This window comes from Panthera tigris, chromosome E1, assembly GCF_018350195.1.
Source record: "Panthera tigris isolate Pti1 chromosome E1, P.tigris_Pti1_mat1.1, whole genome shotgun sequence".
Classification (NCBI taxonomy): Eukaryota; Metazoa; Chordata; class Mammalia; order Carnivora; family Felidae; genus Panthera; species Panthera tigris.
In genome coordinates, this window is record NC_056673.1 from 7602935 (window position 1) to 8179650 (window position 576716).

At 46.3% G+C, this 576716-nt stretch overlaps 2 protein-coding genes and 2 long non-coding RNA genes across 5 annotated transcripts; 3 read left to right on the plus strand and 1 right to left on the minus strand.

The window, feature by feature from the left end:
• Nucleotides 1-83158: 83158 nt before the first annotated feature.
• LOC102965862 lies at nt 83159-225338 on the minus strand. The gene is made up of 6 exons (XR_006211471.1): nt 224969-225338; nt 182876-182988; nt 181230-181403; nt 175320-175440; nt 166166-166326; nt 83159-83542 (listed from the first exon to the last, which is right to left on the minus strand). It is a non-coding gene; the product is annotated as an uncharacterized LOC102965862 (long non-coding RNA).
• On the plus strand, nt 209765-210461 carry LOC122233761. The gene is made up of 3 exons (XR_006211472.1): nt 209765-209868; nt 210005-210128; nt 210330-210461. It is a non-coding gene; the product is annotated as an uncharacterized LOC122233761 (long non-coding RNA).
• Nucleotides 225339-225441: 103 nt separating the features above from the next.
• Nucleotides 225442-363680, plus strand: LOC102968248 (protoheme IX farnesyltransferase, mitochondrial). 2 transcript variants are annotated; one of them, XM_042967727.1, is made up of 7 exons: nt 225442-225581; nt 230677-230810; nt 233268-233589; nt 259169-259293; nt 321873-321943; nt 348223-348455; nt 362999-363680. In XM_042967727.1, the coding sequence occupies exons 1-7, from the start codon at nt 225539-225541 to the stop codon at nt 363403-363405; spliced, it is 1335 nt and encodes a 444-aa protein (XP_042823661.1). In that variant the 5' UTR covers nt 225442-225538; the 3' UTR covers nt 363406-363680. The 2 variants fall into 2 exon arrangements, with proteins under 2 accessions (XP_042823661.1, XP_042823662.1); XM_042967728.1 differs by lacking the exon at nt 225442-225581 and adding an exon at nt 226043-226248.
• Nucleotides 363681-402399: 38719 nt separating this feature from the next.
• On the plus strand, nt 402400-442135 carry LOC107181097 (heparan sulfate glucosamine 3-O-sulfotransferase 3B1). Its single transcript, XM_042966693.1, has 2 exons — nt 402400-403434; nt 438043-442135. The coding sequence occupies exons 1-2, from the start codon at nt 402881-402883 to the stop codon at nt 438659-438661; spliced, it is 1173 nt and encodes a 390-aa protein (XP_042822627.1). The 5' UTR covers nt 402400-402880; the 3' UTR covers nt 438662-442135.
• Nucleotides 442136-576716: the final 134581 nt, after the last annotated feature.

Genomic DNA, 576716 nt, shown 5'->3' on the forward strand with positions numbered 1-576716 from the left:
AACAATACAGAAATGAATGGGCATGGTCGTGTTCCAATAAAGCTTTACAAAAACAGGTGGAGGGCCAGCTTTGCCGAAGGGCTGCAGTTTGTCAACTCTTGGATTCCAGCTGGTTTCCAAATCACAAAGAGCCAACACATTTGCACAAGAGGAGGAAATATATATTAACACTGAGTAGTATTATCCATAAACAACAGTAAGACAGGACTACTTAGGGAGATCCATCATTGTGAGAAGATGCTTATGTTGATATTGAGGTAGCAGCCCCAGTGGGGGGGGGGGGCATCACGGTAGGCTTACCTTAAAATGTTGGGTGGAGAAAGGAATGGAAAAGTAACCAGAGGGGGCTGTTAAGGCTGATGTTTTCCTCCTCCACAATGGAGAATACCTGTACCTTTTTCACAGTGAGGTTGGTAGAGGGAAATGATTAAGTCACTAGGGAAATGGAAGGACTTGGTATCACGAACAGGTAGAAAAGTTTGCCCAGACAGGAAGGAGCAATGCTTCCTACTTCAATGGAGGAATGAGAATTGAGTGGGTTCCTCAAGGACATTTGGTTTCTCCATTTTCCATTCTTTCATGAAATATTGATCTATGCCTTTCTCCTCCTGCATCACCTCCAGCCTTACATCATCGCTTAGTTGGATATTAGTAGGCCTTTCTTTCTTGAGGTGAAAGAACTTAGGCCAGCGATCTTCAGATTTACTCATGGGATGCGTCCAAAGAGAAGGCACCCAATATTATCTTCACTAGGACATCGGACTGGAGACAAGGAAGCATGTGTGTCCTAGACTATATCACAGGGTTATGAGGCTGCTCTGTTACCAAGCCTGGGTTTTAGATTGAATTAAAAACCATCTCAATTTAAGAGGTCTCCTGGCAAAATGCTGGCCTACCATGTGAGTGGATGAGCATGAAATATGGCAGGCCACGGCTATCCTTCCTGAACGTCTGCAATCAAAGGATAAATGAATATGACCGATTTTCCTGAATAAAGCTGGGTTTGCGTTTAAGATAAATGGCCAGGCAAGGTGAGGTTCGATGATGAATGAATTGGGATTAGCATTGCAGGCGTGATGGAGAAAGGCTTTCTATTCCTGATACTTAAAATCATTACTCTTGGTTAACATCTGCCACAATTAATCACTCCACCCCCCGTGTTTGCTCAGAGTACTTTGTTTGGATCTCAATTGAAGCCCTGATTTTAGTCTACCTTCTATCATCCATAGATGTATAAAAGCCTGTCTTGCCAGTGGGCTGTGATTCCCTTGAGAGCAGGCACTGTTTTAGCTAATTTTGTAGCAGAGTGCGAACTCCGGAATGTCTATCGAGCAATGGTTTGGGGGATGCAATCTTAGGCAAGACAATGTAAGAGTCTGTGGGCTGGGCTTGCAATGCATTTTTGCTTAGACTTTTAGGTAGCTTTAAGTGGTGGCTGACGGAAGAATATTAAATCTCTGGTAAGCCACCCTTGGGCACCAAAAGACTCCCCAAAATACTGTGTACGTATGTGGTTGAGTTGAACGTGTTGATATTTTACCTGAATTTCTTTAAAAGTTAAGGGCACAAAGGAAATGCTTTTCACGCAGCCCATCTTTCTCATAGAGACGGCTGCTTCACATCCCTGGAAGGCATATTTTGGTGACTTCTAATGACCATGTCCTTCTAAGACCAGCGGATTCTGTTTAGAAGTGCCTGCCTTTGGTGTTGCTGAGGCCGGGTATATAATCTAGCGCTGGGAGCTCAGACATAACTGAGTCACTCAGCACAATAGCGAGAAGAGGCCTGAGGGGGAAAGAGTGACAGCTTGAGGAAAGCCAACTGGAGCCAGGCAGGATGAGGAAATACGGAGAAAGGCAGAAGGGAAGACTTCCAACCTCCTTACCATACACACACACACACACACACACACACACACGCACGCACCCCTTCTCTGGTGGCACAGTTGAAAATGGATTTTGGAGAGCAGAAATATCTAAAGGGCATTTAAATCTGTACCCTGAGAAGTGCATGCTTCAGGAGTGGTGACCTGAACAACAAAGATTTGTGTCCCCCAGTGTGAAAGGGTAGAGTTGATCCTACCCAGCCAGAGGCTCCATTTCCCAGCCTCCTTGCATGGGGGGGGAGGGGGTCCATATGGTTAGTTCTTGCCAATAAAATGTGAGTGAACCGAGGTGTGACCTTTTGGATTCAGATTTTCACCATCTCAATACTGGGTGCTCTAGGTCAAGGGTTAGCAATTTTTTTTTTTTTTGTAAAGGGCAGATAATAAATATCAGTAGGGTTTTCAGGCTACCCAGCCTCCATTGCAAGTCCTCGGCTCTGCCAATTTAGCAAAAATCAGCCACAGAAAATATGTACACAAACAAGTGTGTCTGTGTCCCAGTGAAACTTGACTTATGGACGTTGCAACTGAATTTTGTGTAATTTTCACTCGTCCCAAACTGGTCGTCTTCTTTTGACAGTAGCTATCTAGGTTACACCATAGCCTGTGGTGGTTGCTTTCTCTGAGTCGGTATCGATTCCTTTCTTCCTCTTTCAAAGGGGGACACTTCCCCTTGGAAAAGTGGATCTCTCTGTCTCTCTGTCTCTGTCTTGTGCATACCTTTAATCTCTTGCCTCCTGCCTTCAAGGATGCTATCGTCTTTTCCTATCCTTTAACGTGAAAGCAGAAAGAAAATCCGTTTCATTAAGCCCTACTGACTTCTCAAGCTTCTGACTTCTCTGCCTTTCTCTTTGTAAATAGCCTTCATATTTCAGAGCAATTTTAGGTTCGCAGCAAAATTGGGCAGAAGGCACAGAGATTTCCTATATGTCCTCTTTCCCCACAGCCTCCCCCATTATCAGCATCCCCCACCCATGCGGTACATTTGTTATGATTGATGGACTTACACTGAGACATCATGATCACCCAGAGTCCATAGTTTACATTAGGGCTCACTCTTGGGGGTGTAAATTCTATGGGTTTAGACAAATATAGCCATCGTTATAATATTAGGCAGAGTATTTTCACTGCCCTAAAAATCCTCTGTGCTCTACATACTCACTCCTCCTTTCCCTCTAACCCTTGGGAACTACTGGTCTTTTTACTCTCTCCATAGGTTTGCCTTTTCCAGAATGTCAGATCTTCAGAATCACTCAGTATGCAGTCTTTTCAGATTGGCTTTCTGTACTTAGTGATACGCATTTAACTTTCGTCCCTGTCTTTTCATGGTTTGATAGCTCATTTCTTTTCGGTGTTGAGAGTGCACTAGGATGTCATGATGGACCGCAGTTTAATCCACGTACCCACTGGAGAACATCTTGTTGCTGTGACTTTTCTTTTCAACCGCTAAGATACTGAGCCGATGCTTGACCTACAGCCTTTTTTCCTCATTCATTACTGTCATCTTTTGCAGTCAAGTATCAGTCCTATTCACACTACACTAACAGCTCTTGGGGGCACCGATGATTTCTAGGTGGGCCAATCAGTGGTCTTGTCTAAGTCTTTATCCATCCTAACCACCGCTGTCTTTGGCACTTTAGAACCCTAGGTGTCGTAGGTGTGGAAACGCTCCCCCTTGTTATGTATCACCTCGGAGCCTGCATGAAATTATTCATTAGCCATTGGTTCTTGGTACTCACAGTAAAGGAAAGCTAGACCATACGTGAACTTGAGTGTTGGTTCAGGCAAGAGAGAGGCCTGTGCCTTTTGCTAGAGATGTCATCCAGGGTGCACATGTGTGTTGTCATGAATTAAAACGATCAGGACACTTAGTCCCCCCTGACAAAGCCAACTGCTTCAGCAAGTAGAAAAAAAATGGATGAAAACAGGAGAAATGCCTGAAATACAAGAAAAAGGAACAAAGTACTTTTTAATATAGTTTGGTTATAGTATTTACATAGCATCATATTGAATCAAATGTAAAGTCACCAATGGTCGCCATTTTTGACCTACAGCCACGTATCTTTACACAATGTATAGTCAGGATTCACTCTTTACGGACACTGATGAGTGAACACTGGAATGAGAATAAACCTACCAGAGTGACCTGGTTGTGTTTTTCTGTTTCACAGATGAGTAAAAAAGGACGGAGATCATACACCTGTGATATACATCTACTCCCAGAACCTGGGTCTTCTGCTTGGACCCTCCCCTTCTCGAATTGCCTAGACCATTGAGCTATAAATTCCACACTTCTTTTTTAGGTAAGGCTTTAAAAAAAACTGAGCTATTTTCATACTCTACTGAAAACTGTTTGACCCTGAGCGGTTTACGAGTGAGATTTTCAACACTGAAATATTCCATCCACAACTCCCCAAATCCAAGGATTCTCCCAGATACTTGGAGCTTTGCTCATGTTTTCAAGCCAAGCTCATGCAAGCACAGATCAATTCCAGCCTCCAGTTTGCAGAACGATCTCCTGCATCTTCTCTGCTACCCAGTTGAAAGTTTCTTGACTCAGTTCCAAGGAATCCTTTCCACCTCCGTTTTATTAAAATTCATTTTATTGTATTACCACCTTTCAAGAAGACATGTACTGCAACAGGAAAATAAATAGAGCCAATCTCTTTTGTATCATCAAAGTCCTTACATGATGAAGATATGAAATACCAGTTTCTTTTTTTTTCCTGTTCATCATCATGTGGGAGGATTATTGAGGCTAATTGAAGCCTGTTACATTTTTCTGCTGTTGATGTGGATTTTAGCTGAAGTGGAATGAAACATATCGTCTATGAAGGGAGATTCCTTTTACAAATTAAACCAATGTATCTTACTGAGTTCTATTTCCAGAAATGTGTGACCTTATTACACTTCATAATTTAAAATGAGAGCAATAAAGACATACTAGGCAACATGACTTCTAATAATGCCTGCTGGATTTGAATTAAGTTTGGTCTTGACCATTAAAACATCACAAGGTACCCTGTGGGGACTGTGATGAAAAGCTCCCCATTGGATCAGTTGTTCCTGGCCATCCCAGACAAGATAGCATCCTTCCTCTGTTCTTAGTAAATAAAACGCTCTTGAGTATTTTTGTTGTTGCTACAAGAAGAGGAAAATCCGATTCTCTGTAGAGCTGCCTGCAAGGTGAGAAAGAAAAGGAAGGAAGAGTGGGGGAAGGAAAGAAAGGCAGGCATATCGCTTCTGGGCCTTTTGGCTAAGATCAAGTGTGGAAAGAAAGGCAGGCAGGCTTACAATCCAGATTTATTTTGAAGAGGGGAAACTGGTGGGAAAACAGGGGAGAAAAGGAACCCAAAGGACAGGGTGTAGGGAGCCTGGTGTCGGGGAAGGACAGCTGGCAGAAGGGGCCACATTGGAACAGGAAGACTGTCCTGATGCGCTGGGCTGGGGGAGGGACGAGTTCTAGAAAAATACATTGGAAGTTTCTAGAGCATCGGGAGAGGGGCTGAGGCTAGGATGGAGGAGACACAGGTGGGGTAAATTAAAAGACTTGATTGCAAAAAAAAAAATAAATAACAGTAAGGTTGTTCAAATATGCCAGGTGAGCAAGAAAGTGCAAAACTCTGAAGCCCTTAGTTCTCCTGAAATGGCTTCCCCATCATCACATGATAGTATTCAAGAACAAGTCCCTTCAGGACATCCGATCTCAGATGGTTGTGATACGCACACAAAGCTACAGAGGGGTGTAGACAGGGGACTTTAAGAAGAAAGTACTGACTGCAAGTCAAGTCTGTCATTTAGAGCCTCATTTGTTATGTCTCTGGGACATTTTCTGTCCCTGTGTGGTCTCCTGTCGTAGGGGTAGTGAAAATGCCTTTAATCCTCTGTGTCTAGCTGGCCTTGACCCCAGCCAGAGTAAATTGTGGACACTCTACATCACCTTGTCCAGTCTCAAACTACCCCACTCACTAAGGCCTGTTTCCCTTAAGAGCAGACAAAATCTAGAGCTGGGACACAGCGGTGTGGCCAAGTCACAGATTGCCCACATTCTTCCCCTGCTTACCGGGCATATCAGTTCAAGCAAGTTTTTTAAACCATTCTCCATCCGTAAAATATGAATATCAATACTTCCTATTTTGCAGGGATGTTGTGAGAATTAGATAAAACCTATAGAGAATACGCCAAGCTCTAGGACTGACAAAGAGTCGATACTCATTGATTACTAGTAGGTATTACCACGGCTGCTAATACTTCTTACTGCTACTGCTACGATTTCTGTGCTTATTATTAAACCACTCACCCAGCATCTTTCCCCTGGGTATTGCCCCCTTCTCTACCATTTATCTGGTTGCGGTTGGAGTAACCATGTCTATACAATGGTACTTGTCTTCTCTATCCACTTCTACCCCTCTATCCACTTCTATCCACTGTAGTTCACGTTCCAGGAACTGTGGGTTGATAATCAAAACTCAATCAGTGGGTCCCTTCTAAATAAAATTTAATTTGAGAACAAATGACAGTCAACTCAGACTTTTCGACACGGCTGAACCCATAGCGTGTAAAAGATGGGTGATGTCATGGGCTATTTTCTGTCATGTGGAAAACTGAGGGATGTGGACCATAGTAGCACTCCTTTAATCTTTATTGAGAAGCAGAATTACTCTAAGGGCTTGTAAAAATACACATTGCTGAGCCCTAACCCTGTTTCTGATTCTGGGGCCAGGTCTGAGAATATGCGTTTGTAACAAGCTCCGAGGTAATGTTGATTCTGTTGGTCTGTGCACCACACTTTGGGAACTATTTGTATATAAGAAGAGAGAAGAATAACACCAAAATGTGGAACAAATCAAAGATAGATAGGGAGGTAGATAGATAGATAGGACATATATATTGTTCTGGCTTCTCCAGAGATTCAATATCTTCCTAAATTTCAGATGCCTCCATCATTTGATTTCATGAAATACTCCAAGACCATTTTAATAATGCCCCTTTCTTGCCTAACTGAACTGGTTTGGTGTTTTTGGCACGCCAAAAGATGATTCAAGAGTTTTGGGTGGGCAATACAGTCTTCTGTACTTAAAAAGCCAATTCTTCATATTTCATCTCAAACTTTCAGATAGCATCTATATTCGTACTCTGTACAGAAGAGAAGGAGTTTACTCTTCAGAATACAATGAGGACTTCAAAATGAGGCTGAAGGGCTCTCCCTCCAGGAAGACAGCATCGCTAAGGCCCATGATGTCCGCGTAATTCTGTATGTAGCCAGAGCAGAGAACCACTGGTTTCGCCCAGGGAGAAAAGGGACTCAGGCACTTCCAACCACTGCCTGTGTTTGCAGGACCTCACTGCAGCCTTGCGCATGAAACGAGCCTGAACTTGGGCAGTTAGACAGATTCAGATTTGAGCCCCAGTTTTGCCATTGCCAGCTGGGTGATCTTGGAGAAGTTCCTCAGCGTTTCTGATCTTCGGTTAACTCCTCTGTTGGATGGATGAAATAACAGAATCACTCTACAGGGTTAGAGTGCCACTGACTGATAAACTGTGGGAAGGACCCCCGTAGTTTTGGAGCATTTGTGGAAGGGGAGTAAGCAGCATTATCATCACTTTTGGGAGGTGGGGGAGGGAGGCCAAGAGGACCCACGTTTAGCATAAGAGAGAACGCAGAAAGCACAATTGTGTGGCCAGCGATGAGTCCAGAGGGTTGATCTGGGCTCTTTCCTTGTCCTTCCATCTCCCTAAACATATCAAACTCTCCTGCTGGGAGAAGCAGAGTCTTAACCTTTCCTTATAATTCTGATCATACCACCAAAGTCTTGTCTTCTGTCTGCTTCTTTCTTTCCATCCAGTGACTCTAATTCCCGATCGGAGGACAGAGTGACCAAAATATTTCCTGCCTGGGAAAGTCAAGTCCCCTCTAGAGAAAGCCCCGGAACGCCCTCACCTGCTTGTCAGGTCCCTGACACAGACACTTCTGGGACACGGCTGGTGAACAGACCGCAGCGGGACCCCAGTCAGGAGTAACCCCCTGACTGTGTCACCAATTTTCACACCATCATGGGAGGTCTCCTGAGCCTAATTGGCTGGGCCACACCAGCTGAGACCTACCAGGTGTAACGCTAATGCCATTAGGCTGATGTTGAAAGAATAAACATATCAGAACCTTGGCATCCTGATATGTGCTGCCTCCTTTTATGCAGGAACCCTGCGAGGCTGTGCCTAAGCAGTGATGTCTTGGTATCCACATCTCCGGAATCCCTCCGTGCCCTCAAAGCTGCAGCATGCCCTCTCTAATATTGTTATTGGGGGCAAATCTTCATTTGCTCAGAGTAGATCCGATTTTGGAAAATAGCTGAGAGCTATTCATTCCCAAGCCCGGCGACAAGGAGAGTGATCAAGCAGGGTAATAGCACTTTGGGTAATAAACAAGTGTGACTTTGAGATTGATTTTGTTGGGCATGGATCATAAACCGATTCTGAGAGAAGTCAGAAATGCAGTTGTATGAGCTTTCCCAAATAGGCTGCCTCCCTAAGTGAACGAGGAGTGAACTCATAAACGCTGAGTTCCTACTGGGTAACAGACGCTTTCCATACACAGTCTTTAAATATATAATCTCACAATTATGCCGTATGATCAACATTTGCAAAAGAGGGAACAGACTCCTAGCTCAATAACCTATCCAGAGTCACAGAGGTAACAAACGGCGGTGTCCAGATCAGACTTTAAACTACCTGACTGCGAAAACTCATGCTCAGGGACTTACCCAGGGAGCTTTGTGACCGACTCCCTTCTCAGCCTCCTCATTTTCTCCCCATTCTCTTCAGCTCTCTCTCCTCTGACCCTCAGCTTCCTGCCCGGCACCCTCCACCTTCTCAGGGTAATTTGCCTAAAAGATAAAGCCTTCCAATAAGCCCTACCCAGGTCTACAATGGCAAGACATGGCAATTACCCCCAGCTTTTCTCATAAATCACCCCAAGCAAAAAAACAAAACAAAACAAAACAAAAAACAACCAAAAAACAAGGACGGTCAAAAAAACTCTGCCCTGGATGTAACCGGGAGACATCAGTACCCTAAAATGACAATACAATTGTGTCTGGTTATTTGTGGTAGTTCTGTTCTGTAAAGTCACCAAGGACACCAAATTAGTGGGTACTGAACCAATGCTTCCAAGGGAAACACAGGGTTAGGGTCCTGTAAGCCCCCGGTCACTACATTTTCAACAATCAATCCATACTTAACCTTGTCTTTTGTGTGTTTCTGTTTAAAAATTCCTTACTTGGTATATATTGCTGATTCATTAACATTGAACTCATGGCCAGATCATGCCTGATCAAAGCTTCTCCAGCTCACGTAGTCTCTCCATAAGGCACAGCACAGCCTTCTTGTATTTAGGAACACGGGACGCCACTTTAGCACTGTGTCTGGGGCCATTTTAAACAGCAAAGTCATCAACAACCAGCTCCAAAATGCAAATAACGTGGCACTAAAAGGGATACTTGTTTATAGTCTGAAAGCTGAGCTAAGAAAACAGAGTGTCACCTTGTTCGACCTCAGCCAGGACTGTGTGTGTGTTGAGTGAATTCATGCTCGTCACTCTAAGCATGTCCCTGGATGACCACAAAAGTGCCACAGGTCTCAATGCGGGGGTTACACATGAATTTTAGTGAAAGGGAAAATTCACAAACACAGAATCTGTGAATGGTGAGTATCCACTGGATGTAAGAAAGTGAAATGAAGATCTGACTCTGGAGAAGAGGCAGAGAGGGTACTCAAGGCTACATATCTCATCTCCAGTGAAGCTGGCAGAGCACTTTTCCAATGGAAATGGGAGTGGTGGGGAAACCATTTGGAAAAATGGAGGTAAGTGAGCAGGTTGGTAGGGGAAGTTTCTCTCAACTTGATCTGGCACTCTGTAGAAATGAGGAAGGTGGGGCGGGGTGAGGAATCACATAGGCAAGCCATTCTGCAGGGAGTGGAGTGAAGGAGAAAGACATCTGTACTACCCACAGCACATTCACTGCCAACCCTGCATGGTCGGGGGGAAGTACTTACTAGAAGAGCCTGCTCACATTTAACACCTATTATCATGATGGGGTGCCTGGGTGGCTCAGTCGGTTCAATGTCCGACCTTGGCTCAGGTCATGATCTCATAGTTTGTGGTTTTGAGCCCTGCGTCGGGCTCTGTGCTGACAGCTCAGAGCCTGGAGCCTGCATCTGATTCTGTGTCTCCCTCTCTCTCTCTGCCCCTCCCCTGCTCACACTCTGTCTCTCTCTCTCTCTCTCTCTCTCAAAAATAAATAAACATTAAACAATTTTTTAAAAAATAAAACCTATTATCATGAAGAGAATTTCTGCAAGCCTGGAGCATTATCCTTCCTCCCCACCTCCTACAAATCGCAGGGCCAGGAAGGATTCCACCTGCTCAACGATGAGTAGAAAAAAAGAACAAACAAGAAAGACAAATGAAAGATGAGGAACATTCACCAACAAAATGTTGCCATGGGGCTGAGGAAAATTAATCAAGCATACCATTCAATAAGAACCCTAATGAAACAGTCACCTTTATTAGATAAAAACACAAAGCATATATACAAGGGCTCGAGAAGGATAAGTGATGTGATAGAAAGAAATAAAACATGAGTTGGAAATTATTAGGGGAAAAGAATGAAAGAAAACTAAATCCACAAAGGCCACACATTAAGAGTCGCACGTGGGGGAATAAACACCATCGCAAACATGGTAAGGGATGCGGACAACAGAAGCAAGGAAAGGAAGGACAATGACATGGAATAAGCAGAGTTTAAAAGAATGGAAGAGGTGAGAATAGACAAGAAAGGTACAAATGTTATACTTTAAAAATAATTGGTATTTCCAAAAGAAGATGGAGAAGAAGAAGGAGAAGAAGGAGAAGGAGAAGGAGAAGGAGAAGGAGAAGGAGAAGGAGAAGGAGAAGGAGAAGGAGAAGGAGAAGGAGAGAAAGAAGGTGAAGGAGAAGGAGAAGAAGAAAAACTATCAGAGGATAAACCTCAACTAACTAGAAATAAATGGGGGAAAAAGACTAATGAAATTGTAGGGCTAAGATTAAAATAACAGTGGATAATGGTTCAGAATAAAAAGTAATTCAAACTCTAAATGTGCTAAATGAAATCACCAACAAAAATTTGAAGGAAAAGGCAGACAGAAGCTCAAAAATACCACTGTAGCCATGGAGGGTGAGGCAAGACATCATTTAAAGATGGAATATCGGGGCTCCTGGGTGGCTCAGTCAGTTAAACAACTGACTCTTGATTTTGGCTCAGGTCATGATCTCCCAGTTCGGGAGTTCGAGCCCCACATCAGGCTCTGTGCTGACAATGAGATTCTCTCCCTCTCCCTCTCTCTCTGCCCCTCCTATGCTCTCTCTCTCTCTATCTATCTCTCTCTCAAAATAAGTAAAATAAGCTTAAAATTTTTTTTAAAAAGATGGAATATTGAGTCATGAAATTATAAGTATACTCAACAGCTATAAGATAAACACTGAAAAATAGTAGTCAACTAAAACTGGGTTGTTGAAGCTAAGGGGAAAACGTGGAGATATTGTAGCATACCAATTTTGGGGTTTTTTTGGTAGATATTTAAATGTCTACATAGATATTTAAATGCCATACATAAATGTATAATATGCATCTTTACGTTTACAAAACGAATTCTTGAAGTATAACATTTCCAAATTATCAAAGCACACTCCAGATGCCAAGAAAATTCAATGATAGACACAGATTTTAAAAAACACCCACACAAGAGATCAAGAAAAACACAGGACTTAACATAAAATGTATTATGGAACTACAAAAACATTATTTGTTGTGATATAAATGGCCACCGCTCACTCTTTAAAAGAAAAGAGGCTCCGGGCGCCTGGGTGGCTCGGTCAGTTAAGCGTCCGACTTGGACTCAGGTCACGATCTCACAGTCCATGAGTTCGAGCCCCGCGTCGGGCTCTGGGCTGATGGCTCAGAGCCTGGAGCCTACTTCCAAATCTATGTCTCCCTCTCTCTCTGCCCCTCCCTTGTTCATGCTCTGTCTCTCTCTGTCTCAAAAATAAATAAATGTTAAAAAAAAAAAAAAAAAGAAAAGAGGCTCAATCACAGAGGAAAACCCCAGGTTTTTTTTTAATTTTGTTTTTTAATGCTTATTTATTTTTGAGAGAGAGACAGAGTGTGAGCAGGGGAGGGGCAGAGAGAGAGGGAGAGAGAGAATCCCAAGCAGGCTTTGTCCTGTTAGTGCAGAGCCTGATGTGGGGCTCAATCCCATACACCATGAGATCATGACCTGAGCTGAGATCAGGAGTCCTAGGTTTAAACGGACTGAGCCACCCAGGAATCCCTAAAACCCCAGTTGTACTGTGTGAATAGATGAATCTAACTCAAAAGGACCAAGAAAGGTTGAATATACAAAGACAGGCAAATAAAAACCCAAACAAAAAATTGGTCAGGATCTTAAGAGATAAAATTACATTCCAGGTAAAAAGACATCAATGAATCAAAGAAGAGCATTTGAAAAGAATAAGTTTGAAGCCCTAAAAGTTATTGACTATTTGCCAAATAACAGCATTATTACTGTTATTATGTATTATTATCATATCATAAAGGAAATGAACAGGAAATACCTAGATACGTAGACACAATCATAGGGGCTTGACTTTACTCCTCTAGTCCACAAAAGAGCAAGTAAATTTGAAAAAAAGTATTTAAAAAGGTGACGGGGGCTCCTGGGTGGCTCAGCGGGTTAAGCATCTGATTTCCTCTCAGGTCACGATCTCGTGGTCTGGTCTGTGGGTTCAAGCCCCACGTTGGGGTCTGTGCTGACAGTTTGGAGCCTGGAGCCTGCTTTAGATTCTGTGTCTCCCTCTCTCTTTCTCTCTGTCCCTCTGCTGCTCACGCTCTGTCTCCCTCTCAAAAATAAATAAACATTAAAAAAAAAGTGCTCTCCAACTATGCTGACAGGGACCCCACTTCCATGATTTATCATTGAAAGTAAGAAGCAAAGTGTCAAAAAGAAAACTCTAGGTCTAGTGTGGTACTATTTATGCCCACCAAAATAATACACGTGCATATAGATATACATGTACAACCGTAAGCTTGTGTCGCACCCACCTTTCGAGAAGGACGTTAACAGCAGTTTGCATTTAGGCACGCGGACAGGAAAGCGGTGATAGGTGGGTCCGGTATGAAACGGGTAGGAGAGGGCCCTGACTCAGAAATCACACATTGCTGTTTACATTCCCGCTCTGCTGCTGGTCAACTCTGCGACTGTGAGCTCACAAAAACATTTACCTCTTTTGCAATGATTTGTACGAGGACCGGAGGTGATACAGTTTACAATGGCAGACATGGAGTAGGAGCTTCATAAATGGTAGGTGTTGTTATGGACACATTTTAATATATTTTTTTAATGTTTATTTATTTTTGAGAGAGAGAGAGACAGAGTGCAAGTGGGGGGGAGGGGCAGGGAGAGAGGGAGACACAGAATCCAAACAGGCTCCAGGCTCTGAGCTGTTAGCACAGAGCCCCACGCAGGGGTCGAACTCACGGACGAGATCATGACCTGAGCCGAAGTTGGACGCTTAACCGACGGAGCCACCCGGGTGCCCCTGGGCACATTTTAAAAGAACTCCATTCAGCCACGGATAAGGCCATCTTTAGGAGGCCTTAAAACAGTTCAAGACCCAGGAAAAGCCAATGTTTCCATTCGAGGCTGAAGGCAGGAAAGAGCTGATGTCTCAGTTTGAAGGTAGTCAAGCAGGGGGAATTCTCTTACTCGGGGGACAGTCAGACTTTTTGTTCTACTGAGGCCGTCAACTGATTTTTCCAGGCCCACCTGCATTGGGAAGAGCATTGTTTTACTGAGCCTACTGATTCAAATGTTAATCCCATGCAAAAACACTCTCAGGGAAATACCCAGAATAATGTTTGACCAAATATCAAGGTACTTGACCAATACCTTGTTTGACCAAACAAGGTAGCTGTGGGCCAGGTAACCTGACACATAAAATTAACCATCCCACAAGGATATGGGAATGAATAGGGAGTCACCTTGAAAAAACTAGCAAGTGTCCCTGAGAGTCTGGAATAGGAGCGAAGGCAGTTACTAGAGAACAGATTGACCCGGATCCTAACGGTACAGAACTGCAAAGTAGCCAAAGGAGAATTTACCTGGTGCTATTGATGGTGGGCGGAGGGTGGTGGTGGGGGGAGGTGAACATGAGGTCATATTCATATGGAAGCCTTGTAACCTTGGAGTAGCATGAGAGAGGCTTGCACAGCCAATAAGGATTTAGAATGAAGGCATTATCGTCTCCATTCATCTTTTGTCCAAGCCAAACTGGATGTCACTGTGGAGCCAGTGAAGGTTAAGGGATTTGTGAAATCTGTGCAGATGTTTCTGAACGAGAAGTTCTGCTCTTCTGAATGCTGAGTGTGAGATGTCAAAGAAGTCCAGTGTGGTTCTCTTGCTATGTTAGCGTCGATCGCCCCGCCCCCAGTCCCAGGACCAGAGCAGGGCCATCAAGGGACAGGGAGTTCCCTTCAGGCTCCACTGGCCCCGTTCTCCAGGGAGCTCCACCCAGGGGCTGAAGTTATAAATTTAGTAGTAATTTGGCCTTATGATAATAACATGTAAAACCGTGGAACTGAATGAGACCACATAGGGCAGTGGTTCTCAGCTCTGAGTGCACGTAAGGGTCACCTGGGAAGCTTTTACAACCTGCCAAAGCCAGGGGGCACCTGGGTGGCTCAGTCGGTTGGGCATCTGACTCTTGATTTTGGCTCAGGTCATGATCCGACCACAACACAAAGAATATAATTGCTACTTTCTGTCAACTTTTTATGCTAGGTTAAAGTGTCTGCTGCTGATGTGACTTTATTCCCACAGGCCTCCTTTAATATACTGTGGTTAAAGTATGTGGTCACATACTGGTTAGAATTAACACAAATTTCATGTTAATTATTGACTATGAAGAGCAGCTTCTTGTTTTTCTACTAACACCATTGTCAACCCGGAAACCTTGATTAGCCAACCTTGAAAAAACTGCTTCTAGAAGTTGGCAGGCAGCACAGCTTAAATTCCCAAGGGTGATTTCTCCTCTCCTTCACGTATGCCCCTGAGACGCACCCCTCTTGCCGTCTTCGTTTCTCGGTTCTCACTTCTCCACCTTGGTTCGTCTCCCCTGTGAAATTCCCGACTCCCAAAAAACTGACCCTGTATCCTCTGAAGAGAAGACTCCTACAAAACTTGACTTAAATGCTCCTGATTCCCTCCACCCAACTGTATTTCAGTTCTTGAAATAACACTGAACCTTTGAATTCCCCCCCTCACTCATTATTATACCTGGGAGTTAGTCTATAGAAAAATACCCTATTTCTGTCAAATCCCTTACCTGGTCCAGTATGGAAGCCCAAGATGATTGACTCTTGGTCCAAAATTCTTCATAGCCAAGGACACTACATGAACCAATATATGTTCTCATGTCAAAGATGAATAAGCTTTTCAAAATGCAAATCTGATCAGCTCCCTGTGTTGCTTAGAGCCCTGCGGTGATTATCCATCATTCTTGGAATAAAGACAGTCTTCTTCAAGAGGACCTACAAGAGGTCCTACAAGGACCCTCCTGTGCTCTGGTCACGAATCTCTCCATGCCACTCTGAAAACCATTTGTATTGCCCTTATTTTTAGTTTCTTGAGCAAGCCATTAATTCTTCCACCTTAAAGCTTTGTTCTCTTCCCAGGGGACTTTGTTGACATCTGCGTTTGCCTGGTTAGCTATGCATCGTACTTCAGATCTTCACGTAATTGCCCTTTCTTCAAGGAAGCTTCCTCTACTCCAGAGAAAATTGGATCTTCCTATTATATGTTCCCATGGTGCCATGTGATTCTCTGTTGCAGTCCGTACTCATGATGGAAGTTTCATACGTATTTTTGTGCTTATTTGATTAATGTCTATCTGCCTACTAGACAGTAGTAAAATTCATGAGAACCAGGATGGCATCTGGTGATAGATGTGTCTATCATCCAGTACAGGGTCCAAATGTTTGTTGAATGAATGAATGAACAAATGAATGGCTAAAATTGAGCATCACAGCCTACAAAAGCTAAAGATGGGTAGTTAAGGAACGAATCTCACGGTGGTGATATAAGGAAAGCAGGGAGCAGAGACAATCTCATCAAAACCTTCTCTTTTTTAAAATAATTTTTAAATTTTATTTATTTTGAGAGAAAGGGGGGTAGGGGAGGGAAAGAGAGAGAGAAGGAAAGGAAGAATCCCAAGCAGGCTTCACACTGTCAGCGCAGAGCCCAATGGGCGCCTTGTACTTACGAACCATGAGATCATGACCTGAGCTGAAATCAAGAGCTGGGCGCTCAACCGACTGAGCCACCCAGGTGCCCCTCATCAGAACCTCCTTAACGTGAGTGTGTAGAAAGGCTTCAGAGAATCCATTCATCTACCATAACTGTATGTAAAGTTATGTTCAGACATCTATTTCGATTGTATTCACTAAATAGTCACTTGGGTGCTGACTTTCCCAATAGATGAAAAACCATTACTCAAATCCAATTTCTAAACAAGGACTAGACAAATGGTCAAGAGGGAAGGCTGGTCTCTGGAATCTCTGGCTGGTGTCCTACCCATTGTCCTTCTACCAAACAATGGTAATAATAATCCATCGGAAACACCTATTTTGGGTGCCTTGTGATCCACTGGAAGATCCACTAACCAAAGTTAATTAACACCTTTAAACTGCAGGCCGTTGGGGCATCATAAAGTGAGAGCTAGCTAGTTGTCCTTCCTTGTTCCCCAGGCTCGCTGCCTCTCCTCGACTCCTTACTGGCCAATAGCTCTGAAGGCAGCACACAGCCTAGGGCTTTTCACCAGCCGTTGGCCTGTTGTCCCTAACTAATGAAGCCTCAAGCCCTTGTTGGGCCTTGTTTCTACAAGGCCGGACACCTTCTTTTAACAGGACGTACTTGAAAAACAAGATATTTTCCTTTGTACTAGAAACAAATGGTGATTAATGTCCTCATTGTAATTAATCTGTGGTGACAGATGAGTAGTATAGCAGCAGCTCTTTGGCTGCTGTGGGAGCGTTCCTTGATAGGACAGCTGGTGAGAGAGGACACCAAATTCAATTTGTTTCTCATTTGCATACATATGACAACCATCTGTGCTAACAGCAGTGTGATGTCTCCATTAGGCCCTGTGCTAGCACACAGCCTTCCTGGGCTCCCATCAGGCCTGGGCGAGGGGGAGCTCAGAGCATAAATATTTGCAGAGGAAGAGCGGTGGGCCTGATGGAACACACCGGATCATGTCCCCTTCTGACGGAGGCTCAGCACTGAACACGGGCTGAGATCCCCGTCACCGGTAGGAGGGCGATCTTCTTTTGAGGATTCTTGCTCCTTTCATCAAAAAGCCTCTACCCTCTCTGTCTCAAAGATCCAGTCGAACTACTCCTGGTCTATTCCCAACTGTCTGGTTGCTCAAACCAGCTTCACTTTGGTGCAGACCTTTTCATTTTTGTAACTGGCCCATTTATGGTAAACAAATATTCATGGAGTATCTGCAAAGTGGGGGCAACTATTCCAGGGATTCACAGGAGACAAGAGGATTTTGCTTTATGGGGTTTACATGCAGAGGTGGTCCCTGGCACTAAACAAATGAGTAAGACAAGGGTCATGTAGTGTTACATTGTAAGCAGAGAATCGGAACCGGGTGCCAGGTGGTGCGGAAGAGATAGTGGGTGTTGACTCCATTGGGTTTGGTTTTCTGACAAGTCCTCTCAGAGGAGGTGAGATTTAAGCTGCTATCTGGATGACAAGAAGGAATCAGCACGAGAACATCAAGGGAAAATACATTTTTTTTCCAAAGAAAGAGAATAGTGAGCTTGACGTGGTGAGGAAGAAGAATGGCCAGCGTGACTGAGAGGGAGTGACGTGATGAGAGCAGTGAGTCTGTCTTAGTTTCCTAGGGCTGGAGTAATAAAGTACCATGAGCAGGGAGGCTAAAAACAACAGAAATTTATTGTCTACAATTCTGGAGGCTAGAAATCAATAACCAAGGTCTAGGGAAGACTATTTCCTTCCTTCTTCTAGCTTCTGGTATTGCCAGCAATCTTTGCTTTGTAGACACATCACTCCAGTCTCTGCCTCAGTCATCACATGGCCATCTTCTACCTATGTGTCTGTGTCTCTCTTCTTCTTTTCTTATAATGGCACCAGTCATATTGGATTAACCAGCTGGAGCACATGGGGATTTGGAAGATAGATAAGGCATGTAGGTCATAGTGTAAAAGCCATGGACGACCTTTGAAGACCTATTATAATGAAATGACAAGATCCAATGTCCATGTGGGCATCATTTTGTCCTCAATAGTTGGCAAGATGGTGCAGCATTCACTGGAAGAGGGAATATTTGGTGGGGGGTGGGGGTGGGGATAGGGAACAAGTCTGGGAAAGAAAATCAAAGGCTGCATTTTGGATAAGTTGCATTAGAGACATCTACAAGACATCCACATGGAAGTATAAAATCAACCTCTTTGGGTGCATGAATCCAAACATCAGAGGAGAAAAGACTGGTCTTGAGATAGAAATTTGGGAGTCATCAGCCTCAAGAGATTTTTTAAAGTCCATGGTGCTAAATGAGATTTCTGTCCAGAAAGGGAGGAATATAGAAAAACAAAAATGAAAACGAAAACAAGGACTCCACCCCAAACCCAGAGAAACACTATGACTCTTCGTTTCCTCCCGTCTCTGTCCTTGGGGTCATCAGGTCTCACGGTTGAGTGCCCTTCCTTACTATGGATGACTTTACTCTATGAAACACTGTGTGTGGTAAGGGCCAAGGTTTGGCTGACCCCTCTCTGTTTCATGCCTCATCCCACCCATAATTCATCCTCATTTCCTTTTGTCCTGGTGCTGCTCCATGACGAGAGGGGTCCAGGTTCAATGTCTTCATAGTCATACACCAGAACTGTTGACATTTTGGGCTTGGTAATTCTTTGCTGAAAAGGATCGCCTTCGATACTGTAAATGTTTAGCAGTATCCCTGACCTCTGCCCAGTAGGTGCCAGCAGTGTCTCCCCACCCCCAGCTGTGACAATTAAAAATGTCTCCGGACATTGAGAAATGTTCTCCGGAAAATGAGCGTAGGCAAAATGACCCCCACTTAAGTACCACTGCCACAGACATAACACAGGACTCTAAATACAGGAGACACTCATTAAATATTTGCCATTGATGGTGACGGCAATTATATCCTGGCACATGGCTTCCCTTCACCTTACTCCATCCACTAGAGGAAATAGATTCTTTATTAAAAATCTTGTAAAATAGCATCAGAATTTCTCATTAGTCTCTGGCCAGGCCACCAGACTCCAGACTTCTCCAGAGTTAAAGACAAATGTGTGAGGAGTCAGAATGAGGTGTGAAAGGGAGTTATTCATTCAGCCAGTCAACAAATGGCAAAGTTAAACAACAATTGAATTTTAAAAAAAAGCCCTTCTGCGACCAAAGCCTGGTTTGATAAGATAGGGGAGGTTATTACCTAAGAAAAATTGCTACCACACATTCCGGTGACTTTGCGTCCTAAGTAAAAAGTCATCTTTAGCACAACAGATATCCTTTTAAAATTTTATCAACCAGAAAAATAGAGGGGGGAGAATGCAAACCAGACCATTAAAATGTAATCTAGAGCCTACAAATTAATAAAATGGTAGCACGATCAGATTGAAATGGCATGGAATCAAATGATATGTAGCTGTCTTTACAGTGCATTGTAGCTCCTGAAACCCTAAAGATTGAGTACATGTATGGAACATGCTGGCAGCATGGAGAACATAGCAGTCTTTCCTGGTGGCCCCCAGGACAGTCGTAGGGGCGCCTGGGGGGCTCCATCAGTTCAGCATCCGATTTCGGCTTAGATCATGAACTCACGGTTCAAGAGTTTGAGCCCTGCATCGGCTTCTGTGCTGACACAGATTCTCTTTCTCTCCCTCTCTCCCTGCCCCTTCCCCACTCACACTTTCTCTCTCTTTGAAAATAAATAAATTAACTTAAAAAAAAAAAAAGAATTGACAACAGTTTATTCTTTCACATCTGTCGGTTAGATGGATGGTTCTATTTCTTTTGGTTTTGACAGGAGTATTCCAAAGTCTCAAATGGCCAGGCCCACATAGCTGGCCACGGATGCTTACTGGGAGCTCAGCCGGGGCTGTTGGTGAAGGTTCTCGGTTCTCCTCTATGGGGTCCCTTCCACATAGCTGCTTGGTCTTCCTTACAACATGGCAGCATCTTTCCAAGAAGGAAGTTGCAAAAGGAAGTATTCAGAAGCTGTCAGTCTGTTAAAGCCTGAACTCGAAAGAACCAGAATGTTACTTTACCTGTATTCCTTTGTTCTTCACCGTAACAGTTACAGGGCCAGCCTAGATTCACCTGAGGACCTCACCCCCCTTCCAATATATCTGTCACACAAGTTCTTGGGTAATAATTGGCACCAATAGTGTAAATGACCTGTTTATTAATTGCACTGATAACCGGATGATTGCACAAGGGAAATGGATCATGTCGTGTCATTGTAATCAGCCTTCAAAGGTCATCTGTGGCTCTTACACTATGATCTGCATGCCTTACATGGCTCTCAAACTCCCATGTGCTGGGGCTGATTAACGTCCAATATGACTGCTGTCGGTTTAAGAAGAGAAGAGACACGCAGACACACGGGGAGAAGACGGCCATGTGATAACAGGGGATACACAGAGAGATCATCTCTGGACACTAGCAGCCACAACAGACTCATCATTCGACTCCGTACCCAACCACTCTGGTGTATTTCGAGGCTGTGCCTGATCCACATCTGAGCCCAGTGTTGTCACAGTGTAGGAGCCCTGGATGCAAAAGAAAGAGAGGGCTTGCCTTCCCGCAAGTGTATATGTGCATGTGCCGACTACATACACCTATATGAAGTTAAGGAGTGATCAGAGGGCCAGAAAGAATGACTCTCTTTCTAACAGCATTTGGCTTGGAGCACCAATTATTCCCCACGCTGCTGTGACAAGGACACACACATAGCAAATGTCCAAGAGCCATATTCATCTAATCAAGTTCTTTTTTTTTTTTTTAATTTTTTTTTTCAACGTTTTTTATTTATTTTTTTGGGACAGAGAGAGACAGAGCATGAACGGGGGAGGGGCAGAGAGAGAGGGAGACACAGAATCGGAAACAGGCTCCAGGCTCCGAGCCATCAGCCCAGAGCCCGACGCGGGGCTCGAACCCACGGACCGCGAGATCGTGACCTGGCTGAAGTCGGACGCTTAACCGACTGCGCCACCCAGGAGCCCCACTAATCAAGTTCTTAATAAAATTCCATTTCCCTTCCATTTTCCGACATTTACTCAAGGAAGGAGTAAATAGCGGATGCTCTTTCTTTTAGAAATTCCTGCTTCATACGGCTAGTACCAAAATTAAAAGAAAGAATATAAGATTGCTTTCCATAGAGCGAGTGTTCAAGAATGTTAGATGGTGATGAAAATAGCTGAACCCCGGTGTCTGATGTAGTAAGTGCTTAATAAAAGGCAGCCAGTATTGTTAAAGAAAAGCTCTTTTAGGGGAAGGATGGTAAAGGAATAAAAGAAGGTTGCAGTCCTTCTGAATGGGGAGGGGGGAACATAACGGCTAAGAAGCTTGGGGTCAGGAGAAGGGTGATGCTCTGTCTGCCTCAAGAGGCATTTGACAGAGCTCTCTTTAATACCAAATTATCAGAGACAGTTTTGGGATTTTCATTGGCACAGACACGCTTCCCCCCTGAGCCCCGGAATAAATACTTAGCAGGTCAAAGATCAGTTCATTAATCTCCTCACTTGTCTGTTTGTTTGGACATACGGATGCGCCATTGTGAAGGCAATTTGAGCGAAGGCTGAAAGAAATTAAGACCCGGGAAAATGTGCATTCTAACCCATTTTAGTATCATCGCAGTGAACAGAGGGATGTGTGAGAGGGGGACAAAGGCTTTAGATGCAAGTCTCTGCTTTTTCAAAAAAAATTATCTGTAATCAAAATTAGAAGCTCGTGACTGGGTTCTGTTCTTCCCCATGTTCGTTTACGCAACTCTCCTTCTAGCTGGCGTTTGATCAACTTTTCTTTCCCGAGTGAATTTTTATTTTGCTCCATTAGGCAAAGCCTGTCAAGTACATCTTTAACCGTCTTGGAGGGGCCCCGTAGAAGCCTTATTCTAAGAGACGTGGAAGTAAGAGCAGAGGAAAGACACGTTTTCCGCGGAAGGGCACTGAGGGTTATTTTGACTAGAGTTATCCTCATGAGACGCAGTGTCATTTTTACGAATTGCCAAGACACCTCTCCATTTGGATCCAAATGACCTGAAAACAGTCAGCTGCCCTGGAGTCTTTCTGGGGCAAAAGCCTTGAGGAAGAGGATTAGTGACTGGCTGCAGTTCACATCTATAGACTGGAGGACAGCAAAGAAGACAGAGCTCCTATGCTCACTCTCTACGTCTTTGGAGGTAGCATTGGGCAGACTTCAAGGCGACCCCCCATGATCCCTGCCTCCTGACGTTCGCACAGCTGTGTCATCTCTTCTCCTTGAGTTTGGGCAGGACCTGTGGCCTGCTTCTAATCAATAAAATATAGAAAAGGTGAGGGGATATCACCCCCATGATCGTGATACACTGAGTTTCTGCTAATTTTTATGGCAGCGATGGGAAACGGATAGATAGGACCTCTTCCACGGATCTGGTGTTTGGTGGGTGGTTGGGTTTGGTTGTTCTGGGGTCCTCAGCTCTACAGCACCCCCAACTCCAAGCAGTCCCGGCCTGGTATGTGCCTGGAGTCAAGGCTCCAAAGTCCAGAGCGAGGGCAGAGTTCCAATGCGTGCTTTTAGTTCTCTTCTCAAGCCAAGTTTATGACTGTTCCATCGCCCAGAGTAGGTCATAAGGCCAACCTAGATTCACAGGTGGAGATAAAAATCTCCAACTTAAAAATTTTTTTTTGAAGTTTATTTATTTTTGAGAGAGAGAGAGAGCGAGCGAGCAGGGGAGGGACAGAGAGAGAGAGAGAAAGAGAGAGAGAGAGAATCCCAAGCAGGCTCTGCAATGTCAGTGCAGAGCCGGATGTGGGATTCAAACCCATGAACTGTGAGATCATGACCTGAGCCAAAACCAGGAGTTGGACAGTTAAGTGACTGAGCCACCAGGTGCTCCTAAAATCTCCAACTTTTGATGAGAGAAGCTACAATGTAACACAGAAGGTTACGGAAAATAGAGACATACCTGTGGCCAACTTACAATCTACCAAATGCTCTAAGACGTAGCCTAGCATATGAGCCAAAATACATACTATGAAAGGGCACCATTCTCATCCCCGAGACTCGGATGGTATGGGGGACCAAGTCTCTGGGCCACAGCCTAGGACTTATACTTCACATGAAAGTTCCCTCCATCACACTGCCCCTCCATCTGTGACGGAAACAAGAAACAGAGCCTTTTCCCTACCTCCTCCCTCAGCCCCCACATGCAGGAAACAGAGCGTGCCAACATGCCCCAGGGCCTCGTCAGCCCAAGGAAATCCCTGACCACATAATAGAGAAGGAGTAGAAACTATTACAGACTTGCAATCCTCATCCGGACAGAGGGTCAAGGTTCCACCCTCTGGTGATGGACATAACATGGCCATGAGGGCCACACCCCAGATTCCGGGGACATCCCTGTATTCTAATTTCACAAATAAGAAAATTGAAATTCAGAGAAATGAAAACGCTTGCTCAAATTCACAAAGAGGCAGAACTGAGCTACATCCAGAACTAGGAACTTTGGGGAGGGTAGTAAAATATGAGGCAAGCAGAAAGACGCACACTCAAACTGGACAGTATTGATTCCCAACCGAAAGCCTTCCCGCACTGCCAGCCCCCCTGCAATCACAACACCTTGATTTTTTTTTGGCTTCCACCCTTCTCTCCCTATGGTTCAAGAAGGGCCGCTGGTACCCCAAATTTCGGCAATAAATCTAGGACCCTTTTCTCTTTGAAATTAGTTCCATCATAGGCCTGGACAAGGCCAGCTTTACGGGCATGTAACCTGCACAGTTGCACAGGGCATTGGTCTCAGAAGGACCCCACACTTGGTTTAATGCTTCGCTGCAATCTTGAAATTCTTAATAACTGTTGGACAAGAGATGCCACACTTTAATTTCGCGCTGGGCCCCACAAATTATTACAAATTATATAACTGGCCCCACATGTGTGCTACCATTCTGGCGAACGTGGTGCAGAGAAACCTTGTTGGGAGACTTCTAATAAATATGATTATACACAACTGTGCTCCCTCTCCTTCTGCATGTGATGTCTGGAGCTACTGCAGCCCTGTTGCACCCTTGAGGGAAGCTAAGCTTGCCACATCAGAAAGATGGAAGGAACCTGGGTCTTTCTGACTCCACTGATGCCATATGAGATAATAAGTCTTCTTTTTTGTTTTTTTGCAAGTTGAGAAAAGTAATCTCAACCTACGCAAAAGGTCATTGAAATATATCTTCTGTGACAAAAGCAAACAAACAAGCGAAAACATCAACAAAGTAATGTCGATATAGTCCCTGGGAATCCTCTGAAAGCCAGAGTTGGGAGGCTGTTTAACTCATGTCTGCATTCACACCTCACTAAACCAAGACATGTGTCCTATACCCGGACCAGCAACTATCAGAAGTAAATTAGGACCTAGGTCTTTCCATAGGAACGCGAAATCATGGCAACGAACTAATTATAATGACTTCTGCTTCCGGGGAGATGAGTAAATGTACTTCTCCCACTCAGTACAAGGACAGTAAAAGAGCCTGAAGGTGAAGAGAAGAAGGGGGGCTGCTGAGGACCCCAGAACTGGAGGCACAGCATAGTAGTGAGGCCCCGATTTTCTTTTTGTATCATATGTTCGAGCCTTGGGGCTGGAGAAGCCAGCAGGAGACGGCGACAGACTCACAAAGAGCCTACCCTCGCCAGTCAAAGGAGCAGAAAGGGGCAGTGTAACAAGACAGAAAACTTTTAGGCAATGACCTGTCTACTCCAGCCAGATGCCGTAGAAAAGAACTGTGGCCCCACCCCAACCCCAACTGCAAAGGGGGCTAGGTGCCCACCTCCACTGTAATAACGTGCCCAACTTCCCCAGTGCACCCCCCGGGCACTGCCACAATAAGGCAGTAAGGAGCAGGGACTTCTATCCCCACGGGCTGGTGAGAAGCCCGTCGGCCCCTCACAGTGTCTGTGGAGACCACGGGGGAACTAGAAATCCTATGACCCCCGGGGGGTGAGGAGGAATCCACCCGCTCCCCTAAGCATCAATGGACACCTGCATTTTCATCTCCATCTGGCAGAAACATGAACACAGCCCCTGTCCCCTGCCACAGCAGTGTCAGAAAAAAACCCAGTTAAACCAGAAAGTTTAAATAAGAGCCAGAGCTTCATATCGTAACACAAAAATATCTGGGTTTCAACTGAAAACCATTCACTGTACCAGGAACCAGTGAGATCTCAAAGGGAGTAGCAGAAGACAGCACCAACATAGAAGATGTTAAAATAATCAGGCAGGGGTATCCGGGTGGCTCAGTCGGTGAAGCGTCCGACTTGGGCTCAGGTCATGATCTCACGGTTTGTGAGTTTGAGCCCTGCATTGGGCTCTGTGCTGATGGCTCGGAGCCTGGAGCCTGCTTCGGATTCTGTGTCTCCCTCTCTCTCTGCTCCTCCCTGCTTGTGTTCTGCTTCTCTCTCTCTCTCAAAAATAAATAAACATTAAAAAAATTTTTTTAATCCGGCAGAAGCAGCCCTAATAAAAATGCTTCAATGAGCAATTACAAAAAGCCTAAAACAGATGCAGAAACAAAAAGCCTCCACCAGGAAATGGAACCGAATGGCAGATTTAAAATGGGAAAATACAGTTAATATAAAAAGTAAAGAAAGAAAATTCATTGATAAAATCTCCGTGGATGGGCTCAATACCAGAATCGGAGAGAGGAAAGAATCAGTGAATTGGAAGACAGAACAATAGAAATCCAATCTGAACAACAGAGAGATAACAGAGAGGAAAAAAAAAAAAAAAGCAGAATTTCAGGGAATGGTAGGACTATAATAAGTAGATCTCAGGGCACTTGGGTGGCTTAGTCGGTTAAGCCTCCGACTTCTGCTCAGGTCACGATCTCACGGTTTGCGAATCTGAGCCCCGCATCAGGCTCTGTGCTGACAGCTCAGAGCCTGGAGCCTGCTTGGGATTCTGTGTCTCCCTCTCTCTGCCCCTTCCCTGCTCATGGTCTGTCTGTCTCTCTCAGTCAAAACTAAATAAAACCTTAAAAAAAAATTAAAAAAAAAACGTTAAAGGAAAGAAGGAAGGAAAGAAAAGAAAAGAAGAAAAGACAAGAAGAAAAGAAAAGGAGAAAAGAAAAGACAAGAAGAAAAGAAAAGAAGAGAAGAGAAGAGAAAAGAAGAGAAAAGAAAAGAAAAGAAAAGAAGAAAAGAAAAGAAGAGAAGAGAAGAGAAAAGAAGAGAAGAGAAAAGAAAAGAAAAAAGAAAACAAAAGACAAGACAAGACAAGACAAGACAAAACAAAGAAGATCTCACGTTCACGCCATTGGTTATTCTGGAAGGAGAGAGAAGTACTTGAGAAAATAATGGCTGAAAGTTTCCCAAATCTGATGAAAGAAATAAACGTAGAGTTCAGGATGCTGGGTGAATCCCAGCAGACGGGCAGATGATCTTTTCAGACCGACTGCGTCTAGATCCTACTGATGGGATCTCACAGTTATATTTAATACCCATTTGTCACGGAGATCGGTCAGGAGGCAAGCCAAGGGCTTGTTGGAAGGACGTACCCCTGACCTTCATCAGTCACCCCAGAGGCTCTCCACACACAGACAATCTAAGGAACATTTGGGGCCTTCATGCCAATCCAGCTGTGAGTCAAGTCCTCTTAATGCCTCGGTCCTCAGAGTGAGGTCCTGGGAGGAACACAACAGATCACCTGGGAGTTTCTTAGAGCCACATCACAGACTGGATTGGAATCTGTGCCCGCAAGACCCCCAGATCCACATTCCAGTGCGAAAAGCCCATTTGACCTACTTACTCCTGTCCTGCAACCAAAGGGACACCCTCACGCTCCTCTTACGTAAAAATTCTAGGATTCCCTATAAACTGCAGGCGAGAAGCAGACCAGAGGAGAAATGAAATCCTAAACCATGGAAAGTACTGGACTAAGACGCTGGAGTTTTGGCCTCCATCCTGAACCTTTGTATCTACGGATCACCAAAGCTGCTGCCGGGCGGTATTTACAAGATGGCCGTTCCTCGTGTTTATTTGGTTTCCTCATGCATTTTGCACTGAAAACGAACTAGGAAATCAGAGACCGCTTCCTATTCTGAATATCCTCTGATTCCATTACATATGAATCGGATTACCCATTACTAGGTAGGCGAAGCCTGTGCACAGAGAAGTTAATTGTAAGATCCAAACCGTGCCTGGTGTATAATTATGGCAAGAATATTTTTTAATCTAACTGTAATTCCATTTAGGAATTTGGATGACTTGAGCTTTGCGCCTGTAGCTTATAATATCACCAGAAACCCTTCACGGCACTGGAACCCTGTAAGTCGGTTACCTGCCGATGCTCAAATACATACATATATAATTTTAATGGTGCCCATTATACACAGACTTCCATTATAGCACTATTTCCACTCAGTCATAATTTTATGAAAAATTCCCCTATTGGCTAAAATTTTCCAGGCTTAATCATACTCTGGAGGTGAACTTTTTTCAATTAATCTCCACTTAAGCCAATTTTGAGCTCTTTGGATGAAGGAAAAATATATATGCCAGACTCTTAAAAATAACTGTCAAGCGGGTTCCTTTTTTTTAAATGTTTATTTAACACACTAACATTCACACTTCACAAGACTGACGTGCCGGCATCTCAATTTCCAGATGACGGAGGCAGAGGTGTTTTATTATTATTATTTTTTTTGTTTGTTTGCTTAGAACCACCCCCCCCCCCACCCCCCGCAATAGCTTGCTCAGTTATCTCCTCTGCCATGGAGAATTATAGACAAGTCTGTAAAGCAGGTATTTTATTTTAAGCTTGTGGGGGCACTTAGCATCCACGAAACTGAATTCAGCTAATACACATCAACTCTCCTTCTTACGACCCTGGCAAAGTTTTCCAATTTGGGACTAATGAGAAGAAAGTCATTTGGATTATTGATCCAGTGTGAGTCATCTAGAATGGGGAAAGAATGGGTAATTACCACTGTTTTGAATCACCTCCATTTATTTTTTTTTTCTAAACTTTATTGTGGAACTTCCAGCCTCTGTTGATTATGTTATTTCTCCAGAGGAAAACAGCCTCTGAGTGATCCCTCTGAGCAACTGAGAGGCAAAGCCTTCTAGCTTTTGGTCACGTCTCTGATTCTTTGGTTTTCTTTCTCTAGCAAATGCTTTGTATTCAGTCTGTACAGCTTCATTTGGTTGATTGGGAGCGGGAAGTTTGCCACAACACACACAGCCATCCTCTGCAACATGGCCAGAAAGGGCAGGACAGGAATGAATTCTTTGCTGGATTCCTTATGTCCAGGTCTTGGGTCTTGGTGCCGATTGACAATGGATGGGGACTTTCTTCTCGATTCCAAAGAAGTCTCTTAGCACAGTTATGTAGAAAGGATTAAAAAAAAACAAACCCTAATGAATTTTAATTGTCCTTTCTCCAAGCTGAAGTTTTCATAGGTTGCTTAAGGAAGAACCATGTCTGAGGACCTCTAACTGGGTGAGGACAGTCTTCTGCAGGAGGGCTAAGATGCCTTGGCCTGTTGACTTCTGGTCTCCCTACATTTTCCTTGTCATCCTTGACTTCTCCATGTTTTCTGCACAACAAGCACACTGAGCTTTTGGTCCTAGAGCATGCGATGCTACCTCCTGCCACAGGACCTTTGCATAGGCCATTCCTTTTGGCTACAACATCCTTACCACTCGTCTTCCGGTGAACCTGTTGTTTCTTCAGGAAAGTCCCCACCGACTGTCCCCATTAGGTCAACCTCCACACCCCCAGTGTCTGTTCTCACACCACCATACCCTTCCCTTTGATGGTACTTGTCACTGTGATATTCTCACATTGACTTCTGTGATTTTTCTTCTATTAGTAACTTTGTTCCTACTGGCTCCATGAGGGTCCAGACCATGTATACTCCCAACGCCTGACATGAGACCTTACACATAGTAGGTGCTCAGTAATTATTTCTTGGATAGATGGATGGATGAATGAATTTGCTTTGGAAATTCCCTGGAGGGGAGTCATATACTGCCAAATACCTTGGCATCCGAAGAATTTGTCTGGTCTGGTTTATGATGTTCCAACGTTGGCATGTAAGACCCATGAAATGAGAGCATGGACAGAGAGGAAACAGGGCAAAGAGGACCTGAGAAAAACCCTCAGTCAAGGGCTAAGTAAAACACCTCCTGAGTGATATTGTAAACCTGAAAGTTGACCTTAGAGACTGTCCCTCAGATTTTACAGATGAAGAAAAGGAGGACCAACTTTCTACCAGTAGTTACTGATGGACCACACCCCTCCTAACTTCATCCGTCCCTGGTCCACTGCTCTCGTGAAGAGATGGTCCTTGGCAGAGGTGAAGAAACGGAATGGAGGGCAGAACTTAACAGTAGTGGGAGCCCTGAGCTGCAGAGACCACAGGAGAGGAAGAGAGTAATGAAATCATACGGAACCCAAAGGGTCCCTGAGGGCTATGGCTAGGGAAGAAATTGGACTTCCTTCCTCTGCTCATAGACCCAACGTAGAAAGCTTTACTAGGAAATCCCCGAAGGAAGAATTGCCATCTTTTCTATCATCCCCAGTGAACCCTTTAGTCTATAATCTATAAAGACAAAGGCAGTCAGATAGAAGAAGGCACCCAATTATCACGGATTCTCTCAGTAGAGCTGAGCGGCTTAAGGCATAGGTTCTAGGCCAGGCTCCTGAGGGTGAACCTCACCAACTGGGTGATTTTGGTCAAGCCCCTTAACCTCTCTCTGACTCAGTTTTCTCATCTATGACATGGGAATAATTGAACCTGTATTTTTTAGGGTCAGTACGAGGATGACATATAATATGATTATAAAGTACCTATGCATGACACCTAAGAAACGCTTGGTATGACCTAGCATTCAACACTCAACGGATTTATACTGAGTGCTTACCAGGTGCCTATAGGGGACGAGGTCAGGTCGTGGGGGCATGGGTCTTACATTATAACGGGGGAAGAAAGATGAATTTGAGAAACAGGAGATTTGCAGAGTAGGCTCAGAGCCCTGAAGAAAGTATTACGGAAGTGGAAAGGAAGGAGGAATTGGCCACTTTCAAATAGGTTGGATCAGGAGATCCTCTTTGAGGACACGGCATTGGACGTGAAGGATCCAGCCACGGAAAGAGGTGAGGAAAAGTGTTCTCGCCCAGCAAATGCCAGAAATGGAAAGTCCAAAGTCTTGAGATGGAAACGTCCTTATGCCCGGGGCCATGAGAAGCCGGAAGTTTCTCAGCTGGAGTGAGACAGGATCTGAGTTATGTTTTTTTAAAAAAAAATTTTTTTTAACGTTTTATTATTTATTTTTGAGACAGAGAGAGACAGAGCATGAACGGGGGACAGTCAGAGACAGGGAGACGCAGAATCTGAATCGGGCTCCAGGCTCCGAGCTGTCAGCATGGAGCCCGACGCGGGGCTCGAACCCACATACCACGAGATCGTGACCTGAGCCGAAGTCGGACGCTTAACCGACTGAGCCACCCAGGCGCCCCCTGAGTTATGTTTAAAAAAAAAAAATCCCTCTGCCCCAAACCCAGAGAATGTACACCACCACCAGTGAGCCCTATGGGTTTGGGGAGATAAGGATGTGTCCATGCAAGGTCATCAACTCTCACAACTGTTCCACTCTGGTGGGGGATGTTGAGAGCCCACGAGCCCATGTGAGCGGGGGTGGGTTATGTGCAGGGGCGTGTGGGAAAAGTCTCTGTACCCTCCACTCAATTTTGCTGTGAACCTAAAGCTGCCCTAAAAACAAACTCTCAGTTAAAAAAAAAAATTAAACTAGTTAATTGGGGGAAAAAAAGTAGAAAATTTTGGTGTAAATTCTGGTGTAGAAAACAGGTTTTAGTGGGGCAAGAGCCAAGGCAGAGAGACCAGTCAGGAAGCTAGCAGAGAAGGCGAGGTGAGGGAAGGAGGGGTGGTGGATGGCATGGGGTAGATGGACAGGGTGAGCAGGGAGAGGGAGCCCATGTGATCAAGATAAACTTTAGAGGTAGAAGCAAGAGGGCCAGCAGTGGGGAAGGGGGGGGGGTGGGGAGGTGGGAGGCAAAAGGGAGGAATCGGAGATGAGTCCTAAGTGTTGGTCTTGAACAACTGGAAATAGTGGTCCTGTTTATCGAGACGGAGACAATCGGGACGAGAGACCCTGGAGATTATAGTGTTTGCCTTTGTTCTTACAATGAGGGAGGTGGATCTGGGGTTCCAGAATTGTGTGGTGTTCAATAAAATACGCCCCATCTCTTAAGAGTTTTAAGGACAGAGAAAGTACTGGGGGGACCTGGGGGGGGCTCAGTCGGTTGAGCGTCTGACTTCAGCCCAGGTCGTGATCTCATGGTTTGTGAGTTCAAGCCCTGCATCAGGCTCTGTGCTGTCAGCATGGAGGCTGGAGTCTGCTTCGGATCTTCTGTTCCCCCCCTCTTCCTCCCTCTCCCCCATTTGCACACAATCTCTCTCTCCCAAAAACAAACAATAAAAACAATTAATTAAATAAATGTTAATAAATTATATTAGTAAAGTAATTTGCTAATATAAATAAATAAAAGTAGTTTACGAGGTTTTTAGAAATCTTATTTTATACCAGGTGATAAAATCTGAACAACTCAATGCCACTTTCACGGAAGCATTTTCTTCTAACGGAAACACAGTTACAAGAACGCTAGACCAGGAGTCTTAGGAAAGATGTCATTCCCACTCAGCCACTAAAAGTCACCTGCCCTTTCTGGGCTTTCACTGATTTACCTGGAAATGGAGGGCTGTGGGGCACCATGTCCTTTCCGGATGTCACATTCCATCAAATGTCGGCCGGAGCGAGATACACTTTTCCGACATTGACAATGAAGGTGATGCGCCCTGCACCCATCCATTTGCATTTTGTGGTTTTGGATTTCCCAGATGCTCTGCAGTGTGGACCATCGCTCTCATAGCCTGTCAGCTTAAGAGCCCTTATTCGCCATGCTGCACAAGCAACTCAGCATAAACGTTGTCGGGGGCCACATGTCCTGGAGAGAAGTCATTTTCAACCAAGAGGGCCTCAAGTCACAAGACTTTCCAGCTTTGATTCACTTTGGGCAGCTGCCCGGAGAGCCTGGAACCACAGAACCGCCCCGTGGGGGACGGTACTATGTGGGAGGCAGTGGGTTATCAGCCTTGTAAACTCACTTTGTAATAAGCGCACGGCTTTGACTTGACATGAAGGCAAAAATCAGGGCTACAAAATGGTGAGCCATGAGAAAGGAGCAAGGCAGGGTGGCTAAGCGTGAGAACAGCTGGCTAGGGGCAGAGTCTGGGCTTCGTTCCCACCGCCCCACTAACCAGGTGTGTGTGTCTTTGGGCAAGTCATTCCGGGAGGCTTGATCTCCTCAACTGGAAAATGCTGTGTGCTTGGACGGTTCTCTCTCTGGTCTCTTAGCTTGGAGATTCCACGAGCAATTGCGGGGCCTCATGGATGCTGTGGGCACAGCACAAGAGAACAGTATAACAGTATCGTTTGGCCCAATTACTGGACTTGACACTTCCTGTTCATGCCCTGGGAAAGAATTCTCAGGCAAGGAGGGTGAAGCTCATAGAGGTGCTAATGAAGGGTTTCACCTTTCCCTAAAGGGTCTTTGGGTGAGATCCAGGACAGGTGGCAGCTAGAGGGGAGTGGTGATTAGGAAGGCATCATCAGGTGGTACCTGCAGGGTGAGGTATTGACTTTGCCCTTCTCTGTAGTAGGAGAATGAACAGATGGAGTGCTAGACCCCCACATCTTATTAACTTAACCTTGAATGTGCAGACAGGCAGAAGCATAAACCTGTAACCAAAAATAGCATTTATTATCGATGTCTTCCTTAAAAAAAAAAAAAAGGCAAATCCCATATTATTTTCCTGGGTTGATCATCTCCATGGTCTCTTAAAACATATAGTTGGAACTGGAGGATAGGATTCAGAGAGAGAGAGTTGTTTTCCCTCTGGGCTTTTTCTTTTCTTTTCTTTCTTGAAGTAGGTTTCACGCCCAGCATGGAGCCCAACGTGGGGCTTGAACTCACGACCCTGCAATCAAGACCTGAGCTGAGATGGAGAGTCAGACGTTTAACCGACTGAGCCACCCAGGTGCCCCTCCTTTGGGTTTTTTAAAATGGAAATGAATGGGGGGCCTGAGTGGCTCAGTCAGGTGGGCGTCCGACTTTGGCTCAGGTCATGATCTCACGGTTCGTGGGTTTGAGCCCCAAACGGAGCTCTCTGCTGTCGGCACAGAGCTCACCTTAGATCCTTTGTCCCCCTCTGTCTCTGCCCCTCCCCTGCTCACATGCTCTCTCTCAAAAATAAATTAAAATGTAATGAAACTAAAATGGAAATTAAAAAAAAATAACATAAGTTTAAAAATAACGAAAATAAAATGGCAGTTAATGATCAGTGTTTTGTCAGTGCAACACTCCTTACCGTGAAGTCCGTGACTTTGTGAGCCATTCTGATTTCGAACATTCCTAAATGTCGGCAACCATCCGTGTCCTGGAAGCGTTTCATGTGGGAGATGATGGCTCTATTAGGGGTTTTATGTGCTAACCCAGGGCAGAGACTAGCTATTACTTCCTGAATCCTGCTATTTCTCCTGTTTATTTATTCAACAAATGTCAACGAGTATGTCTGATAGTCCATGCGCTCTGCCAAGGACTGGGGACAAAGTGATACGGTACCGACAAGTCCCAGCTCTCTCCTGCTTCTTATGTAAATTCGAATTCCTCTGCTATTTTTCAAGTTCCCCTGTAACATGGCTCCAGTCTATCAACTCAAGCTATTTTCTACTATTCGTCAACCTAAATGTTCTACCCCACTCTGCTGCTTGTCCCCACACATTATGTATACACCCCCCCCACCCCAGCATATAGACAAATAGAATGCTCATTTCCCCGTCTTTCATTTTCTCATGTCTGCCTACACCAGCGATGACTCTACCCTCGTCCATGTACTTCTCCAAAACCTACTCCTATTTCAAGGCTTAACACAAATCCACCTTCTCCGAGAAGTGCTTTGTGAACACACGAGTCCAATCCAATGGCTACTTCCTCCAAGGTTCTGTACCCCTTGACCACACATCTAGTTGACCATTGTCAGACACCCATCTTTTTCCTTCTCTTTTTGTGTGTGTTGACTTGATCGGCACATGTGAATTCTAAAACTTGACCCCAGAAAGGTCAACCATACATACACCTTCGTTAGCCGCACGAGATTTGAACAGCGTTAGTCTCAAAGGAAGTTCTCAGTTACTTCCTTGGCTCATCACATATTTTGTCTGCAATCAAGATATGTTTCTATAGAGACGGTAGAATCACAACCATATGGCAGATGTTTAGAACAACAGGCTTTAACTGACTGCATTTATTTGAACCTTAAACATCCCAGACCTTTCCCTTAACTATCACCATTAAAACTACGAAACATCAAAGGATATCATACTTGAAAATGACACGTATCTAAAATATCTAACTACAACTTACTACCTTTCTAACTTCAATCACTACATTAAACTAAAAATCAGAGTATTTAAAAAAATTTTTTTAATGTTTTGTTATTTTTAAGAGAAAGAGACAGAGCATGAGTGGGGAAGGGGCAGAGAGAGAAGGAGACACAGAATCCAAAGCAGGCTTCAGGCTCTGAGCTGTCAGTACAGAGCCCGATGTGGGACTTGAACTCATGAACTGTGAGATCATGACCTGAGCCGAAGTTGGACGCTTAACCAACTGAGCCACCTAGGTGCCCCTAAAATTAGAATACTTTTAAGGATTGTCTCTTCTCTACTGCTATGCGATGTCATCTTGCTCTTAAATTGAGTAGCCATATATGAGTATCTATTTCTCAACTTCCATTTTATTTTACTGGTCTATTTGTCTGGCCTTGTATCTATATTGCCTGGTTTTAATTACTGTACCTTGACTGTATAATACAATCTTCAGTAGAATACATCTTCCTACATTATTTTTCTTAAAGAATGTACTTTTGTTGGTCTTGTGCATCTCCAAATGAATTTAGAGATCAGGTTGTCAATTTCCACAAAGAAACCTGCTGGTCCTTTCATTGGAATTGCACTAAATGTATAGATCAACTTGGAGATAATTGGTATTTTCACAATATTGGGTCTAACCTTGCATGAGCATGATATATCCTGTTATTTAGAAATATGATAGCCATATGGAAGGAAAAAGTAAAACATGATTCCCTACTTAACACCATATGCACAAATCAGTTCCAGGTAGATTTAAATTCTAAGTGTGGAAGATAAAACAATATAGCTTCTAGAAAATAATATCAAAGAATTTTTTATGCTCATGGACTAGAGCAGGGCTGCTTCAGCGGGAAAAAAAAGCTAATCATAAGAGAAATAAGCAATAAATTGGACTTCACTGATGTTAAAAATAATAAAAAGACACAATGAAACAGTGGAAATATAAGTTACCAAATGGGAGAAATATTTACAAAATCCAACAAAAGGACTGTACCCAGAATATATGAAGACCTCTTACAACTCAATATGAAAGAACATAATATCTCCTCCCAAAAAACTAGGCAAGGAACTTGAAGACGAATTTGACAAAGAACATCAAAATGGCCAATAAATGGGATGCCTGGGTGGCTCAGTCAGTTAAGGGTCCAACTTTGGCTCAGGTCATGATCTCTGTGAGTCTGTGAGTCTGAGCCCCACTCAGGTTCTGTGCTGACAGCTCACAGCCTGGAAACTTCTTCAGATTCTGTGTCTCCCTCTCTTTGCCCTTCTCCTGCTCTCTCTCTCTCTCTCTCTCTCTCTCTCTCTCAAAAATAAAGAAACATGAAAAAAAAATTAATGGCCAATAAATATAAATAAAGGTGCTCAATGTCATATTCATCAGGGAAATAAAAATTAAAAATACAATGAGACACTAAAGCATACCCACCATAAACACTAATATTACCAAGTTTGGGCAATAATGTGAAATAACAAAAACTTCCATACACAGCAGGTGGAAATGTAAATTAGCAAATCACTTTAAAATCTTGTTTGGGGGCGCCTGAGTGGCTCAGTCAGTTAAGCGACTGACTGTTGATTTCGACTTCGGTCATGACTCAAGGTTTGTGAGTTTGAGCCTCACCTCAGGCTCTATGCTGACAACGTACAGTCTGCTTGGGATTCTCTCTCTCTCCCTCTCTCGGCCCCTCCCCTGCTCTCTCTCTATTCCTCTCTCAAAATAAATAAAGAAATTTAAAATTATATATATGTTCTTCGGTATTAACTACTTAAGTTGAATATATGTATGATCCATGACTTAAAAATTCTACTCACAGTTATATATCCAGTGTGCACCAAAAACCAAACACATACCAAGAAGAGCAACATTATTTTTAACAGTAAAAAGAAACAGGAAAGAACCCTAATCCATCAAATTCTATCAACAATAATCTAGATAAATAAATTACAGTTTTTCACTCCTTAGAAAACCATGCAACAGTGAAAATGAAGGGATCTAATTCTACATGCAACACCATGAATGAATCTCACAAAAAGTGCTGAGCAAAAGAAACCAGCAAAAAAAAAAAAAAAAACAAACAACGGGGCGCCTGGTGGCTCAGTTGGTTAAGTGTCCGACTTTGGCTCAAGTCTTGATCTCTGGTTTGTGAGTTCGAGCCCCGCGTCAGGCTCTGTGCTGACAGCTCGGAGCCTGGAGCCTGCTTCGGATTCTGTGACTCCCTCTCTCTCTGGCCGTCCCCCACTCTCACTCTGTATCTCTCTTTCTCAAAAATAAATAAACATTAAAAAATGTTTCAAAACAGACAAAACCCACAGAAGATCATACTGGGTAGTTTCATGTATATATGGTTCAAAAACAGGCCAAACTAATGTATGAGGGGGTTGGGGGGAGTAAACAGTACTTGGAAAGAAATATGAGGAATCTTCTAGGCAACACTCGGGGTGGTGATTACTTCGGTGTGCTTATTGTGTGGTATTTCATCAAGCCATAGGTGTGTAATTTGTGCACTTTTTTGTATGCATATTTCAATTAAAAGAGGATTTTAAAAAACCGATAAAATCTACCAATGCTACTTTTGAAATTGCGTATAAAATACAAATTCAACTAATGTCCTAAGTTTTAGAAAAATCTAAAGCAATATATAAAAGAAGAAGAACGCCTAGGGAGAGATTGGTGTCTTTTTTATCCAATGCCATGAGTTTTCCATTTTTACTTGGTTAACCCATCCTTTCTTTGTCACCCATTGCTGTGCTGGGTCCCTAATACCCTACCGATGGGCTGAGAACACCGCTTGGCTGTTTTAACCCAAGTCACTTTGACTTCCTGTGGTCTTGCCCTGGCCAGAGGGGTCTTACACCTCTGGCACACTAGTCTCACAATTGCCCATTTTCAGAGAAGGAAAATCCTTTTCACATTTGACTTTCTCTCTCAACCTGAAAAATGACTTTTAATCTTCCTGGTTAGAAACTTAAAAAGGCGAGGTGCCTGGGGGGCTCACTCGGTTAAGTGTCCGACTCTCGATTTCGGCTCAGGTCACGATCTCACGGTTGATGAAGTCGAGCCCCACATTGTGCTCTGTGCTGATAGCGTGGACCCTGCTTAGGATTCTCTCTCTCCTCTTTCTCTGCCCCTCCTCCTCACTGTCTCTCTCTCTCCCTCAAAAATAAATGAACATTAAGAAAAAAAAGAAACTGAAAAAGACTTTAGAAAAATACTGTGCTATTGTTACTTGCCCTTTCATTGCTATGATTTTTAACATCATATTGACATCCTCTGAAATCGTCAATTAAACCAGAGTTTGAGATTTCAAGACTATGTTGGCTTTTAGGTTTTTTTCATTAATGGCACTTTTCTCATGGGCTAAATTCTAACTAAATTGCTCTGTCTCGGCCCTTTCTGTTGCGTTGCGTTAGTTGGCCTGTCCATCCATAATACAGCACATGCTCTCTTAATTAATGCAACTTAAAACAGATCTTTATATTTGGCAAGGCAGAATACCCACCTTCTCAGTGTTCCATCCCTACCCCAGTAGGAAGTCACTGCTGCCGATGTCATCTGGTCCTCTCTTTGGGGGAGGAATAGGATTCATAACCAGCCATTGAAGGGGGGCCTTGTGACTTGTTCCGGTGCTGATTGTGAACACAGGGACATGTGTTACTTCCAGGCCATTATACTTAACTGTCAGTTTGAGACCCTCTACAGGTCTCTTTTATCAGTCAAACAAACAAAGCCAATCATCCACGGGCCATGTTGCATCAGAAATAGGTCGTTGCTGTTTTAAGCCACTAAGGACGGAGGGACTGCATGTTCCTGAATCATAATCTAGCTTATTCTGACCAATACACACAAAACCAATTGATGTTTTCAAGAATGTCTGGATATTCTTATTGGAATTTCAGGCAGAATTGCAGGAGATCTGAAGATTCATTTTGGAAGAGTTGACATCTTCACAATATTGAATCTCCCTGTCCAAGAATGTGCTATGACTCTTCACTTACTCCAAGTCTTTACTATTCAGAGTAAAGTTACATAGATTTCATGGAAAAGAATATAAAGTGAAAGTTAGGCTGGGCATGTGTTTCTCTTTACTGATTATTTATATTTGTTATCAAAATGTGAGGACATTTAATCACCTTTTAGTGGGTCATCTTGGCAAATTTTCTTGATTGCCCTAATAGCTTTGAATCGAGTCGCTTAAGTTTCCCATGTAGAGGGGTGCCTGGGTGGCTCAGTTGGTTGAGCGTCTAGCTCTTGATTTCAGCTCAGGTCATGAATCCCAGGGTTGTAGGATCGAGGCCCACATTGGGCTCCATGCTGTGCATGGAGCCTGCTTAGGGTTCTCTCTCTCTCTCTCTCTCTCTCTCTTTCTTCCCCTATGCCCTTCTCCCCTGTTCATGCACTCTCTCTCTCTCTCTCTAAAATAAAAAAAAATTAAAAAATTTTAAAAAGTTTCCCATGTAGAAAATTAATAGTGCCAGATAATGGTAATTTTCTCTACTTTTTCCTACTAATTAATATCTCTTTTTTTCTATTTCCTATCTTGCTATGTTGATGGGAATTCTAGAATAAGATTGACAATATCTATGTATGTGGATTTTTTTTTCCTTTTGTTCTTTGTTAGAGGTCAGCAAGCTTTTTGTTCTGTAAAGAGTCAAATAGTAAATATTGTTAGCTTTGGAGGTGATTCTATTTCTGTCACAACCACTCAACTCTACCATTGTAGCATGAAGGCAGCTAGCTATACACAATAACTAACAAATAAACATAACTGGTTTTGGCCTGTAGACCATAGTTTACTGAACCCTGATACATTTTAATGACAAAGCTTTCAGTGTTTCACTATGACTATGATTTTTTTGGCCATTTTAAGGAATAAAACTTCAATTATAGATTGATGAAGTTTTCTTTTGTTTTTTTGGAGGGGGGTTGGTAATCCTTTCCTTTTGGACATCAAGATCATTACATTAAATTTTTTTTTACATATTAATTGCATTAACTACATCTCGAGAATATTCTACTTATTACCTAATGTTGAACCATCCTTATATGCCTACCACACACTTAGTCATAATAAATTATTTTTATTTATTCCTGCATTTTATTAACTGCCCATTGACTGGATCTCCACAATGTACCAGGAGCTCTTCCAGAAACAGTAAATACAGCAGTCAATAAAAGTCATGCTTCCATGGAGCTTAGATTCTAGTGGGAGGACACAGATAATAATAAGGGACACACAAGTATGACAGGTGAAGGATAATGAAGCAGAGTGAGTGACAGGCTAGCATGCTACTTCAGAAATGGGGTTCAGGGAAAGCCTCTCTGATCAGGTGACATTTAAGGACGTGGGGGGTGCCATCTAGTCAACCAAGCAATGGACATACTATACTAAAAAAAAAATCTCAGGATAGGGACTGAAAGGGATGCTGGGAGTACACAGTAGAAGCCACTAACATAGTCTTGCCTGGGCCACAGGGTGCCCAGACATTTGGTCAAACATTATTCTGAGTATGTCTCAGAGGGTGTTCCTGGGTGACTCACGTGAGTCAGTAAACTGGATAAAGCAGATTGCCCTTCTTTTTTTTTTTTTAAATAAAAAGTTTATTTATCATAGAGAGAGAGTGCACGCACGCCATGGGGGAGAGGGGCAGAGGGAGAGAGAGAGAATCTCAAGCTCGGCGTGGAGTCCAACTCCATGTTGGATTTCATGACCAGGGCTCCATTTCATAACCCTGGGATCATGCCTTGAGCTGAAGTTGAGAGTCCAAAGCTCAACCAATGGAACCACCCAAGTGCCCCTGCAGACTACCCTTGCTAATGTGGCCAGGGTTCATCCAATCCGCTGGAGATCTGAATACAGCCACAAAAAGACTGAGTAAGAGGGAACTCCTTTTGTTCCTGTTGCCTGACTGCCTTGAGCTGGGTCATCTGTCTTCTCCTGCCTTTAGACTCAAGCTGAAACATATCGGCTCTTCTTGGGTATCTAGCCTGTTGGCCTTCTGACTGGACCCTCCACCGTAGACTCTCCTGGTTGTCAGCCCTTCAGATGGGGATGAGAACCACACACTGTCTCTCCTGGGTCTCCGACTTGGCAACTGCAGATCTTGGGACTTCTGAGCCTTCCAAGTCCCATGAGTCAATCCCTCATAATAAATCTCTCTCTTTCTTTCTCCCCCTACACCCACACACCACACGCATTCATTCTACTGGTTTTGTTCTTCTGAAAATCCCTGACTAGCACAATGAGCAGAAGAGAGAAATGTTCCATAACGGCATGACTTACAGTCTCAAAACTGGGAGTCAAGGGCAGTTTCAAGCAAACGAAAGTTCAGCAGGGCTGAAGCATGTGGGATACATGAATTAGAGCCAATGACATTGAGCAACGTGGAGACACTGAACTGGATTTCATCATATACCAGGCATTTTAAGAAGAGAAATTATTCAGGCTAAGGCTCTGGCTCAAAGCAAAAAGAAATTAAAGCATAATAGGGGCGCCTGGGTGGCTCGGTCAAATATCCCACTTCGGCTCAGGTCATGATCTCGCAGTCACTGAGTTCGAGCCCCGCGTCGGGCTCTGTGCTGACAGCTCGGAGCCTGGAGCCTGCTTCCGATTCTGTGTCTCCCTCTCTCTCTCCCCTTACCCCGCTCACACTCTGTCTCTGTCTCTCGAAAATGAATAAATGTTAAAAAAAAATTTTAAAGCATAATAAAAGGGTGGTCCCCTCCCCCCAAAATTGTAGCCAGATGGGGAAATTTTAAAATGTTCTTTTAAAATTAGTGTTGGGCCAGGGGTACCTGGGTGGTTCAGTAGATTGAGCGTTTCGACTGCTGCTCAGGTCATGATCTCCCGCTTCATGAGTTCGAGCCCCACAACGGGCTCTCCGCTGTCAGAACAGAGCCTGGGACGGATCCTCTGTTCTCCTCTTGCCGCCCCTCCCCCACTTGCACTCTCTCAAGAATAAATAAACGATTAAAAAAAAATTAGTGTTGGGCCAAAAGGCACATGAAAACTTCAATTATAAACTTTTTAGAAATTTAAAAAATATAAAGGATACGATCAAAGCCCCCCAAAAATAAAAGGGGGGGGAGCCTTAGGTTTATCAGAAAACAAGAAAGACTGACAATAAAATACTCAATTCTAGAAGTTTAAAAAAAGTTGAGGAAAAAACCCCAACAAGGATAAAGAGCCTCTCTTCCTGCCATTCTCTACATAGAGAGCTCTTCTCCAATATCTTCCTGCCTCCTGCAGGTGACTTCTGTTCAAACACCACTGACCAGAGCTTTCCCCGAAGCTCAACTCTAAAACGGCATGATATGCTGTCACTCTGTCATTCTGCTTTGTCATCCTTCATTTGCCATATTCCGTGCGTCTTTGTTACCACCTGTACTCTCCCCCTAGAACATAAGCTCCGTGGGACTAGGGACCTCGGTCTGTTTTGTCCCCTGCTGCACCCCCAACTTCTAGAAGCGTGCCTGGCACGTGAGTGCCCGTGGCAGGGTCTGCGACCAGCCTGTTGACATTTTGTCCCCTATCGAGTATAAGGCTTGACATTTGGCAGACACAAAATAGATATTTATTGAACGTGTGTTATCACGTTTCACTGGAGATTTAAAGAAATCAATATTTTGGGGAGTACAAAAACCTATATACATAGTTATTAAATCAAATGTAATAATTAAAATATCCCACTCATCTAGGGGCGCCAGGGTGGCTCAGTTGGTTGAGCGTCCAACTTCGGCTCAGGTCCTGACTTCACAGTTCATGGGTTCGAGCCCCACGTCGGGCTCTGTGCTGACAGCTTGGAGCCTGGAGCCTGCTTCAGATTCTGTGTTTCCCTCTCTCTCTGCCCCTCCCCTGCTCATGCTCTGTCTTTCTCCTTCTCTCAAAAATAAATAAACATTAAAAAAAATTTTTTTTTTAATATTCCATTCATCTAGATCATATTTTGTCAAATCCTAAAAGTCGCATTGTGTTAAAAATACAATACCAAGGGGGCACCCGGGTGGCTCAGTCGGTTAAGTGTCCGACTTCAGCTCAGGTCATGATCTCGCGGTCTGTGGGTTCGAGCCCCATGTCAGGCTCTGTGCTGACAGCTCAGAGCCTGGAGCCTGCTTCCCATTCTGCGTGTCCCTCTCTCTCTGCCCCTCCCCAGCTCATGCTCTGTCTCTCTCTCTCAAAAATAAATCACATTAAAAAATTAAAAAAAAATTGATACCAAGATTGTATCAACTGTTTCTCATCTATAATATATCTCAACATGATTTTTTTTTTTTTGGCACATAAAGTTTCATGACTCTTTTCTTGTTTTGAATTTTTCATTAATACCACATAACCCTTTTTTCCCCCACAAATCACAATGCTTTTAGTCTTAAATTCCATTTTGTGTGATAGTAAAATCATGCGCTGAGTTTGTTTTTTTCATTTTCCTGAAATACTGAATATTTTCACTCTTTGTGCCGTGTTACTTTGGGCCTCTCTACTACAAACAGCTAGGATTTGCCTTTCACTCGATCTGAAAATTCTTTTATCTTCTGCTCAGAAGTTTAGCCTGTTCTCATCTTTTTCAAAAAAATATTTATTTTATTTCTTTTTTTTTAATTTTTTTTAACGTTTATTTATTTTTTTGAGACAGAGAGAGACAGAATATGAACAGGGGAGGAGCAGAGAGAGAGGGAGACACAGAATCTGAAACAGGCTCCAGGCTCTGAGCTGTCAGCACAGAGCCCGACGTGGGGCTCGAACTCACGGACCGTGAGATCATGACCTGAGCCGAAGTCGGACGCTTAACCGACCAAGCCACCCAGGCGCCCCTATTTTATTTCTTTTGAGAGAGTGAGAGAGTAGGGGAGGGGCAGAGAGAGGGAGACAGAGAATCCCAAGCAGGCTCCACGCTGTCAGCACAGAGCCCGACGCGGGGCTCGAACTCACGAACTGTGCGAGATCATGACCTGAGCCGAAGTCGATGCTTAACCGACTGGGCCACCCAGGCGCCACCCCCCCCCCCCCATTCTCACTCTTAATGTGACAACAGTGACCCTGGTCATATCTTTGTTATCACGTTACACGTGTTCTATTTCATGAGCATCTTTGTACTAGGACATCTTTCTAAATCTAGCTCTTTCTTCTACGTGGCCTCTCTATGCTCCTCCTTTATGGAGGCCACAGTGTCTGCCCTGGCAAACAGAGGGCAGCTGAGAGTCTCTGATGGAGAGAAAACCCGGTCTGCCCTAGCTTTCCCCCTGGCTGAGTTGTTCCTTCATTTCCTAGCACAGATAAGCTACGGACCCAGCAGGAAAAAAAAGGGCTCCAAGGAGCTGATGCCCGTCTCTTGTTGGCCCCCTCGTCCCCGACACCCACATCCACTTGAGAGGCTTATTCCAAGCCTCTACCTACACTGATTTCCCAGCATACTCAGTGGCATGATGGAGCTGCTTGGGTGGCCTTGCAGGAGCCAAATCTGTGCATCTCTCCCCTGTCTGCTGTGGTAGGCTGAAATTGGCCACGGCAGGAACATTGACACGGCGCATCACAGCAGGGCTTTGTTTGTCCGGAGTGCTGGTAAACCCTTCTCCACTCACCACTCATCCCTGCCAACACCTGCCTTTTCTAAACAAGGGGAACGGAGACTTTGTTATCCTTGGCGCTTCCTCTGTAGCGTGCCCAGATACTTCAAACTTTGTAACGTGTTGCTGAAATTCCATCCTCATTTTCAGTGCTGATGAGGCATTTCCCTGGTTTTTTTGTGTGTCCCCTGGGCATTTTAACATGGTTTCTGCGTGTGGGGTAGGGATGGACCCCTGATCTCCAGTTATCGTCTGTTTCAGAAGTCCCCGTGACGTGTCTTCATCCCATCACCCATGCAAAACATGGGCAGATTTATGCAGGTCCCTGTTTGCTGCCTTAATTATCACCGCTCTGCCAAATAGCACTCACTCTGCCACTAATGATTCTAATCTAAGCTGGGAATTGATGTTGACAAAACACAAGCTGTTTAGTTTCTGCAGAGGCTGATCAAATCTCCTATGGAAAACAGAGGCTTTACTAGATATCCATAATCAAAGCCCCATTGATTGAGGAAAAATCCGGCAGATACGCAGGGAGGTAGGTAATCAGATTCTCTGAGAAGGTAGGAGGAAATATTCAAGATTACGAATATATCATGGCCGTTATATCACTGAGTTATCAGGTTGTCCCTTAACTAGATGTACATGCTCTGTGGAGGTCCCCCCCAAGGCTCATTGTTAAAATACCTCATTTAGGGCAAACTTGTCAAGGCAACTGGGTATGTTTTAGGGCTTAGAAAGGAATACGGTTAGCATGTGAGGCAAAACCAGAGAGATTATGGCCATTTTGTAAATCAAGAAGACTTTATAGGGGGAAATAGGGAGCCATTGAAGGTTTTTAAGCAGGAAAACAATGCAATAAAAGTTGTAATTAAGGAAGATTAGTCTGGCAGTGTTAGGGCAGGATCTATATTAAGACCCTTATATGGGAACAGAGATAGAATTAGGAATGAGTTAAAAATAAAAAACAAAAGGACAGAGAGAAAGAGAGAAAAAGCATCAAATCTCTTCTACTTTTAGTAGGCACTTAAGGTAACGCATAGACTGGGAAATACTCGAAGTCTTGCAAAGCTTTCTCAGTTCATTAAGTTAAATTGCCTCTTTGCTCTCACTTAGTATTCATGAATGCCAGAGCTAGTCCTGTGTTACAACACAGGGAGTCTCCAGGCAGCCCAGGGACCTCTCGAAGACTCCTTTTCACGCCGTTTCATTGTTGCAGGGAAATGAGCACCGTTAGCCAACAGCCCACATGCAGTGTGAACCTCCCACTGTCCTCTTTTCTGGAGCAGCTGAAATCTCATCCATTCTTAAGGGAATAAAGGAACCGGAGCCCAAGCCTGTTAACTCTCATTCAAGAGTCATTAGACGGCCATAAAAATTCAACAAGCGTACCAAGATGACTGGGGGTTCTTGCAGGCTTATGGCAGGAAAGAAATGGTATCTGCCATGGGTAATGGTCAGTGCTCATCCTTGAGACAGATAGGACTCCGGCCGAACCTTTGGTTGTCAAAAATCGCTGTTCCTGCCTGGAACACCTGTCCCGTGTGCCCACATTATCTGATTCCTACACAGGATCCAAGCAAAGCCTACTCTCCCTGGTGAATCCTTGCCAGCTCCTTGAGTTCACAGCCGTCCTTGACTTGAGCTGGAACAGGTTTTCCCTGCAGCACAAAATGGCATTTGGCTGATGTTTCCTGGATGGCTATTTATCCTTTCTTGCATGAATTTTCTCTCTAACTGGATTATCAACTCCTTAAAGAAGGAACCATGTCTGACACGTCCTCCAAGGTCGGTGGCATCAGAAGACAATGCAGGTGTGGAGGTTAAGCTCACTCAATATCCTTTATTCCAAATTAGGCTCACTGTGGTGAGTTCTCCCAAGCCCCAAGCCCAACCATTTATCCATCAGTCTCAATAGTCATCCGTGGCTACTCTCTTCCTAAAAAGATAGAGGCGATACAAATTAAGTTCCAATAACTTCCTTCCTCTGTGCTCTATGCGTTTTCTTTTCCTCCCCCCGCATTTTCAGGGGCAAAGCTGGTAACTTCCTTTTGGAATCTGCTTTTGAAGTCACCCCGTCTTCTACCCCCCACATTTTCAATCCGTCCCCTTCTGCTACAAGGGGCGCCTGGGTGACTCAGCTGGTTAAGCGTTGACATTGGCTCAGGTCATGATCTCGCAGTTTATGGGTTCAAGCCCCGTGTCGGGCTCTGTGCTGACAAGTCGGAGCCTGGAGCCTGCTTCAGATTCTATATCTCCTTCTCTCTCTGTCCCTCCCTTGCTTGTGCTCTGTCTCTCTGTCTCTCAAAAATGAAGAAATGTTAAAAAAGAAAAAGAAAAAAAAAGAAAAGAAAAGGAAGGCCCTCCCTTCTTCCTCTGCACACCGTGGTTCTTCCCTCTCCCTTTGCAGGGGCTACGCCATTAAAGCACCCTTCACGCCATTCTCTTTCTCAGCCCCTTTCAGAGAACCTGCCCAGGGGCATCTTTCTATCCCACGTTCCTTTTGCAATGTCCAAAGGAATAGAAGATAGGGGATAACATAATTTCAAGCCTGGAAAACAGGAAGGGTGGCCTGGAATGAGGAAAGAGCCAAGCATCCCTTCTGCTCCATAGATATGAAGGAAAAGATGTTCTGGGCAACAAGTGGACAGTATTCCTAGAAGACCAAATTATACCCAATAGGAACACTGCAGAGGAAATGAAAAGAATTCTCCCTAAGAGGAAATACATGTCCTATATACATGTGGAAAGACTGAGCATAATCAGGAATCAAAGCAAAGCCCACAAATGCACCACTGGACTACCATTATTTTACTTGATAAACTGACAAAGATACAGAAGGAATACTTCTGGTATTGTTGAGCCTATGAAGAAGTAACGAGAGGTATATTTTTCGAGTAAAAATTCTGTGCCTAGAAACTTAACCTAAGTAATCAAACACGTGTACACACACATATGAACAAAAATATTTAAAATGTCGAAAAGTTAAAAACTGCTAATAAGAAAGGGATTACGTCAATGATGATAGCCCTGTTGCAGTCATCGTAAATTACGATTTGCGTATGTTCGTTGACATGGAAAGCTATTCGTGGTGTACTGTTTTCTAAAATCAACAGATTCCATGTTACTCTATAAATAATGTTCCATTTCTGTTTACATAACAACCTAAATGTATATTTGGAAGACAATTTATAAATAATAAGTGTTTATCTTTGAGGGGTGGGTTGTGGATGACTGGGTTTTGTTTGTTTTGGTTATTACAATTTTTAGTTTTTTTTTTTCTACAATGAACAATACTCTGTATGATTTAAAAATAACACTTCTGTCGGGGCACCTGGATGACTCAGTCGGTCGAGCGTCCGGCTTTGGCTCAGGTCACGACCTCGCGGTTTGTGAGTCTAAGCCTCACGTCGGGCTCTGTGCTGACAGTTCAGAGCCTGGAACCTGCTTCGGATTCTGTGTCTCCTCTCTCTGCCCCTCCCCTGCTCATGCTCTGTCTCTCTCTGTCTCTCAATAACAAATAAACGTTAAAAAAAACCACGCTTCTGTCTATACTGTATTCACTGAAATCTCTGGATTTTGTTCTTCCTTAGAAAAGAGTGGCGGTGGCCTCTTCTTCTTCTGCTCCTTCTTCTCCTCCTTCTCCTCCTCTTCCTCCTTCTTCTTCTATTCTTCTTTCACCTTCCTGCAACATTTCATATAGGTGACTGTATAAACTCCTTTTCCATCTTCTTGGCTTTGCATTCTTTTGTTTTTCTCCATCTGTAACTCTCTCCCCTAGTTGACTTTCCTTTACATTGGCATGCCACCATATTGCACCATCTACCTTTTTTTTCTCTTCTCTTGACCTAGATGATTTACACTACTGCCTACGCACACATAACTCAAACATCCGAATCTTCACAATTCCAGCTTACCTCACAAAATCATAGCTCCAAATACCCGCTGGACTTCCTGAGTGCAGTGTTTATTCCGTACCTGCTATTTTCAGGGAACAGTACCTAGAGATGACACCACAGTAACAGAGGGAGCCCACCTTTGAGGAACACACAATCTCCACTTGGATTTTCTGATTTCAATATATTTAACAACAAATGTGTCTCCTCACCTTTTCCTAAATCAGTTCTTCTTCCCCATGTTCCATTTTCTGTTACCAGCACAACTAGCATTGTAGTTACCAGCCCCACTTGTTACTCCCTTAACAAGGGAGGGGCCTGCCACCATAGTAGAACTCAGCCTCAACATATATTGGAGTTACCTAGGAAGCTTTAAAATATACCAATGCTTGTTTCCCAACCCCCAGAGATTTTATTTAATTAGTCTAGAATGCCGCTCCAATTTAGGAGTTTAACATTTCCCCCGGTGGTTCTAATATATAGCCAGTGTTAAAAGTCACTGTACCAGAGAAAGGTCAGGACTTCATTACTGATTGCATGATGAAAGGAGAATGGTCAAACTTTTTTTAGTACTGTTATTTCCTAGTAATAATGCCCGAGTTCACTATCTTTCCCTTGGATGGTTGAAGCTGAATTGGCTTTCCCAGGAAAGTCAACTCTTTATCCAACTCAGCTCCAGCCTTTATAACATTTCCAGAATGTATGGAGAGAATATAATCATCCTGCCATTTAGAAACCTCCATGCTTTGACCTGGATGGATCTTTTCAGTGTTATTCCACATTCAAACGTCAGTTAAACTGGACTGCCCGTTGCTCCCCAGTGTCTCTGTCCTGACTTTGCTTTTGCCCCTACCATTCCTTCCACCTTGACTATCCTTCACTCCTACCTGTCAATCACAATTCCACCAATCCATTAGCTCTGAGGATCGATGTCTAACCAGCCTTGATAACACCCCCCCCCCAACCACTGGAGCAACTTCTCGCTATCCTAAACTCCAAAGCACCTCTTATTATACTTAATCAGTCCTGTCTTATGGAAAAGTTATGTAGATACATATCATATACTTCCAATAAGATGTGAAGGTCTCTGAGAGAAGAAATGAAATGCCCTTCATCTCTATTTGGAGAAATAAGGAAGTTAAACATGATGGCTCTAGTCATCCTGTCTGACTTTATGTCCAAACTGTGCCACTTACACACAATGTATGTGACACTTAGGGAAACAATGGACCTCTCTGAGCCTCAGTTTCCCCCTTTACTGAACGAAAACAATATGACCTCTCAAGACTGTGATGAAGGTAAGACAAGGGAATCTGTATGAAGCATTTAGCACACCAATGACTCCAAAAGGCAACAATAATGGTGACCAGAATTTGGGGGACTAAAGCACGTCAAGAAAAATATTTAGTTATGAGGCTGACAGACTCTTTGTATAGTAACTAGATGGAAAATAAAAGCTCTCAGATTTGAAAAATGTTTATTACATCTCCTAACATCACTCCCTAGGACAACTCATGGTATTACTAGGGTTTTCAATTATTCCAGACAGTCAGTCCTGCTTCGTGATCGTATGTAAATTTCCCAGCTTGGTGCCATCTCTAAGATTCTAAATTTCATTCTGCAATGACAGCTTTTATTCTGAAAACTCTGCCACTCAGAGACTCCTGTGTCCTAAATGCCATTTCTTTGTGGAATGCAACATTTTTAATCGAGTAAAACAGTGATGAAGAACATGTCAGAGATCCATGCAGGATAGAATCCATTTGAGAAACATGAAATCCTGCTGTTAAGACTCCAATCAACCAAGAGAGCAACAAGCTATTTCTATCTAGCTGGCTGATAGCATTACAGGCTCTGGATCTAAAATGAGATCTACATTAAATGTAATTCATCTTCTGAAAGGATAAATAACAAAAGCGTCCTCTGCATGCAACTGAGTCAAAGACCAAATGCTGGGCAGACAGTTGGGTAAGAGAGTGTGAGGACTCATAGAGTGTGGATTTCTCAGGGTTTCATGGCAAAATGGTCACACTGCTTCCTAAGCCCACGTGACGTGCCAACAACTCAACAGAGTAATTTTGTGGGGTGAGACTGCAAACCTATGGGTCATCTGAGCTTCGAATGCATCTGTAATTTCCTTATCATCAATCTCTCTCTTCGTGGTGGAACCTTTCCATTGGCATTTACGCATGTCCAAGTCCCTCTTATCCTTAAAAATAAAAACCCTCTCTTCGTCCCATTTTCAGTCATGATCTCAAGGTTCGTGAATGCGAGCCCCCACATCAGGCTTTGTGCTGTCAGCGGGAGCCTGCTTTGGATCCTGTGTCTTCCTCTCTCTCTGCCCCTCCCCTCCCTCTCTCAAAGCAACAACAACAACAACAACAACAACAACAACAACAACATAAACATTTACTTTACATCTTCTACCTGGATTCTCAAAAGCTCTTCAAAAGCAACATATTCCAAACTAGCTGTCGCCTCAACTACCTAAGTGATCACACCGGAAACCCTTGACCCTTCCCTTGCCCTCCTCCACCATAATATGTGCAGGGTCCATGTCAAGAGTTCAGCTAAGCTACTCCATGGTATTGCCTCTGCACCCTTTTTTGTGGCCACATGGCAGCAGGGACTTTAAACTGCCACTAGCCCCACAACTACAATTTGTGCCCTAGATAGCAGCCCACAGAGTCACAGGTAAATCTGAGTTCCAGATAGGACTCCCCTAACAACCCTGGTCTACCCCATCTCCGAGGGCCTTCCTCTTGTACACACCTTAGATAAGACTCCCATGGAGCTTACACAAACCCTTCTCTCTTTGATTTGAATTGACCAATCTGGACTTAGCTTGGGCATCCCAAAGCATTCCACCCACAGACCCTAATAAGGGGATGTACCCCAGGTCCTGCCTCTCTGTCTGCACCTGCCTTGACCTCCCCGTGTGGCCCCTCGAGGCATATGTGTATTTCCTATTCAATTTCTTCTCTATTTCAATTTCTCTTGTGGTCTTTTGTTGAACCTCAGCTCACCATCTAGCACCCTGTCCTCTACTTAACAAATGCTAATTTAACAAAGTCATAATAGCCAAAAATGAGAATATATGAATATGTGTAACTTTTATGTTTATGTAAAGAATCAGTATCATACTTCACTCATGTTTGGTCTAGACGAGGATGATAGGAATTGTTTAATATAGCAAAATATTCCTCAGTCACCATGTGCAACTATCAGAAAGACCACACTAATCGATGACTATTCCAAAACAATGCAAAACAAACAAGAGTGTGCTGAATACTACGGAGAAATTACGCTTTATGACAAATAATTCATGTCATTGACGCTATAGATTAGACAAAGATTTTGACAGATTAATTAGTCTTCTCTTTCGCCTTGGCATTCCTAATGCTCAAATTCTCCCCGCACTGGAAAGTGTTGTTGGCTGCAGTACAAGCCAAAGGCCTCCACGGCATTTAGACACATCCATTTACAGAACTCGAGATGAAGGGATGGAGAGAAGCATTTCTCTGGGGTCTGAACATCCTTGGTCCTGAAAGCAGATGCTTAGAGTTACAGTCAAGCAATTTGCCTGGGCTAAGAGGGACCCACTTGCTTATTAATAAATTCATTTTTTGTGTGTGAAAGTTTGTCATATGTGGGGTCTTCAGAAGCACAGACTGGCAATTTTTTTTTCTGCAATGGCCCAAATGGTAAATATTTTAGGTTTCATGAGCCAGATAGCCTCTTTCACAAACGACTCAACTCTGCCATCGTAGTACCATAGGAGCCACAGACAATATGTAAATTAATGAGTGTAGTCGTGTTTCAATAAAACTTTATTTAAAAAAGAGAAACAAGATAGGGGTCAGACCTGGCCCATGGGCTGCAATTTGCCAACTTCTAGTGTAAAATGTAAAGCCCAAGGTAGTGGCCCCTTTGCCCGAGGCAAAGTCTTGATACTGGACTTGAGGATGAGTAGACTCAGACATGCAGAGAGAAGAAAGGGGGTGCCCCCATGAGGGTTTACCCAATAGCAGAAATTGGGGATGCATGTAGCCAACTTAGCAGACAGAAGTGGACAAATGTGTCTCTAAAGAATGGGGGGAATAGACTTGGAAGGTTAAGTGGGGGCAAGATACGGATGCCTGGGAAGGTTGTACTTGACCCTGCAAGCAAGAGGGAAGCTGAAGGTCACCTGTAAGGTGTAGAGCGCCCACTTCTGAAGGTGTGCAAGGAGAAGGCAATTACTGTTCAGAGGATGATATAGAGCCGATTTCTACCATGGAATAAGGTTGAACTCCATCATCTCAAAGGGCCCCTCCATCTTGAAAATAAATATATTAAGTGAAATGAGCCAAAGGCGTACAGTGTTTAAAAACACAAAGGCTCAGGACTTGGGCTCAGCCCTCATCACCAACACGTACTAGCCATGTGTCCGTTCTGAGCCTCAGTTTCCTCTTCTATAAAATGCTGAGAATTATTGTAAAGGCACACATAGTTGGGCACCTGGGAGGGCTCAGTTGGTTACGTGCCCAACTCTTGATTTCGGCTCAGGTCATGATCTCAGGGTTCATGAGTTCAAGCCCTGCATCGGGCTCCATGTAGACAGTGTGGCGCCTGCTTGGGATTCTCTCTCTCTCTCTCTCTCTCTCTCTCTCTCTCTCTCTCTCTCTCTCCATCTCTCTATGCCCCTCCCCTGCACTCCCTCTCTCTCTCTCTCTCAAAATAAGTAAATTAATTAAATTAAAAAGACAGACACACATGGTAAGATAGGTGAAGAAGTCTCGGTGCTGTGCCTGGCCTACAGTGGGTATTCAGGAAATGGTCACTGGGAGGTTCAAAGCACAGCTTTGGTCAGGCTAGTTTGACAGGACCTCTGATTCCACTTCCACAATTTGTTTGCACAGTGATTTTATTTTTTCAAAGTGCTTCCAGATTCCTCATGGTCTAAACCATTTGGGAGGTCCTTCAAAGCTAGCAAGGCAGCCTATAAACCAAACAGGCAACGTACTCAACTTATCATCCTGGCACAGGTGAAAAAGTCCAGGTGGTTTTATTTCCCAGTTCTGGCCCTGCCTGTCACTGGGCAAGCTGCTTTCCACATCTGAAGACAGAAACGAGCCCTCAAAAGTCACTAGAATGAGTTCTTGAAATGAATGCTGTCTCATTCATCTTTGGGTCCAGTATGGGACCTAAGTGGGCAGTGGTTGGGAGACCCAAGAGCACAGGCTGTGGAATAAGGTAGACTCAAGTTCATGCCCAGGAGCAGGCCAGTGTTGGCAGGGAGCCCTTGAGCAAATGCCCTAACCTCTGGACGCCTTGCTTCCCTCTTCTGTGAACGGGGCCACCAAACTTGTAAGGCAGGTGAACATCAGTGTCCATGTATACAAATACCTGCCCCAAGACGCTTTAATAGATAGGAGCTCTTAATACTGATGCTGGTCCTCAAGCCCATGACTTAGGGCAGTTTTGCTCAAAGTGGCTCGTCTTTGCAGCCCCCTCAGATTCACCTGCTGGTATTTTAAGTTTAAAATTCAGATTCAGAACTCTGTGCAAACCTTCTGAATCAAATTATCTAGAAAGGAGCCTCTCTGTTCTGCCTTTCTAGCAAGCTTCCCAGGGAATCTGGATGGACATTAAAATTTGAGTGTAGAGTTTGATTTAGGGTTTATTTGAAGGAGAAATAAATGTACCCCGCCCCCATGAAACCATGTCACCCAGCTTTTGCTTATCATCATTGGGAAGTTGGGGTGAGAAGCCTTTGTTTAGTGGACATGACAACAGTAGCTTGAAACAATAAACACTGTTAGAAAGACAGGTACCTGTAGCTTCTCTGTGGTTGCAAAGCCTCTGAAGACCTGCGCAGTTCCCATGATGGATGGTTGTTCAGGCAGCAGGAAGCCCACAGGGTCTTTTGCCCTCCCCGCAGCACAGACAGTCAATGAGCTTCCCTTGAACAAGGCCACACGAGCTACACACACTGGTAATCTCATTTCCATAAAGCATCGCCAGCCAAGGTTAGTGTGCAAAACACAGAGACACCCCCTCTTCCCTTGACCTTCATGGAGCCGTGGTCTTTACAGAGAGGCAATGATGCAAAAAAGCAAAGCCCAGCAAGGGTTCCAAAGCATAACAGCACAACATTTTTAGCAGAAGTTTCCTGAAATGATAAAATTTCTTTGCAACTTTTTTTTTTTAATGATGGACATAATTACGGGAAACCTAACTTCATCGGGAGGCTGAGCTTTTAATGCTGCCCTTCTGAAAAATGTCTGTTTTCAAAGGTGAGAGCGCACGGCAGTGAGGTTAATACCATTGCTATTTCTCTTCCATCTTGGAAGCTCTGAAGCGTCCAAGAAGGCTGTTAGAGCAAGAGAATAAATGTTGTGTGAATTTTCCATGAACTACTCTGGAAGCAAGTAGGTCGGGACTTAAATCTTTCTAGACGTGTACATATCTAAGGATTAGTAACTATGGAGGGTCAATTGATTTACTCAGAGTTCAGAGTGAATGGGTCCTATTCTTACTGACTCCTAAATCTGGTGTCGCAAGACCCTGAAACTTTCCCATCCATCTGAAAGGGTTGAATACGGTGGCATTTGGTCGTTGTGACGGATGGGAGGTGTTTTCTGGTGGCAGTGAAAAGCAAAGTGAGAAGAGAGATGAGTCTTTTAAAGTGGCCCATTTTCAACAACTTTGAGGCTTCAGGTGGGCATGGCATCTGTAAGAGTATGGTGATAAAACATCAGGGGAAGTGGTGTGAAAGGGAGGTCAGCGATTTCAATGAGAGTTTGAGTCACAGCGGTCCGACACAGAGATGCACAGAGAGGAGAGCACAGCTGAGGCTTTGAGAAGGTGCTCACCCCCCATCTAAACGTCCCCCCCCCCCACACAAGCTGGGCATCCTCACCACCATCAGAAGCTAAGAGCGACGCATCTTTACAAGGGCTTGGTACTCCTGGTGTAAAAGCCCCTTTAACGACTGGCTGAGGGTGTGGGTAAGGGGCCATAATGGGAGAAGAGGTCAAAAATTTTCAAAATAATTAATCTCCCATCACTAAAAATTTAAACAGAAGATGACAAATATTGGAGATGGCAGCATCACAGAAGGACTCCTGTCCTAGGTAGAAATTCAGAGGTGTTTGCCACTATAAAGATTTGATAAGCTCCCTTCATATTTAGAATTCTACCTGGCTCTGTCTGTGCCCCGAAGCTCATCCCTCCTTATTATATGCTCAACTTTGTGTTCTGGTCTCCACCCTTCCCCACGTGACACCACATGACAGAGAGAGAATTTCTGAAACGACCGTATAGACAAGACTGGTGTTCCCATTCTGTTTGCCAGGGGAGTTAGCTTAAAAAGGGGGCATGTGATTCAGTTCTGACCAGTATGAGAGAAGAGGAAGTCTTTGGGGGGGAGGGTCTTTTGTGAATGATTTCCTCATCCAAAATAGAGGAATGCAGAGAAGGAGACTCTCTCCCCTCGACATTGATTTGTCTGGATAAGACATCCGTGGCATTGCTGAAGCTATCATGCCACGATGAGGTCACAACCAACACAACAAAAAAGAAGAGTAGGAGAGATGGAAAACCCATCCAGTAACTGAATTAACTGATCTTTTTGTCAGGTGACATAATAAATTTTCCCTGTTACTTAAAACAAATTCAATAGTCAGGGATGAGGTGGGGGTGAGGGGGGCATTGTTTTTTTCAGCTTAAAGAATACTAACTGATGCAAATAGTAAGTTTCTCAGATCAACGGTCATCCTTTTCATTCCGCATCTTCCTTTCTTGTGACGTGGTCAACCATTAAGAGGACAAACACACAACACCAAACGGGAGTAATGAAGAGAATAAAGTGGCAGTCCCTCTGTAAGACTCTTCTGGAAAGTGCAGCTTTGCCCTTACCCAGTCCTACAAAATTTAATAAACATCTAATAAAAATGACAGTAGCTAACAATAGCTAACATCTACTACTATGCGCATACCAGGCACAGTGGTAGGAATGTTACGTCAATTCTCTCTTTTTAGTCCTAACTTTCTAGCTACTTACTCAGGCAGAAGTTTTGCAGACAATAAATTTCCTGGGAAATACTGACAGTCATCCTTATTAATCACAGAGAATGAACAACAACCTTTCATTTGAGTGCTTGATGAGCAGTTTGTTCACACCCCTTCTGACACACCTTTGATTTTTCCAACGTTCCAGTGTGTTAAAATTAAAGCTGAGAAGAGGCACGGTGACAGAATCTTGACCCAGCCCACATCTTCTTACCCTCTTCTGTCCCCTACACGTTAACAGTGCGTAACTATTTTTTGAAAGGTGAGTAGAAATTATCCCGTTGTTGTAGTGTAAAGCTTTGCTCTTCAAAGTAGAGTCTGTAAACCAGAATCGCCTAACAGCTTGTGATAAATGCAAAATCTCAGGCCCCACGCTGGCCCTCCTGAATCGGAAACCACTTCTGGGTGATCAGAATGCACGTGGAAGTGTGAGAAACACTGGACTAGAGGACACACAGCCCTCTGAGGAAAGGAAGGAGAGAGGGACTGCTTAAAGTTAGCAGAGGGAGCCTGAGAAAAAATCACGGAAGCGGCAACAAGGGGCTGCTGGGGGTCTACGTGGGATTTCTGGGCAGTGTTTATATGCGTCTAGTGGTGCATCTCCTGGCACAAGTCAATCTAGGTGCTTTGGCTTCCGAATAACAGAAGACTCATGCTGGCTTAAACATCGGTATTTACACCAAAAAGCTGAGGGAGACACTTCTGAACGTAAACACAAAATAAATCAAGAGCAAATCAAATTCCCCACCCAAATCTAACCTCAGCCTGGAGCAGAGTCAGCCTATCCCAGTTTAGGGCAATCAACACTTGCTAATCTGCAGAGCAACTTGGGAGTTTGTGCAAGTGGCTGGGTGACGGCTGCTTTAAGCCACTGAGTTTGAGATGACAAGCTGACTGATGGAGCAACAGAAGATTGTTCTGGAAGAGGTAGCCAACACAATCAAAGCCAAAGGAAGAAGGAGGAGGAGGAGAAGGAGGAGGAAGAGAAGGAGAAGAGGAGGAAGAGAAGGAGAAGAAGAAGGAGGAAGAAAGAGGGGGAGGAGGAGGAGGAAGAAGAGGAGGAGGGGAAGGGAAAGGAGAAAAGCATAAAAAGAAAAAGAAGAAAGAATTGTACATTTTGAAAAGGAATACCCAGAATTTTAGAAACAATAGGATTTTTTTCTAATCATGGAACACTCAAGAAAAGGACATGAGTAATTATTAGAATATTAGAATATTAAGCTAATATTAGAATATTAAGCTAAAAAATTGATTAGTGTTTCTTGGGGCACCTAGGTGGCTCAGTAGGTTAAGCATTTGACTCTTGACTTTGGCTCAGGTCATGATCTCAGTTCGTGGGATCAAGCCTCATGTCAAGTTCCGTGCTCACAGCACAGAGCCTGCTTGGGATTCTCTCTCTCTCTCTCTCTCTCTCTCTCTCTCTCTCTCTCTCTCTCTCTCTTTCTGCCCCTCTCCTGCTAGCTCTCTATTTCTCAAAATAAATAAATAAACATTTAAAATATGTATATCAGTGTTTCTATATAAGGACAATAAAATAATTAGAATAGGGAGAGGGTTAACACGTAAATATCCACCACAGCAACAGATAAAAAATACTTAGGAATTTCAAGATTAGTTCACAAGATATATGGTTAGGAGAATAAATGGAGGAGTATGCTTGATTGGAATACTCAGCTTTGAAAATATGTTCATTCTCAAATTATCCTGTAAGCTAATGCAATTCCATTACAAATGGCAAACAATTTTTGACAAATCAATGATTCTAAAATTCATTCCAAAAATATAAAAACACTAATACAGACCCTCCAACAACAACAAAAAAAACCTAACAGAGGAAGGAGGAGATGACCATACTATATATTACTTTGTATCCTTATCATACATTTGTGTTTAGTATATAGTGTTATATATATATATATAATTATAGCGTGTCACTACATTATATTTTCTATTTTATTTTACATTATATTTTATATAAAATGTAATATATTAAGGGGTGCCTGGGTGGCTCAGTCAGTTAAACGTCTGACTTTGGCTCAGGTCATGATCTCACGGTTCCTGGGTTCGAGCCCCACATCAGGCTCTGTGCTGACAGCTTGGAGCTTGGAACCTGCTTCGGATTCTGTGTCTCCCTCTCTCTCTGCCCCTCCCCTGCTCATGCTCTGTCTCTCAAAAATAAATGAACTTTCAAAAGTTTTTTAATGTAATATATTAATATGTTTATGTACATAAAATTTAAATACTGTGACAAGAGAACAGAAATAGATCAGTGAGGACAAATAGTCGAATGAGCCTCAGTTTCCTCATTTACAAACATGCAATAGCATCTATTTGAATGACTTGTCATGAAGATTTAATGAAAAGAATATGTAATATGCTTATCACAGTGTTTCACAAACTGTAAATTTATATGTTAACAACTCTCACTGGAAATTTTAAAAAGGCCATTAAAGCCAGCCATCTTCCAGGGCGCCTGGGTGGTTCATTTGGCTGAGCATCTGACTCCTGGTTCCAGCTCAGGTCATGATCTCACGGTTTGTTGGATTAAGCTCCACATCGGGCTCTGTGCTGACAGCGTGGAGGCTGCTTGGGATTCTCTCTCTCTCTCCCTCTCTCTCTGCCCGTCCCCTACTTACTCTCAAAATACATAAATAAGCTCACAAAATTTTTTTTAAAAAGCGTGCCATCGTCCAAGTTGTGTCTGAGATGAAATGAAAAATCGAAACCCAGTGGGTGGAACATGCCCTGGGACAGATTTTGATGAGATTTCAAGAAACCGAGGAATGTGGAAGTCCCCTACAAGGGTTGAAGTTCTCCCCATCTGACTTCTTCATTTCTCCCTTACTCAACAAGCAGCCCATAGAAAAGGAAATGAAAACAAATACAGTCCTCAAAATGTAGTTCAAAGGGGAAGAAGGGGGAACATTAACCCCAAACAAACATGGACAAGATACAAGGAAATGACATGTTAATTCTGTATATAACTTCAAACAGGTGATAAAACAGATGGAATTTAAAAATGATCGACAACAACAAAAACAGCACAAAAAGCAGGCAAAGAGATCAGTCTGGAGAAAAGCATCACCCAAGGAACCCAAGTGTATTGACCTATAGAATACAAATTCAATAAAACTATAATTGAGACACAAGATGATAAAATAAAAGGTTCAGACGAAAAAGGCGATCAAAGAAACCAAATGAAGGATCATAACAATGCTATTTGGGGTCTAACAGCATTTTAGAAAAAGCAAGAAATATAGTAGATAAGGTTAAATACTATATTAATGACATGGGGAAGGACATCTGGTATGCTCAATGAATGGAAAAGACAAGGAAATTAAAGCAACTCGAGTGAGTGATTAACATAGGAGACAAAGAAGATCCAACATAAAGCTACTTGGTGTTCCTACAACTAAGGAACCAAAGAGTGGGAAGGAAAAAGTATTCAGAGATACAATGGAGAAAAGAAATGTCCCTAAGAAAATAACTGAATCTACCAATTGAATGCATATGGGATATACAGAGAACTAACAGTGTTCGCATCAATGGGGCACCCAGGTGGTTCAGTCAGTTAAGCATCGGACTCTTGATTTTGGCTCAGGTCATGATCTCACGGTCAGGGAATTGAGCCCCGCCCAAGTCAGGGAGCTCCCGGGGAGCCTGCTTGGGGTTCTCTCTCTCCCTCTCCCTCTCCCTCTGCCCCTCCCCCACTCACCATGCATGCTCGCTCTTTCTCAAAAAAGAAAAAAATAATAAATAGTTAAAAGGAAAGAAAGTGTTGGCATCATGACATAACCCCAATTAATTATTTAACTTTGAGGATAGGGAGAGAGAGCCTTCAGCCCTGATAACAAGAAATTGTAATTTAGCGCAAGAGAAAAAGTCGGGCTAGCCTCAGATTTCACCACAATAGAGTTCAATGCCAGAAGACCATGAAACGGTATCTAAAAAGTTCTGAGGGAAAGAAAGCATGACTATATCTTGCCAAGTTAATTTTCAATCATTAAAACAAGTAAAGAATTCAAGTAGCATGCCACTGTTGAGCCATTGTAGGGGGAAGAAACTATACTACTCTTTTTTTTTTTAAATATTTTATTTATTTTTGAGAGAGAGACAGAGCATGAGCAGGGGAGGGGCAGAGGGAGGGAGACAATTCGAAGCAGGCTCCAGGCTCCGAGCTGTCAGCACAGAGCCCGATGCGGGGCTCGAACCCAATGAACCGTGAGATTATGACCTGAGCTGAAGTCGGACGCTGAACCGACTGAGCCACCCCGGCGCCCCTCCACTCTTTGACGGTGGAAATCTTCTTGCCTGACCTTGGAGGAATTTATTAAGGTCTAGAATTTGTGTGGTGACGATTTCTGCAGATTCACTCCATCTTCTCTTTCTTCAGATAAATGAAAGTTAATATTTACTATGAGAAAATAAAAACAGTAAGAGAATTTTATGCCACCCAAGACTTTATAGGATTGTTCCTTGGACAGGACCTTGTAGTTAGTGAGTGCAAAGCAAATACATCACATTCTCTCTTTGCATCTGTCTCTGTCTCTTTCTGTCTGTCTCTCTCTCTCTCCCCACCCCTCCCTCATGCACACACACACACACACACACACACACACACACACACAACCTTGTCGTATAAGACCCGAGCACTGTGAACTCACCAGACCACATATGCTTAGTCTATAATTACATGTTCTGTTTGGTAAGATAAATACAGTAAACCTTTCAGCGGGTCTGTCTGTGTCTTTGCTACACTTTCCCTTTGGTCAGTGGTTTGCGACCAGAATTGCATACTAGAATCACCTATCGAGATTTTATGTTTTATAACGCAGATGTCTTAGCTTGCGTTCTTTCCAGCAGTGTTTTTTATTGCCAGTGTCCAGAACCACCGATTTAGAGAAAAGTTTCTTTCTTATGTAGGAATTGAGACTCCCTTGTATGTCCACAGTGTGGCTAATTCTTACAGAATCATACGTGTTCTTGTTTACTTAGCTGTTCAAGGCAAAATGAGCCCAGAGCCCCCTTTAAAAAAAAAAGGAGATTTGGGAAAGAAACAGAGGTGACTGTGGCATGTGCTGACTGTATATCCCAGACCTTGAAAAATATACCTACATCATCCCATGGTGCCTTCAAGAGAGTGCTGCCTTTGGGAGACAGCCTCTGCATGTCCCAGCTTCTTCCAAAAGAAGTGGGCAGGGGTGCCTCAGTCGGTTAAGTGTCCGACTTCGGCTCAGGCCATGATCTCACGGTTCGTGGGTTCGAGCTCCGCGACGGGCTCTGTGCTGACAGCTCGGAGCCCGGAGACTGCTTCGGACTCTGTGTCTCCCTCTCTCTCTCTCTCTGCCCCTCCCCAGCTCGTGTTCTCTGTCTCTTAAAAATAAACATTAAAAAAAGAAAGAAAGAAAGAAAAGAAACGGGCTAACCATTGTCTTTTGAAAGATCAGTCCTGGGGTAAGAAAAGAAGACATTGTCAGTGGACCTCAGGCTGGTTTCAGGGGAATGTCCTTGTCCCTTTGGGGGCATTTTAGCAGTGGGGCCTGAACTGAAAATGTGGAGTCGCATGGAGCTTCCTGGTGGGCAAGGAAAGAGTAGAGAGTGCACGATTAAGGGGCTCTGGAGTGTGGCAGCCTGGATTCGGATTCTAGTCTGCATTTGCTGGCTCTGTGGCCTTGAGCAGGTTACGGAATCTCTCTGTGCCTTAGTTTCCTCATCTATAAAACAGATCTCATCGGGCAGTTGTGACGATCAATGCGATAGTACCCACCAAAGGCTTAGAATAGTGCTCGGTGCCTTATAAGCACCCAATAAATGCCGACTGTTCCTCTTATGACACGGAGCAAGCTGGGACCCAGCAAGGATAGAGCTCCGTGAAGACCCCTCAGAACCGGCCCGGGTTGCATCGTGGAGTCACTGTAAGTCCTAATGAGCCTCGATCAGACATACAATCCTGTCCTTGTAGAATTAGGAGGGACAGCCCATGGCTCTCCCCGTACCCCCCCCCCCCCCCGCCAAGGCCAGGTGGTAGCAGATAGCTATGGCTCCACAACGGCCAACAGCAGCAGAGAAACTCTCAATATGGCAAATCGGGAAGCAGTAACCTGTCAGAAGCAGCCAGCACGTGCCTTCAGGAAGCCTAATCTGACTGTCATCGAGCCAGTGGGGGCTGTTTTCACCAAAATTGGGATTCGAAAAAGGGAGTGAGGCCTTGGCCACTGCATGATGAGGCTTCACCCTATGGATTATTCTAGGGCTGGGATCCCAACAACCGCAGGTGCTCCCGACAGCATAGCAGTGGCCAACAGCAGGTATGTGGCACCTGGGCCTCCTTGCTCTGTGGTCCTGTGGCTGCAGGGGTGGCCTGGAGTCAGCTCTGCCTGTCCTCCTCCCTCCTCCCTGCATCACAGCTGGGGAGGTGTGGGCTTCCAGATGCCAGAGCCCTTCAATGTTTGCATTGCTCTCCAAAGACAATCATACTTGCAAGGCAGACGACGGTATGTGCAGAAAGGGCGACCGCTCATTAGTGAAACTCTGGAATGTTCTCCAGCCAGCGCTCAAATGATAAGACACCGACAGAAAGAACCTCCTTTCTGCTGGACAAGCCCCCAGTCACCTTTGCCACTGGACTAAAAGCTTTCAAAGGGTGAACAGAAGTGCCATAAATCTCGGAGGCGACGTTAAATGTTTGTCACTGAAACACTTAAGACTTGTTTCAAACCCATTCCTTTCTGCAAGTTTATAACAAATAACTGGCTGACTTAACCTCTACAAGAGTATCTCCTTTTTCACTACAAATGGAAACAAATGGTCTATAAAGAGCGGGACCCTGCTGATGGGCGATGCTCAGCCACTGTGTGGTCTCCCAGCCCTGCCCAAATGGGGGAGCTGCCTCTTTTGTTTAGATTAAACTGGCTCTTGCTTCTATGGCTTTAGGGCGGCCAAGGTTTTAACTGGACTTTCTTTTAAACTGCCCATTAATCTTCCTTCCCCTCTCCCTGCTGAACGAATGAGTAAAGTAAATTATTTACATTCTGATGTTGCAAGAACTCTCCCTGCATTAAGCTCTCATTTGAGCCTCAAATGTGTCTGTAGATGGTGTTTACCTCACCCCCTCTTTATCATGACTGCACAGCTTCTCCACAGAGATCACCTGTTGGGCTAAAATATGACACAGATACAAACCCTGTTCCCAACCACCTGTGCGTGCCGTGCCCTGAGCCACACGTCCAAGCCACCCGATCCTGATTTTACCAAGTTCCAAATGCAAGCGTCTCGGTGCCTCGCATCTTAGACTTAGCTTGCTCTTCGATATTCCAAATGTTCATCACTCCTGGAGGAGAATCAAAGCCCATCAGATGCTTTTCAGAATCGATCCACTGTGTGTCTTCTCAGAGTGAGGGGCGAGGGCCTTTGCTGGAAAGAATGTCATTCTCTGTATCAGCCCTTCTGGCCCCGATGAGACAAGAAGCCGCCTAGGAGTGGATTGTCAACATGGGGCGAGTTGGAAGGACCAACACCCACATGAATTCAACCCTGAAATCCCATTTTTCTTTCGTGGGGCGGAGACAAATAAGAAAATGCATTTTTTTAAGGCATCAGGGGAGAAGAGTCCAGGAAACGCTACAGAAAGGGAACGAGTAAAGCAAGATCAAAGCAAGAGGAGAGTTAGAAGCACAGGACATCGCAGGTTATGCCTGCAGCCGAAAGAACAATTTCTTATTAAGTTACAGTTAATACAGTAACTTTTAATTAGAAGAAGATAAGCCAGGCAATATCTATTAGGGCAGACACGAGTTTACGAAGCATCTGTTCTGTCCTTCTCTTAATATGCTGCCTCATTAATTTCTTGGGGACTTGATTTCTTTTGGCCTTCGTTACAAGTTCTTAATTTCACCCAACAAGCCAATGGAATTTAAATTCAACACCTATATATGTCACATTTTGCTGACTCTTGCCCAAACTTTGCCAGTAACTGAAGCTGTTCATCTCTTAAAAATCCCCCCCCCCCAACTATCAATTATTTCTGGATGTTCCGGGAGAATAGTGTTGTCTTTTTTTTAAATTTTCTTTTCACATTTATTTATTTTTGAGAGACAAAGCACAAACAGGAGAGGGGCAGAGAGAGAAAGAGACACAGAATCCAAAGCAGGGTCCAGGCTCCGAGCTGTCGGCACAGAGCCCGACGCAGGGCTCGAACTCACGAACCGCGAGATCATGACCTGGGCCGAGGTCAGACGCCACCCAGGCGCCCCCAGGAGAATCATGTTAAGAATGGCCTAGCGCCTGGATGATGGCTTCCATTTTTTTTTTTTTTTTCCTCTGAAGCTTTGGCTCCAATGATGCCCTAGGCATCAGGGCCTCAAGGTCCCCCTGAGCCTTGCCCTGGGAACTACCATCTCCCACTGTGTACCACAACTGATGCACAGGACCAAAGACTGCTGTCCTCTGGACTTCTCCAAGCATGGAGTCTTCCCTATAAAATCCCACCTCCTTTTGTATCTTACTCTGTCTTACGAACAACAAAGAAATGCTGCTTGGGCTTCAATATCGTAGAGCTATTAGCCAAATGTTTCCGTGTTTTGCCCAGAGCCCCCTTTCCTGGCTGTTTCCCAGACTGGTAGCCGGGGTCAGGATGCACGACTGAGAGCCAAACACTATCTGGAACTCAGATCCACCCCTCCCTTCCACTGTGCATGGGTTTGGTATGTGACCAAGCTTGTCTTACATGGGCCTTTAGGGCAATCAACTTCTGGAGGCCCGTTCTACCAGTTAACCCGATGTGTGTTAAGTTCCAGCAATAGAACCAAGCTGAGGACTCTCGCACATGAATATCACTTCGCTTGTACTAAAAGCTATCATGTCTCAGCAAGTTCTTTTCTACTTCTTCAAATCCGGGGAAATTCCTAAATAACTGGCCATAGACCAGTAGCATCCAGAATATGTGTATCACTGGCTAAAAAAAAAAACAGATGCAGACCCTCACCCCGAGCTTCTAAGTCAATCTCTTTGTCGGGCGCTTGCGTGGCTCAGTCGGTTGAGTGTCCGACTTCGGCTCAGGTCATGATCTCACGGTTCGTGGGTTCGAGCCCCGCATTGGGCTCTGTGCTGACAGCTCGGAGCCCGGAGACTGCTTTGGATTCTGTGTCTCCCTCTCTCTCTGTCTGTCTCCCCTGCTCGTGTTGTCTCTGTCTCTCAAAACTAAATTAAAATGTTTTTTGAAAATTATGAAAAACACATCAATCTTTGTTAGGAACTAAGCTCTTGTTTTGTTCTTTATTTTAGTTCTCTCAAATGATTCTTTCAGTCAACTAGGTTTGCAAAGGCTGTGTCAGAGCCCCATCTGACCTCAGCCCTGTCTGAGCATACGTTCCCTCACTGAATTCACTTTTGGAATATCTTCTGACTCCCTCTTCCTCAGACTGTTATAATAGAGATACATCATGGCCCTTGCCCACAAATGCTGTTTCTAATGGACTTTCTCAAGCTGTGTCTGGACAAACACCTTAGTGGACAATTTAGACGACTGTGGAGCTAAGGGGAAGAAAGGGTGTGGGGGATTCTTATGTTAGGCTTACCCCAGGTTTAAACTCAAAATATCCAGGGGTTCTGGCCAGGAATCTTTTTGTTTGTTTCTTGGGAGAATTTCCCAGCTTTGGGAACTTTAGCAATATTTAGCTGGATGATTTTTTTTTTTTTTAAATGCACCAGGATATGATCTGCTCCATTCATGATCTCATCAAAGAACCAAAAGATTTCTTCATAATAAATACTCCACAGGCTTCAGAACACATCAGAAAATAAAGTGGATTGATAGATGAGTAGCAGGAAGGATAGATAGGTACGTGATAAAGGAAATGTAGTAAAATGTTCATTGTAGAATCTATATAGTAGGTTTATGGGTATTCACTGTACAATTCTTGCAACTTTATTTATTCATTGGAAAAATTTCATAATAAAATGATGGAAGAAAAGACAGTAGGATAGAATGTTCCCTCAAAACATATTTTTTCAAATATTTTTTTAATGTTTATTTATTTTTGAGACAGAAATAGCATGAGTGGTGGAGGGGCAGAGAGAGAGAGGGGGAGACACAGAATCCGAAGCAGGCTCCGGGCTCTGAGCTGTCAGCACACAGCCTGACATGGGGCTCGAACCCACAGACCATGAGATCATGACCTGAGTTGAAATTGGACACTTAACCAACTGGGCCACCCAGGCGCCCCCTTCAAAACATATTTTGACGCTATACCACAACCGAATAAAATGATCAGTTTAATCGCTGATAAGTATAACTCCAGTGCCCTTAAATAATATATGTGCTATTTCTGATGTCATGTACTATCTATGCCTATCAAGTCACATATCTTGCTTAAGTGGAATTTTTCAAAATAAATGAAGTGCTCATGTTTTATCTTGATAAAATGTAAACGCTTTTCCTCTTTCACTCTTCCCCCTCTTTATTTGCACGTGCATTCTCTAGCTTTCAAATTATTTGAATCGTATAAATAGAAAAAAACACATAGAAATATCACTGCACAAATGTCATGAGGGAAGTGAAAAAAAAAATCAAGATAAAACTATAATTTCCAGGAAGGTCAACCGAGAATGTTATTGTGTTCTGTGTTAGTAACTTTGAAAAGCCTGTATTCAAAGTTGAACATTTCCTGCTGAGGAAATTGAGCTTGGAGACATCAAGATCTTCAGGATCACGTCAGTAGTGGCCAAGTTAGAAAGAGAGCACAGATGCCCTGACCTTGTTACTGTACTTTATTCACTCTCAAAATTTACTCAGATATAAATGACTTTAAATGTCTGTGCGTAAAAATTACTGTAGTTAAAATCCTTGGTTTACATTAGTCAATAAATAGCTTTGGAACATTAATACAATTATACTACTCAGGTGTTTTTGACAAGTCACATCCCTCTAAAAAGGGAGATTTAAAAATGAAACATAAGACAAGACTATACTTGGGAGAAAATATTTGCAAGTAACATCTGATAAAGGATTTGTATCCATAATATATAAAGAACACTCAACAAGAAAACAGACAATCCAATTTTTTTTTAAATGGGTGAACGTTCTCAATAAACTTCTCACCAAAGAAGACACAGACAGCAAATAAGCATATAGAAAGATGTTCAACACCATTAGTCATTAGGGAAATGCAAATTAAAACCACAATGAGATACCACTCTCCATGTATTAGAATGACTAGCAATAAATCAATAAACAAACAACTTACAGCACCAAGTGCTGGCAAGAATGTACAGCAACTGGAACACTCATAGATTCTTGGTGGGAACGCCACATAGCACAGCCACTTTGGGAAAAAACTCAACGGTTTCTTATAAAATTGAGTATGCCCTTAATAAGCAACTGAGTAATATCACTCCTGGGTATTTACCCAACTTAATTGAAAATTTGTGTTCCTACAAATGTTTATAGAAGCTTTATTCAAGTTGCCCCAAACTGGAAACAACCTAGCCCTTCAATAAGTGAATGAATAAACAAACTGGTATACTTGTGCAATGGAATATCCTTGGCAATAAAAAGGGATAAACTGATTTCTCCTTCTGACCAAGGTGTAGTAATAGAGACTGTATTTACGCTCTTGACTGAAACAAACAAAAATCAATAAAATACATGAAACACCAGTTTTCAAGACAGTGGATACCAAGCAATGAGGACCAATGGTTCCTGAAAGACAGAACGCTAATGAAGTGAGCCCTATGGTTGTCTCAATGCCTTGAGAGGTTTCCAGGACAAAGTACTGGGAGAGGGAATCCTGGTGGAGCCCAGCAGTTGAAGAGCAGAGCTGAGAATTTAGGAAAATCAAGATGGCTAGCGTTCCCAAGATACAGTAGAGTAGAAAAGGGAACTTTAAAAAGAGAGAACTGCAGAGATCTGCAGAAGAGTCTCATCTAGCATTGAAGGGAGCACTAATCAGTGAAAGCTTGTGTAGAAACTACTTCATGCTTGGGGCGCCTGGGTGGCGCAGTCGGTTAAGCGTCCGACTTCAGCCAGGTCACGATCTCGCAGTCCGTGAGTTCGAGCCCCGCGTCAGGCTCTGGGCTGATGGCTCGGAGCCTGGAGCCTGTTTCCGATTCTGTGTCTCCCTCTCTCTCTGCCCCTCCCCCGTTCATGCTCTGTCTCTCTCTGTCCCAAAAATAAATAAAAAACGTTGAAAAAAAAATTAAAAAAAAAAAAAAGAAACTACTTCATGCTGGGGAAAGAAACATCTGGAAGGATTAGAAGCAACAGTGCCTGGTGCTTGTACAGGACTATTTACACCTTACGGATGACTGATATTGTCAGGTTTGAATCTGTCATCTTGCTGTTAGTTTTCTCTTTGCCCATATTTTCTTTTCTTCTTTTTCCGTTTTTATTTTCTGCATTGTTCTGAGAAGGTTGAATATCTTTATCAATATCAACATTGATATCAATAAATGCTGATATTTATCAGGGCGCCTGGGTGGCTCCGTGAGTTGAGCGTCCGACTTCGGCTCAGGTCATGATCTCGCTGTCCGTGAGTTCGAGCCCCGCGTCGGGCTCTGTGCTGACAGCTCAGAGCCTGCAGCCTGCTTTGGATTCTGTGTTCCTCTCTCTCTGGCCCTTCCCCTCTCAAGCTCTGTCTCTCTCACTCTCTCAAAAAGAAATAAACGTTAAAAAAAAACTCTAAAAAAATAATGATATTTATCCAGATAAATATTGATATCCCTATCAACATTTTAACAACTTTGCTGGCTTCCTGGTTATAACTCTTTGCTGTTTTATTTTAGTGGTTGCTCTAAGATTTATGTTAGACCTATTTTAACTCCCCACAAATTAGCTTCAAGTGGTATCACACCATTTCATGTATGGTACGAGACCCCACTAAGAGTATACTCCAATTTCTTCTCTCCAGCCTTTGTGCTGCTGTTTTCAGACATTTTGCTTTTATATACTGTACAAACATCATACTACATTACCCTTGTTTCAATAATTATTTTGTAGGGGCGCCTGGGTGGCTCAGTCGGTTGAGCGTCCGACTTCAGCTCAGGTCACGATCTCACTGTTCGTGAGTTCGAGCCCCGTGTCGGGCTCTGGGCTGATGGCTCAGAGCCTGGAGCCTGCTTCCGATTCTGTGTCTCCCTCTCTCTCTGCCCCTCCCCCATTCATGCTCTGTCTCTCTCTGTCTCAAAAATAAATAAACATTTAAAAAAAATTAAAAAAAATAATTATTTTGTAAACAGATTCAAATAGTAAGAAAATACCTTATACATTTACCAATGTACTTGTCAACTCTTGCCTTCTTCATTCCTTTGTGTAGATCTGTGTTGCCACCCAGTCATGTTTCTCTTCTGCCTGAGGATTTCCTTTCATTTTTTTTGTGCAATACAAAGCTGGTACCAAGGATCACAGCTTGTGTATGCCTGAAAACATTTTGATTTCACCATGATTTCTTGAAGACATTTTTGCAGGGTGTAGAACTTTACGTTGATGGGTCTTTTGCTTCATTGTCGCTTGCAATATTAATAAACTAAACAAATAATCTCAATAGAAAAATCCTATGACAAGATCCACTTCTGGTTAAAAAAAAAAAAAAAGAAAAGAAAACAACCTCCGGATGCTGGGGTGGCTCAACTGGTTAAACGTCCGACTTTGGCTCAGGTCATGATCTCATGGTTCTGAGTTCGAGCCCCACAATAGGCTCTCTGCTGTCAGAGTGGAGCCTACTTCAGATTCTCTGTCTCCATCTCTCTCTGCCCCTCCCCCACTTTCTCTCTCTCTCTCTCTCTCTCTCTCTCTCTCTCTCAAAAATCAACATTAAAAAAAAATCCTCAGCAAACTAGATATAGAAGGGAAGTTTCTCTACCTAATAAGAGATATTAAAATAAAATAAAAAAACCTAGAGTTAGCATATATATAATGGTTAAAAACTAAATGAGTATCCCTTTGAAATCAAGAACAATACAATGATACCCATTCTCACCATTTCTTTCCAGCATTGTCCTTACTGGACATTCTAACCAGTGCAGTAAGGGGAGGACAAGAAATTAAAGGCATTCAGTTTAGAAACAAAGACATAAACCTGTCACTTTTTCCAGATGACACAATCTTCTACATAGATAATTAAAGGGAACATAAAAAAATCTGCTGGAACTAGTAAGTGAGTTTAGCAAGATTTCAGGATATAAGATCAACAGGGAAAATCAACTGCATTTCTTTTCTTCTTCTTTTTTTTTTTTTTACATTTTTATTTATTTTTGAGAGACAGAGAGAGACAGAGCACAAGTGGGGGAGGGGCAGAGAGAGAATGAGACACAGAATCCGAAGCAGGCTCCAGGCTCTGAGCTGTCAGCACAGAGCCCGATGCGGGGCTCAAACCCACTAACTGTGAGATCATGACCTGGGCTGAAGTCGGATGCTCAACCGACTTTTGCAGGGCGTGGAAATCAACACCCAGGTGCCCCCAAATCAACTGCATTTCTATATACTAGCAACATACAATCAGAAATAGAAATTTAACCAAGAGTATAATTTACAATAGCATCAGCAATATGAAATACTTAAGGACAAATCTGACAAAGATGTGAAAGTTTTGTGAAATCTACAAAACTTTTCTCAGAGAACAAAAAAGAGACATAATGAGGAGAGAGATATGTATGCTTATTGATTGAGGAATCAGTATTGTTAAGATGCAAACTCTCCTCCAAATGATCTAAAGATTCAATGAAATCCTGATAAGAGTCCTGGATGCTTTTGTAGAAATTGACAAACTGATTTTAAAATTCATATGGAAATATAAAAGACCTAGAATAGGCAATGAGATTTGGGAGGAAAAAAAAAAAAAAAAGAACAAAGTTGAAGGAATAACACTACCTGATTTCAAGAGTGATTATAAAATTACAATAATGAAGACAATGTGGCATTTATGCGAAGATAAGTAAATAGGCCAATTTAATGAATAGAGAATCTAGAAGTGGACCCACACATATATGAACAATTGATTTAGGGCAAAGGTGCAAAGACAATTCAGTCAATAAATAGACTTTTCAGCAAATGGTCCTGGAACAATTGGATATCCACAAGCAAAAATAAATAAACTTCAGTCCACACCTTGCACCATTAAGAAACATTAACTTTAACTCAAAAATGAGTGCATAGATATAAATGTAAAACCTAAAACTATAAGCCATCCAGAAGGAAATATAGGAGAAAACTTTTGTGACTTTTCGTTAGGCAAAGATTTCTTCCATATGATACCAAAAGCATGAGTCACAAAAGAAGAACTTGATAAACTAGGCTTCAGCAGAACTTAAAAGCCTACTTTTCAGAAGATCTGTTAAGAAAACAAAAGACAGGGGGCATCTGGGTGGCTCAGTCAGTTGAGGTCCAACTTCAGCTCAGGTCATGATCTCTCGCTTTGTGGGTTTGAGCCCCGCATCAGGCTCTGTGCTGACAGCTCACAGCCTGGAGCCTGCTTCAGATTCTGTGTCTCCCTCCCTCTCTCTGCCTCTTCCCTGCTTGTGATCTCTCTTTCTAAAAAATAAATAAACATTAAGAAAAAAAAGTTGTTTTAAAGAGTATGAAAGACAAGCCACGGGCTGGGAGAAAATATTTAAAAATCATGTATCTGATAACAGACTTTTAATATACAACCGATGTCAAATATATTCAAAATACACCTAAAAATCTTAAAATTCAATACGAAGGAAACAATTTTAAAAAAACAAGCAAACATAAGATTCAAGCATTCATGTTGCTAGAAGAGACAGCAAATGAACTTGTAGAATAAACATCTACATCATTAGTCATCAGGGAAATGCAAATTACACACAATAAAATACCACTGCATACCAATTAGAATGGCTACAATTGAAAAAGACTGACCATACCATGTGTTGGCAACAATACAGAGAAACCAGAACTATTCTGCATTGCTAATATGAATGTAAAATGGCGGAACCACTTTGTGAGAGCTTGTCAATTTCTTAAAAAGGTCAGGGTACACCTCCCTTCTCATCCAGCCATTCCATTTTGTCCAAGAAAAATGAAAGCATATATCCACCCCCAAAAAGTAGTGCACGAATGGTCACAGTCACTACTTGTAATAGCCCCAAGCTGGCAACAATCCAAATATCTATCAGGACAGATTATGGATATTTATTTGCTATGAATCAACAAAGTGAGTTCTCTCCATTCAAAGGAGTACTACCCTGCAACAAAAAGGAACGGATTAATGAAATATCCGAAACCAAGGATGAATCCTAAATTAATTTTGCTGAGTGAAAGAAGCCAGATAAAAAAGGAATACATATTTTATGATTTTATTCCTATAAAATTCTAGCAAATGTAAATGTATCTTTAGTGATAGCAGATTGGTGGGTGGATGCTTAGGGATGGAAGAAGTCGAGAAGGACGTGAGAAGTGATGACAAAGGGGGACAAGGACATGATGGATCTGTCTTGTCTTGTCTCGTCTTGTATTATATTGTATTTTGGAGAGAGTGCACGCAAGTGGGGGAGAAGGGAGAGAGAGGCAGAGGGAGAGAGAAGTTTAAGCAGATTCCAGTCTCTGTGCCCCCAGCACAGGGCTTGATCCCACAACCCTGGGATCATGACCTGAGCTGAAATCAAGAGTCAGATGCTTAACCGAACTGAGCCACCCAGGTGACTCTGATATGTATTTTAAAAGCAAAAAGCACATGAGTGTATACATTTATAAAAATATGTTCAGATAAATAAATATAGTGTGCATACCTACTAATATTTATATATTTATTTATATTTATTTTTTATATTTAACCTTATATTTATATTTTATTTATATTATATATAATATATTTATATTTATATTATATACTTATGTAAATTAAATATATTTATATTATATATATTATATATATACTCTAGATTATAATATACTCCATATATATTAGAGAGAGAGAGAGCACTGAGGAGGGGTGAGGCAGAGAGAAACAGAGAGAGAGAGAGAGAGAGAATCTCAAGCAGGCTCTACACTCAGTGCAGAGCCCGACGCAGGACTCGATCCCATGACTCTGGGATCACGACCTGAGCTGAATTCAAGAGTTAATGCTTACCTGACTGAGCTACCCAGGTGCCCCAGGTGAAGACTATCTTAACCACTCTTCTGTAAGTCCAAAATTATTTCAAAATACACATTTTAAAAAATGACACCAGGGGGCTGCCTGGGTGGCTCAGTTGGTAAACATCCCCCTCTTGATCTCAGCTCAGGTCTTGATCTCAGGGTCGTGAGTTCAAGCCCCACGTTGGGCTCCGTACTGGGTGTGGGGCCTACTTACAAAAATTAAAAGTGACAGACACCAGAGATGCCTGGCCGACTCTATCGGTGGAGTGTGCAATACTTGATCTCAGAGTTGTGAGTTTGAATCTTACGTCGGGTGTAGAGATTACTTTTTAACAAATAAAATAAAGATGACACTAAACGTACCAAAAGAGATCATGGTAACTTAAAATAACCTCACAGTTGGAAATCCTAAGTGTGACCCCAAACTAAACAGAAATACAAGAAATTCTACTACATAAAAAAAAAATTTAATTTGTTATTGCAAAAATAAAGTACAAACTCAGAAAACTGGGGAAAAGGTTTGCATCTTATGCACAAAGGAATAATTTTCTTAATATATAGGCCAATCAGTAACAAAAAGATAAACAATCCTATGGGAAAACGGTCAAGATATAAGATCAGGGTTCATTTTGTAAAAAGAATTTCAAATGACTCAAAACGATGTAAAGATGCTCAGCCTCAATAAGAAGATGTATGAAAAGTAAAAACCCAAATACGTTTTTCTATTGAAAAGTTTTATACTTAAAATTGACAAAAGCCAAAACTTTATAATACGCTGTATGGTCAGGGAACATGTGGGGAAAAAAAAAAAAAAAAACAAAGCAGACTTTCCTTAGGAGTAAAAATTGGAACAGGTCCTATAAAGTATAATTTGGTAAAATCTCACAAATTGTTCCATATTCCTGCCTGGTGGCCTGGCGGTTCCATTTCTAGGAATTTGTCTTGTAAATAGGTCTTCACGAGAAATGAAGATATTCACTGCTTCACTGGGACAGTGTTTATCGTAGCCAAAAGTCTCTTATCAGCCAAAAGGCCTGACCAGATAAATGAATGGAATACCATGCAGCCTTCCCAAAAAGGAATAATGGGGAACTATATCCAGGGTGTAAAAAAGGTAGAGGGCAAGGTGTATGATGTGCTATCCTTTATGCTTTAAAAAAAAAAAGAAAAGAAAAAAGAATAAATAAATAAATAAATAAGTGTAAAAAACCAAAAAAAAACCATAGGCCTATGTTTGTAATTGTGTAGAACATCTTTGAAATGATTCACAAGAAAGATGGGGGGTGGGGGAGACGGGAAAGTGGGTGATGGGCATTGAGGAGGGCACCTGTTGGGATGAGCACTGGGTGTTGGATGGAAAACAACTTGACAATAAATTATACTAAAACAAACAAAAAAAGAGAGCGCCTGGGTGGCTCAGTCCGTTGAGCGTCCAACTTTGGCTCAGGTCGTGATCTCATGGTCCGTGAGTTCAAGCCCGGCGTCGGGCTCTGTGCTGACAGCTCGGAGCCTGGAGCCTGTTTCAGATTCTGTGTCTCCCTCTCTCTCTGCCCCTCCCCCACTCATGCTCGCTCTCTCTACCTCTCTGCAAAAATAAATAAACTTAAAAAAATTTAAAAAAATAAAATGGGTAATAGTGTTTGCACTGGGAGGAGAAAGCAGGTGACTGGAGAAAGGAAGGTAAGAGAAATTCATTTGTCACGACCACCTCCTCCTACATATCTTTTATAAAGTGTACGTAACTGCCTTTATTATTTAATCAAAAGTTGATTAAGTGCTTAAAAATTCCTTTCCTGTGTTAAAAACGCAGGGTAAGGGGCACCTGGGTGGCTCAGTCGGTTAAGCCTCCGACTCTTGGTTTTTGACTCAGTCATCACCTCCCGGTTGGTGAGTTCGAGCTCTGCATTGGGCTCTGTGCAGACAGGACGGAGCCTGCTTGGGATTCTCTGTCTCCTTCTCTCTCTGCCCCTTCCCCACTCATGCTCTCTCTGTCTCAAAAACAAATAAATAAACATTAAAATGTATATTAAAAAAAACCACAAAATGCAGGGGGAAAAGTATGTAGGAACCGTCTCAAACGATGGGAAGGGTGTATTTGGGTCACCCGGGCAGGAGCCATGGCTGAAATGATCGAGAGGCAAAGCGGAAGTCGAGGACTTGAGGCTCCTCTTTGAGGTCGGCAGCGGGGCCCCAGACGAAAGCAGGGAGACGCATCTGCTAACAGGATTCCTGTCTCAGGGGTGCCCGGCTGCCATCCAGCATCCAGCCGGCACTCGGAGTCTGCCTTTATTGATAGATGAGTAAGATTGAACATGGCACCTGTGTCCAGCGAATCCCCTGGCACCATTTAACCAACACTTAGAGCAGCTGCTTTTGAAAAATTACCTTCGGACTGGGCCCATCCTAGCAGAACGACATCATCACCTTGAGTACTTCTCCGGTTCCCAAGAAATGAGGATTTTTTTGCCCTGCCAGAGGAGACCTGAGCCGTATTTTCTTTGAAGTCACTTCTGTCGCTTTCTTTTTATTTCCTCCGCTGCCTACCTTAGATCACAAGGCCCGTGCTATCGCCATATCCTTCCAAGGGATCTCGGCGGCCCCCTTTGAAGGACTTCGGCGGCTTCTCCTTGCCCACAGCTCATTCATGCTCAGCAGTATTTACGAGGCTGCTCCCAGTCTGCTCTCACCCACTCCCGCCCATCTGTGCAAACCTACTGGACTTTTCTCCAACCACATCCCCATAACCTTCCACCTCTTCGAACCATGGCTCATGCTCGTCTGTTCATCACCTTCTTAGTGAACCACCACTAATTTACCAACGCTCGGATCCAATGTCACCTCCTAGGGAAGTACTCCCAGCCCTACCAGGCCACCTGAGGGATACCTTCTTCCTGCTTCCAGGCTGTAGGAAGCTCTATTGGAGAACTTGTCGCAATGCTTTATTATCTGTCTTACTCATTTCTTCTTTTTTAAAATGTTTCTTTATTTATTTTAAGAGAGAGAGTGCAAGTGGGGTAGGGTCAAGGAGAGAGGGAGACAGAAAATCCCAAGCAGGCTCCGTCCGCACGATCAGCACGGAGCCCGACGCAGGGCTTGATCTCAGGAACCGGGAGATGGTGACCTGAGCCGAAATCAAGAGTCAGACGTTAACTGACTGAGCCATCCAGGTGCCCCAACCTTACTCATCTCTTCTGAACATTGTTTACTTTTATATCCACAGTGTGCAGGTAACACAGCTTCTAACACATAGCGAAAGCTCGGTAATTTTCTTTCTTATGAATGTGTGGATTCTCTGTTTGCAGTTTCCGGACGCTTAATTCAACACTCACGTTGTACTTAATCCTCCGATTTTTAGCCTCTTGCTTCAAGCGTTGCTTCAAACATACCCGGAGGAGAGCACTGACGGCCTGTCCCACTGCAGCTCCTGCTGAAAGACATCTCTCATCCACGGAAACGTTTCCCCCAGGTTAGCTGCCCTAGTATGGCTAGAGGTTCCTCACCTCCACGCTCCCGTTCACTCTATTCGCCTTGCCGACATTCTCCACCTGTACCCACTAAAAAGTCAAGACGTGATACCACAACACAGCCACCAGAATCGTTAAAATGACAAGGGCTGTTGAGAGTACATGTTGACAAGCGTGTGGAGCGACCAGAACTCTCATTCATTGCTGATGCACGCGCAAGCTGGCGTGATCGCTTTGGAAGTCGTTTGGGCTAAATACAAATTCTCGTGATGCACAGAATCTGCTCCTAGGTATATACCCAACAGTCCCTATGGGACATGAATAAGAATGCTCATAACAGGGGTGCCTGGGTGGCTCAGTCGGTTAGGCGTCCGACTTTGCTTCAGGTCATGATCTCATGGTCCGTGGGTTCGAGCCCCGCATCGGGCTCTGTGCTGACAGCCTGGAGCCTGCTTCAGATTCTATGTTCTCCCTCTCTCTCTGCACCTCCCCCGCTCATGCTCTGTCTTACTCTGTCTCTCAAAGATAAATAAGTGTTAAAAAAATTTTTTTTTATGCTTGTAATATTGGGGACCCTGGGTGGCTCAGTCGGTTGAGGGTCTGACTTGATTTCGGCTCAGGTCATAATCCCAGCATCTGGGAATTGTGTCCCACCTCGGGCTCTGTGCTGAGCGTGGAACCTGCTTAAAGTTTCTCTCTCTCTTACTCTGCTCCTTCCCCCACTCTCTAAAATTTAAAATAATAAATTAATTTGGGACACTTGGGTGGCTCAGTCAGTTGAGCATCTGACTCTTGGTTTCAGCTCAGGTCATGATCTCAGGGTTCATGACAGTGCAGAGCCGGTAGGCTTTTCTCTCTCTCTGCCTCTCTCCCAGTCTCACACTCTCTCTCTCTCTCAAAATAAGTAAATAAACTTAAAAAATAAGTTAATTTATTAAAGATTAAAATAAATTTAAAAAAAGAATACTCATAACAGTGCCTCGAAATAGAACCCCCCCCCCAAATGTCCACCACCAGTAGGTTGGAAGAAATGTGGTTTATATTCACACAATGGAAAACTACACAGCAGTGAGAATGAACCATGACTGTGCAAAGCACCACACAGATGGACCTCACAGTGTGGAGTGGAAGACACCAGACACAAAAGACACAAGCATTTACACTCTACGACTTAATTCACATAAAGTTCAAAACCAGGCAAAACCAGTCTCTGGTGATAGAAGTCAGGATTGTTGGGGGCCCAGTAACTGGCAGGGTTGGGGATCGGGGAGCCTTCTGTGGCCCTGGTGAATGTTCTATTCCTTGATCTGGGTTGTGGTTACATGCCTTGCCTTTTCAAGACTCATTAAACTGTACACTTAGGTTTTGTGTTATGTTTGGGTAAAACTGAAAATAAAATCACCCCAGCACCTGGTCCACGCCTTCGCATAGGGGAAGTTCTCCGAATGGTCGGTGGTCAATTAACTAATGGAATTCTCCTTCCCGCTAAGTGCCTAAGTGCCTTTGGGGGGCAGGCTCAATCGTTTTGAATTATACTGAGACCACCAACATGTTTAATTTGACCTTAACGTCTCTACATTTGAAGAGCTGAAACGAAGACCTCTAGTAACCAGACCCTTTCACCCGGTTCTGTGCACAGCGGGGGCAGCGTGAGGATCTATTTCCCTCTGCTATCCTCATTCGGGATGGGAGCTGTTGGAGAACAGATCGCCTCTACTCAGAGTGTGTTTTCTGGGGTGCTAACAATGCCGTTCGCTCATCTTCCTTCAGAGTATAATCCACAAACCAGCCGCATGTAGGGTCACTTGGGGGCTGATCAGAAATGCAAACAAATGAGGGGTGCCTGGGTGGCTCAGTCAGTTGGGTGTCCCACTTCAGCTCAGGTCATGATCTCGCAGTTGGTGGGCTCAAGCCCCGTATCAGGCTCTGTGCTGACAGCTCAGAGCCTGGAGCCTGCTTCAGACTCTGTGTCTCCCTCTCTCTCGGCCCCTCCCCCGCTCACGCTCTGTCTCTCTCTGTCTCAAAAATAAATAAACGTTAAAAAAAAAAAAGAAATGCAAACAAATAAGCTTCATCTTCAGGCCAAGCAAGTCAGAATCTCAGTCGTGAGGCCCAGAATTCTGTGTTTTAATAAGATTCCCTGGTGTATTAATGGTGTCTTTTATTTTCTGTAGTTCCGATGCTCTGACATCTGGGGGCTTGCCGAGTCTGGAGGGCCCCTCCCAGGGCTAGCCAATCCCCAAAGTGAATGGGCAACTCGCCCCCAAGCTTGCTTTTCAGTTACAAACCAACCAGTCCAGAGCCCGCACCCCAACCACCTTCTTTATGGGGCTCTCATTCTCCAGGCCACTATTCTAATCACTGCACTAGGGGAGAAGGTACCAGACAACTAGGGATGGCCCCTTTGCCCCAGAGACCACTGAAATTACCTAACTAAGTGTAAGCCTTTTTACCCTGGTTCACCCCTTCCTTTCTGAGGAAACACCTAAAACTAGCCACAGCTCTCCCTTCTCTCTCTGACCAGTGACTGACCTTGGGTATGTCCCCCACAACATGGTGTACTACCTCCTTCTCAGGGGAACTGTGAGTAATAAACCATTCTTTTGATGGCAGTCATCTCCTGATTCGTTGGCCTTACAATACTACAAACTTTCTATTAATAAACTGTATTTTAAAACACCAGAAGATTTAGGGGTGCCTGCCTGGTTCAGTTGGTAGAGCATGTGACTCTCGATCTTGGGGTCGTGGGTTTAAGTCCCACAGTGGGTGGAGAGAGTACTTAAAAAGATAAAATCTCTAAAACACCGGAAGATTTGTATGCACGTTAACAAATGAGAATTAGGGGCGCCTGGGTGGCAGGCAGTCAATTAAGCATCTGACTTCAGCTCAGATCATGATCTCATGGTTTGTGAATTCAAGCCCCTCATCGGGGTCTCTGCTGTCAGCACGGAGCCTGCTTCAGATCCTCTGTCCCTTCTCTTTTTCCCTCCCCTACTTGTGAAACTCTCTCTCTCTCTCTCTCTCAAAAATAAACATTAAAAAAAAAAAGGCATTTGAGAAGTAGAAATTCTCTCCTACCTCTTGCAAAAGAGCTACCTAGACCACAGCTTATCCTGAATTCACATTCCCTCCAGAAATAGGAATAAATCCCACCAGGGAAGGAAGATTACCCTTTCCCTCCTGAGCATGGCATGAGGTCATTTGTCATTCCCAAGTGTCTCAGGTGGAAAGATGGGGGACACTGACATGCAGGTGATTTTCCCAAGCTCCTGTCCCAGTGTTGATAGAGCCTAGGTGACCAGACTCCTGGTCCCAACCCCAGCAGCACAAACATAATCACAGAAGCTACCGCTTGTTGAAGGCATTCTAAGTGCTGGCTAAGAAATTAAGCTCTTTTTTCAGAAATGGATTATCCAATTAGCACCATGATAACCCTGTTGGGTAGGTATCCCCATTTCCACAGGAGGCACCGGAAGCTCAAAAATATTAAGTGACTTTTGTTTATAAATCCTGTTAGAAGCACAGTTATTATTCAAACTACTTCTTTCTGATTCCAAAGACATAGCTGTTAATGACTACAAGATGGATATAAAAATTGAAGATGCTTTCAGCAGAATAGCTTGGAAATTAGATACGGAATTCTAATGTACCATTGCAGATTTTGAAATATGACAGTCATGAATTTTCCCATGATACTCAATGTGGAAAACTGTAATATTTCTTCATTTTTATAAATCGGATTAGAATCTGGTTTACGGCCCTCACACGCCAGACTCCACATGGAATTCAACATCAAGTAACAATGGAAGATTTCTTCCCTATTCTGTTGGGTCTAAAAAAAATGGGGGAGGAGTCTGGTCTTTAGAGTATTCTGGTATCTGATGCCCCTGAGAGTTAATGTGCTTTCACTGTCTATGGTCTTTGTGTTTCCTAGTCAGTTTCACCGGCCTTTATCTTCTCCATCCGGGCTTTCAAGGTGCCACCAAACCACATTCCTGCGAGGTCTTGCTACCTCTGGGTTGTTGCATCCAAGAGGACCCCCATTCCCGAGGCACGCAAGGCTCTTTTGCCACATTCTTCTCCAGGTCAATTAATTCTTCCTCTGCAACTGCACTAATCTGCAACCTCTCCCTTCCACGGGCTTAATGATGTCAATCCCCGTCAACATTTGCACACAGAGTCTTTAGAGTTGACCCTCTGGCTTTTCAGTCTTCCTCCACATTACAAAGGAAAACAAAACAAAATGCTTGTTATGGCCCTCACCCAAGGAAGCTCAAAGCTAAGAGAAATGAAAGAACTGCTTTCTTTCTTTTTTTTTTTTAACTTATTTATTTAAATTCAAGTTAGTTAACATACAATGTAGTATTGGTTTCAGGAGTAAAACCCGGTAATGGCTCTCATTCTTACCTAAGTGGTCATTAACTTGGGGCCAGAATATTAGAGCTAAAAGCAAAGCGACTCTTTTTTTAACTCTCTCTGAGATCCCCCTGAGATAGGTTCCCCAGAATGAAACCCTCTGGAGGCCAGCAAGTAAATCAGCAATGCATTATTCTTTTCTTTACCTTTCAAAGCCTAACCCAACGGTGTCTCTTCCATGAATGCTTCCTTGATTATCATTCTAAACAGAATCATTCTTTCCTCTCCCTGTTCTCACAGCAATTTGCTAAATGTCTGCCTTATACCGTGTTAACTGCATTCTGCTTTATCTAATACAAATTTTTAAAGAAATGCCGGCCACATTTCCTAACTGGATAATTTGGAGTATAATGGTACGGCAACAGCTTTATCTAGTTCCAGCAGAGACAGAGGGAAAAATTCTTTGGCTTAATAGTCTTAACCATGAGTTGAGAAAAGAGAATCATAAATTTGCCCAAGGTTCAACATATTTCTCAAAACTTTATTGAGCAGAGTAACTTTTGCTGGCTTCAGAGTGATGACAGTCACTCGGGGTAATTTAATGCCAAGTTCTCTTACTTAAAAACTTAACTTGGACATCAACCAAGTCTATAGAGTTGCATTCTTAGAGTGCCAAAGTACCTCAACCGCTCTGGGAGGGGAGTCTGTCCCTAGGAAATGGTGCAGAACAGCCCAAACAGGAGGGTGACTACCCTGCTGGGTGCCACAGGCTGTAAATCCAACCTTGGGGCTGCAAAGTGCATCGTGGGATGCCAGCTAGCTCAGAGATGCAATCTGGTGTAGTGCAGACAGCACTCAGCTGGGGATCCGAGGCATAGGATGCAAAAAGGAGGCATACCCGTGGACCCTTAGCCACCTGCTATATGCATATGCCTCATGGATGTGTTGACTTTCCACTCTGTAATGACCACCTTGGCGCCTTGATCCTTGTTCCTTGTATGTCTTTTTCCCACAGTCACAGCCTCTTGGCTCTCACCTGTGGGCTCAGCTCAGGTCTGTGACCATGAATTCTAAATCATGCAGGATTTAAGGGGTCACATTTAGTCTTCTTCTCGACATGGCATCGCTAGACTATCACTTTGCTCCTTGACACGAAGCTTCTGGAAATTCCAAGCCCACTTTTTAACCTCGTCTGGATCAATTTTGCCTCTTTGCCAAATTCTGCAGGAGCATTTCTGGTCCCTAGAGATGAATTCACTGCTTGTTTTCATGGTTCCATCCCTGAACCTCACACTTAAATTTGAGATTCCTTTACCAACTAGCCCCTGGCATTCTCATTCCCTCCTTGAACATTAGCATATGGCCCTCTGCCAGATTTCGAGGTTGCTGAGCTCTGCGGGGTGTCAGAAAACTCAGGCACTACCTCTGGTCACTCCTCGGTGCTGTTTGTCGTGTTGCTGCTGCTTGTCTGGGCCTCCATTTTCCTACCACCATGATATTCTAGACTCTTTCATGAACGCACGTTCCCATGGCCTCCTGCTGTTGCGTTGGTTTCCAATTGGCTGCCCCAATTGGGCAGATCTTTCCGTCCTCAAGATATCAGCCCCCACTGGTCTGACTCACCCCCCACCAGCAGCCAACACCTGGTTTGGGTCGATTTTGTTACATTGGTGTTTTTCCAAATAATCTCTGCAGATTGTTGGTAGACATAACATACACAAAGAGTTCTATAGTTAAAATATATTCTTTTTAAAAAAAATTTTTTTTTAACGTTTTTATTTATTTTTGAGACAGACAGAGCATGAGCAGGGGAGGCGCAGAGAGAGGGAGACACAGAATCCGAAGCAGGCTCCAGGCTCTGAGCTGTCAGCACAGAGCCCGACACGGGGCTCGAACCCACAAACCGCGAGAGCATGACTTGAGCCAAAGTGGGATGCCTAACCCACCGAGCCACCCAGGCGCCTCCACTTGTTCAACTTCTTAAAAACTACTTAATGTACGTGCCTCTCCAGTCCTACTTCTGCTTCACAAGGTGATTGATACGCAACTGTGTACATTATCATCCACAATGGCTAACGCTACGCTTCATTTACTGAACATTTGCTCTCCACTCGTCGCTACTCTCAACACTTCTCCCGTATCACCTCTTTTATGACGACAAACCCATGATGCAGGCGTAATCGTTGATTTGCCCCCCCCCCCGTTTTACAGAGGGGGCTACGGAGGCACAAAAACAGCTAAATATTAACTTACCAAAGTCCACCAGCTGATTCAACTGAGATTCAGGCCGAGGTAGTTGGACTGCGGCGACATCGTTCTCAATCCCAGCGCTGTAATTTACTCATATAGCGTAAATAAACAGACATTCTTGCCCTGGTGGCGCTTATATTCCTAGTGGGAGGAAACAGGCAACAAATAAATAAGCTTAGGTCCTGCAGGGATGAGTGCCATGGGCAAAATTAAAGCAGAGTATAGAATATGCGAATGTTACTCTTCTACAGGGTGGTTCGGGAAAGCCTCTCTAAGGTGACATCTGTGCAGGGGCGCCTGGTGCCTCCGTCGGTTAAGCATCCGACTTCAGCTCAGGTCATGATCTGGCGGCTCGTGGGTTCGAGCTTCCGATTCTGTGTCTCCCTCTCTCTCTGCCCCTCCCCGACTTGTATGCTGTCTCTCTCGGTCTCTCTCTCAAAAAAAAAAAAAAAAAAGTGAATACATGTTAAAAAAAAATTTTTTTAAGGTGACATTTGTGCAGGAGGAAGTGATAAGTGAAGGGAAAAGCATTCCAGGCAGAGGGAATAGCAAGGGCAAAGGCTCTGAGGCAAGAGCGCTTTGGACTGTCCACAAAGTAGCAAGGGGCCAGTGTGGATACAGCAGAGCGAGTAAGAAGGAGTAGAGTTAGCAAGATTCAGAAACACAGGTCATGTGGTGGGGATGGGGGTGGGGGTCGTCAACACGGCTAAGAAATACAGATTTATTCTGCAATGGAAAGTTGTCGGAGGGTTTGGGGCTGAGGGGAGACATTCTGACTCAGATGGCAAAGGCCTTCTAGCTTCTATCGGGGGTGTGGGGGGAGGCAAGGAGAAGGCACTCTTGCCTTCTGTATGTAAGTAAACCTGCCTGTCGCCTCTCCTCAGAAAATAAGGACACAATCCGATATAATCTCCCCCCCCACTTTTTTTTTTTTTTGACCCGCCACAGAACTTCGAATCCGATTCAGGACGCTGTTGAAGAGTTCTGGTGTTTCAGAGGGGGCAAAAGGACTCAAAGGCCCATGTTTTCGCTCTTGTACAAGGAGAATGTTCGAAAATAAATACGGTTGGGCCTGTGCTTTTGTTCCTGAAAAATATGGGTCCAAATATGGGTCCAGGCTGCTACTAATGGTGGCAGGAGAAGAGACAGAGAGAGCTATTGAAAAGCAAGGTTGTTTAGTAGCTAAAAATGGCTGGTTTAGAAATCCCGCAACAGCACAGGGGCCCTCTCTTAGGAAAGGAGAGGCAGCCACAAAGCCACTGTCAGGACTTCCGACATCAGGCTGGGCACTGTGGAGACCTGGATGTTTCCATGGCAACTCTCTCCGCACAGTTTGGCTGGACCAGCTCTCGCCTGTGACTCAGGGCATCCGTGTGACTCAAGCTGCTTTCCGCACTGCATGAGGCCACTCGTCAAGATTACCCCAGGGGACACTGTTCTCTGTGACGAAGCCAGTTACACAGGGAACAACAGAACTTAAGAAGGAGTGGCTGGCTACGCGTTTTCTTAAATACTTGTGTTGTATTTATCTTTCTAATGTTATTTACTTCGATCCTAGTGGGTTTTTCCCCCTAAGTCTCTTTGTAATTTATGTGCCTTTAGATACAACAGCAAATATACAACAGAAGGGAAAAATAGGAAAATTAGACTACATCGAAATTAGAAACTTTTGTGTTGCAAATGATACCATCAAGAAAGGGAAAAGCCTGCAGGATAGGAGGTAACATTTACAAATTGCCTATCTGATAAGGGTCTTATCAGACCTTTATATAAAGAACTCCTACAACTCAACAGTAAAAAGACAACCAAACCAAAAAATGGGTAAAAGATTTGAATAGACGGTGGTTAATTCTTCACTCCCTTCACGATTTATGCCAAGCCCCCATATCACCTGCACAGCTAGCTCTTTGATAGTTTCAAATAATTGCCTCATTTTTACACATACATAAAGACGGAGTTGATTTCTTTTTCTTTTTATTTTTTTACATTTATTTATTTTTGAGAGACAGAGAGAGACAGAGAATGAGCAGGGGAGGGGCAGAGAGAGAGGGAGACACAGAATCCCAAGCAGGCTCCGGGCTCCGAGCTGTCAGCACAGAGCCCGTCGCGGGGCTCGAACCCACAAACCGTGAGCTCATGACCTGAGCCGAAGTTGGACGCGTAAGTGACTGAGCCACCCAGGCACCCCAAGATGGAGTTTTTTTTAGGGAAAATAATGGATAAGGCAGGAAAAGTACACAAAAAGCAGGAAGGGCTATGGCCCCTGGGGGGAAAAATACATGCTCTCTTTAGAGGACGAAGCCTGGAATTGCCAAAATATGGAGAGAAAAGTGGGTCTGTTGTTTCTCATCTCAGGGAATTTAGAAAAACAGCTAAGGGATATGCTGAGGGGTAGCCAGCCTGGAAAGAAAAGAGGAGGGTACTGGGCCAGTGGGTGTGTAAACGTAAGAGATCTGAGAATAGTATGCAGATCAGTGAATTTACTTTGAAGATGAAGCAGTGAGGACTGAAGGGAGGGTGGACCCTGGGAGCAAGAAGTTCCTGTGCAATTGTAGAGGCTACAGGAGACACTGATCTAGAAGCTCAGTGTGTGTGGGTAGTTTGATAGCGAATACGCTGAAGATAAGGACATGGCAGCGTAGAAGGTTCCGAAGAGGGCTAACTTAGAAAGTCAGCAGGGGGAAGGCTTAAGGCAGAGATGGGCTGACAGATGGGAGAGAAGGTGGAAAGGAGCCCCCGTAGGTGGGTCATGATATCAGAAGGACCACAGGAGGAGCGGATGGGGGAGAAGAGTAGGCGGTGAGCATACCAGGCGCCATGTAAAGGATGAGAACGTTGCCCTTCCGAGCCTTGATAGCGAACACACAGGGTCAGTCAGTATCTGGTGGGTGACATTGAGAAAATGTATTAAAGTTATCCCGCATGTAGGATGCCTGGGGGGCTCAGTTGGTTCAGCATTGACTCTTGGTTTTGTCTCAAGCCATGATCTCATGATCTCCCTCTCTCTGAAAAATAAACACTAAATTTTTAAAAAATATGTAAGTAAATAGACATTTAAAAAAAAGAATGAAGACTTAATTCACCTTTCAGCTTCTGTTGTCTCACCTTTAAAATGAGGATAATATATAGTTTTCGGGGTTGTTAGGACTGGAAAAAAAATGGGCACAGAGGATCTGGACCACAACAGGGGCTCGATCTCTTGGAACTGGCAAAGTTCCGTATCTTACTCTGATACAACGTTTAAATGTTTAGGTAACTGAAGAATTCACGGACGACTGGACCCCAACAAACTTCCTCTAGGAAGAAGAGGTCAAAGGAATGGACTTGGATTCCTTGCTGGGTATAATTACCACACTAATGCATGTGAAGCCGTGCTCGCTGGATCATGGTGTGTGCACACATTTATTGCATGTGGGCTAATTTTATTATTTTACTAATTTATTTATTTTTGAGAGAGAGAGAGAGAGAGAGAGAGCGCACGAGGGGCAGAGAGTGAGGGGTAGAGAGACAGAATCCCAAGCAGGCTCCATGCTGTGGGCAAAGAGCCCAACATGGGGCTCGATCTCACCAACTGTGAGATCATGACCTGAGCTGAAATCGAGAGTGGGACACTTAACTGATGGAGCCACCCAGGTGTACCCCCCCCCCCAACCAAGGCTTCATTCTTAATAAGCGGCAGATTCTGAGGTTCAAATCTAGCCCCACCACTCTGCCTCTGCTTTTCCCATTGGCCAACGACTTCTGAAAAATCTTTCCCTGAAAAAATTTCATGCCTTGAAAAAACACAAAATAGTTTTTTTCAGTTGGCTTTCTAGTTTTCTAAAAATATCCATTCTCAGAAGGGCTTAGAAAGTATAAGGAACACTGTTAATTGCTAGCTGGTACCCATTCTCCTTTCTTTCTTCCCAAGAAAATGCCAGTTCTATGTACTGAAAGGGCGGGCCTACGCCGGCCGACTCCATCTTGTTCCGTGTCCTCCACCTTGAGTGACTATGTCCCCGACGCGACCCCTTTTCCGGGAAAATCACAGAAACCTCAGACCGCGCCTCCTCCCCTCGAGTAACCTCCCGCTCACCCGTTCAAACTTCCTGATCAAAACACGCCCAGCGACCTGCGTATCAGGACTCGACCCTTCCCCAGCCAATCGGCCGAGGCCACGACCCTTCCCCAGCCAATCGGCTGAGGCCACAGCCATTACCTCACCAACTGCCCCTCGACCCCTATAAAACCTTTGTGCTTTTGAAACTCGCTCTCTCTCCCTGGTATCTCACCGCTGCGTCGGTGCAGGTAGGGGATTGAGCTCGAGCTAGCTCGAATAAAGGCTCTTTTGCTTTTGCATCGGACTCGGCTCCCTAGTGGTCTTTGGGGATCACGAATTCTGGGCATAACAGTACGTCAACAATCATGGGTCTCAGGAGAATCCGGTGCTATCCTCAGTTCCAGGAAGTGGTCTGATTAGGCAAAAGGTAAATCCATCTACCATGCCAGTGACTGGTTCTGGAATGAGCATGTGCCCTAAGTCTGGGCAAGAAGACAGAAGGAGAGACCTGCCGGAAACTTCTGGAAGACTTTTCTTTGTTCTGAAAAGAGCCCCGGGGAAGTCACTTGCTCTCCCAACGGTCACGAGCAACCTACCCGTAGGCTTGATTGTTGCGCCAGCCATCCTAAAGCCACAGAGGGAACCAGTCTTAGGATGAGACCCAAACTGTGGCTTACAGAGCAGAGACACGGAAGTCAAGTATGTGGTTCCTTGAAAACATGGTTGGGCCACTGATCAAGCAACACCGAAGGCCACTCAACACTTGGACCTCACCTTTGTGGGCTAGTAACTCGTGTTTGCTGAACACAAATCTATTCAATAACTTCTTCAAGCAACTGGAGTTCACCTTTCTGTTTTTTACAGCCCCCACCCCACCAATGGGATGCTAACAATAATACAGCCAAAATAGCAGGTCCGTGGTGGAAAAAAGGAGACAGGCAGGCAAAACGTAAAGCTGGAAATATAGCATCATCCTCCAGATGAAGGATGCAATTTTCCCTGGGGTAAGTAATCGCACCATGTCTTTGGTGCTAACTGTCTTCATTAACTTAAATCAGTGATTCTCCAAGGTGTTGTTCTGGGCCACCAGGCTTAGCAACAGCTGGAAACTTGCTGGCAATGCAAATTCTGGGGCCTCACCCTCGCCCTGGTGAATCAGAAATTCTGGGGATGGTCGCCCGACCATCTGTGTTTTAATAAGCCCTCCAGGGGATTCTGATCCTCAGGTGTGAGATTCACTTCCCTGTGTACCTCAAGGTGAATTTGCCTGAGGAGTTCTCAGTATTCATGATTAGCACTTGATTGGAACTTGGAATTTAGAGGTTGCCATTTTTATCCCAGGCTCTGAATGTCCGGGCGGGCGACGTAAACACATGCTTTCGGGGTCTTGAGTCATTGAGCAGTGCTTCTGGCAAAGTGAATTCTGTCCTTGTTGACCTGAAGCCAATTTGGGGTTGATTAAAACTCCCTTTACTGCTGTTAAGAAACCAAACCTTAAAAAGAGCTGGTCCGCCCTGCAGAGTAAATATGAACAGTTTTATTTGGTACAGGAGGCACATAGAGAAATGTGGTATTTTCTAACTCTTTAAATTGCCACTTCTGGAACGTTTTAAATGTAGTTCTGGGCTGGCTCCGATTTTTAATTAATGTGTTTTTTTTTCTGGCTCAGTAATTTTACAGTTTGAAAAACAAAATTTGTTTAATATGCAATCGGGGGGGGGGTGGTTAATGCTCTATCCTGGATGAATATTTCTGTAAGCAACCTGGTCAGGGACAATAATTTTAGCAGTATTCTGGGAGCGATGAGTATCATTAACACAGTGTGATCGTGTTAAAGGAAAAGTGTCTTTCACTCAGGGAATCTAACATGTGGTTGGTGTCTTGATAATTAACCCATTGCCCTGGAGAAAAAAAAAAAAGGTAATTAGAAGCAGAGGCAATTAACTTCTTACATCTCCACCCCGGTCTTTGGTCTTCGAAAGGGGATTCCAGAAGGGGTTGAAGGAAATCAAGAGGACAGAAGCAGTTACATTGTATCAGGAGCGCTAATGTGGCTGTTGTGCCAGAGAGTTAGATGCAGAATGTGGGGAAGGGCTCTCTCACTCTCTCTCTCTCTCTCTCTCTCTCTCTCCACCCCCCTGTGCCCCTCTCCTCTGCTTGCCCATGTGAGCGCTCTCTCTAAAATAAAACAATAATAATAACTATTCTTGTGTCTAGAAGCTCTGTGTTTAGGAATTTTTTTCTCATACGGCATGCTTGCCAAAATCTTCAGCACCTGCCACGTTTCTTCTCCAGGAGACCAGATGATAAGATAATGAGGCAGAGCCGGGCTTTGAAGAATTTTCGGTGGGAACCTAGTAGATCTTTGGCCTTTGTTTTCCTGTCTCTAAAATAGGGAAGAGCATGAACACACTGGATGTCTGAAACAGTAATGTAAAGCAGAAAAGCATAGGCTCAATAGAATTAAGGCTTCTTCCTGCCTGGGGTCCCTGGGTGGCTCAGTCGGTTGAGCGTCCAACTTTGGCTCAGGTCATGATCTGGCGGTTCGTGAGTTCGGGCCCCGCGTCGGGCTCTGTGCTGACAGCTCAGAGCCTGGAGCCTGCTCCCGATTGTGTGTCTCCCTCTCCCTCTTTCTCCCCCCTGTTCCCCTGCTCATGTTCTGCCTCTCAATAATAAATAAACGTAAAAAAAAAAAAGAATTAAGGCTTATTCCTAAAAGGACTGAAACTTGAATGAAATCACGATGCGATGCATTCCCCAACTTGAACCAACAAAGATATCAGATACCTAACAACTTTATGTAGGTAAAGTATGGTTAAAATGGATATTGAGACTGTTCTAAATAATGCATTCTAAGTACAAAATGGGAGGAGAATGAGTTACTCCCTAAAAAAAAAAAATATATATATATATATATTATATATATATACATATATATATATATAATATATATATATATATATACTTTGTACGTGGAGAATAATCGCTGTTTTTCCTACAGCCCAAATGTAACAGTTTGCTATGAGAAGTTCAGCACAGCTGTTTGCCTTATTTCTTAAATTTTCCTATTGCTCAGGCTAGACTTTGCCCAGCCTATTGTATCCTTGCATCTGATAGTTTATTGCAGGTAAAACGAGTCCCAAACTATGCTGGACTTAGAGTATCCTACTGGTGGAGGGAAGGGGCTTGCTAGTGATGAAAATCTAGGGGTGTTTCCGGTTTCAGAGAAGCTGAGATAAATACCCTCCACCCTGACTTTCTCCCTGAGAGCATCTATAAAATCTGGATAAAGAGAGCAGGGAGTAGCTAGTCAGGGACTCGGGGAATTAAGTCGCAGGAAAATGGGAAAAGACTAGAATGTGGACTGGTGTATTTCCGTTTTGTTTTTTCTTCTGGGATCCTTCAACGTGGAATCAAGGAAACCTGAAGCCAGTGTGGATCAGTGAAGACAGGCGTCTTCAGGAGAAGCCCCCTAGGTCTGTATCAAGGAGCGGAAATCAAGTACCAAGGAGCAGAAATGAAGTATCTGAACACTCAAGAGATGGGAAATCTTCCATTTTTCTATTCTTTTTTTTTTTTTTTTGAGAGAGAGAAAGAGAGAAGGAGCAAGTGAGCGAGGGGCAGAGAGAGAGAGAATCCCAGGAGGGGCAGAGGGAGAGAGAGAGGGAGGAAGGGGTGAGAGAGAGAAGCAGGGCTCACCCACAAGCGGGACTTGAATTCACAAATTCACGAACCATGAGATCATGACCTGAGCCAGAGTCAGATGTTTCACGACTGAAACACCCAGGTGCCCCCTCCCCCCCCCCCCCGCCATTTTTCTATTCTCTTTAAATTCATTTCTGGGACCCCTGGGTGGCTCAGTCGGTTGAGCATCCGACTTTGGCTCAGGTCATGATCTCACTGTCTGTGAGTTCAAGCCCCGTGTCGGGCTCTGTGCGGACAGCTTGGAGCCCGGATCCTGTTTTGGATTCTGGTGTCTCCCTCTCTCTCTGCCCCTCCCCCACTCATGTTCTGCCTCTCTCTCTGTCAAAAATAAATAAACATTAAAAAAATTTTTTTTCATTTAAAAAATTAATAAACATTAAAAAGTTAAAAAAAACAACAACAAACAAACCCACAATCTACAGAAGCCTGGTCAGAACATCAGCCAGTAGGTCTGCCTTGCAAAACATGTTAGAAGTTCTTCAGACAGAAGGAAAATAACATAGACCAGAAATTTGGATCTATGTAAAAGAAGGAAGACCATCAGGGAATGAATGAATAAAGGTAAAATAAAACACGTATTTTTCTATTCTTCATCGATGTAACGGATAACGGGTTTTTTTAGTAATAATCACAACAATGTATGGATTATCTATGCATATATATTATACGTACACTTATGTACAAGAAAAATAAACGACAGCAAAAATACAAGGGGCCGGAGGGATGAATCAGGAATATTTTTGTTATAAGGTGTTTGCACTACCCACGCAATGACCTGGTGTTATTTGAAAGACATAAAGGAAGAACAACATAAATGGTAAGTATCTGCATAAACATAATGGTCTATCCTTTAAGTTTTTAAAAATATACTTGATGCCTGAAACTAAAAATTATACACACTCTCTGATGGTGGCTTTTCAATGACTGTAGATGTAACACACAACATTTGCAAGATGAAGGGAAGCGTATCATGGGACCTCAATGGTGATAAGATTGATACATTCCATTTGAAATGGTAAAATATGGGGGCGCCTGGGTGGTTCAGTTTGTTAAGCGTCAGACTTTGGCTCAGGTCATGATCTCACGGTTCATGGGTTCAAGCCCCACATCGGGCTCTCTGCTGTCAGCATGGAACCTGCTTTGGATCCTCTGTCTCCCTCTCTCTCTGTCCCTTCCCTACTCTCCCTCTCTCTTCAAAATAAATAAACATTAAAAAAGAGAAATGGTAAAATATATACTCTAAGTAGACTGTGGAAAAATATATATGGATATTTTAATCATGACAGTATCTACTCAAAAATTATACCAAGAGATGTAGTGAAAAACATAGTACATAAATTAAAATGGAATACAAAAACATTCCAGTAACACATAATAAATCAGGAAAGGGGAACAAAGGAATGGGAAAAAAAGGAACAAGCAGAAAAGATAATTAAAATGTAGAACAAAATCCTAATGTACTAATATTTTTCTTTACATATAAATGCATGAAACACATTGATTAAAAGACAAAAAAATATCAAAATAAACTAAACACGGGATTAGATCATGCAGTCTAAAGGACTCAATATAAATATAGTAATATAGGCAAGGAAAAAGCAAACATCTAGAAAAAGGTATACTATACAAACAGTAAACAAAAGAAATCTGTAGTGGCTATATTGGTCTATATAAACTTCAGCACAAAGAAAATTACCAAGGATAAGGAATGATATTACATAACAACGAAAGGACCAGTTCATCAAAAGACACAAGAGTTCTAAACATACATGCATGTAACAACAGAGATTCAAAATACATAAAGCAAAAATTGACAGAACGAAAAGGAAAAAACAGACAAATCTGCAATGTAGCTGAAGAGTTCAGCACTAAGTAATTGATAGAACTGGTAAATTAAAAAATTCAGCAAGAATATAAAAGAACTAAATAATTCCATCAACTGACTGGATCTAATTGACATTTGTAAAGCTTTCCACTCAACAACAGCCAAATACACATTCTTTTTTTTATTCTTTTTTTTAACGTTTATTCATTTTTTGAGAGACAGGGAGAGACAGAGCATGAGTGGGGGAGGGGTAGAGGGAGGGAGAGACACAGAATCCGATGCAAGCTCCAGGCTCTGAACCGACAGCACAGAACCGGACATGGGGCTCGAACTCACGGACCGTGAAATCATGACCTAAGCCAAAGTCAGATACTTAACCAACTGAGTAACCCAAGCGCCCCAGAATATATATTCTTTTTAAGTGCACACGTAACATTCTCCAAGATAGAACATATCTGACTTCATAAAACAAACCATAACAAATGAAACAGAACTGAAATCATACAAAGTATGTTTTCTGCTCATAACAGAACTGACATAGAAATCAATAACAGAAATAGAAAAGAAAAACCTCCAAACACTTGGAAATTAAACAACATACCTCTAAATAAGCAATGTGTCAAAGAGGAAGTTTTAAGGAAAATTAGAAAACATTTTAAAATAAACGATGTGAGGGGCACCTGAGTGGCTTAGTCATTTGAGCATCCAACTCTTGATTTCAGCTCAGGTCATGATCCTAGAGTCATGAGATTGAGCCCATGTCAGCCTCCATGTTGAGTGTGGAGCCTGCTTAAGATTCTCTCTCTCTCTCTCTCTCTCTCTCTCTCTCTCCTTCTGCCCTTCTCCCCCAAATTGCTCTCTATCTAAAAGAAAATAAAAAAATAAATAATGTGAAAATACAAAAGTCAGAAACTACAGGTTGTAGCTAAAGCAGTGTGTAGAGGAAAATTATAGAATTAAATGTACATGCTGAAAAAGAAAAGTTTCAAATCTATCATGAAAACTTCCTCCTTAAGAGACTAGAAAAACAGAGCAAAATAGATGTAATATAAGCTGAAGGAACTAATTGAAAACAGAAAGAATAACAATAGATAAGAATAGAATCAAATGCTGCTTATTTGAAAAGATCAATAAAATCAATGTATTTCTATGAAAACCAATAAAGAAAAAAGAGAGAACAGATACATTACCAATATCAGGAATGAAAGAAATGATCTTCCAATGGCCAGGGAGTCCACAAGTTTGGTAACTTGGGATAAAGCCCTTAAATGCTCATTTTTAGCAACAGGTTGAAATAATCAGAATTGACAACTTTCCAGAGTATATACTATATTAATTAAAATTAGTCCAGCTATGACTGCAAATCAATGTAGCACTGCTTTGAGGAAGGTGGAAATCTGGGACTAGAGTGCCCACGGCTGGATGATGTTCTATTATATTAGTCACTGGCTTCTTTTATTCTTGCTTCTCTACCATTTATGGCTTCTTCTCAAGATCATCTCATGGTTCAACATTAAAAGCAAATCGTTAAATATCTATTCCAACTCACAGGGAGAAGGAAGGAGAGGTAGGAAGCCTATGTTGAAGGACATCCCCCAGTAGCTGTATATTTTTTGCATTTCCCCCTAAAACGAGGCCTCCACACTTGAACTATCCACACTCACTGATCTTGACCTCTCCCCCTCCCAGAGACACATCAGCTCAGATGTAATTCTCATCTAAAAGCAAAGCACTATTGGAGTGTCTGGGTGGCTCAGTCAGTTAAGCATCTGACTCTGGACATCAGCTCAGATCATGATCTCGCTGTCGCGGGATCGAGCCCCGCAGAGTGGGCTCTGTGTGCTGAGCGTGGAGTCTGCTTTGGGTTCTCTCTCCCTGCCCCTCCCCTGCTCGTGCACATGCTCTCTCTCTCTCTCTTTCTCAGAATAAGTAAATAAACATTAAAAAAAATAAAAGCAAGACATTATGCACGTGGGTGCAATTCAAAATGGAGCACGTCAGGGGTTCTCCAAGCTTCTAAGAAACCGAGGAGTCCTGCTCTGCTCCACAACCCTTCCCTCACTTCTCCTGCCTCTTTTTACCCTCCCCCCGCCCAAATGCCTTCACCTTCTCCCATACCCTTCATCCAATCCACCAGCGGTTCCTTTTGAGCGAACCTTCAAAATAAATCTTGAATTCTACCACTTTTGGTCTCTACTCTTATACTTTAATCGAGGCTATACTGACTCTTGGGATCCGTCTTTAATTTTTCATCTCTAACACAGGACTCAAAACTCTCAGAGGTCTAGAACAGGGATTGGCAAACTTTTTCTCTGAAAGACCGGATAGTAAGGATTTTAGACTTTGCAAACTATACAGTCTGCTCCAAGTACTCTGCTCTGCCATTGTAGCACAAAACAAATTGTCGTGGCTGCGGTCCAATAAAACGTTATTTACGAAAACCAGCAATGGGCCACGTTTGTCCCACAAGCTGTAGTTTGCCAACCCCTGGTCTAGACTTTTGCTGTGGGAGCTCCCTACAGCGTGTTTCATAGTCCTGAAAACACGGTGTCCAATCTTCATCATGGCTCATTATAAACCAGCTACTTTTAAAGCTCGTTATTCTGTATCATTTAAAAATATGGCCACACATGTTCTTCCATTTGTTCATAGATCTGGAAACATACATCGCGATGACTTTTTCTGCACAGCACTGCAGTGTAATCATCCTTAATACCTGAAATCAATATCTCTTCATGTCTGACCTTTCTAGGTAACGATCTATGTGACAGAATTGCTCCACAGATACTCATTTCATCCCTACAGGAAAACTAAACACTCTAATTAATGAAGCCTCTAATTAAACCTTTTCCTTCACCCTGAACTTTAGCTGAGAATATAAGGACAGCCAGATTGAATATGAATGAAGCTTGCGTGTTTCCTTCTGTCAGAGAGCATCTAAAGACTCAAAATGCAGTTTGTTCCCAGAACAAACTTTTCCAGGATGAAAAGGAGTTATCCACATCTTCACGTATGGATGATATACATATTTATGGGGGGAAAAAATGAGTAATGGGCTGGAGATAAGGAAGAGTGGAATAAGAATGGAATAAGGAGTGCCATGGTTCATGGGTTAAATCCAACGCAGAGACATGTTGCTTGGCATTTATAGTTGTTTTGAACAATTTGAGCCATCACAAACAAGATCAGAACATTTTGCATTTAAAAATTCAGATATCCAGCTTATCTTTAAAAAATTAAGTATTTCTGGCAACACAAGGACCAAACTATTCCAGAGCAATAATAAGCTAGACCTGAATGGTGACCCACTACTTTTAGATGGAAAGTATTTCCTACTTTCCCACAATCCCCACTACTCCCTATTGTCTACCTAACACTGGAGCAAAGTGCCAGTTGCCAATTATTATTGTCTCCCCACTACATTTTTCCTATAGCAAAGAAATATTTTTTTCTGTGCCCCATTCCCCATGAAAAGCATAAAAAATAGAGGGTTGAGAAGACCATGTCATTTATGGAAAAGTAGAAGTTAGGACTCATTTATGCTGGCTGTCTGGCCACCATAGGCAGTTGAAAGTTTTACTCTTGGGCAGGAGGAAGAGCTCAACCAGGAGGCTGGGGCTGAGTTCTAGTCTTTAGTTCTGAGTCAGTGCAAGGGACCTTCTGGGCAGGGTACATGCCCTGGCTTGCCCTCAATGTGTCCTCCCAAAATAAGGGGCGTTGTATAAGTTAGGGTGTTTTGATGGCAAGGAAAAATAAAGCAATTAACAGGAAGGTATCAGATGCCATGGAATTGATTTGAAAGCGGAAATGATAAGGAACTAAAAGCACTCGAAGGAGCTTGGCAGCAGCCATTGTAGAAGCAGACCCATAATAAGAACAAACATTGGGCAACGGTGCTGGCATGGATGAATCCTAGCCATTTTGTTTGCCTCTGCCTTCCTCATTCACTGTCCAAAGTTCCACTGTGTGATTGGCGATGCTTAGGGGTAGGCGGGCTTTTCACTGGTAGCATTGGGCCAGCAAACAGGGAGAGCTGGGAGAAGGAAATCCAGAGACCCCTTCTATCTTCCACTGCAGAAGAGACACCAAAACCACCCCTGGGGGGGAAGAGGTAATTCCTCGAAGGGAAGTTGGGCGGCTACTGGAGCAGGATAACATATGATGTCCAGGCCAAATGCCGTCCGTTGGATTACACAAAATCTTATACGAAACCTACATCTAAAAGACACAGTGGTTCTGTCTGAAGCAGGAAGAAGATGCAAAGGGTCCCCTATTTACTCTCTGACCCCTCACTCTGCCTTAGCATGAAGCAATTCCACTGACCCAAGATCTCCCTGAAGCTCAGAGCAAAAACCACGGGACAAGATCATCTGTATCATTCCTTGGAGCTGCAATTTTGTGATCTGAATGGCAGAAAAATTACTTGAGTTTCCACCAGTTGGCTGGGCTCAGAGACCCTAACTAGGCGATGTCTACAAGATAAATCTTGATGGCCAACCAAGCCATGAGAATTGTTCCCCTGGGAAGTGTAACGGCACCAGTAAATCATTCTCATTGACTACTGATGAGAGGGACCGGCTTCCAGGTTGCTACTATCCGAGGCAGAAATTGGAAACAATGACCTCAATGTTAACAGCTGAAGGGCTGATCATCGACCCTTGAGCCACCGGATTCCTCCACACGCATGGAATGCCTCCACTGTTGGATTAGAGAACGTCTCTGTGGCCTGCCTCTCTCACACACAACAGTATGTCTTTATCCTTTGTTTAGCATGGCAATGAGAGACGGGAAGAAAACAGGACCTCGTGGCCTCATAGCATGAGACACCGGCAGGAAGAAATGAGGAATGTGAGGAAAAAAAATATATCATATTTACCAAAGATTTGTTTTGAATAACCAAATAATAACCAATAACCCCAAGCCACTTGGGGTAGCAAGCAGCTGGAAGCATATTATGAAACTATTACCATACTGAAACAGAACTACGCTTAACAGCGTACCCAATCATGCAGAAAGCCCCAGTGGCAGAGATCATTAACTCTTTGAAGAGTTTGGAAGAATTTTTTATTTCCATTCTGGAAATATCCCAACCTCACACCATTCTGTTTACTAAGCCAGCGTTTATACAGAGGGACGTTGGAAGCTTGGTTGATAGATCAAAGTTTTCTCCTGCAAACAGTCTTGCGTATTCCCTCGCTTTAATTTGCTCTTTATACGTGAATGTGCCTTACTGTTGCAGGTGAATTACTGGTAAGACACTATAGATCTCAAAGGGAACTGAGCCACTGGTGGAGCTTAGATTTGACACGGCCAGAAGTGTTGTCTCTTACCCAAAGAGTTCAAGTCTCCAGGGAGATACAGTCTCATCATCTCTTCGGAAGTCAGGGACTCCTGACTTCACTGATAGTAAGGGACACTGCATAAGCATCTGAAGAGGACGGGTTTCTGTGATTGATTCTAGGGCTCTGTAACACATCAAGTCTCCCTTCACACGGTCTCCAGGCTGCCCTGTCCAGCAGAATGTGTACGTCAAACGGGAGATCTTAAGAGCAAAGGAGCCAAACGGTCCATCCAGGAAAAACACCTTCAGATACCTGGCCTGTTGTCTGTGTGTGTGTGTGTGTGTGTGTGTGTGCGGGGGGGGGGGGGTGTTTATTAATCTTTCCAGGTGATGTTGATACAACTCATCTCTGGACTAAGTTCTGGGATCCACTGTGTGTAATTGGAGTAATTGGAGAAAATATATATCCATCTATGTAAATGTAGTTGATTAAAGCCAAAGCCACAGTCACAAAACCCAACGTGATGTAAGACACAGAGAGCAGAGGAAAGAGGAAGGCACACAGAGGGCAAACACAGTAACCATCTTGAAACCTGGCTATTCTGATGTCAAATGACCTTTTACTAAGACCCGTTTGAAACACAATCCTCAGTTAACTTGCAAATCTCCCATGTTGAAAAGGCTCAACAGGAAGTATTGAAACTGGGGGTGCCTGGGTGGCTCAGTCGGTTGAACGTCCGACTTCGGCTCGGGTCATGATCTCACGGTTCGTGAGTTCGAGCCCCACGTCGGGCTCTGTGCTGACAGCTCAGAGCCTGGAGCCTGCTTCCGATTCTGTGTCTCCCTCTCTCTCTGTCCCTCTTCCCCTCATGCTCTCTTTCTCTCAAAAATAAATAAACATTAAAAAAAAAAAGTATTGAAACTACATAGCTAACACTTACAGGAAATCAAAGATTCCTTATATTAAATCTAACCTAAATAACAATTTAACCATCTTTCTCACATTCTTTGTCTTTGCAAGAAGGCTCCGCTGTTGGCATTCTTTTGCAAAAATTACACTCATGCTGCATTTGCCGGCATGCATTGGACAAATCATTCCAAGGGTGACTTTTTATCAAATTTGTCAGTGTGCTCTGTGAACCAGAAATCATCTTGTAGAAGGCGGCATGGATGACTGGCTAGTGGTGCATGCTTAAACAGACTGGGGGAACCTTCTAGACTGTTCTTCCTCTGTTTTCTAATTAAGAAATTTCCTTCGAAGAATTAATGGTTTTGCTCCATGCTTTTCAATCCTGGCCATATACAGAAATCTTCTAGGGAGCCTTGAAAAATTCTAAGCCCTTACCTCAGATACTCTGATCCAGTCATTAGTATTTATAATGGTGCTTGAGAGATTCCAGTGTGCAGGCAAAATTGATGACCACTGCTTTAATTAAAGTCTCAAAACTTGGGTATCAGTAACAACAACAAACTCACATTCAGGGAGTATTTCAATCTGTTAAAAACTTCTTATGCTTTGGTGTTTCCAACGGTTTTGTTTTTTCTGAGAGGCACTAAGGTCAGGTTCCCAGATAAAATACAAGATGCCCAGCTAAATTTAAATTTCAGTTAAATAACCATCATGGAACACACTTACAACAACAACAACAAAAATTTCTTTATCAGAAATTCAAATTTTCCTGGGTGGCCTGTATTTATTAAATTTGTCAATCCTGTCCTAAGGGTCTCAGAAAAAGAGGGAAATTTCTAGTTGAATCAGGACAGGAAAGGAACCACGGACATCTGTTGGTTTGCCTGCCATCCATCCCTCATTCTTCCTGTAACCACAGTTTAATTTTCCTTAAGGAATAATCCTCCCCAACCCCCCGTCTATGTGGTTTGGGTGGACACATGAGCTAGACCTGCCAATCGGAGGTGTCTGTCTCCCTGGCCAGAGTGATTCACACAAGCATGGTGGACGTTTAAACCAAACCAACCAACCAAAAAAAAAAAAATCATTCCAGAACTTTTGTGTGATTGTGGGGGAAGAGGTACCCTTTCTACTAAGGTCACTGAGAACGTAGGTTACAAACCTGAAGCTACTGGTGATCTCCTTACCACCATATGTGAAGGATATTCCTGAATAAAGTCAACAAGAAGAGGGAAGAACTAAGAAACGAAGAGAGACCAAGCCCTAATGAGCCTTTGGACCTAGTTATGCCTGAAATCTGTACCCGGCAGTTTTTGAGATGGCAATCAATTGATTCATTTCCTTAGCTCATACCCACTTGGGTTCGTTTTCTGCCATTAGCCCCCAAAAGAATCCTGAATAATGCATAGAATGAGTACAAATTGAAAAGCTCGAATGGAAAGATACGCTTTCACTGGCCTCACTACATTCTTTTTTTAGCCCTAAGAAATGGTTCTTCCAAATGCCCCCGTATTTGATGACTCTCAGTATCTATCACTGACCCCCACTGTTCCTAATCCAATATTCCCTTCTCTGTACCTCCTCATACTTTGTCCTTTCTATCATGGCACTTTCTCGTACATGATAGCCATTTAATCACAAAGCTGTTCTGTAGTTTTGTCTTTGTGTTCCCAGCCAGGGTCTGGCACAGCTGAATCAGTGCTTGTCAAATTAAATTGACTGTGTAGACAGACCATGATGGTGATGAGGATGACGATGATGATGACGACAATGATGATGGTGGTGGTGGTGATGTATTCAAAAGCTCCACTGAGCCATAGGCTTGGCCTATGCCAGAAGGGAGGGAGGCTGTGGAGGAGAGAGCTGGCTGAAGTCAGGCGGACCATTGCTTCCATCCACCACCCCTGCATGTGCGGATTAGGGATAAAGCTTCAGATTTTGTGTCTAATCCAGCATTCGATGCCATCAGGTTTTGTTTTACCCAATTAATCTGTGCCACATATACTATTCAACTTATACTTGCATTCTAGAGTTCAGCAACAATGAAAAATACATTTCCAGGTTATATCCTTATTTGGTGTCATTCCCGAAAATGAAATAAAGGATACAATCAGTGGTTTCTTCTCCCACGGAAGTGGTCCTTAGTTATTGTGATATGCCATACGAAGAAACGGAGAGAGATTTTTTTTTGAGAGAAAACATAATAATGGCATACACCTTGGCTTAACGGTGAACTATGTGTTCACGGTCAGTGTTGACATCATTGACTATTGTTAAAAATTATGGTAACTCTTGGGAAAATGCAGGGGAGGAAAGCAGTGGTCTGTGAGAGGAGCCAAATTTTCATTCACCGTAACAGAACAGTGACGGATAATGGCTGTAATTGACAATGTGCTGATATATCTGCTTCTAGGTATTTATCACCACGGAGGCAAATGTCAGAGGCAAGAACCAAGAGTTGGAAGTGGTTGCTGCGGGGGCTGGAATGGGGTGGGGAGAGTGGCAGGGGACACAAAAGCGAGGTAAGGAGTGTTGGAGGGAGGACGTCCTCTTCCTCTTTCCACAAAGAGTTTTACTCTACGAATGATCTCCGATAGGATGGAATCTGGTACGGAATGGATTGAAATGTGTGACAATCCTAATGGGATAAAATGTTGCTCAGAGGTTGGAGTGAAGGACGAAGGAGTCCTCGATCTCCCGTCGCCTAATTGAAGGATCCGAGTCAGTTTTATGGCTGTGTCTCCAAGGATAAAAGGCAAAAACCAGTCATGCTGAAGAGTTTGGAATGACGTGATCCCTGGCTTCCCATTCGGCTTCGATGCCATGAGGACACAGTGTCCTGAAAGCATGACATTTGACTCCGTCTCAGTGTGTATCTTTGGAGACTGGCACCGAAATCTCTTTTGAACTCCCTTGTGCTTCATTTCACCATGATGAAAATCAGTCCCCTCTCAAATTAAACTGACTACAGACTCTTGTCCTCTACAGGGGGCCTCAGCCTTGGCTGCTCAGAATGCCATACTATTCATTCCTCTGAAAGTGGCTTCCAGTAACCAACCTGACTGTTAATCTTGCAAAACAGACTGGTAGTTCTTGAAGTCATCTATTAACAATGACTGAAGCCTTAATCTGGCGGGAATCTCTCTCCATCAGGCAAATCAACTCTTTGAAGTGGCACGGGGGTGCCATGGAGCCCGTGTTCAGAGGATTCCCTTTGAGAGGGTAGCCTCTCATCTTGGGAAGACATTACAGGCGACGTCAATGGCTGTCGGCGGATCTTGACTAGAAGCTGCCATCATTGCAAAGCTGAGATAAAAAGTCTCCATGTTCCTCTTTAGAACTGCCCATCATCCATTTTCTCTGGAAGATTTGCTTGCCAGTTAGCAAAACCTTCCTGAGCAGTCGTGACAGGGGGTAATTTCTGAGGAAGAGAGCTCATGACACAATTCTTTTAAATAAAGAGAGTGGGGAAACACGGGGAAGAAAGAAGGCTTCAGAGGTTTGACTTCAAATAGCATGAAAGGTAGACAATTCTAATTTCTTCTGTGAGTTCACCTAGCGTCCATCTCCCGGCCTAAAGGAGTCATCGGCGAAAGATAACTTCATGGGAAGTCTCCAAGTATTGCAATTCCACGGATCCTGGACAAATTCCGGGGAATCTGAAGTCCTCATGGAGGAGAAGCTTGCGTGTTTGTGAGCTTCCCTTCTCTTCACAGAATCAAATGACCATACGTGGTCGGAGCACATTTGAGGCAACACAGTGCACCCCTCCATCCAACAATACCCCTTCGTGCTTGGTCTTGTTTGAACTTTAATATATCCAGTGATGGGGAGCTCTCTGCATTCCAAGGGAACACGACCTTTTCTTTGTGAACAGTCCAACCTGCTGAAAATTCTCTACCGGAGTTTGAATAGAATCTGTTTCTTAGTTTTACTGCCTAGAATAATATGGTGTCATTTTAACTCCTCCTCCTTCTCTTAGTCATCCTTCAACTAGAGAGGGCCATCATGTCATCACTTCCCTGGGATAAGCAGACTCAATACTTCCAGTTGTTCCTTACATCAGTTGCTTTTCTTCTTCTTCTTGTTTTTAACGCTTAATTATTTTTGAGAGAGAGAGAGAGGGAGAACGAACACATGTATGAGTGGCAAAGGGGCAGAGACGGAGGGAGACACAGAATCACAGAATCTGAAGCAGGCTCCAGGCTCTGAGCTGCCAGCACAGAGCCTGATGCAGGGCTTGAACTCATGAACCGTGAGATCATGACCTGAGCCAAAGTCGGATGCTTAACCCACTGAGCCACCCAGGTGCCCCCCTAAATCAGTTGCTTTTCAAACAGGGTTCTTTATCATGGTGACTCACCCTGGACAGTCTCTAAGATGCTACTATTGCATTTAGAAACTATGGCAACCATCCATGGCAAAGTGTGTTTTCTCTTGTATTTCCCCAAGCCAGTGTCTTAATCTTAAGAAGAGTGCAACTTGGGTTCGAGCCCTGTGTTGGGCTCTGGACTGACAGCTCGGAGCCTGGAGCCTGCTTCAGATTCTGTCTCTCCCTCTCTCTCTGCCCCTCCCCCACTTTCTCTCTCTCTCTTTCAAAAATAAATAAACATTAAAAAAAAAAAAAAAAAGAAGAGTGCCACTTGGAGTTATACAACCCTAGGGGTTCTGTGAAGGTATTATTCGTGGTATACAAGTGTTGTAATTATAAAGTAAAGAGACCACCTTGGTTCCTTATCCAATAAATTTCAAAACAAAAGGCAGGAGTGGAAGAGTTGAAAGAGAGCAACAGATACCCCACGGAGCATTTGGTCATGACTTCATGAGTGCCAACAGAATTTATCCATCCAATTAGCAAGTTAGCATTGATTGGAGAATAACTCCCATGAAAATAGAAACCATTGGGCACCATGCTAAGCACTGTTTGCTATTCTTGGGACTTGTGCTGTTTCCCTAGAATGATGCACATGTCACCTAGGACCTCTGGGACACAAGTAGTTCCAAGCAGGACAGCCAGTCTGTAGCTTTCTCTTTTCATGTTGTACAACAGCACGAATGATGGTCTCACACAGGCTCTGGGTGGGCCTCTAAGACCGATCTGTGTTTCACCCCTTACCATACGTCTCAGGAGGTACTTGGTACGTATGAGTTGCCATGTCCGACGGCTTCAACCCTTTTACACTGAATTGACTTGTCTAAGGGGTTAAAAATCAGTCAAACAAGTGTTGACATGGTCTTTGATTCTCTTCCCTCCAAAGACTAATTTGACTAGCTAGACTTCCATTGATCCCCGCCCCCCCCCCCCACCCCCGCTCCCTTTGCCAATATTGACACTGGAGGACAAACACTGTCTCGGGAATACATGTGTCCATTTGCCTGGGGCCTGGAGCCCCGGGTCAGTTATGTTAAAACCAGACACACCAGCGGAGGTTAAAAGATAAGCCCCCAGCGTCTTGAGCTGTGTTTGCTGTTTTGACAAAATAGACAGCTTCAGCACGTGGAGGACAGTTCATTTCTCCCGTCAGTGTCACCTAGAAGACAGATGTTTTCGGGAACAAGAGCCAGAGATCCAAGAACCTGGGCGCAAGACCAAGCCATCTTGTCCACATCAGCAATTGAGAGAATTGACTCCGAGCACTTGTGTTGCCCAGGCCGAGCACTCGTGTTGCCCAGGCTGACTGATGAGAGGCCTGTAATCAGAAATAGGCAGCGACAGGAATGTGCTTTTCATCCCCACAAAGCATGAAAGGCAGCTGTTGGGCGGTTCTTCCAAACAGAAGGCTGGGCAGTCAGTGAGTCTGGGACCCAGCAGGACCCATGGCTTGCCGGGGGGTGGGTGAGGGGGGTGGGGGGGGTGGGGGTGGGGGTTATAACAGTGGAAGCATCTGGGACCTTCTCACAGATTTTTGTCATCTTATGTGGCCAATTTCACAGCATCGCTGTGAGAAATGGGCCCGGACGTGGTACCACCCTACAGACTCACACACCAACGGCTTTTCAAGGGCGCCATTGATTTTCTTGTGTTGGGTCTCTTTCTGTGCGACGCACTGGTCTGAAACAATTTCATGGTTTCCGGGTAAGGAGGAGAAAGTGCAAAGCTGGATATTTAATACTACTTAAAAATAACATGTATGATTTTTTGTGCACGCATATACCACTTAAAAATCATATACATACATATACGTCTTATTTTCATGCATGTATTTTGCGTATTTAAACGAGCATGGACCAGAGATCGCTTTGTACTAAAATGATTTGTGAACGTGACTTTCTTCCCTGTTTCTTCTCAGCGTCTTAGGGGCAAGGACCACGTCTTCCCTCCCTGGGAGTCCCCCTGAGTATTCCAGGGTGGTTTCTTGCGTGTTGTATATGTTCTATCAGCGTTAACTGAGTTGTCATTTGAGTTCAATGGGTCCGTACCCACCCCTGCTCAGTGCAGTCTCCTTATAACATCATTTACTGCACCTCATTTCCTGCCTCTTGTCTAGATTCGCCTCGTTGTCGTCCTTATTCTATCTCTTTCATCCCCTTTTGCCCTAGAGAGGAGGTCAACTTTGTTCTTCCCCATACTATCCCCTTCCCACCAAGAGGGATCGTGTCGTGATCTCTCGTTGCAACACGTGTGCCAATAACTCTCCAGGAAATGACTTAAAACATCACCTGCCAATACTCCCCTCTGGGGGTTGGAAGTGGTCATTCCGTTTTATGAGCAAAGGACGCAGTTTGGGTCCTTCCCTCCCTAAAATGTTAACCAGGAGAGATTAGCTGAGAGTAACTTGTCGTTTTCATATGCAACTGGCCGCACCAAAGTTTTGCCTCTGAATGCATTTCTCTTTCGCTAACATATTCCTCACTGTGCTTTGTCTCCTTTTTTGCCAAGTTGCTTTATTTCTCTCCTTTGTCCTGACTGATCAAGAAGAAATGCCTCTCTCCACCGTTTCTGCCTGCTCTGTCTCTAGCTACTGCTAATACCCAGCTGGAGAAATGCAATGATATGTAGTCAGTAAATATTTTCTTTTAGAGTAATTTACTAAAGGAGCATTCCTTCCTTCCAATTACTGCTCTTAAAAGTATTTAGTTTATACTTTGAGTTTCTAGATTATGTTGTCTATTAACCTGTGAAAGGTTCACTGATAGGTACAGAGTCCTGCATTAGTAGATAGTAAATAAATATCTGTTGAATTCGTAAGTGAAGAGAAACAATTTTCAGGGTCCTTCATCATGCAGTCCAGCCCCCTTTGACATGTACCAGTTTGTCAGTACGCCTTCTTTCTACCAGAGCAGAAAGTCCCTGTGAGTATCTTTAAAAATCACTGTAATTAGGTAATAATTTGTTTATTAACTTAACAAATATTTAATTCCTATTCTGTATGGCATTTGGTAGATATTCAATCAACAATATGTGGAATGAATGAATGGCAAACTGATGAGACATCTAAGTGCCGTGTCCTATAAGAGACATTTGAAGAAATAGCAAGATTTTGATCAAGAAAGAGAGGCTCCCTGGGGCACTTGGGTGGCTCAGTCGGTTGAGCGTCCGATTTTGGCTCAGGTCATGAGCTCATGGTTTGTGGGTTCGAGCCCCACGTCAGGCTCTGTGCTGACGGCTCGGAGCCTGGAGCCTGCTTCGGATTCTGTGTCTCGCTCTCTCTCTGCCCCTCCCCTGCTCATGCTCTGTCTCTCTCTGTGTCTCAAAAATAAACACATGTAAAAAAAAAATTTTTTTTTAAAGAAAGAGAGGCTCTCAGAAGGTAATGACACCTGTCAAAAAAATAAAGGATTGTCACAGATCCTGTCTGAATTTTAAAATTTGGTATTTTGGGGGCACCTGGGTGGCTCAGTCAGTTAAGCATATGACTTCGGCTCGGGTCATGATCTTGCGGTTCAAGAAATTGAGCCCCACATTGGGCTCTGTGCTGATGGATCAGAGCCTGGAGCCTGCTTCACATTCTGTGTCTCCCTCTTTCTGTGCCCCTCCCCTACTCATGCTTGGTATCTCTCTCTCTCGAAAATAAATAAAAATATTTAAAAACGTTTTTAATTTGATATTTTGTTTATCATAGTTTTTTTTTTGCACTAACTTGCTTTTTTAAATACCTTATTAAAATATGGCCTTGATTAATGAGCTTTTTGGCACCCCCTTGAGTTTTGAACATGAGGTGAGTGCCCCCACTCACTTCACCTTAATGGCGGCCCTGCAGGTAACATTTACTCTGCAGGCTCAGTGGCTTTCCATCATCTCCACAAATTCAAATCACAGCATCCTTCAAAGTCCACATTAGTGTTTGGGGTGGAGGGTGCCCTGACTATTACTTGGTACTTGCATAGGAGGAGAAACAGGTATGCTCAAATTAATTCATCACAGAGGGCTCCATAGAGGGATGGACAAAAGGAACAATGACAGATGAGAGCTCAAAGGACCACTCTAATGGAGTTTTCTGGCAAATCAGATTGAGACGGTAGCTTAGATTCAAGCTCTAGATAGGACTTTGTTATGAGATGAATTGTGCCCCTGTATATGCTGAAGTCAGCATCTCAGAATGTGACCGTATTTGGAGATACAATCTCAAAGGGGTACCTGAGTTAAAATGAGGTTGTTAGGGTGGGTCCTCATCCAATGTGATCATTGTCCTTATAAAGAGAGGAAATTTGGATACAGACATGAATGGAGGAAAGATAATGTGAAGACACAAGAAGAAGACGGCCATTCATAAACCAAAGAGAGAGGCCTCAAAACAAACCAATCCTACCAGCACCCTGACGCATCTGTCGGTGGCAGGAGTGACAGAAGAGGTGAAAAAGAGTAATTTGGACAGACCAGCAGAACTCCAGACACATGGAAACATAAAGGAAGAAAGAACACTGCATCACCCACTTGCACTAATGGGTATTCTATGACCATACCCATTAGGAAATGCGGGGCAATCTATGACACGGTCAGAGTCTGATCAAATCATGTATCTTCCCCTCAGAAGAAAGGGAAAGATGGCAGAGAAGAAAGGACCATAGACTTCCTCCTCTCTAAAGCTCCGTTCAAATGTTACTTCTTGAAAAGAATTCTTCAGGTTTACATGCATCCATACTCCTAAAGCTGGAAGTGAGTTCTTTATCCTCTAAACTCCCACATAAATTACCAGGTATGTTCCTATAAGAATCTAGCACAGTTTTCACAACTACCATTTTTTGTTTCAGTGTTTTACTGAACAAATGTAATAAATTGAGAACTAAGGAACAGACACTCTGATGTACACACCAGTAGAAATCGTAATTACTAGTAAAAGAACAGATAAATAAATAACAACAAATAATTTCCATAAGGGTAACTAAAAAACCAAGCAATTGACTAATAAACTGTGCTGGCCACCTTTCCATGTGATGTTGTTTACAACTATCATTCATCGAGCCAAGCCACAGCCGTCTGCAGAAGATACGACACAGAATCTTAAAAACAACCCCATGGGTTAGTACCCCCCACCCCACTTCAACAGGTATGAAAGTAATTTATTTTAGCAAACATGTATGGAGAAACGAGTATGCTCCCTAGCTACATCAAGAACACAAACATAAGGTAAAGTTTTTGTCCTCAAGAAGGTCTTAGTTTAAGGAGGGAAAAATAACAAGTAAAGAATGGGATTCTAATGTAGTAAGTCAATTTCTTCATTTAACAGATATTCATTATCTACCCTGTGCTAGACACTGTTCTAGGTCGTTAAAATATGTCAGAAAACAAAACAGAAAATATGATATAATGTAATATAACATAATTAACATAACAATAGAACATAATTAATATAATATTAGAAAATGATTACTACAATGGAGCAAAGTACAGTAGAGCAAACAGAGGTGCTGTGGGGTGTGGGAGTTGGGTTGCAATTTTAAAGTAGGTGATCAGGATGGACCTCATTAAGAAGGTGATATTTTAAATTTTTTTAATGTTTATTTTATTTTTGAGACAGAGAGAAACAGAGCATGAGTGGGAGCATGCATGGGGGGGTGGGGGCAGAGAGAGAGAGAGACACAGAATCCGAAGCAGGCTCCAGGCTCTGAGCTGTCAGCACAGAGCCCGACGTGGGGCTCGAACTCATCAACCACGAGATCATGACCTGAGCCGAAGTTGGACCCTCAACCGACTGAGCCACCTAGGTGCCCCAAGAAGGTGATATGTAACCAAAGACTGCAAGTAAGTTCACCATACAGGTATCCAGGGCAGTAGAATTCCAGAAGGAGGGACTAGATGATAGTAAGGATTAAGGCAAAAGGAAGCCTGGCATGTCTAAGAAATGGCCACAAAACCAGCGTGGTTAGAACGACATGAAAAAGACACAGAGTGGTAGCAGCTGAGATTGGTGACATACCCATGGGCAAACCAAAGGGCCTTTTCAGCTGTCATAAGGGCTTCGGATTTCATCCGCAGTGAGGAAGAAAGGTATTGGAAAGTTTTGAGCAAAGGAGTTAAGCTTGTGTTCTCTGAAAAGCAGAGGCCAGGGTGGAACCAGATAGTCAAGAGGATTTACTGGGGACGCTCCTGTGGAGGGTAAAGGTGCAAGGGCTTATTAGGGAGACACGAGTAAGTTGGCATAGACCGAAGGCCACTGCATATGGCTGGTATCTGTAAAAGGAGAGAGGGAAAGAAGGAAAACAGACTTGGAGCAGCTTCCTACTGGAATACCTCTCTGAGAAATTCAAAAGCCTCCCATGCGTGAGGCCACAAAAGTCCAGCCCAGATGCCCTCCCCATACTCAATCATCAGCTGGGAGCAGCCTGAGACAGCATGACTGAAAAGAGCTTGAACACTGGGTGGATCCAAGGTTGTGGCAGCTGGATGCTGTTCCTCAACCACCCTTCTCTCAGTGGGTTTTCTGGAAGGAGGATCTGAACAGCACATCAGCATGGTTGCCAACAAAAGTGAAATCATCTGACTTGTATATATAAAAGATCACTCTGGCTTCTGGGTAGAGAATAGAATGCATGAGACCAAAACATAAAACAAGAGGCAGCTGGGAGGCCACCGAGATCATCCAGGGGAAGGATGAAGGAGCTTGGGATAGAGCCATGGTTCTCAAACGGGAATGACTTTGCTTCCTAGGGGACATGTGGCAGTGTCTGGAGACACCTTTAATCGTCACAACGGGAGGGGGCAGAATGTATTACCATCATCTAGTGGGTAGAGACCAGAGATACTGCTCAATATCCTACAATGCGCAGGACAGGCCCCCACACAAGAGGAATTATCCAACCCAAAATGCCAACGATGCGGAGGTAGAGAAACCCTAGCATGGGATAGAAGTGATGTAAGTAAATGACTTTTTCCCCAATATTTTTTGAAGGTAGAACTGACGGAAATTGCAGTATGTCAGAAAGGAGAGTCCATGTCAAGATTCCTTGAATTTTGGATACTACTCTTCTTTTAATAGAGACAGCAAAGTCTTAGAAACGAGTGGTTTTAGGGGTGAATGCGAATTAGGAATTTTGTCTTAGATATATTGAGTACCTATGACTATGAGACATTCAACCGATGTCCGATAGGCAACGTGGAGATTTTTCATGCTTAAGAGAAATGGGGGGGGGGGGCAGGCAACACCATAAAGGTGGTATTTAAAGCCATCGGACCAAATGAGTTCACGTGAGATACAAGTGTTGTGAGAGAAGAGATCCAAGTTTGAGTTCTGATGCATTTCTGAGTAGAAGGTTGAAAGATGGTAGGGATCCAGTCAGTGGAGACAGGAGCATCGGGAGGAAAATGGGGAAAAAAGGTACTATTTGTTCTGAAAGCGAGAGGAAATCTTGCTGATGGGTTAAGTAGTGATGAAGAGTGAGAACTGACCACCGAACTCGGAAACGTGAAGGACACTGATGACCTTGAGAAAGGTGATGGCAAGAAATGATGGAGCTGTGCCTTATTGTTGTAACCGGGCTCCCAGAAAAGGGACGAGGAAGGCGGCCAGGTGAGGATGGGAAGGCTTGCTAAGGAGACAGTGCCAGCGAAAATGGCACCACAGACACACACCCCCAAATTTACCATCTGGCCCTTTCACATATACCGGAAGGAGGAGCATTCACATAATCAGAGCTTGACATGGTAAGGCTGTCCTCAGGAAGAGTCAAGGACCATTAATGGCGGATGCTGTAGAGACCATTTTTACAATGAAAGTGGCTGGATTTTTGACTTAAGACATTTTCTTTCTTAATAAGGTATTGGGCTTTATGACCAGTGCCCAGAGGAGGAAACCTCCTCCACACGTTTTTCTCCAGCTCAGAGGCTGTTGTATTCTCGAAGGGTTCTCCTGAGTGGATGAGGGCTCTGGAGTCATTACACCACCTGGGAATTCATTTGTTTCTTCACGTAAACAACAACAATTGCTTTATGGTATTGCTGTTCCCTGGCTAGCCGGACTGAAGACTTGAGGAAATCAATAAAGGGGACCTTCAAAAAGAGGAAAAAAAATGGAGCCCTCCTACCTCCCCTCCCCACCCCCCAAGCCCCCATCACACATACATCATATTTTCCCCCAAAGCCTTTTTTTTTTTACTTTTTATTATTGCAAGTTTTTCTTGAGTGTCCAAAATACAAATCTTTCCTTCCACCTAGAAGGACCAGCCCTGTCAAAACTGTGTTTACGGTGCTAGATTTCCAACAGCTGGAACAGCCCAGCACGCTCACTTAACTCAAATACGCTCAGAAAACAGCAAAGGAAGTAACATTTAAAACCCTTTCTTCGCTCACGCCACTTACTGAATAGACCAAGAGCACACTTCCTGTTTTTCAGAAGCACTAACTGGTTGCATTGAGAAGCTATGAATTTAATTCAGGTGCAAACTGGCTACAAATCCTTTAAAATGTAATATGCCTGAGGATCGCCCGAGGTCAGAATTTTCAGCTAGTCAGTGTTTTGTGTGTTTTTTTAAAAAAGTTCCTCAGCCAATTAAAACATTTTAAGTTTATTTACTTATTTTATCTATTTTGAGAGAGACAGCACATGTGAGGGTGGAGGAGGAAGAGAGAGAGAGAGAGAGAGAGAGAGAGAGAGAGAGAGAGAGAGAGAGAGAATCCCAAGTAGGCTCCTCACTACCAGCACAGAGCCTGAGGGCGGGGCTTGAACCCATGAACCGTCAGTTCATGACCTGAGCCATAGTCAACACCTGAAAGCTTAACTCGTTGAACCACTCAGGCGCCCCTATAACTAATATTTTAAACATCTTCCAGCAAGAACTCCATTTTAAGACATGTATCAGCACTGGAAGTAAAACTAACTGGGTTTACCAACTCTCTCTGGGCCAGTTGCCAGAATTTGCCATTTTATTAAAGAATTCACAGTGCTTTCCGTTGACTTCTCACATTCTTTTGTCTGGGATAGGAATTTGATGTTGTGACAAAAGGGGTTATGACCAAGGCTCTGGATTCAGACTGCCCAAGTTCAAATCCTGGCTTCGCCTCTGACTACCTGTGTGACGTTAAGCATTTTGCTCAATTTCTCAGTGCTTCGGGCTCTCTTCTGTTTAAAAGAACTATTTCGAGCAAGAAGGGTATAGAAGTGTTGAAATAATTATGTTACTATGTACAAAGAAATGTCTCTCCCTCTCCCCCTCCCACCTCTCTCTCCTTCTCCCTCTGATTTTTGGGTTGCACGCATGGGGGGGGTTGTCACCTTCAACGTGTGTGCGTTATTCTAGAAAAATAGCCCTAGATCCCCAAGAGAAATGAAAAACTAGGAAACAGGAAATACAGTTTCCGGTAGTAGCTCTTTCCGCCAGTAATCATGATTTCACACCAGTCTTACTGTGCCTCAGTTTGCCCATCTGGAAAACAGAGGATGATTGCTAAACTAGGTGCGATATTCCCTACGGTTTCTTCTCCCTCAGACACACAGGGAGTTGTTGCTGGAGGTTATGTATCTCAAGTAGTGTGGCTGAGCACGGATGTTAAATATCAGAAGAAACTTAGAGCCAGAAAAGGAATCTTTTTACTCCGTGTTTGAAAGACTTTTTTAAAATTCAAATTTATATTAATGTAGTGAAGAATCAACTTTCCTGACGCATGTTCGTTATCAAAAATCATTTTAGCTCCCGATTCATCACAATGTATCAACTGAAAACTGTATATTCTATCAAAAGAAAAAGGAAAGCAATTAAAATAAGGCTCTGTCAGCCCATATAGCATTGTAAGGGGAAATGCATAATCTCCTGACACTTTTTATATACATAAAGTAAGCAGTTCAGAGAGCTTACCACCATTTTGGACCTCTTGAGGTTAGGGAACCCCAAGTGGAGAGCCATTTGCCTATAAATCCCTGAGTCAGTGCTGATAAAGCAATAATAGCCTGGCCCACAATGGTGTAAGCAGTAATGATATTACTAATCATTTGCAACGGCCCACTAGAGACTTCAGAAATAACCTCAGAGCAATTAACTAATGACCTACCCTTGACGATGTCTCCAGCTTTGAAAGCAAAAGGTTAGGGTTCATATGCCAAACCAGTGTCGAGAGAGTGACATAGCCTGGTGGCCGGCTCTCTTCCTGAACAGAGCACATAACTCCTACCTGCTTAATCTCCCTTCCAAATGCACTTTCCAGAAGACGGTCATCTTTCTTGCCTTTTAACATTTTCAGGACATCTTTTTTCATTTCAGTTGCAACTGGGCGCAAACACCTTGGAAACCACGGAAAGGCAGAGAGACAAAAAGATGGCATCCGTGCTCCCACCAACCACCCGATATTACATTTTTGTGTCGTCCGGTTCCCCTACACATCCACGCACGGTATTTTACTTGAAAGTCAACAGCATTTGAATACTCCTGCCTTCTTCCCTCACGTGTTGTGAGCGTGTTTCCAGAGCCATAGGCCTTTTATATGGAGGCACACATTTTAGTTAACTAGTTCCTTTCTGTTGAGTATTTAGGCAGTTCCAAATGTTTCACTACTTTAAATAAGATGGAGATTCTGCTATTTCCGTTCATGTATTGACACCTACTCATAGGCATACTTTCATGCATGCAACAAGTCTCTTTCCATGCCTATATTGACATTGATAAGATGAACTTTCCAAAGAGGCATCAATATCAATGTCATTTCTGTGGTTTGAAGCATCTTACTGATGTTTTCCCCAGAATGACTGTTTTAGCTTTTACTCTTTGCATGATTCTCACATGGGAAGTGGGAGATATATATTTCCCTTTAATAATAAAAAAAATTTTTTTTTTTACAATTATTTATTTTTGAGAAGCAGAGAGAGGCAGAGCATGAGCGGGGGAGGGACAGAGAGAGAGGGAGACACAGAATCCGAAGCAGGCTCCAGGCTCAGAGCTGTCAGCACAGAGCCCGACCCGGGGCTCGAACCCACGAACTGCGAGATCGTGACCTGAGCCAAAGTCAGACACTCAACCAACTGGGCCACCCAGGAGCCCCGATTTGTATCTACCTTTTATCGAACTGCTGTATATGTCCCCTACACATTTTTCTACCAAGATATTAACCTTTTCCTTGTTGATTTCCTGACTGATTTCCTCTTTGACTTCCTTTATTTTATTGTCATTATATCATGACCACCTCAACAAGTTGGTTCATATGAAGGTAACTCCTCTTTTGTAACTACTGTGTTAAAAAGCGTTTTGTGTGGGGCTCCTGGGTTGCTGGTTAAGCGTCAGACTCTTGATCTTGGCTCGGGTCATGACCTCACGGTTTGTGGGATTGAGCCCAGTGTCGGGGTCTGTGCTAGTAATGCAGAGTCTGCTTGGGATTCTCTTTCTCCCCTTCTCTCTCTGCCCCTCCCCTGCTCATGCTCTCTCTCGCTCTCTAAAAATAAATAAATAAAACATTTTAAGATGTTTTGTGTATATACGCAAAATGGATACTTCTAGAATATAAATTGAAACCTCTTATGCATGATGGGATTTATAATGAAGCCATTCCCCTATTACTGGCATTCACTCTGCTTTTTTTTTTTTTTTTTTGTGAGTATGAATGAGGCTGCCGTAAACATCGTTGAGTGGCTATGCTTACTTATGGGTTCTTTCATTTCGATGGGATAGGTTCCCAGGAAGAATATTGCTGAGTCAAGGAGTACGTTCCATTTATTTTTATTTTTATGGATGTTGTCAGACTGCTTCCTGAAAAGGCCAAAATAATTCACAGTTCCACCAGCAATGTATGAGAATTTCCCCATATCTACATTAGCAATAGGTATTACAGCTCTTTTCCATTTTTATAAGTCTGAAGGGTAGAAACATAGCCCTGACCACTCATGAATTCAAATGACATAAGATTTTATTGAACGTTTGGATTTTACTTCTATGAATTACAGCTTATCCCTTGATCCATTTTTTCATTTTTTCATGTCAATTTGTACGGTCCTTGTATACCATAGATTTTAATACTTTGCCAGCTGGTCTGTAAATCATTTTTTTTTCCCAGAGTTCATATGTGTATATATGTACCTTGTTTATGGCAGTTCTATCAAATTGTCTGTGGCAAAGGCCCAGTATTTTAAAATTTCCAATCCACAGCTGATCAAGTTTTCATAAACTACAAAATCACACATTCAGATGTCACGGCGATGCTGAATTGCTGTAAAAGTTTATAAATGCTTATTCTCAGGGTCTTACTTATCAAGACAAGGGTTTATAGCAAACCCTAGACTGGCACTGGTCTACCAGCCACACTAAAAGTAATGCTACACTATCTTTTTCACTAAAAAATTTTTTTAATGTTTTATTTATTTTTGAAGGAGAGAGAGACAGAGTGTGAGTGGGGGAGGGGAGGAGAGAGAGAGAGACAGACACAGAATCTGAAGCAGGCTCCAGGCTCGGAGCTGTCAGCACAGAGCCCGATGCGGGCTCAAACTCGCGAACCGTGAGATCATGACTTGAGCTGAAGATGGACGCTCAACCGACTGAGCCACTCAGGAGCCCCTGCACCATCTTTGTTTGGAATCAAACCTTTTCACTGCTATGTAATCAAAGTGTTTCACTCTATAGTTTCTGGACTTCTATCTTGTTTAAGAAGGTTAAGATTCATGTACAAGAATCGTATTGCTAAACTCATTCCATAGAAATCTCTAGTCCACGTGGGTTTTTTTCCCCAAAATTTTATTATGCCCTCCCCTTTTGTCTGGATTGTTCATGGTGCAGGATAGGGGTCCAATGCTAGTTTCTTTCAGATGTGCTGTCCCATTAGCTTTGTCATTGTGGAAGATATAGTCTGGTTCCCTCAGCAGTCACTCCCTCCCCCTTCTAGTTTACCTTCTTATAGTATAACAGATATAATATAATATAATATAATATAATATAATATAATATAATATAATATAATATGGCCTTCTGGAAGGCTAAAATCCTACACTCTCAGATCAGCCATACTTTGGCTCCACATCTGATGTGCATGCAATAAAATAGACAAATCTAAGCAAGACTTAGAGCCGAGAGGGCAGTATAAGTGCACAGGGATCTTCATTTTCCTGGTAAAGATAGTAGAGTAGATATTTTGTTCTCTTGGGGTCTCTGTGAAAGGTTTCTCAAGTTCTTCTATCATAAACGCTAAGCCATAGAATAGCAACAATGATACTTTTCCTTGAAAAGTCTTGAGTATGATTGGACCTTCTTTCTAGCGCATAACATCCAACCATTTTTTTTCTTTCATCTTCTCAGATAGTTTCTAGGAGCTACCTAACTTACCTTAAAAAATTCTTTCACTTAAACTACCTAGATTGAATTCCATTTTCTGCCACAGAAAGTCCTGACAAAACAGTCATATATAGAGTTATCTTATGTATTAAGATACTTTACTACATTCATGAATCCATTTTGAATCGGTCGCTATCAATATACTCATGCCTGTAATAGATTGGTATTAACACAGTGGATTTATATGGTGTTCTGAGGTCTGGGTTTTTAGTATGTTTGATTTTTGTTTTTCTCAGAAATTATACTTCCATTTGAACTTAGAGATAATTTTATCGCTTTCAGTCAACAAAAAGAATAACAAGCAGAAATACATTTGAGTAAAACTAAGAGACTTCTTTGAACCCTAAGCCAAAATACATGAGGACAGGGGAACCTGGTTGCTCGATCAGTTACAACCTCAGGGTTGTAAATGCGAGTCCCATGTTGGGTATAGCGATTCCTAAAAAATAAAATCTTTAAAAAAATATACACGAAGACAAGGACTGAATGAAGAAATGGAAAATGACACAGGAAAGCTGTGTCAAAGAATAGTCAAACCAGGATACTCACAGAGTGGTATACTAATCATCACCTTTAAGAACATTTGACAAAAATAATGAACGGGAGGCACCTGCCAAAGATTGTGGGGGATTGCTGAAACCATGAGCCTTGTATAAAAGGAAGTCCTCGAAGAAATTAAACTCCTATAGATTCCCACTCCTTTCCCACAGTTAGACAGTAGCTTTTCTCTCTGCCTTTAGGAAATGGGAGATATATTCTCTGGAGAAAATGAACTACAGAAGCTTTGGACTTTGGGCCACCAGACATAGAGGAGGTGAAGGTGAAAATCTAGGGCAGGAGTCAGCAATTTTTTTTCTGTAAAGATCCATATAGTAAAAACTTTACACTTCACAGCCATGTGATCTCTGTCACAACTACTCAAATATGACATGGTGGCACAAAAGCAGCTGTATATGTCTTATATATAGATACTATAGAATGTATATAGCTGTATATACTTATACAGATGGGTGACTCTGTGTGCCAATAAAATTTTATTTATAAAAACTGTAATTGACCAATTGGCTACAATTTATAGCCCCTTTGGTCTAGATTAACACCTGCAGGATTGAGTAAAAAACCTACATGCTGAACAGGGAGACCTCTAGCCCTCCTCCTCTGACCAATAATTAGGTTTATTCACCACACTGTACTTTCTCCCAGTCCTCATCTCCCACCCAAAATATGTAAGTAAGTTAGTAAATAAGGTATTATTCTCTCAAGAAACTAAAAACCCGAACAGCAAAGCTCTACATATGCTAATATATAATGTCATTTATTTAAAAAAAACAACAACAAGAAACACCAACTCGTCCAACAGAGAAGCTCATTACTTATTAAGCCCTATGAGCCTGACCCAGTAAGGCTGCAGTGGGTGGGGGTAGGAACTGGGGTTGGGCCAACTCTAGTTTTCACTCTAAGACCAGCCTCATTTTCAAATATGAACAGATAGCAAAAGGTCCTCTGACATTTGAAGGAAACTTCTAGCATAAAAAGCAGACACTGAAACAAACAAACAAGATAGACAACACAGGGATCAAGAGACAAATTCAGAGAAACTCTAATTCATATCTCCAGAGAGGCCCATTCATTTGTTAAACACATGTTTACTGAGTGTTAATAGTGTGCCAAACATTTTTCTACATACAAGCAATATAGTAGTGACCAAAATACTTTAAAAAACATTTGACTTCATGAATCTTTCTTCTAGAGAGAAGATAAAAGAAAATAAAGAACACTTCTTTTTAAATTATAAAACAATAAGGATCTATTGATGATTAAAAATTTGGCAGATAAATTTTTTAATTCAGTAAAAGTATTGGAAGATAAAATTAGAAATCTCTCTGAAAAATAAAAGAAATAACGAAATTAGAAGGAAAATGGGATAGAAAAGAAAATTAGAAAGTGGACCCAAAGGGTCTAATAACCAACAGATAGGAATTCCAAGAAGAGATAAAGAGGATATAAAAAAAAAAAATTATCAAATCAGTAATACCCCAAATTCCTCATTGCTAAGTGACATGAGTCACCAAATCAAGAAGGCTGTCAAAGTACCCACACAATAAATGAAAATTACAAACATTAAGGTGCATTTCTGTGAAATTTGACAATTCCAGAGAAGACCTTAAGGATTGCCAGAGAAGTAGAAAAATTCATATTTGAAGATTTTGGAATAAAAATCACATCAGATATCTCAAATGCAATAATGGAACAATGCCTTCATTTTTTTAAAATTGAAAATTATTTTCAGCTTAGGATTCCATACCCAGCCAAACTGTCAGTCAAGTATAAGAGAACACAGACATTTCAGACACTCAAAAATCTAAAAAAAAGAAAATATTTTCTTTTGTACCATTTCTAAGAAAACTACTGGAAGATGTGGTACAGCAAAAGTAGGAAGTTAGGACAGAGAGGATTCAATATTTAAAAGAGAAATGAAGGCACTCCCAAGGCACTGATGAAAGAAAGATGCAGATTAGCATATGGCTGGCAAATGACTTAAAAATTCGAATCCCTGCTAGGGTATGTGGATGGATGGTTCCAGGAGAAATGTTCAGAAGTAAAAGAAAAGAAAATTATATATTATTTGACAGGTTCTTTTTCTCATGTGGAAATTTATGTTGAGAAACATTGTACCAAACTTTAGAAAATGTCAGAAGACAATCATAGACTCAAGGAAAACTTCACAAATAAAAAAAGCAATTGTTAACTCTATGCAAAATAAAAATGCATACAGGAGAGGGCGCCTGGGTGGCTCAGTTGGTTGAGTGTCCGACTTTGGCTCAGGTCATGATCTCATGGTTCGTGAGTTCTAGCCCCCCATCAGGCTCTCTGCTGTCAGCAGCACGGAGCCAGCTTCCGATCCTCTGTCCCCTTCTCTCTCTGCCCCTCCTCCACTTCTGCTGTCTCCCAAAAATAAATAAAAAATTAAAAAATTCATACAGGAAAAGCAAAATACTCAGCTTAAAAGTAACAATATTGACATAGTTATAATGAAAACACTGAATATGGGCTTTATCATTTTTATTGAGGCATACTGTATGTGCAACAAGCTGTATTCCTTTAAACTGTATAACCTGATGAGTTTTTAACACATAACCCGTGAAACTACCACCACGGTAAAGATACATAATGCTGCCAAGATCACCAAAAGACTCCTCACACCTCCTATTCTTTCCATCCCTCTATCTACTCCCAAACCTAGGCAATGGTTTATCTGTTTCTGTCACGATAGATGAGTTTGCATTTGCTATTATTTTATGCAAATGGAATCATACTATATATACTCTTTCAACTCAGCCATTCCACTCTTAAGTATGTAATAAAATGAAAACATGTGCCCACACAAAGACTTGCATGTAACGTTCATAGTAGTTTTATCCACAATAACAAACAAAAAACTGGAAACAACCTAAGCATCCACCAACTGGAGAATGGATAAATAAAATATGGTGTGTCCATATAATGGAATACTATTCAGTAATAATAAAATTATCAACAACAAAATGTGATCAGTCGACTTACCAACCAGTCTTATTTATTCCGTGCAAAGGCCTCCTGTGTTTTCTAGGTGTGTAATCATTTTATTAGCAAAATGTATTATTTTTGAATCCTTTTTTATTTTTGAATTTAATTTTCTTTTTTAAAAATGTTTTATTTTTGAGAGAGAGCGAGAGGGAGAGAGAGAGAGAGAGCATGAGCAGGGGAAGGGCAGAGAGAGAGGGAGACAGGGGATCCAAAGTGGGCTCTGTGCTGACAGCAGATGCCCAACATGGGGCTCAAATTAACAAACCCCGAGATCATGATCTGAGCCAAAGTTGGTCACTTGACCAACTGAGCCACCCAGCTGCTCCTGAATTCTTTTTGTTAAATGTTTATACCATTTATTCCATTCCTTGTCTTACTGACCTCATCTAAACATTCTAAACAATGTGGAATAATAAGTTGATTGTAGGCATGCCTGTGTAATTCCTGAAATGGTTTCCTATTTCTCTGTGCACAATATTTGCTGTTGGTTTTGGGGACATAGTCTTTATTACATTTATGACAGTCAAGTCCATTTCTTCTATTTATATTTCACTTAGATTTTTATTATAAATGAATCCCAAATGTCTTTTCACAGATCTATTGATATGATCAATGTTATCTGTCTTTGATTTATTCACGTAGTATAGCATATTAATGAATTTCTTAATATAGACCCTTGAATAAATTTTACCTGATCATTCTTTTGCTGTGTTGCAAGGTCCTATTTACCCTAGTACATAGTTAGCATTTTTGTATCTACAGGGAAATGAATCCAAAGTTTCTTGTGCCATCTTTTTGGGATTTCATATTTATACTTTTTCTGGTTGCATGCAATGACTTGAGGCAGTTTCTACCATTTTCCATGGCCTGGAGTTGTTTAACCATTGGCGTGATCACCTCTTCTGTTAAATGTTAGGCATGGCCCAGCTGTGATACTTTCTGCTCTCAATGTCTTTTCCAACGATACCTTTTTAATCACTTTCCCAACTTATTGGAGATTGGTCTATTCAAATTTTCTACCTCCTGAGTCAAAGTTGGTCAATTATACTGTATTAGGAAACCATCCTTTTTCCTAGGATTTCAAATGTATCACCATAGGAATTGGACGTGGACATTTTCATGAACCTTTTCATTTCTCCAGTATCTGTGATAATATCTTCTTATTTCTAATCTTATGTTTTTATTCTTGCTCTTTTTCTTCATAATCAGGCTCAAAAGGAATTGACTTCTTTTGTTGGTCATTTCAGAGATCCAGCTTTTCATTGTGTTTCTTTCTCTTTCCTGCCATTTGTTTCTATTTCAATATATATGTTTGTTGGACAAATGAATGATAGTCATCAACAAATAGCTCAGTATTGGAGATCATTTGGGAGAAACTGCTGAGTGAGAGAGAAGAGGCCTCTTAGAACACCACTGTCTAAGGGTTGGCCAGAAAAATAACAAAGGTTCCAAAGAAGCAATGGGATTAGTAACAGAAAACCCAGGAAAGTACAAAGTCACAGAAGGCAAGATAAAAGTGTTTCTTCTTGTTGGGGGAGGGGGCACCTCTGCATCCCTTTTTCTCAGTGGCCATTATAGTCTCCTGCATGGTGTCTATGAACTTGGTATGCAGATACAGAAGAGATTCCAAAAGAGGTGTTTGCCTGGTTTGTGTCCTTCTTCACTTCCACCTCTCATCCCTCCAGGCAAAGGGGTGTTCATGGGATTAGGATCCCTGGTTTCTGTCACTTAACAAGCCCTCTTAACCTTCTTCAATCTAAACCCATCAGTTATTGTGTCAAGAAGAAATCACTACATTTCCAACATGTGAATCACACTATTCTAAGGATGTAGGTATCATGCCTATTTTTTTTAATGTTTATTTGTTTTTGAGAGAAAGAGAGATAGAGCGTGAGCAGGGGAAGGGCAGAGAGAGGGGGAGACACAGAATCCCAAGCAGGCTCCAGGCTCCAAGCTATCAGCACAGAGACTGACTCGGGGCTCAAACTCACAAATTGTGAGATCATGACCTAAGCTGAAGTTGGTCGCTTAACCAACTGAGCTACTCAGGCACCCCTCATGCCTAATTTTACTATGCTATTAAAATAATAATAATAATGTTTATTTTTGAGAGAGAGCATGCAAGTAGGGAGGGGCAGAGAGAAGCAGATACAGAATCCAAAGCAGGCTCCAAGCTCTTAGCTGGCAACCCAGAGCCCCACGCAGGGCTCGAACTCTTGAACTGCGAGATCATGACCTGAGCCAAAGTCAGACACTTAACCGACTGAGCCACCCAGGCGCCCCCTTACTATGCTATTTTAAATGTTCAGGGCTTTTAAGAGGTCCTCATTAAATGGACTGACATGCATCAGTGTATAAAGTTAAGTGCTACCTTTGAAAAATAAGAAGTTTGTCCCCCTTTCAGTTCGGTGGAAAACCTTGCAACTTCTGATGACAGTGTCTTATGATGATCACTTTAGTTCTGGGACACAATAAGCCCAGGGTCTCAAACTCTTGATCTGATTTTCCATGCCTTTTGAGAGGTAGCTGCCAATAATTTTTAGAACTACTTAAACCCACTGGTTGAAATGGGACATACTGAAGTATGTGGCGAAAACTTTTCTCACCCTCTGTTTCAAGAGAGGGTGAGATCTCATGGTCCCGATGACGGGGTGGGGGATCCATACCTAGCACTGTACCAACTTGTCTTTCACTTAGGGAAAAGTGAAGAGTAAAGTGTGAGATATAGATATATCTTCATCCCTTGTCTTTCCTGCTCTGTTTATCATTTGTTGAGGGACCACAACATCCTTGCATGGTTATAAATGTGCTCTGTGACTTTGATAATGTTATTATGATAGCAATACTTAATGGTAGAATCCACTTACATTTCTTTGATTAAGCCAGTACACATTTACAAAGCATTGTCCAACCTATTTTTCCTTTAAACCAAAACAACAGAACTTAAGACTTCCAACCATACAGTAAGACTTATGTAAACCAATGAATTGTAGAGTTTAAATTGGGGCAAGAGATGATCTAATCTCTTACAGAGTTTCTAATCAACCTCATACACACTTAACTTTTTCCTTTGTTAACAAACAGCCACTGAATGCAAACTGGTGCAGCCACTCTGGAGAACAGTATGGAGGTTCCTCAAAAAGTTAAAAATAGAACTACCCTGTGCCCAGGAATTACACTACGAGGTGTTTACACAAAGCATACAAAAATACAGATTTGAAGGGGCACTTGTACCCTGATGTTTATATCAGCATTATCCACAAAGCCAAACTATGAAAAGAGCCCAAATGTCCATCTACTGATAAATGGATACAGAAGATGTGGCATATGTATACAATGGAATATTACTCAACCATCAGAAAGAATGAAATCTTGCCATTTGCAACAATGTGGATGGAGTTAGAGTGTATTATGCTAGGTGAAATAAGTCAGGCAGAGAAAGACACAGGCCGTATGATTTCATTTATATGTGGAATTTAAGAAGCAAACCAGATGAACATATGGGAAGGAGAAAGAGGGGGTGGGAAGCAAACCATAGGAGTCTCTTAATAACAGACAACAAACGGAGCATTGATGGAAGCAGGGAGGTGGGGGATGGGCTAAATGGGTGATAGGAATTAAGGAGGGTACTTGTTGGGATGAGCACTGCGTGTTATATGTAAGTGATGAATCCCTAAATTCTATCCTGAAACCCCATTATACTAAATGTTAACTAAGTAGAATTTAAATTAAATTTTGAAAAGACAAACAAACAAATAGTCACCATTCCAGATCCAAACTCCCCCCAATACAACATGTGCCCTCTGTTCGGCAATCTGGTCTGACATTGCCTCTTCTTGGCAACAAAAGGAACCAGGGTGGGAAAGACAGCCAAGTGCTTGTTTTCTTTTCCTTTTTTTTACAATTTCCATCCTCTCTTAAGAAGAGTGTTCCCGATTCTGGTTCTGCTAACGTCTTCAGAAAACCACCCCAAATACTTCTCTCTTAAATGAATTTTGTCCATCAGGACACTCGGTAGAATGTTACACCTGTTTTGGTTAGTTCTCCTGACTCTGAATTTACTTCTCACTTCTAAGTATCATCTAGATTTCCCCAAAAGAGTACTAATGTGGGTGCAATCATGGCACCCCAGTAACAGTAAGAACTTTTACTTCACTGGTTCTTATCATCACCTTAAATTATAATTTCTTTAGAGTCTTGCTACCCAAAGTGTGGTGCATGGACCAGTAGCATTAGCATCACCTGGGAGCTTCTGAGAAATTCAGAAGTTCAGGGGCACCTGGGTGACTCAGTCAGTTAGGCATCCAACTGTTGATTTCAGCTCAGGTCATGATCTCATGGTTCAATAAGGTTGTGAGATGGGGGTCTGGCTCCACGCTAACAGTGGGGACTCTGCTTGAAATTCTCTGTCCCTCTCTCTCTCTGCCCCTCTCCCATCTGCGCATGTGCTCTCTCTCTAAAATGAAGAAATTAAAAAAAAATTCAGAAGTTCACATCCCACCCCAGACCTACTAAATTAAAATCTTCAAGATCCCCTGGTGTAACCTAAAGTTTAAGAAGCACTGCCTTAGTTTTCTGCCAAGACCTCACCATTTATTCCAAGGAATGTCCACAAATAGCTCACAAATTGTCACGTCATCTACCATGTGGCACCTGCCATTCCTCTCTCTTCTGCTCTGTAAGCACTCTTTGATGACATACACGCCTCAGTCTTCCCCTGCCTGTAAGGGGTCATGAAGGCACTTTGCCGCTGTGGCCTTTGTCCACTGGCAAGCCACCTGCTCCTGGCCAATGCTGCTTGTGTGTCACCACTCAGCTTCACATGCACTCACACAGATGGGTAAGGGCTTGTAGAATTCAAAGCATCACTTGCCCTCTGGGGCATCAAAGCAGCTCTGTATTCCCAGCATAACAAGGGAGAATGCTTCTCACCCCATTTATTACATAAATGGGGAAGCAATGCTTATCCCTGCAAGTTTTTAGTGAAAATACCTTTCAGATTTTATTTGCATCTCACCTTCTCCCTCAGATTGGGACATGAATCCAAGTTCTATTAAGGAGTTGTAGTAGTGGGATGCCACTTACAACAAGACCAAGTGAAAGGCATTAGAATTCATTTGCTCAGTCATTAGCTTATGTATTCATTTATTCATTCAAAAAAGACTTCCCGAATGCCCATGATATGTCAGGCATTATAGTAGAACCTGGGGATATGGCATCTTCCCTTCCGGTATACTTTACAATTGGGTCAAACCCTGTGAGTCCCCTGCCAGCCATCTTCTTAAGCAGTATTTTTTAAAAACTGTAACATTTTAAGACCATATGACAGTGTCTCTCAGAACATGGTCTGCTATATGAGATCACTGAGTTTTTTAAATTTACTTCAAGAAACACTTAAAAATTTCTACAGCAGAATCACCAGGGATGCTTGAAATACAGATTCCTGGACTGAACCCCCAAACCCTCATTCTGAGTCTGGGTAGTATGCAGAACACTGTAGGATGTATCCTAGATGTTGTAAACATGTGATCAACAATGATAATCCATTGGTGATTCTGAAGCGCATGGGGGTCAAGCAGGCTTTTACATCTGCATTGGTTTACATATTCAGCATCTGCAGAAATTTGATCTTGAATAAAGACTGCTTCAAGGAAGACTTGGGTACTAACTGCTGTAAAGCACCCAACACAAGAATGCAGTGGGGGGCGAGGTAAGAAATGAGGACAAATCACCAAATCTTTAGGAAAGTAAAGTCAAACAGTCATGGAGGCAAGTGGGATGTGGGGCACAAGGTACCTACAGAAGTGAGGCCAAGTGAGGAAAGCAAAAGTCGGTTTGTGTGGCCCTCTGGGATCAGTCTCCAAAGGCCTTAAGCAAGTAGCAAGTTCAGAGAATTTTGGAAGCCTTTCATGAGTGGTCCAGAAAGAGCTGCAAAGGCTTTGTTAGGGTCCCATGCGTCCTTTGGAGGACATTCTGCTCCATAACATGCTTCTGCTGCCCTTAAGATTTCTGCCTGAGCTGAGATTTCTGTCTGAGCTGAGAACAGGAGCATCGAGGGGAACCTGTAAGCTGGCGTCTTTCCTGCTCTGGGTCTTCTATCAGCCTCCATGGACCCAATAGATGTTCAGGTGCAGGGATAATTCCACATTCATCGATTAGAATAAGAAATAAGAACTGGTCAGCATCCTTTGCAGAAGTAGAGTAACACGGATGAAGCAGTATTTGTGGTCTCGTTCCATACGTGATTCTTTCAGGAAACAAATGGCTGCCTTCAAAGAATTGGGGAGAGTCTTTGCATCTCACGGAGAGACTTCCTGTCTATAGGGAAGGGATGGAGAAAATGGCTGTGATCACTGCCAACTGCAGACCATCTGTGAGGGGAAGAGACACTGCCAGGCAGGAGGTGGCCCCCTTGCAGACAGCTCGAGGAAGAGCCAGGGGTCTGTTTAGTAATGGCTCCCTTGGAGAAACCATTTTCACGGACACTTCTCAGGGACCAGATCTGGAATCCAGGGCCACTTTATGAGGTGCTACTATAAGGTAATGAATTGATTCTTACCCAACGTTCCAGAATTTACAGAAGCGAGTGTGGAAAATCCCTCTTTTGCAAATTCCTCCAGAGCCTGTGGCAGATCTTAATCCTCTGCATGGGATTTGAGGTTTGGCAACAGGCAATGGACAATCGGAGCCAACAAGGGAGAATCAGGTCAGTGCCTAGGTGCAGTGTTGGTGTCACAGAATGATGAGGTTTCCCTGTAATAAGGATGGATCGCTTTCATGGGAAATCGAAGTAAATTCAAAAATAACAGACTGATTTCCTGTGTGACTCAAATTGCAGGTAATATGCCAAGATGAAAAAAGATGGCCGACAGCAATGGCAGCACCGTTAGAAGTCACATAGAGCTGTCCATGGTCATGTGACTACGGGAAATAACCGTCACTACAAATGCTGGTATTTTACTGACTTTATTTTAATCTAATTTAATTTAATTTAATTTATTTATTTTGAGAGGGGGGCAGGGGGAGAGATGGGGAGAGAGAGAATCTCAAGCACGCTCCATGCTGTCAGCGCAGAGCCCGACTCAGGGCTCAAACTCACGAACCATGAGACCATAACCTGAGCTGAAAGCGAAAGTCAGACATTTAATGGACTGAGCCATCCAGGTGGCCCGGGCATTTTATTTTAAAAGGTCTTAGTAGAGTCCTGAAGCAAATGCCCTGTCCAGAGACTTATGCCACCAGGAGGCACCACCACCCAGAATGCCCACGGTCCTGGGGCTTCTAAATCCTCAGTGGTTCTTTGCTGCCCCAATCAGTTCAAAGTATAACTTGGCCTCCCGCCAGGGTCCCAGCATGGCCCTGATGCTGCAGACAGCTCTAAGGACTGGAAGGAACCAAGCATCAGACTGTCTTCCTCAGGTGTGGAGGCTTCTTCCAGTGTAGCCACGGAGCAGGAAAATGGATATTCACAACCATAAGGAAGGACTACACAGTGCCAACAACCACCTTCCTGGTCCCTCTGGTCAGAGAAGGCTCTCACTGTCAAGTTGGACCCTTGACTCACGAGTGCAAAGTTGGTAATGGCCTCATCACCTCTCCAGGGTAAAATGTCAATCCACTCGCATGGCACCCACGATCCCTGCCCAACTGCTTCCCTAACGTGGTCACCTGCCACGTCTCCATACTTTATGCTCCAGCCATCCTGAGCCCCCTGCAGTTTTTCTCTGCACACTTTACCCTGCAGTCATGCTGAGCTACCTACAGTTTCCCTGTAAATCTGATCCTCTTTCCTTCATAATTTTGCCTGTAGTCCTCTCTTCCTCTACCCTGGGGATATTCAGAGGCATACTGCCTTCTCGTTACTGGCTGTGTGGCTGTAACGAGAGGGAAGCTGACATGATTTCTATGTCGGGATCAGATTGGGGGGCAGCACCAGTACCTAGATACCATTGGACAGACTTTGTCCTGGTCTTACTTCCACCTGAACGCACCACAAAAACCCATCATAGAATGGCTCTTCTGCCCACTCTCTCCACGTGAGGTCTGGGAGCTCACCAGGTTCTGGCCAAAGTTCTAAATCTAAGAAGATCCTTACAGACAATTCGCCAAGAAAGCAAACTGGATTGATCTCGCTGTGCTTGTGGATCTTAAGACTGGTTATATTTTAAAATCAGTCGGGGAAAATTTTTTTTTTAAATATAAAGTCAATGAGATCAGAATGTCTGAAGCTGAGCCTGAACATCGATGACGTTTTCAAAGCTCCAAGGGGGATTCCAACGTGTGGGCCATACTGATAACCTCTATAACATTTCCTCAACTTCCTTCTGCCCTGGCTCCTTTTCTCAATTTCATTGCCTCAGCACCTTCCATCCACCTCTCTCATCTATGGCAGAAACTGGCTCACCCATCACAATTGCCCAGTGGAAATGGAACAAGGGATTGAACTTACACTACAGTTAGGATTCTAGGCTCTAGAAACACATTTTCTCACAGTCTGTAAGGCATCTAATCTGATTTCTCACTACTTGGTTGATTTATCTCCTTTGGAAGGAATTGACTCTGACTCAATAGAAATCCTGATTAGACCAACAGATACCAGGAAGGGCACAGGAAGCCAGGTCACCAAGAGCTAATGGAGCAGATTAGAGTGGCTGGAAAAAAAAAAAACAACAACAACAACCCAGATCCAGAATGTAGATGAAAAGACTTGTAGATGAGCAAGGATTCTGGATAGACAGAATGACTGTATTAAACCCAAATGCTGGGAGGAGAGGAGACAGAGCAATCAGAGGTCACAAGACCAGAAGGAGAAAGCAGAAAGGTAGGCTCACCAGCTGGATGTTGAGAGATGGGGATTAACTGAGAAAAAGATTCAAGAGGATGTTGTAGGATGATGGAAATATTCTCTGTCTTGATGGTGGGTGACAGTTGTGTAGGTGTATTCATTTGTCAAAACTCATCGAGTGGGGTGCATTTTATAGTATGCCAATAAATTGATATAAATTCTAATTCATCAATAAATTGAATATAGTGTTTTTAAAATTAAGGAAGAATGGGTCAGGAAGTTTTGAATAGAAGAGAAGGGCCAGAGCGCTGGCCAAGCCTGGGCTGGGATGCCCTCAGTGTCATCTCACAGGCTTTGACCATGGGGGCCACAGACCAAAATCAAAGGCAACACAGTGCTCCTTCATCTGAGAGTTGCATAACGTTGAGTGTCAGAGCTCAATTCCTTTCCTGAAGTATATTCCATGAAACACTAATTTCATGAGTTATCCCCTGAATAAAAGGAATCTGAAGTCAAATAAATTTTGGAAATGTTCATAATTTGTCCGTCTCTTGGATGATCACGAGATCCATTAGACCAGTTCTGTCCAAGAGAATTATAGTGTGAGTTACATTTGTAATTTAAAAGTTTCAGAACACCACCTTTAAAAATACACTTAAGTTTAATAATATTTTTATGTCACCCAATATATCAAAAATATGAATATTCCAACATGCAATTATTATAAAAATTAATGAGATATTTTACATTCCATTTATTTCACACGAAATCTGTAAAATCTGGCGTGTATTTTAACTGACAGCACATCTCAATACAAAGGAGCCATATTTCGAGTGCTCAATAGCCACATGTGTCTAGTGGCTGCCATATTGAATAGCACAGCCTTAGAATATTAAAGGCTCTGACAGCCCAACAGTAAAGAAACATCTTCAACTTGGTTTAACCCTGGGTTTCCAAAGCTAATTTGACTCCCTCCCTCCCTCCTTTCTTTGTTTCTTCCTTCCTTCCTTCTCTTTATTTCTTCCTTCCTTTTCTTTCTTTCTTTCTTTCTTTCTTTCTTTCTTTCTTTCTTTCTTTCTTTCTTTTCTTTCTTTCTTTTTCTTTCTTTCTTTCTTTCTTTCTTTCTTTCTTTCTTTCTTTCTTTCTTTCTTTCTTTCTTTCTCTTCCTTCCTTCCTTCCTTCCTTCCTTCCTTCCTTCCTTCCTTTCTTTCTTTCTTTCTTTCTTTCTTTCTTTCTTTCTTTCTTTCTTTCTTTCTTTCTTTCTTTCTTTCTTTCTTTCTCAGTTCCATCTATTAGCATCTACTCCACAGGAACACACTTTACAAATGTCAACATAGTTCAGAGATCCGCAGGTAGTGTTCCAAAAATTAGATATCGCCTACAGACATGTTTTGATCAGTCAATACAATGCTTGTAAGTAATTTAAGCTGGCTTTTAAAACCTGGGGGATTTCACATTCAAATCTGGATTTCTAACTTCTCTACAAATGAAGACACCTGATATCATCGAGTCTGTATTCCTTCATGGCTACCAGAGGTTAAAGCTGAGTGCCAGCTACTCTCATTGGAAAACAAGCAAGCTGGAATGCGTTTCAAGGCGCACACAGCAGGGCATGTTTTGCTGTTCTGAACCATCCATACTGCTTCCGAAACGTACTCGTCTGTGTCCACCTTGGGCACCCCATCCAGGTGAGCGACCTGCTTAGTCTGTAGGCGTTTGAGTGTCTAATCCCTGGTCAAGCTCAGTCACCTCACGTCTCAGATAAATAAGTTCAAGTCCCCCAAACTAGAAGGTCATGAGGCTAAACTTATTTTGCTAGTTATGGAGAGATCAAGAACTATCCCCCGTTTTTCCTGACCATTCCCCCATGCTCTCTGATGCTTCTATTAAGATTCCTTCATCTGCTTCTGCTTCTTCTCATGCTATACCTCAAAAGACTCACAGAAACCTGTGAGCCACAGACTTGTGAACTCTTCACGATTAATTATGCTTTTTAAGCTGAAGATGGATGATGGAAATATTCTCTGTCTTGACTGTCTGACACAACTTGGATCGTCACTCATGGCTAACAAGATGCTGACTTGAAACAAATCAAGGGATGATAGAGCCTTTGTGGAGGTCAAAATATTGCCAGGTAGTACTGGAGATATTACCAAATTCCTTAGATAACCATTGGGTCTTCTTGTTTGGACTTAATCAAAACATCATGTCTGCTGTTAAGAATGGACATCAAGAATCTCTGAACAGAATCCCAACACAAGGAGACCGCCCTGGGCAGAATGCCAGAGCTGGCCTGATTTTACTACTCCCAGAGGGAAATGCGTTCCTCCCAGCCTTGATTCAGATTATGGCTGATGCTTATCTTGGGGCCAAGGCCAACACCATCTTTTTTCTTTATTACAACAGTTAATTTCCCCAGAGTTTCAACTACTTTTAATAAGAGAATATTTATCCAAGAATGCGGATAGATGTGTGTTTGAGAATGTATGGGCGCTCACATACCCATTTTAATGCAAAGTTAATTAACCTTGAACATGGCAGACTTCTTTCTTATGTCTTTTTTGACTCCTGCTTAGTGGAAAGTTAAGAAGTGACCTGTAGAGGGGCACCTGGGTGGCTTAGCAGGTTGGGCGTCCGGCTTCAGCTCAGGTCATGATCTCACGGTCTGTGAGTTCGAGCCCCGTGTCCGGCTCTGTGCTGACAGCTCGGAGCCTGGAGCCTGCTTCGGATTTTGTGTCTCCCTCTCTCTCTGCCCCTCCCCTGCTCATGCTCCGTCTCTGTCTCAAAAATAAATAAAAACATTAATAAAAACAAAAGGTGACCTGTAGAATAGAACGGATAAAAGAGCCTGGAGTTTTTTTGTTTTTTTAAAAGGTACACTCATAGCTACCCTGCATTAGCCTAGAAAGACAATGAGCGAGAAGCAGAGAACCCTTAATCCGCAATGGTCTTTCTCTGTGTCTGATGGACTTGTTAGCTTACTGTGTGTTGGGAGCTAAGTAGAGAGATTTAAGTAGGAGATGATCACCGTGTTTCCCAGTGAAGACTTTTGATCTTTCCAAGAAGGGCCCTTATTTCTTCAATTCCTTGTTACAACCCAGATCACGAGCAAGAAATGGATTAGTGACCCAGCTGAAGAAACGATGGAGGAAAGTACAACAGACGTCCTCAGATTGGTCCGGGAGATGCCTTCCAACCACCGTGCCTCCCCTCAGCTGTGGTTGACCTCACGTGCATTTCCACAGGCACAATAAGTTTGAGAAGAGCCACGTTTCTGTCTCCACCCTGTGCTCTCCCGGGGCATCTAGCAGTTTTCCACTTGCTGGTTGTATTTGCCTGTTTCCCCAGAAAGCAGACCCCAGAGCAAAGGCTCATGTCCTCTAGTCAAGTAGGCAGAACAACACCAAGAGAAAGGAGTGAGTGAGGGGAAAAAGGGAGAAGCAGAGCCAATGGGAGGGAGTGTCATCAGGTTGGTCATCACTTGGTATCGGGTGAGACTTAGAATCAGGCGTTCTTTTTGTAGGACAAGAGGCTTATACATAGGCAACTGCTTCTAAAAAGGGAGAGAAAGAATTTTCCTATTTGATCCATTTGATCAATTTCAGTAAAGACGTCCAAGGACAAGAGAAAAAGGTGCCAAGCCCCGTCACCTCCCCTTTGTTTTGTTTTAATTTTTTTAACATTTATTATTGAGAGACAGAGAGACACAGAGCGTGAGCAGGGGACGGGTAGAGAGAGGGAGAGACACAGAATCCGAAGCAGGCTCCAGGCTCCGAGCTGTCAGCACAGAGCCCGACGCGGGGCTCGAACTCGCCATCTATGAGATCATGACCTGAGCTGCAGTCAGTCGCCTAACCAACTGAGCCACCCAGGCGCCCCTCACCTCTCCTCTTTATAGTGACATGCTAGACTGTGTACACGAGACTTGTGAAAGAGGTCGCCCGAAATTCATACACCTGCATCATCCCATTACCTGCCCCGAGGTTATTAACGGGAGGCTCAGAAGATTAGGAAGATGAAGGTATAAAGCTTTCTTTCGAGAGGGCAACCTTTCTGTGCTCTTACCCAAGGGGGAGAGAAATGAAATGCTCCCCCCTCCCCTTAAGCCATGATAGGAACTTCAGGAGAAAAACTCAGAGACTTGACATTTTCCCATGAAATTTGGGGCCACAGGGACTGGTGGCTGCCTCACACCCGAAGAAAACATAGTGGGAAGATCCCGGTGATGGCAGCTGCGTTAGGTATCGTCTGGCATCTTAGAGTTTGCTGAGGATGCATCCAGGTTGCTTTGGGTCACATGAGCTCCTTCTGGAAGGGAGCCGGCCAGAAGTCATTTTCAAATGGACCGTGCCCAAGGAACCTAGAGGAGCAAGGGGACCTCGATAGAGGTGAACCAACAAAAAGCCAGGAGATGAAGGAGTCTTCGTGGTCAGGTAAATAGTTCACCAGTCAAGGAAACTGCAGGTAGCAGACCTCACAAGCAGGCAGGGATTCGAAAGAAACTCTCCCAAGCCCCACAACACAAGAAAGAAGCCAAAATGCTCATCATGACGCAGCAGGCAAGTGCCAACGCCTGATAAAACACACATCACCCACGTGAGAATGCAGCCTTCCCAAAGCTCAGGACAGCCACCCTGGCTAGCCAATGCAAGAGGAGGGAGTGAGAGGACGTGGGGAAGAAGCCGGACGTGTCTCCCCTCCCGCTGCGGACTTCTGAGCCCATCTGGGTGCGAGCAGAGGGAGGGGAGAACTTTTCAATTGAATAAGAGCCCAGAGTTTTGATGGACTGGCCTGGGTTGCATTACCATCATCGCCCGAAGAAAAGTAGCCAGCAAAGCTCTGGGAACTTTCTGGGATTTCATCCAGAGGCAGAGCAAACTATGCGAACAGAATGGGTTGGTTTGGAAGAGGTCATGGTAGGAAATTGGTCTCTGGGTGTGCCCGGCAGAGCAATCGAACGGCGACAGTGCTCGAAAGGACGGCATTTGGGAGGGCCCTTCGAAGCTATTATGCATCCTATCTTGTCAAGTAGATGCCAAGGCAGAAACTAGATGTCACGTAATCTCATCGATTTCTTCGTTTGTATGAAAATTAACTTATTAAAATATCGCAGGAGAGTGGGCATGTGAGGCGTTCCTGGAATGAACCTTGTTCCGTTTTCTCCACCTCTCTGTTGGCCTTGCCCCACCCCACCTGGCAAATAAACTCTGCCGACAGCAACGATAACAGAGGTGAAATTTCTAGGTCAAAACCAAACAAACCAAACAAACCAACACCCTATTCTTTACTGTGAGACAGAAGTTGTGAGAGAATAGATGAGAACCAATACTGCCAAATTTAAAAAATAAACTTCAGAGGCGCCTGAGTGGCTCAGCCAGTTAAGCGTCCAACTTCAGCTCAGGTCATGATCTCGCGGTTTGTGGGTTCGAGCCCTGTGTCGGGCTCTGTGCTGACAGCTCAGAGCCTGGAGCCTGCTTCGGACTCTGTGTGTGTGTCTCTCTCTCTGCCCCTTCCCCACTCATGCTCTGTCTCTCTCAAAAATAAATAAACATTAAAAAAAAAAAAAGGAGGGAGAAGGGGGGAGAAGAAGGATGCCCACAATATTCCGGGGCACGTGAAGGAAGGCTGATATGCTGGCTCTTAGCTGTTAGTGGAAAATGGCAGCCCTGGGCACAGAAAATAAAAAAGGAGGTGGATGGTCTATTTAAATATGAGAAATTCAAAATGGCCCCGAGTTGTCCATGGACTGGGAATGGAATGGTATGAGGGGGAACTCAAACTTCTTGGAGGGACAGAAAGTAGCCGAAAGGTTGCCCGGACCAGCCCCGGGGAGTTGCCTGGTTAAATGAAAGGAAACGCGTCAGAGTGATGTCCTGGGCTCCTTGCCAGATATGAGGCTGCATCAGTACAGAAGCATCCATGCCAAACCTTTCCACTGCAATTGGGTGTGCCACCCCCCAGAGCCACCCAGGGTCCCTCCTCTGCCAAATGGAGAAAAAGACCCCACAAGGGCAACAGCTGCTGACAGTAGAGGGGGGCGTCTCAAGAGACTTCGAACAGGACACCTCTCCTCCCAGACTCAACACCTGGCTGAGGCTGTCGCTTTCACGATCAGCAAGAGCGGAGAGGAGGGAAAGACACTCAGATAAAGAGCTCTGAATGGACCGAGCTAGAAATCAATAGACCAGAGGCTAGAATGAACGAAATTATCTGTAGGCGGTAAGTGGTGGATCAAAGTAGAGAGAAGACAGAGTTCTAGAAAAGAAGTTCTGTTTCTTCCTTCCTTCCTTCCTTTCTTTCTTTCTTTCTTTCTTTCTTTCTTTCTTTCTTTCTTTCTTTCTAAGTTTATTTATTTTGAGATGCTGGGGCGGGGAGAGCAGAAAGAGGGAGAGAGAGAATCCCAACCGGGCTCCTCACTGCCAGCGCAGAGCCCGTCGTGGGGCTCGAACCCGTGAACGGTGAGATCGTGACCTGAGCGGAAATCAAGAGCTGGACGATTAACCGACTGAGCCACCCAGGCGCCCCACAAAGTTCTATTTCTAAGATGCAGGCTGCGTTTCATGGACTCTCATAGCTGTGAAATGATGCACCTTAAGAGAATACAAGGTCTTGCTTTATCCTCTTATGTGGCGGCAGAGGGAGGGAAATATGGTGGGATAGAATAGACACGTCCTGGTTTCTGTCTTTTCTTTCCCTGATTACAACAGTAAGGAGACAAAAGACAGATTAAGCCACTTAGAAAATAGTTCTTTGGGGATTCTCTCTCTCTCTCTCTCTCTCTGCCCCTCCTCCCCCTCAAAATAAATAAACATTAAAAAAATTCTCTGTGGCATCTGTTTTTTTTCTCCTCGAATAAAAATGTCTTCATTTCCCATTCCCTGCTCTTCCATAACTTCCTAAATATCAAAAGAGTTTGCATCAATTTGCCTAATGTTATACGTTAAAGAAGTCTCTGGCAGGACCCGTGTTCTATAAGGAGCCGTGCTTTCCTTTCTCTGGATATTTAAGCAGAATAAATCCATTAACGAATAAAAATACATAGTGGCCTTAAAATTCCTGCCTTATGAAATTGAGGCTGTCAGTCCCAGCTTCCTTGTATTTAAAGAAGTAGCTGGACCACACCAATATGAAAATGAAGCATCCTGACAGCTCCTTGAGGTTAACGGTGAGGAACCACCTGTATTTAACATTCTGGCTTCTACTCCATTAACATGCCTGCCTCGGTCTTCTTGATCTGCCAGGGACAAATGGAATGAAAATCAATATCCTCCCCCAAAAGCATTGATGAGATTTTATCCGCTCTCACATCGCAAAGGAATGTCAGATCACTTTACAGCAAGGCTTCCCCTAACAAATTGCAGGTTGTTGCTATATAAGGCGATGTCGTATGAAATCAAGAGCTGAGATGGGTGCCACCTCATTATGTTTTCCCCCTTCCCTGCAACATACATTTCATGTTTGCCTTAGTGCATTCAGATGCCAAGAAGATACGTACTTTAGCAATCCAGACAGAAGTCTGTGGAGGCCCTCGTGAATAGCTTCAGTGCATTCCCTTGTGTTGCGAATTCCAGCTTTCGGATCTTTCCAAGAAGTCCCTCTCTCTCCCTTGGCGGTGAACGAACCTGCCAGGAGTCTCGCCCCATATCCCCGGCCCTGACTTGGGCCCAGCTTTACTGAAACACGGGCGCCACCCTGGAGTGTCCACCCTGCCTGCAAGCATGCGCTCTGAGCTTTCCCCCCTCCCACACGCCCGGAGGGACGCGCGAGTAAACGGCAGCTTCCGCTGTCGGAATGAAACGGCTCTTCCTCAGCTACCTTGGTTAGGCTGATCCTCTGGCACTCACAGTGGAAAACCCGTTTCCCTAGGCCCTTCCAGGTCTCCATGGCCATTCGTGTTTCAGCTGCCTTTTTGAACTTGATTCTGAACTTCCCAGAGCTGCCTTACTGCCTTACTCCTTCCCCGTCACCTGTCGGACTCATAGTATCTGCAGACCCCCCTTGGCTGGAGATGTTCCTAGCCTTGGTCCATCCCTGCCATTATCCCCTCATCATGTAAAGTCAGGACATCAGGGGCATACACCCTGGGTTTTGAGTGTGCACTTTGCGTGTTAGAACAGGGGCCAGTGAATGCTTCCTGTAGAGGACCAGAGAGTAAATCACGGGCCACGGAGCTCCTGCCACAACCAGAGTTCCGCCATGGTCCTGTGTATCAGTCAGGGTTCTCCGGAGAAACAGAAGCAGCAGAATCTATACACCTATCTGTCTGTCCGTCTGTCTATCTGGCATCTGTCTATCTAGAGATATAGAGATATCTAGAGGAGATTTGTTACGGGAATTGGCTCATGTGTCTAGGGAGGCCAAGCAGGCCCACAGTCTACCGTCTGCAAACTGGAGGTATAATTCAGTCTGAGTCCTAAGGCCCGGGAACCAGGAGCTCCAATGCCTGAAGGCTGGGGAACATGGACATTCCAGCTCAAGAGGAAAAGAGGGAATTCACCTTTCCTTTACCTTTTTATTGCATTCTGGCCCCCCAAAAGATTGGATGGGCTCTGCCCACATGAGCGAAGCTGATCTTTCGCTCAGTCTGCTGAAGCAAACATCAATCTCTCCCAGAAACACCCTCACAGACACCCCCCAAACTACTATTTTACCAACTATCTGGGCATCTCTCAGCCCAGTCAAGTTGATACGTAAAATTAGCCATCACCTCCTGTATAAAAAGCCCTACGCGATGTATGTATGCAAAAGAGCCTGGCTGTGTTCTTTAAAAAAAAAAAAATCTATTGGTGGACAACTAAAATTTGAATTTCTTCTGAAGTTTACAAGTCACAAACGATAGTCTTCTTTTCATTTTTTATTAAAAACCATTTAAACAGGTAAAAGCCATTCTTAAATCAAGAGCCAGGTGGAAGCAGGTCGTGGGCCAGATGCGGCCCGTGGGACTTAGTCTGCAGACCGCATGTTCGAGATTTCAAATAAGCCTCCTACATGGGAGCTGGCACAAAGTGGGAACTCAAAGAAAATAAAAAGTTACTTTTGAGTGAATTAACTGAGGAATGAATGAAATCGCTATGAAAAATATCTGACTGATTCCCAAGGAACTCTGAAGATGCCTTTGGTCATGTTTCTTTTTAATTGGAGTCCAACGTTCTGTTTCTGGATTCCCCTGCATTCGGTCTTCAACCTCATGCTCCATTCACCCATTCAACAAATGTTTTAATGAACACCTACTATGGTATGGCCAGGCCTGGTGTCAGCCACTGAGGAGTGAAGAATGAATGAGACAGACCTGCCCTCTTGGAGCTCAAGCCCCCAGAAGGGCCTTTAGTAAGTGGACAAAGAAATTCATCCCTTTGTGAAATGCCTACGAGTCTGTACAGGCTATTCTGGGATCACAAGGGATGTTACCAGTCAAGACGGGAGTCAGGCTTCCTTAAAAGTTGGAAGGCCGAGTGATGTGGAGCAGGCAGACCCTTTGACCTCTACCAAAACAGGACCGCCTTGCCTTCTGATCAGTCCCTGCCCATGTCAGGCAGAAGCAAATTCTGAGATTTTCTACAGGATTGAGCCCAAAGAGCTTGTTATGGATTGAATGTGCGTCTCCCCCAAAATGTATACGTTGAAATACCAGTCCCCAGTTTGATGGTGTTTGGAGGTGGGCCTCTGGGGGTCATCAGGGCATGCGAGTGGAGCCCTCAAGAATGCCCTTTATTAGAAGATAACAGGAGAGAGAGAATTCTCTTGGCCATGTGAGGATACAACGAGAAGACGGGCATCTAGCAACCGGGAAGGAGACACTGAATCTGCCGGCACCTTCACCTTGGACTTCCCAGCCTCCAGACTGTAAGAATTAAATGTTTGTTGTCTGAGCCCCTCAGCCTGTTGTATTCTGTTAGAGCACCCCAAACCGACAAAGACAGGGCTCACCTAACATTCAGAACACCTCTCTGAAGTTCTCTGGGAAGCCCTCTGAACATTAATTTGGACGTTTGTCGGTAATAAATTCCAAGAATCCGAGATAAGTTTCAATCTTGAAACACATGTAAAATATTTTCATCGAACAAAGAAAGACCAAGCCCCGGCGGCCATGTGTTTTTATGAAAAGATACGGCAAGGTTCTCAAAATGGATGTTTCTTGCACGTCCCTTAGATAAAAGCTAGGGAAATAACATTAAATCTTAACGGAATAGAAGTGTTTCTGAAGGGGACTAAGATAATCCGCACCAGACACATGGCTTTCTGAAGAGCTAACTCAATACCAGGCTTGAGCTCAAAGAATGTAGATGAATGGATGTTTAACATGAGCCCTCAGTGCCTGCTTTTACACACATCAAATGTCTCCAGCCAGCTTCTGGCAAGTGCTGAATTGTAGCAAATTCATGATGGGTTTCTCTGATGCGTTCCTGAAGTGTCAGAGGATCCTGCTTTAATCATTGAAAGGCACAGCCAGACTTCCAGGAAGGTGGAGAAAGCCTTACACAGTGTGATGGGAGAGGCAGGAAGGCCCGCTACGCCAAACCATCTGCGCATATCCAGGTGCCACAGGGCTGAAAGCCCTCCATTACGGCAAAACTGATCACATCGCTGCCCCCGCCCAGCTTTGTTCAGGGACTCCCCATCAACTTCCAAATAAAATCCACATCCCTTGGAGTGATATAAAGGGATCTTCCCAAGGAAAAAAAGAAAAAAAAACAACAAAACCTAAGTTAGATCTCTACCTCATGCTTTAAACCAAAATACTTTCCAGATGGGTCGGAGAGTTAAATGGAAGAAATAAAACCTAAGAAGAACCTGAGAAAAATAAAATACAGAGAAGTGAGCATTCTCTGATCTGGGGATTATAAAGGGTTACAAAACATGCAAGCAAAAAAAGAAGAAAAAAAAAAGATGGATAGATTGAACCCCATAAAAATTTGAAAGGTATACGCTGTATATACATATGTATCACAGAAGTGAAACTGATGAAATCCTGAGGCAAGTGGCGAATAGGAGAAAATATTTCACTATATGACGAAGAGTTAATATTTTAAAATGCAAGTAGCACTTCGCAAAGAAATGACGGGGGAAGAAAGATAAATATGGCAACAGAACAAAATGGGCACAAGGCATGAACAAAAGAAGAAAGAGAAATTTATGCAATAAGTCTTTATGCCTACTCTAGGCCAGACCCTATGTCCGTCAACATGAAAAAGGGTTGTGGGTGGAGGGTGATGAGGTCTGTCCAGCCAACATAGCCTAGACCCTGGGAATGTCAGGTGCCTGGGCTCTGGCTGAGTCCCTCTCTAGACTTCCCTCCCAAAGGTAGTTGTCTCTCCCAAGATGGCGTCCTCCCCCTGGAAGAGCCCACACCCAGTGACTGGTAGAATGAGGGGCTACAAAGGATAGACCCCTCCCCCTTGCTTCAAGTTAAGACAACTCCAAAGGCAACCCAGCTTATGGGTCAGCCTCTCTTCTGCCCAGTCCTGTTCCATTCGCTCTCTTTCAGGTGGTGTCCCAAGGATTGCTCCCCAACAGACACACGACAGCTAGCCTATCTCAGGTCTGTTTCCAGGGGACCTGATCCAAGACAGGTGTTCAGCTTAACCAGTAGTCAAAGAAACGCAAATGGAAGCAATGATGTGTCTTTTTGCCTATCAAGTTACAAAAGATATTTCTTGAATGAGCATACCCAATGTTTCCTAAGACAACAGGACACAAATTGGAATCGCTTTTCTACAGCATAATTTAACAGATGTGTCAGATTCATGAATACACACAACCTACGATCCATCTAATTCTAAAGATTTGGTCTTGTAGAAATATTTATAAAGAAGGTGACTTTTGTTTTAAGCATGTTGAGTGTGTAGGGAAAACACCCAGTAAGAATCTAAATGGCCGAGCGAGGGGAAATTATTTAATAAAGTATGAAACATACCTACTATGCAGCCCTTACAAATCATCTTATAGAATATTGGCAACATGGGGATATATTCCCTAGACTTGAAGCTTAATAAATGGTGGACAAAATAGCACGTATATTAATTACCAGGTCACTTTTTATAATTTGCCTCTTGCATGGAGGAGGTGCCTTAAATTGCTGTTGTCATTGGGGTCACAAGGTGGGGCCTTAGAGAGAAATTCAGCTTGCAGGTGCACTGCATTTGGCCAAAACGGAATTTAAAACTTAAAAGAATTTACATACCTGGTGGGGCGCTGGGAGGGAGACAGGTAGCCTCTCCATTGTGCCACTGTCCCCACTGCTATTATCTGCCTTTTTTTTTTTTTCATGTCCTATGTCTTGAAGGCATTGAGTTTGTGACTCATTTAAAGGAGGAGAGCAAAAGGAGGAAACTGACTTTTGTTCAGCAAAGCGTGTTAATGGGCTGTTGTGGCCGTGGGATGAGACCCTGCAAAGGTAGTTTCATTTTTTAACTGGAGCACGTGGAAAGGCCTTGGTCCCCCACACCGCAGTGGGACCACTGAAAGAGGAGGTGAGGCCCTAAGGGGAGATGGTATCTTCCAGGGGGAGACATGTTGAGTTTGAGGTGCTCGAAGCACGATTAACTGAAGATATCCATGACAAGTAGGTTCTCTAGGTCTGCGATTCTGAACAACACGGTCAGTGAAGGCTTCAGCATGAGTGAATTCATCAGCATAAGTGTGTAATGTTGTGAGGGCATAGGACCACACTGGAGAAAATGAGGGGTTTTTAAAAATTTTTTCACTGTTTATTATTTTTGAGAGAGAGACAGAGACAGAGAGCAAGTGGGGGAGGGGCAGAGAGAGAGGGAGACACAGAACCCGAAGCAGGCTCCAGGCTCCGAGCTGTCAGCACAGAGCCCGATGCAGGGCTCAAACCTACAAACCACGAGATCATGACCTGAGCTGAAGTCTGACACCTAACCGACTGAGCCGCCCAGGCGCCCCAAAGATGAGGGTTTTCAACTGGCCTGTTAGTTGGCTAAGAGAAGCCTATAAAACCATTTACCTGCCTTCTCCAAGGACTCTCTTCCAAGGCTTCATAGACATGTTCTTCTGATTTCCCTCCCTGGGCAGCGAAGGAAGGGTCCCCTGAAGGAGGGGAAGACTAAGGTAAGCAAGCGTAAGGAAGTGTCAGAGAATCTACTAAAAGAGAAATTTCCAGAATGGTGGTAATGATCAATTGTGGCAAATACTGCAAAAAAAAGGAGAGGAAGTTGAGGATTTTCAAGTGCCCCTTGAATTTAGCAATAATCAGCTTTTTCAAGACCTGGGAAAATGTAGCTTTGGGGGGAGTGAAAAGTGTCAGAGCTTTGAGGCAAGAGTGAGAGGCGAGGAAGAGGTGACAGCAGGTAATGCCAAAGCCTTCAAGAGGTAATAATGGCTAGTGTTCCATAAATTTTGCAGGGGCACACTCATGATTGGGTATATGTGTGTGCCCGTGTGTGTGTGTGTGTGTGTGTGTGTGTGTGCATGAAATGGCCCAGGGCAGGGTGTCTGGGGGAAAGACACTAACCATCTGAGGTCCTTTGGGCCAGATGATCTGGGTCACAACTGTTCAACTCTGTCATTATAGAATCTTTGCATCATTTTATGGCCTCTGGCGCATCTGTTTAGAACAGCAGTTCGAAAAAAAAAAAAAAAAGCTTGCATTTTGCAGGCAGGCTTGTTAAAACAGATTGCTGAGCCCCACCTCAGTTTCTGATTCTGCAGGTCTGAGGTGGGACCTGAGAATTTGTATTTCTAACAAATTCCCAAGTGATGCTACTGCTGTTGGCTCAAGGACCACACTGGGGCAGTCACTGCTCTAAGTTTCAGCTGTGGATATTAGATCTCCCCATTAAAACTGAATTCATCCTTGGGGTGGCTGGGTGGCTCAGTCAGTTAAGCGTCTTACTCTGGCTCAGGGCATGATCTCACGGTTCCTCGGTTCGAGCCCCGCATCAGGCTCTGTGCCGACAGCTCGGAGCCTGGAGCCTGCTTCCAATTCTGTGTCTCCCGCTCTCTCTGCCCCTCCCTTGTCTGCTCCCACGCTCTCTCTCTCAAAAATAAACATTAAAAAAATGTTTCTTTTAAGCTGAGTTCATCCATGGAAAAGACCAGGCTTTCTCCATTTCTTTTAAGGTAAACCTCACCCTCTCAGGCAACTTCGTACAGTCCGACATGCACAAGAGGCCACTCTGCTGCCTTCCCAATATGTGACAACCTCCAAGCCAGAGGTACAGTTAATGTATAAATATTTACTCTGAGCTTTTTTCCTCCCAGTAGACTATGAAAAAGTCCCAGCTGCCAGGGCGGAAGAGAATCATCTAAGTACTTCAATTCAGCGGGGTGCTGATAAATGTTTAACAACCGACTTAGGTGGGGAGGGGTGCCCGTGTGCATCATTTGCTAATCTCTCCTGTGTAAATACCCCCACCGGGGCTGAAAGCAAAAGCTACCAATGTGGTGTCACTAAATGCAAGATTGGGTAGAGGCATCCGTGGTTGACTCCCGCGAGCCCTTGTGAGTGGGCTCCAGCCCGCCACCACCTCGTTTCCCTTGGGATTCGCAGGAGGATGGTCATTGGCAGGGGAATCGCTGTTCCTGAATGCTGGGTGGCCCAGCCCGGCTCAGCACCTGGACTGTCTGGTTTTTCACTGGGGGAGTCTTTAGCCTCTCGACTGCAAAATGCTAAAACTATTCCTCCAAAGGTTCCGGTGAAAACCAGTTTAAATGGTAGAGCTCCCCCAAACCCATCCCAGGACTTCTCTCACACCCACTCATGCCATCTGCTTATCGTCGGAAGTGTTCCAGGGGACGAGAAGTCCACAAAGAGGCAGCAGAGGGCCCCGGGCATTGTGTCAGATAGGATTTGGTTCTTAGAACCTCTGGCAAAGGACCAGGGCGCTGGGCTCCTGTGTGGCTCAGTCTCTTCCGCTTCCAGTCATCAAGGCTTTCAGAAATCTCAAACAGAGAAAGCAAAGCTCTTAACCACTGCTGCCCATGGGAGTCACCTGTGCGGTGTTAGTTTTTTTAATATGTAAATACTCCCAGATCTCGTGACTTAATTAATCAGGAGTGGGGCTTGGGCTTGGGTATTTGTTGTTGTTGTTTAAGTTTATTAATTTATTTTGAGGGACAGAAAGTGCATGCGTGAGCATGAGTCGGGGAGGGGCAGAGAGAGAGAATCCCAAGCACTGTCAGCACAGAGCCTGATGTGGGGCTCGAACTCATTAACCTTGAGATCATGATTTGAGCCAAAGTCAAGAGTCAGATGCTTACCCGGCTGAGCCACCCAGGCACCCCAGGCTTGAGTATTTGTAAGAGGTGTTTCTGATGTTAAAAAAAAAAAAAAGAGGTGTTTCTAATGTACAGCTACAGTTGAGAACCCCTTGAGCTGAGACAGAATCGTTGATCTTTTGTCCGGAGGGACCTAGACCCCGATTAGTCCAACCCTCATTTGAAGGATGAGAAAACTATACCCCAGAAAGACTTAGTGATCTTTCCAAGATCACAAAGCTAGTTAATTACACAACGGGGCTTAGAACCTGTGCCTGGTGACTTCCACAACGGTTCCCGTGGTCCGCAAGGCAGTGACACCAAAGACAGTGGACTTCTTGAACTTTTCTTGACAAGGGCTTGGGGACTCAGGTATTTAGCCTGGTGCCCTTTATTTCCACATAGAAGTTCCTAATGTTTCTACTAGAAGAAGACAAACAAGGCATTGTATGGCTCCCCACCTGCATCAATACCATGGATAGGAAGTTGTCTTTGAACCCTCTTTCTCCTCAAGCTAAGAGAAAATGTTTTCTTGACTTGGCCTGCTCACAAATGAAAAAATAAATGAATAAAAAGATTAAATTTGCTTTTAAGTTACCAAATGCACCATGCAGGTCTGTAATTGACCATGAGAGTGTCGGGAAAATATGATCTATCCTGTATAAATCAGGAAACCTTAAACAGGCTCTCTAATCGTAAATGCCGATCCTGGCAATGTCCAAAAAGGCTCATGTTTATAAATTGTTCCCTGATGTTTTAAGTAAGTGCACAAACACAAATCATACTAAGGACTTCAGAAAAGACTTAGCTGTGTGGCAATTTATTATAAGCAGTGTAATTTTCATCAGTCAGGCAGCCCTAGACTGTAATTACCTCTCTACCGAAAGAGTTACAATTGCTTTCATTACATTTTCCTAGTCGTATGCTCGTCTGGATTGCCACAGAGACACTGAATGGAAAATGCATTTATTCATTGTTAGTCCTCCTAATGGCTTGTTACTTGGTTTCTAAAGATGTTATCAAGTCACTTGCTTCCCCTTCTCCTCCGTGTTGGACTAGCACCATTCATGGAAGACAAAAGAGGCTCAACTTGAAAACTCAGCTCATGGTGAGCGTCCGAAAACTGACCGGCATCTACGGATTAACCCAACCCTGGTGGAGGAATCCTCGTTCGGCTGGCTTGAGTTCAAGAGCTGAAGATTAATTAAAACCACACGCCATTGAGCCCAACGACCAGCCCCCTGGTCACAACTGAAAAGAAACCACATTTTGTTCCCTATAGTTAGAGCTTTACGGGAACATTTAAAGGACCCAGAAAGGGATCTACAGTCTGTCTCCCACATGGGTAGGTGCTTTAATTAGAGGTCACGGTCGCACCTCGGACCTTGAAACATGCAAAAGGCAGGGGATGGTCCCATCCCTCTCATAGCCCTATTTGACTCCGAAGCCGTGAAAGATAAAACTGGAAACAGAGGCACCGAACCGGGAAGGTTGGAGAGGGTGGGTGGTGAGTCGACTGTGTCTGCACAGTGATGGATGAGTGTTATCAAGTCAGAGCATTTTGCCAGTGGTTGAGGAAGCGTTGGCTTATTGTTTAGAACAAGAAACAACTCTGGGTCGTCTTCCACAGAGATCGTCTCAGGGATATACCTTGTGCTGGAAGCTCTACCAGTCAGGAGCTGTGGCTCTGAGTGAGACACTTGAACTTCCAGAAGCTCTCCTCCCCGAAAGTCCACTAAAGAGCCAATGACGGGAGTTGAAAATGATGACTCTTTCAAATGGCATATGGAACTTGGAACACAAAGCAAGGGGGGTGTCAACATGGGAAGAGAATTCTTTCCCGTGTGGGTTTTTTCTTCTCGTCTTTACTTTTCTTGTTTAAATCTGTGTCACTGCATAGAGCAGTAGTGACCCCGCCTAGGAAATGCTCACTAGCGGAGACACAGAATCCGAAACAGGCTCCGGGCTCCGCGCTGTCAGCACAGAGCCCGACCCGGGGCTCGAACCCCCGAACTGAGATCGTGAGCTGAGCCGAAGTCGGACGCTCAACGGATGGAGCCACCCAGGTGCCCCGAGTGTTCTCATTTTATAGACAAGAAAACTGAGTTTCAGAGATGCTCAATACTATATCAGAGTCACAGAAATGCTTCATAACCAGTGTCTCAGCTTCCAGTCCAAGAGTTTGCTATACTACAGTCCATCCCTCCCTGATACACTTGATGAGGGACCAGCTGGTCGTCGTTAGGGAAGGCCATTCTCCCAACTTTGCCCTGCACATCACAGAGTATGCACCTTCCTTTTTTTATTAAAAAAATTTTTGTTTAATGTTTAGTTTTGAGAGAGAGAGAAAGAGAGAGACAGCACGAGCCAGAAAAGGGGCAGAGAGAGGGGGAGGCACAGAATCCGAAGCAGGCTCCAGGCTCCGAGCTGTCAGCACAGAGCCCGGTGTGGGGCTTGAACTCACGAACTGTGAGATCATGACCTGGGCCCGTCGGACGCTTAACCAACTGAACCAGCCAGGTGCCCCGAGTATGCACCTTCTTGAGCATGTGAATGAACAGGAAACCCAGTAAAGGTTAGCTGTATCTGAATGGTCTGTCTTCCTTCTACAGCCTTCCCTTAGAATTACTCTTAGGTCTGGGTGTGGGAATAAAAATCACACTCTCCCCACCGTGGGCGAGCCCTGGGAATGCCAGCCACATAGCACGAGCCTGTGTGTGCAGTGACGACGTGTCTGTGTGTATGAGTGTCCACTTTTTTTTAAGTTCATCTGCTTTTTGAGAGAGAAAGCATGAGTTGGGGAGGGGCAGAGAGAGAGGAAAAGAGAGACAATCCCAAGCAGGCTCCGCACCATCAGCCTGGGGCCCCATATGGGGCTCGGACCCACGAACCGTGAGACAGGGACCTGAACTGAGGCCGGACGCTTAACCGACTGAGCCGCCCAGGCACCTCGCATGTGTGTCCGCTTTGTGACCAGCCGCTGGGGGGCTCAGAAGCAGCCTTATCCCCACCTTGAACTGTCTCCCGTGAGAGTGGCGGATGGGCACAATGTCACCCAAGCCCAAGTGAGCCCAGGTTGGCTGTTGTCACAGCCGGTTAAAACGAATCCAAAATGTTCCCCGGTGACAGCTGGGTATGAATTCATACTTCACAAGGCTGGTTCATTCGGGGTAAGAATTTCTGCTTTGTCTGCTGCTGGACTAGAAGAGTTCTTGCTCTTGGATGAGTCTGTCACTTCTGCAGAAATCCTACACCCTCCATTTCCTCCCATTTGCTTGCATTTCACAAATGGCCACATCATTTTGTCAAGACCGTGGAGCTACTTGGAAATTGGGCATAGAGTTTTGCATAATCATTCATGTCAGGCCGGTGACACTCTGTGATTACATATAATGGTCTCTGAGGAGTCCTGATGCAGGGGAATGCTACCTGGTCGGCCTTGAAGCCAAGTCTCGTTACACCCACTTCTTAGAGAGGGACACCGAAGGAAAAAGAGCCACATCTATACCCGGGCCCCTTGTGTAGACAGGCAGGGAAAGCAGGAAGCTCAGGGTTCTTGGGTGAGCTGGTGTCAGGAAAGGAATTCGTAGTCTTGTCCAAAATGAACTTTCTCGAAAATCGTTTCAGTTGGGTTGATTTCTGAGCCTAGACACAAAGGCCAAAGTTCAAATTTCACCAGGAGGGGGAAAAAAAATTGGCTTTCACTTCAAGACACTTTATCAGTGACGATAAAGGCATGACCATTTTTTCAAGGGTGGAAGGATGTCAGTAACAGTAGCTAGGGTGGGACATAGGCTCCTAGGGGCTCATTGCTATTCTTTCTACTTTCCCGTGTATTTAAAATTGGCCACGTTAAAACTTTTTCTTTTCCAAAAAAACATATAACGTTTCTCTGTGGATGTGAGGATCGTTGCCACGTTTGACCATGCTGTTGAATTTCACATTGCGACAAAAATGCACCGTAGGGGATTCTAGAAAAGAAGCAAAATCTCTAACAAGGCCGTGAGATGAAAGGGCGGAGGCGTCGTGCGCCCCTTTTTCCGGGAAGAACCTTGGAGGCGGAGAGTTCCCAGGGGGGAGAGGGCTGTGTGGCGTGTCAGCGAAGATGGGCTTTATACATCTCCCAGGGGCACCTGCGTGGTTCAGTCTGTTAAGCGTCTCACTCTTGATTTCGGCTCCGGTCATCATCTCACAGTTCATGAGTTTGCGCCTCGCGTCGGGGTCCATACTGACAGTGCAGAGCCTGCTTGGGATTCTCTCGCTCCCTCTCTCTGCCTCTCTCTCTCTCAAAATAAATAAACAACTAACTTCAAAGAATAAATAGTCCCCTAGAGTTTCCCGGAAACTGCCTCAGTAACAGAGAGGCAAAATGGGTCATCTATGCCCTGGAGTGGCACAGAAGGTTATGGAAATGCCTGTCGGATCAGAAGAGGCGGGGACGTAAGGGGCTTCTTGGTAAATGCTGTGTAGCCAGATGCCATGAAGGGCATGAGTCCCCCCAAAACTTCAATGCAACTCCCACCACCTGAAATGACAGACATTAGTATTTCCAAGGCTAAGGCAATGGGAATGAGAGAAACTGAGCTAAAGAAAAGACTTAATCCTTAATTCTCTCCCCCTCTTAATTTCTGTAACACCTCATCTATTCCCTCTGGTTTTAAGGCTTATTTATGAGTTGCCTTGCTGGCTTGTGTCTCGTGTGTGTTACACTTACCTCACCATAGACTGTAAATCCTCTGAGACCTGGGGATTACGTTGTATACTTTTAAAGGCTTCCCTGGCTCAGCTCAAGACCCACCTTTGCTGTTCAGTCTTCTCTGATGGTTACAGTTTACGCACTCCGTGTGTCTGACGTTTGTAATGTCTGTGTTTCAGTTAACGTATTGGGATGTTCTTGGCATTCGCTTTCTGCACCTCTTTGATATTTTATTACGACAGTATATTTCTAGGTTAATGAAATGACAGAGTAATAACGATCCTGTGAGATGCCGTGGGAAGGAAAGCAGCAGATAGTCTCATGTCTCCAATGCTACTCCTGGTCTCAACCCCCTTCGTCCCTGCCCACCTTCATTGGAGGCGAGAGAAGCTTAATTTTTCAGCCCCCTCTTTCAGCTAGGAGGGGCCAGGAGGTACCAGTTGGTCAATGGGATGGAAGAAGCAGCTGGCTGAGGACTTCTGGAAAGGCTTTTTCTCTTCCCAGTAATGGAGACAAATATGGTTGGAAACACTTCTTTCTCCCTTCTTCCTGCCTAGGTTGTGGATTCTGGATGTGATGCCTGGTGTTGGGGTAACTATTTGTGACTGTGAGGGGGGGAGCAGAAGGAAGGGCAGGGTCATCATCCCTGATGTCACTGAGGCGCTGAACGAATTATCAGCAGCCACGTACCCCGAGGCTTCTTACAGTGTGACCCCAATCTCATGACAAAATGCTCAGGCTTTATTCAATGTGACAAATGGCCATGTGCGGAGTGAGGTTACTTCATCTGCATGTAATGGAGACAAGTGGTAACCATATAAAGGAGTCTGGAAGAGCTAGGGGCAGGAAAATGATGAGGAAGCTGTTCCTTTAGGGGCTTGTGGGTGGCCCAGTCGGTTGAGCATCCGACTCTTGATTTCGGCTCGGGTCGTGATCTCATGGTTTGTGAGTCTGAGCCCCACCTTGGGCTCTGTGCTGACAGTGCAGAGCCTGCTTGGGATTCTCTCTCCCTCTCTCTCTGCCTCTCTCCTGCTTGTGCTTGCTCGCTGTCTCGAAATAAATAAACAACAACAACAAAGGAGCTACTCCTTTCCTTGAGGTAAGCCACAAGGAGGACCAGGAATAGGGTGAGAGCAGAAAGGATAAACGTATGGGGAGGGACTTACGACATGTTGCATTGCAGAATTAACAAACACGGGTAACTAGTTGGGCAAGGAGTGGGAAGAAGAGAGGTGGAAATAGAAACCATTTGGAGGTTTCATCGGGTGCCCAGGTGGATGGTGCTACCATGACAGAATGACTTTCAGGATGGAGTGCAGGCTGTCTAATGCATCAGCCACAACCACATTCAGCCTCACATCATGTGTGTAATTCTCGGCCCTTAGATGAGAGCATTGAATTGGCGTGGCTTGGACCACACACCCACCTTGACCAGGGATGACGCCCGGTCATCCTGGATACTCAGTCCCACCAAGACTCTGTGCAGTGGAAGGAAAGATAGTAACCCAAAGGAAAAGCAGGACACTGTTAGAAGAGGGAAGGTTAATGCAGTTTGAGAAAAAGGTATTAATGTCCGTCATGCGTACCTAATCGTAAAATTTGAAAGGCTGATGGAAAGATGGAGCGCCCATGCAACAGGAAATTGTGGGAAGACTGGATTTCTACATCCCTTATCTAGAGACCCCTAAGGTTGCACCTTTCTTCTGGTTTACTTCTTCCCAAAAGACGTCTAGCTCCCCCCTTCCTCCTCAAGAACAAATCCCATCTTATGGCATTAGCAGAATCACAATACGGTTGTGGAAATAATGAATGGCAGCAAGGTCAAGGCCAACAAGGTCAAGGCAAATGTCTCACTTTTAAGTGAGAAAAAAAATCAAGTGTCTGAGCTCTTCAAAAACGGATTTATTCCTGTCCTCCCCGGTAGTAACTGACCCTACGGTGAGATGGCTGGATGTGCGGCATTTTGAGTGAAAAAGGAATGGTTTCGGGGGTTACGGGGACAGGTCAGCTGCCCCGAGAAACTTTTCCCAGCTTCTACACTGCAAAACCGGAAGCAGAAGCTTCAGATCAGATGGCTCAAGGCTCGTCACCAGCAACAGGAGTATTCTGGGATACTCTAGACTAAAGCAAAGGCTCTCCCTCTCCCCCTCCCACCGACCCCTTAACATTATTCAAACAAGAGCTTAAAGGAAAGAGTAAGCAAATCAGAGCTGCTCTGTGTGAAAGAGAATGTGGGGGCTCGTAATTTTGCCCTCAGTGCCCCTCGTTCCACCTCTAGTTTTTGTTACACACCGCCCAAAACTAATGACTTAAGGCAATGGCCATTCGTGGGGCACCTGGGTGGCTCAGTCCGTTAAGGGTCCGACTCATGCTTTTGGCTCAGGTCATGATCTTGCTGTCCGTGGGTTGGAGCCCCACATTGGGCTCTGCACTGACTGTGCAGAGCCTGCTGGGGATTTCTCTCTCTCTCCCGCTCTCTCTCTGCTCCTCCCTCACTCACGTGCATGTTCTCTGTCTCTCTCTCAAAATAAATAAGTAAACTTAAAAAGAAAAGACAACGGCCATTCATTTAGCTGGCGTTTCAGGAAGTCATCAAGTTGCATTGGGCTCAGCTAACCCGTCCTGTGCAGATCTCAGGGGGGGTCATTCCCGTGTCTGCCATCTGCCACCTATCAGCCAGGCAGAGCTACTTACAGGGTTTGGCTGGTTGAGATGACAACCGCTGGGTCTCTCATCATCTCACAGACAGACGTGGGCTTCTCGTGGCTTCCACGAGCCTCAGAAGGGCAAGCTCTAATGCACAACTGCTTGTCAAGCCTTCGCCTTCCTCACCATTGATGGCGTCCCTGTGGCCGAGGCAAGTCACATATCCAAATCAGATTCCAAGAGAGGAGAAAGAGTCTCCACTTCTTGGTGGAAGGATCTGTAGTGGTAGGCTGCAAGGGTATGAACACAGGGATGACACACACGTAGAATTTGTGACCGTGTCTCAGTCTTCCATAGAAGGTAAACTCCGATGGGATTCCGTGGATCCCAATTTGGAAACCCCTGGGCGAAGCCAACCTGATTTATCCATTCTCAGTCTGGACGGATGACTTCCAGCCAGCCTAACTAATACGAGGGGAGCCAGCTATGTCCAAATCTCCTATTTTCTGCAGGCTTCTGGGTGAATAGGTTAGCAAGAGTGACTCCATCACCCAGCTAAATAGACATTTATCTTGCCTCCCCAGCCTTAGCCATCTGCCCTAACACCGCTTCTTCCTTTAAAATGCAGCATTAGCAGATAGAGACCCCTGTGCCATCCACAGACCTTGGAAAGACAGGCTGGCTTTCAGCGTAGCATGCTCTGCTAATGGTGAGGCAGTTCAAAGCCAGATAATTTAAAGCTCTTAGTTAACTCAAAGAATTCATTTGTCTTTTGATCCACCTTCCGCTCTGACAAATGCTCCCTTCCCTATCATATTCAAACACACACCCCCTTCAGAAGCCGGTAAACTCATCCCCTGCCAAGGAATGGATTTTCCCCATATTGCGCTATCTGAGTGATAAAAGGGTTTAATGTCCCAAGTTCGTTTTTCAGTAGCCAACTCAGAGACACCCGACACAGCAAAGCGCCTAAGCTCTTTCTCCAGTTATTAAACTGTTATCCCTAATTCCTTTGGAGACTCAACCTAGCAGCAATGATTCTGAGGGCACTTCCTATTAAATCTGCATTGTGCACACAGAGATAAAGCAGGCCAGCTCGACCCTGTTTACAAGGATGACAGAGAGCTCCTGTTAGCTGCTGGTGCCGTCAGCACTTTTTCCTCTCAGAAAGGCTGTGCAGGATGGTCCCTCGCAGCTCCTGGCCCCGGCACGTCCACCAACTTTGCAGACTTCCCTAAAACGCTTTCAGGGTGGGAGCTCAGAGCAGCACCATGGGGCAGTCTTCTGGCAGGCACGACGGGAGCATGTCACAAGCTCAACCCACCTCAGAGGGATGGAAGGTTCCAGACGCATCTACATAAAGCCAGAAGTCAATCGGCAAGAGGGCGAACTTGTGTTGCACGATATAGGAAAGGGGTCTCCAAATTGTGCGCTCAGCTCCCGAGGCGCATATAAGGTGAAGCGTTGATGTATACAAACGATACGTTACAATTATTTATTTGTGTCTCAAAAAAAAAAAAAAAAAAAAAAGACGGGGTGCCTGGGTGGCTCGGTCGGTTAAGCATCTGACTCTTGAATTCTGTCCAGGCCATGATCTCACGGTTCATAAGTCAGAGCCCCGTGTTGGGCTCTGCACTGACAGTGCGGAGCCTGCTTGGGATTTTCTCTCTCCCCCCCACCCCCCCGTCTCTGTTCCTCCCCAACTTGTGCACTCGCTAATACATTTTTAAAAAGAAATTACATTTTTAAACTTTTCTCAAGCACCTGTATGCAGTCTCCATGTGAGCTGGCACATTGCCTCAGGGGATACACGGGTCCCCCACGGGAAGGGGTAGGAGACAGACCGAAGGAATGTCCTTCCTCACTGATATTCCATGCAGACTGTGACAGATCACAGCGTATGTGAGACCAGTAAAATTAATTTGACTACATGATTGATTTCACCCGAACCAATTCTTGCAACATGGACCAGAGGCTTAAACGATATTCTTGCAAAGATACTAGAATTCACGGTACAATGATAACATAGCCTCACAGCAATAATGCCTCACAGACATGCAGTCCGTTCTCCCTGTGCTATTTGATCTCTCTGTCAGCCGCACTATGAGGGAAAAAAAAAAAAAAAAAAGAATGGGGCTAATTAGATCTGACAAAAGTTTGAAATATGAATGCCCATCCACTATTGTCAATGACAAACCTCATCTAAAGTGCCTTGAAGTATGAGCTAATGATGTTTGGAACCCTTCAGGGTTAGAAAGACATTTTATTGCTTATATCTTATTTATCCCAACCTTTTGTAATTTCTACTGTGTGCGTGGCTTTCAACATAAATGAAGATGCATATATTGGAGATGCACGGTAAGAATTTTTTTTAAGTTTATTTATTTATTTTGAGAGAGAGAGAGAGAGAGAGAGAGAGAGACAGAGGTGAGCAGGGGGAGGGGCGGAGAGAGAGAGAATCCCAAGCAGGCTCCACGCTGTCAGTGCGGAGCCCGACGCGGGACTCAAACCCACAAACTGTGAGATCACGACCTGAGCCGAAATCAAGAGTCGGACGCTTAATCGACCGAGCCACCCAAGTTACAAGCTTGGAAGTTGCTAGGAGAACAGATCTTAAACGATCTCATCACAGCAAAAAATCTGTTCACTACGTATCATGGGGGGTGTTCACGTGGGGGTTAACCTAGGGGATGTGATCAACTCACAGTATATACAAATACCGAATCATCATGTGATAGACCTGAAACAAACATGATGCTATAGGCCGATTACGCCTCAGTAAAAAAATAAAAGCAGCAGCAATTATACCACCTTGGATACTTTTCTAACATTTAAACCTCATAATTATAAAAAAAAAAGTGACAATAAGTTGGAAAGTCTGGTTTAAGAAGAAGGTAAAGAGGACGGGCAGTATTCGTGTAGTCCAGAGGAAGTCGCCTATAGATTCATAGATTTTTAAAACTCCCAACTTTGTATATTTCCCACTCACCATGGAGCCTCCAACTAAGAAAACAGAATTAAATTAGGTCATTGGAGCTATTTTACTTGCTAACTATTGTAGGTGTTTGCTTACAATGAGTCCTGTCCTCCTCCCAAGTCCCCTAAAGACCACGGGAGACTTTTCAAGTATAAGGGAAGAGGGCATAGTCTCCTGATGGCGATGATAACATGACCTTCACCACAGCCAATAGTCACAGTGATTCCTGAGTAGGGGTCCTCTTCAAAGAGCTTGATGTATATGACCTCACTCCTCACAATAACCCTTTGAGACCCGGTGGACAGACGCTAAGGGTGGCCTCATGATCCCCGACTCCTGGTGTTCATACCTTTGTGTGATCCCCGCCCCCACCTTTGAGCGGCAGCCAGGACCTGTGACTTACTCCTGATCAACGGAACACAGCAAAGGCGACGTGATCACGCGACACAGTAGTGCCCGACTTGCCAGTGCTTCTCTCTCCCTGGCTGGTTTTGAGAAAGCAAGAAGCCACACTGGGGCCCCCGTGACAAGGAACCAAGAGTGGCCTCTGGTCAATAACCGACAAGCACATGAAGCCGTCGGTCCCACAGTCACAGGGAAATACATTTTGCAGGCACCTGCATCGAGCTGGAAGTGGATCCTTCCCCAGTCGAGTGTCAGATGAGATCTCAACCCCAGCGGACGCTTGGCCTTCAGTCTCGTAGAGGACGCAGCTGAGCGGTGCCCAGATCCTGAGCCACGGAAGCCGCGAGAGAATAAATATGTGTTGTTTTAAGCCATGATGTGTAGAGCAGTACTGTTACTCAGCAAAAGATAACCACCAGAGGTATGTGTACCCGTCTCCCTGTTTCACAGGTGGAAGATTAAATAAATCGCCCGAGTTCCACAGCTAGTAAGAGGTAGGGCTGAGGTGAACACCCAGGATGTCTGGTTCTGGAAGGCTGGCCTTAACCACTCTACTTACTGCCTCTGCTAATACTGTACTGACTAGTCCATCAGTCATCTCCTTAGGGTGCAGACCCCTCTCCTGAGGCTGCAGCCCCCTCCCTTGCAATTCCATTGCCAAGTCCGAGGCATGGAATTCGTGCTGCACAAAGGAAACAGCACGGACCAATGAGTCACGGACGTTCCTCCCATGGCTTCTGGGCAGGAGCAAAGCTTACTAGCAGGCCAAAGGCTCCAGCTGTCTGGGGCTCTGAATGAGCTCTGCCAGTAACTCAAGCTTCCCCGCACAGAAAGGAGGAAAATGAGTCTGTGGGTGTCACGGAAAGAATCTTGGCACGAAAGTCAGCGCACTTAGGCTCTGACCTCGGCTCTGCCAACCGGGAGGCCGTGGGAACCTGAGGTGGTCACTTAGCATCTCGGGGCCTCTGTCTTCTCATTCCAGGAGGAGGGGTTTTGATCGGATGATTCTCAACGGCTCCAAAAAATTCACCTAATTCTAGGGTACTGTCTTGCTAGGGTATTCTAGGGTACTGTCATTCTAGGGTACTGAATGCCTTCCCCTTCCCTCTGGTACTGAAAGGGCCCTCTTCGTTTTGGCCACCTAAGTTTTGAAAGCCAGGTGACACATTTCTAATGGAGAATAAGCAGGAGAAGAAAGAAAAAAGAAAGAAAGAAACAAAGGAACCCCCCCCCCCCACTGCCGGGGTCAGAGACACAAGGAAGGACGAAGTTCACAGCCAAAAAGGAAGAAATTCCCACCCAGAGCTGTTGGGAGCCCTGAGCCTCTAGCCTGGCCGTTTCTGCCCATCGCCTGTGCCCAGCCGCCAGGGCTCCTGTGTCCACACATTCCCTTGCAGATTGAGTCCCAGCCTGCCTATGACAGCCTCATTTTTCACCGACCGCATGCAGTGAATGCTGAACTGTAATCTCTTTTTGCATGCCTCGGTTCCAAATTCATAACTGGAGGAACGGACCCCGTTGTGTGTGAGCGACCGCTTGTTGGCCACCCCGCCGAGCCGAGCCAGGCGGCCCCGCAAGCCTGTGGCTTTCTCCCTGCGTCACACTTTGTCAAAAGGCATCACGAGCTTCACAAAGAAACGGCCCCTGGAAACTCCCCGTTTTCCAATCCTTTTACTATCTAATTGTTCCTCGTCTTCAAGGCTTGGCCATCCTCAGAATAGGCCAGGGTCCCCGCCTGGGCTGTCTCCACTTTAAATCAGAATGCGCTACAAAAGAGAGAGAGGCCCTTCCCACAGCCCTGGGCTGGGCAGTGTTTGCCCTCATTGTCCCAGGTTCTACTTTCTATGCCCCGGGCTGCCTCCAACAGGCCGTCCTACCCTTCCTCCAAGGGGCCAGTCCCTTCCAGCGCTAGGAAAACGTGATCCCATGAGGTAGATGGGCCCTTCGAGAACTCTCTGCTGGCTTCCCATTGCACTTAGGATGACGCCCGCCTCCTTGCCACGAACCTGGGGCCCTGCCTGCCTCCCCCATGTCACCCCCAGCGGACCTCCAGCCTGGGCGCACACCATTTCTCTTTGTGCGAATGTTCTTTGCCCAGATCCTTCCACGGCTGCTTCCTGCTTGACATTAGCCGAGGGAATGGAGGGCGGCAATGTCACCCCGATGCTGTCATGGTCAGTGTTGGGTGTGCACGTGGCTGGATTCTCGACACAGCATCTGTGGCCCCACCTGAGGCTTCTGACTGCTGGAGCCCACTCTGCCCAGAGGCAGGTATGACTGGCCCTGCCAGTGACTCGATGACCCGGGGAGCGGCCACTCATTCGTTCCCAGCACCTTTGACGCACAGCTGAGATAACTCTGAGGCACAGGTGTACATTGGGTCCCCAGGTGCCCGCACGGTCACTTGTCTGGCATGACACCCGTTACTGGTTCCCTACTCTGTCTCATTTCCCCCACTCCTCTGCTGGTCTTTTCTGGAATGACCTCTCCTGTAAACCACTTGCAGTCCCATCCTGGTCTCGGAGCCTGGTTAGGACATCCATCCAGGTGAAATGACATTCCCTAATCTGTCCCTATTACCTTTTTCTTTTTTAGAGTTTTTTTTTTTTAAGTTTATTTATTTTTGAGAGACAGACAGAGAATGAGCGGAGGAAGGGCAGAGAGAGAGAGAAAGAGAGAGAGAGAGAGAGAGAGAGAGAGAGAGAGAGAGAGAGAGAGAGACAGAGGATCTGAAGCAGGCTCTGTGCTGACAGCAGAAAGCCTGATGTGGGGCTTGAACTCACGAACCGTGAGGTAACGATCTGACCTAAAGTCAGATGTTTAACCGACAGAGCCACCCGGGCGCCCCCACCCCCACCCCCCACTGCCATGACCCTTTTCTATTTTCTTTATGGCTCCTGATCTCTGATTTTTTTCTGTTTATCTAGCCACTCACTCTTTTTTGTTTTTAATGTGTATTTATTTATTTTGAGAGAGGAGAGCACAAGCAGGGGGAGGGGCAGAGAGAGAAGAGAGAGAGAATCCCAAGCAGGCTCCGCGCTGTCAGTGCAGAGCCGACGTGGGGCTCAATCCCACGAACTGAGTCGACATCAGGAGTCAGATGCTTAACTGACCGAGCGACCCAGGCGCCCCTCATTTACTCTTTTTTTATTGAGTCTCTTCGCTACAGAGAGAAAGTAAGCTCCACGAGAGGAGAGGGATTCTTTGTTTGTCCCGGCGTCTGACCGACGCCTGACCCAAAGTAGGTGCTCAATAAATATTTGCTGAGAGACGAGTGAGCTCACAGATGATTCTGAACTGCTTCTTCGTCTGTTCATGGGATTTCCCACTGAAGGCTAGGGTATCCTACGAAGCCGCCCCACATTTCTGACACCCCCACTAAAAACAAAACAAAAAAAATAACGTCAAGCCCATGGAGAGGGGGAAATAAGGAAAGTTCTTTCCCAAGCTTCAGAGGTCACTGTCCTATCACTGAGGCACCCAGAGTTCACCATCTCTTCTGGTCACCCAGTCCTGCAGGTTAAGACCCGACCAGAAAGGACAGTTGGATGGTGTGATAAAAATGGACTCGGTCTTTATGCTCTTGGGACGATATAACTGTCGGAATGCTAGACTCCTGCCTTGAACTGAGGTGGTTTATTCCTGCCATGTGAAAAGCGCATTTTGTCCCAGGTGGCCATCCCTTGTCCTGCGGGAGGTTCTCTGCGGTTAACTGGGTCTTGGATCTCATTCCACTGAGGAGTGTGCTTGCTTGTCAGGTGGCTGTGCCATCGGGGCTTCCAAGGGACCCTCTCTGTTCTGAATGCTGGCATCGCACGGCGTGTGGCCTTGTGTGCGTCCATCCCCCATGGAGGTGGAGTGTGTCTCAGGGTCGTGTGTTGCTCGTGTCCATTTCTTACCCTTATCCCTTATGCCTGGTGCGTCCGTCTGACTTCCCCAGATCCAGGGCGCCAAAGACCATCTCTGCTTGTTCACCACTGGGCTTCCCGTGTTTACTATAATTACTATCCACTGTGGACTCTTAGTAAATACACACTGGGTGAATGAATGAATCAACAAATGAATGCATTGGAGTTTTTCCAGAGGAAGGACCACTAAAACCCATTGAAAGAGTCTCTAAAGCTCATTGACATGGAGTAGAATCTTCAGGAGCCCTGGATGAAGAAGGAGGCAGTGACAATGAATGGCCCACTAAGAAAATATCGTGGGGTCAAAGGACAGCCGGTGAAGGGTTTTAAAGGAAAATTTGGGGTTGCCCATGTGTGATTCTGCACAGGCACCCGTGGCTTAGCTATAAACAGATGGGCTAATTTCCAGAAAATTCCACCACTAATAGGCTGTCGCCAGAGCCGGGTGCTAAAACTCTTTTCTGATCATGAGGGGCATGCCCAGGATCCTCTCTTAAAATACCCAGTGACTAAGGAGACGGGGGCAACACAAACTGCCCAAAGAGTTGAACAAGATGATGTATGAGGAGGCGTTCTACAAAGCGTAAATCTCTTTACCCACAGTGTGTTTTTATGATGATGATAAATATCACCGCTAAGTGTATTTGGTGGATAATTAGTCCCAGACGGTGCCCCATTGGAAAAAAAAAAAAATATGTGTGGTCAGAAAGACAGAATGAAATCCACTCAAAATGTAAGTCAGATCATGCTACGACCCTTCTCAAAAGCCTCCGGAGACTTCTGTCGCGCTCAGAGGCAAACTCAAACTCCTTGCCACGGCCCCCAAATCAGACATGGGATGTCTTCCATGGGGACCTCGATCAGGTCAGTCCTACAGTTGCTTTCCTGTTATTACGTCCTTCGTGTAAAATTCTAAAATCCACATGGAAAGATGCTTAACATCACGAATCACTGAAGAAAAGCAAATCAAAGCGACAAGGAGATAGCACCTCACACCCATTGAGATGGCTCTTATTAACATAAACGGAAAATAACACATGTCGGCGATGACCCGGAGAGATTGGGACCCTCGCGCACCGTCGACAGGAAGGTAAGACGGTCCCGCTGCTACGGAAAATAGTATGGTGGTTCCTCAAAGGTGAAAAATAGAACTTCTGTATGATTTGGCAATCCCACTTCTGGGTAGACATATACCCAAAAGAATTTAAAACCGGGGAGTCAAACAGGTACCTGCACTCTGTGTTCACTACAGCATTATTCGCAGCGGACAAGATGTGGAAATGACCTGAGTGTCTGCCAACAAATGAATGGAAAAAGGCAACGCGGTATAGACATATGATGGAATGGCGGCCAGCCTCAGACAGGTGGACAGTTCTGATGCACGCTACAATCTGGATGAATCCTGGGGACACCGTGCTGAGTGAAATCAGTCGGTCACGACGTCACTTCTGCGACGTGACCAAATTAGTCAGATCCATAGAGACAGAAAGTAGAAGGCTGGGCACCAGGGCCTTGGGGAGAGGGGGTGGGGAGTCAGCGTTTAAAAGAGACAGAGCTTTGGTTTGGAAAATGAAAGGAAGTTCTAGAGATGGACGGTGCTGACTGCTGCACGATCATGTGAAGGTACTTAATGCTACAGAACTGTACTCTTCTGTTTTCTTTAAGTTTATCTATTTTTGAGGGGGAGGGGAGGGGCAGAGAGACAGAGCCAGAGAAAGAATCCCAAGCAGGCTCCACACTCAGCGCAGAGCCCGACGAGGGGTTCCATCCCAGAATCCGTGAGATCATGACCTCAGCCGAACTCAGAAGTTGGACACTCAACCGACTGCGTCACGCAGGCACCTTCCAGAACTGTACTCTTGAAAAGGGTTAAAATGGGAGCGCCTGGGTGGCTGGGTCAGTTGAGCATCTGACTCTTGATTTGGGATCAGGTCACGATCTCACAGGTCATGGGATGGAGCCCGTGTCGGGCTCTGCACTGAACGTGGAGCCTGCTTGGGATTCCCTCTCTCCCACCCTCTCTGCCCCTCCCCCCACTTGCATTCTCTCGAAAATAAATATTTAAAAAAAGGGTCAAAATGGGAAATTTTACATTATGTATATTTTATTTTATTTTTTTATTAAAAATTTTTTTTAACGTTTATTTATTTTTGAGACAGAGAGAGACAGAGCATGAACGGGGGAGGGGCAGAGAGAGAGGGAGACAGAATCGGAAGCAGGCTCCAGGCTCTGAGCCGTCAGCCCAGAGCCCGACGCGGGGCTCGAACTCACGGACCGCGAGATGGTGACCTGAGTTGAAGTCGGACGCTTAACCGACTGAGCCACCCAGGCGCCCCTACATTATGTGTATTTTAACACAATTTACAGAAAAGAAAGAACAAGAAAACCCACGTGGGTTTCCCCTCACTTCCCTCAGCCTCTGAACATCAAACATCATCCGTCCAAAATGGCGCACCTGACCACACCGCTTACAGAGCACCTCCAATCACCCCCCACCCTGCTACCTTGCTCTCTTTCTCCTCCTAGGCCCCATCCGTGCCTGACCCATTATTACTCAGATCAGTATTGGATTCTGTCTGCCATGCAAGTGCCACAGGGCAAGGCCTATGTTTGGTTCACTGCCATTTCCCCAACAGCTGGAGAGCAACGGACACCTGTAAATATCTATAAAAGAGAGGCATGAGATGCCTCTTTCTAGATGAGGACACTGGAAAAGTGAAGTAACATACATGGGCACACATGAAATAAACGCAAAAACCAGGCCTGGGCCCCAGCCCCAAGCCTGCACCTTCTTCCAACCATACTGTGTTCTTGTTGATGGTGACATTCATTCCAGTGTCCCACCTTTTCTCCCTTGAGTGAAATCTCCCCCCAGTTCAAAATCAAGTTGCCTGGCAGCCAAAAATACATGGGTACATTCATCCACTCAATGTGTACGTGTCAGGCACTGTGCTAGGCGTCAGGATACGGCTGAAGAGAGGAGAACACAGTTCAGGAAGGTCAGAGCCGCACAGGCCAGGCCCATGGTGGTGAGAACTCCCCTTGCCTTGGGGACACACACCCCGGAGTTCGAGAAATCCTCAGCCAGGTGACAGGGGAAACCGACGCAAGAAGAAGGAAAGGGGGACAGCATGTAATTTGTTATGAATGAAGCTTAAGGAGCAACAGGGAAGCCAAGAAATGAGGGTGACAGTATTTTGATGGATTATTGTCTGAGCAGCTAACTCTCCTTCCCTTTGCTTTCGCTTCTAGTCCCTCCCTCTTCCCTGGAGGCGATTTGCCATAGCTTGGATTCGCAGATCAGATGGACGTGAGTTCCATTCGTGGCTCTGGGACTCAGTTTCCACCTCTATGCAATGGGAATATTGTAATACCGCCCTCACAGGATTATGAGAATTAACAGGAAAAACACGGGGAAAGGTCACTACCCAGTACTTGGTACACAGTAAGCACTTAATACATGCTGGCTTTGTTCTTATCTTGCACTGAATGCTGCACATATCTTTGTAACACATTCCTTAGCCCTTCAGACTATTTAGGGGGTGATTTTTTTAATAGAAAAAAAATCTGAAGGAGTTTGTAGAACATTACCTGAAAGTCGACAACAGGTATACAGAATTGAAGGAATCTTCTAGAAACAACTGATTTGTTCAATCTGGCGGAATTTAAAGGTCTTGGGAGGAAACCACTGGGGTGTGGTCAGCATGACTGACTTCCCAAGTCTGTGCCCAGTAACCTTATGACAGCGGCTTGAAATTGGCCACGAGCAGAGAATCAACACCATAATAATCAGCAAATACCACAACTCTGGGCTTTTTTTTTTTTTTTTAACTTTTTCTCGAAAACTGGCTTATCAGTACCTCGCTGGAACTGTAGCACAGGCTTTTCCAAAGTTTTGGAGGTCAGGTTTTTCCAAAATGGTTGACCAGGCTCAACCTGGCGGTCCGACCCCATGTGGATGCGACCTGTGTTTACACTGAGGATATTACAACCCAAGACGTATGTGCCAAACGTGTCTCAGGAGACAGACCAACATCCCTCGGGGCCGCTAAGGGAGGAAGCGATGGGTACACCTACCTCCGTCTTGGGTGGGCACAGAGAAGGCTTCTCAGAAGCAGCGGTATCTACATTAAGTCCTAAAGGACAAGAGGTTAGGACATCCCAGGAGCAGGGAGAATGGCCCAAGTACGTGTTGTGAAAAAGGGGAGAGGCGAGTGGAACCGAGCGTGCTTAGGCAAGCAAAAGTCATTTCGGCACAGAGTATGGGAGGGAAAGTGTGAGCAGGGCCAGACGGGCAGGACTGACTGTGCTGGGGTTTTCTCCTCCGCATCATCAGGAGCCGCTGGAGAGTTCGAACAGGGAGGGGGTATGACCAGAACTGCCTTTGAAAGCTCTCTGGCTGCAGTATAAGGTTCAGAAAATGTTGGTAGAGGAAGTGCCTGGGCAGCTCAGTCGGTTGAGTGCGCGACTCTTGATTTTGGCCCAGGTCGCGCGATCCCAGGGTCGTGGCATCGAGCCCCGCGTCGGGGTCCACGCTGACAGCGTTGAGCCTGTGTGAGAGTCTCTCTCTCCCCCTCTCTCTCCTTCTGCCCCTTCTCCTCCATTCTTTCTCTCTCTCAAAGATAAAAAGAAAATGTCAGGTGGAGGACTGGCCAAGAGAGGCCGTGGAGAACTGCGGGGAGGAAGCGAGGGGAGTGGTCCAGGTGAGGGAGGAGGAGGGCCTCCGGGCACAGGGTAAGGCAGTTCGGGAAGGAAGGAGGGACGCATCTGAGCGCATTTTTGGTGCGGACCCTCATGACCGCAGGTGTGGCTGAAGAATTTTCGGAGAAGGCAGAGAAGAAACGCAAGTAAGGACGGGAACAGGTGTGTGTGACAGCCATGCCCACGGCTGCCTCCTTCACGGCAGCGGAAGGTGGAAACGACCCAAGCATCCATCACCAGAAAAACGGAGACACACAATACTCTGTACGCACGCAATGGAATATCCCTCAGCTGTAAAAAGGAAGGAAATTCTGCCACAGGTGACAACACAGAGGAGCCCTGAGGACATTGCGCTGAGTGAAATAAGCCAGTCATAAAAGCACAAATGCTGTGTGATTCTATGGATGCGAGGCGTAGAGAGTAGGTAGATTAATAGAGCCAGAAAGCAGCAAGGAGGCTCCCAGGGGCTGGGGGGATGTGGAGTGTGGAGTTAGCATTTAAGGGAGACGGAGCTTCAGCCTGGGGTGATGAGAACATTCCTGGGGATGGATAGGAGCGATGGTCACCCCATGATGTGAATGTGCTTAACGTTGCCAAAGTGCACACATAAAACTGACGTTTTATGTTATGTATCTTTTAGCACAATTAAAAAAAAAAAAATCGAGGGGAGCCAAGGATCCAGCCCAGCCTTTGGGCTTGCGGGCTGTAGAAGAGAGCGGTGTTCCTGATGGGCCACAAGCCTCCTGACTACCCCTGCCCCGTCCGTTCAGACACCAGCCATAATGATTCTTTCCAGCAAACTGTCAGCTCGTCTGACGGAATGAACTCCACGGACAGATTGTTTGAGCAGCTGTCAGGACCCAGGGGGGTGGGGGGAGGGGGCAGGGCGCTAGCTGGGGAGGGCCATGAGGAAACTTTCAGAGGTCGTATCTTTCGGAGGTGTTGTATCTTGATAAGGGTCTGAGCCATATAATTATATTTTTACAGCTCACCAAACCTTACCCTAGATCTATCCCCTTCTCTGCACGTCAGTTTGACTTCTTGCTCTCGTTAAAGGTGGACGTGCAGGTTCAGAAATTAGAGATGGGAGGTACCGATGTCTGCAACTCACTTTGAAAGGAATTTCAAAATGAGATGAATCAACGCAAACGGAAGGATCTGGGAGGAGACAAAAAGGGCAAACCGTTGGCAACCGTGGGATCTAAGTGGTCGGTACCTGGGGCACCTACAATTCTTTCCATTTTTCTGTATGTTTAAAAACTCTCATGTAAAATGTTGAGAGGAACACAATTACAGTTTTTAAAAAATGTGGTGGTTTTTTTTTTTTAATCAGTCGATTCTTATAGCACATTGCACAACCAGACAGGTTGTTAGAACTCTATGGCCATTGAGTAGCACCTAGAATAGTGGATTTTTTTTTCCATTTTATTTGAGAGAGAGAGAGAGAGAGAGAGAGAGAGCATGAGCAGGGGAGAAGGGCAAAAAGAGAGAGAGAGAGACTCTTAAGCAGTCTCCAGCCTTAGCACGGAGCCCCACATGGGGCTTGATCCCATGACCCTGAGATCATGAGCTGAGCTGAAATCAAGAGTTGGGTGTTCAACCGACTGAGCCATCCAGGTGCCCCTAGAATAGTGGTTCTTAAGCGGTGTTCCCTAGAAGTATTTCAGGGACTGCCTCTCCTTCAGGAAAAATAGCCCTTCTTCACTATGTTTTATATGTTGTGGATTCTGTGTAAGATTTTTGTCTTTTTTAAAGTTTTCATTATTTATTTATTTACTTATTTATTTAGTGTATGTATTTTGAGACAGAGAGAGAGAGAGAGTGTGTGTGTGTGAGCAGGGAAGGGGCAGAGAGGGAGAGAGAGAAAATCCCAAGCAGGCTCTGCACTGTCAGCACAGAGCCCAACGTGGGGCTCGATCCCGTGAGCGGTGAGATCACGATCTGAGCCGAAACCAAGAGTTAGACGCTTAACTGACTGGGCCACCCAGGCGCCCCCATTTTCACTACTTAAAAATGTCAACGCATCTCAATACTAACTCATCCGCGTTTGGGACTGGCCAGCCTTTGCTGTGCAAGCCTGTTCCTTACATTGCTGTACTTGGGCATCCTTGGTCTTCAGGCACTAACCGGCCAGCAACACCCCACCCTATCATCGTAACAACGCTAAACGCCCCTGGTACATTTCCCTCTTGGCCCTCGTGCCACTGACTCACCCCTATCTCTTTGGAGTTAGTGCCAAATCTAAGAAACCAAGGTCCACGGGTCTGCCCTCAAGTGGAGAACATTTTCCCACCATTGCACCTTGCCTGCGACGCTCCTTGAGTGTTAACCGTGTTACTTGGAACACTGAGACGCTGGTTTCTACCTTCCACGTACTCTCCTTGAAAACAAACGTTCACCCTCCCTCTTTGCAGACCTGACCTGGTGCTCTCTCCTTGCAAACGGATGGCTCCAGATGCTTCCCGGATACTCTCGCATCTTGACTTCAGAAAGAGAATGGCCGCCATGACGTTTGTACATCTGGTCTACACGGCAATCCTGCTTAGCGTTATGAACGATTAAGTTGGCTTTCAGGCAGGCATCTAAAAGCAAAAAATGAAGAAAGACCACAGTGTTTAAAATGCAGGATGAAACGCAAGCAGCGTGCCAAATGTTAAGGAACCCCATCGGCTTACTGGGGCGGTGGCCTCGGAAAAGGGCGTCGGTCAGGGGGTGGCTCCATGTACCCCCGACGAACTCCTTCCACATTGTTTTCTTACACGAGTGTGCAAACGGAAAAGGAACGGAAAGCAAGCTGGGACAGATGTCTAATATCATTAAAGCTGGCTTCCAAAAGAATCCAGATCTCAGTTTGGTATATTAATGCTCTATTTATCTTTAAGCACAGATGGATATTTTTATTAGTATTACTTTGTTTATCTGGTTTCAAGAAAGGTTAGTCCAGGGGGCAGATGCCTCTATTATGAGCGCACATTCCTGCCGAGGGAGTCAGAAGACAAGAGGAGGCTTTTCGGCAGAACTTTAATTAGAAAAGCCCAAGTTATAAATGTTGGCAGCTCTCGCCTGGTCTAACGAGTCCAGTTGCAACAACAAACAGAAAGAAAAATAGAACATTGGCAAGACCCTGATTTCCCACCTCTCCTGCCCACCAGCTGAAGAGAGGTACGACCCAATGCCATTTCGTCCCCAAGTGTGAAACAGACCGTGAAAGGATCCAAATTCTCAGAAAACGGATGTTTTCGTAAGCAGCCGGTTATCGCTGGAGATAATCAACAGCAACAGGTCTGTTATGAACACATGGACCTTCCAGAAGCTTCGGGCTGAGGCAATTTCTATTATGGATTTCATGGCTTTTATTGGACTGCCTGTGTTCCTGGGCAGGGTGGGGGGAAAGGAGGGAATGCCCAGTGTCTCAGCACAATTATTACCTCTAGTTTGTTTTCCGTTGGAGTCGATTTCTTATTAGACTCTCCTTTTAGGGGATTTAAAATGGGATTATGGATCCATATGCCCAGGAAATTTCTTACCCGATTGGATTAGGAGAGTTCATTCGCCTGATGGTTCTCCCAAGAACCGTTACAACGGGCTTTGTTTTGTCACCAAGCTTAAATCTTTACTACTCATCTTTTTTATTCCAGTCCTTTTTCTGCCACCCCTCTCTATACAGCTGCTTGTGCAGGCATGCAAAGGCAAAAAAAAAAGCAAAGGTTTTAAAGCCAAAAGTCCGGGTGTAAGAGACAGGTCTGCCTTATAGCAATTGAGCATGAACATACCACTGACTGCTCTCCGGCACAATTTTCCTGCCTCCAAATTGGGAATCATCGTCTCCCACCCACCTTTTAAAGCTGCTTTGGAGATACGATTCCATCACAATCCTGCGCCAGCCCCCCCACCCCAAAAAAAATCACTCTGCCTCTTGGATCTCATGCTGTTCTCTTTCCTTTATTTTTTAAAAAAAATTTTTAATGTTTATTTATTTTTGGGAGAGAGAGAGAGAGAGAGAGGAGAGGGCAGAGAGAGGGAGACACAGAATCCAATGCAGGCTCCAGGCTCCGAGCTGTCAGCACAGAGCCCGACGCGGGGCCCGAACCCATGAGCCACGATGAGATCATGACCTGAGCCGAGTCAGATGCTTTTAGACTGAGCCACCCAGGCGCCCTGCTGCTCTCCCTTTCCAACTGCTCGTGCTCGACTTTGCTTAGATTCCTCTCTTCCCCCACAGGCTGTGTCCAGCCCCTCTCCTTATTTTCATCTTGTCCGGCTCCCAATCTCCGTACCCACGTGTGCTGTTACTGCAGAGGCCCCCTCACGTATCTGCCCGCCTTGGTTTCTCCTGTTCACCTGACGCTCACTGATCCAGGTAGGTCTACCTGATCCAGAAAGACGCTCCTGTTCTCCATGGCCGTTCCATGGCTCTGTTTGAAACGTCATCTCTATTTGGCAGGTGTTGCTGCGTATACAGCAGGACGCAGACTCAGCCAGCTGGTCAAGGACCTCTGGTATCCAGTCTGACCACCTCCCCCGCCCCCCGCTCTCACCAGAACCTCCCCAAACTTCCCCTTCCTAGCCAATCTGAACCCTCGCCCTTCCCTGCGTATTGCTAGTAACATCCATCCACCTTTTGCTCGTTCCTGCAGCCCCTGGAGGAGCTTCGAGCTTCTTCCCGGAGCACCGTTTCTAGTCTCCTCCTGTACGCGCTCCCATCGCTCACGGCTGAGTTCGAGTCCAACCTCCTACTTCAACTCTGTGGACACAGCCCTCCTCTTTACCCCATTACCTGGTCTTCATCATCTGTACCTCTCTTGTTCCACTTACGGTCACCTCCCCTACCATCAGGTTGTTTGCTCCATGCCTGTTGGTATGACAACGTCCTTGAGGGCAAGTACTGGGTCTGACTGGCTTGTCAGGAAGCCCCACGGTGCCAAGCACAGAGCGGACTCTCTGTAAGGCCACCTTTGAGACAAGAGTGCCGTTTGGAGCCTGAGCTGGTGCTGTGACACCAGCATGTTTGGACACGTCTGGCCTTCCCAGGGCCAAGGTGCACAGACGCCAGAAGAGCCCTCTGGGAAATCGCCCATCCTGGGGGAGAAAAGGTGAGCAGAGAAGCTTGGCCCCCTCACAAAGCCTTAGTCATGGTGGCCGGGGCTTGGGTTTCAAGTGGGCCATAATGTCTGCCTTTTCAGCTTTGTCTCCTCGCCCAAGACCTGTTTACTGAAAAAAATAAAAAAATAAAAAAATCGAGAAGGCTTTTCTGGAAGGCACATAGAGCAATTTAAAGGTCTCTGTTGGGGCGCCTGGGTGGCTCAGTTGTCGGCTCAGGTCACGATCTCACAGTTCGTGGGTTTGAGCCCCAAGTCAGGCTCTGTGCTGACAGCTCGGAGCCTGGAGCCTGCTTTGGATTCTGCGTCTTCTTCTCTTCTGTCTCTGCCCCTTCCCTGCTCGCACCCTGTCTCTCTCTTTCTCTTTCAAAAATAAACATTAAAAAAATGTAAAAAAAAAATTTGTTTTTTTAAAGCCTCTGTTAAAACACTGGAAGTGGAGGAATTACTACCCTGACTCCACAGACGGAAAAATGCCTTTGGTACTGGAGGGCCCCCGAGGACACGGCGCCATTGCTTTGGGGCCTTAAAAACGCAGCTCGTCAGAACCGAACCCCAATGGGGCCAGCAGAAAAGACATCATCAGCATCATCGTGATCATGCAGATGATGCAAAGAACTAACCATCTACCTCCAAAGACCCCCGGAAGTACTCGGGGGAGGGCCAGGAATTGCAGAGGCGAAAGAGCCTGGCAAATCACAGGTACGGTTGAGAGCAAGAGAACAGTGCAGATCACATGTGGCCGGAATGAGCAGGTGACAGAGTTCAAGGTGATGTACACGAAAGAACCAAAGAACCGTTCGAAGCACATACGATGGGGATGTCAGGACGGACTGGGTCTGCAGGTTTCTCCTGGCTACATGAACACAGTCTCACAGTCTTGTCACTCTAGAATTAACCTGTCTCCTGACACCTCTTCTCCCCTCTTCCACTGGATTTTTTTTTCATCTTTCCCTCCCCTACGTGTTACATCTATTTGCATCATCCCTGTGAGGCTGCTATAAATGAATCCGTTGAGCCATGGGAACTCATGTGACCAGTCCCAAGAACCTTTTGTTTGTCATTGCAAACACCCGCTATCAGATATGAACAATGAAGGTGGGGGGTGGGGGGCGCGGGGGACCCATGATGTATGTGCCTGGCGTTTGGGAACCGGCTGAAAAGGTAGCGGGGAGAGGAAGGAGCCTGGAAAGATAGACTTTCCTGCATAACCGTTCCTCATTTCTCATGCCTGATGATTATTAATTACATTTGTGCATTGATACAATTTGCCGGTTTTCTGAGGAGGCGAATTGAGCTTAGTCATTTTGGCATTTTTAAATGTAAATGAAAAATCACCCGGTGCTCCGAGCCAGGAGCGAGAAAGATAAATAACACCAGGAAGCTGGTCGTTGCCCGTCTGTCATAAAATTTCATTAGTTTTGACAGCTTGTACAACATAAGCAATGAATGAAGGCTAACTACACTTCCTTGTCTGTCCGTTCCCAGAAGTCACCGGCGCTGCACAGACCAGAGGGGTACCACCTGCCAGGGGGACCCCGCGAGGAAGGACACAGGGGCTTCCGTGAGCCCCACGAGGGCCCCAGGACACCCTCCTTGGGTAGTAGGCTCCTAACCTCCCTGTCCACGTGGGATGACTCTCGCGTAGGACTCCTTCGTTAACAAATACTTCTCGATGCTTCCATGGGCCAGGCGCAGCTCTGAGTGCGTGCAGGTAAATGCATCCACGGTGAGAAGTGCCAGGGGGGAGGCACGTCAGGGAAAGCAGAGAGGAGGTCCCTGCCCTTGGCTGCCTGAGGGATGCCAGCAAGTTGTCTGACCACGGAAGCCATGTGGGCATTCAGGCCCCCCCCCAAACGGTGACGGCCCGGGAGTCCTGAGTCTCTTGGGGTGACTAACATAGAGGCACTTCCTCTTCCTGTTCCCTCTCTTCCTTCCCTAAACAATTCAGCCATAAAGCCGTTGGGTGGGGCAGAATAAAAGTCAGCATCTCTGCAGGAAGGAAAAGGAAACACGGTGGCCCAAGGGTATCGGAGTCCAAGAAGGGTGACAGGAGTGTCCCTGCAAAGTGACGGCCTGGCTGGGGGGGGGGGGCTCTGAGCCTGATGGTGGGTGTTAGGGACCCAGCAGGACGAGGAGGACATATATGTATGCCAGCAGCCAGCGTGGAGACTCAGGGTCAAAGCTGGAAGAGGGTGTCCCCGTAGAAGGGCAGCCAGGGAAGGGGAATCAGCCACAGCAGGGTGAGGAGAGCATCCGCTGGTAGGGCAGTTTGGCATGGGGACTCAAAGCCCCAACGAGGCAAGGAGAAAACTGCCACAAAGGGGTGTCAGAGCTCCAGCGGGGTGAGGAGGGCATCCACAGGGACGCTCGGCGGAAGGGGGAAACGGTCACATACAAAAGCATTGGTCAAATGAGCAAACAAATTAAGGTAATGGGAGCCTGCCTTCTAACCGCCAGAGAAAGGAGGTACACATATGGGGAAAGGGAGAAGGCAAGAAAAAACCCTGTGCTGTTGGATTGGAATTGGAGAGATCAGAGTAGACATGTCATTTCCAATCCATAGAGGTAGACACTGAAATAAATACAAATGAATATACACACTCCCTTGCTGTGCCGTTGAGAGCCTGGGAACAAGAACACCCAGTAAATGCAACTGTCTTTCTCATGGGTGTGGTGGAGCTGGTAATATAAAAGCTTAGAGAAGCCTGGGATATCTTTACCACCATAAAGGGAGAGCCTGCCTGGGAGTAAAACAGAGGAGAAGGAGAGCAAAGAGGGATCCTGATAACATTTGAAGCCCTGGATCCAGCCATGCCTGAAGCTTATCTTGTAACTGAACACAATTCTTTCTTTTTCCTTTCTTTTCCTCCCTTTTCTTTCTCTTTCTTTCTTTCTTTCTTTTTTCTTTCTTTCTTTCTTTCTTTCTTTCTTTCTTTCTTTCTTTTCTTTCTTTCTTTCTCTTCCTTCCTTTCTTCTTTCTCCTTCCTTTTTCTTCTTCCTTTTTTTTCTTCCTTCCTTTCTTCCTTCTTCCTTCCTTCCTTCCTTTTTTCTTTCCTTTCTTTTTCCTTCCCACCTCCCTTCCTTCCTTCCTTCTTCCCTTCCTTCCTTCCTCCCTTCCTTCCTTCCCTTCCTTCCTTCTTCCCTTCCTTCCTTCCTTCCCTTCCTCCCTTCCTTCCCTTCCTTCCTTCCTTCTTCCCTTCCTTCCTTCTTCCCTTCCTTCCTTCCCTTCCTTCCTTCCTTCTTCCCTTCCTTCCTTCTTCCCTTCCTTCCTTCCTTCCTTCCTTCCCTCCCTTCCTTCCTTCTTCCCTTCCTTCCTTCCTTCCTTCCTTCCCTTCCTTCCTTCCTTCCCTTCCTTCCTTCCTTCCCTTCCTTCCTTCCCTTCCTTCCTTCCTTCTTCCCTTCCTCCCTTCCTTCCTTCCTTCCTTTCCTTCCTTCTTCCCTTCCTTCCTTCCTCCCTTCCTTCCTTCCCTTCCTCCCTTCCTCCCTTCCTTCCCTCCCTTCCTTCTTTTCTTCCTTCTTCCCTTCCTTCCTTCCTCCCTTCCTTCCTTCCTCCCTTCCTTCCTTCCCTTCCTCCCTTCCTTCCCTCCCTTCCTTCTTTCCTTCCTTCTTCCCTTCCTTCCTTCCTCCCTTCCTTCCTTCCCTTCCTTCCTTCCTTCTTCCCTTCCTTCCTTCCTTCCCTTCCTCCCTTCCTTCCTTCCTTCCTTCCCTTCCTTCCTTCCTTCTTTCCCTTCCTTCCTTCCTTCTTTCCTTCCTTCCCTTCCCTTCCTTCCTTCTTTCCTTCCTTCCCTTCCCTTTCCTTCCTTCCTTCCTTCCTTCCTTCCTTCCTTCCTTCCTTCCTTCCTTCCTTCCTGTAGGGTTAGTTGAATTGTTGGCACTTGAAGTGAAAACGTTTTATTAATACTCTCAAAAAATTCCTGATGATTGGTCTCCATTGAATCACAACCTCAGATAATCCAGGCATCCTACTTTTTAAAAGGCATTCGTATATCCATGTTGTCATTTATTTAACAAATATTGATTGGGTGCCTCCTAAATGCCAGACACAATTCTGGTTTCTTAGGATACACCAGTGAAGGAAAACTGACAAGAATCTCTGATCTGTGGGATTGACATTCTCATGGAGCCAGACGGAAAATAAACAACAGAGAATAACTCAATAAATAGATGAGTATAAATGCTGTGGTGTGGGGGGCGGGGAGGAGAAAGAAACGGTAGAGCATGGTAAGGGGGAGACGGATATTCCAGCACAGAAAGTGGGATTTGCAGTTTTAAATCGAATAGGCAGGGTAGAACACAGTGAGAAGGTTACACCTGAGCAAAACCTGGAAAATGAGGGGGTTAGAACATATTGGGGATGGAGGGGAAACTGCCAGGGCAAAGGTCCTGAGGCAGAACTGGGTCTGGTGTGTTCAAGGAACAGACAGGAGTCACTGTGGCCAGAGTGGCTTCAGGAGAGAGTGATTGGGGTCATAAAGGGAAACACTGGGGGACCAGGTAAGACCTTAAAGGTGTTTCAAACAGTCAGCTTTGACTCTAAGTGAAAGGAGTCATAAAATCACATCATATTAAGCAGAAAATCAGGTGGTCTTAGGTATCAAAGGATCACTCCGGTTGTTAACCTAAGAGTGAAGGGGTTTAGAGTGAGGAGGGTAAGAGCAGAGAGAACAGGTAGAAGGAACCCCGGGGAGAGAGGCTGGTGGTTCAGGCCAAAGTAATTCCAGGGAAGAGGGGAGTCGAAAATAATTCTAGGGTTTGGGGGCGCCTGGGTGGCTCAGTCGGATAAGCATCAACTCTTGATTTCGGCTCCGGTCATGATCTCACGGTTCGTGAGTTCAAAACCGCATCGGGCTGACAGTGCAAAGTCTGCTTGGGATTCTGTCTCTGTCTCTGTCTCTGTCTCTATCTCTGTCTCTCTCTCTCTCCGCCCCTCCCCTGCTTGCTCTCTGGCTCTCTCTCAAAATAAATAAAAATAAACTTTAAAAATATAATTCCAGGGTTTTGTGCTTGAGCAGCTATAATGAGGAGCTAAATGGGAAATGCCACAGGAGGAGAGATTTACGGGCAGAAGATCAGGAGATCAGTTCTGGACAAGCTGGGCTGGAAAAGTCTCTTAGACATCTGAGCACAGGTGCTGGGTAGCCATTACATAGAAGAAGCTAGAGTTCCAGAGATGAATTAGGACCGTTTTAACGTCTGCAAACTTTTACAAAATTAGTTTATATTTAACAGTGCATTGGAGGATCAGTTTCTAAGTGCAATGCCATAAAGATCTGGCCAGAAGATCGTAAAACCTTCGCTCGGGATTTCCAGTTCTGTTGTCTTTACCGTGCCTTTCTCTATGCCGGGGGAGTTCTGAGTGTGGTCTGGCCACCCCTGGGGGAACCTGAGATCCTTTCAAGGTAGATGAGAATTATTTTCATAATAATAGCAAGGCATTATTCACCTTTTTCCATTCCGGTTCATTCCTGAGCTCACAGTGGAGGTCTCCAGAGACTACGTCATGTGATTTGAAATTGAATGCAGGGGTAGGTAGATATGAGCACATTGCTGTCTTCTGTGAAGCTGTGATATTGTGATATAATAAGAAATGTTTATTCGGGGGGAGTTGCCTGGATGGCTCAGGGGGTTATGCATCTGACTCTTGAGTTCGACTCAGGTCATGATCTCACAGTTCGTGAGTTCAAGCCCTGCGTCGGGCTCTGTACTGACAGCACGGAGCCTGCTTGGGATTCTCTCTCTCTCCCTCTCTCTCTGCCCCTCCCCACTTGTCTCCCGTCTTAAAATAAATAAATAAACTTAAAGAAAGAAAGAAAGAAAGAAAGAAAGAAAGAAAGAAAGAAAGAAAGAAAGAAAGAAAGAAATATATATTTGGTCTTTGTCCCTGGTTCCTGGCATAGGGTATTTTAAAACCCTGAGAGATAGGAGTGAAAGGAGACTCCGACGTATTCATGAAGAGCCCTTTTCAACCTTATCTGTGTTTGTGCTGATAAGGTGGCTCTTGGTGTCCCCAGAGTTTCAGGATGGGGGCTGGTAGGAGAGGGGTCAACCGCATGATGACAGGGAAGGGAGCAGGGCTGGAAAGTGAGCTCATCACCAACAGCCAATGTTTTAATTAACTGTGGCTGCTTAACGAAATCTCTGTAAAAACCCCTGAACTACAAGGTTTGGAGAACTTCCGAGTTGGAGCTGCCGGGGAGGGGGGGTGGTGAGCTCACAGAGGGCAAGGGAGTTCAGTGCACCTGCCCCTGCGCCTCTCCCCAGATGTCTCCTCCATTTGGTCGTTCATTTGTATCCTTTATGATTAGCCAATAAACCCTGGCACTGTCTTTTCCGGAGTTCTGGGAGCCATTCTACCAAATGATCAGACCTGAGGAGGGGGTCATGGGAACCAATTGACAGCCAATCGGTCAGAAGTGAGAGAGGCCCGTGGTCTGTGGCCGGCATCTGAAGCACCGGACTGACGACAGACTGACCTGTGTCTCTGGAGGTCAGAGGTGTGGTCCACTAGGGTGACAGGATCCTCCTTAGAAGCTCCATGGGCAGGCACTTGCGGTCTAGGAGGCGGGCCCCGTTCATCCAGACCGGGCCTGTCACCTAGAGAGAGACTCTTCTTCACTCTTGGCTGTTTGTGGTGAGGTCATCTGGACCTCCCATGTTCACCACCGCCCCCCCCCCCCCAGCATTTTCCCCACACCACTGTGGGCTTGTTGCCATAAAAGCATTGTCTTGCTTCCTCTCCAGAACTTTCCACGTATACAGTGATCATTTTGTAAATTATCACGCATATCCAACACACATGCACACACACACACACACACACACACACACACACACACACACAGGCTGGATATAGAGGAGATCCAGATCTAAAATCGAAAAACTTAAGAAAAACAGAAATGCTGACTTTGACCTTGAAATGTCAGGATGAGCCCTATGAAATAATATAACCTATAAAAACTTGTCTCTGCCCCTGGTTCCTGGCACAGAGCTCCGAAAACCCTTGTAATTCCCTGGGTGATAAGGGTGTCTTCTGTTCCAATGAGGGGACTCTCGGTGGGTTCCGGGATGGCTTTGGGATGGGGCTGGGTGCCAGAAAGACCAAGCCAGGATTAACAGCTTCGAGCTGTCGGCCCCATCTTCCAGCCCTGGGCAAGGGGAGAAGGGCTGGAGATTGAGTTAATGATCCATGATGTGCCTGCATAATAAAAACTCCGTCAAAATCCTGAAAGTACGGGGTCTGGAAATGCCAGGTGGATAAACACATCTACACGCGATTAGAATTCTTTCCCTTGTGGTACTTCTGGATCTTGCCCTATGTATCCCTTCATCTGGCTGTTTATTCCCACCCTTTGTAATAGCCTATATTAAAAAAAAAATTAAACATATTTCCCTGAGTTCTGTGAGCCCTCCCCGCAAATTATCAAATACAAAGAGGTGGTTGTGGGAAGTCCTATTTATAGCTGGTCAGTCAGAGGTACAGGTGGTGACCCAAGACTTAACGGCTGGTGTCTGAAATGGGGCGGGGGCAAGTCCTGTGGGACTGAGCCCTTAACTTGTGGGATCTAATGCTGAGCCCCGGTGGATAGTGTCCGAACTGAAATTCGGTGCATTATGGGACATTCAGCTGGTGCTGCAGAGAATCGAGGGATGCATGGGTTTTCCAGAGGCACTTGAGTAAGTGAGTAATAGAGAAACATAGGGTGTGTTCTTCCCAGACTAGCCCATTGGGCGTGTGTGTGTGTGTGTGTGTGTGTGTGTGTGTGTGTGTATTTCCCCCAGTTCTGTTCTCTGAGAACTTGCAACATTTTCACCGGAGAAGCAAAGTGTAAACAGCGCTCAGGCGTTAATTTCTAAAACCCATTATTCACTAACAGAAATCAGGGTTCCTTGGAGAACTGGTCGGAGCAGGGGCCTGCAAGGTGAGCCTACAAAATGTCACTGTGTCAGAAGGCAAAGAAGGGTTCTGCCCCGTGGGGTTGTGCAAAAAGTTCACAGGAACTGCTTGGAGATGCTCCCACTGCCCCTATTAAGAGCATCGTTGCACCCGAGTAAACAAAAACCCACGATGCTATACTGTTAATAATAGAGAAGAAAAGAAAAATTGTTTTTGGCTTAATGAAAAATATGATGAAGGGGCGCCTGGGTGGCTCAGTCGGTTGAGCGTCCCACTTCGGCTCAGGTCATGATCTCACGGTCCGTGAATTCGAGCCCCGCGTTGGGCTCTGTGCTGACAGCTCAGAGCCTGGAGGCTGTTTCTGATTCTGTTATCTCCCTCTCTCTCTGACCCTCCCCCATTCATGCTCTGTTTCTCTCTGTCTCAAAAATAAACAAACTTTAAAAAAAAATTTTTTTAAATATGATGAAGAAACCACAAAACAACGAATGTTGCACAAATCTGGATAGTGGGAAAGGAGGCGAGGGGGGGGTGACGAGTGGTTAACACAATTCACTCTATCTACATGTGTGATGGAAGTTTCTATGGGTATCTTATTTTTTTAAGAAACAAACAAAAAACTAAAGGAAGGAATGACTTGAATCTGCTACAAGGTAAATGTAAAAATCCACCCCCCCAAAAAGGCTACAAAGATGAAAAATCAAAATCAGTTACCTATAGTTGATGGCATTACAAATGATTTTAAATTCTCTTCCTTATGCCTTTCCCCCCTAATTTTCTACAATAAATTACTCTAGTAACATGAAGAAAACAAAGCTATATATATGTAACCTACTGACACATAGAATGTGCACAATGCTAGCCGAACCTACATAGAGTAGGCACAAGGTGGTACGTATCACTCTTTTTTTAAAAATTTGTTTATGTTTTATTTATTTTTGAGAGCAAGAGAGACAGAGCACGAGCAGGGGAGGGGCAGAGAGAGAGAGGGAGACACGATCTGAAACTCTCACTCTTTTATGATTTAATTATATGTATTTCTATTTTTTTCTTACATCTATCTTTCCTCCCTTCTCTCTTTCATTTTCAAAGATATATTGTAGAGTCAAAAAAAACTTAATTACTGATGGCTAGATTGGGCACAACTCTGATTAATGCACTTACACTAGTTTATAAAGGTCTGGATTTCATCTCTAAAACAATATTCAAGAAGAAGATATGAACGTGTATGAGACTGGACAGCCAACTAATGAGACAAACTCTTTTTTTTCAATAGCAAAATATATCTGGAACTCCTCTCGAGTTCTTAAGAGTTGAAGTCACATTTCCTAAGGAGCTTCAGTAACATAAATCTTTCAGTTTTGAGGATGAATTTCATTTCTGGAAACAACCAAAAGTCATCCAGAGCCAAGTATGATGAATAAGGTGGTTGATCAGGCGGGAAACTATTTTGGGGTTTACAAAGTGAGGTGCAATTAGAGTGATGAAATCCAAAATATAAACTAGCTCGGAAGTAATTCCACAGTGGAATTCTTAAAGCATTTTGAGGCACTTTGGTCCAAGCGAGTACTTTGAAAGAATATTCATTTATTGTCATCATTTCCTATCCTTTCTCTCACCAAAGGAGGGTATGAGAGTCACTAACGTCCCCCAAGGGGATCCCCTCACTCGGCACAACTTCGTGTCCTCTCTCACTCTAGAAGATGGTCTGAAATCCTCTCCTTTCCTCTCCTAACAGAACCGAGTTCAACCATCTGCAGGGTCAAACTCCTCCACATTTCATTTTAGTTTTGGAGCGGGCATCTTGACCTCCCTAGGCAGAATCATTAGATAATGATTCCACACCTTCCATTCTCTGACCTTGTTAGTCTTAGCAACAAAGAGTTAGATGTTCTGGAGGTACAACGATCTCTTCTGGGAACAAGTCTCTGGGTTGGGTTAATCTCCTCCTCAGATGAATTTTTGCTCCTGGGGCCACCTTTTGCCTAGAGTCTTCTCTCTGTGGAGCTGGAACCTGGGGACCAGGAGAGCCTGCACCATTCACATCAGAAAGTGCCTCTTCCCAGCTTTTGACCCAGCGTTTCTTTTCTGTATTAGAAATCCCAGGCCACCAGTATCTCAGGGGACTCATTCCAACAGGATGCTCTGAGGCAGAGAGGAGAGGGCGGTAGAAGGGGACCCGACAATGCCAGTCCTACACTCTTCCAGATTCTCAACAAGAAGGTAAACTAGGGGCCTGTGGTGTGGCTGCGCTGGACAGGTCATGATCTCACGGTTCATGGGTTCGAGCCCCGTGTCGGGCTCTTTGCTGACAGCTCGGAGCCTGGAGCCTGCTTCGGATTCTGTGTCTCCCTCTCTCTCTCTGCTCCTCCCCTACATGTGCCCTGCCTCTCTCTCTCTCTCTCTCTCTTTCTCAAAAATAAATATGAAAAGAATTCTTAACAATAAAATAAAAAATAAACTTCTCGAGGCAGAATTTCATGACAACAGCAGGTTGACACAAGACAAATAAATCCCAGCCTGAAAAATTCAGTGAAGCCTTTAAAAAAAAAAATTAAGTTTCAAAAAAATAAAAAGAGTGGGTGAGGAGCATAAGATTGTGAAAGCCACCTTGACTGCACATTTCCTTAACCAGACTCTGTATGCACTGTTGATTGAACTTGGTTCTAATTTCAGCAGACAGTATTAATTTCAAAGGCTCTCTTTTTTGTCAAGCTGAGTTTATAAACACAGCTATTTGCTAATAAATGTGACCTTTAAAACATGTTACTCTCCACACAGACTTACTCTGTGTCCAGCTGAGGGGTGGGGGGAAGGTGGGTATGGCAGGGAAGACCTGGAGAAAAGTCTGGAACGAACCATACACAGCCTCTCCTCAACCACTCAGACCTTTAACAGACCTCCAATGCTTCCATTTCTCAACAAATTTCTTTTTAATCCCTTGGGTATTTCCCACGCGGGAGGTGCTAGGTGAGGATAGCAAAGATACAGAAATCAATGGGACACAGTCATTGTCTTTAATGCATGCGCAGCCATAAGACACCCACACGAAACAATGATCAATTATGGTGGCGTTTGAGAAGTCCAGTATATAAGGTCATAAAGTTACACTTCGAAGGGGAAGAGATCAGCTTTAAAGACGTGAAAGTGAATCCTGGAAACATAGTGAGCTTCCTGGACATCATTCCAAGGCGAGCACGCAGTGTGACTACGGCTAAGAAGCAGAGGGGACTGAATTAATATTGATACCTAATGTGTACAAGGCAGTCTGCCACCTGTCAAGGCAAATTAATTAATTAACTAATTCATCAAGGCAAGCTTGATCAGAGCAGGTTGTTTGGTTACTTGGAGGGGGAAGGGGAGGTTCATAAGTTCAAATAGCTGTGGTATCCAAAACTGCATAAAGCAGGAAAAAATCATGCTATAATCAAATACCACTTGAAGGACTGCAGAGCCATTCAAAAGCATTATCTGTGGTCTGCGACCCAAAATATGGGGGGGGGGGGGAAGAGTGAGAGGTAAGGCTGGAAGGTAGGTAGAAATGATTTTATGAAGTATCTTGAATGTTCACATTGGAGAGATTTAGAGTCTGGGTTGAAGACATTGGGAGTCACTCAGTGTTCGAGGGCGGATATAACTCTAAGTGACGTTTGAGAAATTAACATAGCAGCAAAGTCAACAAGTAGACGACACAGCAAAGTGTGGGGATATGGAAGAAAGGGAGACCAAGTAAGTTCTGGGCATTGGCTTTTGTTTAACACTGACGTACCAGGTAGTCTCTTTCTTTTCTTTTCTTTTTTTTTCTTTTCTTTCCTTTCCTTTCTCCTTTCCTTTCTTCTTCCCTTCCCTTTCTTTCTTTTTCTTTTCTTTCCTTTCCTTTCTTCTCCTTTCCTTTCCCCTTCCCTTTTCTTTCTTTCTTTCTTTCTTTCTTTCTTTCTTTCTTTCTTTCCTTCCTTCCTTCCTTCCTTCCTTCCTTCCTTCCTTCCTTCCTTCCTTTTCTTCCTTTACGTTATTACGTGCCTAATAATTATTTGTGGCTGAGTGAATCCCCATGTTACCAATGGGAAAAGAGAGGCACAGCAAGGTTGAGTAAGTGGCTCATGGTCTTAAGTTTGGGAGCTGGGCTGCCAATTTGGACGGGAGTCTTGTAATTGTTGGTCTATTTCAAACGTGTTCTTTTTTGTTTAAGTTTATTTATTTTATTTATTCTGAGAGAGGGTGCAAGCAGGGGAGGGGTAGAAAGAGAGGGAGAGGGAGAGAGTCCCAGGCAGGCTCCGTGCTGTCAGAGCTGAGCCCAACTCAGGGGCTCGATCCCATGAACCGTGAGATCATGACCTGAGCCCAAAGCGAGAGTCTGTTGCTTAACCCACTGTGCCGCCCAGGAGCCCCTGTTCCAGAGATGCTGTTTCTACTTCTCCCACGCAACCTTTCTCTCTTTTCATCTACAGAATCCCTTCATTGGCCTCCCTTGGCACTCACCAATCCTTACCAGCTTCTGAGTCCAATAATCCCCAAACTTTCTTAAATGTTTCTGGAACTCAGTGATCTTCATTCTCCGGTTGGGAGCCTTTCACACGGCTTCCCTCGGGCGTACTGAAAACGTCGAGAGTTTCGTGCTTCCTTCCCTCTGGACCTTTATCTCTGGGTTTCTGGGTTACTACACCTGGAGTTGTGAGAACCAGGAAATCATTCATTGAGACACAAATAACAGACGGACTGAATCATAAAAAAAGGTGAGTGGGAGGAAATTGGTTAGCGTTGTGGTTCCTGTGCGTCCAACGTCCAACAGTGTGACATGCGTGCATGTGCACACACACACAATCTCTGTCTGCAATTAGTCTTCTGCCATCGCCTTTATAATCAACCATCTGTTTCCTTATCCTTGTGCTTAACACTTTTGAGTTCTTTTTTAAAAATTTTCTTTCACATTTACTTATTTTTGAGAGACAGAGCGAGACAGAGCGTGAGTGGAGGAGGGGCAGAGAGAGAGGGAGACACAGAACCCGAAGCAGGCTCCAGGCTCTGAGCTGTCAGCAGCCCCGACGTGGGGCTCGAACTCACAGACCGAGAGATCATGTCCTGAGCTGAAGTCGGATGCTCAACCGATGAGCCACGCAGGCGCCCCAGGAATCCTTATTTCTACAGCAGCTTATCTCAACACTTTTAAAAATCTGATTGCATTTTAACTAGGATTTTTGTTGTGTTCAGAGGAACAACTGGCCTGAGCCTCAAGTCGGCCAGACTGTCGGAAATAGACGTCTGGAATTCTTTGTTTTCACAACTGCCTTCCTAATAATGACCTATTTGCAAAGGGGGCACCGTATCTCGTTTATCTATCCCCTGCTGCAGTGTCAGGAACTCGGCAAGTGTTTGCTAATTGAAACTATCAATGAACATAGTCTTGATTAAAGGAAGGGACCCACTCAAAGGGATATAATTTTATTTTCTAAAATTTAATGAACGAGTCGTGTTCTTGAAGCTTTTTCTTTCACTGAAAATGACTTTCTCCATCATGGGTTCACTCTTCTCTCCAGAAGAGAAAAAAAAAAAAAAAAGTACAGGTGAGGTGGCATTGAGTTCAAGAAAAAAATGTGGAAAAAAGACATTATCGAAGAATTTAGCATGCTCGTAGATACTTAATGAAGTTAAAAAACCTCCAAGAAAAGAACTGGAATTTCATTTTACCTCAATCACTAAATATCATCCTATATTTAACATGGCTGGTATTATATTTTGTTAAATTTTAGTGTTTATGTTTGAAAGAGGGAGAGACAGAGCACAAGCAGGGGAGGGGCAGAGAGAGAGGGAGACGCAGAATCGGAAGCAGGCTGCAGGCTCCGAGCCGTCAGCACAGAGCCCGACGCGGGGCTCGAACTCACAAACCGTGAGGTCATGACGTGAGCTGAAGTTGGACACAACTGACTGAGTCACCCAGGGCATCTAGCAGTGCTTACATTTTAATAAAGGAGGTTTGGTAAACTCATTGCCATGAAATACACTTGGAATGGACGTAAGTGGAAAAAACAACCCAGGGTTTGGGGATCAAATATATTCTTACATGATAAGAACCCCAAAAAATCTGTAAGTAAAAGCCAACCTATTTGTAAGAGCGGTTGCCTCAGAGAGACTTCGTACCTCCAAACCTACGAAGAGGGCCACCCTGCTTCACCCAGATCCACGTGCCGTGCCGGTTCTTTGCCTGAGCAGATCTGTGTTAGCTTGCTGATTCTGGAATGGGGACCTAGGACCTGGAATAGTCACAGAAAGACCTTGAGTAAGAAAAGGAAAGAGTCTATGGTGGTTGCTGTGGAAGATGGTTATGGCAGCTTCTTAAGAAATTAAACACAGAATTACCAAATCATGTGGCAATTCCGCTATACCCCAAATAATTGAAAATAGAGACTTGAAGAGGTTATTTGTACACCTGTGTTTATAGCAGCATTATTTACAGTAAGAGCCAAACAGTGGCCACAGTCCAAGTGGTCACCGACGGATGCTGAATGCACAAACAAAATGTGGCACACACATACGCGGAAATGGTATTCGACCTTAAAAAGTGAAGGAGATTCTGACTTATGCTACGTCATTATGCTGAGTGAATAAGCCAGTCACATAAAGACAGAAACTATACAATTCTCCTTATGTGAGGGACCTAGAGTCCTCAAATTCATAGAGACAGAAAGGAGATTCCAGGGGCTGAGTGTAGGGGACGGTGGAGGCGTTGGTGTTTAACAGCTAGGGAGTTTCAGTGTGGGAAGGTAAAAAAAAAAAAAAAAAAAAATTGTGAAAATGAAAAAGTAGCAACAGCTGCACAACAATGTGCACTTAATGCCTCTGAACAGCCACTTAAAATGGTTTAAATGGTACATTGTATGCTATGTGTATTTTATTGTAATAAAAAAAAAAAAAAAACAAACTATTGCTGTGTTCAAGAAAAGGAAAAGAAGACCCACGTGTCAGAAGTTAGGAGCCAGCTGAGGGTCACCAGGTATGTGAATGAGCTGATGTTCTAGTCATGGGGTGGGGGGTGGGGGTGGTTTGTTATCTAATCTGGTTATTTAGGAATTCAACCCTTGATGGATTGCTAACGTGGTGAAAACTGGGACTAATAAACTCTGCCCACCAGTCCAGAGAGACAATATGGAAGTTGTCTCAGCCACGAGTCTAGCTGGAAAATTAGAAGGCTAAATCAATAAATAATTCTCCCACGAAAACTCAACATACCAGGCCTGCGTGTTTGGAGTTTGTTCCACACTGCGTTCACGGTGTGGGAAGTCCTTGAGCCAAAAAGTAATGTAAAATTGTTTTTGGGCTGGTGCTGGCTCCGGGGTGTTTAGGAGAAGCAAACAAAAACACACTGGAGGGACTCTGACAACTCAGGCTGCCCAGATTCCCAAAGAAAAATAAAGTCCCTCTTACAATCCCAAATTATAAAGTGCACAAGGAAATTATTCTTTGTGAATGAAAGTCAACAAAAACAGGAAACATAAAAGCTAGAGCCCCCAAATATGAAAAAAATAAAAAATAATCCGGGAGTACACTATGACATGAATGAATAAAGGCATTACATGATACAGAAATAATAAGGTGGAAAAAGAATTAATGAACTGGAGGCCAAATCTGAGCATATTGCCCAGAACACAGATGGAAAGATGTTAGCAGACAGGACATTTTTAAAGAGAGGTTAAAAAACATGGAATATAAATGAAAAAACCCCAATGTATATCTTAATAGGAATTCCAGAAAGAGAGAATAAAGATGGGGAAGAATTTAGAAGATATAGTGTTGATAACAGTAATAGCTTAGAATGATCTAGATTTGATTGAAAAACGAATCTTCAGATTCAAGAAGCACGGTAAGTCTAAACATAATAAACAAAAACAGGGGCGCCTGGGTGGCTCAGTTGGTTAACCGTCCGACTTCGGCTCAGGGCATGATCTCGCGGTTTGTGAGCTTGAGCCCCACGTTGGGCTCTGTGCTGACAGCTCAAAGCCTGGAGCCTGCTTCGGATTCTGTGTGTGTCTCTCTCTCTGCCCCTCCTCCACTCACGCTCTGTCTCTCTCTGTCTCAAAAATAAATAAAACATTAAAAAAATTTAAAAAAATAAAAATAAATTTACACTTAGATCATTGTAGTGAAATTATAGGAAACCTAAGGAAACCAAAATATCTTGGGGGGCAGGGGGATAAACTATCAATAACAAAACAATAACCTAATGGCAATGAACTTTTGTTTTTTGTTTTTTGGGGTTTTTTTTAGAGAGACAGAGAGAGGGCATGTGTGCATGTGTGCATGAGCCAGGGAGGAGCAGAGGGAGAGGGAGACAGGGAATCTGAAGCAGGTTCCACACTCAGTGTGGCCTGGACACAGGGCTCCAGGTGGGGCTCGATCTCATGACCGTGAGATCATGACCTGAGCTGATATCGAGTGAGATGCTCAACCAACTGAGCCACCCAGATGCTCCAAATGGCAATGAAGGCATAGAATAATATGATAATGTCATCATAACATGATAAAATGCAAGCACGGAATAGAGGCTGGGAGGCATAGAGTAACAGCTTTAAAGCATTGAAAGAAAATCACCGGCAACTTAGAATTCTATCAGCTACACTGAAGAATGAGGGTGAAGTGGAGTGAGAAGGGGCTGGGAGTGTTCGCCATCAGGAAAATAAAGCAAAAATAATATATTCCCCACGGGGCAAACTGCAGGGCTGGCAAACCTATAGGTAAAGCTACATAAACACTGGCTCAAAATATAAAAAATACAAATAATAATAATTTGGAGGATATCGCTTGAAAATAAAATGCTAACAAAGCAGAACAGGCAAGCTGGATAGATGACAGCAATTGGAATTAAAGCATTCTGAGTTGCCTGTCATATGTCAAATCATGGATGCATGTTAACACGCTAATGGCCGGTGCTATGATAAATAGGAATAGAATTTACAATTTCCAAAGAGAAGATCAAAAAATAAGAAATAAAGTAAACATTCACACACACACACACACGCACACACACACACACACACACACACCTTCAAACAAACGCAGTATCATATTAAAATTTCATAGAGTTGGGTGTTGGGTACACAGAGTTTGTTATATCCTTACTGGCCTCTACTCCTTATCTACATGTATGAAATACTTCATATAAATAATAGTAATAATAATAATGACATCGAAAACCTTATCATCAACCAAAGGAGAAAGCAGGAAATTAAAGAAAGTGAGTCTAGAGAAAAACCTGATCAACCACAATAAATATAAAAGACTTTTTTATTAATTAAAATACGGAAAAACTTGTATCAAGAAAAAATTTATCTATCTGCTGTTTATCAAAGACATATCTAAAATGTAATGAAAAAGTTAATGATACAAGATGGAAAGATATGTACCAGGCAAATATTAACTGAAAAAGGCCATTGTTTGACATAAGTATCAGATAAAAAAATAATTAAGGTAAAAGACACTGTTAAGAATAAAGACAATACTACATAATAAGAGGAAAAATTTATCAAAATGAGGTAGTAATCATATATGTACCAAACAATTTAGCCTCAAAACATATAAAGCAAGAATGGATTAACAACCAAAATAAATTTATGAGCCAAGATAGTGGAAGATTTTAATAGTCTGTTCTCAGAATTGACATTTAAGCAGACAAAAAATCAGTAATGGTAGCGACAACCTGAACAACACAATTAGCAAGCCGATTAAAGGGACATATGTAGAACCCTCAGAATCAAAGCACACACGTTTTCAAGTACACATCGAATATTTTAAATAAATTGACTATATAGTATGCTACCAACCACATTCTAACAAATGACAAAGAAGTGATATCCTACAGACTGCAACACAATAAAATTAAAATTCAGCAACAACAGGGGCACCTGGGTGGTTCAGTCAATGAAGCATCCGATTTCAGCTCAGGTCATGATCTCGAGGTTCTCGAGTTCAAGCCCCACATCGGGCTCGTGCTGTATAGCACAGAGCCTGCTTGGGATCCTCTGTCTAGTTCTCACTCTGACCCTACCCCCCCCACCCCTGCTTGCACACCCTCTCTTTCTCTCTCTCTCTCTCAAAAATAAATAAACACTTAACGAAAATTCAATAATAACAAAAAATGTGTCAATATGCTTGGAAATTAAGCAAACAACGAGTAAAGAAGAAATAACGCAATTTAACCAAATCATAATACAAACACTAAAAATCAAATCTGGAAAACAGCAAGGGGTGTACCGGTTCATGTGTTCCAACAGGTTCTCTGGGTTGGGGGTGCGTGTGTATGTTTGTTAGGGGGTGGGGGTGGGGAAAGACAACCAGCCATTGCCAACAGCTGTAGTCTAAGTATCCCGCTAGGTCTATTTCAAGCCATCAACAGGAAGCGTAAAATTGGGAAGAAATACACAAAATCAACTCTCACCAACTAATACAGGTTGGCTATAGCTGGTTCTGGCACACCAATGCTAATAACTGAAATACATCTTTAAATGCATATGGGAAACAAAGAAGAAAGGTTGAAAGTGATTTTCCTTAGGATCTAAATCAAAGGTTAGAAAAAGAACAGAGGAGTAAACCCAAAAAATTAGAAGGAAGGAAATAATAAAGATAAGAGCAGAAGTTAATAACATTACAAACAAAGACACAGTTAAGAAGATTAACAAAAGTGGGGGAAATGGTTCTTTTGGAAGATGAATTAACTAGGCAAACATCTGGCTGACATGATCAAAGGAAGAGAAATTAAAATAAAAATAAACAATGCTCTAAATAGAAAGAACAAAAGATACGCGGTAGAAAAATAGAAGATAAATATAAATGATGCCAACAAGCTTGAAAACTTAGATTTAAAAAAAAGGGCAATTTTCTGGAAGAATACTAAGAACAAAACCGACTCCAGGAAAAATATAAAACGTGAGCATAAATGTTACTATCCACATGCTCGTGCTGCCCGTTTTCCCTTCACACGAACACAAACACAATTACCAAGCCTGGGTGGTTTTACAGGTAAGTTCTGCCCTCAAGATATGGATGATTTTACTATCATAAGGTTGCTTCAGAAAAACAGAAGAAGGACAAAAGCTCTCCAGTTCCTTTTAGGAGGCCATTAAACATGGAAACAGAACTGGAAAGGAAAACCATAGGCCAGTCTCATACATGAACAAAGAGAAAAATGTATTACAGAGCATGCTATTTTTAAAAATCTGGCAGTTTGGAATGTCTGGGTGGCTCAGTGGGTTGAATGTCCGACTCACGATTTTGATTCAGGTCATGATCCCTGGGTCCTGGGATCGGGCTCTGTGCTGCAGAATGCTTACGATTCTTTCTCTCTCCCTCTGCCCTTGCCCTGCTCAAGCTGGCGCTCGCTCTCTCTCTCTCTCTCTCTCTCTCTCTCTCAAAAAAAAAAAAAAAAAAGACTGGGGTGCCTGGGGGGCTCAGTTGGTTAAGCAACCAACTTTGGCTCAGGTCATGATCTCATGGCTCATGAGTTTGAGCCCCATGTCAGGCTCTGTGCTTCAGATTCTGTGTCTGCTTCAGATTCTGTGTCTCCCTCTCTCTCTGCCCCTCGCCTGCTCACACACACTCTCTCTCTCTCAAAAGTAAATAAACATTAAAAAAAAATCTGGCAGTGCCATTTTGTAACTCATTGCTGATTAAGATTTATTCAAGAATGTAAAAATCCCTTAGACGATCAATTAATATAAACATTACATTAACAGGTTAAAGGAGAAAAATCATTTTGATATATGCAGGAAAAGTACTTAATACAATTCAACAATCATTCCTTACTAATCCAAATATACTTCCCCAAGAGAAAGAAATAAATCCTCTTAAGCAAACTAGCAATAGGTGGAAACTATCTTAACTTTTTTAAAAGGACATCTTTTAAAAACCCACTGCAAATATTGAAATTACTAACGTGAAAAGCATAAGAATACCCCCTTATTCTGCTTTCAAAGTGATACTGAAGGTGCTAACAAGAAAATAAGAGACTGAAATGTTTACAGTAACCTTATTCATAATAGCCAAAAATCCAAAGCAACCCAAAATAACCCCAGATTCAAACAACTCCTGTCTAGCAACGGGAGAACAGGTAAACAAATTGTACACTATCCACACAGTGGAATACTGTTCAGTCATAAAAGGTTGCTGATCCTGGCAAGGACACGGATGAATCCTAAAACAACACTATGCTATGCGAAAGCAACCGATCTCAAAATAAAATATACCGTGTGATTCCATTTATAGAAAGTTCGAGAGTAGGAAACTGATAGCCACAGAAAGCAGACTGTTGGTTGCCAAAGGGTTATGAGGGACTGACTGCAGGGAGGAATCTTTTTGGATGCGGGGTGATGAACATGTTCTATGTCCTGATTGGGGTGTTGATTACACAAGTGTATATAGTTTTCAAAGCTAACTGAACTGAATAACTGAGATCTGTGCATTTCATTGTTTGGTAATTACATCTCAATTTAAAAAAGCACAATAGGCTAAATTCTGGAAAGAAGGGGGTAATGCAATCAGTACATACAATGTGTTTATACAGAATATCCAAGAGTATCTACAAATAAATATTAGCACTAATAAGAAAGTTTAACGAGTTGCTAGAAATCAATATACAAAAATCAATAGTTATTTTTAAAGGACATTATTAACCATGGCAATAAAAGCTTTTAAGGTGCCCAGAAATAAATCTAACAAATGGTGTGTAAGATTTTTACGGAGAGAGCCACAAAACTTTATTGAAGGGGGAAAGAAAAAAGGATTTACTATATTCATGGATGGGAGGGTCTGGTATTTTAAAGATTGCAATGTTCTCCCAAATGCATCTGTACATTCAATATTATCGCCACAAAAAAAAATCTCAGTAGGTTGTTTCAAAGACTTGACAAGAATAAGCTAAAAAATTACAAAGAAAAAAAGGAGGGGAAGAGGCTTCAGAAGGAGGAGGAGGAAAAGAAAAAAATGGGTTTACCCTTTTGAATACTGGTACTCCTCGTAAAGCTATAGTAATTTAAACAGTGCAATATTGCCACAGGGAATAGAGTGCTTAGAAATAGAACCACTTAGCTATGGAAATTTGGAATATGATGGAGATGACACTGTAAATCACTGGGCAAAGAATCCGAGTATTCAATAAATGATGCTCAGACATCACCATATGCAAAAAAAAAAAAAAGAGAAAGAAAAAAAAGAAAAGGAATCCAGCTATTCATGTGTAAAAGGGTAAAATTGGATATCTACCTTGTATCATGCACAAAAATCACATAAATGTGAAAATCAAAATTTACAAAGAAAATACAGGAGAAAATCTTAATGACATGTGGATACTGTCATATTATTTATGGTAACCAAAGCATAAGCCACACTGAGAAAAGAAATACTGTAAATATAATTACATTAAACTATGAACGTCTGTGTACCAGGACAATGACAAAAAGGAAGTCAATACCTACTATGGGAAGGTGTTTACAACCCACGTAACTAATTTTCTACAATTGGAATATAATAGAATTCCTTAAAAATACAGCAAGACGATACAAGAAAAAAAAAAGAAACACAAATAAACACATGAAAAGATGTCTTAACCTATCTAGTAATCAAAGAAAGTGCGAATCAGAACGAAATACTATCCTTACCTATCAGGTTGGCAAAAACCAACAGCCAATAGTCAATCAATACATCCAGTTCCAAGAACGGGTGGGGCTACTGGAAATGGGAAGCCTTATATCGTGCTCGCATGGCTGCACATTGGCACGACTGTTTGGAAGAACAATTCTGGAATAACTTACAAAAGATGTGGATGATGTCCTGCAACCAGAAATTCGTCTGCTAGATGTCTGCCACAGAGCGGTACACACGAGGACATAAGTGCCAGAATGTTCATGGCAACATGGCTTGTAATAGCAAAAAAAAAAAAACCAAAAAAACCAAAAAACAAAAAAACAAAAAAAAACTAGGGAAAAAACACAAGTGTTATCGAGTCATATATTTGTTTAAATGTAAAAAACAATCCAATGTATATTTCTTACAGGTGCATATGTATTTAGAGAATGTATGTAACATACACAGCAATATCAGTGTAGGGGTAGTATATGGGGGAACCTGAATTACCTGGGTTAGAATCGAGGTTACCAGCTATCTATATGGCCTTGGACAAGTTATTTAACCAACGTTTCTTCTTCCCTTCATCTATAAAATGGGTGATGAAAATAGTATCTGTGTCATATGTCTTCAGTGGGCATTAAAGGAGCTAATGTATGCAAAGTGCTTAGAATAATGGCCATTTGCTGCTTTTATTACCATCATTTTCATCATCATCATCATCATCATCATCATCATCATCATCATCAAGACACTGGCTATCTCTAATGGGAGGGGAGGAGTAGGGATGCAGGTAAATCTCTAGCTTTATCTGTAAGGAAATATGGCTATGCTAACATAGATTACACCTGAATTTAATAGGACTATGAGGCCGAGGGCACTGAGTACATGATTATTTCCCATATAACTTTCTGGGCTTTGTTGAGCATTTCAAATCCTCTGTATATCAAAAGTTTTTTGTTTTGCTTTGTTTGTTTGCTTTTTAATGTTTATTTATTTTTGAGAGAGACAGCGTGAGCAGGAGAGGGGCAGAGAGAGAGGAGGACACACAATCCGAAGCAGGCTCCAGGCTCTGAGCTGTCAGCACAGAGCCCGACGCGGGGCTCGAACTCACGAACTGTGAGATCATGTCCTGAGCCGGAGTCAGACGCCCAACCGAGTGAGCCCCCCAGGTGCCCCTTGTTTTGTTTTTAGTAAAAAAAATGAATGGTCTGCAGAATACTATGGAGAAATGTTTAAACCACCTTGCATATTGAATACTGTAAAAGGGAAGTTATTGTGGGAACATATTTTTGGACAAATGCTTGGCAGCTAGCTAGCGGTTAGCAACAGGAAGTTACAAGTTCACAATTAAAGAAAGGAAAGCCAAGGAAGTTACAAGTAGTTCTTTCCAAGAACACCCAAGATCCCAGAGTAGCAGGAAAAACTGTGCAGAAATGCATGAAGTTTCTAGGGAGGAGATAAACACAGAGTTCCTTGAAGTGCCAAAGAAATAATGTTCGTTGATATACGTATCCAAAAAACATGTTTCCCGAGAAAGCCGTTATAATAAACTTATAGAACATTTATTGAATTCTTTAAATGAACATTTATGGGGCTTGGATTCTGTACACATATATGTTTTGTTTGTCTTTTTGCCCCAGGCTGACTTCAGCTGTTATGTTTTAAAATGGAAGAAAACTTTAACGTGCTTTCTGTACATCTACCACAATAAAGGGCTTCATGGTGAACGTTTCTAGAAAGAGTATCCATCCGTCAGGATGCTTTCGGTAGCGAGCAGCAAAAGCCATCTAAATCTTAAACCGCGGGAGTTTACTGTCATCTCATTAAGGAGAAGTCCGGAGGAAAGTAGTCTCAGGGTTGATTCAATTGCTCAACAACATCCACAACACTCAGACCCTTCCTGACTCTCTGTTCTGCTGTCTGGCAGGTCAGGAAGGTTCCGCTCAAGGTCGTGGGATGCTCGCATCAATTCTGTATCATGTCTTCATGCAACCAAGCCCAAAGGCAGGAAGCAAGTCAGGGTAGCAGACCCCCAGCTCATCTGCCATGTTATCAGGTGGAAAAATCTTCCCCAGAGACCCCGTCACTGGACTTTCCTAAACTGCTTGTTGGCAAATAGAAGCGGGGTTACCATAACTGTGTTACGACTCATCACTAACTCATCACCTAGGACTAGAATCGTCTTCTTCTGGCCTGTTACCCCTTGTACCTGCACAAAACCTAAGCTGTGTTACCAAGGAGGAAAGCCGCAAGGAGGAAGCGACTCTTACTGGTGAAAAAGGCACGGAGCTACATAGCATCTACCCAGTTTTCTCCACGAAGACATGTGGCTTGTAGCACACACTGTTATCTGTACCCAGTGGTTATTACCGACCTCTTTCTTACCGGCAGCACCAGATTTGCTTATTCTTCTAGGGTTCCTGGACCCAATTCCCATGTGGGGGTGAGGAGTGGTTCCCCCACACACGATACCAAGCAAGTCTTAGCCACCGATGGGGTGTCTGAGAATTCAACTCAATTCTGACACTCTTGACCTAGAGACAGCATCAGATCCCACAGGTTAAGGGCTCAGTCCCACAAGACTGCACCCCATCCCCCACTTGAGACGCCAACCGCAAGCCTCCTGTGCTTCTGGCTGACCACCTACAGATGGGAGGTTCCAATAACCTTAAGTTTGACTAATTTGCTAAAACGGCTCGCAGAACTCAGGGAAAACACTTTCTTATACTTGCAAATCTGTTAAAGGATATGAACCAACAGCCAGATGAAGACAGACAGGAGTTCCCACACAAAGGGGATCCACTCTTGGGTTTTTAAGGAGGCTTCATTACATAGTCATGATTGACTAAGTCCTTGGCCACGGATTGATTGAACCTCCTGTCCTGCCCCCATCCTCCGGAGGGTCTAGGGGCAGGACTGAAAGTTCCAGCCTCCTAATCACGGGGTTGTCCCTCTAGGCAACAAGCCCCCATCCTTAGGCAGAGTCCTAAAGTTACCTCATTAACATAAAAAAGACACCTTTATCACTCTCAGCTTTGGGGAAGCTCTTAGGGTTTCGGATGCAGTGAGCCAGGAACTATGAACGAAGACCATACATCACCCCGATGACCACAGTGTATTTCTCATAAATGACACTCTCACTTTTATGTTTGAGCAGCCAAATGCTTTCCAGACACTGGGCCTCTTTGTGGCGTAAGGGTGAATCTTCGCTGGTCTGCAGCCATCCAGGTAAATCCATTCCCCTTGTCTTTGACCAGTATAGGAAGAGGACCGTGACACGGAGGGAAGTCTTCTGGGGAGCCCCTGGACAGGGACAGAAGAAAGGAGGCCCTCTCTCTGGTCTGGGGACACTGCTGTGGGGGTATCTTTGCTGTACCTCTTGTAGCCATCTTGCAACCATGAGGGATGTCAGGCTTTAGTTATCATAGTGAGAACAGACCCCGGATGTTACTGCCGACTTCCTAAATTAATCAGCCTATTCACCATTGTGCCCCTCAACTTCTTGGCACTATGCGATCATAAATTTTCTTCTTTGTTAGGCCACTTGAGTTTGATTCTTTGGTACTTACATTCAAATCACCCTGACAGCATACTCAAATTGAAAATGTAAAGCAAACCGGGGTGCCTGGGTGGCTCAGTTGAGTAAGCATCCAACGCTTGATTTCGGCTCAGGTCATGATCTCACAGCTCATGAGATTGAGCCCTGTGTCAGGCTCTGCACTGATGACGTTGAGCCCGCTTGAGATTCTCTCTCTGCCCCTCCCCCACTCACAGTCAGTCTCTCTCTCTCTCTCTCTCTCCCCCTCAAAATAAATAAGCATTAAAAAAAAGAGAGAAAACATAAAGCAAACAATTTAAAGAGAGATTTTTTAAAAACTAGATAAATAATAAACTAACAACGGCACATCCAGCTGCTTTAAACTGGTTTGCATCTACACGTTCAGAATAATCAAGTGTCATAATCCTTAAGGAAAACGTTTTACTAAGCATCTCTCTGTGTAAGGCACTTTTATGAACCCTATGATGACGAAGCGATTGAGCAAGTAGTCTAGGGACACTAAAAAAAAAAAAAAATACGAAATGCATGATCCTTAAATTCAAGAAGCTTATCCTACAGTTGGGGGAAAAGTTCAGTTGACAGTAAAAATTCTAAATTACACATCAGTTTTAAAGAAGTGGTTCCATTATGTTCAAATACGGTACCTATTATCAGCCAAGTAATAAATTGTACCATCACACTGTAATACATCAAATATCAGAATCCCTTTCCACACACAAATCTCGAGATCCTGAAGCATATTAGAAAAACCTTTAATTTCCTTAAGATCAATCCTTCTTTTGAAATAGCAACCGACATGTGAATAGATTTACTTTACCCCTGAGCAAACTGAAGAGTCATACAAGAGACATCAGGCCCAACTTTTTACTTAAAGTGTTTTACTTTTTATGAGCGATTATCATAGAGCTGGAATTAGTGGAGCCTGGATGAATGAGTCTTCACTTCTGTCTGCATGGGAGTAGGGTGAGTTCCGATTTGGTAGTTTATCTTTAAAGGGACTGATGAAAAAAGAAAGCTATTGCAGGGATGGTGAAGAGAAAGCTGACCTGTTCACACTTGATGTAATACATTTTGGTATTTATGGAGCGAGCGCCCAAGGCAAGTAGGAGTGTAAGTAGTGATAAGTGTGCATTTTGCCTTCATGGGGACCCTGAGGGAGATCAAGAGTGTTAAGCCTTGGCAGGAAAGCACCAGCCCAGATATAAAATACCCCGGCTCTGAGTGTGTCTATCGGAGCATAAATTTATTAAAACCCCATCTTAGACCATAAAGCGAAAGCATCGATAAAGCAGCAGCTCCCACTACCTAAGTCAGGTTTGTTTTGTGTTTTGTTGTAGTACTTTTTTTTTTTTAAATAAAAGGATGAGTGGTTTAGCAATCCTGGCTTTAGAACGGGCATCTGAAGCACCAGTTCCATGATGCTCTACCAGTTTAGTAGTTAGCGTACTACTAAATACAGAACGGCCACGTAGTGGCCTTCCGCATAAAACCACTTGAAAGGCTTCCTCTGTGGCTGAGTGCCACCATTTTCCTCTTGAGAAACCAGCAAGGACCAAGGTGGCCTGTAAACAGAAGCTCGTGCCTAGTAGAGGATGGTCATGTAGGCTGAATCCCATCTGGGAGAGTTTGATTGGATTGGACAGCAGAGGGGAAAGGCAAGTGGGGGGGGGGTGGGGAGGGGTAAAAGAAGCTACAAGGTACAAAGGGGGGGTTCAGCTTCTAAAACTTCCTGTTCATCAGACAGATGACTGTCTGTGAAGGCTGTCGGCTCCCCACCTTTCATGGAATCTGCAATCCCGAAGGAGGGTATTAACTATGTTGAGGTTCAAACGAGGACACGTCAGTGTCCGGACCATGAAAGACAGGGAAAGATGGAGACACTGTCACATGTTGGTGGAGACTGTGGACTTGCGATAACTGAAGGCAGTGTGGCATCGTGGATTGAATCCCAGGGTAGAGAAAGGACATGAGTGGAAAGACCGAGGAAATCCAAATATTATCTGTAGTTTACTTAATAGCATTGTACTGCGTTACTTTTGTATTTCTTAACAGTACATTTTTACCTTTCCTGGACATTAAAATTTACTACCTATGGCCATGTTTAAAAGCAAAACAGGTTCATGAAATTATTTTCAGTGTGATAGAAATACAGTGTGTTCTTCTCCAGTTTAAGTGGTGATGGTCACACAACACTTTTTCCCTATTGAACTTGATGTCTAAAGGAATAACTAAATCCGATATTTAAAGAAATCCAGGGAATTCACATGACTTTACTTCAAGGTAAGTATGATGTCCAGTGTTGTCTATATGCTCATTGCCTCTTGCGAGAGCTCAATGGGCGTGAGTTGAAGTGTATCACTGGTAATACCATTACTCCTTATCCACTTCCTACATGCCAATCTATTTACCAACAGTCCTCTGGGAAAGAACTAGAATTTGGGGAAGCAAGAGGCAGGGCAAGAAGGTTACCAGGAAGTCAGAGCTATGGGGTCTGGGTTCAAAGCCTTAGGTATACAAAAACAGCTCCTTCAACCCATACTCTGTAGACTGAGTTTCCACATGAGATTTCCTTTAGGAAAAAAGTTCTACTTGAGTTTGGTCATGGTGGGGTGGGGGTAGGAGAGAACTTTTTTTAACTTTGGTTATGAAAAATCTTGGGGCACCTGGGCGGCTCAATTGGTTAAGCATCTGACTTTGGCTCAGGTCATGATCTTGAAGTTCGTCAGTTCCAGCCCCATTATCGGGCTCCGTGCTGACAGTGTGGAGCCTGCTGGGGATCCTCTGTCTCTCTCCGCACCCACCTCTTTCTCTGCCTCTCCCCCATTTGCATGCACGCTCTCTCTCTCAAAATAAATAAGCTTTTAAAAAAATGAAAAATCTCAAACATATGCAAAAATAGAAGAGAGTGAGTCCCCCTGTATCCATCACCAAGCATCAATAATTATTGATACATGGCTATTCTTATCTCATTTATACCACAATCGTTCCCCCACCACCTGCTCCCGCAAGATTATTTCACGGTAAATCTCAGACATCACATCATTGTATCTCTAAATATTCCTATATGCATCTCTAAAAGGTACTATTCTTGTGAAACACATAACCACATTATGCTAAATGAAAAAGACCAATCACAGAAAGACAAATACTCTAGGATTCCACTTACATGACATGCTTAGGGTCGTCAAAATTATAGAGACAGAAAGGAGAATGGGAGTTGCTGGGGGCTGCAAAGAATGGGGAAATGAGGATTAGTGTTTCATGGGTACAGAGTCTCAGTTTTGCAAGGTCCAAAGAGCTGTGGAGATCAATGGTAGTGATGTTGCACAACATTAGAAATTTATCTATTACCACCGAACTGTACATTGAAAAACGGTTGAGTTGGTAAATTCTGTGTATTTTACCACAATAAAAAATAGAACAAAAAAAAACCTTAAAAAAACAAACATAACCACAATAGCCTGAGTACTGAAAAAATGAACACGAATGCCTCATCAAATGGCCAGGAAGTGTTTAAATTTCCCCAATTACGCATAAGTTTTGTTTTGTTTTGTTTTTTTTAGTTTGTTTAAACAAGAGTCACACTTTGCATTTGGTTTTTGTATCTTAATTGTCATATAACCCAATGGGCTGCAAAATTTCTCACGTTCTGGCTTTCCTAATTACATCCTCGTGGTGTCATTTAATATATTCTTTGGGCTATAATCTTTTCTTCTGCTGATTGCCCGCGCCCCCCCTTAAACATACTCCTTACTAGTGTCGGTTCTGGGCCTTGTTATGCTGAACCCTCCCCAGAAGTGATTTGATTCGATTTGATTCATTGCTATGGCTTCATTCTAGTCTGCTTGAGGTCGGCACGCCCACCTGCCCGACGAAACTCTTCATCTCCGAGCTCAACGAGACTGCCTGAAACGGAGTTCACCATCTTCTCTTCCTTCCACTGTCAAACCTCCAGTGCTCCCTGTGTTCCCTTCTCCTCAGTGAATGGAACCCCAATCTGCACAGACGTCCAAGCCACAAGCGTGGGCCCCATCTTGAACCCCTCCCTCCTCTGCACTTCCTACACCGTCTGTTCTAAGCCCTGTCAGTTATACCTGAACCACTGAATAAATTCATCTACTTCTGTCCATTCCCCAAACCAACACTCCAGTTGATGTCACCTGTATCTCTTATCTGGATCTTCTCTGGAATCTCTTGTCTTGATTGCTTTAACAGTCCCCTGACTGGTTTTCCCGTTAAAATTGTCATTGGATTGCACCTTATTTTTTTCATTCTGCATCTAGAATTGTCTTCCTAAAACCAAATCTCATTCCATTGCTCTGCTATTTAGAACTCTTCAGTGGCTGTTCATTGCTCTAAGGATAAAATCCAAATTCTGAGACGTGGGAAGCCCTTCGAGATTTGGACTCTCCCTTCAAGACTCATTCCTCCCCTACCTCTTCTATACCCTTCCCACTACACCCCTGTCACCAAGAGCTCCTTCTGAACCTCTAGTTAAGCCTCTAGGCTCTCATCCCCCTTCTCACTTGCCCTCACACCCTGTTCCCCTCACCTATTTAAACCCTATTTGTGCTTGGATTTCTAAAAAAATTTTTAACGTTTTAGTTATTTTTGAGAGACAGAAAGACAGAGCATGAGTGAGGGAGGAACAGAAAGAGAGGGAGACACAGAATCCAAAGCAGGCTCTACGCTCTGAGCTGTCAGCACGGAGCCCGACATGGGGCTTGAACCCGTGAACTGTGAGTTCATGACCTGAGCTGAAGTGAGACGCTCAATCGACTGAGCCAACCAGGCACCCCTATTTGTGCTTGGGTTTCTGCTGTGATGTTCCTCCTGTGTCCCTTGGCTGTGATCCCCCAAGGTCGGGTTAGTGGCTCTTTCTCTATGCTCTCGTTGCCCCCAGAATCAGCCCTAACGGCACTGCTTGTATCCCTCATCAGAAATCTCAAGAGCATGTCTTGATGCTTTTATGTGCTCAGGGTCTGACGAATGCCTAGGCACTTAATTGACTAAATTGATAAAGGAGTGAAGGAATAAATGAATGGATGACTCAATCAATGAGTGAAAACTTCTCATATAAATGATCTAAGCATACCAAAGGCAAGCTAGATTATTCTGATTTTCAAAAATTCCCATCTTTTAGCCTTGTAATATCAACTACTCAGATTCATCCAATACCAATCCATTATTCCCTTTATCCTGCACTGTAAGACTTTTCTTAATGTAGCAGAGGAAAATTATCTTCAAAGCATTTCCCAGATAAATGATGAAGTTAGAACACGGGGCATAGAATTTTATGATAAAGTAATTAGTTAACATGCTCTGAGTATCTGATAACTCTTCTGTGAGTACAGGAAATTATGGATCCTGAGGACATTCTGGAAACAATTTCAGTTAAAAAAAAAAAATCAGATGCAACATTAAATTCTTTTCTTTCAAAATACCCAAAGTGTGCAATATTCTCTTAGTAGGCTATTTCCACTATGTGACATTTCCATGGCTATTTATAATGCATTTCTGTCTATAAAAGAAAACACGCTGTGGTTCTTTTTAAAACGAACAGTCAGTACACATAAAAGAATTTTTGGGTTTTAAAAAAATGCCCATATTTCTAATACTGTACTCCCTTTCAAGAGACAGGCTTGGGTCCTCTTCTGACTTGTGAATAATGCAGCTTTGGAATTCTTTGGGTTCTTTGGTGACTGTCCTAGCTAGAGTGAAGGGTGTCCCACTGCCCCTCCTGTGGCCTCGTTGGGGCCCCAGGAGAACACAGAAGACAGACCACTGTGGCCTGCAAGTTCAGGAAATGATGTTAACCTTATGGAGGCCACTGTCGTCCTGGGAAAGGAGGAGGCGATCTCTCAAACCCAGCTCAAAGGGTAAATATTGGTACTTTAGATAGGTTACTCATTCCTCCTTGGTCACCACCCTCCTGTTAACCTCACAATGCATGTTCCCTAAGAGTATGATGAGGGCTAGGAGAGGCAAGCCCGCAAATTACCCTGTGGCCCCAGTTCCAAACAGTACATCCAGATAGTATTTGTTTTCGGCAAAATTTTATTTACAATTAACAGTTCCACACGTGAAAATCGTAACATTTTTACACAGACAGTTTCCTTTGGTTAGATGTGCCCACCTCTGCAGAACTTTGATGCTAGAAAACATGCAAGCTGTAGGAAATACAAATACTAAATGCATTAATCAACCAAATAAGGCTCTGCCCCTGCTAGGCAATTTGTATCAATATAGGCCTATATACGCGTTAAAAATTCTTCACCTTCTAGGGCGCCTGGGTGGCTCAGTCGGTTAAGCGTCTGACTCTTGATTTCGGCTCAGGTCATGATCTCACGGTGTGCATTCAAGCCCTCCCCATCAGGCTCTGCACTGACAGTGAGGAGTCCGCTTGGGATTCTCTCTCCCTCTCTCTCTGCCCCTCCCCCACTCATGCTATCTGAGTCTCTCTCTCTCAAAATAAATAAATAAACCAAAAAATTAAAAAAAAAAAATCTTTACCTTCTTACATCCAACAGCAGCTTTTTACAAAATGAAAAACATTACCTTTCTCATTTTAAAGGAAAAAAATTTTTTTTTAAATTTCAATGTTTATTTATTTTTGAGAGACAGAGAGAGAGGCAGAGCCCAAGCAGGGAAGACACACATAATCCCATATGCAGAGTATCAAGCAGATACTGACAGTATGTCCTTCAGGAAGCTCATCTATGATGTCAGAGGCCCTCACTGTGTGCTGGCCAATCCGCACTTGAAAGCCACCATTTAGGCAAGATTGTTCCAGACTCTTAGCTGGAGCAAATGCAGGAACTGCCATAAACACCCAGGCATTTGCGGGAAAAGGCCGGCAGGACACAGGACATAAAGAGTCTGTGGGAAAAGGCCAGCAGGACATAGGACATCAAGGAGGTTTGCTCTCATTAATTAGCCACAACCAAATAAACAGCAGAGCCTAAGCATCCTAGAAGATGAGATGAACTGAAATCTTAGTTCATTTATTCTCATTGTACTCAAGGTAATAAATTTATCTCTGGGTGCAGCTTAATCCACATCTGACTGTGATACGTAACTTCGAAATTGCCATTATTTTCTTGGGCCAAAATTGCCTTTTGATTTCTTCTTTGTCTCAGGCTTTTTGAGAAAATTTTAAATTGCCAAGAAGTTTCATTTTGGCGTGTGTGTTTATGCTTGTGCTGAAACTTTTAAGTTTTCTTGTATTTTGTGCCTGTGTAATTTCTAGGATTTGGAATTTATTGAAAAGTTTGTGGCTGCTAAATGATCAGTACTTGTAAATATCTCATGATATGGGATGTAGTCTCTTTCAAGATTTGTTCTTTTTGCTTACACTGCTCCTTGATCACAGCAATTATGATCACTTAAATGTCACCTTTTTTTTTTAACGCTTTTATACTGGATGGGTATCACACATTGCCATTTTTTACGCAGTATTCTCTTATTCTTGAATTCTTTGCTGCAATTTAGTAAGCAGGACATTTTCGGGTCATTTTGTTTTTTCAGGACAGGCATAACATGAGGTGCATTTTCTGAATCCCCAAATGTATCTAAGAATATCTCTGTTGCATTTGCATATAAAACCGTACTGGCTTGATATAAAATACTGAGGTTACTTTTTTCCCCCTGCAGAATTACATATTAAAAATTTTTTTTTTAACCTTTATTTATTTTTTGAGAGACAGAAAGAGACAGAGAATGAGCGGGGGAGAGGCAGAGAGAGAGGGAGACACAGAATCGGAAGCAGGCTCCAGGCTCTGAGCTGTCAGCACAGAGCCCGACGCGGGGCTCGAAGTCACAAACTGTGAGATCATGACCTGAGCCAGAGTCGGACGCTTAACCGACTGAGCCACCCAGGCACCCCAGATGAATCAAATTTTAAAAAGCAGTTTTAGGTTTTCAGAAAAAAAAAAAAATTGAGAGAAAAGTAATCTTGAGTTGGGGTGGTCATTTCTTGCAACCTGTGAACCCGTATCAATACATTAATACTAACTCAAGTCTACACATTAGGGTTCACTCTTGCTGTACTACCTTCTATAGGCTTCTGATAAGTATATAATGGCATGCATTCACCAATACGGTGACCTAAAGAATAATAGTCTCATTTCTCTAAAAATCTTCTGTGCAATCCATTTCTTCATCCCTCCCTCGTACCCGCCCCCTTATTCCTTGGCAACTTCTGGTCTTTTTACTGTCTCCACGGTTTTATCTTTCCCGGGATATCACATAATTGGAATCATAAAGTACCCTGCCTCTTCACATTGGCTGCTGTCCCTTAGCAATATGCATTCAAGGTTCCTCGATGCCTTTTAATGGCTTCATGGCTCCTGATTTATTTATTGATTTATTGCTTAATAGTTCTTTGTCCGGATGGATCACAGTTTGTTTATCCATTCACCTGCTGAAGGACATCTTTGGTTGCTTCCAAGATTTGGCGATTACGAACAAAGCTTCTAATAGCATCTGCGTGCAGGCTTTTATGTGAACACAAGTTTTCGACTGAAGGAGCCCGATTGCTGGATCATCGGGTAAGAATATAGTTAGCTTCTTTGGTAAGGAAGTGCCAAACTGTCTTCCAGAGTGGCTGTGTTATTTTGCATTCCCACCCGGCAATGAATCAGAGCTCCTGTCCCTCCACATCCTCACCAGCATTTAATGCCATCAAAATTCTGAATTTTGGTTCTAATAGGTGTGGAGTAGTAACTCGTTTTTCTTTTTAAAGTTTATTTCTTTACTTTTGAGAGAGAGAGAGAGAGAGAGAGAGAGAGAGAGAGAATGAGTTGGGGAGGGGCAGAAAGAGAGAGAGAGAATCCCAAACAGGCTCCACACTGCCCGCACAAACACTGACCTGGGGCTCAAACCCACGAGCCGCAAGATCGTGACCTGAGCTCAAGTCGGACACTTAACTGACTGAGCCACCCAGGGACCCCTCATTGTTTTAACTTACATTTCCCCCCACCCAGGGACCCCTCATTTCCCCGGTGACATATGATGTGGAGCATCTTCTCTTATGTTTCTTTGCCATTTGTAGATCTTCTTTGGTGAGGGGGTCTGTTCACATTTTTGAGAGAGACAGACAGACAGAGACAGAGTGCAAGTGGAAAGGGGCAGAGAGAGAGGGAGACACAGAATCCGAAGCAGGTTCCAGGCTCCGAGCTATCACTGCAGAGCCCGACATGGGACTCGAACTCACGGATCATGAGATCATGATCTGAGTCAAAGTCGGACGCTTAACCGATTGAGCCACTGAGGCGCCCCTCTCATTTTTCAGTTTTCAGAGTTCTTGAATCTTTTTTTTTTTTTTTTTTGGAGTTCCTCTTGAATCTTGAACACCAGTCCTTTAGCTGACACGTATTTGGCATAGATTTCCTCCCAGTCTGTGGCCTGTCTTCTCGTGCTTTTCATTGTGACCTTTTGGAAAGCAGGAGTTCTCAAATGGCGTTGTATCTAAAGAAGTCATCACCAAACCCAAGGTGGTCTAGATTTTTCCCCTATGTGTCTTCTGGAAGTTTTATGGTTGTGCATTTTACATGTAGAGCTCTGATCCATTTGGAGTTAATTTTTGCACAAGGTGTGAGGCCTGTGTCTAGACTCATTATGTTTGCATATGGCTGTCTGGTTGTGTCAGTACCATTTCTTGTGTCTTTTTTTCAGATAATCTTCAGTTTTTTTCTGTCTGTAAGTTCTAGAACTTGCACTTTCCCCCCAAGCCACTGGTTTAATTTTCTGTAGCCTCCAGTCTTCCGTTCCGTTTCTAATTCCCTCTTTACTTTATATCTTCCTTATCTCGGATTCTTTTTGATAAGTGAGCAATGGCCTCTCCAGTTTTCTTTGAGAATGTGAACTACGGATTTTTTTTAAAACTTAAGTTGTACACGGGGCGCCTGGGTGGTTCAGTCGGTTAAGCTTCTGTGAGTTCGAGCCCTGCGTCGGGCTCTGTGCTGACAGCTTAGAGACTGCAGCCTGCTTCGGATTCTGTGTCTCCCTCCTCTCTGCCCCTCCCATTCTCATGCTCTGTCTCTCTCTGCTCTTGATAATAAATAAACGTTAAAAAAAAACCCTTAAATTGTACATAAATTGGATGAGCATGCATCCTGCTGAAGGTCTGTTTACAGCTGTCATACTCTCACAGTTACTAATAGCTAAATACAGAACAGTGTTCGTGGGAATGCAAGCTGGTGCAGCCACTCCGGAAAACAGTATGGAGGTTCCTCAAAAAACTAAAAATAGAACTACCCTATGATCCAGACAATTGCACTACTAGGTATTTCCCCAAAGGATACAAGTATGCTGTTTCGAAGGGACACATGCACCCCAATGTTTATAACAGTGTTATCGACAATAGCCAAAGTATGGAAAGAGCCGAAATGTCCACTGATGGATGAATGGATAAAGAAGATGTGAGATGTATATACAGTGGAGTATTACTCGGCAATCAAAAGGAATGAAATCTTGCCATTTGCAACCACGTGGATGGAACCGGAGGGGATTATGCTAAGTGAAATGAGTCAGTCAGAGAAAGACAAAAATCATACGACTTCACTCACATGAGGACTTTAGGAGATAAAACAGATGAACATGAGGGACGGGAAACAAAAAGAATATAAAAACAGGGAGGGGGACAAAACAGAAGAGACTCTTAAATATGGAGAACAAACTGAGGGTTACTGGAGGGGCTGTGGGAGGGGGGATGGGCTCAATGGGGGAGGGGCGCTAAGGAATCTACTCCTGAAATCATTGTTGCGCTAGATGCTAACTAATTTGGATGTAAATTTCAAAAAACAAAGAAAAAAGGAAAAAAAAGAAAAAAAGTAAGGAAAAGAAAAAAAAAGAACGGTGTTCAAAGGTTTTCCAGTTTGGACAAGAGATTATATGGTGACTCTCCATACAAATCTTAGTTATGTGTCCCTGAGGTTCAGCTGAGCCTCGTTTTCACCATGTGCCTCTTCAGAGCTTTTACGGCCAAAAGAAATTAATTGCCGCCCTTTATTATTTTGCCCGGTGCAGAGACAAGTCGTTCCACATGTGACATGATTTTACCCTCCCCCAAACCCCACAGGTCAGAACGATCCTCCCCATTTTACCGGTGGGGAAACTGATGCCCAGAGATGGGGGCTGGGGAAAGAGAGGGGCTCTGTGCTTTTCTGAACTTCCCCCACTAGGAAAAAGCCTACAGATAGGAGGTGGGAGAGGGTAGTCGTTTTATTTGTCAGGGTTTTTTTTTTTGCGGGTGGGGGGGGAGAAAGCAGGGAAGCCCTCTGAATCTGGCAAAGGTGGCCCTTTCCTGAGGCTCCCCGGAGACATCTTCCCGTGTGTGGAACATCTGGGGTGGGAACGGGCATGGAACACGAGCGGGAGCAGAGTCTGACATCTTTTAAGAGCGTGAGGATGACTCCTTCTGCAGGAGGGCCGAGCCAGAAAGGTCATTCCGGGCCTCCAGAAATCCAGCCTGCCTGCCAAATGCATCCTTGTGCCGCACTCCTGATATTGAGAGATACCTGCACGGCCTCTGTCGGGCTTACGATGAGGTGCAGGAAAAGTACAAAGGCTGAAAACTTGACCGGTCCAGAGAGACTGACAACAACGGGCCAGACGCATTAAATGCTCCACAGATCTCGAGCCTGCGCACGACGACCACCCCTGATACGGGGACCTCGCCAGAGATGTGGCCCAGCCCAGACATGCTTTACGCCCGATAATGATCCAAACGGACTCCTCGAGAAAGCAATCACCCTGAATACACTGTGCCCTCCAGACGTGTAACAGGTCTGGCACACGGGCCACTCCCCTGCTCAGAGCAGCGCTGACACGGCCACCTGCCCAGACCTGCTACCCATCCCGTTCACCCCAATGACCTAAGGCACACGACCACTTGCTGGCACCGTGAGAGGCCCCGCCCACCAGAACTCGGGTGGGTAAGGTGGGGAAGGAGACCAAGCTGAGGTTACCTGAAGTTCCCAGCAGAGCGACACCTTTCATCTCGCAGCCACATAAGACCCTGCTACTCAAAGTGCGGTCCCTGAAGCAGGCGCCCTGGCGTCACCTACACGCGTGTCACAAATGCAGAAACTCAGACCTCATAATCCTGCATAATAAATTCATAAAAATCTGCATAATTCCCCAGGTGGCTCATACGCACTTGAAGCATGAGAAACGCTGCTAGAAACGCTTGAATATCTTTCTAGAAGTCTGAGCCGGGCATCATTTCTACGGGATCGCCGTAGCTGAAGAAGGAGTGAGTGGGGGGCGGGGGGAGCGCCTGGGTGGCTCAGCCGGCTGAGCATCCATCTGGCTTCGGCTCGGGTCGTGATCTTGCGGCTCGTGGGTTTGAGCCCTGCATCGGGGTCTGTGCTGACAGCTCAGAGACTGGAGTCTGCTTCTGATTCTGTGTGTCTGTCCCTCCTCCGTTCACACTCTCTCTCTCTTCTCTGAAAGTAAATAAATAAAACATTTTCTAAAAATTACAAATTCATAAAAAAAAATGACAGAAAGGAGCAGGGAGCAGCCATCGCTCATGTGAAGATAGGTCGGCTCACTCAGGAATGTCGTCATGGGCGGGCAAATGTAACAAGCAGGTGGTGATGGCTGACAAGTCACATGTGTTTAGGAAGCTTTGTTTTTCTTCATCTTTCAGAAAATAACCCCAGGATCTGCACACACTTCTCTGAGCCTAATCCAGAGCCAGAAGAGAATTCTGAAAAATTGTACACGCTTCCAAGTCTGTTACGGGAATAAGCTTCTGGCAGATTCTGCCTATTTCCCTCCAAATCTGAACATCGTCACAGTCAGGTACTTATTTCTGCCACTCTGACAAGAGTGGGATTATTAACTCTGCCTACAGTAAAATATTCATATGAAAAATAAAATGTGTTGCAATTTTATGCATTACAACTACTATGAGCTGTTAATGGCTTAGGTGTCCACACACATCTCATTCCTCACGAGGGCTCGTTTCCAACGAGGACACTTCTGTGTGGCTCATTCGGTCCCCTCGTTTTGAACTATTGGCCATAGGCGTGCTGATTCTTCTGTTTACTTCTCCTGACACGGAATCTGTGTTTGTCTCACACTGAGAGTTGAGACGGATTCTGTCAGAATTGTTTTTGTTCCCTTCCAAATGTTTCAGTTCCAGAAAAAGGGAGAAGGAAAGTGTATCGTTTTTCTTGGCCAGATTAAAATTCCAATTGCCTAGAAGGATGAAGAGATCAGCAGAAATTGCCTCGCCGGCAAACTTCACCCCAACCCCATCTCACACACACTCTCTCTCTCTCTCTCTCTCTCACACACACACACACACACACACACACACACACACACACACACTAAAGCAGTCAGGTGACTCTGGGCTGTTTGCTGCACAGAAGTGATTAGAAAAAGAAGAAAGATGGGCACCTGGGTGGACCAGTCGGTTAAACCTTGACTCTCGGTTTTGGCTCAGGTCATGATCTCACGGTTCGTGAGTCTGAGTCCCATGTCGGGCTCTGCGCTGACAGTCTGGACTCTGCTTGGGATTCTCTCTCTTTGCCCCTCCCCCGCTCCTTCCTCTACCTCCACTCTCACAAAATAAATAAATAAACATTTAAGAAAAGAGAAAAAGGAAAGAAAAAGGAATCTCTTTCCAGCTCTTGAGCTTTGAATAGCTGTGTTCCCGAAGCATCGCTTTCGGGAAACTTTCTTCCCTGTGATCAGAGAAGCAACGGGATTGTGGGTGAGGGATGCCCATCTCCACCAGAGGAAGGAGGACTTTTTCTTTGCACAAAGGTACTTCTGCTCACCAAGCAGGGAGCCTGCGTGGCTGTGCCCACCCACAGGGCACACCGTTTCCTGTGTGGACCATCCAGACGGGTGTCTTTTTCTGATTTGCGTGAAGGCAACATAAATGCTCACGGAGACCTGGGGGTGGGGGTGGGGGGTGGTCCTGAGCAGGAGGCTCTGTTTTCCGCACTTAAATTAGGCCAAGGAAGGTCAGGAAGTAAGGAGAGGAGTTGGGTCTGCTTCCCCATGGAGATTCCTGGGGAGAGAGGAAGACTCTGGAGAAGAAATGGTTACGGGACATATGTGGGCAGAGGGAACTTACCTCTGGCTGTTTCCTGTATGGGAGCAGGGAGCAGGGGCAGCAGAGAAACTGCTGCCCCCAGGGGGATAGAGGGCCGGCTCCATCATGAACTTCACAGACAAGGAAACGGAGGAAGGAGAGGGCATGCACAGAGGAGGCTAGCTGGGGAGGGGGGAATCGGAACCAGAGCCCCAACGATCAACACCTGTTTTTCCCTGACCTGTGGCCCCCTCTCCTCACAAATGCACACCTTCTTATAATAGAAGCTTACCAGAATTTGGGGTGGGAGGAGCGGGGGACAATGCAAAGGGTGGTGGACCCACGGTGGACCAAGTTTGAATTTCCTCCATGATGGCAGAATAGGAGCTTGGGTTAGAAGATAAGTGGTTACAGGGGGCGCCTGGGTGGCTCAGTTGGTTAAGCATCTGACTTCAGCTCAGGTCACAAACTCATGGTTTATGGTTTCAAGCCCCGCGTCGGGGTCTGTGCTGACAGCTCAGAGCCTGGAGCCTGCTTCAGGGTCTGCGTTTCCCTCTCTCTCTGACTCTCCCCTGCTCACGCTCTCATTCTCTCTCTCTCTCAAAAGCAAATAAACATAAAAAAATTTTTTTTTTTAAAAAGGAGATAAGTGGTTACAGGAAAAAGGAAATAAAATAAATAAAAGAGGGTACATTTTTGCTTCCCTGTATTTGTAGGCTGAGTCATACCTGCTATCCTTCCTTCTGCCCAGTCAGGCACCACTGTTTATTTTGAGACAGAGATTTCTAATACTACCTAACATCATGCTTTTAATCAGCACGAAGTGCATATTTTTTAACTTGGCAAACGATGTAGTTCCTTAGAAAAACATTTTTTTTAAATGGCATGATTCTCAAAAACAACATTTAAAGAATTCTTAAGCAAATTCAAATTTCTCTGATATTAAATGGAAATATCCTGACCTCTTACATTCTAGACAGAGTTTGCTAATAGTACAAATATTTCAGAATTTATTGGTAAAATAATAGTCTGTATTAAGTTCCAATTATTCTGTTAATGTTTAAACCATCTTGGGGCACCTGGGTGGCTCAGTCAGTTAAGTGTCTGACTTCGGCTCAGGTCATGATCTCACGGTCCATGAGTTCGAGCCCTGCATCGGGCTCTGTGCTGACAGCTCGGAGCCTGGATCCTGCTTCGGATTCTGTGTCTCCCTCTCTCTCTGCCCCTCCCCCATTCGTGCTCTGTCTCTGTCTCAAAAATAAATAAGTCTTAAAAAATTTTTTAAACATCTGAAGTTACCTAAGCTCAGCATGTTTGTCTTCTCATTTTCAAGAAACAAATTCGTTTTGCGCCCCAATGAAAAGGTACACTTGTATAAAAAAAGACATTTCAAACAAAATGGGACATTTCGACCCATTTTAAAAAAGCAGCAGCCTGGTAAATAAATACAGGCATGTAAATAAAGGACTCTGGCTTTCTTCTCTTCCAATAGTTGGAAGAGACGAATGAAAAAGAATTAATACAGTAATTTTCCTATTTGGCTCCCCTTCTAAACTTTCTTCAGCTCCCCAGCATTTATACCAAATTTGCCCTAGTTCTTATTTGAAGGGGACAGTCATAGAAAAGTCTTGGGAAGTGTTATAAAGTTTCCTAATTAAGATACATATTTTTTTCTAATATGGATTAAAACAAATGTTTTCTGTATTTACAAGCATTCGGTATAACAGCAACAACATCCCTCTGGTTTACAAGTCAAAAGTGAGGAAAAATACACGTCGCCTTTTGCTTTTACAGAAGCACACACGTCACGTGCATCCCGATTTAGACACACAGCCTGAAATCTAAAGCACACAACGCAAATGGTCACAGGGGGTAAAGTGATCTCTTCCGGAAGACTCTCCCCCGGTAAGCGTATCGCCCCCTTTACAAAAACGCCACATAAACTAATTCCCATCCTCCCTCTTCCTCTTAGACGTTTAATTTCAAGTGCACACTTGTATGGAGCCCACGTTACGCTTGCTGTTCTGTTCTATTCAACTAGCTGTTGCTCGAAGGTACGTACAGACGTGGTTTAGACTTCAGGACTTCATGCCCCCAAGGTTAAGGCCACGCACCTTTCCCATCTCCGGCGGGAGGGAGAGACGGAGACACGGAATCCGAAGCAGGTAAGACAGACACTGACTTCCCCACATTCGTCTAACGAAATCCTCAGAAGTGACCGATTTAAACAACTCCACTTCCCATCCTCTCCTGAAGTTGGGGGAGAAGAGGAAGGATGTTTATGGTGGTTGTTGAGCGAGGCTTCAGGGAAACCTCCCCTTTTTTTTTTTTTCTTGGCTTCCTCTTCTTCCCCATCTTTTTTGCAGGGAACAGAAAACGATGACCACGGTACGGTGTCTACACCTTGGGATCTTGAGGCTTCAAGCTCTTGTATTAAGGGTGGCTGAGCCAGACGGCAAGGGGGCTGAATCCCTCACGACGGGATGGGACCACCATTGCAGAGCGTGAGGTAAGGTTCCATCGGAGAAGCAGCATCACTAATGTGTGTGTGTGTGTGTGTCCCGTGACAGAGACTGGACCTTGAGTAACTTCGCGAGCAGGTTAAGCCCTATCTGTAAGGCTGTGGTCCTTGTACCTGAAGCTAGAGGCTGCACGCAGCTGAGAAGGAAAGATGGAAATGAGATGAAAGACCAACCGGAACAGTCCGGCACCATCTGGAGTCCTTGGGACAGACTGGGCCCGTGTTAGGCCTTACTGACCTGAGAGGTGGAAACAGCCCTTAGACACTGGGGACTTTCACGGTGGAGCTAAATGCACACACCTGACCCGGGCATCCAAGAGGCTAAGAGGATCTGAGAAAAGGTGGAACGAGTGTGGGTCCTCACATCAATGAGGTGGGCCAGCAGATATACGAGAACAGCCGCGTTCTCGGGTGACCCGAGAACACAGGATGGCTGCCGTGGCCCTTCTCCTCCCCACATTTCCCCAAGAACCTCTGTGCAACCCACTCTAACCAGGGACACATGGGAAAGGGAATCCCAGAATACGGAGTGTCACACAGCTTGGAGGCTGTCACATCCTGAGGTTCGTTAAGTTTCCTTTTTTTTTAATTAAAAAAAATGGTTTTTTCACATTTATTTATTTTTGAGAGACAGAGCATGAGCAGGGGAGGGGCAGAGAGAGAGAGGGAGACGCAGAATCCGAAGCAGGCTCCGGGCTCCGGGCTGCCTGCACAGAGCCCGATGCGGGAGCTCAAAACCACGGACCGTGAGATCTTGACCTGAGTCAAAGTCGGATGCTCAACTGACTGAGCCACCCAGGCGCCCCTACATTTCCTTTTTTTAGAACTACTTCATTTGAAACACTGTTAGCAATGAAATACAATCCCTATTGGATGCTGGGCCCCTATAAAGAAATGTTGACTCGTGGCTGAACTAAATAACGAATGTGACATGTGGACTCAGGTAACTTCAACAGAAACTTTCCTTGTCTTGATTGCATGTGAGAAGCCCCTTTAAAGAAAACTATTGAAAACCTTCAAGAAAAGCATACTTGGAGAAGGAAAAGTTAAAAGGTCAAGGCATTGCTAGAGAAGGGCAGAATGAAAGAATCATCTTCTTCATTCCGGAAAGAAGGCCGGGAAGGGATAGGTCATTGTCTATTTGGCAACAAAAGACATGGCCAAGAGAACTGTGGGGCTTGTAAAGAAAATTCTGAAAGGTTAATTCCGGGATGAAGGAACAGCATCACAATGCCAAGTTGTTTTTTAATTTTATGTATTTTTTCTGAGAGAGAGGGAGTGTGTGTGAGCAGGGGAGGGGCCGGGGTCGGGGAGAGAAGACGGAGAGAAAGAGAGAGAGAAGAGAATCTTAAGCAGGCTCCATGGTGCGCATGGGGCTCGATCTCACGCACTCCCCATCCCGGCGATCAGCGGGACCTTCCTTGAAGCAGATCTATGCAAGCGGGCTTCTGTGCCTGCCACGGCACGGTAATGATAGATAGATCCTTTCAACACGAGAGACAAACCCATGTCTCAAAGCCAAGATGATAAGAATACTTATTAGGGCAGCGTGGCTTGCCTCGGACCAGAAACTCATTGGGAAGAAAGATTAAGAAATGAATGGGCCTCTACCAGGACATATTACTCTTGATTTTGAGCTGGGAGGTTGCGTTGTGTTCACCCCACACCCCGAACTGGATTGGGACACGGGTTGACATTTATCCACGGTGTTCCCTGTGGCCAAGTTCAGTGACTTTTCTCCCCATTCAGCACACATTCTCCAGGTGAGTCATGCTCCCGTATCTCCCCCACCCGATCAAAGCCCCGCTGTCCCCGCACCCCAACCTCAGGCTTCCTACCTTCCCTAACACCCTAACTTCCCACCAAAGTGTACCTGCTCTGTTTTTCGTTGGCAGACTGACAACCGAGGCTGAAAACTAATTGGCTCGGCTGATGAGGGCATGATGATCGCCTTATTTACCCCTACAGAATTCACCCAAAGAAACGGCTAGCCAAGGGGGGTGGGGGGGTGCGGATTTCCTTTCATTTGTTCAGGTAGATGTTGGTGAAATTTTGGACAATGTTGGTAGGTGGTATTTGCCGTTTACATCGAGAAGGCAGCAGCTTATGCTAAATATAATGTCTAGTTCCATATTTTGCTCCCAAAAGGTACTCATTCCTGATTAACGACCTCAGCAAGTGGGTAATGATTATTCATCGGCCTCTTTAGGAACTTTAATCGTGTGGAGGACTTTCTAGACTTCAGATGGACTACTCTAGATAGAGGCATAGAAACAGTAATCAAGTAACAAGTAAGTACGTGCTGGATACAGGGGATGGTACTTTAAGGGTACCACGGGTTTAATTTAGCTGTCCGACAAATTATACACTATAATGCCATTTTACAGATGAGGGTCAGAAAAGTTCAACGGCCTAAGATCAGTCAACCAGCAAATTACAGTGGTCAAGCCTGATGCAGATCAGGTCTATCGGGCTCCCCACTCTTTTACTCTATTCTTTCTCACCCTACAATTCACAATTACCTGGACTTGTGACTTGAACTCCACCTCCATTGACATTAGCAGGGTTTAACAGTTGGTGTGCTGGCTGGCTGGTGGGGGGGGGGGGGCAGCTGGAATTACAGAGAAGATAAGATCGGCCACGTGTCGATGACTGCTGACGCAATTACCCCACCCCATATTGGGGGAGGGTTATCATACAAGTTTCTTTGCTTTTTATATATTTGAAATTTGCCATAATAAACGCTGGCTTATAGGAATGTTCATTCTGTAGAGGCTTTCGATAGCCACAAATGCAGGATCCCAACTGGCAATACACACACACACACACGCACACACACAGCTAAAAACTTCTTCTACAGTGCAGACAATGCAGATATTAATCAGTTGTCAAGGTGCAAAACCAAGTCCAGAGATCTCGGCGTGCCCCACATACATCAGTGGAAGCAAATGCTCCCTTTCTGTGAATGAATCACAGCATTCAGCTCCACTCTCTGTCATGCTCCCTCGCCGTTTGCGCAAGCCCAGCCAAACCAAACGAGGGATCACCAGTGGAGAGAACTGCAAATGTTTGCAAACTGTGAGCAAATGAGGAGAGAGTCCCACATTTAGAGAGACATGAATTATTGTGTGCAGGTATAAATAAACATTGTTCTCTGCTCAGGGTCTGTCAGCACCTCTGTGCTCCACACAAACTCATCCAGAGATAAATGAGCTAGTGTTACTCATACCTGATGAGCTCCAAAAACCACCTGAAGGGGCACACGCTGTACTTTGCTAAGCTTGTTTGCAAAACTCAGCCCTTGGAATACAGAGCTGCCCACAAAGCACGCAGCCAACTCTGAAATATGTGTTTTTAGGGAGCCATGAGGGCAAAACGGGTGTTCTCTTTTGTTGACCCACGTTCCAGATCTTGGCAGTGGGCGCTCCGGGAGTCCAGGAGTCCACAATTATTTTCCCCTCTCCCTTGTCCATTTTTTAATTAAGGCATGCTTATTATATGATATGTTTTAAAATACAATCAAAAGGAACATTTAAAATTGCCTTAATTCTCCCAACCAGAAGTAACCACTGCTAATTTTGAACACATGCTTCTAGAATTTTTAATGCATGTATAAAGTCTACAGAATTAAAACAGGAACATAGTGTAGGTAACCTGCACTATTCATTCAAAAAGAGCCTATGAACGTTTTAATGCCCATAAACAGCCTTTACAACGATATTTACAATGTCTGAGCATATGGACATAAAATAATTTATTTAGTCAAGACGTATTATTGGAGATTTACCGGGAACTGAACCTTTGGGCTGCTCTCAAATTTAATTTTTGCTCCTGAAATTGAGCTTGAGTGACTATTTTCATAGACAATTGTTTCTACCAATCCATTGTAAGGATAAATCCTTACAAGCAGAATGCACAGATTAGAACTTTTGGAGGCTTCTTCTAGAGAGTACATAAGATCCTGTTCCTCATCATCCTACATTTAATAGCACTGACTGATAACTATTCTTTTTTTTTTAATCTTTGCCAATTCAAAAGATATCTTTGCATTATATCACTTTTTTAAAGTTGTGCTTCTCTTACATTAATGATACTGAAGTTTTTTTTGTTTGTTTTATTTTTAAAAAATTTTTTAACGTTTATTTGTTTTGAGAGAGACAGACAGAGTGCGAGCAGGGGAGGGGCAGAGAGAGAGGGAGACACAGAATCGGAAGCAGGCTCCAGGCTCTGAGCTGTCAGCACAGAGCCCGACACGGGGCTCAAACTCACCAGCCGGGAGATCATGACCTAAGCTGAAGTCGGACGCTCAACCAACTGAGCCACCCAGGCACCCCAATGATACTGAAGTTTTTATCATATTTATTGAAAAAATGTGTATCTTCCTCTCTGTTCATATGCTTTTGTGCATTTAGTATTTATCTCTAAGGCTGTTCACATCTCAATAGCAGTATTTCCTTGTCTGTCCTGTGCGATGCAATTTTCCCCCATTTTTGATTGCCTTTTGACTTGATTTGTTCTTTGGAACACAGAAAAGTTTGAGATTTTTAGGTTAAAAAATGCACACACCTTAATCTTTATGGATTCTATGATTTAAGCTGTACTTGGACTATCCTTCCCAAGCTTATTTGTTCTTTTATTAACTCATTTAAAATTTTTAATCTATCTGGAATAAACTTTAGAGAGTAGTGTGAGGTATAGACATAACATTTTTTTCTCATGTGATGAGTCAGTGGTTCCTACCCAGTTTTTAGTATAAACATTCTAATTTGTTGTGATGAGCACTGGGTGTTATACACAAGTATTGAATCACTGTATTGTATACCCGAAACTACTATTATACCATATGTTAATTTGAATTTAGATAAAAATTTACGTATATATGTACGTATAAAAATAAAAATATATACACATATATACATATATATGCACTCTTTTCCATACTGATTTAACCTATCGCCCTTATCTAAATATGCTAGATACTTACATAGTCTTTGGTCTGTCCTCATTCTTTTCATTCTGTTTCAGTGGTCTTGGTATCTATTCTTGGGCAAGTACCACCAAGTTATTTTAGCTACTGGTCACTTTCTTTTTTTAAAAATTTTTAAAAATGTTTTATTATTTATTTTTGAGAGAGACAGAGCATGAGCGGGGGAGGAGCAGAGAGAGAGAGAGAAGAGACACAGAATTTCAAGCAGGCTCCAAGCTCTGAGCTGTCAGCACAGAGCCTGACGCGGGGCCCGAAACCAAAGACTGCGAGATCATGACCTGAGCTGAGGTCTGATGCTCCACCGACGGAGCCACCCAGGCGCCCTGCAATTGGTCACTTTCCAGACGTATTAATACCTTAGTGGAGAGCCCTATCTTATTCCGTTTTGTTTTCCGACTTTTCTTAGCTGTTCTCGCTCATTATTCTTCCTCAAACACTTTGGAATCATTTAGGCACTATGTCTGGGATTACGTTACAGCCATAGATTACGGTGCAGAGAATGAACAGCCTGCGATATTCTCTCTCCTAACACAGAAAGCTGGTGTCTTTTCATGCATTGCAGTTACGTTGGGTGGGGCCATCTGATCAGTTCCGAGCAGTGAGCTGGGAACGTCAGAGACATTTACCACGTATGATCAGAGGGAATTAAGAGCATATGTGAGTCTTTCACATTCTCTCCCTCTGAGGTGGTGACCATAGAGGCCATATCCTGAGAATGGTGGAGTCACAAGGTGGAAACAGCCTGGATTCTTGAAGTCCTGCTTGGAGGACGGTAATCCTGAAGTCACCCAGCCCGCACTAAGCTTGAAGTGAGCAAGACGTAAACCTTTGGTTTGTGTCAGGCCATATAGGTCTGCGGCTTTGTTTATTACCGTAGTACAGTCCCTTAGTAAAGGCTGCACATTTCTTAAGTATGGAGAGGTCTCTTGTTACTGTGATAAGGGAGTCACATTTTCACTTACTGTGATGTTCCTTTCTACCGGACAGGGGACCCATCTGCCTAGCAGGAGAGGAAGGGGACAGATAGATACAAGGCAGGAACCTAAGAGCTCCTGTTCCTGATTGTAGTTCTAGCTCACACTCGGCCAGGGCTGCAGGGCAATGCTCCAGGGTGGTTCTTCCCAGAGCAGACCCCCTTCCTGTCTTAAGCCAGCTTTGCTGCTGACCTGCTTTCCTGAGCCCGGGAACTCGTTCCAAGTAGAAAGGCCACCGAATGCTTCAAGCGGCCTCTGTGTCTGTACCTGAGACGCTCAATCCTGGATTGTTTGTCCTGGCTCCCGGCCCCTCTAGCTCTGAGTCCGGGGAGGCGGGCATTGGTTGAATTCTGCTTGGTGGCCCCTCCTCGTTCTCTGTGCGGGAGTCTCACCCTTTATGTGTCCTGAAATCGCGGACTGATAGGCTCTTGTCACAATCCGGCCTCACCTATGCTCTAAATTTGCAGGAGTTCTTAGAAATTCCAGCCAAGTGGGCACCACCCCCGATTTCACAGGCACACATGTTCTTTTCATAGAGAATGTGGAGGTGTGTGTGTGGGGGGGGGGAGAGAATTAATTAAATGTGTGAGTGCAAATCGTCATTTTAGACTAGTGGTTCTTTCATGGGTATTTTCAGGAGAACGTGGAAAAACTAAGTGCAAACCCAGATGTCAGTGGAGGGAGCAAGTTATCCCCACCCCCACCCTCCACCATCCTCTCTGCACGTGCAAGAAAGTAGCACTACCTGGATTTATGTTCCCACTGAAACTTCCCTTAGAAAATGGAAATGATTACGGTCAGTTTCAAATGATATTTTTCCCTCGGTTGCATAAATCAGGCTAGCCAGAACTCAGTTGATGTCCTCCTTGGCTTTCCCGCCCCGGTTCCTGCTTTTTCAAACACCCATTCATGAATGAGATCTTATCTGTGGCAAAGGTCTTCGCTAACCCTGGGGTAAAATACATTAAATACGAGTATTTTTTTTTTCACAGAGCAAAAACTATTCAACTTAAATGGCTATCAGATTATACCCTTTCTAATATTTTTGGCATGAAAATGATCTATCTCTTATGAAGCAATCTTAACGTACCCTGGATGGTAGTTTGATTTGTTTTAAAACTCCTTCACGGAGTTGTTGGCAATGCTGTGTTGGTTTCTACATGATTTTTGAAATTTTTTGTGGTCTATACAATCCCAGACCCTACGAACCACTGGAATGCAGCTTCAAATAGTTGCTCAATAAGTGGAATATTTTCTGAGCCTTTGCATTTCTGAGAATGCCCGCCTGTCCCACCGAAAGACGAATTGTTGGGTATAAAGTTCTTAGCTCATAACTTTCTCTACCTCAAAACCCCGTGGAGTCATTTGGCATCTAACTGCTGCAGAGGAAATGTCTGAGACCAACCTCTTGTAAATAAATTTTTACTGAATAGTTGCAAGACTTTTTTTTTTTTTTTCGCTTACACCTTCCTGTTTCTCGAGGCATTGCTGTACGATTTCCCCAGGGCCTTCACTGAGATGGCCGTGTGGCGGCTGACGGCCAAAGGGAGAGATTCTAGAATCACCTAACTTCGAATCTAGTTCCATGCTTCACCAGCCACTGTACCCTTGGGTGGTGTTAGAGGTCACACTGTGTCCGCCAAAATGAGATGCTCAAGTCCTATCCCCCCAGGGACCCATGAACGTGACTTTAGTCGGAAGTAGGGTCTTTGTGGATGTAATCGAATGAAAAGGAGGTTGTTAGGGTGGGCCCTAGTTCAGTGACTCACGTCCTTATAAGAAAAGGGAGGTTGGGACACACACACACACACACACACACACACACACACACACACACACACCAAATACCTCGTGAAGACACAGACACAGAAGGAAGATGGCCACTGAAGACAGAGGCAGAGGTTGGAGCTCTGCGGCCCTAAGCCAAGAAATGAAAGGCCTGGAGTTATCAGAAGCTAGAAGAGGCAAGGAAGGTCCCTCCCATAAAGGCTTCAGAAGGAACACGACCCTGCTGACATCTAGATTTCAAATTTCCAGGGGAGACCACCATTGTTTTAAGCCAACCAGCGTGTGGTCCTCTGTTACGGAAGCTCTAGGAAACGAATGTGGATTTCTCAAAGACTACGCACTTCAATTACTTTATCTATAAAAGGTGGATAATAACTTGTGATAAGACTATAGGGAAGGCGAAATGTGATAAGATGGCACAAGCTACTAAGTTCTGGCAGGCAGGAAGAATCTAATGAATGGGTTGTACCATCGCGGTGTCCCTTCTCCACCCTCCCATCACCTTCTTTGGGTAGCTCTCTCTCCTGGAAACGTTTTTTCTGCACTCTTGACGTCTTTTTTTTTTTTTATACAAAGCTTATATGGTTTTCATAAAATACTGAAGTCATTTGCCTTAACTGTGGAATTCCTGGGCCACCCCCAAAGATTTTTGATTCAGTAGGTCTTAGGTAGACCTCCAGAATGAGTATTACTTGGGATGTCCAGACACGAACTCTCATTAAATACGGAAAGTGCAATGTAATTTAAGTGGCAGACCTGGTATTAGGATTCCTGGTCTATAAATATGGAAACTGAGGTCAAAGGAAATTTAACCCAAGTCAGAAAATGTAAAATCAAGTAGTTGTGTTTTTTTTTTGAGGCTGAACTTCAAGAACTTCACTAGTTTGAGGAAACGTGAAACTCTAGACTGGTATGAAAAAATGCCAGATAATGAGGGCTCCATAATACATAAAATATGGGAGACGATCCAGTAGTAGGATTAAGAACACATGGAATCAGAAAGGTTTAAATTCTACTTGTGGCACTTACTTTCTAGCCGTGTGAACTTGAGAAAACCATTTAGCCTTTGATGGTTTCAAACTCTTCTCATCTGAAAACGCAAACAACCCCTATCAAGGTTCTTGCGGAAGTGACTTGAGACGCCACGACAAGGCATTTAATACAAAGTAAGTGCTAGATAAGTGACATTATTTTTCTACACACGCATTGTTTTTGATTTCAAAAAAGGGACCAACATGTGCACTTTCTGCTCTTGACTGGCCTTGAATAAATGCAGGGAGAAAGGAAGTCCAGAGGTGAGAATTAGGACCTAATTTTAGAAAAGATGTGATGCCCATGCTTTCCTAGGAGCTTATAAATGAGTATTGTTGTGAGAATAACTGCTCTGGGATTCTTCTGATTAACCTGCCTTATTAATTTGTCTCCTTGTACCTTCGAATTCTCTTATTTTTATAATATTGACAGCTCACTTGCCAAAATACCTCAGAACCACTTTTAAGAGTTCCCAGTAGCTAAGAGAAAATGCGTGCTTGAGGATGCTCTTTCTGGGTTATGATTTTCTCAAGGCAGAGCGCCCAACAGGCCTTGCCTCCTGCCGTGCGTGAACATTTCATCCTATTTTTCCACTCGGCCCCAGGATGCCGTGGAGGGGACCAGGAAAGGAATGCTTTCCTGGTGTGGGGAAGCAGGACAGTTTGATGTCATCAAAGGAGTTGGGCACACAGAAAATAGCAAGCAAAAGGACAGGAAGCTAATGTGCACAAAAGTGCTTCTTTTATTTTTGTGTTACCTAAACCACTGTGGATTTCTGTATCGTATTAGAAACAGCCACCACGTTCAAATTTATTTTTGTGGAACGTGACCTGCTTTCCGGGTGTCTGGCAATGATTCCAGGTGTTTCTCTACATCCTCGGTCCTCAACAAGCTTTGAGGCCAGGTTGCTGGGCTCCCCTGTCCTACTTGTGGAACTGATCAATCATCCAGGATGCAAGGAACAGGAAACTACACACTAGCTTAAGCATAAAAACACGCCTGGAGAAATAAGTCTGCAGATAGACCTAACAGCCTTGCTGCAGTGACTCAACAATTTCATCCAGAAACTGGGCTCTGTTCTCTCTCTTACACCCTGCCGACCTCTGCTAGTCTCTTCCTACTCGCAATATGGCTGCCTTGGCTCCAGGAATCACACTCTTCAGCCCTGCTTCCTGAGTATTAAATGGAAAGATCAAGAAAGCACCTTCTTCTGCATGCCTTTTTTTTTTTTTTTTTAGCAGTAAACAATTATTTCCAGAAACCTTGCGGGCAGGTTTCTCCTATTTCTTTAGCCAGGCTGTGCAACGTGGCCACCTCTGGAGGGAAGAAACTCTGGGAAATGCGGATGAGGTAAATCTGACTGACCTAAGGCGATCGTGATTCACCTCCTGGGGCTGGGCACACTGCTTCCCTTAACAAAATGAGGCCACTATTAAAGAAGGCAGAAGGCCATGGCAGTGAGTAGAATCTCCTATAGTACATCTTCCTGTTTTGTTTTGTTTTTCCTTTTTCTGCACTGTGGAGCGGCACTTTTCCACTCCTGGTATACCAAGATACCATGTGTGGAACCAAGCCCTGGGGAGCTGAGGGGGAAAAGAGCAGCCGGCAGGTTACAGCTGAGGTGTCCTATCTGATTGGCATGATCTTGGCCTCGATCAGATCCTGATGTGGTCAGTTACCCTGGAGGAAGTATCAGCAGATGTGGGGGACCGATGTGAGCTGTTCGAAGCTCACAGGAGGCTGTTCTTTAAGCTCTAATCCGTACAGGGAGGGGAGGACATCTGTTCCGACAAGAACTCTGGGGGGTTTATCTGCCCTGGCTCCAAACCTAGCTTGTGTCCCGTGCCTCAGCCCTGCTGGAGCTGGGAGCCGGCACGCCCCACACCTGCGGGCTCACGCCAATAAGGGGCAGCAGTGCTGCGCGGCTGGGACCGGGAGAAGGGGCCCCCTCTTCCCACCTGCTGCTGGGCTGCCGGCAGCTCGGGTGCCTCTCCCTCCCATGCCTATCCTCGCCAGCAGTAGACGACCCTGGTGTGTGGCTTCTCTGACACTTCAAGAACCAGCCCGGTCAGGTCCCCCTTGGAGACCCGAGCAGCCCTGTTCCCCTAAGTCTCTAAACTGTAACAATCCTGACCTCTCCCTTTTCTTCTCCCAGCCAGACAGGTGATACCTGCTTCCGACAGGTGCTACCTCTCCGACGCCTCACAGATCCCTCTTTACCCTCCCGATTGCTCAGTCACCAATTCTGTACGTGTGCATCTGTATGTTAAATTTCCTGTTCAAAGGATGGGTGTGAGTCCTCTCTCCTGACCGGCCCAGACTCAGTAGGGCTGTCCTGAAGAGACAGACAGCCAGGGGCAGAATCCTGAGATAGCCACACCTCCTCACACCTGAGCTGTCTCAGGTCGTAGCAGATTACCTTTCCTAAGCCTCCAAAAGAGGATAAAGGCAGATAAAAGCTACTGTTCATTATTATTTTTAAGCAATTTTTACATGTTCATTTATTTAAAATTAAAAAAACATTTTTCTGAGAGTGAGCAAGCATGAGTGGGGGAGGGGCAGAGAGAGACAGGGAGACAGAATCTGAAGCAGGCTCCAGGCTCCAAGCTGTCAGCACAGAGCGTGACGCGGGGCTCGAACTCACGAACTGCAGAGATCACCACCTGAGCCGGAGGTGGACACTTAACTGACTAAGCCACCCAGGTGCCCCTAATGTTTATTTATTTTTGAGAGAGACAGAGAGGGAGACACAGAATCCGAAGCAGGCTCCAGGCTCTGAGCTGTCAGCACGGAGCCCGACGCGGGGCTCGAACCCACAAACTGTGAGATCATGACCTACACTAAAAGTTGGACACTTAACTGACTGAGCCACCCAGGCACCCCAAGCCACTGTTTATTATTGAGTAAGGCTCTGGACACACAGAGTTATGGGCAAACCCTAACTCTGGTGAGCAGCACCAGACCAGGTGGGAGCCCACATGACTAGAACGAGTCTGAGTCCCTTTCAAAGCAGGAGAGCTGTCTCAGGCAAGGAATACACCTAGGCCTGTCTCGTCTCCAAGATCATGGGATCAGAAGAACCATCAAAGGTGACGGGGAGTGGTAGTATATTCCAAGAGAAGAAAACTGAAGACCAGAAATCTCAAAAGACTGAACCCAAGGAGAAGATGTGAAGACAAAACCCAGTCTTTTAATCTCTTTGACCATTCTTCCAAAAGCTCGACTCTCAGCAGCATGCCGCGTAACATCCACACCTTTCAGCATTTCATTAGTGAAGACATTACAGGCGGAGTAAAGGGCAAGAATGACAATAGGCAAGTAAAACCCTGGATTGCAAGTAACTTGTTCTGCGAGTGTTCTGCAAGACGAGCAAACACGTCTAATAAATTTTAACTTGATAAACGAGCGATGTCTTGCAATGTGAGCCGTATCTGACGCTGAATGTCACATGATCACCACTGAGCCAAAGATTGTTGAAATTCGCTTTGATATACGAGTGCTTTGGATTGCAAGCATGTGTCTGGAACAAATCATGCTTGCACACCAAGGTTTTATTTCTAATGAGATGGAAAAATGTTGACCTGCACGTCTAGAGAGGAAGTTCTCTCACTTAGAGTAAATTAACCTCCCTAGACCTCACTTTCCAAATCTATGAATTGGAAAGGTCGAGCTACACAGATGTTCGAGGCCTCCCTACTCCCTGCAAGTCCTATCGACCTACATTGAAAACACATTGCAAAGGGCAGGGGTTCATATATGTCTTTTCCCAAAGAAACCTGTCCAGGAAAAAGAAGTCTAATGAAACAAGATAGTTCCAAATCAGGAAGTCTGATTCACCGAAGACTAAGTAAAAATCGTCAGTACGAATATGATGCAATCTCCTAAACTGTGTGTGTGTGTGTGTGTGTGTGTGTGTGTAAGGCTAGCATTTTCCAAGTTTTCATGGTATTTCACAAAATGGGTTGCATTCAAAATGTTTGGAAACAACAGGGTTCAACAAAATTGTGGCAGACTTCTAGATGCTTACCCCAAATCCACTTCCTACTTCTTCCTCAGTTTTAATGTCACTTAATATGATTTGTGACAGCAAGATGGCTAGGTCCACAGTGATGAACTGTGACTGGCATAATTAAGCTAGTCACAGCTTCCCTTGCAGCTATGGGCATTATAGGTAGCCATGGAACCCTGTTCTTTCCAGAAGTACCTCCAAGGATGACTTTTCAGGAAGAATATGCTTTGAGACTATTGACGTGGGCTAACTTAATCACAATCACAAGACAGGGGAATGTTCTTCCTGACCGATCATACCAGGAAGTATTCATCGTTTAGGCATTTCTCACATTTCACTCTGGTTTCTCCCAATAAGTAAGAACCTATGCATTAATTCATGTACTTAATCATACCTTGCCCCGTTTTTAGAAAGGATTTACAACGAAGGAAAAATCTGTTGCCCAAAAAGGTACATGTCTATTAAACGCTTCGATTACCATAAGCCAAGAGCACTTGGGAATTCCAATTTTCTGAGTGTATGAAATATAACATTCATGTTAACCAATCTTTTAGACATAGCTGTGTCATCAAGTGAAAAAAAAAAAAAGGCTGAAACGCAGTAATTCTCAGTTTTGTGTACTAAAATCACCTGTGGTGCTTAAAAAGAAAATTACAGGTCTCGTCCTTCCATTCCACACCCTTTCTGATTTAATTGGTCTGGAAGTGGCTCAGGCATCCGTAATTTTTAAAGCCCTTTGGGTGACTGTGACGGACAGCCAAGGTTGAAATAGAGTGCTTTATAAATCTCAGAAGCTGTGACATTTCAAGATGCTTGGTGAATAAGGTTGTACGGTATGGTGGAAATAACACTGTAGCAGGTGTCAGGGGTTCCAGTCTTGGTTCTGGAGCTCAGTAGCTCGGTGACTGTGGGAAGATGACTTAAAACCCTGAGCCTTAAAATGCTATGGATATAAACGTCAAATGTTTATAAAAGCGTATGATAAAGTATAAGGAGTGTGAAAACTTTTAAGATAGTATTGGATACTGTTTTTCTCTTTATGGAGTGTTCTTTCCCTTGCATGCAGGAAAAAATCTGTTCCTCTAAGTAGAGTTCAAATCTCTGAGGCCTTCCCTGACCCAATTAGAATTGCTATCTCATCTGTATTTCTGCAATATCTTCTAAATTACCTGATCACACTGAACCCGTTAACTGACACCCCCTCCCACCCCCACTGGTACAGGGCAAGCTTCTACAGCTCAGAAGAATCGTATTTTCAGTATCCTGTGTCTAGCAATATTAGCTACCATGGAAGACAGCCAGAAATTGCCCTGATGGAACCCAGCTCCCTATTTCTCTCCTCTTTTTCAAAAACTGAATCTTTTTTCTTCAGTCCTTTTACTTGGGGAACTCCAACATTAAGGAAAAAAAAAATAAGAGAACAACAGAGGAAGGGAGGGCTTCTAAGATCTGCTCTGGTAATCACAACACCAATGGTCATTATTAGAACCTATCCGTAGTGGGCGTCTGTCTCCCCCTTAGAAAGACGTAATATTTAATTCTTGGGACCCTCTTAACGAAATATATGTTATTACCCCTAAGTGAGGTTCAGAGGGCTTCTGTAATTTGCTCCAGCGGGTCAGAAGGGCAGGAGGTGAAGTGAGGACTCGAATGCAGCCCTCCCACCGGAGCCCGAGGTCAAGCCCCACACGCACCTTCTCCATCCTGAGATGCTCTGGTGATTGGATTCCCTGGTGTGGCTCAGGTCCGACGAGCAACCCTGAGTTCACCGGTCTCCCCACTTGATAGCTAACACGGTAAGGCTGCAACTGGTCAGATCGGAAGGCGGAGGCATCGTTCCAAGAACCAGTTCCTCTGGACGATACAGTCAGCAAGAAGCATCCCAAACGTGACTTTGAAACGCGCGGTGTCCAGCCCGGCCCATCGCACGAGGCCCTGGGATCCGGCCAGAAAACGCCTGGAAACCTCTGGAAACAAAGGTGCGGGGCCGCCGTCCTCTCCTCCCCGGAAGCCTTGGCCGTTCCGTGTTCCTCGCGTTTCTCGAAAGGACCTCAGGCCTCCGACCTCCCAACTCTACACGCTCCCGCCCAACCCGCGAAAACACCTGCAGCCACGGCCCTGTCTCGCCGCGTCCCGCCCTCCGGAAGTGACGCACAGGAAGCGGCTCTCCTCCCACGGGGGCGGGGAAGGAAGATGGCGGCGCCCAGCAGCCGGTGAGGAGAGAGGACACGGGGGACCCCGGGGAGCGGCCGGACTCGTGCGGTATGGCCGCATCCCCGCACACTCTCTCCTCACGCCTCCTGACAGGTACGGCGCCCGCCCTTGGCCGCGACTGTGGGAAAATTCTCATCTTTTTGCCACGTGCAGCGCCGCGGTTCCGGCCGGCTGCAACCTTGGGAGCCCTTGGCGAGGTCGGCTGGGTACCGGTGGGGGGAAGTGAGCTTTGGAGCAGCCTGCAGTGAAGAGGCCGGGGAGCGAGGGTCGTGCTGTGGCCCCTGGGGTCCACGCCGCCTCCGGCCCCCTCCCCCGGGGGGCTGGCGTCTGGGGCTGCTTTCGGTTTTCCGAGCGGAGGCTGCGCGGGAGGACGGAGGAGAACCCACGAGCCTCCTGGCTGCTCAGAGCCTCCGTTCCTAGTTGCAAGTGTAAGTGACTTGTCAGCTCCCCTGGTGAGGACGGGCGAGCGCCTTGCCGTCGCTCGGAAGCCTTGTTCCCATAGAAAGGGTTGTGATGACAGCGAAGATAACGTTGTCGTGATGAAGTGACACAGATGGTGACAACCACAGAGGGCGGAGCACCGCCCCGCTCAAACTTTTGGCTTTCCACCGTCGGCGGTGGCCCCTGATGGCCATCCTCCCACTTGAAAGACCTGTAACAACTCTATGTTGAAGGCGGTCTGCGCCCCCGTGGCCCTTTGCCCCGTCTCGGCTCAAGTGCCACCTTTTCAGAGATGCCTACCCCGACCACCCTGTTTAAGGTAGAGCCCACCCCGCCACCCCCGCCCCTCTCTTCTCACATCCCTCCTATTTCTCTCCCCACGGTCAGCACAATCTGTAATTGTTGATTTACATACAGGCTTATTGTGTGTTTCTCCCAAGTAGACTGTTAACCCTGTGAAAGTTAGGGACAGTTTGTCTTCTGGCTCATCTGTGGGCCCCCAGGGCCCAGAACGGTACCCCGTGCGTATTGTTGGCTCTCAGTATTTGTTTGTCAATGCGTGGTGTTTGTTCATTCGTTATGGAGATACTAAAGAACTGTTTTTTGGGGTTTTTTTTAATTTTTTTTTTTAACGTTTATTTATTTTTGAGACAGAGAGAGACAGAGCATGAACAGGGGAGGGGCAGAGAGAGAGGGAGACACAGAATCCGAAACAGGCTCCAGGCTCTGAGCGGTCAGCACAGAGCCCGACGCGGGGCTCGAACTCACGGACTGTGAGATCACGACCTGAGCTGAAGTCGGATGCTTAACCGACCAAGCCACCCAGGCGCCCCACTAAAGAACTGTTAAAGAGGAGGCTGGGAACTGTTTTGCCACCCCCCCCCCCCCCCCCCGTAGTTTTGATGAGAACCAACGGCTGAGGAATGTGTTGTTCGAGGTCCATATTGGAGGTAGGTAGGAGAGGCCGGGGACTCCCTTCTGGTCAAATCCCAGAACCGTTTTTTTAGGCATCACCTGTCACATGCTCCCTGCAGCACCCAGCAATGTTGAGCACAGCGGCTCTATGAAATTCCTTTCTTTCTCTTGATAAAATAACAAACACTGACTTGAAATATTACACGTTAAAATAACCAGGTTATTTTATGGGTCTCTCTTGGCTGTGTAATCTCGGGGCATATCAGGAATTGAGTTTACACATCTATAAAATGAGGGAGGCAGTTGGACCAGATGATCTCAAAGGTCCCTTCTGGTTCAGAAAGAAGGAAGGAGGCGGGGGAAGCGAGAGGAAGTATAGGCGAAACCAGATGGGCCATGGTTGTAGTAATTGTTAAAGCTGGGGAGTACGTAGTGGGAGCTCACTGTGTTCTTACGTAATTGCGTGTGATGGAAATTTTTCGTAATGAAAAGTTTTCTTACGAGGTCCGTGATTCTTTTTTTTCTGTCCTCCCTGACCGTGAGCGTTCTTTGATCCTGACCCCAGGCGCTCATTCTCAGAGAGCTCCTCCTTTCCGCGTGTTTGAATGGTCACCTCTGCACGGAGGTTTTCCAGTGTGCATTCCTCCGACTGGCTGCTTTTCTGCCTGTCAGTTCTGTACTTTCCGCTTCTTAGAGAACAATCTCACTTAACCGCTCAGAGTTCCCCAGTTCCCGTAAGTGGGCCGCGTGTGGTTCCCGTGCTTTGTTGCTGGCTCAGTCTTTTCAAAGCTGGTATGAGAGGAATTAATAGACAGTTTAGCTTCCTGAGCCCGTGAGCACAGTTGCCAGAAAATCTGCCAGGAAGAAGTACACAACCTGCTAATGTTCCAGTTGGAAGGTCGTTACGAGAGCCTGATACATGGAAGCAACGTGGTTGGAAAGGGTGGCAGAAAGGAAGAGGGGGATTATATTAGGCATCTAATGGTTATGTCTGCTTTTGCTTCTGAAAATTCAAAGTGTTTTGTAGCCATTACAAGAAATTCAGGACCTTTCAGTTGTGCGTGTGTGTGCACCACATTTTAAAAGCTCTACCGTCATGGGGGCGTCTGGGTGACTCAGTCGGTTGGGCGTCTGACTCTTGATTTTAGCTAAGGTCATGATCTCACGGTTGTGGGATCGAGCCCGGTGTCAGGTTCTGTGCTGAACGCGGAGCCTGCTTAAGGTTCTCTCTCTCCACCACCCCACCCCCAGCCTCGTGCACGCACAGACCTGCTCGCTCTCTCTGTCTCTCTCTCTCTCCCTCCCTCCCCCTCCCCACAAAAAGAAAAGCTCTACCGTCGTGACTCAGTATTGGTGCGAATAGTGGATATGGGCACGTGTTTGCAGATTTTTAATGTTAAGTATCGTAAGCTCTGTGGACCTTCAAACCTATATTTGCTTAAGTAGGACTGAAATGTCTTTCAGTCTCTAGGCACTGATGCATAGAAATACAACACGTTTTGACCGAATGAAGTGTTTTCATCGTTTAAACGTGAGGTTTCCTAGCTGTTGTTTTTTTTTTTTTCTTACTACTATTCTGGAAAATCTAGGTTTGACACATTTAACCTTGAGAGATATTTTCCAGGATGGTTCTTTCCTTCCCAACGACTTGTACTTCTCATTGGACCAAATGACCTCAGAACTTGTTTTAAAATCCTATCTTCCCGGGGCGCCTGGGTGGCTCAGTCAGTTAAGTGTCTGACTTCAGCTCAGGTCATGATGTCACGGTTCGTGAGTTCGAGCCCCGTGTCGGGCTCTGTGCTGACAGCTCAGAGACTGGAGCCTCCTTCTGATTCTGTGTCTCCCTCACTCTCTGCCCCTCCCCCGTTCATTCTCTGTCTCTGTCTTTGTCTCTCTCCCAAAAATAAACATTAAAAAAAATTTTTAAGTCCTATCTTCCCAAAGAACAGTATCAAGGCAATGAAAGGAAAATTATACACCCTCCAATTAAAAAACACAAAACGAGCCCTTGACTATCAGAGGACTCATTTGAAAGGAAATTTCAGAGGACTGATTTCAGTGTCGCTCTCCCCCTCCTGTGCGCATATGCAGGCAACGCACACTCACACGTATGGAAAATAAGTATTTCATAATTCACCGAGGTCGGAGAGTCTGATTTCAGTGAAGAAGTGACATCTCCAGTCTAAGATAATTGCCATGTGTTCTGAGGGGCAGTGATGCTGCTACCCACAGTCCCCGTAGGTCACGTAGGAAATCCAGTCATCAGACGTTATCTCATCATTGTATAGAGAGCACTCTGCTGAGCTCTCGGAGCAGAGGTGAGTAAAGGGGAACCCCTGCCGTCAAGGAACCCCCAAATAAGATGGCGGAGACACATGGAAAGTTTCCGGTAAGAAGCGCCACTGAAACGAGTTTAATGTGCCAGAGTAGTCGAAAAGAAAAGAGGCTCTGAAAATTTGACAGGCAGAGAGCAGAGGCAAGACACCAAAAGCAGGGAAACGTCGACAAAGATGGGCAAATTGTGAAACGTGTGGTGTGCCTAGAGGAGAGTAAGGAGTTACACACACACGTCTAGGCCAGTAAGGTCTGTCCTGGGCTTCCAGAAGAAACCCTATCTGTTACAACCCATCCGTGTCGAGATACTGAGACAGCAGTGGGAAGTAGGCAGGAGGACCCTAGAAATGAGTTGAAGATTAGACGTTACCCTGGAACTGCTCAGGGACAATCCGCAGTGGGGGACGCTTGTCTTGAATCGGCCACCCACAGCAAGACGCGATGGCACAAAACGCTGAGAAGCAACGGGTGAAGGTGGGGGAGAACCGGAAATATTTAGTGTCGTGGAAGTGATAAAACCCTCCCCTTCCGTGGCCTTACACAGAAGCATTGGATTTGTTATTTGGGAGGAGGTATGGTTTGATTAAAAGCCAAATTCAGACACAGCTGTTTTGCTTCTTCTTTTTTTTTTTTTTTAATTAAAAAAAATTTTTTTAATGTTTATTTATTTTTGAGAGGGAGAAAAACAGAGTGTGAGCAGGGAGGGACAGAGAGAGAGGGAGACACAGAATCCGAAGCAGGCTCCAGGCTCCGAGCTGTCAGCGCAGAGCCCGATGCACGGCTCGAACCCACAAACTGTGAGATCATGACCCGAACCGAAGTCAGACACTCAACCAACTGAGCCACCCAGGCGCCACTGGTTTGCTTCTTTCTGACATGATTGATAGAGCCCCATTTCACTGAGGACTGTTTCACCTTCCTTTTGGTTATTCGTTTTCCCCAACGTGGCCAAAATATTAATCTGAAATGTATTTACCAGTTTATTGTTACTGAGAAAAACTGTCTCTCATTTTCTGCCATTTTAAAACATGTTCTTTGAAGTTTATTTGAGAGGAAGGGGGAGAGAGAACCGCAAGCAGGCTCTGCACTGTCAGCACAGAGCCCAACGCAGGGCTCGATCCCACGAACTGTGAGATCCTGACCTGAGCCGAGATCAAGAGTCGGACACTTAACCAACTGAACGACCCAGGTGCCTCTGTTTTAAAAGTGACTGACTTGTTTATTTATATTTTCTCAAAAAGATCAACAGTGCGGGCATTACAGCATTTAATATACTAAAAGCGTAATGATCCCCAAATGGAAAATTTCCCGTCCCTGCTGAAGAATTACGCTGCCTTGGTGAACCACTGCAGTGATTGGCAAACCCGATCAGAGGTCTGACCCATCACGCAAGCGTTGCTTACCGCGGTGGCCGGCTTGGCTTCCGGGTAGGTGCCATCAGCATTTGGTGAGGAGCACTAATCATGGGAGCATTGTTTTCCCCTTTTCTGTGTTACAGGTTGGGTGGGAGGATGTGTCTGGTATCTGGAAGGAAGAGCTATGCAGGAATCCCCTCGCGAGTTCATGCATCTTTTCAGGAGCGTCCGTAAGCAGTGGATGACATTTCAACACTTCACCTTCCTCAGGCGCATGGTATGTTCAGAAGCACACCCCCACTCTGCTGCTATTTGCCTTTTCTTTCTTTGTAGGAGGGAATTTGAGACATTCCTGTTATCAGAAGAGCCTTAAGAAGTGCTGCTTGAAAAAGATTTTTATTTTGTGTCCTCTCGAGTTTATCCAAAACTTCAATTCCTTGTTTTGATTGTTAATTGAAACCAGAATAACCCTGGTGTCCGAGGCTAAAAGTATGATCGTGAACTTATTGATAAAGTTTGGAGAAAGATTGGAAACTTCTGGCATATTTCACCTAGGGTAAAATTAGGAAAAGCTGAACCGTTATCATACATCTCTTTAAATTCTTTTAAGGTTGGGGCGCCTGGGTGGCTCAGTCGGTTAAGCGTCCGACTTCGGCTCAGGTCATGATCTCATGGTCCGTGAGTTCGAGCCCCACGTCGGGCTCTGTGCTGACAGCTCAGAGCCTGGAGCCTCTTTCAGATTCTGTGTCTCCCTCTCTCTGACCCTCCCCCATTCATGCTCTGTCTCTCTCTGTCTCAAAAATAAATAAAAAAAAACAAAAACAAAACGTTAAATTCTTTTAAGGTTCTGTGAATGTATCAGAAACGTAGAAATAATTTCTTTACCAGTGTGACCTGTGTTCCCGCATCAGCCTTGCATCCAAAAGTCTTGGAAATGCAGCCACTTCTGAGTAGACTCAAGCAAACTGAGATCTTGTCATTTGCTAGGGACTTTATAGTGAGCTTTGCTCATACATCTCTGGCCTCTGGGTTGGTTCCACAATCTCGTGGGCCACAGGGTAACTTACTCCTAATTACCAGTGAGGACATCTGCCATTTTCTCAAATAGAAAAGTACAGAATGGAGAAATGAGAGCTGAAAACTCATAATTATGACACAGGTATGAACAGTTAGCAAATTCATCCTCTAAAGTCTGATTTGATACTTCTCTCATCTTTTTTAACTTAGAACGGCCACCTTAAAACTTAAAAGTAACAAAATCTTAATGAAACATTATTTTGACAAGAGATTTACATTTCCAGAGATGTTTAGATTTCTTAAGTTGGGGATCAAGGATAATGGATATTTAGAAGCATGTATATAATGCCTTTTTTTATATAAACACAGCTCTGGTTCATTCATGAGTTTTCATTCCTTTCTAGGACTAGTGTATGTCATTTCAAGTCTTTGTGATGTAACTGAAAATCACTTAACTGGTTATCAGAATAGGTGGGTCCAGGTACCAGGGACACATACAACTAACTCGCCACTGACTCTGTCACTTTATTTCTGAGCTTTGGTTTTCTCTTCTGTAAGTTAAAGAAAGAGATAATAATGATCATGATCCATTTCCTTTTTTTTTTCTTTTTTTAAAATGTTTTTTTAAATTTAATTTTGAGAAAGAGAGAGAGAGAGAGAGAGACAGTGCAAGTCGGGGAGGGGCAGAGAGAGAGGGAAACATAGAGTCGGGCTCCAGGCTCCAGGCTCTGAGCTGTTAGCACAGAGACCGATGTGGGGCTCGAACTCATGAACTGCAAGATTACCATCTGAGCTGAAGTCAGACGCTTAACCAACTGTGCCACCCAGGCACCCCAGTGATCCATTTTCTTAAATAGCCTTTTGGAAGCTTAAATAAGATACACAATTTATAAACTGTAAAGATATGTATTCTATAAAACCAGAAAGGGCCCTACTATGTTAGTAGTAGTTATTACTTTTCACTGGTAAGCAGGAGAGATTGTTGGACTCTACAACTCGTGTTCTTCCCACATACACAGCGCTTTAATGTCACTTAGTCCTGAATTCTACCCCACCGCTGAGCCCCTCTCTGTTTACCTATGAACGTTGAAAGTCGACAGTAGGTTTGACTTGGGCTCTCAATGATAGAAAACTTTTTCACCGTATTTGACGTTTAACCTCCAGCTTGTGGTACTGTGTTGAGGAAAATGCTGGAGGGTATGAATAAGAAATAAATTTTTCTTTCAAGGAACTTAAATTTCTAGGACTTTCAAATTTTTTTTTTTTTTTCAACGTTTTTTATTTATTTTTGGGACAGAGAGAGAGACAGAGCATGAACGGGGGAGGGGCAGAGAGAGAGGGAGACACAGAATCGGAAACAGGCTCCAGGCTCCGAGCCATCAGCCCAGAGCCTGACGCGGGGCTCGAACTCACGGACCGCGAGATCGTGACCTGGCTGAAGTCGGACGCTCAACCGACTGCGCCACCCAGGCGCCCACTAGGACTTTCTAAACCATAGAATTAAAAATGGCTGCTGAGGCATTATAGTCTCTATACCTCTTAGCATAGAGATTTCCTTGTAGAAGACATTCTAGCATTCATTGATTCAGCATACGTTTACAACGGTTGAGGAAAATCTCTCAAGTCCAGTATCAGACTGACGGACGGTGTTACCAAACAACCGTCTAAGAGCCTTTGGGGCCTTGGGTGGATAGTAACGTGTACTTTTTTTATTTAGTATGTCACACAACTGAACAGAAGCCTCAACCAGCAAGTAAAACGGAAGCCAGAACCCACGGTGTCCCCTTTCCTTGAGAGAAGCTCTTTGGCTCAGGCCAAAGCAGAGACCTGTGCAATGAGACCTCTTCCACCCCCCCACCTACCTTTATCCAGAAAGCCCAATGACAAAGAACTGCTGGAACTGGAATCGGCCTCCGTAATTGAGGGCTCACTCGATGTGGGGAGAGAGACCAAGGATGAAAAGCAGTGGAAAGAGATGAAACTCCATCTGGATGATTTGCCAGGAGTCTTGGCTCGGCTGTCCAAAATCAAACTCACAGGTGCGTTGCTTTTCCCGTATCGTCAGATTCTTGCTTAAAGCCTTACTTGTAGTCAGATGCCGCCACCCCCAAAGGAATATCCTCAAACTGCTGATCCTCCATTGGTGGTTTTTGCTCTCTTCGGCGTAATTGAGATTTAAAACCAAGTTTTCCAAATTCCGTTTACACGGAACTGTAAATGGTTTCGCACCAAACGCGTGGTACTGAAACTAGTCTCTCTTATTTGCAATTAAAGTACAATGCCTGTCCTGCATATTTCTCATCTTTTGCGTTTTTACACCTGCTGTCCTTTAAAGCTGCAGTGGGATAATGAGTTCTGGTTGAGGCCTGGAAACGAAAATGCCTGCACGCCTGTGCTTGGTACGCAGCAAACCTGCGGTGGCCACCAGGAGACTCCGAGCTCACTTCTGAGTTTTGCTTCTTGTAGGGCCTCTGGGATTGTCCCAGGCATGCGGAGATTTAGCGCGCTTCTCTGAGAAACAGGTCTGGAACCGGATTTTTGTTGCCTAAGTCTAGCAAACGGTACCAAATTTTACCGTACGCGTTGGGTATTAACCCGTAATCGTGTCAGTTGGTTGTCAGCAGCCACCAGTGAGTCAGGCGAAGCTTCATTGTTGGCATCCCGTCTCGTAGCTAAGCGTAAAAGTAGTTTATTGTGGGCTAACCCTGTGTAGAAGGTGGGGTCTGGGTCATCCTGCAGCTTGAAGACACGGTCTATCCTCTTCTTGGACGAGCATAGGGAGAAGTATAACGGGCGAATCATAAAGTTAAACCAGGTACTCTTTGAGGAGAGAAGTGGGAAGCAATGTTACGGTGTCAAAAAGGAGAAATGAACAGATGAGACAGAGAGGCTTTTGAGAGTAGAGAAAACCAGGGAAAGCGGGGTGGTGGTGGTGTGTGTGTTTCAGGAGAGTTGAGCCTGAAATCCAAGGTGAAAGGAGGCAAACTTCTTTCCTCAGTGACCGAGGTCACTTAAAGAAAATCCTTTTTGGGGGGGGGGGGTGCGGGATGGAAAGTAGGCATAGGGAGTTTGATGGGAAGGCTGAAGAGTCACCAGTGTAGCTCTAAAACAGACTGATTTCCAGGGGCCTCCTCGCAAACATGCCTTAGTACTTTCCAGAAGCTGAGCCAAGGAATCATCACATTTCACCGAAGGTTGCTTTCGTCATTTATGTAAGTGGCGTATCGGTGCTGCCATGGTAAGAATGACTCCCGAAAGCGATCATGAGGATGTCACCCCAAAAATGCGTCCTCCCAGTCTGAAGGCAGCGGAACTGACCTCCGCCACCAGCAAGAACTTCTTGCGTTGTGTGCACCATCGCTGAACGTGGCCATATCAGTATCCCCCTCTCATCCTGCAAACCACTTCCCTCTCTCTCTCTCTCTCTCTCTCTCTCTCTCTCTCTCTCTCCCCCATTTCTGGCAGTAATAGCAGCATTCTTTGCTTCCCCCAGACCGGAAACCTTAGAATCGTTCTTGAGTCTTTGCTGCACAATCTCCCTTCATCTCTAGTCTGACATCCAACTGTTAGCAGAGGAGTCTTTTGTAACGCCCGTGAGATTTCTCATCCGATTTTCTGAAGCTGCCGTCCTAGCTGAGGTCCAAAACATAAGATGTCTGCGGTTACTGCAGGAGCTCCTGGCTGTGATCTCTGCCTCTCTTCTTCTGCCAGACCCACTTTCCTAAAACACTGCCCTTGTGTATTCCTATCCTACCCAAGAGCCTGCAGTCCTTCCGTATGGCCTCCCGCCTCAGCTCTACCAGACCCGAGAGGAATGATTAAACTCTTCCCCATAAGCAGACTTTTTCCCCTCACCCTGTCCTGCCCATTAGCTAGCTGGTCCTTACACCCACCATACCCGTTCCTCCTGCCCCTCTTGTATCCAGTTAGCGCCTTTCAAGGCTTTTCCATTAAGCCTTGTCTTGCCTGCTCTCGGCCCGAGTCTCCCTTCCCAAAACTTGGAATATGGCTTTGAAGTCCAGCAGAGTGGAGTTCAGATCCTGGCGAGGTCGTTTACTAGTCAAGTGAGCCTTTGGGCCGTTTCTCAGCCTTGTTGAGACTTCTTCGTGTAGAGCAGGAACAATGATCATCAGTTAAATCACATGGTGCATTCAGAGTACCCAACGGCATGCCCGACGCATGGGAGCACCTTGAAGGTTAGTTTCCAAATGATGACAGGTAGACGTCTGATTGTCTATTTAGTGTATGTTATATTTCCCCTAAGATGTCTGCGGGCAGACATCGTGCCATCTTGTTGAGTACGTAGCTCTCTGCGTACAGTGCTTCTCATTTATAAGGACTTGATTGTAGGAGGGAAATTAACAAATTGAAGTTGTCCAGAGGAGGGCAAGTGCAAGGAAGAGGGGGGGTGGAACTCGATGGTGCTAATACTAAGAGCCTGCCTCTCCTTCGGTATTTGCGGGGCGTCTACGATGTACCTTTGTGCTAGGTGCTAAAGATACAGAGATACAGGACATCTGTCCTCACAGAGAAGCTAATAGTCTGGTGGGGGAGATTTTGTAGGTCTGCACGTGTATAAAAATAAAACCACGGTGGTCAGATACATCTGCGTTTCGAACCCAGAACTTTTGGTTAACCTTTGTGACCTTGGGTAATTGACTTCACCTTGGAACGCCATAGTTTCTTTACCTGTAAAATGGAGAGACTGGTGCTCACTTTATGGCCTCATCATGAGGATTAAATGAGACCAGCATGCCCAACACCTTTTAGGCCCTTAATTAGCAATTATTAATACTGTTATTTTACCGTACCCATGCTTAGGGAAATCAGTATTAATGGGTGCTGTATTATAATGGTTTTTTTTTGTTTTGTTTTGTTTTTTAATTTTTTTTTTTTAACGTTTATTTATTTTTGAGACAGAGAGAGACAGAGCATGAACGGGGAGGGTCAGAGAGAGGGAGACACAGAATCTGAAACAGGCTCCAGGCTCTGAGCTGTCAGCACAGAGCCCAACGCGGGGCTTGAACCCACGGACCGCGAGATCATGACCTGAGCCGAAGTCGGCCGCCGCTTAACCGGCTGAGCCACCCAGGCGCCCCTGTATTATAATGTTAATGGCAGCTGTGTCTTAAGGCAGAGGGGGGACCCAGAGGAGGGATTGTTTCTGCCTGTGAAGGGGGTTGAAGTGAAGCGGTGTTTAAGAGATACTGAAGGCCAAGGATTGTAAACAGAGGGAGAAGGCCTTGCAAAGGCAAAGAAGTTGGGTACATCCTGGGATATTCTGAAAACTGGGGATATTATGAGGAATGCAGTACAATTGTATGTGACACAGAAGAGACACTCACTGAAAGTTTGAAGGGTTAGGCAGGGCCGTGTTGCCATGCTGACGTGCATTTCACGCTAAGGAGTTTGGCTCCTATATCTCAGCTGCGGGAAGTTCTGGCAAGTTCTTTGGAGGAACATACAATCACTTTGTGTTTTGTCTCGTGTTTTTTTTAAGTGGCTTAATTATTTCTCAGCTATTACAAGCTTATTACAACAGAAATTCAAATAATACAGAAGCATGTATCTAAAACTGAAAAAGTACCCTTTAGTCCATTCTAGATAAAACCCCTGCTTGAAATGTAGCCTCCTGTGTGTGTACAAGTATGCAGATCTGAACTGATAGGTATGGTTGTACATTTAAAAAAAATTTTTTTTAATGTTTATTTATTTTTGAGAGAGAGAGACAGAGTGCGAGCAGGAGAGGGGCAGAGAGACAGGGAGACACGGAATCCGAAGCAGGCTGCAGGCTCTGAGCTGTCAGCACAGAGCCCGACGCGGGGCTCGAACTCAACAAATCGCGAGATCGTGACCAGAGTTGAAGTCGGATGCTTAACCGACTAGCCACCCAGACGGCCCTATCGTTGTACATTTTATGGAAATAGGATCATCACACATACACACATATACACAGTTCTGCAACTTGCCACTTTCTCTTAGCTTTGTAGCTTTCACTCAAAGTATTTATTGTTGCCTACTATTCCATTATGCAGAACTGCCATTATTTGCTTAACTAACCCTCTACCAATAAACATGTAGGGTGTTTCCAGTTTTTTCTCTTAAAAGCAAATCTGTCGCTAACTTTTTTTTTAGTGTGTGTTTATTTTGAGAGACAGAGTATGCACATGTGCGAGCAGGGGGAGGGATAGAGAGAGAGGAAGAGAGCATCCCAAGCAGGCTCCACACTGTTGGTACAGAGCCTGATGTGGGGCTCGATCCCATGAACCATGACACGAGATCAGGACCATGAGATTCTGAGTGGAAATCCAGAATGGGACGCTCAACTAACTGAGCCACGCAGGCACCCCTGTGGTTAATTTTTATGTTCTTAAGTCTTTGGATAATTTGTGTGAGTCTGTTTGTAGGATGAGTGTTTTGAAATGTAAGTGCTAGCTTTAAACTTTTTAGTTGTTTTTTTTTTTTTTTTTTAAACGTTTATTTATTTTTGAGACAGAGAGAGACAGAGCATGAACAGGGGAGGGGCAGAGAGAGAGGGAGACACAGAATCTGAAACAGGCTCCAGGCTCTGAGCTGTCAGCACAGAGCCCGACGCGGGGCTCGAACTCACGGACCGCGAGATCATGACCCGAGCCGAAGTCGGCCGCTCAACCAACTGAGCCACCCAGGCGCCCCTAAACTTTTTAGTTTTGATAAATCTACCCGTTGGTTCCTTGCAAAGGACAGTATAATTTATATGCCCTGTAATAGTGTGTGGGAATCTGATTCCGTCTGTATTCTGTGCTTGTACATAAAGCAGTCTTTACCAGTTTTGCCTACAAGATAACTGAAAAAGATTTTTGTGTGTATTAAGTTTCATACTTTACGTCCTGATGGGATTTAACACCTTTTCCTCTATTTTGATCATTTGTATTTTTTCTTCTATTCTTTGTTTCTTATCTCCTTAGTCATTTCTTACCGACATTTTTTGTGATGTTTTATTTTTCCCCACTGAGATGTTTAACTTTTATGTATTCAACTTTATTACTTTTTTTGTTTTGTTTTTTTAATGCTTAGATATTTTTTTCTGCCCTGTGGTTATAAAAGCATTCACTCATGTTTTTTACTTTACTTTTTACTTTACCCGGTACTTTACTTTTCTATTTTTACCACATTCTCTAAGGTTTGGGGACCATGTTGAATTTAGTTCCATATAAGGAGTAAGATTGTTTATGAGAACTGTGGTAGTGATATCACTGAGCAAGAGTTGCCTGTTTTTGTAAATAAAGTTTTATTGGAACACAGCCACACCCATTTGTACTATGCTGACATCATGCTGTGTTGGCAGAGCTATGTATTTGTGATAGAAAACTTATGACCTGGAAAACCTGAAACTTTTCCTATCAGGCCCTTTAGAGAAAAAACCTTGCTGACCACGGCTATCGAGCACAGGCCAGTGAGAGGCAAGAATGATGGTCAACAGTGGCGCCTGGGTGACTCAAGTCGGTTAAGTGTCCGACTTCGGCTCAGGTCATGATCTCGCGGTTCTTGAGATCAACCCCCACATTGGGCTCTGCACTGGCAATGTGGAGCCTGCTTGGGATTCTCTCTCTCTCTCTCTCTCTCTCTCTCTTTCTCTCTCTCAAAATAAATAAATACACTTAAAAAAAAAAAAAAAGAATGGTGGCCCGCAAATCAGTGGCAGTCAACTGAGACATGATTTGGGCTGAACTAAGGCTGTGGTTCGGCAGAGGGAGAGAGAGAGAGGGACTGAAGAAATAGAATGAACAGAACCTTATGTACAGGTGGGGGAGTGCTGTGGAGACCTAAAATAAAAGTTTAAGACGCAGAGCCGCGAAGAGTTTGGTTGCCTCGAAGCAAACATTCTGCAATTCTCTGGGCCCTGTGCTCTGTATTTTCCTTCACCCAACTCTCTTCTCTCAGAGAGAGCACAGTGCACTGACCTCCAGACCTGAGTCCCTGCGTCCGAATCTTGGCTCTTACTAGTGGAGCGACATTGAGCAAGGTCCATTTAAAAAACAAAACAAAACCAAAACTACAACACCCCGTGCCTCAATTTACCGACCTGTAAACTAGAGATAACGATACCTACTTCAGAGCGTTGCCGTGAGTATTAAATGAGACAAAATTTGTAAACTACATAGAAGAGCTCTACTTTTCTCTCAAGTAAAAGGTAAATTTGTTACCTGGGCATTTGAGCGTGGGTTTGCCGTCCCTGCTCTCGAAAAGCTGCCCCCTTTCTGGGAGGGATACACGGTGATATGGAGCTGGGGAGTGTGAATCCTGAAGGAAGAGACAGGTTGGAGGGGGAAGAGGGTGAGTTCAGGTTTGCAGTCGTGGATTTTGAGTCTCCACTGGCATGTCCTCAGTGGACAGGTGGCTGTGGAGGACGGGAGCCCGGTTAGGACACGGGGCTGCAAGACTGAAGGGTCCACAGCGTGGAGTGGCCACGAAACCGCGGCAGTGAGGACAGTGGTCGGCGGGCAGCACGTCCTGACCAGAGAAGAAAGCCAAGGACGTTTGGGGTGCATCCCCTTTTAAGGATTGGGTAGAGCGTGTTAACGGAGCCTGCAAGGAACTAAACAATCAGAGGAAGGGAAACAGGAAAGGGCTTAGTCGCAGAAGCCAAGAGAAGACACGGCTCATAAAGGAAGCGACGAACGCTTTTTTTTTTTTTTTTTTAAAGTAGGCTCCACTCCCAACGTGGGGCTTGAACTCACAACCCTAAGATCAAGAGGTGCGTGCTGTCCCAACTGAGCCAGCCAGGCACCCCAAGAAAGAGATCAACACTTTTCAATGTTTATTTTTGAGAGAGAGAGAGAGAGAGAGAGAGAGAGAGAGCATGTGCACAAGTGGGGTAGGGGGGCGGGGAGGGGGGACAGAGGATCTGAAGCAGGTTCTGCACTGACAGCAGAGACCCTGACGAGGGGCTCGAACTCACCAACCATGAGATCATGACCTGAACTGGAAATCAGACGTTTAAGTGACTGAGCCACCCAAGCGCCCCGACATCAACACTTTTAAATGCTAGAGGTCTGCTAAGATGGCTGGCTAGAAAGAGCTGTCTTATTTGGCCATCAGGAAGTCTGTGTTCAGTGACTGCTAACTCAGGACATAATTACTAGCATTTCCTCTTAGAGTCTTAAATGAGGTACTTGAAATGATTAATTTAAAACAATTCCTTAAAGTTTATTTTCATAGTGCTCACTTCTTTAGGAACGGATGGGAAAGCATGATGATTGGTTTAGGGTCAGTCTTTTGGGTGGGAGGCCACACGTTCTTTCCTTCATCCTGGCTCTCCCTGTGCATTCTTCCTTTTGCGTGAGGTACGTCGCATATCTGAATAGGCATTCCAGATGTAGGGTTTGCTATTTAAAACCCAGTGACCGAAATCTAAAGCAGTGATTGAATTACTCATTCAGTAGTACGTAGTGCGTTATACAGCGTGCGTTGACTCATCGGTTCCCACGTGTCAGCGTGCTAACGAGCATACACGGCCCACGTGTTCAGACGACACTTCCTGGCCGCCTTCCCCGGGGATTCAGATCCTGCAGGCCTGGGACAGGACCCAGAGATCTGCATTTTTGACAAGCATGCCAGATGATCTGACGCAGGTGGTCCCGGACCACCCTTCGAGCAAGTGAAGTAGGTGTTGTGCAGGAAGAGTGGCGATCCCAGAGCCAGCGGTCTGGCTGGATGTGGGGAGCACTCACGTCGTGAAAGCCAGAGCGGCCCTCGCGACCGCTGGCAGCAGGAAAAGCCAGCTGGGGCAGGATCTGGACCACACAAGAGATGTATGCAAAAGCAAGATGCACCGAGGAGAAAGGGAGCAGCAGCGTCCCCTGGAACCACAGATGGAGGAGTCCCAGGGCAGTAAATTTCCCCTCGTATCGTGTTATGTATTCCATGCCCCAGGTTTCTGGACGAGCTAATTGAATTAAAGTCATTTCCTTCTGCTTATTCCATTTAAAGAGGCGGCACCCTTTGGGTGACCCCTACCCTCTTCTTTGACCTTTCACCTCCCCATTTAGTTTATTACTTGAATTCACACATGTCTTGGAGTCAGCAGGATTTTTTTTTTTTCTTTAAGAAACTCCCTGGTATCTATCAATTGATTTCTTTCGGACTCTTAACATCTTGGGCCATTCATTTATAGCTAATGATAGCCGAGACAGAAATATCTGAAAGTCAGCGATCACCGTTATAGAACTAGTCTTTCTTTGCCTCTCTTTGTTTATAGCTGTAATATACCAAGGATAATTAACTATAGAATAAGTGAAGGGCCACATACTGATCATACTTCTATTTTGTTTGTAGGAGAGTAGGATCCCTTGACCCTTATGCCAGCATCTGAGCCAAATGTTTGCTGGTAAATGGTGCACCATTTAAAGGTTTTTTTATTTTTTATTTTTTTTTATTTTTTTAGTCTTTTATTTATTTATTTTTTGTATGAAAGGAAGTAAGACTGAATTTATAAAGAAGTAATAATATGTCTCCCTTGAGTTCCTCTTGCCAGCTGAGCTATTTACAATATGTTTTTGGAGTTTGTTGCAAGGACCACACTGGGTTGAAGAGATTTTATTTGGGTTAGGATCACAAGAGGCTTTGGTGACTCAGCTGAGTTTATACTTAATATAGGTCAATAAAAAGCCAGGCTTTTTTTTCCCCCCCCTGAATAACATCTGTGCTGAAAAGCTACAACGTACTTTCTGAGACCAGAACACGAAAATAGATTGTTAGAACCAATAGGTGATCCTGTCGACGGGACTGATACAAACTACAGTCTATCAATGTATGGATTTTTCCCCCCTGGAGTCTAGAATGCCTCTTATTAAAAGAAAAGCAACAAGAATGGAGGATGCAATTTCATTTTACATTGCTTGTGTCGTTTTTAAAAGTCAACTTAACTGCAGTCTTCAGCTCTGTGTAAGCAGCCTTTCCCATTTTCCTAAAAATATTGATTGACTAGAATTATATTCCTGAATTTTCATTTATATCTTCACGTAATTACCTTAATAATTATATGCTTAGTAACTAACTTCTATTTTTTATTTTATTTTTTAAATTTATTATTTTAAAAAATTTTTTAAAAATGTTTGCTCCTTTTTGAGAGAGAGGATGAGAAGGAACATGAGTGGGAGAGGGGTGGCAGAGGGAGGGGACAGAGGATCGAAAGCCGGCTCTGCCCTGGCAGCAGCAAGCCCGGTGTGGGGCTCGAACTCACAAACTGCGAGACCATGATTGGAGCTGAAGTCGGGTGTTCAACAAACTCAGCCACCCAGGCGCCCCTTATTTTCCTTCTTTTAAAGTTTATTTATTTATTTTGAGAGAGAGGGTGTTGGGAGGGGCAGAGAGGGAGGGAGAGAAAGAATCCCAAACAGGCTCCCACTGTCAGCACCAGAGCCCTGTGTGGGGCTTGAACCCACGAACCATGAGATCATGACCTGAGCGGAAATCAAGAGTCAGATGCTTAACGAACTGAGCCACCCAAGTGCCCCCAAAATATGCTTTTTCAACTAAACTCGACCTATTTGATGGGTGAAGAATGGCTCTGGAGGTTTTTGTTTTTTAATGTTTATTATTTTTGAGAGAGAGACAGACAGAGACAGAACTTGAGCGGGGCAGGGGCAGAGAGAGGGAGACACAGAATCCAAAGCAGGCTCCAGACTCCGAGCTGTTAGCACAGAACCCAACTGCGGGATCGAACCCATGAAACGTGAGATCGTGACCTGAGCCAAAGTTGGATGCTTAACCGACTGAGCCACCCAGGGGCTCCTGGAATTTTTAAATTTGTATTTAATGGTTGCTGTGGCCTGAGGAGATGCAGAGGGAACAAGCTACCAGCAAGGGAACATTTTCCCTGAAAGTTGTTTCCACTGTGTTTTTGAAATCACAGCGCCGGTATCTTGCTTCCCAAGTCTGGTTTTTAGTGGCAGTCTGCCCCTTCCCTCAACCGTCCCCAGCCTTTTTTTGGGTGCTTGCTGCCTGCCGGGCTGAAGAGTACCCCCTGTGCCAGGACATAGTGTTAGGGGGTGTCATGCTACATCAGACCGATGCTCTGAAACGTTTGTGCCCTTGTCTCAGAAGTATGTCGCGGCAAGGCCCTGCTTCCTTTTTGGTGTCAAGACCACTTTTCTTGCCTCAAATAGTCCTGCTGGGATGGGGAAGGGACTTTTCATGGAATGGGCCCATCCTGCCCATGGTCCACCCCCGCCTCTGCCCCTTGCTCTCTACCTCTCCACCTTAGGAAGAAATAATGAGTACCATCAGATGGCCTTCCCTTCACATCTTTCTCTGTTCCCTTGTTAGTTGGTACTTAGGTATCCAGTTTTTTTTACCGATCAAACAATAAAGCAACTGTCTTCAACTTAGTTTCACCTGAACCATATTCAACAAACATTTCTTGAGGGTTTTGGTATATCCTCTCTACCTGATTTATTGCCAATGCAGGTCTTTCTCTGGTTTTTATTTTTATGCCTTCATCTCCGTTGGTTTCTGGTAAGGGTGGGCCATGAGGATGCCTTCGCCTGTGTTCTAAGTTAGATGACAGACAGATGTATCTAGGCTCTTCTCTTTTCAGATGATTTAATTGCTTTAAATCAGTTCGATGTTAATGAAATTGATTGCAAGTATAAGATGCTACCATGGTTGATGCCAGAGGAACGTGAAGACACATTTCGTGAGGCTAACAACCATTCGCAAAAACTACTGACAAGTTTGAAGAGGAGAGAGAGGAAGAAGTAAACAAAGTTGCAGACAGGCTCGGCTGCATGCAACTGAAGACTTGAAGAACAGTGACTCAAATAAAGGGTTTATTTTCTCTGGTTTCGAGGCGTCTGGAATGATGAAGTCCAGAGCTTGTGCTGTGGGAAGTTGTCAACATACCTGGCTCCTCCCCTCGGCTGCCATTTTTCACCTGTGGCTTTTGTTCTCAGGAGTGCAAGGTGACTGCCACTCCTCCGGGGTCACAATGAAGAAGGGGGACATCGTAGGAAGGCAGAAACCTCCTTACGAGACTCTGCCTTTGTATCTGGGAAGGAAAGCTCCGGACTAGGGCTTCTCCTTGCGTCTCGCTGGCCAGGACCGTACAACTTGGCTACCTCCGGCTGCAAGGGAGCTTGTGAAGCGTGGCCTCCTCCTTCTGTCTGTCCAGCCCAGTCAGCTGTCGGTAGCCACCTCCACTGTGTCCTCAGAGCGCCCCCCAGGCTGCCTCATTATGCGATGCATCCTCTTCTAGGAGGAGGACGTCAGGCTGCCCATCTCTCCGCTGTCCGCTTTTCCGAGGAAGACAGAACACCACCACTGAGTCCTCCCTGGGACTACGCCACACGGGTGCACCTCGAATGTAGTGTATTTAAGTGAAGGCTGGTTCGCCAGCTCGACATTCCCTTTTCCTGTCGTGGGTGTGGCTGTTCACTGATGTACCCAGCACTTTTTCCCCGTCATCTTCTGTTTTTAAAATTTATTTACTTAAATTCATATTGGTTTCAGGAGTAGAACCCAGTGATTCATCCCTTACATATGATACTCAGTGCTCCTCCCAACAAGTGCCCTCCTTCCTACTCATCACCCTTTTAGCCTTTCCCCCGCCTCCCCTCCAGCAACCCTCACTTCTCTGTATTTAAGCGTCTCTTATGGTTTATTTCCCTCTCTCTTTTTATCTTACGTTTTCTTCCCTTCCCCTATGTTCATCTGTTTTGTATCTTAAATTCCACACGTGAGTGAAGTCATATGATATCTGTTTTTCTCTGGCTGACTTACTTCGGTTAGCATAATACCCTCCAGTTCCATCCACGTTGCTGCAAATGCAAGATTTCATTCTTTTTCATTGCTGAGCAATATTCCATTCTATATACCCATATATATAGACTATAATATGTATATGTATGCATACCACATCCTCTTTATCCATTCATCCATCGATGGACATTTGGGCTCTTTCCATACTTTGGCTATTGTCGATAGCGCTGCTATAAACATTGGGGTGCATGTGCCCCTTCAAATCAGCGTTTTTCTGTCCCTTGGATAAATACCTAGCAGTGCAATTGCTGGTTTGTAGGGTAGTTCTATTTTTAACTTTTTGAGGAACCTTCATACTGTTTTCCAGAGTGGCTGCACCAGTTTTCAATCCCACCAATAGTCCAGAAGGGTTCCTCTTTCTCCGCACCCTCGCCAAGATCTGTTGTTTCCTGAGTTGTTAATTTTAGCCACTTTCAGCATTCTTCATGGAGCTAGAACAAACAGTCCTAAAATTTGTATGGAACCAGAGAAGACCCCCGAATAGCCAAAGTAACGTTGAAAAAGAAAACCAAAACTGGAGGCATCACAATCCCAGGCTTCAAGCTGTACTACAAAGCTGTAACCATCAAGGCAATCTGTAGGAAGGGAATCTATCTTAATAGCCCGTCTGGTTATTGATGGTCCCCAGATCCCACTTTGGGAAACTCTTCCTCTCTGGAGAACCCATTCAGTGCCCTCTCCCCTACCCTGACGCTGGCTATCAGCAAACTACCTGGCTTCCTGTTTCTAACAGAAACGAAGGTTTTGTTCTCATCAGGAGACTTCCCGCTACCCCGGTTCATCTGAACTCGCTCCTGTCACTGCCTTTTCTCCCCTGTCCTCCTTTTCTTTCCCCCGCAACCTCTGGTCACTGGACAGCTCCATCAGCGTGATACCTGGGAGTCCTGTCGGTCCTGCAAGTCCACACACATCTCCCTCCGCCCGGGAGGGTGTGTCCTCTGAATCTCTAGGGAGGACCAAGCCCTTGCTTCTCATCCCTGCAGGTCAGACTTGCCCAGGGGCCTGGTTATCACTTTGGGCTCTTATCAAGGGCTTGGTTTCTAGTTCAAAGCAAAGTATGCTAGCATCTTATTTATTGAGATTAAGGCACGAAATGAAAACAAGTTTTAAAAGAATGCTCCAGGGTTACCTCTTTCAGTACTAAAAAAAGTGTTTGCCCCAGAGCTTTATTTTGTGGATCCCAAGAAGGGAGGGGGAGTGAATTTGGAGGCAGAGAAGGAAAAGAGCAATGCTAACATATCAAGAGTAAGAGAGTACAGGGTGCATTTTTATCCGTATTTACACTTTGCGATTTTTTTGGCCCTTAGGTGGGGGAGTGGGTGTTTATCTAGAACATTCTCTCACCCTGTGCTTGTTCTTCTGCTTCCAAAGCTTCCAACCTCACCCTCTTCCCTGTTCACCAGGTTAACTCCTTCCTTCTTACCCTTCTGCCTTCAGCTTTGACATCAGCCTGGGAAGCCTTCTAGCTTAGGACCACCCTCCCCCCCCCCCCCCTGCCGCCGCCTCATTCTTCACAGCGTCCTTGACTTCACCCCCCTGAAGCACTAACCAGGACACTGTTGTGATGCCTGTTGTGGGGGAAAGAAAGTACAATGGACCCTGTTGCCCTCATCCACAGGATTTGGAAGAGTTTAGCCTATTAATTACAAACAGTCGAGGATTTTACCGTACCGTAGTAGTTGAATGCTTCATGGTGGCTGAAAAGGATTGTACCTGAAGCAGAGGACTTCAGGCCCCTGTGCCTTGTGGTTCCTTTGTGCTTTTTTACAGTGTCGCTTTCACCTTTGCCAAGCTGTGCTGATGTTTTCAATCTGCTGCCATATTTTGTACTCTGTGTAACTGTGGGAATGGAGGGTAGCCCCACTGTGTTACCCAGGAAGTTCATCGAGTTTGTGAAAGCTGTACCCCTTCCAACTCCCGGAGGCCCTCGAGGACTCAGCTGTGCTTTAATCTAGCCCCCAGCTAAGAGACCTCTTTTTATTTCTTTCAGATAAGTAGTGAACATAAAGATTATCAATGAATCATCTCTTAGAGTTGGCAAATGGTGATTGATTGTCAGTTTCACTTAAAGGGACAGCAGCATTCAGTAAGAGAATGCTTCCATTTCTTGGCCATCTTAAAAGTATTTCTAAAAGATTCTTTGTGCTAGAAAGTTGTCTCGAACGCTCTAGAATAATGACACAGCCAGCATTAGTGCATAACTGTCTAATCACTAGGAGTAAATGAAAATTGTCAGTGCAAGAGAAAATCATGATGCTTTTATATACGTATGCATTTAGGTCCAGATGCAAAGAACACATGAGCAGGCACATTTTATTGACCTGCTACATATGTGTGGCAAAAAATACTCAAATGTAGATAAATACTAGATACTGTCAAAATCAGAATTATACCTTAGATGGACATGTAATCTTAATTCTTTATTTAAAAAAATTTTTTTAATGTTTATTCATTTTTGAGAGAACAGAGCGTGAGTGGGGGAGGGGCAGAGAGAGGAGACAGAATCCAGAGCAGGCTCCAAGCTCTGAGCTGTCCGCACAGAGCCTGATGCGGGGCTTGAAGTCACGGACCGCAGGATCATGACCTGAGCCGAAGTCGGAAGCTCAACCAACTGAACCACCCAGGCGCCCCTTAATTCCTTATTTTAAATGTTTATCATAAAATGCTGTCTGGATAGCAACACTTAACAATTTTGAGATGAAACTGAGAAAAAGCTTCATTATTTTAGTGAAAACCGCTTAACTGACAATCCCTTCTTGCCAACTCATTGTGCAGAAGACAGATTGCCACCTCTTTTTTTTTTTTTAATGTTTGTTTATCTTTGAGAAAGAGACAGAGTGCAAGTTGGGGGAGGGGCACAGAGAGAGGGAGGCACAGAATCCGAAGCAGGCTCCAGGCTCTGAGCTGTCAGCATAGAGCCGGACGCGGGGCTCGAACTCACAAACCGTGAGATCATGACCTGAGCTGAAGTCGGACACTTAACTGACTAAGCACAGATTTCCACTTCTTAAAAGTTTAATGCACATTAGTTTTATGGAAAAGGTCTTTAGTTAATTACGGAGGTTGTAAAGTGTTGTTTATTAAGTATATTGAGAAGAAATATTTCTTTATCGGAAGGGGAAAAAAAACACGAAAAATAGGGTGCTTACAAAGTAGAAAAGCTTAGGTGGTTCAAGGAAAAACTAATTGAAAGAACAATCTTAGGATCTCATTCAAATGTGTTGCATTATTAACTTAGATATAAACAGGTTTTATTTGGTTTTTGAAGCAGACTCGATAGATAATTTCATTTCCCTTTTCTGAATGCTAACTGTAAATGCAGACCAAATGCTTCCTGGTGAATTGCCCCCAGGGACCATACTTAAATGTTTCATTTTGGTAACAGTGGTGCTCCATCAGTTTGAAGTATGAGTTTTAATTTGGTCCTAGGATTTTATTTATTTATTTTTTTGACCAGCTTTGGTCATTAAGTATATGAAAAAAAGAAAAGAGGAAAACAGGAAGGCCCCGAAAGTTCTTCATTTTGCAGCTGTGTTATTAAAAATCCCTATAAAAAGCCTTATCGTTTAACCAGAAGTGGTTATGGCTTGTAATCAGGTACCCCTGATTGATATCCTTTAATGTGGCTGAGGAAGAAAGTACCCTGTCACTCATCAGGTGACTTTTGCTCCGAAGTGAACAGTGATCACCAGAATTACCACCTTCTTTGATATGCGCGTTATGTAAGGTAAGTAAGATGACTAGGTCAGGACGTTCACAGAGTTCACAGACCCGCTGCAGAGCCTTGAAGCCTAAAAAGCTCACTTTCCTTAGAAACTGAGCTATTTGAAGCTTAAGCTGTTAATAGAAATGAAGAGAGAGGAGGAAATCTTTAAGTACAGCTATTAAGCAAAAACGACATGCTCATTTTAGAATCAGAAAAGACTTAATTCCTGCCTCTTAATTAAGTTCTGCCGTTTTGAACTTTGAGATCAGGTAACAAAACTGATTCCACTGTTTGGACACACACGTAAGCAAAACCACAGATTCATTAACTGCCTATTCCCTATACACTTAGAACACACGAGAGCTTTAAGGAGAATACGTCTCAGGTTTGTAGGACTCAGATTACAGTATTGTGCTCTATCGGCTATCAGGGGTCATGAGATATAATAGATCACAAGGATAATTTGAAATCTATAGAGAATCTCAAACTCTTGTTTAGCCAGGGGTTTTAATCTTTTGACCAAATCTTTTGCCAGAGTTAATAATTACTCAAATTGATTTATTGGAATTTTGTTTTTCACTTATTTCTTTAGGAGCTCATGCTAAAACAAAAAGCGGGGGAGTATTAAAAGAGATAAAATCAGGATGTAGGTGACAATTTTTCTGATACAATCTTTCCAGTTTTTTTAATTTTTTTAATTTTTTTTAATTTTTTTTAATGTTTATTTATTTTTGAGACAGAGAGAGACAGAGCATGAACGGGGGAGGGGCAGAGAGAGAGGGAGACACAGAATCGGAAGCAGGCTCCAGGCTCTGAGCCGTCAGCCCAGAGCCTGACACGGGGCTCGAACTCACGAACCGTGAGATCGTGACCTGAGCTGAAGTCGGACGCTCAACCGACTGAGCCACCCAGGTGCCCCTCTAGTTTTTTTTTAAAGCTTTTTTTTTTTTTTTTTTTTTTAACATTTATTTATTGTCGAGAGGCAGAGAGAGAGAGAGACACAGAATCCGAAGCGGGCTCCAGGCTCCTAGCTGTCAGCACAGAGTCTGATGCGCGGCTCCAACCCACAAGCTGTGAGATCGTGACCTGAGCCGAAGTCCGACGCTCAACCAACTGAGCCACCCAGACGCCCCTCTTTGTAGTTATTTTTAACTGACCATCTCAGAAAGGAAGTCCAAGTGCCTGTGTTGTGCTTATGCTCAGAAACCGATAGTTCTCAAAGTATTGAGCCTTTAAAAAAAAATAATTCTCGATAAAACTGCTTCTCCAAGAAAAGCTCTTGCATACGGGCGAAGGCGAAGGCCTTACATGGTTCAGCGCTGCACTGGAAAGTACGCTGTGAGATCAGAGCTGGACAGCGTGGCCAGACTCCCACTCTGAGTCTGACAGAACCTCAGTTTATGGTGACAGAGCAAGCGCCCAGGGTCACGGAAGCAGGGAGTCTCCTCCCCACCTTCCAGACCGGGCTCCCTCCCCTGTGACTCATCACAGTGCCCTTAAAACCTGCAGTGGAAGAAACAGCATCGTGGCGTGTAGGCAGGCTTACAGTGTTGTCTGAGCTTTCCCGGGCTGGTTTGTGATTCTGTAATCAGTTAGGCGGATGTGGGGGGAGAGGGGGTGTGAGTGCGTGCACGCGTGTCCCTTCGTTTGGTTGAATTTTCTCCTTCTGGAAAGCAGTCTTCGTCGTACTTGTCAAAGAATACCCCGTAAAGCAGAGAGCCGACTATCGTGCAAAAACCGTATGACGGTCTGGATTAGACCCTTCATTGAGCTCACTCCCACTGATGTGTATCTCCACATATAAACCAGACGTTAATACCTACCATGCTCGCCTTGCTGTTTTTTTTTAATTTTTTTTTAATGTTTATTTATTTCTGAGACCGAGGGAGACAGGGCATGAGTGGGGGAGGGGCAGAGAGAGAGGGAGACACAGAATCGGAAGCAGGCTCCAGGCTCTGAGCCATCAGCCCAGAGCCCGACGCGGGGCTCGAACTCACAAACCGTGAGAGCACGACCTGAGCCGAAGTCGGTCACCCAACTGACTGAGTCACCCAGGCACCCCTGCCTTGCTGTTTTTTTAGAGTAGGGTCTATGCAGTTTGTTAGTCATGTATTTTAAGTGCATATACAGTAAAAAAGTTTTAAGTGCAGATACGTGTATTTATGTGCACATACATGTATTTATAATAGTATTTATGCTACTGCACATAAATGTCATATAGAACAGAAAAATGTGTCGCTATTTGTAAATAAAACTCATGTACTCTTATACCAGCACACTGTGTTAATTTTAAGATATGCGAAATGTGTGTTTTAAAATAAGTAAAGTCAGAGGTGCCTGGGTGGCTCAGTCGGTTAAGCATCCGACTTCAGCTCAGGTCATGATTTCGCAGTTGGCAAGTTTGAGCCCCGCGTCAGGCTCTGTGCAGACAGCTAGGAGCCTGGAGCCTGCTTCAGATTCTGTGTCTCCCTCTTTCTCTGCCCCTCCCCCACTCATGCTCTGTCTTTCTCTCTCTTTCTCTCTCTCTCTCTCTCAGAAATAAAAATAAACATTAAAAAACAATAAAGTAAAATAAGTCAAATATAAGTGAAAGTTCTCATGCGCTCTTCCCGTATCCCGGAGTTCTCCACACCCTACTTTTTTTGAAGGTTAGCGCTTCTGAGATTTAAGTACTAATCAAAGTGCTCTGACATTGTAAAGTGCTCCACAAATGTAAGTTTTGTGTTTCTGTCATTGTCATTTTTTACCCACATTTATGGAGGGACTGCTCTCCAGTCTCAAGAGTGAGGCAGTGGTACCTTGGGTTACAACCCTCGAGGCACGCGGAGCTTGTAAGGCAGTGTTGTATCCTTTCTCGAAGTTCCTAAGGGCACCCCTTTGAAATGTGAAGTCTAAGCTCAGTGGCCAGAGACCTGTTTCATCTAGGGTTCTGGGAACCACATCTCAACAATTAGCAAGAGCACCGCTCATTAACCCCTTATTTGCCCGACGTTGTGCCACGTGCTTTTGTCATAGTGAACCTAGCGTGTCTCTTGAAGGCGTCACATGGCGTGGACAGGAGTGTGGAAGTCAAGCGCGGTTGGTCCCTAGGGACACTTCCCGTGGGGAGACCCAGACAGTGGGAGAGCTGCGCTTGGCGATTGAAGGAGTGAGAGGTACTTCCTTCCCCGTCGCTCGGGAAGACAAAGTCACATCCGTAGGGAGGTGTTTCGAGGAAGCTGACTGGACCTGGTCTGAGAGAGAACCAAGTCAGCTAGAGCTCTTCCATGCAGAAGGGGTTCCCAGGGTCCCCAGATCTGGAGGTGGCATCCGTCCAAAAACGTGGTCGCGGGGTTCTCGCATCGGGGCCGAGATTGCACTTGTTGGCCCTGAGTTCCCTTCGACAGTTCTGTGACTGTTCCCTTAACAGTAAGGTCTTGTCCTCTGAGTTCGCTCCTTGGCTGTAACCACTTCCGTGTGTTGGGTGCTGAAGGCCTCTGCCAGTGCCTTCAAACCCCTCGTCCACCCCTCTGTTCCGTCGCCGTTCCCCCAGGCCTCACCCCTTCCCACCCAGCGCTCCGCAGCGGCCTTTACGTGGTGCCCTGAGTGGGTCTTCCTCCACACCGGTCGGTTCTCCGTGTGGTCGGTGGACTGGCCTTTCCTAAACGCCCCTCATTCCAGTGCATGCTGGTCTTCTTTTACTACACAACAAGTTAGCACAACTTGGTGCTTTAAAACGGCGCGCACGGGCTCTGGGCTGATGGCTCAGAGCCTGGAGCCTGCTTCTGATTCTGTGTCTCCCTCTCTCTCTGACCCTCCCCCGTTCATGCTCTGTCTCTCTCTGTCCCAAAAATAAATAAAAAACGTTGAAAAAAAAAAAAATTAAAAAAAAAAAAAAAAAAAAAGGGGCGCCTGGGTGGCGCAGTCGGTTAAGCGTCCGACTTCAGCCAGGTCGCGATCTCGCGGTCCGTGAGTTCGAGCCCCGCGTCGGGCTCTGGGCTGATGGCTCAGAGCCTGGAGCCTGCTTCTGATTCTGTGTCTCCCTCTCTCTCTGACCCTCCCCCGTTCATGCTCTGTCTCTCTCTGTCCCAAAAATAAATAAAAAAACGTTGAAAAAAAAAAATTTAAAACGGCGCGCAGTCATTTCCGGGCCCGGCCCGGCCGGATCCTCCGCTCGGGATGGCACAAGCTGAAGTCAGCGTGGGGGTCGGGGCTGTGGTTCTCACCTGGGGTCCTCCTCCAGGCTTGCTGAGTTCACTTCTCTGGCTGCCTGGGACCGAGGACCCCGTTTTCCTTCCAGCCATCCGCCGGGACTGTCCTGCTCCTCCAGGCGGCCTGCCGTTCTCTGCCACGTGGCCCTCCTGGGCCGTTCACCTCGGGGACTTCTGCTCCTTCCAGCCCCGTGGGGCCTGCGGACTTGCACCTGTTTCCGGACAAACCTGTATTACACAGTTCTCCGCAGGGAAGGCTGGCAGACGAGCCCGTATTTGTGGACTCCTGTTAACGACGGGCTGTGGAAGAAGGTGGCCCCGGCAGATCTCAGACCGGGCTTTATGGTTCGGAAGAGACGGGTGGACCTGCAGCTGGGCGGAGCTGGGCCTGGTAGGCGGGACTGCTGTTCCCTAGGCACCTGCACAGGCTGCCGCTGACTCTCGCTGCACAGGATGCTTGCGCATCACCGGCTGGACGCCCACCCAGGAGGGTGGGCCAGGCTCCACCAGGAGCGGGAATATGACTCTTCCTTGACTTCCTCCCAGAGACGTCAGGGCCCAGAGTCCAGCACCTCTGGGCCTCTGTTGGATGGGTCATGCTTCGTTGGCAACATTGATTTCATGTTTACATGTGAAGGGGCAGAATAGGAGATTACCAAATAAAATATAATTTCAAGTGTTATTAATGAAAGAATATATTACCCCCACTTTTAATGAGATCCTGGTGTTGCAAAATGATTCCACGTAATGAATCCCAGGAAATCAATGAAAAGTTTAATTACAGTTGTGGCCGTTATGTATGAGAATATTGCTGTGGTCAATTTTACTTGTACAGTTTATCAATCCCTTCTGCCTCTCTCTTTTCTTTAAATTAATTGCCTTGGGGCGCCTGGGTGGCGCAGTCGGTTAAGCGTCCGACTTCAGCCAGGTCACGATCTCACGGTCCGTGAGTTCGAGCCCCGCGTCAGGCTCTGGGCTGATGGCTCAGAGCCTGGAGCCTGTTTCCGATTCTGTGTCTCCCTCTCTCTCTGTCCCTCCCCCGTTCATGCTCTGTCTCTCTCTGTCCCAAAAATAAATAAACGTTGAAAAAAAAAAAATAAATTAATTAATTGCCTTGACAAAGCAGGTATAAACACATTCTTTGTTAGGGTTTGATGCTTTGGCAGAAATGTGTTATCAAATGCAGATTTCCTCCCCTGTAATAGTAATAATAGTCCCTGTCACTTTGTAACGTGCTGTACCATTTACAGTTCATACAGTCTTACATCAGGCAGTCTTTCTACTTGGTAAATTGAGTCACTCTTCTGTCTCACTGAGACATAGTCCCTTGGGCAATTGTTTTGCAAACCGCCTTCCACCTCTTCTCTACTTACCCGTCAGAAATTTGATGGTCTTCCTCTGTCGTCCGTCACTCAGTCAAGCTCTGAGGCAGGTGAAAAGAAAAACAGGAGACTTTCTCCTCTGAACGATCAGTTTTGCCTTCATGGAGCTACGTATGCACCCTTTCTGGTTTTCAGCAAAGCGAATTTTCTTTTTGCAGTTTTTCTTTTGACAGTTCAGTGATTGCGGTGCCGTCTCGCCCACTGGGGTGGAAATGCTTTGTTTGTTTTTAGTTGCTGATAAAACACAATACGAAATGTTGATGTGGATGTTTAGAGATAGCTAAAGCCATACTGGTGACTCTAGAGTTTACTAATTGTGTATTGAGAAAGTTACTGTGGATTTTCTAAGCTCTTTTAACGACCATAGTTGTTTAGTCTGCTTTTGGTTAAAGGTTCAAGGCCTTAACACAGAATCAAGGATGATGTCAAATGATTGGCTCCATGGATGTAAAAAAACTTACTTAGTTCGTTTTGAGAGGGCAAGCCCTGTGGTTTCTATTCCCTCCAGTCCTCCCACTGCCACCATCAAGCTTTCTTGCTGGTGGTTCAGTTGAGAAGTAGCCTGGCTGTTCCAGACTTTTCTTCCGGTCCTGGCTTGTCACCACACCCGGGTGATAGGCGAGGAGTCACCTAACCTCTCTCCAGAGCTTTTGAGTTGTGCAAAAAGCAAGGTGACACTCGGTCTCAGACACGGGACTGTCCACGAAGCTTTGTGATTGACGGTGTGACATCGGTAAAGAATGAAGAATCCTCCTCAAAGACCGGAGCTATTTTGAGTATTGTGAAAGGAGTTTCGTTTATTCTAAAGATGCCCTTCTTGGTAGTTGCCGTGTGCACGCAGGTATGGCTAAATGGACCGCTAAATGAGAAGCTGTTCTTTCCCTGTTGCACGTGGGTAAAAGGTCCCTTCACATGCACCTGCAACTGCTGTGCTCGAGCCCGGAGTCACCGTGGCATTTTCTTTTGGGCGTAAGTCTCCAGGCAGCCATTGTCTATACTCCCGTGAGATTCTTACGCTCTGGCTTGTAGTACGACTTGTGGGCCCAGGCAGGCTGGGCCCCCGGAGCAGAGGAGGGGAGAGGGGACAGGGCGTGCTCTCTGGCCTAAGCCAGGCCCTTTTTTCTCTTCTTTGCCTTCAGCTCCTGATCTGCTGCTCGTCCTTTTTTGTAACCTTTATCCCAACCTGTGTTCTTGCTCCTGGACTCGCTCTGCTGTCTACTTAACAGTGAGTGTGCTCTGTTCTGGAGGTTAAATCCTCTCCCGGGAGATGTGGATGCAAACCCCATTTGGGGACCACGCCGTTCAAGGAGGGACCTCCTTGCCAAAGGACATGTTCACCAGAGACTTCTGGTTTAGGGTGCCCACCTCCGCACACGCACGTCACTCCCCGTTGCACATTGCCGCTAGCCCAGGCAGAGAAATATGGAGACACCGAGAAGCCCGTGTCTGGTCTAGATATTCAGGGCTAGTCCACATGGTAAAACAACAGAGAGTTTCTATATGTTGCTGATGAAACTAGCCTGAAGGACGTGCCAAGCAATTCGCGGTCATTAGGAGGAATTACCAATTTCCCTGGCATTTTTTGTTGATGTCACTGGTGGTGCCCCGGCACTGTTTCCTCCGGCCCCTCGATGACACCTCATCCTCCTGACTCTTGTCTCCTGATGTTCTTTGTGTCTGTCCCTGCTTCCTTTCCCCCATCTGCGAAGTTCTGACTTTTTCATACACTTCTTCCCGCTGCACTTAGTGTCCATCGACGACCTCATCCATCCCCCTCGGGCTCAGCCCTGGTCTCTGGGCAAGTGACTTCAGAGCCTCGTGTTTCTCTCCTGCCTCCCAGTCTCTTTCCTTTCACATCTGTACCTTTCCACGCAGATACCCGTGGTTCTTCAACACCAGCACATTTTTCCTGAGACCAGCTAGCTTGCTCACCTTTCCCTGGATGTGCTCCTTTCTGTTAATGTTCTGATCCTTCTCCAAGTCCCCCGGTGCAACACTTACCTTTTATCCTTTTTTCTTGTTATTTTGTTTGGTCTTTCCATTTCTCACATTTATCAAGTCCTAACAATGGACCCGTCACAGTATCCCTTATATCTATTTGAGTCCCGTGTTTACTACCTCATTCAGAGTGGATTGACCGTATAGCCTCTCAGGGCGTCTGGGTGGCTCAGTCGGTTAAGTGTGTGACTCTTGATTTCGGCTCAGGTCGTGAGCTCACAGTTTGTGGGTTCGAGCCTCGTGTCGGGCTCCATGCTGACAGCACAATGCCTGCTTGGGATTCCCAGTCTCCCTCTCTCTGTCTGCCCCTCTCCTGCTCATGCTCTCTCTCTCTCTCAAAATAAATAAACTTAAAAAAATCAACGACAGTACAGCCTCTCAAACTGTTTGTCTGAAACACTCCCTGCCTGTTGCAAATCACGGTGCCTGTTGCTTCCGGGCCAGCCTCCAGTGACGGGTCCCTGCCCTGCATGGGGCCATCAGTGAGTCCCCTGCCAACCGAACGGCATGTAAACTCCTCACCCTGAGCTCTGCCTGCGGTGTGGCAGCCTGCACCCCTCCTCCCCTTCCTCTGGTAAACACTGCTGTGTCCCTCGCAGAGCGCTAGCCGTGACCATCCTGCAGCAGTGAAGGCCACCGTCACAGCTCCTGCCTGAGGGGTTTCCGGAGAGGGAGGTCCTCCCTAACAAGTCATATCTGAGACGAGATCTGAAGGACGTGGAAGGGGGCAGGGGACACAAAAGCACAGGGACCCCGAGGCAAGAAAGCCGGGCCTTCCTGATGGAGAGCAGTGAGTGGGCTAGAGAGAGCTACAACACACACACACACACACACACACACACACACACACACACACGCGACAGAGGAGTTTGCCTGTTAGTCCAGGTGTAGTGTCAAGGGGCTTGCTTTCTTCCTGTTTTTTTTTTTTTTATTTAATAGTTATTTATCTTGAGAGAGAGCATGCACGCATGTGTGTGCATCAGCAGGGGAGGGGCGGAGAGAGAGGGAAAGAGAGACTCCCAAGTAGGGCCCACACTCAGCGGCACAGCCCAGACCCACGAGCCGTGAGATCAGGACCTGAGCCGGAACCAAGAGTCTCATGCTTAACCAACTAAGCCACCCAGGCGCCCCCGGGGACTTTCTAAGCAGGGGTATATGATCTGTTTATACTTCTAAAATCTCATTTGGGAGAGGGGAGGGGACAAGGCGGAAGCAAGGAGGCCACGTAGGGGACAGGCCCTTGCACTTGTCCACACAAGATAGTAGCTCGGACTAGATTACATGTTTCTTAACCTCAGCACTGTTGACATTTGGGGCCAGAAAATTCTTTGGTTTGGGGGCGGGGGGCTGCTCTGTGCGCCATAAGGCGTTTAGAGGCATCTCTGGCCTCCACCCACTGGAGGACAGCGTTATCCTCCCACCTCCAGTGTGACAACCAAATATGTCTCCAGATGTTAGCAGATGTCCCCTGGGGGCAGAGCCACCCTGGTTATGAATCAGCGGGCTTGACGTTGGCAGTAGAGGTGGGTTTAACAGACAGTACCTCTCCGCAGCTGCGATGTAGGGCAGGGTGAGGCTCAACGGTGCTCCCCAGATGTTCGGTTCGAAATCCAGGCAGATGGTGTCCGATTACTAGAGACGCTCGACATTGCTCTCTCTTGCCCTTGTGCCTGCTCTCGGAACTACCCAACCACCTGTGGTGTCTCCCACCCTCCCACTCTCCACCGTGTCCTACCTCCCCTCCCGAAGCTCCAGCTTGGATGCCGTCTGGTCGAAGTCTTCTCCCATCAGTCCGCCATTGGTGATCCTTTTTCCAGTGAACTTCTGCAGCCCCGTATCAGTCCCGGTCCTAGACACTTTCTGGCCCTGCCAGCTTCTGTAAACCCCCAGGAAGGAAGGACCAGGTCCTAACGAAAGGAGCAGCCTTAGCAGATGCTTGCATGACACGGCTTTGCGCCTGCACCTCGCCCCTCCCCTCGGCTCCCCCTGGGGGCTGTAGGACTGTCACCTCCCTCTGGTACTCCTCTAACCGGATTCTGGGCCCCAGAACCATCTTCTCAGGTTGCTCTCTCATCTGCTCAGGTTGTCTGCAGCTTGTCCTGGATTTGGGACTCCTTTTGTATGTGTTAGAGTTACTGACGTGTGTCTGTCACCTCCCAGCCCAGTAAGGTCCCCGACAGCAGGAACGAGACCTTACGTACCTTCACCCTGTACTCTGCCTGGCACGCAGCCAGGTGCTGGTCGGGAATTAGGTATCCAGTAAGGGTTTGTTGGGTGAAGAAGTGAACATTGATTTTTTTTTTTTTTTTTTTACTCTTGAGTATAATGGACTTAAAGGAATATTAGCATTTTTCTACTAATGAACGTATATAATGTTTATAATCAGAAAAAAATTTTAATTTTTTTAATGAGAGAGGATTCGTCCATAGTTGGTGTCACTGATGAAATTGATTGGTGTGTGTGGAAGAGGGCTTGTTTTCGGGCTTTAACGTAAGTCCCGAGTCTGCATCGGTGATGAGTCTGCTCTGTTTCTGTGTTGCAGCTCTCGTCGTCAGCACCACCTCGGCTGGATTTGCACTGGCCCCGGGACCTTTTGACCTGCCGTGTTTCCTGCTTACGTTTGTGGGAACAGGCCTTGCATCCTGTGCTGCCAACTCCATCAATCAGGTCAGTTGGTCACTTTTCAGCGCGATTATGGTGATGTGACTTTCTCCTAGACGGTGGTATTGTCACGCGTTTATATATGACTTCAAGACCATGTATAGAGATGGAGAGGTCCCGGGAGCTTGTGACACCACGTGTCCTGTGGAGGTCTGTGGGTGACACAGCCCGTCTGTCTCTAATGCGGTGAACGGTTTTCAGGTGTTTCAGGTGAGAGAGCAGCCATGTAGCGGCTTCAAACGGCCAGGCGCCCTTGGGTTGGAACGGGTTTCGAGCTGTTTGCTCGGCTTTCTGCTCCTGCATTTCAGGCACCTTCCCCCGAGCTTATCGTTGTATGTGTTCTTCTTTCTTCGGTTTGATTTGTCTGCATTTGTTTACATACACAACATTGTATTTTATATTTTATTTTATTTATTTTTTGAAGTTTATTTATTTTGAGAGAGACTGAGCGCAAGTGGGGCAGAGAGAGAGGGAGGGAGAGAGAGAGAGAGAGAGAGAAAGAAAGAAAGGAAGGGAGAGAGGGAGGGAGGGAGAGAGAGAGAGAGAGAGAGAAAGAAAGAAAGAAAGGAAGGAAGGGAGAGGGGGAGGGAGGGAGAGAGAGAGAGTGAGAGAGAGAGAGAGAAAGAAAGAAAGGAAGAATGGAAGAATGGAAGAATGAATCCCCAGCAGGCTCCACACTGTCAGCACCGAGCCTGATGCGGAGCTTGAACTCATGCAACAGATCATGACCTGAGCCGAAACCAAGAGTCGAATGCTTAACCGACTGAGCCACCCAGGCGCCCCGGGATTTTATATTTTAAACAAGCATATCCAGCTTTTAAAAAAAAAACAAAAAAAAAACAAACGGTAATTCAGTATTCGGTAAACTTGGTGTATAGAATCAGAATATATTTTAAAAAATAATTAGCATATTATTTTTAATGCATCCTTTTGTCCCCCTATTATTTTAAATATCAGAATGGTTCTCTGAAATAGTTCTCTCCTCCCCTTCCCCCCCCCCCCCCCGGCCCTGCCCCACGCCTGGTCATTGCAGTGTGCGCCCCAGCACGCATATTTTTCATCCAATACCAAGAGTGAAAAAAGTCTTGGCTGAAATTTAAGGAAAGTTGTTTTCATCACCAGAACACCCAAGGGGAGTTGGCACAGTTTTAAAACAGGAATTCAAGTTACCAGTAGAAAAACAGCGTGGCTGAGTGGATGTATAAATCGGCATCCTGCAAAATATGGGAATTTTAATTTGATAATGCCTCGTATCATTAGGCTTTTACAACGTGTTACCAGCTGTCTGGGGAGGGATCAGTCTCTTTCAAATACAGTTTATTTATTTATTTTTTTGTTACAATTTTTCATGTGGAAACAGTCTCATGGGGAAGGAGGTCCAAATAATCCTGCTCCTTTTCCAAAAGTCTCATCCCATCCTGCAGACCACGGCCCAGCTCTTCCAGATTATTCCTCCCTTCTGCTCCCTGCCCTCGCTGCCTGGCTGGCAGAATAATCATGGTTTCACCACAAAATGTTTCTAATGAAATTTTGAATAGAAAGCACTTTAAGCAAAATGGATTTGTGTTGCTATTTTGGGTCTGTATTGCAAAATATTTCTCAAATTATTACTTCTGTTTAGTTACAAATCTAGGTCATAAGATTAAGCCAGGAGGGAACACACATCCCAGTTTTCAGGCTCCTTTTTTCAATTGAAGACCTACACGTATCCTCGAGATACCAGCCACTGTCTCCTTTTTAAATAAAATTTAAAATGAAAGTGTAGACACTCAGAAGATCATCGGCAACTATCTGATAGGCATCAAATGAATCCAAAATCCCAAAATAGTATAAGAAATAATAGAGTTGCCTTGAGTTTGAGCTGCCCCAGTCCTCCTGTCCCCCACCTGAAAACAAAGGTGGTTCAAGAATTTATTATGGAAAAAAAAGCCTGTCGATTGTAGCAAGAAAATACCCGGGGGGGGGGAGGGGGAGAGAATTTTTTTTTTTTTTTTACATTTAGGCAGAAATTTCCAGAAACTGAACGTAAAGTTTTAGAAATTTTAAAAGTTTAAATGAGTTCAGACGGCTGCTTTGTTTTGTTGTCTGTAGCGAAGTGAGTTAGATAGTTAGATTCTGTCAATTCCAAACTACTGAGAAGAGCCAGACTCTATGAGGGCGATTCTCTCTGCGTCTGACAAATCGCCGCGTCTCCCTCTTCTGTTCCGAGGCTGGCTTTCTAGCCCCGTTGACGCTCACTGAGGCAGCTTTCCTGCTCTTCCTCTGGAACACTCCCACGTCTTCCTCCACGGTTGCTGATCCCCCCACCCACCCCCCCTGCCCCCCCAGGGTTCTTCAGTGCTGTGCGTAACGTAGGCCCTAAATCCATGCTTATTGGGCACAGAATAGTTTCATGTTCTTACATTCCTCATATTGCCTTCTTCCCCTTGTCTTGGACCGAAGTTTCATTTAGAAACCTCACAATACTTAAAAATCTTAATGATTTTGAATTGTTGAATTCCATTGTGGGTTGGGTTTTTTTTTTTTTTTTGTACTATTTATTTATTTTTGAGAGAGAGAAAGAGAGATCGCGTGAGTTGGTGAGGAGCAGAGAGAGAGGGAGACACAGAATCCCAAACAGGCTCCAGGCTCCAAGCTGTAAGCACAGAGCCCGATGAGGGGCTCGAACTCATGACCAGTGAGATCATGACCTGAGCCGAAGTCGAACGCTTAACCGACTGAGCCACCCAGACGCTCCTGGTAACCACTTTTCTACTCTCTGGCTTTCGTAAAAAAAATTTTTTTTTAATGTTTATTTATTTTTGACAGAGAGAGAGAGAGAGAGCATGAGCCGGGGAGGGGCAGAGAGAGAGGGAGACACAGAATCGGAAGCAGGCTCCAGGCTCCGAGCTGTCTGCACAGAGCCCGACGCGGGCTGCGAGATCTCACAGACTGCGAGATCATGACCTGAGCCGAAGTCGGGTGCTCAACCAACTAAGCCACTCAGGCGCCCCTCTACTCTCTGACTTTCTAATACGCAGTGATGGTGATGAGCACTTCACACGGTGCCAACGAGAAGCATAACAAGCTGATTTAAAGCAAACACACAAAAGACCTCCTGGGAAGAAATTTCCCTGTACTTAAAACACATACCTTCTTGGATTTTAACTTTTTAATTTTAAAAACTACATATCTTTTAACGCACAGTTTTAGTAATCTATCTAAAGAAATAGTTAAGGACGTGTTCAAAGATTTCAGCGGCAAGAATTTCATCTCAACATATCTACATGGGCCAAAGACTGGAAATTCCTAAAACGTCAGCTAAGGAGAAACCGATTAAAGAAATCACAGTATATCCATATACAATCATGTTATCAGCAAATACTGAGGTGGGAAATGTTCATGGTGTACTAGTTAAAGGAGAAGATATATAGAGGCGAGATGTATTATACACGTAAATCATTCCTGCGTGAAGTTAATAAGGATGTGAAGGTTGTGTGTGTAAAACAAAAAAAAAAAAGTCTATGATAATACAAATCAAAGTGTTAACCAGTGAGTCTGCTTGGGAGGCGGGATATATAAGCACCACAAAGCTGGAAGTTTCCATTTATTCTCTGCTGTAAGTCTAAAGCACAGAGCAGTGCCTGGCACCAGGGAAACGTAAAATAAAAAATGTTACTGTTGTTTTTGCTTATTTATGTTTTCTCACTGATCTGCAATGGAAACATTATTTGCATAACACATTTTTTTAAAATGCTGCTTTTACAAAGAATAATTCAGTGATGAAACAATGTTTTGCAAATAGAAATGGCAGTAATGCCCCCTACCTTGCAGGGTAGTAAGGTTCAAATAATAACTTATGGGGCGCCTGGTGGCTCAGTCGGTTAAGCATCCATCTTTGGCTCAGGTCACGAGGTTTCGATCAATGAGTTCAAGCCCCGCGTTGGGCTCTGTGCTGGCAGCTCGGAGCCTGGAGCCTGCTTCCGATTCTGTGTATGTGTGTGTGTGTCTCTCTCTCTGCCCCTCCCACGCTCGTACTTTGTTTTTCTCTCTCTCTCAAAAATAAATAAACGTTAAAAAAAATAAAAAAACAAAAATTTATGTAGGGGCACCTCAGTGGCTCAGTCTGTTAGGCGTCTGACTCCTGGTTTCAGCTCAGGTCATGATCTCACAGTTCTGTGGGTTCAAGACCCACGTCAGGCTCGGCACTGACAGAGTTTATAAATAAAGTTTAAAAATCATAATAATAAAATAATAATAATAATAATTTATGTCAACGTGCTTTGTAAGCTCTGCAACACTGTTCAGATGTCAGCAATTAGACCACATACATTCCAACTTAAACCCATCTCATTCATGTTTTGGCTGGTAGCCCTGATCTCATGAAGGACATCCCCTTTAAAAACAATTAGAGACGGGGCACCTGGGTGCCGTGGTCAGTTGAGTGTCTGACTCTTGGTTTCGGCTCAGGTCATGATCTCATGGTTCACGGCCTCGAGCCCCCCATCGGGCTCCACGCTGATGGTGTGGAGCCTGCTTGATGATTTATCTCCCTCCCCGTCTCTCTTCCCCTCCACAGCTCGCATGCTCTGTCTCTCTCTCAGAATAAACCAACTTAAGATAAGTAAATACATAAAAATAAGAACAGTTAGAGGTGCGTGCAGTGCAGCTACGGAAACAAAAAGCTGCAACAGTGGAGAAGCGGTCGAGAGAGTGGGGGCACATCCGTCAGGAGGAACGGCAGGGTACCAGGAAAGCGTACCCCGTGGCAACGTACCTGCCGACATTCAGTGTTCCCCTCCATTAAAAAAATATCATCTCTTTGTAACAGAAGTGAAATAACCCCAAATGCATTTTATTGTAACAATCTCTACTATGTCAAACACTCAATCACACCGACAATTTCCTGACAGTTCTTATCTGTTTCAATTTCTTAATTCTTTCCTCTTGAATTTATTCAGCTTTTGCACTTCTGAGGTCGCTGGTTTCTCAAGATGCGATCAGTCGAAGCCATCCGTCACATTTTATCTTTCAGTTGCTAAATTTTACGGGTGGCTTTCATCCTTTGAAGGCATCCTCGCTTTAAGGCCTGGCCATGGTTTCAAATGAAGCGTGCGTATGTTGTACAAAACGTGGGTGTAATTCCTTCGTACGTTTTAATGTTAGTGGTTTCACATACATATGTATGTATATGTATATATATCTTTATGCACTAGTCACTACTTCATAAATCAGAAGCTGAAGCTCATTTTCTCTCCCTGCAACAAATGTAGGAATTGGTTTTCCAAAGCCGTACTTTTCCGATCACAGAGAGATCACAGAAGTCGGGTACAAAGAAGAAACACTCAGAACTAAATTAATAACAGCTCAAAGAAGGATTTAAAAAATATGAGATGTTATTTGAATCCTTTTATAAATCCGGACAGAGAGAAATTTTTTTTCTCCCACAGAACTCTATTAGAAGTTGAAAACTTTTATACGTACCAACCACACATATGCGTTCTTCAAGTTGAACGCCAGCTCCCCAAAAAACCCAGTAAATCCTTGCTTTTCACCAACAACTGTTTCTTTATCTACCTGCTATTCCAGAACCCCGTTAAAGCTTTGTGGCCTAGTGCTCTTTGTTCTCCTCACACTAATGAAATGCACTAATGAAAATGTTCTCACATTCCTTTGTTTGAATTTTATGAGACTGTGTAGCAACACTAAAACTAAAATACTTCCCACGTTATTTAGAAAACACTGTACTCTGGGAAGCTCACCGACACCATAATAACAATGGGAGTTCGGGGCACCTGGGTGCTAGGTGGGTTGAGCGTCCGACTTTGACTCAGGTCATGATCTCACAGTCCGTGGGCTCGAGCCCCGCGTCGGCCTCTGTGCTGACAGCTCAGAGCCTGGACTCCGCTTCAGATTCTGTGTCTCCCTCTCCCTCTCTGCCCCTCCCCCGCTTGCTCATGCGTACGTGCTCTCTCTCTCTGTCTCAAAAAAATAATAATAAACATTAAAAAAATAAAATAGAAAAAAGCCTGTGCCAGCTTTGTAGGTAACGTTAGGTGTGTCCTTTTAATTCAAGTTATTTTGATTACTTAGGAGGTGGAGTTGTTTTTTGGTTTTGGGAAGCGTTTTTTAACGTTGGCCGTTTGTGTTTGCCAGGAAGTTTTGATGTGTGAAGGTTGGATTGCTCAATATTAGCTCTTTGTCATGTTTAAGGTTTGAATAGTTTCTGCTGTTTTCTTTTGAAGTGCAGATGTTTCATATATCTGTGTAGGCAAATGTTTTAATTTTCATTATAGGGTTTCTCAGCTTTGGCCCTCCTGACAGCGTGGGGCGGACGACATTGCTGTGAGGGGCTGTCCCGTTCTGTGTAGGGTGTCCCCCAGCATCCCTGGTCTTTACCCACCTAATGCTTTAGGGCCACACCCCGTAGGTGTGACGACTGCCAATGTCTTCAGACATTGCCAAAGGTTCCCTGGGGACCCAAATCACCCCTGATTGGGAACCACTGCTTTAATGAGTTCTATTCCTGATTTCGCTCTTAGATCTTTACCCAAGATCGGGGCTCCAATTTCTGCCCCAGGCATTCCGTGGCTCGCATTTCTTCCTGCGTAACCACCCACTGATAGCTGGGGTGGTCACGCGTCCTGGTTTGTGTTTGTGTTCCCGCCGTAGTTACCAGTTACGCCTCTTTCTCACCCTCCAGTGTTCCCGGTTTGGGCAGGAAACTCTAGGGGCTCTATTCACAGTCCACCTGCACCTTCAGTCTTTCACCGTAAACGAGATGTGGTGGAAGTGCCTTTGTACCAAAAGATCTGGCTCGGGTTCTGGCTTTTCTGTTCACGCACATACTCATTGGACAAGCACGGGTTTCCTCACTGCAGCCCAGGTCATCTGGCTTGCCTCACCTCCATCCTTTCTGTAGTTACGGGTACGATCTGCTGGCGGGCCGAATTGTGGTGTTGCGTGCACGCGCAGAAGACAGCTTAAAGAGCCTTCTCCTCCATTATGACCCTGTTAGCAAATTGTTCCAATATGTCGGTGATTTCTTTTGTCTTGGACCGGCTTCATTTTTACAGTACCCCCGGCAGATACCGATCACCACGCTTGTCGCCGGTTTCCAAGGCAGCTAGTTCCATAGGTCAACAGCCCAGTGATGAGAAATGTCTTCCTCATGTTGAGTCAAAGTCTGCCTTCCATAACTTGAACCTATGGGTCATAGTTCTCCTCTCTGGGAAAACTCAGTGTGTCTTCTTCCCCAGGGTATCACTTTCTGTGTAAGTTTTTTTTTTTAACATTTATTAATTATTGAGAAACAGAGACAGAGCATGAGCACGGGAGGGGCAGAGAGAAGGGGAGACACAGAATCGGAAGCAGGCTCCAGGCTCCGAGCTGACGGCGCAGAGCCCGACGCGGGGCTCGAACTCATAAACCACGACATCGTGACCTGAGCCGACGTCAGACGCTCAACTGACCGAGCCACCCAGGCGCCCCTCGAGGTATCACTTTCCAGCTGTGGTTACGGCACCTGTGGTATTCATCTGTGTCTCTTCCTTCGAGAACTCTCACGTCCTTGAGACCCAGCGGTTATGACCTCCTTCTTACATACATCTAGCATATCTTCCCACGAGCATGTAGCGGGCCGGTAGGGCGAAATTCCTCAGGAAGTCGTGTTGGGAATAAAGAAATATTTATGGGGGGAGTAGGGGCAAGTAGCAAGAAGGGTTAATAATAACAATAATCGCAGCTAATGCTTATTCCGCACTTGCTACATGCAAGTAATGTTCTGAGCATTTTACTTTAGCTCATCTGTTTAAGTGTGGGTTCATAGGATTTCCAAAAAAAAAAAAAAAAAGAAAGAAAGAAAGAAATTGGCTGTTTTGAAAGATCAAAATGAATTCATAACCTAGACTCAGCTCTAAGAACCACTGATGTTCTCGGAGACTTTATTTTGGAGAAAATTACAAGAAAGGCAGAAAACATAAGTAGACTTTCAGATCTGAGCGATAGGTTATAATTAGAAAGGAAAGCTGATAAGGGTATGTTATCTTTAGGATTGAGGGTATCTGTGAATGTTGAAGAATTTTTATGAAAGGAAATGAAAGAGATCAAGAGGTGTGAATGAAGCAAGGTCAAGAAGAGAGGTGTATTTTGTTTCATACTGACAGTGCCCGAGAGACTTTTCATGGCTGAAATAAGGTAAAAAGGAAGAGCTTTGGATAAAAAGCTCGGAATTACAGGGTGGGTAGGGCAGCAGAAAACTCACAGCCCTTTCAACTCTGAAAGGAGAAACAGATAAAGATTTTTCTGTTTTCCCAGCGAATATGAGATTAATATCTAATGCGTCTTTCTCCATTTTCCCTTTCTGTGATGTTTCTTTTGTTTTGACTATGCAGTCTGCCTGGAGCGATAGGAATTGGCTTTCGTCTGCCGCGTTGAACAAAAGTGGTTATTAAACGTGGTGTTGTATTCTAGGAGAATAAGACTGATGTTAGCAAACACCAGGGATGTGATTCATAGAACATCATGTGTGTAAGAAAAATCAATATGAGAAATACACTTCTCCTCTGAATATTGTGATTTGTTTGACTTTGATGTTTTAACCGGTGGGCAACTCGCATTCATTCAGTGGCCTCTGAAGTCCATACTTGTGGCTTATTCAGATGATTCAGATTAGCTACCGCACTAGGTCAGATTTGCCGGGAGTCTTTGAATAGCATGTGGGAAAGGGTCTCCAGCTAAATATGTTTTTTATATAAGGCAAACGATGAGCATCACGGAACAATGTCAGAAAAAGAAAACACATTTTAAATGCAGAGTCTCTTTTCCTGAATTTATATAATCCCAAATAGTTCCTAAATTACATTTGAGTCCCCTCTCTGGAACAATCCATCTGAGTAGAGTGAGTTTGGCATTGGTATTCATAACCAGAATCACTCCACCTGAAGTTTTGCAGCAAATGCAGAGATGATGATAACTTGAACACGTGTACGTAGCTAGTATTTTGTCATTCACATGCCTCACGAACTGGTCATTATTTAATTAATTCATTCAATTTATTTATTTTGCTTCTTACACCATCTCCGTGAGATGACGTTTTCCCGTGTTGTAGAAGGAGAAAAATGAAGCTTAGCAATGCCACTGGTCGCACATCTGAAAAATGGTCCAGCAGACCCTGTGGACCCCAGGTTCACTGCTGTTTCCTCTCAATCAACACGTCCTGGTCCAGCCACCACTTTGGAATAGGGTCATTCCCGTCAATAGGAGTCTGCTTTCTACCAAGCTAACTAACTGCTGACATCCTTGCCACTAAGTACCAGAGAAGGGTGTCGTCGCTGGCACGGGCATGGTAACGGCCATCTCTGATGAGAGCGCAGGACCTAAAGCACTTTGCCCTTTGAAAGCTAAGTGCTCAATTAACACTAGCTGTTGTTACTGTTAATAATATTAACGTGTGGTCTGTTTTCAGCCCCATATCCTCCACACTTTGAGAATCGGATTGTCTGTCGGCTGTCTCCAGTGAGGGTCTCCATATAGAGAATGGGACGGGAAAATGTGTTTCTTTTCCTCAGTGTACTAAGAGACTTGGGCTATACTTGCAAACTGTAGTGTGTGTGTGTGCGTGTGTGTGTGTGTACGCGCACGTGCATTTATTTCAAGTGTGTATTTACCTGTATTTGAGTTCTTCATATTTGAATTGTGTGGTCACTTAGTTCAGCAGACATTAGTGGCTCTCTACCATTCCATAGGTTATTATGGAATTGTCTAGGCAGTTCTGGTAAATCTAAGAAATACTGGTAAAAAAAAAAAAAAAGATTCATAAATCGAACAAACAGATGTTTAACTGAGACTTTAATGGAAGTAACGGAAATAATACCAATTTGGATTTTTGGAGGAACGATTCTTGGCTTGTGTCTGTGGGTAGCGTATTGTGATTAAACCTGATTTGGGGGAACTCAGAGGTTTGTCCCTTTCCTGGATGTCTCCATGTCGTTCCAAGGTGAAATCAAATCGAGTTTCTTCCCAAGTGATTCCTTCCTCCCTCCCTTCTTCCTTCCTTCCTTCCTTCCTCCTTTCCTTCCTCCCTCCCTCCCTTCTTCCTCCTTTCCTTCCTCCCTCCCTCCCTTCTTCCTTCCTTCCTTCCTTCCTTCCTCCCTCCCTCCCTCCCTCCCTCCTTCCTTCCTCCCTCCCTCCCTCCCTCCTTCCTCCCTCCCTCCCTCCCTCCCTCCCTCCCTCCTTCCCTCCCTCCTTCCTTCCTTCCTTTCTTCCTTCCTTCCTTCCTTCCTCCCTCCCTTCCTCCTTCCTTCCTTCCTTCCTTCCTTTCTTCCTTCCTTTCTTCCTCCCTCCCTCCCTCCCTCTCTCCTCCCTTCCTTCTATCCTCCCTTCCTTCCTCCCTGTCTTCCTCCTTCCCTCCCTCCTTCCCTCCTCCCTCCCTTCCTTCCTCCCTCCCTTCCTTCCTCCCTCCTTCCCTCCTCCCTCCCTTCTTTCCTCCCTCCCTCCCTCCCTCTCTCTCTCCTCCCTTCCTTCCCCCCTCCCTCCCTTCCTTCCTCCCTCCTTCCCTCCCCCTTTCATCCGTCCTTCCTTCCTTCCTTCCTTCCTTCCTTCCTTCCTTCCTTCCTTCCTTCTTAAGTCTTCAGTTATGTTTGGCTTTCCTGATAGTTTGTTCTTCTGAATCCCATGAGCCTGTCCATTTTCTGCTGGGAACGGCAGGCTCCCCTCCTCTGTTCTGGTTAGGGGCACTCCCGGCTGACTGAGGGCTGATGACACGTATTAGAAACCGACTGTGTGGCCAGTCCCTGGGAGACTGTTCATTGCCTCATCTCATACTCACTCCTTTAGCCTTCGCAACAAACTGCTTTTAAGGTTTAATACATGAAAAATCTTGATGCCTTGATATTTATACTTTAAAATTCGAGTCATTTGATGATTCTGAATTCCCTGCTGTGCCCCCAGACGCTGGAAAAGAGCGGGAATAGGAACCAGGGTCTCTGGGATGGGCAGTGGGGCAGACTGCTACTCAAGCTCCTTAACCCAGACCAGCTTTGGAGAATTCCTGCTCTTTCCAGCCAGTAACAGAGCCCCATACTGCTTCGGGCAAGCGATTAGACCTTTGAAAGTTATGTGTAAGTGATTAAGTAAATCCTAAAATTCACATTTTCATGACCACCCACTTCTGTCTTACTGATTTTCTAAAAAGTTTCAGAAAATATTATTTGGCAAGGAGAGGAAATTACTTACCTGTGTGATTAATCTTAAGGAAAATTTCGCTCTGGCATTTCCTTCAGATCCTATGCCAGATTTCTTCCGGAAGCAGTGATCACAGAGGGAACAAAGAAATTCTAAAGGATCTGAATGATGGAATGTAGAGATAGGATGAAACAAAAGAGAAAATTTGGTAGTTAATAAGATTTATGTATACTTGTAATCTAGAGTGTCCTTAGGCCTTAAACTATACAGTGTAACCTTAAAATGCGAAGATAATAATGCAGGTTTAGCTTTTATTCCAACTGAAGTTCCTTTGGCCCCAGAAGAGATTCACCTGCCAGCTTCTAAGAAGGAAGACTACCACTGAAATAAAAATCCAGTATAACATCCTAACCTTTTCACTAATGTATCTGAGTAGAATTAATCCGGTATTGCTTTTAGCGAAAGTATGCCTGATGATCTAGGGAATGCCTTGCTCATACTGCTGTCATTAGGTGAACTATAGGAGAATTGACCAGGGCCATGTGCAATCTCCACAGACAGCTCACTGAAGCTACGTGCATGAAGATCCGTCCCCTAAAGTTACGGCTGTCCTCTCCCAATTTAACATCATGGGGATTAAATATAAAACTATCTTAAGACCAGATTCTTAGTTCTTATAAAAATATTCAGGGATCTGAAAACTGGGGTATAAGTAAAGGACGGTGTATCCTGAGCCTGGATCCCCTCCGTGATTCTCACTGACTCTTGAGTGAGTGGCTGAGTAAATAAATAGCTTCATTTAAGTAGGCGCGCGGTTACCCTTGGACAACTAGGTAGCCCCTGATTCCAAGTCGGACGTGTTTTTTCACAAGAAGAGTGACGGTTCGTAAGCTTTTCAACAGATAGGTAGTCAGCCATCCCAGATACCTCGGGCGTAAGTGAAGTGAGGTTCTATTAAAAAATGACCCTTTCGGGGCGCCTGAGTGGCTCAGTCGGTTAAGCGTTCGACTTGGCTCAGGTCATGATCTTGCGGTCCGTGAGTTCGAGCCCCACGTCGGGCTCTGTGCTGACAGCTCGGAGCCTGGAGCCTGTTTCAGATTCTGTGTCTCCCTCTCCCTGACCCTCCCCTGTTCATGCTCTGTCTCTCCCTGTCTCCAAAATAAATTTAAAAAAAAAAAAAAAAATGACCCTTTCACAAATACTCGGTGAACATTCAGGCTTTAGGATTTTGCTTTCTTTACTGCCTTTGACAGACGGGAAAACGTGACTGGACGAGTTCTCGCTTGCACAGAATTTTGTTTATTCTGTGCAGTTCAGGTTAAAATTATTGAGTCAGGGAGGCCGCTGAAATCCCCTCAACATTGACCTGCCTGTTGGAAGGAAATTTCGATTCGGCTGGGACCAGAAAGCATGATACCATTAAAAGTAGCAGAAAGTGCTAATGCTACATGGTGGGCTTTTCTTGAAAGTTATTTTCAGAAAGGATCCTCACGTATTTATTGATTACTTTTACTGGTGATAAAAAGTGTTATCCCTGCTCTGAAGCGGCTGCCGGTCTGGCGGAAGAAGACAGACCTAGGTTAAGTACAATAAAGCAATTAAATATGTCGGTATTGCGATAGAAATAGGCAGTGCCTTCAGTAAAAAGGCGTGGGGAGGGGCCATTTCTACCTGTGGAGGTCAGGAAGGCTTCACCCAGAAGCGACCGGAGTCTCAGAAGTTCTGGTGGGTGTTTACCAGGTAGACGTGTATGAGAGGAACTTTCCAGGCCGACAGAACATCATGAGTAAAGACACAAGAGGTGGGAAATTTTCTGCATAGGAGACCATTTGGACACCTGCACACCTTACCGTGCAACAGACGCATAAGGCCCAGGGTGGGGAGGATTCTATGAGATTTGGTTCAAGAAGTTGGCTGGGCCTTGCCTGTCTTGCTAAGTATCCAGACTTCCTCTGTAGGGATTGGGCAACCACTGGTAGGTGTTAATAAGGCCCTATACAACTAATGGCTTTCTGTTACTCTAAGGATAGAGAAGAAAATCCTAACTTTGACCTACACACCCTGCACGGCCCGTTTTCTTCTCCAGCGTCTCTTTCCACTGCCCACGCCTTAGATCACAGGATCTCAGCTGGATCTCAGCTAAAATGTCATGCAGTCAAGAAACATTTCCTGAGCACCTGGTATGTGCCAGGCACTGTGCTGGGCATGCAGGTAGGTCACTTCTCTTGTTGTGTTTTATGTAGAACAACAAGAGATGGGCAGTGAGTATATTAATGAGAAAGGATCAGGCAGGGACAGTACTATGTGGAAAGTAAAACCAGACATTGGCAGCCATATCAGGTCAGAATTCCTGAACCCCCGACCCGGTCAGCTCCTCCTCGTAGGCCACACCACGCAGCTTTCCTTCACAGGGCCTTGCAGGATTTTAAGTGGACGTTCCGGTGATTGTGTAAGTTCAGCGAGGGCAGGGACCCCGTTTGTTTATCGACAAATCAGGGCCTGGCACAAGAGAGCTGCTCAGAGGCCAGTAGGGACCGATGGTCGAGGACAGGCTCAGTGGTCAGACGGCCTGGGTACAGGTTCCATCTCTGCCACTTATTAGCCCTGTGACTTTGGGCAGTGGACTTACTCTGTCCTGACAGAGGAAGTTATTGAGAAAATGAAATGATGTATTTAGTTCTTAGAGAAGGGCCTGGGTACTTGGTGGGCATGCGATTAATGTTAATTATCACCACTATTTATTAATAAACATTTACTGAATGAAGAAGGGAGGTGGGGAGGTGGCTTTCTATAAAAGTTGACTTAGCCATTCTGTGAACCAAAGCTTAGGGACAGACCGATTCAGATAACAAAGCGTAGTTAAGATCATGAGAGCCAGAGGGGCATCCTCAGGAAGGATGCAGAGTGGAAAGGGCCCAGGCCGGTCCTTACTCGGATGGCCTCGTGAGGAAAAGACAGGAGTCTAAAATACCTTGTCGATTTCTGACATGGTGGCCTGCCATCATGAGGTGGGGAATCTGGAAGAAGGAGTGTCTTGGCAAGGAGATAATTCAGCTTGGATTTGGGTGGGTTGTGGGCTTGCAGTGCTTTTGGTATATTCCAGGGGAGCTGAATAGAGCCATCTGGGGGTCCCAGGGGATTTGGGCATGGGCTGGAGATAGTAGCAAGATCATTGAGGTCTGGCCCCGTAAAGCTGCTGGTTGGCTGACCGAGGAGAATGAATGAGTGCGGGGCTTTTGGGGGGGGGGGGGCAATGCAGACTTGAGGGCAGTAGAGAGGTGGGGACCCAGGGAGCGGCAATGGTGTTGACGTTTTTGGTGTTTCTTGTGATGGGAGAATACAGATATCTGGATATTGGGATACTGGAATGAATGCTGCGGCACCAGAGTGCGAATGGATCAGCCTGGAATAAAACCTGCGCCCTTGCTCCTGGGAGATCTGGTCTCGGCCACTGCTCTTCTCCCTCTGGCTCACTCGCTCTCTGCACACAAGCTGGGCTTGTTTCCTTCCCATTCCCCAGCCCGTCGAGAACTCTCCTGCCCCACAGTCTTGCCATGCCCTGTGCCCTCTGCCTGCTCATTCATAAAGGGCAGAGGCTTCGGGCACCTGGGTGGCTCAGTTGGCTAAGCATCTGACTTGGGCTCACAGTTTGTGGGTTTGAGCCCCGCGTCGGGCTCTGTGCTGACAGCTCAGGGCCTGGAGCCTGTTTCAGATTCTGTCTGTCTGTCTGTCTGTCTCTCTCTCTCTTTCACTCTCTCTCTTTCTCTCTCTCCTCCCCTCCTTTCAGAGGTGGGCACACTGACACGCTCTGCACCCCCGGCCCTCTCCTCTGGCCTATTCCTACCGTCTGTTGTCTGTTTCCCTCACTAGAACGGCAGCACCATGAGAACAGAGACCTGGTCTCATTCGTTGTTCTTCCCCCAGTGCCTGGAAAATCGCCCGACGCACAGTAGGAGCTCAGTGCATGGATGAATGAGGAAGTGAGTACTGAGTGTTGCTTATCGTTTGGCGGGAGAACCAGGCGTCCGTCCAACACGCAGATAGAGGTGGCATTGCAGCCTCGGCGAGTGGGAAGGCTTCTGGCACACGAGGGGCCGCCTCTCCGAGAGGAAGAGGTGGGTGGATTGACGCCTGGAGGGAGACCAGTGTGGCCCTCTGTGCTCGCTCCGTGCTTTCTGGGCTGGGGAGGAAGTTCCCTGGGGCCAGACCCAGCCAGGCCTCTCCCCCACCCACACCCCCCTCAGGCTGCTTCGTTTCCAGGACTGTAATTGTGCTCGTAGGAAACAGCCTTGCTGGAAGCCTTAGAAATGAGATTTTTTTAAAAAGCTATTCCCTGGTCACAAGGAAGGCGTCTTAGTTACCCACAGTGACTTTTTCCATTTCCAGAGACAGATGCTCTAGGGTCCCTTCCTTACATGTTTTCCTTGCTGTTTTAGGGCTGTGTGGTGGCCTTGATGAATTGGGGAGTGAGTGTCCTGACCCAGGGGAGCAGCTGCTATGAGTGGCCTAGATAAAATCAGGCCCCGTGTTGCCAGAACCTCCGGTTTTTCATTACGGGCTAGACACTTGGATTTTCATGTGAAATTTCCTGAGTTTTAAGTGTAGGCTCAATTCGTTGTTGTTGGGTCAGTCTTTCTGAAATCCCGTGCAAACCAAATGAAATCTGCCAGTGGGTGGAATTTGCCTTGAGGACCACCCCTCCCCACCCTACACTGGTTCTAGCCTTTGAAATGGGATATATAATTTATTTTTTTTTATTTTTTTTTAACGTTTATTTATTTTTGAGACAGAGAGAGACAGAGCATGAACGGGGGAGGGGCAGAATCAGAAGCAGGCTCCAGGCTCTGAGCCATCAGCCCAGAGCCCGACGCGGGGCTCGAACTCACTGACCGCGAGATCGTGACCTGAGCCGAAGTCGGACGCTTAACTGACAGAGCCACCCAGGCGCCCCTGAAATGGGATATATAATTTATATATCATCATTGACCAACATCTGGAAAAAAAAAAAAAAAGATCTTCCTTCTGAAAATAAAATTGTTTTTTTTTTTAATGTTTATTTTCGACAGAGAGAGAGGGAGAGAGAAAGTGGGGGAGGGGCAGAGAGCCAGGGAGACAGAATCCAAAGCGGGCTCCAGGCTCTGAGCTGTTAGCACAGAGCCCGACGCAGGGCCTGAACCCGCGAACCACGAGATCATGACCTGAGCTAAAGTCATACGCTTAACTGACTGAGCCACCCGGGCGCCCCTGAAAGTAGAATTCTTAATGACTAAATAGTGAAATGTAGTTTTCTGTCCTTATTTTCACCGTGCCAAGAAGCGTGAAGCACAGACGATCTCATCAGTTCACTTAGAATCAAGCCGCGGATGCTGAATTGTACTTTGTGGATTAAGCTGCTGGCTTTCTCGGACGTGTGTGGCTTCTCCAGCTATACCGTAGAAGAATTCATTATTTTTAAATTAAAAAAGGGGGTGGGAGTATGGTACTGCTTTAGCATCCAAAAGGTAAAGTCAAGGAAGGTCAAATAAAAATTGCTTCAAGAAACACCTGGAAATTTCCAATGTGTTTACAATCATTTCTCCACCGATGGCGTTATGTTTCAGAAAAGTGCCATTAATTATAATAGAGTAACTCACAGCTCTTTGTGAAACTTAAGTCCATTGAATATCAGTACCTTCAAAGACAATAAAAATTCCAGCCTGCGTTTATCTATTCCCCTGTGAGGAGTTACTACGATGTATATCGTATCATTCCATGCGAAATTCTTTGGCTTAATCGTCTCTCATTTATTTGCAGTTGTCTGAGGTCAGCTTTCCGTTTTGCAGTTGTCAAACAGCTGTCAAATTAAGAGACCAGATTCTAAAGTTCATTTACATTCGGTGCCATTCCATATTAGTACATTTCTTGGCTTAAGTATTTCAACAGTTACGCACATTGCTTAATCCTCCTTTCCCTCATTAGCCTCCTTCCCCTCCCCCACCCCCGCCACGAATGTCTACACACACACATTAAGTACAATATTCTAAGTATTTTTATTCTTTTCCAAGCATCGTTTTTAAAAAATTCACGTGAACTTTAACAACAACAAAAAAAATCACTTGAATTAGACAGCCAATTAATTTCACTGCTCTTTTTGCAAGAAGAGAACATCAAATCAATGTAAACCTGTCACCCTTGTTTTCATTGTCCTACTTGCTTTCATCCTTACTTTTATCACTTCCATCCGGCTGAAATCTAAATAGTAATTGACCGTAGAATTCTTAATTTGCTTTGTAAATGTCTGTATAAGGTAGTGTAATAGTAAAGATTTCAGCATTCATTTTTAATAATTCATTGATCAAAGAAATACTTCTGGATGTTTCGCCACAAGGTATCTCACGTTGCCAGCCGGGGGACGTTGACATTGTACTCTTCCATAAAAGAGGTGTGAAAAGATAAGCTGAGGCGTCTTAAAAGTCTTTTAGACTGTATCGGAGCAAAACTACATTTGAATTGGGCAGCACCAAATCGGGAGTGCTGAGAAGATGAGGAAGGAAACAAAGCAGGGGAAGTATTTGATTGGCCATAGCTCAAGGGTCGCCATGTTTGTGATTGGTTGTCCTTGGGTTTTCATGTCTTAACCCTGAGGCATTCATTATAGGTTTAGGATTTGGTTTACTTATGTCCTAGCTGCTAAGATATTGGGACCACCTCAGTGTAATGGCCTCCGTGTTTAATTAGCTTAATGGAGGACCAGTTCTTGCGTGTTTGAGGAATACTGTGGAACTCAGTCATTGGGCTAAAGAACTATAGTCGTATGTAATTCTCAGTTGTTAGGGGCGCCTGGGTGGCTCAGTCGGTTAAGCGTCCGACTTCGGCTCAGGTCATGATCTCACGGTTTGTGAGTTTGGGCCCCTCGTCGGGCTCTGTGCTGACAGCTCGGAACCTGGAGCCTGCTTCGGATTCTGTGTCTCCCTCTCTCTCTGCCCTCCCCTGCTCACTCGCTGTCTGTCTCAAAAATAAATAAAACATTAAAAACAAAATTAAAAAAAAATAATTCTTAGTTGTTAGATAGGAAACCCCAACAATGGATATTCTTAAGTATGGTTATTAGGTCAGTAAGTGGTAGCACAAAAACATTCCCATATTGGTTATATTTGACCTTCTGCAGTAAGGTCACTTACACCAATATTTGTTCAGGACTTGTTTTCCTTAAACTTGTGTGTTAGACGAGCTTAACCTTTTTTGGATTTTGACACATTCTTCTCTGATCTCATAACTCCTTGTATATTTCTCTGTTGGACCATTTATTAAATAGCATGTTATGTTTTTACATATCTGAATGCTCAACTGGCCTGTGAGCCCCTCTTTGGCTAAAAGGCCATATTTTATTTATTTTAATCCCTGGCTCTTAGTGAATGGCTGCCAAATAAATTAATGAGAACATGAGTCGGCGGATGAGAACCCAAGTTCAGTGTGGTTAAAGGAGCCTAAAAAACATTGTTACTTTGTTCCCCATTCCAGCTTCATGTGAAGAACCTATCATTTAAAAACGAAATTACATTTTATAATTGTGGTGAGGAGAAAGATAATCCTATTATTTGTACAAATTTCCCCAGAAACTTATTCATCATTTTTGAAAGGATTACATTGAGATTGTAATAAAACAAGTTAAATTGAAATTGAGTAGTGCGAGGGGAGCAGATAAATTCAACCCACAGTGAAGGAGGGCGTAGAAGTTATCTGTGACAGCAAAGTATTGTTGTACACGATCCTAAATGAAACTGTGTATAAATTGTATCTCCTTTATCACTTGAAGGTTTTTAAAAACTTTTTTCACTAATTGGTATTCCAAAGTGATTTGGAGGTTATCGTAGGGAGTGATGTGTTCTCTGTTATTACAAAAAGAGCTATCAGGGAGGGCATCTTCCAGAGATGCATTTCCTCATCAGAAACTTCCTTACCAGACAAAACACTTGGACGGGAGCTAGAGAAACCCAGACTCTTCCTATATCCTGCCTCCCCGATCTGTCGCTCCACTTGGATTTCTGCAAGGTAACAGAAACGTAACTTCTAAAACTGAACTTCTGATCTTTTACCTCAAACCTGCTCTGCTTGACTGTCTGAACCACGGTTAATCGATCCTATGTGATGGTTCCCCAGGTTAGAGACTTTGGAGTCTTTCTTGGACCCCAGTGTTCTCTCAGTCCCCACCACCAGTCTTGTGTTCATAATGCGCGAATCATAAGCATTTATTAGTCATTTGTATTTTCTTATTTAATTGCCATGATTGTTCCATCTTTTGTCCATGTTAGCATGAAGATATTTTCTTTTAAAATGATATGTAAGAGCTTTTGAGGTGTTTAATATAATTTGTTGCAAATATTTTTCCTAGCCTGTCCTTGGCATTGCACCGTGATTTTGTTTATGTTGTTTTGGAATACAGTTGACCCTTGAAGAACACGAGTTTGAACTGTGTGGGTCCGCTTACACGTGGGGTTTTTTTCAATAAATATCATACAGTACTAGAAATGTATTTCCTCTGCCTTCTGATTTTCTTAGTAACGTTTTCTTTCCTCTGACTTTATTATGAGAATATAGTCCATAATACCCATAACATATAAAATACATGTTAATGGACTATTTGTGTTATGGGGAAGGCTTCTGGTCAACAACAGGCAGGCTATCAGTAGCTAAGCTTCTGGGAAGTCAGAGGTTGAAGGTGGATTTTGGGCCGTGCTGGGGTTTAGCGCCCCTGCCCACTGTGTTGTTCAAGCCTGTATATTAAAGCCTTACATTTGTTTTTTTTTGTGTTTTTTTTAATTGTTTTTTTTTAACGTTTATTTATTTATTTTTTTTTTTTTTTTTTTTTTTTTTTTTTTAAATTTTTTTAACGTTTTATTTATGAGACAGGGAGAGACAGAGCATGAACGGGGGAGGGTCAGAGAGAGAGGGAGACACAGAATCTGAAACAGGCTCCAGGCTCTGAGCAGTCAGCACAGAGCCCGACGCGGGGCTTGAACTCACGAACAGTGAGATCGTGACCTGAGCCGAAGTCGGACGCTTAACTGACTGAGCCACCCAGGCGCCCCTAACGTTTATTTATTTTTGAGACAGAGAGAGACAGAGCATGAACAGGGGGAGGGGCAGAGAGAGAGGGAGGCACAGAATCCGAAGCAGGCTCCAGGCTCTGAGCCATCAGCCCAGAGCCCGATGCGGGGCTCGAACTCGCGGACTGCGAGATCGTGACCTGAGCTGAAGTCGGACACTTAACCGACTGAGCCACCCAGGCGCCCCAAGCCTTACATTCGTAAATATTCCAATATGTCATTTTATAATGGCTTTTTCCTTGACAATAATTGCAAAGACCTTATATCAGCATGTAGATTCTTTTCCAAATTAGGCTGCGGGTGGTGATTTAGATGCTTTGGTTTTAAATTGTCAGCATATCCTCCTAGGATTTTTTTTTTAATTTATTTTTTTAATGTTTTTATTTATTTTTGAAGAAGAGAGAGAGACAGAGCATGAGCGGGGGAGGAACAGAGAGAGAGGGAGACACAGAATCCGAAGCAGGCTCCGAGCTGTCAGCACAGAGCCCGACGCGGGGCTCGAACCCACAAACCGCGAGATCACGACCTGATTCGAAGTCTGATGCTCAACCGACTGAGCCACCCAGGCGCCCCCCCAGGATTATTTTTAAATGCCACTCTTATACTCCAGATCGATTTCTGTTTCACTAACCTCTTCTGTTTCTAGAACCACACCCTCTTAAGTAGTGCAGCTGTAACATACTTTAATATCCGAGAAAGCAAGGCTTGCCACGGTGTGCCTCTTTTTCAGGACTTTTGTGGTGCTTCTCATCAGTTTATTGTTTCAGATGAATCATTGTTTTGAAGTCCTTAAAAAAAAAAATGTGACTGTAATTAGAACTCCATCGTACCTATAAATTATTTGAGGAAGGGAGACATCTTTGCGCTGTTTAGTCTTGTTACCTAAAAGCATTTCTGAGATTTTGAGATCGTTCGCTAACACTTGGGGACAGGAAGGTGCTCGTAGAACACGAGACAACGTCAGAGCCACTAATCAGTCTGAAGATGAATTCAGGAATGTTAAAACGTCAGGGAGAAACATAGAAGAATGAGAGAAATATGCTAAATCTGCCCTGTTTGCTCACACTGTGTATTTTAGTAAAATGCAGTTGCTAAAACTTAGAGCCTGTCCTTGTTTTTGAAGTGTGCATTCCTAAGTTTTCTGAGCTCTTAAATTTTTAGTTTCTTTAAAATCATTTCATTTGTCAGCCGTTTTCTTTTTCTGCATGTCTGCGCTCAGGAAGCTTCCTCCCCCCGCCCCCAACAAACATATGGTCATATCTTCCCTTAGCTCTTCTTTTGTGGAATTGGGAGTAAAAAGCCAGTGCTCTCCAGAATTTACTTTTCTTTTTCCCCAGCAAGATTGTTTTCAAACTCACGCATTCTGCTGCTTCTCGGTACCGTTTGCCACTTTCTCTGTTGGGACCTCTGACACCCCCACCGTCTTGATTCTCCCGTGTGTTCACCCTTGAAGTCAGAGAGGCGTGTTCGGCCGTGGCCTTGGCCCTCGTGCAGACTCTGACACAGACCCACTTCTCCCGCCTAACTCTGATGTTCCTTACGCACTGTGCCTCTGCCCTGGAGTGATTTGTCTCCTGGCCCCACTGCCTCTGGTTCTGTAGAAGTCTGTAATTTTTGCCTTTTTGGAGGCAACTGGCTCACGTATCCCACTCGTGTTCAACTGTTTTTGTCTTCAGCTGAGCGTCTGTTATGCACGCCAGTCACTAGGCAATGGGGTTCACAGCGGTGATCCTTCCTCTCGGTGGGCCTAATGCCCCGTGGGGAGTAGGTGGCAGACAGAAATTACTTAATTGTAGGCTTTGTCTGAAGATTATAAGACGCTCTAGTGAGGGCTGTAAACGAGAAGTACCTGGTACTATTTGAATTTGTAAAAGGGACAGAAAGGATGCCAGAGCTGTGCTCCTACAGGTGAGGTGAGTTTACTGGGCAAACGGGAGGAAGAGCCTTCTAGGTGAATGAATAGCAGGTGCCCAGGCCCCCGCAGGCCCTCCCAAGGGTACCAACCAGGTGGCATCCCCGAATTCCTGCTTTTGTAAATTATTATTATTATTTTTTTACTAGTGCTGGGACTGTCCCACCTGCTGTTCACAATAAAGGCAGATGTGTGCAGCAAAAATTATAATAATAATTAAATTTTAAAAAGGTGACACAGAGGGGGAGAGGGTGGGACACATCACACGACAATGGTGAGTGAAAATCACGCCCTGTGGAATATAGCATCCCCAGGCTTGTCCAGGCTGAGTCTCTCCAGCTGGATGGCTCTGTAGCTTTAAAGCTTAGATCCTAAGAATACAGAAGTTACGATGAACCTAGATCTCTAACACGCCATCTTCCCTTCCCATTCAGACATTGGTTATGTTTCCTTTTCCACTGTCCGTCTTCCATACCAGTAATGTCTTCTCTGGACAGTTTCATCTGTCTGTCTTTCTGCAATCTGCCAAATGTGTCACACTCGCTCTGCCCGTGACCGGCTGAATTTCCTTCGTGGTGGATTTTGCCCTCTCAGTGCCGATTTCAATTCTGCAATTACAGTTTTAACATGGTTTGTTCGTATCTTCCAGCTCTCTTTTTATTTTTTGTCTGCCTCAGCCAACTTGTATCTCACCTCACCTTTGATTTCGTGCCTTATGATATGAATTCTAGTGTGAATAGGAAGTAAACGTCCATTAAAAAAAAAAATTATCTATTTACTCCCAGGTACTTTCTAAGAACTGTGACAAGGGAAAAAAAAAAAATCACTTGCAAAACTTAAGCCAGAAGCAAGGTTAATGGTTAGGGATGCATATCTTAATACCCTGCATCATTGCTGTAGTGGTTACAGGTTAGCCACTGAAGCTTTAAGCAGCCCAGTAATCAACATGAAAGTGAAAATAATCACGAGTTCCAGCAGTCTCTGCGTCCTGATAGAGACGCTAAGTGGCACGATGGTTAAGAACACAGGTACGAGTGGTGGCTGTTAATAGGTGTGTGACATGGGGCAGATTAGTTAACCTTTCTGTGTTTTGAGTTCTTCATCTCTAAAAGGGAGACAGAAATGGTAGTATCTTCCTGTATCGTGTGCTGTCATTGGAGACAGGTAAAGAGAACATTATTTCTACTCTTACAACCCAGTGGGGTGTGAGCTATATACACAGGTAACTGCAGTTGAGCATAGGAAATAAATCAAACAAAGCGATACAGACTATCCTAAAAGAAAGGTGATCTCCGACTTGTATGGTGGATCGAATTGGGCAAGGCTTCCAGAGGAGAGGGTGCGTCTAGTTTGAAGATGAGAGGGTGGTTCCAGTCAGAAGAAATAGCCTGAGCCAAAACAGGGGAGCTGGAAGGCACACACGCAGCGATGCATGTGTATGGTATGGAAGGACCTAGAATGTCAGATTGCAGAAAGGAAGTCATTGGCCATACGACTGGAGCCATGTTGCTGAGGGTCAAAATTTGCCTGCTTAAGAGTTCAGATTTAATTCAGTAGAGGGGCCACCTGTCTGGCTCAGTCGGTTAAGCATCTGACTCCGGCTCAGCTCATGATCTCACGGTTCTTGGGATCAAGCCCCGAGTCTGCAGGCTCTGTGCTGACAGCTCAGATTTGTCTCATGATTTCTTCTCTGTCTCTCAAAACTAAATAAGGGTTAAAAATTTTTTTTTAATTCGGTAGGAAATAGCGAGCCGTTTACACAGCAAAAGCCTGGAGCCATGTTGACCAGTTAGAGTGTGATCACCACAGCCTCCACAAGTGTAGGCAACATGAACTCAGAAAAGATGGTGATAATACGAGGAACTGAATTTGAGGGGGAAAGAAGGGGAGGGGCCCTTCCTTCTTAAAGGAAGCTTTGACTCCATTATCATGCAAATGCACCTGTTAGCTTGGGCGCCAGCCTCCGTTTTGTGACCCCTTCCCTCTTAGAACAGATCAGGCTGCAAAACCCTTCAAAGGACTCTAGCAGTCATCATCAACCCACGGAAGTGGAGAGAGGTCACTGTGGACCAGTTAGACCGAAATACACATTTGCAATCTGTGATCTTTACAAATCCATGCCAGCCTACCTTTTTCAGAGTTTGTCATAGCTTCTTTGGCTAAATTTTTTTTTAAGTAGTGAAAATCAAGAGAAGTTGCAAATAAGACTGGTGAGAGAAAGTATTTTTTGTGGACTTGTAAGTAAGTGATTAGCGGTGCTTTTTCACGAAATTGGAAAAAAAATTTTTTTCCTTTTAGAAATGCCCAACTTTCTACTTAAGTTTTTTAGTTCTTGCTCATTCCAGTAATTAATTAATTAATTTCCTAACTTTTGCTGCGTGGAAATTTCAAAAGTGTTAAAATTTTATTATAAGGCAAGTGAAATACGGGATGCCTGGGTGGCTCAGTCGATTGAGCATCTGACTCTTAGTTTCAGCTCAAACCATCTCATGGTTTGTGGGTTCAAGACCCAGGTCGGGGCCCACTGTCAGTGCAGAGCCTACTTGGGATTGTGTCTCTCTCTCTCTCTCTCTCACTGCTCCTCCCCTGCTCATTCTGTCTCTGTCTCTCTCTCAAATAAATACGTTAAAAAAAACAAGTGAAACAAATTTGGCTAATGACTAATTATCATTTCTTATAAATTCTTACTCTTATTTGAAGTCCTGGTATGATACTTGTGGGACTAAGAACCTTTAGTTGCTGAGCCAATGGCAGTGGGCCATATCAGTGGAGAATAAACCTAACCTGTTGCTGGGTCGCCTGGGTGGCTCAGTCGGTTAAGCATCTGACAGTGGCTCAGGTCGTGATCTCCCGGCTCGTGGGTTTGAGCCCCACATCAGGCTCTGTGCTGACAGCTCAGAGCCTGGAGCCTGCTTGAAATTCTGTGTCTCCCTTTCCCTCTGCCCTCCCCCCCCCCCCCCGCCACTTGCACACGCTCTCTCGCTCTCTCTCTCAAAAATCAAACATCTAAAAATTAAAAAAAAAACAAAACCTAACCTGTTGCTGTCCTTCCTTTTGGGTGATTTTTCTCTCTGTAGACATTTTCTATTGACAATTGTCTGATCCGATGAAGGGAGGATGGGGTGAGTTGGTCAGAGGTCTGCCTCTCACAAGAGGAAGCTTGTTTGTGTCTTTGTGTCTGTCCTTGAACTTTGTGCAGCCTGATCTCACCTGAGTGGCAATCTCACTGTTAACTCAGGGTTGTAAATACAGAAGGAGGGCTGCTCCTTTTCCAGTCCATGCGTGACTCTCCTCAGTCACTTATGTTCCCAATAACCCCCTTCCACCTTCTCTCTCTGATCTGTTCCCAGACTGATTTCTGTCGGGTGGGTTCCTGCCTCTGCTAGAACAGTATTCACACTGGTAGGCCTGGGGCGCCTGGGTGGCTCAGTTGGTTAAGCATCTGACTTCGGCTCAGGTCATGATCTCACAGCTCGTGAGTTGGAGCCCCACATGGGACTCGGTGCTGACAGCTCAGAGCCTGGAGCCCGCTTCAGATTCTGTGTCTCCTTCTCTGTCTGCCCCTCCCACATGCTCGCCTGCGCTCACAGCTCAGGCGTGCTCTTGCTCTCTCTCTCTCTCTCTCTCTCTCTAAAAAACAAACAAAACACTGTTATGCCTTGGGCAAGAAGTCATTACAATTCTGCATCTGCACACCACCGGCCAGGTGTTCCCTCCACTCCCAGTTTCTCGCATCTTCTGGCTCCTCGTCAAGGGGGTTATAGACTTTGAACTTCCCATTGGGCTCTGTTTGCAGCAGGTAAGCCCTCCAGGTTTGTGCCTTGGGGGACTCGCTGCTTCCTCTGTGAGTCTGCACGTGAGCCTGATCCCAGTGTCGATCATGGTGATGGTAACAGAGAGCATCACTTTAGGTCACCAGGCGCTTTACAGACACCATCTGATTTGATCTTCAGAGCAACCCCGTGGGGGAGGTGTTGTTTCCACCACCTGACAGCCCAGCGGAGAAGGTGGATGCCCAGAGACGTTCAGTGCTTTGCCTGAGGTTATTTGGCCGAATGGCAGAGTTAGAAGTCAGGGCAATTTTTTCTGGCTCTTGGCGCTCTCTCTGTCTTGACTCGGACTTACCCACCTGCCGTCTAACCGTGTGGGACCGAACGCCCTCGGCAAGTGCATCTATCCGGATTCTTACCTGCCTTCCGCCATCAGCCGATTTGTGGCTCCCGCCTGCTCCTGTGGGGTTTTCTGCCTCATGCTTTAGGGCTTGCCCTGCCTCCCTCTGTTCTGGCCCCTCACTCTCGTCCGAGATTGTTCTGGGTGCAGTGCTGACTGGCGTCTTGGTTGGTGGCAGTGACTGTCGTCGAGACTCTCTGAGGAAGAAGAATGTCCTTGGCCAAATGACAGAAGGCCCGCCCATCGGCATGTGGTGCTGTGGCCTCTCAGACTTGTCACAAGATACACCACACTGTTTCTTCGTCGTCACAAAAGCCACGGCACTGGGTGTTGCTACTGGCCTGATCCAGTGGCCGGAACACCGTTGTTTCAGGAAACCACGTTAAATTAACCTCTTGCCTGATCGTGCATCTGTCGGACACCGGTGACATTTTGCCTGTGCCCAGAGAAACCAAGCTGACGTTCCCAATGCTTGTCTTGGGGGAGTGGCCACCACGTGGAGTCCTCCTGGTTCGAGAAGGACTTCAGAGCAGACGCCAGGCCCATGCAGCAGTAGCAGCAAACGACCCCAGGATGTGGAGGAGTGAGTAGGAGTGAGAGGAGGAGGAGGAGGAGGAGGAGGAGGAGGAGGGGGAGGAGTGAGGAGGACACTGTCAGACCCTCTGTTTCTAGGGCGCTTTGCAGTTTGCAGAGCTGTTTCCTGCAGCAGGTCTCTGATCTTCCCCACAGTTCTTGGAGGCAGGTGGGGTCACCAGCCGAGGACATTGGGAAACCGAGGCCCCGAGTTCGAATGCCTCGTCTTGTCTACTTGTGAGCTGGGGAAGTGATGGCTGCAGAATTTTTCTTTCAGTCGAGGATTCCCAGTCTGCCCTAATGAATCTGGATCTCCGAATCTTAAATCTCTTCTCAGCAGCATTAACTCAATAATGCTCTTAAAGATTATATGAATAGAATGGACTCACGTGGGCAGTGTGATTGATGCATGAGCTGTGAAAATGAAAACTTTTGTTAAGAATGCAAGATTTTTTTCCCCCACTGTGGATAAAAGTAGCCTCGAGCGTGATGGAGACACATGAAACTAATTTGTCTGATTAAAAAAAAAATTCTACAAATCATAAAATTAGGAAGGCAGCTTACAATGGAAGGCATAAATAGAGAATGGAAATGTTATTTCTGTGGTCTATTTGGTATTACATCTTCGTGTAAATAACGGACCCCAAAGAAACTATTAATAAGTCCCCCCCCCCCCTGCCGCGGGGGGAGGCCACCGTGAGGCAGGGCTTTCTGTCTGTGGAGAAGGAAGCATTCACATGCTCGCAGGGGTGTGGAAGGCAGCCACTATGAGAACAACAGGTGCGTGCAATTTATGTTCAAGAGTCGTTTAAATATCTTTAATCAGTCCGTTTTAAGTCAAACCATATGATGTTCAGACGCAGACACGTTTGCTCTCGATATCAAGTACTTTTTCCCTTCTCTCCAGTGCTCCGTATTAGCAGTACCCAGCTGTGAAACTAAGCTTGCCTTTTGTTACTTAAGAGCAGATAAAATGTTTACAGCAGTTTCAGTTGATTGCATGGTGGTTAGTGTCACATTTCTCGCTCGCCCCTGCCGCTGTGACAGTGGGTCTCTGAAGAATAAATCAGGTACCTGACTCTCGTTTTCTGCCCGGTCCGGCTATAAATAGGTCAGCTGTTGCATCAAATGGTGCAGGGCGACCAGCCTGTTAGACTCCCACGGCTCCTTTCTGGCGATAGAAAGAATCGCTCCATCTCTGACTTGGCACAGAGTTTGTGGATGGTGAACAGCCACTTTGGAGGGATTTGTATTTAGAGTTCGTTAGACTCCATTGCCATTTCACCCAGGGTAGAGAAGCGAGGGGGAGAGTTGCCGCGAATTAGCACCGTATCCTAAGACTATTCCGCAAGAAGCTCCCGAGAACCGTTTGGGGTTCTTCCTGATTTCCATCAACACAGAATCAAGAGGTCACGATAACGTTTCCATAGGACCCTTCACAGTTGGTTCTTCTTGTCCTTATTAGAGTTTTGGTGTGCCAGTGCCAGTCCTGCTGCCCTTTGCTGGTGTGTGTGTGTGTGTGTGTGTGTGTGTGTGTGTGTGTGTGTGTGTGTGTGTGTTTTCTCACAGTCCGTGTGCATGTGTAATGTGTTAATGGGCCTCTTGACAATTGAGATGGTGTATTCATTTTCAAAACGCCCGCTTGTTAGGTGACTGCTTATGGGAATTGCATAAAGGGGGCAAAAATGACCTGTCACGTCTTGGCCCTCAGACGGTCCAGTGCGGGGAGCCCTCCTCCACTGCTTCTGCTTCCCCAATGCACCTCGGTTTCTTGATCTGTCAGAACGTGGAGTCTTCGTTCCCCCTCCTCAGAGCGGGGGTTAAGGGTTAGCTGTTTTCCCGCAACGTGCAGGAGTGGGGCCCATGTTGGGTACGATTTGTTTCATGTTGCATCACCGTCCATCCTTTTATTACAAGTTCGCCTGGAGACAGCCCCCCCAATTTTCTAAATGTTCCTTTTTGTGTAAAATTGTTTAGATCTCCTTCTCTTTGCCCCTTTCCTATCAGTTTTCACTTTGGTCTGAGATAGAAAAGGGTCCGTAAGAGTGGGTGACAAATTGATTGATGAGATGCTGGTTGGTCCCCCCCCCCAGCCCCGCAACGTGAACGATGAAATGTGAACTTCATCTTTAAATGTGTTTACACAGGTTGTCACCGATGAACGCGCATCGGTAAAACAACTGCAGGGATGTGTTTTATCCTGTCACCTCCAGTTGGAACATTTCAGGGAGGCTGTGGTTTTCAGCGTGCCCCCTCTTGCCACACCACCGTCGTCTTATTAATAAAAACGTAACAGAGGCCTGCAGCCGTCTAGAACGGAAGCGTAGGTGCGATGTTGATTTCTGCAGTGTTCCGTTTGCCAGGGTAGCCGCTTGCAGTACCAAGGGACTTCATCACCGCGGAGGAGGGAGAAAACTGGGGCTACCGAAAAATAAATTTTGACTTTAATACTGAAAACCACCTTGTAAAATTTAAAACCTAGTCAGAGGCCAAGTATTCAGAGCCAGACGACGAAATGCAGCTCTTCTGAGAGGCAAATGAATCCAAGAAGCGATTAACCGAGGGAGCTGCCCGCGAGTGAAGAACTAAGCAGGACTCTTACAAGTATTAGTAGGTGAGGCATGTGCGCGTTCGCCTGTACCGTCCGTCCTCGGAGGAGGCCGCACGGCTAATGTTCTGGGCAGGAGAAGGCATCCAGTCCACTTTCCGTCTGTAAAATACATGTCAGCCCTTAAGTAGGGTAGACAGCAGCACTAATCATATTAAGCACAGTGTCTGAACTCACAGGGAATGCGTAATTAATGTATTGTTTTAGAGGACCTGATCTATTAGTCAAGGGCAAGAGCTTCGTGCATAGGCTGTTCTGTGGGTGAGGAGGGGGGCTTCTCCATCGTGCCGCTTGCCCGACCACGGCGAGCTGTGCTCACTAAATCTGTTTTGTTACACCTCTAATACGAGCCAAAGCCATCAGACAACCTCCATTAAAGTGTTTGCCACAGAGAACTCTCTCCGGGATAGTAAATGCTAATTCGGCGTCAATTAGAAAATGCTTCTAACAAAACACCGCGATTAATAAGGGGTCCTTGTGTTGATTCATTGCTGGGATTTTTTTTTTTTCCTCCTTCCTTATAAAGATACATCTTTCATTACTTGCTATTTATTATTTTAAATATGTTTAGCTTGAAGGCACTTTACCATTTCATCTTTATTTTAAAATGTACCCAAATGTTTACTTCTCCGTCAATATCCATTTAAACGTAAGCCATTTGGGTCTCACTAATTTAAATTCCTTTAGTCAAAGCATTGAATAAAAGGTTCAGTATAAACTCTTGAATTCTTGCATTCAAACACCCTTTCGAAAGTTTCTGATTTCTATAATCCTCTTAGTTTTAAAGAGGTAGAATGCACATTTAAAAAATAAGTTCAGCTTGAAGAGACATCCTGTTGCCACAGCTAATTAGCAACTGAAAACTAACTTTTCTCTGCAACTTTCAGACTTCGTGTAGATGTGTTGAAATTTTACTATGGTATTCTGTGCTTTTCAAGTACACACATTTTTTAAGCCACCTCATTGAGCTGTGTGTATTTAATGGTGACAGTGGTCACAGCTCTATTTTTCTTAAGATTTTGATGAAAATCATTTTTGTTAAGCTCACGGATATGAGGGTGTTTGTGGGGGAGATGTCAGCTGGGGGCAAGTGCTGGAGAGAACTTGGTAACGTGCCTTTGGGAATCTGGCGTTTTGTTTAATTCTCTCAAGTTCTTGCAGTATTAAAATCTACATAGATAGATGGATAGATTTTTGCTCTGTGTACTGTTTTCTTAGTGCTTAAAAATCACGAGGAAAATTTAAGTGTTAATCAGTGTGAGCATTACTGAAATAGGCCACATTATCCTGATTTGGTCTCTGATTTGTTTTTAACTTTAGAGAAAAATAGGTTGTTAATAACTCCAATTCATGTTTCCTTAAATAATAGAATCATAGATCTGGTGCAAAGGACTGAAAGTCCCAGGCTTCATATTTAAATCTTTGAAATATAATCTTGAAAGAAAATAGCTTAATTTGACCAAGACTGCGGTAAAACTTTTGAATTAGCTTTGGCTCTTTTAAAGAGAGTTCGTTTTAACTAGCAATGTGTAAATTTTAGTTATTTGCTTTCTTCACTGACCCAGCTTCTCTACTGTAGATGCAGGTTTTGTTGTTTTTTTTTTTTAATTTAATTTGTTTTTTTGAATAGATTATTTTTTGAAGAGTATTTTTCCTGTATCCACTTTCCTGCTGCTCCCACTGAATAAAGTTAGGGCATTGAGACGTCCTCATGGGGTTGGCGACAGCTCGAGCATACTCGTCTTTCACTATTTATTAATCGTACCTCAGTTTTCTCATGTATCCCATAGTCTGGCAAAGAAGAACCGGCCAGATATATTCTGATGTAAAGTCTTAAAGTCTAGAGGTGAAAATAAGAAGTGGTCTGTGTGAATTTTCTCTTAACCTATAGGAAGTGTTAACATCACTTCCAAAACTTTAAATGCAATAAATGCATTCTACTTGTTCGATTTGTGTGGGTCAAAACTGAGAAATAATATTGAGCTAATGTGTCCTGTTAAATAACAATTTCATGGATGTGCGTGAATGTGCCATACTGAGCATTTGTGCACGTTACCCTGTGTTAAAATTAAGATGTTAATGTTGTCACTCTGTCATTCTGTATTTAAAAATAATTTTTTTTTTTTTGGCATACTTAGATGTTCTTCTCCTAATGACACGCTACTAAGGAGTTAATATTTTGCCCTCAAATCCCAAAACACTCTGGTAACATGGCCACATCAAAGTTAGCACCACCTTCAGAAGCATTTTAATTTTTTCAGAAGTTGCATTTTTAATAGTAATCTGAATCTTTAACCCTGTGTGTGTGTGTGTGTGTGTGTGTGTGTGTGCGCGCGCGCGCGCGCGGGCGTGTGGTTTTTAAATTATAGCATGGAACCTTGAAGGCCTAGCCAGTACCCCAAATTTGTTACAGATGCTGTATATAAATCTGATTTATCTTTTTTTTTTTTTTTTTACAGTGTAGACATTTTATGTTTAATTTTACTCTTTTTTGGTACCTCTAATAGTTTCGTGAGCAAATTTCACTGAATTGAATTCTTAATAAAAGGGAAAGATTTGAAAACAGGCTATCTTAGGCTCACAAGTAGAATTTAAAACACAAAAGGATTATGGGATTATGTCATTTTGTCTACATTTTAATGCCACAGTTTTGAGCATTTGCATTCTCAGCTGTAATTTGTGTTTTTAGTTTGCCGTATACTTAGGAGACAAAAACGTTAGCTCTGAACACTGGAGGGAAATAGTGCTTATCTGACAAAAGCTAGCCCTGTAGTCATTAATAAAAAATACTAAATATTAGCTAATGTATTTTTTTAATGGTTATAATGCCCATTTCTTGCTATTCTATTTTATATTTCTGGACAGAAAGTAACTACTCTCAGATATTGTGTTGGCCTCAATAAACCATCAAAATTGCGTGACTTTGAGGGCACACATTATCCAGAACTCTCCAAGCAGGGTGTGCATATCGTAGGCATCCTCTAATTGTTTTGCATGCATGAATTCTTGTAAAAATGCTTTCAGCTCAAATATTTAGATAATTAAATAAAAAGGGTATTGGCGGAGGGGAACAGGGTGCTCTGAGCGGGAAGTTAAGTACATTACGGGGGGATTTATGGTCGTACAGCTGGACTGAGTTACAGCAGGCATACACAATCTAAACAAAAGCATTTAACTTTAAGAAGAGCCCATCTCAAGGTACATTTCTAAAATCTGTATCTCTACATCTATTTTTTTTTTAAACACCTGTTTTGCATTAGTAAAACTAAATCTTTTTCTTTAGATTTAAGATATTGCCAGGGACGTTATGTTTAAATTTTCGTTGGCAGAAATGAAATTTCTTCCCTTTGATGCAATAGTACTTTATATTTTCACATCACTGTATAAATAATGTAACCTTTCCTCAGCTGATTGATCCCCTTGCCATTAAGAACTATTGACTTAGGCTCTCCCGTTTCTCCGACCTGAGTTCCGTTGTTTGATTCCTGGCGGTACAAACTCTGTCTGAATCAGCCTAAAACTTCCTGTGGTATTTACATCTTTTGTGATCTTCACCAGGATCTTACTCTTGGTGCTGAATCAGTAGAGCTAGTTTTACCTCGTCTTATATGGGCAGACGAGCTCTTGCAACCTCGTATATTTTTGTGCGCTTTTCAATCTCTGTGTCTTGAAGGCCTCTTGAGAAAACTCTTCATAATCACCTCCATGATTTTCTTCATTGCACCGTAAGCACGATCCGCCACGTGTCCCGTTAGCCAGAGATGCGAAGACGCAGGCGGTCTGTGCTTCCCAGAAACCAGCCCTCTTTACTTTGAAAAGCGGGCCCGTCGAGAAGACACCTTCTGTGGAGTTAGGCTGACGACACGGCACAGGAAGGAGACGGGGGTGAAACCCGGCCGAATCCGGTTCTGTGTCCGTTTATTGGAGAATCAAGACTGCAGGCCTACTTCTCCTTTTTCGGCCTGTCCAGGAGCCTGCCCGGTGAATACTGCAGTCACGTCTGAAGACACCCAGACAAATGAGCCTGTGATACTCCCCCGTGCCTGGTGTGTGTGCCCGTGAGCCCCAGCATCTTGTCGCGTCTCCTGTCTCCTGGGAGAATACAGTGCATGTGCTGAAGTCAGCCAGTGTCCATCTGGAGTTTCTTTTCTTTTCTTTTTTCTTTTCAAGTTTGTTTGTTTGTTTATTTATTTATTTATTTATTTATTTATTTATTTAAAGAGGGAGAGAGAGAGAATCCCAAGCCCCAGGCAGGCTCCGTGCTGTCAGCGCAGAGCCCGCCGCGGGCCTTGATCTCAGGAACCATGAGCTCATGACCTGAGGCGAAATCAGGAGTCAGCCGCTCAACCGACTGAGCCACCCAGGCGCTCCTCGAGTTTCGACAGAAGTCAAGGAAGTAAAGTCCTTTGGCTGTAAATGGGAGGTTTTTAGTCCCCGGTTAAATTACCCTGCAAAAATAAGTACCCAACGGCTGAATGTATTCCGCTTCGTTCGGAATAATTCCACTCTCCTAGGAGAATCTTGCTCCCATATTTGTAAAATATTTTTACAAGTCGTTGTTGCGTACTTTTACTTTTTTAAGATAAAATCTGAGCCATGTCTGTCCGTGATCTGGGATCTGAAGCCCCATCGCTTCATAGGCAATTGAAAATTCTCAGGAACGTCTAACCAAGTTATTTGTAATAGATAGGAATCTATGTAATAGTTTACTGGTTAAGGCCACACATTTGAGAGTGGAGCAGGCCCAGCATGAAATCCTAGGTCTGCTCACGAGGTGTTGTTGTCTACATAATTACTTAATCTCACTGAACCTCAGCTTTTTCACATAGAACCTGAGGCCTGTAACATCTACCCTGTAGAATTCGTTTCTAAGAATTGAGTTAGGTCTGTAAGTTTGAAAACTTTGCCCTGCCACTTTGTTCATCTATGTCTTTGTTTCCTTGTCCGTTGTCTCTGCCGTGTCCCTCCTCCTCATTGCCTTCCTCTTTGTTATTTTCCCTCCTCGGCATCCTGCCCTCCATGTCTCCCTCCCCCTTTGCTGCACCTCTCCCCCATCAGCTCCTATAACATAAGACCTTTCAGGAACCTTCCTAGAGCCCTGGGGACGCTTCCAGCGCTGAAAACCCCTGAGACGGACTGTGTTTGAAAAGCCCTCCCAGAGTGGCTGTTCTGTGTGGTTGTGCCCTCATTAAATGGTAGCTTCCTAAGATCAGGAACTTATTTCCCTACCGCATTCCCAGCAGCACACAGAAGATGCTGAAGAACATTCTTCTCAAATAAATGAACGATTGAATTTCCCTTGTGTGTTGTTCAGATATATTCAAGTCATTTAAATGAAAGGCCAACTGGTCATTGATCTGTAAGCATCTAAAAAAGGGCAGTTTATTGAAGAGAACATCTGATAGTTGCTATAATTTAGAAGAATAACCACAGAGCAGCTTAGGAAAACCTAAAAGGTGTTGGAGGAGTTTCTCTGAGCCGTTACAGATGATGAGGTAGGTCTATCTGTATATGTATATTTTACCACCAGTGATGTTCACTACATATTGCTAAGTGAAAGAACGTGTTACAGAACAATCTATATGAAAATATAGATAAAACTATATTAACTTTTTTTAAAATGTTTATTTCTTTGGGGGTGTGGCACAAGGAAGGCAGGGGCAGAGAGAGAGAGAGAGAGAGAGAGAGAGAGAGAGGGAGAGAGGGAGAATCCCAAGCAGGCTCCACGCGATCAGTTCAGAGTCCGATGCGAGGGGTGGTCTCACGGACCGTGAGATCATGACCTGAGCCAAAATCAAGAGTCAGATGCTTAACCGACTGAGCCACCCAGGTGCCCCTATCATTAAAGTCTTAATTACAGTTCCCAATTAAACATAATATTCAGTGCTCTATTTCTGGAATTTTCCCAGGGCTTAACAATTTTGGTTATTTCCTTCACAGTCAAATATCCTATCCCCCAGCTTCATACCGTAACCCAAAACCGAAGATTGCAAGCTCTAAACACAGGTTTTGCCTTGCAGTTTCTCTGATCACTGGTACTTACTCTTTCCGTGTTTCATTTTCTACTCGTTTCGCAGATATGAGAGAAGACTCCAGAAAATATTTAAATAATTTCACTAGGACTGTTGCTGAGACAAAAAAAAAAAAAAAAAAAGCAATGCTACCAGAGTCAAACACTACTAAATTTATGATTTCTCAGCTGATGTACAAAAATTAGAGCTGTATCAAGGAAGACCATTTAACGTGTATGCAAAATGTATACGAATGAACGTGCTGTCATTGGAGAGGACTGTACATAAGGTTAGGAGAATGAGTTCTCAGAACCCTAGATTCCAGCATCCTTCTTCCATACTGTCCAGTAGTCCAGTTTAAACGCAGGGACAGAAACCTCTGTGCAAGGCCCTCCCTGCCCTTTCCCAGGACTCCCAGACTGCCAGAGCAGTGGCAATGGCAAGGGGGCCAGTATCCCTCTGGGTTGGCCCCATGCCCATGCTACATTAGTGGCTAAATATTTTGAATTGCCCCTGCTGTGTATCACTTACATGTTGTGGTTAAAAAGATTGCATCAACAGTGTTTTTAGCAAAAAGGACCTCAGTTTTATGCAATTAAATCTCAGCCCAAGGGAAAACCTAGAAGCAACCAAACAGGATATGATACAGAGAAACAAAGTGGCACCAGCCTCCCCATCTCATTTTACCTAAGGTTACGTAAAACTGTGTCTATGAGAAAACCCTCTCGAGTGAAATAATACACGTGCAAACATTGTGGAAGCTGTGAAATTCTATTTAAGGATAATTAATAAACCCGTGAGGGCTGAAAGATTTAAAATGTCCCATGAGAATAGGTTGATTGCAACTTGAACGCTGTTGAATGGGACCGCAGGCTGGTAATAAGAATAGCAGTGCTTTGTTGAGCACCTAGTATATGCCAGACACAGATGCTTCACCTACACAATTCCTAGAACAACTCTGAGAGGCACGTATGATTACCCTGTTGCAGAGCCTATCAAACAGCAGAAGCACAAAAAGCCCCTGCCTCAGCTTCCCTCTGTTCCCCGACTTCAGTCTCAATGCACCAGGGGCTTCCGCCTCTGACTTCTCTCCTGGGACACTAGGGAGACGTTGAAACTACCTCTGTGTCTGGCAGAACCCCTTAGCAAAAACCAAGGGAGTAGGAAGGGGAAGGTTCCAGTTCTCAGCTTATTTTCACCAAGGAAAGTAAGCCCCCTGTGAAGGCATTTGTTCTGGCCCGGGCTCTGCATGGTGAAATAGTTTTAGATGAGCAAAGTGACCGGATGGATGATCACCTTCTACCATGAAATGTACCGGATAAGACAGACAAAACATTTCCATTGCAAATATCCTAATGGTAATAATTTAGAAAGCAGTATTAGGAAATATTATAAGGCAGGTTTTTCCTCTTAAATTATTATACTGCAGCCTGTATTGTTATCACGAGATAATAGCAAACGCATATATGAAGTATTACGAAACTGAGAAACCCACTGTTCTGGAGAACGTTGGCCATGTAGGTTGCAATACCGACACTCGTCAGGCGTGGGAAGTAATTAGGAAGGAGACTCTGAAACCACAGCCAGTTAGCCATTTGACAGAGTCCTTTTCATTTAGATGATCTTCTGACCAAAAACAAAATCGGGGGATTAAATTATAAAATGAAGAATAAGCAGGCTGTTTATGATGTCCTGGTAACTAGACTTTGCCTTTTGAGTGTGTGCGTTTTTATTATTTATATTGATGTCAAAGTACTTGAATTTGCTTTTGTTTGGGTTTCATTTTCCACAATAAGTCCTACATTCTGCATTAGAATTCATTTAATCACGAACAAAAGGCCACATCCTTCTTTCTCTGAACATCATGAAATCATTGCAGATGAGGTGAGGAGATAAAGTGAGTGGATTAGAAATGGGTGGTTTAAGTTTACACCGTTTTATTATATCAGGAATTTTTGATATTTGAGACGTAGATCTCCACAGCTGTGCAATCACTTGTCCCCGAGATGCACGTAAGAAACCAGGTTCTGTAATTTTCTTATTTTCGGTTCTGGCGGAGGACTGGCGTAGATGGTCAAATCTATTACCTAAGAAAGTTTCATCTAAAGAAAAGCGACCGATGGACTAGTTTATACATCATGGAGGTATGATCCGTGTGTTACTAAATACCCCTGTCCTTGATTCTATGCTCTCTCTTTCTTTGAGTTTATAGGCATTTTGCTGAATGGTGGCAGAAGCAAGTGGGCATAACAGCTTGTACTTTTAACATGTTGTATCCATAATTTTCCACTAATATTAGAAAATATCATTTCACATATTTTTTTTTAGTCTTACAAATATATGCATATATTGCAGACTGTTTATAAAGTGTTAAATTTTACATAGGAGATATGTGTATATAGATCTGTATCTATGTTAGATATATCTATATAAATATCTACATATATATATATCATTTAACCTCTAACCCATGAAATTATTTGAAAAGCAGAAAAAGAACTCTGTTGCATTAGGAAACATCTGTATCAAAGAACCGTCCTGCTTTATTTTGCTTTCCCTGTGTTTATGCTGATGTTAAATCCTAGCGTAGTGGGGGGGTGGTATTGTATTGTATTAGTATTGTATTAGTATTGTTACTAATAGAAATTTAATAATCTAATCATGCCGAACGAATGGTGTCATTAGAACTTTAAACATTTGGTTTTTTTAAGTGTAGTTCACTTTAGGTTTCTTTGATTCCCAAAGGAAACAAAGTTGTTTCAACTTTGTTGAAAGTTTTAGGTTAAAAATTTGTAATGTAACTTGGGTAGCTTATTTATAGAGATGTTGTGTGGTGTTTGTCAACCAGGGAAAGCTTGGGTTAATGTAGGGTTTATAAAATCCCCTGGGATTTCCTTCAAATTTATTAAAAATAAGCCATTTAGTCAATAGTTTGTTATTAGAAATGCTATTTTGAAACTGTGTATCGTCGCAATTAGACTTTGCATTCATTTAGTTGGATTGGGCTGCAGGTACTTTTTGTACTTCCTGTGCAAACAAAATCAAAATTATAACTTTGTTGAACATTTTTAAAATAATAACGGTATTAAAATGCATATTTACATCTGAGCAAAGTAACTGTTAATAAAATACTTTTGTGAGTCATACACTTAAGGAAGCTTTGAGAGTGCCTCTGATTATTCATTAATCTGTAGTATTGTAGCTACAGTTAGATTACATTAATTTGTCTTAACTAGATATGTGAAAGGTTCAAATTATGGAATATTTCTGAAGAAACCCAATATTGTTATTTCCAATTAAATTAAAATAATAAAGTCCTTGAAGAGTTACTTACCATTAAGAGTAATCTTTGAGTGTGGATATTGTGTCTATTTTTGTATGCCCCATAATAGCTAATAATGGAATTAATTGAATTAACAAACATGATTTGTAATTATACACCATGTGTGATATAAAGTACTTGATAAAATATACTTCAAGATCCTTGAACAGTTGATTATCAAGCATTTCAAATACCTGCCATCACTATCAACACGAAATATTGTTAAAACTATGAAATGATACTACATAGAGTTTCCTAAATGAGATCAGTTTCATCCTGATTTTAGTATATGTTTAGTATGTTTAGTATATGTTTAGTGTATGTTGAAAAACATGACTAATTAGTAGAGTTTAAATTCATGAAATTTTTATCATAATTGAAATTAAGGAAACAAAAAAAAAAAGTCTACCGAATTCAGATTTTTCGTTAGTCCCAGTGTAATCTTAATTAGTGAAAGCCTGCGTTGACGTATTTTGTAGGGCGTATGTGAGGCCACCTGTTACCATATGGAAATCCTTTCTTTTTGTAATATACGTTCAGCAGCACAGACACTGAATGATTTGTGTCTTATAGACAGGAGCTCTGGTGTCCATTATGTCTCTCTGAGTCCACGTTTCTGACTTCTCTTTCGTTCTTCTTTGCTTTGGTGCTAAAGAATTCCTTTGTGGCCCCATAAATATTAATAATAATCCTTCAGTTACTTGTAATTAAAGGCTTCATGATGCAGACTCCATAATGTCTCCAGATTCAACAAATGTTAATGCCTGAAGGAAAAAGCAATGATTCTCCAAAACCCCATTACACATAGACCTTTAAAGAGTACAGTTTTTCGTGTTTCAGTGAGCTGTCCCTGACACTCGGGACCTTTTAGGAATATTATTGATGAAATACTTACATATTTGTTAATGCATCCTTAAAGAATACGAAGGAGATAAAAATAAAGTTACCTTTTCCAATTTGCTTTAGTAAATAATTTATATGTCAGAAACTGTTTGATTTCTGGGAAAAAATGAACGGGGTCTTAGAACTACCTTCAGGGTCATTCACACCGGAAGATGAAAGGCCCGTGCCTTGGTCAGACAGTGTTTCAGCACGGAATAGCTCTGTACGATGCCTCGTTTTTGTTTTGTATGCGGGACACAGATGTTTGCACCTCCAAAAAGGGGTAGTGAGCCCATAAAAAGGAGATGAAACCTGTTCCCAAAGAATATGTGTGGTGTAGTACATTCTTGGAGTGAATTTTGAATTCAGTTCGCTTATTAATAAGCTAAAAAAAAAAAAAAAAAAAAAGTCAGCAATGCCGCTCAACTTCCGTAGCAAAGAGTATGTCTTCCATAATAGTTCTTTGACTAGTCATGAGTAGAGGGACCAACCACCCTGGGTGGGTTTTTTTTTTTCTTTTTTTTAAATGTTTATTATTTTTAAAATTTTTATTTAATTTATTTTTTTAAATGTACATCCAAGTTAGTTAGCATCTAGTGCAATAGTGATTTCAGGAGTAGATTCCTTAATGTCCCTCCCCCACTGAGCCCATTCCCCCCCTCCCACAACCCCTCCAGCAACCCTCTGTTTGTTCTCCATATTTAAGAGTCTCTTATGTTTTGTCCCCCTCCCTGTTTTTATATGATTTTTGCTTCCCTTCGCCTATGTCCATCTGTTTTATCTCTTAAAGTCCTCATATGAGTGAAGTCCTATAATATTTGTCTTTCTCTGACTGACTAATTTCGTTTAGCACAATACCCTCTGATTCCATCGATGTAGTTGCGAATGGCACACCCTGGGTGCTTTTTTTTTTTTTTTTTAATTGGACTCTTTATTCTGAGATCATCATAGATTGGCATACAGTTGTGAGGAATGAGAGAGAGCCCCTGTGCCCTTCTCCCACTGTCCCCCGTGGAAACATCTAGTAGAACTCTAGCACTGTACGTAGCCAGGATGTTGACTCTCCCTCGTGTTTAAAAATCTCTTTACATGGCCAAGTATAGCACTTTTATTTTTCTTTTATTCTGAACAAAGGACAGCACGTGCATCACTCTACACGTAAAAATCATCTTTAAAGTTAACCTAATAAGTACATGATGAGATTTCTGTTACTACTTTGGGGACGCAAAGATTCCTACAGTAAGGCGGTTCATTTTCAAAAAGTTGAATCTTTGTGGAATTTTACATGGAATGCTCTTTGCTTTCCTGTGCAATTTAGTGTGTTGGTTCCATCGACAGATTTTGTTTGGATTTTTAAAATCAGAATGCTGTGTAGACTATATTAAGTTGAAATCTCAGTAATTTTTGGCAATTAACCGGTATCACAGTTGATAAAATTTCTTTGGAACAAATGCAGCTGTTTTTGTTGGGAATGAAAAAAAAAAAAAAACAAAAACGTTAGGGTTAATTTAGCAAGCACATCACTGATTTTAGATATTAGATTATTCTCACAGTTTACTGTGTATGAAGAATCACCTGGATCCCTGAAAATGCAGGCTCCCTGTCTCCACTCTGTTTTTGAAATTCCAGGTTTGTTTTTTTCATCAAGCCTATTTTTTATTTTATTTTTAAGTAATGGCAGAAAAAATTGAAAGTGACAAGTTAAGGATTCAAGATGAAAGTAGAGGAGGTAGGAAACATTAGCATAAAACAAAACAAAGAAAATATAGCAATGGTGATTTATTTTAAAAAGCTTAGGAGTTAGAGCAGTGTCATGGGAAGGCAGGCCTCCCGAGTCACTGAAAACAAGGTGAAGTGATGCTCAGTAAACTGTTTTGAAGGCTGAGGACCGGGAGAAATTTTAGGAACATTTCCATCAAAAACTGATTTTAATTTTGTAAATACAGGTATTCAAAGCAGAAAAATAACTTGATTAATCTAGAAAATTCATTGGCATGCAGCATTTTACTTCCCAGAGATAGGAGAAAATTGACGTGTGACTTACTCACTTGACTTTTGAGTAATAGACACCGTCCTCAGGAAAGGCTGAGCAACCGTATACACCTTTCCTTAAACGTTTTTCCTTGCTATTAACAAAAAAAAGAAAGTCTTGATTTGCTTTCATTCATTTCTGGTTTGCGTGACTATGTACATACTGATGTTTTAGGAAATTTCTTGCCATACAGCACAGTTCAGACTTTGGTCATCTGGATGCCGTATTTACCTACTTGCTTGACGTATACGCATCAAAGCTTATAGTGAAGCTCTTACATTTTTCTGCTAGTTTTTTTTTCTTAATAATCTTATTTATGAGGCTAGCAGCACAAGAGCTCCAGTGAGACTCTGAGTGTCAGGAAAGTATAGCGAAAGGAGACTGAGAGATGGGAACGATCGTAGTCTGTTGATACAGATTATTTGCGTGCGCTGATGGCTGTGTTTTTTGTTCTTGTTTTTAAATTTACCATCCTTTCTTTTTTTAAGTTTATTTATTTTTAGAGAGAGAGAGCACAAGTGGAGGAGGAATAGAGAGAGAGGGAAAGAGAGAAAGAATCCCAAGCAGGCTCATGGTCAGTGCAGAGCCCGATGTGGGGCTCAAACTCATGAACTGTGAGACTATGACCTGAGCCGAAGTTGAATGCTTCACCGACTGCGCCACCCAGGCAGGCGCCCCACTGGCTTGTGTTTAAAAATCAGCATTTGAGGGGCGCCTGGGTGGCGCAGTCGGTTAAGCGTCCGACTTCAGCCAGGTCACGATCTCGCGGTCCGTGAGTTCGAGCCCCGCGTCGGGCTCTGGGCTTGATGGCTCGGAGCCTGGAGCCTGTTTCCGATTCTGTGTCTCCCTCTCTCTCTGCCCCTCCCCCGTTCATGCTCTGTCTCTCTCTGTCCCAAAAATAAATAAAAAACGTTTAAAAAAAAAAAAATTAAAAAAAAAAATCAGCATTTGATTAACCTAAAGTTGTCTATGAAGTGAAGTTGTAGGGTTTAATTCACAACTTCTGTTGAAATCTTTTCATTTGTGTGTTTATAGTTTTCATTTAAAATCATCCAAACTTCGGGGCACCTGGGTGGCTCAGTCGGTTAAGCGTCTGACTTCAACTCAGGTCACGATCTCGCGGTCCGTGAGTTCGAGCCCCGCGTCGGGCTCTGGGCTGATGGCTCAGAGCCTGGAGCCTGCTTCTGATTCTGTGTCTCCCTCTCTCCCTGCCCCTCCCCCATTCATGCTCTGTCTCTCTCTGTCTCAAAAATAAATAAACGTTAAAAAAAATTAAAAAAAATAAATAAAATAAAATCATCCAAACTTCAAGTTTACTTCAGTTGTCCTGAGAACTTTGGTTTTCGCGTTTAAATCGGTACAAAAGGCTATCTGAGGCTCGTAAGGGAATGAGCCATCAAGTGTGTGAAGACTCTAGATTGTTCTTTAATCTTAAATTGTTCTTTCTTTAAAAAAAAAAAAAATGTTTTTAAGTTTATTTATTTATTTTGAGAGGGCAAGGAGGGGCAGAGGGAGAGAATCCCAAGCAGGCTCCTTCCTGTCAGCTCAGAGCCCAATGCAGGGCTTGAGCTCATAAACAGTGAGATCTTGACCTGAGCTAAAATCAAGAGTTGGTCACTTAACCAACTTGGCCACCCAGGTGCCCCTTAAATTGTTCTATTTGGCACTTAGTGAGGATGTTGGAAGGGAGGCCTTCTCCTTACTGGTCAGAGTATAAATTGGGGCCGTCTTTCTGGAGGGAAATTTAAAAATCTTAAAAATGTAAATTCCCTTTAACCCAACACTTAACATTTCTAGAGTTTTTTTTTTCCTCAATAAGCTATCGAAATGTATGCAAATACTTTATATTAGATATAATTTCAACATACAAAAATGGGCTCGGTTAAAGTAAATTAGGTTTTATCCAGATAATGGAATACTATGCAATGTCTTAAAAGTCCCATTTTCAAATACTATATAATGACACAAAAAGTTTCTGAGTGTTAAAGGAAATAATATTAGATTATAACGGGATATATGTAATTTGTATATGTATATATCTGAGCGGTATATCCAAAAATATTTGTACCTTCTAACCCTGTAATTCTCCTTTTAGAAATTAATGTATCCCAAGAGAAAGTAAATAAATATTTACACCTCTTTTTAAGACACTGAACAGAGATGAAGAGATTAAAAATAATTCTCCCTGTGCAAGTTATTACATATTTCACGTTTTAATACAGAAAATAGGAAGGATAGTGTTAAAACAGCATGGTTAGGATGCTTATGCACAGACCATAACAACTTTCTAAAATGCATCACTTCAAAATAATAATAGAGTGAAAGGAAGAAAAGTGTAAATAGCATTAAGGACGACTGGAAAGTCCACTATTTTCAGTGTCAAAAGGAAGGGGAGAATTTGAGTCCCAACATTCTGGGAGGAAAAATCTCTTCCATATTGGGAAGCCCTTGCTATTTTCAGTTTTAAATGCAATTTGTAAGTCTAAATGAATGGGCATGTCCTTCAACAAATTGCCTATTTTCCATTTCGTTTGTTGGTTTGTTGGCTTGTTTTTTTGTAATTCTGTCAGAGCCCTTTAATTCCAAAACGTTCTCGAATGGCATGGGGCAAGTCAATACGTTTCAACATTTTTCTACAACCTAGCAATCTTTCTACATTAACAATAGGCGAATCTCAGTATTCCAATTCCGATTCTTTCAACTGTTACTCGGAGTGATCATTAAAGGGATACACATGAATAGAGTTTCCTTACGGAGGAAATAGCATCAGTCAGTCATAAAATGTTGGTTTATAGTTCTTGTCTAATTTTTTTTCAGTACACACCCACAAACAGGCATTGTACTGTATGTGACATGCCATGATCTGACTTTTTTCTTTTCAGACCAAGGCATGAGCTTCCCAGGTCACTAAATATCATTTGCTTTAAAATTTTTTTTTAATCTTTTTTTTTTTTAGGTTTTCTTTTTTTTTTTAATATGAAATTTATTGTCAAATTGGTTTCCACACAACACCCAGTGCTCATCCCAACAGGTGCCCTCCTCAATGCCCATCACCCACTCTCCCCTCCCTCCCACCCCCCATCAACCCTCAGTTTATTCTCAGTTTTTAAGAGCCTCTTATGGTTTGGCTCCCTCCCTCTCTTTTTTTTTCCCCCCTTCCCCTCCCCGATGGTCTTCTGTTAAGTTTCTCAGGATCCACATAAGAGTGAAAATATATGGTATCTGTCTTTCTCTGTAGGACTTACTTCACTTAGCATCACACACTCTCCAGTTCCATCCACGTTGCTACAAAAAGGCCAGATTTCATTCTTTCTCATTGCCACATAGTACTCCATTGTGTATATAAACCATAATTTCTTTATCCATTCATCAGTTGATGGACATTTAGGCTCTTTCCATAATTTGGCTATTGTTGAAAGCACTGCTATAAACATTGGGTTACAAGTGCCCCTATGCATCAGCGCTTCTGTATCCCTTGGGTAAATTCCTAGCAGTGCTATTGCTGGGTCATAGGGTAGATCTATTTTTAATTTTTTGAGGAACCTCCACTCTGTTTTCCAGAGTGGCTGCACCAGTTTGCATTCCCACCAACAGTGCAAGAGGGTTCCCATTTACCCACATCCTTGCCAGCATCTATAGTCTCCTGATTTGTTCATTTTAGCCACTCTGACTGGCGTGAGGTGATGTCCGAGTGTGGTTTTGATTTGTATTTCCCTGATGAGGAGTGACGTTGAACATCTTTTCATGTGCCTCTTGGCCATCTGGATGTCTTCTTTAATCTTTATTTTTGAGAGAGAGAGAATGAGAGAGACAGAGTGTGAGTAGGGGAAGGAGAGAGAGGGAGACACAGAATCTGAAGCAGGCTCCAAGCTCTCAGCTGTCAGTACCGAGCCCGATGTGAGGCTTGAACTCACGAACTGCGTGATCATGACCAGAGCCGAAGTCAAACGCTTAACCAACTGAGCCACGCAGTCGCCCCTATTATTTGCTTTTAAAAGGGTTTTAATGGTGTAGATTGCACCATTATACGGGTAAAGCAAAATTCACAGGAACTGAGCCCATGTCATTGGATATTGGAATTACGTCGAATAATTTAGAAGTGATTCCCCTGCAGGTAAACACGCTGGTGATGCTCTTTGAAAAGAATAAAATCGCTTGAAACACGCTCTCACTGTTCCCCTCCGAATGCTAACCGCTGTATGAGTGGCAAGACCGGTGTTTCGGGGGTGCACGGTTCTTCCCTGTGAAGGTTAGCCCCACCAGGTCTTGGGTGCCAGCCACGTAAGTCAACCGTAGACTTTTGCTCCCGGTTGTCTGGCGTCTTCTACCCCAGTGCCTGGTGGGCCAGATTTTGGATGTACCGGCATTGAGAATCCCAGTCTGTCTTGCCCCTGAACTTATTACTGGCAGTAACTGTCCATTTCTGTGCATCTCATCATACTGCGTCCTATTATTTCGCAAATAAGTATCTTATCTCCTGAGCTAGACATGTTGCCGGGGCCGGGGTCTTTGTCTCCTGCCGCCTTACCGTCTCGTCCTGGCCGTTGCATAAAGTGCTGTGTGGTTTGGAGGGTAGTGATTAAACCACAGGGACTCTGGAATCAGACCGTCCGGGTTCAAATTCAAACCTTATGACCTAAGTTAATTACTTGACTCGCGTGGGTCTCCTTTTCCTCATCTTCCAAATGAAGATAGTGGTAATACCTACCTAACAAATCAGCAGTGAGGATTACGTGAGATAATGGTTAATGCACAAAACGCTTAGCATAGGCTTGGGAGCAGTAAACCCTCAGAAAGTAATAACTAATAGTAGTACCTGGTTCCTGATGTAGAAAACAAATAAATCTGTGCATTGCTGTAGCCTTATCCGTGTAAAAAAGGCACCGTCCCATTGGTGCCCCGTATTTTGCTCGTGTGTTGTATTCGTTCAATTATGAAACTAACTGTAGATTTTCACCTGCTTTGCTGAAGTTGTGAATAGCTAATCACGAGAGGCGAGCGTTTCAGCAAACCCTCACAGTGTTAGCCAGGATCTGTTAGTTACCTGTTCATCACAGATTGGCCGGTTACCCCATGCGAAATCCGTTTCCTTCACTGCTACTTCCATAGCTGTGGATGTGCGTGGTTTTTTCTCAAGTGGGAAGCTGATCAGAATAAAAGGTTTTTATCATTTTATTACGGAAGTTACATAAGACAGTTTCAAATGAACTAGCCTAGTTACATTCTTTTATGCCTAAAGAAGCCAACGGGATTTCTTGGCAATAAAATAAAGTTGCGTAGTGATCGCAGATTGAGACATTTTGCTCAGTGGCCTCACAGCTCAAGGTGGAAAAACTACAGACCTGCGCCTTTGAAGTCTTAGGATACCAAGCAGGATGCCTTTGTCACCTCCAGTACCTCATTAGCATCAGAAATGGTTTCAGCATGTAGTATTTATTGGGTTGCAGCCTACGTTGCCGGTCTAAATGTCTGTAAATTCTTGAGCCAATGAGAGTATGCCACTGTAATAACAAACATAAAACAAAAATTCTGAGGAACATGGACTCAGCAGCTGGGCTTTATTTAAAGCTCTGGGCAGTATCATGTTGGACAAACATTCTTAAAAAGTGAAGAAACCTTTTATAAACAAAACTTCTTTAAGTCCGTTTCACCTGCATGATCTTTGTAAAGGACCTTCACCCTCAAACTCACCTTCCAAAGCATTCGTGATGAACGTTTTCCATATCTGATGTGTTTTGGAAAACCTAACCGATTGAAGGTGGTTTGGGAAACGTGATGTCACATTTAACGGTTTGAAATAGCCCCAGGCCACGTGCAAATCTTTTTTTAAAGAATAGAGCCACAGCTATCTGGGTGATTTATTCTTTGTGTTTATTCTTTTTCTCCTTTTTCATTATAATAAAAGAAAACTTTGAAAAAGAGCAAAAAACTGTAGACCCACCCCTCTGAAACAAAGAGTAAACTATAAATTAAATCATTCATTATAAATATAAGTTTAGCTATAATTAAATTTAGAGTGAATCATTAATCGTTAAATTTAGAGTTCCTTATTGCCCTTTATGAAGAACATTTTCCCTTTTTGTGTACAAGTGATATTGAAGTAATATATTCTTGTTTTCATATTCCTGCATGGGTTTTTATGTTTAATTTTAAGTGTTTTAAGTTCTTTTTCTTTATATTCTTAAGGGTAGTCTCATTGACTTGTTGTGAGACCATACAAAATTTAGATTATTGAATATGTAATATATGGGGTCAGTAACTTTCAGCAAATTTGTTCTTCATTTAATTGCAAGGTTACATCTGGTTTCTTGGCTGCCCGGGTTTCAAAATCTTCACTTGGGGTGGGAATTTCATTTTAAAAAAAGACACTTTTAATAGAATTAACTTTTAAGTCCTCACTGATGAAGGAAATGATGTCGCAAGTATATTTAACTTACCATTTAGAAAAAAATTATTGATTTAAACTAGATTGCACTTCATTGCGTTCCTCATAGAGTCTTTCAAAAATTCACACAGGGATATTCTCTAGGATTGTCAAACCTGACTATGAGGTACAGCGCTAATTTATCTACTTGTTAAAGATTTGTTGACAGAGTCCCAACCCCACTCCCCAATGTGACTTGTCTTATTAATTCATGTTATAAGTATAAAGCCTACCTTTTATAAGAAAGTAGAGTATTTTAGTCTATTCTTATTATGGAATAAAAGGCACTGGCATCTGGATAGGCTCAACCAGATGTAGTAATGGTTAGATAATTTAGCATTGCAGACTGTGGTCTTATAAAGACACTTATTACCAACGTTGTTTTATATCATTACAGATTTACTTATAAAGGGTCTGTTTATCTTTTTATTTGCTACAGATTTTATGGGAGTGATAATGGTTGTTGTTATTTAATGTTTTATTTTGGAACATATAATTTAGAATTACTCTGCCTCCCTTAAGAGAAAGCAGTACAGGATCTGGAAGTTTTTTTGTTTTGTTTTGTTTTTAATAGAGAATTGCGTTAAATTGAGAATTGGGGGCCATTTGACATTTCTAAAATAACGTCTCATTAAAAATGCACTCAAATAAGTTTTAAAATGTTTTATATGTAAAATCCAGCCTTGGATATTGTTTAAAATTTAGCTCAGTACTCAGCTTTACATCATTTGTTATTTTATTGTGACCATTGCTAGTATGGGACCATTCAGATGCTTTCACGGTCTCCCCTTAACAAGACTAAGCATCTCTTAGAAAGCCTGCCCTCCCACTAGTGTATTTGAAAAGAAACTCGGGGCGCCTGGGTGGCTCATTTGATTAAGCGTCCGATTCTTGATTTCAGCTCAGGTTATGATCTCATGTTCATGAGATAGAGCCCCGCATCAGGCTCTGAGATGCTGACAGTGTGGACCCTGCTTGGGATTCTGTCTCCCTCTCTCTGTCTCTCTCAGAATAAATAAATAATGACCTTAAAAAAAACGAAAAGAAACTCAAAAGAAACGTAGTCAGTAAAACCAAAATCTTTTTGTTTGGAAGTATTTCATTAAGACATTTAACACTCTTCCTTTAACTCATATTTGTCAGAAAATTTGTCAGATTGCTACTTTATGCAGGTAGTTGTGCAAACACAGAAAATCTTTTTATACATGAGCCTGGGTGGCTCAGTCAATTGGGCGTCCAACTTCAGCTCGGGTCGTGATCTCATGGCTCGTGGGTTCAAGCCCTGCTTCGGGCTTTGTGCTAACAGCTCAGAGCCCGGAGCCTGCTTCGGATTCTGTGTCTCCCTCTCTCTCTGCCCCTCCCCCACTCACTCTCACTCTCTCTCTCTCAAAATAATAAACATTAAATTAAAAAAAAATCATATACTTGAGAACATATATATATAGTATCTATTACATATTATATGTATATTTTCCTAATATTCTAATTATCACCTCAGAGACGGAAAACCATAATGCAGACAGGAAATATACAGATATGTAATCCATTGTAATTCTTTATTTGTAAAATTTTTTACCTTTTTTTACTGCAGTATAGTTGCATACAGTATCGTATTAGTTTCAGGTGTACGACATAATGATTCAACAATTCTGTGTATTAAGCTCTGTCCACCTCGATGACTACAGTCACCATCTGTCACTGTCTGCCATTATTAGCTCTATTGTAATTCTTTAAATATTGGGATTTGATGACCAAATGCCATTTATCTAAGCTGTATAATCTTACTAATAAATTCATAGTCACACATCAGTTACTGTAATTCATAGGCATTTTGAAATGTGTCCTACTTTGGGGGGTCCACCTGATATTTGGCAGAAAAGTTAGAAATATTTAAGCTCTCTTTATGCCATTTTTAATTAATTAAATTAAAACTTCTAACAAAAGTTGCCCTCGAAAAACCAAAACGCACCTCTGAACCCTCCTGTGCCCTTTGTAACAACTCCTAGTAACTAGGAATTTTTGGCCACATGTCTTAGAAAAGTAAGGATTTTTCCCAGGTTGGTTTCAAGTGGGGCAGGACCGGGAACGTTCTGTGTGTGGATTGACCTCTTTGGTTTTTTTCGGATCATTCTGGAAGGTGGCACATGGGCAAAGTGCGCTCTCAGAACACGGTGACTGCGCGTATGGTACCTTCCAGGTTTTAGTTTGGCTTTTCAGGAAAGAAGCCACACACTTCAGCTTTTGAGGGTTCTGGGAAATTACCCAACACCCTGTGCACTGTGCAAGACAGATGTCTTGCCCTAGTAGAGGAATTTTCTACCCTTTCTTGGCTTTCAGGAGACAGACACTAGGCCCTCCTCTGTCATGTGGACGGTCTGGCTCCGTATTTAGATATACATTCTGAGCGCGTCAGATGCAGAATCAAGGCCCTTCCATTAATCAGGTTGAAGGGAAAGCAGTAGGAATATAGGAACAGAAACTGTTGTAAAATCTGTCAGAAGTATTTTTCACTTCATGACTATCAGATAACACCTTCTTAAGCCCTCTGAAAATGTCGCGGTGTTTTTTTATGTGCTATTTTTATCCTTTGGTGCAAGTATTATTATTTCAATTATTTATTTATTTATTATAATTATTATTTATTATTGTCATTATTTGGTGGAATTGTCATTGTTTTAACTTGCCATTCCATTTTTCCAGATTTTTTTTTTTTTTTACTGAAATTCGACCAGAAGCATATTTTGTAATACACGTGCTTTTAAACATGAAGATTTTTAACAAGTTAATTTGAAATAATTTTAGTGAATCAGTAAGGGACTATTTGAGGATGGTGGTGGAGACGGGCAGCTGAGAAATTCTACTAAAGTTGGAATACATTATAAGTGTTCCCCCAACACGGGATCCCCGCGATGGAAGGAACAGGGTCATTAAAGAGAGGTTTCAGGTCCCTTTGCTAAGATAATATTTGCTAAGAAAGTTGGTGTCTCCCAGCACACCAAATCATTTCCCTCTTCAGTCGCAGAGTATCCCCAAGTTCAAAAACAAACTGTCATCTTTGAAGAAACGTGTTAAGCTTTCAACATGTTGCCGAAAATTTACAGAAAGAACGCGTTAACGATTTTTTCAAAGGTATATGTATATATTCTCCGATAGGCGAAATGAATGGCTCGTGTATTTTTTTCCCACCCACCCCCCCGCCGCCTCCTTTTTGCTCCCCGTCCCCCCTTCCAGTTTCTCTCTGCCGTGTAGAGCAATGCGATGGATGATTAAACCAACAGGTGCCAGGAGCGCCGGGGCAAGCTGGCTTTGTGCCCACATGCGTACAGTGGAGATATTGTGTCACTCCACCTTCTGGTGTATCGCTGTGTCCTTACGGGGGAAAGGATAACCCAGTTGAAATACATACTGCAACCCCCGAGGGATTAAGTGTGTTTCCTTTGCTTTATAGTTCAGAATTTTACAGTGTCTTTGTTTGGGAGTTCTCAGATTGCTTAATGATTTCTGTAGCCCCAGCCCTGTTGTGACCAGATGTATGTTACAGCCGCATCTGAACCGCTGTAAATTTGCCAGCTTTATTGCTCAACATGTGGTATAACCTTTCCTTTTTTGAGTAGATCCTGCCATTCTTCTGCTGCGGAGTACTCGGAAAAGATGATTTTACTCACTTCTTGCCTTTTAAAAACGTTCACGTCCTAATTTTTGTTTTTTTTTTTAAAGAGCGGCATGTAAACTCTTTGTGGTATGTTAGGGAGCTGTTTCAGAGGTCAGACTCTTGTCATATTATTTTATCACTGTTAACGTTGTCAGTAAGTGTGCCTAGTTTGTTTTACAGCCGTGGAGGGATCCAGAAGAACGTATTGATAGGATAGTCCTGCGTCCCTGTTAGATTACGATGAACTACGTAGCACTAGGTGAGCAAAGATTTTCTAATCTCGTAAGCCCTGGTTTAAAAGCTATTTTCTTTTTATATTCTGCCGTCAGAATATCTGTTCACATTAATAGCCTTTAGTGGGCTTTAGTGCTTTTATTTGTAGTTCTTCAAAACTGGCCTTCAGAATAAACGATTTTAAAAATGGGGGGTTATTTTGCAGAGATGGGATTATAGCCGTTGGCAGCTGTTAGAGCTGAAATTCCTTTGAGTTTATTTGGAGGTTTTGGAAGGCTCTTAACCTCACCCTGGACCCCACTCTGGCCGAGATGGCAGCAGGAAACGACAGTGCCCTGTGAGATGTCACGCATGGAAGGGAGGGGGTGGAAGGGAAGAGAGCAGCCAGACGTGAAACCTCCTTGCCGAGGGGCGCAGGCCAAGTTGGTGGAGAGGTTGTGAGGGCAGTCCAGGACGCAGAGGAGCTGCATGAGACTGGGGGCAGTAAACTTGCAGTGGGGAGGACGGGCTTTCCACCGCACTGCAACCCCCACCGCGCCTCTCCCACTCCCGCCGCACCCCTGCAGAGAAAAGCCAACTGCGGGGCCAAGCAGCAAGTCCCGGGACAGTGGCGGAGGCAGCCCGGGTCCTGGCGAAGAGCTGGTGGCCTGCGCTCCTGCGGCAGGTGGACAGGTGGCCCCCAGGGCCAAGCCAGAACGCAAAGCCGGGGGCGGGGGCAGCCCCGTAGGCCGCCTTGCGTCTAGAAAGATCTCTCCTGCCACCAAGTGAAAAATTGGTACTGGGGATCTATACTGGCACCAGGAGGTGGTTAGGAGGGTGTTACAACCTATGGGACAAGAAATGGGGGCTGGAATTGAGGGAGAGGCACTGGGCCCACGGGCCGGTCATGGGTGTACTTGAGAAATACTCAGGGTCAGCGCTTTGTCTTTCTGTGATTCTTTCTGGGGGATAAAGAGTTCTAATCCTCTAGGGCCTCATAAATGTGGGTTTTATCCTAGATCAATTCAGTAATTCTTTATTAGTTCACCTAAAGAGGCTCTGTCCAAATATTGTATTTATATCACTTAGATAGAATGTTTTTAATACCTTTTTTTTTTTCCAAAGTGGCATATGCATGGTCTTTATGGACGATTGTAAAATACAAAAGGGTAAAGGATAATAAATAACCCCAAATCTTTCTACGCAGAGACAAATATTTGTAAATATTTTGTCGTATATTCCTTCCACCTTTTTTCGGAGAACAGTGTTACAAACCCAGATCTCTCTGGATGGGAAGAGGGGTGACCTATAGTATGGTTTTCTTTTTTTTTTTTTTTTTTAACGTTTATTTATTTTTGAGACAGAGAGAGACAGAGCATGAATGGGGGAGGGGCAGAGAGAGAGGGAGACACAGAATCGGAAGCAGGCTCCAGGCTCCAAGCCATCAGCCCAGAGCCCGACGCAGGGCTCGAACTCACGGACTGTGAGATCGTGACCTGAGCTGAAGTCGGACACCCAACCGACTGAGCCACCCAGGCGCCCCTATAGTATGGCTTTCGGAAGCTGGTCAGAGTTGATGAGACTTTCTGAGTTCTGTTACTTACAGGATGTGGTACTTTGGGTGTCTCATAAGTGCTGGGTGGCCTTTTATACCTTTCTGTTATTTTCCCTTAAGAGCGAAGCCTTAAAGTACAACTTATGAAGCGGTAGATGGCTTGAATAACATGTTTAGAGGAGAACGGTGCCCCCCTCACCACCTGAGCTGAAAAGCCACTTCTGACGAATGCCGGGGCACGTATGCACTCATGGGTTCAGATGCCTCGTGGGGAAAAATCAATGGGAACAAGGAGTCTTGCTCATTAACTTGTTTACTCTGGGTATGGCAAGTAGAACATTGGTAACAACCAAAAAGTAATGGCTGACCGGGTCTCTTAACTGATTTGTAAGCCGCAAGTCATGGCATATGGAATCCCGCAGGATAAGGGGCCTCTCCCTGTGCTTTTATTTATTTATTTATTTTAGCATCCCTTTTAACTTGGCCCGAGATTGATGGAGGCATTATCGTGGACCTGGGAAGCTGTGAGCCGCCCTGGAATGACAAACAGTTGTTGACAGCTTTGAGGAGATGGATGGAAAAACAAACACGGACAAGGTTCTCGTGTTTGTTTTCCCGTTGAGCCTCGAGAAGAATGTTGCTCTGGTGATTCAGCACAGGAGAAGGAAAGTTACGCCTTGTTATCAAAGTCAATATTTTCCGAGCCCGACTTACACACATCTCCAGAACACATCTCATTTTTGCATGGCGTACGATTAATCAGAGTAAGAATAGGGACGTTCATCACTTGGGAACAGGTTCTGTTTCTATCCACTCTTGGTAGCTGTTGTCATTTTCACGCATAAAATTCAGAGTTTTGCAGGATGAATAGGCATAGTTTACATCTGGGCATCATCTCTCTGGAGTAATAATTATTACTAGTAGGAAAGCATGATATAATAGAAAAGCACATACGTCATAATAGACATCTAATAAATATTTGTCCATTGGTGTAATAGTGTGTTGTATCGTCCACAAGTCGCTATGAGGAGAAAAGAGCATCCATTTGCTACACTATCCACTAGAGCCATTAAACTGATTCCCAAACGTATTACAAGACAAAGATTAATATAAATTATTATGTTCATATTGATTAATGCCTTTCAGAAACTTCAACTGAGGAATACCTTCACTGCTGTAGGCAGGTTACTTTATAAAGTATGACGTGTGGAAGGAAGTGATTTGGGGTGTTGGTGTTCTAAGTGAGTTATAAATAATTTCACTGCCTCTGTCTGCCTAACATCTTCCTACCTTCTTCTGGTGATAGGATTTTTCTTTCCTATGTAGAGAAAATACCGCTTGTGGCTTGAGGGAGATACTGTGTCATTGTGTCTGTCCACCAGCACCCCTTCCCTGCTCAAAGGATGGTCACCTCATCCCCTAGTCGCCATGCTGGTTCTGGACTTTATTCTTAGAGATCTGTCGGGAAACAAACTTTCTGCTAAGGTTGCCAGGAGCGTGAGAGTCTGAGGCTGGTAGTGCCATTTTGGCTGTTTGATGGAAAGAGCCTGCGAGCAGAAATACTCCGAGCAGAGTCAAGAGCTGGAAAGAGCCGGAAGCATGATAGCACTTTTGACACTGAAGCTAGTGATTCCCAAAAGCAGCTACCACCCTGTTGTAAGAGATAAAGCTCCATTTCTCTTTGAGCTACTTTGAGCTGCCTTTCTGTCATTTGTAGCCCCAGGAGCCCCACTGACATAACAGATGATATAGGCTCGCTGGAGGGGGGGGGGGGGTATGTGACTGAGGGGAAGATGATGAGGCCGGGAACCTGGATAAAAAGTAAAAAGTTGAAACTGAAAAGAATGCCAGAAGACTGGTGGGTTTTTATGAGGAAAGAGACTGAAAAATGTTTCTGAAAAGGAACGCAGATGGATTAAAAGCAAGTTGTTTGCCCCAAGAAAAAAGCAAAGTATTATTCCCTTCTGTGCAATACGTTGCTCTACGTTTGAAGTATTTTGCAGTCCTCATGTATTAGGACATTGGAGGCCAGAGTTGGAGTCCCATTAAAGGGTTGATTTAAGCTGTCAAGGGCCAGAGGTGGAGCCCCAGAGGTAACTTGACCCCAGGCATCCCTGTTGGGTCTCTTCTCCAATTCCTTTTATCCTATTCCTTGGCCACAAACAACTGAAGAGGAGGGAGGACCTATTTTCCTGGGCTTTGGTTCGTAAAATCCAAGGAAGGACTCTGTCGCCCAGTTCGAATCAGATACCTGCTCAGGAAACCAGTCGCTGTGTCCAGGTATGCATACTGGCATATACAGCCATTTGGGACCCAGGGAACAGAGCCTTCCAAAGGCAGGTCAGGTGCAAGCCTGACCCCCAAGAGAATCAGTGTGGCCTGAGCAGCTGTCGAGATTGTGCTCACTACGGTGCATTACTTCTGCCATCATTCAGAGTAGTCAGGATATGGGAGAGGGGGCAGAACAGTATATTCTAAGGGTTGGTAATTCTGCATTTGTATTTTTTTTTTAATGTAGAAATGTCACCAGGCTATTTCATAGTGATTAAGGGGGGGGGGTATTTTTTTAATGTTTATTTATTTTTGAGAGTGGGGTGGGGCAGAGAGGGGACAGAGGAACCGAAGAGGGCTCTGTGCCGACAACAGAGAGCCCGATGTGGGGCTCGAACTCGTGCACTATGAGATCATGACCTGAGCCGAAGTCAGATGCTTAACCGACTGAACCACCCAGACGCCCTTCTATTTTGTTTTGTTGTTTTTTTTTTTAATTTTTTTTTAATGTTTATTAATTTTTGAGACAGAGAGAGAGAGACAGAGCATGAAGGGGGGAGGGGCAGAGAGAGAGGGAGACACAGAATCGGAAGCAGGCTCCAGGCCCTGAGCCATCAGCCCAGAGCCCGATGTGGGGCTGGAACTCACGGACCGCGAGATCGTGACCTGAGCTGAAGTCGGACGCTTAACCAACTGAGCCACCCAGGCGCCCCTCTGTTTTGTTTTTAATACACATTGCAGGAGTTTTACTTCACTGCTGAAGTAGTTGGAGCCAACTGAAATGCTAATATCGTGAAACAAAAACTTATTATAAAGTACAGGAACAAAATGTGAGTAGGTTAATGAGCCTGCTGTGGGTTCTAAAGTATTTACATTTGTCATCTAACTACCCCGTACTTTATGTTTTGGAAATCTGCTTTAAATATCTCAACTGAGAGGCATTATAGAAAATGCATGGAACACAGAGTAAAATAGGGTAATGAGCTGTGGCCCCTTGGTTCTAGGAAAGATGGTCCAGTGCTCACTGAAACGAACCATTGGTCTTGGTTACTGCGGTTAGCATGGTATTTCTACCCAGATGTGGCCTGTCCCAGTTAGCGTGAGCATTCGTGGGAGTCAGACGGTCCCGCCAAGTTCAGGCATCCGGCAGCTGGATTGCACGTTCTAGACCTTGGTTCCCATCTTCGGATGGCTGACGTGCCCAAAACGGAGACAAGCTAGTGTCCTTTCCTTATCCAGGTGAAATAATTCATTCAGTTCCTGAACCACGCCTTGAGAACTGCCAGAATACTTGTTTATATAAGAGCTTCTGTGTTATGTGAGATAACACCTTAGCCAGCGTTTAAACAGCACGATTTGTAATGGGAATCCTCATTACTCCTGTGAAATGAAATTAATAAGTTATGAAGAAAAGGTTATTTCAAATACCAATAGAAAGTGTTTGTTGGGGAAGGGAGGGAATTTAAACAGATTCAGAACATTTTAATTACACGTAACTTGAACTACTTCAGGAAAGACTATAGACTCTCAGAGGCAAAGAATTTTTTAACACTTATAAATCATCATAAAATGAACATAGTACTGTCTACAAATGTACATATTCATTTGCACTGCTGGTTCCTTTAAAAATTATTTGCGCCTATTTGCATGGTTCTCCTTAAGAATGATAAATTCACATATCTCAGGAAGCCTGTCATTCAGGACTTCAGATAAGATGGGCGTATTGAGAAGTTAAATACTTCTAACTTAGGGGTGCCTGGATGGCTCAGTCGGTTGAACGTCCGACTTCGGCTAGGTCATGATCTTGTGGTTCGTGGGTTCAAGCCCCGCGTCGGGCTGTGTGCTGACAGCTTGGAGCCTGGAGCCTGCTTCGGATTCTGTGCCTCTCTCTCTGCCCCTCCCTGGCTTGTACTCTCTCTCGAAAGAAATAAACATTTTATTTTTTTTAATTTTTTTTTTTTATTTTATTTTATTTTTTTTAATGTTTATTTATTTTTGAGACAGAGAGAGACAGAGCATGAACAGGGGAGGGTCAGAGAGAGAGGGAGACACAGAATTTGAAACAGGCTCCAGGCTCTGAGCTGTCAGCACAGAGCCTGACGCGGGGCTCGAACCCACAGACCGTGAGATCATGACCTGAGCCGAAGTCGGACGCTTAACCGACTGAGCCACCCAGGCGCCCCAGAAATAAACATTTTTTTTTTTTCAACTTTTTTTTTTTTTTTTTTTTTTTTTTATTTTTGGGACAGAGAGAGACAGAGCATGAACGGGGGAGGGGCAGAGAGAGGGAGACACAGAATCGGAAACAGGCTCCAGGCTCCGAGCCGTCAGCCCAGAGCCTGACGCGGGGCTCGAACTCACAGACCGCGAGATCGTGACCTGGCTGAAGTCGGACGCTTAACCGACTGCACCACCCAGGCGCCCCGAAATAAACATTTTAAATACTTTTAAATAGTGGCAGCGTTGACAGTAATAGAGAAGAAGCCCTTATTGGGGGTTGGGCAGAACGTCAGAGCCACTGTGAGTGATTTAAGGGATGTATTGTGGGGAATTAAGCCAAAGGCGGTGCTGGGAGTGAAGCCGTCTGGAAGGCACCAGGTGCCTGTACCTGGTGTTGGGCCGAGCTGAGCAGGACCATCGGAGAAGAGAGGAGGGGAGAGGAGGGAAGGGCAGGGAGGGCCGGGGAGGGCAGAGCAGAGCAACCTGCAGTCTGCAAGGTTGAGGTGAAACTCACTGGAACAAACGGGAACTCGGAACTCGTGTCTGTTTCTTGCCGCCTCCCGCCGGCAACCTTGACGACACAGGTAACCTGCGCAAGAGCACGTGCACTTGACTACGAAACCACACACAGACTTGAGCCAGGATTCTGAGAAGTGGGCGGGCTCAGGAATTGGCTGTGGCCCAGAGATCCGGCAGGATGCTGAAGCGCGGGCCCGGTGTCCCTGCAGGCGGCCGGGGCAGCAGGCAGAGGAGCCCCACCGGTTGGGGGTGAGCCTTGGTAGTGCCTGAGCTTAGAGCAGTTTTCCAAGTGTGAGCGTGGCCGCTGTTTCGCTTCCACCTTCCAGATCGCATACGAGCTCTGCGGCCATCCCGCCCCTACAGCTGGACAGGGAGGGGAGCGTGGGGCATCGTGGCTCCGGGCTAAGTGGACAGGAGCAACACGCGAACACAGCGCCTTGTCAGCTGAGCACCGGGACACGCCGTTGGGTCAAACCTAGCTCCCAGAGAAGGCCGTAGCCCGACATGATGAAAGTGTCCCTCTTACAACCCCAAATTCACTAACCCAAGATTCACTAGTCCCTTTTTGCATCTTTGGGTGATGTTCATCCGTCTTCAGGCTGGGTCACAGCCCTCCCACCCCCCTTGATGTTTGTCCAGCCTCAGTTCTGAGGCACGAGATTAAATACCGTCAGCGTACCTTTGCCACTAGGAGAAGGGGAGAGAGGAATAAAATGTTTATATCCAAATAAGAGAAAAGTACTATTACATTCCTTGTATCTGCACCTGGTCACAGGACCACTGCTGGTGTTTATAACTACCTTTGTGTGCTGGCCAACCTGTGTTCCCCTTGTCTTTGGCACAGGAGATGACCCAAAATGGAGTTCTTGAAGGGTCTAGAAGTGGAACTCTTATACACCAATAGGAGGAATGTAAAACGGCAATCCACTTTGCAAAACAGTTCGACAGTTTCTTACGTAGTTTAAATATATACCTGCTGTATGTTGCACACTCTTTACTTGTGAGAAATAAAAGCATATGCCCCCACAAAGACTTGAACACAAATGTCCATAGCTGCTTTTTTATAATAGTCTCAGACTGGAAACAACCCAAATATCCATCAACAAGTGAATAGATCTATTATAATAGTGGTATTACCAACACATATAATGGAATATTGCTCAGCAATAAAAAAGAATGAGCTATTGATACACTGAGCCATATGATGAATCTCAAAATAATTTTGCCTCATGAAAAAAAGTCCAGACAGAAAGTGCGTATTATAAAATTCCATTTACATAAAAGTCTGGAAAATTCAAGTGATCTATAGGGACTCAAGATGTGGTTCACTGGCCGCCTGAGGAAGAGCTATGGGCGGGGGGAGGGGATTACAGTGAGGCATGACAAAACTTGGGAATGATGGATATGTACAGTATCCTGATTGTGGTGATGTCTTCATGACATCTGTTTCCTCCGGCCTCAGAGTTAAAAGCTGTCCAAGTCTCCAACTCCCCGGGGCACTTGGCTATGTTCACAAGACAGTGACAAGTGTGGTACAGGGACAGAAGTCAAGCAAGTGATAAAAGGTTGCAAATGGTGGTGGGGTGAGATGAGGGATGGCCTTCAACCCATGTAACATACAAAGAATTTGGACTTTCAGGGGCACCTGGGTGGCTCAGTCATTTAAGTGTCCGACTCTTGGTTTTGGCTCAGGTCATGGTCTCGCGGTCTTATGGGTTCGAGCCCCACATCAGGCTCTGCTCTGGCAACACAGAACCTGCTCGGGATTCTCTCTCTCCGTCTATCTCTGCCCTGCCGTCGCTTGTGCTGTCTCTGTCTCTCTCAAAATAAATAAATAAACTTAAAAAAAAAAAGAGTTTGGACTTTGCAAGGCCACCGGAGAATGAGCAGTGAGGCGAACATGAAATCATTCAATCTTTTTGAGCAAGTAGTTTTATTATGATTCCGTACAAGTGTTAATAGTACAGTAAACTGGGAAGGGCAGGTTTGAGAGATATTATGAAGTCTAAATTACCAGGACTTGGCGATGAATATGGTTGGTCAATGAATAGAAGAAATCAAAGCTGATCTAAAGATTTTGATATGAGTTATAATAGAAAAAGTTATGTATTTGATTAAAAAAAAAAACTCTGGAGAAGTACTTGATTTGCATGGAAATGTGTTGAGTTCAGTTTGGAACACATTGCATTTGTGATGATGTTAAAATATCCAAAGGAAAAACACCAACCATCAAGTGACATTACAAAATCAGAACTCAGGACAAGGGCAGGATTGCACACTTTGTGGTTCTACTTAAAGACAGGAGAGTTGGGGCGCCTGGGTGGCTCACTTAAGTGTCCAACTTCAGCTCAGGTCATGATCTCACAGTTCGTGGGTTCGAGCCCCGGGTCGGGCTCTGTGCCAACAGCTCGGAGCCTGGAGCCTGCTTCGGGTTCTGTGCCTCCCTCTCTCTCTGCCCCTCCCCCACTCGCACACACTCTCTCTCTCTCTCTCTCTCTCTCTCAAAAATAAACATTAAATAAACTACCCATTATTAAGCACCTTCCAAGCATTATACTGTATGTCAGTATCTTATTAATCCTCGCATTAACCTTGCAAGTTATATATTATTACCCTCATTTTGCAGATGAGAAAACGGGCTTGTAGACAGTGTTACTTAGGCGCTCGTAATTGGCAAAGCGGAAATGTAACCCTCATCTGTAACTGCAAAGCCCGGACCCTTAACCTCTATGCCATCCTGAATTCTTCTGGCAACTTGAGTGTATCATGAAACTTCTGCCTCCGGTGCCTTTCTTTCTGTCTGCTTCCTCCTGCGTCTAGACTGCTCTTTTCTTCCCTCCAATCCCCTTAAAGCATCGCACTCCGGCTGAGTCTTAAGTCTGTCGGAGAGTGCTCGGAAGGCTATTTTCCCTGCCTCCCCAGCTGATTCCGAGCCCGTCGTAGACCATCTCTCTTTCGTTGTACTGTACACGTTATTACAATCATCTGTATGCCAGTGTTTCCATTAGAGTAAAGGTTGGCACACCGTATTCAGTAAAGGGCCAGAGAGTAAATATTTTAGGTTTTCTGGGCCGTCCCATCTCCATTGCAGCTTCCCGACCCGGCCGCTGTGGCATGAAAGCAGCCAGAGCAAGGCGTAGACAAACGAGTATGGCTGAGTTATGGTACAGCTTCATTTATGGACACTAAAATCTGACTTTCATGTAATTTCCACATGTCACGAAGTATTCTCCTTCTTTGGATTTATTTTTCTAATCGTTAAAAAAATAAAAAAAAAAACAACGAACAAACGCGTTCGTATCTTGTGAGCCATTCGGAAGCAGGTGCCGGCTGGAGGTGGCCCATAAGCTAGAGCTTGCTGTCCCCTACACTAGAGTATGAATTTCTTGGCCACAGGTCTAGTACCTCTTTGTGAGGGTGACGATACCAACGTATTGTCCAAACTGGGATGCTCTGAAAGCGAAAGGGTTGCTGCGAGTGATGCTGGGACCCGCAGGCACAGAGGGGACCTAGGCCAGGCAGAGAGGGGTTGTCACCCTGGTCACAGGGTAGCCTGGTCGGTCGTATACAGCTTCATCTGGGGTCTTAATCGCTTGAGTCGCCCATGTCCCAGGGTTCATTTATTCTTGGTCGACTCGCAGGCTTTGGGATGTGTGCGAGGTGCTGAAGTCATTTAGAGCACTCATGTTTTACAGCTGCCACAGTGGCTCTGGAAGAAGCAACTGTATATTTAGTAAGTGGTTTTCAGAGTGGATGAGTGTGGAACCCGTGCATGACCTGGCCAATGAATTCATACAATTTTATAGCATGTCTCTTCCAGAGAGTTTTCCTCCATCGAGTACCAAGAGTATGGGTTCATGCTAGTAAAAATTAAAATGAAATTTGCTGTGGACAGAATTATAGAACAGAAGCAGAAGACTTGTTTCGCATTATATTTAATGCCTTCTGTCTTTCTTTTCAATCTTTTTGCAGTTTTTTGAGGTGCCATTTGATTCAAACATGAATAGGACAAAGAACAGACCTCTGGTTCGTGGACAGATCAGGTAAACTCACGAATCCAAGACTCTTTCACCGTGTAGAACATCCATTTGCTGGTTTATCCCGAATCGTTTCCCAGTCTTGTGCCTTGAGTTGTGGTGGGCAAATAACACACCCCCAAAGGGACCTACTGGTGTGGACATGCAGGACTTTTCACCTCTACTCAAAGTGTACCACAGGGCACCTAAAACCGAGCTAAGATTTGCAGTCCCGTTGTTGGGGAAACTCATGCCGTGGATGTCTTTATGAGATCCCCCTTTGAAACGTGGACTTGTTTCACTTGTCCCGGCTGAGGATAAAAACATTCCATTAGCACAAGTGATTTCAGACAAATCCACATAGGGTCTCCGAAGAAAGATCTATCCGAAGCCTTACTTTTGCAGACAAACTGATAATGCTGTCATCTGCCAAGCAAAGGACTGCCTCCATTACTCTTTCTACCAAATTCAATTAAGTAGAACTAAAAGGCATATAAATATTTTAATATCACTAATGGTTAATAATTAAACGTTTTAACTTCCTGGAGTCCTTGAAACTGGCATTGAAAAAAAAAATTTTTTTTTGAATCCAGTGGATATCATCAGCCAAGAAGAATAAAAAGAGGCAAATGGTTGATAACGACTCTTCTAAATCAGTCAATCCTGCCCTCACATTTCCAGGCAGTGCCCTCATGGAGCTTAAAATGTATTGGGTAACACTTGTGGATCAAACCAATCACACATTTTCAGTAAGACAATAAAGGAAACAAAGCAGGTACGGTCAGAAGTCTATGTAAAAATGATTTTTAATATTAGCTGTTTGTAGCCATTCAGTTCTTAAATGAGTTTAAAATACCATTATATTGCAAAGAGCTATGAAAACCTGTAAGAACAGAAATCTCATATCTATTGATAATTGATTTCTTTTCTTGAAATATAAATCAAGCCATCTGCTGTGTTTTTATTTAAAAAGTGTCAGAAGTACGTTTATTGTTATTTTTTTAATGTTTATTTTTGAGAGAGACAGAGCATGAGCATGGTAGGGCAGAGGGAGAGGGAGACACAGAATCCGAAGCAGGCTCCAGGCTCTGAGCTGTCAGCACGGAGCCTGATGCGGGGCTCGAACTCACAGACCGTGAGATCATGACCTTAGCCGAAGTTGGACGCTTAACTGACTTAGCCACCAAGGCTCCCCAGAAGTACTTTAATTTGAAGTTGTTTTATAGGCTTTTAAAGTTTTTAAAATTTATTTTAGGGGGAGGAGAAGGAGCACTCGAGAGCACGAGTGGGGGAGGGGCAGAGAGAGAGAGAGAGAGAATCCCAAGCAGGCTTCACACTGTCAGCTCAGAGCCTGATTCAGGGCTCAAACTCACGAACCATGAGATCATGACCTGAGCTGAAATTGAGTTGGACACTTAACCGATTGAGCCGCTCAGGTGCCCCTGAGTGAAGTTGTTTCACAAGAGCAAATGCAAGCTTCGTAACCCATTTCAAAAACTAGAAGCTGCTTGTGCTGCTGGTCAGGTCACATGTAAGTTCTTGCTCCTTTCCTCAGTGAAATCGTACCCTCTAGAACCAAGGCAGATGCGGGACAAGCCCAGTAAGCAGCCATTAGGCATCTGATGGTGATCAGATAGAGGCCTGCCATTCTTCTGGTACCTCCTCTTACTTTGCCCAGTGTGGTCATTGTCTGCACCCAGGAAAGCCAGGCCTTTAAGTGCATCCAGAGTTGGGGGCTTGCTCGTTGGCCTTGGCAATGCCCATCCTTTAAAGGAGACAGACTGGGGGCGCCTGGGCGGCTCAGTCGGTTAAGCGGCCGACTTCAGCTCAGGTCATGATCTCACGGTCCGTGAGTTCGAGCCCCACGTCGGGCTCTGTGCTGACAGCTCAGAGCCTGGAGCCTCTTTCAGATTCTGTGTCTCCCTCTCTCTGACCCTCCCCCATTCATGCTCTGTCTCTCTCTGTCTCAAAAATAAATAAACGTTAAAAAAAATAAAGGAGACAGGCTGTCATCTAGTTATTAGTCTTGCTAAACTTGTAACTTCACCTTTTGTTTTGCAAGATGACCCCGGGTCTCCTTTATGACAATAAACCTTAATTGTTGCCTAAAGTAGCCCCCGAGAGGGCAACCTACAGGGCTGGAAAAAGAGAGTCAAACTTCTGTTATGAGCTAGCGTGTATTTTATTAAATCGGTACAATTGTAGGAGCTGTTCCGAGTCTGCGGCAGAAATGCTGCACTGAGAGTCACGGTTTTGAAACTGCAGACTTTGTATCCTGCCCGGTAGTTTTTATTATAATTTAGTAAATTGTTATCTATGACACATATTTTGTAAGTGGCTGGCTGCGGGGGTATAGTAGAAAGTCTTACGTGTGTCCATTAGTGTTTATTCCAGCTTTGGTGGTTCTGACATTCACAATAGCTATTGGGCATTTAGGCGTAAAGCCCAGCCAGTTTATTTTGAAATTCTTGATTTGGAATTTACTGCTCCATTTGATCGGACTGATGTGCCTTGTTGAATCTGTCCGACGTCGTAGGCACTGCAGTTTGTCATGTGAAGTGTAAGTTCCCGTCGTTACTGACGGGCAGCAGTAAGCACGGTCAGTCTGGGAAGGAAGTCCTTGGACATCTTTGCCACTGACGGCTGTTTCCTCCTTTGTACCTTGCTTGGCTTCTCTCCATCCTGAAGACATACCATGAGCATTTATGGGGTGTGTGTGTGTGTGTCTGTGTGTGTGTGTGTGTGTGGCATTAATTTTTTAAAGTGATTGCAATTTAGTTTGAAAATTTTTACTGAAGTGAATAAAAGGGTTTTCTAAGAAGTTAAAGGAATACAATTAAGGAAAGAAACATATGCCTGGATTAGTTATTATTTTTCTTTTTCTTTTTTTTTTTTTTTTTTTTTTGAGAAACTGGGAAACACTGTGTGGACCCATCTGTGCATTTATGCACTTGCATGGTGGCCATTCTCTGAACTTTTGGTTTTCTCTTCCAGAAAAATGTGGCTGGGTAGATGGGCACTGAATGCCTTATAGAACTGACACAGATGATAGGGCTTTTTTTTTTTTTTTTTTTTTAGTGTTTATTTATTTTGAGAGAAAGAGCAGGGAAGAGGCAGAGAGGGAGGGAGACAGAATCCCAAGCAGGCTCTGCACATCAGGCACAGAGCCCGATGTGGGGCTTGAACCCACGAACTGCGAGATCGTGACCTGCGCCGAAATCAAGAGTGAGACATCCAACCGACTGAACCGCCCACGTGCCCCGAAGATCGTGCTTTTTTGGTTGTTTATTCTGTATTCCAGAAAGGATTAGAGGTATCGTGAGACTGTAACTTAATAAAACAGAGAAATGCGTAAAGAAAGTCAGGGTTATGGAACATAAAATCTGTGATAAAACGGCGAGAACAAGGAAAGCTTCTCGAGGTCACCGTAGTTGCTGAGGTTGACCTGTAGATTTCATTCTGCATTTCCTGGTGAAATCACAGTCCCATCGTAATGGTAAGCATTGCGTGCAATATTAATATTTAATTCTCCCTACAGCACCATGAGATAGGACACTGTTGAATATGCAGGTGAGAAGACTGAAGATCCAAGTGTTATGAAAAGCGGCAGAACCAAAATTTGGCCTGGCCCATTTGCTTCCCTGCCCCGAGTTCCTAACCACTACATATAACCGTCTCTAAAATCTCTCTGTCCGTGAGAAGGAAACACCACCCTAGGGAGACCAAACTTCTGCCTCTCCGTTCTTAAAAAAATAAGAAAGGACACTTGGTGACCATATTAGAAGAATGTCCTACATGACTTCCATGGAGGAAACCTATATAGATTTGTAAGGCATCTCCCGGCCGCAAGCCAGAGCAAAAATACCCAAGGACAGCTCCTGCCGAGAACCGCGTAGAGCGAATCTTCTTGAAGCAGGTGGTGAGGAAGAAGCTCGTGGGCAGACGTATTGGCCCAAGGATCTTCTCTAGCGCGCCAGCTTGCTCCAGGGATTAAGCTGAGCCCGTGAAAGAGAGGAGAGAAGATGCCAGTCTTGTGTGTACATCAGGCGACACGGGGGATGTGCTCCCGCCACACGATACGATAGGAAAGAGGGGGCGAACGGTCAGGTGGCTCTTGGTCCCGGTTTGCCCAGGACAGTCCTGCTTTACAGCAGAATTATTGATGGTGTTCTGCTCTCACTCTTAATAATGTCCAGGCTGGATGATAGCCACACCACATAATTTCTAGAAAGGGCTGGTGGTGATGACTGTAAAGTTTACAGAATTTCCTCCTTTTTAAGTCCATTTCCTACAAATTCCAATTGCTTTTTTTGCCTAGAGAAGAAAACAAAGAGCCCATAAATGGAAAGTATGTCATATCTAAATCAGACTGTAGGTCCACACCATAATACAGGCCTCTTCAACTAGCTTTTTAAAAATGACACTCGATGTCGGGGCGCCTGGGTGGCTCAGTTGGTTAGGTGTCCGACTCTTGGTTTCGGCTCAAGTCATGATCTCATTTTCGTGGGTTCGAGCCCCACGTCGGGCTCCATGCTGACAGTGCAAAGCCTGCTTGGGATTCTCTCAATCCCTCCCTCTCTCTCTCCCCCCCCTCCCTCCCCCTCCCCCACTTGTGCTGTTTCCGTCTCTCAAAATCAATGAACTTAAAAAAAAATGACACTCAATGTCGACGTTTGCTCATAAATTGGAGAAGATGCGTAAGGCCAACTGACTCGTTTGGACGTTTCTGGCAAAAATGGTGTAGTCATGGTTCTGAATGACTGTTGTCAGGAGGGAGTTGGGCTTAGAGCTCCCCTTTGATTCTCCGGCAGAGAGCACGGTGTAGAATCCATGCCACACGTCAGGAATGCACACTGAAGGGAGTCTGCTCACTTGCGGAGTCGAACCTGCGAGCCCAAAGTCACTTGGCGAAGGTGAATGTCAGAGAAGCTTACCTTCTTATCGGAAAGTCAGATTCGGTGTGATCCAGGTTTTCATTTGGCGGCTGGAAGAAAGTTCATTAGCAAATTTTAAAAAATCTCCGTAATAGAAAACACCTCAGTCTTCTGATATTCTTTGTCTGGTAACAGAACCGAATGAAAAATGTCACCTGGTGGACTCCAAGCTTGGGCAGGTCACGGAATTAACCTTGCCCCACTGCCCCTTCCCCTCAGGGAGGGATCCTGATTCCAGCCTTGTTCATCTCACGCCGTTGTGGTGCGGGTAACAATGAGGTCAACAGAATCATGCAAATACATGTGCATTGTTGGGGAGAAGGTTTAAAACTCTAGAAAAACGAGTAGTTACTTGTAGAACTTCCACCTGTTTTCAAATTTTGCTTTACAATACAAATATTTCAGTACTTACAGGCAATGACAAAAAAGAAATTCAGAGGGGCGCCCGGGCGGCTCAGTCAGTTACATATCTGACCGTTGAATTCAGCTCAGGTCGTGATCTCACAGTTTGGGGGATGGAGCCCTGCATCAGGCTCTGCGCTGGCTGCACAGAGCCTGCTTGGGATTCTCTCTCTCTCTCTCTCTCTCTCTCTCTCTCTCTGCCCCTCCCCCCACTGCTTTCTCGCTCACTCTCTCTCTCTCTCAAAATAAACTTAAAAAAACTTTTACATTAGTTTCTAGGGATAGGGAGAAGGAAGCAAAACACTTGGAAAATAAGACAGCAGAGAGTGGATGTTACGTGTTTCCATTATCAGGGTCACGTGGGTAGGACCACCCTGTGGCATGTCACGGAATCCTTCCTTCCTCCTGCTGCCCTCAGGACACGTTGATGGGGAATGTTGTCCCTGTAGAGGACTGTGCTGGTTGCCAGGGTTGCTAACAGATGGGTGACATGCTCTCCGTTCTCTTACGGTCACGTTGAGGGGACGGCAGCTCACACGTGTAAGGACACTGAGTGCTACCAGGGGTACAGTCTACACATGTAACGCTGAGTGCACCTGCCAGCCGGGTACCGCGCGGGACCCCAAGGTACAGCGGGGAACACCGCGGGAGGGACATTGCTGGGTGATGCGGGAGCACAAAGAGGAGAACCTGATCCAGACCGCAGAGCTCCAGGGTGACTTAAGGGGGGCGCGAGGACGTCCGGGGTGACTTAGCAGAGGCGCGAGGACGTCCGGGATGACTTGGGGGACCCTGAGGTGAGAACCAGAGGATGAGGAGGAGCTAAGCCAGCCTGTCCTTTTCCAAGTTCTTTCCGTTCCTTCCCCCTCCGACCACTCCTTTGTTGGTGGCCACTGACCTCTTTATCCCATCTGCCATCTACAGACACCGCCCTCTGCCCTGTCTGTACCTCCAGCCCAGACCGCTCTTCTGAGCCAAGGCCTTTGAAAATTTCTTTTGGGGTCCTCTGTGGGTATCTCCGATTGCTTAAGTATATATCCCAGCGCACGGCTCCCCCGCTCCCACATGGCTTTTTGTTAACCAAGGTTCCGAAGTCAGGTGCCTGTAAGTCACTCTAGACTCCCTGTCTGGTCCCCCTCATCCGGTTGTGGAATAGACCGTGTCTGTCCAGCCCCCTAAGTCACCCTGGAATGTGCCCTCTCACCCCCCGCTCTGGTGTCAGAGCACCCCCAGTTTGCCTGGGTTCTTAGAACCACGCCCCAGCTGCTCTCCCTGCCTGTTCGCCAGCCCTCTTTCCGTCTGTCTTCCCCAGGCTTTCCTTACATGATCACATTGGTCTCTGGCTTCAAACCTTTGGGGAGAGTCTTCTAAATATATTTAAGAAGAAATACTTGCTTTCCGTGCTTTACTATGTCTTACATGTAAGGCCTTTGAGGATCTGATCCTTCCTGGTCCTTCCAGCCTCCTCCTCTGACTGTGCGCATCTTTCTTCTTCTTCTCCTTTGTCTCCTTCTCTTCTTCCTCCTCCTGCTCCCTCTCCTAATGTTTATTTATTTTCAGAGAGAGAGAGAGAGAGAGAGAGAGAGAGAGGGAGAGAGAGAACAAGCGGGGGAGGGGCAGAGAGAGGGAGAGAGAGAATCCCAGGCATACTCCACATTGTCAGCACGGAGCCTGACGCCAGGCTCAAACTCACAACTGAGATCGTGACCTGAGCCGAAACCAGGAGTCGGACGCTTAACTGACTGAGCCACCCGGGCGCCCCTCTGCTCACCTTTTCTCATTTATCCCTTGGTGTTGAGACCGGATGGGCCCGCTGGTGTTTTCACCGAAGCACCATGCTCCCTCTTGTCCCACTGGGTGTGCTTCCCTAGTCCGCTCATTGCCTGGGCAGGTTTTGTGCCAAGCACTCCTTCCTCTGGAAGGGGCAGCTACGCCCGTAGTCCAGTGGGGCGGGTGGGGTTAGGTGTTTGTCCTGGGGCTCGCCCTCTTCTTCGTTTATGCCCCTGTCCTAGCCCCACACAGCCCTCTGCAAACCCTTTCCTTGGGCCCCTTGCTCCATTACGTTGTGTGTTCTTCTGGGACAAAGATGGAGTCTGCCCTCTGTTTATCTCCAGTCCCCAAAATCGTTTATAGAGAGCAGTTTCCTCAGTGCCTAACGTGTGCTCGGCACTATTTTTAATGCCACGCCCTGGCAGGGAACGAAGCAGACAGCCATCCCTGATGTCACGGAGCATGCGCTCCGGCCATCACATCCGGCAGACCGCTGATGCTTCATGAGGGATGCGTGGACGGACAGAGGGACAGATGTTAGAGAAGCGGAAATGACCTCCCAAGGGGAGGAAGGACAGAAGCGAAGACTCTGAGACGGGTACACGGCACAGTGTCAAGGGGATGAGGAAGCCATCGGGACAGGCAGAGGAGTGCAAAATACGTGTTTAAGGATAAAAATAAATGACTTGGCCAGACTCAGAGGGAAGGATTTGAAGGAGCAAAGTAAGGAAGCAGAGCCAGGAAGGAGGCCGAGAAAACGTGCCTGCCCCACCATTGTGACACGGCTGTGCTGTAGGGATTGGACCGTGGTCTGTGTCGTTTGGGGAGCTCTTAAGCAGCTCAGGACAAGAAAAAGAAATAACAGGCCTGTGTATTGGGAAAGAAGAAATGAATTCTTTATTCACAGACCGTGTGATAGTTTGCCCGGAAAACTCAAACAAACCTACAAAAAAGCTACTAGAACCAGTAAGTGGATATAGCAGGGGCACAAGATACAAGGTCAGGATGCAGAATGCAACTGCAGGAAGTGAGGCAAAGAATTCTTAGAGAAAACACACAAAAGCAACAAAACAAAAAAGTACAAAAAGCACGAACCATAAGTGAAGTCATAGGTAAGTTAGACTTCACCGAAATAAAAATCGCTGCTCTCCCAGAAACACTTCGGAAAACGACTGGACGGGCCAAAGAGTGGGAGAAAATATTTGCAAAGCATGGAACTCACGAAGGACTTGTGGCCAGAGTACATACAAAATCCCTAAAGCCCGGTGACAAGAAAATAGCTCAACCAAAAAATGGACAAAACGTTTTTATAGTTTTTTTTTTTTTTTTACGTTTGTTTATTTTTGAGACAGAGAGAGACAGAGCACGAATGGGGGAGGGTCAGAGAGAGGGAGACACAGAATCTGAAACAGGCTCCAGGCTCTGAGCTGTCAGCACAGAGCCCGACGCGGGGGTCGAACTCACGGACCGCGAGATCGTGACCTGAGCCGAAGTCGGCCGCTTAACCGACTGAGCCACCCAGGCGCCCCTGGACAAAACGTTTTTAAACAGACATTCCACTAAAGAAGAAGTCTGCATATCAAATAAACACACAAAACGGTTTTCATTATTATCACCAGTTCACTGGGGGAAATGCAAATTAAAGCCACAGTGGGACATCACTGCACACCTATTAAAACAGTTAACATTTATTTTTTTTTAATAGGAAATTTATCATCAAATTGGTTTCCATACAACACTCAGTGCTCATCCCAACAGGTGCCCTCTCAATGCCCATCACCCACTTTCCCCTCTCCCCCATCCCCCATCAACCCTCAGTTTGTTCTCAGTATTTAAGAGTCTCTTATGGTTTCCCTCCTTCCCTCTCTGTAATTTTCCCCCCTTCCCATCCCCCATGGTCTTCTGTTAAGTTTCTCAGGATCCACATAAGAGTGAAAACATATGGTATCTGTCTTTCTCTGTGTGACTTATTTCACTTAGCATCACACTCTCCAGTTCCATCCACGTTGCTACAAAAAGGCCATATTTCATTCTTTCTCATTGCCACGTAGTACTCCATTGTGTATATAAACCACAATTTCTTTATCCATTTGTCAGTTGATGGACATTTAAGCTCTTTCCATAATTTGGCTATTGTTGAAAGCACCGCTATAAACATTGGGGTACGAGTGCCCCTATGCATCAGCACTCCTGTATCCCTTGGGGAAATTCCTAGCAGTGCTATTGCTGGGTCATAGGGTAGATCTATTTTTAGTTTTTTGAGGAACCTCCACTCTGTTTTCCAGAGCAGCTGCAGAACAGTTAACATTTCTAAAGCAGTAATACCAAGTGCTGGCAAGGATGTGGAGTGGCCTGAAAACAAAGTGATGCCGTTACTTTTGCGAAAACAGTTTAGCAGATTCCTATGAAGTCACACAAGACTTACCATATCTATAACCCCAGTCCCATTTGTGTCTGGAAACGTATGTCCATACAAAGATCTGTACATGAATACTTATAAGTTTAATTGATTATTACTGAAAGCAACCTAAATGTCCTTCAGCTGGTGAGTATATACACATAAAATGACATGGGCACATTTCAGAAGCATTGTAAGTGAGAGCAGACAGACCCAAAAGGTTACATACTGTGCCACCCCGTGTAGGTGACATTTTGGAAAGCCAAAACTCTGGGGACAGAAACCAGACCAATGGCTACTAGAAATCGGGGGTGAAGGAAAGGGAATGGAGTACAGAGGAGCATGAAGGAACTTTGTGAGGTGACAGAAATATTCTATATCATTTTTTGTTTTGAGAGAGTCAGTGGGGGAGAGGGACAGAGGGAGGGAAAGAGAGAGAGGATCTTAAGCAGGCTCCACACTCACCCGAGAGCCCGACGCGGGGCTTGATCTCATATCCGTGAGATCGTGACCTGAGCCGAAATCGAGTCAGACACTTAACCAAGTGAGCCACCCGGACGCCCCAGAAATAGTCTATATCTTGATCATGGTGGCGCTTACACCCTTGTGTATCTTTGTCGGAGCTCGGAACTCACTGTCCTCTCAAAATGTGTGAATTTCACTGCGTGCACAACTAGTGGGTTTTCAGGGCGCTTGGTTTTCCCTGGGACCATGCTGACGTAGCCTGCAGAGCGTGAGCGTTTGGGGTCGGTCTGCCTGGACTCAGAATCCAGCTGCTGCTTCTGCTCTCCCAGGCGGGAGCGTGTTAGGAGACGGCTGTGTCCTCTTCTCTTAAGCTGGGGCGCTTACCTCTTGGGCGTAGGTGAGGCTGCGACCCTTCTGCTACAGCAGTGAATGACAGTGCGGTCCTCACTGTGGTGGCTCCTACTTTTTTCAACAGCCCCGGGCCGAGCATCTCCGGGTGTTAGGCTCCAGCTCAGCGCTGGAAGACGGCTGACGTGACCCAGCTCCGGCCCTCCTTACTGTCCTGTCGGGAGGTACAGAGTAAACCAGTGAGCCAAATAAAGTTTCAGAGGTCCCTCTCGATGGCCGTCAGTTGTCCAGAGAAAACAAGGAACCGGATAATATAGAGCCAACTGGCGGAGACCGCTTGAGGAGGAGGTACAGAGACACCTGAGGAGGTGGGGTATGCGCTGAGCCCCGGAGGTTGAGGATGCAGGGAAGGGGGGCAGCGTGGGCAGAGGGAACAGCAGGTGCAGAGCCCGGGCGGTCAGGGTGTGCCCGACCCAGTGAAGAGCACGGGGGCCGCAGTGGCCAGAAGGAGCAGAGTGGGAGGAGATGAGGTCACGAGGGCACCGCAGTGACAAGTCTGGCTCGGAGGCGGTGTGCAGCGGGAAGCCAGACGTGAGTCGTAAGCGTGGGGTCGCTGTGGTCACACTGATGTTTGTGAGGGAAGTCTTCAGAATGTACCATGGCGTCACGGGAGCGAGCAGAGGCCTGGGACCAGTCCAGGATGAGCTGACGATGGCTTAGACCAGGGCGGTCACGGTCGGGGGGCAACCCAGAATGCACACTGGCCACCACCGCCCACGAGGTCACTTAAATTGTGTCCGCTTTTCAAAGCCTTTGCCGCTTCCTGTGGGTCACGGATCTCCCGCAGAAAAACCCCGCCGATCCCTGCCACCCTGCCTTTGCGCCTCCCGTTCCTTTCCACCTGTCTTCTCGAGTTTTCTCGAGACCTCCCTTAAGGAAGGTCTCCGCCGTCTACACGTATCTGCACCTTTCTTACGCTCCGCAGCTCTTCGTACGGGTAGCACGTAATTCGTCAGGAGCAGGCAGTGTAGCAAAGCAGTCGTCAGCCCCGCCCCTCCCAAGAAGCAGCAGCCCCACTGTCCAGCGGAGCGCCCCCAACCGTCGCGGCAAAGACACGTGACTGTGCAGTCCGGTTGCCAGCGCTGGACATCGAGACACAGCGGAGTGGACCCTGCCGGCAGACAGGCCCCTTTAGGAGCCCCCGTCTCTCCTCCACCGGAGTCCTAAAGGCAGAATGGCACGAACACCCAGCCATCCAGATACAGACTTTCCCCTCGTTCCCTCTTTTGATTTACCTCGGGGATTTTTTGTGGATGTGGTCGTTATTTCCCAGAACTGTACATGCCTAACCTTGCGTGCACTTTATGGATCACTGCAGGGGATTTCAAAGGATAATTTTGAGTCTGATGTATTTTCACCTCAGGGATGAGCTACATAAAGTAAACTCCAGCTCCACTCTGTTTCAAGACAGTAAACGTGCAGATTCATTTCCAGCCTCCGTGCCGCTCGCCTTGCTGTTTAGCGGGCGGCCGCTGCAGCTTTGTCTGTATTGTTTCCCGTGATGGAGAAAGTGACATTGACTGTGTTTAATAAACGAGGAGTAGTAAGATAATTGTTTTCGAAATAGCCAGTTACAGGATAAACTTCCCCTTTACATTTCAGGCAACAGAAATTTTGTGCAATTTTGTTGAGAATCAAAGACAAAAATCCTTACAACTAAAATGCCATTTAGTGAGAATAAAAATCTACAAAATTACATTATTAGTTATTTCAGTTTCCCAAGGAGAATACAGATGACAGTACTTCTGAGTACCTCTTTGTTGCCTACATAAAATGACAATTCGGTAAATCTAAGGCATCACTTACCATTAAAGGAAGACAATCTTTCATATCAACTCTCAGAGAAATCCCGCTTCTCCTGTTTTCCTCACCAGTGGAAAGAAAGATGACTTTTTTTTTTTTTTTTAATACTAAGATGACCTTTAAATTCGTCCTGGCTCTCGAAGGCACCCAAGAAGTGATGATGCTGATGGTTGGAGTGAGCTGTGACCATACAATAATTGCAGGTGGTGAATAGAAACATCCTATCGTAGCTTCTGTTTACCAAATGGAAGCACTTGACCCCACGGCTTTCTGCTTTTTACTTTAGCCCCGGGGCCTTCATGGTAGAATTATTTATCAGCGCCTTTAATGGCTTGGGGGAGCCACTTGATGAATTTGAGCCCGTCGTACCTCACATCACCTAGGAAGCATCCCAGATGCACGTGGGCTAAACTCAAGAGTCCTGGCGCATTTGGCCAAAGAGCTCTGGACAGCTACGTTTGCACCCGAAGATGTCTGCAGACAATGGCTCCGGAGGGTCCGAATGGCGCTATCGTGACCTCCGGCGCTGGCGCCTCGCCAGAGTTTGTCCCTGTTAACTCGGAGCCAGACCCGATGCCTCTGTTCCCCTGAGGCTGCGTGTCAGCACAGCTATGTCACAGCCCGAGGGACCCACAGCTCTGGTAATCTGGCTCCACCACGAGTCGGTGAGGAACTTGTCACAGGCAGAATGGAGAAGTGCCATACCTCTGAGCCTCCCGTTGCCCTGCTGTGTTTCCATCCTCGCTGGTAACTCTTCCTTCCTCCTGTTACAGATCACACGTATCCAACGCCCTTGAACTCCTTCCATTCACCAGACATCCCTGGCTACCTGCAACGTTGGTTCTCATCAGATAAAATGGATTTGGGGGCGCCTGGGTGGCTCAGTCGGTTAAGCGTCTGACTTTGGCTCAGGTCATGATCCCGCGGTTCGTGGGTTCGAGCCCCGCATCGGGCTCTGTGCTGACAGCTCGGAGCCCGGAGCCTGCTTCGGATGCTGTGTCTCCCTCTCTCTCTGCCCCTCCCCTGCTTACATTCTGTCTCTGTCTCTCAAAAATGAATAAACGGTAAAAAAAAAAAAAAAAAAAAAAAAAAGTTTTTTTAATGGATTTGGTAGTTTTAGGATGAGCCAAGGTGAGGGGTCAGAGGGAGAGGGGTGAATGTCCCTAGTAGTTCTTCCTAAGATACACCTCACTTCTGTTTCAGAGGACCAGATGTTTTTCCACAGCAGATAAGAGCTTCTGGAATCTGGCACCTGATGTTGGCAGTTGTTGGGGGCCCGTTTCTACCCGTTTCTACCTATGGTCCCCAAGCCCAGAGCCCCTCAGGCTCGCCTGAGAACAGGCACAGACTCCCCTAAGGGTGTCCTTGTGCCTCTTCCAACCCCATCACCCCACTGGGGCCCTTTCTTCTGACTTAGTATTTGGACAAGTGGTCCCTGTGTCTTAGAGAAGAGTCTGCTGAATCACCAGCTGCATCTACTTTTTCTCTTGTTCTCCTTACCGCCAGACTTCTGGAAAGGATGGCCCCCTCAGCGCTTCTGTCACGGTTTAGCTTCCTCCCGCACTGTCCGCCTCCGCTTTTCTCTGTACGTGAACTTCATTTTTCCCTCGCGGCCCACTGGCTCTTCTGATCCCACTTTTGCTTAAACGGACTCGTCATCCAAATGGCAGCCTCAGCCTCAGCCCCCTGGTCTCCCAGCTGAGTCCTCTGTCCCAGTTCCCAAGCCTTGTGAGAGGAAACGGGATTGCCCACGCTTGGGCCCGACATTTCATCCCTGGTCCAGTCAAGGGAAGGGGGTGCACGAAGGACCCAAGGCTGCCCCTCCCAGGGCTCCTTCCGCTGCACTCGAGCTTCCTCTTGGCCCGGTATGTGTCTCGGGCCCCCGTTCTGCTTTGTGACTTTCCAGCCGTGACCCACCTCCCCCACCCCCGGTGCACAAATTCTTGCGGCCAGGATCTTAACTTTAACATTGAGCGCGTCTTGTATTTTGCCTTGCCTGTGGAGCGCGTCCTCCCATGCTATCCTGTTCTTGGCCGCTCTTCTGCAGGAGTGTCCCTGCTCCTGTCTAAGCCAGAGTTTTCCGCCGTAGGTTCTCTTTGTTCGTGGACAAGAGAGAGATACGACACCTTTAATCCGCCATCTTCACCTGTTTTGAGGTCCTTCAGACTTGTATCTGTATCAACATGTATTTTTTTTTTTAAGTAATAACCTTTTCCCTGCTCTATCCTAACAAAAAGGAATCGTTCTTAAGAACGTCAAGGTCTGCTGTTGCTTCCGGATTATTTTAAAATTAAGCAATCCCTTTGTCGAATTCAGTTCATTGAGAATGTGTTGATTACCCATCATGTTCCCAGTACCTCCAGTTCTGTTTTCGCAAGGCTCCAGAGGCTTATAATCGGGGTGGAAAAATTAGCCAGATGCTCAAAAGCCTTCGCAGATGGACGAGGCAGTCCCGTCAGTACGCACTGGGTGGACCGAGGGAGTCGGGACAAGCGAGACGTCCCCTGGGGGGTCAGGGAAAGGGGACGTGAGTCAGGGCGGCCTGGCCAGCACGGGAGCTTCCTGAAGAAGACGGCCTGGTTATTTTTGTGGGCTGCAGGCGGGAGAGATGGAAAGAGCAGAGCGGGGAGAGAGGTTATTGAGAGAGGACAAATTAACACACTTGGGGTCGGGGGCCGCCAATGCCCGGTTTTTAAATAAATGACGAAGATTGAGTTTTCGAAGCCAAATGAATGGATTGTGTAGCTGGCATGATTAACTTAAAGAACAGGGTTTAGCTTAAGCATTATAGGGATTTGCAGGAGACATTTTTCAAATTTACTGAAGGTTTTACCAGTAAGCACTTAAGCGAATGTAAACAGTTTGCAGGCTGCAGGGGAGCTATGAAGACTGTTCATCATCCCGTCACCCTGGTCCAGCAGACAAGTACCCAGACCGGGCTGACGCCCCACAGAGTTTCCAAGGATTGTTATGATTAGTCTCTTGGCGTGTATATATTGCAAATGTAATAAGAACATAAACATTTTATAAGTATAGGAGGTTTTTTTTTTTTTCTTAGTGCTAACCAGTCATTCAAAATGGCAGGAACGACAAATTCGGTCTCAGAGTGGTGCCAGTGTGGAGAATTTTGGTCTTAAAATCGTTCGACATTATGAACCGCGCAGTATGAAGCGTCCACAAAAAAGTTTAGCGTGTATCATCACGCTTAGTCACGACAGTGGGTGAGACAGAGGAACGCCAGGGGGTCTTCTAGAAGTGAACATTCCTTTCTCTCATGGTCATAAGCAAAATGAAAGCATTTACAGCTCTTCTTTTTTTTTTTTTTTAATGTTTATTATTTATTTTGAGAGAGAGAGAGAGAGAGAGAGAGAATCACAAGTCCCAAGCAGCCTCCGTGTTGTCAGCGCAGAGCCCGACGCGGGGCTTGAACTCATGAACTGTGAGGTCATGACCTGAGCCGAAATCCAGAGTCGGACACTTAACTGACTGAGCCACCCAGGCGCCCCTACGATTGTTCCGAAGCATCGTGAGTTGTGAACACTTCTTGTCAGCAGTGCTGGGGACGGGGGGTCCTTCAGCTCTCACGTCCCATCTTATAACCAAAAAAATACTCAGATATTCTAGTAAATATGAGTATGAAGGGTAACGCATCAACTTGAGCAGTAAGTCACAGGAGCAGACACCCGACACCTTTCATTCATGACCTGGAGTCCGTGAGTCAAAGGCCCTATCGCCTTCTCTCTCTCTCTCTCTTCTCGATCAGATGAGGTGACAACATTTGGCCACGAAACGCCATTCCCGTCGACTGGTGGTAGTGTTTGTCCTGTCTTTCGCGTGGTTTGTAAAGGTCTGTTTGAGCCGGCGTTTGGGGCAGCTGCCTTGGATGCAGGGAACAGAAAGATGAGTGGCACAGGGTAGAGGCCCTGAACCAGGTAGGATGTGGCGGGTGGCCGGGGAGGGCACCAGAGCTGTCCGCGTCAGGACTGAGCCGTGCTGTTCTCACGAGGGTATGCAGGCCACCCGAGGGCTGGGGGTGGGGCGCGGGAGCAGGAAGGAGAGAAGGCTGAGGGAGAATGTTCTTGCATGACTTGTTCTGATGTCCGGGCCGAATCTTAGAGGATGGGAAAGAAATAACCACACGGAAGACGGAAGACAGTACGGGGCGGAGTGGGGGGTCAGCTCCGGGGCCGTGGTGTTATCCGTACCTCAGAGATCTTTCACCTGGACCACAGATTGCAAGACAGCGGCCAACAGGCCCAATCCTGAAGAGGCCTTTTTGTCGTTGTTATTTGGCCTGCTGGGCTTTTCTACTGTTGCCGGCACTTGAAAATAGAAAATGTAACAAAGCCCCAGGTTTCTGGGCTTTTTAGCACATTCCCACATGGGATCGGCCAGTCAGGCCGGATTAGCGGTTCTCTGTTATTCATCACTTGGGCTTTTACCCCTGTAGATCGCCAGCCTGGTCCCCCTGGGTATCCGTCCGAGCAGGCCCTGCAGGAGGTGAGGTCACCTGCGTCTATACCTTCGTCTGCGGGTAGCCTGTACCCCCAAGGTGCTCCGCAAAGCTGCAGGGATGGGTGGTTTTACTTCCCAGATTCTCTTTTTATAAACTGTGGTTTTTTTAAAGCTTTTCAGAGCCGCCTTAAAATTCATTCACCCTAACTTTATGTAGGTGAACAACACGGCTTTCTTAAATAGAATCCTATACATTAAAAAGGGAGGGGGTAAGAGGGGCGCCTGGGTGGCTCAGTCGGTTGAGCATCCGACTCTTGATTTCGGCTCAGGTCGTGATCTCACGGTTCATGGGTTCGAGCCCCACGTCCGGCTCTGTGCTGACAGTGCTGAGCCTGCTTGGGATTCTCTCTTTTCCCCTCCCTTTCTCTCTGCCCCTCCCTGGCTCACTCGCGCGCTCTCTCTCTCTCAAAATAAATGGATAAACTTTAAAGAAAAAAAAAAAAAAAGGAGTGGGGTAAGAAAATTAAACCATCTGGCTCCACCAGGAAACTGGAAAGATACCGAAGGTGTTATGGGAGCCTGGGAGGGAGTAGAGTTCGGGAATTTGAGAAATACACTGATTTGGGACCCCAGCACTAGAAACGTGGTTTCCGTGGATGGGATCAAACAACAGGAATCTCTTCTCGCTGAAAATTCCAGTCTTTCTACAGATAGATTCTCCTCAATTTACACTGAATTGACGTAGCGTAACTCAAGAGTCCGCGTTTTGCTTTAGCCCTGAATTACAAGGCCCCATCTTAGAGGTCAATACCGAGTAAGGCTCATCTTCACTTTTCTTCCAGCCTCCACCCTCCCACCCCTGCCTGTCTTTTCCCACCTCCCTCCTACATCAGTAAGATTCTTTCGGCTGACTTTCAAAACTCATTCAGCTCAGACCTACTTTGTTTTCCTCCCTGGAGAAGAAAAAAAAAAAAAAGCTTTTCTCAATATAATGCTGCAGCCCCGTGTTCTGAGTAGAGTCATTGCCCAAAACACCTGCTTATTCTTGAATTTCTCCTAATTTAAAAAAAAAATTTTTTAACGTTTCTTATTTATTTTTGAGAGCAAGAGAGACAGAGCACAAGCAGGGAAGGGACAGACAGAGATGGGGAGACACAGGATCCAAAACAGGCTCCAGGCTCCGAGCTGTCAGCACAGAGCACAACGCGGGGCTCGAAACCACAGGATGTGAGATCATGACCTGAGCCGAAGTCAGATGCCCAACCAACTGAGCCACCCAGGTGCCCCTTAAATGTTTTTAAATTCTTTTTTAAAATACGTCTTGCTGGGGCTCCTGGGTGGCTCAGACACTTAAACGCCCAACTCTTGATTTTGGTTCACGTCATGATCTCACAGTTCACGAGTTCAAGCTCTGCATCAGGCTCCGTGCTGACAGTGCGGAGCCTGCTTGGGATTCTCTCTCTCCCTTTCTCTGCCCCTCCCCCTATCAAGAATAAATAATTCCATTTAAAAAATAAAATAAACAGGGGCGCCTGGGTGACTCAGCTGGTTAAGCGTCTGACTTTGGCTCAGGTCATGATCCCGCGGTTCGTGGGTTCGAGCCCCGCATCGGGCTCTGTGCTGACAGCTCAGAGCCTGGAGCCTGCTTCTGATTCTGTGTCTCCCTCTGTCTCTGCCCCTCCCCTGCTCATGCTTTGTCTCTCTCTGTCTCTCAAAAATAAATGCTAAAAATTTTTTTTTTAATTTTAAATAAATAAAATAAATAAAATATGTCTTGCATCCACATTTGCTTTACCTGTTCCTTAAATTCTGACTTTTCCTTATTCCTCTCCTACCTTGCAATATCTGCAACTTGAGTCTTGTTGAGAAATAGAAAACCCCTGGAGAAGATTTTGGGGACACGTTGTCAAAGCAGTTATCTGGAGGGGCTTACCCCGAAAAGCTCAGGTCAGAGCTCAAATGTGGGATTCATCCAGGAAATGAAAGCTAAATTAGCTTGGTTTGATTAAGGTTTGGGGTTTTCTTTTGTTGTTAAAGGAAATTTTATTTTGTAATTTAAAAATCATTTATTCTGGAAGAAAAGCCAAGAAGTATGAGATTAACTTTTGTATAAACCAATTACCTATAGAGCTGCTTACAATGTAAAGCTTTCTGGATTTAATGTCACATTTCGCAGACCTCTCTGACACATGACTTAAACAGAAAGACCACATTTCTCCCGTTAGTTATTTCAGAGTCACGTAATGTGGATTATGTTTATTAAGTGCAGTAAATAGTCATCAAATTAGAGCTTGCATATTTTTTTTAACCTCCTTTGTTCCTAATTTCTGCAGAAGATTCCACTTCGCTAGAGCTACTTAGGATTGGTGTTTAGTAAACGAAGGAGTACGGTATTTTAAAGGAAGAATAAATAATTCATAGGAATGTGTTGACAACCCCCACCCCCTGCCCCCCACCGTCCCCTGGTCTGTTGTTCCTTTTCTGGAGTAGCTCTGGGCAGGGAAGCCAGAAGGAGAAGCCTGCCTCTGTGCTGATGCTCAGTAGAGAGATGTCTCTATTTGAAATGTAATTCAGTTTTGGATATGAGTTTGGAAATAAATCACCATTCAGTCCGAGCGTGAGCCATCAACCTATTTGCCTGCGTGAGTGAAAGGACGTGAAAAAATCGTTTTAGTTCAATGGCTAGATTCTTTTCCTCTGCCACTGTCCTTCCTTCCCCACCCCACAGTGCTATTTGCCTTAGTCATCCCTTTATTCCATTTTACTGAAAGTTAGAAATCGTGCACAATACCATCACACCCCATTCTTCTGCTCTTCTGATCTTTCCTATGCAAGTTCACTCCGGTGACCACCATTCGCAGAGATATGAACCTTCTCTCCTTAACAAAGCCCATTACAGCCACTGCCATAGCTACGTGAGAGCACCAGCATTAGGAAAAAAAATAATGTTTCCCGTGTGATCCGTCTGCTTTTTCCTAATGCTGGTTTATTTTATTTTTACTTTTTTTTTTTTTTTTTTTGTAATTTGATATAATAGAGTTAAATTCTTAAAGTTACGATTGAGGGGCGCCTGGGTGGCTCAGTCGGTTGAGCGGCCGACTTCAGCTCAGGTCGTGATCTCACACTCCATGAGTTCGAGCCCCGTGTCGGGCTCTGTGCTGACAGCTCGGAGCCTGGAGCCTGTTTCAGATTCTGTGTCTCCATCTTTCTCTGCCCCTCCCCTGTTCACGTTCTGTCTCTATCTCAAAAATAAATAAAAACATTTAAATAAATAAAATAAAGTTACGATTGAAAATAAAAACATAAAGGGCGCCTGGGTGGCTCAGTGGGTTAAGCGTCTGACTCTTGGTTTCGGCTCAGGTCACGATCTCACGGTTTCATGAGTTCGAGCCCCGTATTGGGCTCTGTGCTGACAACATGGAGCTTGCTTAGGATTCTTTCTCTCCCTCTCTCTGCCCCTCCCCTGCTCAGTCTCTCTCTCTCTCTCTCTCTCTTTCTCTCTCTCTCTCTCTCTCTCTCTCAAAAATGTAAATAAATATTAAAAAAAAAAAGAAAATAAAAAAGTGTTGCCATTTTAATTACTATTAGGAAATGCTATGCAGCCATTATGCTTTTTATAATTTATAATTGAGGTGACTTTCTTGAACATGTCTACATTTGTCTTCGTATTCCAACACATATCCATATGTCTTCGTAAGTTCGAAAAGAGTAAACCACTGGAAACGATTTACTGAAAGTTTGTCACCCCTTACCTCCAGCCCTACCTCCTATTTAAAGAACGCTGCCTCACGTTGCCACTTCTGGTTGTGGTTGATTTTACAGTTTGAGACCTGGTAGCACTTGTGTTTGTTTAACGTCCACCATCCTTTTCAGAGTGAACATCGCCATCTGTTCCGCTCACTGTTGTATGCCCGCACTTAGCACAGTGGCTGACTAGACGACAGTGAGACATCGTAATAAACGAACGAATGAACGCTCCGTGCTCTTTTAGTGGGCCCTGTGCCAAGTGCTTTATTTTGATTCTTGACTCTCAAGTACCTCCCGTTTGACCAATGAAGCAACTAAGACCGACGGGTTAGCTACTTTGCTCAAGATACTACAGCTCAGCGATAGAGCCCCTGCCCTCCCGGTGGTCTTGTTACTGAGGATATTTGCATAAGCCAATTTGACTTGTGCTTCAGTCTTGCCGTCAAAACAGCCCTAATACGGAGGTGCCTGGAAGGCTCAGTCAGTTAGGCGTCCAACTCTTGATTTTGTCTCAGACCATGATGTCACGGTCGTGGGAATGAGCCCCGCGTTGGGCTCCACGCTGAATGCAGAGCCTGCTTGGGATTCTTTCTGTCTCTCTCTCTCTCTCTCTCTCTCTCTCTCTCTGCCCCTACTCTGCTCATGCTCCCTCTCTCTCTCTCTCAAAATAAATACACATTTTAAAGAATAGCCCTAATACATCCCCTACTTCACAGCTGAGGAAACCAAGGATCTGAGAGGTTCGTTTGCCCACTTTTAAATCAGCACTGTTTCAAATCGGAACTTGAATCCAGACCACCTGATTGTTGTCAGCGATGCTTAGTTCTGGTACTGTACGGAAACCCTATCATAATATAATAATAAGAAGAAGAGGAATATTAAAGCCTTTTACAAACACTTCTGGCATGCAAACGTTCCAGGAGACACAACAGTTAGAAATGGTATAGCGAACCCCGGTGTTCCCGTCGCCCAGAATCCACAGGATTATCAAGACTCTGCCCCGCTTGCTTCATCTCACCCTCGTAAGGGCCGCAACGCTTAGCAGCGTGCCCAGACCAAATCAAGGTAGACGGAGCAGAGAGGCGGCTGGAGACACTGGCAGTTCCCCAGTGAACTGAACACCGAGCTAGGCTGCTGTCCTGCATCCTTTACACTTGGAATATGTCGAGAGACTATATCACAAGACAGCGGGACCTACCCAGCCCGGCTGCACCCAGCATCGGAGGTGGGGTGGAGGTGGAGGCCTTCTATAGGCGCAGGCTCCGTCGGCGTGGCCTCACGTAGGCCAGATGGGACCCGCACCACGTCGGTGATGGCGCAGCGCTGGGTCCCCGACTTTGGCAAGCCTGCCGATCGCCTGGATTCCCGAGGAGCCCCTAGGTGATGCTGACGCTCTGGGTCCAGGGACCACATCTCGGTAGCACCCGGGACTCCATCGGGGAGTCCCAGCTTGGCCCTCACCCGTCAGGTACTGCTCAGCCCAGGGAATCCCAAGGGAACCTGCCTAGCCCTTTCTTCTAGTTTCGCCTCTAGGAATCAGGCCTCAGAGCGGCACTCAAAATGGAAGCCACCTGCTGAGGAATTCAGATGTAAAAGGAGCAAAAAGACTAATAATGGGGGAAAATGTTTAATGAAATTTTAAATACAGAAGAAGTGATAAAAGGGAAAATAACTCCGTGTGTGTGTGTGTGTGTGTGTGTGTGTGTGTGTGTCTCCAGGTTTGGGATGCTTTCCAAAACCCATCCAGGAATGGGAGAGAGCAGACGGGGGTTTTGGTCAAGGGCTGAGCGGTAGGATTAGGAGGACGAGTGTATCGAGTAATTGACCTAAAATAACAAGAAGTTGGTCTTTGACAAAATTGCCCTTCCAGGCTTTGAGATTTCGCTCGGACTTCTATGTGTACCAAAGCAGAAAATCATAGTGGTGTTTAACCGAGATGAGACATGAACGCACCTGACTAATCTTTTTCTGCATCAGAAATAGATCTCTTTATTAAAACGGCTAAATTTTTAATTTGTTTCTAATGTTTATTTTTGAGAGAGAGAGAGAGCAAGTGGGGGAGGGGCAGAGAGAGAGAGAGAGAGAGAGAGAGAGAGAGAGAGAGAGACACGGAATCCGAAGCAGACTCCAGGCTCCCAGCTGTCAGCACAGAGCCCGACACCGGGCTCGAACCCACAGATCACGAGATCATGACCTGAGCGCAAGTCGGACGCTTAACCGACTGAGCCACCCAGGCGCCCCTAAAAACGGCTAAATTGAAGCAGCTTTAATGTCGCCATGATTTTTAAAGATTTCATGGTTACGTCAAACTTTAAAAAAGAGCCCGGAGGTCACTTGGTACACGCTCCCTTCATCCCAGAACCGTTATTCTCGCTAGCACTCTTCCAACTTGCAGTGGTGGTGTGGCTCACGCTTCTTTTTCCTCGAAAATGCCCGACGTGAACGGACAAGTGAATGCTTGTCCGTCTTTGCTGGTCATCACGGCAGGCAGCGAGGGCCTTGTGAGAAGCACATCTGATCGTTTTCTTCCCCTGTGTAAAAAAGCAGAGAAAACCTCTTCTGTGCATCTGCCCAGAGGCACTGTTCCCACGATGTCTCCGTGTGGCCTTCCCTCCCAGAGTTCTCTGACCCCTCCCGCCCCTCGTGCTGTGCCCGCTGCCTGAATCACTCCTGTCTACCCTTCTATCCCCTCTCCCGCCCGCCCAGCACTTCTTCCTACAAACCTCCCCCTGTCCAGCCCCCCAGCACCCACACACAGTGGCCCCAGATTGCCTGCCTCTTTAACTCTCACTTCAGCATAAGCGCCCCCAGGACAAGGACCGTGTCTGTCTTGCTCCCCACCTTATATCCTAGGTCCGACCTTGTATGTATGTATGTATGTAAATGTAGTGCTTCCCCAGTGTTTTCATCTCAGGTAATGCCGGAGGAACTTAGGCTATTTCTACCTCGGGGGTAAACCAAAGGAGCTTTTAAACCCTCAGGCTGCTGCTCCCAGCTGAAGGCAACAGCCTAAAGACTCCAGCCCCCACCCCCCCACCCCCCCCCCCCCACCGCCTCCAGGCTCGGCAAGATCCAAGCAATCAGAGAATCAGGAAGTTGTACTACAGCAGGGCACCCCCACAGACCAGTGGGATTGCATCAATGAGCCAAGGAGTAAATCCGAGTACAAGTCTGTTTCCAAGTTATTTTACTGGTACAGCTGACCCTTGGTCGACACGGGTTGGAACTGTGCGGGTTTTCTCAATAAATATATTAGAAAAGAAGGTTGGAGGTTGGCAACAATTTGAAAAAACTCACAAACCACATGGCCTAGAAATTTCAAAAAAAATTAAAAACGTATGTCGTGGATGCGTAATACTACCATAAACACACACAAATCTATTATATAAAGTTAAAATGTATTCAAAACTTGCCCAAACATTTGCAGACTGCACAGGGTGCCATTTGAGCGGAGAGAAAGATGAACACATTTAGAGATGGAGTATTAAATCGTAACTCAGTAAAATCAGCTGCTGTAACAATTCCATAACCACCTCTGGATGCTCTTGTGAGCTCGAGTCTTGGGAGCACCCATTTAAAATGCCATGCGGGGGCGCTGGGGTGGCTCAGTCGGTTGACCATCTGACTCTTGATCTCGGCCCAGGTCATGATCTCATGGTTCCTGAGTTTGACCTCCATGTCTGTGCTGTCAGCACAGAGCCCGATTCTGTGTCTCCCTCTCTCTCCCTCTCTCTCTCTGCCCTTTTTCCTCTTGCACTCTCTCTCTCTCAAAATAAATAAATAAACTTGAAGAAAAGAAAATGCCACGTGTGGGTGCCTGGGTGGCTCAATGGGTTGAGCATCCAATGGGTTGCTCTTGATTTCGGCTCAGGTCATGATCTTGGAGTTCATGAGATCGAGCTCCTGCTTGGGATTCTCTCTTTCCCTCACTGTCTGCCCCTCCCCTGCTCAAGCTTTGTCTTCTCTCTCTCTCTCTCCCAAAGATAAATAAATAAACATAAAAAAGAATTTAAAAGGTAATAATAAAATGCCATGTGTGATGCTAATCATCTCTGCATAAGCAGTTTGTCTCTGCAATAAATTGCGTATCTTGGTAAAAAGGGATCTCTCGTGGTTCTATCAGTAGTTAAGTTTTGGGCGAGTCAGAAGTTACACGTGGATGTTTCAACTGTGCATTGCAGTCGGCACCCCGTTCCTCTCATTGTTCAAGGGCCATCTGAGCCTCAGTTTCTCTTCTGTGAAATGGGGATAATGCTGTCTCAATAAACATGTTTTTACGTTGTTAATTTTTGGTTTGTGTTTAATGCCATACCCAGTGTTGACACAGGTTCTAGAAATAATAGGCTTTCTCATGTACTGCTGATAGGAGTGTAAAAGAGCCTAAACCCTCTGGGGCATAGACTGGTGGTACAAGTCAGATCCCTACAAACGTGCATGTCAGCTGGCCTTGCAGTCTCACGTCTGGGAATTTATCCTCAGGATGCATCCTAGTCAGAATTATGAACAACAGTCTGTAAGCTATATATGCTGTTACTTCTGATTTAAAAGGAAAAATACAAAATATCCAGAAAGGCTATATTGACTGAATTAATTGTGTTGAATCCACAGAAGAGGCCACTATGTACCTATTAATGATGACGTTACAAAAGAATTCTGAACAGCACAGGGAAATTATTAACATAGACTGAAATATAGGGGTGCCTGGGTGGCTTAGTCGGTTAAGCGTCTGACTCTTGATTTTGGCTCAGGTCATGTCTCACCGTTCGTGAGATCGAGCCCTGCATCAGGCTCCGGGCTCACAGTGGAGAGTCTGCTTGAGATTTTCTCTCTCTCTCTCTCTCTCTCTCTCTCTCTCTCTCTCTCTCTCTTTCCCTCTCTCTCTGTCTCTCCCCGTCTCTCTCACAAGATCCCATGTAAAGTCCACCTTAGAAAGTGGGCTCTGGCAAGGGGCGCCTGGGTGGCTCAGTCGGTTAAGTGTCTGACTTCGGCTCAGGTCATGATCTCACGGTTCGTGGGTTCGAGCCCCTGCATCAGGCTCTGCGCTGACAGCGTGGAGCCTGCTTGGGATTTCTCTCTCCTTCCCTCCCCAACCCATGCTGTCTCTGTCTCTCTCAAAATAAATAAATAAACTTAAAAAAAAAAAAAAAAAAGTGGGCTCTGGTGAGAATCAGGCGTAGGATCGTCCCGGCTGGTGGAGAGTTGTATTTGACCCTGTTCACTGCACCTACCAACATGGTGAGGGCCCTCCGGAGATGCCGTGGCTCTGAAACCAGCTGTGGCACCGAAAGTGAGCTATCCGTGTGGGGCAGCCCCCTGGTGTGTGGCCGTGGGCCCCAAGCCGGTCCCCTGCCAAGCCTGTAATTTATCACAGATAGATACACTCAGACATACTGTCATTATCCGTTACTGCTAATGGGGTAATGTGTTTAAACTATAAATACACGGGCAGGGTTGAGATGCCAGCTTTTGCCCAAACATTACCGGTACCGCGTTCCGGGTGGTTTTTCTATGGCCGTCACCTACTTGGCACTAACTGCAAAGCAGAACCCTGTGCCAAGCAGGCAGTGTCTGCCTCGGCCCTCACTCCAGCCTGTGAGCGAGAGCAGAGAACCGTCCCGGCCGCGCAGGTGAGCAGAGGGACGCTCCCGCCTCCCACGGCCGGGAAGGGACAGAACGAATCCAGGGCTCTCTCACCTGGACTCGAACTTCAGCCCCGGCCGGCAGATGTCAGAGGGGGCAGCCAGAACTCCTGCAGGCACGGTCCCTCCGCCTTTCGGGTTCCGGTGCCCCGTAACCGGGAAGAAGGCGCAGCAGCCTGCCTCCCGGGTCGCCACGCCACGTAGGTAGGTGGTCCACGCCGAGTGCGGGCAGCGTGGCCCGCGGGACTGGAAAGTGACTCCTCTGTGCCCGCTGCTCTTTTTCAGCCCGTTGCTAGCTGTGTCCTTTGCCACGTGCTGTGCCGTTCCAGGCGTCGCCCTCCTGACCTGGGGGGTGAACCCCCTCACGGGAGCCCTGGGGGTCTTCAACATCTTCCTGTACACCTGTTGCTATACCCCGCTGAAGAAGATCAGCATCGCCAACACGTGGGTCGGAGCCGTCGTTGGGGCCATCCCGCCTGTCATGGGCTGGACGGCAGCGACCGGCAGCCTGGACGCTGGTGAGTATCTCGCGTGCCGGGTTGCGGGGGTCTCGGCTTCGGCCCGCGGGCCCGCAGCGCGGGGGGGGGGGGGGGGGGGGCGCCAGGGCCCGGCCCTCGGCGGGTGGCTCTTGTGCGCAGACCTCGGCAGCTGCCGGTCCGAGGCGTGTCCTTCCCGGAACTGCAGCTCTCGCTCTCCTGAGTCCGCTCTAGCCCGTACTCATTCCTGCGGTCGCGTGAACGCAGGGCGAAAGGGAGGCCGTGTCGTCGGGCTTTCCAGGGGGACGTGTGCTTTCCCGGGCCGGGTAAGGAATGCCTAGGGGAAAAAAAAAAAAAAAACCCACAAAAACAAGCAGTGCTGTGACAACGGGTAGAGTGGAAAGCAAGCACCTAAAAGCCACGAGCCCCGTTAGGGCTGATCAGTCCTGGGGGACATCCCGCATGGCGGAGCGGGTGTCCGGGACTCGGTCTCCGGGCTCTCCTGCCCATCCGGACGCTCCCCTGCCCGGGCATGAGCTTTTCCCCACAGAACCAGGTGATTCCCCACCCCTTTGTGAAGGAGCAGACCCTTTTCATCAGTTTCTCGTTTACTTTTATATGATTTGCTCAAGTTGTTCACAGTGTCTACAATAAAACCATTGAAATCCATCTACTTTTTTTTTTTTTTTTTTGGTGGCAAGTCACAACGAAATTTGTGGGGTGCAAATAGCTCCTTTTTACCATCTGGAAGGGAAGTTTCACAGTCTAATTAGCCAGGTAATTAGCGTTTCTGACCAACACTTAGGAAGGAAGTGGTGAGGTTTCCTGCAAGAGACGTAAGTACATATTTTTCACATGAGAGATCAAAAGGCAGTTGACCATAAACGTTTGCCCTGTAAGCCACATTTCTGAAACTTTTCATAAAAGCCCTTACACTCTGACTTGGCAAGATTACAAAGGCGGTTACACCTTTAGCGTGATTGTCTCTTAGCACAGTTTTAATATCCTGTAAATGTTGGCGTTCCACGCGTCTACACATAAGATATTCTAGAACGTTCCTGCTCATTTGCTCAGTGATAAACCCCAGACCGGAATCTCATCCGTGTGGGAGGGATGGCAGCACAGTGGTGAGGAGTGAGTGCTCCAGAGCAGGGGTGCCCTTTGGAACATTCTAGACTTTTTTTTTTTTTTTAATGTTTATTTTTGAGAGAGAGAGAGAGAGAGAGAGAGACAGTACTAGCAGGGGAGGGACATAGAGAGAGAGGGAGACACGGAATCGGAAGCAGGCTCCAGGCTCCGAGCTGTCAGCACAGAACCCGACGTGGGGTTCGAACCCACAAACCGTGAGATCGTGACCTGAGCCGAAGTTGGATGCTTAACCGACTGAACCACCCAGGTGGCTAGTTCTAGACTTGACATGAACGTTCTAGACTTCTTTATGCTACCGTCTCCTCAGTCTCCCCCGTGGTCCCTTCTCACGGAGTTGTCGTGAGGATTAAGTGAGTTCTTGGTAAGTATTCCTCATTTGTACAGTAGATGGATTCATGCAGATAATCTCAAAAATCATGAGATTTTTATCGGTCTGGCAACTCTGAGCAATTCGTAATTGTTACCTGGCTGTTGTTCTGCCCACAGTGAGCTTGCCTCTGGGCTTGGTGGACAGAGCGCCTGGCCTTGGGTCCGGTGTTAGGGATGGCCATCTTGAGCGAAGGTGGGGACGGAGGGAAGCATGGGTCTGACATCTCCAGACTAGATGGTGTCTGAATTTTCCCCCTCGTTTGCAGTTTATATTTAGAGAACACACCTGCTTACCACCAAATTCCTGGTCAGAGTCCCCCTCCTAGTTCTGCCTGGAGCCCCAGTCTTGACCCTGCCTGGAACCTTCCATCTCCCCTCACCCCACTCTCCTCTCTCCTCCTGTACCCCTCCGAACCTTTCTAGTGATCGCCCAGACATTTGAGTTGGGGCCCTTGAAAGAGACCCCCCCACTCTGCAGCACTGTGCTCCAAGTCACCTGCCTGCCTGAAGGAGACAGCCCCACACCCTTCCAGAGTGCCAGGATCTTACATGGGTTCCTCACACCCAGCCTAAAGGAACAGGGCCCCCAGGGGGCACCTGGGTGGCTCAGTCGGTTGAGCGTCCGACTCTTGATTTCGGCTCAGGTCACTATCTCACAGTTCGTGAGTTCGAGCCCCGTGTCGGGCTCTGTGCTAACAGTGTGGAGCCTGCTTGGGATTCTGTCTCTCCGTCTCTCTCCCTGCCCCTCCTTACCTCTCTCTCTCAAAATAAATAAATAAACTTAAAATAAGTTAAAAAAAAAAAAAAGGAACAAGGCCCCCAAAACTACCTTTTCTCTCTGGGGAATCCCAGACAGAGCCACGGTCGGGGTTAAGTATTACTGTCTACAGGGACAGATAACCCCTGGAGGTCGATGGGGGCAGGGCAGTCCACGGCAGTGCAGAACTTGGTCGCTTCTGTCGTCTGTTGGTCACCCAGATTCTTGCTAGCGGCTTTTGTTGTACTCCCAGGCGGTTTCCTTCAGAGGACTTTGGGCCTCAATGTTCTCTGGAGTTGCATCCCTAGAGGCCAGAGAGAGAAAGAACTTTGCAACAATCTTCCCACTTAGAGTGCGCATTCGGCTAGGAGCCTGGATTTGTTCAGGGACAGTATGGATTTAGCTGAACTGCCAATAGTCATATTTGAAATAAATTTTTTTAAAAAAACGTTTTTAAAACACGTCTTTCCATAATCCACATTTAATCGCGTATATAAATTCATTAGTGAGACAGAGCAAAGGGCCAGGCTATACTTTGTTTTAGGTCGCAGGGCAAAAATGCATGCTTATCTCGCGAAAAGAGACCCATCACTGCCTGAACGGACCCCTGGCATAAAGCAGTGCAGCCCGAAACAGATTTGTGTCGCCACAAGGAGAAGTTCGTCTAGCAGTTGCCTTGTATTATGTTCTTTTTCTTCAAATCCTGAAAACGCATTGTGGGGTGCACAACCACAACATGGTTTACTGCCCCCAGAGTTCTGATTCGCCCACAGGTCCAGTCGTATACCTAACGTCTTGTCAGATTTACGGAAAGAAGGTTACTTTACGTGATGCCTTCAACTGCTTCCAGAAAAGTTTTGAAACATGAATTTGATAGAGCAAACTTGACATCAACAGCAAATCTTTGATTACATCGAATGAATGAATGAATGAATCAGTCAATCAATCAGTAGCTTCCATTTTACAGACAAAACTAGGTTAACCCTGGGTCAATTGCCAAATATTTATTGGGCCTCAGCCATGTGCAAGGGACGGTAAATTTAGCCGGAAGTAGTCAAAGAAATAAGGCAGAGTCACGGGGCACCTGGGTGGCTCAGTGGGTTAATCGTCTGACTTGGGCTCATCAGGTCACGATCTCACTGCTCGTGAGTTCAAGCCCCGCGTCGGGCTCTGTGCTGACAGCTGGGAGCCTGGAGCCTGCTTCCAATTCTGTGTGTGTGTGTGTCTCTCTCTCTCAAGAATAAATAAACATTAAAAAGAAAAGAAACAAGGCAGAGTCTGCAAGAATGTAGTTTCAACATTTCTATTGCTGGGATTTTAGCCACTAGGTTGAATGTGACTATATATACAGTCTTGTCACCTTCTAGAACAGTATCCACTAGCCACGTGTGGCTGTTTAACTCTAAGCTTAAACTAAATCAATTTAAACCTTCAGTTCTTAAGTCCCCGTAGCCCTATTTCAAATGCTCGCAGCCACACGAGGCAGTAGCTGCCATATTGATGGCACTGAGCATTTCCATCCTTGCAAAAGCGCATTTAGTCGGTTCTGCCTACGGGGACACATCAATGTCCTTGTGAACCTGTGTTCCATCTTCCTGGTGAGTTTGTGCTTTGAATACCAGGGCATCATGGGCGACTGCACCTGTGGTCTCACCAGAGTCTAAAACAGTGCTTCTCAAATTTGAATGTGCATCAGAATCACCAGGCAGGCTCGCTAAATAAAACCCAGATTCCTGGGCCCTGCCCCTGTAGTTTCTGGTTCAGTAGGTCTGGTGTAGGGCCTGAGAATTTGCACTGCCTAGTGATGCCAGTGCCCCTGCTCTAGGGACCGCTTTCTGAGCCACTAGTCTGAAAAGGCAGAACCAGAGAGAGAGCTCTGGCTGTCAGAATACCTCGGAAATTCCTACGGACATGGGCAAAGGGTGGGGGCAGATGGCATTATTGGAGCTGCACTCAGGGTGTCGTCTGTATCACCCGCGGAGGTTGTGTCTCCCATCCGGGTTCTTCTCTTAGGGGACACGTTTGCTTGAAACAGCCCTGCTGGGAGAAAAGTGGCCCCAAACGTTTCCCTCCTGCAGTATCTCCAAATCATTTTGTCTTTGGACCTCCAAAGAGAGATCAGGTTGGAGAAGTCTTTGATGTAGTCCACTGAACCGCAGGGACAGGAAGGAAGGGGAGGCCGGAGGGGAGGAAGATGTAAGAGGGTCTGGGAGACCACCCACTCCGCTGATCGGCTTTCTTCCTGGGGCAGGTGTCTGTGAGGACCTACTGTGCGCTGGGCACCGAGGGATACAAAAATCCCTAAAACCCAGGCAGGCCTCGTCTTCACGGAAAGCGTGTTCTCAGCATCTTCAGGGAGAGGGGGCAGGTGTCAAATAACTGACTGAGCTGTCAGAGCTTGAGCAAGAAAGAGGTCTTCGGAGGGCTGTGCGTTCTCCTAACCTCCCCAGACGGGCCCAAGAGGGCTTTGGAGCAGAGGACCTTCTGAGTGAGGACGAGACCGCTCTCTCAAAGAGGGAAGGGCTTTTCAAGGAGAGGGAAGAGCGTGCACAGGAATTTGTAGGCACGGGAGCTGAAGCCGGACAGCGTGGGGCAGGGGCCGTGATCTGAGATGAGCTGCCTGACGGGGACTGTATTGAAAGGCAGTCAAGGCCCTTGTAGGTTAAGCAGGAGAGGGGCAAGGGCCCCAAGTTCAGGATTATTTGCCCGTGCCGCAGGTGCGTTCTCCCGTGGTACTGGAAGGCAGCGCATTGCCGAGCCCGCCCGTCCTCCTCCCAAGCCTGCGTGCCCTTCCGTCCCCCCACCCCTGCGCCTCTCTGGTGGGGGTCTCTACTGTCCCAAGCCTGGCCTCCACCCTTCCCTAGTCACATTTCACCCTGCAAGTATTTAGTGAAGCCTCAAGCCGGTCATCCTCCTTGTGACATGTTGTGACACCTGCCAGCCTGCCGGGGGGTGTGGATGCCGGGGCCGTGTTTGCAGGGAGGCAGAGTCCACTGGACAGATTCCGTTCCTTGGTCCTTTCCCCGGCTCCTCCGGCAGGACCTCAAAGACCCAGCACGAACATCGGGGTCCCTCAGTCCCCCTGACCACGTGAACCTCCCTAGAGGCCCCTTCCTGGGCCCCAGAAGGAGGCAGGCAGGCCCCGGAAGGGGGAGGGGTGGTGGGAATTTCTACGGCCTCAGGACCTGTCTAGTTGAGAAGAAAGATAAAATAAGGAGCTGTTGCACAAAACACGATTCGCATCCCAGACGGCTCGTGGACTGAGGACATGTCCGTGTTCCAAAGTCCTTTCCCCCCTTCCCAGCGTCTACATCTTTTTGTGGTTCCTGTAGTGGCTACGGGGCCAATTAAGACCTCCAGAGGTCCTGAGCGCCCAAGAGATCAACCTGCCGTCCCTCCTCCAGCCAAGACCGAAAACCTGAAATAAACCTGAGGACATCACATGGGATTCTGGTCTTCCCCCCCCCCCCCAACCGCTTTCTTGTTGTTGTTGTTGTTGTTGTTGTTTTTATCAGAGAAAACGGAATTTTTCTCGTTGTTTCGGATGCCCCGGTGGTGGTGTGGGTGCAAAGCGTGTGGGTCTGGCCTGCCCCTTGGCTAACCCAGCACCTGGCGAGGCATAGCGGGACGCGGGGTGACGGGGGAGTTGGACAGATCAGTGTGTGGAAATGGGGAACGCTAAGGCAGTGTTAGTTCTTGATATTTGCTGTTTCATGGCTGAGACATTTCCGGCTGGAAACTGCTAGCTTCGAAAGCCCTGTTGATCTCAGCAAAGGTCGGCCTCGTAATGGGGTTTTTACCTGCGACTGTGTCCCCTCTGAGATTTGGGGTTACGCCTTGTCTCCCTACCTAATTACTTTGCCTTTTCTTATTCATGTATTTATTTATTTATTTTTTTTTTTTTTTTTACCTTAACTGCTATTAAAACGCATTAAAATTGCTTACCGCAAAAACTCCGGAAGGCCAAAGGAGAGGGCCGCTTTGTGGCCCCGGGTGTGGCAGGAAGGTAGTGAGAGAAGTGACCTGCTCGGGGACCCCAGTGAAGGGGTGCGCTTGGGGGGGGGGCGGAGATGGCGCTGCAGATAAGTGCCCTCAGCAGACAGCCCCCTCCCAGCGGGCCTGGAGCCACACGCATTAGGCCCCTCCACTGTGTTTACCTCCAGGGACGACTTAGTTTATCTTCCAGGCCTCTAAAGTACCTTCCCCTCCTCCTTGCCAAAGCCACCTCTCCCTCCCCGTCTCTGCCATTTCTTAGAAAGGCTCAGATTCTGTTTTCCCAAATGTGACTAAATCCCGGGTCTTGGGACTTCGGAACTTCGGTGTACCGGGCCAGGGTGACCCGCTCTGCTCTGCATAGAGTTGATGTGTAAATTGCCTTTGGTTTGTAATTCAAATGTTGTTGTGTGGTAAACATTAATTATGTCAGCCAACATTCAGTTACAAATGAGGACTCAGCCGCTGAGGCTCTTATCAGGAGGTGACATTTGGCAGATGGATGGTTTTAGTAACAAAAAAAAAAGAGATTGCGGTTTTTTTTTTTTTAGCCTCAGCTGGTAAACTACAAAATGTTAAATACTGTTTCACTTTATGTACCTCCTTTATTTCAGGATGAGAAAATAGACTAGGAAAGGGGGGAATTTATTCCCTCACTCATTCAACAAATATTTATTGAGGGCGTATTAAGTACCTGGCACTGCCGAACCCAAACACTTCAAGAGATGTCCTGGAACGTCCTGGTCTGAAATCAAACTTGAAAATGAGTGTCTGTGTTCATCTGGTGTGAGGTTTTTCCATAACTAGTCTCAGAGGTTGCATTAACAAATGATTTTTTTTAAGTTTATTTTTTTAAGTTTATTTCTATTTATTTTGAGAGAAAGAGAGGGAGAGGGGAGGGGAGGGGCAGAGAGAGAGACAGGGAAAGAGAATTCCAAGCAGGCTCCACACTATCAGTGCAGAGCCAGATGCTGGGCTTAAACTCACGAAGCGGGAGATCATGACCCGAGTTGAAGTCAGGAGTCAGATGCTCAACTGACTGAGCCACTCAGGCGCCCCAAGACAAATGATATTTTTAATTTTTTTATTGTTTATTTATTTTTGAGAGGGGGAGAGAGAGAGAGAGAGAGACAGAGCGTGAGTGAGAGAGGGGTAGAGAGAGAGGGAGACACAGAATCCGAAGCAGGCTCCAGGCTCCACGCTGTCAGCACAGAGCCCGACTTGGGGCTCGAACTCGCGAACTGCGAGATCGTGACCTGAGCTGAAGTCGGACGCTTAACCGACTGAGCCCCCCAGGCACCCCGACAAACGATATTTTTAAAGACAGGGTGAACAAGGAACGTCTTCATGGGAATATTAGCAAACCAAACAATATCAGAGCCCTATTCTCTTCAAAGATAGAAAACGCAAAAGGCTGAGAAAGAACGTACTAGAAATATGTTGCTAGACCCAAGATGGACGGTCTAATTGGAGGCCAGCCAATTGGTACAGCCAGGGAAGTCGAGTCTCAAGATCAGTTGTGCTGGGTTGACCAGTTGATCACGGTCACAGCTATTCAGGGGCAGGGCCAGTGCCTTCCTGAGGGAGATGAACAAAATGGCTTTGGAAGGGCAGCCTCTGGTTGACACGGTGCCCGGTGGGTGCACAGTGGCTTACACTGTGGAAGCCGACCTGTTTCACAGGCCCCTTTGTGTCAGCCCTCAAAAGAAAGGCTTCGGAATCTGTGCCCATGAAGCTTTGGGTTTGGCTCTCCTCCCCCTAGCTCGCCCCCAGTTTACATCACCACGTAACCCTGAAAGCACAAACACAACCAGTCGTGGAACAGACTGCCCGCCAAGGGCCAAGGTGAGAGGCAGCCTGTTGTACCGAGGAAGGAAGACCTCCCAAACCCAGCACAGGGGGTTCACGGGAGCTGTTTCTTTGTCCTTTTCGAGGCCCTGGCTGGGCGGTGAATGACAGTGAATGGGTGTGGGTGGAGGTGGGAAGGGGATGAATGTGGGCCCACCGGGCAGCCCAGAAAGCAAGCTGAAACCATCAAACTCCATCCCAAAAGGAATTTTGTTTCCGAAGAGCGCTCAGGGACTCAGAGCTCCAACTTGAAGATTTTTGTCTCCCACCTCTTGGGAAACCATTCGGCCACGATCGCCTTGGCTTTGTTTGCCAACAAAATGATGGACGTGTGCCGTGGACAAGGCTGTTTCTCGAGCCCGAGCAGAGGGGACAATGAGTGAGGTCCCCCTCAGTTGGTATGCAGGTGTTTTGAGAGGGTTTTAAAATGCATGTGCAGCAAAACCTTGGGTCGCGAGTAGCTTGTTCTGCAAGCGCTCTACAGGACGAGCAAACATTTCCAATAAGTTTTAACTTGATCAAAGAGTGATGCCTTGCAACGCGAGTGGTTCATGACGCCGAATGTCGCGTGATCACAAACAGAGCCAGTGGTTTTGAAATTCGCTTTGATACACGAGTGTTTTGGATTACAAGCATGTTTCCGGAACGAATTAGGCTTGCAAACCAAGGTTTTACTGTATTTGCAAAGGGTCACTAGGAAGACATTAGTTAGCCTTGCCCCACCTGCTATTAATATATTAATATGCCCCCCCAGTCAGAGCAGGGTGCCACGAGATAAGGCTTCTCTCCGGCCCTTTGCACACGTACACGGCCTGCCCGATGTATGTGCTGTTCTCCCATTTATTGTATATGGAGGAAAATAAGTAATGTCCTGGACACCTGGACATTCTGTCAAGTTGCCTTTGAGCTGGGATTGTGGTGTCGTGACCCCAGGAAGTTGCTGCCCTCCAGAGAACCATCCCCACAGATACACCACCCAGATCCTAGATTTTCAGTATTTTATGCATTCATAGACCAACAAATACTTGCTTCAAAGCCTCTACAGAGTGGGGCAGGAAACTGAGAAAACACATCTGAAAGAAGCAGAAAAGGCGTGGCTTGTGTGAGTGGATCGGAACTCAGAGACCATCCTCTGATCCCAGTTTGCAACTCACTTCTTCCAGGAAGCCTTCCCTGATCTCTCCGAGGCTGACATGGGCCTTCGTCCTGTGCGTCGCCCACAAGCACTCCACCTAAGGTGACCTCCAGAGGCAGCACTCCCCCTTTGTGCCGTCCCCCTCCGAGGCCAGACTCCGGGAGAGGGGCCTGGAGAACGGACCACGCCTGTCCCGCAGCGGGCCCGCTGCAAATTTCCGGTGTCCCAGAAGATAGGCCCAGTACAAACAGATGGCTCTGGGGGTGGGTGGCACTGAGGTGAGGCCTTTGAGTCAGTAAACGGAGTGCTCCCGTGTTTACCCCACAAGGAAGGTGGGCTCCACCACAGCCCCAGAACTAATCCAAGCCTTCCTGCTCCAGGGTCACCTTATCTTGATGAAGAGAGCAATTTGTTTTACATCTTTCCTACGAGGAGAGGCAGTTGCACACAGCCCATCGAGTAGAAGCGTGTGGGGGTGGTGGTTTTCTGATTATGATCCATTAAGGCTAAGCTGTGATTTCTAAAGCTCTTTCATTTGTGACATGAGCCAAACCCACACCCAATTTCCTCTCGCACAGAAAAGCAGCATGCTACTCTCTTATGAAAATGATTTTTTTAATTATGTTATTTTAAGCAGAAGCATAACCGAAAATGCATATTGAGCAAAACAGAATACTCCAGTGGGCACACAAAAAAAGAGAGGGCTTTTGAGAGAGGCAGGAGCCCACACCGGGGCCCTGACCATCTTAACCCTTTCCAGTCTGGTTTCCTGGCTGAGGCAGCTCCTCAGCAGAACAGCTAGGATTTCCCCGATTCCCCCGCCCCGTTCTCCGTCACCGTCACGGCTGCTTTCCCTTCTCAGCGTCTCAGCCTTGTCCGCTTCCCCCTGTGCCCGGCTGTCCTCACTGCGGCCTGTAATCTGCTCAGACCCTTTGGGGGTGAGCCCCGTCCCGGGCTGAGCTGGGGTGGGCTACTCCACGTACGTGATGGCCAGGACCTCACAGGGTCCCCAAGTCCCTGAGGAGCCACCAGCACCCCCTCTTTACTGGTCCCTTTATGATCTGCCTTTCCATCACCACACAGAGGAGCCATCCAGCCTTCCCTTCTGTCCTTTCCAGTTCCCCAGGGATACTCCCGGTCAAGGCCAATATCGTCTGTCTCTAATGGAAGCAGACTTTTTTTTAAGGTCCCGGGACCCCCTAAGAAACCAGCAAATGCCCTTTTTCCTTCCAGCAAACCCGCTGCCTGTTCTGCAGTGTCAGCCTTTACATTGGCACCCCGCAGCCACCCCCTAGCAGTCCTTGTATGTCCCATGTAGGGGCAGCAGCTGTCTAACAGAAGGTGCTGCTTGGGGCACCTGGGTGACCCGGTCGGTTAAGCGTCCGACTCCCGGTGTTGGCTCCGGTTCTCGATCTCACAGTTGGTGGGTTCGAGCCCCCGCGTCCGGCTCTGCGCTGGCCGCTCAGAGCCTGCTTGGGATTCTCTGTCTCCCTCCCTCTCTGCCCCTCCACCCCCCAAAATAAATAAATTAAAACTTTACATAAATAAATAAAAGGAGGTGCCAGTCATGCTGAAGACCCCTGGGTGGGGCACGTTCACGAATCTTTTCATCTGCAAGAGGTTGTCGTGAGCGTAAGAGAGAGAGAGAGAGAGAGAGAGAGAGAATTCCTCCCCCCAGTGCCTGGCGTGTGACAGCCCCGGAGCATTTAACTGGAATGGCTTGGAGGCACCTCAGACTTCAGATGGCCGGGAGTCGAGCGCTTCACGCATCCACCATGAGCGCACTTTCCGGGGTGTGTCCCAGCGTCCCCACCTGGGCACAAGGATTGGTGTCTGCCACCCACATCCCCCCCATGACACCTGACCCGGTCTGCAGGTGCCCGCGTGGCCCAGCCCCGTGCTTCAGCTCCTTGCCTCTGGCTGCGGCCTCCACACCGTGCCAGAAACCTACCCAAAGCGACCCTTGGCAGGACCCGATGCGGTGCACCTTCCACTTAGTTGGGCCTTGCCGCGGATGTCGCCTTTGGGAAGGCCGTCCCTGAGCCGTCGGTGTCCAGTTGCCCCCAGCGTGACCCCCCTGTTCTGACTGTGAATAGCGCCCATCACTGTCACACGGGTTTATGTCTGGCCCTCCCTCCGGACTTGGAGCAGGGCTTGGCCTTGCATCTGGAATGGCGCCTGGCCTGCGGTGGACGCCCGCCATCTGGTCACCAAGTGAGTGGATTCCACGCGTAGTGGCCGCTTCCATTGTTAGCGTGAAAATGGGAGCGTGTTTACCTGAACTGCCATATATGCCTCATGTTATTTGTAGAGAAGGTTAAAGGGGATTTGAGGGATTTGGCAGCTGAAATGGGGACGCTCCCATCAAGTCTCCGTTGCTTCCTTATATTTGAAGGTCGGAGGGGAACTGACTGACTGACGGAGCCCACGAGGAACTGTGACAGGGTCCGAGAGCAGGTCCCCTTGCCCTGCGGTCTGCACCCGCACCAGCTTTCCTCGAGATGCTGCAACCGTCCGATAACGCTCAATGCAGAAATGGGCGAGTTTCTGCCCAGAACAATAGGAGTAAAAAAAAAAATCACCACTCTGTCTTTTAGGGGACGGGAAAGCCCGCCGCCTTTGTCCCTCTGCAGCCCACGCTGTTGAGGAATACAGATAAGAGATTAAAAGAAGGGCTCATTCCTTCTGATCCTCTTTGGCATGTGCACACCAGGGGCCCTTCAGGACCTTAGAGCCCCAGCCTGGGTTTCTGAATGATTCTGAATTATTTAAACCGCCTTCTCTCCTGCTGGGTTGTGTTTCAGCGGTAGTATCCACCCTCTTCCTTCTCTGAAATTCCCACAGACGGGGGGCAGGTGGAGGGCGCTCAGTAGATCCTCATTACCTGAAATAGGACTGTGGTGACAGAACTTCAGCCTCTCTGGGCGGGATGCTGCCGGCCAGGGCAGGTGACACAGTGAGTGGGTGAGCGAGCCCTCGGCTCTCTCAGCGGGGGACCCCCAGGGGGGCACTTCGGTGTCGGGAACAAGGCACCGAGGGTGGTTTGCCCCGTGGGCTCACAGATCGGTGCTGAAACACACCGGTCCCGGGTGGCTTTTAGGAAAGCCTTTCTTTGTACACGTGGGCTCCCACTGATGCCTCTGAGGACCCTCCACTGCAGCGGCATCCAGCGCTTTCTGTATTCTCCTCCCGAGAGGCGACGGAAAAGGCAAATGGCCATTCCCTTAAGGAATTTTGCATTCAAGCGGGAAGCAGAAACGATGAATGACAGCACGCCGGGGTTGAGCCAGTGGTAGATGCAGGTGTGAGTAGCGACCAGAGACGTATCCTAGCTCAGGCCCCTCTTCACGACTGCCTGGTTGCCATCTGGGTGTCCCAGAGGCGTGTCAGGGTGAACACATCCCAGGTCACGCTCCTGCGCTGTTCTCTGAGCCTTCCCCGTTCTTCACCTCATAGAATGGCTGGCGTCTCCGTGGGCCCCTAAACCGAGGGGGTACCCTCTCCTTTCCCTCCTTATTTACTCTACACTCACTCCCTGCCACTTGGCCTCCTAAAACCCTCTCAAGTCCCTCTTTCCTCCCACTGTCACCACCTTGACCGCAACACCCGTCCCCTCTCATTTCCTCAGCCCCTGATGGAACCTTCCGTGCCTGCTCTGGGCCCCGCCAGCGTGTTCTCTCTCAGATTGGCCAAGTGACACTGATGCCCTTTCCTCACGCCCCCCGCACACGCACAGGTGCTCACACACACACGCACGCACACACAGGCTGAAACGTGTTCCCCTGTCTCCATGGCTTTCTGTTGCTTTGGGGATCAAGCCAGTGCTTGGAAGGCACACCCCGCTGAGTTGGGGGTGGCGTGTCCTGCCTGTCCCTCCAGCCACACTAGCTTCCCTTTTCTGATTTTGATATGTTTTTTCAATTATCGTACAGTCCAACTGACCTCTTTTCCTTTCGATAGACAGCTCCGTGAATCCTAACGTGTGTTCTCGTCTCCTTGTAATACCTCGTCTACACCGTGCGCCTTCCGGCCCCTTCGTGACCACTTCTTCCTCCGCCAGCCCTCACGGGACTAGGTCACCTGTCCCGCAGAACTCAGCCCAGACACCCCCTCCTCTGAGAGGCCTTCTCTGCCTGCCTCCGCTGGGTCTCGTTCTGTGTCCTCATCGCACGGACTTCCGCACCGCAGTGGGGTGGCGACGCAGACTCAGTAGTGTAGCTCTTGATGAATGCCTCGATGGCGAGCCGCCTTCCGGAGGGGTGGATTTGTGCTCCCCAGCGCCCGGCACGGTGCTCGCCACTTAGTAGGCGCTCAGTTAGCACTTTCTGCGGGAGTAAGTGAACAGTGAGTCGCCTGCGCGGGGGTGGGCTGCCTGACTCGTGGGGGCCGTCTTCACAGCACACGGGCTCGTTCTGCTTCCTCCTGTCACCTCCTTTTGTAGAACCTAACATCATCTGATCTGTGATGGTTCGCTAAGGGGCATGAACCCTACCTAACATCCTATGTCAGGATTAAATGAGGTAAACTGTGTGAAAGGCTCCGTCACCCCATAGGTGCCCGGTGAGCGGCGGCCTTCATCCCACCGCTGTGGGGGAGGGGAGGCCCTGTTCCAGACAAAGGGGCTAAATGGTGCTCGCGATACTAATACGTCCTCGTTGAAAAGCTGCCGAGCCACACACAGGCTCCCGTTCTGCTCAGGGGACCGTGTTCCTTTATGTCACTCCATCTATTTGACACATGCCGTCTTCGTACCTCCTGCCTGTCACATGGCGCCGGCCCATGGAATGTGCCAGACACTGCCCTGGGAGCCCTGGCTGTGCTCAGTGACGCAGCCAGGACAGGGACAAACGCCAGGATGCTCAGCGCGGGGGCTGGGGCTACGTTCAGCTCCGTCACTGCGAGCAGGGAGCCGCCAGGCACCCTGGGGAGGGGCCTCGTCGAGGAGACCGCCTCCGCCTCCCCCAAGCCCCCTGCGCAGAGGTCCCACCGGTGTAGGGGGCCTCTGGTTGTCGCGATGCTGGGACGCACGGTGGGCGCTGGGTGGACGGGAGCCACAGATGCCCAGTGCCCCGCGGTGGGGGTGCGGGGCAGGGGTTGGGGGGGGGGATCTTGGAGAGTGTGAAGTTACCCCCTCCCCCGGGCTTGTCCCCCGATGCCAGGCCTGGACAAGGTGGAGGCGAGAACAGGGACGGGCAGAGACTCTGAGATCCGGGTGACATCCGGAGGGGCCACCTCGGGGCCAGAAGGGTTTTGCGGGCGAGAGACAGAGATGCCTTTGTAAGCCTCTGATGACAGCGTGTCTTGCTTCCCCTTTTCCCCTCAACCCGCACACAGGAGCGTTTCTCCTGGGAGGGATCCTCTACTCCTGGCAGTTCCCCCACTTCAACGCCCTGAGCTGGGGCCTCCGTGAAGACTACTCCCGCGGCGGCTACTGCATGATGTCGGTCACCCACCCGGCCCTGTGCCGGCGCGTCGCCCTGCGCCACTGCCTGGCCTTGATCGGACTGTCCGCCGCCGCCCCCGTCCTGGACGTCACCACGTGGACCTTCCCCGCCATCTCCCTCCCCATCAACCTGTATATTTCCTACCTCGGCTTCCGGTTCTACGTCGACGCGGACCGGAAGAGCTCCCGGAAGCTGTTCTTCTGCAGCCTCTGGCACCTGCCCCTGTTTCTGCTGCTCATGCTCACCTGCAAGCGGCCGCCAGGGGCGACCTGTGCCGGGGGGGAGCCTCGGGGTTGACCCCACATGGGCGCGTGGGGAAACAAAAAAAACGTACAGGGAGACGCACTTTTTTTTTTTTTTTTTTTTTTGTCCTTTGCGGTGAGACCAGAATATTTTGTCAATTCTAGAAGCGGAGAAGGGAAATTGCCCGGTTTAGTAGGAGATTGTAAAATGATTTGATGCTCCGTGATCACGCGACGTTTTTTTTAATGGTAGCATCCAAGATGCGCCCCAAATGAGAAATGGGTTGGCTCAGGTGATTAATAATACAGAGAGAGTATTTTTCTCTTTAAGAGTCTTTGTAGATTTCTTCCTCTAACCCCCGACGGCCCCCTCCCCGTTGATTTTCTTCTTTGCGGGGAGGTACAGGTCCACGTCTTCCTTTTCTAGCCACACACACACACACGCACACACACACACACACACACACACACACACACACACATACACATACACTCCCTGCCTGCCAGTTGGAATGCTCCCTGGTGACCAGACGCGTTGATCAGGAGTACTCGGTCTGGAGTTTCTGTGTCCTCAGGTCCCCGGAGGGCCACGTCGGAGGAAGTGCGCCCTGCCGGCCCTCCCCGTGAAAGAGCCAGGGCCCCCGGTCCAGCTTTCTCACATATATTCTCAACCGCATACTCCCCCAAACAATAATAGAACCCGAAGGGTGTGCTGCCGGCCCATCGCGAAGGGAGAATTCCAAACGGTTGCCTAGGGGACCCCAGACGGGACTGCCAGCCCCTGGTCCACCCCCGTTACGTATCAGCATTTCAAAAACTCCAAGGAATCAAAGGCATCTTTATATAGTTCACTTGAAAATACAGGAGGTGTCTGAAGCGTTTTCTTTCTGGAAGGGTGGCGCTAGACTTCATACCAGCCATCCGGCGGGCTCTGACCCCTTCGTGTCCCCCATCAGCCGCCGGTTTGCTGTGCGGCTTCTCAAGGCCGATGGAGAAGGGAAAACAAACAAACAAGCAAACAAAAACGTGAGCAGGCCTAGCCAGCCACAGAGCTCACGTTCGCGTCCCTTCAGTGGAAAACATCATTCTCTCCCGGGATCTTCTGAACTCAGAAATCAGCGTCCGTACATCCGGTGGCCAGAAGCTCGGGTCTGACTCTGGGCGGGGATGCGTCCGTCCTGGGAGTTGTGCGAGCTAACCTGTAGCCAGGCACGTGTGGTCCCTTCCATCCGTCCGTCCTTTACATATGGTCCTTGTCCGCTGTCGAACCCCACTTGCCTGAAGGTCTCGATGCTTAACGGGGTGTTTTCCTTGTTCAGTCTGTGGGGGCACTGCTGGGATTCATTGTGGGGAGTATTTAAGGCAACATTTAAACGGTCACTGCAGCCTGCCCATTCTCAAAGTTGTCTAAAGCGACTGCCGAGAACATGTGACCCCCGTTTCTACGTCTGTGCCGTATTACCTCCCGGCTGTATCCGGGTCCTTTACTGCGGGGAACGTGGCATAGGAATGTCTGCAAAAAATGTCTACACCCTGTTGCAGCCCTCGGGTTTGTAAAATGCCTCCATTCTCTCCTGCTGCAATAAACCAGTAGGTGAGAACAGCAGTGGGCGTGATGTCGTGTATTTGATCGCCTTGTACCGAGTTGACACGGGGCCTGGCAGAATTGCTAACACTCGACTCGCTTTTATGAGCGAGCAGGGGTTGGAGGGCGATCGGTATTTCTGTCCCAAGGTGGTGGAAGGAAGCGCGTTGGATTTTTCTTTCTCGGAACGCCTCCCGCCCGGTGCGTGGAGTTAGTGGCCTCCTGGAGGACAGCCCGGGACATGCTATCTGGACTAATCAGTTTTCACTCATGGTCCTTCAGGCCACTCGGTTGTAAGTGCAGCGGGGAGGCCCGGGGGCCGCACGTGCAGGAGGAGGGGCTTGAGCTACCAAACGGGGTTTCACAGGGAGGCCACTTATTCTAGAACACAGCTTACGAGTGAAAAGGGAAATGGACACATCCGGCCCCTGAATTCGCTTTTTTTTTTTTTTTTTTTTTTTTAATGTTTTATTTATTTTTGAGACCGGGAGAGACAGAGTATGAACAGGGGAGGGTCAGAGAGAGGGAGACACAGAATCTGAAACAGGCTCCAGGCTCTGAGCTGTCAGCACAGAGCCCGACGCGGAGCTCGAACTCACGGACCGCGAGATCACGACCTGAGCCGAAGTCGGCTGCGTAACCAACTGAGCCACCCAGGCGCCCCTGAATTCACTTTTTTGAAAGCACAATTCTTAGCATAATATTACTTCTGACTCTGGGCAGGCTGGACCCACTTCCTTTTATTTCAGGAAAGCCACTGTATCAGTTACAAGGGTAAAACCACATGTCCCCGAAGGCTGTTAGGGGAATTGGCTTTGCTTGCTCCCGGGATCAGCTTTTCTTTTCAGACATGAAGCGGGCTCCGTCTGGCCCAGTAAGCTTGCTGACCCTGGTGTGACAGGAGGCTCACTCCTCTGTTTCTGCTGGAGCCAGGGTCTCTGACACCCGCCTCTCCCCGCCTCCCCGACACGCTCCGGGCGACAGGACACTTGTCACTGACTGCCGGAAATGCCCACTTGACCCTTCCGGTGACGTGCTCGGGTTCCCACGAGAACACCTCGTTTGACTTGAATGAAGACCGGAGTCTAGAAGAGGCCTTGTTGGTTCTCTCTTGGGAATCAGAGGCCAGCCAGTGATTACCCCCAAAGCTCTGCGTCTGTCGGCGGGCACACTTCCTCCTTCTGGTAGGATCAGTGGTATTAACCAACCAGGCGTCGAAGGCAGGTGGAAATTAAACAGGTCCAGCAATGGCCGTGGACGCTTGGCAGGCCGCTCTTGGTTTTTCCCCAGACGCTGTCAAACCACAGGTAAGTTGATACCTGCCAAGCTGCCCAGAGTAGAGGCAGAAGCCTCTTCTTCGTTGGAAACTCAAATACAATAGACCTCATGCTGGGCACAATACAGTGTTCCAGTGTCTTTGGGCCACAGTTTGCCAACCAAACAGAAGATGCAAAGAGATGTTTCTGGATCAAAGAGCCTCTGGCCCTCACTTCCCGATCCGGGTCCTGTTCCGCAGTCTCTGGGCCCGCCGCGCCCATCGCGGATCATCGGAGACGCCGCCTGACCTGCACGAGCTTGCGCTGTGACCGGCCCAGCCTGGGTCACCACCCCCTGAGCTCCGTCACGGAGGCCACCGGCCGGAAGACGTCCGCTGGCTCTGGCCACCGATCACCTCCTCTGCTGCCACCAGCTTGCAGCTTCTACGTGGTTTGGACTTTGCCTTCTCTAACATCAAACCACCACCCCAGCCGCCACCATTGCTGCTGTGCCCGTCTCCCATCGGGCCCATCAGTATGCAACCTGCCTGTTGTATTTACCCGTTTATGGTAAATACATAAATACATTATGTTGCCTGCTTCCCCAACAGCCCCGTTAGACCACAGCCCCAGTAAGGCAGGACTGTCTCTTACCGCTGTAGCCACTAGCCCCTAAAACCCAGGGTGACAGGGCAGACACTCCATCAGTGACAGAAGGAATGACTAAGTGGCTTTAGGAGAGTGGCTGGAGGTGGAGGGTCCAGGAGCTGGAGACTCCTGGACCCGCACTTGAGTTGGGGGGGGGGGGGCGGGGGATAGACCAGCACATGCCCCGTGTGACAGAATCTGGGGCAGGTGCGGCATTCTGTTTCGTGAAGAAAATCAGCCTAGTTGAGCCAGGAGGAGTTCCTGTCATTTCTTCTTGATTTCGCTCAGTCTTTCTTCTCCAAATTGTGGTGAATTTTTACCATTTCCTTTATCTTCAGGGCTCTCTTGGCTCAACCACTGAGCAGCAAAGCATCCTTAGGCAAGCTGACTTCTTGGACACTGTTTCTCTCTCCCGCCCCTCCCTCCCTCTCTCTCTCTCTCTTTTTTTTTTTTTTTTTTTTTTTTTTTTTGGCTTTTTCAGATACATCAGCAGAGAATCTAGCGTCTAGCTCCACCTCCTTTCCCGAAAGTCACTCTTTTGACTCATCCCCGGCAACCGTGAGCTCAGCTAACACCCTCTGGCGTGCGACCGCCAGCGTGCATCCCGGGGTCAGCTGAAATGAACAGACCCCCACCCGCTTCATAAACTGGGGGTCCCTCCTGGGAAGTGCAAGCTGAGAGAACAAGGGCCCCGAGCACAGAGAAGATCGAGAAGGCAGGTCACCCAGATCGTGTGGGGGAAAGTGGGGCACCGGCGTCTTGGCAAAAGCCAGTCTGTCCTCAGCGGACAGCAGCCCGCGGTCACTGTGGCCTGGGGCACCTGCCAACCCTGCTCTTAGCAGACAGCTCCTGTCACCAAAGCAGAGCCCAGCACGGAGGTGGGAGCTGGCAGGAGGAGGACGGGTAAACCCACCCCGCCCCCAAACACCTCAAGACAGCAAGGCAATGAGGACAAACAGTCCGAGAGGCATCGGGCAAGACGAGAGGCATCCGGCAAGAGAAACACACGAACACAAACCCAAAGAAAGCATCAAGGGAGGGAGAGGCAGCCCACCCTCCGACGGGATGGTTAACTCGACAGCCACGGAGTCTCCTCTCCGCCGAGCAAATAACTATCAAAGGGCGCTGCGTGCCAGGCCTTCTGCGGGACGAAGCGATGAGCCAGGATCGTCCATGACACCTCCCTGAGTTCACTCTGGAGGTTGGCAGGGTGGGAGGACTGCGGTGGCAGGGCGGGGGGGCACGGGGCCACTCCAGCCTGTGACTCCGAGTCCTTGGATGGTCTCCAGGCCCCACTGCCTTGCCGGGGGATCGTCTCTGCTCAGGCCCTTCAGGGCCTTCTCCACACCGACTTCTCTGCAACCTTGGTTCTTGCGTCCCTTAGTTGGACTCTTTGATCCTGTCTTCGAGGCTCTGTACCCATCACAGGGCGGTCTGGCCGTACCCCTCACTGTCTCCTAAGGACATCCGAGCCAGACTGAGCCTATGCCTCTCCACACCCCGCTCACACCCCCTTTTCTTTATGGGGCACACTGGCGCCAAGGCACCCTCCCAGCTGGGTTTCTGTGCCCAGGAAACAATGCAGCATCGGCCATCGTCGTCAGGCTGACCGTGGCAGGGGAGGAGAGCCCGGGAGCGAAGGCATTCCCCGCACACACTAGGGTGAGCAAGGCCCCGCGTGCAGGAAAATCGCCTGGCCAGGTTTGTGTCGAAAAATTCGGGCCATGGCGTGGAAGGTAGATTGGGACACCTGGGGAGACCAGCTGACGATAACGCGTCTGAATCCGGGCAGAGGAGGGGGAGGGGCGGAGGGGAACCCGCAGGCCTGGCTGGGTGATTGGCAGAAAGGAGATCGGGGACATCCCAGGGTCCCGGCTTGGGAGCCAAGGTGATGCCGTTCACCGAGGGGGGAGTCTCTCTTCTGTGGTTCCCTTCTCGTCCTCTGCCTGTGTTCCCTGATGGCCTTGACTGCCGGTCCATCTCCTGTGGAGGACCCAGGCTGCCCCCACCCGTCCCCGAACCTCTGCCTGGCATCTCCCCGCTGCCTGGCACTCGAGAGGAAGCTTCTTGGCCAGGTGCTAGAAGAAGCAGCTTGCTCAAGACCATGTGCCTTGGCGTGTCCCCTCCCTCCGGTGCCTCTACCCCAAAGCTTCTAGAACAGGAGCTCCTCCCTCCCCTCCCCCCCCCCACCCTCCTAAGGCTCTCTAATCTAAATAACCCACCAGCCAGTTTGTTTGTTCAGACCCCCCAGCCTGCCATTTGACACTTGTTCATCTCTAAACTATAGATGATCTACCCAGAGCTAGAAAAAAATCACGGCTACTCTCTTGGCAGAGCGTGCCCTCATCAGATAACCGTTAACCAGCCTTTGTATCAGTGTGGGCTCCTAATTGCAAGTGGCTGGAAACCCAGCTGAAAGAGGCCTAATTAAGAGTAGAGATGTCTTGGTTCGTGTAGTTGAAAAGTCCAGAAGCAGGCTGGCTTCAGGCACGGCTCCATCCAGGAGGCACTTTGTTCTATTTGCTGTCGACACCACTCTGGGCAAGCTCTCTCCCCTTGAGAGGTGGGAACCTCCTGCACAAATGATTCATTCTTTTAGTCACAGATATTTATTGATTACTTACCTAGTGCCCAGGTGCTGGGGGTGCAGCAGTGAACAAAACAGTCAAACATCGCTGCCCTCATGCCTAAGACCTCTCTAGAAAATGAAAAAACAAAAGCAACAAAAAAACCCAGTAACTGTGGTTACCTCTGGAGTGGGGAACTGGTGGCTGGGAGTCAGCTTCTCATTCAAACCTAGTAAGAAAGGAAGCATGCTGGGGCGCCTGGGTGGTTCAGTCGGTTAAGCGTCTGACTTCGGCTCAGGTCATGATCTCACGGTTTGTGGGTTCGAGCCCCGCATCGGGCTCTGTGCTGACAGCTCAGAGCCTGGAGCCTGCTTCGGATTCTGTATCTCCCTCTCTCTCTGCTGCTCCCCTGTTCATGCTCTGGCTCTCTCTCTCTCTCAAAAACAAATAAACATTTTTTTTAAAAATGGAAGGAAGGAAGGAGACCCCAATTCACCTGATTGAGGGTTTTTGCACATTCTTGACCCACTCAGCCTGGTTCAAGTCAATCAGAGCCCGTGTATGGGAGGCAGTGATCCCCTCCCACGATGAAGGTTTGGGAAATGTGGTGGGAAGGGGGTTGAGGAACAGGAAACACCTTTGAGTTTGGTCCTCAGGGAGACTTTGGGGTCAGGGCACGGAGGAAGTGGACCTGTGGCTGGAGCCCCACGAAAGAACCCCCAGGCCTTGTGGAGGGGTCCCCAGCGTAGGCAGGGCCCGGCTGCTGTGCAGACCCACAGACCCTCCCACCCATAACCAAGGTGACAAGCTGAAGATTTTGCCCTTGGCATGCTTGTCCTGACCCTCTGACGCCTGTGGCCCGGGAGCCATCGTAAAGAAAGAGCATGCTTATATGCAGGTGCAGATTAAGGTCAATTTTATCACAAGGCCATTAGCAGGATGAAACCCCCGGGCCTTTCCCTACCTGCTCTTTGCACCACATCGGCCACGTCCCCTGAGATTTCCCAAGCCAGCCCCCTACTCAGGGAAGGTAGGGCCACCCTCCCTCCGAGCCCCGGTCAGGCCCTGAAAAGAGCACCTGAATCAGTACCTTTCACCTTTCGCAACCTTGATCTCTAAATAAGATGTGGCTCGAAAGACACTTGGCTATCCTAGGAATCCTTTAGGGAAAACGCTTCCTGATCCAAGAGCCAGAAATGAGCCAGCTGGGCCATTTTTCACAACCCCCCCCCCCCACCACCACCCCACCCGAGTCTGGGTATCTGCAGGTAGCAGAGGACGAGGCATTTCTGTCCCCGGGCCACCGGCCTGCTGGGCACCCGCTACCCGCCCCCCCCCCACAATCCCGGCCCTCAGGAAGAAGGAAAACATCTGTGTAAGTAGCACCCCAGCTTCCCGGGCAGTGGCCCTGTCCCTCAGAATTGTCCCTGCTCCCTCAGCTAGAAAGGGACACTTGGCATTCTCTGTGAGGTATTTTAATGCTAATTTGTTTAGTCAAGAAGAGGAGCCCAAACAGATGTGGGCCATTTGGCGGGGGGGGGGGGGGGGGGGGGGGGGGGGGGGGGGGGGGGGGATGGGGGGGATGGGGGGATGGGGGGGGATCATGTGTTAGCAAGGGCGAAAGCCTGGGGTTGGCAGGATATTAAATATTACCTTGGCCATTCACAAACACTTCATATTTCAAGAAAGGAAGGGAGGCAAAGACTGTGTCCTATAAATCAGCCTTTCAAAGAGGCAGAAGGAGGCAAACGTTTGATAAATCTATGTCATTGTACCGGGAGATCAAAGGCCCCAACACATGTATTCGTGCAACTGGCTATCACACGCCAGGCCAGACAGCCTGGGAAGGAAAGAATTAGCCGAACTCTAATCTGCGATTAGCTGCTGTGTCTCAGGAGAGGTCGGGGGGGGGGGGGCAGGCGGGTATGGGGGGGCGGTGGCTGGGTTCTCAGGGCCGGCTGCACCAGTGGCCGGAGAGGTGCAGGGCCAGCGACATCCACACCCTTGGTCGTGACCATGGTGCCGTCTGGTCCCTACACCTGCTCCAAGATGGAGGCCAGGCTGTGGGCACAGCGAGACATCGGGGTGGCCAGCCCGGGCAGTGGGGCTCCCAAGCCAGCCCAGGGGTCTCATGCTGCCTCCTGCCACCGTGTCCCCTGAAAGGCCCAGGTGGCCCCATCTGATAGCTCTTGTTCCAGTGGCCAAAGTGTCCTCTGTCAGTTAGGAAGCGTGGACGTGCGTGGACATGCTCACCGGGCGGCCTCTGATCAAGGGCCTCCGTGCTTCTGGAACACAAGAGCCCGTTCTGCTTCAACAGGATGCTTCGCATCGGCTGAGAATGGAGAGAGTCAAGTGGTGCATTGAGGTGCAAAGCTGCGGGGGACGCGCTTCAAATCCAGGCAGACCCCGAACGACCAGCGGGTGCTGGGGCGGCCCGGCCGCCTGGCTTCAAACGAAGGACTGGTGCTCCGGCCGCACCTGGTTGACATCCAGCCAGCGGTCACCTGCGACCACACCTTGGCCTGCATCCTGCTGCTCCTGCCCTTGCCCTTGATGGAGCTCACCCGAGCCCCGGTGAGAGCTGGCTTTCTGCCTGCCCACGCCTGCATCCCGTCGGCCGAAGGTGGCCGGACGGGGACGCCCGTCACGCAGGGTGACCTCAGTGCAGCTCGCGGTCAAGGGATTCAGCCCGGCCTGGATGCGCCTGGGTCCCCTCACCACCTCTGAGCTGCACACGTTCTCCTCTGTCCCCCAGCCGCAGCCCTGTTCTCTCCGCTGATGACCCCCCAGAGAAGCGGAGCGATCCAAAGAGACTTTCCACTGACGTCTGACTCATCACCCACCTCTCAGCATCTGCTCCCGGGAGTCCGTTGGCAGGCGGGCTTCCAGGAGGAGCCGTTCCCCCTAAAACCAGACCCTCCCCGCTCGCGCATTTAACCTGATCTCCCCTCATCTGCTCCCAGAAATGCTGCCCTCGCCTTCCTGCAACCCGGATTCCTTATTCGCTGCGGGATCTTTTCCACAAATGCACAAACGTGCCGTTGTCTCCCATTTAAAAGGAAAACAACACAAAACCGAAAACCCCCCACTCCCGATTTCACTCCCTCGGCTGGCGGCCCTCCCGTCTCTTTGCTCCCCTCTGCAGCAAAATTCGAGAGAGTGGTCCCGTCCGTGGCTGTTTTCAATTACCTCCCTCCCGCGACCTCTTACGCCGTCCAGGCTTCCGCCCCCACCGCTCTGTTGTGCCCGCCCGTGTCGAGGTCGCCCGTGACCTCCGCGTGGCTGCACACCCAGCGGGCAGTTCTCCATCCTCGACTTGCGTGACCTCTTAGCGGCGTTGGACCCAGCCGTGTGCTTTCTGTTCCTCTTGGCTCCTGGCTTTTCTTCCTCCTTCTCGGGGCGCCCGCTGTCAGCCTGGGCCGCTGCTTCTCCTTCGGTCTCTGACCCTCTTCTCCTTCCTACCACCCCCCCAGCCCCACCCCCTTGTGATCCCAGGCAGTTCCCACGGCTGTAAACACCTGCTGTTCACTGGTGACCTTCTGAAGGTCTCTCTCCAGCTTAGACCCTTCCAGCTAATTCCGGACGTGTCTATCCAGCTGCCTGGTGGGCACTTCCATTTAGGTGTCTTAAGAGACACGGCAGCCTCAGCACGCCCCACTGGGCTCCTGATCCTGCCGCCCGCCCCCCCCCCACCGTCTTCCCGCCCAGAGCGTCCACATCTCGGGTGACAGCAGCTTTGTCCTCCGGCTGCTCAGCCAAGATCTTCACGGCCTCCCCTCTTTCTCTCGTCCCCGTGTCCAATTCCTCTGAAAGTCCTGCTCACTATGGCTTCAGAATGTAGCCAGGGTCCGGCCACCTCTCACTGTCTGCACGGGTCACCGGCGTCTGGGGCAGGAGTGGCTCCCACAGCTGGCTTCCAACCTTGCCCCGCTTCGTGGTCTATTTTATCACCTCCGATGGAGAGATCACTTTACTTTTTTTTTTTTCAAGTTTATTTATTTCTTTTGAGAGACTGTGTGTAGGACGGGTGGAGAGGAGGAGACAGCGGGGCTCGATCTCCCAGACCATGAGATCACGACTTGAGCCGCAATCAAGAATCGGACGCTTAACCGAACGAGCCACCCCGGCGCCCCTGGAGAGATTATTTTAAATGAGCTCCGCTTGACCTCCTACCGCGATCCTCCCCAACCCCGCACTCAGGGTCAACGGCCCGCCAGGCCCTACGTGATTAACACCCCAGGACCCTTCAGACCTCACTCCCCAGTACGCTCTCCTTTCCATTTGCACTCAAGCCACATGGCCTCCTTCACACTGGCCGGGTTCACTTTGCTAGACGGTTCCTCCACGCGGAACTCTCCTTCTCCAGACAGCCACGGGACTAGCCGGCCACTGGCCCTGCACCTGTCCTACTGTCCCCACAGCACTCAGGGCTTCCGAACGCACTGTGTCATCTGCTCATTAACCGCATTTCGGGTTGTCTGTCTCCCCCACCCACTCCTTTCCTCGCTACACGCCAAGTGCATCCGGGCACCATTTTTGTCTATTTTGGCTCACTTCCGATCCCAAGTTCCTCAGACAACACCAGGCCCATCGCCGATCCCAGTATCGTGTTCCCGAATGGGTAATCCTGAACGCGTAGGTAATTTCTGACCAAAAAAAATGTTTTTGCAGCATACGTTTCTCTTCCATTACCGCCCGCCAAGCTACCACAAACTTGCGGCTTAAAACAACACACATTTACTGTCTCCGGTTTCCGTGGGCCACCGGGGTGCCTGGCACCCCTGTGAGCTCTGTCAGGTTGTGGGCAGAATCCCCCTCCTGTGGTTGTAGGATCGGGGTCCCGTCGATGGCGCGGCTCCCGACGGCTAGAGGCCCCCCACCCTTCCTGACGCCACTGGACTTCCGCACAGACCGGCTCACGACGTGGCATCTTTCTCTCCCGAGCCAGCAAGGGAGACCCCTCAAGGGCAAGACATCACGTGACCACGGGAGTGACATCTCATCACCTGTACCACGTTCTTTTGTACAGAGGCCGGTCACAGATCGCACCCGCTCTTCTAAAGGGAAGAAGATTACAGAGTGCGAACATGGGGACCACGTAACTTTTTCTGTCCCCTCCTCCAGCCTTTTTTCTCCAGATACTGCACAAAAAGGACTTTGAGAAGGGTTTCAGTTAGGATGGGCTAGTTTATGCCGCAGAAACAAGTAGCCCCAAAGGCTATTGGCTTATTTTTCTTAATGTGCTTTAAAAAAAAACTTGTTTTGTTGTTCAAACCACGTGTGCACTGCAGGTAAGCCAAGCTGGGGGTTCCACCGCATGTCCCTGACCTCTGACACTCTGACCGTAAGAGGAGCCCTCTTCTTCAGTGTTGCTGATTACTGTAGCAAAGGGAAAGCAAGCCCCAGAAGTCAAGGGCAGTCAAGGGCCCCTGCTCATAAATGTCGCCCATTATTTCTATTCAAAATGCCTCACACGGGGCGCCTGGGTGGCTCAGTCGGTTAAGCAGCCGACTTCGGCTCGGGTCATGATCTCGCGGTCCGTGAGTTCGAGCCCCGCGTCGGGCTCCGTGCTGACGGCTCGGAGCCTGGAGCCTGTTTCCGATTCTGTGTCTCCCTCTCTCTGACCCTCCCCCGTTCATGCTCTGTCTCTCTCTGTCTCAAAAATAAATAAACGTTAAAAAAAAATTTTTTTTTTTAAATGCCTCACACAAGAGCCAGCCGGTACAACCTACTGTTTCTAAGAAAAAAACTGAAAGGTTTGGGGAAAGTAGCGTGATGCTCACAGGAAGACCGTTTACCGAGATGTAGCCAACGGGGAGTCTGTCAGTAAAAGAAGTTTAAAGAAGAAAAGTTACCGAAGGACATTTCACGTCGAGCAGATAAGCATTAACAGAGCTCTCGACAGTCTCCACGGATCTAACTTCAAGGTAGGAAGTTCAAAGTTAGTACTAGATTATTTAGTGGTTGGTAATCGTAAACAATGAATAAAGGACAGCTCATTGCCCCTAAATGTGCTTGTGTCTTCTTTAGGGTTATTGATTCTCATTTGTGTTTGCACATTTTTTTAAATTAAGACTTTTTTTAGTGTTTATTTATTTTTGAGAGAGAGACAGAGACGGAGTGTGAATGGGAGGGGCAGAGAGAGAGGGAGACACAGAATCGGAAGCAGGCTCCAGGCTCCTAGCAGTCAGCCCGGAGCCTGACCCGGGATTCAAACCAACGAACTGTGAGATCATGACCTGAGCAGAAGTTGGGACACTCAACCAACTGAGCCACCCAGGCGGCCCCTGATATTATTAAATATTCTAGATACTTACGCCTATCCTTGAGGTGCTGTCTAATACCACACCATTAAAGGAAATGGCTGTTTACCCCCACCCTTGTGAATTACCCTAAGCTAGTCCTTTATTCATAACTGAATATTGCTTCAGTCTCACTGTGACTCAAACTTGTCCTAGTCAAGATTCAACAATAACAACAGATCTGGCGGTCAGAGAAAACCCCGACTCTGCTACTCACATACCAAGGAAGGCAACTTTGGTTTGCTGAGGGTCGGCAAGTGCCTGGTACTGCATGGGTCCGGTGGTCATTAGGAAGACCCCTTGTATCCATTCTGCTCCAAGTGGTTAGGCTCTTGACCCAACCTCTGCGATCCCATTTGCAATGGACTTGGCTTGGGAATGGGCACGTGACTTGATCGTGGCCAATGAGACATGAGGAGAGCGGGCTAAGTGGCTGCTGGAAAAGGCCTCCTCTAGTTTGTAAGACATGGGGCCACTCGTCCTCCTCTGAGCATGTGGTACCTGGATGAGATGCCTGCAAATGTCCCAGGGACTGCGGGGCCAGGAGACCCACAGCCAAGTACCAGTAGGACCTCTCGCCGTACTGTCATTTGAGATGATGAGTTGCCTGTCGTTTGAAACAACTTCAGTCAGCAGCAGCCAAAAGCATCCTCATGGACAACATGAAGGGGATCCCACAGTCCTTCACTGTCTCCCTGCTTTGCACAGGGGTACTGTTGGAAGCCCCAAGGAATTGTTCCGGAAGCTCTGACCCGAGGGCCCCCTTTACCAGCCAATATGGATGAGAAGGCGATAGAGGCAGATGGGTAGGCAGCCTCCTCCAACCACTGCCTGATACAACCTATAGAACACGCTGAGCCATTTGGCCGCTATTCACGAAGATCACAGGCCGCTGCCCCCCATCTGCTGTCTTAACTACTGCCCGGAATCTTGATTTATAAGATGTCCGCTAGGATTTTTCACCTAATTGCTTTGGATCTAATATGGTCACCTCAATGACCGCAATACCTGATGTACAGATGGATGGGGCTGGGAGTTTAACTCAAGAGTTAAGGAAGCAGGGGTGCGTCCGGGCCTCTTTTCCATGCTGGGGCGCCAACCGGTTTTCATAAACTTCAAGGACATAAATGTCCTCTGTAGACACGGACAGAAATCTTTCCTCTAATGAGGTGGGTCTCAGCTTCCATGGCCGCATTCTGATGCTGGAACAGGGTTTCTCATCCTCAGCACTACTGGGGTTTGGGGCCAAATAATTCTTTGTCGTTAGGGGCCTGTCCTGTGTACGTGACGTAGGGTTTTAGCATCCGTGGCCTCCACCCACCGGGTGCCAGTAAGCGCTACCCAGTTACGAAAACCAAAAATGTTTCCACACATTGTCAAATGTCCCTTGGGGGGATGTGACCACCCTCCAATGAGAACCATTTAGAATTACTCTCAAATAACAAAGTACCCTATTATCTTCCCCACCAGGCTGTCCATTCACCTTTATTCCATTCACAGCTCCCCGACTTCCCTGCAAGGAACTACCCACTTTTGTTCTTAGTCCGCAGGGTTTGGATGGGCCTGGCTCTCCGCCAGGTACCAAAGGCAACATGTTACTTGGGCTCGGTCGGTGGGAGTAAAGCATCCTCTCGGCCACAGAGATCTGTTCAGGATGGGTCACGTGGTCCAACTCATGACCAGGTGAGTCATGCCTGGGACTTCTGATTGAACTGTTGGACTTGCGCTTCTGAGAAGGTAAGCCTGGAGTTTCTGGCTGCCACCTTGTCACCCGAGAGAGGGCCTCCCTCAGAACGTAACCACTACAGATGAAAGCAGAGCCAAGGGAAGGGGAGAGGCTGGTTCCCGATGACATTACCTGAGCCCCTGAGTCCGGCGGTGACTGGTGCTAGGGGTCACCCCTGGACTTTCCGCTTATATGAGCCAACCCATCTCTCTTGGGCTTACGCCATTTTGTGCTGTTTTCTCTCACTTGCAGAGAACCCTTACTTCCGCGTTTGATGAAGTTTGGTCTGCTTGCTGTCTAGAATTTTGCTTGACCTCCCCAGTATCCACAACCTTCTTTTGCAGGAGGGCTATCAATGACCTGGACGATTTCACTTTTCTCCTTGCTGGAGAAAAGCGCCTCAAAAAGTTCCAGCAAAATGAGTAGGGCGTGTAGATAGACCAGGCTTCAAGGAATTTTATGAAAGTCTTTATGTAATTGGGAATGGCTTGGTAACTTCTGGGCTTGCTTTTGGGAGCATCTTTTCTATCTTTATATCGTAACTTACACGTGACCAGACCTACCTGGACAGAAGTTGCCTAAACTGAAAAATAAAATGAACCTATTTTATAGGTAAGTATTATAGACTCCTCCCAAAACACTGTCTTTATTTATTGATTTTTTTTTTAGGTTTATTTACCTATTTTTGAGACAGACAGAGACAGTGTGAGCAGGGGAGGGGCAGAGAGACAGGGAGAGAGAGAGAATACCAAGCAGGCTTTGTGCTGTCAGCACAGAGCCTGACGCGGGGCTCAAACTCACCAACTGTGAGATCATGACCTGAGCCGAAGTCAGACGCTTAACTGACTGAGCCACCCAGGCACCCCTGGGGAGGTGGTTTCTTCATAGATTTTTGCCCTGCACTTTTCAAGCGTATTAGTTCCCGACACATTTTATCTCAGGCAGACAGCTTCAAAAGTTTCCGAGAGCACGTCTATTTGTTCAGTCCACACACGGTGGGAACGTCATGCATTCAGGAGTCGGGCAGATCCGAATGTGAATTCTGCAGCTGTGTGCCTGTGGGAATATGCCACTGAAGTCTTTAGTGTGGCATTTAATGTGTCACATCCCTGTCCTTGCTTTTCCATGGTAAGCGTCTGCATTTCACGGGCACGGAACAGAACCTGCGTGTTGAATTGAATCCGACCAATGCCCCCCTTTCCTTTCCTCTACACACGCCCCTAACTTCTCTCGGCCCCTCCTTCACACAGGAGCCACGGTGTAGCGCCCCTCATTCCTCCCCACCTCGTTCCCTAGCGTTGCTGTAACCGATTCCCGGAACACTAGGGCCTTAAGACCACAGACATTTGTGCTCGCGGTTCTGAAGGTCGGAAGTGTGAAGTCGGTATCACTGGCCTGAAATCGGGGTGTCTGTAGGAGCGTGCTCCCTGGGAAGATGCCGGGGGAGAGTCCTTCCTTGCTTCTCCCAGCTTCCGGTGGCTGCTGGTTTCCCTGGGCTTATGGTTTACGGCCACATCATTCCAATATCTGCCTCATTTGTGATGTCATGTTCTGTTGGGGGGGGGGTGTGGTTGCCAGTTTCCCTGGGCTTATGGTTTATGGCCACATCATTCCAATATCTGCCTCATTTGTGATGTCATGTTCTGTTGGGGGGGGGGTGCAAATTCTCCCTCCACCTGTCACGGAAGGACATGCATCCTCCATTAGGACTCACCCAGTTGCCATCATCCACGACAACCTCCCCATCTCAGGATCCTTCACTTAATCCTACCAGTGTTTTTTTTTTTTTTTTAAGGTTTATTTAGTTTTTGAAAGAGAGAGTGTGAGCAGGGGTGGGGCAGAGAGAGAGGGGGACAGGAGATCCAAAGCGGGCTTGGGGCCGACGGCGGTGAGCCCAGTGTGGGGCTTGAACTCAGGAACCGTGAGATCATGACCTGAGCCCGACGGCGGTGAGCCCAGTGTGGGGCTTGAACTCACGAACCGTGAGATCATGACCTGAGCCAAAGTCCGATGTGCAATGGACTGAGCCACCCAGGTGTCCCGCGTCTTTTGCTGTGTCCCCTAACAGCCACAGCTTAGAAGCTGGGATTACAGACGGGGGGGGGGGGCATTTTTCAGCCCCACAGGAGGGGCACCACCAGAGGGGCATGCCCAGGGGGCCGTGTTTATTCTAAGCGACCCTATTCAGACAGGGCACCCGGGGCTGGGCCTCAGGTTCCTGGGAGGGACTGTCCCTTAGCAGTTCGGACCCAGGCACTCCCAGGTGCACCTGAGGTCAGGACACGGTGCAGGGGCCATCTCCACCTGGGTACCAGATAAAAGGAAGGGTCGGCAAGGACGCCGCAGGGGCTGGTCCTGAATGGAGGAAGGCAATGAGAACGTGCACCGAGTGGCCCGCACAAGAGAGCCCTTCGGCCCCTGGGGACACAAAGCCCCTTGTTTCTGGGCACCTGGTTCTAGTTCCGTCTGTGATCAGCCCCCTTTTCTGTTCCTTCCCTGAGCCACCCATGAAATTCGCTCTCTGTCCTTACAAAACGTCCCATCGCCTTTATGGTAAAGCGAGCTACTGTTCCTTACGACGCAAAGACCCCTGTCCCCCAACTCCTCAAGGCAGACTCCCCCTCCCCTTTCTCGTGGCCTCAGCGGAGCCCCTGTCCAGTCGAGGGCAAACTGTCCTAGACCCCCAACCTCCCTGCCCACCCTCCACCGCTCACCCCTGGCCGCCACGTGCCCAGGGATGTCTAGGGCCACCGTCACACTCTGCCCCGTCCTTCTCCAGCCTCGCCACACCTGTCGCCACCACTCAGCCACCTCCCGCCAGCGTCACCTGAAATCCAAGCCGTTCGTCTGTCCGATTCTTGCCAAGTAATCACCGCCAACAGTCTCTTCTCACCAGCCCTCACCTCCACCCCTCAGATCCTCTCTACCCTGTATTTATCTTTCCATGCTTCCTCACATCCCTGCCAGTAATCCCCATTGACAACAACATCCATTTTCCACGAGCCGGGAGATGCCTTTGATCTCTTGGCTCCCAGCCTCCCGGCCCCACTTGACTTCCCGCCCCACCTTCCACCTGCCACCCACGAGGGGGGCGGTGCCTCGACCGCCTCGTGTTCCCCGCGCACGGGTCCGGGGGCCGGTCCTGTTGGACACCAGTTTGGTTCAGCTCGCATCTCCTCAACTGTCCCCTCTCTCTTGTGTTCTTTCTTAAGACGGCCACCCTGAAAATCACCAGGAACTTGGTGCCTCGAAGCAACTTCTCACCGTTCCAGAAGGTGGAAGGTTGAGATCAAGGTGTGGGCAAGGCCTCCAGGGGAGGATCCTTCCTGCCTCCTGTGGCTTCTGGAGGCTCCAGACATTCCTCGGTCGGTGGCAGCCCCCCGCCCAGCCCTGCCTCCGTTTCCACACTGTCCTCCTCTGTGTCTCCTCCCTTCCCCTCTGAGGACACTCGTCCCTGGAGTGAGGGCCCCTCCCTAATCCAGAAGGATCTCATCTTTAAGTCTGCAGAGACCCTTTTACCAAATAGAGTTCTCTTCCAGATAAAGGGGCAGGGTGGACAGATCCGTCGTGAGACCTCCATTCAAACCAGCACATCTCTCCAGTTCCAAACTGGAAGACTGTGCCACGCTGGAGGGCTTGGGACCTGGCTTCCTACAGTCAACAAGGGGACAGATGATGGAATGGACAGGTGTGGGGAAACAGCTCCCAAATGACAAACCCTGACCACAGGGAAACACGAGGAGGAAAGCAGGGGGATGAATCCCACCCCACTCCCGTGGGCCCCCTGCCACACTTCTGGAGAAGGCAGCGTGCCGGTGGGCAAGCCTGCCCGCCAACCTTCCCAGTCTCTTCTGGAAGCAAACGCCCCCCCCCCCCAGTAACACCTGTCCTCTCCCCATCCCTCCCCGCACTCCCCGTTGCGGCCCATCCGAACCTCTGTGGGACTGGGCTAACACGTTGTTAGCACCTCCCTCCCTGTCTCCAGCGTTGCTTTTCCGGAGGAATCAAACTTTGACTCTGGCCACCTAATGCCCCAAATTTCTGTTGAGCAGGAAGTGGCCCCCGTTGTCTCCTCAGAGAAGTTGCTTGCTTCTTGTGTGACTCTGCTTGTCGCACAGACCACAGCTGGGGGGGCTGAGATCTGGGCTGCCCCAGGTCCTGCGATGGGGACCCGTCGTGCGGGGGGCCCGGGACTACAGTTCTGCCTGGCGGGGACAGTGCGTAGCAGGAGCACCCAGAAATCACTGCGTGCTCGCTGCAGGGAGGGTGGCAGGGACAGGGTGACAGTTTTCCTGATTGGGCAATCGTGCTTAGATCTTGAGAGGCATTGAGCGGCTTTGAAGGGCTCTTCCTGCACCTCCCTGTCCTCGGGGTCCCTACATCTGAGCCAAGGAGGACACCCTGTCCCCTTGCAGCCTAAGGGAGCTCCATTAACACAACCTGCCTGGCCCTTAACCTTCCCCGGAGCCCCCACTGAACATGCTCTTGGCGTCACCAGGTGTTTTCCATCATGGTGCCCTCACGCCCTTCCCCAAATAAGCCACTGTCATTGGACCCACTTGGCCACCCTCTGCCACCAACATTGCCTTCCGGGGCTTTCTTGTCTTCTCGACCTTTTCTGTGTTGTTCCTGTCGTAGATGCCGGTAATCTTCCTTCTGCTTCTTGTTCCTTTAGAGTCAAATAGGTGTGATGTAAAATTGATCACGCTTACCGTTTTCAAGTGTGTACTTAGGAGTACACCCACAATGTTGTGTAACCATCACCACTTTCTGTTTCCAAAACATTCCCAGAGCATTTCTAAACCAGCAATGCCCATGAAGGACGAACGCCCCATTCCTGCCTCCCCTGAGTCCCTGGCAACCTCCATTCTACTCTCTGTCTCCATGAATTTGCCTGTTCTCACCTCCTCAAAGAAGCGAACCGGGCAATACTTGTCCTTCTGGGTCCGGCTTATTACACTTGGCACAACGTCTTCAAGGTTTGGCCATAACGCAGCATGTGTCAGAATTTCATTCTCTCCTACGATGGAATAGTATTCCGTTGGATGTTTTCTTCTGATAGTTTGATAGTTTTCACTGGTAAGTTTAGCCTCTGAACTATTTTGAGTTAATTTTTGTATATGATACAAGGTGAGGGTCCAACATCGTTCTCTGCATGTGGTTGTCCGTTTTCCCATAACTATTTTTTGAAAAGATTGTCCTTTCCCACTGAATGGTGTGGAACCCATGTTGAAAATCGACCTCCCATATGTGGGAGGCTTTATTTCTGGGCTCTCTATTCTATTCCATTGGTCTGTATGTCTGTCTTTATGTCAGTTCCACACTGTGTTGATTACTGCTTCGCAGTAAATTTTGAAATCATGACGTTTGAGTCCTCCAAGTCTGTTCTTCCTTTTCAAGATTGTTTTAGCTATATGGGGTCCTTTGACATCCCACATGAATTGAAAGGTGGATTTTTATTGATGCACAAAAATGTAATTGGAGCTTTGATAGGGATCGCGTTGGATCCATATCCAACTACTTTGGGTAGTCCTATCGTCTAAACAGTATTAAGTTTTCCAATTCATGAATGCAAAATGCGGTTCTATTTATTTATGTCTTCCTGTAATTACTTTTAGCGATGTTTCGTACCTTTCAGGGTACAAATCTTACACTTCCTCGGTGACGTTTGTTCCAAAGTGTTTTATTCTCTTTGATATTGTTAGTGGAATTGCTTTCTTAAAATTTTTTTGGATTGTTCATCATGAGTATATAGAAATGCAGCCAATTTTTGAGTGTCGATTATGTATCCTGTAACTCCGCTGGGTGTGTTTATCAACTCTGTTTACTTTTGTAGAATCTTTAACGATTCTTGCGTTTATAAGGTTTTGTCATCTGTCAACAGGGATAATTGTACTTTTTCCCTTCTAATTTGGGTGCCTTTTCTTTGTTTTGTGGTCAGTTGCTCTGGCTTAGCACTTCCAATGCTATGTAAAACAGAAGTGGTGAAAATGGACAGTTTTTTCTAGTTCCTGATTTTAGAAAAAAGGCTTCAGTCATTCATCATTGAGTATGCTGTTACCTGTGGACTTTACGTGAATGACTTTTATTCTGTTGAAGAAGCTCCCTTCTATTTCTACTTTATTGAGTTTTTTAAAAAAAATATATCATGAAAGGGTGTTTGATTTTATCATATTTTTTTGCATCAATTGAGATGATCATGAGTTCCCCCCCCTTTATTTTATTAATGTGGTGTATTACATTGATCCATTTCCATAGATTTAATCAATCGTTGCATGCCAGGAATAACTTCTACTTGGTCATGTTGTATGGTCTTTTTAATATGCTGCTAAATGTATTTTGTGATTATGTTATTGAGGCTTTTTGCATCAATCTTAACAAGGGATTATTTCATTGCATGCTAGAAGTTTTGCTATGTTGTTTGTCATTTTCATTTGTCTGAAGGTATTTTAAATTTCCCTTGTCGACCTATTTGCTGTTTAGGAATGTGTTATTTAATTTCCACGTATTTGTGAATTTTCCTAATTTCCTTCTGCTATTGACTCCTGATGTCATTCCATTGTAATGGAAAAAATACTCTGCATGATATTAATCTTTTTAAATGTATTAAAACTTGGGGCGCCTGGGTGGCTCAGTCGGTTAAGTGTCCAACTTCGGCTCAGGTCATGATCTCACGGTTCATGAGTTTGAGGCCCGCGTTGGGCTCTGTGCTGACAGCTCAGAGCCTAGATCCTGCTTCAGATTCTGTATCTCCCTCTCTCTATGCCTCTCCTGCACTCATGACCTTTCTCTCACTCTCTCTCTCAAAATAAACATTTAAAATAATTTTTTAAAAAATTAAAAAAAAACTTAGCTCCTCTACAGCTCCTTTTCCACCTCTTTCTGTTATTGATATTGCAAATTACCCCTTTATACATCGTGTGTCCAACAATATAAATATTTATATTTATCCATTTGTCTCTTAAATCATGTAGAATAGTGGAGTTATCAACCAAACTTACAATAATACTGGCTTGTATATTTGCCCATGTATTTACCTTTCTTGGAGTTCTTTATTTCTTTCTACAGCTCCAAGCTGCCTCCAAGCATTCTTCCATTTGAACCCGAAGGAGTCCCTCTGCTGTTCTTGCAGAGCGGGTCTAGTGCGAACAAACTCTCTCCGCTCCTGTTTGTCTGGTAATGCTTTAATTTCTCCCTCATTTTTGAAGGACGTTCTTGGCAGATATAGAATTCTTGGTTGACAATTGTTTTTATTTCAGCTCTTTAAATAGATCACCCCCTAGCCTTCTGGTGTCCCAAGTTTCTGTGGAGAAATCAACAAGTGATCTTATTAAAGGTTGCTCATATGCGTTAAGTCATTTCTCTTGTGGCTTTCAAGATTTTTCTCCTTGGTTTTTTGTCAGTTGGATTATAATGTGACTTGCACGGGTCCCTTTGAGTTTATTCTACTTGGAGTTTATTGAGCTTGTTGGCTTTGTATGCTCAGATCTTTCATCAAATTTGAGCTGGTTTTTAAAAAAAATTTTTTTAAATGTTTATTTTTGAGAGAGACAGAGACAGAATGTGAGTGGGTTAGGGGTAGAGAGAGGGGCAGACACAGAATCCAAAGCAGGCTTCAGGCTCTGAGCCATCAGCACAGAGCCTGACACAGGGCTTGAACCCACAAGCTGTGAGATCATGACCTGAGCCGAAGTCGGATGCTCAACCGACTGAGCCACTCAGGCGCCCCAAATTTGAGCTGGTTTTGGTGATTAATTCTTCAGATAACCTTCCTGCCCCTTCTTCTCTCTCTCTCCGTCCTCATTCTTGGACTCCCATAATGTGATGTTGGTTTCTCCACTGGATGGTGTCCCTTAGGCTCCGTTCACTTTTCTTCATTCTTTTTTATTTCTCCTTCATACTTGGAATTTCAAATGTCATGTCTTTGAGTTTGCTGATTCTTTTTCTCTGGCTGCTCAAATCTGTTGTTGAGCCCCTCTAGTGAATTCTTAATGTTAATGATTTTACTTTTCAGCTCTGGAATTTCTGTTCAGTCCTTATTAACCCTTTCTCTCTGTAATGATATTCTCACTTTGTTAATGCATCTTTTTCTGATTTCCTTTAGTTCTTTGCCCATATTTTCCTTTCATTCATATTGCAGACGGTTGTTTTAAAGCCTCGTCCTAGGAAGTCTGATGGCTGGCATTCCTCGGGACAGTTTCTATCAGTTTATTTCGTTCCTTCGAGTGGGCTAGATTTTACTGTTTCTCTGTATGCCTTGTGACTTTTTGTTGAAAATTGCATGTTTGACTATTACAATGTTGTAACTCTGAAGATCAGCTCCTCTGTCTTCCTCAGAATGTTCTGGGACCTTTAGATTGCTCTATTGTGTTTGTTCTTATTGACGAAGGCTATAATAGCCCATCTGTTTTGTGATTTTCGAAACCATTTTTACAACAACTATTCCTTATCATATGTGATCACTAAAGTCTGTTCCTTTTGCTCTTGTTCGGCTAATGTTTTGCTAGAGATTTCCTTGACTACCAGGAGCAAACACTCACACACATACAGAAAACTAAAATAGCCCTCCTAGTCTTTGTAAATTGGCTCTTGGCTGGAACGCTTTGCCAGCACTAAGCTAGACTTGCACTGAAGCTAGGGATTAGCTCAAGAAGAAATCTTTTTTTTTTTTTTTTTTAATGTTTCTTTATTTTTGAGAGAGACAGAGACAGAGTGCGAGTGGATTAGGGGCAGAGAGAGAGGGAGACACAGAATCTGAAGAAGGCTCCAGGCTCTGAGCTGTCGGCACAGAGCCCAGTATGGGGCTCGAACTCACAAACTGCAAGATCATGACCTGAGCCAAAGTCAGGTGTTTAACCAACTGAGCCACCTAGGTGCCCCTCGCTCAAGGTGAAATCTTAACGTCTTCTGAGGTCTTTTCTGAGCATGCCTCTTGCCCTGGAGATGTGCATGGCTTTCAATCTCCTCTCATGTATGGTGGCTTTTGAATGACTTAGTTTCCCAAAGAATCTCACCCCAGCTTTCCTTCCAGGTCTTAGGCCATCCATTTTATGTCACAACCCACAACTTCTTGCCCCAGAGAGCCGTGGGTCTCTAGTCCACCTTGCTGCTTTCATGAGCTGTGTCCATCGTTCTTCTCAGCCCAGTTCCAAGCTACGTGAGACAGAAATAAATGTCTTGCTTCACTCCTATGAGGACTTTAAGAGACAAAACAGATGAACATAAGGGAAGGGAAACAAAAATAATATAAAAACAAGGAGGGGGACAAAACAGAAGAGACTCATAAATATGGAGAATAAACTGAGGGCTGCTGGAGGGGTTGCAGGCAGGGGATGGGCTAAATGGGGAAGGGGCACTAAGGAATCTAACTCCTGAAATCATTGTTGCACTATATGCTAATTTGTTTGTAAATTTAAAAAAATAAAAAATTAAATTAAAAAAAAGAAAGAAAGAAATGTCTTGTATCAGTCCTTCAAGTATCCCCCGGAGAGATTAGAATAGATATAGACAATAACTTGGGAATGAGGTCTGTTCTGCTCCCTCTGCTTCGAAGGACTGAGGTCCCAAACTGGGAACACAGGCTGCTGCTACTTTGAGACCAAAACTTCTACTGTGCCAGGGAGGGGCGGGGTAAGGCCAAGTAAGAATGCCACAAAACGTTCCTACCGCTTTGAAGATAGTTTCTTTTCTTTTTCTTTTCTCTTCTTTCCTTCTCCTTTCTTTTTTCTTGCTGTCTTTTTTTTTTTTTAATTTGACATTCACTTGATTTAAAAATTGGACTCCCTCCGCCCTCCTGCCCTGAGTTCTGACAAAGTTAAGTCAGTCAGTTTCCGGTTTGTTTGTTTGTTTTCTGTGGTTGACCAAGAGCTTGGAGCTTCTTAATCCACCATTTTGCTCCAGTTTCCCTCTAGTCTTACTACTTGTTCATGTTAAGAAGACCGGCCACATTTTCCGAGTACCTTCTATGTGACATAAATACTAGGGATATTATAACAAATGAGACACAGTCTCTACCTTCATATGGCTTCTCTTCTAGTGGAAGACACCAGAAAACAAGTCACTTAGACAATTGCCATTTCTAATGTGTGCCTTGAAAAGGGGGAAAGGCTAATCTAATGTAGAGAATGACAGGAACCTACTGGGGTCCTGGAGTGCTATTTTTCTAGTATCTTTCTTGCGTGCCAGAGAAAGTCTCCATGAACTTGGGTATTTGAGTGAGACCAAGGCTGGAAAGGAGGTCCCAGTGTAAAGAGTGGGGACAAAAAAATGCAGCCTAGTGGGCAGCATTGACAAAGACCATGGTGTAGAAACATACTTGTAGCACCTAAGGGAGCCATCGAGACTTCAGGACCACGAATAAGGAGAGGAGGGCACAAGACAAGGCAGGCGAGCTGGAGGGCAGTTGGAGGCCACTTGAAGTTCGATGGGCAGCCATATGTCAAGTTGAGGGGTGACCCAGTTTGACTGGACTTCTAACATCATTTGTTGCTAAGTTGAGAACTGATTAGAGAATGGTATTATGGAAGCATGGAGGCCAACTAGGGGGATGTTTGCTACAGTCCAAGAGAGATTATGGTGGTCTGGACTATGGCGGTTGACAGGAAGGGTGCGGAGAAGAGGGAGACATGGCTGTGTTGGTGGTGGAGGATGTGGTGGGACTTCCTGATGGGTGGATTGGATGGATGAGGAAACAGGCAAGGGAGAACTTGAGGAGAGCTTCCAGTTTTCTATGAGAAAATGATACGAATAGACAACGGTGCCATTACGATGGAGAGGGAAACCTGGGCGGGGAGAAAGGGCTATTTCGATGTGTCTTGAAATAACCCTAAGACCCCCCAAGTGGAAATGTTGAGTAGGGAGCAGAACGTAACACTGTGGCTCAGACACGAGAGGACTGAGCTGGAATAGACACACAGATCAATGGAACAGAATAGATCGCCCAGAAATAAACCCACAATTACATAGTCAATTAACCTTTGATAAAGGAGGAGGCGAGAATATGGGATGGGGAAAAGACAATCTCTTCAACAAATGGTGCCGGGAAAGCGGGACGGCGACACGCCAAAGAATGAACTGGACCGCTCTCGTAACACCATTCACAAAAATAAACTCGCAATGGCTGAAAAACCTCAGTGTGAGACCCACGACCATAAACGTCCTCGAAGAGACAACAGGCAGTCATTTCTCTGACGTCAGCACTGGCAACAAAAAGAAGACTGAGCTACAGATGTAAATTTGGAAGCCTTTGAAACGTAGGTGGTATTCTAACCCATGCGTTTTAATGAGGTCACCTAGGGAGACCGTGTCGAGAGAAATGAAGTAGGGACCTCAAACCTAACATTTAAAGGCCAAACAGATGAAGTGAACCAGATACAGGAGCTGCCAGATGCTGGCTGGACTCTGCCAGATCACATCCCTGAGCCTGGATTCACGAAAATAAATGTCCTCTGGGATCACACAACGGGATCTGACTGCTCGAACCATTACTCAGTATTTGTGTTTATGTTCTGGGATCATTAAAGCCAAAGGCAGATGGCAGGTCATAAAACACTGCTTTAAAAAGTCGGTAAATCCGGGGCTCCCGGGTGGCTCAGTCGGTTAAGCATCTGACTCTTGATTTCTGCTGAAGCCATGAGCTCGGGTTCGTGGGTTCCAGCCCCACATCAGGCTCTGTGCTGACAGTGTTGGGATTCTCTCTCTCTCTCTCTCTCTCTCTCTTTCTTGCTGCTCCTCCCCTGCTCACATGCACACATGCTCGCTCTCTCTCTCTCTCAAGTTAAAAAAAAAAAGTCAGTAAATCCTTCTTAGATGGGGCAAAGAGATCCCGAAGGCCCCTTCCAGATCTATGCCCCTACAATGCCAACTCGCCACGCAGGAATTATGCAGCCTTCCTCCGTTGCTTTAGGAAATAACTGTGTGTTTCTGAGCTACCAGAAAGGGATAGGGGGGCTGAGAGCGAGGGAGAGAACTTCCTTGTATACAGCTGTCTCAGTTTCCATCTGAATTCGTTTTCCATCCTCGTGTTTAAATTGGTATGGTTTTTTTTTTTCTCTTTTACAATGAACATATGCCTTTATAATATCTACACTTAACACTGTCAAGATTCTTCTATGGACTGGACTGTGTGTCTGTCCCTAACACAGTGCCTAGCCCAAGGGGCAGCTCAAGAAAGGCCAAATGAATGGACAAATGAATGAATAAATGAAGGTTTTGAGCTAGTGAAGGATCCAGAAACTCATTTACTTTAGAATCCAGGGGATCTAAAGCAGATCTGACATTATCCGTACATATCAAGTAAGTTGTTACTTTAATACAATAACCCGACGGGCTTAATTACTTCAATTCCTTTGAGCCACAACAATTTGTTGGCCACTTGCCTAGGATTGTGGCAGGCACCAGGGTCAGGGCTGAAGAGGGCTGACAAAGGGGAAGAGTTGGTCCCTGGGCTGTGGGCTGGGAGATGCACAAACAGAACAAAACGCCCAACACGGGAGTGGTTTGTGCACCCCCCCTAAGGGCAGACCTAGACTGGGGAGGCCCCCGTGTGGTAGAATGGGTGGGAGCGGGCGGGTGGGTAACAGCCTGCTTCGCCTCTTTGTTGAAGTCTAGATGACCTTGGGCAAGTCCGTTCACATCGTTGGAAAGCAGCATCGTCTTCCATAAAAGGGAGTTCTTTGTCTCAGTAGTGCACACGGAAGTCCTCTCGACTCCAACATTGTCATTTTCTCTTTGTCGTCAGGAACTCTCTGGAAGGAACAGGGGTTTGTATAGGCCAGAGGTCAGAAGTTGGAGTTACAGAGGCCTGATGTACATGTTTGGGGCTCACCTATTAATGCTTCTTGGGGCTCCCTTCAAATTCTATTTCAAAAATGTAACATTTGAAATCATGTTCACATTTAAGATGCAGGCAATTTCACCTAAGAATCCAGTTTTCCCAGGAGATCCGACAGCACAAGGAAATGCTAGCCCTGGGGTGGTAGGTGCTGTTTTCCCATTTACTTTGGACCCCTCTCGATGGTTTCTTACCAGTCCTAGTGGTCTCACTGGTGACCGAGTTTCAGAGCAGGTATTTGGAACAGGAGTTCAAGCCGGTGATGTTCCTGGAGGCATGTCCCTGGAGGGAGGGCGGGAGCCTTTCCTAGGAGGTAGATCAGAATGTCTGAGCGTGTTTTCGATCCCAGAGGTTCAGAAGGTACCCTCTTCCCACTTCCTTACCTGAAAATCAGCGGGTGTCATGAGCCACTGTACAGACGAGAGCGCGGGGCGGGGGGTGGGAGGGGTGGGGGGCATGCACAGCAATCATTTACGTAATGGCGGGAAGAGCTAGCATCCATCGAATGCTGGCTTAGGTCTAGCACTGCTCTGAGCCATATGGCATTACCAGCCCCATTTCACAGATGGAAACTGAGGCATCAAGACATTCGTTAGTCACCTTCTCCAGAGTCCTGGGTTGGCAGGTGACTGAGCCAGATACTTGTTCTGCAGATGAAATCAAGGTTGGGAGCTACGACTTGCACAGCTAAAACCCACGGGGGGAGGGGGGGCGTCTCTGAGCGGGGAGGGGGCCCGCTGAAAGTGGCGTTGGCGAGCACCACTAATTCGGATGGCAGAGCAGAGCGCGGGGGCCAAATGTTAGTTGACGTGGCGGCGATGACTAGAAGAGCAATCCCAGCAGAATATCGTTACTCCAACACGGAGTGTGTTCCTCCTAACACACTGTTAACCTCCTCCAGACAAATTCTTTTTTTTCTTTTTAAGATTTTTTAAAAATATATTTATTTATTTTTGGGAGAGAGACAGAGCATGAGCAGGGGAGGGGCACAGAGAGCGAGGGAGACACGGAATAGGAAGCAGGCTCCGGGCTCCGAGCTGTGAGCACAGAGCCCGAGGCGGGGCTCGAACTCACGGACTGTGAGATCATGACCTGAGCCGAAGTCGGACGCTCAACCGACTGAGCCCCCCAGGGCCCCCCCCCCCCCCCGCCTCCGGACAAATTCTTAAACCAACTGAAGAGCCAGCTCTGGATTTTATAAACCAACCTCTTTTATTATTATTATTATTTTTTTTTTGGAGGGTTCACATTTGTGCTTTTTGTCTGCCAGACGGAAATGGGGTTGAACGTCTGACAATAGCCTGTGCACGTGTGAAAGCTGAGCAGGACACTGTGGAGACAAAGCCCACCATTCAGTGACATAAGTCATTTCCATGGATGGCTTATGAACGTCGGCATCATTACTCGTACTCTCCATGTTCACAGAAAGCCCTGGGTGTCCAGATTTCAGGCAGGTTTCCCCCTGAAAGTTAAGAAATTCACAAAGTGCTGATGGAAATCCAAAGGAAACAACAACAACAACAACAACAACAACAACCAAACGATTCCTCGTACGGCCGATTTTTCCTTAACGTACTTTGCAAAGCCGGGGAGAAGGGTGTAGCGTGTATGACGACAGGAAACGAACTTGTCTATTACTTCGGCCTGTCTGGTGACTGCAGGGAATTGAAAATGAGGAATAGGTTGCAGAGGTGATTTCCAGAGGGAGAAAGAGTGGAATATGGAAAAGAAAGGTCAGAAACGGAAGGGGGGGTGGGGCACATCAATAGTGAAGAGAATGTCGCGGGGCATTGCCGGGGAGAAGCGAGGGGCAGTGAGGCATGGTATGGAAGCCTCTGGAATCAGCAGCCTTTTTGGATGAGAAAAGGGGCAAGGGATAGTGTGCATTTGCTTTTTTTTTTTTTAAAGCAGTTTGGAGACTCTGGTGACGATTCACTAAAACACGGTACCAAATCACCTGACTGCAGAGAACATGCCCGTTGAACGTATTTCAAGATCTCAGAGGGATCACTTGTTATATTTCAATGGGTCTGGTCTGAGAGACATCGCCGTATGACTCCGGAAAATCTGGCGGTTGCTCAGCCAAATACTACGGCCAGTCACTTTCCTGCCACTTTAAGAGGAAACACTTTGAAATATGCGATGTGTCTGCAGACACTTGGGATACAGGTTATGAGAACCACCGTTCCCCCTGCCCCCCCCCTCCCAGATACCACTGCACATTTTCTCTTTGATTAAAACAACAAGATTCCTTTTTAGCCAATAAGTAAAGTCTGGTTCAAAGGCTCTCAAACTGCCACCTGTTACTTCAAAAGCTCTTTCAATTCCCCGAGCAATTTACTGTAGGGCCCTTGCACTCCTGGGTGTGGTTTCCATCCGTTTCTAGCCATGCTCTCTCCGTGTAAAGGAAGTATCGATCTCTGAAGGCACATTTTTAGTAGAGACCTGTCCGTGGAGGTATCTGCCTGGCCTTACGGCTACGACGGTGGAAATGGAGAAAGGGTCCTATGGGTATAGAACAGGTCAAGATCTTCAGAGCATTGACCGGAAATCGAAATTTTGGTTCAGTTTTTAAAATTAAATGTTGGGGGCGCCTGGGTGGCTCAGTCGGTTAAGCGGCCGACTTCGGCTCAGGTCACGATCTCGCGGTCCGTGAGTTCGAGCCCCGCGTCGGGCTCTGTGCTGACAGCTCAGAGCCCGGAGCCTGCTTCAGATTCTGTGTCTCCCTCTCTCTCTGCCTCTCCCCTGTTCATGCTCTGTCTCTCTCTGTCTCAAAAATAAACATTAAAAAAAAAATTAAATTAAATTAAATTAAATTAAATTAAATTAAATTAAATTTTGAACTGACTGGCCTGTCAGGATGGCCCACTATAAAAAAAAATAATAACAACAAGTCCGGGGGGCCCAGTCGGTTGAGCATCTGACTCTGGATTTCGGCCCCAGTCTGTGATCTGAAGGTCGTGAGATCGAGCCCCACGGGCCGCCCTGGGTGTGGAGCCTGCTTGAGATCCTCTCTCTCCCATTCTCTCTCTCTGCCCCTCCCCCCCCCCCACCAAAATTAAAATAACAAGCCCTTGTGCCCTGTTGGTAGGAACGTAAAACGACGGAGCTGCTGTGGGAAACAGAATAGTTACCAGTCCGAGAAGCGGCACCTCAATTAATTAAACACAGAGTTTCCCTATGGAAAATTCTGGATCCAGCAATTCCCTTTCTGGATTTATCACCAAAAGAATGGAAAGAAAGATCGCTCACAACAGCGTTATTCATAATAGCCAACAGGCAGAAGCGAGTCAGTGGGCCATCCTTCACCCTTACAAACGAAGGAAATCCAGACACGGGCTACAACTGGGATGAACCTCGAGGACATAACGCCGAAGGAAATACATCAGACGCAAAAAGACAGGTACTGTGTGAGTCTGCTTACCTGAGGTGCCCAGAGTGGTCAAATTCATAGGGACGGAGAGTAGAGTGACACTTGCCGGTGGCTGGGGGGGGGAGGCTGGGGAATCACTGTGTAACAAGTACAGAGTTTCAGTTTTGCAAGATGGGAGGAGTTCTAGAGATTGGCCGCACAACGTGAAAGATTACGAAAGATACGAAAGATACGGAAAGATACCAGGTGGCACTGCTTCACGGAGGGCCACGAGTGTCGTAATCTACCACAACCATCAGAAGAATGGTTTGATATGTATATTCAATCCATAATGTAGAAATCAATAAAAGAATGAGGGGAGGAAATGTAGAAAATACAATCCAAGAGAAGACCAGAAATGAGGAAAAAAAAAAAAAAAGCAAAGATGAAGGATGGAAAATAGGATCTAACATACCATGTAAAAATAGGCCATTAATTAAAATAAATTAAAATAAAATGGGAAGACTTAACTGTCTCTGTAATATTTTATTAAAATAATTATTTGTGCTAACACCTCTGGATAATAGAGGTACAGGTGTCTCTTAATGGTTTCTTTGCTTTCCAATATGTTCAAGGTGTTTCCTAATTTAAAAAAAAAATCTATTTTAAAAGGAGCGAAAGGGAAAGCAAATTTAGAATTAGTTTAGAAAGCTTATTAAGAAGGTAGGAGTAGATCTCACCAAATGCTGGCAAGGATATAGAGAACAGAAATTCTCATCCATTGTGGGTGGAAATACAAAATGATACAACCACTTTGGGAGACAAAATGTAGTTTCTTACAAAAATAAACATATTCTCATCAAATGACCCAGTGATTGCACGGCTTTGTATTTGCCTACATAAGATGGAAAATTATGCCCACACAAAATCTGCATATGAATATTTATAACAGCTTTATTTACAGTTTATGGCCCAAATTGGGTGCAACCCAGTAGGTAACACCAACCGACTTCGATACATCCAGACAACAGGATATTGTTCACCAGTGAAAAGAAACGAAGGGCCCTTGGGTGGCTCAGTTGGTTAAGTGTCCGACTCTTGATTTCGGGTCAGGTCATGATCCCACAGTTCCCGAGGTCGAGCCCTGCATTCGGCTCTGCGCTGACAGCACGGAGCCTGCCTGGGATTCTCTCTCCCTCTCTCTCTGCCTCTCCCCCGATCTTGCTCACTCATGCATGTGCACTTTCTCTCTCAAAACACACACACACACACACACACACACACACACCTTAAAAAAAAAGAAACGAGCTATGAAGCCATGAAAAGACATGGAGAAATCTTAAATGCATATTGCTAAGTGAAAGAATCGAATGTAAAACAGCAACACTATATGATATTCTGAAATCCAACTATATGATATTCTGAAAAAGGCAAAAATGGAGACAGCAAAAAGATCGGTGATTACCAGGAGCTTGAGAGGAGAGAGGGACAAGTAGATGGATGTGTTTAGGGCAGTGAAATTTTCTGTGTGGCTATAATGGTGACACACATGTCTGAAAACTTATCGAGTGTGTAACACAAAGCGTGTTATACCCTAATGTAAACTATGGACTTTACATAATAATAATGCCCATATTGGCTCATCAGTGGTAACCACTGTGCTGCATTAACACAAGATATTAATATTAGGCAGAAATATGGGTGGAAATGGTGCTTGAGGAGATAAATGGGAGGTCCGTATTTTCCGTTCAACTTTTCCATCGACCCAAAACTGCTCTAAAAAATAAAGCCGATTCACTTAAAAGAAAAGTGAGGAGTCAGAATAATCATTCCCTAACCTCTCAAGAAATTACGAGAGAAAAATTACTAATGCAATTCTTCTGAAAAATAAATGGGGTCAGAGAAGAGATTTGATGTTTTTAGGTAAGCCAGCTTTCCTTCTGAAGGGGCAGAAGCCTGGTCATCCCGGCCAATCTCAGATCTCTCTGGAGGGCAATCTGAGCTCCAGAGTTTCCTGTGGGGTCAGCAAAGGATGTCGTGCCTGCAGCACAACAGGACTTCTCAACCTCTGCCCAAGCCTGCTTCCTTCACCCCCTTCCTTCTGTGGTCCCAAGGGCACTCCCTCATAAACATCCTGTAAACTCATCCTTCCCCAGCTACCTATCATCAGCTGATATCCTTGAGGAGCATGAGCCCAGGGAGAAAAACTAGACAATGAAGGTATGCCAATAAACAGTTTTTAAAAAAGTAGAGACGTTGAATAAAACATAGACAGTGATTGAGGTAAAGTACTCAGGAGATGTTGAAGTGCAGAATGGATGCCATCCAAGAATGACCTAGCAAAATCCTATGCCAGGAGAAGGCAGAACAACTATAACATCCTAAGTGGAAAACAAAGAAACAAACAAACGTGTAACTAAAAGAATTTTATACCCAGCCAAAATTTTCCTCAAGTCTAAAAAGGCAATAGGCAGACATTCTCAAGGTGTCGAAGGCACAGCATCCTTGAATGCTTTCAAACAGTATCCACAATGGCCATTTAGTCCATGAATTCCAATCAACTAAAAATATGGACCAGAAATGAAGCTCTCAGATTTCTTGGCTCTGTTGAATCACATAAAAATAAAAGCAAGGGTGCCCGGATGGCTCAGTCAGTTAAGCGTCAGACTTCAGCTCAGGTCATAATGTCACAGTGCGTGGATTCGAACCCCAAATCGGGCTCTGCACTGACAGCTTGGAGCCTGCTTGGGATTCTCTCCTTCTCTCTCTGTCCTTCCCCCACTCTCTCTCTCTCTCTCTCTCTCAAAATGAATAAACTTAAAAAAAAAGTGTCAAAATTGTCAACCTTGATAAAGTAAAATAAAGCATACAATAGTTAATTTTTTTACAGTTACAGGGGTGAAAACAGTATAAGTGTGCCAGTTTACCCATGTTTCAGAGCAAGAAGTGAATAAATATTGTCTCTATAAATAAAGGGCATACTTCCAAAAAATGATTCCAGGGGCGCCTGGGTGGCTCAGTCGGTTAACCGTCTGACTTTGGCTCAGATCATGATCTTGCAGTCCGTGAGTTCGAGCCCCGCATTGGGCTCTGTGCTGACAGCTCAGAGAGAGCTCCCTCTCTCTCTGAACCTCCCCTGTTCATGCTCTGTCTCTCTCTGTCTCAAAAATAAATAAAATAAAACGTTACAAAAAATTAAAAAAAAATTAAAAAAAAATGATTCCAAATGCACGTTTTTTATTTTCTTAACTTTAAAGGTACCTTTTAGGAAACCATAGTCCCAGGGATAAAGATATATTTATTACTTCAATAATTCCTTAATTTTATTTTATTAAAATCTTTTTTTGTGCATTCATTTATTGAGAGAGAGAGAGAGAGAGAGAGAGAGAGAGAGAGAGGGAATCCCAAGCAGGTTCCGAGCTGATTGGAGCCCGATGTGGGGCTTGAACTCACAAACCATGAGATGGAGAAGGAAACTGGGGGAGCAGGCCTGGGCAAAGTGACAAGTTCAGCTGTGATGCAGGCCCAGCCTGCTTTGCTTGCCCCACAGGAAGCTCCAGGGCTGGGATAGCCCTCCAGAGGTGGCTGGGGGGGTGGGGGGAGCAGGGTGCTGGGATGGCCAGACCTCTACCTCTGCACGGGTCACTGGATGGGGCCACCCTGAGAAGGAGTAGGCCATTCAGCCCAGCAAGCTACTGTCTACAGTTCTCTGCAGTCATGGAGGCGGTCCCATCAGTGTCCACCACATGAGGGGCTGATGAGTTGGGGGAGATGGGAAAGAGACATCCTTGACCCAGGAATGGCGAGTTCCAGAGCAGTGATGGGTTCCCTCTGTGCTGGGCTGCCTGCCGGCTTCCTCCATTGTGACAAGAGGGAAGAAGGGGGATTGGGGTGCGTGTTAGTCAGTGTGGAGGTTTGGTGGTGAGAAGGTGTAGACGATCCCCTGTTAGCATCTATGTTCTCAAAGAAGCTTGGAGAAAGACTGTCTCTTGGCAAAGGGGGCCTCCTGGAGACACTTACGGGAGTTGCAGGAGCGTTAATGAGACCATAGTAGGTTTGCGGAGGGACAATTACTTAGGTCCTGTCACCTCTGTGGCATGATTTCCTCCAGCACCCTGGGCTCTAGCCAGGAAGGTGGAAGACAGGATTGGCCTTGGAGGGTTCCATTGCCCGCAGGGTACAAATGGAGGAAGAGAGGGGCCGAAGGCATTTGCAGGGCAGGAGCACAATGACAGACAATGTTACTGGGGCTCAGAGGATTGTGTAACTTACTCAAAGCCACACAAGCCAATACGTGGGTTGGCAACCAGTTTAGGAACAGGAGCCCAGGTCTGGTGTATCCCATTCGGGGCCCTGGCAGGAAAGACAGGGCACATTCCGAGACTGGGTAATAAAAGGACTAGGTAACTTCCAGAGACGCTGGAGGAGGGGAGGACACAGGAACAGAGCGCCCCCTGAGCACTAGTAAAGGCCAGGTCTGAAGAGGTGAAGGGGACGGCCGTGCCAGGGCCTGGCGACAGTGTGGAGAGGACTTCCCCATGACTTCCAGGAAGGGACGCAGCCAGCCTTTGATGGCCCAGCCAAGAGGGACCTTGGCGTGAGTACCTCTCCCTCGGTCTCCCCACCATTCCTTGCCCCCCCACACCCCAGTTTGGCGGAGGGCAAGGAAACTAACGGGCTCTGGGCAAGGTGCGAAGTGGAATCAGCGCACAGCCTTGACGCCTCCGGATACAAGTCACCGAACCAGTCTGGGCATCAAGCTTCTTTTATCTGTAAGATCAGAGCAGTCACCTGCCTCCTGTGATTTGCAGAGGGCCCTTCCTGCACCGCGGAGCTGACCGCGCAGACCCGCCGCGTAGCACCCCTGCGTGGGCCGGCGGGTCCTACCCACACTGGGCTGCACGCGCGCGCTCCCTTGGGCGCAAGGGGAGCGCAGCGGTGGGAAGCGCTTCCTTGCCCTGGGGAAGCCCTCCAGCCGCCTCACCGGGAATTTCGAGCCCCGCCTCCGCCTGGCCAGCGGCCCCCGCGCGGCGGGGCAGGTGCCCCCCCCCCCCCCCCCCGCAGAGCGGCGCCCTCCACCCCCCCCGGGGGACGTGGGGATGATGCGGCCATCTAGACCACGCGGGAGACTTGGGAGGCCACGAGGACTCCGGGGCGCGCCAGGAGGCGCCGCAGGAGCCCAGGCGGGGGTGGGAAGTCCCCTTCCCTGTCCGCACGGCAGCCAGCGATCCCCGCCTCCCGCCACCCGCAGCTGTCGGAGCGCCCCCTGGCGGGCGGGCATCGGAGGCGCGGCCCCCGCCGGACCCCGCGCCTCCCGCCGCGCGGGGAGGAGGGGGAGCGAGCTTGCAGCTGCGAAGCCCCGGGAGGCCTCCTAGCTGGGGTGCGGGGGTGGGACGGGGCCTCCGGGGAGCGGAGGAGGGCCCGGGTTCCGGTGACGGCCCCGCTGGGAGCAGCGGTGGGGCACCGACCGGGGAGGCCGCCGAGGGTCACGAGGCCGAGCTGGCAGCGGGCTCGAGCAGCTGCGGGCGCCTCCCTTCCCGAGGCCAGAATCGGAGAAACTTCAGGCGGAAAGTACCGCGGGGATCTTTGGGCTCAAGTCCCCTCTTTTACAGATGGGGAATTCTAGGGCCAGGGAATGACCCGACTGGGTCGCAGGGCGGGTCGTCGGCCGGACCCGCAGGAAGAGGAAAAGGGACTGGCCCCCTAAGGCGGCCCTGTCCCTTTGCTGCCAGTTAAGAACAACCCCCCCCCCCCGGTCCCAGGTGAGCACCCCATTAGGTGATCCCAAACCAACCAACCAAAATACCACATGAACCTCACAGGGTTACTCAAATGGAACTGGCTCCTTTCTAGGATTTCCGAATGCAAACATTTCTCATCCTCTCGCCAAAAGTAAACCTTTCTCCAGTTTTGGGGCGGCGCTTTAGCGGCCGGCCCGGCTCGGGGGTGGGGGGACCCGGCACTGCTGAGCGATGTTTAAGGACAGGGTTCAAACTGGGTTCACGGTCAGCTTCGCCACCAGCTCTGTGCGGGGTGACACTGGGGTTCCGCGTCCGCAGTAGGGGGGGATGGGGGAGGGACGGCGTTGGCCAAAGGCGGACCCTGTAGCGGCAGCCCAGGCGTGGGGACTTGCGGGGCGCGTTCCGAGCCCGGCGGACCCACCAGCCAAGTGGACCCAAGGGCCAAGGGGCCGGCTGGCTGCTCCGCCGCCGCCTCACAGCCCAGCCCCGGCGCTGCACAGGCCGCAGATGACCCGCCGACCTCGGGCGGCAGAGCCCCCTGGGCGCCGGGAGCAGCGAGAACTCCCCCATTGTTCTGGGGCGGATTGAAGGCGCGCCGGGAGGAGGCGGGCGGCGACCGGGCTCTGGGGTGCTCAGCTCTGCGGAACGCCCGGGGCAATTTCCGATGCCCACGTTTTTGCTTCCACTCCCTCCCCCTCTTCACCCCCGGAAAAAAAAAAAAAAAAGCCCTCAATATATCCGGCGACTTCATTTGTAATTCCCTACTTCTTTTCTTTTCCACTCGACTTCTCTAACCCTCAGGACACAGACCATTTTTATTAGGAAAATCCTTAAAAACATACGCACACTTACAAGCTGTAAGATTCGCACCCAACCAGGCCTGAAGTTAGCCACACCGGGAGGTGCAATTCGCCAGAGCACTACCGCTCTCTCCCCTAAATCTTGGACTCAACAACCCCCTAGCTCCTAGCCCCCCAATAGTATGAATTCATGAAAGACACATCCTTTGGAGATACCCTTTCCTTCTTGCATTTCCAAAATAAACCGTCGGTCTGATGCTCAGAAGAGCATTCTCGTGTTTTAAGAGTTCAAAAGACATTAATGATTAATTAAATTTAAAATGAGGCGAACAAGTCACTTCTGAAGAACAAATACAACATCCCAGCGACAGGGGAAAAGAAAAGTTGGAAAGAAATCCTCCCTGCGAACAAAAAAAGAGGCAGGAAAATCCTCTACCTAAATTACACTCCCCCCCCCACCCCGTCTCCCCCCTCTCCCCCCGGCAGTTTTGTGGGAAAATGTCTTGGGCTCAAGGTAGTTAGTTACAAAGAGGTGGCCCGGGGCACAGCTGGGGCGCGTGGGTCCCGTGGTGGCCTCTGGGTTCTCTGAACCCTCTCGGGTCACCGCCGCCTCCCTCTGGCACATTTTCGAACCGGAGGTGCTAAGGCCAGGCTGTGTCTTTGTTTGTTTGTTTGTTTGTTGTTGTTTTCAGTGTGCTCCCGACACTCGGGAACCGGAGCCGGAGTGGGGCTGCGGGGACTCGGGGCGCTTGGGGACATTTACTCCGGGAGCGAGAGCGCGCGGGGCTGGCGGCCGAAGTCTAGTGTCCGGCGAGCAGGGCGGAGGGAGGTCAGTTGTGCAGTGCAGGTTTGCGCCGACACTGAAATGCAGCGTGGGCGGCGGCTCCGGGTGAGTCACCCCGGGGGGCGACACTCAGCCCCGGGGGCCGCGCTGGGGTCGGAATCGGAAGGAACGTTCTGTCCCGGAAAGGCGCGAAGCCGGGCGTTGGAGGCCCGCTGGCCCCGCCGGAGCCGCGCGTGCAGGCACTGAAAACTTTCTGAACACGACCGGGGATGAACTTGAACATCCCGAGCTTCCGAACTCCAGCCGCCGGGGCGAGAATGCGGCAGCGCTGGGCCCCCCTCGCCCTCGCTTCCGCAGCGAGGGTTTACAGCTCCGCTCCCGCGCCCCGAGGGTCCCTTTGCACAAGAGAGCTGGGGAGAGCGGCTTCCACTGGGTTTGGGCTTAAATAAAGAGCAGCTCAGCGATCGATTTGCTCCTAGTTGAGAAAACCACACCTGATAATTAGTGTAACAGGTCAGCAGACCAAACCGCCTCCTAGATGCAGGCGCATGGAATGCTGGCCTTAACATTTATTCAGGGAAAGGGGGAAAGAGAGAACGATTTCTTAAACCCACGGTCCCCCCACAAACTCAGATCCGGACAAAACTTTCTGCACGTGACGTTCACACTCCCTTTTTGACCACGAAGCCTTTCACCAGACTCTACCTCACAGTTAATTTTCTTCCTTCGCTCCCCCGACCTTTCCTGCCAGTTAGGGAGCAGAGGGAAGATTTTTCTTGAGGACAGTTTACACCGATCTCAGCTCGCAGCCCGAAAAAGATCAACTCTTGGCAAGGAAAAAAAAAAAAAAAAAAAAAGGAAGGAAACACTTTTTTTAAAAAGTTGACAGCCTTTTACAAACTTTCCACTTAAACTTCCGACACCGGTGCCTGTTCCGGGTCCCCGGCGTGGGATGGTCGCTTTGGGGAGGGCTGCAGGCATCTCTGGCCTGACTCTCGCTCCTCCAACCCCCTTCCTACCGTACAACACACACACACACACACACACACACACACACACACACACCCCTCGGGCCCGCCAGCGAGACATCTGGATCGGGACTCGAGTCCCGCCCCAAGGGCAACTACACGCCAAGGCTGGCTCCAGGGCAGCGAGGGAGCAAAGGCGCGCGGGAGCCGGAGCGCACGACCGCACCGCTCGGCGGGGTCGGACCTCTCCCAACCCTCAGCCGATCCAGCATCCTTCCGACCATCTGCTCCTGTCACCAGCTCCTGGCTCCGCCCCCCCCGAGCCCGCCCCTTGCCCCGCAGCCAATAGCAACCTCCGACCTCTCTCCACCGCCCCAAACCCTTTCCACACCCCCACGTTCCGGGAGCCGGTTGGCTGCTGAACGCTCAGCGGAGCGCCTGTATTTGCAGAGCGCTCCGGGTTTCTGGTAGGCGGACGGGCCCGTCAGTCCGGAAGGCTGGGCCCGCCCACCCCACCTCGGTCTCGGGCTCTCTTCCTGCGCAGTTCTTCGCAGCCTCCGCGGGGAAGTGCCGGGGCCGCTCCCGAGGCTCAGTGGGCAGGACCGCGAGAAGGCAGCCCCGGCGAGCGGCCGTGCGCACCGTCTGGAGTGGCCGGGGAGCGGGGGCGCGGCGTCCTCTTGCCCGAGCAGGAGCACCCTTCGGGCCAGCAGTTGCCGCCACCCCGACTTTCGTTCCAGTTGAAGCTCCTCCCGGGCAACATGTCAAAAGCCGCCACCGCTACAGCTGCCGCCGCCACCTGGGGAAGAACGGCAGCGGCGGCGGCGGCGGCGGCGGCCGCGGGCGCGCGGGGGCAATAAACCGACCCGCCCGGGCGTCCTGCGGGCCAGGGAACCCCCTCCGCGCTCACAGCTCCGGCGGGCCCCGCGCCATGTGCTGAGCCATGTCCCTCGCCGCGCCCCCGGGCTGCGCATGGGGCAGCGCCTGAGCGGCGGCCGATCCTGCCTCGATGTCCCCGGCCGGCTCCTGCCGCAGCCGCCGCCGTCCCCGCCACCGGTGAGGAGGAAGCTCGCGCTGCTCTTCGCCATGCTCTGCATCTGGCTCTACATGTTCCTGTACTCGTGCGCCGGCTCGTGCGCCGCCGCGCCCGGGCTGCTGCTGCTGGGCTCGGGGTCCCGCGCCGCCCACGCCCCGCCGGCCCCGGCTCCGGGTCCCGACGGGACTACCCCCAGGCTGCCGTTCCAGGCGGCGCCGGCCACCCCGCTGGCTGCGGGCAGGGAGCCGGCCGAGGGCGCCGCGAGCCAGGAGGAGCAGAGTCCCGAGACGCCGGACTCCCCCAGCCCCATCTCCAGCTTCTTCAGTGGGTCCGGGAGCAAGCAGCTGCCGCAGGCCATCATCATCGGCGTGAAGAAGGGCGGCACGCGGGCGCTGCTCGAGTTCCTGCGCGTGCACCCCGACGTGCGCGCCGTGGGCGCCGAGCCCCACTTCTTCGACCGCAGCTACGACAAGGGCCTCGCCTGGTACCGGTGAGTTTCCCCAGCAGGGCCAAGGGCAGGGGCGGCAGCCGCGATCCAGACCCTCAGAGGACGGAGACGTGGCATGTGCCGGGGAAGTGACAGGGGTACAGCCTCCGACCCCGGGGGGGCGGGGTGGGGCAGACAGAGGAATAAAGCGGCGGCGCCCGGAATCCCGCCCCGGCATGGTACCGGGTGCTCGGGGCTCCACTCGCCACAACCCATAGAAACTTCTCGAGGAGGTCTGGCAGCTCCGTGGCCTGCGGTGCCCTTAGAATTAATCAAAGGGGGGTGGTCAGCGACTGGACCCTCTTAACTGTGGCCGTTTCCCAAAGCGACCAATCCAGATCTGCTCGTATTTTATTTTTCCTCCCGGAGCGCCGGGACGCTCTGCGCCCAGCCGGTCACGGTCTCCACCCTAGACCAACTTCCAGAGCGGTTTCTGCTCCCCAGATGGGGAGGGGGGTGGGACAGACCGACGGCGTCTGTAAACTTTTTTGTTACAGTCGAACTCCTGGCTGGAACCCGAAGACGGCCAGACCCGCTTGGCTGGCGGGCAGCTTGGGCTCGGGAGGGCGAGCTGGGCGGGTGGCCCGGCGCCTCCGCCCGGCAGCGGGGCGGGCGGCGCGGAGCGTGGAGCGGTGCTGGTCCCTGTCGGGCAAAGGCGCGCACTGCAGCCGGCGGGAGCGGCGCGCGGCTTTGAAGGCTCCGGGGGGCCGCCGGCGCTGCTCGCTCGTTTCCGCCTCCCGGGCCTGGGTGCCGGGAGAGCGCGGGCCGGGACGCGTGTGTCCGCGGGCCCTGCACTACGTCGGGGTGCAAAGAATGTGAGGGGTTCGTTGATTGAGAAATGTGCTTTTCCCGAAGGTCGGGCCTTTAGAAAATTTCGTTTTTCGGGTCAGGTTGTGGGGTCGGGTTGCCGAGGGGCAGCGAGCGGCCCTTGGGGTCATAATCACGACCTCTGCCCAACGCTTTCCAGAGCTACCCGTCTTTGGAGTGAGCTTTTGGGTTGAACCGAGCTTCCGGTGAGGCGCGGGTGGGCAGGGGGTCCAGACTCCGGCCTTCGAAAAACTTGGTCGCCAACCAGGAGCCCGGCCAACGGCCTACACTTATCCTTCTCTCTGGTCCTGAGCCCCCAACCCTCGCGAGTGTGACTCTGGAGTGGCCGGCAGGCAGTCCTCCAGGCCCAAGATGCTCGGGACTTCGGGGAAACAAAAGGGGAGAGTCGAACCGAACCCGCGTTCCCTGCTCCCATCCCCCGCCCCCAGGCCCCGCGAAAGATAAAAGGGGCCTGACCCCGCGGATTAAAATCCCCCTCTTCCCAGCCTTGCCCTCCCGCTCCCTTTTGTCCTTCATGTTTTTATTATTGTCAGGAGTTGCCCGAGTCTCGAGGTTTAGCCAGCCGTGACAGTCACGCTTCCCACCGTTGCCGGGCTCTGGTGTCCGACGTCTGGATTCGCGTCCGGGCTCCGGCAGCTCGCTGGTGGCGCTGAGCCTCAGTGCTCCCATCCGCGCAGTGGGGATCCTGTGGTTGCCCCCGCCCCGGGCGGAGAGGAGCGCGCGGGTGCGCTCGGGTGCCCGGCAGCCACGTGGGGGCCTCTTCGAGTGTCAGTGCCGTCGGGTGCCTTGTTGTTCCTGCTTCTGCCGCCCCCTGCCCTCTTCCTCCGGGGATGAGCAATCTGGGGGCCGGGAGGGCAGGAACGTCTTTTCAGGGGGAACCCGCCGGGGGCCGGAGGCAGCCCGGGGATTTCTAAGATGCGAAAGCTAGGGGCCGGGTCGGGAGGACCCGGCTGGAAAATCGCCGAATCGGCGGAGTCCGGCGGTTTCTGGGGCAGGTACGGAAATCCCCACTGGAGGATTCGCGCGGTGTCTAGGCGGCCGCGCTCCACCTGCCACGTTCCTTTCGATGGACTCAAAACTGCGGAATAAAGAGCGAAGCCGCGCTGGAAAGGCTCGCCGCGCGCCTGCAGCGGGCAGCGCAGCAGCCGGGGAGCCTCGGGCGGGACCTGCGCCCGGGGGGGGGGGGCGGGGAAGGGGGGGGGGGCGCGCGGGGCGACCGGACTTGGGGGAGGCGGGAGCCCTCGTCGTCTTCCCTTGCCAGCTCCCGGAACCGGGGGGCCGGACTGACGGGGACCGGGAGGCCCAGGGCCCGCGGCGGCCACCCCGCGGACCGGGGTGGCGGGAGGAGCAAAGTGCAGACCCCGCGGCTCGCCCCCCGCGCCGCGGTCCCGGGCTGCCCCAGCAGCGCCCGGCGGGGCCGCAGGCTTAGTGGGTGTCTCTAAGAAAAAACAAGACGAAACCCAAGGCTTTTAAGGGCCATCTGCTTACTTCGTTTTTTTAATTGATGAAGGATATTCTGGATGTCCGGGCACATGTGTGGACTTAATTATTTTGAAGGCAGCCGTTTTAACTTGAGACAGACCACACCGGGAGGAAACGCCTGTCCCACGACGCTTTTCCTAAAATCCGGTGCCCGGGGAGCACCCCTCGCCCTGGCCGGAGTTCGTTCTCTGGGCTCAGCCAAGCCTAGCTCCTCGCCAGAGGTGTGTCCCATTGTATCTATCTCCCGCTGTGTCCGGACGGTCAGGCCGCAGACTGCAGAAGAGTGTAAATAATAATTAACCGGAGAGTTGCAGTTCGCGTACTGGTTAAAACGTGTCCTCAGAAGCAGAAAATAGGAGAGAGGGGAAGACATTTTGAAGGCATTTAGACATTTTGAAGGCACTAAGAAGCTAGGGGCACGGATGGTTGAATCCGAGAGTCAGGCGTGGCGGTCCGTGGGGGAACCGAGGTCCTGGCTGTGTCTGAGCAAGTCGTTAATAGGTTTAATCGGTTGATAACACACTGTTGCTAGTGGCCTAACCGGTAGCCCAGAGCCTGGGCAGATTTGCGTTAAGTCTTAGGATTTGATCGTAGGTCTTTTACCCTTGGCAGAATGAGACCGTAGCAGGCCGAGCTGCAGGGATCATGGTAGGAAGGAGCCTACCAGGGTGGCGACACACGGAGCTGACCTTGCCACCCGCCAGGAATCAGGAATTTTCTGCTGCTTTACCTGCTGCTGCAGGGAAAAAAAAAAAAATTGTTAGTAAGTGGGGTTCACCTGTTCCGGACCTGCGTGTTTTAGTCTGGGATTAAGACTCTTGTGGGTTTATTTTTCCAGTCCATTGTCCAGCTCGCTGTTGCTCTGATCAGGCCTCCCAAACTTCACAGGTGCTTCGAGGACCCCGTGGGTTGGCTTATCAAGACTTGGGGTGCAACCGGCCTTTACCTTCTGTTCCATGGTGGTGAAGGTGTTTGAGAAATAATGGGGGCACCTTACATACCCCCAGGTGGAGAAGTCACCCACCGCCTACACCGAGGCTCTGAACACTGGTTTAAACTTGGAATTTAAAATTAAATATGTACATTCTGTAGTAAGTTTCTCTTTTTGATTTGGCTTAAGCTCGGTAGATTTTCAAGAATTTTAATGACCCCAGTTTGGGAATTAAGTTAGCTAAATATTGTGTGATTATTATCGTGATTTTTTTTTTTTTTTTTTTTTTGAGAGAACTATGCCTTAGATGTTACAGCGCCAGAACCCTTTCCCCGCCTTGACTCTTTTTTCCATTTTTGGTTGTACAAAGAAGCTGACACTTGAATGCTGTGGCCACGTTAGGAAAAAAAAAAAAAAAAAAAGTCTGGCGTGTGGGTGGTTTTATAATGTTGATAGCTAACACTTACTGAATGTTTTCCCTGTGTGCCAGGCACTGTTTCAAGTTTTACAGGATTAGCACATTTAATCCTCGTTACAGTCCTGTGAAGTAGGTACTTCTATAGGCCAAGAAACACAGGCACAGAGAGGTTAAGCGACTGGCCCAAGGCCTCACAGCCAGAAAGTGACAAAGCTTAGTATAGTAACCCAGGAGGTTCTGATCCAGAGGTCACTCTGGGCTGTGCTCCCTCCTTGCTTAAAGTGACCAGGACAGGAGGCTGGTCATAGATGAGGGGTTCAGAACTGGGTTAGCTTTGGAAGAGTTTTGAGTTTTCTCTTGCACCTCTCGTCACCTCAGTGTAGACTGCTCACTTACATCAGCCCCAGAATAGGAGAGTTGCTGCATCCCATGTTGGCTTCTAAACTAGAGTAAGGATAATTCTATCACTATAGAAGTTTCATTTCTGTGCCTGCACAGGACAGAGCCAAAGGAGTCATTAAAATTACAAAAATATCCTCAAATAACAAAGGCTGAGAAAACATGATGTCCCTACAGAGTAGATTTATTCTCTTCCGTTTGCCTTTTTTTTTTTTTTTTTTAAGGCTGGGGAGGGGGGTGTGTGGGAGGACATAGAGTTAAAATAAGATGTTCCAGAACTTTCTTGGGATGAATTTATTCATTAAAAAACAAAAAACCGTCCCCCAAATCAAAACTGAAAACTTGGGGCGCCTGGGTGGCGCAGTCGGTTAAGCATCCGGCTTCAGCCAGGTCACGATCTCACGGTCCGTGAGTTTGAGCCCCGCGTCGGGCTCTGGGCTGATGGCTCGGAGCCTGGAGCCTGTTTCCGATTCTGTGTCTCCCTCTCTCTCTGTGCCTCCCCCGTTCATGCTCTGTCTCTCTCTGTCCCAAAAATAAAAATAAATGTTGAAAAAAAAAAAAAAAAAAAAAAAACAAAACTGAAAACTTGCGCTTACCAAACCAGAAGACAGTTAAACGAACTCGTGGAGCAGATTTCTTTAGAATTAGATTCTAACACCCAGTAACTTCAGAAATCTCTGACTTGAAAGCCAGCAGCGGAAAATAGCAACTTTTCCTACACTTCGCTTTCCCAAGTGCCGAGGAAACTAATTTCTCCTCTGTTTTCCTAGACTAGCTCTGAAAACTTGGTGGCAAGGACCGCTTCTGTCTTCACTGAGGGAAATTTAAGATACGATCTGATTGGAGATAATCCTTTTTGAAGTAATTGCACTTTCTCAGTCCTGGAGTTCAAACCAAATATGCAACTCACTTCGAGCTGCTGGGTGAAGATCAAAAATCTCCATTTATATGCAACAATTTGAAATACAAACCATCATGTTACAGAGCTGTCAAGATTTATTAGCAAGACAGTGCAGCATGTGTTGAACTCTGTTTTTAATTAGGCACCTAAATTAGACCATAAAATGGTTGATTAATCTTTTACAAGTTGAGGGGAAAATATAACATAAATTAACCTAATCATAAGTGTTTCCCCAGATGCTCTGAGTTAATAAAATAGTCAATATTTAATAGCAACCTATTTGTTTTAGATTAAAAAAATGCTGAAATGTAGGAATTACACTTCTCTTTCAAGTGATAGGGCATTATTGAACAGGCCTTTAAAAAAAATTAGCCTATGCCTTAAAACATATTTACCGAAATAAGATACCATAATTAGGAATTAAGTGTGGACTAAACTAGATTTTGCCTTTTTAACAGAGCCATGAGTATTAAAAACGTGGCATTTAATAGAGACTAATATTTATAAAGACATCTCCCCAGCTAAAGTTGTATTGTTTGAGATTTTTGAAGTGATCTGTCACAGCTGTTTTTCTAGTTTGGGTGTTTTATTTTCTTGTTTGAAGCAAAACTTTTTGAGATTAAAAAAAAGTCAATGTGTCACACAACCTCATTCCAAATGCATATGCTGGTTTTACCTTTTTGTTTAAAACGCGTTGTAGGATATAAGGTTTTCTGATTACATAAGTTGACCCTTAAATAATTTTTTTTAAAGAGTTTTATTTATGTTTGAGCGAGAGACAGAGTGTGAACCGGGGAGGGGCAGAGAGAGGGGGGAGACACAGAATCCGAAGCAGGCTCTCGGCTCTGAGCTGTCCGCACAGAGCCCGACGCGGAGCTCGAACTCACAGACTGAGATCATGACCTGGGCCGAAGCCGGACACTTAACCGACTGAGCCACCCAGGCGTCCCAAGTTGACCCTTTTTAATCATTACTTAGAATTAAAAGTGCTCCAGGAATTTAAAAAGAAAAAAAAAAAAACAAAAACCCAGCCCACTAGTGTTCTGAATCCAGGAAGTGGCGTTTATTTAGAGCTTCAGAAGTGACCCAAGATCGCTTGCAAGACTGCTTTCTGTGTCACTAGTTTTTCAATACTTTGTGTCCTCACTCTATGAACATGGAAATTCACTTGATTGACAGAGACACAAAATGTCTACTCGAAAGGCAGCGCATAATGAGCATTTCTTTTGCTGTGAATAGAGTTAGTTTCCAAATAGGGCGCTACCTCTCTCATTTAACAGTGGGTGATTTCAGACAGTAAGGGAAATTTCGGCGCTAGGCTGCTGGGACAGTCAGGAATCCCAGCAAAATGAATTCCCGAAGTATGTGGCATATTTTCAAGGGTAATGGATACAATATGGTGCCTACCTCGAATGAAAACATTTACCATGACGGAGAAGAAATGAGATACTGGTATCTTTGAAAGCTACTTGTAAGTTGAGCATGAAGCTTTTTCTAATATTTAAAAGATTACCTTGTTAGAAATCTCCGATTGCTTTCAAAGTATACCAAAATAAAACTAACACCCAATAAAACTGGTGTTAGTATTATCGGTGTGTGTGTATACGTATATATATATATATTTTTTTTTTTATATATTTATATATTTTATATATATTTTCTGAATTTAGATATGGGGAAAAGTTGAGAAGGGAGAAGCAATTACCAGCTTGAATAACATGATGATAAATATTTTTCATTGCAGCCAAGAGGCTGTGTGTCAAAATACTGTTAATGCTAATAAAACCCATTCATTTTCTTTGCAGATAGAGAGGAGTTGTTGATTTCCCTTATATCTATATCTTAAATTCTTTAAACACACACTTTTGTGGCTTGAAACGTTAAAAATAGCTTACATTCCTGGGTCACTCGAAAAATTTTACCTCATTGCATCATGGGTGTAACATGTTTAAATAGCAAAGCTGTACTGAACAGTGTGTTCGCCCCCCAGAGAGAGTTGCTTTTAGAAACTGGTAGGACTGTGGATCCGGTTAGAGAGGCACTACAGAGGGCAACTGGGATTTTCTACTTGCATTGTAATAAAAGTATGTATGTACATACATACATTCACTGGGACTTTAACTTGGTATGTTTGTTACGGAGCAGATAAGCTCTTGGGATAAAATATTTTTCTCCTAAATTCAGCAAATGTGTTAAAAGAAGACCCTGGTGTAGCATCAGGTTTGGTTGTTATTTAAGCCCAGGCTGGACTCCTGTCTTGCAAAGGGATCAGTATTTTTAAACGCTTTGGACAAGAGTGTGAATGATTCCATGTGTTCTTCAAGCAGCTTGGGGGCGAAGGATTGAGACCCCCTGTTCCCCCCCCCCCCCCAATCTGTCACACTCAGTGCACAGGGTTACACTTGCTCAGAAACTCATACAGTGCTGTTAGATTGTTCTGGGCAACGTGAAGCTTGGGGGCAACAAATGGAGAGTGAAAGAAATATACATATATGGGAAAGAGAAGTGAGAAGCGGCAGATTTCTCGCGCACACCCTCGACTGAATGGCGGAGGGGCAGGAGGGAAGATCTGATGACAGAAGTGTCCGGCATGGCCCCACAAAGACCCCCGGCGCGGCCACGTGTCTGCCACCATCGGGGAGCTGGCCGAGCGCTCGCCTAGACCCGGCGTCTTGGAAGGTGGCACAGAAAATGGCTCCGCGGCTGGGATCCGTCAGCACGGTCCCTGTGTCGCGTGGGATCACTACATCTGGTCCAGGATCGCTGAGCCCCGGAGACAGATGGCGGAGCTTCCCTTGTCGGGGGCGTGGCGGGGGCGGCCCCTCCGCCCCCGCGGGTCGCCCGCTGCATCCACGTGACCAGCCCGAGCGCCCCGCTGCAGCCTCACCTGTTGGGTCGAGCCGGGCGGAGCAGCCCGCGCTCGCGGTGGCGGGGAGGGTGCCGGCCGGCCGCGGCCGCGCGCTGATTGGTCCGAACGGTTTCCAGGAGGCCAATGGTGCTCCGCCTGCGAGGCAGCCCCGCCCAGAGTGGGCGGGCAGAGCCGGGGCGGGCGGGATTTCCCCGCTGCCAGCCATCCCTCGGGTGGGGCTAAGCGGGTCCTGAGCCTCGGTCGTCCTCCCAGCCCGGCGCTCAGGCGGGTCCGTTTGCTCGCTTCCTTTCTTTCCCCGCCCTCTGTGTGCTCGGAACCCTCCGGCACAATTTCCCCTGCCTTCTGGAGGGGAGGTGTGTGTTCTCGAAGTATATGCCTCCGTCGGGTAGAGCTGGGGGTGCAGATCGGCCTCGGCCTCGCTGAATCACTGGCTTGTCGGGGCTCGGGCGGAATGAATGAGTTCTTGAGATGGGCGAGGAAACTGCCTTTTTAAGGAGAAGGGGATGAGATGGCTCGGAAGGAAGTGAATCAGCAGAGTCCGTTTTCAAGCAGCACGTGTGTTCTCTTTCTCTCTGGGGGAGGAACTGTGTTCTCCTGGGTTCACTCACTTCTGTAATGGGTGCCTGGAATGCGAGTCCGCAGGTCCCGTGGGCACCCCAAACTAGCTTTATTTTTCCTGAATGGGGCCGGTTAAAGGGCAGGATGAAGAGAAAAGGTGGAAAAGGCCCCGGGTGGGGAGGAGAGGAGGCTAAGGAAAAAGCAAATAACTCAAGCCCCTTCTGATTCCTGAGTCTCTGCTGGACGGAGACCAGGTGGCTCAGCGCCCCCCCCCCCCCCCCCCCCCCGGACAGTGCCCTGAGTCCAGCAGCTGCCCCCTACCCGCAGGCGGTTGGAATGGCTCTGCGTGTGCAACCCCGGAGCGCCCTTCTGCCCCCAGCCCCCAGCCTGCATATGGACATTCACAAGGTTACCTTTGTTTAGTGCAGCGGAAGGTTCGAAGGACCACCTTAAAACGCCTCCTGTCACGATGGATTTACACCATGCACTGGGACCACTGTCGTGCATTTGGAGCAGACCCTATTTTGGAGGGCGGATCTTTTGCAGAGATGTAGGAGATGATCTGTATTAAAAGAACGGGGCGTTGGCCTAAGACAATGCTCTTTGCTGCAGGAGTTGTTGAAGAAATGCAGGATTTGGATCTCGGGTCCATTAAAGTGGTCTCCCCAGGGGAGAAGACACACTAAGCAGACAATTAAGAGGACAATCTTACACCCCCAGATCACTCCCAGTTCCTTCCCCCCAGCTGAAAGGCCTCTCCCTCCCCCGCCAACTTGCTTGTTTCCAGACCTGGCTCAGCCCAGCCATTCCTCTTGATGTGCTGTTCCTAGGGTCCCTGGTGCCCTCCAGGCTGATTGTTCCAGAAATCTCCAGACACTTAGCATATGCTAGTGCTGCCAGTTAACACAGATACACAAAGAAGTAAACATCCTGTTCCCAGCCCAGAGCTTTTACAGAAGCCCCAAGTGGGTGAGTGGGTGTGGGGGGGAGGGGTGAGCACAGAGAATAGGGGAGGAGAGCCGATCGCTACTTTGTCACTGACTTGAAACACTCAAATGGAAGAAGTCAAAGGTGACCATTTTGAGCCTTTTTGTGCAGTCAGTGAAGAATACATTCTCCTAAATCATGCTGACCTATTTTTTTTCCCACTCATTTAACAAGGGTTTATTGAGCATTTACCTTAAAAAAAAATGTGTATTTATTTTTGAGAGAGCACAAGCAGGGGACGGGCAGGGAGAGGGGGCCAGAGGATCTGAAGCAGGCTCCGTGCCGACAGCAGCAAGCCCAACGTGGGGCTCGAACTCACGAACCGTGAGATCATGACCTGAGCCAAAGCTGGAGGGACTCTCAACCAACAGAGTCACCCAGGTGCCCGGAGCGCTTGCTTTTTAAAAAACATGCAGACTTCATCTTTCAAAAGCATTTTTAGGATCACGGCAAAATGGAGTGAAAAGACCAGAGTTCCCAGGTACGCCCTGTCCTCACAAATGCACAGCCCCCCTCACTGTCCCCATGCATCACCAGAATGGTACATTTGTTACCATTGATGACCTTGCATGACACATCATTATCATCCAGAGTCCTTAGCTTACGTTAGGACTTACAGAGTTTACAACATTGCTCTTGATGTCCTGTTACAGCTTTTGACAAATGTATAATGACATGCACCCATCGTTTTAATATCCTACAGAATAATACGACTGCCCTAAAAATGCCCTGTTGTAGCACTCACTTTTCTCAAGTGCTAGCCGTGGCAGCCAATGGAAATACGAGAGACGTGAACTCGTCCTTGAGGGGCCTGTTTGAACCGGGGAACTAAAAAAATCCACAGGTTCAAAGACGCCGCAAAGCAACTTAAGCACTGATTTAAAAAATTGTTTGTCCTGGGGCGCTTGGGTGGCTCAGTCAATTAAACATCTGACTTCGGTTCAGGGCATGATCTCACACTTCGTGAGTTCGAGCCTGCATCGGGTTCTGTGCTGACAGCTCAGAGCCTGGAGCCTGCTTCGGATGCTGTGTCTCCCTCTCTTCTCTGTCCCTCCCCTGCTCGCACTCTGTCTCTCTCCAAAAAAAATGAATAAATGTTAAAACAAAATTAAAATCGCTAGTCCTGCGAAATCACTGGTAATTCCGAAAACCCTTTTGAGGAGAACGGGAAGCGTTCGTTGAACCAGTGAAAATTGAAATGTGATTTTGTACAGTTTACTTTCCAGGAGCTTTCCAAAGACCGCTAAGCAGATAGGAAGGAGAGGGAGCGTCCATTACTATGTGATACAGTAGGGGGGAAAAATGGCTCAGCGTTAGTGAGTGAGGGCCTGCTGTGTGCAGGGAGTGATGCTTCTGTGTGATTCCCCCCCCCACATGGTGGAGGAGGAAAGGGAAACTCTCAGAGATTGGTCGCCTAAGGTCCTACAGCTAGATCTGCAGGTGGTCAACCTCTTGAACCCAAAGCCCTCCCAGATGGCCCTTCGAACGCCCCATCTTGGAGCTCCTGTACATGGCGGAAATTCCACCTGGTGTTCCAGGGGACCGCTTCAAGCCATCTCTTCTCTTGTTTCCCTCCTCCCCACCCCCACAAAGACACACAGACTTTTTCACATTAAAATATCCCCGGGGTTATAGTTTCCCTCTCTTTTTCTGTCCCCGTGCCTACTTTTCCTTCTGCCCACACCCGCTCGTCAGCCTCAGCTCTGTTGGAATGGCACGGGCATTTGATAGATGGCAGTTTTCATGATACCTATGTCACAGTCACTTTCACATCACCCCTGCAGCCCCTACTCTAGCGCTAAGATCTGTGTATTTGATCCCCCTTTTCTGACCGCAACGTCCCTCCATTTCTTCACTTACCAACCTGTTCTCTTTCACCTGTTCTTTGAGCCTGCCCGCCACCACCACCGTACCCCAATTCTTGGTTCTCAGGATGACTGAAACTCTGCCGCTTGCTCCCTATGCCCTGTTGCTTTCCTTCTGCGTTCTCTGACACCCTAACCACTGTTGTCCCTACCAGCGGAGACCTCTTGCTTTGTACTGTCCCCAGCCGCTGTGCAGGAGAAGGTCTTGACTGTAGAGCCGACCTGGCCCATGCTGAGTTTATGCCCTTGTCCAAGAACTTGGCTCTTACTGTGCAGCTTGCTGGCCGTTCAGGTCACCACCGCTTACCCATGCCAAGACCCGTTGTGTACAAAGGAACTTCGGGATGGCATCGTCTTCCTTCAAGCACCCGTTCAGAGAACTCCTACACGGGCAGAAACCACAGAGAGACCGTGGTCTCTGTAGGAACATCGCGCACTTAAAATCTTCTCAACGTGGCTTTAGTTTCTGCTTATTTTCTTTTCATTCAGTGTCTTTTCATTCAGTATCACCTTTCTGCTTTTCCAAGACTTCCCTTCTTCGTTGCTAAGAAGTGTTGTGTTCTCTCTTTTCTGCGTGCTTTGAAGAAAATCCAAGACATCGCATTATTTTATCTAGAGGCCTGGCTTTTTTTTAAGTCGGATTCTTCACGTACCTACAAGAAAGTGTGCAAAGCAAGAATGTGCAGCCTGATGAATGTTCACAAAGTCAACATCCTGAGGTAATAGGGGCTTAAGAACTCACCCCCCCCCCCAAAGCCACCCTTGTGCCCCCTTCCAGTCACTGTCCCTGTCCCAAGGACATACCAACCCTCCTACGTTCCACCATCACACATTGTGGAACTTAATGTACATGAAATCCTCGAGCGAATACTTGCAACGTTTTAAAAACCTGTAAATTCATCGCTGATGTTGACAGACTCTGAAGTTTGGCAAGCAAATCCGGGTTTTCCGATTCTTTCACAAAGGGCGGGACCAACGGCTGGCTGGAACCGGAAGGCACCCGCACCTGTGAATGGGGGCGTGTTCTTTTCCCGTTTGACACAGTCCTCACTGCTCCTTACTGTCTCCCACTGGGCCGGCTTCGCTCGTCTGTTACCTGCCTGGTCCTGGGTCAGGTCAGTGCCAGAGTGCTGGCTGCACACTGTCCCCTTCCCCCACCCCCTCGCCTCGTTTTTCAGGTACGCACTATTTCAGAATTAAATTCCCTCCGTCTCGTTGTTCGTCGTGGACGTTCTCGTTAGATTTGGGGGTTAGCCATTTCTCGTTGGAGTTGGTTTTCGTCGGACGCCTCTGTAAAAATCCTGGGAGAGAGAGGTTGCACGGAGCTCCGAGGCTCACTGGGGCCATTTGAAATCAGAATCCTCGTCGTCAAATTTGTTCTAATGACCCGCTTCTATTTAAAAGATGTTTTGGGGGGGTCACCCTTTTCCCACAGACTTTGTGACTTTCGGGAAGTCACTCTGTGTCTTTGGCGTTAGCATCCCCACGTGTACAAGGGAGGTGAGCCCGTATTTCCCCAGTCCACTGGGGATGTGTGGTCCTACTTCTCGTGACTAGTACACAGCTCGTGCCCTGTGCAACACGCATGCTGGTCTATACCCCTCAGTGAGTTCGCTGAGCAGGACCTGAAGTGGGCTCCAGGCTCTGAGCTGTCAGCATAGAGCCCGACGCGGGGCTTGAACCCACCATCCGCGAGATCATGAGCTGAGCTGAAGTCAGACGCTTAACCACCGGAGCCACCCAGACGCCCCACTCAGTGATAGCTTTAAATGCCGACTGTCCGGTGTTAGCATTTATCTTCTTGAGGACGGTTAGCAGGTGGCCTGCCGGCCACACTCGGAGAAGTACTGTCTCCAGTTCCTTCAGCGAACAGAAAGTTCTGGAAAGATGAATGGTGATAACGCAGAAGAAATGGTTCCATGTTCGGGCGTTAAAGGTGCTGAGAAGCACTACGGCCCAAAACAAAACACAAAGCCAAACCAAAAAAAGCCCAGACGGGACAAAACAAAAATCTGTTTCCTTTTCTTGGAGCTGGCATTCCCTACCCCCACCCCCACCATGTACAGGATTCTCTTTTCATTCAGTATCACCTGTTACTCCATGAAGCCGTGCTGTCCTGATGCCACTTTGGGGTACATTAGCAGACCAGGTCCCCAGGGTTTCTTACACTTTGAAGAATTTGACCCCGGACCCTGTGCGCTCTCTGTCCACCTTTAAAAAGGTGCCCCTTTGGGGTGCGTGGGTGGCTCAGTCGGTTGGGCGTCCGACTTCGGCTCAGGTCATGATCTCACGGTCCGTGAGTTCGGGCCCCGTGTCAGGCTCTGTGCTGACAGTTCGGAGCCTGGAACCTGCTTCAGATTCTGTGTCTCCCTCTCTTTCTCTGCCCCTCCCCCGTTCCTTCTCTGTCTCTCTCTGTCTCAAAAATAAACGTTAAAAAATTAAAAAAAATAAAATAAAAAGGTGCCCCTTCTTATTTGAAGTTCGGTTCCATGCTCCTCCTGCTTGTGAAGTTGTCACGACCCTCATGTGCCTGGGGGCACCTGGGTGGCCTGGTCGGCTGAGTGTCCGACTTTAGCTCAGGTCGTGATCTAGAGGTTCGTGAGTTCCAGCCTCGCGTCTTTGCTACCATGCGGAGCCCGCTTCGGATTCTGTGTCTCCCTCTCTCTCTGCCCCTCTCCTGCCTGCCTTCTCTCATTCTCTCTGAAAAATAAAACGTCACAAAAAAACAACCTGAGGTGTCATCATCCCTTTAACCGCCGGCCTCCTCCTCCCCAGGGTGATAGTGCAGAAAAAGTAAAGAAAGAGAAGGGGCGGGGGTGGGTCTCGGTAAATCAGGGGAGCCAGCCCAGGCGGAAAGTTGCTGAGGCTGAGGCCAGGGGAAACCGACTTGCTCGTGAGGATTTCAAGTCCGGTCTCGCTGCAAGCTTCTTCAGAAGGCTTGGCCCGGCTGGTGTGCCCTGAGCAGTCTAATTGCTGGTTCAGCGTTCCTCCAAGAAGCTTATGTCTGCTTTCAAAGGTGAGGGCCCCGTCTCTGCTTGCTGGTGCAGGGGGGCGGGGGTGGAGGGTGAATTGTATCTTATTGTATCAGAGCACGAGCAGGATTGCTCACGCCCCGGACAGAAGGCTGAGTTCTCTGGGAAATAACCGTTCACTAGCCGCACATAAACATCAGCGCCCTCGAGCTGCAGAGGGAGCCAATCACTTTAAAAAAACAAAACAAAAACAACCTTGCATTTTCCCTTTTGTTGTCTGGGGCCCAGGGGGAACCCTTGGAAGTGTTCTTACTACCCACGGCACCGCACCGGAAAGGAAGGAAACTTTAAGATGAGGTGTCCCTGGGAAAGAAGGCGAGTGGAACCTTTTAACGGAGAGCGAGAGGGGGATTAATTTACCTGTTTGTACCAAACTTAAGTTACAGGAGTATCTGGCTTTCCCCTCCAAGCACTCTAAACTTGCTAGATAGAATGACCTTATCTGCAGATACGCTTACCATCGACTCCTTGTATTTGGGGACATTCTAACACCTGTTTGCATCGCCTCCCTCACCTCTGCCCTGGGCTCTCGCTTACAGGGGGGGATGTCTGGCGGGGGCTTTTCACGTGGCCTGGAGGCGCGGACCGTTTCACACCAGAGTGGGGGCCCCCACTGCATGGACTTGACTAGGTTTTCATTCTTATCGCGCTTCCCTTCCTATAAAGTTACGTATGTTTTAGCGAGATACTTAATACCCGTCTTCTCTTTCTGTGGGGCCTTCTGGAAGTCGGGCAGTAAGGCAGACTTCTCGCCAAGCCATGGCCAAGGCATCTGGACGGTAGAAAGAGGTGTGGGCTGAGCACTAGGGGATGGGGTAGGGCAGAGGGAGTGTCGGGATTGGGAGAGGAAAATGGCTCAGAAGTTGAATGTTATGTGGGGAGCGAAGCCTTTATCTTACTGGCCAGAGGGATTTGTTGGGGGGGAGGGGGGCGCGCAGCTGAGCCTCCCCTACTGAAGAAATTTACAGATGCTTACGTGAGTTTTGCACTTGAATTCTTTCCATGCAAGCATCTGCTCCCCGGGGTATTCATGAGAAGGGATGGGGCTCTCTTTGTCACTTACTCCAGACCCCACCTCTCCCTACTGCCTCCCTGGGTAATTTGGATGACTGTCCCGGAGGGCCTTTGCTCCGTGGTCTGAATTGAAGTGTTGGGGGAGCCTTGCCCACGTCAGCATGGAAAAGTGACTGCAGGTATCCGTCCCATGTGGCTTAGGGGCTGCATTTCCCTGGGGGGGGTGCGGGGAGGCAGGGGGAGGGCTCAGGAGAGCACAGCCGGGGGGCTCATGATGAGGGGTCTGCCCCATGCACCTTTCTCCTTCCCTCTGCCTTTCTTTCCCTCTGTCTCGTCTGGTTCCGTCATTCACAGTTATCCTTAGCCTTGTGTTTTCCTCCTGTCGCAGCTGGAAACAAATACAGAATGTGGCCCGTGGCTTTTTGTGTCTGTTCTATAAAAAGAGCATTTGCCGGGGAGCACATGTGCTGGCTTCCTCAGGACTTAAGCTTTTGTGCGTTTGAAGGTCTTTGATCAAAGAAGCCACCTCATCTGAACCCAGATGGTGTCTTTCGGGGATGCCAGTTGTGGGCGGGAGGGGGTGCCTGTGCCCTGTGGCTGTTTGGCCTCCACCTGTGGCACATGGATGGTCCGTAGGTCCCCCAAGCTCGAGGTGCGTACCCCGCACGAGCAGACAGCAGAGGTCCGGCTGCAGGGAAAGATAACACCGAGCGTTTGCACCGTTCAGGCCCAGCCGTGGGCTTTGGGTCCTACACGTTCGGCCCCACTCAGCGTTTTGCACGTGAGCGCCATGAAGAAGCTTCCAGCTGCTTGTCACTTACACTCTGACGTGGATTTGGTGCTGTTTTGCGACCCTGGCAAAAATCCTTGGGCTTCTCTGTGCTCGGGGGCGCGGATTGAGGGGACCGCCGGGAGGAAGCCAGTGTCAGGGACAGCCCTGAGGACCGTGTCCCCTGGAGCCCAGCCGCAGGGATGGAGAACTAGGGAGGGCTTCCCTTAGCTCCGGGTACACGTAACCATCCACTGGTGTTGCTTTTTGTTCCCGATGGCTGCGTAGATTTGATTAATTTACGGAGCATCGATCCTGTGCCAGACTCCGGGGCTGCAAAGATGTGTTCATTTCTGAGATGCTGTTGTGTGTTTATCAGCCCGGCCGGAGCCTGTCCTCGTGAAATTTGCATTCTCCTGGGGAGGCGGGCAGTAAAGGCATAGCAGGTGAACGAATAAAACTAGAATACTCCCACTGATAAGAGCCAGAGGAGAAATAAAACAGGACGGGGCATTGGAGGGTTAGCGGGGAGGAAAGAGCTGCTTTAATTTTAGGCAGGGGGTCTTTTTCAAGAGGTGATGTTGAGGAGAGGCCTGAATGAAGAGAGGGGGTGTCCGAGGGTCCAGGAGGTGGGAACCTGCCCCCAGAGAAGGCATTGTGACCACAGTGAAGAGATCAAAGGAAGTTGGGGGGGGGGGAGGACAGAGAGGAAGCTCTTTATGTTCTTAATGAGGATGCCAGTCGGGGGCTCTGTGAATGGGAGGGCCGGGATCTGACCTACTTTTTTAGAAAAACCCTGACCACCCCATAGAGACTGGCCAGGGAGAGTGCGGCTTCGGGCAGGGGTTGAGATGGCTTAAGTACAGTGGACCTTGATGGATGCACAAAGGAGAGGCCTGGTTAAGGGGTGCCTGGGTGGCTCAGTCGGTTAAGCGGTTAAGCGTCTGACTTTGGCTCAGGTCACGATCTCGAGGTCCGTGAGTTCCAGCCGCGCGTCGGGCTCTGTGCTGACAGCTCAGAGCCTGGAGCCTGTTTCCGATTCTGTGTCTCCCTCTCTCTCTGACCCTCCCCGATTGATGCTCTGTCTCTCTGTCTCAAAAATAAATAAACATTAAAAAAAAAAAAAAAAAAAGAGGCCTGGTTAAGGCAGGAAAAGATTGCAGAGGGAGACCTGTTCTGGATGGGGAAGGATCTCTACTGGGAAGGCCTCAGAGAGGAGGGGGCACCCTAGTTAAGGTTTTGACGGGTGAATAGGAGTTTGTGTGCAGACCGTGCGGGGAAAGGGGTCTTCTTGGCAGAAGGAATACACGTGGAAAGGCAAGGAGGTCTACATGAAAAGGTGTGGATGTGGGGAAGGATGGGCAGAGGAGAAACATAATAATTAGGGTAGGACAGCGTCAGAAGGATTGATGTCTTTGGTGAGTGAGCCTTAACTTCATGACTTCAAAGTGCCACTGGTAGCACTGTTTATCCCGCACCTTCCCCCCCTTCTCTCTCTCTCTCTCTCTCTCTCTCTCTCTCAAGTATTTCAACTTGGAAGTGGGATTTACAAGATGCCGTCGAGTAGCGTTCAACGGGCATCGCTCCCGCCAGCGATCAGAAGAGAAGCCGCCCAGAAAACCCGGCAATTGCCAGAGATGCTCACAGGATGTGTTCCGGGACCCACGTCCCCTAAGCCGGTTGCTTTTTTGCTTGTCTGGATGGAGCCTTTCATTAGGGTAAAGCCTAAAGCCATGTAATTAGAAATTCCACCGCTTGGCTCTTCGGACCTACAACAGAACAGCTCCGTGGACGCTCGGCTCCAGCATTCTTAGAAGCTGAGCAGGGCCGGGCGGCTGGTGCCCAAATGCCAAACCTGGTAATTAAGAGGTGGCTTGGCAGGCACACACCTGTTCTGGGTGTGCAATTAGTGCCTGCCGCCCTTGTTACTGGAGGTTGTACCTCTGCACCGACCCCTGGGGGGGGGGGGTTGTGGGGGGGGGTACTTATGTGTCGATTTCCCCCCTCCCCCCTCCCTCTCTCCTCCTCCCACCCCCTTTCCTTTCTTCTTTACTCATCCGAAGCCATCTTTCTCTGTTTTTTTTTTTTTTCTGGATGCCATGTTTCCGATCGTTTAGTCCCAAGCCGCCCCTCTCGGGATTCCGCCAGGAGCAACCCCGGTTTTATCCGAAAACCAGAGTAAGAGGCTCTCGCGCCTTTTGCCGTTGCTGTCTTTTCTTACCGTTCAGGAGGGCCGTTGCAAAGAATGGGACCAGCTTGGAAGGCCAGAGGGGAATGGGAATGATGCTTGGGAGGAGAGCATTTGGTGGTGTGGGTTTTTTTTTTTTTTTTTTTTGGTTTTTTGTTTTTTTTTCCCCAGGAATTGCTCATCAGATACTTTTCCAGTCTGCATTCCTGGTTTATAGCCAGGCTAATTTAATTTCCAGCTGAGAGGCTACTCCCCATATGATGGTAATCTCAAATAGTTAATGAGCTAGAAGAAGAGGCAGCCTATTGAATTGATTCGCGGGGCTCAGCTCAGCGGTTTCGCAGCCCTCATTTATCAGCCTGTTTGTTTCTGGGTTTGGGAGGCTCGTTCAGCCTGGCACGGCCTCCTGGATCTCCCCGCTCCCAGAGGTGGATTGAGCTGTGCCTTCTGGCCTCTGGACATTCGGAACCAGCTCGCCTTTCCTTTTCACGCCTGGCTTCCTCAAAGGGAAGGAGAGCCGAGGAGATAACCTTGGGTCCGTGCGTCTGTCTAGGACACCTGTAAAGCACACCAAGAAAAATCCTGAGTCTCCTTTCCTTCACTCCAGCCAGGAGGGCGCCTATCACCGGCAGAGCCTTTTGGGCCCGCCGCTTTGAGCCACGCTGCCCTGTCACACGGGTCCTAGGATCTGGGGCGAGGGCTTTCCTCCTGCAGAACGCCGACACCGCTGAAGAAATTAAAGGCTTGAGCGCACACCGGGAACAGTGACAGAGGAATTAGGGCCATGCTTGGGAGAAGCTAATCTGATTATTTTCGTTTGTGTGATCATTTGTTTCAGTAGGGTTGAGTTGAGAAATGAACTCGAATAAAAAGCATAAGAGCACGAGTGCAGGGAACCAGTAAGAGGTTTAGCTCCTCGTTTCTAAGTTAATCTCTCTGCGAGCGTGTGAGCGCACACACGTTTATTGAATGCAAGTAGGTTTATTTCATTATAACTTATGCCCCATGTAATTCCCCAAATTAACTTAAAACCAAGCCTTTTTATTTCTTATCATCAGAAAAGGAGAGAAGATGGAAACCTTTTAGGAAGCTGATGGGTGATACCAGATGGGTCGGTGGGTCAGGTGGATGACTGCTGTGTTGGAGCCTTTTAATCCTGGGGGCCCTTAGAAGTGTCGAGAACTGGGATGGACAGTGAGATCCGGAGCTGAACATTCTGATGTCCGAGGCCAGGCTCTGCCATTGCCCCGTGTTTGATTTGGGGCGGCCCCATTTAACCGCCCCCAGCCTCAGTCTGCCCATTTCAAAGATGGCGCACCCTGCCCATTTCAAAGATGGCCTCTGAGAAGGTTGGTGTTGGAGAGGCAACCAGATCCTGGAGACACATTCCTTTCTGGTGAGTAAAGTGCGGAGTCGGTCTCAGAATTGACCTCCTCATGGTCGACGACGAGAGACCCATCTTCTGACAAAAAGGAAGCTCGTGTATTCTTTACCAGAGGCAGTCGTTTTTCTTTGTTTCATTATTTATTTTTGAGAGAGAGAGAGAAAAAGAGACCAAGCGCAAGCAAGGGAGGGGCAGAGAGAGGGAGACCCAGAATCCAAAGCAGGCCCCAGGCTCTGAGCTGTCAGCACAGAGCCTGACACGGGGCTCAAACTTGTGACCCATGAGATCGCGACCTGGGCCGAAGTCGGACACTTAACCGACTGAGCCACCCAGGCGCCCCCAGTCATTTTTCTGTTGCCTGAACTTTGAGTATTACAGTGATCAGTGTCTTTGTGGCTTCCCAAGGCCACGCGTAGACCCATTATTAAGCCAGCCCATCATGGGGATGCCTGCTAAAATACGGAGGTATGTCCCATTTGTAGGCAGAACCTTAGGGGGGGGTGAGCAAAGCTCACGGGGCCTAGGTGTGATGCTGACGATATTACGTGGACGGAGAATGAGTGTCCCCTGGGCTCTGGCCGCTGACCTAATACACCAGCCATCCCAGTTGGACTTGCGACGGTAAAGCAGCAGACTGGTGGCTGGGACATTGCTGTCAGGGTTGGACGGGGCGGGGGGGGGGTCATCACCATCGTGTTGGGATATTTCTGTTGCCTTCTGAATAAGAGCTGAGGGGTCTCCCACCCCGGGAAAGGGAGTCCTTCCTCCGACGGATACTATATTTGTCTCCTAAAGAGTCCAGATTCGTGGAGACCGATGGGTGGGGCCCCGGCTTTAGGGAGCGTCTTTCTACACTCAGATGATTCCGAGTCTCAACTTGTTACCCAGTAGTGGCACCTGCCTCCGAATGACAAATGAATCAATGCGCATTTAGCGAGCACAGGGGTGAGGGGTGGGGGGGGGTGGGGAAAGCAGGGGAACTGCCCTTTGGAGGGGTTGGAGCTACACTAATTTCCCAAACGTGCTAATGGAGCAGCAGAGGGCCACACGTCTCTTGTTCTCTCCTTTAGGTGGTGTTTGCTCAGGGGCTTAAGTGCCCTGTGTTCCCAGCCCCTGGGATTTGGAAGTGGACTCATTTGGAAAAGTAGCAGCTTAAAGGCCTTTATTTGGTTTTGTCCGTGAATGGAGAACACCACTGAGCCTCTCAGGGAGAGGCGGCCCACTCTCGGCACCCTGCCTCTGGCTCGCCTCCCAGAGAGACTGCCCGCCCACCCCAGGCTGACCCACCTGCCCAGAATTGGCCTTTCCGGGCCAGAATTCTAGCCAAAATTTGGGGGTATAGTTATCTGCGTTCTCTCAGTTTCTGTTTTCATATATATACACACACACACATACATATGGACACAAAAACTTAAATCCTTGTTTGTTTAAAACACTTCTTGGGTGAGAACCTACATTTTGCTGCTGACTCCTCCCCCCCCCACCCCCATCACTCTGTGGGAAGCTACAACTTAATGCCCGTGAATTCAGAGCCCATTAGTGCCATGCGCACCCCCCCCCCAACCTTGCTTTAAAAACTGCAGATGATCTGGGGGCGCCCTGGTAGCTCAGTCGGTTGAGCGTCCGACTGTGGCTCAGGTCATGATCTCGTGATTCCTGAGTTTGAGCCCTGCGTCGGGCTCTGTGCTGATGGCTCAGAGCCTGGAACCTGCTTTCGATTCTGTGTCTCCCTCTCTCTCTCTCTCTCTCTCTCTGCCCCTCGCCCACTCATGCTTGTGTGCTCTCTCTCTCAAAAATAAATAAAAACATTAAAAAAAAAAAAAACTGCAGGCGATCCTTGCTGCTACGTCTTTTCCCATCTCTGTCCTGTGTTGCTAGCTTTTCTCTTTTCCTTCCTACAAAATGGCTTTGAATTAGCTACTCTTTTTCATTCCCACTGCCCCTTATTCAGACGCACAGAATCTCATTTATCTTGCAACTCCCTTATTGAAAACATACTTAAGGTGATTTCTTTTTATTTTATTTTTTTTGAGAAAGAGAGGAAAAAGTACAGCAGGGGAGGGCCGGGGGGTGGGGTGGGGGAGAGAATCCCAAGGAGGGCTCTGCACTGTCAGCACACAGAGCCAGATGCAGGGCCCGAACTCCCGAACCGTGAGAGAGACCCTGACCTGAGCTGAAACCGAGAGTCGGATGCTTAACAGACTGAGCCACCCAGACGCCCTTTATTTCACTCACGATTAATGAGAGAACCAGACAGGTGTTACCTGTGGTTCTGAGGAGACGTCAAAAGAACATAAATTCACTTGGAGTAAAGAAACGTTGCTGTGACTTTAGAAAGAGGGTGGGAATCGGACTTTTTTCCCCAAGCGGTGGGAAGTGGAGAAGGAAATCCACAGAGCCTCCCCCAGAAAGCGTTTCTCCGCATGCCTGTGGTCAAGAGCTATATTGCATCGCTGTGTTGTTAATTTAGAATTCCTAGAGTTGCAGAATATTTCAAAGGCAGTAAAAGCCTAGAGTCAGCTAACTGGAAGGAAGACACCCCCCCCCCCCGTTGGCAGTCTTTTTTTGTTCCTTCTAAATTTCTTCATGTTTTGTTTTTTTTTTTTTAATGTTTATTCATTTTGGGGAGAAAGCGAGAGAGGAAGAGACCGAGAATCCCAAGCAGGATCCCAGCTCTCAGTGCAGAGCCCGACGCGGGGCTCGAACTCATGAACCATGAGATCACAACCTGAGCTGAAATCGGGAGTCAGATGCGTAACTGACTGAGCCACCCAGGCGCCGCTCTTGACGTCTCCTTGTATCAGTCTCCAGTGGGACTCCCGGAGCCCAGATCTGTTCAATATGTGTTGCTGGGAAGCACCATGGGCCACACTCCAAATACATCTCTGTGCCATTCCCCTGCTCCATCTGATGTGGCTTCTCACCGCCTTAGATCAAATCCAGCTTCGGTCTAGCATTTGTCCATTTACCCACTTACCTACTTCATTCATCAAACAGCCAGCCCACTGGGGCGCCTGGGTGGCTCAGCCTGTTGAGCATCCCACTTCGGCTCAGGTCATGATCTCACGGTTCACAAGTTCGAGCCCCGAGTGGGGCTCTGTGCCAGAGCTTGCTTTGGATTCTGTGTCTCCTTTTCTCTCTCTCTCTCTCTCTCTGTCCCTCCCCACTCATACTCTGTCTCCCAAAAATAAATAAGCATTTTTAAAAAATTAAAAGAAAACAGCCCACTTATTGTTGCCACAGTGAAAATAAGGCACAGTCCATTTCTTTGGGCGTCGGGATAGGAGATCATCACTATTTTTCTTCTTCTTCTTTTTTAATGTTTATTTATTCTTGAGAGAGAAAGAGAAAGTACAAGCTAGGGAGATGCAGAGAGAGAGAGACAGACAGAATCCGAAGCAGGCTCCAGGCTCCGAGCTGTCAGCACGGAGCCCGACCAGGGCTCCAACTCGTGAACCGGGAGATGATCTGAGCTGAAGTTCAGACGCTTAACCAACTGAGCCACCCAGGCGCCTCTGAGATCATCACCGTTTTCCAACCTGGCCCCAAACAGTAACTTCTCATTCCAGGTTGTGCCCTCTTCTCTTTGGATATCTGCAAATGGCTTCAGTCATTTAGCCTCAAGCATTGCTGGCTCATTTACATTCATTCATTCATTTACTTGTTCATCAAGCACATTATTTGCACATCAAGCACATCCATTTTTTTGCTGTTCTGTGTGTCTTTTGAAGATAAAGGTCCTTGGGGCGCCTGGGTGGCTCAGTGGGTTAAGCATCTGGCTTTGACTCAGGTCATGGTTTCAGAGTTCATGGGTTCGAGCCCCATTGTTGGGCTTTGCGCTGACAGCACGGACCCTACGTGGGATTTCCATTCTCTTATTCTCTCCCCTTCTCTCTGCCCCTGCTCCACTTTCTCTCTCTCTCAAAATAAGTAAATAAACTTAAAAAAAAAATCCTTAACATTCACAATCCAAACAGATACAAACAAAACATGGAGGGCAGTAAGATTGTACCAAACGTTTTGTTCTTAGAAATAGTCATTAAGCTTAAAAATAGTTACAGGGTTAGTGTTCCGCTCAGACTGATGGAGGGTAAAAGGCTAATCTGACTTGTAACTCTTAGCAGCCTCTCTCACTCACCATTTAGTTATTTGATCTGTTTGGTGCTTAAATTTTTGTTCCCTTGGGGGACTTGCGGTGTCGGTGGGGAGAAAACGCTGTGTCTGAAAGCACAGAACTGCTGGAAATGTTAATAAGACTCACCAGGCAGGCAGGCTCATCCACCAAAAACTTCTCATTGAATGTAAAAAATCACCATGGGACACACGACTCCCTGGAGCGTAGCATCAGCCTCCCAACACGTTCCATCCCTCCTGTCCTTCCTCGGACATGAAATCCACAGTCAAGTTGGACTCTGCAATCTGTTCCAAATTTATTGCTTTTCTCTATTAAAAAAAAATGGCGGACCATGACGAAGAATGGATGGGAATTGGGGAAGTTGGACTTTTCTTCTGCTGAAAACGGACTCTGGTGAACTTCCATACTTTTGAAGCTGAGAATTCCAAAACGGTTGCGGGGTGGGGAGTTGGGGGACTTTGGTGAGTGTCTCTGGGGTTTCCATCGGCAATGTGGTGCCACTCATTTTCTTGAGACCCCTGTGTGTCAGTTTCAAGGACTTGGTCAAGCCCAACTGATGACGGTAAGGAGTGTGAGATAACAACCAGCAATTTTTTCTTTCGTCAGCAGTTTCCTCTGAAGTTTATCCTCTCCCTTGGATATTCTCTCTGGGTAGAAAGTACTTCTTTTCTTCTCTAAAACGTTCTTGAGCTATTTAAAGCCTGTGATAAGGGATGTTTATTTGTAGTCATTTCCTTTTACTTTAGCTTGACTTTAAACTTACATCTCGGGATTTTTATTGGCCTAATTTACTTTATACGGTTTTCAGTTGATAACCATAAAACGGGGTCCTGTTTGTTGAGTCGAGGGGAAGGATGGAGCCCTTATCTTGGACTTCAGTCTAGAGTTGACTGGGATTTCTCTGGTCCCGAACTCCTACTGGCCGCACAGCCGGGAGGCAGGAAGGTAACTGATGATATCAAGTCTTCACTAGGTGGGTCTGGTTTCAGCCAGTTGGGCTATTTCTTTCCTTCAGCCTCAGATGGACCCCCCCAACTGTGGCTGGTTTGATCCTTGTAAACATTCTCTGCCATGTTAAAAAAAAAAAAAAAAAAAAGGAAAGAATCTTCCCAAGTAGGTTGTGTTTCTATTCTATTAAAGGCTGCCTCATTTTCCATTCTTCTGTGGCTTGGATCACCACACTCATTCATTGAATTCAACCCAAGAATGGGCACTCAATATTCCTTTGTCTCTGATGTCCTACCAGGGGACTAGGAGAGAAGGTCCAATCATGAGCTCTTTCATAGCACAAGTGGAGAATTAAGGGAAGCTGAGACTTCTTCAGATACTTGGTTTTTCATGAGCCTTTGAATTTGAGAACCAGTTTAGTGTTTTCTTTTTCCTTAGCAGTATTTCCGCAGAAATACCCCTAGGATACAGCCACATGCCAGAGGAGATAATAAAGAGATACGAGTGGGGTTCATTCCACCTTACCTTTGGGTAGGGTCTTGCTGCTTTAAGAGCTTTTATTCACTTGCAAATAACATCCAATTTTATTATTATTATTATTATTATTATTATTTTCTTGTAAACTAGGCAGGACAAATCTTTCCCTTTTACAGATGAGGAAAGGCAACTCTGAGATGTTAGGCACTTTGCCGGAGGCCACACAGCCTGACCCTGAACCCTGCTTTTCTTTCCACCCCACCAGGCACCAGGCTATTTAATAAGCGGGTGCATAGATTCAGGGCCCATTGAACATTGGCCTCTGTCTGAATTCCACCCCAAGGTGTTGGCCTATACCGGTGCCCCTGAGATGTAGTTAATGCATGTCAAAGAAACAGATCTCTCCATCCGGGTTTGACTTCACCCCTGCCAGCTTGGGTCAGACCACTGCTGGCTGAACAGGAGATGGAGGAGGGGTGCGGTGGGGAGAGATGGAGATGATCAGCGTCATTTTTCAGATTCTGAGAGCCCAAGAACATCCTTTTAGACCAACCCATTAACTTGCATATAGAGGGAAACGGAGCCCAAAGCTTTGAGTGCCTTCCTGTCCAAAGCGGGAGCCAGAACGCACAGCCTCGTGAGCTCTGTAGCCTCTGCTTTTTTTTTTTTTTTTTTTTAACAGTGTTAGAAAGCCCCCTCCCCCTGCCCCCCCTGCCTTGTGTGTTCCCTCCCCCAGCTTCCCCGGTAAGGGGTAGTGCTTGCCCTTCGCTCTGTGTCCACAGCTAGTGCTGAGTGTTTTCTGCAGCTCTTGGGCGGGGGCCTGTTTACAAACATTTGCACCGAGTTACCAAGGGCACAGGGAAGGCAGGTTGTCTCGAGATGAGGCAGGGAGCGATTTACAGGAGCCTGTGACACACACGAGGCGGGCCCTGTGCTGCCAGGCAAGTCCCCCCCCCCATCCTCCTCCCCCCCCCCCCCCCGCAGTGCTGAGGCTTCCCTGCCCCAGGAGCCTGTGCCAGACCCCCAAGCCAGCGCTGATCAGAGACCACCGCCTGGCCCCTGGCCCCGTCTCGGCCCAGGAAGCCTTGCAAAGCAGGAGCAGGACCGCGTCACCTCGGGCTTTGCTCACTTGGGGTCAGGTGCCCCCCTCCCCTCCTCCACGCTTGGTCCTCTGCCCTGTCCCTCTCCTCCCCACCAGCAGGGCTGGATTAACTTTCTTAAAAAGTCCGCTTCCCTGAAAACTCTTTTTCTTTCTAATGATCAAAAAAAAAAAAAAAAAAAGTGCGTGCATGTGCGTGTGTGTGTGTGTGTGTGTGTGTGTGTGTGTTTGTTTCCGGGAAATGGGACACATTACTCTGGTTGCACAGGATTGGTCCCGGCACACAGTCAGGTCCAATAAACGCAGGAGCAGTGCCCCAGAGAGCTCATCACAAAAGCCTATTAGCTTCTAATTGAAACCCTCTCTCCCTCCCCCCCACCACTTACCCCCCCCCCCACCCCTTCCAGGAACAGGAACTCAGGCCTTTGTGAAGCAGCGTCTATAACAGAGGATTCTGCCAAAAAGAAAGGCATCTTGAGTTGACCCAAAGGAGCGAGATGCTCTTTTGCGCCCCACCCCCTTATGGCATTCAGGGGCTTTTCATTTTCTGAGCAGTATTGAAATTCTAGGACAATGGAGGCCAAATCCTTGCAGTGGGGGTTGGGGGCTGGGGGTGGAGAAAGGAGAGGGGAGGGTTGCAGGAGGAGGAGGCCTGGGGGAGTCCAGCCTTTTGTTACTTTTCTTCTTTTCTACCCATTACCTTAAAAAAAAATTATAAAAATAAAAGGAAGGGGGAAAAGGCCCCAGTAAACTTTGTAATGAGTCATGACATCACTTCCGGCAGCCCTAGCGATCCAGCTTGGGGACCCGGGAGACCCCGAGAACAGCAGACTATTTACAGTTTCATTTTAAATTATTTTTAAAACCCTCCCAAAGGAGTTCTTTGATATGCAAACATCTCCCCCAAATGGAGATAATTATTTATGGAGATGTGGCTCTTTGAACGGGTGGGCTTTGAGGCTCCCTAGGAAAGGAAGAAGGTTCCAGATAAGGAGGGGCCAGAGCTGATACGCATCTCCCGCCCACCCTTCCTCCGGCCTCCCTCGGGGTTTGGGGGGGGGGGCTGTTAGAAAGCAGCTTTAAAGAAGAAACTTACCCAGAGTTAAGACCCACTGTTGGGAGTTAAGGCCTCTCCAGCGTTGTCCACAGTCAGGGTTTCTAGAAGTTTCTTCCCTGTCCACGGGTTCCTGGGCTTTCTGTAGGAGAGGAAAGGGGAGGCTGATAGGCTGCAGCTTGTGTGTGTTTGACCCTGGAGGTGCGCTATAACTTACAAGGTGACGAGATGGAAAGACACGGGGGGGCGGGGGTAGTTTTTTTAGGGGGTGCCGGATAATTAGGGTTGGTAAGAGAGGCCCCCAGAGAAGGTACGAGATTAGCCCACACTTGTTACCAAAGCCCAGCGACCAGGACCATAATGACCCAGGGACCTCCTCTTTCCCTTCCCTCTGGAAATGCTTTAATGTGGCCTAAGGTACCAAGTGCCCAAGAAACCTGGGGGAGACACCCCCCTCCCCACAACCTGCCAGCGACTTGTCTTCCAGCTTTGAGCTTGCCGCCCCCCCCCCTCCTGTCCTGTCAAGTTGGCCTCTCCGCAGTGGGGATACTGAGGCATTTAGCTAGCACTGAGCCTGAAGTAAAGCCCCCAGCCGGCTCTGGCTCCTTCCCTCCCTCCCCTGGGGAGTAGAGGGGCTTGGACAGCCCCAACTCTGCAAGATGAGGGGACAGAGCAGTCCCATTCCTAGTGATCCAGGTGTCCTTCCATAAAATAAAGACTTTTTGTGTGTGTGGGGGGGGGGGGGAGGGTTGCATATATTTTCAAGGCAGAAAGCTTGACATGTTTCTCAGACCTTGTCTCGTATGTCTTAAGAATCTCGGTTTTCCTTTTTATCCTGGGTGGTTGGGGCAAGGGGGTGGCGGTGGAGGGGCCAGAGTGGACCGGGCCACGCAGCTGGGCTCCCTGCGTCCCAGGAAGAGCCCTCAGCTCAGAGGGAGAGTGAGTGTAGACAGACTGGACTGTGGCGAGAAGGCGAGAAGTCCCCATAGGGTGGTGGCCTAGGCTTAGGGGTGGGAGGGCGTGAGACCCCATGAATTCCCCAAGGAGGAAACCACAGCTCACAGAAAAGAAGCTGAAGCCCGATGAGATCCTCAGGGTCCTTTGGGGTTCGTGTTGCGGCTTCAAGTAAATTTCATTTTTTGAGACCAGTTTCGGGTTCGTGGCAAAATTGAGGGGAAGGTGCCGAGATTTCCCTTAGACACTACCCCCCCCACACACACACACACACATGGGACCATCCCCCACCATCCACATCGTCCACCCGAGAGGGACATTTGTTACAACTGATGAACCTGCCTGCACACGTCATAGTCTCCCGAGTTCCAGTTTTCGGTAGGGTTCATTCTCGGTGCGTACATCCCATGGGCTTGGGCAGACAGTTTCCCCTGCCCTAAAAATCCCCTGTGCCCCTCACCATCTGTTCGTGTCGCCTCTCCCCCTAATCTCTGCAGATCCCCCTGTCTTTGCGCGGAGCTGCTGGTATGTGTGGGTTTATCAGGTGACATTCTACTTGTCTCACCTTTTTTTTTTTAACGTTTATTTTATTTATTTTTGACAGAGAGAGACCGGGCGTGAGCTGGGGGGAGGGGCAGAGAGAGGGGGAGACACAGAATCCGAAGCAGGCTCCAGGCTCTGAGCTGTCAGCACAGAGCCCCATGCGGGGCTCGAACTCACGGACCGGACCGTGAGATCGTGACCTGAGCCGAAGTCAGACGCTTAACCGATTGTGCCACCCAGGAACCCCGACTTGCCTTTTGAAGGGGACATCCTTAGGTCCTAGACAGATTTGGGACTGTGCAGGTATGAGGAAGGAGGTGGTTTGGTTTATTTTATTTTATTTTATTTTATTTTATTTTATTTTATTTTATTTTATTTTAGGCGTGGGGGGCATAACCTTTCTAGATACCTCGATTCTTCTGTTTCGTGAAGATTGTTCTGTTCTTGCTTTTGTGTTCCGAATTCTCAGAGGCTGGGCTCCGGCTTCTTCAAGGAAAAGCTAAAGTAAATGTAGCAGAACAGGTTCTTGGCTTGTGCCCCAGGAGGGTCACCCTTTGTCGGAATATCCCGAGCCTGGCAGCCTCCTGGTCTTACTAACTTCACAGATCGGGAGCTGAGGCCCAACGTGTCAGGGATGCGGCCAGGGGGTCATGCCAGTTAGGAGCGGAACTAGAACCAGAAGAGAGGCCTTCCTGGAGACGAGTTGGTTTTTTTGTCTTTTAAGTCAACGGTTATACCCGTGAGGTCAAAATACCTAAGTCCCGATTGAGCATTTTCTGATGCATAGAGCTGGACACCAAGGGTGATGAGTTACTATACGTAAGTTTAAAAGACATTTTTATTTTTAGTTTTTTTAATGTTTATTTATTTTTGAGAGAGAGAGAGACAGAATCTGAAGCAGGGTCCAGGCTTTGACCTGAGCCCAAGTCGGCCGCTTAACCCCTGGAAGAAATGTTGAAAAAGAAAAAAAAAATCTTTGGAGTTCGGACAACGTGGGGGTATTTCTGCAACCGAGGGAGGCCCTCGTCATCCCGGCAGGGGGAGGAGAAAGGGGCAGGCCGAATGTTCCCTGGTCTCTTCCCCTGTCTCTTAGGTCTGAGTGGGAGACTGGCCCTCCCCGACCGACTGTGGCTCACAGCTTTGTCTCCCCGCCCTGGAGGGCATTCGCTTCCCTCTGCTTTGCATAAATGTCTCCGGCATCTGCCAGGCTGTGGGGAGAAGGTTACACCCATTTGAATAATCGTCCTTTTTATTGTTGTGTAATTTGCCAGTTCAAACAGTAAGTTCAGTTGCTGGACCACGGGAGCAGGGGCGTCACCCGAGGAGAGAGAAAGAGACGCAGGGCAGGAAAATTAGGGCCACATTGGCTGCTGGAGAACATCACTGTTGTCAGGCTTTTTAGAACTCTGGTTCATTCGAGTTTCCTACGCCTTTGGGCCTGAAGGTTTGTTTTTAATTGTCTGCTTTTAGAGGAACATATTAGAGCCAGTCCGCCTGGGGCCTCCGGTATCCTGCTCTGTGGCCCAGCTCTTGGGGCGGGGGGCGGTCACTGATATTCCCAGAAGATCACTGTGCTGGTCATTGCTGGGTTTTGATGGCAGTGACACGGCTGCCTTGGCATCTGAGGGTTCGTTGAAGAAGTGGGGTCCTTTCTGCTCTCTGACCTGGGGGATCTGCCTGGTCAGGATCCCTTAGGCTTGTGCTGAGGGCATTTCTTGTGCGTGTGAGCGTGTCTTCCTTGGACTTGCAGCAAAGACACCGTCCAGCCCTGTGGGCTTCACAAGTGCCCGATGGTGACACGTGCCGCGTGTGGAAGAGGGGGCTGGGGCGGGCACCGGAGGGGGAGATCTGTTCCCACAATCGCTAATATTTCCAGGCTCAGCTGACCGCCGGAGATTGTGGGCCTAAAACGTCTATTGTTTTGAAATCTGACTCCTATTTGAACAGTTACGATCACAGTCATCTGATTCTAGCACTGAAATACCTATTATTAAGATCCTAATTTGGGGGGGGGGGGAGGGGAGGCAGGTATCTATTTAAAGAGAGGGGACGTGTGTGTGGCCCTGTGTGCTCTTCATCAGATTAAGAAGAAACAGGAGGTTGGGAAGGGGAAGGAGCCTTGGAGGGGTGACTGGGCCCCCACCGCCCACCTGTAGGTCGGTGACCTGTGTCCAAGGGAGCCACCCTCTCTCCTTCGGCGTGTTTCTTCATTGGTGAACTGGGGATCGCAGGACCCCCCCCCCCCCCCCCAGAGGCGCGTCGTGAGGATTAAATCAGATAATGCACGGGAGAGTTTCTCCGCAGGCTCACAAGCACTATATAATTATTAGCTGTGATGATCAGTTTGAGAAACTGGCTTGCATAACGAGCTGCTCAATTAAGCTGCAAACCTCCCCCCTGGCCTGAGGCCGGCTTGTCCTGCTGGGGCCACTGGGAGGGGCACGCAGGGCCCACGCGCGGGGGAGGGGCTTGCCCTTGGCCATGTCGTTGTCTCCTCGTTTCTTCTTGGTACCACTTGTGCCCAGAGAGGTTTTGGGTACCTGGACGGGAAGCCCGGCCGGGGAAGGGAAGGGGAAAGGAGGGAGCCCCAGGAAGAGAATGGAAAAGGCTTCGTTCCAGGACCTGGGGATGGGGGTGGGGGGGGGAAGGGGACTTGCCTGGAAGCTGCCGGAAGGTTCGGTGCCAGGGATTTTCCCACACAGTCCTCAAGTCGTGTTCCCCACCCAGTGAACCCACGGGGCTGTGCTGGGAGCTGGTGGCTCTGTCTTGAGCACAGGGCCCGCCATGGAGGACCGCCCCCCCCCCGCCCCCCCCCCCCCCCCCCCCCCCGGGAGCCTGTGGAAGGGACTCAGGAGGCATGTGCGGAGATGAGGGAGAACCCACTTGTGTATCTCTGCCATCAGCCACGAAGCAAGGGGGGAGCAGCCCACAGGCTCCAGTGGGCAGGGGCTGAACAGTCTGTCACAGCACGAGTCCGCTGGCTGTCATTTGCAGGATCAAAGAAAGTCCTGGGGGCCCCTTGTGTGCTCTTTGCCACATGTGTGCAGACTGCAGACCATTCTGGGGAGAGAGGGATCCCTTGGAGCTGGTGGCAGCCAGAATGGCTTGGGTGACCCCCAGGCGGTCAAGCTCAGGAAATCTGTCCGCCGTTCAAGGAATCTTTCTTTGTGGCCAAGGAGGTTTTGCCTTTGGACTTGGGGATAGTGAGGCTCTCCCGGTGTCTAGCTCTGTTCTGTGGTGTCTTACTCCCGTGGCCCAGTGAGCCATTTCGGTTGCTGCCAGACCCTTGCGGTGGGGTGGGAGGAGGTGCCTGGGTGGCTCAGTAGGTTAAGCGGCTGACTTCAGCTCAGGTCGTGATCTCACGGTTCATGGGTTCAAGCCCCACATCGGGCTCTATGCTGACAGCACAAAGCCTGTTTCAGATCCTCTGTCCCTCCCCCGCCCCGTCCCTCGAGGCTCCCCCTCTCAAAAATACGAAGAGCTGTGGTGGTTGGCTTTCTTTCCGTCGTGATGGTGGCACTTTTACTCTGGATGTTAAACTCTTAAAGAATGTCCAGGTGTCCGGTTGCCAGTGACTTAATACCAGGGGCAGAGAGAGAGGGGGACGAGGATCCGAAGCAGGCTCCAGGCTCTCTACTGACGGCAAGGAGCTCGATGCGGGGCTCGAACTCCCCAACCACGAGATCGTGACCTGAGCCAAAGTTGGTCGCTCAACCGACCGAGCCACCCAGGCGCCCCTAGACTCCACCTGCTTTTGAGTGAAATGCAGAACAGACTGAGAGCCAGGACTCTTTTTTCCTCCATCCCATTAGCCCCATGACACTGCCACGTTCACCTAAGTGGTTAATGGGCAAAGTGGGTCAATCCAGCCTTAGCGCAAGCCAGGGATGGCTCCAGGGCTGTGAAGCGGCCTTCCTTGGGGACGACCTCCTTCCCCCGAACTTGTTTTTGAAGAAGGAGCTCTCCCAGCCTGTGGCCCTTTCTGGCTCGTGCGATAGAACTTTCTGTCGTTTCCATAAATGTGCTTATTAGTGCTTATTACTGTGCTCTCAGTAGATGAGGGCTGGCTTGAGCTGGAGGTTTAGGATGTCCTACTGGGAGGTAAATATTTGGTCAGAAATGATGTGGGAATTGCCTTCTTTACGATTCCCGGGCCCACATAGAAATCTCTATCCCATAGCTAATGGAAGATTGTGCATCCGGGACCAAAACTGAGTCTCCAGTTAGTTAACACATCTCCTTTCCTTTTGATGTGCACACATGTGCTCAATTTTGTCCCGCCATGTGCTGTAAACTGCGGGCTGAACAGAGAAATACTGGAAATAGTCCTCTCGTAGGAACAGTAGTTAGTATGTATTAATTACATATGTTAAGCGTGTTCAGAGCATGTTAGGATCATTAATGGTCTTATTCCTCTTCCAACTTCCATGAAGTAGGTACTGTCACCTTCATTCTTACAGAGGAGTAAGAGAAGCCCAGAGAAGGTAAGACAGTTACTCAAGGTGGCACAGCATACACGCTGAAAGCTGGGATTTGAACCCAGGCCATCTGATGTCTGAGCCCACGTCCCTTAACTGTTTAAACTGCTCTGGCTTTACTAACCTCCTACACACACGCTGAACGAAGTACCACTGTTCCCACGTCACGTGGTGGAATGCTCCAGGCCAGGGAGCATGTAAGTCACAACCTTCCATCATCGGTTACTGTTATTTGCAAAGCTAACTGCCACCACAAAACAGCTTTTTTTCTTTTTTAATGTTTATTTTTGAGAGAGAGAGAGAGAGAGACAGCGTGAGGGGGAGAGTTGCAAAGAGAGAGGGGGAAAGAAGAATCCGAAACAGGCTCCAGGCTCCGAGACATCAGCACAGAGCCCGACGCGGGGCTCGAACCCACGAACCGTGAGATCGTGACCTGAGCCAAAGCCGGATGTTCAGCCCACGGAGCCCCCCTCCCCCGCCGGTGCCCCCAAAGCAGCTTTTTGGTGCCAATATCATGGCCTGCATCTCTTATAGGTTGTTAACAGTTTTGTCGGCATACTTTTATTTAAATTAAGGCTGTGATAGAGATCTTACGAGCCCCCCCCCTTTTTTTTTAATGGAATCTAAAGTATTTTTTGGAAGCTTCTAGAGCTGGGTCTTGGGAATTTCCTCTTGGCAAGTTTGCGTCCGTTTATATATTTCCATCCGATTTTACCTGGGTTTTAGGTTGCCGCGTGCTTTTTGCCGTGAAGGCATTTTTGTCCGTGGTCGCCGCGTTGGAGCAGGTATGGCCTGGATGGGCCAGGGGGACCTCTTCCTCCTGGTTCCCGCCGCACCCGTGCCCAGGCTTGGTGAGCACACGAAGACAGGCTGGTGGGGACTCCCGGACGGCACGGTCTCTGGGGGCTCCAGGTGCTGTGGTCAGGAAGGGTACATACCCAGAGGCCAGGGGCCTTTGTGTTGTGACCCCTGATGTTTGGGGCGGTCCGGAAAGCTGGGTAGCCTGTACCGTGAGTCAGGGGTGGTGCCCACGACAGGATCGGGAGAAACTCCCCTCTCTTCCTTCCTCTTTTTGTCTCGGAGGAAGGTGCTGTCATACTTCACGGAGATAGCATCTGGCCCCCGTGGGGATGTTAAGGTGCCTTCCGGGGACGACCCGCCGTTGGCACTCTTCTCGCGGTTCCGCAGCCGTTCCCGGTAACAGAGGGGAAGCCGGGATCGAAAGTGTCGTCTCGGAGACGTGCGGCCAAAGAGGCGTCCCCTCCTGAGCCGACTTTGCTCTGCTTGCTTTTCCCCAGGGACCTGATGCCGAGGACCCTGGACGGGCAGATCACCATGGAGAAGACGCCCAGCTACTTCGTGACCCGCGAGGCGCCCGCGCGCATCTCGGCCATGTCCAAGGACACCAAGCTCATCGTGGTGGTGCGCGACCCGGTGACCCGGGCCATCTCGGACTACACGCAGACGCTGTCCAAGCGGCCCGACATCCCCACCTTCGAGAGCCTGACGTTCAAGAACCGCACGACGGGCCTCATCGACACGTCGTGGAGCGCCATCCAGATCGGCATCTACGCCAAGCACCTGGAGCACTGGCTGCGCCACTTCCCCATCGGCCAGATGCTCTTCGTGAGCGGGGAGCGGCTCATCAGCGACCCGGCCGGCGAGCTGGGCCGCGTGCAGGACTTCCTGGGCCTCAAGAGGATCATCACCGACAAGCACTTCTACTTCAACAAGACCAAGGGCTTCCCCTGCCTCAAGAAGGCCGAGGGCAGCAGCAAGCCCCACTGCCTGGGCAAGACCAAGGGCAGGACCCACCCGGAGATCGACCTCGAGGTGGTCCGCCTGCTGCGCGAGTTCTACCGGCCGTTCAACTTGAAGTTCTACCAGATGACCGGCCAGGACTTCGGCTGGGACTGACGGGCCCCCCCCCCCGCCCCCCCCAACCGCCCCTGCGCGATGTGACTTTCCCACTTGGCTTCTGTGTTGAGAGAGATTATATGTATGTAAAATGTACAGAAATCTATTTTATAATAATTTATTTTTAATTCGTAAGCAATTAATTCACTAAGCTGCCTAGCCACACTCTTCAGAGGGTTTAGCTTCGCAATCCGTTCACATTCCAAAGCGTCTCATCGGTTCTTTTCCTCACAGTTGATGGTGCTTCCGTGTGTCCCCCTCCTCCCCCCTCCCCCATTCTATTTAAAAAGAAGAAAAGCACAACTTGAGATTTTTGTCGTTACGGGTACGCAGCCTCCGATCGCTGGCTGAATTCGCTCGCCGTCTCCTTGTGTCTTGGGTCTCCTAGTGCGGCTCCCATTTCTGTCCCTGCCTGCACACCTCGCAGGAACGCGACACCCCCCCCTCCCCCCCCCGCCCCAGAGGGTCACGTCTCCTGTGGCAGCTTCCTCGCCCCTGTGTTGACATTTCCGAGGACGTGGATGCCAAACCACAGCGCTGAGGCTTTTCCCCCAAGTCTGCTCAGCTCGTGGGGGACATCCCTGCCTTTGCGGGGACGCCCGCCTCCTTTCTGGGGAGTCCTTCGTGCCAGGGTCCAAACGTTTACTTGGGCGTGGGGTTTTGCAAGATGGCCCTGTGTCCTCTTCTGCCCCAGTCCCTGGTTCATTAAGCAGCTCGAAGCGTATGCAGACGGTAGTTCCTCCTTCCCAGGCCCCGTGTGTGTGTGTGTGTGTGTGTGTGTGTGTGTGATATGCTGGGATGCTGCTTTAGAAATAAAGAGGACCTCTGATTTGCACGCATACGCCATGCCCCGTTCTCCAGGCCAGACAATTCTGCTTTGACACACCAAAGAAATCCCCTAGGCTAACAGAATCTCCTGGCACACACCGCACGGGTCCAAAGGGGCCAAGTGCATCCCACCCCATCAGAGTCCGCCAAGGTGCTGCTAGGTGCAGAGCCAGCCCCAGTTGGGCACATCCCAGTAGACTGGGAGTAGACAACCTCCGAGGGGAGAAAAGACAACCCCCCGCCAGAAAGGCGGCCAGCAGAAGTGAGCCCTGGCCCCCTCGCTTGATGTCTGGAACTCTCCTCCTCGGAATCCCTGGCTCATCCCAGATTGACAACACAGTCTGCAGCCGACGGCCAGACTGCAAGAACGAAGAGTGGCTCTTGTAAAGACAGGCTGGGAAAGCTGGCCCCGTGTTGCCTGGAGACACTCACGCCTGCCAGTTGTGAAGATGTCCCCTTGTTTGAGCTAGGTCCCGGCAGAAGGTTTCCAGCGTTGTTGCTGCTGATGGCCGAATGCTCCCCCCGGTACCTCTCTGCCGAGCGAGCAGTGGGAGATCATTTTTGAGGACTTAGCCTGTGGCAGTTGGGTAACCCTATAGCAATGTCACGTAACGAACATACTCCCCGTGTCCTGTTTTCCGAACCACAACTGCTTCTGCCATCAGAGGGTTTTGATTCGAGTTCTGCTTTCGCCGGGACATATGCGGGAAGGTAACGCGTCTCGTCAGAATGGTTGGGGCGTGATGGTCACGAAGTCGCTTTCGTGTGTCGTTGCGGGATAACTTGCCCGACAGAGTACGGAAACTTGTATGAAAGGAGAGAGATGGTCCCTCTTTAGCAGTCGGTCAGGAGGTCACTGGTCATTAGGTGATGTCTGGTTTGTGTTTGCCCACAAGTTTCAGCCCGGGTGCACCCAGCTCACCCTTAGCAGCAAAGCGATCGTGTGGGTCGGGTGAGGTCTGTGTAGGACGATGGGCCGGGGGGCTCCGTGCGATCCTCAGATGTTCTGTTCGTTTCAAAGCTCTGTTACTGCCTCTCCCAGGTAGCTTAGCACCTGCATTTCGGGGAACACCCTAACCCTGGCGTGGGTCTTTCTCCCTTCTTGCTGCTTAGGCATCAAGACGTCTGCAGAAGGGTGCCGATTGGTCCAGAAGGGTGCTGATGGGTCATGTGGTTTTCCAGTCCGAAAGCTCACTAGAAATAAAACCACAGATGCTGCTTTTCAGTAACAGAGTATCGTTTCAAGTAAAAGCCAGTATCCACCCCCTCCGCCTCACCCCTGCCCTGGCCACACTCTGGCCAAATGCGAGCCCCGACAGGGCTCGTGATAGCAGAGTTTCAGAAAGGTTCGGAGGAGGGCTCGCGACAAAGCAGTCCGCCTTCGGGTCCCCGCCATCTCTCCGGGCTGGACAATTTGGATGAAGTTGTTTATTCCCTGCCTTAAAACAGAAACAGGAAGTTTTCAGATAGAAGGAGGGGAGGGTCATTGAGTCATGAGCCCTGAAGCGAGTCAAGATTCTATTCTGGGTCAAATCCTTGAATCCAAACAGATGGCGCTCATTAGCAATGACGGACTAGAGCACGTTTTTCTAGAGCAGACAAATAAATCAAACTTCTGCGCATCTCTTCATAGAGGTCTGATGGCTCGTAATTCCTGACGGATCCAGACGCGATATCTGCCCCCAGGTTACACCTCATCGTGTGATAGTTATTGTAGAGCCCGAACCCCCATGCCTTCCTCCTGTAGGAGTTAAGCAACACAAACACATAAAATTCAGCCTTGAGTTTCTTCCTGTTCTAGCAATCTCCAAGGCCACCGACTCAAGTTTTTTTAGCTGTTAGAAGACAAACACCCATTTCATGTTTTGGCCTTTTGTCTCAGCACGTTTTGGGTTTCTTCCAGTTTAAAGCTCTGCTGTTCAGTGGGGTACTTGGCCCCTCTCGGTTTTGTCTTCTTATTAAAAGCAAAAAAGATAAAGAAAAATAAAATGGGAGGTTTTTTACTGTCCCAGAAATCCGTGCTCGCTTGGAGGTGTTTGTATCGTAGTCTGGTAACTTGGTAGGTCGTACCTGGAAAGGTATTTGGGTATATTGGCTGCCTAAGAAATACTTATTTGGATGATGGAGGAAGAGAAATTATCTTTTTCATAGGATTCTCTTTGGAAGTTATTTCGAGTGACAGTTTAGACTTTTGGAGAAACAGTTTCAGATCTGCCAGGATATTTATTTACGTAAGAAAGGAAAACGGAAGGCTCCGATAAACTAGAGATATTTACGCGTGGGTCTCAAACGCAGACACAGATGTCCGTGTCATTTTTTTTTTTGTTATTCTCGAGAAGGATGGTCCCTTAAACTTAAAGGTGTGGTTAGATTTTTTTTTTTTCGCTTTTGTAACCTTAATTTATGACGGAGTTCATTCAGCCCAGGAATCTGAAATACTGTGCAAATTCTGGCGGCGTGTCTTCTATAACCTGGATGTTAGCATAGCCAATATGTACAAAAAAAAAAAAAAAAAACTAAATCAAGTATTTTGTCCTATGTATAACACAGATTAATTTTACACAGAGAAAAGAGGTTTCTAGGAAAATGAAAATCTGGTAATTCATACTATTTCTTTGTATGGACGAATAAAATATATTTTACCAACTTGTGGGTACTTTTATGTCTTACGGCGTGTTGCGGGGGGACGGGGGCTGTGCTGGTTCGTTGAATAACCAATCAGATGCGCGCGGTCGTGGGTGCACATGGGCGCGTGCACACACACACACACACACACACCGGCATTCTGAGGGTAGGTTGATTGGCAGACTTCAAAATCCAACTAATCTACAAATATGTGAAGCAGGTTCTTTGTAAATGACTCTCAAGGCTACGAGATCAGCGGGGAGGCCCCAGCCCCCCCGAGGAGCGTACGTGGCCCTCCAAGCACACCAAGGCCGCTGTGTGCTGCTGTTTCTGAGTGCATCAGGCTCCAGCCAGGGTGGCAACCTGGAAGCCACCATGTGGGGGGACCTGTGTCACGCTGCAGGTACGGTGAAGCAGAGCTTTGGTGGCTGGGTGATCTGGATAGAGGTAGCATTCCCTTCCCACGTGCACAGGGTATCCTCACTGCGGTTCTCTATCTTTGGCCTGTAGCAGGAGACTTCCTGTTTCTTTCGACGGGACACACCCTCTGGACGCTGATTATTTACTATTTTTTTATTTAAAAAAAATGTTTTTAAGTGTGTTTTGAGAGAGACAGACGGCATGAGCAGGGGAGGGGGAGAGAGAGGGGGGGAGCGAGAGAATCCCAAGTAGGCGCACTCTCAGCACAGAGCCCGACATCGGACTCGAACTCACGACACCGTGAGATTGTGACCTGAGCCGAAACCGAGGGTCGGATGCTTAACCAACTGAGCCACCCGGCCGCCCTGATGATTTACTACTTTAAACATTTGATTCATTCTTGTATCTTACTTAGTTTTATTTTCAATTTTCAATTGAGATTTAGGTTGCTGCCCCTCTGGCTGGGTTTTAGAGCAGGTGACACCAAGTAAGGCTCAACCCCGAGAGTTGATAACCCCGAGGCTTGATAAGGCTCAACCCCGAGAGTTCTGCCTTCTTCGTTTTTTGGAAACCACTCTGTTGAGGTCTGATGGGCCTACAAAAAGGGAACATATGTAATATAGGCAACCCAATGAGTTTCGTGGTATTCACCCATGAGGCCATCACCACTATCAATGGCATAAATCTATCCATCCCCTCCAAAAGATCCTTCCTTCCGGCCAGCTTTATTTTTTGCGTGTGATCAGAACATTTCACATCAGGTATACCCTCTTGGCCAATGTTTAAATATTCTGTATGGTGTCGTGAACTCCGGGCACTGTGGGGTCCGGTCATTCCTGGGACGCCCGTCATTTTGTACAACTGAAACTTACTTCGCCTCATTTCAAAAGGGAATGGGTTACAGTCTTGGGTGAAAAAGCCATTATCTCTTGCCAGGGAGAGGAAGTACTCAAAAAGACATAAATACGATGAAAACAAATCAATGCTAGTCATTTCTGGCTAGATCTAACTCCAGCCTCGCTTGCCGTGGGCTCGCCTGCTGTTCCTGGCAACGGTGACTCCTGGTGAAGGCTAGAAGTTGACAACTTTGCATCTTGCCCTGAAGGGTGGAGAATTCAAGAGGGTATGACTTGGTGCTGTCTGGTGTTGAGTTCGTGAATCCCTGAAACCCGAGCATCCCCTAAATCGTCTCTGGGTTTTCTCACATTAAAAAAAAAATAAATTAATGTTTATTTGTTTTAGAGGGAGAGAGAGAGTGCAAGCAGGGAGGGGCAGAGAGAGAGGGAGACCCAGAATCCGAGGCAGGCTCCAGGCTCTAAGCTGTCAGCGCAGAGCCCGACACGGGGCTCGAACTCACGGACCAGGAGATCACGAGCTGAGCCGAAGTCTGATGCCTAACCGACGGAGCCACCCAGGCGCCCCTCATGTTGTTGGAAAGCGTGGTTCGCGCTGAGAAAGCACCTTGTGTGGAGGCACAGAGTTGGACGTCAGCCTAGCATTTCAGGAAGGCGGCGGAAAAAACACCCCACCTCAGTCGAGAACGCTGGGCAGGTCAGGCAGGGAACAAAAATGCTGGAAGCCCTAACACACCTCAGACCAATGACATTCGAATCTGTAGAAGGTGAGGCCCCAACACTGGTAGGTTTCAAAAGTTCCCCAAGCATGGACCTTGAAGGCATTACGTTTGCTGAACTAAAACCGAGGGAAGACAAATACTGCACGATCTCACTTACGCGTGGAATCTAAAAGAGAAACACTCAGGGACATAGAGGGTAGAGCAGTGGTTACCAGAGGTTGGGGGGGGCGGGGTGTGTGTGGGAGAAATGGGAAGATATTGATCAAAGGGAACAAACATCCAGCTGTAAGACTCACGAGTTTAGGGATCTAATGTACAGCCTGGGAATTATAACTGATGATATTGTATCATACACTTTACTGTTGCTAAGAGAGGAGAGCCTTTGAAGTTTATTTATTTATTTAGAGAGGGAACGAGAAGGGGAGGGACAGAGAGAGAGAGAGGGAGCGAGAATCCCAAGCAGGCTCCGTGCTGTTGGCGCAGAGCCCGAGGCGGGACTCGTTTCCACCAACCGCGAGATCATGACCTGAGTCGAAATCAAGAGTCAGACGCCCACCCTCCTGAGCCACCTAGGCGCCCCGAAGCTTACACAATCTTATTTGTCAATTAGGTCGCAGAAAAGCTGGAGAATGTTTAAAAATAAGATAACGTAACCGAAAAAGCTCCCCCAAGCGGTTCTCTCATGTAGCCAAGCTTGAGAGCCACGGTTCTCAGAGTGTGGTGTCTGGACCCCCATCAGTATCCCCTGGGAACCTGCTAGGCATGCCCCACCTCAGAGCTACTGAATCAGAAATGTAGGATTTAATAAGCTCTCCAGCTGATTCTGATTCATGCAAAAATTTGAGAGTCCCCACTAGGGGCATAGGCTTCTTATTCCATTCTGGAACGAGAGACCTTGGATCTCTCTGATCAAGCACATTGACCTTTCACCAACCAAGGCAATCATGGAGCCGTCCACCCCCTTGTACCTCTGGGTCTCCTTTTGGAAAGTCTGGATCAGTAGCTGTCTCTGCGTTTCAGATAGTGGTCACTACTGCCGGGATTACCCTCATTCTGCTGGGTCCCGTTTTTTTTGGGAGGCCCCCATATAGTCACCTCTAACGTATTCCTGTGAGTGGAATGACAGATGCGTATATCACAGAGGATCTTTTCAAAGAGGGTTAAACTCCTTTAACATGCCACTTTCGGGGCGCCTGGGTGGCCCAGTCGGCTAAGCATCTGACTTCGGCTCAGGTCATGATCTCACGGTTCGTGGGTTCGAGCCCCGCATCTGGCTCTGAGCGGACAGCTCGGAGCCCGGAGCCTGCTTCGGATTCCGCGTCTCCCTCCCTCTCTGCCCCTCCCCTGCTCCCGCTCTGTCTCTCAAAAATTAATAAACATGAAAAAAAATTTTTTTAATGCCGCTTTCCACCTCACCTTCTGCCTTCAATCTTCAACAATATATCCCCAGCATTTCCTATATGATAGACAATGATTTCTTCTCATCCTTAGCAACGGACTCTACGCTTGACCCCCAAAAGCCCACTGACTTGAGGCTAGAGACTCCGTCTGGCCCTCGTGTTCTCAGCTGTGATGGGCGGATCTAACTATCTCTTAATAGCAGTATCTAGTTTCATTTTTCCATTCTTGCTCATTTTTACCATCACTAGGTGTATGCCGGGTGAGGGGGCAGTCTCGTTGCAGAAAGTCAGCGGTAGTAACATTCCGGTGGGCTCGAAGCCCGCGTCCTCCATTTGAGAACTCGGCATCTTGGCTCCGTGCCACAGTCTAGTGTTTGTGTGGGAACTGAAAAGAGACTTGAGACCTCGGTGCAGAGGTGCCTGAGAGGCTTGGAGAAGCTTCCCTGCAGGGACTCCCCTAGGCTCCGCCTGTTTTCTCTTTCAACACATTTAGCAAAAGACAGACGATAGAAGACGCCAAGACTGCGCTGAAATCAGTAGGCAGCAGAAAGTCTCCGGAGCTTCTTGAGAAGGGAAGGCGTGATATTCCGTAGGAACCGGGGCAAGAAGGGGCTGGAGTCAGAGATCGGCTCATTCATCCAATACGTATTTAAGGAGCTCCCACTGCTGCTAGGGACACAACCTTAAACGCCACACGCTCCCTGCTTCAAGGAGTTCACATTCCAGGCGGGGAGGATTTGAAGGATGTGTGCAGATACAGCAGAATGCAATATGGCAAGGGCGAAACACCATGGGAAGTCGGGCAGGGAGATCCTAACCTGATCCGGGGCAGGGGAGGGGGAGGGGTTGTCCCTACAGGTCTGGCAGGAGGCAGCCAGGTGATGGATGGAGGGCGAGAGGCAGGCAGAGGGCAAAGAGAGACGTGAATAAATGCAGCCAGTTGTGGGGGCAGGGTCGGAGCCCGGATTGTGTGGGGGAAGGGGAGAGGCTGGGTCTGGAGGCATCGGCAGAAGACTGTTTTGCAGGCAAACGAACAGCGGTTCGGCCGCTTCCAAGCTCCAGTCTCCTTCATCCGGTTGCCGACCTGCTGCCTGCATCTGGACGTCTCCATGAGCATCTCAAGTAAAAGCATGTCGTAAATGGAACCCTCGGTTCTCTTTCCTGCACCCCCTCCCCTGAGCCTGCTGCCTCGGGGGCGTCAAGCCAGAAAACTTGGAGTTGTTCTTGGCATCTCTTTCACATTCTTCAAGTCCAACCCGCGGTCCCTTTCCTCCCTGTTCCCCAAGCTCCAGCCACAAGAGTCTTCTTTTCTTGTCACTCCCAAGGAAGCCAAGGTCTTTGTGGCCGCCTTGCTCCCAACTCCTGGCCTGGCGAACTTAGGCTCATTTTTCAGAACTCAGCACCACCCCCGTATGCAGGAACTCGGCCCTTGGTGAGGTCTTCTCTAACTGTGGTTACCCCCCGTGAACCACACGGACGGGCGTTCACACCCTTCGGTAGCCTTTTCCCACACTGACTGGGTGCCGTGTCTCCGAGTGCTTTAATCATCAGGAGACAAGGGAAACAGGGCTGTGCCCACGGCATTTCATTAGCCTGGCCACCTCTGCTTCCCCTCTCTTAGAACACTTGCGCTTTGGGGCGCCTGGGTGACACAGTCAGTTGAGCATCTGACTTTGGCTCAGGTCATGATCTCGAGGTTCATGGGTTCGAGCCCTGTGTCGGGTTCTCTGCTGTCAGCGCAGAGCCCGCTTCAGATCCTCTGTCCCTCTCTCTCTCTGTCCCTCCCCCACTCATTAAACATTAAACATTAAAAAAAAATTTTTTAAAACATTAAAAAAATGATAAACATTTAAAAAACATTAAACATTAAAAAACAGAAATAAACATAAAAAAAAAAAGAACAATCGCTCTTGGGATGCCCCCTCGGGGAACCCAGCTGCCATGCTATAAGTAGCCGAAAATGAATGGAGACACCATGCGTGTTTTTCGTGACAGTCTCAGCTGGGCTCCCAGGAGACAGCCGGACTCAACCGCCAGCCATATTAGCCAGCCACTTTGGGGGTTCCAGCTACCTGAGCCCCTCCACCGTCTGTGGCTACAGTCAACCTCACATGGATTAGAAGAACCACCCAGCTGAGCCCAGTCAACCAACAAAATCGAGCGAGATCATGACCGCGTTTGGTCTTAAGCCACTAAGTTTGGGGGTGCTTTGGATAATGGAGAATTGTGACGATCCCCAGTCTGGATGAACTTATGCTCTTCTTGTAGCTCAGAGAATCCAATCCCTTTCCTCCATAGCACTTGCTGCACTGTATTGATCTGGCTGTATTTCATGGACGCAAGATGCAAAAAAATCTTCCAATCTGTTCCGCCATCTTGGTTCTTCCCTCCGCACTTACTGCAATGTATAGCAGTGCACGTATTTGTGTTCCTTTGTGGTCTTTCCCCAGCACTAGTCCACCATTTCCATGACAGCAGAGACTATAGCTTCTTGTTCATCAGTAAAGGGTCTTCAAGGTACCCAAACCCAAGAGCTGCTTGACTTCTGTTGGACGAAGGAAGAAAGTGTTGGGATTATATTCTGAGGGTGAAAGGATAAGAACTTTAAACAGGTGAGTGACGACGTTGTTTTACATGGAGGAAAAGTGATATCCTGAAAGTTAGCTTTTCATGAGGACGAAATACTTCTTAGCTTTCTTATGGTTTTTTTTTTAAATTTTTTTTAACGTTTATTTATTTTTGAGACAGAGAGAGACACAGCATGAATGGGGGAGGGGCAGAGAGAGGGAGACACAGAATCTGAAACAGGCTCCAGGCTCTGAGCTGTCAGCCCAGAGCCCGACGCGGGGCTCGAACTCGCGGACCGCGAGATCGTGACCTGAGCTGAAGTCAGACGCTTAACCGACTGAGCCGCCCAGGTGCCCCAACTTATGGTTTAAGAAACAGTAAAGACTTTGGGTTTTAGAAAGAGAAGGCTTCGACATCCAGGTGGCCGACCGACACACGAAAAAATGCTCAACTTCACTCATCATCAGGGAAATACGAATCAAAACCACAAGGAGATAGCACCTCGCACCCGTCAGAATGGCTCGCATTCACAACTCAGGCCACAACAGATGTTGGTGGGGATGCGGAGAAAGAGGATCTCTTTTGCATTGTTGGTGGCAATGCAAGCTGGTGCGGCCACTCTGGAAAACAGTATGGAGGTTTCTCAAAAAACTAAAAATAGAACTACCCAATGACCCAGCAGTTGCACTACTAGGCATTTATCCACGGGGTACAGGTGTGCTGTTTTGAAGGGACACATGCACCCCCGTGTTCATAGCAGCACTATCGACAATAGGCAAAGTATGGAAAGAGCCCAGATGTCCATCGATGGATGAATGGATAAAGAAGATGTGGTCTATATATACAACGGAGTATTACTCAGCCATCAAAAAGAAGGAAATCTTGCCATTTGCAACTACGTGGATGGAACCGGAGGGGATTATGCTAAGTGAAATGAGTCAGAGAAAGACAAAAATCATATGACTTCACTCATATGAGGACTTTAAGAGACAAAACAGATGAACATAAGGGAAGGGAAACAAAAAGAATATAAAAACAGGGAGGGGGACAAAACAGAAGAGACTCATAAATATGGGGAACACACTGAGAGTTACGGGAGGGGTGGTGGGAGGGGGGATGGGCTCAATGGGGGAGGGGCACTAAGGAATCTACTCCTGAAATCATTGTTGCACTAGATGCTAACTAATTTGGATGTGAATTTTAAAAAATAAAAAATAAAATAAAATAAATACAAATGAGCTAAAAAAAAAAAAAAAAAAAAAAAAAGAAGAGAAGGCTTTGGCCTTGAGCCTGGGAAAGAGACGATGAGACAGGCCAGAGAGACCAAAAGTTACTGAAAGGTAATGTTAAAGGTGGCTTCTTTAGGCAGTGACAAAACTCAATGAAGGGATTCTAATTTTTTGAGATGGGCTCTAGAGAGACATTTAGGGAGACAGGAACCTGAGGGAGGAAGAAGATACAGAGAGAAGCTGGGTTCTGAGAGCGTCCCCCAGGGACACGGGAGAGGCCGGGTCCCAAGGAAGAGTTGAGCGGATTTTTTACGGTAGAGTTGGAATGGTTAGGTCTGTGCAGGTGCCTCCTGTGGCTGCTGTGAGCAGGGACCACTAACTGGGCACCTTCAAACCGTAGAAATAGACTGTCTCACAGGTCTGGAGTCCGGACACCTGAAATAAAGGTGCTACCCCTAAAACCTTCAGGGGAGGATCCTTCTTACTTCCCGAAGCTTCTGGTAGCCCCAGGCATTCCTTGGTTCAGGGCAACAAAACGCCAATCTGCCTCTGCCTTTTGTGCCTGTGTCTTCACATGGCATTCTTTGTATTTTCTCCCTTCCCTCTCGGGAAAGTGGAAGTCTATGATTTCTTTTCCTTCTTTCCTTCCTTCCTTCCTTTCTTTCTTCCTTCCTTCTTCCCTTCTTCCCTCCCTCTTTCTGTCTTTCTTTTCTTTTCTTTTCTTTCCTTCCTTCCTTCCTTCCTCCCTTCCTCCTTCCCTCTTTCTTTCTTTTCTCCCTCCATTTCTTTCTTCTTTCTTTTTCTTTCTTTCTTTCTTGCCTTCTTCCTTCCTTCCCTCTCTTTTCTTTTTTCTTTCCTTCCTTCCTTCCTTCCTTCCTTCCTTCTTCCCTTCTTCCCTCCCCCTTTCTTTCTTTCTTTCTTTCTTTTCTTTTCTTTCCTTCCTTCCTTCCTTCTTCCCTTCTTCCTTCTCTTTCTTTCTTTCTTCCTTTTCTCTCTCCATTTCTTTTCTTTTCTTCTTTCTTTCTTTCTTTCTTTCTTTCTTCTTTTCTTTCTTTCCTTCCTTCCTTCCTTCCTTCTTCCCTTCCTCCTTCCCTCTTTCTTTCTCTCTTTCTTTCTTTCTTTTCTCCCTCCATTTCTTTTCTTTCTTTCTTTTCCTTCTTGCCTCCTTCCTTCCTTCCTTCCCTCTCTTTTCTTTTTTCCTTCCTTCCTTCCTTCCTTCCTTCCTTCTTCCCTTCTTCCCTCCCTCCCTCTTTCTTTCTTTCTTTCTTTCTTTCTTTCTTTCTTTTCCTTCCTTCCTTCCTTCCTTCCTTCCTTCCTTCCTTCCTTCCCTTTCTTTCTTTCCTAAAGAGAGAGAGTGGGAGAGAGAGAGAGAAAGACAGAGAGAATCTTCAGCAGGCTCCACACTCAGCACGGAGCCTGAGGCGGGGCTCGATCCCCCGACCCTGAGATCATGACCGGAGCTGACATCAACATTTGGACGCTCAACCCACTGAGCCACCCGGGTGCCCCAGCTGTGGTTCTTTCTTAATCTCTCCTGTATGGTGTTCCGTTCCACGAGCACACCATACTTGACGGATCCACATCACTGTTAGTGGACATTTGGGTTTTTTCCCTTGATTTCTTCCTCTTCATAGTGTCTAACTACCACTAAGCATAGTATTTAAACTTCTTCTTCCACTAACTGAATACAGGGGAGCAGAGACTGTTTTGTACAAGATTCCCAGAATCTACAGAATGCCTGGAACACAGCAGGCGCTCCAAATATGTGTTGACTGCAGGAATGTTTACCTAACCTCCTCCTGGTTACTCAAGGTGCTCCTCCAATATTCCCTCCTCCTCCAGGCCCTCATCCACTTCTCCAGGCCGACTTTCAACAACAACAACAACAACAATAATAGTAATGCCCCTTGTTGAGACTCTGCAGCTTTGCAAGCCTCAGTCACCTGCCCAAGGTCACATGGCTGGGAAGGCAGGAGTCGAACGAGTGGTTGACTTCCGAGGCCAGGTTCTGATCGCCAACAACATAGTAACACCCCCTAGACTAGTCCTGTCCAGAAAGGTGTTCGGTTTGGCCCGCCAGGGTCTTGACATTTAAAAACAAAAAGTGATTGCTAATATTAAAAAAAAAAAAATTGGAGATTTTCTTACAGGGCTGTGGTGCGAGCCCTCATCACCATATTAGAGATAGCTTGCAGGGAGCTGAGCCCGGGATGAGACTCTAGTTTGAGTCGCAAGTGTGTCTTCTTTCCAGTAGAACTTTCTGCCCCAACTTTTAAAGCGAAAGTGGACCTGAAGAATAGTGCGTCCCAGGGTCCCTGGATCCTGTCCCTGACCCCCTGCTCTCCTCTCTCCCATGGCTTGTTGTCTGGGCTTTTACCTGAAGTGCTATTGCAAGTTAGAAAATCTAACCAAATTCTTCATGGGTCATTCACATCTTTTCCTTCTTCTTCTTCTTTTTTTTAAATTTTAAATGTTTATTTATTTTTGAGAGAGAGAGAGAGAGAGAGAGAGACTGAGCATGAGCAGGGAGAGGCAAACTCTGAAGCAGGCTCCAGGCTCTGAGCTGTAAGCACAGAGCCTTATGCGGGGCTCGAACTCACGAACCGCGAGATCATGACCTGAGCCGAGGTCAGACGCTCAACCCTGAGCCACCCAGGCGCCCCCATCTTGGCCTGGCGTCCTGTGAATGGACTGGACTGCTTGAGAGGAAAGACACATAAATATGTCTCTGAAAAAAATAAATTTTGACCTAAAGAGTTTGTAAAATTCAAGTCATTATCTTCTGGATCATCTCCAGTCCCTGAGTTGGTGAAATAACATTTCAAAATGTCATTAAAAAAAGAGAGAGAGAGAGAGAGAGAGGCCTGGACACGCCGTGATGGATCTGAAGGGTTTGACACCTCTAATGCTTAGCTGGGAATTTATGAATCAAAAGCTTTAAAACTTAACCCAAGAAAGTTTTTTTAAGTACCACTATTTCCACCTAATTAAGGACTGTCCTACAAATATGATTTATTTGTAGCTATCACTCATGTAGAGAGTAGAGCCATCCAAGGCTTTTTAAAAAAATTTCTAATGACTTTTATGCATTAACTCAATCAAAGGGCTTTCTAAAAATATTATCTTTCCTCTTCTGGAAAAAGAAATTAATGCCTCCTTATCATATAAACTTTAGAAACTATAGAAAAATATAGTGAGACTATAAAAATTACTGGAATCTTACCACCTGGCGATGATCATTGTGGACCCTTGGAGGAGAATACCTTCCATTCTCTTCTATGCACACTTGTATATAAATGTATATATGTAGTCTAAGAACTAGCAAAAATATATATTATTATGTATCGTGCTTTATTTATTTCACATTGCTTTTGTGCTCTATTAAACAGACTCATACCTATAAACATTGCTAGGAAGCACAACTTTTTATGACTTTTGAGATTGTCTATCTTATGGGTTTACCATAATTTGCTTGCCTTTTCCCTAGTTTTGGAAATTCTGCTTGTTCCCAATTTCTTGCTATTACAAACCATGCTTTCATGAAAAATCTGGTACCTGGTCTTCCCTTTTTTGATTATTTTGTTAGTCTAGATATAAACAGAATTAGTCAGATGAATACAGAATCAAAGTTTATGATCTTTATAAGGACTTCAACGAATTGCTCTCTTTCTCAGTGAGTCACATGGGGAAAATGGTTCTTTCGTAGCATTGGGTGGAAAAATTAGGGTATGGAATTGTAACTTCATTAGCCAGGCATTTGAAAGACATTAACATACTTGTCCTAGAAGGTACATTCTAGCGATTGCCTCTAGATAACCTGTGCTAGGAGGAGATACTCAAATGATTGCCTTCGAGCAGCGAACAGTTTTGTTGTTGATTTGCTTTTTGATTTACTTCTTTAGATGTTTAAACTTTTATACAAGGCTTCCTGTGGAGTGTTTCTGCCCCCCAGGACACAGTTATGGACCACCCAGCACTCCGTGCTCATCTTGGTCCACGCACTAATTTGTCTTATTTTTCGTTTCTTTTTGTATTTTTTTAGTGTTTTTTTAGTTTATTTTTGAGAGAGAGACACAGAGCGTGAGCGGAGGAGGGGCAGAGAGAGAGAGGGAGACACAGAATCCGAAGCAGGCTCCAGGCTCCGAGCTGTCAGCACAGAGCCCGACGCGGGGCTCGAACCCACAAACCATGAGAGTATGACCGGAGCCAAAGTCGGACGCTTAACCGCTTAACTGAGTGAGCCACCCAGGTGCCCCCCGTGAGGACTTAAAAAAAATTTTTTTTTAATGTTTATTTTTGAAAGAGAGAGAGAGAGCATGAGCAGGGGAAGAGCAGAGAGAGAGGGAGACACAGAATCGGAAGCAGGCTCCAGGCTCCAAGCCGTCAGCTCAGAGCCCGACGCGGGGCTCGAACTTACAAACCCTGAGATCATGACCTGAGCCCAAGTCGGATGCTTAACCCACTGAGCCACCCAGGTGCCCCTCTTATTGTTCATTCTCGACTTACTTTTTTCTACCTTTTTTGAAATGCTTATTTCTTTAAGGAAAGTGATGCATGTCAATTAATTCTTCGAGATTTCTAACCCAAATGACATCCGCCTCCGCTGCCCGCCCTACTTCCTGCTCCTCAGAAGACACTCGGCTTCACCTCATTTCGTGGATTGTTTTACACTTTATTCCCTTCAAAGTTTGCAGTTGCCAGATTCCTCTAAGATCCCATTTTATTGGTGGACGCACAATTAGTGCTGAAGTCTGAAAAGTTTCTGGACGTTAATCATGTCAAAAATAAAGGTTCAAGGTAAGTGAAAATGAGTTTTTCTCAGGCTGGGCGCACAACCAGGATTAAGTCAACCCGTGATTAAAGAGCATTTAATTCTATAGAGGAAAGTGCTAAATTATATGCAGGTCCAATTACAATTACTTACAATTGTATATAAGGACTGAATTGTTTTAAAGCATACTGCCTTTTAAGATGTTTTAATTAATTTCTTCAGAATATATTTATTGAAGACCATATTCTCACAATGGGTAAGAGAATGGGGTGTGGCCTTTGACCTCATGCAGGTGACTTTTTTTTTTAAGATTTTTTGTTTGTTTATTTTTGAGAGAGACAGAGAGAGACAGAGAGAGAGCACAGGTGAGAGAGAATCAGAGAGAAAGGGAGACAGAGAATCCCAAGCAGGCTCCATGCTGCCAGTGCAGAGCCTGATGCGGGGCTCGAACTCACGAGTGGTGAGATCGTGACCTGAGCCAAAACCAAAAGTCAGAGACTTAACCGACTGAGCCACCCAGGCACCCAGTGGAGGTGACGTTCTTACTGAGAGGTAATACGATTCTAGTATCAATTTCAACGTGTGGGAGGTCAGATCTCACAGGTTAAGGGTTGAGCCCCACAGGCTGCCCCCCCCCATCCTCAACTTCGGATGCCAATCACAAGTCTAGGTTGTCACCTGAGCTTCTGACTAGCTATAGATTGGGGGTTCCAACCATCCTCTCCTTGGGTTTGATGAATTTACTAGGGTGGCTCACAGAACTCAGAGAAGTATTTCACTCGCTGGATGACCAGTTGGTGATAAAGGGGTAATAACTCAGAAACAACCAGATGGAAGAGATCCACGGGGCGAGGTGTGGAGAGAGGGCACGGAGCAGCCATGCTCCCCGGGCACACCATTCTCCCCCTTTTCCACATGTTCGCGAACCAGGAAGCTCTCCAAACTTGATGGAGCCTTCATTACATATGCCCACTGGATGAAATCTTTGGCCGCTGGTGATTCAACCTCCAGCCCCTTTCCTTTCTCAGGAAGTCCAAGTGACATGGAATATTCCAACCTTCGAACACGTGGTTGGTATCCCCTGGAAACCAGCCACCCTCCTCAGGTGCTTTCCTGGAGTCCCCTCCTTGATGTAACCAAAGACACCTTGGACACTCTCTTCACAGGAAATTCCAAGGGTTTCAGGGAGTCCCGTGGCGGAAATGGGGATGAAGACCGAATACATATATTTCTTATGAATCGCAGTGTCGCGGGAGGAGATGACCATTCAAGAGATAACCACAAGTAATTACAAATCAATATGCAATTACAAAATGTGGTAAGTATTCATGGCTTTATACATAGAGGAGCATGATTTCATCTGAGGAAGTCAAGAGAGGATTGTGAGCTAATATCTGAACAAATAAACAGATGTGATGTGGGAAGGCATAAGAGGAGAGAAGATCACAGATGCGTAAACTATATGCAGAGGTCTTCATTTCCAAATAATATTGTACAACTCATGATACAAAGCTACCATGGCTTGGGGGCACCTGGGTGGCTCAGTCGATTGAGCATCCAACTCGATTTCGGCTCAGGTCATGATCTCACGGTGCGTGCGATCGAGCCCCATGCGACCAGCTCCGTGCTGGTGGTGCCTGCTTGGGATTGTCTCTCTCCCTCTTTCTCTGTCCCTCTCCCACTCATACTTGCTCTCTCTCTTTCTCTCTCCCTCAAAATAAATGAGTTTAAAAAAATTTTCATAATTAAAAAAATTTAAAAACAAAAGTTACCACTGCTTGAAGACTGTCCTTTTGTGTAGATGAGCGACCTGGGTTGGCAGTCCCGGAGATAAATCATTTTGGAACACTTTTCCCGGTAGTGGCTATACTGTTATGGAACATATTAAAAAATAAAATTCAACGGAGTACATTCGAAAGATCTTACTGGCTTTATTCGACACTTCATGAATCAGGCGGCGTCCCATCTAGCAGACAGAAAGGAGCTCTGAGGAGCTTGTGCCAAGCGAAAGAAGTTTCCAGGTAGACGGCGGTGGGGACAAGAAAGCTATACCATCAAAAAAAGCAGGTTGGTCATTGCAAGGTCACTTTCTTTCAGGGAACGCCAGGGGTCGATCAGGCAGGTGACCCAGTTGTGCTGATCATGTGGTACCTGCCTGGTTCAAGAGTCTATTTCTGAGACCGCTGAAACTATAGTTATGTCTCAATTTGGTGATGTGGGGCTTAGCAAAAGCAATTCCATTTTGGCCTTGCTGTCTTGTTTTCAATGCCTGCACGTTGCACACGGCATTGTTTCCTACCCAAAGTTAGCTTTATGAGCTATATACTTTTATTCCTATGCCTATGTTACGTTATTGGGTTTTTGGTTTTGTTTTTTATAATTTACTGTCGAGTTGGCTAACTAACATACAGTGTATACAGTGTGCTCTTGGTTTCAGGTGTGGATTCCCGTGATTCATCGCTTACATACAACACCCAGTGCTCATCCCGACAGGCGCCCTCCTCAATGCCCATCACCCATTCTCCCCTCTCCCCCGCCCGCCCCATCAACCCTCAGTTTGTTCTCTGTATTTAAGAGTCTCTTATGGTTTGCCTCCCTCCCTCTCTGTTTGTAGCTGTTTTTTCCCCCTTCCCCCATGGTCTTCTGTTAAGTTTCTCAAGTTCCACATATGAGTGAAAACGTGCGATACCTGTCTTTCTCTGACTTATTTCACTTAGCATGACACCCTCCAGTTCCATCCACGTTGCTGCAAAGGTTATGATGCCTATTTTAGAGATGAGGAAATGGTGGCTTGGAGGGTTGAAGCAACCTATCCAGAGAACCCTGCCTCATAGATGGAACAGCCAAGACTTGAACGCACTCATCTGATTCTAGAACCCGCGGCCGTTACTATGCTGTCCTGACTCCCGTGCTTAACTGACTGAGCCACACCCAGGCACCCCAATAAATAAACTTTTTTTTTTTTTAAAATGATTGCTTCAATTTCCACCTTTATGTGCCTGTGTTCCACAAGGTAGCAAATTGGTTAACTAAGACTGTGTATTACTGACCTTTCCCCCGACTCCATTGTATTTTTAAAATAATGTGTATTTATGCAACCAACAAATGACATGATTTACCTCTAGGAACATAATGTTGTTTATAAAAATAACAGTGTATTTAGTCTTCCCAATTAACCTTGATTACTTCCTTTTCTGCCTCAGGGACAAAGCAGTGAGAGAAAGTCCAGTTTTCGCACCTTGTCGGAAGCCTGTTCCAGTCCGGAACCGGTTCTTCGCCAGGAGGTGGGCGTTCCCATCTGACCTTTGCCCTCGAAAGGCGAATAGTCTGGGACGTAAACCCAGGTCCTTTGGAAGAGCCACAAGCGTTAAAGTGTTTTCCGTACTTTAGCTTTGTCTGAGAAAGAGAGAATTTCCCAGAAGGTACATGTATAAATATATAGATACATACTGTTTTTAGAGTTGTAGGCTTTTTCCAGAACGTCTATTTACAAACGTGTTTCAGCAGAAGGTGGAAAGAAACAGGAAAGTTGCTATGTACTTGTAAACAGTAAAAACCACTTACTTTCTCGCCATCCTGATCGATCGTTTTCACATATATATGTGAGATATGTACAGACGTCCGTAAAATGGTCATCATGCCTTCAAAATTGCTCTAGAAAAATTTCCTTTTTACTCGATAAAATATCACGCTATGTCAATAGGAACATTTCTTTCAAGAGAACCATTTCTTCTATTTTATTTATTTATTTGTTTGTTTGTTTGTTTATTTAGAGCGCACGAGAGAGAAAGTGCACGTGAGCCTGGTAGGGGCAGAGAGAGAGAGAGAGAATCTCAAGTCCCACGTCGGGCTCTGCTCACAGCGTGGAGCCTGCTTGGGATTCTCTGTCTCCCTCTCTCTCTGCCCCACTCCCTCTTGTTCTCTCCCTCCCTCTCTCTCTCTCTTTCAAAAATAAATATATACACCTTTTGAAAAAGTCGTTTGATGAACATGACTCAAAATAAAGGCAAGGAGAGAAGGGTTTGCCGGAAAGAATAGTGTTCAAAGTCCGTTGGCTCTAGTCTCCCTGCTTTCGCTCCGTCCTAAGGACAGCCCTGCCATTGAGATGGGGGACGTTTGCAACAGGTGGTTACCCTGGGCTGCCTTTGGATGGAGCTGACATTTACCTCTGTAGCCTTGTTCTGTTCTTCCATTCCTGAGAACCGCTTCCGATGCACATAGGCTTATTTGTTCGTTGCTTTGTTGATTCACGACGTGGACTGTTGTACAGTTTTCTGGCCACCCGATCTCCTTCAGATGACCTTACACGGCTATTATCTGACCTGTGAAGCGCTCATTTATTACCCAGCTTTTTTCATTTAGCAAACGTAGATGGGCCAAGCCAAAAAAAAAAAAAAATCGACGTTACGCTTATTTGCTATTTTAATCAGGACTCGAGTTACAAGCGACGGAAGCCGGACGAGGCTCAGCTTAGGGAAAAGTGAGAACGTTTGTTTACTGGCTCGAGGATGAAAAACAGAGGAGTGATGGAGTTGCAGCTGGACAGGTAGCCAACTGGAATCAGGATACTAAGGCCATCCAGCTCCGGTTTTTCAGTGTATTATGGCACTGCGTTGGCTTCAGGGCCTTCCCACTGTTGACCAGGGAATGAGTGAGTGAGTGTGTGTGTGTGTGTGTGTGTATGTGTGTGTGTATCAGCAGGGAGATGGTCTCTAGGTACGACTCCGCAAAGTTCCAGACGCAAGACCTTCATGACATGAGCAGACATCCACGGGATCTTCCCTGCCCCTTCCCATGGAAATAAAAACTCTTGCCAAGAATTCAACACATCCAGCTTGCGTCACATGCCCCCAAGAAAGGTGAGCGATATATCCGTTAGCAACACATGGCTGAGTGGAACATTATCCAGTAGAATTTGGTTTCTCTCCTGTGCACGCAAAATAGTATATATTCACCATGCGTGCCTCTCGTTGAGAAGTAGAGGGATGGGACATCGTTTAATACCTTTATCGGCCGTTTCTAGTTTGTCTCTTGTGACTTTTCGAGTCGGATGTTTCGTTCCTTACGAAAAGCCCTGTAGACGGCATTCTATTGTCTGTCCCTGTGAATTTGGCGACTCTAGGAACCTCATCCAGTCTTTGTCCTTTGGTGACTGGTTTATTCCAGCTAGCGTGGTGTCTTTAAAATTCATCCATGTTGTCAGGAAGTCCTTCCCCCCCCCCTTTTTTTAATGTCTATTCATTTTTGAGAGAGATGGTGTGAGTGGGGGAAAAGCAGGGGGAGGGTGAAGAGAGGATCCAAAGCGGGCTCCACACTGACATCCGCAAGCCCAGTGCGGGGCTCGAACTCACCAACCGTGAGATCATGGCCTGAGCCGAAGTTGGACACGCAACTGGGGGAGCCACCCAGGTGCCCCGGAAACGCCTTCCCTTTTATGGGAGACTAATATGCCGCTGCACCACACGGCATATTTTGTGTATCCATTCACCTGTCCACGGACGCTCAGGCTGCTTCCACTTTCTCGCTGTTGCGCATTAAGCCGCCGTGAACACGGGTGCGCAAACATCTGCTTGCGTCCCTGCTTTCCAACCTTTTCGGCTTCCAAGTCTCTCCTCCTCCCCAGGAGAAGCTCACAGGCATCGGAGTCCCCCTCCCGATTGACAAGCGAGAGGTGGATGTGGCTCACGCGCGGGTGGACAACTCTCTGGGGCTTATGGGGGTGTTTCGCGCCCCGCACGTAGGACCCTCCAATGACTCCCCAGAGTGCGCGTTGCTCCGATCTGCAGGGCGGTTATGGGAACTCCGGGCTGAATGTTTTGCCTGACCTCTGCCGCCTCTCCCTTAAATGGTCGTAAAAGTGGGGGGAGTGTGTGGGTGAGGGATTATTGTTACCTTAATTATTTTTGAGTCCTGAGAAATTAATCAGTGTCCCAGCGATTGCTTACATGAGGCCGTGCAAGGGCCGATCCCAGGGCAGCCAGTTCCTCCAGCTGGTCACAGATGTTGAAAGGGGCCATCAGGAAAATCCAGCAGGCTCGTGAAGAGCGGAGCTGAGGATATTTTCCTAATGATGTGTAACTAGTCAGAGAGGGACGGCTTGGTTTCTACCCCAAATTTAATTCAATCCATGAGGCTGTAACACTCGGAGCAGAGGGCGCTGGAAGATACACCCTGGTTACAGGACCCCTTTGGAAATGGTGACTTTCTTCCTGGGTAGATACCTCTCCCTCACCTGAAAAGTACGTGACCACGCTACGAAGGCCTGGGTTTTGCAGGGTCCGTTGTATGTGGGAATGGGAATAACGTGCAAACAGCATCGGATTGTTTTATGGAAATGGGATGCAAGTTTGTCCTTGAGTTTGTGCCTTACCTGTTCCTCTCACGGGCTTGTTTATACTGATAATTTCATGTGCAATGAGGAGAGGGCTTGCGCCAGGGGCGCCTGGATGGCTCCGTCGGTTAGTCATCTGACCTCGACTCAGGTTGTTTATCTCGCGGTTTGTGAGTTTGAGGCCTCGCATCGGGCTCTGCGCTGACAGTGCGGAGCTTGCTTGGGATTCTGTGTCTCCCTCTCTTTCTGTCCCTGTCCCATTCTCTCTCTCTCTTTCAAAACGAATAAGTAAACTTTAAAGAAAAGAAAAGGGCTTGCTGCAAACTGTTAATCCCAAAGTAGCCACAGTGAGAATGTATTCACTTGTCTATCCACTCAACAAATACTCGTTGAAAAACTACTATGAAGCAAGTATCTCAGTTGGGCTCGCTCTGAAACAGAGCCTGAGGCAAGGATTGAGTACCAGCGGTTTATCCGACAAATAAGCAGGAGTGACGGGGGGGGGGGGGGCGGTGAGAAATGGGGTGCGGCAGGGGTGAGGAGAACCTATGTAGGGCATGTTAATGAGTGGGGTTCAGTCATGCTGCAGACACCCGAGAATTCAGGTGGGGCATCTCAGAATTACCCATCTACGGGATGGGGTGGGGAGCATTTATTCCTATCCCTTAATGGTTGAGAGTTACCACTGGGGGCGTGAATCTGTCTGCATACCTCTTGCAAACTCCGGAAAAAGCAGGTACCGGACGTGGGGAGCAGTCAGCTTGCAGAAACCTGTACACGCAAAGGTGGACCCGGGTGATATGAAGCCAGCCATTGAAAGTGTCCGCCCTACGCCCTTGGACTTGCGTTAGGGATACAGTAACGCACCGATCGATACCTCTCTGCTCTCATTTATGAAGCAAGACAGAGTTTAAGGCAACACACGTACACTGATTGTAATTGTGATAAATTCTTGCAGGAGAAAGCCATGGTAAGTGCGTAAAGGGGGGGTCTAACCTCCCCTAGGGATTAAGGTTGCTTCAAATTCTCCGGGCGCCTGGGAGGCTCAGTCAGTTAAGTGTCCGACTCTTGATTTTGGCTTAGGTCGTGAGCTCGTGGTCCTGAGATCGAGCTGTGTGTCGGGCTCCCCGCTGAGCACGGAGCCTGCTTGGGATTCTCTCCCTCCCTCCCTCTCTCTCTGCCCCTCCCCGGTTCACTCTCTCTCTCTCTCTCTCTCAAAATAAATGAATAAACATTTTAAATTTAGTTATTTATTGGAGAGAGGGGTGGAAGAGAGGAGCAGGGATGTGGGGCTCGAACTCACGAACCACGAGTTCACGATCCAACCCAAAGTCAGATGCTTAACTGACTGAGCCACACCCAGGCACCCCAATACATAAACTTTTTTTTTTTTAAAAAGATTGCTTCAATTTCCAAATAAATGGAGTCTTAGTACGACTTTATTGACTAATTTACATACTGTAAGAAAAGCTTAAAATTTGGTGTTGTGAACTAATGCTTACCAGGTGGTAAACTAATTCTGAAGATAAACTAATTCTGAAACATTTTGGAGGTTCTGACAGCCTCATCGTGGTGAGATTGCTCTGATTAGATTGGCTGAGTGGTTATAATGGAATGGTTTACACCATTTTAAAAACTAATATTTATTTTTAAGTATATTTTTTAAAGTTTATTTATTCATTTTTGAGAGAGAGAGAGACAGAGAGAGAATGAGCAGGGGAGGGGCAGAGAGAGAGGGAGACAGAGAATCCCAAGCAGGTTCCTCACTGTCAGCTCAGAGTCTGGCGTGGGACTTGAACTCACGAACTGTGAGCTGGTGACCTGAGCTGAATTCGAGAGTTGGATGCTTAAGGGATTGAGGCACCCAGGAGCCCCTATTTTTAAATACACTTTAAAATGGGTGGACACTTTTAAAAATATTGATTTTCTTTTTGTTTTTTTTAATGTTTATTATTTTTAAGAGAGAGAGACAGAGAGAGGCAGAGAGAGAGAGAGAGCACAGGCAGAGGAAGGGCAGAGAGAAAGGGGGAGGCACAGAATCCGAAGCAGGCTCCAGACTCCGAGCTGTCAGCACAGAGTCTGATGTGGGGCTCGAACCCACGACCGTGAGATCATGACCTGAGCCAAAGTCAGATGCTTAACCTACCGGGCGACTCGGGCATCCCTCACCGAGATAAATTTTGAAGACCTAATTTACCACCCAGAGCATGGGACATGGATGCCTTAGGGAGGAATTTGTTGTGTTTTCTAAAAGAAGTTTCCAGAATATTTTAAAGGCTCCAGCTGAGATGAGCCTGACACGAGAACGTGTGTTTGTGCAACGACAGCTCCCTTTCATGAGGTCAAGGCTGCCTTGAGCTTCCATGCCTGGTTTTTCAGGTGGTGGGTTTCTCCTCCTCTCAGATGAGGAGGGAAGGGCAGGAGGCCTTGAACTCGTGGGCTCTTGTATTTATTTACCAGTTCTATCAGGTTGACCATTGGAACCGATGAGTCGATTAGGGGTAATGGTTGACCAATGCAAGTTAAACAAGTGACCTGATCTAAAAAAGAGGCAAAAAAAAGCGCCACTTTTCCCCCCTCTCTCGAACCGCTCCATTGACCGGGTGCAATGCTCTCCCTCCTTCCCTCTTCATTCTGTGTTTGTGCGGTGTTGACGGTCAGTGGCGGCGGCCGGGACAGAGTGGTGACAAGGACGAGAGAGCATGATAACGCTGGAAGTTTGGGCTGACCGAGGGTGAGAGGTCAGAAAAGCACAAGGAGATCAAGGGGCACAGATAACGGGGGACAGAGCCCATGCCAACAGTCGCTGGGAGGGTGGCCGGCGATACAGGCAGGGCTGGCCTGCCGGGGACGGGGAAAGCGACTGCTGGTGGGGGGGGGGGGCAGGTGTTGACCCAGCCCAGCTGCACTGTCTCCTCTCTCACCCTGGTGAGAACTGGCCCTCTGGAATTCTTCCTGGAGACCCAGTAGTTGCTGAAAACTGAAAGCAGCTGGGAGGTAGCGGAGGGGGGGCAGTGGGAACGCAGAAGGGCAAGACCTGCCTCGACGCAGAGCCCTGCTTTCTTGTTCTTGTCTGTTCTGGGAACCTTTTGACTCCCCCCAGAGAGAAGGCACAGGTGCGGTGCTCGGAACAGGGTCCTTAGTCCGGGAGAGGCTGCTGATCCGTGTTGGACCAAAGCCAAGAGGAGGCAGCAAAAGAAAAAACAAAAAAAAAGTCAGTGGAAGACTCAATTTTGTTTTTTAAGTTTGTTTATTTCAAGAGAGGGAGTGTGCGCGTGAGCAGGGGAGGGACAGAGAGAGAGAGGGAGGGAGGGAGGGAGGGAGGGAGAGAATCCCAAGCAGGCTCCGCACGGTCAGCACAGACCCCGATGTGGGGCTGGGACTCGCCAACCCGCGAGATCGTGACCTGAGCGGGGATCAAGAGACCGTCCCTTAACCGTCTGGGCCACCCAGGCGCCCCTGACGACTCAGCTTTTGACATGCGCTTCTTTAAAGTAGGTCCTAGCTTGGGTTTCCCAGAAGCGGTGCCGGAGACAAGGATTTTTGTGCCAGAAGTTTATTTGGGGGGTGATCGTAGGAGACAGCGGGAGGGAAGTGGGCAGCTGAGATGTGGAAGGAAGCCGGGAAGGTCTGCGTTCTTGAGCAGGTCACCGGGGTGGGCACCTGGGCCCAGCAGCTCTGGGGAACTTCGAGGAGAGCGTGGGCACACTCCAGAGTCCTCCCCTCTGAGAAGAGTGACGGCTAAGTCATTTATCCATCAACTCCCCCCGCCAGTCATTGGTTGAGGATTTTTCCAGGAGGCAGTATGTCCCCGGCTTGTCCTCACTCTGGCCAAGTGGGCTCCCAGTGGCCGGACAGAAGCCGAAGGGGAGGAGTCAGGGTGTGACAGTGGGAGCCTTGGTGGATGCTAAGGGAGGAGGGCAGAGCTCCAAAAGGGGTGTGGCCTGAGATCAGTAATTAAGAACATTCCACATTCCACTCCAGGAAGCCTGCAGGAGGGGTGCCCTGGGGGGGCTCCGTCGGTTAAGCCTCTGACTCTTGGTTTCAGCTCAGTTCATGCCCTCATGGCTCATGATCTCATGGTTCCCGAGATCAAGTCCCTCCCGCACCCCCCACAAAACAAACAAACAAAGAAGTAAGTAAGTAAAATTTCAAAGCGGCGTGCACGATCCAGCCAGGAAAGTCCTCCCTACTTACTCCCGTCCGCAGCGATCATTCCATCCATTTCACTGATCAAAAGAGGCCAGAATGTTCTCGCTCCTCAGCCTCGCCTCCGGCGCTTTCCACGTATTTCGGTAGCTTTTTGCTGGAAACCTCAGGGACGTGTTTTACATCATGAGGTTTGCTTGTTGTAGTGGTTGCTGTTTTGGGGATCAGTCACCCCTCTGTCCGAATCCAGGGTCCTAATGCAACACGACACGAACGACCAGGTCCAAGGCCAGCCAAAATCTGGAGCAAACCTTTGAGGGGAAGAATTCCATGGACAGCCACGGAACCGCCTGTGTCCTGTTTGCCAAGTTCACGCTTTGTGAGATAGCAGCCTTCTGACACTTTTGATTGATGTTTCGCGTAATCATCTATTATCTTAATTTGTAACATTTCTTTGAAACTCACCTGAGGGCACGTGCTTTCAGAAACTCAGTTGTGTGCAGTTCGCTGTTTGACAACGCTTCTGGCAAACGGTTACGATGAGGGTAGGGTCTGTGTGTTTAATAGGCGGGAGGACACAGAAGGCGTTTTTTCAACAGGTGTCTTGGGGAGGGGACCCCAGGGGTGAGAGAAGCTTCTGGAAGACTCCCTACGGGGGGTAACGTATTGATGAGCACGGAAGCCTGTAAGCTCTGGCTTCTTACTCAAGGAGGTATACTTCCAACGGGGACTGGAGGGGGGCTGCGTCATTCCAGGAGTGTTTATTGAGCATTTACCATGTGCTGACCCAGTGACTCTTTTGGTCCCAACGCTTTACACGCTTGAAAATGACGAAAGACCACAAAATGCTTTTACGTGTGTGGGTTTTATCGATGGATATTTATCCCATTCGAAATTACAAGAGAAAATATTAAAATGTTGCCATCCATTCATCCGAAAGAGAGCCCTAATAAGACCATCACACGCTAATGTAAGTAGCATATTTTTATGGAAACATCACTACGTTTTTCCAAAACCAAAGAATATTCATAGCGGGAAGAGTGGCATTGCTTTATATTTTCGCAAATCTCTTTTAGGTCTGGTTTGACAGAAGACGGCTGGATTTCCATATCTGCTTCTGCATTCAATTTATTGTAATATGTCGTTTTGCTTGAAGTAGATAAAGGAAGTCTGGCCTCACACAGATACACGGTTGGAAAAAGGAGGCACATTTGAATAGTCTTTTAGGGAATTGTGGATGTTTTTCTTTGAGGCGATACCCAAATTCGACAAGTCTTTCCTCTCTCCCTTCTTCCCTCCCTCCCTCCCTCCCTCCCTTCCTTCCTTTTGGATCACGTTTATCATTTTAACTGTACAGTTCACACTGTTGTGCAATCATCACCACCATCCAGCTTCAGGACTCTTTTCATCTTGCAAAACTGAAACTCTGTCCCCATTGAACACTCACCCCTCGTTCCCCTGCCCCGCAGCCTGAGGCCTCCACCCTTCTACTTTCTGTCTCCAGGGATTTGCCTGCGGTAGGTACCTCCTAGGAGTGGAATCGCACCGTATTTGTCCTTTTATGACAGGCTTCTTTCACTTAGCACAATGTCCTCAAGGTTCATCCATGTCGAAGCACGTGTCCGAATGGCCTTTCCTTTTTGGCTGAATATGGCCATATTCCACCGTATCCTACACTTTTAAAATATACGTTTATTCATTTTTGAGAGAGAGAGAGAGAGTGTGTGAGGAGGGGAGAGGCAGAAAGAGAGAGGGGGGACAGAGGATCCCAAGTGGGCCCTGTACTGACAGCACAGAGTCCGACGCGGGGCTGGAACTCACAAACGCCAAGATCGTGACCTGAGCGGGAGTCAGATGCTCAACGGACTGAGCCACCCGGGTGCCCCCTCCCCCCATTTTGTTTCTTCATTCATCAGTCAATGGACACTTCGGTTGCTTCTCCCACTGTGACTAATGCTGCCGTCAACATGGGTGTGCAAACGTGTGTTTGAGTCCCTGCCTTCCGTTCTTTGGGCCATCTACCCAGAAGCGAAATTTCTGCATTGCGTGGTTATTACATTCGTAACGTTTTTCGGGAACAGCCATATTGTTAAGTGGTAGTTTCTTAAAAGTTAGTTATGACGTGGAATCTGGAACCACATCAATGAACCTTTTGTGATCTGTCCCATTAAAATTTATTAGTCTGTTTTGCACTTTTTTTTGTAATGTTTATTTACTTTTTGAGAGAGAGAGAGAGAGACAGAGGCAGAGCGCGAGCGGGGGAAGGGCAGAGAGAGAGGGAGACACAGAATCGGAAGCAGGGTCCAGGCTCTGAGCTGTCAGCACGGAACCCGATGTGGGGCTCGAACCCATGAAGCGCGAGATCACGACCTGAGCTGACGTCGGACACGCAAACCGACTGAGCCACCCAGGTGCCCCCATGCATGCTCTTTGGGTGGGTCTTTAGCCCATGCATGATTGTGAAAACAGTATGCATGGGTCATTTGGAAGATATCGGCGCCGTGAGTTTTGCAAATCTCCAACACAATGATTCACTTTCACTGCAATATAAAACCATCACATTCATTGATATCACTGCAGGCATTAAAGTCTTTAAAGTATTCCAAAGCTGTTCAAAGTTCATGGTGATGGGTATACATTTTCTAAAATTCTAATTTTCCCTTGAAAGCTCTGTGTTTTATCAAGGGCAGCCAACACCGTCCAATTGTTTTCCTTGAAGGACTCCCTTTTGTTCCTTTTCCAGAACGTGACTGTCAAATATCCAGTGAGAATCACCAGAGCTTGTCATTTTTCAGGTAGTAATGATATTCCAGAGAGGGAAATGCTCTAGTTCAGTGTGTGACTCAAGCAACTGCCCCAGCACTGTTCTGTCAGACGAGCTGTCGTCCTTTGCTACGCAACGTTGCTGATGGGAGAGTCCACCTTGTGCGAATGGAGGTCTCCGCTCTTGGATTCCCCACGGAAGATTTACGTGAGGATCCACGCTCGTAAAGATTCGGCCTGAAGGAAAGTAGCAAGCACAAAACACAAAGCACAGTACACCCTCAAGAAGGGAGACCAGGCAGGAACAGGGCTGGCACACCAGGGTTAACAGTGTCTTTTCTTTTTATGTTTGCAGAAGTTGTGGGTCGTAGCTGGGTGGGAGCAACTCCCACTGAAGTTGCTTCCAATCATCTCAGGGGCCCTTCCTAGAGAGGGGGAGGGGGAGTTTGGGGCCCTCAAAGGTTCTTGCCGGAACTGTCATGGCTGTCTTCCCTCATGGCTGGGGTGGGGGGGGTGGGGTGCGGGTGGGTTGAAACCACAACGTAAATATTATAATGAATCTCTAAGTTACCTGGGGCAGAGGTTGAAGAGGTGACTGTGACTCCTGGTCCATCACCCCGGGGCCGTTGGAAGCCAAAAGGCCAGGATGTTGAAAGTCCCAAAGTCAGGAGGTTGTGCCCTTGGCCATCTTTTTAAAAAATTTTTTTAATGTTTATTTATTATTTTTGAGAGAGAGAGGGCGGGCGGGGCAGGGGCAGAGAGAGAGGGAGACACAGAATGGGAAGCAGGCTCCAGGCTCTGAGCCATCAGCACAGAGCCCGACGTGGGGCTCAAACTCACCAACCGGGAGATCATGACCAGAGCTGGAGGCAGACGCTTAACCGACTGAACCTCCCAGGCGCCCCATGCCCTCACGCTTCTAATGTGTCTCCTATTTATTACCGCCTTTGCCTCCAGCCCGTGACCAACGAACTGCCTCCTCTCTCAACAACGGAGGTGTTTTGTGTATACTTTCCATTTCGTTATACAGAATGTTAAAAACACAGGTATTCAAGGATCCATCAGGACTGAATGAAGTTCATCAATGTTCCTGTGTCATCAGGGACGCGCTTTAGTGACACTCCGTTCTTTGTCCTGATGTTGGCAGGGAAAAAGAGCTTGCCTGCTAGTCTGCTTGGTAACTGTCTCTGCTTGTGCTAAGGCTACAGCAGGTCCCCTCCAACCCCCCGCTTTGGCGTCATCAGTGCAAAGATCACCGCAAGTAAGGGCTTTGTAGTTTTTTAGAGGATTATGTGTGACACAGAACTTTCCGTTAGGTTCAAGTGTGCCACGAAGTGATTCCACAACCCTGTACCTACAGCAGCTACTGCAGCACCATTGACTATGTTCCCTGTGCACCTTCTGTCCCCATGACTTCCTCATTCCATAACTGGAAGCCTGTATCACCCTCCCCCCTTCAGTCATGTCACCCATCCCCCCTCCCCCCTCCCTCCTGGCAACCACCAACTTGTTCCCTGTGTTTGTGCGTCTGTTTCTGCTTTGTCGGAGTGTTTTGCTTTGCAGATTCCACATATAAGCGAAATCATATGGTGTTTGTTTGTCTTTCTCTGTCTGATTTCTTTCACTTAGCGTAGGGCCCTCAAGGTCCCTCCGTGCTGTCGCAAGTAGCCAGATCTCATTCTTTTTTTATGACCGAGTTCTATTCCATTGTATACATACATGACATTTTCTTTATCCATTCATCTACAAGTGGACCCTTAGGTTACCTCCACATCTTGCTTATTGTAAATAATAACACTCAGGGTGTTTTTTTTTTGTTTTTTGTTTTAGAATAGTTGAGATTTCATGGACTTCCTGAAAATTGTCCCCGGGAAGCTCTGGTCTCCAGGTTGTCCTTTGAGAACCATGGTGCTAAATATGATACGGCTAGACTAAAAAGTCAAATACGTACTAAATATATGTGTAGAATGTGCCTTCTTTATTTGTCTAAAACATTTATTTTTGCTCTTCGAAAAATGTCACAGATCTGTAATAGAAAATGGCTAAAAGGGCACCTGGGTGGCTCAGTCGGCTAAGTGTCCAACTTGGCTCAGGTCATGATCTCACAGTTTGTGGGTTCCGGTCCCACATCAGGCTCTGTGCTGACAGCCGGGAGCCCGGAGCCTGCTTCGGATTCTGTCTCCGTGTCTCTCTGCTCCTCCCCCCAACCCCTCTCTCTCTCTCTCTCTCTCTCTCTCTCTGTCAGAAATAAACATTAAAATTTTTTTTAAAAATTAAAAAAGAAAATGAACAAAAAAGCAAATACATGAAAATAAGTCACCAGGGACCTTATCATCCACAAATGACTATTATTAATAATTTGTTATCTTTGCTTTCAGATAAGTACCTATGCCGACATCTATTTATTTACAATATACTTTAAAAAGAATAGACTCTTATTAAATAAGCTGTTACATAACCTGCGTTGTTTGTATCACCATATGGCATATTTTTCTGTGCAATTAAGCATTTTTGTGCAAATACAAATACAAGTTACAAACACAAAACAAATACGAAACAACTGGTTGGTATCATGTCCTATGGCCACGGTCAAAATTTACTTTAACTAAACCGAACTGGTGCAAATGTAGCTTGCTTCCTATTGCTTTGCTCTTATAAAAACTCTCTACTGACCGTTGATTTACCTGAAGCGTTAGATACTACTTATATTTTCTTCCTTACTATACGTATTCGTAGAAGTGGAGGTGGTAGATCATGGAATCTTTCTGTTTTAAAATAAAAATGGATTGGGGCGCCTGGGTGGCTCAGTGGGTTGATCGTCCGACTTCAGCTCAGGTCATGATCTCGCGGTTCGTGAGTTTGAGCCCCGCATTGGGCTCTGTGCTGACAGCTCAGAGCCTGGAGCCTGCTTCAGGTTCTGTGTCTCCCTCTCTCTCTGTCCCTTCCCTGCTCGAGCTCTGTCTCTCTCTCTCAAATATAAATAAACATTAAACAAAATTTGTTTAATAAAATAAAATAAAAATGGTTTCTGTTTAATTGTCCTCCATAAAATTGCATCAACCTACCCTCTCGTAAGACAGTAGGAGGCTGTCCAGGGATCGACTACTGTTCTTTGAGCTCCGATCTGCAATCTACTCTTGCTCTTGTAACAGAGTGTCTTTTTCTGGCTGTGCTTTAAGGAGAGAGGATCTGTTTAGGCTGTGTTTGCCCTCGGCCCATTCTCTGTGCAGTTGTTCAACACTCGTTCCATCTATTCGACACGTGCCCACGTGCCCACGTATATGCACGTGCCCACGTATATGCACGCAGGCGCCCTTGACCTGGAGAGGGAGGGCAATGTTGCTATGCACACGGCCAGGGTCAGCTTCCCTCAGATTTCACCTACTCCCTCTGTGTTGAAATGCCATCTTCTACCTCCAAAGCCTGGGTTTCTGATACTTCAGCCTCACGAAAGACATAGAAGACGAGAATGTCCAGAAGAAGGCAGGCATCAGATTCTCTTCTTCTCTCTGCTCCATAAATGCCCTCCATGGACCGGGGGCCACTTTCCAGCTCACCTTGGGTCTGGCTGTGCAATAACTTGGTGCCTAGGAGAATGGAACTTATCCTACTTGAAAAGGCTTAAACCCAAACCAACGTGCTCTACCATTTCCGCACTTGAACCTTTGTATTCCACGTTGTCAGAGAGAAAAGGGAGCTCCGTATGGTCCACTGCTTTTTCGAAAATTATTTTTAGTTGTGCTGAAATTCATATCACAGATGTACTATTTTTTTTAATGTTTGTTTTATTTTATTTTGAGAGAAAGTGTGCACAAGCGGGAGAGGGGCAGAGAGAGAGAGAGAGAGGGAGAGAAAGAATCCTAAGCAGGCTCTGTGCTGTCAGAGCGGAGCCCGACTTGGGGCTCGATCTCATGAACTGTGAGATCATGACCTGGACCCAAATCAAGAGTTGGACACTTAATGAGCTGAGCCACCCAGGCGCCTCATTAATGTACTATTTTAAAAATTTACCATTGTAACCATTTTTATGCATATAGTTCAATGGCATTAAGTATATCTACGTTGCTGTGCACCATCGTCCATCTCCAGAACTTTTCATCGTGCTCAACTGAACTTTGTCTCCGGTCAACACTCGCTCTTTATTTCCCTCCCCCGGCCCCTGGGGGGGTATGAAGCCACGCTCCTACCTTCTGTCTCTATAAATTTGATGATTCCAGGCACCTCGTTGAAGTGGAATCTTACCGTCTTTGTCTTTTCGGTGACTGGCTTATTTCACCCAGCATACTTGCCCGCTGATATCGACGGCCGGCTTTTACACGCTCCTAACTGGCGATACCAAGATGGTTTGATCCCGCTGTGTCTGCATGTGGCTAACGTCAGGATTTCCATGTTCCTAAGCAAATGTGGTCAGACAAGGGGACGAGTAAACAGAGATCCTGCCCTTCAGAGGAATAATTTGTCGAAATGCATTGTCAGAAGAAATGGCAACCGGCATCACTGTTGGATGGCTTATCGATTCGAACAACAAAACTTGAATTCCAGGCGTGTATTTCCTTGCAGTTTCTGTGGCGAGGGGCACGCCATCCTGGACCAGGAGGATTCCTGACTTCATTGTCTTACCCCTCCTTCCGAAGGCTGGTTTTGGATCCACAGCTCTTGTCCCGATGGAACGCTGGGGAGTTGGCTTTGTCTGTGGAAGTTCGAGTGCAGTATCCAGCATTCACACCCCAAAGTACTGGGTCTCTGGCATTCTAGTTCTTTATTAAAACTAATTTATGCTATTGGTGGAGTCTGAAGAATGCAAACACTCACAGGACTGGAGAATAGGCTGTGTAGAGAAGCTGAAGCCTGTCGTCGGAGGGTAATGGCTGTAGTATCTGACTTGTCCCAAGGATTGCTCTATGCCAGGCACGTGATTATTGACTGTATTGGCTCATTTCGTTGTACAAAAATGCTATGAAGTCCTTCTTCTTCTTCTTCTTCTTTTTTTAATGTTTCTTTATTTGAGAGAGAGAGAGAGAACGAGCACGTACAGCAGAGGAGCAGAGAGAGGGAGACACAGAATCCGAAGCAGGCTCCAGGCTCCGAGGTGTCAGCACAGAGCCCGACGCGGGGCTCAAACTCACGAACCGTGAGATCATGACCTGAGCCGAAGTCAGACGCTCAAACCAACTGAGCCACCCAGGTGCCCCCAAGTGCTTATTCTTAATGACACTTTTTTTTCAAACCAAGAAGCTGAGGAGGGAGGGAGGTAAATAATTTCCTAAAATCATAGTTCGGGATGGAGCAGGATTTGAATTCAGACGTTCCGGTTCTGGACCCTCAATTCTTCGTAAACCGACCTAAGATTCCTCATCTCTCAACAGATGGCTGAACATTTATTAGACTGAGACGTTGAAGGGGAAAAACCTTTTTAAGAGTGATGCAATAGCTTCATTTACAAATAGTAAGAAGTATTATATTAAAGTTATAGTCCATGCAATTAATGGAAACACAGGATAAATTTTTTTTAAGCAGTGGTTTTCGGAAGTATTTTGTGGGGCTCTGCAAACAAAAACGTGTGAAAACCCTGTCTAGTTTGAAAACCCTGTCTAGTTTGCAAATGATTCCATAAGAGGATAATAATAACAATCTAATTTGACTGGAAAGGGTATTTTAATCGATGAAAAACAATGCCTTGATCATCCTTTCGATTACTTTCCTTTAGTCAATGACACCAATTCCTTTAATTAATATCAACGTAATGTTAGTTACAGACAAAATAAGCGACCGTTTTCAATATAGTACACGAAAATTACTTCCTTTAGGAAAAACAGAGTCAGGACCAACTCCCTTCTGAGAATAATGTTTTACCAAACAGAGCAAGGGTTTAGTGAGGCCCCCAAGTGTCCATAAACCCAGCAAGTGTAAATAAAATTGTAACAGCCCATCTTCCTCAATAACGATGACATATGAAGTACTTCCCTACCTTTACACTAGCAGATTAAATCTGTGCATTTCACCCAGGATTATGACAGCGGATTAGGCCAGGCCCAGAGGGAGGGGACAGCTGGCGATGTATGACGCCCCAACTACCTATTGAAAATTTAAAGAAGTTTTGTGCTTTCTGATCCCTATCACGGCCTCGACTTCACTGCAAGAGGCAGATTATTACAATCCCCCAGGAGCCCCTCAGAGAGACCTCAGGCCCAAGAGGTCACATGATTCAATTACAAGAAAATTTGATGAGTATCTATCTACAAGGAGCTCTGAGCTGTGGTCTTTGAGGAAGATGAGTTTCGGACAACTGAAATGGACAGAGTCAGGTCCACTAGGGCCTGCGTGGAGCTTTCTGCGTGAGTTACTGTAGAACTGAGATCAAGTGAGGGTTAGCAAGGAGACAGGGCCACGTATATGACGGTCATACGACGTGACGAGGCAGGAACGGAACAACCATACAAATAGAGGGGAAATGGGAAAGGCATATTTGAAAATATTTTTCAGCAACTCTCGGAAATTAAATTGGGGGGTAGAATATGCTGTTTTGAGACCGTTGATATGTGTAAGGGATCAAGCAAACATCTTTCCACGTATCTTTACCTGCCTGCGGAACGGCTCCCCCCAGATGTGACCTTGACCTTTCATAATCTTCCCTTTACCATTTTTCTTCTTTCCTTTCGTCCTTTTTTGCTTTCTGTCGGTAGCCACACTGGGGGTGGGGGTGCTTATTTTATACGTTTCCTGCTTGACTTTCCAGGTTTCTGGTTCTGGGCAGAGGGCCCCTGCTCATTCTCCTTGGCATTCTTGCGGTATTGCTGACTGTCTGGCTTAGCGTGTTTTTAAATCTCAAAGGATATTTCTGTTCAGACTAAGACCTTCTGGTGTGTTTTCTTAATCTCTAAATGTCTGTCCCGGACCGCTGATAGCCACTGTCCACCTCCAACCAGATTATAAACAACGAATCCATCATTTTACTGGAATATTCTGTTCTGTTGAAAACACAGAATTTCCCCCCACGAATTTATGGGTCATAAATGCTCAGCGTGGCTTACTTTGGTGTCATCGAACGGCCAGTTCCTTTCTCTCTTGTTTTGTGTGTGTTTTCTATGGCAAGAAGGAGAAAACGTTGGGTGCCCGTTACTCAGAGTGTGTATTTTCTTTTTCTTCTTTGCGCTGACCGCCATGTGACTTTTGTTTATGTGTCCATCAACCCTCTCCCCACGGCAGCAGGGACCGTGTGGGTTTGCTTCTGTTCCCCAGTATCTGGCAGCAATGGTATCTTAATAAATGTTTGTTGAACGAATGAGCGAAATGCTTTCAGGGTGAGATTTGGTGGCTCAACCCAGCCACCCCTAGAAACTCTTATTTTTGAGATTATCTACACACCTTCCAGACACGAGGACATTTTCCCTACCAAACAACTTGCATGATGTTTCCCTTAAATAGATATATGAGTGAATAAAACAGGTGTTCATATTTTAATACATTGAGATGAGATTATCATTCCACAATATTATATACCATCGCAAAATATATCTTTAGTAAGACAGCAAATTAAGTTTTCAGCCAAAAGTGAGCTACCTTATGTGTAAAAAAGCATTAAAACCCCCAAATGCATAGATATATTTTTTCTTTAAAAAGTACATGAATGCAGGGGCGCCTGGGTGGCTCAGTCAGTTAAGCGTCTGCCCTCGGCCCAGGTCATGATCTCACGGTTTGTGGGTTCGAGCCCCATGACAGGCTCTGTGCTGACAACTCAGAGCCTGGAGCCTGCTTTGGATTCTGTATCTCCCTCTCTTTCTAAACCTCCACTGCTCGTGCTCTGTCTCCCTCGCTCGCAAAAATAATAATAATAATAGTAAATTTTTAAATAAAAAATACATGAGTGGAGGCATGCTACATTTATTGTTTTCACCTTGATTTTTAAAAATGTCATATTCTATTAGGAGATTATTCCATATCAGGGCATACATAGTTTCCTGAGTTCTACATTATTCCATCGTATAGATTTACAATGATGTATTTTCCCAGTCACCCATCGATGGGCATTGAAATGTTCTGCTGTGACCGACAAAGCTGCGAGAACACACCCTATGTTCAGCTTATTCCCTAAATCTGCGAGGATGTGTGTCCGTGGGACAAATTCTGCGAAGGAGACTCTGGACAAAGGGGACATGTGCTCGTGATCTTGAGAGATTTGGCCCAGTTCATACAACCACACAAGATGCTAATGCCCCTCACGAGAGGGCCCCATAACCACTCTTTAATGGGCACTCGGGACCTTATATGCGCCCGGGACCGGTGTGTGAAACACACCAAAGACTGGGATCCTTTCTGTACAAAGGTAACCATTGTCTTGGGATGAAACATGAGGACCCAGGTAAGTCTGCTTATGGAGAAAATAAGGCAGAGTATTTCTAGCTCAGAGGGCTGTGAATTTTCTGGAACGCATGCTCACATTGCCCAGCTCAGGCGTGCATGGAAGCACTCGCGGGGAGCTGTAATTTCCGGAGTGGGTAGGTGTCCGTGGTCTGAAGGACATCTTGGCCGACTTTGGGCTAAGACCTTGCAGAGGCCCGATCTTTTGTCCTCAGGGCCTCAGGCCAAGGCGTTCTTTGGCCACGGCACCAATGGATTCTCAGCTGTTTTCTTTTTTTTCTTTTTGGAAGGCGGGTGGGAGGGACCACATACCAGGGAGCGATTTCTGTACAATCGATGAACTCAGGGGGGGCCTGGGTCCGACTTTGTCATCCAGGCCGTGTGTACATGATGTGAAAACAACCTGTGAACTCCATGCGCTCAGATATTTGGTTTGTGGCGGGAAGGTGGGGGAGGTGGGGGGTCGGGAGAATGGGCTGGGGGAGGTCGCTGGAACTGATCTTTAGATTTAATTGACTGGCTGCTTGAATTGATGAGACAGTTCCATTAAAATGGTCGATCCAATTAGGCATGTAAGGTGATTGAAAATACAGGATCCATCGTGGCCGGTGTAGCGTTTTCATTGAGCGCAGGCTGAGAGGCGGGAGTTTCTGCACAGTCTTCCTGCCACAACCCTCATTGTAGGGCGGCTGGAGCACGGTCAGGGAGGGGGCAGGGAGGGGGGGCCTCGCAGAGTGTGCCTTTTAATCCCGGAAAAATCCAGGCTCTGCCAACAATCTGCCTGGGCACTAGTAGGGGTAAGTGCGCTTTCCTCTTGTTTTCGTTGTAGTTTGAATCGTAAAAGGGGAAGGGGCAGCCTAATCTTTCTGAGTTTAGACCTCATTAGGACCTAAGCCAGTGCTGTAAAAACGACAGCATGTACGTTTGTTGTCATTATTTTAGCTAACGTGGTTTTTTTTTTGACTTTATTTTTATTTTTTAAAGTAATCTCTACACCCAACGTGGGGCTCGAACTCACGACCTTGAGATCAAGAACAGATGCCTCCACCAACTGAAACCAGCCAGGTGCCCCTGTTACCATTCTTGTATGGGTGTGTTCTCAGAAGCTCGTTGCCCAAGAAATTCTTTTTTTTTTTAATATTTATTTATTTTTGAGACAGAGATAGAATGTGAACAGGAGAGGGGCAGAGAGAGAGGGAGATACAGAATCCAGAGCAGACTCCAGGCTCAGAGCTGTCAGCCCAGAGCCCGACGCGGGGCTCGAACCCACGAACCGCGAGATCCTGACCTGAGCCGAAGTCTGATGCTTAACTGACTGAGCCACCCGGGTGCCCTGCCCAAGAAACTCTCTATTAATTTCCTTAAAATTTAGCCACAAGCTATGACCAAGGCATCACAGAGAGCCACGCTCTTTGCCAGTGGTTGAATAATAAGCATAGTGCTTTTTCACTCAAATCGACGATTGGAAATAGAGCCCTTCATTTTATTTTATTCTTTTTAATTTTATTTTTTAAGTAATCTCTACGCCCAACGTGGGGCCCGAACTCACAACCCTGAGATCAAGAGTTGCACGCTCTACTGACTGAGCCAGCCAGAATAGAGCCTTTTATAAAACCAGTTAAGCTCAACAACGCTAGATGACATGTTAGACGTCACAGCGATCCTTTTCCATCGTGCTGCCGGATGTGGAGACGAAGGGAAACGAAGAAAACCAACCAACCAACTCTAGAGTCTATCCTTCCAGCCAAATTATGTTATTACCCGCTTAAAATTTTTTGGTGAGAAGAGGTGAGTAAAAATCAGTCAAATCAAACCTGTCTTTTAGGATTATTTCCTCTGGGTACTGAAAGAAAACGGAGCATATACTATCAAAAACGCACAGTGTGGTGTCTTTTCGATCTTGATGGCACAAAATGTACTAGAAGGTTTTTGTTTTTTGTTTTTTTTTTTTTTTTAATTTAGGGATAAAGCTTTTCCACAGCTCTGAATCTCCAAATCAAAATCCTTCCATTGTCTGGGCCTTTATTCTCTCTCTCAGGAGTGAGAGTTTATCTGATGCTGCTTTTTGTGAACGTTAACGGAAAACCCCCATTTCCCTCACAACCGTTCACATTACCTCCTCGGGTTTAAGAGAGACGGAAACGAGTTTTTTTTGTTTTTTGTTTTTTGTTTTTTTTTTTGTAGTGATAACTGCCAGGCAGCGCTGACCTGTCTTTGGAACTGGGGGTGAAACCAGTTGGTTCTTCTTTTGGGTTTTCTGCGGCTGTTTTTCTGAAAGAACAAGGTTGTCTTTCAGTGAAAATAATAGGACACACCTTAAAAAATCCTTTGTTTTGGGGGGTGGCGCCTGGGTGGTTCAGTCGGTTGAGCATCCGACTTCGGCTCAGGTCATGATCTCACAGTTCGTGAGTTCGAGCCCCCCGTCGGGCTCTGTGCGGACAGCTCGGAGCCCGGAGCCTGCTTCGGATTCTGTGTCTCCCTCTCTCTCTGCCCCTCCCCTGCTCATGCTCTGTCTCTCTCTCTGTCAAAAATAAATAAACGTTAAAAGAAAATTCAAAATATATAACACGTCACATAAAATTTGCCATTTCAAGCACGTTAAGGGCGTAACTCAGTGTTTAAGCCCCTGCTTTCCGCTCCTTTGGGTAAAAATACCTAAGAGATGCAGTTTCTTTTTTAAACCTTACCTTCTCGGGCATCTGGGATAGACTAGCTCTACGCTGTAGAAGTGGGAGAGGCACCTGGGTGGCTCAGTCGATTAAGCATCTGACTCTTGGTTTCGGCTCAGGTCCCGATCCCATGCTTCGTGAGTTCTAGCCCCGCGTCGGGTGCGGCGCTGACAGTGTGGAGCCTGCTTGGGATTCTCCCTCTTCCGCTCTCTCTGCCTCTCCCCCACTCGCTCTCTCTGCCTCTTTCTCAAAAATAAATAAATAAACTTAAAAAAAAAAAAAAGAAGAAGTGGGCACAGCAGATTTTAGTATCAGGAAAGCAAACCAAGAGTTAGCCACAAAGGGTTTTTGTTTTGTGTTTTACACTGGAGACAGAGTCAGAGGGAAAAAAATATATATATAAATGAAAGTAAAGGCTCACCTTCCCTCCTCCGTCTTCTTGTTCCTCTCCCCGGCCCCCAAAGCACTGCAGACACCCCCTTCTCTCCTCTCAAGTATGTGACTGGTCTCCTGTGTTTATAAGTCCGCTCTGTAATGTGATTGTTCCTGCAGGACTTTATTAATGACATTTACGATTCCCGTAATAACGAAACCATGCTGTTCTCCCAGTACCAGGCCTTGGAGAAGTCATTACCCTGGTGATCGCAACAAAACTGAATTCTAACGGGCTGCCTGCTGGTGCAATACTCTGTGAGTAACTCCCTGTGTTCTGGCAGTAAAAACAAATTAAATTAAAGATCCCTGTTCACCAAAGGCCTAATTCTAATTTTTGCAAAGTTTCCATTAAACAATATTGTCTACGGAAAGCACACACTAACATGCTCCCCGCCCCCCTGGGAACTGACTGGAGAGGAAACTCCAATAGAAGAATTTATTAAATTTCCCCATTAATTTCGCGTCACACCCTCTTAGCATTTATTAACAATATTAGGAAGATTCAAAGATCCATCCTCTTTGAGTTCTGGAGAGCATTTATGGAAATCGCATTTCATCAGGGAGATGTGAATTGCTGAAAATCAGAGGTGAACAAAGCAATAGATTAAAAGGAGTTTGCTTTGGTAATAAATATGGTAATGGAGTTTTCTTCCTTTTATTAATGGCGTGGAAACATTTCAGGGGATATTTTAATATTGTGTTCCCCTGAAGAATCTCAGCCCAAGCAGTTTTTCTTCTACCATTTAATGACGGTGGTTTTCACCTTGCCTTTGATTTAGCAGTCCTTGGAAACAGTGCATGGTGTCTGGGAAAAACAGGTGTGGTTTCCCCACCGCTGGGGGTGTGGATAAAATGGCGCCTCTGGGAGAAGGTGTGTGGGTGGGCTTCCCACACTGATTTGATGCTTAGTTGAAGTTTACTGCATCCAACAATGAATTGTTCCATTTCTTCCATTCGCCTTTATTTGAGATGGATTCCAGGATTCTTGGACAGTCTTTCCCGGCTCTATGCGAGCACCTTTGTGCTTAAACATGAGAGTAGAAAAAGTTGGCAGAACGGGAGACTGGGGCTTATGGAGCACCTCCCAGGTACCAGGGACTCTATACTGGATCCTTTTATATATCTTGTTTTATTTTGATTCTCACAGTAGATCTTTAAGGGAGATAGTTTTACTCTATATTATGAACAAGAAAACCTGCCCAAGGTCACACAGCCTGTCGGCGAAGCAGTCTCGGTCATTCATTCAAGGCATCCAACTACTATTTTTTGATCTTGATTTGCATTAGGCATGGTGCTAGGCTCTGAGGTTCAACAGTCGTGACCAACATGGGTGTTTTGGTATCTGGTGGGAGGACAAAAGAGAAGAAGCAATCCCAACGAACAATGGCAGGACGTGGGGGGGCTTGGGTGGCTTAGTCGGTTGAGCGTCTGACTCTTGATTTTGGCTTCAGGTCATGATCTCACAGTTTGTGAGTTGGAGCCCCACATCAGGCTTGGTGCTGGCAGTGAAGAGTCTGCTTGGGAGTCTCTCTCTCCTTCTCTCTCTCTCTCTCTGCCTTTCCTCACTTGCACTCTCTCTTTTTTTTTATTTTATTTTTTATTTTTAAAAATTTACATCCAAATTAGTTAGCATCTAGTGCAACAATGATTTCAGGAGTAGATTCCTTAGTGCCCCTCCCCCATTGAGCCCATCCCCCTTCCCACACCCCCTCCTGTAACCCTCAGTTTGGTCTCCATATTTATGAGTCTCTTCTGCTTTGTCCCCCTCCCTGTTTTTCTATTCTTTTTGTTTCCCTTCCCTTATGTTCATCTGTTTTATGTCCTAAAGTCCTCATGTGAGTGAAGTCGTATGATTTTTGTCTTTCTCTGACTGACTCATTTCACTTAGCATAATCCCCTCTGGTTCCATCCACGTGGTTGCAAATGGCAAGATTTCCTTCTTTTTGATTGCCGAGTAATACTCCATTGTATATATAGACCACATCTTCTTTCTCCATTCATCCATCGATGGACATGTGGGCTCTTTCCATCCTTTGGCTGTTGTCAATAGTGCTGCTATAAACATGGGGTGCATGTGTCCCTTCGAAACAGCACACCTGTATCCCATGGATAAATGCTTAGTGGTGCAATTGCTGGGTCGTAGGGTAGTTCTATTTTTAATTTATTTAATTTATTTTATTTTTTTGATTTTTAATTTTTTGAGGAACCTCCAGACTGTCTTGCAGAGTGGCCGCACCAGTTTGCATTCCCACCAGCAGTGCAGGAGAGATGCCCTTTTTCTGCATCCTCGCCAACATCTGTTGTGGCCTGAGTCGTTAATGTGAGCCATTCTGATAGGTGTAAGGGGGTATCTCCTTGTGGTTTTGATTTGTATTTCCTGGTGATGAGTGAAGTTGAGCCTTTTCTCATGTGTCGGTTGGCCATCTGGATGTCTTCTTTGGAAAAGCCCACTTGGACTCTCTCTAAGTAAATAAATAAACTCAAAAAAAAAAAAAAAAGGAAGAATGACAGCTTGGAAGCACTTTACATTGGGCAGGCAGTCTTCAAATCCAGGAGCGACCCATTCCAAATCCCATTCTCTTTCCCTGAATCCCGATGGATCTACTGAAGTGGATGGAAGATGCTGTGAACCACTTAGGCACCCAGATTGCCTTAATCTACCATTGCTCCCCACGGGCCCAGCAAACGCACAGACCCTCTGTGCCTGCTGTTTCCCAGGAGGGGCCACTCCTGAAGTGAACTCAGTTCAGCTCTGGGAATCCACAAATCTACAAGCCCCTGGGTTTATAGATAAACAAGGATCCTCAGGAGATAAGCAGGGGCTGGAATCAATCTGAGTGTTGGAGACAGTCAAGAAGAGCCTTCTAGGATCTCTTCGGGGATATTGACAATCCCTGGCAGAGTAGGGAGCATTGTGTCCAACGTGGCTTGCCTGGGTCTGAATGAAAAGCAAGCAAGTCGTTATCCAGAAGTTTCTTTCTTCTTCTTCTTCTTCTTCTTCTTCTTCTTCTTCTTGTCAAGGTTTATTTATTTTTGAGAGAGAGAGAGCACAAGCTGGGGAAGGGCAGAGAGAGAAGAGGACAGAGGATCCAAAGCAGTCTCCAGGTTCTGAGCTGCCAACACAGAGCCCGATGCAGGGCTCAAACTCATGAACCGTAACACCATGACCCGAGCTGAAGTCGGGCGCTCAACCGACTGAGCCATCCAGGTGCCCTCATCACCCAGGTGTTTCTAAAGGAAAAGCCACCTGGCCTTCTCTGAGTGGTCCAGAATGAAGTCTTAGTGATATATCATCAGGCATCATCAGGGCACAGGAACAAGATTATCTTGCCCAGTGACACTGTTGAGGAAAATAATTGGGATGCTAAAATCAGTTTCTAGAAGCTGAGGAATCAGAATGGTCTGAGGAGTTGTGAGAAGCAGCTCATTAATATATCAAAGGACTTAATAATGGGCTGTCAGGCCCGTAGTCCATAGTCCGGGGGTGAGAAGGTTTGACTGGGCCTCTGGTCTTCATCTCTGTTCCCTCCTCTTCTCCTCTTCTGATTGACGTCTTTCCCTTATTTAATCATAATTTATGTCTTAGGTTGGGTCCCCCCAGAGCAGAGAGGAAGCTGAAGATTGCTGTGAAAGTGAATTATATTTGAAAGCTAGGGTGACTGTTCGGTATGAGCCTCCCTGTCCCTTGCAAGGGCCAATATGACTCTCCATGGAGAGAGAGAGAGAGAGAGCACAAGCTGGGGAGGGCCACAGAGAGAGGGAGAGAGAGGATCCCAAGCAGGCTCCACGCCATTAGGGTGGAGGAGTGGGCCGTGGGGCTCGAACCCGCAAATTGTGGGATCGTGACCTAAACTGAAATCAAGAGCTGGACGCTTCACCCACCGAGCCACCCAGGTGCCCCATTACCTTTTCTTCTTAAAAACCAGGTGGGTTCGATGTTTCAGCAGTGTTTCCCAAGGTGTGGCCTTGGGACCAGCAGAAACAGTATCATGGCGGGGGGGGGGGGGAAGCACTTGTTAGAAATGCAGATTCCCAGGCCTCGCCCCAGTTCTATCCACTCAGAAACTCTGGGGGAATGGGATTCAGAAATCCAGACTCGAACACGTTCTCTTGGCGATTCTGATGTTTCTGAAAGCTTGAGAATCGTGGCTTTGTGAACTGGGCAGGTTTAGAGAGATAAGAAGGGAAAGAGGGAAACTCACATTGAGTGAGCATCTACACTCTGCTAAATAGAGTCCCAAGTACTTTGTATTCATGACCGCATTTACCACTTGTGACTCCTACTTTGTTACACGAAGTAAGGTCCGCTTTTGTTAACTAAGAAGCCGAAAGTCAGGAGGTTAAGTTGAGTTGCCTATAGTTAGACTCAAAACCAGGATTTGAACCCAGGCCTGATTTTGAAGGCCACGCCTTTCTTTAAAGTTTATTTATTTATTTATTTATTTTTGAGGTCTGGGGAGGGACAGAGAGAGAGAGAGAGAGAGAGGGAAAGAGAGAATCCCAAGCAGGCTACGTAATGCAGAACCTGACATGGGGCTCGAACCTACAAACCATGAGAGCGTGACACGAGCTGAGATCAAGAGTCAGATGCTTACCTCCTTAAGCCACCCAGGTGACCGTGCCTTTTCTAACGCACTGCGCTGTATTAGGAAAATAGATGCCAGAGAGTGGAGTTCATAGCGAAACGTACGCATAGACTTGGCGGGGGGCGGGGGTGGGGGGATGCAGTCTTGCCTGGGGCTGTGGCTATGACCCCCACCAATGCATGTGGACCGCGGCAGAGAGCAAGGAGTCAAGTCCGGTGGAGGGGCAGAGCGGGGGACACGTGAGTCAACATCACAGTGAACGTGAGCTGAGCATCTCTGCCTCCCAAATACCCTTGGAGAAAGTGGAGCCTGAAAGGGAACAGGGGGGATGCTCTGTTATGATCAGAATAGGGGATGTCCAAACAGCAGATATTTGGAATATATATTCCAAATATATATATATTATATATATATTATATATATTATATATTATTATAATTATATTTATAATTATATTATATATAATTATATTTATAATTATATTATATGATATAAATATGATTATAAATCATAAATATATTATAAACATAAATTATTTATATTATATATTTATATTTATATATTTATATTATATATATTTATATATTTATATAATATAAATATATATAATGTATATATTCATATATATAAAAAATATATATTTCTATTATATAAATATAAATTATAAATATAAATATGATTATATGATAAATATATATATTATATATTATATATTATAATATATAAAATGACAGTCCTATAATCATGTGCTGGTGACGGGGGTGGGGGTGGTGACGGTGGTAGGGGAGCTGGTTCTGCGGTGGTCGTAATGATTCCAGCCGCTACACTCACCAGGGATCGTATTATAATCAACTTTACATATACTGTCTAACAATTGCCACCATTTTCAGATGAGGAAACCGAGGGCTCTGAAAGGTGCACACTTTCCCAGGGTTTCAGTGCAGAAGCTACACCGGGGATGATACGTGCCCGGATCGTAAGTGAATCGCTCGGTTAATCCTCACAAGGTCTTTATTGGGCAGCGGTCATCGCCTCGCGAAGATAAAGAAACAGAAGCAGAAGGATAAGTTGTTGCGCTGCTCACGGATTCACAGAGCCAGGAATTGGCCCCGAGTCCGCATCTGCCCCCGAAACGGTACCGTCTCTCAGCAGAGGTTCAGCGGGGAGTTGAGTCTCCAGGACAGGCCCGCTTCTTTGCGAGGTTTCGTGATGAGTTGCTGGAATCTTCTGCTGCTTCCGTGGAGAAACTGCTGCAGTTCCCAACCTTACGGGCCCCCGGGAGCTCCGGTTCCCAAGTTTAAGTTGCATCCGAGAGTTGCATGCGTTTGGAGTCCTGTATCTGCCCACATTTGGCACACGAAATGACACCTCTCCCAGTGCAAATTCCATACTAATTGACTGATTGAAACGGGATTCTATTTCAAGGGTGCTTTGTAATTGAGCGCTTTTCTCTGGCTATAGCTTCGGGTCGCTCATATGAAAGCAAAGACAAATCTCAAAGTTTTATCTCTTTCTGAGAGGGTAACCGTAACTTGGCTTATCTTGCATCCTCCCAGAGTGGGTTCAAAGCTAAGCTACCTTACAAAAGGCTCCAGCTGTCACTCTGGAAGTCGCCTTTTTGTACATCGGTCTGGAAAGGATTTGTTCCCGTGGAAGCTTCTATCCCTTACGGATATCAAATGCTGCTTGGGATAGGGGGGCTGGGACTTGGCGATCCTTCCATCTCTTTAAGATTTTCTTTGTAATTGGGGGTACCCTTTGACGGTGTTTGACCCGTCCTGACTTCTTCGAACACCTCTGGCTAATAATCCCAGTCTTACGGAAGACCTGTTGGGCGTGGGGTCTTAAGTGAGAAGCAGAGCGTCTTAAATGAGATGTGGCTGGAGAGGCAGCCTGGCACGGCGGTTCATCAGATGGCCCAGTCAAAGTGTGATCAGCCAGCTATCGTTGGTCTAGAACTATTTGCTCCTGGTCCCCAGGGCGATCTGGAGCTGGCATGAGAGTGGAAATCAGTGAGGAAACGAAGCACACTGTTAGCCCAATTGCTCTCTTGTCCTGGCAAGACTTTCTCAATGAAGGAAGCCACGTAGATTTGTCATCTGGTGGGAAACGCCTTCTTATCTTCTTGCAAGGCCAGCATGAAAACGTCTGAAGCCCAGCTACTTTGCGTCGCTCTGGTTTAGAGCCGGAATTCTAGAACCAAACTGCGTGGGTTCAAATCCTAGCCCTGCCACTTACTAGCAGGATGGTTTGGTCTAAGTTGCCGCGCTTCTTTGCGACTCAGTTCCCTCAGGTATTAACCGAGAATAATATTAATGTCTGTTACTATTTTTTTAAACTTTTTTTTTTTTAGTGTTTATTTATTTTTGAGAGAGACAGGGACAGAGCACCAGTGGGGGAGGGGCAGAGAGAGAGGGAGACACAGAATCCCAACCAGGCTCCAGGCTCCGAGCTGTCGGCTCAGAGCCCGACGCGGGGCTCGAACTCACGAACCGTGAGATCACGGCCTGAACCGAAGTCGGACGCCCAACCAACTGAGCCACTCAGGAGCCCCAATTCTACGACTATTAAGTATGTGTGTGTATATGTATATATACACACACATATGTATGAATATGTATACTTGTGTGCATATATATTTATATCACACGGTAAGCACTAAGCAAATGTCAATCATAACATCAATAAAAGCATAACAACAACAATTATACGTGTGAAACAACCAGTATGATCTTGCAGGGGCAGCGAGGGGCATGTCTCCGTCCTTTGAAAGGAGATGATTGCGGAATGGTTGAGCAGGTTAGTTGAAGAATGAAGCCGGGGCTGGGGCTGAGTTTTGTAATTGGTAAGGATTTGGTCTCCAGAGTTTTCTTTGCTGACTTCCCAAATTGCCATCCCTGCTCTCATCTATTTCTTTTCTTTCCTTTTTTATGATTTTTAAAAATTTCAAAAATGTTTATTTTTGAGAGACAGAGACAATGCGAGTGGGTTAGGGGCAGAGAGCGAGGGACATACAGAATCCGAAGCAGGCTCCAGGCTCTGAGCTGTCAGTTCAGAGCCCGACGCGGGGCTCGAACTCACGGACTGTGAGATCACGACCTGAGCCGAAGTCGGACGCTCAACCGACGGAGCCACCCAGGCGCCCCTTTTTATAAAAAAGATAGGAGGCTCCCAGTTAAGAAATGACCAGGGATGGGGGAAGGAGGAAGATGGCTGTGCATGCTCTAACACACAGAACTAGGAAAGCGACTTTACGAAGGGTCGGCTGTGTCTGCCCTGGGTCAGCATAGCCTTGCCAAAATTATCTGTAGCTTTTTGTTCCTTTGTTTAAAAGGCCAGGTGAAAACTGAGGTCCAGGCAGCTCATCTTTTCTGCATCACGGTGACATTCTCGTGACACTGTGAACAAAATCTGACGTCTGTTTTACAAGTTTTGCTTAGGGTTCTAGACCGAAAACTTGGAACGTTGCTATCAAATCCTATGCAGCTATGCTGTTGGAAAGTCATGGCCTACAGGGCTCTCAGGAGAAGACTTCTAAAGGCTCTTAAAACCAAGAACTCGGGGACACTGTGTTTAATAAAGAAGGGCAGGAAGGGGATCAGGAAAGTGGTTTTTATTTTATTTTTTTTATTCCCTCTGATTGCCCCAAGGGAGAAACGAAGACTGGTAGAAAATGCTGGACTGAACGGGAAGCTGGATCCAGATAGCGTAGGTCAAGGCATCAGGCTACTTTTTGCAAAGCTGATTCTGATTGAACTTCTTTAAAAACAATGTTTTTTAGGGGCCCTTGGGTGGCTCAGCCGGTTGGGCGTCCGACTTCGGCTCAGGTCGTGATCTCACGGCCCGTGAGTTCGAGCCCCGCGTCGGGCTCCGCGCGGACAGCTCGGAGCCTGCTTCGGATTCTGTGTCTCCCTCTCTCTCTGCCCCTCCCCTGCTCGCGCTTTGTCTCACAGTAATAAATCAGCGTTACAAATATTTTTTTTAATAAAAAAATAAAAATTATCTTTTCATTGTGACAAGATATACCACATTAACACGTTTAAGCGTGTAGTTCAGTGACATTAAGCACAGCCACACTGTTGTACAACCATCACCACCACCTGCCTCTAGACCTCTTTCCATCTTGTAAAACTGAAACTCGGTCCCCATCGGACACTTTCGCCCCAGGCCTCCCCTCACCCCCCACCCCACCCCCAGCCTCTGGCAACCAGGAGCTCCTCTCTGTCTCCATGACTTTATTCTAGCTAACTACCTCACATCAAGGGATCGTAGAGTAGTTATCTTTTTGTGACTGGCTAATTTCACTCAGCATAACATCCTCCAAGTTCATCCATGTTGGAGCAGGTATCAGAATTGCCTTCATTTTTAAGGCTGAAGAATATTGCTGTTACGAACATGGGCATACAGATATCCCTCTGAACCCTGATTTTAGGTATTTTAATAAGGAGTCCTGATATTTTAATCTGCGCACTAGAGCATCAGTAGCCCAAGGCAGTGACCTTCAGTAGCCGCCCCAGCGGTTTAATTGTATTTTATTTTTTAAAGCTTATTTATTTATTTTGAGAGAGAGAGAGAGGAGTGCAAATGAGGGAGAGGGGAAGAGGGAGAGAGAATCTCAAACAGGCTCTGTGTTCAGCGTGAAGCTGGACAGCGGGCTCGATCTCATGAACCATGAGATCATGACTTGAGCCAAAATCAAGAGTCATCTAGATGCTCAATTGACTGAGCCACTCAAGTGCTCCCCTCCCCGAGGTGCTTTTAACAGATACGTTTTTGTCTTCTCTCTCTTTTTTCTCCCTCCTTTTTTTTTCTGTCTCTTTCTGTCAGTCTCTGTCTTGATCATCCTCTCTCTCTCTCTCTCTCTCTCTCTCTCTCTCCCCACCCTCTGGTGCTTGCTTGCTTTTGTTGGAGAGACCATGTAGGCAGAGACAACCCCTTCTGCCCTCGTCACCCCTTGCAAAGGGTTTAGATTTTATCAGAAACATACAGGAGAAGCAGCAAATGTAACCACGGAGAAACTGACCACATGGAAATAATGGATTAAGCTTTGACTTCACGCACAGCTACTGTAAAAGCTAGTGTCTTGGCGTGAGTAAAAGGTGTGAAGACAGATCCCCTGGATTTCGTGGTTATTCTTATAAAATAAACTTACTATCAGATAATGCAAGCTTCCACGTGCAAGCTACCTAATCCGAAACAACTGGACTGTTGTCCGGGCCAAACAGAGAAAAGTTTAGATTTGCGGCATGGAACGTAATACAGTCAAGGGCCCCCCTGCAGAGCAGTGGGATCCTGATTTCACTTCAGAGGGAGAGAAAGCCTGAGAAAGTCGAAAGTGTATTTGCACGCCAGAGCTCCGAGGGCGCCCTCCCGGGCAGGTAGGACTTCAATGAGCTGGTGAAAACCTGTATCTTGGGGGCGGAGCTACCTTCGAGAAGCTGGGGGCAGATATCCAGAGCCTGGAGAAAGCTCCCAGCGCTTGGATCTGGGCTGTCTTTCCTCCCACTGTGAACTTCCTTGGCCTGAGGAAGTCACACATGCCCCTGGCTGGTGGGCAGAACTGTTGAAATGGAAATAGATGGGTTTATTATTACAAAGAAATACGCAGAAAGGAAGCTCATGAAAATGCTCAGTATTTGGTTTGGGTTGGTGATGCTTTTTCCTTTTTTTTTTTCTAGTAAAACCTTTTTTTTTTTTTTGTAATGGAAAGTACTATATATGGTAAATTAGAAAAAAATAAAGCCGGAGATGTCCATTTGACTTGTCATCATCTCCTTCCTGCTGCTATCACTTGGAAGAAGTCAAAGCCCATGCCCCTGGCTCTTGACCTTCTAAGCCTTCCCTTGGATGCCCTGATTTTCCCCTTATTTCTTCAATCACTTCCCCCTTTGTGCTTAAGATAAGGAGAATCAGTCTTGCAACCAGAGTCCTCACTGAGATCCCGGGGCACTGCAATCCAGAACGTAGTCATTTCCAGGGTCCCGCCCAATTTCATTACTTCGCAGGTGCTCACAGCCCGGCCAGAAGACGATGGTACAAGAGGCAGCCATGACCGGGCACTCAAGGTCCAGCAGGCAGCAGAATCCTGCTCGCAAGAGGTTGGATGAAGAGAATCCGGGGAGAAGGGACAATCTCAACGGGTATAGACAGAGTTAAGCAAACCTACAAAGAAGGTTGATCACACAGGGACTAACAAGAGTGGGAAGCCACTACCCCCCTTGGGATGAAGAGGAAAAATGGTGTCACTGGAGCTGGATCCATGGAGCTGTGGGGGAGGGGCTGCCCCACAGGGGCTCGCTCCAAGGCGGGGGTCTTTTCCTTTCTCGTTCTTACAAATTTATGGAGATACAATTCACGTTTTATACACACAATCCTCCTGTTTAAAGGATGCAATTCGGTGGCTCGTAATGGAGTCACAGAGCTGCACCAATTTCACATCACCCCCCCAAAAGGACATTGTTCCCATCAACCAACGGTCACTCCCCACTTCTCCCCAGCCCCCCCTTCGCTTAACGCTTAGCGATCACCAATCTACTTTCCGCGTCTGTCATTTTGCCTGTACTGGACATCCACGTACATAATGTCGATCTTCATTGTTCCCAAGAGGTATGTTCTATAAGCCTCCAGTAAACCTTGAATTAGTGAATACAACCCAATCATTGCTCTCCTGCAGGAAATAGAGGCATCTCTGGTCCTGACATTGTCATCAACAGATCAAATACACAGTCTTGTTCGATGTGTACCGCTGTTTAAAGACGCCTTGTTCGACATCGATTGTTGACCTGTTACCATTTAACTCAAGGCCAACAGCACCGCAACTCAGCGGATCTGGCACACAGGCTGTTTCACTATAAGGCACATCACAGCCTTCTTGCACTTCGGAAGACTGGACATCACTTGAGCACTGTCCTTGGGGGGACACTTGCAGCAGCAAAATCAACAAAAAGAAGCACGGAAATGTGAAAATGAGGCACTCACCAGGCTGCGGAAGGGACACTTATTTGTGGTATGTGCACTGACGCAATAGGGCAGAGCTCGCCTGGGAATACGCACGTCGAACAGAATACGCTCGCCTGGGAATACGCACGTCGAACAGGCAGCTCTAGGTTTTCGTCACTCTGTGCATGTCTGTGAATGACTGCAAATGCACTGTGAGTATGGATTTTGGGGTTACAAGTAAGTAAATTCGCAAATATGGAGCCTCTAATGAGGACCCACCGTAAGCGTTATCATGCAACATGTGACGACCGGCTTCTCTCGCTTCGTATAACATTTTCAAGTTTCATCCATGTTGTAACACGTGTCAGAGCCTTGTGCGTTTTTATTGCCAAATAATATTCCATTGGCCATTATGGATACTGCTGTGACGCACGTTTACGTACAAGAGTCTGTGGGGACATATGTGTTTGCTTCTCTTGGGTGGGTAACTAAGAACAGAGTTTCTGGATCATGTGGTAACTCTGTGTTTCACCTTTTGAGCGACTGCCGAACTGTTCTAAAACAGCTGAACTATTTTACGTTCCCACTGGCAATGTAAGAGATTCTAATGTCTTCACATCCCTGCTAACGCTTCTTATTAACTGGCTTTTTGACTGTAGTCTCCTACTGATCATGATGTGGTTTTTCCTGTGGTTTTAATTTGTTTTTCCCTAATAACTAATGATGTTAAGGTGTGTGTATGTGTGTGTGTGTGTGTGTGTGTGTGTGCGCATGCTTATTGGACATTTGGAGAAATGCCTATTCCTATCCTTTAGGCAGGGGTCTCTAAACCTTTTTTTTTTTTTTTTTGTGCCAACTCAGCTTGGTGAAACTCATGAGTCCCTTCTTGGAATAAAGCTAATAGAATTATGAAGAAAACATTCTAGTAAAATAAAGTTGTCGAAATATTTTAATAACCAGATTTGTCATATAGTCATTTTAAACCTCCTTACTAACGGGTTAAATAAATTAAGAGGCAGATTTAATGATGCCTTAAACTGAAGGTAGTGTTGAGTTTTAACAATATTTGGAGATATTTGCAACAACTGTAATAAACTCCAGAAATATATTTAATTTGGATCTGGTGACAGAGTCACCACACTAATATTCCTGAGCAGTATTACTCGCGAATATTGCTAAAGTTGGCTGCCCACACCCACAACCGAAGGAAATGCTGAATTTCAGTTAGAAGTTAATGAAAACAGTGGTGTAAATGTTTTCCCCTTCTGAGATCACAGACCCTTGGAATTCTATTTATGTCTCCTTAGCTGGGGGACCCATGGATCCTAGGTTGAGGAGCTGTCACAGAAGGATGTAGCCCTTTCCAGAACTATGACACCCACAGGGGGAAGGATTGGGGAAGAAATACCCCAACCTTTCTCTCCTTTTACTCTCCAGTCTCCTGCAGTATTTTCCATTGGCTGGACCCAACTGGAAGCCGGAAGGCAAGGGAGTCTGGATGATGCAGGGCATAGGAGACAGACCCGTGTGGTATAGGTGGGGCTAGGGAGGTGGAGAATGGATTGGTTGAGGTGGTAGGAGGAGGAGGTGTGAAGGAGCAAGGGTGAGGTGCGGTGGTGGTGGTGACACTGCAAATAACCAACACGATGACCATAAGGCTTGCGACTGTTGAGCTGCCATACCAGGAAATGGAGAGACTCGGGTCTTGGCTTCCATATGCAATTTGGTTGAGATCAATGCTTCCTGAACTGGCCTTCTTTGGAACATACTGGGAAACGTTGCAACATCTATCCCTCATTTGGGTTTTGGGAGTCACAGTGTGTATTAAAGACTATTCAAGACTCTGGGGGAGACCTGTAGCATTGAGACTTTTTGAAAAATTCTGATTTCTCTGACTCATGTGGCCCAGACACTTTCTTCGCAGCCCTCATCTAGCAGAGCCGTGCGGAACCCCAGTTTGGGATATGCCAAGGTAAGGTACAGTAATTTCTACTCACAGGCAGCTGGCTACCAAAGCTCTTTCACCTTCCTTACCTTGTTTAACCTTGTAGCACCCCTGTGAGTGAGAATCCCGAGATTCAGAGAGGGCGTGGGACTTCCCCAAATCACACAGCCAGTTCAGCGATGGCACAGGAGACAGAAAAGCCAGTTCTACTGGTACCCTATAACATAATAGTCATTTATTTGTTTGTTTGGTTTTACGAATGCTTCACGCTTTCTCCAAATATTGCCTAATGAACCCAGTTGTCAGCTTTGACCCCTTGTGGAACAGCTTTGAAGGTAATTAAGCCAACAGCCTCCTTGATCTGTGGCCCTTTTATGTCTTCTGACTTAATTGCACTAAGACGCTTCTAGTTATGAGCCAAGAAAGTGATTTTAAGAAGAAAAGAACATTATCCTGCAGTTTTTCTTATTTGGAAGGATAGGGGAAAGAGGTAGGAAAGAGTTTCCATCCCCATGGCCCCTTTTAGAGCACCTTCCTACTTTGGGAAAGTGACTATTCTAGAAAAGGAAAAAAAAAATGTCAACATAAGCACTCAGGTTAGAGGCTAACCTGTTTTGGCCCTCAGTAATAATGGGGTTTTCCGTAAGGGCGTAAATGTTCACAACAAAGATTACGTCCTGAAATGTATGGAACATTTTCATATATTTGATCTCTTAACGGTCTTGTAAGACAGGTAAAGCCACCGGGGCTTAGCGAGGTCATAGGGTCGCCCGGCCAGCAAGAATGAAAGCTGGCCACGTAATTAGAAGGCCTGCTAATTCGGGCTGCGGGCTCTTTCCATTTGTATGACGCTGCTTTGAGCTTTGAATGCCCAGAGCCCGATAATGACGTGTAATCGTCATGCACAAACCTGTGAGGAAAGTGGGTGGGGAGCTGGCAAGTTTCGGGCCATGGTTCGAAGTGACAGAGAGGCCTAGAGAAACAGGACAAGGAAGACGGGCACAAGTCCCGAGGCACACCTCGTAGCCATGGTGGTGATGGGCGATAAAGATCTTGTGCTTGGATTATTTAATGTTTTAAAATTTATTTTGAGAGAGAGAGAGAGAGAGAGAGAGCATGCACAAGTGGGGGAGGGGCAGAGAGAGAGGGAGAGAGAATCCCAAGCAGGCCCCGCACCATCAGTGCAGAGCCAGATGCGGGGCTCAAACCCATGAACCTGACCTGAGCCGGAATCAAGAGTCGGATGCTTCACCAACTGAGCCACCCAGGTGCCCTGGGCTTGGGTTATTTAAAGAATACTCCGGTAACGAAAGTCATGCAGGGGAAAGAGAAGAACGCTGTGCCGAGAGATGAAGGTCTCCAGTTCACGATCTGCCACCAAATCGTAAGAGCCGAGGTGGGGTGTATGGCCCTCTTTGCTTACTTCTTCATCTATAACGTTGCTAGAGTGTCTATCCTATGAGGTACTCAGGACCACGGGTGCCTGGGTGGCTCAACTCGTTGAGCATCCAACGTTGGCTCAGGTCATGATCTTGTGGTTGGTGAGTTCGAGCCCCGCAAAGGGCTTGCTGCCGTCAGTGCGATTACTGCTTCAAATCCTCTGTCTCCCCCCTCTCTCTCTGCCCCTCCCCTGCTTGCTCTCTCTCTCTATCAAAAAACAAACAAAACAAAACAAAAGTTACTCAGGACCAGGTACAGAGTCGGGAAGGCTTCCTATCCTCAAGGAGCTTAGAGTCTAGATGGAAACAGCAGCGAAAGGAATAAGGAAGCAGTGTGGTGGGTAAATACAGCATGCTCTAGAGGCTTATCACCTCATTGACCAGAGGTTGAGAAGGATTCCAAAAAAAAAAAACACCCTGACACAGGATCTAAGAGCTGAAGGACGAATAGGAGGTAACGAGGTGCAGGGATGATGGTGAGGGTGGGGAGAAGAGCGTTCCAGGGTAAAGGAACAGCATGTGCAAATGCACAGACACACAAGCCGTTTGAAGCATTAAAAGGAATTGGCTTGAGACCAGGTGGGGCAGGGTTGGTGGAATGTTTTGTTTTCAGCTCCCTCTCCCGGATTCACGTATTATTTTATGGAATTTTGTAAGCAGACGATCTTTGCGCATAAAATATCCCGAAGTATATTAAAAAAAAAAAAACAACCCACAAAATGGAAAGTAGGGCTTTCTTCTTGGCCCCGCGGCCATGCATTTCTGCTTCGGAGAGACAGCTGTGAGCATCATTTTCCCGTCAATAGTTTCAGAGATATTTTACGAATTTACAAGCATATGAATGTGTGTTTCCCTAGAAATGGTTACCTTTTATATACCATTATTACTTTTATTACTTCACTATATAGCCTTGATTTTATTAGTTAACCACCTTTCTTCAAAGTCTTCCCTTTCTTTTTTCATGGCCAAGTTGAGAGGTGACAGAATTTTAGTTCTCCTAGTATAAGCCAGGTTAAGCTCCTTTTGGCATGCTTCAGAGCATCTGTGCTTTGGTTTTTATAAAGATTTTGTTTTAATTCCAGTGTAGTTAGCATACAGGGTTATGTTAGTTTCAGGGGTGCAATATAGTGATTCACCACTTCTGTACATCACCCGGCGCTCATCTCGACAGTTGCGTTCCTTAATCCCCATCACCTCTTTGACCCATCCTGCCACCCACCTCCCCTCTGGTGACCATCAGTGTGTTCTCTGTGGTCAAGAGTCCGTTTCTTGATTTCTCGCTCTCTCTTATTTTTCTCCCCCTTGCTTATTTGTTTTGTTCCTTAAATTCCACATTTGAATGAAATCATACGGTATTTGTCTTTCTCTGACTGATTATTTCACAAGCATTATCCTCTCTAGCTCCTTCCATATCGTTGCAAATGGCAAGATTTCACTCTTTTGTATGTGGATTATTTGTTTTTTGGGGTGTTGAGTTGTATAAGTTCTTTATACGTTTTGGATACTAACCCTTTATTTGATATGTTATTTGCAAATATAATCTTCTCCCATTCTGTAGGTTGCCTTTTGGTTTGTTGATTATTTCCTTCACTCTGCAGAAGCTTTTATTCTGATGTAGTCCTGATAGTTTATTTTTGCTTTTTTCCCCTTGCCGTAGGAGACATATCTAGAAAGAAGTTGCTGTGGCCGATGTCAAAGAAGTTTCTAGAGTATCATTTTGAATTCTGTGAACAGTCTGTTTATGTATTTACCAAGTTTTTAAAAATTGATTTGCCAGAACTTGTTATATATTGGGGAAGTTAGCTTTTTGTGATATGACCTGCAAATGTGTTTTTTCTAGTTTGACATTTTTCTTTAAAATTTTTTTAAAAATGTTTATTTATTTTTGACAGAGAAAGAGATGGAACATGAGTGGGGGGTGGGTTGCAGAGAGAAAGGGAGACACAGAATCTGAAGCAGGCTCCAGGCTCCCAGCTGTCAGCACAGAGCCCGATGTGGGGCTCGAACTCACGGACTGCGAGATCATGACCTGAGCCAAAGTCGGAGGCTCAACCGACTGAGCCACCCAGGCGCCCCATAGTTTGACACTTTTCTTTTGGCTTCCTATGTTTTTGTTTTGTTTTGTTTGGACATGTGGTCACACAAACTTTTCTAATTTTTTGTAGTTAAGTTTATTAATAATTTTTAATGCCTTCTGAGTTTTACCTCATATATATTTTTAACGTTTATTTATGTTTGAGATAGAGAGAGCATGGGAGAGGGGCAGAGACAGAGGGGGACAGAGAATCCAAAGTGGGCTCTGTGCTGACAGCAGAGAGCCTGATGCAGGGCTTGAACTCGTGAATCATGAGATCATGACGTGAGCCAAAGTTGGACGCTTAATTGACTGAGCCACCCATGTACCCCTCACATAACATTTTTAGGAAGGCCCTGTTCATTCTAAGAAAAAAATCTCATGTGTAAAAAACATATATAAAATCCATAATAAACTATGCATGAAGTAAAATATTTTAATACTTTTATGGATTCATTTCACATATTTCAAATATTTACCCACCTGTAAGTTCCTTTTACAATAAAGCATGAGTTGGAGACCTAAGTTTATTTCTTCTTTCCAGGTGGCTATCCATTTTTTCCAGTATGACTTATCTTATAATCTGTCTTTCTTCCCTCGTTGATCGACAGTGCCACTTTTAACATATATCACCAAATGTATTTGGATTTATTTCTGGATTTTCCATTTGATTTCATCTGTCTGCCTATTTCTGTCCAGGTAGCATGTAACTTCAGTGTCAGGTTCTGTAACATTCATGTATTTAATATCAGGAAACCTAACACCTTCTCTTTCAGAACTTCCCTGCTCATTCCCGATCTGAAGGAAACTTTGGAAGGGACCAATAACGAGACCTTTTGACCACCTTTTGCTCCATTGTCAGATCTTGAGATCTGAGATCTTTCCCTTAGTGTCTGCTTACCTCTGGCTGCCTCAAGGAATTACTAGTTTCCTGGTAATTCCTAGTAATTCTCCACTTGTTTGCGTGATCTCCTTTTCCAGTGTTCTTATCGATCCTTCCTGGGCTCTGGGAAGAGGGACTGGGCAGATTATTTGTGGCAGAGCTATGACTGGCACCTAGATTTTCTTGACCCCAGTTCAGGATTTACCATTATTATGACTACTATCTATGATAATGACTTGTATTATTTCATTGTCCTCCCAACCCCCCCTGCTCCTATTAAAATGCAATGCGCCAGGCACGGTACTAAATATTATTAATATATTACCCATTTTGTCCTCACACAGCACCCAGAGGACGTGGAATGTGCTGTTCCATCCACACCTAGCTGTTGGTGGTCACTTCTGTGTGCATTTTACCCTCAAACACGTTCTCTTTATTGGCCACTTTCCAGCTCTGACCAGGAGCCCGGGCCTTCAGACTTCCTAGTGCTACAGCAGACAAATTGCTACACAACTGTGTTTTTATTTCCAGAGTTGTAAATTGCACCAAAATAGTTTTTCTACAATTTACAACGTGTCTGACAAGAAAACAAGTTGTTGCTGCCAACTCCTGATTTTTAATTGAATCTCTGGTTGAGTGTGGGGGACAATGAATAACTCTGCCCATGGGGGGGCATAAGGCAACACTAGAGGCATTCGAGAATGTCTCCGGGGAAGGCCAGAGGGCAAAGAGCCTGCAGGTTTCTGGATGCCCTGCTTACTTTGGTTATTTTTGGAAAAGTTTCTTAAAGGGCCCTCGCAGGGAAGTCAATGAACTCATGACCGCCATTTTGAGAACGGTCAAGGAACAAAGCTGTTCTGCGGAGCCACCAGGGCTGCGTTTGAGCTTGGTATAACATTAATCAGACTTGGCAAACCCTAGATCACATCTAGGTTCGTTCTCCCCGTGCTTGCCAAGCCATTCTGCACACGGAGAGGACTTTCTTGTCTTGTTGGGCCTTGTGCTCAGTGATGGCTTACTGGAGAAGGAGGATGGTCCACATTTCCCAGATCTGGTGAGAGCCAGCATGGGCAGCTGTGTTCTGAGCCTTGGGTCACTCTGTCAGTGACATGGCATCATAAATGGATGACGATCGGTCCATAGCATTCCTAGATCAGCAGGGGCTGCGGCTGCCAGGAGTTCCCAGTGGGGATCAGTGTGCTGGTGTGTCTGTGGGGAAAGAACATTGTGGCTGGTGCAACATGTTTGTTGTGAGAAGTGAGAAGAACCAGCGGAGACCAGAAGCCCATGGTCTGAGTCCTGAATGCTGGAGGCGATCCCAATGTGGATGTGGTGGTGATTCTTGAAGGCTCGTGTCCACACAGCTGCTGGGTCTGTGTTGTGGAGGCCACGAAATGTTCACCATTTCTTCCATTTATCCATGATCTCCTTTGAAATGTCGACAACCCTATAATCTGGGTGTTATTATTCCTTACTTTCAGAGAAAGAAATTGAGACCCGGAAACGTTCACTGGCCTCAGAGCCCCGTGGACAAGCAGGTGAGGCAGCCCGCTGAGTCGTTTTTACTGACCTTCAATTTCAGAATGTTGAGTATGAGGTTAGTATTCGAAGTAGGAACCAGAAGAATAGATATTTTCTGTAAAGACACCTCATTGTTCTGCCTTAAAAATAAAATCTGTTTGTCCAACCCAATGTCCCTCACAGATTCCATACATGCCTTCTAAAAATGCAGAACTCTCCAGAATCACCAGGAGGGAATATTCCTCCTGTTTTATTTCCCCACAATTAATACAACGACTCTGTGTCACACACATTTATTGATCACTTCCAGGGTTCTGGCCTGGAAGAGTTTACTGTAAGATGCGATGACACAAAGTGTGACATATTTTGGAGCTGTTTCTAGGTGAAGACTTTAAAAGCCAATATATTAAAATATCACGGACACCTGGGTGGCTCAGCCAGTTAAGCGTCCGACTTTGGTTTTGGCTCTGGTCATGATCTCAGGGTTGTATGATCGAGCCCCACATCGGGCTCTGCACTGACAGCACAGAACTTGCTTAGGATTCTGTCTCTCCCTTTCTCTCTGCCCCTCCCCTGCTCATGTTCTCTCTCTCTCTCAATAAATAAATTAATTAAAAGATAATTAAAATATCAGACACAGCTGATTTCCAGTTATTGTTCACGTATTTAAAAAACAATTTTTACTGCCCTGACAATTACAGAACCTCTTCGTGAACTTCAGTCTGTGGTCTGTCCTTCAAAAATAGCCTCATTAATAGCAGATTTAATCTTTTGAGAATAGATTTGAGTTTTTGGATCGGACTTTGGAAGCTGGAAAAATCATTTAGAGCCGTCTGGTAAAGAAAGTGGATAATATGATTTTGCTTTTTAAAAAACGTGCTGTTATAGAAGAGAACGGCTTTCTTGTGTGTTTTGTGGATATTTATGAAGGCGATTTTTCATACTTCGCCAAAGGGGGAAAGGCTAGCAAGGAGTATAAAACCATGAGCACATTCATTTAGAAAATAAGTTGTAATGTGTTTATCGTACAAAGTTAGTAGTTTTAGTGTTATATCTATGCTTTGAATTCAGCAGATACTTCTCAGCTAGCATGTTATAATGCATATTCATTATAAAGATAGAAAACGTTTTCCATTTTAAATTTTGCTCGTGTCACCGGCCAACTTGAATTTCTCGTAATTCTTAGGTTATCACCACCGATTTTGAAAATGCTGCCTGAGACACGTGCGTGGCGAGTCAACCACACGGCCCTACCGAGCCATCCAGCTCTTAGCTATTGTGAAGAAACCACAGAGTCATGGGGTGGCAACCAGTCCACTCTGTGCAAAATACGTTTTAAAATATTCAGAAAAAGGAAAAACTTAAATTCCCTTTAGGCCGACATCCAAACGGTTCATAAAATTACAAAATCAGTCAAAAAGCTTTCATTGGAGGCCAAAGATCCGTTCAGTTTCAAGGGGAATAAAAATGCTGGTGGACTCAGTGAGGACTGGTAGCTTTGTTGTTATGGTGACCACAGCCGCACTTACTCTTAAAAGGAGGGGCGTGGGCTCAAGAATATTATCTTTTTTTTTCTTAATTTTATTTATTTTGAGAGAGAGAGAGAGAGAGAGAGAGAGGAAGAGCATGAGTAGGGGAGGGGCAGGGAGAGAAAGAGAGAACCCCAAGCAGGCTCCACACCATTGGTGTAGAGCCGGTGCAGGGCTGGAACTCATGAACCATGAGATCATGACCTGAACTAAAAATCAAGAGTAGTACACTTAACCACCCGAGCCCCCGAGGCTCCCCAAGATTATCTTTTTTGGGGAGGAAGCAGGAAAAGGGAGAAATCACGACCAGTCTAATGAGAGTCTTTGGGAACTTAGCCTTTTGATAGTGACATTTATATTGGATTTAATGGACATTCATTGGGTATGTGTCCATGTATCCCTTGCTTATTGGAATGAACAAAGTTGGGTACCTCCAATGATGACCAAACCAAGAAAATATCTGAAGAACCTGGGTGGCTCAGCCAGTTGGGTGTCTGGGCACCTGGGTGGCACCTGGGTGGCTCAGCCAGTTGGGCGTCTGACTCTTGTTTTCTGCTCAGGTCATGATCCCAGGGCTGTGAGATCTAGCCTGGCGTCAGGCTTCATGCTGAGTGTGGAGCCTGCTTGAGATGCTCTCTCTCTCTGTTGCTCTCCCCAACATGTGCTGTCTCTAAAGTAAAAATATTAATAATAATAATAAATTAAATAATAAACTGAGGGGCTTATGAGGATGAGGTTGAGTGTATGAAGGCCATTGTGGCTAGAACAGGGATGGGGCAAAATAATAATAATAATAATAATAATAATAAATAATAATAATAAGACATAAAGGCTGGAAGTAGGCAGGGACCAGAATGTAGTACTTAATATTCTTGAAATATTACATACTTAGATATTATTCTAAGAATGATGGAAAACCATTGGAGCTTGGGTTTATGTTTAAAAAGACTGTTTTGGCTGCTGCATAGAGATCGAGATCCATGGCTCCCGGGTCCTCGTCTTTGTTCTTCTGTATATAACATGCTTTAAAAAAAAAAAAGTGCTTTTAAGATATTGTTTTCTTTATCACTGGTATTGGGGAACTTAGTTATGATGTGCTTGGTATTGTGTTTCTTCTTGTTTCTTGTGTTTGGGTTCTGTTGAGCTTCTAGGCGTGTGGATTATCTTGGTAGAAAAGTCGATGGTTATCTATAAGAGGAGAGGGCTGAGGATCAAGTTTGGGCCCTTCAATATTTAGAAGTTGGACAAGGAAGGAATCATCTAAAGATTCTAATGTGATGATGTCACATGTCAATGATGACGTCAATGATGTCAGGGGAAATCGAAAAGAGTTTGATGTCACTGAAGTCAAGAGAGAAGAGAGTTTTCGAGATCTAACTGTGTAAGAAATATTTATTATTATTTATTTTTTTAATGTTTATTTATTCTTGGGAGAGAGAGAGAGAGAATGAGTTGGGGAGGGGCAGAGAGAGAGGAACACAGAATCCGAAGCAGGCTCCAGGCTCCGAGCTGTTAGCACAGACCCTGATGTGGGGCTCGAACTCACAAGCCGCGAGATCATGACCTGAGCCAAAGTCAGACGCTCAACCGACTGAGCCACCCAGGCGCCCCTGTAAGAAATATTTATTGAAAGCAGTTTCAGTGGCCAGATCTGAAGAATGTTCAAGTGTAAATTATTCTTCCAAAAAACCGGCCGATATGAGAAGGAGAGGGTTAGGAATGGCATCTCAAGGCAGACTTGGTTTGGAGAAACCGATTGTTAGAAGCATGGGAGAAAACTGAGTGTATTTATAGCAATGGAGGAAGGAGAAGGAGGTTGGAGATTTGGATGGAAGGAAATAATGAACGAAGGAGATCAGACGCGACAGAGGAGACACAATCAAGAGTAGGTGGAGAGGTGTGGCTTTGATGAGGAGGAGGGGCTTGCCACTGTCTAGACCACTGTCTAGAATGTGTAGAGTGGCTTTGTCAATGGGGACAGGCGGTTGAGGTTGATGCCCTCAGCTATCTTGAGGAAATGGGCGGCACGTTTCTCTTCTTCAAGTGGAAAGTTCAGTTTTAGTACAGGACCTGAGACAAGTGCAAACATTTTTTTAGATTGTTAACAGAGGAGACGGAGTTGCTCAAGGATAGAGAAATGACTTATTGGCCCAAGCTGAACGGCCAGCTGCATCCGAAATCCGGCCATGAGAGTGTTTGACTGATGTTCTCCTGCAACGTTCAGTCAATAACACAGTTGAGGAGGTTGACCGTGAGGTGGCAGCTTTGTTGTGTGGGTTTGGCGGGAAAACAGGGGCAAAAGGAACGATAGGTGATGATAAAGAATATTTCAGGTGGTCCTGGGGATCGTCTAGGCAGGGTTGGGAAGCCAAAGAAACTTCTGGGAGACTGAGGAGGTCCTAGTATTTTGTTTGTTTGTTTGTTTTTGTTTTGGAGAAAAGGCTCACAAATCAGACCAGTTGGGTATAAAGGCTACTTGAAAAAAACCATTTTTCTCCTCCTGCCTCACAAAGTTATCGTAAGCTGTAAATGAGTTAATTCGCGCACGGTGCTTTGACTACCGCCTGGCACATAGGACGAGCCCAGGCAAGGTGGTAACGGATGCCATCAATATCCTGCACAATTCCCCTGGCTTTGGGTGTGGCCCCGGTGCACAGTCCCCGGGCATGTCCGTGGCTTTCCTTCCACCCAAGGACCTGCCGTGTCCTTTACCCTGAGCAGTGAGACTTTGCCTCGTGCCAGCCGTAGCCTGGAAATGCAGTGAGTACTGGGGTTGTATGTACATGACCCAGATTCTTGTCTTTTAGCTGCGGGTGTGTTTTAGATGCTTCATTAGATGGTCTCTGGCGGGATTGACATGAGTGGCTCCCAGGAGTTACCAGCTCAATATCACACGCTGTATTGGCTTTTTCCTTTTTGTCTGTCTCTTTCTCTGTCCCTTCGATTCTGCTTTCTGGGATTATATTCCGACTAAACTATGAAACCTCAAGCCCATGCCCCATGCTCTGCTTTTAGGGTGAGGTGGGGCTGGGGAAAGCCACGAACATAACCATTATTCATGTTAATATTACTAAAATTTTTTTTAAATGTTTATTTTTAAGAGAGACAGAGACAGAGCATCAACAGGAGAGGAGCAGAGAGATAGGGAGACAGAATCAGAAGTAGGCTCCAGGCTCCAAGCTGTCAGCACGGAGCCTGACGTGGGGCTTGAACTCACAAATTGTGAGATTATGACCTGAGCTGAAGTCAGACGCTTAACTGACTGAGCTACCCAGGTGCCCTGTGGCAATAACCTTTAATGTTATTTTTTAAAGGTTTTTTTTAACTTTATTTTTTTATTTTGAGAGAGAGAGAGAGAGAGTGAGCAAACAGGGGAGGGGCAGAGAGAGTGAGAGAGAGAGAAAGAGAATCCCAAGCAGGCTCCACACTTTCAGTGTGGAGCCTGATGGAGGGCTTGAACTCACAAACCGTGAGATTGTGACCTGAGCCGAAACCAAGAGTTGGACACTCAGCCGACTGAGCCACCCAGCCACCCCAATGTTAGTTTGAAAATAACTCCTAATGAATTATTATTTTTTATTGTAGACATCCAGAAATTAGTACAAAATTTCTAAAAAATCTTTCTGGGCAGGAAAGAACCTGAGTCTGGACACCCAAAGGCTCACAAAGTATGAAGCAAAATTATTCGTGACCAAAGCATACACATAGCCTAGAGAACGTCTGAAAAATCAAGAAAAAAAAATCCGAAAGATATTTGGGCAGAAAAGCCTGTTGGGCACATGGGAACAAAATTTAAAGTGCTTTGGAATTCTTCTCCGTAACACCTAACAGCAAGAGAAAGGAAATGACATCAAACAGAGTTTAGCTTACAACCGAAACAAAGTTACTAGACTTGCTTTGATTGATGGCGGAATGAATTAAAATATAGAACTCGAGAATCCGAAAGACACAACCGTGACCGTTGAAAGAAACACACAAAAGATGAATTCTCGGTAATTGTTTTATAGATGGTGATACAACACAATGGAAGGGTACAACGCACCTCTTGAAAAGGGATAGTGATCGAATTATAATAATTTAGGTCTAAGGTGTTGTCATACGTCAATAACAACTAAGAGGCCAAATTATGGAAAAACATACAATTTCCTCATTGTTCCCCAGGGGGATATAATTTCATTGTGAATAAAGATAGCTGGAGAAGGATATGTTCCAGGATGTAGTTTTTTAGACCCCAAAATAAGAACTAGTTGAGATAAAAACAGGATGCATATTTTCCAAGTTACTAAAGAGAAAGGCAAAGAAAACAAATCCCACGTATCAAACATACTCGAGTAGCACGTTGACGTAGGGTCTTTAATCTTCTGGTCTCCAGGAACTCCTGTGATTCGTCATCTGCCCTAGATCTTAGCATCACCTCCAATGTCATTAATGCAAGTGCTATCTTTTCTTTTCTTTCTTTCTTTCTTTCTTTCTTTCTTTCTTTCTTTCTTTCTTTCTTTCTTTCTTTCTTTTCTTCTTATTTTTGAGACACACACACACACACACAGAGCATGAGCAGGGGAGGGGCAGAGAGAGGGAGACACAGAATCTGAAGCAGGCTCCAGACTGTGAGCCATTAGCACAGAGCCCGGCGCTGGGCTAAAACCCACAAACCGTGAGATCATGACCTGAGCCGAAGTAGGACGCTTAACTGAATGAGCCATACAGTCACCCCCAAGCACTGTCTTTCGGACCACTCCTCCCTTGCCAACTTGGCATTTTAATTAAAAACACTAAAATAGTTTTTCATCTCACTGTGACCTCCAGCTCCTTCATCCTTTGTCTTTCCTATCTGTGAGCCCTCTCTTTCCTACACTTTGCTACCTATCGCGCTTAGATTTTGGGGGCCGCTAGTTCAGTGCCAACACCCTAAATTCCCTCATCCCTTGGGGGCTCTGGTCATGCTCCATCCAGCTGAAATCTAATCCCAGAGCAACGCACTATATGCTTTTTCTTTTCCTCTATTTGAGCAGCCAGAGAAACACACAACAGGAACGGTTGTACCGTCATAAATTCACGACCATTAATCTTGAAGGACGATCCTTAACGGGTCGCTGCTGGCTCATGGTCGAACTTTGCACACTGGCTATTCCAAACCTCCTCCAGCCTCCTCAAATGTCCAACTTCCCCACCCTCCTGCCATCTCTCAACACATACCCTAATTTCATGTTTCACAGAGAATAGATGCTATTAGATAAAAATCCCTCAAACACCCTGCTACCAAACCCATCAGTATAATCCCATCTGTACCTGTCTGGTCTTCCTTTTTGTCTGTTACGTAGAGGGGCTGTTTCTCTTCCTGAGGGAAGCCAGTTCCTTAAGAATGCTTTGGACCCCACCCCCTTCCTTCTCTTGTGGAACTTTATACTATAGATTGTCTTTCATTTCTCCCCAATTTCCAGTCTCTTCTCAATCTCATTAATTACCTTAACTTGTAAACATTAAAAAATTTCATTCTATTAAAAGTTTATCTCTCCCCCAGCGTCTATTAGGAGTTTTCTAGACTTACTGTCTTGACTCACTTACCTCCTGTTCGCTTCCCAGCTCACTTCAACCCGGCTTCTGTTCCCATCCCTCCGCTGTGGCAACTCCGGTAAGACCACCAGTAACTTCCATGATGTTAGATCCCATGGGCAATTATATATATTTTTTCAAGTTTATTTATTTATTTTGAGAGGAGGGGAGGGGCCGAGAGAGAAGGAGAGAGAGAATCCCAAGCACGCTCTGAGCTCAGTGTGGAGCTGGATGCAGGGTTTGATCTCATGAACCGTGAGATCATGACCTGAGCTGAAATCAAGAGTCCGATGCTTAAGTGACTGAGCCACCCAGGCACCCCCCCCCCATGGGCACTTTTATATAGCCATTCTACTCAACTTCTCAGTGATGTTTGATGCTATTGATTACATTACTCTTGTCTACCCTTCCATTGGCTTCTCTGACACTCTACTCTCTTCTTTACATTCTCTGTGTATCTTTTCCAGGATCTTGTTTTTCCTTTCTCTGCCTCACCTCCATTTTGGAGTGAAGTTCTTAGGAGTGTGTCCAATTTTGGTTGTGCAACAAAGTCATCGGGGGGAACTTGGGTGACTCAGTTGGTTAAGCATCCGACTTCGGCTCAGGTCACGATCTCGTGGTTTGTGAGTTCGAGTCCTGCATCAGGCTCTGTGCTGTTGGCTCAGAGCCTGGAGCCTGCTTCAGATTCTTTGTCTCCTTCTCTCTCTGCCCCTCTCCCACTCATGCTCTGTCTCTGTCTCAAAAATAAATAAACATTTAAAAAATTAAGAAACAAACAGACAAAAAAACCAAAGTCATCTGCGAAGTTTTTTGTTTTTTTTTTTTTAAATAATTATGGAGGCCTTGGCTGTACTCCAGACTGTTTGAAAATGAATCTCTGGCACTGAAGCCCAGATATCTGTATTTTAAAAAAAATTATGCAAGTGAAAGGGGCGTTGGGATGCATTGCTGGCCAGAATTCAAAATGGCACGACCTCTGTGGAAGTGAACTTAACAACGTTTCACAAAACCACGTATGCATTTACCCCTCACCCTGGCATTATTACTTCTAGAAATTTACCCTGAGGCCACACCCGCAACAACACAAGATACCAATGTACCAGGGTATTCACTCTAGAATTACTGACCTGACCTGAATTCACACAAAACTTCTTGTATGTTGTTTCTTCTGGAAATTTTCTAGTTTTGGCTTTTACAATGAGATCTGTGATCGATTTTGAGTAAAAATTTTACATATGGCATCCAGTATGGATTGAAGTTGTTTTGCATAAGGGTATCTAACTGTTTCCAGCACCCTTGGTTGGGAGACCCATTCTTCTTCTAGTGAATTGCCTTTGTACCTTTGTCGAAAGTCAACTGTCTGCATATGGATAGGTTTATTTATGGACTTCCTATTCTGTGCCACTTCTCTGTCAATCTTAGTAAGTGTATTCGTATAATAAATCTTGATGTCAGGTGGTTGCTTTCTTTTCTCAAAGTTGTTCTAGCGACTCCAGGGCCTCAGTTTTTCCATAGAAATTTAGAATCTGTTTGTCGGTTCCTACAAACACAGCTGCTGTATTTTGCTTGGAGTTGTGGCGAATCTATAGAACAAACTGGGGAGAATTGACATCGTGACGATATTCCTTCATGAACCAGTGTATCTCTCCATTGATTTAGCTCTTTAATTTCTCTCAGCAAGCAGTTTCCAGAATAAATTTCTTGCTCATATTTTGTTGACTTATCCTTGTTTTATAATTTCGATGACTTTAAAAAATATTTAATGTTTATTTATTTGTGAGAGAGAGAGAGACAGAGTGTGAGCAGGGCAAGGGCAGAGAGAGAGAGAGGGAGACACAGAATGCGAAGCAGGCTCCAGGCTCCGAGCTGTCAGCACAGAGCCCGACGCGGGGCCCAAACTCACGGACCGCGAGATCGTGACCTGAACCAAAGTTGGACGCTCAAACGACTGAGCCACCCAGACGCCCCTGATGGTGTTTTAAAGGATGTGTTTGTAATTTCATTTTGGATTGCTCATTGTTGATATTTAGAAGCTCAACTGATTTTTGTATATTTACCTTGTATCCTGCAATATTGATAAACACACATATTAGTTGTAGTTGTTCTTTATAGATTTCATTGGATTTTCTACAGAGATGATAATGTTGCCTGTGAACAAAGATGGGCTGATTCTTCATTACGGTGTAAAAGACTTTTCCCCCTTTATTTCATTGGCTTGAGCTTCTAGTATGTGAGTAAACATGGTGAGAGTGGGTGTCCTTCCCACATTCCTGATCTTAGCAGGGGAAGCCTTCAGTATTTTATAATTAAATATACTATTAAATTGTATATTTTTCTTTTTTCTTCCTTTCTTTGGATTAGGTGTTATTTTTATTCCATTTTATATTATGCTTTTTAAAATTTGCGCTAGTCTTTCAACTTTGTTGGTTTATTAGCAACAATGTTTTGTCTCGTTTTCCAGTGGTTGCTTTAGGGCTTATAGTATAAATTCTAATCTTATCTCAGTCTGCCACCTAGTAACATAACATCACTGCGCGTTTGCATAAAAACCCTGAAACAGTGCACTTTCATTTTTGCTCTCACCCTCTGTGCTGTTACTTATTTTTTTTTTTTTAATGTAAGCTCTGTGCCTATTGTGGGGCTCGAACTCATGACCCTGAGATTAAGAGTCACATGCTCTACCTACTGAGCCAGCCAGACGACCCCTCTGGGCTATTCTTGCCATCCATTTCCTCGTGTTATAAACCCTGTACTGTGTTACATATTACTTCTTAAAAAAAAAAATCCATGATCCTTATAAGATATATATATATTTTTAACATTTATTCATTTTTGAGAATGAGAGAGACAGAGCATGAGTGGAGGAGGGGCAGAGAGAGAGGGAGACACAGAATCAGAAGCAGGCTCCAGGCTCTGAGCTGTCGGCCCAGAGCCCGACGCGGGGCTCGAACTCACGGACTGCGAGATCATGACCTGAGCCCCAGTCGGACGCTTAACCGACTGGGCCACCCGGGAGCCCCCGTTTCCTCATTCTTTGCTGCTATCTCCTCAATCTAAGCTAGTATAATTTCTTACCTAGACCACTGCAATACATTCCTGACTTCACCCTATATCCCTTTTACTTCCTTCCAGCCTGTCGTCCACACGTAACTTGTGTGCTTTTCAAAACAGAAATCTCGCAAAACCCACGCATCCCCAGTTTAGAACCTACCTAACCAATTTATGCTTCATATGCCTGCAACGTGCCCTTATTTGAATAGCTAAGAAATGTGATAGGGTGGGGTTCCAGTCTGTGAAACTCCACAAAGGGACAATATTTGAGCCTTCGCATAAGTATTGGCTGAAAATGAAGGGCGACTGTGGTCGTTTCAGGAGAACAAAGTTGAGGGAATCCTAGGGTGTGAAAGTCAAAAGTGGTGGCAGCACATGAAAAAGTCAAAAGCTTCCTTCCAATTCATGCAGCTAAACATTGTACTCACTTTCCACGTCCAGGACGATGCACTTTTCGTGCTTATTGGGATGACGTGGGGGAAGGGAAGCTTACGGAAGAGAGAGTTTAACGTACCTTTGCCGTGCAATTGTGACCTTTAGTAGCATGGGGACCCTGTTCTAAGTACCATGGAGGAAGAGAAAGACCTCGAGGCCATCGTCCCAGTTCTCAAGGACCTCCTCAAGTCTTCTTGCCTCCTCATTTGCATATCTCTTCCCACCTTTTCCCAGTCCCACCTCTTTCCTCCATGGTGTCCCCCTTCACTGATGCCATTTTTGCGCATGGCTGTGTAGTCGGTGGTCCCAAGTTAAGGAGGGGGGAGATTAAAAAAAAAAAAAAGAAAAATCCCACAAGAACTTGTTCAAATCACATTCAAATTAATAGGGGCAGCTGGGTGGCCCAGTCGGTTAAGGGTCCGACTTCGGCTCAGGTCACGATCTCACGGTTGGTGAGTTCGAGCCCCGCGTCGGGGCTCCGTGCTGACAGCTCGGAGGGAGCCCGGAGCCTGCTTCGGATTCAGTGTCTCCCTCTCTGTCGGCCCTTCCCTCACTCGACACAGTCTCTCCCTCTCTCTCAAAAATAAACATTAAAAAAAAAAAATCACATTCAAATTATGGAAGGCAAACGACTCACAGAGTCCGAAGGAGCTACCTTCCCCGCAAGCCCCAACAACAGTTTCCATCTGCAGTCTGTGTCTCTGGAGGGAAACAATGAGCCACTGCAAGTTTATATTCTCGAAGACAGTGAAGTCTCAAACACAGATTAAAAGAGAGGAGGGGGGGCGGGGCATGGAAAGATCAGACAAGGTGCTGTTGGGTGCTAGAATCAGATCAAATGATTTCCTATTGGGCTTTCTCCTGGGAAGTCGATAAAAGCTGGCATTGTTACTCTCTGGTAAGAAAGGGCTTTTGATTCGGAGACCCCTCTCGATCGTCTTTAAAAGGGAAGGTAACCCTCACAATCTCGTAGGGAGAATTCTAGCATTTGTCAAGCTTTGCTTCACTTCAAGTCACATGGCAAAAAAAAAAAAAAATAATAATAATAAAGAAAGAAAGAAAAAGAAAAAAAGAAAGAATAGAGAAGGGGGGAAAAATCCAGCCTTTCAGACGTGACTTCACAAAGAAAAAGGCGTCTTGGGGCGCGCTGGGATCAGATTGGCCCACTGGGATCAGATTGGCCCACTGGCGTGTGCGTGTTTCCCTAACTTGTAAAGTCTGGGGTGTCAGAAAGTCGGAGAATTTTCAGGTTGCCAGAGTCCTCCGGGGACACGAGGTCCTTTGGAAGCAGAGGAACTCTCCCTTCCGTTGCCGTCTTACCTGGGAAGCCAATATTTAAAAGCTGAGAGCACACGAGAGGATAGATGAAGACAGGAGGGGAGAGGGAGCCCCATCTTCCCCGAGCTGGTTCTGGAATTTCTAGGACGCCTCTGGAGAGACGCTAGGGCCCTTGGGAGTATTATTTTACAACTACTCATGGGGTCTTTTAAGTTTTTTTCTATTTCTCTGCCAACGTTTACTTCCTTATATCGAAGCTCAGTTACTAGATACATAAATATCAGATGGGTCAATACAACTGGTACCTTTGGGGGGATGTTTCGCCATTATCAAGTTTTCTTTTCTATCGCTAGCAATAAACCTATTTTGTCTGCTATGAAATGCCCTCCCACTTTCTTGTGCTTACAACTAGCTTGGCATATATATATATATATATTTTTTTTTTTTTTTTCCATCCATTTGCCATTAAACTGTGTGTTCTTCTGCCTTTAAAAGAGTATCTCTTGGGGCGCCTGGGTGGCTCAGTCGCTTAAGCCTCTGACTCTTGATTTCAGCTCAGGTCATGATCTCATGGCTTGTGAGATCGAGACCTGCGTCTCGCTCTGCGGGGACAGTCGCACATATAATGGTAGATTAGTTTCAGGGGTACAGCATCATGACTTAATATTTGCATATATAGTAACGTGATCACCACAATGAGTCCGGTTAACATCCATCACTTCATGAAGTTACAATATTTTTCTTGTGATGCGAACTTTTTTTTTAATGTTTATTTATTTTTGAGAGAGAGAGAGAGAGAGGGCACAAACGGGGGAGGGGCAGAGAGAGGGAGACACAGAATCCGAAGCAGGCTCCAGGCCCCGAGCTGTCAGCACAGAGCCCCATGCGGGGCTCGAACCCACGAACCCTGAGATCATGACCTGAGCTGAAGTCGGACGCTTAACCCACTGAGCCGCCCAGGCACCCCACGATGAGAACTTTTAAGATCTGCTCGTAGCAACTTTCCAAGATGCAAAAACGTACTATTAACTCTAGTCACCATGCCGCGCCTGACATCCCCAGGAATGATTTATATTAAAACTGGAACTTTGTACCTTTTTGGCCACTTTCACTCATTTCCGCCACCCTGCACTCACGTGGTCTTACTCTGTCTGCTGACAAATGAGGAAATTGAGAACAGAGACTTAAAATGACCAGCCCAAGTGCCAGAGCCTGGATAGAGGCAACTGAGGCTTAAGACGTTCCGTCTACATGGGCCGTGTGGTTGGATCCACACTCCCAAAGTTCTGAGTATGATGCCTATTGATATTCGGTTGGTCGAACAAGTCCCTTTTTGGAGGCATGAGAGTTTTTTTTTTTTTTAATTTATTTATTTTGAGACAGAGAGAGAGAGAGAGAGAGAGAGAGAGAATGAATCAGGGAGAGGCAGAGAGATAGAATCCCAAGCAGGTTCTGTGCTGTCAGCCCAGAGCCTGACGCGGGGCTTGATCTCATGAACCCTGATATCATGACCTGAGCCAAAACCAAGAGTCAGACCCTTCACCTAGCAAGAGAGTTTATTTTAAAGGTCAAGGGAAAATCTTGAAAATAGTTCAGGTGGCTGACACGAAGAAATGTGGCTTTAATCCCCAAGGCTGAGCCCCAGAGAGAGGAGGGGAAAAAACGATGTGCGTGTCACCTTTTACGGGTGGTTCCATCCTTTTAGGGACACGTCCCAGGACACAGGGGCCCTCTGACACCTGGGATGTCCCGGGGCTGTGGCCAACATTACCAGCATTTCCTCGGAGATCCTGGGCTACAAACAAAAGCAATGCCCGTGCGTCAAATAAAGTGGCACCGCTTCGGTTCCAGACGCTTGTCCCCCTCGGCATTTGGGTCTGGAGAAGGTGGGGTCGAGAATGTGTCGTTTCATCTCTAGGGACTGCAGGAACCGTCCCCGGGGCCCGCATCAATGGGCCGTGGGCTCCCTGTGGGTACGAATCTCATGGCTTCACCGTTGCCTGTCTTATGTCTGGCACACTGCTTTGTTGCAGGGGGTGGGGCTTGAGGGGTGTCACATCTGGAACTTCAGAGGTGGCCTTGGTTTGGGGCGGGCTTTCTTGATAGCACGCCAGGCTGAGAGGCGGGAAGAAACCATGCTATTTGTGGGTAAGCAATGGAACTAGGTGCGGACATTGGCTCACCCGCCAACTTACCGTCAGACTTGGGGAAGGTTATTCACACCTGCTAGACTTTGCTTCCCTCCAGTGTCAAGTGAGGAAGACAGACTAGACGGGACGCAGGGTCTATTCGCCTCCGATTCTTCATCGAGTCCTCGTTTGCATAATGACGCCCGTGCCTGTCATACTTATGGAGCATCCACTCTGCACAGGCTGCCCGTGTCCGGTCATCACCGCACCCCGCAACGTGGGGACCATCGCCCCACTTTACAGACAAGGAGATTAGAGGCAAAGACATTGAGTAACTCGCTCAAGTTCGCGCACTCAGTAAGGGACAGATTTGGGGTTCAAGTTCGGATTTGCCTAATCTTGAAGTTCCCTCTGTGCTGCCCTGATCTTATTATTATTTTTAAGTTTCTTTAGTTTGAGAGAGAGGGAGAGAGAGAGAGAGAGAGTGGGGGGGAGGGGCAGAGAGAGAGAAAGAGAGGGAGAGAGAGGATCCCAAGCAGGCCCCCCGCTGTCCGTGCAGAGCCCAACACAGGGCTCGATCTCACGAACCATGAGATCATGACCTGAGCCGAAGCCAAGAGTCGGACGCTCAACCGACTGAGCTACCCAGGCGCCCCTGTTCTGAACTTATGATGAGAAATTAAAGCATGGAGTTGGGGAGGCACTGTAACGAGGGACCTTGTAAGTCATTCCTGGCCCCCTCTTTCTTGCCTCCAACTTTCTCAGGAGTTTCCCGTCGACCTCTAGCCCCTGCTTTGGCCACTCCCAAGGCAGTAAAGCTCCTCCCTTTTCGCATGGCTCAACTCGAGACCAGTTCGAATTACTGAACCGGATTCTTCCTAGCATCTCTCTCTCTTCCCCATCCCCCGTCTCGCTTCTGCTCTCCGGGGACTCTTCGTGAAGTATCCTCCTTGCCAAGGCGTAGGATTTGACTTTCACAGGGGGTCGGACTAGGAGATCACCTGAGCGATGCCTGGCTTTCTAGGCTATTTTAAACCAAGAGGTATTGTTTGAGCTAGATCTCTCCAGAAGCAGAATGTTTCCGTCCACATGTCTTCAAGAATTCCTGGTAAGTGGGATGGCCTGACGGCCCTCAGTTTCTGGTTCTCTGCAGAAGGCGATCGCTAGTTTTGTAGCAGCGGAGTGAATCCTAACTGGATATGTTGAGGCCCATTTTCTTGGGCTCCAACGTCTCTTTCTCTTTTGTTTTGAGAGAGAGAAAGAGAGCCTGCGTGGGCAAGAAGGGCAGAGGGAGATAGAGAATTTTAAGCAGGCTCAGCGCAGAGCCTGATGCAGGGACTGATATCACCCCCCCTGGGATCATGACCTGAGCTGAAATCAAGAGTTGGATGTTCAACTGACTGAGCCACCCAGGCGCCCCTTCAACTTCTGTCTGAAAGTGGAATGTGTCCATCGGTCTAGTGGTGTGTCCGGTCTAATGTTTCCTTTTTATTGTTGAGAGAGAGAGAGAGAGAGAGAGCACTATTGGGGGAGGCACAGAGAGAAAGGGAGACAGAGGATCCAGAGTGAGCTCTGCTCTGACAGCAGAGAGCCTGACGCGGGGCTCGAACTTGTGAGCCGTGAGATCATGGTGAGATTGTGACCCGAGCCGAGCCGAAGGTGGATGCTCAACTGGCTGAGCCACCCAGATGCCCCAACACTATGCTTTTTATTGCTAAGTGACAGCGAGGTCGTTAGGTTTTAACCCATGAAAGGGCAAGGGCAGCCCACACCTTCCTGTGCCACATTCATCTGAGGACTGGCTTCCTGTGTTGGCCCCTGTGTGTTAGTGTCTGGGTGCAGAATGCTTCAGGCTGGAGCTGACCTGGAGTTGGAAGTTGACGTTGATGGGATGGGATGGGATGGGATGGGATGGGATGGGATGGGAAGCAGTGGCTTGAACAGCCCTGGGGACCGATGCTCAGAAACAACTGGGCGAGGCCAGTGTGCTGCCCTCTAGGCAGGCTCAACCTCGCCAGTAAAACGTTTACCTGCCCAAAGAGCGATGGTAGGGGGCACGACCATCATGCCCTTCTCAATGCTATCTTGAAATCTCTTTGGCTTTTCTCTTTTCCTAGTCTCTAGAACCTCCAAGATGTGCTATATCTTAAGGTGCTCTGCTCTGTCTATGACGGATATAGGTATATGTATTTCCGTTGTTTAAAAACTGGCATTTTCCGGGGCGCCTGGGTGGCTCAGTCGGTTGAGCGTCCGACTTCGGCTCAGGTCATGATCTCGCCGTCTGTGGGTTCGAGCCCCGTGTCGGGCTCTGTGCTGACAGCTCAGAGCCTGGAGCCTGTTTCGGATTCTGTGTCTCCCTCTTTCTCTGACCCTCCCCTGTTCATGCTCTGTCTCTCTCTGTCTCAAAAATAAATAAAATGTTAAAAAAAATTTTTAAAAAAACTGGCATTTTCCTCCTCCTGTGTGATGTTACGGGGAAACAGAAATACATATCATTTATGAAATAAATCCATAAGTATAGCATATGCTGTATGTTAACTAGCTTGACAATAAATTGTATTAAAATAAATACATAAGAAATAAATCCATAAGTATAAATGTACTCTGACCATCTATTATATACACCTATTTTTTCTATTTTATATATATTAAGCTGCTTACAATGACTTTCCTTTTTAAAAATTTTTTTTAAAGGTTTATTTATTTTTCAGAGAGACAGAGACAGAATGCGAGTGGGTTGGGGCAAAGAGAGAGGGAGGCACAGAATCCGAAGCAGGCTCCAGGCTCTGAGCTGTCGGCACAGAGCCCGACGCGAGGTTCGAACTCACGAGCTGTGAGATCATGACCTGAGCTGAAGTCGGGCGCTCAACCGGCTGAGCCACCCAGGCACCCCTGACTTTCCTTTCTCTAAGAAAAAATTTTTCAGTTTATTTATTTTGAGGGACAGAGAGAGCGGAGGAGGGGCAGAGAGAGAGGGAGAGAGAAAGAACCTCAGGCAGGCTCTGTGCTGTCAGCAGAGGGCCTGATGCAGGGCTCGAACTCACGAACCGTGAGATCATGACCTGAGCAGAAACCAAGAGTTGGACGCTTAACCGGCTGAGCCACCCACGTGCCCCTACAGTGACTTTCCTAAATCTTAGTCTTTGGTGGCTTTAGTGGAGCTATTAGGGTATCTCTGGCAAGATATTCCATTCCTCAATAGAGTTATGTGAACTTGATTACTGAACCATAGATCAGAGAAGGAGCTCATTTCTTTTGTTGATTTTTAAAGTTTAGTTCTTTATTTTTGAGAGAGAGAGAGAGAGAGCAGAAAGAGAGGGAGAGAGAGAGAAAATCCCAAGCAGGCTCTGTACTGTTAACCCGGAGCCCGATGTGGGGATCGAACTCGTAGATCGTGAGATCATGACCTGAGCCAAAATCGAGAGTAGGATGCTTAACTGACTGAGCCACCCAGGCAGCCCCAGGAGCTCATTTCTTTATAGGTCATTACTATTAATACACATTTATCGAAGGCCAGATATTTAGAGGAGGTGTTGCTTCAGGAAACACATAAAAACCTAAATCATACCACCCATGCTGGGCAGTCCAAAAACCTTGAACCGGATGTCGGAAGACTTGAGTTTTAGCTCAAGTCTAAAACTTGAGAGGAGGTGCGGGCAGGGGATACGTCCTCTAGAAGTGTAGGGTTAAGATTAGCAAAGGGAAGCCGAGCCCCAGAGGGGAGAGCGTTGCGTAAGCAGAAAGAGAATGACATCTCGATTCGACGGCTCCAGAGGAGTTCTTGGAGGTCATGGGAATGTCCTTGGCACCAATATGGCACCCCTTCAGTGCCTGAGGGTTGAAGGAGCAGAAGAGTGGATGAAGTGATATATGTCCACCTTGGACATAGGTGGAAACGGCCAGCAAATTCTCACAACTAAATTAAGTGAGTGCATCGGTGGGGAAGTGAGACAGATTTTTCACGTCCCAGTCAATGCTCTCAGTCTCTGTTCCAGTCCTGCCCGTTCATGCCGACTTGTCCGCCTCCGATAACGCCTCCGTTCCAGTGGCATTTGGACCCGGATTCTCCCCTAGCCTGACCGCAGCTGTCACTCTCTGTCACATCTTCTTCATGACCATTAAATTGAAACACGGGCAATGGGCTCAGCTCAGCTACAGGACAGCCTTTCTTTCTTTCCAAGCAGCCACTTGGGAGCAGTCGAAGTGACGAGCCAGCCCATGTGGGGGTCTGCCGCTAGACCGTTCCTCGGGGCGCAGGTGTCTGCCAGAGGCTGGCATGCGGTTTTAGGGTGGAGAGGGGAACGAGCTTACAGAACGAGCCGAGGCCAAGTCGGTGCTCCTGAAAGACCACAGGTGAAGCGAGAACCAGTTCCTTTCTTTCCAAGGAGATTAATGAACCTGGAGGCCTGCCATATTGCTTCCACACTCTACTTCTTTCTAGGATCACTTGTTAGGCACAGGTTGACGTTGGCCAGATGGTTCATGCCAGGTGCATTCCGTGGGAGAGGAACACGAACAGGGCATCGCCACCATCCGGGTAGGCGAGTGGAAAGGTGCCCAAGCGTGAGAAACAACGTGCCAGGAAACCTGGCACACGGCTTCTGTTTCCCTCTGTGCCATTGAGGTGACTCCACCACTGAGCCATCACCAGGTGTGGCCCCATGTGAACGGCAATCGGCACCCGATGACGGGTTCTTCTCCGATTTTCATGTCTTAGCTTTCCCACTGAATGGGGAGCAGGAAGGAAGAACGCCGGGAGAATTTGAGAAGACCTTGGTTGTCAGGACGAGACCTGTTATTTTCAGGGCTGCATGTGAAAAGAATCTGATTCCTGGTGTACCTTTTCATATCTTTTTTTTTTTAAGTCTATTTATTTTGAGAAAGAAAGAGCGAGAGAGAACATGAGCGAGCGGGGGAGGGTCAGCAAGAGAGAGAGGAAGAGAGAGAGAACCCCAAGCAGGCTCCGCACTGTCAGCGCAGAGCCTGATGCAGGGCTCGATCTCACAAACCGGGAGATCACGACCTGAGCCAAAGTCAAGAGTCAGATGCTTAACTGGCTGAGCCACCCAGGCGCCCTGTCTTTTCATATCTGTTACAGTGATTTTTTTTTTCCAATCACAAAAGTGATATACATGTTTTTGCAGAAAATTTAGACGATCAGGTGACGAGCAAGCAAGCAAACACGTCAGTAAATAAAATGTATCTACAGTCCCCCTACAGAGATAAGAATGCAATTAACACCTTAAGAATATGTCCTTTTTTTTTAAATTAAAAAAAATGTTTATTTATTTTTGAGATAGAGAGAGACAGAGCATGAACAGGGGAGGGTCAGAGAGAGAGGGAGACACAGAATCCAAAACAGGCTCCAGGCTCTGAGCTGTCTGCACAGAGCCCGACGCGGGGCTCGAACTCACAGACCGGGAGATCATGACCTGAGCTGAAGTCGGACCCTTAACCGACCGAGCCACCCAGGCACCCCAAGAATATGTCCTTTTTTTAAAAAATTTTTAAGTTTTTTCATTCTAATGTTTTTTATTTATTTTTGAGAGAGAGAGAGAGAGGGAGACCCAGAATCCAAAGCAGGCTCCAAGCTCCGAGCTGTCAGCACAGAGCCTGCCGCGGGGGCGAACCCACGAACCGTGAGATCATGACCTGAGCTGAAGTTGGACGCTTAACCAGCTGAGCCGCCCAGGCGCCCCAAGAGTATTTCCTAATAGACGTATTAAGAGCGTGCACGCGCACGCACATGCATGTATATAAACACATTTATGCCCCCTCCCCACTGGAACTGAGTTGTGTATTTTTATACTACTTTTTCCACTTAATGTTCTTCTACGAACATTTTCCCATGCCATTAAACATTCCCTGGGATCAATAATTTTAAATGACTGTAATATATTGTATCAACAGACCTTGGCGTGTTTCCCCGTTTCCGTGTAGCTGACCGTTCAGGACGCCTCTGTCTGCCCTTCATTACGAGTCATGAGGCCGTGACCCATCCTCGCGCGAGTCCTCTTTGCACACATATTTGGTTCCCGGAAATCGCCCCGGAGGCCCGCACGGTGGGAAACATTTTCATCACAGCTTGAATATGGGGGGGGGGGTCTGGTTTTGATTATGGGACCTCATGCACATGGAGATGAGAGCGACACTTTACGAGTGAAACTACAAGGCCCTGCAGCCTCCCCAGCAGGTAAAACACCTTTTGGGGCTCAGGTTTCCTCCGAGGACTTGTGGCTGCACTCAGCTCACTCGGGAAAATAAGGAGTTGTGTTGTCACGCTTCGGGTGCCAGTGTGGGGCCCGACAGTGAGGCTGGGGTTGGTTCTAATGAGAGGAAACCCTCCCCGAGGCAGGAGATGGGAGTGGAGTGGCCAGGTGCCCAGGCGCATCCGGGAGGTAGAAACCTCTGGAATGAGACACCCACTCGGGGGTTTTGCTCCTGAACGCAGGGGTGTGGCCAGACCATGGCTCGGCCGGGCAGGAACGCCAGTACCCAGATGCTCGGTTCTTTTTTCAGCTTTGTTGGGCTTGGTGATCCTGTCTCCTGGATGATTTCCTCGTTTCACTTTTCTGTCCTCTTTCTTCTGGATGTGGGGCCCTGGATTAATGCTCTTTGTCTTCTTTATTTCTTTCCTTTTTTTTTTTTCCTCTTTATTTTTGGAGGTTTCTTCAAATATGTGCCTATACCCCCTACTGAATTTTAGATCTCTGCTTTCATTCATATTTTGCCCTTTGCAAGAGCTCTTTTCTCTTTCCTTCCTTCCTTCTTTCCTTCTTTCTTTCTTTCTTTCTTTCTTTCTTTCTTCTTTCTTTCTTTCTTTCTCTTTCTCCCTTTCTTGTAGTTTCTGTCTATATGATACTTTACACTTTATAAATTGCCTTCCCAGAGGCTTCCTTTTGATTTGTAAGCAACCAAGTCAGGCAGGGGCCATATTACAAGTCCTATTTAAGAGGAACAAAAGACTAGTGTTGGCCAAGGTGTGGGGAAGGCTTTATGGATGAGCCACGACTTAGGCTGGAATTTGTTGTGCCTCCAGGTGATAGAGACAAGGAAGGGCTCACCCAACTCGTTATGTTTTAGGTTTGCTCAAAATGAACATCCTTTCTTAGCAGGAAGAGAGCCTAGACTGAGTTTTTGAGAGCAAGGGGACTTTACTGGGTTCTAATGGAAACATATTTGTACTAAAATCAAGTAATTACTTCTTTTCTTCCTTTACTAAGTAAAGAATCTTTTTACTAAAAGAAATACGCGATGGCTTGTTTTAGGGCAAGAACCTTCCATCCCCTGCCCACCAGCTAATTCCATTGAGAGCTGACTGCATTTTTATAAACGAAAAATACAGTATGATAGGTGTAGAGTAGAGTCCTAGAATTTGGGGGGTTTCTTTGGATTCTCTTTTACTAAAGTATCTTTTGTAAATGAAATGAAGCTTCCCCCCCATCATAAAGGATTAAAAGGACAATGCATTCTCATTGTAAAAGACTCAGACAATATGAAATACAGTAAAAAAGAAAGTAACTTCATCTCTAATCGGTCACATCCACTTCCAGTAATGGCAGATGAGGTCATTTGGATCAATTCGCTATCGGTGGGCGTCTACAAAAGCCAGACAAATATGAAGAAAAAAAAGTCTTCCTGAAGCCATCAGAGAATTAACAAGACAGGAGGAAGACAGAAATGCAGAGGCGAGATCGCTGTGCGGGGCTATTTTCCCCTGGAGGCTCTGATGAGCCCAGGAAGGGGATAAGAGCTAAGGAAAGAGCTAAGCAGCTTTGCTTGGGTAGAGGAACCCAACTCCGAGTCCAGAAGGTGATAAAGACCCAGAACTTGCTAAATAGTAGGATGTGATGCCTGTTGCCCACCCTGAGAGCAGCAGTCCCAGGATGTCAAGCCACTACATGGTTTGCAGATACTGGGGTCGCCAAGAAACACGTGACTCACACAACCACGGGCTTGAAGAATGCTTTCTCTGTGTGCGGGTCCCCCATGGCCAAAAGCTCTTGTCCTGCAGTTGATGAAGGATAACGGTCTGCAGGCGAAAGACCGGGCTCCCTCTCAGCCAGGAACAGAGAGGGGGATCACCGGGTGCCGTGCAACACACACAATCAGAACAAAGAAACACACATCAAAGCTGGAACAGGGAAGGATATTCCCAAACAAGGCACTCTGCCCAGCCCAGACTCGGAGGGCTCCTGGTGTCCTGTAAGGAAACCTTCCAGGCTCAAGGCCACGTTCGTGGGACTGTTGAGACGCATGGCTTTCTCAACACTAAGGGTGGCAGCACTGAAGAATCCCATGGCACGGGTCTGCAGCACTGTGTGGCTGTCGTCTCGAAATAGAGACAAAGGAGACATAAGCCAGCCCTTCATCGCAAGGAATCTCAGCGGTCAGTCGTGACAGAACGGGCTTAAAAACCACGATTGATAAAATGGACCTAACTGACATACATAGAAAATTGCACCTGACAACTGCTGATTATATGTCTATTTTAAGCTCGTATGGGACGTTCACAAACTAAAATGCAATCTGGAAAAAAACTACTTATGTCTTCAATTTTTTTTAAAAACGGTTTATTTATTTTTGAGAGAGACAGAGCATGAGCGGGGGAGGGGCAGAGAGAGAGGGAGACACAGAATCCGAAGCAGGCTCCGGGCTCTGAGCTGCCAGCACAGAGCCCAACACGGGGCTCGAACTCACAGACCGCGAGATGATGACGCGAGCCGAAGTCGGATGCTTAACCGACTGAGCCACCCAGGCACCCCAAAACATTTTTTAAAAAGTTATATTGCAAACATCATTTTATAGAAGTACAGAATTCATTATATATATATATATATATATATATATATATATATATATATTTATTTAAAAGTTTATTTATTTATTTTGAGAGAGGGAGAGAGAGCAAGCACACACATGTGAACAGCCACGGGGCAGAGACAGAGAATCCCAAACAGGCCCTGTGCTGTGAGCACAGCGGAGACTTTATGGTATAGTTTTAAGGATACAGCTATATCTATAGTAGTATCGTAGAGGGTGATATAAAGTGGGTCTCTTGGCACTTTTTAAAAAATATTTACGTATTTTTGGGAGAGTGCAAGAGTGGGAGGGACAGAGAGAGGGGGACAGAGGGTCCGAAGTAGGCTCTGTGCTGACAGGCTGACAGCAGTGAGCCCGAGGTGGGGCTCGAAGTCACGAACCCCGAGATCATGATCTGAGTTGAAGTCCGACGCTCAACCAAATGAACTATCCAGGTGCCCTGGCACCTTTTTTCTTTTCTTTTTTTTTTTTTTTTTAATTTGCAAGGCACGGTGTGAGGATGTTTCGCACCGTTACATTTGCCGGAACGTTTGGTCACCCACTGTTCTGTTCTTCCTCATCTAGGCCTTCCTGACTTATCTCAAACTCAGTACAAGGGTCTTATCTGCAGAGTTTTCTCCTGGCTTCCTCTTGGAATCTCAGCCTTCACCAGCTAGACCTTAGTTGGGTTGAAGGTAGGGGAGAGTCAAGGGTTTGGGTTTAGGACACTCTTCTCCCCCAGTTCTTTATTGGAGTAATATGTACATGTGATTACGTATATAGATGTATATATTACTTCATGTGTTTAAAGAATTAAAGTGTTTCAAGGGTTTATACATGACAAAACCATAGTATCCTGCTCCATCTTTTCTGCATGTAAATTCTTCCTTCTCAGAGCAGCTTCGAACTCCTTAAGCTATTTCTACTGGTGGGTGTAATAAATAATATGCTTACACTGCAATCTACGCAAATTTTTATTTTAGACATTATACTTGGACTTTGGACTATATAGGTGAGGGTCAACTCATTCACAATTTCACCCCCACTCTTACCTTTTCTTCTTTTCTTCCCAAATCTTGGTGTCTTTTCCCTTTCTTCCTTATTCTTTACACTTACGCCGTATTTGTTTGGTGTTCCATCAGTTATAGACAATATCTTTCAACTGTTCGTAAGTAAAATAGAAGTATTTGTTGTGCTGTTCTTAACCCCTAGCTCTCCTCTCCACCTCTACCCAGAGCTTCTGCCACCTGTACTTTATTTATTTATTACCACTTATACTTTAAAGTTTTACCAAATTGAGGTTGATTCCACTTATATTGCATTCCAGAAATGTAATTGTATTGTTTGTGCCTTATCTACAGGTCAATTCTCAAAAAGGAAAGTTGAAAAACAATATTTACATTATTGTAACTATGCTAATATTATTCACCCTGAAACAGGTACGATAATAATAATACTTTTTTTTTTTTTTGGTACTTTTTGTTTTTCCTGGATTTCAAATTGCCTCTCATTTTTTTTTCTTGTATCATTTGCCTTTCTAGTATCTTCAATTTTTTTTCTGTCCTCTCTATCAGATTACTCATTGTATTAATTTTATTTGCCCCCAGATCTCTTTCCAGGGGACTTATGTTCTTGTTCACTATCTGAACTACATGTCTCCTAGGCCTGGGATTTCCTGTCACTGCTCTCTCGGACTGGTTCCACTCGTTTCTTTTCTTTTCTTTTTAAAATTTTTTAAACTTTTTATTTATTTTTGAGAGAGAGAGAGAGAGAGGGAGAGAGAGGAAGGACAGAGAGAGAGGGAGACACAGAATCAAAAGCAGGCTTCAGGCTCTAACCTATCAACACAGAGCCTGATGCAGGGCTCGAACCCACAAACCATGAGGTCATGAACTGAGCTGAAGTCAGGCACTTAACTGACAGAGACACCCAGGAGTCCCAGGTTCCACTGGTTTCTATTTCCTATGTTTCCCTTTTTTGGCAACTTTTAAGCTGGATCACTATTTTACTTATTCATGTTTGATCACTGATTTGCCTTAATTGAAAATCACATTGCCTAAGAAATTTGAAAATGTCTCATAATTGTTTTCTAGCGTTTACTAATGTTAATGAGCATTTGGGTATTAGTGTGCTTATTCTTGGTAGGGAAAGCGTTTTATTCTTTCTTTCAAAGTTTTGAATATTCTTTTCACCTTTTGTCTTCTAAAATAATGAAATACAAGGTGTGTCTTTAATAAAAGCTTAGGACTCTTTTCAATCTTGATTATTGTGCCGTTTGGATCTGGAAGATATATTTACGTTATTTCTTTGATGATCTCTCCCTCTACTCTCTTTTTCAAAATCTCATTAACCAGATGTCAGGCTTTATCAATGGTGCCACCAGGTCTAATCTATTCTCTTTTATTTTTAATCTCTTAGTTTTTCAATTTCCTCTTTTTAAAAAATTTATTTGACTTCAAGTCCAGGTCTTCTTTAAGAGTCTTAATTTGCATTTTTATTTTTAGAAGTTTACTTTATATTAATTTTTATTAACATCCATTTAACGTTTATTAACATTAAGTATCTATGAAAGAGTTAAGTAGGAAAACTAGTTGTCGGGGCGCCTGGGTGGCTCAGTCGGTTAAGCGTCCGACTTCAGCTGAGGTCACGATCTCACGGTCCGTGAGTTCGAGCCCCGCGTCGGGCTCTGTGCTGATGCCTCGGAGCCTGGAGCCTGCTTCCGATTCTGTGTCTCCCTCTCTCTCTGCCCCTCCCCCATTCATGCTCTCTCTCTGTCTCAAAAATAAAATAAACGTTAAAAAAAATTAAAAAAAAAAAAAACTAGTTGTCTCTCACCCTTCATTTCCATGATTTCTCCTCCACCAGGGCTGCTTCTTTAGTTTACCATGTTTTTGCTTTTTTTGTTTCTTAACATTTATTTGTTTTTGCGGGGCGGCGGGGGGCGGTTGGCAGAAACAGGAAGACAGGATCCGAAGCAGGCTTCCTGCTGAGTATAAATCCCGATGCAGGGATTGAAATCAAGAGTTGGCAGCTTAACCAACTGAGCCACCCAGGCACCCCATGTTTTCCATGTTTTTAAATAATATGCTTATGTTTTTCTCTTCCTCCTCCTCTTCTTCCTTTTCCTCCTCTTTCTTGTTATTTAAAGTTTTAGCCACTGCTCTTAAATTTTTTAAAAAATTTATTTATTTATTTTGAGAAAGAGAGCAAGCAGGGTAGGGGCAGAGAGAGATGGGAGAGACAGAATCCCAAGCAGGCTCCGCACCACCAGCACTGAGCCTGAAGCAGGGCTGGAACCCACCAACTCCAAGATCATGACCTGAGCTGAAATCAAGAGTGGGACGCTTAACCGACTGACCCACCCAGTCACCCCATACTATTGACTTTCTATTGACTATGGATGATAAAGCTTTTAGCTCCTTTTTTCTTCCACCTCCCACATCAGGCACCCTTCCCAGCCTCATTTTTCCTGTATTGCTTATCCATGGCCACAAAATGGCCACATAAAACCAACCACAGAACCCCAGTGGCATAAAGCCACTTTGCAGAGCAAACGTTTGGAAATGAAATCGCCAAAGAATTTTGAGCTTGGGCTCCAAAACCCTAAACTAGGCTAGGAGCTAGGGTCCTAAACCCTAGTTTAGGATCTAGAAAGAGGCTAATTCTCCTTGTCCCACTGCTTCGCCCCCCAACCGTCCCTAGAAAACCAGCCTTAAAATCCTCTGCTTTCTGTTGGTAGTGATTTCCAGAATGGAGCGGGATGCAGATTGGAGGGGAACAGCAAACTAAGAGAGTGTGTGTCCAACAGAGGGACTAGACGGAAGAATTTAGGGTTTAAAAAAATGTGTATAGTGAAATATCTTAAAATACTAGCTGTAGTCCTGTCTGCATTTCTTGGAATGGGAGTCACTCCCCAGTCAACGTTCCTCTTCATCTAGAGGAGGACGATGGCTACATTTAAAAATAAGTTTGTCAAAATCCCTTTGGGGGAAGTATTCTCAGGCTGTATGATCCTGGGGAGGCCGACCCTGTCTTCGCTCTAGAACGGCCATGTGACCCCTTCCGGCTGATGAGAATCAGCTATGGGAACTTTCCAGGAACTTTTGAGAAAAGAGACATTATTTTTTGGCCTAAATGTCCAGCTCTTTGGACAATGCAACCTTAGGGCGACAGATGCTTTTTTTGCCACCTGTTTTGGAGAACACTGCCTGAAATGTGGCCCACACAAAGGAAAGCAGAATCATGAGACAGAAGATTGCAAGTTTCCGGGGTCTTCCTTGGAAACCCCAGATCGGCCTTGCCTCATCCATCAGCTGCGTCTCTGGACTTCTCAGCTATTGAGGAACTACGTTGTTTTTAGGTTTCGGCTCCTTGAGGATGGGTCCTTCTCCAGTGAGAAGAATCCAGTCTAATAGAAGCTACTTAGCTTCATAGGCTTTTAAGATTCACTGGGAATGTAACAACAGTGCCTGTTCCATTGTTAAAACTCACCCACGGTGAGTTTCCATTTCCACACCGGCTTTTCCCCAGGAGAGAATGTTCTAGAACGTGGCGAGGCCAACTAAAGAGAGAGCAAGAATTCAGAAGTGCAGGTAAGCTCTTATCCCAGGACCCCTAACGTTCCGGGACCCTGGGATGGAACTGAGCGGAAAGTAGCTGAGTTTGCTCAGGGTGTCCAATGTGGGATCCGGACTCCAAACACACGCATCCTCATACCTACACACGCGAGCTCACATGCATGGTCTTGCACACAAACACGTATACCCGCACTCACACAAATTCACACACACACATGCCCATGCACGCAGACTCCCGCACGCACACACTCGCACGCTCGCATACATACACACATCTGCTCATACACCCACGCACGTGCACACGCGTACTCACACACGCGTGCTCGTGCACACACCGGGACCGTGGTCTCCAAGCTCCAAACTGGAGGCCTGTTTGCAGACAGCCAGGTAGCACGGCCTGTGCAATTCCCGCCTCCTTTGAAGGGAGCCTGGGGGGGGGGGGGGAGGGGCAGGGAGGCAGGGCAGTGGGGGGGGAGGGTATCCAGGTCCCTGCAGTTTCCCTTATTACAGGGAAAGGAGGAGCGCAGTGACTGGGGAGGAAAAATCGGGCAGAGTTGTGGTTTTGCGCGGGGACACCGCGTGCTGTGTGCCCTTTGGTTCCATTGCTGAGAAATAAACAGGCCGGGGCAGCGGAGAGGAGGGGAGCGAAAGGGAGTGCGTGCGGGCGCAGCTTGAGTTTTCCCTGGAGGCCTTTGGGGCACCAGCAGTTGGCGCAGGCAAACCTCTGCGGGCGGGTAGGCGTGTTGCCAGTGACCGTGGGCTCTGGGGGCGCCCCGGTGCGAGCCCCGTGCTCCGCGCAGCTCTGCGTCCCCTGCGGCATCGCCTCCCCCACTGCATTCAGGCCTCAGCTCCGCGCACCACAGACGGGCCTACTGTGGTCATTTGGTACCAAGGGACCACGTCTTGAATTGTCCCCTCCCCTAGCACATTAGCCGCCTTACAGCCTTAAAGCGCTTTTCAGGTCCCGAAAGTGTCATGCTTGCTGGTGTACGTGTTCTCTGCTTCCGTCCACCAGAAGGTAAGCTCCTCGGGGTCAAGGACTGCCTTCCCCACCCCACCCCCCATCACTCTGAGCCGCTGGCGCTCCGCGAACGCGGTATGTTTGTTGACCGACCCGCTGCGTAGACTGGGGATTGGGAAGCAGTGAGTTAATGAACTTCATTCTCCGATCGAAGGCTCTGAGGTGCAACCAAACCAAACCCTCTTTAACGCGCGTTTCGGAAACAGAGAGTGCACCCTGCTGCGGGGGTGATGGTTCATTTTACGTGTGGACTTGGCAGTTGACAAAGCCCTGCTGGTGACCAGTTATTCGGTCAAACACCAACATAGAAGATGCCATGAAAGTTTTTTTTTTTTTTTGGGGGGGGGGGGGAGAAGGTTTTTTTTTTTTTTTTGATGTGGTTAACATTTAAATCAGTACACTCTGAATGAACAAAACAGATCACCCTCGATAATGTGGGTGGGCCTCGTCCAATCAGTTGAAGGTCCCCAAACCAAAGACTGAAGTTTCCTGAAAAAAATAATTCTCTTCAAGCCTGCAATTCTGTGTATTGCAGAAATTACCTGAATTTCTGGCTGACCAGCTGCCCTAACGACTTCAGGCTTGCCGGTCCTCACAATTATATGAGCCAATCCCTTAACGTCAATCTCTCTCTTTATTTTGAAGAAACATAATATATTTACAAATATAAATCAGTATACAGGGTAAGTGTAAATTAATATACTTAAACATTTCCCCAAACACACAGATATACATCTTTGATTCTTTGGTTCTGTTTCTCTGGAAAATCCTACAAACACAAGGGATTAGGGCATAATAGTAATTACCACCATTTCCTTGAAAGTTGCCCAGTGACAAACACCATGTCACGTGCTTTAATTCTATTATGTTATGTAATCCTCACCACACCCTAAAAAGCAGGCATTATTATTGTTCTTACTTGACTGTGTGGAAACAAGGCCCAGAGAGGTTAGGTAACGGAGCCAACATCACACAGCTATAGCCAACCGTGGAGCCAATATTCACATCTGAGTCTGCCTGATACAGAAACATACGCTCTTTGGCCCCAGGCAACACTGAACCATGGGCATGAAACGGAACCGGCTCTTGCCTTTGCGGGGGCTTCTGGTGTATTACAGGGAGATACAGACAGAAATAATTATAAGGTACAAGGTACAAATGGATAAGATAGCAGATGAGCCTTATGGAATTTCACAGGAGAGACAGGTTGATTCTGGCCTCTGCGGATGGTGCAAAGCTTAACGCGTAATAGGTTCCGTGTCTGGGCTCTGAAGAATGGATAGGAAAGAAATAGGTAATATTAAATGCAATAATATGCTTTATTTAGCCTCATATATCCAAAATATTATCATCTCCGCAGGTAGTCTCTCTAAAAATCATCAGTGAGGTCTTTTCACGTCCTTTTTTTTTTTTTTTTTGTACGAAGTCTTTGAAATCTTATGGCACATCTCAGTGCAACGTGTAAACAAGAAAAAACAATTATAAAAGGGGTGTTTTGCTTGCTTGCTTTCCTCACGAAGTCTTCGGGATCTGGTGTATTTTTCCCCTTAGAGTGCCTGTCAATTCAGACTAGCGTGGCGGGGGCTGCCTTATTGGTCACACAGCTCCAGATGGGGAGCCAAGCAGGGCAGAGACACAGGCGTAGGAATCCCCAGATTGTGTTGAGGGAAGACATGGTTACCGGTTACACCCTATCTCCCAGTCACCCAGGATGGGGAGCTTGGCGTCCTCTCTTGCCTTCTCCTGGGGCTCTTTCTCCCTTGCCAGAGCAAGGGAAAGACTTCTCCAGCAGGAAGGAGGGTGGACTACTGAACCCTTAAGAAAATCTCTGCCTTATGCGGAGTTCCCTCCATCCTGGATGTTGTCTGAGCTGCGTGACTCCAACATCCCGCCGATGGTCTGGGGGCCCGGAATCCTTGGAACTGTCCCCACCCCCGCCGGTGTGGTTAGATAAGCAACTGGAACCCGCCATTGGGTGGCTGGCGGATGATCTGTTATTATATACTCGGTGCTTCCCTAATTGCTCTAATGAGCTGGAAGTTTGGAGGGGGAATGACAAAGATTTACAGCTTTTACTTGGGAAACCTACCTCGTATCAAGGGAGGAATTAACTGGACCAGGCATGACTCAGTCCAGCGGCTGCTGATAGCAACTAACAAAGACCACAAAAGCCTTTGGCGATTAGAACCAAGCACTACCACGGTGCCTTCCTGGCCACTGTTTATTTTAGATTGTGGCCATCCAGGGGGCCCACTCGATACGTGTCAGACAAGCTAACAAGACAGGTCCTTGGGAGGAATAAGAAGGTACCAGATTGTCATGGGGGAGACGGGTGGGCAAGTAGGTCTGGACTAATTCACATGTTGGATTGCTGGATACTTTATCTAGGGCAGGACTGCTGGAGACTTCTCCGACACACCTCAGTTTCTAGGACCGCTCCCCCCCCCCCCCCGCCCCGACCTTCCCCAAGCCTCCTCATCCACTCCTGGTTCCTTCCTTAATTGCTTTCAGAGTCCCTCTGTTGGGTCTCGGGGCTGTCCACTTGAATGATTCACCTTCAATGTCAAGTTTTGATCCTTTACTTCTCCAAGTGTTTCTCTCCCCCCTTCGTCCTGGTCTCCCTGATTCCCTGATCTCTGTTCGGCTCCCTTCTCTTCCCACTCGCTTTCAACTTTCCACTACATCCATTTAAAATTTCCATTCACCTTTATTCATGGAGGCACATGATGGGTGTGGCTCTTTTCTCAGGATCCCTTATTTTGTTTCCCTTATGCTGCTGCTTATATTTTCTCCCCCCATCCCCCACCCCCACCATTTGCTCTGTTTCTGTAACTTTTATTACACCTTCCCTTCACCTTTTGCTTTCCAGCTGTCCTTTGATTAAAAAAAAAAATCAATATAGGGGCGCCTGGGTGGCTCAGTCGGTTGAGCATCCAACTTCGGCTCAGGTCATGATCTCACGGTTTGTGGTTCGAGCCCCGCGTCGGGCTCTGTGCTGATGGCTTGGAGCCTGGAGCCTGCTTCGGATTCTGTGTCTTCCTCTCTCTCTCTCTCTGCCCCAACCCCGCTCATGTTTTGTCTCTCAAGAATGAATACACGTTAAAAATTTTTTTTAAAAATCAATATAAAAAGATCTCCCTAGCACAATGGAATTTATACTAGATTGTCTCCCCCCGCCCCAAAATGAAAATGTCCTCAAAGGAGCTGAAGAGCTTACTAGGATTTGAACCATGATGCTACAGGGGTCAGCACAGCTCATTGGAAATGTGACTTTTTGAACCAATTCTTTTGTATTGGTCTTTTTCTTTCTTTTTTTTTTTAAACGTGTCAGAAATGAAGCAATTCCAAAGGCTTTAAGCCTCAAAATTAGGAATGGAAGAAAAGAAGGTATATAATTGGGATTCTCTTGTTGACATCAGTGCTGTCACAAAGCCAAAGAATTTTCCATAGTTCTCCAGGGGATTGTTTTTCCAAACCACAAGCACGGTCCGCACAGAGAACTCTGCTCTGGACCAGCCTGCATCAACCACCCCACAAAACACACTGATTAGACTGGGGCTCCCTCCCTCCCTCAGCATCATCCCCAAACACAAGGGGAAACGCTAATAGCCCCAGCTCCCTTCTCTAATAATCCAATTTGGATCAATTGACCATATTATCATTCAAAGCCTTCTTTAACCTCTTTATACTCGACTCACAGGGGCTCCAGGGATAACGCGTTCCATATGGCACGAAGTGACTGAGTCCACCCTCATTTTTTTAGAGGAGGTCCGAAGTGAGCTGCTGCAGCCAGGCAAGGGTCTTCTGGCCTCCAGGTGCCCTCCGGGGACGGCCACCCAGCTGCCCTGTCCCGAGGGGGCGCTGCGCCAGCCGCGGGAAGGAACATTCCTTTCTCAGTGGACTGTGCAACCTGATGGGAGTCCCGGAGCTGAGTTTTTCCAGCACTGTGGTCACAGTGGTCTGCAGCCAGGCTGCACCCGTCTGCCTTTATGGGGACACTGGGGTGCCGTGAAAAGGCACTGGGGTTTGCCGAGGCCTCTTGTTCTCATCCCTGCTCTGTTCTTTACTGGCCGTGGGAACCCCAGCAAGTCATTGGATCTTTCTAGCCTCGGTGTCTCGTCTGGAAATTGGACGTAACACCTGCCCCAGTGCCTTCTCACAGCATCTGCGAGGAGCAAATGAGATAAGAGAGTGCTTTGAAAATGGTAACGTGCTGCACAAAAGCACGCTTAGTATTGTGCCCACAGTCCTTTGGGAAGGTGGCTGTAGGAACATGATGGGTTGAAAGCCTAAGGCTCGCTGTTGGTGTGCACCTTTCCACCTTGGGTCTTGGGCACGTGAACTCTCTTGCCTCTCTCTTCTTGGCCACTCACGGGCCTTCCAGGTGGCCTTTTCACTCCTGGGGACCTCTTTTTCACTTGCAGTGTGGGCTGGACAAGTCTACCAAAGGCTGGTATTTCAATCCAGAATGGGGTATGTCTTCGCCTTCTCCAAGACACTGTTTTTCTGACCTGCGTGCTTGCATCCTGTGGGTCGGGAAGGATTGAAAGCAGTGAAGAAGGGATGGGCTCATTCCAACAGCGACATCTTCAGAGAAGCTTAGCAGCAAAGGCTGGCCAGGACATCCGCTTGAACAGAGATGGGAAAATCGTGTGCGAGGGAGAAACTCGGGCACGTCGCATGGTTAGCGGGCGTCGAATTCTCGGCAAACGCTTCTCTTCTTTATGGAGCGTTGCTTTGTGTTCATCACACTACCTTCCTTTAATATTTTGTGTGTTTTACGCATGCTAGCGTGTTACGCATATTAGCTCTCTTGGTCCAGCAACCTACGGGGTTCGTGGTATCAGGTCTTCCGTTTTGCAGATGGGGAAACCGAGGTGCAGAGAGGTGAGGTGACTTCCTGAGGTCACCAAGCAGTGATGCCAGGATCCCAAGCACTACTGTGTTTCTCTAAAGCTCAGGTGGTTAACCAAAGAGAAGGGGGATGTTAGCCATGAGTCTTCGGCTTTAAGGAGTGACACCTGCTTGGCCGCTACTGTGCCTTCTAAACTGGAAGAGAAATGACTCAAGGAGTGTTGCAAACAGGGGAAGGACCATATTCATGCCGGCAACTAGGAAACATTCTGGAAACACGCTGAAACATTGAGGAATCCTTCCAACGTAGGGTTTGATGGGACTGGAGGGCTCAGGAAGTGGCAGGAAGCTTGAACACACCCCATTTGCCCCTGGGGGGTGCAGCCAGATGGGAGTTTAGCCCACACCACCAGCAGAAAGCCATCACGGTAAGAGGGTGACTGGGGTGTGGCAAGGTGGTCTCCTGGTTTCCTTCTCTTGTGGAGAATTGCTCTTTCCAATGACAGGGACGCGGAAGCCAGGCTATGGAAGGGACAGACCTCCTTGGCCATTCTGTTTGTACTTTGTGTAGCAGAAATGCCTCCAGGTATCGTGTATGGAGACCACCGTCCTTCTGAGAAGCCACACTTTTCACCACGTGGGTGTGTTTCGTCGGGGGGCATTTCCAAGGGCATCTGGAGGACTCAGGATGGAAGTTCATGATCATTTTGTCGTCTTGCCCAGAAGACTTAGACCTCATTCTTTAGGGCAGACATATTTCTACGGATTCTTCTTCTCTCTTCTTTCTCCTTCTTCAAATTAATCTTCATTGTATCAAAGGTGCCTCCTTCCGTACGTTAAAAAGTCAAGTCGTGCTTACTCTCCAAAAACCCAAATCTCCCAATTATTTCAATTGTTCCTCTGTCTGTATTTCTAAATACACGCTCATAGGGATCTTCTTCCAACTTTGTGCTTCCCTTTGAATCAATACGCCCTTAAAAATCGTGTTTCAGGGGTGCCTGGGTGGCTCAGGCGGTTGAGCGTCCGACTCTTGATTTCTGCTCAGGTCATGATCCCCGGGTGGTGGGATCGAGCCCCGTGTCGGGCTCCGCGCTGAGTGTGGAGCCCGCTTGGGATTCTCCCTCTCTTTCTCTCTGCCCCCTCCCCCTGCTCACACACACACTCTCTCAAATAAATAAAAATGAAAAAAAAAATTAAAAATTGTGTTTTTTTAAATTTTTATTAAATTTTTTTAAATGTTTATTTTATTTTCGAGAGGGAGAGACAGAGTGTGAGTGAAAGAGGGGCAGAGAGAGAGGGAGACATGGAATCCGAGGCAGGCTCCAGGCTCAGAGCCGCCAGCACAGAGCCCGACGCAGGGCTCGAACCCACGGACCGTGAGATCACGACCTGAGCTGAAGTCGGACGCTTAACCCACTGAGCCACCTGGGCGCCCCATAAAAATTGTGTCTTAAATGCATCAAATAATCTGGTAGTTTCTTTGTTTTCCTTCCCCCCCCCCCCCCCCCCCCCCCCGGTCCTCCAGAGTTCTTTGTCTTTCTATTCCAATCTGTATGGTGTTTTCTGTGGTTTCATTGCCCGCGGCCATCCTGGTCTTTCCCTTCACTTCTCTCCTGCATTCGAGCCCTTGCCTGGACCCTCAATCACCCCCCTCTCGATTTATGCTCTCGTTTTGATGCAGGACATCCTCGAGTAGCTTCCTGAAAATAATGATGCACAAGAGGCATATTTGGGGATTCCTGGCACATCAGAAAATATCTTTATTCCTCCTTCACCCTTGACCAGTAGTTTGCTGAGTGTAGAATTTTAGGTTGGAAATATCTTTCCCTTACAGTGTGGAAGGCATTGAGCTGGTTTTGTCCGCTACTCCCCACAAGCTTTGAAGATCTTGTTTTGGGTATCTTGTTTGTGTCTTTCTCTTGCTGGATATTTGGTGGATTTTTTTTTTTTTCCTAATCTGAAGACTCACGTCCAGGTTCTGGAAAATTTTCCGTGTTATCTTTATTTTTTTTAATTATTTATTTTTGAGAGAGAGAGAGAGACACAGAGCACAAATGGGGAAGGGGCAGAGGGAGAGGGAGACACAGAATGTGAAGCAGGCTCCAGGCTCTGAGCTGTCAGCACAGAGCCCGACACGGGGCTCGAACTCACGGACCTCGAGATCGTGACCTGAGTCGAAGTCGGACGCTCAGTAGACTGAGCCACCCAGGTGCTCCTGTGTTATCTTTTTTGATCAATACACCCTGACTGCTTTCTATGCTCATTTCTTTTTTCTTGAGCTCCTTATTATAGGACACGGGCTTCCTGCAATATACCTTCAGGTGTTTTCTTTTCATTTTTGTCTCCTCTGGATTGTCCAGCTCTGTGTTTCTGTTCTACTTTATGAGAGACTGTCTCAACTCGGCCTTTTGCCCCTTTTCAGAATTAAAAATTTTTTTTCACTCTTAGATTTGAAATTTTCACATTTTCTGGCTCTCTGGCCATTCTTCCTGTTTCCTTCATATAGTCTGTTATTCTTGTTTCCTGTAGGCAATCTTCTTTCTATGAGGGTACAGTCAAACCTTGGCTTGCGAGCATAATTCGTTCCGGAAACATGCTTGTAATCCAAAGCACTCGTATATCAAAGCAAATTTCAAGACCCCTTGGCTCAGTTGTGATCAGGTGACATTCAGTGTCACGTATGACTCGTATTGCAAGACATCGCCCGTTTGTCAAGTTAAAATGTATTAGAAATGTTTTCTCGTCTTGCTCACAGAACAAGTTACTGGCAACCCAGGCTTTATTGTATTTATGACCTTTTTTCCCCATAAGTTTTCTTTTGCTTCCTGTGTTGTCCCTGTTTCCTCTAAGTTTTTTTTGTTTTTTTTTTTCCCTCTAGAAATTATTTCTTGTTGGGCGCCTGGGTGGCTGAGCCGGTTAAGCGTCTGACTTTGGCTCAGGTCTTGATTTTGTGGTTTGTGAGTTTGAGCCCCGTGTAGGGCTCTGTGCTGACAGCCCGGAGCCTGGAGCCTGCTTCAGTTTCTGTCTCCCTCTCTCTCTGCCTCTCCCCTGCTTATGCTCTGTCTCTCTCTCTCTCTCAAAAGTAAATACACATAAAGAAAACTTAACAAAAATGAACGGGGAATTCTTGCTCTTTTGCTGGTGGGCTTGACTGTGGGGGCCATCAGCTGGCGACCCCACTCTGCAGCTGGTCAGCTGTAGGTTTTTTTTCCCTGTGGCTGGTCAGCTTCTTGGGTGTCCCTAGGGGTGGGAGTGGGGGAGTGTGTTCGCCGGGCCACGTGGCCCCGGGGAGAGGATCTGGGGTATGATCACTACACGTACAGAGCCCGCCCCTCACCCCTGCTTTCCATGACACTCTGTGCTCCCCCCCACCCCCCAACCTTCTGTGATGCCTCCGGGTTTACCAGCCCTCACAGCGGGGGTGGTGGCCCTCAGAAGCCAGCGGAATGGAGTTTTCACAGATCCTTTCTCTCTCTTTGCTTTCTGTCTTCCAAACCCTCCTGCTCATTTTATTCCCATTTAGGTGTCTACTTTTTTTTTTTTTAAATCCTCTTGTTTTATGAAATGAGGTTTCCAGAGAGTGGGGGAGATAAACACGTGGGTTCCGTCTACCAACGTTTAACAGGCGGCCGCTGTCCGCCCACGGACAGCACTGTGGGGTGTTGGCAATATACACGTGCAGGGGACACTGACGTGCGGCTGGATGGTTAGGGCATCAGGGAGACGTGGCCGCAGGCAGGGAAGCCAGCTGGGGAGCTTCTGGAGAATCCCCATGAGAGGTGGTAGGAGAAGGGAGAAGGGGCTTTGGTGGGTGTGTGTTGTGTCTGTAAATCGGGAAACATTGCAGCCGATTTGAGAAGGTAACCAATGTCCGGGGAGGTAGATGAGCTCCATATTCGGTTCCCTTTTTTCTCCCCAAACGTTCTTTAATGTATATTTATTGGAGAGAGAGAGAGAGTGAGGGGAGGGGCAGAGAGAGAGGGGGACAGAGGATCGATGTGGGGCTCGAACTCACGAACCGCGAGCTCATGACCTGAGCTGAGGTCGGTTGCTCAACCGACTGAGCCACCCAGGCGACCCCACTACAGGTTCTTTAATAAGGACTTCTACTGGCATATTTGGCCCACCGTGTCTCCCTTCCTATGCCTCGTAGTTCTCTAGAGGCACGGGGCTAGATTTTGCTGTTGCTGTTGCCCGTTTGTCTTTAAAATCCAGTGTTTCTTCAACTGTCATGCGTGGAAACGTATTTTCAACATGTGGATTCTGATTTGTAGGCCTGATTTCCAGGCCACCGGACGTGAGGTTCTGCATTTCCAGCAAGATGCTGCCGATGCTGCTGATTCCCAAGGTTCTTTGTTCCAGAAGGAGGTTCGAAGACTTAGAACGGCCCAAGCCTGAAGGGCACTGCACCCCCGAGGCACCTGCCAGCCGTGAGTCCTCCCCCTGCCCTTCTGCAGGCTTGGGCTGGCCTGGGCCTGGCTCTCCTGCTGGACGAGTCTGTGTTAAGATCGGGTCCACAGGAGAGGGGCTCCGGCAGGCCCCATTGTAGGGACCTGTTGTCCTGGTCCTGGTCTGCTCCCTGGGCACCCCAGGACCATGCTCAGCTTACAGGACAGTCTGCATCACCCACGGTACACCTCTCACCTCTCACGTTGCTTCTTCTTTTTCTAGCCGGTCTCGCTCCAGCCCCATATCCAGTAAGGATCCAACGGGGCAAATGTATAGAAGGAGCAGTTGACTCACTATGGCAAGGTAGCTTAAATCCAGATGTCCAAGGGCACTTGGGTGGTTCAGTCGGTTGAGCTTTGGACTTTGGCTCAGGTCATGATCTCATGGTTCATGAGTTCGAGCCCCACATCGGGCTCTGCGCTGACAGCTCAGAGCCTGGAGCCTGCTTCGGATTCTGTGTCTCCCTCCCTCTCTGCCCCTTCCCAGCTTGCATGCTCTGACTCCCTCTCTCAAAAATAAACATTAAAAACCATCCAAACATCCAAAATTTAGGTGGGCTATCACCTGGCTTCTTTTGCCAAGGCAAACTAGCAGTTTTAATCACAGAATAGAGAAAACAAAAGGAGGTTTTTTTTTGCCGAGAGGCAGAGAATGAAGCCAGAGTGCCCTCATGTGAATTTTGGCACGGGTGTTTGCTGTTTTCATTTGCCTAATCAAGTTCTATTCCTCCTTATTCAGTAGGGATTTCATTTGCCTGATGTGGTTTTATAAGAAGCAAGAGAAGTGGATTAAGGAGGAAAAGAAAAACAAGTTCGTTTTTAATACCTTATCTTGATTTATTTGTAATGACTGTAATTCGTTTTGTTTTCTTTTGTTTTTCACGCATTTTTGTTTTCTCAAAAGCCCAAAATAAATTTGAGGACTCGGACATTAGGTAGCCTGGATCGGTTCAGGGTAGATTCTTTCTGGATGCCGTAGTCAGTCAGGGTGTATCTAGCTTCCGCTCCCCGGGGGGCGCGGGGAGGGGGCCCAGATATCCTGGATCTTTGCCTTAACATTGTCGGTTAGGGTCACCGTGTGCAACTTCCAGAATGATGTCTTATTAGCCCAAGCGAATCACAGTAATGAGGTCTCAGTTAGGTTTTATATCATGCCCAGCCTCCTGCCAAAACTCAAACAGATACGACTGAAGATACAATTGCATCAACAAAAACAGCATGTGCACGTTTTGAAGCGTTCGCCGTTGGGGGATCCGAATGAGTCTCTCACGTTTGCTCCGGATGATGGGACTCTACCTCTAATTACTTATTCCACAGAGGTTGGGAGAAGGAGACCCCGGATGAGGAAGCGGATGTATAATAATCGGCTTGCAGATTTGCTCACTGTGATTTGGTACAATATTAACATCCGTTTATGTTTCTTGAGTGTTTGCCCGGACTGTGTTTTCTCAGCAGGGTGGATGGGGACGTTGATGGGATCTTGGAGTGCCCGGCTGGATTTGGGAGTTGGAGCCGCTATAAAAGTGGCCGTTTGCTTGGATCCCTGGCGAATGAGTGAAAGATCGCCAAGAGTAATAAGGCTTCAGCGGAATTTCCTCACTGATTGGCACAGCTCATTAAAAGGAGAAACAAAACAAGAGATGCCCTTGGGAGAGGCTGGGGGATGGGGTGGTCAGATCATGGAGGTGGGGGCTGTGGCTGAAAGGAATGTGGCTTTCACACAATTAGGTGTTTTGAAGGAAGACAGAGCCTGGACACAGTCGAATAATTTGGGCTAATTGAGATTTGCATGGGTCAAAGACCAGAGGTCTTGCTGCCGTTAAGACAGGATGACATCCGTTCTGGATCTCTGGATGAAGAGTGGCCCGTGTGTGTGTGCCTCGGGACAGTGGCGAGGGGTGCCTCCCTGACAAAGGATGGCTTTCATGGGAGGTGCCTTTCCACCCTGCTGCTGGTGGGTCTGATGGCCCCCAATTTACCTAGTGGAGTCACATCCAGTAAGGGCCACCACCCTTCTTCTCTGGGAGCGGGAACTAATGAGGCATCTAGAGGTGCTCACCATTCTGCGTTTGGGAGGTGAGAAAGCCTGACCACTGCTCTAGGCGAGTATGAATCTCCGTCTACAATAGACATTCCAACTCCTGGTTCTACATCGGACTCAAGCCCTGCCCCCCTCCCCACCCACGCCCTTTATACTCTAGTGATGGGAAATTCGTTCACAGTCTTTTGAGATGTTCTTTGCCCAGGGCGGCGCTAAGGGACCAGCAAGGCCTCTGCCGGGTCCTATGGTACCTTTGTGCCTTTTGGAAAAAAGAAGTCCCCTCCTCCGGGCGGAGGTACGCCTGCCCTGTGCTGTGTAGCTTGGCGGGCTAAGTGCAGGCTGGGTTTTAGCTACCGCTGGCCCCAGTGGCGGGGGCCAGGGGCACCCTCGTGGGGGCCACCGCTCTTGTGATTGTGCACGGTCACCCTGGATACCTGGTCTGAAGTGGCGGCAAAGTGGAGGGAAGTCCTTAGACTCATGGACCGTGAGGTCCACTGAGATACCCCCTGTCCATGCTCCAAAACCCCCTTCGGGTCCTATGACCAGAGACCTTCTGTACCACACAGGTGCCTCCTCTGAGTTCTGGCCTCCTTGATGGTTGGCCACACAGACTCAAGTCCAGGCCCTTGAAGAAGGTGCACACCTCTTCCTCTGCAGGGGACCATCCAACCCTCCTTTCTCCCACTTGCTGGACTTTCTTCTTCCCTCCTTTGAGACACAGCATAATCTTGTCCACACCCTGATACAAGATAGGAAGAACCATGGCGCTGGTTTTTCCACTTTCTAGAAAGTGCAAGACGCAACCCTGGCTACCGAGTAGAAAGGGAAGGGAAGAAACATGTGCAGAAGACAGTCAAATTAATGTTTCAATACACCCTTCTGCTAAATTTACCCCAAACGTGAAATCTCTCTAAGGGAACCATGGAGGGACACCTGTGCTCCCTGGAGAGAAATGAGCAGAGAGTGGCTTTCTAAGTTGCCCGGGCCTCCTTCAGGTCTCGAAGGACATTTTAAAAAATATTTTATTTATTTATTTTTAGTTTATTTATTTATCTTGGTGAAATAGAGAGCAAGTGGAGGAGGGAGGGAGGGAGAGAGAGAGAGAGAGAGAGAGAAAGAGAGAAAGAGAGAGAGTGATAAGGAAAAAGATGAAGACAGGGAATCCCAAGCAGGCTCCTTGCTGTCAGCGCAGAGCCCTATGCGGGGCTCGAACTCACAAACCATGAGATCACGACCTGAGCTGAAATGAAGAGTCGGACGCTTAATAGACTATGCCACCCAGGAGCCCCTCGAAGGGCACTTATAAGTAGTTCACAGCTATGTCAGCAGGGTTGGGAAAACACAAGTCCTTGGGGATATCTCATCTGTATTCCACAAACTTACTAACTTAACGTTATTATTATTATTATTATTAATTTCTCAAGATGGATCGGGACCATTGTGTGATCGTCTGAAGGACCATATGGGACTCCTTCAAGAAATCCAAAAGAGCTGAGTTTCTGTCAGATGGCGTGGACGGAGGGAGGGGGCATGTAAAACATGGCTCTGCCGCGGCGCCTGGGTGGCTCAGTCGGTTAAGCGTCCGACTTCAGCTCAGGTCACGATCTCGCGGTCTGTGAGTTCGAGACCCGTGTCGGGCTCTGGGCTGATGGCTCAGAGCCTGGAGCCTGCTTCCGATTCTGTGTCTCCCTCTCTCTCTGCCCCTCCCCCGTTCATGCTCTGTCTCTCTCTGTCTCAAAAATAAATAAAACGTTAAAAAAAATTAAAAAAAAAAAAACAACAACATGGCTCTGCCATTGACTTGTGTGGCCTGGGAAGTCCCCTCCATGAAGGGCACGTTGGGGTAGAACTGGCTGATTTCAGGTACGTCTCCCCATTGCTGTCGTAAAGATGTCCTCGTGTGAAAGTCATTGTGTGCTCAAGGGAAGAGTGGGAGAAGCTGAAGAGGTAATGTGAGTCAAGGGTTGGCTTTCCAGTCTCATTTTTTCCCTCTCTGTTCCTTCCTTGCTCTCATCCGTCCTTCCTCGCATCTCATCCGTTTTTCTCCTTTATTCTCTTGTTCTCGCTCCCTCCTTCTCCCACTCATCCTTGTTGGTATTTCCTCCTTCATTTCCCCTTTGTTTGTACTCCCTTCGTGTTGACTACGATCTGTATCAACCGAGTCGGATTTTATAAGCTCTGATCTTCAACGTAGCCAAGTTGAAGGTCATCCGTATCCATCTCAATGCAGAAAGTGCAGTCATGCCAAAATTTGAAATGGTTTTAAAATTAATACGTAATCCTCTGGGGCACCTGGGTGGCTCAGTGCTCCGTGCTGACGGTGCAGAGCCTGCTTGGGATTCTCTCTTTCTCCCCGTCTCTCTGCCCCACCTCCCCTGCGTGCTCTCTGTCTCTCAAAATAAATAAATACACGTGAAAGAAAATACGTAACCCTCAAATACGGTTTTGTCAGAGGATCTCATGGGAGAGGGTTTCCTCCCTCTTGCACTAAAACTAGCCTGTGGAGGAAATGACCTTGTGGTGTCATTGACCTCTGAAATGGATGCCAAGCAGGAGATGTTTGGCTGACGGAGGACAAGGCTACTCTGTGGGAAATACCTCATTGCCTTCATCTTAGACGTGAGACGCCACGAGATGGACGTATTATGAAAATAATACCCGGCTGACATGTCACTGTGATTACACATATGTTCATAGGTAGACGTGAGTCAATTTAGGGTCATTAAAACATTAAGCTGCTTTGGAAAATGAGCTCAGCTGCTCAGAATTTCAGGTCCGGCAGGTTAGCCTTCTGTAGGTCAAAGAAAATGCTCGGATTGGCACAGAGCCTCGCTGGCTCTCATGCAGAAACTCTGTGACTTTGATACTCAGTGAAAAATGCACATCTGGAATGAAATCAGACCTCACCCTTTTCAAGCTTCTGCTCTTTGGTATTTAATTATTATGACTTGGAAGTGACTCAGGCTAAAGCCTTTATTTTTAGCAACGCTCACAACTGCTCTTGATGAATAAATCAGGAATGCTGTTTATTTTTGTTTTAATCGGAGCGTTTGACTAAATTTATTTTTCAAACCTTGAATGAACAAATCTGACACTTACGAAAATACATTAAAAAGTGTTTTCGAGCTACGTATAAAAGGCGGTTTTGCGGAGTGCCTTCTGGGGGTCGCCCTCTCTGTTCTCTGATGTGTGGGCAAATGGCACTAGTATTTATGTTTTGGGTCCGAGCTGGAATTAAGGTTATGGGAACTGGAAGGGGCCTCAGGCGTCACCTGGTTCCGTCTTCCTTTGACAGAGGAGAAGGTTGAAGCCCATGGGCTAAAGTCATAGTATGTCTGACAGCGTCGTCTGACTTTCCCACCCACCACCTGCCTCTCGTCAAGTATGAAACAGGTACCATTGCTGCCTCCCAAGACCATTTTAAATTTTTTTTTTAAACGTTTATTTTATTTTTGAGACCGAGAGAGACAGAGCATGAACAGGGGAGGAGCAGAGAGAGAGGGAGACACAGAATCCGAAACAGGCTCCAGGCTCCTAGCCGTCAGCACAGAGCCCGACGCGGGGCTCGAACTCACGGACCGCGAGATCGTGACCTGAGCCGAAGTCGGACGCTTAACCGACCGAGCCACCCAGGCGCCCCCCAAGACCATTTTAGAGGGTGCAAGATGCTGGATTAAACCATCTGAACCACACAGGTGGACAGGCCCCTCCGAATCTGCTTTTCTCTCCCTGATCAGCCCACCTTTTTTCAAAACTGTGCCCCAAACGAGGAGAACACAAGGATGGATTGGCTGCAGCCCCTCCACTCAAGACACCGTCAGCGGAAGACCCCGCTCCTGCAGACGAAACCGCTCGCGCGCGGGCCCATACCTGCATGCATCTTGTGCGTCTCGTTTAATCGCCGATATTCTCGTAGCGTTTTTTGTTCAGGGCAAACGTATTCTAGGGGAAGACGTCCTGAGAAGCGAAACCCCCCGGTATCTTTTCTTAGTCACCGTAGAAGACAGCCTCTTTGAAGTCTGATATTTGTAGAAATTAAGACACGATCGCCACGCTAAGTCTAGTTAACTTTCATCACGTTCTGTTTCTTTCCGTGAGAACTTCTAAGATTTACTCGCTTAGCAAAGGAGATCTTGAGGAGAAAAAGTCTGTGTTGGGGGTTCGTCTTCAACCAGAGTGCTTGTTACTCTCTCCCGTGGTCTAACACACAACAAATCTCAGGCTTCCAGCCTTCATCAAGAAACAGTCTAGAAGTAGAATTCAATAGCATTGGCTTCTTTTCATTCTCTTTTTATAGGCAGTGTGTTAGTTCTTTACAACTACTAACTTAGACCAAAGTCTAGCTGTCTGAGGCAACTGTAAATATTTACTATCCCGTGCAGTGCCTGTACCTCAGGAGTTTAAGCGTGTCTTAGCTGGATAATTCTGGATCATGAGGTTATCGTCATCATGTCATCCAAGGCCTGCCCTTCATCCGAAGGCTTGCCTGGGGCCGGCGGGGGTCTGCTTCCTCGGCGGCTTCTCACAGAGTGAGTGATCCAAGGGAGAACAAGGCAGGGTCGAAATGCTTTTTTGTGACCTAATCTAAGAAGTCACAATTTGGGGCACCTGGGTGGCTTCGTCGGTTTCAGCCTCCGATTCTCGATTGGAGCTCAAGTCATGATCTCACGGTCACGAGACCGAGCCTCGAGTGGGGCTCTGTGCTGACAATGCAGAGCCTGCTTGGGAGTCTCTCTTTCCCTCTCTCTCTGCCCCTCCTCTGCCTGCACCCTCCCCACCCGCTCAAAAATAAATAAACATACATTAAGAAAATAATTCACGGTTCATCTTCCTCCAGGATCCTACGGGTTACGTAGATCGCCCTCCTCAGGGTGGGAGAGGAACATATGGAAGCGTGGATACCAGCGGTGAAGAATCATTCGGGGCCATTTCGGAGGCTGGTTACCACAGAATGGGATGCTGGTTCTCTCTTTATGGCCATATCACACATCTACCCTTTTAAAGTAATATAGTTAAGGGGCGCCTGGGTGGCTCAGTCGGTTAAATGTCTGACTTCGGCTCAGGTCGTGATCTCACGGTTCGTGGGTTCGAGCCCCACGTCAGGCTCTGTCTTTCTCGGTTCAGAGCCCGGAGCTGGCTTCCGATTCTGTGCCTCCCTCTCTCTCCGCCCCTACCCCCCTCACGCTCCATCTCTCTCTGTCTCTCAAAAAATGAATAAACGTTAAAAAACCTTTAAAGTAGTGTAGTTAAGTATTAAAGAAGTTGTCTGATCTAACCCAAAACACTAATCTTTGTATATTCTAATACAGGTGGTCCCCAGGTGTCACAAAAATTGTGTATGTGACTGTTAATTGGGAAACTCCTCATCACTCCATGTTGTCCCTCGAACCCAGGAGCACAAAGAAGTCTACTCCATCGGTGTTTGTCCAAGACCACTGGTCATAATGGCTGCTCAAGGCAGCTCTCACCACAGTGGGGAGGCAGCGGCCAGTGGCAGAGGGCCACGTGGAGAGGTCCTTCTGTCCTTACTCTGGAGATGCCCTCTCATTGCTGGTGCACATTGTGCTGACCCCTTGTACGTGATGAGTGGGACCCGGAGTTAGGAGCTTGAGGTGACCTCAGTCCTATTTCTTGTCTCTTCTTTGATTACTGCTCCTGCCTCCCTGTGGCAGTGAGCCATCTGCCCCAAATCAGATATGACTTTGTTATGGTATGGGGCTCACTAGGGGACAAACTCTCAAAAGGGTCAGTAGAGACTGTAAGCTTGTCCTAGCTTATGAAATAACTTTACCTTAGGAATTTTCTTGTCTTAACATCTTTTCAAAAATGTTTTAATGTTTGTTTATTTTTGAGAGACAGAGAGCAAGGGAGGGGCAGAGAGAGACAGAGACACAATCTGAAGCAGGCTGCAGGCTCCGAGCTGTCAGCACAGAGCCTGATGCGGGGCTCGGACCCACGAACCGTGAGATCATGACCTGAGCCAAAATCAAGAGTCAGATGTTCAACCGACTGAGCCACCCAGGCGCCCCTCATATTTGTTTTTAATTGTTTGGTTTTCTTTGTATGCATTGCTAAATCTCTCCCCTCTTCCCCCCCACAATATAGACACTTCTTCCTGAATATTCTCAGAAAAAAATTTTACATGGTCAATTATGTTGGGAATTTATCTGTTTCAATTTTTTTTCTGAGATCTATTTCTCTCTCTCTTTTTTTTTCCTATCTGAACTCCACCGCCATCATCCTGGGACTTCTCTTTGCTGTAACTATTGTAATTCTCTTTGTCTCACTTCTGGGTTGAAGTCTCTGTTCCTTGGATCTCATGTTTTAGCTCCTTTGTTCCAGTGACGTATAGCCTCCAGTAATCGTTCACGTTGAGGTGATGACAGTGGAATGCATGGTCATGAAGACTTTCAACGTACCTGTCTCTTGAGTCTGCCCCTTTGGGACCAATTAGCATCTAGATGTGGCCCACGGCTATTACACTGAAGTTTTCTTTCACACAATTCTGGAACTTGCCATCGCTCCATTCCCGTGTTAAATTTCCTACTTTCTGTGATCCTGGATCTCCTTGTTTTCGTGGAGAAAATCCTCTTAAGGAAATCCATGGGAAGGAAAGTTCTTGAAATATTAAGTCTAACAACACTAATATTAATATTTTGACATGAATTTTGAATTACTATTTTGAACTATCACGTGCAAAAATTTCTGTATCACACCTGTTTTCGGATGACCAATTTGCTGTATGTGGAATTCTGAATGGGGACTCATCTCTCGGAAGTTTGAGAATGTCGCTCTTTGGCGTTCTTTCAGTGTTGCCGTTGAGAAGTTCAAGGCCATTGAAACCCTGACCCTTGAATGCGATTTAACTCTTTCTCTCTGGAAGTTTGTAGGCTTTGTCAGGTATGTTCTGAAACTTCACCATAATTGTCTTCAAATGTACCTTTTTCATTTTGAAACTTATATTTCTCAGGTCTGGTCTGCAAAAGTTTACTGATCTTGTTTCTGATGGTACGGATTCTCTACTGTGTTCTATCTGCTTCTTTCTGAAACTCCAGGGTTTTCCATGTTGGATCCCATGGACTACTCTGCTAATTTTCTTCTCTTTTCTTCTTTGTTGTTTCCTCTTCGTCCCTTTACTAGGTGACATCTACAAGTTCATCTTCCAAACTTTCTATTGAGATTCTAATTTCTTTTTTTGTTTTTGATTGTATTGTATTGTATTTTTAAAATTTACATCCAAATTAGCGTCTAGCGCAACAATGATTTCAGGAGTAGATTCCTTAGCACCCCTCCCCCATTGAGCCCATCCCCCCCACAACCCCTCCAGTAACCCTCAGTTTGTTCTCCATATTTATGAGTCTCTTCTGTCCTGTCCCCCTCCCTGTTTTTATATTCTTTTTGTTTCCCTTCCCTTATGTTCATCTGTTTTGTCTCTTACAGTCCTCATCTGAGTGAAGTCATATGATTTTTGTCTTTCTCTGACTGACTCATTTCACTTAGCATAATCCCCGCCGGTTCCATCCACGTAGTTGCAAATGGCAAGATTTCATTCTTTTTGATTGCCGAGTAATACTCCATTGTATATATAGACCACATCTCCTTTATCCATTCATCCACTGACGGACATGTGGACTCTTTCCATCCTTTGGCTATTGTTGATAGTGCTGCTATAAACGTGGGGGTGCATGTGTCCCTTCAAAACAGCACACCTCTACCCCGTGGATAAATGCTTAGTAGTGCAATTTCTGGGTCGTAGGGTAGTTCTGTTTTTAGTTTTTTGAGGAACCTCCACACTTTCCAGAGTGGCTGCACCAGCTTGAGACTCTAATTTCTAATATCGCATTTTTAGTTACCAAGACCTCTCTTTTATTCTTTGAATGTTTCTTTATTTATGTAGGCTCCTGTGTCCCTGTTCACACCTAGATCATAGAAACGATACTTTTCTAACATTCTTCTTTGAGGATGTTCTATTGTATTCCCGAAGCCGTCTTCTCCCTGCACTTTATTTCATGGATGCTGTTTTCAGTTGTTTGCTTTAGTCTCAGTCTTAGATGTTTGCCTTGTATCTGCTGAATGTTAAGAATGAGAGACTGAAAAAGCGAATTTGAGGGTCTGGGCGTGTGGGTGTAGTCTCGAAAAAGGATGCTTGAGGGAGGTGAGAAGCATTTAAAACACAGTGCGGTCATTGCTTGACCGGGGTAGTACGGGGCGTCACAGGGAACACATGACTTTAGTGGGTATTTGACTTTGATGAAGAGAGCCAAGGGAGCCTGGCTTCATGACTGGGAGTTAGACTCAGCCCATCAAAGAGCATCCAGGCCCAAGGAACGGCATTTACTTACTCACTTATTAAATATCTTTATGTATCAGGCATTGCACCAGGGGTACAACGATGAATAAGAGAGACAAAATTCCTCCTTGTTTGCCTTCAACAGGAGAAGACAGACGAGTCCTCAGACGATCTCAATCTCAGCTGAAATCTCAATCACGGTGTGAGACAATAAGGAGGAAGCCCCGAGTCACATGCTTTGAATTAGAAGTTTGACTGCGATCCAAAAACACTGCCAGAGAGGTAAATGATATTTCAGGTATCTTGTGCGTGATGCTGGGTTTTATTGGGCTGGCCTGCAAAAGATCCCCGCCATTTACATCATTATAGTTTTCAAAGAAATGCATTAATTTTCTATATCCTGAGTGCTTTGTAGGCACTTTAAACTTTAAGAAATGGACTTAAAACTGCACTTTTTGGAGCACAGCGTTTTTTAAATTAGTACCAGATTTTGTCTTGTTGGGGAGGATCTCTCCCTTGAAAGCCTTTGATCCTTTGGGCATTGATACTGAGCTCAATATGTTTTCAGCACCATGGCTTTGGGAAAGTCACTTAATTGCTTTGTATATATTTGTGGTATATTTGTGTGTCTTTTTTTTTTTAATGTTTATTTCCTTTTGAGAGAGAGAGAGAGAGAGAGAGGGAGAAGGAGACAGAATCTGAAGCAGGCTCCAGGCTCTGAGCTGTCAGCACGGAGCCCGACGCGGGGCTCGAACTCACAAACCATGAGATCATGACCTGAGCCGAAGTCTGACGCTCAACCTACTGAGCCACCCAGGTGCCCCGTGTGTGTCTTTTTTTTTTTTTCATGTGTAAAATGAGAGGACTGGTTCTTTCCTCCTCATCTGGAATAGCCATGCACCTGCCCCACCTGGAGTGCGATCAGAAACACCTTGGCCGTACTCACTCCGATAGAACCCAAAAGGGCAATGAATTCCTGCAGGGGAAAATTAATGAAGTAAGAATTGAGAAATGGTTTTCCATTCTACTTTTGTGAGCCATTAGGCAAGTGCCCTTTTCACTCCCTCCCCTGGTGGTTTTGCTCATTTGCAAGGGGGGTCAATCATACCTGACCTGCTCACTTCCCCCACTCGTGGAGGGGATCCAGGGAAGCAATCAGTGAAAAGTCAAAAGCCTGACTCAAATTCGAGACGTTTTTCTGGCGATGACCGCATCACGCCCGTGGAGGTTCTGTGGGAAGGCGCACCCCTCGCCCCCTGTGTTAGGACAGCGGAGCCAGGCTCTGAGAGCAGACCCAGCAGAAACCCTGGGTGGTCAGAAAAGGATGCGCCTGAGTTTTTTCTTACCCTCATTGCTCTTGGCTTCTCAGGGGGTCGGGGGCCCCCAGCAGCAGGCCAGCCCATGGCCTCAGGCTGCCTGTTTGGCAGGCCGCCCTCCTTCCCCGGGGTGTTGACTGCCAACGGCGTGCAGTGAAGACACTTGAAGTTCTCCAAGCGTGGTCCTTCGGTCACCTGCACCAGAATCACCCCGGGGAACTTGTTGAAAATGCAGCGTCTCTGAGCCCGCCCCACATACTGACTCAGAAACTCTAAGCGAGCGGCCCAGCGAGCGGTGTTCTACAGGCGTTCCTAGGGATGCTGATAAGGCCCTAAAGTTTAAGAGCCACCAGCCTCAGCGACTCGGAATCTTACTGAATTTCCGATTCAGATTCAGAGACTCTGTGGCGACGCTCGGAGAAGATTCGACTCCTCTAACCAGCTCGCCGGGGCTGCTGATGCCTCTGGGTCACCAGCCACGCGGGGAGCAGCAAGGCCGTGGAGGAAGCAGCCGGGAACGAGGAGATGTAGGTTCCAGGACCAGGTCCGCGCCGACGTGTTGTGACCTTACAGGCAGTCGTTTCCCCCGTCCGCCTCCCGGTTTCCCTCCCCACCCCCCCATCCCCCTCCACGAGGGGAAAACAGATGGGGGTGAGACCTTCGCTCGGGTTCTTCCTGGCTCTGATGTTGTCGAGCTCCGGTTTTATGAATTATTCTCAGGACATGTGATATCTGGGGTCCTCAGAGATCCTTGGGCAGATCCCCCCCTGGGTAACAGAGCAATGGTGTCGGATCGCTAAAAGGAAACAAGTCCAAAAGAAGTGGCTTCCTAGGCTGGTCTGACAGCGAGCAGGGACATGTCCCACCAAAGGGTATGACTGAGGGGCTGGGAAGCCCATGTCATAGCCTCTGATACACCCCAGCGTTCTTACCGCCATGTTTGGGAAGGCTTGATTGGCATGTTCTTTGGCACCCCCAGGGGGGTAAGTTCCTTCCTGGCAGAGTGATGCCTCTCAGAGGCACCCCTGGCGTGTGGGGAAATGCTTTGGGTGGGGGGGGAAGCTGACCCTGGTTGTGGAAATAACCCACGTTTAAGATCAAGGGACCCTTCCCCAATCTTCGACAGCCACTTGGTATGCCCTTCTCCCGTGTTACGGGACACGCACCCTCCTGGCGCCCCGCAGCTCTCGAGGTTTCCCCATTGCACGGGCTGACTTTATTTCCAGAACTTTTCAAAAACTCTTGTGGGAAGACACATCAAATTCCCAGGTGTGCAAACTGACCGGGCTGTGGTCATAAACCTTCCCAACCCACGAAGCTGAACCCTGCAGTTTCTGAGGGAATTCTACCTGCCCGTGGAGCGCGGCCTACTGTGAGGTCCTTTCCACTTCCTGGGGGAGCAGTTTCCGAGGCACAGATGTTGACGCTGCAGCCCGTCCCCCAGCTGCCCTGACAGGAACACAATTCATTAGGAAGGAACTCTGCCCTCCCTTAGTGTCAATATTTGTTTAGAAGAGAAGGCCGAGAGGGAGAGGCGAATGGTGGGCCAGCGAAATTTTGTCTGCGAGAGAGACGATAATGGACCCCTTCCAGCCTGAAAAGAGTGCTGACACAGTGTGTGGCTGGTCCGAGACCGGACGTGGCCCGCTGGGTCCAAAATGGTGCTGGTAGGCCTGTCGCTGAATCAGAATTAAGGTCGCGTTCTAGCCTTTTCTGTTTGCTTTCATGGTTATTTTTCATTAGTAGTTTTATTAGACGAGTTTGTATTTCTTTTTTTTTTTTTTTAATGTTTATTTTGAGAGAGAGAGAGAGAGAGAGGGAGGGAGAGCGCGAGCGAGCGTGCGAGCAGGGGAGGGGCAGAGAGAGGGAGAGACGGAATCTCAAGCGGGCCCCGTGCTGCCAGCGTAGAGCCCGGCATAGGGCTCGATCTCCTGAGCCACGAGATCATGACCTGAGCCGGAGTCAAGAGTCAGACACTTAACTGACTGAGTCACCCATGCACCCCAACAAGTCTGTATTTCTTGAGGAAGTATTAGAAAAGAAACGATTCGTAACCCCTCCATCCACAGATTACTGCTAACATTTTAGCAGATAGCCTTCCGGGCACTTTTTCTTTCCATAAGCCCCGTAAGAATGTATCCGTATCCACAAATATTTATATTTTTAGTAGAAGTGGGATCATAATGCACTTACTTTCCCGTAGCTTCCATTACAAAACTATTGCTGTATTACATGCGTCTTAGCATGTCAATATATAAACGCAAACACCACCACAGTGTTTAATGGCTACATAGTGTATCATCATATGGGTCTACCTTACTTTTTAGAATCAGTGGTTTTTTTCTTTAAGTTTATTTATTTTTGAGAGAGACGGAGAGAGACGGAGCACAAGGTGGGGAGGGGCAGAGAGCGAGGGAGACACAGAATCCAAAGCAGGCTCCAGGCTCCGAGCTGTCAGCACAGAGCCCGGTGTGGGGCTCAATCTCACGGACAATGAGATCCTGACCTGAGCCGAAGTCAGATGCTTAATCGATGAGCCCCCCGGGCACCCCAGTGTTTTAATTTTTTAATTTTTTTTTTTATTAACATTTAGGCCACTTGTAGTTTCACACTGTGTTTGATGAACATCTAGGCTATTTTCCTTGGCATAAATCTCTCAATGCAGAATTGGAATAAAGGGCAGGCCCACTCACTATTCAAGGCATTTGCAACGTCTTACCAAAGTGAATCTAGAAAAACTGTCGCAATTCACACTTCCATTAGTGGTATATAAACATGTCTACTTATCAGTCTCCTGGCCAAGTAGGGATCTTTAATCCTCTTTTAAATGTTTCAAAATCTTGCCAGTGTACCAGATGAAAATGGCATTCATTATTTGAACTTTGGTTACAAATCGGGGGAACCCTTTTCGATACCCTTTGGCCATTTGTATTTTTCCTTCTGTGAATTGCCTGTTCATATTTTTGCTCATTTCTTGTTTAAATCTGGTACTTTCCTTTTTCTTGTGATACGTAAGGATGGTGTTACCTTTTTGCCTGCTATGTATGTTGCAAATATTCTTCTCAGTTTGCTGCTTGCTTTCTGATATGATTAATGTTGTTTTGCAGTGTGGAGATGCTTAGAATTTTTATGTAGGCAAATCTACCCGTCTGCTATTAGCCCTCTGTCTTCTATAGGCTTGCTTCTGAGGTGTCTGAGGCACAGGTGCTGGGGCAGGCTCTCATGTTTTAAGGTTTTACATGGCACTGTTGAAAGTGAGAGTTTAGAACAAGATCTTAACCAGATCACATTGCTCTGAATGGAAGCAACACATGTTCCTCTAGGAACTGCACTGGATCGTTAGCAGGTCCGTAGGCATTTTTGTTTATTTTGAGTTAGCTTTGCTGTCACATATTTATAAAGTCAAACTTCCCAAAGGTTTTTTTTTTTCCTGGAATATTCTTAGCGTCAGGAGAGATGGGATACTTGAGTGGGTATCCAGATTTACGGACTTTAATGTCAGTAGTTTCATAGGGCACAAGGAAACAAAGCCCCGTCCTCATTCAGAAAGTCCAATTTGGTATTGTTTGCTCTCTGTGATGCAGCTCAAATTGTGGGTGCCATTGGGAGAATAGTCAATAACTTAATAATTTAATAAGTCAACCATTTAATTAATAATTTAATCCTTTAATCTGGTAACTTAACAATTACTTAATCTCATTAAATAATAAGTAATTTAATAATTTAATGGAAGGGCAGAGTCACTTGGTTGATTGAAAATCACTACCTTTGTGATGGTGAAATTGGGATTTCAAACTTTCTCAGAGTCTTTTTTTTTTTTTTAAAGTGTATTTGCTTATTCTGAGAGAGACAGAGACAGCGCATGAGCATGGGAGGGGCATAGAGAGAGGGAGAGGGAGAGAACCCAAAGTAGGTCAGCACAGAGCCCAATGTGGGGCTCAAGCTCATGAAACTGTGAAATCATGACCCGAGCCGAAACCAAGAGTCGGATGCTTAACCGACTGAGCCACCTAGGTCCCCCAAACGTTCTCACAGTCTTGCCATATCCCAGTGTTTGAGGTTTGAGACCTTGGACTTGTCCCTTTTCTTTTCCTTCTGACCTCTTCTGATCCATCACCAAGTTTTGCAGATGCTTTATGAGAACACTTTCTCTTTTTATTATGATTCTTGCTTGCTTTCTGTTCCCATGGTATATCCTCCGCAATGCCCTCATCACATCATGCCTGGGGTATTGCAATAAAGCTCTCGTTCGTCTCTTCTGTTTCCTTTTCGTCTAAAATCCCACTGAGCACAAGCTTCTCCTCCTTGCTCTCCTTGCCTTTGATAGCTTCCCATTTCGTACTCACTATTGCTCAGCTCCTGGGGCCCCCACCATCAGGTTCCAATCTGTCTCTCCAGTCTGACCCCTCAGGAAGCCCCCCTCCCCACATTCCCCCAATGAAAGGGAACACCTGCCTCCCCAGTTCTGCTCAGGGCCACTGCCCCCAGTGAAACTGCCATTCCTAAGGTCAAAGTTCCCAAGGTTGCTTCCCCTGCAAGTTTCCTTTGTATTCGAGGCGTTGAGACACTTCAGTGGGTGTCTAGCTCTAGGGTTTTTCTCTTCCTGCAGATCTTTAGAGAAATTATTTCTTTCACGGACACTCAAACTATCCAGTGTATTGTATCCAGTATATTGTCCAGTGTTTGTATTGTTATTTCCCTTCCTGTTTCCTTGATCTCCCTTTCTGGTGACATCAGCGGCCTCAGAGGACAGGGAAGCATCTCTGACCTCTGTGAATCACCAGTCCCTTTCACTAATACGTGTTCCGTAAGACAGTTCACGGCAATTTCCCTTACCGACTCGTGGAAAGCTTGCCTATTGGTTGCTCAGGAAGTTAAATAGAGAATTATAACATGACCCAGCAATTCCACTTCCACGTATATACCCTGAAGAATCGAAAACAGATGTTCAAGCAAATACTTGTGTACAGATGTTTGTAGCAGCCTGTTGACGACGGCCAAAAAGTGGAAACGACTCAAGCGTCCATCAACAGATGAATAGATGAACAGCATGTGGCATCTCCATCCAGTGGAATATGATGAATAGTCATATAAAAGGAGTGAGGTGCTGATCTATCCTACAGTGGGGATCAGCCTCTAAAACATTATGTTAAATGAAAGAAGCTGGAACACAAAAGTCGGATGTTGCATGATTTCATTTATGAAACACCCAAAATAGGTACCTCCATAGACGCAGAGAACACCTTGGTGGTTGCCAGTGGCTGGGGGTGGGGCAGGGATTACGGGGACTGATACTCCATGGCTACGGGGTTTCCTCTGGGGGTGATGAAAATGCCCTTGAACTAGAGAGAGGTGAGACTTGCACCACGTTGTGAATATGCCCTAAATGCCATTGAATTGTTCACTTTCAAACGGGCAATTTTAGGTTATGTGAATTTCACCGCGATTAAAAACAAAGAGCGAGGGGAGAAGCCTTGTCTGTTGCCACAGGAAGTTGGAGCGACAGATGACTTACCTAGCACTAAAGACACCTGGGACCTGTCCTTGTCTTGGTGGCCACTGGATTCTTCCCAGCGTCTCATGGGAATGTGTTGTGGAGACGAGCCATGGCCGCTGACAGTTTTTTTTTTTTTTTTTTTTTTGGACGTTTGTTAACTACGAGCCTTGGCTGCATCCTCAGGGCTTATTCCCCCCCCCCCCCCCCCATAGCATTTGTTACAAGTTCCGGAATTCATCTTTGATGTTACATTATGAAAAAACAGCTCTCCCAATGTTGTTCTTCTCAGGGAAGAAGGACAGGTAAACCAAGGTTTCAGGACACCCGACAGCAACACTTTGGCTCTGGTTTTCCTCCGAGGTGCTGCTGTGTCCTGATTTTGCTGTGCGCCTCCCTCCATTCCTACACCTCCTGACCCTTTCCCACCACTTCCCTCCGGCGCAAGGTAGACGCTGAGCTTGAAATGATTAATCAAGCTATTAGAAGGAGCTCCGGAGAGTCTGGGAAAACACCGTGGAGGGATGGTTTCTGCTCTATTGAAATGCAAATATGCAAGCTGCACCCCCCCTTGGTGATGGACCTTGGAATGATGTGTTTCTGGGAAGCCCTGCTCCCTCCCCCTCTCCCCTCACCTTCCTGTTACCTTGCCTGGCTGACCACGGGCTTTGGGTCAAGAGCGGTTGGCCGAAATCAGTTTGAAAAGAGCGCAGCTAAAGATGTGCATCGAGCAGGTGTAACACCGATGCTTCCTTTATGTGGAGGCAGAAGAGAGAGGTAGAGGGGACCGTATGTGGCTCCGCCCTTTACAATTTTGTGCTTCTAGGGGCGCCCCGGTGGCTCAGTTGGTTAAGCGGCCAGCTTAGATCGTGATCTTGTGGTTTGTGAGTTCAAGCCCTGCGTCGGGCTCCGTGCTGACGGCTCGGAGCCTGGGACCTGCTTCGGGTTCTGTGTCTTCCTCTCTCTCTGCCCCTCCCTCACTGGCACTCTCTCTCTCTCTCTCTCTCTCTTGCTCAAAAATAAACATTAAAAAAAAATGAAAACTTTGCTTCTAAGGTTGCACACTTCAGACTACCCAAGAACCGTTCATTGAGCACCTACAGTGTACCCACCACGGCGACAGAGGATAGGCGTTTCGTGATGCATCGCTAAGATGCAGTTTCTGCTCTCCAGGAGTTGCATGGTTCTTCGTTCCACAAGAGGCAATCGCTGTTACGCTCTGACTGCTGTGAAAGTCATGGGGTAAAGTGATGTCAGCTTTCGATAACGAAGATGCTCAGCCTCTTCGTTCCCTATGTTGAACGCCCGCATTTATTTCCCTTTATGGGGTTCTCTAGGCTTGCGGCAGCTGAAATAGTTCTAGGGAGGAGACGTGGTAATGGAAAGAATGGGGGGGGGGATAGCCTTAACAGATTGGCCTTTCCGGCTCTGAAATCATCAAAGGACCCCCTGTGTGGGCAGGAGGTGTGGCTCCAGGTGGGAGGGGCGGTCCTGGAATGCCTTGGTCTCTGCCAGGGCTCGCCACGTGTGGGCTTGCATGGCTCTGACGTTGAGGGCTCCTTTTGACATCTGCTGTGGAACAAAGCCCCCCGTGCTTGAGAGGGAGCCCTCTCAAGTTGGGACTGAGGGCTGCTGTGCACATGGCTGGCTCGGAAAACCTTCCAAGACCACAGTCTGCTTGTTTGCACAGCGTGTTGCTGCCATGTTCACTTAAGGGGCCTCAGAACAACCAGGGCTCGGAAGAAGCAGCCGCCGTCCTGGAAATGCCTCTCGAAAGGCCTCGGAGAGACCTGGGGGTGGGGGGGAGGTGGAGTCAGAAAAGCACGGCGTTGGCCATCACGAGGGGCACCTCTTTGACCACGCCCGCCTAACGATGTCTCTGGACCTCGTGCTGTGTTACGTGGTTGTCAGGCTGGGTTCCATGTGGCTCTCTTCTCCTTGGATACGAGGAGGGGCCTGAACTGGCTGAGTTCTTCCCCCTGGCCCCCAATAGAACTCGATTAAAAATGAACCCAACCTTGCCTTCCTCGTGGGAATATTGTTATTACTGTTGGGTTGCCTGGGGGCACGCCCGGCTTATCTCTGTTGTCCTGGGGGAGCTGCTATTGGTGCGTCTTTGCACTCCCCTAAGTGTTCTAGTTTGGACATACGTTATATGAGCACCTTAATTGGCGATGACCTTAATTGGCGATGACAGAGGGCCTACAGGCCAACTGCTGTGCATGTGTTTCCTTGGTCAGCTTAGTCAGGCAGGGCAGGCACCCTGGGCTCTTCCTTGGCTCTCACCATCCCCTGACGTCTTGTTCCTACTTCGTGTTTGTTCTGTGACAGCCTTTGTTGTCTTTGACACGTGCAGCCCTTGGCCTTCAGGAATAAGCTACACTGCTCTTCTCTCAGCCTTGGCCAGCTGACATATCTATCTCTTGGGCCGGCTGAATGGAGATGGGGAAGGTTGGTGGGGGGCCCATCAAATTGGAGGCATGATTGGAGTGGGGTGTGGCAGGAGGAGGTACAAATAGAATGGAAAGGTGGAAGTAAGGTGTGGCCCTTTGGTATAGGTTCAAAGGCCTGCAGCTTATGGTCTTATTTCCTAATAATCTGTCTGGATCTACTTCAGGACCCCTCCCCCAGATTTGGGGAGCCCTGCTTAGTGCAGCGCTAAGCATGCCCCTGAATTTCTGATGTGTCAGTAATACTTTGAGCCGCAAGTAACAGAAAGTCACGGGCCACCTTCCAGTGGTGCCAATGGTGGCTCTGTCCGTGAAGATGAGGAATCATCACGTGTAAGAAGAACCAGTGGGCTTGACCTGGCACAGCAGTCATGGCAGCATGCTGGGCCAGCCCCTCTGTGGTACTCTTGTTCTCTTCCTCATGATCACAAGGTGGCTGCAGTGACACCAGTCATTTGTCCCTACACTGGCATCCCAAGTAGGAAGGAAGGGATAGAAGCAAAGATTTGCCTCTCCTAAAGCTTTGTCTTCTTAGTCTTCATGGGAAATCCCTCCCAGAAGCCTATATTCCAGACTTCCCAGGACCTATTGTTCAGAAATGTGTTATATGGACTCCCCCACCCCCACCCCCAGCCTCCACTGCAGGAGAGGGATTGTCATGACTGCTGTGTCCCCAGGTTTGGCAGAGGGGGTGCTTTGCCTGAGAGCAGGGCCCTTTCCCCACAACCTGAACAAAACCAGGTGTGTGACCATAGGGAAAGAGTGTAGAGACGGCAGTCTGGTGGGCCATGAACAACGTGACCCACATGTGTTGTGGGGAGAGATCTTTTCTTAAAACGTCTACCTTCCCTTCCCTAAGGTCCTACCACTAAAACCCATTTTGCACAAACGTCGTGGTTAACACCTCAAAGAAGTCACCATCTTGATAATTTTCACTAACATCTCCTGCCTTATAAATACATTTGCCACAACACCTTTATCAACTATAGGTGATAAAGGAGATTTCTTTCATCTCAGTGCGTTCAATGGGCTTTATAGAATAGGTAAGGCTTCGCCTGGCTAACCAAAGTTAGAGAAAGTTGGTGGGATTTGATCAGGATGGACGTGGGGACTGACATTGAAGCCTCTAGGGTCCTGATTGGTAAGCAGAATGTGGGAGATCTGGATTGGGGGTTGACGTGGGTGTCCGACATATCCCTCGTAGTTGCAAGGACTAGAAAACATAAACCGAAGTAGACGAAGAAAAACAAAAAAGGGAGACGCGTGTTTGTGTGGCACATGACGCCATTTTGTGTTTCTAGATCCACAGTTTAAAGGATGCAGTTAGAGTCTATCCTTCCTCCTCTACTTCCTCTTTGAAGTCTCCATTCCAAGGTGTCTTGTTGTGTCCCCAGAAGATTGAGCCTTGCATGTTCACGATGTCGAATCCAAGGGAAGGGAGCTTCTGTTCCCCCCACGTCTCAGAGTCCCAGAATGGAGGCTCACTGGTCCTAAGTGGCCTGACTTAACCAGTCACTGTGGCCCAACGGTATGAAATATGCTGACTAGCTTAGTCTAGGTCTGGGGTTGGCAAACTATGCCATTTTTGCAACTAAAGTGTTTTTGGAACCCAGCTGCACTTCTTTGTTTATGTGTAGTCTATGTCTGTTTTGAGCTGCAATGGCAGATTTAAGGAGTTACATCAGAGACTTTATGGCCTGCAAAGCCTAAAATATTTACTATCTGGCCTTTTATAGAAAAAAAGTGTGCCAACTGGCTTTGGTCTAAGTAATGGATCCTACCCGTTGGAGAATAGGGTGGAGTCAACTTACCCCAGAGCACACAGACTAAAGGTGGTAATCGTTCCCCAAAAAGGTCCCCAAAGAACATCAACTTGCCACAAGAGTGGGGTGAGGACACCAGACACTTGTTTGACAAGTGTTCCTATGGCAGGTATGCATTAACGGTGGCGGTTAAGGAGTAGGGTCCAGGGTGTTGTCCTTGGCTAGGAGTTTGTTGGATTTTCTTATTTCTCAAGGAGCAGGCACAATTTAAGCTCAATGGGAAGATTTGCTTTCTGGATCCGGAAGATTTTACTGTGCTGTCAGATGGTTAACTGGGTGTTATTCTGAGCTTTAAGATTAACTTTGGGAAAGTATATCGATGACCTAAAGCATGTCTAAAAGACAAGTCGAGAAGTAAATACAGCCGGATGGTGTACGGGTAACTGACTTATCATCTGTATTGCCAAACTTAACTGTTGAATTTAGCAGTGTGTACCTAGAGGACATTCCTGAGTGGCCTGACATAGGGACAATATAAGGCCTGGTCCTTTTGAATATTTTAAGCATTTTGGATCGGGGGGGGGGAGGGAAGAAAGTGTATGCTTATTAAATCCATCGAACATAGTAAATATATCGGATGGTGACATGACATTTTATAAATTTCCTGATCAGTGGAAATAATAGGTTGAAAAAAAATAAGAGGGGATTTATCAGTATGGTGCTGGGTCAACTGGGTAGCCATATGGAAAAGAAAAGTATCTTGACCCCTAACTCACACCATACACAAAATCAGTTCCAGATGGATTACAGATTTAAATGTGAAAGGTAAAACAATAAAGCTTTTAGGAAAAAAGCATCTCAAGAGAACACCTTCATGACCTTGATGTAGGAAAATATTTTTTTGAACCAGAATACAAAAAGTGCTTGCCTTAAGGGGAAAAAAATAAATGGAACTATTTTCAAACTTAACAACTTTTTTTTTTTTTAAAAAAAGGGACCATAAAAATAATGAAAAGTCCACAAATAGAGTGAGAAGAAATTCTCTGTCCCTCTTTCTGCCTCTCACTTTCTCTCTTTCTCTCTCTCTCTCCTATCATTTTCAGTCACCCAGCAAAGGACTTTCACCAGAAAAATAAAAAGACATCCAATGAGTCGGTAAGAAAAGATGAGAAAGTCCAGTAGACAAATGGGGAAAGGACTTCCCCAGACAATTCAGAAAAGAAAATATCTAAATGGCCATTAATTATAGAAAAGGTGCTCAACCTCATTAAACGGGAAATGCCACTGAAAACCAGCATGTGAAAATGTTTCATAATATCGACTCAAGCTAACCATATACATGCTCTATGACTCAGCGGGTTGATTCATAGGAATATACCCAACAGGAATGCATACACAGATTCACCAAAAGACATATGCTAGAATATTCATAGCGGCATCATTTGTAATAGTCAAAATGTGGAAACCACTGTGTTCCCCAACAATGGCATGGATACAGAAACTCTGCAGGATGCACACAACGGAATACTGTAGAACCATAGGAATGGACCCATAACTGCAAGGGTTGAATAGGTTGGTGTGTAACATAGTCAGGAAATGCTTTCTCTCTCCTATTACTGATTTATTCATTAATGTAACAAATATTTGTTGAACAGCAGGCACTGTTCCAGCAAAAGAAGGGCAGCAGTGAACAATTCAATGGCCTTGCCTGCTTGGAACCATACTGTAGGGACAGCAGGCAGGACATGTCGATAGAGTTACCTATCTACGTACTTCATGTCCTTACATGCATAAAGGTATGTGGTAAGAAGTTGCTACCAAGAAAAAGTAAGGCTGGTAAGGAGTAGAGTATAATGCAGTGTGAGGGAGCGGGGGCGGTGCACATCTGGGGAAGAAAGGGCTCTTGGCAGAGTTCGTGGCAAGTGCAAAGGCCCTGAGGCAGGAGTAAAGGCGTCATGTTGGAATAGAAAGGAGGGAGGTCACCGTGGCTGGGGCAGGGAGCAATAGGGAAAGCAGGAGGAAAAGAGGTCCCAGAGCAGAGGGATGGGTGGGGAGAGGCAGGGTCTCATCATGCACAAACCTCCTTATACCAGTCAGAGGCTTTGGAACTTCTGTTAGGTGTGTGTCCATTGGCGGCATTTGAGTAGGAAAATGAGGTCTAGTTTTCTGTTCCTTATGCTTTACTGTTTCTTGTCCTTCTCTCCTGTCTGTGCCTTACGTCCCCCAGGAATGATTTTGCCTCACTGAGGGTTCTTAAGGCCTAAAGAGGTTGCCGACACCCAGACGTACTTGAATAGCGACAAATGACAGCTCAGATATCCATCCATCTGACAGGAGCTGGGTAGCTGAACACACGACATTTGTAAAATAATAATAACAGTAATTATGATTTCTGGATGTTTTGCTAAACAAGAGTTCATTTTTGCATTTAGGCTATTCGTTACATAAAGAGTTCATTGCGAGTTCCTTCAAGGTGTGGGCTTAGAAGGCCCCGTTTTCTGGTGAGATAATAGGAAGGCGGGGAGGAGGGATACTGAGAAAAGAGTGTCTTGTGAATAGAATTTTCCCGACCTGGCTCCCCTCGCCTCCTCAGTTCCTGGACACCCCTCCTGAAGCATTATATTCTGTTGCATGTCGATTTTGGTTTATAGCACTGCGAGTTTCTTGCCTTTCTCCTCCTTTGGAAAGTATTTTAATGGGAAACTGGAAACAATTTTAACCTGGAAAGCCGGAGTTTGCTTCTAAAGAAATCTGTCCACGGAATGTTAGCTGAAGGAAGCCCTACGGGTGTCCAGGAGGAGGGCAAGGGTGGTTAACCAGGGCCGCCAATGAAGCCGCTGAGGGAGAAATCCGTGTGAATAAACCCGGGAGACAAAGACCACGGTTTCAGAGTAAGGACCACTGGGGGCCACAGGTTAACCTCAACAGTCCTGAGATACCTGTAGCCTAGTTAGAGGACATGAAACTGTAGCTAGGTTAACAAGAACTCCACACGTCACCATGCATCTTTTGACCAGGGACCGAAAGAGAGCACTGAGCAAACGACCTCCCCATTAAGGGAGTGGGTGCTCACCTTCGAGGATTGTCCCCGAACGCAGGATGCCGTGTGCCCCTGGGTGAAGAAATCCCTGTGTAGGCTGAAAGAAACACAGTGGCCCAGAGTTAGGGAACTTTCCGGAATTTGTCAAGTTGCAGAAGGGTGGCTTGGGCAAGGCATCCCCGAGTCGGTGTTTGAGGGCTCCTCACCGCCCACAGATGATTTTAAACAGAAAATCCATCTTCAAAGAATAGACTGAAAATAAGGACACGCGTAGTGATGAGATAATAGTTCTGTTGTCTGTTTCATTTCTCCAACAAATATTTGTGGAGCGTCTATGATTTGGCCAGGGCTAGGCTGGTCCACACAAACAAATAATTAAAATAACTGCAGACAAGTGTGATAATAGAGGTCTGAACAGAATGCCTTGGGAACGCAGATCACTTCCATTTATTGCTTACTTATACTTAGTTTCTTGTGACTGTGTATACAAAAGGTAATCTTTTCATAAACCAAGAAATCTGTTTTCCTCTTAGGCCCCTTCTGTGCATCTGTTTCAAATAAAACGGAAGGGCTTAGCCTGCTTCGCGAAAGTCATCCAAACACCCAGCACCTGCTGGCATCTGGGGTCACGAGGCCCGGGAATGCGACAAGATTTCTGGCCAGAAGCATGCAGGTTTTATAAAGGTACGACCTCAACCCCGTCAGAGCCGTGCAACCAACGGCCATCAGGCATAGCGGTGGTAAGATAGACCATGACATTGAACTCCAGGACGACTTTGCCTTTGGATTTCAGTGCAGGTAATGGATTGTAGAAAAATCGCACCCTCGCTGGCTTCCAAAAGAGTTCCTTCGTTCCTTCTGCCTTTTGCTCGTGTCCCTTGTGATCTGGTGCTCTCTTTTTTTTTTCTCCCCCTCCCCCCAACTCAAATCCTTAGTAACGCATCGCCTGTAAAGCACAGCTCAGAAGTTAAGATGTGCCATCAAATGACTATCGGCATCAAATAATTCCAGACAAGTGTTGGGGGAAGATAAGTGGCAGTACACGTTCAAAGGGATACATGAATCCGTTCTCTTTCTAAAGGATCCAAACAAGATCTAAGCAAGTCAAGCAAACCAGCAAATCCAAATTCTACGAAGCTAATATGGCATATGCTCTGTCTCCTACATCGTTCTGTTTGGGCAAACTTGTCTTTGGCTATTTTTGCATGTTTTCTTTTCCTCGTGAACTTTCGAATTAGCTTGTTACAGCCCATAAAGTTCCGCAGCGATGTAGATAAGAGTTATTTGAATTTGTATATTAACTGGGGCAGAACTCGAATCTTCCACCACATAAAACTCTCTTGTCCAACAAATGATGTATCTCTCCATTCATTTAGTTCTTTCACATCCGTGGGTGCTTTCTAACAGTTTTGTGCATATGGGTCTTATGTATTAACTTTTAGGGGTTTCATGTTTCCTATAGTTATGGTAAACGAAAATGTTTTTTTCCTAAAATGTCTTCTCGCAAGTTGACATATTAAAAAAATGTTGTCTGTTGATATCATACCCATCTGTTCTGCTCTACTCTTTTGTGGGTCTAATAGCTTTTGGCAGATCCTTCTAAATTTGCAAAACAGACAATCTTCATCTGAAAATAGTGAAAGTGTTTTCTCCCCCTCTTCCTCAATATTTAGATCTCTGCTCTTCCTTCTCTTAATGCATCGATGTGACCATACACTAAGTTCAGTCTTGGGTGGCGGTGGGAACGGACGATCTAATTTTCATTTACTCTTAATCTGATCTCAGTGGAAGCTTAATCAGATTGTTTTGTAGTTTGCTGATGGTTACCCTTTATTAGATTACGATGTTTTCTTCTATTACTGGTTTACTCAAAACTTCTTTCTTTCTTTCTTTCTTTCTTTCTTTATTTCTTTCTCTCTTTTTATTTGATAACAGCTTTATTGGGATCTGATTCATATACCATACAACTATTTAAAAGGATCAGTTCAAAGGCTTTTAGAGCTGTGCCATCATACGACAGTCAACGTCGGAACATTTTCATCGCTGCTAGAAGAAACCTCACGCTCTGTAGCCATCAGCCCCCAACGTTGTTGGAGGGGGTGCTTGTCTTCAGGGTATGGGGCTTCCTTGTGTCTTCTGGGGCTGCCGAATTTTGTTGTTGTCGTTACTGTTCTGTCCCTGACACCCTTACCACGGCTACCTTCTGACCAGCACAGAAGAGGAAGGAGGAAGGAGGATTCGCTCCGGATGCCGCCATGACAGCAAGCACCATATGACTGGCTGGATTCACCTGCTTCTGTCACTGTTGGCTCTGACTTCATAGAGTCCCTCTGAACTGCCTCTCCCCCGGAAGAAGACTCCTTTTGCATAGTTTCTGAGCTGTGATTTTCTCCTTTGGTTGTTGGCTGTTGGTATATGTTCGATCTGATTCCAACCGTCTTGCGTCACGGAAGACTTCCTAAACATTTCTGGCCCACGGATTCACTGGTGGCACCCTGTCTTTTCCGACACTGTTAAAAGCATCTTCTTTGTCCTTCTCCTCCTCCTTCCTCTCCTCCAAAGTTTCCCCTTAAACAGGACTTGGAATATGATGGATTATTTCGATGCCCTGCCACGATCTGACTACCAGTTGGCTTTCTGCGAAATTGAGTTTTTAATCACAGCCCTCCGGAAAATCTTCCCATCAGCTGGACTTTTCAGTAGTAGCCGAAAGCGAGCGTATGTCTTTGGGTATCTCTTGACCAACTTTGACTTGATGTTGGAGTTGATATTTGATGTTTGCTGAGGTGAATAATCGAGAACCATCTCTCGTGACTTCCATTTCTTGTGTAAGGGGTACTCTAAGCCACATGCAGCGCTGGTGATGAACACATACACATTGAGAACAATCGTCAGCCCACTGTTCTGGGCTTCCGTGCACAACTACTTGAAGAATCTCAGTGATGAGAGGGATATTCTCAGAAGTATTAAGGGACTGATGCCAGAGGAGAAAAATCCTGCCTGACAGCCAAGTGGTATTTCCTGAGTCAAGACATCAATCCACATAATGTGGTGACGGGGCCAGATGCCGTGGAATTTCTTGATCTTAAGTTTATTAAATGCTCTTTCCACTTTGCGGAGTAATTAGAGTGCTAGCTCTCAAGCCCTTGCCAAGGAAGTTCTACAGGGAGTTTGGTGATTGCTTCCAACTTATTTCCTAGTAATCCCACATGCTCTTAAATTATTCTCTCCCTTAACCATGATCGCTTTCTGGTCTGTTACCATTTGTTAAAAAGCAGGCATGTCAGAATGAGCTCTAGTTTTCTGGGATTGCTTTTCCTTTAACAGCTACATGCCAATAGACTGTGCCCATCTGGACAGACAGCATCAGGTTCAGTGTAACTGGTTTGGGGATTTCCTGAGCAAAGTAGCCATCTTGCAAATCCTTCTCACCTTGGCCAGATGCCCCCCACTATCTGCTCTTGTCGGTTAATGACGAGTCCTTGGCTGCGTTGCTCATTCCCCATTGGATGTTTCTCCCTCCCCTAATTCCTCAAGGTACAGCTAAAACCCTCGGTCACATTAAAGAAGACTCTGCCTCCAGGGCACCTGGGTGGCTCAATCGCTTAAGCGTCAGACTTCGGCTCAGATCATGATCTCATGGCTCGTGGGTTCAAGCCTCACATCGGGCTCTGTGCTGACAGCTCGGAGCCTGGAGCCTGCCTCGGATTCTGTGTCTCCCTCTCTCTCTCTGCTTCTCCCCCACTCTCTCTTTCTCTCTCTCTCGAAAATACATAAACATTTAAAAAAAAGAAAAGAAACCTCTGCCATACTTTGTGTGTCAGAGACTGTTTTACCCAATATCCGTTCTTTCTTTTTCACTCTGAGAACAAAATCACAAGTTTTAACTGGGTCTGTGGTTGGGAGTCAATCTCTTTTTTCCAGGCTTGTTTTTGACTTAAGTCTGGCTGGGAGCATCTAAACAAGAGCGATAAAGTAGTGCACAGAGCTTCCAGTCTGTATCCTTAAAAGAAAGGTGATCTCTCTCTTACCTCTTTACCCATTGGCTGACATGTGGGCATGTTGGCTGGCTCTGGGGCAGCCATCTTGGATGACAAGATGAAAGCCATATGTGGTTTCCAGAACAATCTCCAAAATTCTGCAGCTGCCCTATCAGCCTTGAACTGCTTAACCTTGAATGGGATCAGAGAGAAATAAACTTCAGCTGGGTTTCAGCTACTGGTCTTCTGGCCTTTGTTACAAAGCATGACCCATACATGTGGGATAGTGACAGGCAATTTAAAGCTGTTTAGTAGATCTTTCCTAAGACAGAAAGGTAAGGAAACGTGGGGCCCCAACTAATAATTTTGAGAGTGAAGACCCTCAGAGTTAGGTGTCAGGACTGCTGAATTGCTCAGTTCCTTGTGATGAACCCCAAAGGGAAGGGTTTCTGATAGCTTTCCATATGTTTGCCCTCATTTGGGCCACATACAAACTGTAATAGGAGGTTAATAAAACATTTTTTTGAGTAAACATTGCAGAATTTAAACATTCAAATTGCTACAATAGAGGCATTATTAAAAAGAAAGGTTTTGGAATTGCCTTAAGACCATATGTATAAGCCATACCACAAAATCCACCCTACTAATTAAAAGTCACACCTCATTTTGACATACATGGATATCACTCAACTTGATCCCCTTCCTAAATCATCAGATTTAGCTCTGAATGACCCTGGGCCATTTCTAAAAATCAAATCTACCCTCCAAGGACGCTGTTGTAAGTGTATTAAAAAAATTTTTTTTGAACATTTATTTATTTTTGAGAGACAGAGAGAGACAGAGCATGAGCAAGGGAGGGGGAGAGAGAGAGGAAGATACAGAATCCGCAGCAGGCTCCAGGCTCTGAGCGGTCAGCACAGAGCCCGACGCGGGGCTCGAACCCACAAACCGGGAGACGGTGATCTGAGTCGAAGTGGGACGTTCACCGACTGAGCCGTCCAGGTGCCCCGTGAGTGTACTTTAATGATTGAGCCACAGTTCCAACGTCAAGGAGAAGTCGTACAATTTTAACCTCACTACAAGAATTACCCTTCTTCCCAAGGCAAGACAAAAGAAGTCTTTGGGGGTCTGAACTTGAGCACAAACTTGGTAAGTTTTACTATATTTGCCAACAAGCGGTTACACTGCCAGGCCAACTGGACTTCATTGTAAATTCGACTTGGGTTACCATCCTGGTATCAGTGTTAAAACTCGCGGTGATACAAAAGAGCTTAGGTCTGGTTGCACTTGGAATTTGGGTTTCAGCAGGTGGTCAACGGGCAGAGACATTTCACACCAAACCTGCATAGATCTGTAACTCTGCCTTAGAAAGCAGCTTGCCTATAAATATTTCACTTCGAGGCAGACAAAGGCTGGATGTGAGGCCACTTCAGACAAAAAGCAGATAAATTCCTGCTTAACATGTACCTGATGCTTTATGATTCCCGCCCAGGTTCAGATTTCCTGGATCAAATGTTCCCGAGGCCTGTGAGGTCATGTGGTTTCGGAGACGTAAGCTAAGCTTGGTGTACATTACAGAGAAGCCATCCCATCCGGGTGTGACCACGGGGAAGGTAAGTGTTAATCCCAATCTGATTTCATGTGTGCGCAACAGCTGTGGGGAACATTAGGTCTGTCATCTGTGTCCAATGGAGCGATTTCCTACCACTCAGCCTCATATGGCCCCAAAGTTAATTTAGTGCATATTGGGAAATTCCTGAAACAACATGAGACTTAACACCATTTTCCATCAAATCCTTGGAGTTTTTGTTGATGTTTGGAGAGCCCACGGAGGTGTCGAACTGCAGGGGTGAGGAGTGGAAGGGTCTATTCATGAAATCTGGAATATCATTGGGGGTTCTTTGTCGAAATTTAATTCGCGCGTTCTTCCAGGAATAAACCCAGTGCCATCCTTGGACTAAAACTGTTCTTGGACGTTAGGACCCAAATCTTGGTTCCCATTGGTGGTCATTCTCCATACCCACTTGATCATGCCGGCTATCTCTCCGGCCCAAACTATGCGTTTGCATCTGAAAATCTCAGTGACTCAGGTTTGCAGCCAATGGTTTTCCTCATGGAAAGCAGGTCTAAAATAAGTTCATGAAAATCTTGAATTCGAGTTAGTGTCCCCCTGATCTCTCCCAGGTCAGGGCCCATCTCTCTGACATCGTTTCCTTCGTGTTTCTCAGTTCTTCGTCCCATTCAGCCAGCATAAAGAAGATATCTGCCTAAGCTGGTTTCTCTCCAAGCGTGAGTGAGGGAGGGTCGATCTGAGCTGTAAACCACACTGAAGATGTGGCTTTGCATTTTTTACCGTGATGTTTGGTACTTAATCTGAGTTGAGCTAAATGACTTGATTCTGTCTTTCAAGGAGCTGCCAAAATACCCGTTCTTGGAGTCTCGTGAGAATTATTAGGACGGAATAGGGCTGGCAGTCTCTCGCATTTTAACTTCCCTTCTCGATAAATCCAGTTATCAGCAGTTCCAGCTCTTTGAAATGTAACTACTATTAGAAGTACAACTTCTTACAGCTACAACTGGTAATATTGTCCATTCATGGGTGATTTAGTGCATTTGTAGCCCTTTAAGGGAGGGTAGTCATCTGAATGATTATTTGCCTATTCTGCACCAGTCAGGTCTGTGCCGTTATTTATTATTACTATTATTATTTTCTGAGAGAAAGGGGAGGGGAGGGGTAGAGAGGGAGGAAGAGAAGGAGAATCCCAAGCTGGTTCCGTGCTGTCAGCGCAGAGCCTGATGTGGGGATCGAACTCCTGAACCGGGAGATCATGACCTGAGCTGAAATCAAGATCCAGGTGCTTAAACAACTGAGGCACTCAGCCGTCCCTGTGCCTGTGCTCTCTGTGCAGGTTTTTGCATAGTGCTACATGATATAGGTACGCGTGAAAGGATTTGTGGTGATGGAGAACCCATGGTTTTTGTTTAGCATCTTTTATGCCGTCCTTACTTCTCATTCCCATGGGTACCACTCTGCCAGACCCTCAGCTTCTCATGGATGCAGTCACTGTAGCTTCCTCATTGAGGTTCTGACATCCAGATCAGGTGACTCTAAGTCAAGTTCACTTTGTTGGCATTTCCCCCAAAAAGCTACGGACGAGCAGCGAGCCCAAGAGATCAGGATCACGTCTCGCCCACCTCTGCATTCTCGAAGCCCAGTATCGTGCCTGGCACACACAGCCAGCAAACATTCCATGTGACTATGCTTGTATCCCACCTTGACTGTCTTAATGCTTCAGCCCTCTTATAATTCAATGGCACTGTCCCTTCGTACCATTGAACCATAAGATTTAACATGATGCGAAAAAGGATAAAAATCGAACTGCTTAAAAACATGGAAGTCAAGTTGTTTCTTCCTGACTTCGATATTCATAGGCCAAGGGCACCCACAGATGGGGAAGGTCACCAGGGTGGGCTTCCAAAGTCGACATTGCTGGCATATCCATGGGGGTAGGAGGTGCTCAGAGATTATTTTCCAAATCAGAAGACTTCTCCCTACTTGATGAAAATGACCAAGACCAGATGCAGAATATCAGAGAAGAAAGATACCTTTAGCTCCTTTCCTAAGCGTGTTGTGTCTCAGGACTCAGCATCATGGGGGGAAGCCAAGGAGAGGAGCTGTCTCCCTTTTTAGTGCCCGGCATACGGGCACAAAGTAGAAAGTCAAATATGCCCATGCGTACTGTCATGAAATCTCCATCTTCGCTCCTAGATTCTGCAGTATTATTTGGAAGGCAAAGCCTCTTGCTGCCGAGAGTCTGTGAGGGTATTTATTCATTCATTCATTCATGCATTCATTCATTCAACTTAATGTTTACTGAATGATCACTATGGGACAGGGACAGTGCATCCTTGGAACCTACCACTTGAGCCACAGACACAGGTGTTTTCCTGGAAGGCTGGCTGAACATAAATATTGTCAATGTCACGTATATCCATTGACATTTGTTTAATAAAACCTGAGAGGCAATATGCCTTAGCATTCAGAGCACAGATTCAGGGACAGGAGCCTGGCCCCAGCACTTTGTAAATACGTCACCTTGGGCAAGTGATATGAACCTACCTCCGTCCCCTTCTCTACTCACTAGACTATTAGTGCTTACTTCAAGGGGTTGTTGTGTGCATTAATTTTGTTAAGGCATGTAATGTGCATAAGAGTGCTTAATATATAACCAGTGTTCGTCACTGTGGACCATCATTATAACAGAATTTAACATTGAAATGGTCTTGGCACCGTGAACTTGAATAAATTGCTTACAATCTCCGAGGCTTCAGTTCGCACATCTGTAAAATGAAGCTAGTAACACCTACCTACCTACTTCACAGAAATATGGTTCCAATGAGACCATGTGCACAGGAGTATTTTATCCATAGGAGTGTCTTAGGAAGCTCAAAGTTGGTTTAATTATGTCAAACTCTTCAAAGATCACTTTAGTGAAATACCTTTGTCCAGTCCCCCCACGTTTCACACCTTCTGGGTGAAAACATAAAAAAGAAAAGCAGGCTCCAATGTTTAGCAGAGGAGAGGGACGTTCTCCGTCATGATCCCACCAAATGGTATCTAGGGGAGGGAGAAATGACTCAGAAAGAGACCGGTGATGGCATTAGGAAGAGACGATGCTGGGCCCCCAACACGCAATATATCCTCACGATGAGGGGCGAGGGCAGGCATTTGGCTCAGGCTAGGTCAATTGGATGCTCTTTCAATGGCATTTAATTCTTGGGGAGAGGAGTGAGCAGACTGGAAACAGTCAGCAGCCTCCTGACCACACCGTCCCCATAGTTGTCATGGCCCCTGAGCCCTGGCCTCCACGGCTGCCTTCTTCCTCTCTACGTCCTGACCTGGCCTTCTGGCCTCTCCTCAATTCTGGGAGCTCCTGTCCCTTTTAAACAAATTGCCTTTAGCCTAAGCCAGATTTAATTTCCATTGCTTGCAACAAAGGAGAGCTAAGGAATCCCTGCCCGAACCTGTCTTATAATGGCAGCCCCTGACATCAGATCTCTTCCTAGCCTCTTTCATGCACCATGCATGTGTCCTGGTGAATCTACAACGCCTCCTTTATCAGATCAGTGCTTTTAAATGTCACTTACTTAGAGCGCCTGGATGGCTCAGTCAGTTAAGCATCTGACTCTTGCTTTCGGCTCAGGTCATGATCTTGTGGTTTCTGGGTTCAAGCCCTGCGTTGGGCTCTGCACGGACAGCGTGGCACCTGCTTGGGATTCTCTCTCTGCACCTACCCCCTCCAGCTCATGCTCTCTCTCTCTCTCTCTCTCTCTCTCTCAAAATAAATAAATAAATGTTAAGAAAAAAAGTCACTCATTTGTTCGCTGGGCAAATACATACGGAGCATCTGGGCATCGTATTAGGTGCTGGGGATGTATCAGATGAACAAAACAGACAAAATGCTGTGAGTTTACGTTCTAACTCTCATGAGTTTACATTCTAATTCGGGAAGAGAGACAAAAATGAAGTAAAACTATATACAAGGTGTTTGATGATGAAACGACTTCTGGAAAACGATGAACCCGAGAAAGATGACAGAGAGAGCCAAAGGGGAGGGGCTGTTGCCACTTTAACAGGAGTTATTAGGGAAGGGTCACCGACAGGGGGACCTTAAGTCAAAGACAGAGTGGCGAGATCAAGAACCATGGTGGGAAGGGCATTTCTGGCAGAGGGAACAGAAAATGTGGAAGTGCCGTGGTGGGAAATTGCCTCCGGGGTCGCAGGAATAAGAACACTGGTGTTGCTGGAGCTGAATGAGCAAAGGAGAAAGTCGTAAGTGTTGGCACCAGGGAAATAATGGGCGTGGGGGGGGGGAATCATTAGGACTTTTTTTTTTAATGTTTATTATTTTGAGAGAGAGAAAGAGCACGAGCAGGGGAAGGGCAGGGAGAGAGAGAGGGAGACACAGAATCTGAAGCAGGCTCCAGGCTCCGAGCTGTCAGCACGGAGCCCGATGCGGGGCTTGAACCCACGAACCACGAGATCATGCCGTAAGCTGACACTTAACTGTGCTACCCAGGCACCCCAGGACTTCGGTTTTCACGGTGAGTGGAGACATTGGGGCGTATGGCACAAACCAACACCACCTGGTGACCCAGACGTTCCTTTCTCTTCCGTGCCCGGCGTCGGCCGGCTTTCACAGAACTTCTCCAGCTTGGCACGACCCATGCGTCCCATCTCTGGCTTCACCGCACTGCTCTGCGGCAGTCGGGTCAGTATCTGCTCTCCCGCCGGAATGCCCCACAAACTTCCACGCCTTGATTCACACTCTCCACCCAAACCATAGGGTTCATCAGGGGCCATTCCTGCTCCCGCCTCGTTCCCGAAGGTTTCCTCCGTTGAGCCAGCGTAGAGCAATCTTGCCCACTTCTGAACCTCTCGTGGCCCGACATCCACACACGCCCGCCGAGATGGAGCACGTACCCTCTTGTATTTTATTGACTTTTTTTTCGTGTGTGCCTGCCTCGTCCACCAAAAAAACTACGGATTGTAAACTCTTGGAACAAAAAGCACCGCGTCCTGCCGCTCTCGGAGCCCCTTGAGTGCATGATGAAAAGCAGTTCCTTGTTGCTTGAAACAATTTCCAAGGCGCTCAGCATGTCTGGGTTCTGTTTCAAAGGTTTACAATGGCCCCTTCTTTCCTGGGGGTCTTGGAAAGTTACAGACGAATGTGTAACTACATGGTTTGCTCAAGTAACAGAACAGAGTTACAGTGTAAGACCAATCATCACAGTCCATTAAGTTGGGGTTGTTCAGGGAAAGTCAAGCTCCAGGCCTTGGTCGAGCAATCAAGGGACTGGAGGCCATGCAAGCCGGGGCCTTGCCGGGGCCCCGAGAACAAGCCGTGATTGTCCATTCTGCCATAGTGTGCCATTGGAACTTGCTCGAATGGAAATGCACTCTTCAGCTCTGCAGCCGAATGGCGCACACAGCCCTGGGATCCCAGATCCTGTGCGAGGTTAACTAGCCTCCTATAAACATTAACACCCCTGGGAATGGCGTGCTGTAATTACGGACGACTATACCCTGACCCCTAAAGTACTCGCCAGTTTACAGAACTCGATCTATAGACCAGAGTGTAAATGTAATTTGTGTAGCCATGGTTACAGCAGTCACAGCTCTGTAAACAGGCTGCCTGGGCTGAGGGCGCTGGGTTTGTGTTTTCATGGGAGCGCACCTGTAAAACCTGGGTGCAGAAGCTTCCAGAGACTGACCTGGACCGAGGACCCCTCCAGATCCTTCATATTAACCTCCCTCTACAGCTCGCAAGAATGCCAAGGGCGCAAATGGAAATGGTCCAAGACAAACAAAGGCCCGTTACCCGGTTCTTACTCCCAGGGATTTTCTCTGACGTGAGAGAAAGAAGGTTTGCCTATTTCTCAAACTCTTCCATTAATAGTTACTAGAGCCAGGAGACCCGGGATTAGTTGTAGCAATGCCATTGTGTAGTTGTGTGAGGTCGGCCGTGCGACATTCCTGGTATCTGAATAGAGGCAGGGGCCAGAGGATCTCCGATGTCCCTTTCCGTTTTCACATTCTGTGACTCTGTGTTCCTTTGAGCCCCAGGGTTGTGCCTGCCTTTGAATGAAGAAATGGAGATCGTAGCCGTAGTCTCTGGGGGCAGAAAAAAGAACTTTAAAGATAATCTGGTTGTTTTGGCCTATTGTGAATGGAAGACCCAGAATCTTGAAGTCCCACAGCTATTATCTACCTACCTATCTATTTATCTATCTATTCATTTTTAAATGTTTATTTATTTTTTGAGAGAGAGAAAGAGTGCATGTTAGTAAGCACGAGCAAGGGAGGGGCAGAGAGAGAGAGAGAGAGAGAATCCAGAGGAAGCTCCATGCTGTCAGCACAAAGCCCAATGTGGGGCTCTATCCCATGATCCCTGAGATCATGGCCTGAGTCAATATTGAGTCGGACGCTTAACCAACGGAGCCATCCAGACCCCCCCCCGCCCCACCCCCAACAGCTATTTACAGGGCAAAGTTTCAAGCCCTAGACCTCTGGCTCCCGATCCAGGGTCTTCCCATGATCCCCAGGGCTTTGTAAAAGTGACTTTTCTCAAAGATTTAAACAGACGCTTCGCAGAAGAGAACTATATGAATGGTCAATACGAACACAAAAAAAGTGCTCAACATTGTTAGGCACCAGGGAAATACAACATAAACCCACAAAGACACTGGCTAAAAGGAAAATAAAGACGGACAGTACCAACTGTTGATGATTATATGGAGAAACTGGAATGTTCACACATGGCTGATGGGGATGAGAAATGCTGCCACCGCTTTGCAAGCAGATATCAATTCATTTTGTTAAGATGAAAAAAAGTTTATTTATTTTTGAGGGAGAGAGAGAGAGAGGAGAGAGAGAGAGAGAGAGAGCACACAAACAGGGGAGGGGCAGAGAAAGAGGGAGACGCAGAATCCGAAGCAGGTTCCAGACTCTGAGCTGTCAGCACAGAGCCGGACGCGGGGCTCGAACCCAGGAACCGTGAGATCATGACTTGAGTTGAAGTCAGATGCTTAACCGACTGAGCCATCCAGGCGCCCCAGGTATCAATTCTTATACAGTTAAACATACACTTAGCGTATGACCCAATAATTCCAATTAGGTATTTACCCACGGATCATGAAAATGTGCACCCTAAACTTGACCATAAATGTTCATAGCAGCTTTATTCAATAACAGCTCCAAACTAGAAATGACACAATGACCATCAGCAGGTAAATATTGTGATATATCCATGTCGTGAAAAACTACTTAGGATTAAAAAAAAGAACCATCTACCATTATAAGCAGGAACAGAGACGAATCAGGGTGCCTGGGTGGCTCAGTTGGTTAAGCGTTTACTTTTTTTTTTTTAACTTTTTTTAATGTTTATTTATTTTTGAGAGAGAAAGACACAGAGTGTGAGCAGGGGAGGGGTAGAGAGAGAGGGAGACACAGAATCTGAAGCAGGCTCCAGGCTCTGAGCTGTGAGCATAGCTTGAACCCACGAACCACGAGCTCATGACCTGAGCTGCAGTTGGACGTTCAATCTTCTGAGCCACCCCGGGTGCCCCAAAGCATTGACCCTTGATCTTGACTCAGGTCATGATCTCACGGTTCATGGGTTCTAGGCCCGTGTCGGGCTCTGTGCTGACAGCTCAGAGCCTGGAACCTGATTCGGATTCTGTGTCTCCCTCTCTCTCTGTCCCTCTCCTGCTCACACACACTCTCTCTCTCTCTCAAAAATAAATAAAATATTTAAAAAAAATTTTAAAAAAAAGAACAGAGATGAATAAAGCTGGACTAAAGAAGCTAGACATACGAGAGTACGCACTGTAGAATGTCATTTGCGGAAAGTTCTGGAAAAGGCAGACGTGGCGCTTGCTCAGGGAGCTGGGGCGAGGGTAGGTTGCAAAGGGACACGAGGAGCCACTCGAGGTCACGGACGTGTTCTCTCTCTTGATTCTGGCGGTAGGAACACACACACATACATTTGTCAAAACGCACCCCCCCCCCGTATACTTAAAATGGGCATATATTCTTGCATATAAATTATACCTCAATAAAAGTGGTCAAATCGATATACTGAGAACAAACTGAGGGTGGATGGGGGGTGGGAGGGAGGGGAGGGTGGGTGATGGGTATTGAGGAGGGCACCTGTTGGGATGAGCACTGGGCGTTGAATGGAAACCAATTTGACAATAAATTATAAATATAAATATAAATATAAATATAAATATAAATATAAATATGAATAATAGTGATTTGCCCCAAATCACTGTGGGTGCTGTGCAATCACAAAGGATGCGTGACTTTGAAGTTTCTGATCAGGAAAGCGCCTCGGAGGCAGCGGCCCTAGGGTGGGGGGCTGGGGGGGAGGGGGGTAGGGGGGCAAGGCCCCTCCCCTGAGTGCGCTCACACACAAGCTCATCCCTTCAGGACCCGGCTCCAGCCAGGCCCTTCCGTGCCCGCGGGAGCAGAGCTGGCCCCAAGCCAGGGCAGATGTGGAAAAGCCACGTTGCCATTTTCATCTCTGATGGAGAGCCCTTGTTCGGCTGGGCCGAGATGTGTTTACAAACCCGTGTTCTGCTGTGGTTTAGATCCGCAGCTGGGAGCGGGGACACGGCTCCTCTGAAAGGAAGCAGGCCCTTCAGGGAACAGACATCCCCAGAGGAGGCTGAGTGGAGGAGGAGAGCCGGCCCGTAAGGACCTGACACGTCCCGGGAGGCCAGGGGTTGAGGCATGGGTGACGGGGACGGGGCCGATACGGCCTTGACCTCGCATCTCCTTTGGTGTCTGACTGTGGAAGAAAGGGGCTTTTTAATAAAATGTAACCGATCCTCGCCGAGGATCCAAGCGTGTGAGTCAACGTGTCAGATGCTTGGGGATGTGAGATGCGTAAAAAAAAAAAAAAGGTTTCTTTGAAGAAGTGTTCGGTCTAAAGAAAACTCTGTACGTAAATCACGATTCGGCCCTGCCCCAGGCCCCTTCCGTGAAGCCGGAGCCCTCTGGGGCCCCTAGCCTCGGACGCCCAGCCCCGCACCTGCTCGCCTAGAATGACCTTGTGCTTTGGCCGGCCTCTCTCCAGCGTGTTTGTACTCCCGCTCTGGAGCCTCAGGCCTGCCTCAGCCCTCCTGGTCCACGTGTCCCCTATTTCCTCTGAAACCTGTGTCCGCCTAGAGGGTCCCTGCCCAGAGGAGTCTGTCCACCAGCTTACCCTCCCCCTCACAAGGAAGAAAAATTGATGGACTCTAGGACTGTACTGGATTCTTCTGCTTTCCAAATTAGAAGTCCTGGAACAGGATCCATTTTCAAACGTAGTCCCAGATCCATAAATAATTAGTTCTCAAAAACATAACCAAGGGAGGAGAGACTGGCTGGCTCCGTTGGCTGAGCGCCCCCCCCGCTCACACGCGCTCTCTCTCTTTCTCTAAAATAAATAAAATGAAAAAAAAAAAGAATAACATGACCAAGGGATGGAAATTGGGTCAAGCCAACTTAAGTCATTCCGGAAACTGACATCAGTATCACCTTTATGGCGAATAAAAGGCACGTATTGGGCAACAGTGGGCCATCGAGTTAGTCATATTTCTATCCTGATCCTTTGCTGCCCTTCCCAAGAAGCTTCAGTAGCTCCCCGTTGCCTGTGGGTGCTAAAAGAAATCTCTGCTCGGTCCCTGTGCTGTGCATCGAGGATTGAGTGTCGCATAAACCTAAGGCTGCCAGAATGTTACACACTTCAGCGTGGACCTTACGAGAACCAGTCCCGTGTAATGGATGCCCCAGTGACAACACAGGGTAAGAACCATTGGTCCCAAGGGAGACTTTTCAGTTCTCAGTCATCCACCATAAAGGACTTTTCAGAATTCTTCTTTGTGTATATCATGTCCCCCCCCCCCCCCCCCAGCACACACACATTTGGGGAGATTTGCTGAGCCTCCTTCAGAGCGGTGCAGCTCTCCTTTCCTGGCAGGCTAATCACTTCACCCCCAATAGACACTATGTGTTGGTCTTCAGTTACCGAGCTAGACTGATTTGCAGAATTCCGTAACACCTAAGTTCACCTGACCAATCTGGTATCCCAGTAGGTGTCCAACATGTGCCTTTCCTTTTGGGCCAACTAGAGTCAATGCCCACAAAGACTTGGGCGGTCATTGACTTGGTTTTAGTTGGCAGATTATCGGGATATTACTATTTTCTTGAGCTTCCCTAACATCTGCTCGCCAATTTGAATCGCTGCACCAGTGAGTGATCGACTCGGAGTGATGGTATTAGGGTTACAGTTAATTCACTTCTCGTTGTGTGTAAACGTCTCTTCCAACACGCGGCAGGAGCTGCCCACGTGTCTGGAAGGCAGGTCTACAAGAGCATGGACCACATTTTAGGGGTGTTTTATAGTGAAGCCATTGTTGGCACAGCTTGCTTTTTCTGTCATCTGTCTTGTTTTCAGTCGATGCAATCGGTGTAAAAATTCATTGCGGTGAGGGGCGCCTGGGTGGCTCAGTCGGTTAAGCAACTGACTTCAGCTCAGATCATGATCTCACGGTTTGTGGGTTTGAGCCCCGCCTCCGGCTCTTGGCTGTCAGCGTGGAGCCCATTTCGGGCTCCTGTCCCCCTCTCTCTGGCCCTGGCCCTCTCCCGCTTGTGCTCTCTCTCTCTCTCTCTCAAAAATGAAGAAACATTAAAAAAAATTCATTATGGTGATAAAAGTCTGTATCTTTGCTTTGAATTCTGGTTTCATCCTAGCCTTTCCTGGAATGATCTCATTAGCAAAATGCCAAAGGTGTCATGGGATGTTTCTGCATGTTATTGGTGGACAGTTGCTATTCTCAGGAAGGTGAAGGGCACGAGGACATCCATAAAGTTCAGCTGCAAGGTCCCATCACTGGAGGATCCATTACACAGGGCTGGTCACACAGGCCCAGGGTGAACTGTGTAAA

Bases quoted from the DNA above. Each gene is read 5' to 3' on its own strand.
- LOC102968248 (XM_042967727.1), top strand. From the start codon at position 225,539: ATGGCCGCATCCCCGCACACTCTCTCCTCACGCCTCCTGACAG. The intron at 225,582-230,676 runs GTACGGCGCCCG...TCTGTGTTACAG, and splicing joins CTCCTCACGCCTCCTGACAG to GTTGGGTGGGAGGATGTGTC. The intron at 230,811-233,267 runs GTATGTTCAGAA...TTTTTTATTTAG, and splicing joins TCACCTTCCTCAGGCGCATG to TATGTCACACAACTGAACAG.
- LOC107181097 (XM_042966693.1), top strand. From the start codon at position 402,881: ATGGGGCAGCGCCTGAGCGGCGGCCGATCCTGCCTCGATGTCCCCGGC. The intron at 403,435-438,042 runs GTGAGTTTCCCC...GCTTTTCCCCAG, and splicing joins AAGGGCCTCGCCTGGTACCG to GGACCTGATGCCGAGGACCC.